The sequence below is a fragment of the Ochlerotatus camptorhynchus genome, unplaced genomic scaffold (genome assembly GCF_037179485.1).
Source record: "Ochlerotatus camptorhynchus isolate MF236.1 unplaced genomic scaffold, CSIRO-AGI_Acam_v1.1 ptg000151l, whole genome shotgun sequence".
NCBI classification, from domain to species: domain Eukaryota; kingdom Metazoa; phylum Arthropoda; class Insecta; order Diptera; family Culicidae; genus Ochlerotatus; species Ochlerotatus camptorhynchus.
In genome coordinates, this window is record NW_027040641.1 from 54,773 (window position 1) to 631,488 (window position 576,716).

The window sequence follows — 576,716 nt, forward strand, 5'->3', positions numbered from 1 at the left end:
AAGGAAAAAATACTAATGGCCCATACAGACAGTTGAGGATTGACCCCCTCCCATCTATGGCTAAACATGTGGATAAAACGTTGAAAGAGTGCAAGGCGTTTATTGGCAACACTACGAATCAATTGAAAGTTTCAAACCCTATTCTACCTAGGATCAAAAGTTTAGCAAAGATTCACAATCCAGGAAACGAAATGAGGGAGATAATCTCGGCTGAAGGATCCCCCACTCATAAGCTTGCCAAATGGCTAGTAAAAGAATTTCAAAATATGCCTAAGCCGGTTACCACTCGATCAGTTAACAGCACACAGGAATTCGCAAATCAATTTTCAGGAATCAGGAGAGATTCGGGAAGATGAAGTCATGGTTTCATTTGATGTCACAGCACTTTTTCCGAGTGTACCAGTAAAGGAATCCATCAGCCTTTTAGAGGACTGGCTTCTGAAGCAACGTGAGGATTCTACTTGGAAAAAACAAAGTTCTGTCATATCTCAAGCTTACTCGTCTTTGTATGGAGGAAAATTATTTCATTTTCAGATGAAATTTTTATAAACAAACTAAAAGGATTACTTTTTCTATTTTTATGTGAATTGTTCATGGCTAACCTAGAAAATACTCTGAAGGATAGGAATTTGTTGCCCAAGTGTTGGTATAGGTACGTGGATGACATTTTTTAGCATTGTCAAAATGAAAGATTTATCAAAAAATTTGGAGACCATACGCAACGTTCACAAGGACATCAAATTTACTCACGAAGAAGAGAGAGACGGCAAACTCCCCTTCTTAGATCTTCTCATCATCAGGGAAACGTCTTCGTTCAATTTAGAAATTTATAGGAAACCAACAAATACAAAGAGAGTAATAGCAACCGGTGGAAACTAACGATTTTAAATTGGCTCACTACTTGATTCACTATTGCATTGGTCCCAAGCAAATCATACATAACATTAACATACTCCATTCTAGTCGAAATTCTAGTACTACACTATGTTTGTTTTGATTCGCTATGAAAGTTTGACAGATAGAATAAGGGGTTCGTGGATTTTCCAATGTTTCGAGGGGTGCATTGATTAGCTTGGGACCGAAGATAGTACCAGAGCTGAGCCAAAAAGTTGAGCATGTTTCATCGGGACCAGCTGGTCTTAGAGTTACCTCTATGGTAATACCAACAATCAATACGAAACTAACGATTTTAAATTGGCTCACCACTTTAGTAGCCTATTGGTCCCAAGCAAACGATTAACGTACCCTATTCTAGTTGAAATTCTATTACTACACTATGTTTGTTTTGATTCGCTATGAAAGTTTGACAGATAATATCAGGGGTGTGTGGATTCATGCAGAACATGCAGGGGTGAGTGAAATAGCTTGGGACTGCTTGGGACCGTTGTTCTGGTACTGAGTGAGCCAAAAATAATAATGATTTTCTTCGGGACCCAGTGGTCTTAGAGTTACCTCTATGGTAATACCAAGCACTTCTAACCATTCCCATCAACACAAAATGGCCGCTTTTCTCCACATGGTTCACAGGATGCATGCAACTCTTCCTCTTAGCGATACAGGCAAATCAAAGGAATAGCTCACATTTTTCAAATCGCTAGACTTAATGGGTATCAAGAAAAAAAAAATAATTCAAGCAGTAATCGATAAAAGAACAAGGGAATACGGCGCATTTCGACAACTCTTACACCAGTAACTGAGGGTTTAAAACGGATAGCGGTAAATTTCGACAAACACATTACCAAACCATTGATTTCGAAGCCTATAAGATTTGACCTAGATTTAGTATTCAGCATCAGGACAAATCAGCTGAAGTCACTGTTAGGATCAGGCATGGAAAATCATTTGCATTCATTTCGTGCATTCATTTACATTCATTTGCCCCTAACTTTTTTCATCAACAGAATTTCGCAAAATGATGTATGGAGTTTTTGTAGGTTTTGTTATTAGCTATAATTTTTTCCCAAAACTCAAATCCGTATCTGTTATATCCATAACCAAGGCCAACAGGTAAAACAAGCTGTTGTAAAGAGCTACTATTTATTACGTCTATCTTGGGTGGTGGTCGGATAAAGAATCAATCTCTAACTTATGACAGTCAGGCAAAGCCTACTACATCTCCCCCTTTTAGAAAATGTCATAGGAAGAGAGCCATCTTGGAATTCTTGATTCTCGTACAGAACGTCGAATAAAGTCTCCAACTGCTTCAGATGGCACGGGCTTTTGTACGGACTGAAGTTCTCCATCTTGAGCAGCAGGTTCATGATCGATTGTCGAAAAAGGTTTTTCGCCAGACGTACTTGCCACTTGACCATCAGCTTCGAGTGATACGGAACCAACAGGAATAGGTCGTGATTGAATGGCACTTCTGGATCCAACGGTACAGCTTCATCTTGAATTTCATCAAGCAGGATTTCCCATGGTAGTTGCTGCGTCGCTTGCTCTGGATCATCAGAAGTGTGACGAGGGCGCATTTGGTTTACATGCGACCTCACCAGCTTCGGTCTCCCGTTCATGTCCAGTGCAACGATATAGTTGACGGAACCTTTCCGTTCGATGACTCGACAAGGAATCCAGGACTTGGCGTTTCTGCGATGCTGTTCAACGTAGACCAGCTCATCTTCTTCAAACTCGCGCTTGACTGCTCCATGCCGCCAATTGAACTGTTCGTTTTGTTTGTGGTTCTTGACAGCTTCAGTTACAGGAACAGGTTTCTTCAGTAGGTCCAAAGTGGGTCGCACTGGTCTTCCGAGGAATGCTTCTGCTGGAGACGTCGACTGCGGTGTGTTTCGGTTTGGGATTGAACGATACACCGAAAGGAATGTCTGCAGGTGCTCCAGTGTGGGTGATCCTTCCCCCTTGGCTAGCTTCTTGAGGCCACGCTTGAGTGAATCAACGAATCGCTCCGCTTGGCCGTTGGACTGCGGATGGTAGGGAGCAGTGCGGAGATGGGTGATACCATTTGCACGGCAATACTGTTGAAACTGCTCGCTGGTGAATTGCGTTCCGTTGTCTGAGACCAATGTGTCTGGGTTGCCGTAACGAGAAAACGTTTCACGCAGCATATTCAGGGTTGCAGTTGTGGTAATGTATTGAGTGCGAAAATTTTCGGGCCACTTAGAGAAAGCATCGACACTTTGATGGGACGACGATTCGCAGTTGTCGACAACTTGAAGTCCATCTCGTCTGGCGAAGAACTTCTTGACATCAGGATCAGCAACTTGCTTCGCATTTGCTGGCCAACCTTCGTTAAGAAAATTCCATACCATATCCAATACCATAGTAGTTGACAGCACCGAGGTAGAAACGGAGTTGCTGGACATCCTTCGGAGACTGCATCTTGGAAATAGCTTCTGTTTTTGAAGGGTCAGGCCGAATACCGTCCTTATCCACGATGTGTCTGAGAAACTTGATCTGGGAGAGTGCGAAACGACATTTTTCGAGGCGTAGGTGAAAGCCATACTCACGGATCTGCTCGAGAACAGCGTAGAGACTGCGATCGTGTTCCTGCTTGGTGCGACCAGCGATGAGGATGTCGTCCAAATACGGCTTGACTCCAGGGATGCCGGGCACCATGCTGTCGATGATGCACTGGAAAGCGCCGGGTGCCGACTTGACTCCGGGGGGTAGTCGGTTATACTGGAACAGTCCACGATGCGTGTTGACCGTGAGTAGCTTTCGCGATTCCTCCTCGACCTCGACCTGTAGATAAGCGTCAGACAAATCGAGATGAGTGAAGTAACGTGCTCCAGCTAGTTCCACAAAGAGGTCGTCAGGATGAGGCAGTGGATGATGGTCACATTCTAGCGCGTTGTTCAGCCCCGTCTAATAATCGCCACATACACGGACTGATACATTGTCCGACTTGCGTACGACGACTATTGGTGCTGCCCAGTCCAAGAATTGAACTGGAGAAATTATACCGTTTTGCTGGAGCCTCTCAAGTTCTGCGTCCAGTGCAGCGTACGCTACTGGTCGTTTCGGGCAATATGCAGGACGTGCGTCAAGCTTGAGGTACAACTTCACTTGCGCTTTTGTGCATCTACCCAGCGTGCTTCGAAAAACTTCCGGAAACTGTTGCTTGAGTTGATTGGTGAACTGATCAGAACGTTGGTGTACGACGTTGACCAAGCTGCTTATCGGCACAGACCACAAATCGAACAGATCCATAGTCTCGATTCCTAGAACGTTGAGTTCAGCGCTGCTTGAGATGAAAATGCGACCATTCTTGGTAACATTCTTGATGGTGGTCTCGGTCTGGAACTCAGTGAGAAGGTTGAGATTGCCACCAGAAGCTGTAACTGCAGATTCTTCCGTCGGTTGAGTGGGTGGCTGTCCGATGCTGATCCATGTTTCTTCTGAGATTATGGTGATGTCGGACGCGGAGTCGTGTTGAAGTTTGACTGCTACACCATTGAGCTCGACCGGGATGAACTTCCGCTTGCTTCCGATGTTGCGAACCGTGTAGAAGCTTTTTGTCTTCACGTTCTCTTTGGATTTGGCCTGTTTGAACGGTTTCGACGGCGCATTCTTGTTGCTGTTGCAATAACCTTCCTTGTGTCCTTGTTGCTTGCATCTGGAACAGGTGTGCGAAGCGAACGGACACTCACGAACATAGTGCTGGTCGCCACACTTCCAACATGGCGTTTTCGGCACTTTTTGGTTCTTTTTGAGGCAGGATTATTCTGGTTGCGAGAAACAATGTTGACGTGGCGTGCTTCTTTGTTCTCCACCATCAATGTGTCCTGCTTGAGATTGGCCACGCGATGGCATTCTTCCACGAGGTTCTCCAGGGTTACCTTGCTGGTGGCTTCTCCCAATTCGTTGACTGCGGTTTCGTCGGCTTCCAATTTCGAGATCAACCTAGCTCGTATGTCCGCATCCCGTGGCGATTGGAGTCCACAGACGAAATGGAGAGCTTTGAATTGGTCCGGTGTGAGCTTGGACAGCTGAAACGCTTCACAGTGTTTGTTCACCATGGCAGCATACGATGTGAAGTCATCCGCGTCACTTTTTGCATTCTGGAGGCACTGGTAACGGGAATGAAAAACCGACTTCTGTCGACCGAACAGTTTCTTCAGTTTCGTGACGGTTTCGTCCAGGGTGAAGTCCCGGGGATACTTGGGAAGAATGGTGTTGACGTACTTCTCGTGCAGAGGCGTGCTTAACTTGCGAAGAAGCAATCTCACACGAGCGGCGTCATCCAGGGATTGGCCGTCCTTTGTAAAGACATCCTCATACCTCGCATACCAGCCATCGAAGAGAACTCCTCCGTCCGGATCGTACTGGAAATCCTGGATCCCGCTTGCCAAGGACTCAATAATCTTCTCACTGCCAGCAGTCGGATTTCCCCGATTTTCCAGGTTTTCAATCTGCTGCTGCTGCCTCGTGATGAGATTCGTTAGCTGCAGGATGGCGTTCCGAAGATACTCGTCAGACATTTTCTTGCTTCGAGGTTCGAGGTGCTTCCAAAATTTTCCTCGTCGCCAATTGTTATATCCGTAACCAAGGCCAACAAGTAAAACAAGCTGTTGTTAAGAGCTAGACGAAATACGCGTATCTGTCAAAAGATTAGAAGTTATAACGGAATTAAAAGGAAATAAACCAACCCACTCAAAGCTCTTCATAAAGGGAGTTTGTTAAGAGGTTCGACAAATTTAAAAGATGAATCGTTTGAAACCCAGTCTGAACAAGGTCTTTGATACTATATCTGTAGAGGAACGAACGTCCATCGTTGATCAACCTACCAAAACTGGATGAAGCAAAAAGAGGACATTTCGAGACATCCATGTAAATTTACAAAGCACATTAGTGTATCCACTTTTCCCAAAATATGTTGGGATTTCATATATTAGTAATTAAACAGTAACAGTTCAGCTTCGAACCTGTTCGGATACGGTTGTGTATAAGTTTATTTCTGTTTTGTGCGTGCGTTCGCTGATTTTGCCAGATTAGCGCTGGCACTCTGCCTCCCGGACGGTTATACGTGTGTGATTGGTGGTTTTCTCGCTTTCCGAGAAGTTTTGGAATCGAAAAAGAAAACGTGATGCATCATGTTTGCAGGCATCAGAAGAAGTGTCGCTATCTGCGTTGTTTGTTTTTTTCTTCGCTTGTGCTCCCGGTACTGAAATTTGTGGCGTCGCGTGTGATAGTTTTTGATTTCAGTTTGTTTACGCGTTGTATGATTTTGTGAGCGGTCGCTTCGTGTTCGCGTCATGGAGCAATCGATTACATTCGACCAGAGGATTGATCCCCGTAGGGCGGGTCTATGATCGGAGCTACTAAACCAAGCGTGACATAGCTGCTTGCAAGGGATTCAGTTGGACTGATTTGGTGAGATTGTTCCATTTTTCTACTTTTGTCTATTTAAACTTAATTTCTATGAATGCGTATCGTTTGGAATCATTTGATTTGAGACTCTTAACTTTTATTTGTTTACATTGTGTTTCAATTGGTATTCTTAAGAACTTCATAAAATAAGGTTTCAATATTTAAATTGAGCAGATCGACTAGCCTGGTGGCTGCCGCTTTTGCTTACTGAGTAGAAGACCGTCGGGGATCCACATTGTAAAGATTCCCTATTTTCAGCTTTTTTACAGGCTGGAGTTGTTGTTTGAACCATTTAGTTTATCAATTTAATTTATCTGTATAACAATTATTCACAAGCATTCTTCCAGGTCAATTCAAGAATAGTTTGATGATGATAAATCTTCCTAATATTCACATTACAGTTATGACCCGATCCTGTCAATCTCTCCGCGCATCAGACTGTTATTTTTCAATAATTCCACATAATTGTAATTTCATACCTTCCTCCTTCAAGATGAATGTTTAAGATACACATACTTTGCTAGCTGACAAAATGGGGTCATTGCTGTATAATTATTCTCTTTTTGCAGCCTTCATTCAGACTGGATCTATTGATTTAAATTATTTGAGTTTTCTTCCAGCTCTTTGATGCCGGAACATCACTAGATTTATACTGTAATGATTCACTCTCGATCAATTTTGCTCATGCTCATGCTCTAAGTTCATTTTCAGCATTTCGATGATGGAACGTCTTCAGATTTATATTATAATGGGGCTTATTACGGATGTCACATCACCGTGAAAAGTTGTCACTTGTCGTCACGGTGAAGTGATTCCCATTTGATTTGTACGGTAATCACGGCTCTTATTCTGAGTATCACTTTCTTATCACCGTGTAGTGACACCCGTAATAAGGCCCAATGATACACCATTTGGTTTTGGCTTCGGGCAAATCCAAGTATAATGCATGATAACACTGATTCATTTAAAACCATGGTCGCATCACTTATCAAGGTGAATCCTGATCCAACGAACCCAACTTACTAACAAAATCTCCTTTTCTGTGTCTTTTGTTGGAAATTTCAGGGTTACATCTTCCTTATTGGGAGCTGAGGAGACATAGAGCTGCATCATATTGTATGTAAAATAATTATTATTTTCATTGCGGAATACCAGTTTTTTTATCCATATAAATGTATTTTCATTAAATATTACGTATTTTAATGTTCTGATATATTTCATTTCTCCATTACATATGTTTACTATATATATAAATAAATACTGGGTTGGGAGGGAGCATCAGGGTATCATTTGACCTGAAACTGGACGATTGGAGTGGTATGACAACCGGAGTCTAGGAGGGAATAAACACTATCATTTTCTTTATCCTACCGATTCGATTGTGATGGTGTGAATTCTACTCCAACAGTTTCAGTGAGATTGACGCGCCCTTCTTAACAAACCATCCTGTAGGAAGCTTAATAAGTATTGCGAATTGCGTTATTCGATTTGTTGGATCGTATCGTTGGAAGGAGATTCTTAAATTCCCGTGGATTTCGCGTAAGTGTCTCTGCTTACGGGTCCACCCCACCGTTTTTGGCCCTTCATACAGCGATATTGTGAATTCAGATCGGTAGCTCAAATTGATCTTGCTATTAAGTGGAGCTGCATACAAGACAAGATCTTCGAAGGGATGGTGGCTACCTTACATACATACATACATACATTTCATATATTAGTAATTAAACTAATAAAATTACGAACAGAAACATTGATGGTGGATAATTTTCTGTATGATTTAAACCATTTACCATTGTACCATTTAAAAACCATTTAATTGTCAGTGAACTTAAAATTTACTTGTGATTTTACATGTCAATGAAAAATTCCGTGCAATAATTGCAATAGTCTATTTTTTACAGTAAATATTAAAAAAAACATGTTATCCCAGTTATGTGTTAACCAATCTTAACGAATTTTTTAGGACTTATGAAATAATCAAAATATCATCATTCTTCAAAACCATATGTAATTTTAATATAAAACTCCTGAGATGTTGGCGAATGTGTAATAATGGATGACCCTCACTGAACAATATTGTTGTCTACTGATGAATATAATAACTAAATTACATAGTTGAAGATGCTAATTTCAAATAACAGACTGTAGTGGTAATTTTTATACGATAGATGGAGTAGATGAAAGCATAGAGTTGATAGTTCCGTTAGAGTACGGCAGTGTGAAGATTGTATATAGATATTAGAATAGCGAACTAGGACAACTTTTAAGGAAGGTACAAATCGGTTTTTCATCTCTCTTTACCAAACTCCCCCTTTGGAGAGGGATGGTGAGGGGTGTCCCCCCCCTCCCCCCCGCCACCACTGGCAAAAAGAGATGAAAACCGACCCGTTCAAGTACCAACTGTGTGTTTGAAACAGTTCTACCGATTTTTACCGCACTTCCATTGGGTTCTTTAAAGGTATTGAGGTAAATGCATATTCGTAATCTGCATTAAAAATGGAACCCAAACCCAAAATTTCATCAATTTTGGTACACTGGAACTATTTTAAATAAGAACGATTACATTTGCAAAAATCACCTTATTAGCACCCCTCAGCGTCACTTTGAATGGGAGCGAGCTGTCAGTTTGTCAGTTTAGTGTCGAACAGTGAAATTATTATTTTGCTTTAAATCTTGATTTAAAAATCGAGATGAAAGTGTGTGGGTTCGAAAAAAATATTGCTGTGCTCAGAAAACGAAGCTCTTTCAGATGATATATAAAAACCGATATATTTTTCAAAATTAAACAACCCAATTGTTATTTGAAGGAAGGCATCCAGTCTTAGGTTTGGAAATTGCAACTAAATTACACAAGAATTGCTTAACACAAGAATTGCTTAGCAAAAGTTTAAATTTAAAAAATTACAGTAATTAAATCTTTTCAAATATTTCTATAACAATAAAAAATACCGAGGGGGGCGACACATCTAAATTTCAAGTTTAGATGCTCAACAAATCTCACACTAGCGAATCAATCTTCGAAAAATCTTCTTTCATTTGTCGCATCTACTTGCATCGCTCATCATCTTTTTGCAGGAAATCTTCAGAATCGTCATCAATCTTCTTTCTATCTACTCAGCGTGCGCGCAGCTAGCCACAGCAAAACACAATCTTTTTTGCATCGTAGATAGAGTCGTCCCCCTCGAAAAATACTGACAATTGTTTGGCATTCAGGCATTTATGGTTGTTCAATATTACCTAATCTTAATGATTTTAGCTGGTTATTTTGACACGCACTGTATTAACATAGATGTAACTTTAAGTGAACGAGCGAATTTCAGTTTATATTTATATTTTAATTCGTTTATTTTAAAACCTGCACATATTTGGACTCAAGTCAGGATGCCCCTAATCACTTCTGTACGCATTATTGAAAGCATCAAAACAGTTTACAACGAAAATCAAAATAGGATCTGAAGATAACAAAACCATTCTCGGAAAAATGAACGGATTTCCACTAGTAAATTTTAGACAAAAACTCTGCATCTAAATATATGTCAACAAATCCATACGAAGCTGAACGAACTTATTCCAGTATCGAAACCAAAAACACTCCCATTGTCGAACACGATCATCACCCATCATCATCGATCATCGTGCACTAGCGTCATAACCGCCTCATCAAACTCGACATCGTCATTATTTGCAACCAGCAGCAGCAGCAGCAGCAGCAGTGTTAGGTATGTGTGGCGTCACCGTTGAAAGAGGAGAAAGACTCGTGACCGTGAACTAACGAGCAAATTGCAGTGTGCAAAAAAGAGACGATTGTTCTGTTTTGTATGTGCGGCGTGTGGTACAACGTGGATGCATGGACGATCACATGCATGTTATGTTGTGTAGTACCTACGTCATATAAAACTACAAGCAGCTTGGAATGAGCCGAAATTGTCATTCATTTTCGGCTATCACACCAAACGACTAACTTTTGACTCGGTTCTGTGTCAGACCCTGGGAGTCGTTTGTTCCGATGTCATCCCCAGACGATGCAACACGACTAAGAATGCACATCACATAGCCTGCAACCACGCACACGTACCTACAGACGCAGCAGAGTCGTTTGCATTAAACGGTCATCAAACCGTCTGGTCTCGTTCGCTGCTGATGATGATCATCATAATCATCATCGCTGACGATGACTCTGTGCCAAAGCAGCAGCAGGACTACCGCTGGTGGTGCTGCCTACCGACTTTCAAGCACGAGGATGCTCCAAACGGACGAACGGGTGGTGGGCTGCACAGAGCGTGTGTGTGCAAAAGGGACGTGTGGTAGCAAAGGACCATGCGTTTAAGCGAGTTGCGCGCCTTTCGATGATGATGGTCCATCGAGAGGCGGAAGTGGGGAGGTGTGCGCACGAGGAGAACCTTTAACAACGAAGGGCTTCGAGTAGCAGCAGCGGAGCTTGGCTTGGCTTGGCTTGGTTCGTTGGTTGACAGGGAGTGAGCTGGACATGGGAAGACATGGGGAAAGTACTGTAGGTATATACTGCGGAACGGGTGTAGAACAAAGACATGCGACGACCATGGTAAGCGGTGCATTGCCAATCGGAACGCGGTGGAGGAAGCGAGATGGAGAGAGCTAGTTGCAAGCCCAGAACTTTCAACCCAAACCTCGTCGCTCGTTCGGTCGTTCCCCGGGAGCGAGGGAAAGAACTCATACAAACGTTGGACCATGCAGGGCCATCGCAGGGAAGAAAAATCCATTGCATAAGAGATTTTTCAATTTTTACGATCAGTCGATAGTGGGATCTTCTAGGATGAGGTTTGAAAAATTGTGCCTCCTCCGGAATGGAACGCAGTGCGACGTGATCTCCACCCAGGAAAGCACCTGCTACTGCTGGCGGTGCTGGTGTCGTGATGGTGATGGAGTTGATACTCCTCAGGCTGAGGAAATGTGAAGCGCTGGAAGAGCAGGATTGATGGACGGAAGCGAGTCTCCCGATAAGAAAAGCCTTCGGACGGTGTCTTTGATGGTGCAGTCTGGTGCAGTGACAGTTGGTGATAAGACATACTAGTGACAATGATTTGTAGATCGGTGTGGTGGATTGAAATGTGAGTTGAAGGTGCAAGTGCCGGAGATTGTGATTGGAGTGACCGTTTGAGTACGAGTTGTTCAACGGATACAAATTTTGCAGCAAAGGTAAAGAGCATTTCATCCATAAATATTTACAATTAAAACCAAATCATCAGTTATTCTGAAATATGGGAGTTATTCAAGTTAATATCTACTAAGATTTTTTTTTAAATCTTTATTAACAGGATTAGGCTAGGCTTCTAAGCTTCAATAACAACGTTAAACCTATAATTTATAACAATTTTCAATGAACATGTAGAAAAAGAACTTAACTATTGCATAAACATACAAGTTGTCCACAATACAACAATAAATTGGAATTAATAAAATTGCATTCCAGTATTTTACTATTTTAACCATTTGAAAATACAAGCAGACCAAAAAGTCACCATCAATGTTTTTATTTTGTCAAAGATTCCAAAAATAAAACATAATCAGGAATACATATAAGAGTTTTACGAGTGAAGGTATTCCTATTACTGACAGTAAAACTATTTGTGGTGCATTCAATGAACATTTATCTCCAGTTGGTTCAACTTTAGCGGCCAATAATATGAAACATGGGGAAATCCTTTACTTTACATAAATCCTATTCCTGATTCAATTTGTCTGCAACCATCGAGGTTATATACTACTGATTAATGATCTGAATTCCAACACAAGTTCAGATCCTGACAACATTTCTGGTCAAATCTTAAAAAATAAAGCTGCTTCGTTTTCGCGGATTCTGTCCGACTCTTTTAACTTGATGATCCAAATAGGTTCGTATCCAGATTGTCTCAAAGCTAATACCAATATTTAAGTCATCAGATTCAAGCCAAGCCGAAAATTATCGACCCATATCAACCCTGTCATTTTTCAACTAATGATTTCGAATACTTTTTTTCAAATGGAAGCCTCCCAAGTAACATTTTAAGTTTTATGAAATACTACAAAGCAACTATAAAACAACATTCATAAAACCCTGGTCAAAGCTATTTTGTCATTAATGCAATCTCCAAAACTGCATTAAGACTAGAATATGTCTAGTTGGCCCACCCTGGAGAAGTTTCTGAAAGGTGTATTCTCGAAGCTCTTCAAGATTGATTGACTGCAAAAGGTTGTATGACGAACGCATTGAGAACCATTTGAAAGCTACAATAAAAGCTATTTAGCAACAATAAAAACCCTCTCCGAGCCATTTCCCCTAGCCGCATGCTGAATCCACTAGGAAAGCATCAATCAAGATAGAAAAGGATTTATGAATCCGATCTTATCAAAATAATCAAAATAGAAACTGATGGTATAAAAATCTTGTTGAATATCCAAATTTATTACAATAGTTAAGTGGCCTTTTTTTAAGTGCCATATTAAATTTTATGTGAAATGTACGTGAAAACATCGAAAAAAATAAGTCCACCCTCGTAAAACGTCGATTTGACTAATTATTAAACATTGAAAAATAAAATATATTCTTCAGATCGAGCTAGACCGAGATTTTTTTATGATTTTCACATTTAAATGTTTGCTCATTGCTAATTTTACCAAAATATAGTTATATCCAAGGAACTATAGATTGAAAATCGAAGATTGTAAAAAACAAGCAAACTAATTGTAACATGGCGGTGGCATAAAAGTTGATTTTCATGGGTCATTTGTGAAAAAGTAGTTTTGCTTTCAAGAATTCCTTAACAAATTAATAAGGTTTTAAAATGGCTTTTATGAAGAAAACTTGCAGGCTGAATTGTTTTTATCTAAAGCCATTTTGCTTGATTCTAACCCGTTCAGATTTATGGCAGCATTTATGCAGGCAAAGTTGTCTGCACAAAGTTAAACGTCAAAGTTTGTTTATCTTTCGATAGTTGCGCTGTGGAATCCAGAGTTCTTCCAGGTGGTTTTCTCCCGATACATTGAGAGCAGTTACTCAGACCGTTTGCGATACTGTTTTACAACATTTTGCATTTCGAACAGCTGAAAGCGCAATCGTTCCCGAAAAAGATCCCCTTCTTCCGGATGGTTACAGAAGTGCACCATCCAACGATGCAGGGATGTACGCTTGAATGAAATTTTCTAAGAGTTGATGCTTTCGCCGAATAAAATCGCTGATATGGATCGGAAACCAGCTAATCTCCGCTAACTAACAGTTTCAGTGGTCCGCTGTCGGTTGTCATCTTTTCAAAATAATCTGGAGAAGGCTGGTATGTTTTTTTAAACTTTCGAAAATGTTTTATGAATCCGAGGAAGGCCCTCTTCTCCGCCAGATAGTCAGTCGTTGATGGTGTGCTGGTTCTTCGAAAGAAGTAAATTTGCTGAAATCGACTTGAGTTTTTCATCCTACTTCGTCTATCCTTTGAGATTTCCTTGTCATAAATTTGGCATTTATTAACTATGAGGACGCATCTGATGAGTTAATGATGCACTTTAAAAAGGCTGAACAGCAACAATAAATGCTTTTTGCTCTAATGCAAAACCTAATGGTTTTATGGTTGCTTTTATAATGATAGAACACGTTTATAAAGCATTTTATCAAGACATTAATAAACAATTGCAAATGACGTTTATGCTTGAATTACATAAAAGTTTTATGGAGGGATTGATAACTGTTTTAAATTTATTTTTAAAACAAGACAGTTTATGACTTTCTTGCTAGACTATAAAAGGTTTTTAAAACAGTAAAAATCTGAATTACTAAGCAGTAATGTTTTACACTTTGAAATGCTATATTTAAACTAAATGGATTGTTCATTGCCGTCATAAAACCATCATTAATCAGAGTAGATGCTAAATGGTTACTGAATTGTTACTTGGGCTTAATGGGACAGCAATCCGGGTACTTTAAATATGGAACTGATATGCGGGTACTCTCAATATGAGACACACATGATCTGATTTTTTTCCGCATTTCCTCTATACAAAATAGTCTTTTAAGTGAGATTTTTTAAAGCACGATATAAATAAACACCATTCATAAGGTAAATTAAAAAGCAATGAAAACCCATATGGGAGTGATATGCGAGTATCGGCAGTGAACGCTTGTATGAAAAACTCCTTTCGTCAGCGACCCCTGATCTAATCATCTAGGATAAATATCCCTACTATTGAGCCCACATAAAGTAAATTTCTAAGGAAACCAAATTTTGCATAGGTTTTCACAGCAACCAAAAATATCCAATTGTCCAGATGACGCTTTGTTCTGAAAAAGAATTGAAGAACCGGGGATTTTTAACGATGAGACAAATCTGTAGATCCATAGGTCAACATTAGAGCCATTTTCCTTACTCACACAATTACAGTGTATACGTTGGCATCTTCAGCAGAAAACCAACGAACGGCAAGAGGGACTCACCAACTCCAATAACTTGCCCAAGTAGCACACTGACTGAAATAAGTAGCACAGAAGTGTCCACAACTGTTTTCCGACCAATGTCCTACTATGTTGAGCACCTAAGCGATATTTTCTATCCAGGACGATTGTTTGCTTTCGTAGCATTCGTAGGTCAAATTTCTGTCAACGTTTCGTTTCGCTGCTATGAATCCCTATGTCCTGTTGGATGTCCAGCAGCAGAGTAAATCCCGTTTAATAAAATAAATACAGTATCGAAAAATAAAATTCAAATAAAAAAAAAAATACAATACTGGCAAAAACTTTGTAAACATTCAGGATTTGCCTTGATTTTAGGTTATGGGTGCACGACATTAGGCATAAATACGTTAGGCATATGGACGTTAGGCATATGGACGTTAGGCATAATTCATATTTAAATGAAAAATCTCAAAATTTTCCATTCTTTCTTTCATGAGCTATTCACTGTAAGCAACCTTAACCTTCTTTGTACATTCATGATTTCTATTATCTACAGATAAGAGCCAAAGGTTCAGTTGGTTTTTGATATGAGCATTTTTTTATGCTGGGTCATTTGACCGAATCACAAAGCTTTCCACTCTTTTTGTCATGAGCTGTTCTTTGAGAACAATCATAAACTTCTTTTTACATTCCGGTATTTTCAGATGACAGCCAAAGGCTAGCTGGGCTTAGGAATAGGCAGTTTCTTATGATGAGCCATTTGCCCGAATCACACATTGTTGGATTCTTTTCTCATGAGGTGTTCTTTGAGAACAATCTTAATCTATTTTATACATTTTCAGATGAGAGCTAAAGGCTTAAATGGTTTTTGTTAAGCGATTTTTTTATGAAGTGTCATTTGTCCAAATCACAAAATTTACCATTCTTGTACTCATGAGGTGTTCTTTGAGAATAATCTTCGACTACCTCAAAGTGTTTTACAGTTATTTACTTAGGATCGAGCAACAGCAAGCGAATTCAATATCCCTTTAATCTGCCAAATGTTTAAATAAATTTGAAATCTGGCTTGATTAGAAGAATTTGAGAAAATGATCAAACATTAAAATTTAATCAAGAATCATGGGTTTGAAGAAAAAAATACCAAATAAAAATTATCGTAACCTCGCTCTTAAAAAAAAAATCAAATTTTACGGAAATGTGCTTGTCACTTCATCGGTTAAATATTTAGCCAGAAGCAGGTTGATTTTTTTTGTATTTTTAGGCTTTTATAAAAGATACAAATCACTTAGAAAATCAAAGTTCTAGGATTTCGAGATCCTTTAAATAGATTAATTATTTAGAAAGCAAACTTCCCAACTAATAATTTTAAACGCAGACTTGCATATACAGCCATAAATTGTCTTATGCAGCTAATTTGTACCTGTATAAGCTGATCTGCAGCTAAAACTCTCTGTTCGGTTTGACTTTCAACTCTTTCTGAACTTTGAATTAACTCAAGGAATATTCACGCAGCTCCGCGCTAAGACCATAATAAAGAAATAATACAGATTTTTTTACAGATGTTTGTTAGCCAGATACAAATAAAAACTATGTTTTGTATTGAAACTATGGATTGCAATATAAATGTCTGTCCGGTTTGACTTTCAACTCTTTCTGAACTTTGAATTAACTCAAGGAATATTCACGCAGATCCGCGCTAAGACCATAATAAAGAAATAATACAGATTTTTTTACAGATGTTTGTTAGCCAGATACAAATAAAAACTATGTTTTGTATTGAAACTATGGATTGCAATATAATTTAAAAAATGTGGCAACACTGAGTCAGACTGACTAGGCCTCAACTGAGCTATTAAATGACTCGCACCAGAGTTAAGAAGAAGAATAATTTTCTAGAATCTCGTGGCAAGTGTTTAAAACAGATGAAAGCTCCTTCAGTTGACGTTTCTGACGTTTATAACACGCCCACTTATAATTTCATTTTCAAGTGCGACATTTTGCTATCCTCACTTTCCAAAAATGTTGGCTTGTTATTGGCAAATCAAAGTTGGCACTCGTAGAGAATAGAAGAACTCAAGACAAACAATTGAAATGGCCTTAACTTCATTTTGTAAACAAACCTTGTAAGGCCATTTTCTCGCGAACCAAAACCTTCCATGGCACTCGTATACCTCAACGTGTGAAATTTTGAAACCATCATCACACTCCACCATTTCCACCATTTTGAGAAAGTCGAAGTTGAAGTTCCACAGATTATTATTTTAACTGTTTAAAAACAATACATTTTGCAATACTATTTTTAATGTAGTCAGTGTATAATAACGTTGAAAATTCAGAAGAAACGGTAAAATCACAATTTTACTTTGAATTTCATGCTACAACATAGAAAAAACCACATAGGACGTTTTGACAAGTCGAGTTGAACATCGGACATAATCAATGAGTGTTACATTGGACGTTTTGTCTACATGATACTAGATTCCCTTTCACAGATTTCAGAGTATAGTACCTAACTTTAGATTGGCCCCGCCTTTGGAAAATGAGCACCAATCATGTTAGGCAGTCCGAGTGACCGAAGTAACATTGGTCTATTTGAAAAGTGACGCGAGAATTGTAATCCTTTTTCGGACCATCAATACTCGCGCATACACCTAAAAAAGTCCACACGTTCGAAGTGTTTAAACACTTGATTCTTCATATGCACAATCACATTTATTTTAAGTGTATTTCACCTTGGTTCAATGTGTTGTACACGTTGATTTCTAGTGATTGAAACTTTGAAATGTTGATAATCTTTCTCTATCAATTTAAGTGTATTGCACATTGAATCACACTTCTGTTCAAAACAGATGAAGTGTTTTGCATTTCAATGCGATGTGATTTGCTTGTTCTGCAAGGTAAACATCGAAAACATGAGTTGTTACTTTGTCCTTATCAACCAGCCTCATATATGAGAACAACCGTGGCCCAGTGAGATCGAACGAAGACAACGAAGTCGGTAAAGTAGAAGTCGATAAAGTAGGATACTGTACAACATTGAACTATGATGTGCAAAGCTATTGATATCACCATGTGAGGCACATAGACTCCAAGTGTGTCACAATTTGAACCAATAGTGTTGAGGTATGGTTCGCAACACAAGATTCACACATGAAATAAATGTGTTTCACAATAAGGGCTAAATTAAGTGTGAGACACGTGATGATGACGTGTGGGATTTTTTTAGTGTAGATCTGTTAAGAGGCGCAAAGTAGCGAATGTTTCATCTTCCGGCTCCGGTTTAGCATATGTTTCCTCATCATCAGGCATTTTCCAGCATTGGGAAGGCAGCTCCAACTTCTCCATAAAGTGCACCCCACACGACAGAAGTTTCGTTCATCAATATATCAATACAGGGGTCGCTCCTCACTAACACTATTGTATCCAATGGAATATTGTCAGTCAAACCACCAAATAACCACCTTGACACAAGTTGCCAAGGAATAGGCCCCATCTGCTGTTGTACACACTTAGAAATACTTAAACTTACACGTGACGGAATCCATCTTTGACATAAAGGATGAGACGTAAACAAACATGTCATGTAAAATTAAGTGCTCCGAGACTGAAAAGTTCGAAAGTACGTTTGATTGAGCTGAATTTTGCGTCTATTATAACTCAATTTTATGTCAAAATTAACGCTCGTATATGTCAGTCTCAGAGCACCTAAATTTACATCAATTTTTCTGAGTGTGTAGTCAAACAGAAGGGGAAATATTGAAACATTAAATACGCCTTTAGAAATATCGATACAGGCTCTTTTCATGCACCATCAATGTAGAGTGCGCTAACCGATTTTCAAAACTCAAAATAATGTTCATTTCATTGCAGAACTTGCAAATTTCCATCTGGAGTGGTCTTATTTTTCGATTATCTACAGATCTGAACTGATTAACAGCTGAAATAACCACACATTAAAAATCCGGAAGATCATAACCGCTGGGACAATTTTATAAATCTTAATTTTTCTCATTGAAAATATATGGAAGCACCAGCCGCCGGATCACTGCAAACCCGATACAGAAAACAAAATATTCCACGTGGATGATGATTTCAAGCACCTGCGGTGGATAAATTAATCAGGAAAGGTGAAAATATTTTCCACTTCCTATGCTTCACGGTGAAAATTTCCACCCTCATCACTCTTTTGAGGGTTCCCCTATTCACCGCCAGAGGTTGAAACAATCGCTTAATTTCTATTGGATTCGCCTATACGCCTTTTTAATAGAAACTAAACGATCGATTCAACCTCTGGTGATGCATAGGAAAACGTCAAAAAGAGTGTTGTGAGCAGAAATTTCTACCGTGAGACAGGAAACGGAACATTTTTTTACTTTTCCTGATAAATTGATTTATCAGAGATGCTCCAAAACTTTATCTACAGTTGAACAAATTAATTCTGTAACGTTTTTGCAAAGATCCTGCTGGTGTTCAGGAATATTTTTGTTGAGAAAATGGAAAATTAGAAAAGTGCCTTAGTGGTTATGATTTTCCGGATTTCTTGTGTGTGAATAGTTAAGGTACAAAACAGTTCAGATCTGTGGAAAATCGTACAATAAGACAATTACCGATGGAAATTGGCAAGATATTGAATTAAAATTGCTTTAATTTGCGTTGTGAAAAATAGTTATTCTGATGTAAACAAACGGTTTGGTTAAAGTTTCTTCTCGAACTCGCATGGCGCACTCTACGTTGGTGGTGCATTAAAAAGGCCTATAGCCTATGGTGCGCCAGGCGAGTTAGAGAGGAAACGTCAACCGAACCGTTTGTTTACATCAGAATATGAATTTTTCGCAACGGAAATTAAAGCATTTTTCATTGAACATCTTGCCAATTTCCATCAATAATTGTCTTATTTTACTGTTTTCCACTGATTTGCACCTAAACTATTCACACCCAAGAAATCCGGAAGATTATAACCACTAAGGTACTATTCAAATTTTCCAGTTTTTTTCAACAAAAATATTCCTGAACACCAGCAACTGTAGATCAAGTTTTGGAGCAACTCAAATGAATCCATTTATTAAGAAAAGTAGAACAGTGTTCCGCTTCCTATGTCTGCAAAAAGTTCTGCTCACAACACTCTTTTTGGCGTTCTCCTATTCATCACCAGAGGTTGAATCGATCGCTTGTCTTAATTAAAAACGCGTAAATGTTCATCAATATTTTCGTCGTCAATATTTGCATACATATGATTGTCAATACTTTTGAGCAGGGTTCCAACTTCTCACTCATTTTCGTGAGCATTAAATCCTCACTCATTATATTTTTCTCTGAAAATAAGCTTTTCAACTTTTCACTCACTAAATCCTCACTGAAAAAAATATTTTCTTTCACTCTCGTATACTGAGAAAAATCGTAAACATTGAAAATTAATGAAGTTTATTTCTCACTCATAGCATCGATTCTCATCACGCAAAAAGTTTCATTCTCTTTCTCACTAACTGAGCGGAAGGCTCTATCATAAATTTCTTCCTGTGGAAAGTTCATGGTGCTTTTTCATCGTTTGATATTTTTGTGCATTTTTGGTTTTTACTGATAGAAATTGATGACTAAAATAAAAGAACACGTCGGACCTTTCAGGAGGTTGTCGATACCGTAACTAAAAAATTAGCTTGCGGTGTATACCGTTGTACCAACAATCAATACGAAACTAACGATTTTAAATTGGCTCACCACTTTAGTAGCCTATTGGTCCCAAGCAAACGATTAACGTACCCTATTCTAGTTGAAATTCTATTACTACACTATGTTTGTTTTGATTCGCTATGAAAGTTTGACAGATAACATCAGGGGTGTGTGGATTCATGCAGAACATGCAGGGGTGAGTGAAATAGCTTGGGACTGCTTGGGACCGTTGTTCTGGTACTGAGTGAGCCAAAAATAATAATAATTTTCTTCGGGACCCAGTGGTCTTAGAGTTACCTCTATGGTTGTACAGTTGTTGATGGTTGTTGTTACACACAGACAACGTACAATGTTGGAAACTTTAAACGCCATATTCAAAAACGAGAGAATTTCAGATATTGGAACTAGGAACCGGCCAAGCTAATCCTCACCCGGAACGTCAGGATCCAAAGACTCCTGTGCGAATGACCAGGCAACGCTTATTTAGTGGTGTAATCAAGTGTGTTTCTGAACATGGGCTCCCATTTTTGTTTATTCATCTCGAAGGAATAATAGATCTTATTCGACCCTACTGTGATGCCTTGAACGTGTCCATTAACGATAAAAATCTCATTGAGTATTTGCAAAAAGTCGCCTCTGCGGTTGATAGGCTAATCATGAGCAATGTGAGTGGAACAATGCTATCACTAAAAATTGATGCTGCTGCAGGGAGATATGTTTGGGTGCATAAAGCACCCCATGCTCCTCTGTGCAGTGTGCTGAACATTCAGCACTATCGCAGGGACTCGTAGTGAGCCATGATGAGCGTTGTGAGGACAACGAACTGAACACTGCACTTTCGTCTCTCAATAATCAACCACCGTGGAGGTAAGACGTTCGGCGATATCGGGCAGATTCAACGACGTCACGTTCCTTGTTCCATTTGAACATCTGCAGAGTGAAAGAGACCGAAAATTGTGTCTGCTGGACCAAGTCTGTATGATATTGCTCGTAGCCCACTGAAAAGCTCTGTGCTCTCACAAGCAGTTGTAATAGTGAGAATGAATGCCCTCTCCAGAATGAATAAAAGTGAGAAACGAGAACGAAAACTATTGTGAGAAAAGGTTGGTATGAAATTCACCACTCGTGCTTCTTAGCGATTCTCATTTCTCATGACGAGTGAAAAAAGCTTATTTTCTTTTCGCGAAAATGAAAAGTTGGATCCCTGCTTTTGAGTATTGACAATATTTTTGGCATTTGAAGCTTGCTTGGGGTAGTGGTGGGGTAGTAGACTCTCTGGAGCAGCCTCCGTGACACCGGCGACACTGGAGAACTTGTTTCTTGACTGGAGCTACTTGCGGAACGTTCCGGCTGAAGCACTATCTTATACAGAAGCTGGCTCATGTTAACAATGTTGATGACCAGAAATGCCAGATTTACAGACATGTCTATGAATTTATAGACTTTTAATTTTTTCACAGACATTTTTTTCGTTACAGACATTTACAGACTTTTTATTTTTTTTCACAGATATTAACAGACTGTAATCAAGGGAAAATTTTAAAATTTATTATTTTACACTGTTTACCATCTCTAATCAAATTACACGTGCGATGCATTTTGCAACACGTATTAGAAATTCCCGCGTTTTCAAATCCACCACACGAACGAGCTGTCACTGTTATAGACGCTTAAAGTTATAAACCTGTCAATGTGCTGCCATTTTGTATCCAAAACGAACATTTTCCATATGGTTTGACGGTTTGTTTGGATACGTCGACTCACGTTGGTCGGTCTATAACTTGACGGTCTATAGACACTGTCACTGAAAAAGTGACTGAAATCGAGGGGGACGAAAGTCCAAGATTTATTCAAAATTTGCCAAAAATTGCTGTGAAGTTTGATTTATTGATTTATAGTCGGAGAAATCCATTTGATCGGAGATTTTTTTTAATTCTTTCCATTTTTTTAAAATTCTTTCCTATTTTATGGTGGAATTGATATGCGTAGGCGTGCTTCAGTTTGCAAGATAAGGTCAATACATGTTTGCTGATCCACCCTTTAACCCTTTGGTTGATAAATCTGATCGAAAATCGTATGATCAAAAATCATTAAAGGTGATTCCTTAAAGAGTTTACAAATTGCCAGATGACGGCTAAAATGCCCTATCACTAGAGAACAAATGTTGGACACAGATGTGACATCACTCATGAAATTGGAACTCCCTGTCTGCTGCATCAAATGTGAAGTTCCAGTTTCATTGTTGTATGTTTTGTGGCAGCTGTGCTCTTGAAATTACACACATTATAGGAAGTACGGAAACGCATATGTCACGAATGGGAATTCTCCGATATCTCTAAGGTCATTAGTAATTTCCACCGCTACATCAACAAACTTCCCCAATCTCAGGCATCCGGTGAAGATCAGCATCGATGGCACCTATCGTTTGGTCTTGGGTTTGGGTTGCAAAATGTATTGAATATGTAACGTTTCAGCAACCCACGGATCAATCAACACTTTTTGAGCACAAAGTGTTTAGAATAGTATTAATAAGTTTATAAATTGCTCTTTTGATTGTCGATTTCTCTATATTTAGGTGGTGAAAAGTTGAATATCTCACTAAGCTGTGCTCGTTCCCCCGCTGCTAGCGTGCAAAAGAACCAGTATTGAGTAACTAACGGATTTCCACACTACATGGCATATAAGATCGACTCAAATTTAAGATTAAATTACTCAAATTCTAGGAAATGTAGTTTACTTGTAAAATGAGTAAAATTTTCCGTGTCTCAAAAATCTTTTCGAATATGACAAAAATCGACGAAAAATTTACTCATTTTAGAAGTACACACTCCAAGAATAAATCACATATCCAATGGAAAAAATTAATTAGAACATAACTTTCATGTGATATCATAATAGGGAATTGTTCCACAAAATCACATGAACCTTATGTGTCACTTCTGGAAAGATCCCAGAAGTGGCTAGAAATTACCCTAAGAAAGTAAGAGGTTGTATTCAAGATACGACCGTAGGACTACGTGCTCGGTATCAATAGTCGACGACTGTGTTAGGGAAACCACTTTTTACCATCACTGAAATGCCTAGTTGTTCGTGCACAAACGTTTGGCGAGACCGAATGGAATTCGATTTTGAAAACTATGTTAGGGAAAGCACTTTTTGCAGGCAACCGGCGAAAAATTTGATTACCATTGCAACAGTTGGGTATTTGTGTAATTTTAAAAAGAGAACTGTTGAAAATTGATAAAGTGTTCATTTGAGATGATTTGTGGAAAAATTTCCTATCGATTAGTTTGTTTAGAATTAAAATCCAACCGCTATTGACAAAGTTTTAAGTGGTCAAAACATGACCACTTATCGTAACACGGTCAATTTAGATTTATTTTTTTTTTTAATTTGACCCCCAATATGTTGCCGAAAGACGTAATCCTACGTCAAAAGAATATGGAATATATATATATGGTTTCGAATCAATAGGGTTTTATTTTATTTGAATTGAATGCGCCCTTTCTAATATAAGATTGATATAAGGCTCCCGAGCATTAAATTAATCTTATATCAGTTTTATACTATAAAAAAGGAAATTGGCTTGATGGTAAGCTATGATGTTCTAGGTATAACTTATCATCCAAGAAACCAACAAGCCCACTAATTCGCAATTTGTCGAAATAAAGCTGATAGTGCTTCCGAGGTCTATATTAGCCGCATATCAGCCTCATATTGCAAAAAGGTGAATAAGCGTGCTTGTTTGTACTTGAGTATGTAGAATTTAATTTTATGTAAGGACTTTACACGTTAATTATAGCCTCAGACCAAATTTATATTCTGACCAAGAGAACCCATTCCTACATTACCACTCGCTCAGCAACAGCATCAACAAAAATCATGCTCAACAAGCATACAAGTAAATTAAACCACACTGCAGCCAATTGATAACACAGTTCAACATCGAATTAACAGGACTCCATAACACATGTTCCACTAGAATCAGTCCCGATTCAATGAGTTTTTTTTTTTCATTAGCAGCAGTCTCAAGCGACCACAATGCACTACACTCTGTATGTGTGCAGTCAAATCCAGATCGTTAACGGTTCTACCACGATGTGAAGAGAATGCAACAACAACAACAACAAAAATTAACGATTCCAACTCGCTCCCAGTGCTTATTAACTGGATATATGAACACAGCTTTTGCTCATTACAACCCAGTACTACTCGTTACCATCGTTCGATGAGGCAGGGTGAAAGCTTGCCATTAAATCAAATTATCAAAATCCAAATTGGTAATGCAGTTCTTTTCCGTGTTCATTATTTCCTCAACGCTTTCAATTGGTGAAGCGAAAGTCACTTTAATAAAGGAAAAAAAATGGCTAACATTTCCAAATTTACCAAGACAATTCACTGAACTTTTCAACCGCGTTGGCAAATGATGGATTCGACTGCAGATTCTCAGTCCGGTTTTCCAAGAAATCATAAAATTAGTAGTAATTATTTCTGTTTTGCTCTCGTATCTGGGGGCCTGCTGCATTCTGTTGTTATTCTTATTTGTTGCTGTGAATGCTCCACATTTAGGCATCCTTGACGGCGGCGGAGAATTTCTGTCTGGTCGTTTTCTACTAAGCTCGTTTTGGGACGAGTTACCAGGCGCTGCGAACGGGAATGGAAAAGAATTTTCTACGAAAATATTTGGGACGCTTCATTCGGCTGGGGTTTTTAACCAGTTCGGGAAATTCGTTCGGGGGATTGAGGAAACGGTTCTGGTGGGAGATGTTTGCGAGATAATTTGGTAGGTTGTAGCTGAAATGAGGGTTTCGGAATGATTTCGTTCCACATTGACAACATAATCGTTCGAAATGTTCTAAACAGAACGGGTTTGTGAAGCTTGTTTGTAGGTTGTGTTCGCTGGATCAGGAATCAGCTTGATAAGTGAAGCGATAGTATTGTTGATATAATGAATTATTTTTCTAAATTCACACCAATAATATTTGCGATCTTATCATGAGCGAATGATGCGATCCTATCAACTCAGTAATGTAAAGGCGCCTGGGATAAAACCCACGATCTTCAGCTCAGCAAGCAAAACCGGTTGGACTAGACAATCGAGCACCATAAACTTTTCAAATGGAGTGCTGTTCCATGTCAAGTATGCGTCATATTTTATCAAGAAATTCATTTCTTTTTCGAGCATTACATTCACAAATATTGCACATCTTGAGCGATGTCGACCGAACTCTATTACGTTTTAAAACGTTTTGTGTTTCTCCTTCATAATTCATCAGACTCTCGCCGTTATGTCTACCAAAACTCTTAAGAGAGCTGCTGGCCGAAAACGAACTCCACGTGACCCAGCGTTACAGCCGTGCGTTTTCCGCAACGGGAGGACGCGTACGCATACGACAACAAAATCTAATCGGTCAAGTGCCAAGCCTGGATGTAATTGCAATCGTGACATTGATTTTCTACCTCAAAACGAATCACGTCTCAAGGCCTGCCGTGGTGGTTACTCATGGTTACTCCATGAGTAACCAACTCAAATCTCGCGTAACATTTGAAAAGGGCCTATGTCCAAAATGTAAACAATCCAGAAAATGAATCGTAAATTTTTCCGCCAGTATTTAATTCCTATATAAATAAATTAAAGTATTTTAGGCATTTATATTGTTCACAATAACAATAGTAACTATATCTCAGTACACAACATCCAAAACATGCGAAACGTTTTCAAAAATACATGAAAATCGATAAAAATTTAATATCACAGTAATAAGCCTTTTTGTGAATCTTTAAATGGTTAGGCCCTTTTTGTTAAGCCGTTGTGCTTGTCATCATAAATTGTAGGCCCTTTTCTAAGCCTTTTCTTAACGTCAAATAAATCATCGGCCCTGCCTCAAGCAGTAGGGCCTAGCTTTGATTTGAAATGTTTCAATCATCGGCCCTTCTACGTCGCTAGGCTTATGAATGGAACCTCATCGAACGAAAAAAAATATATGTTAAGCCCGAGGTTAAGCCGTTTTTGCATGAATGATTGGAAAAATTTCGTGGATCGGCCGTTTTAAAAATCAAGTTATTTTTAATGATTTTTATCGATAATGCGGAACATTCCTATACGACTGGTAGCTAATTACCAGTGCTACAGAATGGTATCAAAAATCGGTTTGTTTACATTTTGATCATAGGCCCTTTTCAAATGTTACGCGAGAAATCCCCGATTTGTTTTTTTTTTGTAGTCAATAAGTAGTTGGGCGCAGAAATATCAATCCAGATGCGTTTCTGCTATAGAGGTTTGCACTAAAATGCATAAGGGAAGTTTTAGACATTACTGTGCGCTCATATCAGCAAAATTGCACAGCAAACATACGTAACATAACGTAGGTTCAATCAGCAGTGATCTTAAATATGGATTAATATCCTGATGAATGTGAACGTCTTAGTGGAATACCTGTATGAGAGAGAGAAGGATTAGTAATTTCCATTTAATTCCACTGCCTTATTTGCTTATGCTTGACAGATGCACGTATTTCATCTTCAATGTGCAGACTTCTTCAGTGTCTTGTACTAATACTAAGTCGAGTATTAGTACAAGACACTGAAGAAGTCTGCACATTGTAGACGAAATACGCAAATACGCATATCTGTCAAGGATAAGCAAATAAAGACTGGAACACGCGAAAATTGGTCGGCAAAAAAATCGTTTCTTTCAGTCAATATTCATATCTAAAAAATCTTCTTATTTTTCTTTTGGTAGTTAAATCCATATATTTAAAGGAAAAAATGTTCGTTTATTCTTTTGGTTTGCCAAATCCGAGCTGCCGTGCCTTCCGCTTAACCCTCTTCCATTAAATTTTGCACAGTGGTCTCATGGACCTTATTCGTCGCCGAACGCCAGTTAGATTTAAACTGCTCCTCGTTTTCCATGGATTTATTAGTTTTTTTGAGATTCCGTTTGACCAAGGACCAATACCGTTCTATAGGACGGAGTTCTGGGCTGTTGGGAGGGTTGTGGTCTTTGGGTACTACCACCACGTTGTTCGCATCGTACCACTCGATTGCCTTTTTCCCATAGTGTGTAACTCTACTGTCTGTATCCCGGTAAAAACGCTCAGTAGCAAGAAACCTCTCGAGCTGTGTCTCAAGGTCGGCTTACTACTGGGTAATCTGGAGGGGCTTCGCGATCCTAACGTGCAGTACTGTCACCTGACTAAAAGCTATGGAAAGTTTAAGTGACACAGTAAAGGGTGTCCACGATGAAATTGCCACACTATGAAATTGCTCTAACTTTTTAACCGTTGGGTAGAATTTAATGAAAATTTGGGTGGATTTAGTTCATAGTGCATTATTTACATCCTGCAAGTTTTAAAGTCCTGTGATCAAAACTCGCAGAAATGGAGTCGAAAGAACAGCTCGTGCGTGATAAAATCTTGCGCATTCATCACGAGAACAAGGATCTCTCGCATCGTTCCATCGCTAAAACGTTGGGAATCGCGAATTCCACGGTGTCGCGAGTGATTAAGCGGTTCGAGGAACGGTGGACCACCGATCGGAAGCCCAGAAGTGAAGGAAAAAGTATTCCGTACAACACCAAAAATCACAACCGCGTAGTTGGGGCCTTCAACCGAAATCCGAACGCCTCCGTTGGGGATGTGGCTAAGAAGCTGCACTTAAGCCGAAGTTTTGTCCAGAAAACCAAAACTAAGGCTGGGCTTCGAACGTTCAAGGTACAAAAGCCCCTAATCGCGACGAGAAGCAGAACAAGTCCGCCAAAACCCGTGCCAGGAAGTTGTACCTCAACATGCTGACGAAAGTTGAATGCTGCATCATGGACGACGAAACATATGTGAAGGCCGACTTCAAACAGATCCCCGGCAACCTGTTTTTCACGGCCAAGGATAAGTTCACCGTTCCGGAGCATGTCCGCACTCAGAAGATGTCCAAATTTGCGAAGAAATTCCTGGTTTGGCAAGCCATCTGCACGTGCGGGAAGCGGAGTGCACCTTTCGTGACCCAGGACACGATGAACGGACAGGTGTACATAAAAGAGTGCCTCCAGAAGCGGCTGCTTCCTCTCCTGAAGGCCCACAACGTCCCAACAATCTTCTGGCCGGATTTGGCCTCATGCCACTACTCCAAGGACGTGCTGAAGTGGTATGCGGACAATAAGGTCAATTTCGTGCCGAAAATGTTCAACCCTCCCAACACTCCGGAGCTCCGCCCCATCGAGAAGTACTGGGCGATTATGAAGCAGCACCTTCTTAAACGACCTAAGGTAGTGAAGACAGTCGAGGAACTGAAGAAAGTATGGGTTTACATGCAATAAACGGTTGATTCACAGGTTGTGCAGAATCTTATGGCTGGGGTTAAGGCCAAGGTGCGGGCATTTGCGTATGGACTGTAAATAAAATACGAGTAAAATGGTAAAATGAAGTTTAATAGTTATTTCTCAATCCCTGAAAATTTGATGGCAATCGGATGAAAACTCGAATTTTGCGAATCAATTTTGTGTGTGGCAATTTCATCGTGGACACCCTTTAATCAAAGGGTGTATACTAATTATTTATTAATAAAAGCTATAGCAGGTGTGGATTGGATTTCTAATAGTTCTATTGAATTTTATGGATGTACAGTGGGTTTTTGGGGGTTTGACGTACCGGTACTGAACTGCTGCCGTTGATTCTGCTCTGCCGAAGACTACTCTGCCGATGTGCGAGCGCTCGCCGATGATCCTACGTACGACGAGCTTGACGTCGGGCGAATCAAGCCTGACAGGGTGGTGATGTTGGAACAACAGATCGACTTAACTCGATGGCGATCTGCGGTCTCCTGGCGTCTACCCTCGTTGACGAGAATCACCAGAGTCCAGGCAAGGCCGGAGTGACTCTGCTGAGAGGGGTCCTCTTTTGCGTTTAGAGCCGCCTTGGCCCGAGGAATGCGGCGATTTTGACCTTGCAATGCCAAATCGAAATGATGTCCTTTACTGTTAGGATTAATAGCCACTAAGGACCAATAATCCGACTCGTGTGCTTCCTGACCGACTTAGTCGGTTGGTTCACAAAATGGCGCTGTACCGAATGGTACCACAAAAAGGTCCTGATTGAACAGATAGGTATTCCCGCGATTCACCACTCACTTTTATTACTTTGAGGACACTTGGTTTTAACGGTCCGAAGCACACGAACGCCAGATACTGATTGAGGAATGGCGGTTTTCCTTCGCGCTTTTCCCATCCCATTGCTCTTCTCGTGAGACGTTATTTTCCACCCATTTTGAATTCATAGTTTCGCCCGAATGTTGTTGTACCCACTGGTAGAATACTCATACCCACTGTACTGTTGTACGGTTTTATATAATTTTCAAATTTAAAAACAATTAATCCTACTAACAAATTAACATTTTTTTACAACGACTACTAACCCTACTAATCCAACACCAAATAACTTTAAGAGACGTGACGGTACATTTAACAACTATGCACAAATTAAAAATCTAACATGTTTTGTAACAAACGGTTACAAGTGGCAGCTCGCCAAGTCCGGCCAGAACAGCACAGGTCTATTATGTTGCTTTAGGAATGGTAGAAGCCGCTTTTCCAGGCACTCCTGGACGTAGATCTCTTGATTGATGGCTCCCGTAGCAATGAAAATGCCGCTTTTTAGACCACACGTGCATATGGCCTGCCAGACGAGATATTTTTTCGGGAACTTCGATAGTTTGATGGTTTTGAAATGTTCAGCCACCTTCCCGTTTCCTGATGCGGAATAAAACTCCTGTCCCGGAAGTCGTCATCCATGAGCAGATTCGTATACAGCTTTCGGGACCGCAGCTTTGCCAATGTGTTTTGTTTGTAATCTCGGTTCGCCACCTTCACCTTCTTAAACGTCGACAACCCGGCTCGTTTCTTGGCCCGCTGCACAGTAGTATGGGAGACATTGAGCTTGCCAGCGACGTCCCGGATGGAGAGGTTAGGATTCCGCTTATATTTCACCACCACCTACTTCGTCGTCGCTGCCACGTCCGGATTACGATTGCCGCCGCTTCTAGGCCTCCTGGCGGTCGACAGACGCTCCCCGAACACTTTTAAAACGTTTGTCACGGTCGATTTGGCCCCATCCAGCAATTTTGTCAACTTGGCGTGTGAGAACGTCGGATTCTCTTGCTGCGCGAGCAAAATTTTGACACGCTGCTCCTCTTGCTTGGAAGTCATTTTGAAAACTGGAGGGCAAACGGTGAAAACTCATCATAGCAACCATTGTATATACACTCAACTTCCAAATGTAGCATTTCAGGTTTTTTCATGAATTTTCAACAGAAACACACCAATTTGTAGTTGACAAATTTTTACTCGTTCCAGACTTCAAGGTATGGGAATTAATATTTATAAATTCAAGAACAAACAATTGACACATATTCCGCTTACAAATGTGCTATGGAATATGTTCTGCACTCATCAGGTATAAAATTTGTTGTGCCCATTATTTTTGATTCTATTTGAGACCCGCTATGTCCATATGCACTCTTGAAGGTGAACAAATATTTCTCTGTCCATCGTGATAAAAAAAATCGTTTGAAAACAATGTCACCTACACTGCCTATACTATGATTTTTTAAATATTTAGGTGGAAATTGCACATCTTAATTGCATAGGTACTACCCCCAGATTTCCAAGCATAGTGCAATTTTGGGACACCCTATTAGGTAGTACAAATGCAACAAAAATATACAGCGCCCATGAGATACTAACAGTTTAATTTTATTTGGGCCGCCTTAGGCGCCTTATAAATGCTCCTGTGAAGACAGGTATCTACATTTCCAAAGCATTATGGAATTTTAGCATACCAATTTACACTTGAAGTGGACAAATACTGCTACGTCCCTGGTGATGAAAATAAACACTTGAAGCAAATCTCACCGAATTAAAAAAAAATCAAAGTGACCCTAGCATGCAATATTTACTGGAGAAATCATGATCTAAACATTTAAAAATATTTTAGCATGGGATGTTTAAATAGTCAGAGGTCTGTTGTTACACATTTTGTTTTGGAGGTACATATCAGAGTCGTCAGAGATCTGATAAATTCAGGGATCTCCAGAAACAAAATTGGAAAGTTCCGAGCTCTTTAGATTATTTTCGAGTACTTCAGTGATATTCCAAGAACTCTAGTGAATCCTAAGTGCATCCTAAGCGTTCACAGAAGTTTCAAAAACTTCATGAAAGCTCCAAGAACTACAGGAAAGTCCAGAACTTTGGGGAAGATTGAAGATCTTTAAGGGTTGATCCCGAGAAAATCAGTTCAGTTCTATAAACTTTTAACAAATTTTCGTGAACTTAAATGAAGATTAGAGAACTTCTTGGCAGTTACATCAACTTCAATAAAATTCCAGGAGCTTTTCAATACCTTCAAAAAACTTCAGAAAACTTCAGGTAAGTTCAAAGATCCTTAGAAAAATTCAGAGAACTTTGGTGAAGTTCTGAAAATTTTATGGCAGTTCCATAAACATCCGGAACATTGTGAAAACTTAAGGGACCCAAGTAACCAAAAGTTCTAATAAAATGCTTTTTTCGGCTTAAGCAGCTTGGTTGCAGGTGGTCTATATAATTCTAAGCAGCCTCATTTTTAAGTCTTTATAAGAACTTGAAAGTTCCGGTACCATAATTGAAGAGCATTCTAAGCAGCTTCTGGCAGAACTTGAATGGTACTTTTAAAAAATAAGTTAACAAAGATTTTTGTCCTCTACACCAATTTTATATTTAGTTCGCAGTTTTATGAAAGTTAATTCTTTAGCCAGGTCTTTATGAAAGTTATTTTTAAGGTTATTCACTGTGTCATCCTTATTCTCAAAACCACTTCTAAACTTCAAGTGAACAAATATCAGCTTCTACGACACGTACAACATTTAAATTGTTACTCCACGTTTGCTGCACTGCAGCATACATACATGAAAGTAGCAATTTCAAATTAAATGGAGCACTGATTTCGGAGATTTGTGTAATTGAAGTGGAAGTGCATGTATAGCCTACGTGGCAGCTATTTGTGGACTGACAACAAGGTATCACCTTAAAAGCAGGTATGAACGTGTATTGATTAATCAGTATCAGTAGTAGTGTTGGAGCTGTTGAAGAATTAAACCCAGTCCTTCTGCGCGAGAGCCCCAGCACGAACCGCTACGCCATCTTAGATATATTAAAGGGAGCTGTTGTCCCGCCTACTGTTGGAGTTTCCAGTGCCAGCTGACTGATTTGAATACGAAACTTAACACCTTGATGAGTTTTAAATTGGTGTTTGCCCACATGGTAGCGTTCGTTAGCGTTCGTAGATTACAAGCTGAATACACGGGTTCGAATCCAAGAATTTGCTCATTATTTTTTATGTTTGGATAGAATATTGATGCACTGCATACATATAAGAATTATGATTTATTTGAGCCACTGATCATTTACATTCAATTTTGTTAATATTAAAGACTTGCATGTGGGCTATAACGGACCTTTAAAGAAACTTTAAAGTTGCTTAGAAGTTCCGCTGGGAACTTGTTCGGAACTTTGTTGAAGCCATGTTTTCAGCCTTGCCTGAAGTTCCTGAGAAGTTAATGGAACTTTATGGAACTTGAAAGTGGGTATTTTGTTGAATGCGGAACTTTTGGTTGCTTGAGAAGAAAGTTCTGTCGGAACTTTTTTTGAAATTAATGGAACTTGAAAGTTCTGTCCGAACTTTATTTAAACTTTAAAGAGCTTGAAAGTTCTGGCGAAACTTTATTTGAACTTTATGGAACTTGAAAGTTCTGTCGGAGCTTTATTTGAACTTTATGGAACTTCAGGTGCGTTCGATAAACTTCATAATAATTGCTTTACAGATGGTTCCAAGAACAACGTCCAGTAAACGTCAAATCAGTTAAGAATCCCATGAACATCGGAAAATTTCGGAAACTTCAATGAAGTTCCATAAAAGTTTTATAAACTTTAAATAATTTATGTAAGTTCCATTAATATCAGAAAAATTTCAGGAACTTTCAGGAAGATCTGAGAATTTAATGGAAATTTCAAGAATTGGAAACGGATATTCCAAAAACATCAAGAACGTCCAGAATGTTCAAAACGACATGGAAGTTTAAGGACCTTTAGGAAAGGGTTAGCTATCGCTTCAGGGCAGTTCTGTAGATTTCCGGAAAGTTTCGCGAACTTCAGTGAGGATCCAAGAGTTTCAGAGCAGTTCTATTAAATTTTGGAAATTAGCAGGAACTTCAGGAGCATCCGTTTCATAAACAGTTTAAGTTCAATTGAGTTTAAAGATCTTAAGTTAAGTTACGTAGCTTCAGGTAGATCTGACAATCAGGACAGTTTCATGATTTTCAGAAAAGTTCCAGGGAAGTTCCCAAAACTTCGGGGAAGTTTCTAGCACTTCAGGTGAATTTCCAGTACTTTAGGGCAGTTCCATTTAATTCAGAAATATTGCGAAAATTAATGACAGTCTAGAGAACATTAAGAAGCTTATAGAGAACAAGAAAAATGTCGGAAACTTCACAGAAATAAAAACCAATCACAAGTACAGCATAAAACGTCGCGAGATGTAGAGTCCAGGCAGAGTGAAAGCTGGCGATCGAGCTGACCAGCTTAAGGAATAACAATTATTAGCAAAACCTTTTGTCCACTCGGTCGCCAGTTTTCATTCTGCTTGGGGCCTTAGAGCTCTTTAGGGCAGTTTTAATAATTTTAGGGCAATTCCTGGAACATTATCAAAAGAGTAATGAGAACTAAAGGAAAGACAAAAGAATGTCAGGGCAGTCAGCAAAAATTATGGGAACTTTGAAAAAGTTCTCAGGAGTGAAACGAGATACCGAGGATTTTGAAAGAAATTTCATGAACAGAATGCGGGATAGTAAGGAAACTTCTGAAAAATATCAGGATATTCAGTCAAGCTTAAAAAACTTTACAGTGGTTTTATCAGCATCAGGGAAGCTGCAGGAGATTTTAAGAAGCTACTGGTACTTTACAGATATTCAGAGAGCATCAGGAAATTTGAGAAAACTTCAGAGGAGTTCATAAAAATTGTGAAATCCTTAGAGAAGATAATCGTTGATGGAAGATAGGAAGATAAGTTTAGAGATTAGCAGGGTTTCTCAGAGATCTTAAGGCTGACTCAGGACTCGATGAACTCAGGACAGCACCACGCACGTGAGCGTAATTTTGAGAAACTTTAAGAACTTCAGGGAATTTCAGAAAAATCCAGAGAATTCCTGAAAATTTTAGACATATTTTAAGAATTTCAAAGATGGTCAGAGATTTTCAGTGAAGTTTAAAGAGTTTTAGGACACTTCTATTTATTCCAGGCCAGTACCAGCAACTTCAGGAGGATTTCAAGAATTTCAGGATGGTTTTGAGAACTTTTGGGCAGTTCAATTTCCTTTATGAAAATTACAGTAACTTTTCAGAAGTTCCAAGAAACTCAGGGAATTTTCAAAAACTTCAGCAAAGCTTCGACTTCTTCAAAGAAGATCAGAGAACGTCAGAATAGTTTAAAGATGTTTAAGCAGATTCATTATTTTCAGAGATGTTTCATATATTTCGAGGACGATCAGAGATCTTCAGAGCAGTTCCATTAATTAATTTCTGGAACTTTGAAGAAGTTCCGAAGATTTATGAAATATTCCGACAATTTAACGAATGTTTTGAAAATATCTGTAGGTATGTGGGGTCTTCGAAGAAGTTCTATGAATGAAGGAAAATGCATATCAGGATGTTCCGAGAACTACTTGAAAAATTAGGAAACGTAAGAGAAAATTCGAAAAACGTCTTGAAAATTTAGGAAACATCCAGTAAGTTTTAATTTTTTTGAGCTCCACGATTGAAGCTCGAAAACATCAGAAAAAATGTGGAAGCTTCAAGATAAATCAAACAACTTCAGGACAGTTCAACTATCTTTTGGAAAATTGCGTCCACTTTTAGAAACCTTTGGGAAGTTCAGGTCTAGAGAATATTATCCAAGTTCAGAGATCTTTAGGGAAGTTCCAATTACTTCAGGAAAGCTCTGATAATTTCAGAAACGTTTGGACTTTCGGGGAGTCTTAAAGATCACGAAGAATTAATGATTTTGTTTCGGCATTCAGTCTTAAAAAAAGTTTTACAGTTTTATCATCGTCAAAGTTTTGATCCATCGGATGAGATCTTCAGCAGGGCTAGTTTTAGTTTAACCCGTTAACGCCAAAGTCATTTTGACCTCCGGACAAAGCCCAAGGACCATTCTAACATTATTTGAAAACATGATTTTAAGGATATTCTAAGGAACATTATTGTGATATTGAAAACATAAACTACGTTCCCAATTTCCCAAACATGATTAAAGAAAAAAAAAATGCTGATCTATAAATAGATCACTGGACGTTTATGAGTTAAGATCGTAAATATTTTTGAGCTGAACGAAAATCGGTTCAATTTTATTTACATCCTACCGTTTTGATCCACCGTTAAACTGAAAAGCCAATATCCGAAAATTTTAGTATTTTTAAGTTTAATGGCGAGCTGATAGCAGAGTAGTTTGCCCGTACCCTAGTTTTAATTGGAGAGAACTAAAGTGTGAGTGCATTCCTAAATAAAAATTATGGGTGCTCCAAAAAGAAGATGCACATATGGATGGATGAACGGATATGATTAACATTTCTTCCATACCACTTTCATGTTCTCACGGCTGTTTTTTATTCGTTTTCGAACCCATCACACCAAAATGAACAAAAGCTAGCCTACATTCGAGTGACTCATCACACCAATCGAACAAAAGATTACGCACGATCGTGGTCATACCGGGCATCAAAGGGAAATACGAGAGCACCGCAAGCTCCAGTGGTCCAGAAAGGAAATTTTGCATTTAGAGCCTGAAATTAAAACATTGGGAAAAAACTGTCTTCTACAAAGTTGTTCCGTTCGCAAAAGTTTCACTGCAATTTACCAATAAAATCATCATAGCTTTTGCACCATTCTAGTGACTTTTTTTTGATTCCTACGGGCAGGCTTGCAATTGCTCATAACAGCTAAAATGCTATTTTTCGTTATTATGAAAAAAAGGGATACTATAATGATAGTTTTTATTTGTAAGATGTAAGAAGAGGTGGTAAAATTTGTATATGACACATAAAATTTGTCAATTTTGCTTTCAGAAGGTCACAACTAGCGATTTTATGATCGCTGATTGCTCGCTCATCGCGTTGCTCATCGTTACAGCTGATCACTATTGTGATCCTCTGAAAGCTAAATTGACATGTTTTATGTGTCATACACACACTTTACCTTCTGTTCTTGCATCTTGTAAATAAGAAATATCATTAAAATATTTCATAGCTTCATATATCCGAAAAATAGCATTTTAGCTGTAATGAGCATTTGCAAGCTTGCTTACGGGAAGTTTGATAGTGGTTTTTCCATATTCAGCGGCGTATTTAGGAGACTTGAATCCGAAATGCCTTTGATCATGTACATGTGCACGATTCCATGGCAGGTCCAAATGTATTTTTTGACAGATGCCTCGATTTGCTGTTTTTGGTAGATCTAGATAGAGCTAAAATTAGGGCGTAACAGCTTTTGTAAACAATGACTTATTTCGATGATTTATAGAAAGTTCAACGCAAATCAACATCACCATCGGATAGGGGAAGACTTCCCCTACCCGACGGTTACGTTGGTTTGCGTGAGCGTGCCTTAAGTTCCTAGAAATCATCGAGAGAAGTCATTGTTTACAAAGGCTGTTACGCCCTAATTCCAGCTCTATCTAGAGATGATCAATCAAAGCATTGGAATTCATCGAGGGCATGTTTATAGATTATATTCTTGTGAAATACTAGGTAAGTTTCAGTTCAACATGAATCGAAAGCAGATCGAGAGAATTTCTAAACACAGAGTTTGATCTTTAGTAATTTCTATGTTGTGGTTTTCATGGAAACTTAGCAAATATAGTCATCTGAACTTCTTGGGAACCCTTTGGACTGCCTATCAGAGAAAATGCCCCCCATATTCTACAAGTCAAGCTCTATCAATCAACATTATGATTTAAAAAAAAACAACAACAACAACAACAGAAAGCCCAACATTCAGTCAGAACTCCAGCTAGTAAAGCGCCTGCCCTTCAAAATGTCGTTCTTGTTCTTCTTTTTACATTACGACTGCGATTTTTTTTTCTGCTCAACCGATCCTCGCTTTCCATTTCATTCATTTAGTTTAGCATAACCCCTTCCCTCCCGTTGGGAGCTCCTGCCGTCCTCCATATGCTACCTACACATAATGTATGGCATTGTGCTGCAGATTGATGTGTGTGGTATGTACATAAAGCAATAATAATGCTGGCATAGTCAGACGGTGATTATGCTTTCCATTCTTTGCTGCTGCTACTGCAAAATATTCCTGTGTGAGTGAACCTGTGCAGAATGCAGCAGCATAATTTTCATGGTCAAAGTAATTTAAAATGATGAGCCGTCTATGTACCAACTTCCATCAGTTTGAATCCAAGGCATTTGAGTGATATAGTAACACATAACGCATGATGGATGTGTGATGCTCTCGAGAGCATTGCTTCGACGATAAAATTCGTAAGATTTTCATGACTTCAAATTCAGAAATAAGCCAAACAAAACCGCTGATTTTTCTCCTTAAAGCCATGTTGGACTATTTCACAAGAACCGATCGCCCTGCACTCCTCAAGTTCACGTTCTGGTTTGCCTTCAAGTACATAAGACCTGCATGTGCCAGACCAAGGAGGTCTTCGTAGTGTTGCTACAAACTTCTTCGCTTCCAAACGCCCTCTCTCCCCCGCCCATCATTATCCTCTTCCACTCGATCATTTTCCCTTTATTACCTTATGCACATGCATTTTTCTTATTGTTTCCATCGTTTCCCTATTCCGTCCGTTCCGTTCACCCGTTCTCCCACAACCCAAACCGAGCTCGAACTTGGATGCAGTTTTGCAATTTCTGCTTCTTCTGCTCTTCTTCTTTTTCTTCTTTTTCTTTTTCTTCTTCTTCTTCTTCTTCCCAATCAATTGACCGTCATTCGCTTGAGCGTGGTACTTTTCCTACGCCCAAGCCCGCTGTTCAGAGGAGCATTTCAGGGTTTGCCCTTTCCAACGAATGCAGTTTTCCTTCGTCTGCGCTTGGTCTCCGTCGTCATCGTTGAACCCAGTTTGACTGTTGGGTTTCAGGTTCTGGGGGTTCCATTGTTTTAAAAAACGAAGAAACGACAATTTAAAGCAACGACAGAGCCCTTTTTTCTAAACCTACGTCCATCCGGGCAGGGTAACGAAGGGGTACCACACATACGCCATGCTACCAGTATATCATGTGCAGCACAAAATGTATGACGGGAAGTGGATTCCTGCCCGGAGCACAGAGCGAGCGAGCACACGCTTTGGGAAGTGTTCAATTTTTATTGCCCCATTTTGGCACTCTTTAAATGCTGCTGTGCTCGTCCCGGAGGGAGTGCATTATTTTTTGGCGTGTCTGGTGAAGCGTGAACGGCCCTAAATGAATGGTTGCAGTAAGCGAAAATGTAGTGCTGGTGATTTAGTGGCCGATGAAATATTTCCTAAAGTAATATGACATCGAAGAAGAAATCTAATATAATATAATAAAATATAAATATAAGAAGCCAATATGAGAAAAAAAAGTCATTCAATAAAAAACGAGTTCAAAAGGGAATTTTCTAACAATAGTATCTGCTTTTATAAACAAAGATGCAACGGCTACGCTAACTAACACCACTATAATGTAGGGCAAACTTTACCCTATCGTTAGTTTACGTGGGCAAGCTTACGGTTTCGACAAAATGACGTTTGAATCTTTGATTTAAAAAATTGATACGGCTATTTGAAAATTAACTCTTGACTTCAACAAATCAACTGTACCATGTTCACTTCAAATCAAAATAAGATTATTGAAACCAGATTTACCACATTTACCAGATTGGCTAAATAATTGTCTATTTATTGCATATCAGACACTAAACATTGTTTAAAGCGAATATTGTTTCGTTCCGCAGAGAGCTTCCATGAAAATAAATGTTATAACCTTACTTGCTTACTTACTTTCTTAAGTATCCTGAGTAGTGGTGCAAAGGGTCGACGTGGAAGACTTCCATCATTTGGCGATGCTTGCTTTTGCTTTGGCCTGCACACTTAGAAATAACTAATATTACACGTGACGTGTAATGAGACGTAAACAAACATGTCATGTAATATTAAGTGCGCCGAGACTGAAAAGTTCGTTACCTGACGAAAAGTACGTTTGATTAAGCTATATTTCGTACCTGTTATGACTCAAATTTATGTCAAAATTGACACTCGTATATGTCACGCTCAGAGCACCGAAATGTACATGAATTTTTCTAAGTGTGTGTACCCTGGTAATATTCCTATATACTTGTTCTTCTTGTTGAGGTTCTGCTACCTGTAGCCCCCCGGGTCTGTCTATGCTGCGATGTCCTTCCGGCCAGTGGCAGAGATATTCGATTCCATTGGATAAATATTGTTGATATTCACATAACCTTAACATTCGTTGACGTTTCTCATTTGACATTTTCGCTCCACAGTGCTCAAGCGGTTCCAAATCGGGTCTAGATTAGCCTTCCAAGGTTTGAATTGATTTGGTAAGAAATTGACTGGGCACAAACCATTTGAAATTTATATGGGAATTACTATGGGGAAACCAAACTTTTTCTTCGTAGTCTTCTATTCTTCTTCCATATTGAACCGTTGAAAATTTCTATAGTTGTTCTTATGGACAACTCTTTTTCTCAGCTACAACTTTGCGCAATATTGTTTTTCAGCCAAACATCAAATTAAATAGTTATTAATTGTTTAGGAGATTGATAACCTTATGGCATGATCAAGCAACTGTTTTTTGGGCAACACAGTATTCTGCAGTGTGACATAGTAGCCATGATGTTTTAGCTCTTGTTGAGACAATTTCGGATTCCCTTTGTAGCACGCAAGGTTAGGTTCGTATAGCGAGCTCAAAGCTGTAAGTTTATTCACGTAAAGTTAATTAATCGAGTGACAATAAAGAATTCAATGTACCTACATTTGGTCTCCTAGTCCTTTAATTCAAGAAAAAACAGTCAGGATGACGGTATAAATTCAGCAATATACTATTTCGTACCTTATAAGCTACAAATTCTGAGTGTTCACTCGGCTGTCGTCAAAAGCAGGCCACTCTCGATGTGTGTCACGCGATCGTCTGTTTTCTCGACAGCAACCATTGTGTGGTCCTCCTCATTGTTCTTCATCAGCAGTTCTTTCGGTCGATGCGTCGTCGACTTTGGAAAGCAACCGTTTCGTGATGAGTGTGTGAGTGCTGACCACGTTTTGCGTCCATTGCTGCAATGGACGCGCTCTGACCCTCGTTGGCGTACAACAATTTGCCATACAATGAAACCACTGGAAGCGGCTCCAGTTCTGATGGAGGAGGCTTTTTGGATAGCGGAAGATAAAGTGTTTATTGTGTTGTACCTTTTGACTATAGTTTTAAGATGTATTGTATAGTGACCAAGAATCCTCGGCTCTGTAAAGTTAATTCGGTTGAGCCTTATCAAATAAATTAAAAGCTACAAATTCTAATCTCTGCCTTTTTTGTGATTAACAAAGGATGGTTTTGGATAAATAACTATAGGAAATGGTAATGACAGCTACCCATCAATGGTTGTCAAAAAACTCGCCAAGAAGTGATATTATTCCGATGCGCAGGGTTGGGTGAAGCCGGACGACAGTGGCGTAGTTCGCCCCCAACATTCCCCGACCTGTAATGCTGGTCCAGCGCTTCCGGGGATCAGCGTTACTCCTCAGCTCCGTTGTTGACTGGTATCTGAATATCTAGAACGGCGACCTTCGTCACTGGTCGGCGTAGGATTCCTCCTGATGTCTTCACCTGGACTTGCCTGGCCCGTCCATCGCGTCCCTTCACCACAGAGAGGATCCGTCCTCGCAGCCACCCATTCCGGATAGATTCGTCCACGATAATGACTGCATCGCCTTCCTTCGGTTCCTTCGCGTCCTCGAACCACTTGGTACGCTTGGAGATCGTCGGGAGGTATTCCCGTACCCAGCGACGCCAAAACTGGTTAACCAAGCTCTTCGTTAACTTCCAGTTGGTTCTTAGGCATTCTGGATGTTCTAGGTTAGATTGTGGAGGCTGGGTGACCCCCTTAGAGCTCAGAAGCAGAAAATGGTTTGGTCAAGGCTTCTTGGGCTTCTGACTCGAGCGGGACAAACGTCAAGGGACGTGAATTGACGATACCTTCGGCCTCGATCATCAGTGTGACAAGCGTTTCGTCGTCTGAGTTCCTGCTTGTGTTTAGTGCGGTGAAGGCGATCTTGGCCGATCTAACGAGTCGCTCCCACGATCCTCCCATGTGCGGAGCAGATGGTGGGTTGAAGATCCACTTAGTGACCGCGTTGGTGAAGATCGATGACAGCTGCTGGTTCATTTCCGCTATTTACTGCTGCAGCTCACGGCTAGCTCCGAGGCAGTTAGTACCATTATCGCTCCTTATCTCCAAAGGGGATCCACGCCGAACTAGGAATCGACGAATAGCCATCTTGCATGCCTCCGAGGACAGGGAGTGCACTACCTCCAGATGGACTGCTCGAATTGTAAGGCACGTAAACAATGCCACCCATCGTTTGACTAAGGATCGTCCGACTTTGACCATGATAGGGCCGAAATAGTCAAGACCCATGAGCGTAAATGGTCGGATGAAGGGACTGAGTCTCGCCTCCGGAAGCGGTGCTTCGCGTGGGCATGATGGCTTAGCTTTTGACACTCTGCACGACATACAAGAATTTGCTACATTCCGCACGAGTGCACGTAGACAAGGCACATAGAATCGTTGCCGGACTTCATTGGTGACTGTTTCACGGTTTCCATGAAGGTAGCGTCTGTGGTACCAGTCAACGATCAGGTTGGTTAGGCGGTGTCCTTTCGGAAGGATGATGGGAAATTTGGTATCGTATGGCACAAATATTGCCCCGGCAATTCGTGTGTCCATTCGGATGACTCCGTGTTCGTCGATGAATGGCGATAGTTTGTAGATTCGGCTGGTACGATCAAGCTTTGACCGGTGCCCTTGCTGCGTCTTCTTGAGTTGTACCATCTCTTCAGGAAACGCGGATTGTTGAGTCAGTCGCCAGATAGCATTCTCGGCCCTTGCAAGTTCTTCGCTGCTGAGATGGGAAGTCAATAACTGTTGTTTTGTTCGCTTTCGGTGACTGTTATCCACAAAGCGATAGATGTAAGCAACTGTCTGCCAGAGTCTTTCGTACTTCGAAAATCGGCCCACATCGATAATCTCTTCTTGCTTGTCGTTGATGTGGATATGGCAAGGCCTTATTTCCTCTTCGGTGAGTTCTGCATCTGCTTGTAGAGGCCATTGTTCCTCCGAACTTCTTGGGAACTCCGGTCCTCTGAACCAGCGACCGTCGGGCTTCAAATTTGGTCTGTTTCGCCACTTTGTACCGTCGTCTGCAACGTTGAGCCCCGATGGTACGTATCTCCACTCCTCGGGATTTGATTTCGACAGAATCTCGCCTATTCTACAGGCTACGAACTGTCTATAGCGTCGGTGGTTGGAATTGATCCAAGCGAGGACGGTCTTAGAGTCTGTCCAGAATACCTTTCGCCTAATCGGTAGACTGTGACTGCTGCATAATGTGCAAATTCGTGCTAGTTGGTTGAGCTGGTTGAGCTAGCGAACTAGCATAAGTGTAAACACCCCATTAGGAAGCATTGCATTCCACTCTGTAGGTCAGTGGTGCACATCCAACGGCCTAGTGAGTTTGTGTGGCCCGTATAATGTATGCTCACAGACTAACCAAATAGGGGAAATGTTGGCTTCGGCAATACCTTAACCTATTATCGTCAGGGGGTAACCAAAGTCCTAGAGCACTCAAATTTGACCAATAGTTGCTCTGAAACACAATGTATCCACATGCCAAAATTGAGCTCTCAAGGACGTTGTTTATCCCCCTGACGATAATAGGTTAAGGTATTGCCGAAGCCAACTTTTCCCCTATTTCGAAGATGCTCATGTCTTTTGTTATTTTATGATAGTCAATACGCCCAGAAGAAGCTTTGAATTTTCCTTAGAAATTTCCTGTTGATTGCACGCCGTGCAAACTAAAAATTGCTCAAACGTCCTTTAGCACATGAGGTAGAGTGAAGTAAAATGGAACTATACGAAACGGAACGCAGAATTAAAACAAAACTGCAAATAAGACTACCAGAAACACACTTTTCTGATGCTCATAGGGTTACTAGAAGTTCAAATTAAAAACTAACCCCGTTAATATGCACGAAGTGTCGTTCAAATTAACGGGGGTCCACGGTATTTCATTTCACGCAAAGGAGCAACTTGTAAGCAATGTTGCTTACAAAGATGGGCTTGTCTATACAATATTTTCAGCTTTTCATCATCACATGTAGCAGAACTTCACACGATTTATAATGTAAACTTTTTTTTACCCTCCACTAAACCCCATACCAAGAAGATCGCACAGAGAGCCCCCTGGTAAAGGACACTTACTAAAAAAACAAAGAAAACGCGGAGAAAAAACTAAAATTAAAAAACAATGTAAATCCCAGTGGTTCCTTTAAAAGGATTCACTTACACAACAGAAAATTCTACATCATATAAAGAGTGATAGTGTTTGTTGCACTGTCACTCAATTCGGATTCTTCTTGTTTTTGAAATATTCTGCAATCATCATCATTAGTATACACATACACACAAGCCATCCGAAAATTTAAAGCAAGTATTTCATGATTTTGCATCGTACATTTTCTGGGTAAAACACCATCACTGCATTTACTTACTTGTGTTCTTCTAAGCATACCACAACTTCACGTAATCGAATACACAAAATTAATAAAAACGGGAGGCCAAATCTCTTGGTGAACAAAATAAAACACCAAGAAAATCACTTCGACTCCACTTCTTTGCTAGCGAACGTAAAAGAATCATTGAACATGCGTTACCAGATGTACTACCTCTAGCAGCGAATATCAGTTTTTTTTTTTTAAACATGCAAATACGAAGTTTAAACCAATAACTTAGACGTGTGAATGTTTTTAATGGTGAATAAATATCAAAAACGAAAAGGTCCTTTTTTGGAACTTAAACGTTCCAATTACAGAGGTAAAAAAAAATTGGATTAAACACAAACAGGGGAGATGGCAGCATTGCATGTAGCCTGTTATTGGCTTCCTCGCTCAGGGGTGTATACAAAATGTCATACAGCGTGTGCTGGCAGTGTGAATGTTTTGTCTACGACATTCTATACACGTGCATGTGTAACGTCACGTTTGCTGTTGTATTGAAAAGTAAAAGAATAAAAGAGATAGTCGATTTTGCTCACCATACCAGTTGACATTTATGATGCATTGACTGTTTTGGCACGGCGACGCACGCTACTAACGAATTTTACCAATGTTTATAGAAAGTGATTATTAATGAATATAAGACATGCCTCTTAACATACAACATTGAACTTAATAAACTATACTATAATTAATAATGCAGGAAAAAACTAGCAGGAGTCAGAAAAATCTACATATGCAAATGGTTGACACTTGTAGAGAATATATTCATTTACGGTCTTTATTATATACTGCTTCAGCTTGCTTTTAAGGGGGTAGTACACTTTGAACGTCCAAAAAGTAAGGCCTTTCGTTAATTTTTTTAAGCAATAAAACACTCAGGGAGGGCAAATATGTTATAACCCATTTATTAGTCATCCTTCGAACTACAATTTGTATTTTTTTTTTAACTTGATTGGCGTCTCCCCGTGGACGGTGCACCAGGTCGCGCGGGCGTCCTCGCGCTGAAGTCGGAAAACGGCATGGGAAAATACTACTTTCCATGTGATCCTGGAACATAAATCGAACAAAAATCCTGATAAGTAATGAAATTTGGGTTAGAAATACGTATTCACGTAATACGTGAACAGAAATTAACACTACTTTTTCGAACTGTGTAGGAACACGCCTTACTATTTAATCATTTCAATGAACCTCTATTTAAAAGTATCCTTGGAATGTTTTCAGAATCGTGATTCGCAAGAAACTATCCCCTGAATGAGAATTCTCCATAGAATTCCTTCACTGAAAACGAATCTTGCTCAGAGAGTGAGTAATTTTTACTCATTCGTATGGATGAATTTCTAAAAGCGTAGGTTAGGCGCGGTACACAAATTAAGTACCGCAGAAAAAACCGTATTTTAGACCCCCTCCTCTCTTCCTATGTAACATTAAGTAACGCAAGCTAATCTCCACCTCCCCCCCCCCCCCTCCACTCCTCTTTTCATAAGTTACGGAAGTTGTGCACGAAGCCTTACTCATGCTCTGAATGACCTACGCTTTTAGAAATTTCTCCATACATGAGTAAAAGTTACACAAAACTGAGTAAAAGCGACTCACTCTCTGAGCTAGTTTCGTTTTCAGTGTTCGAAATTATTATCAGTGTTTGAAATTTTTATCAGAATTCTTCTGGAACTCTTTTCAGGATGCCGTTGGATTTGTTGTTTGGATTTCCTTGGAATTCTCATCAGAACTTTTCACTTTTCCAATTTCAGAATTATTTTCAGAATTCTAAATTTCTCATAACTTCTCTCGATTGTCTTTATAATGGTACAAATTTTCCAAAAATTCCATAATGCATAACACAGCAAAAATGGCTATCTTCCATTCAATTCCACTCAACTAATTTTGGTATCCATGACAGATACGTATTACGACTACAATGTTAATCCTTCATCAGTGTCGATCCCACTAAAGACTTATCAAAATCTTTTCCCCTTAAGTACTCATCACTTAGGTAAAAATGTCAAGATCACAGGTATAAAAAAAGAAGTAACTAAGTGTAGAATCGGAACCTACAAAAACCAAAGATTTAGGTAAATTAAAGGAGAAAATCTATACAACTCTCTAATAAGGGAAATCCCGAAAGGCTTGGTAGCCATCATAATAAAGTAATAAAGGGTGTCCACGATGAAATTGCCACACACAAAATTGATTCGCAAAATTCGAGTTTTCATCCGATTGCCAGCAAATTTTCAGGGATTGCGAAATAACTATTAAACTTCATTTTACCATTTTACTCGTATTTTATTTACAGTCCATACGCAAATGCCCGCACCTTGGCCTTAACCCCGGCCATAAGATTCTGCACAACCTGTGAATCAACCGTTTTTTGCATGTAAACCCATACTTTCTTCAGTTCCTCGACTGTCTTCACTACCTTAAGTCGTTTAAGAAGGTGCTGCTTCATAATCGCCCAGTACTTCTCGATGGGGCGGAGCTCCGGAGTGTTGGGAGGGTTGAACATTTTCGGCACGAAATTGACCTTATTGTCCGCATACCACTTCAGCACGTCCTTGGAGTAGTGGCATGACGCCAAATCCGGCCAGAAGATTGTTGGGACGTTGTGGGCCTTCAGGAGAGGAAGCAGCTGCTTCTGGAGGCACTCTTTTATGTACACCTGTCCGTTCATCGTGTCCTAGGTCACGAAAGGTGCACTCCGCTTCCCGCACGTGCAGATGGCTTGCCAAACCAGGAATTTCTTCGCAAATTTGGACATCTTCTGAGTGCGGACATGCTCCGGAACGCTGAACTTATCCTTGGCCGTGAAAAACAGGTTGCCGGGGATCTGTTTGAAGTCGGCCTTCATGTTTCGTCGTCCATGATGCAGCATTCAACTTTCGTCAGCATGTTGAGGTACAACTTCCTGGCACGGGTTTTGGCGGACTTGTTCTGCTTCTCGTCGAGATTAGGGGCCTTTTGTACCTTGAACGTTCGAAGCCCAGCCTTAGTTTTGGCCTTCTGGACAAAACTTCGGCTTAGGTGCAGCTTCTTAGCCACATCCCTAACGGAGGCGTTCGGATTTCGGTTGAAGGCCCCAACTACGCGGTTGTGATTTTTGGTGTTGTACGGAATACTTTTTCCTTCACTTCTGGGCTTCCGATCGGTGGTCAACCGTTCCTCGAACCGCTTAATCACTCGCGACACCGTGGAATTCGCGATTCCCAACGTTTTAGCGATGGAACGATGCGAGAGATCCTTGTTCTCGTGATGAATGCGCAAGATTTTATCACGCACGAGCTGTTCTTTCGACTCCATTTCCGCGAGTTTTGATCACAGGACTTTAAAACTTGCAGGATGTAAATAATGCACTATGAACTAAATCCACCCAATTTTTCATTAAATTCTACCCAACGGTTAAAAAGTTAGAGCAATTTCATAGTGTGGCAATTTCATCGTGGACACCCTTTAACATTGGGTTGTTAGCGGAATGCTTACATAAAACAGCAAAAAATTATATCTTCCATTTGATTCCACTTAATTAATTTAGGTATCCATGACAGATACGTATTTGGACTACAATGTGCAGTCTTAATCAGTAGCAATACATCACTTACCCAATTTCATTACTTTATCCATTATGCATATTCTTAAATTCAGTTGAATTCTCTTCATAACTCCCATGACACCACCCTCAGATGGCCGGGTAAAGCAGGTGAATAAGAACGCCTATCAATGGTTGTTGGGTTCTGCCCTGACCGGCGATTTGCGACCTCTGTGCACCTGAACTCCGATTCTTACCTCCACGCGGTGCCCGGTGGGGTTGCTGGCGGTGATATTTGCCGTCAGTAATGCGAACAAGAACGGGGGCTCATCGTTGTCACCAAAGCACTACTGTCAATACATCGGTAGTGCCCGTGATGACGATGACAGAGCAATAAGGTTATAGCCAACTCTAAGTAGCCTGTGATTATCGCTACCTGGGGTCTGGTTGCGACTTGGCCGTCCTGAATGAACTATCTCCACCTCCTCAAGGTGGTTTGTTTAAAAGGACGTTAATAAATGGAAGCACCCTCAGATGATGTGAGTCTTAACTTCCATGAAAATCAACTCAAAACAACAGCTAAATAGAAAATATTAAATTACTGGAATTCCTTTTGAATCTACTCAGCTTCAGATCTCGATTGCTTTTGAGTTCTTGTCACAATTCTTTTGATATTTATATCAGAATTCCTGAATCGTTTTTGTCAGCATTGCTTTGGAATTCTTGTCAGAATTTACGTGGAGTTGAAGAGTTTTTGATATTTTTTGGAATTATCTTTAAGTTCTTCTCAGAGATTCTGTGACATTATTCTGAACATTTCCTCACAATCCCCTTGCAATTCTCTTCAGAATAACCATGTATGTAATTCTACTTATAACCTCCATTGAATTATGCAAATAATTTTTCCTAAAGTCTCTAAAAGGTTTTCTATAGTACAATCTTTCCCTAAATACGACCATGTTACACATTCAGGTCAATAACGTGCAGCATAGCAGCGCTCGGATAGTTTTCATGATTCGGTAACTCGGAAAACTTAAACTAAAATATGTTTTCAAAATCCAAACAATTCTATTGTTATTGATGCAATGAATTTTGTGTTCTCAAATTGGGATGAATTGAACTGAATTTTGCGTAGAAAAAACATAACGAGTGAATTTTTTTTTGCCGTGGTTGAATGCAAACTAATCTAAACTGAACTATTTCCATTTTGCTTGAAATTTAATCAATTTGACATTAAACTCAGTTTAATCATATCGAATGATTAAAAATTAATCCTCTCTTTCTAAAAAATAAGCATCTGATATTAATCCCAGTTTAATCATGGTTGATTAGATTGTAGATTATCTTTTTTTGAATATTTTTTAATCATTTTTGATTCTATTTTAAGCATTTTTGATTGAATTTTAATCTTTTTTTTTATTATATATCAGCATTGAAAAAGAATAAAATTTAATAATGGAACGATTATTTCGATTTTAATCATGCATGACTACTGCCAAAGTAATCATGGCTCGGACTCAATAAGGTGAAGCAGGAAACGGCATACTTTTTAGCTTTTTTGATTTAATTTATCTTTGAGTGTATATCCAAATTTGGGTTATCGTACGGAAGATGGGATTTGAGTGAAATGCACTTAATTTTGGTTGTTTATTATTTCTGTTTTGTCAGATGGGGCAGCATCACAAAAAATCTGAAAGGATGCTGCCAGCTTCGAATACGATTTGGCGCGAAATGCGTCAATATGGGAGCTTTTATTAAACGCTTTATAATATTTACTTCTCGAGTAGTAGAATTTTTTTTTTCAAAACCATATATTCAAAACAGAAACTTTTGTTCTCTTCTGACGACCTTAATTAATTAAAGTTATTTGTTTTCTCAATCTTTTATTGCAGATAAGATGGATAAGTTACCTCCAGAACCTACAACATGCCCTCCGATGTGACGGCATAAAATCTCTGATCACGCCTTCCTTCGGAAGGGAAGTAAAGCCGTTGGACTCCGGTTAATGAATTGATTGGTAGGGTTCAGGTATGGGAGCGGTACTGAGTACGGAAAACAAGATCGACGAAAAACAAATCATGGAAAAAAAATAGTATCGCGCAAAGACAAATCAGCATGATTTGTGGATGATGTTTCATCAGTTTTAGCGGTAAGCTCATTTTTTTTTTCATTTTCATTAGGTCGTTATCCAACATTGTTACGATGTGCCCAGCCCACCGTAGCTACCCGATTTTCGCATTCGATCTAAATTTCTCAACTTACAAACCTTCTGCTTAATGATTAAATTCTTTTCTACATTGATTCAACAATTTTCGAGCTAAATCCAATCTTTTCAAAATTGGTTTAACATTTTTAGAAGCGAGACCAAATCAGAAACGATTCAGGGAATTCCTAATTGAGGTGACACTTTTCAAAGCAGATACAAAACTGAGTCTGAACTTTTTTGAAGTGAGTTCAAACTTTCGAATAAGTCATTAACATTTTTCTAACTGAGTCTAAACTTTTCTGTTATGTTATTTAATCCTTTTTAAAGGTGTCAAAGCTTTCCTGAAGTGAGCCAACATATCCCGAAAGCAAGTTTTAAAGAATTGGTTTCGAATTTTCCAGTGTGATGTCACAATTAGCTGATTTAATCCAATTCCTAAATGAATCTAAGGTTTCCTCCATTGATTCAACTTTTTCCGAACTGAATCCAAACTTGTCAGAACGGGATTGTCATTTTCCTAAATGAGTCCCAGATTTTTCTTTGGCATTTGAGAAGGACGCAATCTTGTTTAGGTCATCTAGCTTTCCTAAAAGTGTAGAAAGTTTTCTGAAGTGAACCGACACTTTTTTTAGCTTAAATTTTCCAAACGGAGTCCAACCTTTCTGAAGTGGTTCAATACCTTCCTTAGCTTTGGTGATTTAACTAACTTTTAACGTAAATTCCGCTCCTCTAGACCCCTTCCTCGTTCTTGTGAGATTCACATCCTTAAGCAAATTAGACTGAAATTTTAAAGAATAGCAAGCACCATTGTTGAGAAAACTGGGCTTACAAAAGTACGTATTTTTTGTTTAAAAAAATGAGTATCTTGATCAGCCAAGTTGGATTTTGGCTTCGTCCTATGAAAAACAGGCCTGGATTTTATAGAATAGACCTTTGTGAGTTCATAAGTGATGGTAGAGTTGGATTTCGGTTCTATCGTTTGACATTTGTGCTTGGATTTATTATAATAGAACATGCTGTATCCATACGTGAAGGGTGAATTTTTAAATTTTTGAGAAAACCGAGTTTAAAAAGTACAAAAGTCACAAAAGTACGTATTTTCATAGAAACTTTGATTTTCTGTTCTGCCCAGTTGAATTTCGGTTCGATTTGATAAATAGACTTGGATTTTATAGAATGGACCTTGCTAAATCCATTCGTTAGAGTTGAATTTTTGAATTTTTGTAAAAACCAAGATAAAATGCACAAAAATACGTATATTGATGGATTTTGGCTCCGTCCTTTGAAAAATAGGCTTCGATTGTATTACATTATTTAAGCATGCACATATCGGTATCGCCACATAAGCCTTTTTTCAAACATAGGATCAAGGAACTAAGGTAGGTCAATTCCAAGCAAATGAATGTTCAGGCAATTGCTCGGTATAAAGTCTGGTCCAGTTAGAATCCAAACACATAAAACCAGGCGTTTCTTGATATCGATTTCACGTAAGAAAAATGAAATTTAGTCAAAATGAAAGTATTTTATAGCAGGCACTTAAAAAAAAATTGCAAAATAACTCCGACTCCGTTTGGTTGAACTCGCGAACTTTCTTTGGAATTCCCGCCATCATCTGCCGCACACTGAACTGGTCAAATTCAGCGGTCATTCTTTCCAACTTCGAATCGTCTTTCCAGTTTTTTTTAACTTCCGCTTGATAATTGCTCAATACTTTTCGATTGTGCGGAACTGCGGGCAGTTGGGTGGATTTATATCCTTGTCAATGAAATTCACCTTGTTATCGCGGTACCACTGTAGAGCTTTCCAAATCTGACCAGAACTTCACTGGACCTCTGTGAGCCTTACTGAAAGGTAGTATACATTTCTCCAGGCACTCTTGCGTATACAGCTTCGAGTCTATCGTTTTATTGGTGATGAAAAGCTTGGGTCTGTGTCCGCAGTTGCAAATTCCTTGCCAGATTTCCTTGATTTCCGGATGAATTTATAGGCGAAAACAAATTTAAATTTGCTGAAGACTTCACCCTGTGCTGTGGCCAGATAAAGCTTTTGTCCGGGAACCTGCCTAAAATCTGCAATTTTCAACTTTGTCGTGATACTTCTAATTGACCACGTCGGGTTTTTGAAGGGGATGTGCAGGATCAATTTTCTCGTCTTCCATCTAGTACTACTTTTTAATACTGCACGTATCGAGACGAAACTTTCACCACTGAAACACGTGCACTTTCAAAACAAATCGCTATCAAAACATTCTAAATTCAACTACTAGAGGCGCGGAGGTCGCCTCACTGTGTACAGTTTCTCTATCCTCAATACATCAATAAGCCTCTTTTTTAAAACTTAGGGGCGAAGCCGCATTAAGGTTCGAGGAACTGAGGTGGCAGAATGCCACCGAAGTCTACAAAATACGCGGTGTAAGCATAGCGTCGATTTGGTTTCAAGCTAACGAATGATCCAAGTAATTACCCGGTATAATGCAAACAGAGGATGTTTTTTGTAGTTAAGGTCTGCCCGGGATAATAGAATCTGAAATTTCTGCAATTTTTACTCAAATATAAGTAAATGTCACTCATATATGAGAAAATGTCACTGAAATTTGAGTGAAATTTACTCAAATTTGAGTTAAACTTTACAAATTTGAGTTAGATTCAATGGCCGTTTATTAAATTATAGCACTGAGATAAATAAACTTAAGAGATCTGTAGATCCATATGATTCTTCGCCACAAAGATTTATAATAGAAAGTTTAAGTTTGATCTATGAAACATAATTCATAAGTCAAAACAATGAAATTCCTCAGTCAGCTTATCACAATGAAGTAATGAAATTGGGTTGTTAGCGGAATGCTTAAATAAAACAGCAAAAAAAAAGGTTATCTTCCATTTAATTCCACTTAATTAATTTTGGTATCCATGACAGATACGTATTTCGACTACAATGTGCAGTCTTCATCAGTGTCATTCCCACTAAAGAACTTATCAAAATCTAACCCCCTTAAGTACTTCGTTATGATGGCTACCAAGCCTTTGGGATTTTCCTTATTAGAGAGTTGAATAGATTTTTCTCCTTTAGCTTACTTAAATCTTTGGTTTTAATTAGTTAGGTAGGTTCCGATTCAACACATTGTAGTTTCATTTATATACCTGTGATCTTGACTTTTATACCTAGGGGATGAGTACTTAAGGGGGTTAGATTTTGATAAGTTCTTTAGTGGGAATGACACTGATGAAGACTGCACATTGTAGTCGAAATACGTATCTGTCATGGATACCAAAATTAATTAAGTGGAATTAAATGGAAGATAACCTTTTTTTTTGCTGTTTTATTTAAGCATTCCGCTAACAACCCAATTTCATTACTTCATTATGATGGCTACCAAGCCTTTGGGATTTTCCTTATTAGAGAGTTGAATAGATTTTTCTCCTTTAGCTTACTTAAATCTTTGGTTTTAATTAGTTAGGTAGGTTCCGATTCAACACATTGTAGTTTCATTTATATACCTGTGATCTTGACTTTTATACCTAGGGGATGAGTACTTAAGGGGGTTAGATTTTGATAAGTTCTTTAGTGGGAATGACACTGATGAAGACTGCACATTGTAGTCGAAATACGTATGGATACCAAAATTAATTAAGTGGAATTAAATGGAAGATAACCTTTTTTTTTTGCTGTTTTATTTAAGCATTCCGCTAACAACCCAATTTCATTACTTCATTATGATGGCTACCAAGCCTTTGGGATTTTCCTTATTAGAGAGTTGAATAGATTTTTCTCCTTTAGCTTACTTAAATCTTTGGTTTTAATTAGTTAGGTAGGTTCCGATTCAACACATTGTAGTTTCATTTATATACCTGTGATCTTGACTTTTATACCTAGGGGATGAGTACTTAAGGGGGTTAGATTTTGATAAGTTCTTTAGTGGGAATGACACTGATGAAGACTGCACATTGTAGTCGAAATACGTATCTGTCATGGATACCAAAATTAATTAAGTGGAATTAAATGGAAGATAACCTTTTTTTTGCAGCTTATCACACTTAAAAAAAAGTAGTATGTAGTATAAAATAAAGCAGACTGGATTCAAACCTTGAGCGTTGATTCTGTAGAGTCCGTGATTGGTGCTCACGTCTATCAACGCTTTGGAAATAGGATGGACTACAGACGTCTAACCATCAACTAATTTACTATGATAATCATTCATCATCATTCAGTCTTGTTTATGGAATTCACTCTTGAAATCAAAACTGTCCATGTTCATGGAATTCTTAAGTTTATTTACCTCAGTATACAGCAAACTAAGTCATAAAATCATATGCGAATCGCTTCTAAACAACATTTTTTGACAGGTTGCGGTTGTTTGTTTATATCAGAATTGAAGTTGAAGTGGTGTGTGGGGTGGGAAATGTTTCACCCCGTCTTATCTTCAACCTAACAACCACCCTCATATGTCAAAATTTGAGGTTATAAGTGGTTTGTGCAAGACCCTATACTGGGAACATGCCGAGTGGCAGCTAGTATTTTATCGAGAGGAAAACAAGTGCAATTTTGCGCATTTTGCACCACTTTAGACTCCTGCGCAAACAAATATGCATCGGCTCATGAACTCAACCTGGTATTGAATCCCGAGCAGTGTTGAGCAAAGTTGTTTCCTTGTGAATAAGCTACAAGCCTTGAATTTCTGAGCAAATTCGAATATAATGAACCAATTCTAGATCGAAAGTGATAAGCGATGTCATAACACCCCAAATAAACTTTGAATCATACACGGTAAAAAAAACATCATGTTCATGTAAAGTGATTGGTTGTTGAATTTGCACTACTTGCCAAACATTGCAATTCGATGTGCAAATCCCTTGGAAGAGATCATATTGAAGCACGATGAAATCAACAGCAAATCACTTCATTTTAGATTGTATTGCGCATCGTTGTTGATGTGCTGTGCTTTGAACTCGAAATGTCAACCTTACTGATATTAACAATCTATCACTTTAAGTTTAAATAATTTATCCTTGGATTTTGTTGAAAATGGGTTTGAATGAATATATTGCCTTGTTCATACTACAAGCCTTGTTAAATGTTATTCAAAATATGACCATATCATATTACTACCCACACACTTAGAAATACTTAATCTTACACGTGACGGAATCCCTCTTAGACATAAAGGATGACACGTAAACAAACATGTCATGTAAAATTAAGTGCTCCGAGACTGAAAAGTTCGAAAGTACGTTTGATTGAGCTGAATTTCACGTCTATTATGACTCAATTTTATGTCAAAAATGACGCTCGTATATGTCAGTCTCAGAGCACCTAAATTTACATCAATTTTTCTAAGTGTGCAGATCACATGTTTCCAAGTGATATTGAACAACATCACAAGGCTTTTAGTACATCTCACTGCGTCCTAGCAAGAAGTACGGTCGACTTGTTTCGCGCTCCGTTAATTTGGAAGTTTTCTCGCTATTATCTGACGTAAACAATCAGTTTTTTCTCGCTTAGTGATTCCTGGCATAATTCCCGATAAATTTATCAAAAAGTGAGTTTTTTTCTGAGAAGAAAGTGTGTTTTCGGCATCATCGGAAGGAAAATTGTTTTGGCGATTGCCAATTCGCCAACCATTTTGCGCACCATCGGTGCGTGGTCACGCATACCTGTGCACACGGATCATCGTCATCGAGTGTCAGTATCTGCCTCCACATTCAAACCGCTCATCCATCTCGTGTGTTCAGCTGAGTGCCGAGCTTCATACAAGCACACACCAACGAAGACCGCCCGCACACGCGGATCGAAGATCATCAAAGCTACGCGTCGCTCCGCTGCTGCTGTGTAAACGCTCGGTGATAGTAGTATAGGATTATCAGATAAGTTTTTGTTTCTTGTTTCTTTCTTTCTCCCATCAGTTAAATTTTAAGTTTGTGTTTCTGTGTTTGTATTTTTTTTTTCTCGTGTATTGTGTCCGAGTAATTTTGATTATCGTTGCAGTGGTAGAGCGTTTTTCGCTCCCACTAGTACGGCAAAATGGACATTTTGTCGGAAGACGAAATGGACGTTTTGTCGGAAGATGACACTTCTTTGCCACGCGATAGCAAGAAGGGTCGAAAACGTCTGTCATCCCAGAAATCAGATGATGCCATCCCTGGTTCGTCATCTCAGTCTGGTAATGGACAGGGACAGATAAGCCCCCGATCGCGAGCCTACCCAGAAGACTCGACTGGCCCATGGGTTGTTTACTTTCAGCCCAAAAAGAAACCTTTGAATGTAATGCAAATTACTAATGATCTGACGAAGCGGTTCTCGGCCGTGACCGAAATCTCGAAGGTGAGGTACAATAAACTTCGCGTTGTCGTCTCTAACCTGAAACAAGCTAACGAGATTGCTGCCTCCCAGCTCTTTACACTCGAGTATAGAGTGTACATCCCAGCTCGTAATGTGGAGATCGAAGGTGTGGTCACCGAAGCGAGTCTGACCCCCGAGATCTTGGCGAAGCAAGCGGTTGGCCGTTTCAAGAACCCCTTGCTTCCCACGGTTGAGATACTGGAAGTCCAGAAGCTGAACTCAGTATCTTTCAGCGAGGGTAAAAAGAGCTTTACCCCCACAGACTCGTTTCGGGTGACCTTTTCTGGTTCAGCCCTTCCTCACTACATCGAGTTGGGAAAACTTCGGCTACCTGTGCGTTTGTTTGTTCCTCGGGTCATGAACTGCCAAAACTGCAAACAGTTGGGACATACGGCCTCTCACTGTGGCAGCAAGGCACGCTGTTCCAAATGCGGGGAGAAGCACGAGGATGGCGCCTGCACAGTCACTGCACCAAAATGCGTGTACTGTAAGGGAACTCCTCATGGTCTCTCATCGTGCCCGGCGTACAAACAACGCGGGGAGAAACTAGAACGCTCTCTTAAGGAGCGTTCCAGGCAGTCTTTTGCAGCAATGCTAAAAACAGCCACACCATCAACCAACGACAAAAATCCCTTTGCTGTTTTGTCTGATGACGAGTCTGACTCTGGCTTGGCTGAGGAGGGAGTTTCTTTCAGTTTTCCGGAAGGTTCTGCACGGAAACGAAAACGCATCCGTTCGCGGAAAGTTGCAGATAAGGAACCCCAAATCAGCTTGCCCAAATCAAGGAGTGATGGAAAAAAGGAAGTTTCAACTCCTCCTGGTTTCCGCCAAACTGACTATAACCAGAACTTTCCATCTCTCCCGGGGACATCAAAAACCCCTGATGGCCCATTTTTAAGAACAGAAGCCCCTTCTTCATCCGGGTTGTTCTCATTTGATAAAATTGTGGACGATATTCTCAAGTACCTCAATATTTCTGATCCTCTCAAAAGCATTGTTCTGGCAATGCTTCCTTCTGTGAAGACCCTCTTGAAGCAATTGACATTGAAGTGGCCCCTCATTGCAGCAATCATTTCCTTCGATGGATAATTTTCCAAACGAGGTCGGGGATTTGATCACTGTTCTACAGTGGAATTGTCGAAGTCTCATTCCTAAATTAGATTCTTTTAAGTTTTTAATTCACAATAATGATTGTGATGCATTTGCTGTTTGTGAAACTTGGCTCTCTTCAGATATCGATCTTCCTTTTTATGATTTTAACATTATTCGACTGGATCGTGAGGATTCGCGTGGAGGAGGGGTACTTTTGGGGATCAAAAAGTGCCATTCCTTCTATAGAGTGAATCTTCCACAATTTCCAGGTATTGAAGTTGTTGCATGTCAGGCTATTATTAAAGGTAAGAGCCTTTGTATTGCTTCTGTTTATATTCCTCCTAGAGCCGTTGTTAATCGCAAACAACTTTCAGATATCTGTTCGGTACTTCCTGCTCCACGGTTGATTATGGGAGATTTGAATTCCCACGGTACAGGCTGGGGGGAACTGTATGATGACAACCGTTCTACTTTGATATATGACCTCTGCGACAGCTTTAATATGACAATTCTTAACAATGGAGAAGTAACACGTTTGGCTGGCCCATCCTCGAATGGAAGTAGATTAGACCTCACACTTTGCTCTAACTCATTATCGTTGGATTGCACGTGGAATGTGATCCAAGATCCCCACGGTAGTGATCACTTGCCGATCAAAGTTTCAGTTGCCAGTGGGTTCAATCCGTCGGAACCCGTTAACGTCGCGTACGATCTTACCCGTAATATCGATTGGACAAAGTTCAAGAATGTGATAGAAGATGCCCTAACGTCGGTAGAAGGGCTTCCACCGTTGGAGGAATATAACTTCCTCTCCAATCTGATCTTGGACAGCGCGCTTCAAGCTCAAACTCGGCCGGTTCCAGGAACGTCTTTCCGTAGGAAACCTCCTTCCCCTTGGTGGGACCAGCAATGCACTGAGGTTTATCGTAAAAAGTCCGACGCGTTTAAGCTTTTCCGGAAACGTGGAACACCCGTACATTTCGAAGCGTACTCGGCTCTTGAACGCGAACTCAAGAGCCTCATCAAAGCCAAGAAACGCGGATACTGGCGGCAATTCGTGGACGGATTATCGCGCGAAACGTCGATGAATACGCTTTGGAATGCGGCGCGAAGGATGCGTAACCGGTCTTCAAACAACGAGAGCGAGGAGTACTCCGATAGTTGGATCCTCAAGTTCGCGCGAAAAGTGTGTCCTGATTCTGTGCCGGCACAGATGATTCCTCGCGAAACGACGAATTCGGTAGACGAGATCAGCCAGCCTTTTTCAATGCTGGAGCTCTCACTCGCGCTCCTTTCGTGTGGCAATTCGGCTCCGGGGGCTGATAGAATCAAGTTCAACTTGTTGAAGAACCTCCCAGACGTCGCTAAGAGGCGCATGTTGAACTTGTTTGGTCAGTTCCTGGAGCTCAATATTGTTCCGGATGATTGGAGGCGGGTGAGAGTTATAGCCATTAAAAAGCCTGGAAAACCCGCGTCAGATCACAATTCGTATCGTCCCATAGCGATGTTATCGTGCATTCGAAAATTGATGGAGAAAATGATCCTTTTTCGTCTGGACAAATGGGTTGAGTTGAACCACCTACTCTCAGATACTCAATTTGGTTTCCGTAGGGGCAAGGGAACGAACGACTGTCTCGCGTTGCTTTCCACTGAAATTCAGTTGGCTTTTGCTAATAAAGAGCAAATGGCTTCTGTATTCTTGGATATTAAGGGGGCTTTTGATTCAGTATCGGTTGAAGTCCTTTCAGACAAACTCCACGCTTGTGGCCTTTCTCCATTAATTAATAACTTTTTGTACAATTTGCTGTCAGAGAAACATATGAGCTTTTCTCATGGAAACTCTACAGCTTCACGATTTAGCTACATGGGTCTCCCCCAGGGCTCATGTTTAAGCCCCCTTCTGTATAATTTCTACGTCAGAGAAATTGACAATTGTCTAAGGGACAACTGCACGTTGAGACAACTTGCAGATGACGGAGTAGTGTCTATGACAGGACCCAGAGAGGCCGACCTGCAAGGACCCTTACAGGATACCTTAGACAATTTGTCTACTTGGGCTATCCAGCTAGGTATCGAATTCTCCACGGAGAAAACTGAGTTGGTCGTTTTTTCTAGGAAGCATAGCCCAGCACAACCAAAGCTTCAACTTTTGGGTAAACCGATCACTCATTCTATGTCCTTCAAATATCTTGGGGTCTGGTTCGATTCAAAATGCACCTGGAGATCCCACATTGAGTATCTGAAGCGGAAATGCCAACAAAGGATCAATTTTCTCCGAACAATTACCGGAACGTGGTGGGGAGCCCATCCGCAAGATCTTCTAACGTTGTACCGGACAACGATTTTATCGGTTTTAGAGTACGGTAGTTTTTGCTTCCAGTCGGCGGCTAAAACGCACATCATCAAACTGGAACGGATCCAGTATCGCTGTCTTCGTATCGCGTTAGGATGCATGCACTCGACTCATACGATGAGTCTCGAAGTGTTAGCGGGCATGTTGCCACTCTCTGATCGGTTTTCGGAATTATCCCTCAGGCTCCTCACCCGTTGTGAAATTATGAACCCACTGGTGATTGCAAACTTTGAGAAGCTTCTTGAGCTAAACCCTCAAACTCGTTTTATGTCATTGTACTACGTGTACATAACACAGGATGTCAGCCCTTCGCAGCATAATCCCTATCGTGTTTGCTTCTCCGACTTCGACAGTTCTGTTCATTTTGATTTATCAATGACGCAAGAGATTCGCGGAATCCCAGAGCATCATCGTTCCATGATTGCTCCGTCAATTTTCGCTGCAAAGTTTGGCCAAGTTGATTCCGCAAGATCGTTCTTCACAGATGGATCACTAATAGAGGCGTCCGCTGGTTTTGGTATTTATAACGAATTTCATAGCGCCTCTCGAATGCTTCAAGCTCCTTGTTCCGTATATGTTGCTGAACTGGCGGCAATACATTATACGCTAGAAACGATCGCCTCACTTGCACCAGATCATTATTTTATTTTCACGGATAGTCTCAGTTCTGTCGAGGCTATTCGCTCCATGAGGCCGGTAAAGCACTCCTCGTATTTTCTCATGAAAATACGAGAGTTTCTAAGTGCTTTATCTTTAAGATCTTTTGTCATCACCTTTGCATGGGTCCCATCTCATTGCTCGATTCCGGGCAATGAGAAGGCGGACTCGCTTGCAAAGGTGGGCGCTATGGAAGGCGATATTTACGATCGACAAATCGCCTACGACGAATTTTTCTTCATTTATCGTCAACAGTCCCTCGCCAGCTGGCAAAATAAATGGAGTGAAGGGAGTTTGGGACGATGGTTATATTCAATCATCCCTAAGGTGTCGAAGTGTCCTTGGTTCAAGGGGTTGGATGTGGGTCGAGACTTCATTCGTATGATGTCTCGCCTCATGTCCAATCACTACTCGTTGAACGCTCACTTGTTCCGTGTTGAGCTGCGCGACAGTAATCTCTGTGAATGTGGGTAAGGTTACCAGGACGCAGATCACATTATTTGGTCATGTGCTGAGCACCGTGGAGTCAGATCCGAGTTGTATGATTCCCTTCGGGCTCGAGGTAGACAACCTAATGTTCCAGTTCGGGATATTTTGGCTAGACGCGATCTGGAGTTTATGCAACTCATATATGTTTTCTTGAAGAATATTAACCATAGATTGTAAGTTTGATTAACCTTGTGTTTAGTTTGTATTTTGTATGTGTGTGTGTATTTTTTTTTTGTAGATTTGTTTCTGTAATAATTGTATAATTACAGAGTTGATATAACGTCGATAGGATTAAGTATTTGTTTTAGAAATAGTGAAATTTTTGAATCATAAATCATATTCCAAATCTCCTTTTCCCTCTCCCGATCCAAACAATTGTCATCCACTAACCTCGAGAAGACTGCGAGTAATCGGTTCCAATCCTTTAATTTTAGATTTAAGACATTTATAATGTATAAAGAAAATGATAACTTGGCTCTGTAAAGTTTATTCGAATGAGCCTGTACAAATAAAGTAATTAACAAAAAAAAAAAAAAAAGGCTTTTAGTAGAAGCAAGACGAGACATTGAGCAATACATTTGATAAGTTTGACAATGTTTTGTAATCGAACTTATCTGAATTATACACTATTATTGAAAACAGCAACAATTTCGTATTACTCACGCTCTAGAACGCAAATTATTTCGGGTGGAGATGGAAAATTATCGCTTCTCTGGTGCCGAATCAAATGATAATCATTTTGATTTAAATGTGTTATACCGTACATATTTTTCGACGACAAATAACTTGAAAATCAATGATAAATCACTTCGATTCGTAGTGCCGCATAACAGACTGAGTCAAGTGCAAGAGCATTTGGATTAGATGTGAATTCAGAGCTGGTAAATATCACGGCCGTCATTTGACAATGAGAAAACAGGCCCTCTCACTATCACGAGACAAAACTACCTATCATTAGCTTTCTTGTCATTTTCCAATGATCAAGCACTCATGAGAATAATTCTTATGCGGTTTTGACATCAACATTCCTAACTGATTTAGATGAATTTAAGCAAGCAACCGTATGTAATCGGTAGAGTGAATATATTTTTAAGATTTCCTCGGTACAAGTAACTTTAATAACAATAAATGAAGTAGTAATTACGATGATCACAACACTGTCACGTTCTGTCATGACACAAAATTCGATGAGATTTTGAAAAAAAATCTCTATCATCGTTTTCTCATGCGATGATAGTGACTGAAGTATCTCTGTAAATATCGCGTGAAATCTTTCATTGAAAATGACATTTGCCAGCCCTGGATGTGATAACTTTTTACCGTGTAAGCACCAGCTCGCCTTCTTCTGCTGCTTCGCATTTCAAGCTTATTGCTTATCGCATATATTAGCTTATTGCGTGCTCTCAACCAGTGTTGGAAAAATCAAAAATCAATTGATATTTTGCCGCTGATGCTGAGAGTTGACTCGAAACAAAAATGATTCCGTTGCACATCGTTTTTTTAGAAAGAGAAAGCATAGTTTGCTATCTCTTTTTAATCTTCACCGATGGCAGACGCGAAGGGACTGCTGCAAGCCGTTATGGAAGTTTCGGTTGCATTCGGGTGTAAAGCAAAAATCATTAAACTCAATCTCACCACAGTTTGGTGAGATTTGCAGTTGGTGAGTTTTGTTAGCTTGATATTTCGAGCTGCGATATCACAGCTTGCAAAATCAACCGCAGTAGTTTGCTTGTTGATTGTTGTCTACGAAAATCAAGCGTGATCATGGGCGTTGGTGAGTTTTGATTTTTTGATATTTTCCCAACACTGCTCTCAACTTCGTGTTCTAGGGTAAACGCACCAATAGTGGAGGTACGTTAGTGCAATGTGTTCCAATAGTGGCTTATTGAGTCTTCATAAGCCACTTTAGGAACACATTGCACTAACGTACCTCCAACTATTGGTGCGTTTATCCTAGTTGCACTTCCACAGTTAATAATTGAAAGCTCGATGCATGTACCATTTTTGCATTTGTATAATTGTGTGGCAACTACAACCATACGTATACTCTATGCCCAGGGAAGTCGGAAAAATTTCCAACCCGAAAAATTCCTAGACCGGACCGGGATTCGAACGCAGCCACCTTCAGCATGGTCTTGCTTCGTAGCTGCGCCTTTACCGACTGAGCTAATGGAGGCCCCTCGTGTTACATATGAGCCATATGAGCTGAAACTTCCAGAGAGTGATTTTCTCATCCAAAGGCACAATTCTGGAGGATGGCAGTCCAATGTGTAATGATTCTTTCAATGAACAGAAAACTTCACAGTGAATTTATTAATTAAATGTTCTAGATCTAAAGTTCTAACTGATGGACGTAGTAATTTAACTCCCATTTGTCACCAAAACTGCCATTTTGCTCAATTCACAATGAATCACCCTATAATCACACAAACACGAAATCATGTTTCAGATTGAGGCTAGAAGGGTCAGGTACTAAACGATCCAGACATTACACATTGTAAGAGCCTCTCGTGTTGCAAGAACTGCGGTGAAGCACGCCTTCTCCTGATCTTCGCTAGCTCTCTGAAAAATAAATAAAAACCATCCTACGAACGACGTTCACGACCTTATATACCCGTTCGCTGGCTGTTTGCCGTTTGCTGTTGCAACTAAGAAAGAACCGAGATGCTGCTTTCAAGGGCTTTTGCCTGCTGCACTCGATCCTGTCTGGGGTTTATGTGTAAAGTTCATTACTATTGTTATTTATCTTTCTGTTTATCGCGTTGCGGCAAAGGAATCTAACCAAAGTCAATTTGTTTGACCGCAGGCAGACGGTTTGTTTGACAGCGTCATGAACTGACCACGTGGCTGAAAGACAGTACCTACATTGAATTGTTTCCCGATTTTCGTTCCCCAATTCCAGTGATTAAATCTGTTGGACAATTTCGTCCATCATGAAGTTCACAAGGTACTAGTGATTATAATTTCAACATGCGGATTAACACCACGTGGTGGGCGCCAAACACACCACGAGGGCTACCAAATTTACAACCGAACCAGCATGGTAACAAACCTCCAACTTCCTGTGCAGTCTTCGTATTCTTCTTCCACCTTTTCAATCCATTTTTGTGTGTATCCTACTGTTTCACACTTTTGCTTTCGTGGTTGATCATGTTCTTTTTATTTTCTTCTCCAGTCTTACTCGGTAAGCAACACACAAGAAGCGATTCAACCACATTCCCCAGTACTCCTCCTCCTCCTCCTCCTTCTAGGGTCCCAACATTGACCCTGACCCTTTTCCGCAAGCACACCACTTTTCGTATGTACCCCAACCGAACTACACGCTGCACTCTTACAAGATGCAAAAGAACCCGAAGGAGAACCCATTTTCACAGTTTCCTTTTTCCAGTCCTACTGCATTCTGCATTACATAGACACGCCATATAATCATAAGTCATTTAGGTGGAAATCGTTATGTATCCCGTGGTGGCGGCGACGACGGATGTATATTTTCTGCACTTTTGTCGTCGATTTTTGCCTTGCCTTGCCTCGCCAGCAGAGACAGAATTCTTCTTGTTAAATGGCATCCTTCGCGAGGCCCACAGCCGGCAGCAGTGGGCCTTGATGCAATTTTTTTTTTTCGCTTCATTTATGCTTTCATGCATTTTAACCCTTAACTGCCCGAACCCGCCTTCTCATCAAATATTTTATGAACGGCGAGAAATAAGATTTTTAAAACGCTTTTCTGCGATTTTTAGCTAAATTGATAAAGTGCACTCTATAGTTGCCCTTTATATTTTTCTAATGAAGTTTGTGATTCAGATGGTGAAATTTGATTGAAAGTCGTGTAATCTTTCGTAAGATAATTGTAAACAAAATTTAGATGGTGGCCTTTGGCAAGTCTGCGAATGTATCTGAAGCGCTAAACCACTAGAGGGTTATTCATGGATTGGTAGCTTAGTGTAGAGTATCCCATTTAGTTCCACATGATCTCCTCGATTCTACCTAGAGTTTCATCACTATCTCGTATTATTTAATCCAGGATGATGCGGTGCGGTTTCTTTTCAGTGTTTGCAGCCTACTATTCTTCGCCATCGGCTGGCAGCAAGCGCTGCCAAACAGTATTATACGTAAAGCTCAATCGTGACTCTTCGATTGTTTGTTTACGTTCGTTAATTCGTGAATGATTCGAGAGAAGCAAAATAAACCAATTTTTGATGGAAAAAGGTTTAAAACTTATGTTGATATTTTTGAAAAAAAAAATAGCTTACATTATCACTATATCCCACTATTAATAGAATGATTTGAGATAAGCTTGAACATTTCTTTTTGTCACCCCGGGAGACTAAAATATTGGTTCTATTTGACAGCTCGAAATTGGTTCGATTTTAGGGTCCGTCTTCGCATCACCCAGATTTAATCAATTATGCAGAGATGGGATTTTCCGAAAAATAACGTTTCCTAACTATTTACCCACGGTAAGAAACTATTCCCAGCTGCAAATATTCGCATTCATCAAATCCCATAATATACGATAATCCCGCTAATCCCGTGAAAGTGCATCCATCGATGCATGCCGTCTGCTTTATATGCTAGTAGCCAACGACAGCATCAGCAATCGCGTCACAAAGCACAACACAGCTAATGATTCTTCCGATTATTATTTGTTCAAAACCGGCAGACGCGGAGTCCTTCCTTGAACGAGTTTACACATCACTTCTCTCCAATATCTCGCTGCATCTTTTTCGCGTCGTCGTCTTCGTCGAACAAGAAGAAGCTCAACGATCCGTAAAAGGGTTCTCGCGGCCAAACATCAGACGACAAAGAACAAACTCACTTTCAACGCAATCTTGCTGCTTGCCTGCCTGCCTGCCTGCCTGCGGTTGATGCATATGCTGCTGCTGCTGCTGCTCCCCGAAAAGTGCCGTTTGTTTGAGATCTTCTTTTTCGAAGAATTTGGGTGGAATATTCAAGTTGGACTTTGGATACTAAACCTATATACTTGAGGCCAATTTGGAGCCATCATTTTCGGAATCAATAAAATGGGCCCTTTTTGAATGTATTCATGTGGCAGTCGTCGTCCTCGTCGGTTGGATTCACAAAGAAGCGATCATTGCCGGTGGCGGCTTCGGCTGCCTTCCTTGCTTAAGACGACATGCATTTTTATCACCATCATCGGTATAAAGAGAGCTGCAGAAAATGCGGAATCATTAATTTAACATCTCAATGCGAAGAAAGGGGGAATGAGAGCCGCGCCGTGTGAATAGAGTGATTTGCAACAATGTAGTCATGTGTTGCAGAATGCGGTGCTTTTTTGCTCGGGTTCAATAAAGTTTAAAAGCACAACGTGGAAGGCTTTTACCAGGTGCAGCATAAATGCACAAGTGGCAAATCCATCGTGTTACACTGTATTTATTTTCTTAGCTACAACATACATATAGAGGAAGTGGATGTAATGTTGGCCTAAATGCCCCTAATTTGGGCCCATACAGAAATTCAGCAATCGACTAAATTTCCAATAGCGACCAAAAATATCCATTAGTACCATCCCAATGACGCGTTCATCTAGATAAAATTGATAAATAGCAGATTTTTTTTCGATGGGCTAAATCTTAGATTCATAGGCCAATATTAGAGTTATTTCCCCTATATAAGTTCTCCCAACCGGGAAATGTAAGATTCTATTTAAGAGACGAACCAGCTTAGCGCTGAAAGTCTCTGTAAAAAAGCAATAGATGAAGATGATGAAAAAGAAGAAGATTATAATACAGGATCGTTAGAAGTATACAGTATGTCATTTCACCGAAGGACATTTCGCCAAAAGGGTAATTTTGCCGAATGGGTCATTTTGTCGAACGGCGATGAACTAGCCTAAGGCTAAGGAAAAAAATCATCTAGTTTTAATCATGAATCAATATACAATTAAAATGAATTTGGACCGTATTTAAATAAAAGATATTCCCATGTAATGCTATTGCTAGAAAAGTAATAAGATTTAGAATATGTATTGGATTATAAATATGAATAAGAAATATGAATGCTGATATATAATATTGTTGATAGCAATTCTGATATAAAATATTGATTGCCTTGAAAATAACGAAATCAGTACAACTCGAACGAACTGCTCCTATTTAAAAGAAGAAAGCATTCCTATAAATCAAAACTATCTATTATTTGAAAATTTCTGGAATCAGCACAACTTGAAAGACCTGGCCATGTTCATAAAAAAAAGTAAAATTTCTACAAATTTAAAAAATTGATTACTTAAAAACTACCGAAATCAGAACAACTCGAAAAAAAACCGGTCATGTTCAAAAGAAGGAAGCATTACATTTGATTAGATTGCCAGGTTGAAAAAATCGAAACTTCTTAATTTTTTTTTTCGAGACGGATTTCAAAATTTAGTGAGCTTTGAGAAAAGTTCAAAACCATAGAAAATGGCTTGCTCTTCGGTGAAATGACCTATTCGGCGAAATGATCTTCGAGGAGCGTCTTTCGGTAAAATGTCCCGCTCCCACCGCATCCACCTGTAATGTGGTCATCGGAAGGATTTTCAAATAATTTAGTCTCATGATGGTTTTATACTACAATATCAATATTACCATTGTAAGAACTGTTATTACATTTATGTAAAAAAAAAAACAATCAAAGAATGTAAAAAAATCATCCTTACGTTTTATCACAGACAAACAGACGTAACTCTTCATTGTGTATCTTCGTTCACACATTTAACGGTTGATTTCAATATTATAAGTTCCGCGAACTACTCGCCGCAGCGCTGGCATCGGATCACTTTGACGTTTCTATACATTCTATAGAACTTTCATGCAATATTGTTTGCGAGTTAGCGAGCAAGCTTTTTTTCCGCGAGAAACCCGAGAGATGTCGTTATTGAGGTCCTATGTTTTGAGATACTATGTTTTCAAGAAAATCTTTTTCAAAGAGTTACGTCTGTTTGTCTGTGGTTTTATGTTGATGCTATTTTTTTTCCGTGAATTGCATAATTTGACAGATTTTTGTGCATATGGAAAAATGAATGGATATAAAATGAAAAAAATTTAGGGTTGTGTCCAAAGCCCGATCGAATTGTTGACGTAGGACTACGAGATTATTTTTGCTACTCCATTCAATAATAAAGACTGTACTCGAAAAAAGTGAGACACACAAAAATGGTCACCAAAAATTAATTTTAAGTCGGATTTTTTCAAACTGTCAAGGAATCATTATGGTTAGGTTTATACTTAATTGTACATTGTCCTTGACACCACTCATACGGTTTTGGGCAATGGTAGAGTCGACTTCCTTTCATACTTTTACCCACTGTTTATTAAAAGCCAGCTCGTTCTCCAACACCTTAGGTGTTATACGAAGGCTGGCCTTCATGATGGTCCCAAACTTCTCAATCGGGCAAAGTTCCGGCGAGTTCGGTGGGTTGACGTCTTTTGATACAAAAACAACATTGTTGTCTCTGTACCAGTCTAACACCGCCGCGCGTAGTGGCAGGATGCCAAATCCGGCTAAAACAGCGTCTCGCCTCCGTGAGACCGAAGGAAGGGTAGGGGTTGCTTCTGGAGGCACTCGTCCCGGTAGATTTGCCCGTTCATGGTATCCGTCGTGATGTACGGCTTTCTCATCTTGCCGCTCCCACAGTTGGCCTACCAAACCAAGAAAATTTTTTGGCGAATTTGTCCACCTACTTCTTCTTTACCTTCTCAGGAACAGCCAACCGTGATGTGGAAACGTAAAACTCCTGCTTTGTGTCCGCCTTGATGTAAGTCTCGTCGTCCATCACGACGCACCTCAGTTTCGTCAGCCACTCGCGGTACAGCTTCGGGACCTTGTAGACATCATTTTTTGGACAAACCAGATTGAAACATCCACCTTCTTCGCTGTATCGCAGATCGATAGATTCGGCCGACGCTAGAACAGTCTCAACACCTTCCTGGCCTTCACCGGGTTAGCTGTCTTCGGGTTTCTGCCGCAGTCTGCCTGCCGCTGGGTTGTCTGGGTCTCCTTGGATGCCTTCACCACGCGGGAAATCGTCAAATGATGGATTCCCAGGTTTTTCGAGATGCATCTGTGGGACCAGTTGGATTTTCCACGACGGCGCACAAAATTTTTTGGTGGATCTACTCTTGCTCCGATGCCATCTTGATAACCACTTGACAGATTGTGATAAAATTCTGCCAGCATAAACATTGCACTCTTAGTCTCAGGCAAAATTTCATCAATATTTACCGACACGCTAAAAAATTACAAAACCAATCCATGTGTCTCACTTTTTTCGAGTACAGTCTTTATATTAATAACAAAATGAATGGTTTAGAAATTCAACTGCAAAATGAACAATTCGTTTGAAATTGGGTGGTTATTATTCAATTAAGATTATTTTTTTTAATTAGAAAATAAGTTCCTTTATTATTCACCATACTTTCAGAAACATACTAATTTTAATCATGGCAAAAAAGACTTGTTGGAGCAGGTTCGTGATTTCCGTTAAAAATTTATTCGGTGGGAAAATCCAATGTGCACTGTAACTATGCTGAGCGGGGGTGTGAGCATCGGCTAACACACCAGTTGCACAGAACTGTTGGGTTTTCGCCCAACCGCCACTAGGAGTCAGTTCTTCTTTTTAAAGGAAACACTTTGCAACCTTGGATTTGGATTTATTCACTATTAACTTGGGATACACTTTAGGTAAGGTTTTTTGGATAGCTCGATTTGGAATAATTTATTACTAAAAATTCAGTTAACTTCAAACTTAATTTGTAACGGCGCCGGTAGTGTAGTGGTAAGCGTGATTACCTCTCACCCCAGCAGGCCTGGGTTCAATCCCAGTCAGCGCCGCCGGGATGTTCTGAGGCATAACATCTCTGATCACGCCTTCCTTCGGAAGGGAAGTAAAGCCGTTGGTCCCCGGTTCATGAGTTGATGGGTCGATAGGTAGGGTCCAGGTGTGGGAGCTGCCTTCCTGGCACGTCGGTAGCATTGGTGCTCAGCACGGAAAACAAGATCGACGAAAAAACAAACCAAAGGAAAAAAAAAACTTAATTTGCTACTAATACTAACGTAGTTAATTTTTATTCTACTTATTTCCAGTACTACTACATTTGTATAGCACTCATTTGTAGTACCAGAATGGTGGGCTCGGCGCGAATCTATAAAATAAATTTGAAAACTGGTTGAGAACTTTAGTTACCAAAGTGCACCTAACATCACAAATCTTTATATTGCAGAACAATGACAGACAAGTGGATTTCAACTAAAATATATTCAAATTAACTTAAATTCAGTTTATCTTTACCTGTGGCACAGGCCCTTGTGCTAAATTAAAAATCTATAAAAAACGTTTTAACCCGTAAAAGCCTGGGCCAAACTTTTTATTTTCAAAAATTTGTATCTCAGAGATGCCATTGCCGATTAAATTGAAATTTGTTTAACATCATTCCGGTGAAAGGTTCTTACATCTTTTGGGTGGTATTCTCCCTCAGGCGCATCTTTCTTTGTTATATATTCAAGGATGTGTGGGCACGGGGTTGTTTTTTATCTTTATCATATATCTTACTTATCATTACGACAACATATTGATTTTTAGATTTGATCCTTTAGGTGAGAAAACCATGTTCTGGAAGTTTCAGCTCATTTGGTTGTAAGATGAGCTGGTGCTTTTAGTTTGTATTTTGTTGCAATATACGAACAAAATCCACGTATAAATTCATGAATGGATATCTCCATAATACTAACACAGACAAACAGACATAGCACTGGCCATCTATTCATCGTACACGCATTTAACGGTCCATTAAAATGTTTTTAGTTGGTAGTACCGCCACCTGTAGCGCGCATAGTCAATAACCCTTTTTTTTATATACAAGGGGGAATCTGCTCCCAGACACCTGAGAAGATAACTCAGGGTGTGGGGATGGGAGAAGTAGCACTCCCGACCCACTAAACCTTACCCTGTGCTCTAGGCCATTGCCCTCCCCGGAAACGCCCGAAAGCATTACGTCGTGGGAGGGGGCCGGTTGCGCTATGGCGCATCACTAAGTGTTGTGTCAGACGTGACACTCGCTACTGCACAGTGAGCAGCTGTGCAGGGCCTTCCTCTTGTTGATCGCTGTTAGTTGTTCGCCTGAGTTCTAGAGCAGACGTGATAGCCAGCCAACTGTCCAGGGCCAAACAGGACAGATGTGACCGATTACCAGCTGCGTGTGCTAAGCACTCTAAGAACCCGGTGTCACTCCTGCCTTTGCACAACGAGGGTTTGTGCAGGGCTTATCAACCTCCTGGGACGAGCTGGATGGGGTTCCAGCGTCCTTACTCTGCGGTAGTTCGTTTAGCCGCAATATCTCTCCCTAGGGTTCGATAATTAACGTTTCCAGGGCACACCACGAGGAGGCGAACTACTTCATGCCCCTAGTCAATAACCCTTGCGTTTGACGTTTACACACTACTGTTCAGCGTACTACCCACCACAGTATACTCGAAAATGTAGATCGGTTTTCTCCACCAAGCTCAATTGATTTCTTTCAGGACGATAAGCACAAAAAGTTCACTATTCCCATATAAACTTAATATGTATGGCCAGTGCAGTATGAATTCACAACCAAATAAGCCCAAATTTTGAGAGAATGAGCTTGGCCAAATTTGAAATCGTTTGAGCTTGGTGGAGCAAAATTGATATGTTTAACCACCCTTGTACTCTTAAACCACTAAATGCGTAAAAATTTCATCATATTCAAGCAGATTTTTGAGTTAAAGTTGAACAATTTTTCGCACTATACGATTAAATTTTATTCAATTTTGAGTTAGTCTCATTGGTCGTGTACGATGCTTAGCGATGTGGCAACGTACAGGTACGCTCTTCAATAACTTAGCTATCGGTTCGACTCTCTCTGTTCTCTGATAAACTACTATAAAATGTTTACAAACGAATCTTACCTCAAATCTGAATCAAATTGTGTGATAGGAATTGAAATCCATTGATAAATGACCAAATTGTATGTGCTTAAAATCTCAAACTATTTCGTAACATAATTTTTTGATTTGCACCTCAGTATATTCCAAAAAGACGTAGTCCTACATCAAAATAATGATGTGGCTTATCTACTCAGTAATGTAAAGGGGCTTAAGATACAACCCACAATATTCGGCTCAGTAAGCAAAAACGGTCACCACTGGCACACCGAGCTCCTAGCATCATCGCAATCCACTGCGATTAATGATCGTTTAACCTTGGCAAATATAATGAAATGACGTCTCCCGAAGGAGTAAAAGTTGTAAGTTCTCGGTTTCTGGACTAAGCATATGTAATATTTACACCGACGATACCACTTTTTAGATCGAGATCTCTCAGTAGCGATTTTCTAAGATCTCTTCCATCAAATAAAAAATTTCTACCGAATTTCGACCGATGCGATGCTACGATTTCTATGATAAAGAATCTGGGATTGAACCCACAATGCTGTGCTCAGTAAGCAAATTGATCACTACTAGGCAACCGATCTCCGTACATGAGGCATCCCAAAGCTCATTGAAGCACAGGTATAATATTCGCTATAATGTTGACTTAGTGGTTCAAAAAGAAAGAAGCAAATAATTGTCATGAAGATTTAACCGTATGTAATGTATGAGATGCAAGTAGTTTTATTAAATAATTCGTTAAAATGAAAGTAATTTGCAAACGTTTTTCGATGCAGGTATTCAAGGAACTCCTGCTCTAACAGGTAGTCGATTTGATTTGGAATTTTGATAATTTACCTGCAGAGTTCTGTCAGTTAAATAATTTTGAACTAATTTCATAATATAAAGTGGAAAATTAAACTTTTTCAATTTAGCAATCAAACCTTCATGCCAAACACTGTCGAATGCTTTTTCTATGTCTAGAAGAGCAACTCCAGTTGAGTGACCTTCAGATTTGTTGGAACGAATTAAATTGGTAACCCTTACGAGTTGATGAGTAGTTGAATGCCCATGGCGAAATCCAAACTGCTCATCTGCAAAAATTGAAGCATCATTCTATTTAAATTTTCTTTTCAAAAAGTTTACTTATTGAAGAAAGCAAACTTAATGGACGGTAGTTAGAAGCTTCAGCTGGTTTTTTATTCATGAAAAACTTTTGCATTTTTGCATTTATCAGGAAAGTATGCCAAATGGAAACATCTGTTAAATAATTTTACCAAGAAAGACAAGGTACTCTCTGGGAGTTTTTTGATGAGGATATAGAATATTCCATCATCACCTGGAGCTTTCATGTTATGAAAATGTTTAGTTATAGATCTTAATTCGTCCAAATCAGTCAAATCAGTTCCCGAGAGAAAATATTCAGATAATCCCGAGCAACCTGATTCTTAATAGGACCTTACTAGTCCTGAAATTATGGGAACTCTCGAATTGCTTAGCAAGTTGCTGACAGCAAAGTTGCTTATTATAATATATCAATTGGCATAAGCATATAGTTTAAAACTCGAACGAATAGAGCTGCTGTAAAACAAACAAACAAATGTAAATACACTCAACTCTCCGCAACTCGATCTCGACTAATAAAATTGAATATCATGGCCAAAGAGCAAAACAATCATGTTTGACTCGACCTTCACCGATTTTCATGAAAATTCTACCATTTTGGATCTTGTATTTTTTCATTGGAACCATCGACATTTTTCAATCAATTGTAATCCGTAAACGACACTTCTTGATCGAAATGGAGTCTGAGTCATTTGGCGTGGAACTGCTCACTGCGATAGTGATTTCCTATGGGATTGATGGTCCCTTCAATATAGAGTTGTAGGCGGAGATGAACCTGCGTCTGGCTGAAAATCTCCTTAAGGGGAGGTTCATTTAGATTTTGTCGAAAAAATCGTTTTTTTTACATTCAATGAAAACTACACATGTGTAGAATATATGTGTCAAAGGATATTCCGATACAATACGTATTTTTTGAGTTAGAGCGTCTCGAACAGACCCATGTCACGCCAAAAACTTTAAACGCGTTTTTCTCGGAACCCTGTTTTGATAAATCTTGTCAATGATAAGTCTTGTTCTATTCATCCGATTCGCTTCATTCAAACATAGTTTAAAGTGAATACTTTTCTTTACGGCTTATACCTATTATTGGCATGAAAATTTGTTTTTTTTTTTATCATTTTTAAACGAGATCAAAGTAAAAAAAAAAGAGAAAAAATTAACTTTTTTTTAATGTCCGAATATACCGTAGGAAATTTTATGTATTTTTATAATATATGACAGTTACTCATTTCACTTTACCACGGAAGGCCCTACAATTGACAGCAGGGGAAATTGTTTCATGCGCAGAGGCCGACGAGATCCGCCATTTTGAATTTTTCAAAAACAAAAAACATTTTGTAGTCATCAATGTATAACGCATTAAAACTCAATAGCACAACTTTGTATGTCCTTTCGTTTTCCCACAAAAAATTCGCAAAGTTTGCACGATTTTCGGCCAAATCCAAATGAACCTCCCCTAAATGAAGACAACCAACCAACCACCAATCACCAATGAGTTTCAGATAAGTTCACTTTGTATAGTTTTCTCATTATTTAAATATATTTTCCATGTAAAGTTGCACTTTGTCTGATGGAAATCCACATAGGATAAAGAAATGCAGAAGTTTTGCTTAAGATAACCCTACCAAAGAGGGCTAGGAATACAATCTAACGGGATAAAATTAATAACTCCAAAACGAAGCATTTTTACTGATTGGTGTCATTAGCAAAGATTTTTATAATAATGGAATAAATCCACGCCAAATAGCAAATAAATAAACGAACTTCCGATTTTATTTTATTATAATTGTTTACTAGGGGCACTTACCAAATTTTTTTATAGAATTCGGCCATTTTGACTATCGCCTAATTTTTCAAAATGGCTTATTTGAATGGCTCAGCTAATCGAAATGACGTCTGAGATAAAGTTGCAGAAAACTAGATTTCAGAAGAAGAAAAACAAACTGAAAAATTTTTTTTAAAAAATCGTCATTTTTAAGATTTTCAAACTAATGTTTATTTTAAAGCTTATTAAAACTATTGTCTTTTCTGATATTGAACACAATGGACTCTTTTAGATTTTCCAAAATGCCCGAAAAAATGTGTGGGTGGGGAACCGAAAAATGCAAAGCCAAATTTTCATTTGATGATCTCTATGATCTTCAACATTATTAACTAGTATCACTTGGACTTGCGGCTGGAATTTAAAGTATACAGGGTGATTCGGAATAATTGTCACTTTTTAAAATGGTCATAACGATTGAACGCTTGCATGGTTTTTTGTTATCAGTACATTCCAGTTATACGACATCAATAACCTTCAACTAAACATACTTTAATTCAAATCTCTCTCCCTTTAATATTGATTACCAGCCACATGTGTCACGAAAATTAACCACAGCTGGCACGCAGGTTTTCGTTCCAGTACTTAAGGAGTCCAAGCGATGCATCTAAGCTCGGATATTGAACGGATTTTTCACGCATGATGCGAAAAATAAATGTTTCTTCTTTCGAAGAGCTTTCAGTTTCTAAAATATAACACACGAATTTATACCGATTTATGACATGCTCCACGTTTTTGTCCATCGCTCCTTGAAATCGATACGAATGAAATTTCAAAGCCTACTATCAATACAAGGTGATATTTTTACACACTTTAAAACAAAAATACTTGAACATATCTCCATTTTACCCATTGATTATTTGCTTATTTGTGAAAATGGAGAAAGTTATTCTAGCGGCGCCGGTGGTGTAGTGGTAAGCCTGATTACCTCTCACCCCAGCAAGGCTGGGTTCAATCCCAGTCGGCGCCGCCGGGATGTTCTGAGGCATAACATCTCTGATCACGCCTTCCTTTTATGCTATTATGAGTAGAGTTTCATAGTTCTCATGCTAATCATCAGCTTCGTCACATTCTTATTGTGTGTTTTGTGAAACTCATCGTCGATGGTGCCTGTGTTTGAATGGTTACTACAAAAACTCGATGTGATATAAGGGGCTCTGTGGACTTAAAGTGACCGTTTATGCTTACTGAGAAAAACATCACGGGTTTAATCTCAGCGCCCTTCACAGTGAAGATTCGCTAGTCGCTTTTTTAACACCAACACATCACTTTAACCCTTATGTGCGTGATGATTTCATTTCATATTTTTACTTAGAACTACGCCTTTGTCGACTATACTGGGATGCAAACCAAAAAATGGGTACGGTGAAAAAGTGTTAGGTTTTGAACGCTTGTAGCTTTGTCATTTACAGATGAAATTAAAATCCAAACACGCCAATCGATAGAATATAACGTCACTAATCTGCTGAAATGAATATTTTTTTTAAATTTTCCATAAAAAAAAACTTTGAAAAATGTACAAACGATAATTTTATCACTGTTTTCATGAAATAAACGTTTTCCCCAAACCCAGTCATCATAATCGAGTACCACTTGGATGCACATCGTTCTGCTTGCACCTGAAAAGATATGAAAGAGCCACAACTTTCTTAAACAGAGCATAGAGGAAGTAGATGAATTCTCATGTGATGTGAATCGTCACATAATGGATTTTGATCCAAGTCTAAAACTGGCAACTTTTCATAGGGGTTTCCGGAAATTGACTGGATCTTGGCTATTCCTAATAACTGCCATTGAACTGGTTGTTGAATTTTAATGTGATTCAATGGTTTTTGACCATATTCAGAAACTGGTCACTCTTAACGAGGGGATTGATACATGGCCAGGTGTGGTCAATGGGGCACTAGGCCCCCCAAATGACTACCATCGAACTAATTTTTTAATTCTAATGTGATTTGAGGTGTCACACGATAAGTTTTATTCGTGTGAGGTCGCAATTTGCAAACGTCGGAAACTACATAATGATGATGCATGATAATTTTATGTTAGGGTTGTCCTCCAAATTCGAGAACAAAGATATGATTAAGCCCTGTTTGCTAGTTATACCCCTTCCTCCCCTGCTTCGCTGACATATGAACCAACATTTTGTTCAATATTGAAAGTACCGTCTTCTGATAAGGAAAACAACTGCCTGTTGCGTTATCATAAAATGCAACCTTCACTCTCGTCTCTGCTTCAGACTAATGATGGAGCTACTGAATATTTTTTGGCAGTTGTTTTATCCCACAACATGCATGGCGTTTTTGTGGACTAAATATACTGACAAAAAGACAAGCCCCCAAACAGGAAGATGCCCCAAAGAGTGGGGAGAAGAGCCGGCCATTTATCCACGAAATGTTATCAACAGGGAGTTGGCATTCCCACTCTCCCCGTCCAAATCGCTTCAATCGGGTGCCCTGTTGGACCGTCCCTTCCCTTTTATGTGTGTATTTCAATGTATATACGATGTTGATTGCTATGATTATTGTCAATAATACTTACATATCGATGACGATCGTGATACTTATCATTACAGAAACCAATCTTGACTCGTAGACCGGTCCATCAACACAAAAAAAAACATTGGACAGCTCAATGTTTATCCCATCCATTCTTTGAATCAGCGAACACCAACTTGATTATCCGCTAGGAAACATTAAAGAATATATAGAGATAAATCTCAAAAATACAGTTTTAACTGACAGTACTTCATAAACCTCCGCGCTCTGCCTCTGTTAATTCAAAACCCTAAAGCTGATTCAAAGATTATAATATAGAGTATAAAATAAAATGTCCGCCTGCACTGTATTTTCCATTCAAAAATCATTAGACCCTAACCCACTTACTTGGCCAGACTTCAGCATCAACCGGTGGGCAGTGCACTCTACACTCCAAGTTCCCTTTGTTTCAAATTCATCTCAAATTTTATACTTTTACCCATTGAGTGTTGATTCATTACACTAAAAATTGTAACCGAGCGCGGACTTGAAGTATCTAGACTATTAAATAATCTAGGTCCTTTTTAGGATTACATTTAAATAAAAAATCCAATTTTGGCCAACGTCCACCGTAAATAAATAAAACTACTTTATGACTTAAAGTGCACTGAATGAGCGTTAGTTTCGGGATCATTTTAGTGTTAGAGTTATGTTTGTTTTGATCCGTAATCCGTAATTAGTTGCAGGCAGTGGTTGTTAGATCATGCGACACTGTATTACTACTATGTTAGATGTATGATTCGTCAAGTTTATACAACTCAATGTATCAAATGAGGTTAACTATTTATTTTATAATTACAAAAACAAACTTAAATTACAATTATATGCAAATGCAAAATAAAACTTGAAAAATCATCTCAATCCCTTTATTCTTGGGTAGGGCCTGACAATGTGAATCTGATTTTGATCAGTGAACGGGCACCATATGGTAGATTCTCTCACTATAAACCTGTCATTTCTAGCCTATCTGAACTATTTAATAAATGTAAACCCTAACATGGGTTACGCTCCACCTAAGCGGACTCTCCGCATCATATCTGTGTCTTATCTCAAATTCAAAATGCCAATGGTTTGAATGTATCAATATATAAATTGGAAATGACGTACAATCAAATAAACCCATACCCCACTCACTTGGCCAGGCTTCAGAATCGTCCAGTGGGCAGTGTGCTCTACACTCCAAGTTCCCTTTCCTTCAAATTCACCCCAAATTTGATATTTTACCCCTTTGAGTGTTGATTAATCACAATGAAACATTGTGACAGAGCACGGACTTGAGGTTACTAGAGTATTAAATAATCTAGGTCCTATTTAGGATTATATCTGAAAAATCAAAATCTAGCCAACGCCCACCATCTCAAAACTAGTTCCTTGTTTGTCAGAAGAAAAAAAACTACAAGGGACAGCCCTATGGGTTTGTACGCAATGGTGACGTAGGACTACGTGGTCTTATATAATAAGTCTTATTTGTTAACTGCAGCAAGAGCTTGTGTTTTGTGTAGGAATAGGAATTTGAGCGGGGTTCTCTCTGTTTACACTCTTTTGTATGACGCACTTTACATGGATGGCCCACAGCGGCTCACAAAGAGCTACTGAATACGATCAATAACGGTGCAGCTTCTTCCTCTTTCTATAGATGCCCATGTGGGCTGCAGCTCGCTGCTTGCAGGAAGCCTTTCGTTGTGTACTGTAGAACTGTAGATTGAATAAACACCGTTTGGTGAGACCAGTTGAAATTCAACTTTGAAATCTGTGTTAGGGATATCGATTTTCGCAGGCCATCGGTGATAATTTTAATTATCATAGCAACAGTTCCACATCCGTTTAATTTTCAATAGTGACATTTTGAAAAATGATCAAGTCTTAAATTTAACAGATGCGTAGGAATATATCTGATCGATTGGTGATAAATTTATTGAAATTGGTCCAGGGGCAGCTAAGTATATTTAATTTACAGACGTAGTACTACTTCAAAAAAAAAGTACGCTGAAATAGTTAATTGAAATGTGGGGTCAAATTCAAGTGAAAAATCACCAATTAGAACACAACATAAGGATTGAAAAAAATCACTACGAATGTTGAGAGGGAATTTTAAATTAATCAAAATTATGTTAGTTGAATATGCCTCTACATCCAAGCTACGCCACTGAAACAACATATGAATTTGTCACATCACTCCGTATGCATACTGAAATTCGTGATCTCAAGTGTTATAATATAATGAATTCCCTACCACAGATAATTCAATACGAAACCTTCTCAACTCTCATGGCATCCATTACCTACATCCAAGATCACGATCAACGCAAAAACAGGAAGTATCGATCAAAACCCTCTTTCCTGTTTGTGGCACTGCCGTAGGGACGCTCCTCTCACGCAAGCACATGGATCACACTTAACCTTCACGTTCCCATCACATCTTCCAGCATCTTGATGGTGGGATACGACGGGCCAACAACAGTCTGCAATTCATTGCTCCGGGGTGCCAAAAGCATTTCAAGGTCAAAAATGCATCTGCCATCGTTGGCAACCGATTTTTTTCGCTCGTTCTTTCTTCTGCATTTGTTGGGGTTAGATTGAGTCGGGCATCCGGGCATGTGCAATTTTTTCGTCGTGCCACTTTACCGAAAGTACAGTTCCGTAGCATATAGTTCGGGGAAGCCATTCAAGGGCTCCCATCATTAGTAGAAATTTGCAAATGCATTGTTGTTCGGAGGGTAGAAGTGCGCGTGTTGCCGGATCAAATTACGGGAAACAAAAATAGGAACACCCGAGAGGGTGTTGAAACCGTTGTTTTGAGTGGGGAATTTGGCAAATGACACCCAACATTCGTATTTACGCCGGACGCTTACATCAAGACTGCCGCTGAGATATTGAATGATTTCATTCACAAAATGAAACTGAACAGCCCAAAGAAGAGCATAAATCCTACATTTTTCTCAAGAATCCGGTTGAATGAAACCTTGACCTTGACTTTCCCGACTACATATTCACGATAATGACTGTGCGGCGCGCAGACTCAGTCACTCGAGTGGGCTCCGTCTGCAACCGAAGGGCATGCCAGAGAAGAAAAACCAGTGCACTTTGCAGCACGCATATCACTTGCACAGTAACTGCAGCAGAGCAAACGAAAAAAAAACGAAGCAAAAGCCGGTTTAATGGTGCTTGACGACTAGGCAGAGACGACTGAGACCCTGCGCCTCCATGCTTTTCCATCTGGCAGTGTAGACGACCAATCGACCAAGCCGACGACGACGACGACGACGACAACGACCCATGGGAATAGCGCAGATTTTTCTTCTCGTCCGTAATCCGTGCATCCAGATTTTTAAGGCATTTCGCGCAAGTTAAACGCCGGAAACTATTCATAAATGATTTTAATTCCTATTTAATTAGGTGACGCTCCGTGTTGAGACTTTCCCGACATGACATTCCTGAAGGTCATTTAACAGTTCTCACAGCAGGGGTACCTTCTTGCATCATCCCTGAATGGAGTCGTGGGAAAGTCCCGCCGCCACGTTCTTTCAATAGCACATTCTAAAGTTAAAGAGTAAAAACCGCGTGCTCCGAACATCGTCTCGTAAAATTAAAGTAGCGAACTTCACATGGCAAAACTTTCCAACGCCGTCGGTTCTCTGCACCCTGCCTGCCTCCCGCATGGAATCTAATGCTCTGCTTAATTATGTAATCGTTATGTTTATGAGTAGTCATTTTCCCACTCCCAGCCAGGCAGCCACCCATTTGATTGCGTTTCCCATCCACCGCCGCCGCCGGAACATATGTCCAGTTATGTGCGTGTAAGTGGCGTGATAATCGGCGTGCACACCAGGCCAGGGTCCCCATTCAGGGTAGCATATCGTCTCTCTGTGATCATCGTTAACAGTATCAACATCGTCGCTGACATGAATGTTAAGTTAGTTGCCTTGGTTAAAGTGATGATTCATGGCCGTCCATCGTAAAGGGGAAACCGGTTTCAACAATACCAAGAGGTGTTTATCAGGTGGAAAATTGTATGCTTAGTTCATTCACCGGGAACTGTATCCTTGCATAGTTCAATACTTTTGATTTACGCCTAATAATGATGTTCAAATTTGGCTAGCTTAAAACGCGGATTTTTAAATAATACAAAACGTACTCATGATATTAGGTTAGGTGGCAAACCGTCATTTTGGCGCTCCCTCCCCTTGCTCCTTCATTTTTAAGATGCTCTCAGATTCCATAAGGGTACCATAACAGAGAAAGAGATACCATACCTGTTTTCTCTGAAATGGAGTGAGAGTTTTTTCACTGACGATCCGCGGAGGCAGCTCAAAGAAGCTACTTTCAAATTCAAATCCCTGGCAATAGATTTTTCCTGGCATTGTAACATCTTCCATTAAGCTCTTCAAACTTTCCTGGTGTTCTTAGAATTTCTTTGAATTTCGCAAATACTTCTTAAAGTTTACAGTACTTTCTAATGTAATTAGGTTTTGCATGCGGTTCTCAGAACGTATTTAAAATTTGCTGAAATTTCCTGAAGTTTGAAGAATTTTTATGATTTCTGAAACTTTCCTGGAGATTGCCGAACTATATTGAAGTCATATAATTAGGCTAGAGCTCACAGAACTCTCTTGAAGATCGTAGAACTTACCAGGAAAAAAACTCACAAAACTCGTTAAAGCTAGCAGAATTATCCTGATGTTCGAAGAGCTTCTCTGATTATCGCAGTATTTCCTTGAAGTTTTCAATACTTTTCCTAAAGTTTGAAGAACTTATTTGAAATTCGAAGCGCAAAATTTTCCTGTAGTTTGTAGAGCTATTGAGCCTTTCTAATTATCTGGAGTTTGCACGAATTTCCTGGGATTCGCAGAACCTTATTAAAGTTCATCCAATTTTTCTTGAAGTTCGCAGTACTTTCCTGGAGTTCGTAGAGCTTACAGAAGTCCTCTCAAGTTCGCAGAATTTCCTTGACGATTGCAAAAATACCGTGAAGTTCTCAGAAAGCGCCTAAAGTTTGCAGAACTTTACTGAAGCTCACAGTTTCACTTAAGTTCAAAGACCTTGCCGAAAAAAAATGCAGATCGTCCCCAAAGTTTGAAGCAGTTCTCGTAATTTTCACAACCGCAAAACGTCACTGGAGTTTACAAAACTTACCTGGAGTAAGCAAAGATTCATTGAAGTTCGTAGAGTTTTCGTGAAGCTCGTAGAACTTTCCGCTAAAAATCTCCTAAATAAATTTAAAAAGAAAGTTTTCTGGATGTTTGCTCGCAGATTTTTCCTGAAGTTCGCAATACTTTCCATAGGTTCGAAAATCTTCACTGAAGATCTCAAAACTGCGTTGAAGTTCGCAGAACGTATTTAAAGTTTACTGAAATTTGCTGAAGTTTGAAGAACTTTTCTAACTGTGGTAGAACTGTCCTGGAGTTTGCAGAACTACATTGAAGTTCATATAATTAGGCTAGAGTTCACAGAATTTTATTGAAATGCTTAGAGCTTACTAGGAGGACATTGAGCTTCAATGAAGCTCACAAAGCTCCCTAAAGTTTGTAGAACCTCGTAGAATTTCTCTGAATATCACAGTATTTCCCTGAAGTTTGCAATATTTTTCTTAAAGACGGTATGCAGAGTTATCTTGAAGTTTGTAGAACTTCGCTCTGAACGTTTTTTTTTCTCTGTTCGGGACCTAAACCACTGCGACCAGTAATTTGATCTATTGTAGTATATCCCGTGTCCTCAGTGCATGTCGTATTACTCCATCACTATTGAGAAATGATGAAGTATTCGATTTTTTTACAGTTGTCATTCTTGCATTTATCGCAAGGATCCGACTCTAATTGAAAGGTCCCGCTATTTATACCCTTCGAAGTGTTGGAACACCCTCCAAAGGCGTGCCCCTTTGTCAGTCAAAATCGGATTCCTTAGCAATAAAATTAAGGAATGACACCGATAATGACCATACATCACAACCCTAGTCTTAACCACTTCAAACTAGGGAACAACGAATTGAAGATTAGGAATCACATAGATGAAGACTTACTAACTAATTTTTTCCTTGTTTCAAGATCATCCTCGGTGGACAAAGCCGAGTCTTGTCACTATCAACAAGGCATAAAAAGTAACAAGGACTAAGATGTGTTCCTTTGATTACTGAAAAATCCTGTTCCCCTAGTTTGAAGTAGTCGGGACTAGGAATCGGTGGTAGATCTTACATCCCGTAACGTACCACGAAAAGGTGATCTACCCACGTTACGAGGAACGTTGAACGTTGCTGAGCTTCTCTGTTTCTCTGGAGTTTGCACGAATTTTCTGAGATTCGCTGAACTTTAATGAAATTCATACAGTTTTCCTTGAAGTTCGCAGAACTATCCTGGACTTCACAGAACTTACAGTGGTTCTCTCAAGTTCACAGGATTTCCTTGAAGTTTGCAAAGTATTGTGAAGTTCGCAGAACGCATCTAAAGTTTGCAGAACTTTACTGAAGTTCACAGTTTCACTTAAGTTCAAAGAACTTACCGGAAAAAAAATGCAGTACGTCCTCAAAGTTTGAAGCGGTTCTTTAAATTCTCACAACCGCAAAACGTCACTGGAGTTTACAAAACTTACCTGTAGTTCGCAGAGCTTCATTGATGATCTTAGAGTTTTCGTGACGCTCGTAGAACTTTCCTGAAGTTCGCAATTTCCTAAGGTTCGAAAATCTTCCCTGAAGTTCACAAAACTGCGCTGAAGTTTGCAGGACTATCCTAAAGTTAACTGTAGTTCGCTTAAGCTCACTAACCTTCTTCAAAGTTCGCAGAACTTTCCTGCAAACTTCCTTAGAAAAAATATGGGAACTGCATTTAAGTTATGGCAACTCTAAACAATTTTGGTTTTATAAGGGTTGTGTAGACCATGATTAAGACTTGCAGAATGCTATAAAACCGCGATAAAACCTGCAATGTTACTTGGGTAGTCATTCAAGATGAGGGCTACTAGTATTTTCTAACCTCATGTGAGTTTGAGAAGTTTTATCAAACCTGTGCTTCTGTATTATGTCGGTTTGATGGTGGTAGTTCAGCTTCTTAGTGACAATCTGAGAAGCGAACTCGATCATTCCTGTAATATCGACATTATCGATCAAATCATTTTGGAACAGAAATCCGTCATGATTGCCAGAATTTAGTTTCGATCTCGCCGTTAAGGTGAAAGTTAATGCTTTTCCGTTGATACTGAATCCACACCCAAATTCAAAATGCACCAATACCAACAAGCATAGCAAATTTGACCGTGTTCGTAAACACAATATTCTTGTATAATTATAATAATTCTACTACTGAAATGACAATTTAAATTCAAAGATTTCATGTTCAGGGTAGTCCTACTTATGCTCAGGGAAGCCTTGCCGTTGTTCAGGGAAGGCCTGCCGAACTTCAGCGAAGTCCTGATGACGTTCAGGGAAGCCCTGCCGAAAGTCCTGCCAAAGTTCAGGAAAGTCCTTCCGAAGTTCAGCGAAGTCTTGCCGAAGTTCAGGGAAGTTCTGCTGAAATTCAGGGAAGTTCTGCGAAAATTCAGAGAAGTTCTGTCGAAGTTCAGGGAAGTTCTGCCGAAGTTCAGGGAACTCCTGCCGAAGTGATTTATTAGATTTTTCCACTGGTACGAATGGAGATTTCTTTTATATGGCTTTCTCGGTCTAGGGTAATCCAAATAGGAAAATGCAAAACTGACTGTTTGGATTACCCTAGATTGAGAAAGCGATATAAAAGAAATCTCCTGCCGAAGTTCAGGAACAACATGTGAAAATTGAGGAACCTTTTGATTTGAAAAATAATTCATTCAGCAATGTCAAAAGTGGGTAATTTCTAAAATAGTTCCATTTATCTTTAAAAATATCCAGATATATCAGAAAACCTCCATCAAATAGGCTAAAACTTTCACAGAGCCTCCTTAAATTAGCTTACGCATACACACACTTGAATTGTTTCTATTATTTCACAAATGCACGCGTTTCCAACACGACTTAGAAATACTCTAAATGTTTTGTTCTTCAATCTCATTGCTCTTCAACCTGTAGCATGCTTACACACAGATACATGCGAAAGCCAGTTGATTGCTTAGGAAAACGAAATCTAATGCTTGGAATTGCGTTACAAAAAAAATGGTTTGTATCGAAATAATACCTGTTGTCTTCGGAGGTAATGTTCCTAACAATATTTTGAAACGATCTATGGGAGTGAAATATGACCTTTCATACGAAATACTTGTGTAATTGATGAGCAAAGTTTGCGACCACTTGACTGTGGTTTGAACTTAGAAAATGGTTTTCAGAAAATTTAAACAATAAATCAATCTTGTAAAAATTACTAGGGATAACAATTTAGTTCTTTAATTTGTTTGAGTCATTCTAATCCGATTCACTTTCACCTTAAGTAAAACAATCGCTCGGCTCCTTAGGATTTTTTGTTGGAAAATGCCACCTTCGTTGCTGCTGAGCACGGTGTTTTATACGGATAAGTGGGTCATAAAGCTATTCTTAAGGGGAAGTTCACCACTGTGAAAATAAAAATTACGTCTAAAAATTAATTTTTAATGATATAAAAAATTTAAAAAATCTAATTTTTTCAAATTTTTTGAACAAAATTCACGTGCATAAATTTTTTTCAGAATGAAATTTTAAATTGATTCTGGTAAGAATTCCAGGTGTTTTTTTTTTTGTTAAAGAGAAGTCCAAGGGAATTCTGGTGATAGTTTCGAAGGAATTCGAGGTGAGATCCAAAATGGCTTTTTCTAAACGATTTCTAGAAAGTCAGGGGCGTGTCTTGAATCCCTCAAGATCATCGAAAGAAAACATTTTTTACAAAATTACATTTTTCAACTGCACCTGAACCAGCAATAAAACTCTTTGTAAATTCCCCGCATTCATTCCAGGTAAGCCTACTTAAAACGTAAATTTCCTCTACAACACCGGTGGCATACAATCACACATAACATTAAATAACCATTCCCTCAATTGTCATCGAAAATATGCGCAGAACTTCGACGAAAAATAAAACAAACAATCTCCAAATCGCACCTTCAGCAACCACAGCCACCATACTTCCATTGAACATCCTATCAAAAAAACCTTCCCCCCTTCTGAACCCCATCGTACCAGACAACAACACCATTTCCGCTTGTCATCGCCCCCGCGAATCACGCGACCCATTCCTTGGCCCCCGTATTTATGCTAAATTAATACCTCATTCGGTATGCCAAACACGAACCGACGTCTTTTCATTTCTTTAGACAGCGCGACGAGCTGCCCTCTTGTAGGTAGGCTACCTACTAAACCAAACAAGACTCTTAAACACCCTCAAGAATATTTCTTTTGCGTGACATTTGCTGCTCCATTCGATGTCTCATCGTGTGCCTCCTAATAGCGGGCGTCGTCGGTAGCCATAAAATATTCAAACCCAATGCCTACTTGAGTATTCTCAAGATGTGTCGGCTGAAAATAAAAAAGAAATTCCCTACCTGCCAAACCTTGCCTTGGCTGCCCCGTATACAATGAAAATGAAAGTGCGAAAAACGAGCAAGCGTGGGCAGAGATGGAGCAACAGGTGTCAACCAGCCCAGAGTGCGGCCAGCAGCAGGAGGAGGTGAGATTTTGCAATTCATTCATGGGTAGTTGCGGTTGATGAATGGAAAATAATGCTCGGGGAAAAAGGAGCAACATTTCCGTCCTAATTATTTATTTAATGGTACATAAGTACCCTGTCGTTAGTGTAGAATGAAGTACTTGTGGGTACGGTTTATTAAGTGAATGAACCTTTTGTACAATTCTACCTCCGGTAGAATTACAGTGAAAGCAGTGAATATAGAGCGGAAACGCTTTCGGAGCCTGGTAACTCCACCACCGTTGGCGATATTCGACAGCCAATGGGAGCTGGAGTTTCCGCGTGCCGAGCGTTAGTACATCAGATTAGTGAAGTGCATTAAGTGGATTAAGTTAAAGTGAACACATTTTCAGAGTGTGGAATGATGGAATCCTTCTGAATAATTCAAACTAATTGACAACCCCAGGACCTCACTTAAATCAAAACGTTACTTCCCATAGACCCACCGTGCCCCTTACAATCTACGACCGACTTAACAAAAAGCTATTCAAATAAAGTGTCGTCCTCGAAAGCAGTTAACCATGTTTTACAAACTGGATCACGCATTCACCCTTTCCAAAATTCTAAACTCAACATACGCATCTAATTGCAACAACCAAACTGCACCCGAGCGCGAAAATCAAGGTCAGTGATTTATAAACATGTCTCCCAACTGGAACAAACTCAAGAAATCCAATCTTTGAAATTTGTCGAACCTCTTAACGGAACCGCTTTATGAAGAGCTTTGAGTGTTTTGGTTTATTTCCTTTTAATTCCGTTATAATTGCTTATCTTTTCACAGATACGCGTATTCCGTCTACTACTTGCAGACTTCATCAGTGCCATGTACCAGTGGTGTTTTAGTAGACGAAATACGTGTATCTGTCAAAAGATAAGCAATTATAACGGAATTAAAAGGAAATAAACCAACAAACTCAAAGCTTAACAAGAAATCCAGCCATAATCGATGTCCATGTCCGATGTCACACATTTTGAATTCAAACTGCAAAACCTCTGCATTTACTTGGTTCAGAAATGGCTGCAAACGACCCGGATCTCGTAAACTTACACGACGAAAAGATGCTACCACTTTTTTCCCCTCCATTTTTCGTGACGCATATGGCAAATAATTCCATTATGATGTCCAATGATGTAGATTCATGAACTATGCATTGAAGCTGCTCCAATGTTAACACTTTCCATTTGACCTTATTACTTTCATTTGACCTAGAAATAAATTTTGCGGAACATGCTTTCCGGAGTTCTGAATTATGTTCCAAAATTAGCAAATTCTAAACTCACCGAACAATAAATAACGCACAATGGAGGCCATCTCGCCGGAAAAAAACGGAAATCAAGAAAAGTTTATAGGTATGAATGCTTCTCAACTGGAACAAACTCACCATGATTATAGTCCAATGGTGTGACCCGCCCATCTTGAACCCAAACTGTACCGCCTTTACACTAACTTGATTCTGAACTAGCAGAAAACGACCCAGAACCCGTCCATCATATACAAAATGTATACATTCTGCATAAAGCAAACCAAAAATACTCCCCAACTCCCCCAATGCTGCCATGGAACGACGTTTAACGTTACAAAAATAGCGGGAGAATTGGACCCGCTCTCCACGATTCTGAAGGTAAACGGGCCTCGAATCATCCTCCAAACCGACATGAATAGTAGTCATTCCACGCGCATTTTCTTTCATTCGATTTCAGCCGTACAATGATTAACTTTTCTTCCAAATAATTTCGATATTTCTTGGCTGGTACTTTCATCACTAGTGAATAATCAGCCAAAGCCCAAGCAAGGGCATGATCGCATCATTGCAAAAACGACCAACCAGCTGGCATCCTCATCATCGTCATTCGCTCCGACCAGCAAAGGTCAATTCCAAACACTGCATGACCGATTTAGGTCTTATTAAGCATGAGTATGAGCATGAGCATGATTGACTGTCCACGGTTGCTACTGAGTTATTGCCAAATCAGCTGTAATTACACAGAGAACCAATAGACGATGCTTGAGACTAGCAATCATCCTTAATGTGTAAAAACTGGTGATCTCTAACTAAGCAATACCAGCAGCGCTGGCCGTGTCCAAACGCTGGTCAAGAAAGGAATGGGTAGGAATGTGTTGACGTGACACTCGCTTTGATGGAAGCCGAGAACACCTTTGCACTTCCACGAGGAATCACTGGGATATTAGGTAAGAGGGTAGAGATAGCAGCAGAGTTCGTTTTGGTAAACGATAAGCTGAATTGATGTCCCAACGATGATATAACGCGAAGGAGCTTGGGATTGAACCCACGATCTTCTGCTCAGTAAGCAAAAACGTTCGCCAGTAGGCAAACGAGCTCCTTTTCCCTTCCTTTTTCGAATTGTTGTTATTACCATGTAGTCATATTAACAAATAAAGCAATTGACGAATCTTGAATGTGGATGAGCCTGATATTAGACTCATGATGTTCTGTTCAGTAAGCAAAAACAATCGCTCTAAGGCCACCGAGGCCCTCATATCACATCATATATTTACTCGAGTTGTTGTAACCATTCAAACCCGGCACCGATGACGACAAGTTTCGACAATACACGATAACCAAGCGATATTACCATACATTTCTTTAATATGGAAGGACCTGGGACCAGTCTTGTAAACGGTCTCCGTAGTCAACGCATTTTCTGTGATAATCGACTGCCTTTGCTTCCGACACTTGCTAAACAAGCTTTCAAATTACAGTAGGGTAGAGAACTACTTCGGCCTAATCGCCCATTTTGGGCCTATCGAGCAGAAAACTTCAAATAAATCTATGATTCCAGAGTTAACAAGTCAATTATGCGTTTGGTACGATACTTTAGTTAATAAGCTACGGAACGAAGTCAATGAGAACGCGTGATATGAACGTTTGCACCCATTATTCCCCAAAACAAAAGAAGCGTTCCGACCGAATCAATTTTCATCTTCATCCGATAGGCCAAAGTGAATTCAATGGCGTTTCAATGACGTTTCAATGCGTTAGGCCGAGTTTAGAATCCGTAGGCCGAGTTTGGCGTCAAGAAGCAGTGTTAGACTTTTGACAATATCTCAACGATTGGTTTCTCTTTATCAAATCTTACGGTACATACGGAAAGGTAAATAAATTTGGAAGCCATCAGTAATAATAACATTCCGTTTGGTGCTAAACTGCGCTAGATTAAGAAAGACAAAGTGCGGGTTGTGCTTAATAGGCCGAAAATGGGGTAGTTAACCCTACCAAACTAAAATGCCGTATGACAGTCGCCGAAGACCGTCACGAATGTATGTATTTTAATTTTTCTCATAATAAGAACTAGTGATGTTGTGCTGATGGGGCCTCCCTTAGCTCAGTCGGCAAAGGCGCAGCTACAAAGCAAGACCATGCTGGACGTGGCTGGGTTCAATTCCCGGTCCAGTCTAGGAATTTTTCGGGTTGGAAAATTTCTCGACTTCCCTGGGTATAGAAGTATGATTGGACTTGCCACACAATTATACCAATGCAAAAATGGTACAGACATTGAAAGCTCTCAATTAATAACTGTGGAAGTGCATCTAGAACACTAGGTTGAGAGCATGCAATAAGCTTATATGCGATACGCAATAAGATTGAAATTCTAAGAAGAAGAAGAAGAAGAAGAAGAAAAAGAAGAATATGTTGTGCTTGTGTGAATTCTGAAAATAGCAAGCAACAATGTTCTAGTAATAACATTTCTGATCAGAAATGGTTTAATTTACACCAAATTGAGGAATTATAACGAAATCACACATCCACACATGTCATATGATAGTTATTTGAAAATTTTCTTTTTGCTCGAATGTTGTTCTACCGTTTGTATTGTGTAAGAGAGACGACCGTAGAGCGTGAGAGTACGAATACAAACAGACTGTCCCACACGACAACAAAGCGAGTGTACTGATTGTTAAGGCTCTGGTTAAACAAGATATTAAAATGAAATTACGTTCTCCAGAGCAGTCAATAATGTATCCTAAACAGGATCAAGCGTGTACTCTATTTTTCTAAATATTCCGAAGCGTTTCACCCAAGATCTAACAGGTACAATAATGTATTTTCCCCAGAAGACTCAACTATGTTCTTGCACTCGGATGCATACCTTACCGACAGTATCGCTTTTCTTATGTGCTATCTAAAACCGCAAAATAGATCACGCGCGATCCAGGTCATCCCGCCAGAAAACAAACGAATTGTTTTTAACTGGAACAAGCTCACCAATTACAAGCACCATGGCAGCATCAACAAAACTTTAAACAAATTTTGGAAAATTTCGAAAAGTAACAAAAAGAAAAAATATACACACCACATAAAAACACATAAACAGGGGACATGGCACTCTTCCTAATGTAAAGCAACACATAATAAACAGCGACAAATTCAACCGATACGGAATCCGATCCGAAAAGTTCTAAAGCAGATTAATCACAAACTAATCAGCGCAATACGCGTAATAATCCGAACGTCCACTGTAGTCACACTGTTCAGAAATGGTCAACAACCCACCGAAATCGTACAACACGAACGAAGGTCACCGGTCCATTCCACCCAAGGTACGATTTTCACTCCCCCACAAGACCAAATACCATTACGTTTTTCAATAGAAAATCAATTACACTGATAAAAACAATTGAGAAATAATTTTCAACAGGATCCAACTCATGAAAATCAATCAATATTCGATATCTGGTTGCGAATTCCCGAATCTTTAACGCATATCTTCTACTAGCTAATTCCAGAGCAGTACGATCAATCCTATCTGCTATTTAGGCCTTATAAAGGGAAAAAAACGCGATTCAAGTTTTCCAACTCCAAAACAACCCTGAAAATTGGATTCAACAGTTCTTTTCGTCTGCGACTAATAGCCAGCCACACTAACTTCTACCATTGTCAAATATTCCCAATCGAACGGTCTTGATCCCCTTTAACACGACAGTTTGAACATCGTAGAAGGAAATTGAATGTGAGAAATTGGCTCTACACTTGGTCCGTGGTCTCGTTCCATCTCAACACCACTTTTCCATGATGGCTTATCCGATCAGGACGTTGACATCCCATTCGAAAACCCCGGTCGGCGCATCGTTATTGAATTATGCGTCGATCTGACTTCCGGTTCCGGAGATACGATGGCCTGAATTGTTATTATTATTTTGACATAGGACTACGTCTTTGATTTCTATATTAGGTACACTTTGTGAAAACCGAAAATGGAACATGTAACAAATTAAGAAAGATTTTGAACGTTAATAACTCAGCTGCCCCTGGTCCAATTTCAATAATTTTATCCCCAATCGATCAGAAATATAGCTACGCATCGATAACAATGCTTTCGAATGTTGATTTTCAACAAGAAACTATTGAAAAACTGGTAAATGTCCAGCATTGTCCAAAAGCGTCGAATTAACTAACAAATCCACCAATTACCTACATGCATATACTGCTTTCCCAGCACAGTCGTCAGAGAGTAGTAAGTAGACGAAACAAGTCGAAGTGGCATTCGCCTCCGATCCTCGGGCGCGTGCGAATAGGGAGGATGGAATTGCGTAATATTTTGCACACTCATCGCCATATTCAGAACCAAACGCCGTCTGGCTCGCCGTGGCGGTGTCTGACGTATCTCCGGTCTGATTTATGAGGTGTGCTGAAGGTGTTCCTGAAAAATGAGATCCATGATGCTGTCACCTACACTAAACACGCCAAGCGTAAGCGGCCATGGATGTCATCTACGTTTTGAAGTGACAGAGACGCACTCTGTTTGGTTTCGGAGGTTAAATCATCACCAACTTTGGCAACAAAACGGCTCTTTTCAGGGCCACCAAGCTTATTACAGTAAAGAGTAGGAATAGAATTCATCTGCCTGTTTGTCCATATTCAGAACCAACGATCACACAAAATGCTCATGTAATCAAACTGGAAGCAGGGTGACGCGAGATTTGTTTTCCGTACTGAGCTCCAATGCTACCGACGCCAGGGACGTAGCTCCCACACCTGGACCCTACCAATCGAGCCATCAACTCAACCGGGGACCAACGGCAGAGATGTTATGCCTTAGAACATGCCGGTGGCGCCGACTAGGATTGGGTGATCTTGGATCGATCTTTTTCATCCCGATTTTTCGGATCGATTCTTTGCCCACGAAAAGATCGAAAAAATCGATCTCTTCTTTCGATCTTTTCGATCTACCAAAAAAAAATAGATCTTAAACTTTGTACTGTACTTACATAAAAAAAAACGGTTTACTCTCACCCCAGACTGCGTGGAAATTTAACGAACATGACAGCAACGTCGGTATCGTTCCCTACAATGACGTCACTATTAGCGTTTCTGATATTTACAAATACAGCAACATTTGAAGGTTTATGCTACCTTCCTCCTATGCTCATTGATCATATTATAAAGGAAAGAAATTCTTGGGGTACCAACGAAAACAAGCGTATAGTCTATTCTATAAGCAAGAGTATTGATGGTCTGAATGTGAGGATAACAATTACAAACCATCATTTTTGGCTAGAGCTAAAGTGAGAGAAGCAAACTAAGGACTTGAAAATGGGATTACGCAAGTGTGCGAGTTATAAACGTCAGAAAGGTTAATTAACACTCCAAACACGATGCCTCTAGTAAAATGTGTAACGGCAAACTGGCAATGTTTGAAAAATCATTTCTCAGCAGTTTATCAATAGATTTTAAATCTATGGATACCGAACAAATGTTTGAAGTCTGTCGTGATGTCAATAGATTTGAAATTCGTCAATAAATGGCTGAACAATGATTTTCTAAACATTACAAGTTTACCGTTACACATTTCTAGATAAATATTTCAAAAGGTCCTATCTGCATTTATCGATTCTCTTCATCGACTTTCTCTTTCGTTAATGACTTAGCTGTAAAACCTTTCCCTAGATAACCCAAGATAACAACTTCCTTTATCAAACCAAGTGGGAGCGCAAAACCTGTTTGCATAGCAGTGGTTATCAAAAGAGAAAGTCGATGAAGAGAATCGATCAAAGTAGATAGGACCTTTTGAATTGTTCATCGAGATTTTACAAAAACTTTAAGATCGATCTAGCAAAGATCGATTCTTTGGTACCGATTTAATCAGTGGATCGATTTTAGAGCCAAATATAAGATCGATCCGTTAAGATCGATCTTTCTCTCTAGATCGCCCAATCCTAGCGCCGACTGAGATTGGACCCAGGCCTGCTGGGGTGAGAGGTAATCACGCTAACCACCGGCGCCGATATCTTTCAAGGTGATATAACGGCGAATGAGATCGACCCAAATTTGAGTTTAGTTATCTCAGAAATAAGAAATAAAGTGCAGGAACTCAGCGATGAGTAAATTTGCCTTATATTTCCCCAGGTTTTTCCAGGATTTTCCAGGGAAAAATCGCGAATTTGAGAAAAGTAAAGATTAGATTCACTCAGTCTATTGGTACTACTCCGAGACTGAATAAAATTTTCGTCAATTTCCTCATTTTCTGGCAGATTTTTTTAGGTTTTCCACAGGAAACCATGAGACAAATTTACTCATCGCTGAGTTCCTGCACTTTTGGCGATTATGAGTGAACTAAACTCAAATTTGGGTCGTTCTCATTCACCGTGTACGCTAAAAGAAAAGAGCCAGCGTCGCTACTTGATAGCAAACTACTCATAATGGGAGGAGTCTTTGTAACTTTTATACCACTTGGTTGCACATCATTTTGCTTTAACCTGAAAAGATATAAAAGAGCGCTGCTGTATGGCATTAGCTCATGATCAATTCATCATTCTCTGCTTGATCGTCAAGCAGTTCAGTTCAGTGTTAGCTCGCTCTCTCGAGTTGTTTGAAAAGTTCGTGGCGATAGTGTTCGCGCTCTCTTTCGCGGTTTGTCGTGCGTGTGTGTGTGCCCCGAAATGGTTAAGCATCGGTCGCGAAGCCCGGCGAAGGTCCAGAGCCCCGGTGAAGGAAGCTCCGGTGTGCCTACCTCGAACAGGTTTGCTGTTCTCCCCATGGATGGGAATATCCAGCCAGCTGAGTTGGAAAAACGCAGCAAGAAGAGAAAGAAGAATCGAGGCCAGTCCGATGTCACTGCGACGAACGCCAGCGACATCGGTGATTTCGGCGACGCCATCGGCAACGAAAATTCTGCCGGCCCGAGTGCGGCAAAAGTGAAGCTCCCTCCATTGGTAGTGAAAAATGCCCATCTTAATGAGCTCATCGCAGATCTAGCGACGCTGGGCGTTAAAGCCGCATACAAGTTAGGCAGAGTCGGCACCAAGGTGGTGCTCCGTACCAAAGCGGAGTATGACTTAGTCGTCGCCCACCTGAGGACTTGCAAGGTGGAATTCTTCACCCACGACATTCCCGGTGAGAAGCCATTCAAGGTCGTCATTAGGGGCCTACCAAACTTCGACCCGAAGTTTATTGAAGCTGAAATCAGAGACCGGTACAAGCTGGCCCCAAGTGCCGTCTATCGGATGACAAGGAAGGACGAAAATGTGAAGGCGTATCCGGATAGCCTTTTCCTGGTACACTTCCAGAAGGGAACGGTGACGCTCAACGCGCTGAAGGCCATCCGCTCCATCAATTCCATCATCGTCCGCTGGGAGCCATACCGTGGCGGCCATCGTGATGTGACTCAGTGCCAACGGTGTCTGAACTTTGGACACGGCACCCGCAACTGCAACATTAAGCCACGCTGTGGCAATTGCGCTCAAGACCACGCCACTTCCGACTGCCCTGCGGATGGAGCCGTGGCGTTAAAATGTGCCAACTGTGGTGGTGCTCACCAAGGTTCCGACAGACAGTGCTCCAAACGCGAGGACTTCAAACGCATCCGAAAACAGGCGGCAACTAACAACCAACCAGGACGCAAGAAGGACAAAGTCCCGGCATTTCGGACGGAGGATTTCCCGCCTCTTCGTGCTCCTCAGCAAAGGCAAGAGAATTCGCGGGTGCATTCCGCTCAAGCAACTTCTGGTGATTCTGCTGGCCAAAGCTCTCCATCCCCCCTGGATTCTGGAGACAACCACCAGCGCAAAACAACAACCCCGATCTGTTCTCAGCGGATGAACTGATGGAAATTTTCGTCAACATGTCCGGTGCTCTTCGTAAGTGCCGTAATAAGCCCAAACAGATCCAAGTGCACGGTAAATTCATCATCCAGTATGGCGTCTAAACTGCTAAGTATCGTCACCTGGAATGCTTGCTCTGTAAGAGCAAAAGAGATTGAGCTTGCCGACTTCCTCCGCAAGCACAGCATCGACGTGGGCCTTCTAACCGAGACCCATCTAAAGTCCGGTGACACCTTCTGGTTGCCTGACCACAACATTATTCGGCTTGATCGCACAACTCCAGGGAGCGGTGGGAGGTGGTGTTGCGGTCGTCGTCAAGAAAGGAATGACATACCACACTCTGTCCCATATCCGCACCTCTATCATCGAGGCCCTTGGTATGAAGGTGGAGTCGTCGACTGGATACGTCCAGTTCATCACCGTGTACTGCCCTCGACAGTGTGCCGCCAACAGTGGACTAGCGGCTAAATTCAAGAAGGACCTGTCCACCATCACCCGTAACGGTTCCCGCTTCGTATTAGGAGGAGATCTAAACGCTCGCCATGAGGCCTGGCGGAACTACCAGCAGAACCAGAACGGTCGTCTGCTGTTCGACCACTCACAGCATGGGCTGTACTCCATTTGGTTTTCAGATGAGCCAACATTTATCTCACCGGCGGGCAACCCATCGACGCTAGACCTGTTCCTGTCAAATACCAGCTTGTCCAACCCGGTAGCCTTGAACGAACTCAGCTCCGACCACCAACCGGTGGTGGCTGAACTGGGCTGCAACGTGGCTCCTGCTTCAAGCCTGCGCAAGGACTACCATCGCGTAAACTGGGACAGGCACATCATCGACAACCCGCCGCTTGACACCGTGGAGGACATCGACCGAGCGTTGGAGGGACTCCACCAAGCCATAACCGTGGCTGACGAGGCGTGCGTCCGACGAGTTCCTGTGAGGGATAAGTTTATTACCATTGATTCCCACACCCAACTCTTGATTCGCCTGAGAAATGTTCGTAGACGCCAGTTCCAGAGAACCGGAGATCTAGCGAGGAAACGTGAAATGGCCGATCTGAACAAGAAGATTGTTTCCAGAACGGTCTTGACCAGTATCTGGACGGTCGCTCCAGACTATTCTGGAAAGTTGTGAAGGTCTCAAAGGCGCACCCCAAACCCATTCCACCACTCAAAGATGAAAATTATGACGATCGGCTCATAATCACCCCTCAGGAGAAAGCAAATGCGATTGGTGAGCATATCGCCAAATCGCACTTGCTTGGCTCCAACGTCCAAAGTCCGCTCGAAGTTCAGGTTGAGCAATGCGTACTCAACCTTGATTCCTCCCCTTGTGTCATCCCTTCGGAGGATAGAATCACAGTGGAACAGATTTGCTCAGCGCTGAAATGCACCAAAAACATGAAGACCCCCGGGTTTGACGGAATATTCAACCTAGTATTGAAAAATCTCAGCATGAAGGTTCACTCTCTGCTGGCTGCTGTATTCAACAGATGCTTGGAACTGCACTAATTTCCAAGTATCTGGAAGACAGCGAAAATCATACCTATCCGCAAACCCGAGAAGGACCCAACGCTAGCTTCAAGCTACAGACCAATCAGCCTCCTTTCAGCGCTGAGCAAATTGTTCGAGAAACTTATTCTCAATCGTTTGCCCAAGTTTGTCGAGGAGCAAAACATTCTCCTACCGCAACAGTTCGGGTTCAGGAAGGGACACTCCACAAATCATCAGCTAGTACGGGTGATGAATAACATCCGAAATAACAAGGCTGTATCCAAGCCCACAGCCATGACCTTGTTAGACGTTGAGAAAGCGTTTGACAATGTCTGGCACAATGGGCTTGTATACAAGCTTTGTAACTTCAACTTTCCTTTGCATCTTGTTAAAATCACCCGTAACTACCTTCAGCAAAGGTCGTTTAAGGTATCGTAGAATGGCTGCCTTTCAAACACGTTCTCCATCGCAGCAGGAGTTCCGCAAGGAAGTCTGTTGGGCACTTTGCTTTACAGCATCTACACTTCAGTCAGACATTCCTCCCCTCGGAGACGGTTGCGTGTAGTAGTTATAAGTAGTCTCCTTTTTCCAATTCAAATCAAAGCAATCCCACCAAGGTGGTCATACTTTAAAACAGGCCTGGTAGGACTAGGAACTGTAAATAATAATTAAAATCTCAAATGTACTAAAGTTGAAAGACGCATCTGTGTCACTTGAAAATTCATGCATGTAACCACACAACCACGTTATCAGTTGCAATTCCATTAGCTGCGGGGACAGTAATCACAACTAATTTAAAAGACCCAGAAAGTGGACGCAGACATCGGAATTACCAACGCAACGACATCGTTCGAACTTTACACAGCTAAGTTTGACTACAATGATCACCTGCGTGATCCTGCTACCAGGAAAGCCAACTGAGCACGCTGCCTCTGGAGATACCCAAGTACACCAGTTTGTTCGCTTCGATCCAAAATGGCAGTTTAATTAGCGACGGAGATGGTCACCACAAATTTGGTAGGACTCTGATGGACGTGGACATCGGAGCAACAGCGATTAGTACCTATTCGTTCCGTGCCCTCCATCTCCAACAACCCTTTCGATGGACACCAGGAAAACACAACAAACGGTCCTTTTCAGGGCCACAATTTGAAAAACAAACGGTCCTTTTCAGGGCCACCAATTCAAAAACGGAAAAGAGTTAAGATAATAGATTATCGATCAATTAAAAGAACTAAAGGCTCAACACATTTATTCCGTCCACTAATGGTCCTACGTCAAGCTTTTGTTCGTGCCCCTAGGCACAGACCCTTCTACTTTTTTTTTCACCAAATGGAATGTTTTTACTGCAGATGACTTCTAAATTTTGTTGAGCTTTCGGTAAGTATCGTAAGATTTGATAGAGAAAATCAAATTGTTGAGATATTGTTAAAAATCTAACAATGCTTCTTGATCCTAAACTCGGCCACGGATTCCAAATTCGGCCCAACGCATTGAAACGCCATTCATACGCCTTTGAATTCACTTCGGCCTATCGGATGAAGATAAAAATTGATTCGTTCGTTGCGCTTGTTTGGCTTTTTTTATATAATAATGGGTGCAAACATATATTATATATATTACGCGATCTCATTGACTTCATAAGGTATCTTTATAACTAAAGTATCGTACCAAACACATAATTGACTTGTTAATTCTGAAATCATGGATTTATTAGAAGTTTTCTGCTCAATAGGCCCAAAATGGGTGATTATGCTGAAGTAGTGCTCTACCCTTCTTTTCGAAACTGTTATTTTAGTTAGGAGGAGAAGTCCATTATGTTATTCAAAACAGTGTCCCTATGTCATCATTGCAAAACCTCTAAAAATTTATGTTTTTTTTTTTATAATTTTTACAGTGTTTACTCGGCTGTCGACAAAAGCAGGCCACTCTCGATGTGTGTCACGCGATCGTCTGTTTTCTCGACAGCAACCATTGTGTGGTCCTCTTCATTGTTCTTCATCAGCAGTTCTTTCGGTCGATGCGTCGTCGCCTTTGGAAAGCAACCGTTTCGTGATGAGTGTGTGAGTGCTGACCACGTTTTGCATCCATTGCTGCAATTGAAGCGCTCTGACCCACGTTGGCGTAACTGCCATACAATGAAACCACTGGAAGCGGCTCCAGTTCTGATGGAGGAGGCTTTTTGGATAGCGGAAGATAAAGTGTTTATTGTGTTGTACCTTTTGACTATAGTTTTAAGCTGTATTGTATAGTGACCAAGAATCCTCGGCTCTGTAAAGTTAATTCGTTTGAGCCTTATCAAATAACTCAATAAACAACTTATAATTTTTAAATATTAAAAAAATCAAATCGGCCTTATTTGTGAAGAAAACAGTGTTATTAAGGGAGGAAAATTTGATTTAAGATTTCCAATTCCAAAACACCCTTGAAAAACCCGATTAACGCTTTATTCAGGGAGAAAAACGATTAATTCAAGAAGATAAGTTTCCTTCCAAGACCAAATAATAAGGTAAGACGATATATTTTTATTCATTTTTCATTCACCACGAAGGATATAATCTGTTGAAGCAACTCGACAAAGGGTTATATTAAGGCAGTTCATATTGTCGTTAATTTAGGAACGATTTCAATTTCCTACAACCCAAACAACCGGCAAGCACAACTTCAAGAACGACGTTATATTTAGAAACTAGAGATATTCATCTTCCCGAGAAGTTGTTTCTTACAATCCTCTATCCAATAGCCCAAGTCTGGGCAAAGGTGAAGTAGCTAGGTGAGCAACAGTAAAAGACAACTGAGAACCGCATAAATATATAGCTAATACATTTATCCCAGCTGGAACGGTTCTAGGCCCCGAAGGAATGATGCAGTAGCTATTCAGTAGTTGTGGTAGCATCACAATTGCCACTTTATCGGAGAAACTCCCCCGAAGCTTTGCTGAGAATTATTTTCATTGCCAAAACTGTACATACATTTACCAACCAACCGTGTGTAGTTGCAACTTGCAACTACTGCCAGCCAGCATCAGCCAAACTCTTCCCATCAGCACAAGAAGGTGCAAAAGAAGTTGGTCGCTTATAGGCTAGGAAATAAATTATGCTAAAATGTATTTATTCACGGTAAGTGAACGTTAAGATGCAGCTCGACGCGGTTGATCTTGATACAAACAGAAGCACACGCCACTGGCTGCATGTACCAGGTCTCTCCTGCATGCCTTATTCCTCCCGAAGCGTGATCGTGGGAGTGTGGGTGGAAAACGAGGAGGAAATTTAGCATTCGATGATGGCCCGAAGGTTGTGGCTTGTGTACTTATGTTACGGAGTTGCTGCCTGTACGGTGGGAAGGAAATCCAGATGAAAAGGAAGCGTTTATATTCTATTATGTGCCGTTAATCTTTCGCTCGGAATGATTAATTTCAAGCCGATTTGAATCTATTGCTTCAAGGGAGCTCTTACAAGCCATGGCAATATTTGGATCTTGAAGGAATGGCTTAAACTGGTGAACCCTGCGACTGAATAGAATTTTATTAATGTGGTTGCTAAGTTGTCTCTATCAAAACAACATAAATTTGCAACTGGATTCGCCGATCCTGGTCCCGGTCGGTACTCGTCCCATAAATGAGTCTTTGAATTCTTTGCGATTTTCGTGAGTTACAAACACATTACACGACTAATTATCTTCGTATATGGTCGTTGGTCCCTCCTAATCTACTCCCAGCTCATCATCCACCGAAGGCAAACCGTCTCTTGGTCGCTTCTACACGATATCGCAGTATGTCCCGACAAAGTAAGAACAACAAAAATGGTAGAACAACATTCGAGTAACAAGAAAATTATCAAATAACTATCATGTGACATGTGTGATTCGTTCTAATTCCTTAATTTGGTGTGAATTAAAGCATTTCTGATTAGAAATGTTATTACTTGTACATCGTTGCTTGCTGTTTTCAGAAGCACAACATCAGCAGCTCTTATTATGAGAAAAACTAATATACATATGTACATTCGTGACGGTCTTCGGCGACAGTGTCGTGACATTTTAGTTTGGTACTGTAATTTGATAGCTTATTTTGCAAGTGTCGGAAGTAAAGGCAGTCGATTATCACAAAAAAATGTGTCGACTATGGTGACCGCTTACAAGACTGGTCAGAAGTCGTCATTGTAGATTTATCAGTCACCACCAACTAGGAATTTCAACAGGTTTACAGAATATCTGACGGTTGAAACACAGCTCATATCTGCCTCTGCTGGTTGATTAATATTACACCATAAAACCAAAACTGCCTAGGGGATCAAAGTTTGTCCTGCTTCTCAACGGACGCGAAAAAATACTGTTTTAGGAACAGAAAAAAAATCGATCACCTCAAGCCAAAAATTGAAAAAAATGCGACGGAAAAACGTTGCGAACACTTTAGGATTTTCGTCGCATTTTTTCAATTTTTGGCTTGAGGTGGTAGATTTATTTTTATTCTTTTAATGCACGACTACCCGAGCAAAGCTGGTGATCGAAATGAAATCAAAATTTGCTGTTATGATGTAACTTATTTTGAATACTCCAGTTGATCTCATTTTGGTTGACATAACGGTTAACACAGCAAAAATGAGAGCAAAATTTTACACTGTTGAATCAAACGGAAAACTAATCTTGCTTTCAATGAAATCAATTTGATTACTGATTTTGCATTCATAATGTTTAACTGAATACGGGCATGGCGTAAATGGTTAGTATCCATGCTTCTCACGCTGACAGAGTTGAGCTCAAATCTCTCCCCGGGCAAGTCATGAATGATCTAAAAAGTGTTAAAAAAAATAAATAAACAATAATCATTAGACATAAACGACAGATGAACTTAAATTAAATTTTAAACAATACGTTAACAGCAAAACTTCAAGTTAAGTTGCTTCCATTTAAAATGTTTTGACTGCATAATGAAAGCACAATATACTACTTTTCTTTTATTTAACGTCGGTCTCTGTTCCGCAATCTAGTGCCAATCACCGACGGACATCGATTGCCATCCATTGACGGCAATCGAATGTGCAGGAAGGCAGCTTCCACACCTGCGTAGGATATCGCACCCATTCAAACACACATGGGCCGGGACCAACGGCTTTACTTCCCTTCCGAAGGAAGACGTGACCAGAGATTTTTATGCCTCAGAAAAATCCCACCGACCTCGGCTGGGATTGAACCCAGACCTATTGGGGTGAGAAAGCAGTCACGCTTACCACTACACCACCGGCGCCGGCTGAAAGCACAATATGATATCAGACTTATGTCGCGACAATTGAAATCAAAATGAGTTTTCATTATGATAAGAACTGCAAACTTTAATATCGATTTCCTTTCATTTTGTTAACCGACTTTGCTCGGGTACAAGATCTTATGACCAAACGAAGGATATTTCCAAGTGTATTTTCAATGGAATTTCACTCGTTTGAGCTGTGTTTCGGTTTTTCGCTATTGTCAGTTCCGTCGGTGAATTGTCGATGAGATTGTAGTGTGCTGTGCTCCAGCGTTGCCAGATACACCGATTTATCGGTATTTATTCAAGAAAGTCTAGAGACCTTCAAAGTTTATTAGAGATATTCCGGTAGTCACAGTCCCTAACTTCAGGAAAATTACAACAACTTTTAAGGAATTTCGAGGAATTATGGAAGATTCTTAAGTGCATTTCAGGAATGTTCCGAAAACTTGAGGGAAATTGCGGAGTCTTCTTCTTCTTCTTCTTCGCATTTCAAGCTTATTGCATATCGCATACTAGCTTATTGCGTGCTCTCAACTTATGTCGTTTTCGTTTTTGCGGTGTAGCACTGGTGTAGTGTAAGCAGGAATAAGTGCGAATCTTTGACAGCTCAACATCATTTGTTTGTAAACAAAGGTGCATCCTATATCTACACCCTAAAATATTTCGGTGTACGGCAGTGTAGCACCGGTGTAGCTACACCGCAAAAACGAAAACGACATTAGTGTTCTAGATGCACTTCCACCAGGGGGTAAGTCACTCTGCCACTTTGTGTCAACACCCACTTTAGCACAGCAAAAACACACATTGACACACTCAAACACCCTTCTGTCACTTGAATAGATAAATTTTCTATTATTTTTGGCACTCCTGCCAGGATTGTTTACGTCTGATATTTACATTTGTTCGTTGTTTATTAAAGATCCGACCGACGTTGGTGGTTTGATGATTGTGGACTGGACTGGACGGGGCGAGCTAAATCGACGGGTTTTGCCAGTTGTGCGTTCGCAGACGATCCCCTCAGCTAGCTGCCGCTTACAATGGAGTGGGTTTTATTTGCGAAATTTAGATCCAGAGATAACTTCGAAAGAGGCGCGCTTGGCTCGGCTAGGTTACCTGGGGTTGATTGCGACTGGTGTTCATTTGGGATAGATTCTCTATTCTGACCGAGCCGGGTCAGTATCCGCGATGAAAATGTGATTGGAATCGAGTGCAAAAATGCTACAAATTCTGTCATTCACTTTAGGCATACTTCCCGGAAATTTTCATCGAATCGTTCGATCAACTATTCCAGCAAGTCCTGCATCTAGACCAGCATACTTTGTCCAATCTATCGAGTGCAGCTGCTCTGGAGTTCTCGGACCCGATAGGCATTCCAGCAGCACATCTAACTTGCTTCAAATCGAATCTAGCTGTTCTTCGGAACACTCTGGAACAGTTCCAACAGATCTCAAGTGCACTTCAACAAGATGCTTCGATTTTTCGCCATGGTAGGTTACTGAAATGGGACAAGTGCAAATGTACACTTTTTTCGCTATGGTGTTGTTATTGTGTCACTGTTGGGAGTGTGGGTGTTTTTATACTTTAGATTTCAATTACAAATCAAACCGGGACAGTTTTTCTTTTCACCTTTATTTAGGAGATTTTTAGCCATAGGCTAGTTCATCTCTGAAAGCCAAGACAGAGGGATTAGACTCGCATTAGTTTCGCACATATTAAAAGAAAGCGCTTGGAAACCGATAGGATTGTAATCAAGCTGCCATAAATTGATTATGATTGACCTTCTACAGTTCAAGCAACTATACCTTTCATACCTTTTGGAGACCCTGTAAATCCGAGTTTGCCTCCCGGTCCGGGCAAGTAGTCATTTGGGAAAACAGATTTTTTAAGAAACGTTCTATTCGAGGAAACAGAATTCGGGAAAAGCCGTACAATCGCTTCGAAAGAATACAAATCATACATTAACTCTTCGACTACCACACTGAAAATGAAGTCGACACTTTTTTTCAAAATAATGTATCTCGGGTTCTACTCATCCTTTTTTAAATGTTTTTTTACCGTTTTAAAGGTTATTTTTTCAACTTTTTTGTGAACTAGCTGATAAGGCTACACGGTCATGTAAAACACCGCAAATTTCGGGTTAATTTCTGTCGAATTGGTAGACAAGCCGTTTCTGAAAGTTAAAATGAATTGATTTGGGGTTTCGTATTTTTGCCTGAAAGCTTATAAAATTATCTAATAGAATGTACCACTTACAAATTTTTAACTGTACTACTGACCGAGTTCTGGACTTTGAAAGATAACCGATGCAAACCTCAAAATGACATTTGTTTTCGTGAGATAATCATGGTTTTTTTTTCTTTGGATTTGTTTTACGTCGATCTTGTTTTCCGTGCTGAGCACCAATGCTACCGACGCCGCCAGGGAGGCAGCTCTCACACCTGGACCTTCCTTATCGACCCATCAACTCATGAACCGGGGACCAACGACATTACTTCCCGTGATCAGAAATGTTATGCCTCAGAACATCCCGGCAGCGCCGACTGGGATTGAACCCAGGCCTGCTGGGGTGAGAGGCAATCACGCTTACCACTGCACCACCGGCGCCGCTAGATAATCATGGTGAGCGACAAATTATCTCCCTACTGCTTGATAAAATATAGCTTTTGCATCACATTTGAAGTCAGTTTTCCACCAATTGACCACATTCATAATGTTTGAGGATGTTCTGGAAGAAAGTACGTGCCCTTACAGTGGGTTTAATAAGCAGATTGTTTTTATTTCAGTCAACCTACTTAGGTTGATTTTATTTCAATTAACTCTGAGTCACTATTACACATGACACTATCCTTCGTAAATTGAAGAAACTTTGTTGCTCATCGTCCAGCGAGCGCAGAATAGTGAGAGAAAATGGAGCCGCAAAGCAAGGCGAAAACCAATCTGTGTACATAATCAAGGCACCGTCGATTTTTTAAAAATAAATATGCAATCTGCAATATTATAACACATGAGATTGAACAAAAATATGTGTCTTACGTAATGGTTAACTTGCTGGAGATGATTGTCCCTTTAATAGTTCCATAGGCCATCTTCTGCTCGATCAGTTACCCAAAAAAAAAGTAAACATGGAGCTTCCTATTCGATATTTTTATTGGCTTCTTGGTAAAAATACTGTGGAATTAAGCCATCATTTCTAAATTATTTAAAAATCATCGAACATTATTATGGTTTAAATTATCGCATTTATTGCGTGAGTGCGCGTGTGAGTGAATTCCAAAAAATGCCGACTTAATTTCTGGTTAGTGGCTCGGAGGTATATACAATATTTTGGTGCCCGTTCTCAAAGTCCTCTCATCCACAACATTTTTACTCTAATTTGGGAGGGTGCTGCATGAAAATTATATTTGCTTAGAATATTTTTAAAGGAGACAGAAAAATGTATTGTTAGTCAAACTTTTTCCTGCAAAAGTGCCCATGCAAGCCGTTTATATTGTAACTTTGTAAGTAATTAAATTGACTTCCCAGAAAATAAAATCTTAAAATACAATTCAAAAATGGGGTTCATTTGGAAAAATAAAGTTTTTTATATTTTTCGGTGAAGAAAACATTTTTTTTTTTTAATTCAGACAATTTTTCATGAGTTACGCTTTTACCAAACTGTTGTAGAAGCTGGTTTGGAAGTCAAATGTTTAATTTTATTTTTTTATGCCCCAATAGTTTAAACTATTAAAAGATAAATAACTCCTAACCCCTAGCCTACCCCAATTTTTATTTCATTCATTCAGACCAATTGATTTGTGGCTTTTGTTTAGTTTGTTTAAATTTTTATTTATCATTCAGTCCTGATAAAAACAAATAATAATGCACCAAATACATTTCCGTTCAAGCCACATAGCAATTTTTACAAAAATATTGCACTTCTGTTTTCCTGTGGATTGAACAAATACATAAGCTACAATTCACACATGTTACTGTACTTCGTTTTCCGCACTCGCAAACAGTCTTCCTAGATTTTTTGGCGTGTGTTCTACGATCTGATGAGCAGTCTTTTATACAGCTGATTATTTTCTTTTCCCATCGATGTTTTTGGCAATAATACTGTTTGCACGTTTCACATGAGAGGGTTGTAGATTTGCGACGATTGCTACATATTGCACAAGAAATACGATTTTCAGGAGGGTTTGCAGAACTCTGAGCGTCATTTTCAGCATTTTGTGAGTATCCTGGCAGATTTCGTCGTACTTCATCGATGTGCTGCAATAACATGTGCATGTCATCTTGACATTCAAGTGGTATTCCACCAGCAACAGATTTTTCGAATCTCTGAGTAACGAAATCTTCTACCATAAAATAAGATGCATATTTTATAAATAGCGTTCGTCTGCCAGAATTATTTTTGTTCCAGTCAGGATATTTGGTAATGAAAATAATGTACGAATTATACAGAGCAATATCAAGAATATCCCAAAATAATCGCACAGGCCAACGATACGTGATTCTGGCACATGACGTGTCTCTTGTGACCTGATCTAAAGTATCAACTCCTGCTTTTGAAGCATTGTAATGCAATACAATATTTGGTTTATGTTTTTCAGAGAAAGATATGCCTCGAATATGAGGATTACTGGACAGCACAAGAACAGCTTTGTGCTTTTTGGGTACGTATGAGGTGAATGTTAACCGTTTTTTGTGCCCAATTAAAGATGAATGCTCTTTGCGAGATTTTGAAGGCAAAAATGCTAACGGGATTTCTCTTTTATTTTTACGCAGAGTTCCTGTCAAGTAAGTTTTCCTCTCAAGTAGTTTTTCTGCCAAATCTACTGAGGAAAAAAAGTTGTCAACTACTACTTCTCTTCCCTGATCCAGAAAAGGTTGTACCAAGTCCATAACAACTCGACGACCTTGGTTCTCTTCTCGTATTTTAGGTTTTTTTAGAACTTTGACGGTTTTCTTTGATCGGATACACTTTTTCTTCAATTTGGTTGTGCTTCCTACTTCACTCGGCAACTGTTTACTGCTTCCTTGAGTTGTCTTTGACAATAAATGTGACCCTATAACAAGACCAGAAAGTTTCAATATATGTTACAAAAGTAGGAACACCTATTACCTGGGAAGTAAACTTGTAGATTGCAGGCGTAGGCATTTTCTGAATCTGCTGCAACCCATACTTTCAATCCATGCCGACCAGGTTTGTTTTTCATGTAAACTCCAAATTTACATCCTCCTTTGAATGGAACTAGCCTTTCATCGATTGTGATGATTTGGGATGGATTGTAGCTTTTTATACAATTGCTGACAAACTCATCATAAACCAACCGAATCGCCGCTAGCTGATCATTATTTTTGAGCAATAAACTACGATCAGTGCGACAATCAAATCGCAGATGTCTCATAATGGCTTGAAACCTACTTCTGGACATAACTGTCGGAAAAAATGCTTGGCGGAGAAAATATTCAGTAGTCCAAAGCGTTTTTATTGGTGTTTTTCGTTGTTTCTGTACACCAGCTATCATCAATAATCCAAAAAATGCCCAGACCTCTTTTTCCGTTAATTCCTTCCAGTCTTTCTCTTTGGGATCGTCGCGTCCATGTTCATTCGTATAGCGAATAATTTTTTGAATTATTCCATCAGAAATAAATAATTTAAAACAATCCATGATAGATGTAACATGCTGACTATAAGCACTCAATCCTTTATTGGGAGGTCGAACACGAAATATTTCAGAGGATGCTGGTGTTTTCGTCCATATGAATCCTGTCCAACAACATTTGATAAACTTTTTCTCAATTCATTCGATTTGCGATGACGTAGCCTTAAAACTTACCTGTTTTTGATTCGTACCACGCTTGTGAATGGCTCAGTGCTATATCCTCCAACTCTTCTTCCGCGCTAACAATGTCATTTTCTTTTGGATCCTCTTGTTCTTCCTCCCATACACTATCCACGTCAGATAAATCGATATCGGAATTGATGCCGATTTCAAAATCTTCCTCAGCTGCAGTGTCTGAATCCATTGTGAAAAAATGAATGAAGCACTTGCTAGGTCGGCAACGTCTTGTTTGAACAAGTTCGAAATGCGTACTAATTTCTTGTGCAGCGTGCTTACACATATAATAAACCATAGCTACTGTATACTGTATCCCCCCGAAGGACGCGGTAGGAACAAAATTGCACCCACCGCTTTCATTCAGTTGTTTTGTAACCAACCGATCTGATTTTTTTTGTATGTGATCAGTGCCCACCCTAGACTAATCACATACAAAAAATCAGATCGGTTGGTTACAAAACAACTGAATGAAAGCGGTGGGTGCAACTTTGTTCCTACCGCGTTCTTCGGGGGAAGGCAGTACCCCGAAGAACGCGTTAGGAACAAAGTTGCACCCACTGCTATGCATGCATAGGGGACAACAGCCCAAAATGCACCCCGGGGCAAAACGCCCGATTTGATTTTTCATAGCTATTCCACTCTTAATTCTGGGATTTTTTGTGCCGAAATGCTAGTTTAAGTACTAAACTAGCCTTGTGGCTTGTCAAATTAATGAATTAAAACGGGAATACCATGAAAAATCGCATCGGGCGTTTTGCCCCGGGGTGCATTTTGGACTGTTGTCCCCTACATATTGCGTCTTACGAATAACGTAGAGCGAGGAAAGGGGGTTTTCAAGGACACCTTTCTATTAAGGTGATTTGTTGTGAGATCCTTTTTTTTTGTAACCACTTCGAAACTTTAAGTGCACAAATATCAGCTTCCACGACACGTACTACAATGAAACTGTTACTTCTCGTTTCTTGCACTGCAGCATACACGAAGTAGTAATTTCAGGTGAAATGAGGCATTAATTTCCGAGATTTGTGAACGTGAAAATTTTTAGTGGAATTGCTTGTAAAGCCTACGTGGCGGCCATTTGTGGACTCTACAAGGAATCGCCTTAAATAATTTGCTGTTTTCTTCTTTGTTCTGAAATTGCATGTAAAAACTCCTCGTTGATAAACCTTTTTGGTTGCGCTGTATGGGTAGGAATGCATATATGTAGAGACATTTTTTTTAATAAGTAAGGAAGAGCACTGCTTAAGCGAACCCCACACGGTAATAAATATTGTCAATACTTCTAAGTATTGACAATATTATTGATGATGTGAATACATAAATATTGTCAATATCGATATATTCACGTCAATATAATATGTATTGACAATATGATTATTGTCAATAAAAACTGTCGTGTGGGGTGCACTTTAGGCATAGGACCCATTTGCGTCGTTCACCGCTACCTCTCGACTGTTCCTCAACCAGTTGAGCTAATTTCTTGAACGTGATGTTCAACATAATCTAGTTATACTTAAACGGAAAATCAGCTCAACGAGTTGAGGGACATCCGAGACACGGCGGGGGCGACGAAAATGGGTCCTGTGCGGAAGTAGTGCTCTTCCCTATGTAATCTGCGACATGTTAATGCATTACCAGATTGATCAAAATTATATCTTATAGTCTACATTATTTATATTTCATCGGGTTTGTGCGAAACATGCATCGCACGACATGTCCAACTTTAAAAGATAAATATTCCTTTGAAAGTCCCATGGATCATACTCCTACGGCTAGTACTTGGTCAGTAGTTCAAATAGAAAAATGACTATAGTGCAATCTATTAGATAATTTTGTAGGCTACCAGGAAAAATTGCGATGGGATAAATCAATCACTTCTAACTTGTTGAAACGGCTTGTCTACCGATTCGACAGAAATTAATCCGGAATTTACGATGTGGCCACGGAACTATATGACATAATCGATTATAACATAATAAAGGCAAACTAATACCCTTTAAAAAAAAACCAAAACATCGAAAATCGGTTAAAAAATGACGGAAATATTGCAAAAACAGTGAGCGACCTCCAAAAAATGTCGACTTCATTTTAGGTTTGGGGCTCCGAGGTATATAAAATGGTTCAGTGCCCGAAGAGTTAACGATGTACTTTTAATGCAAACAAATACAAAATCAAAGGTAGAAGACACAGTCCACACACCAAGGCTGAATCCCATCAAACTGATCCCGGGTGGTAGCTAATGTGACACATTGATTTACTCCGACTGGTAGCGGCAGCTGCTAGAATCGGTGCCAAACTGAACGCCACAAAATTGGCTAAGTCATCATCAGCGGGATTCGTTGTCGAATTTCCTCAATTAGATTCGAAATCTTCAAACTGTTGACCACCCTTGATGCAGCCGGAAGCGTCGGAATCGTGGATTCGGCGTGCCCATGAATTAAAGTCGTCGAAATCGTCCTTGGCGGAGGCGTCGGCGGCCAGGTACTAAACAGGTCTTTCACAATTTCATTGCTTGACTACTATTTCCCGTTGAACGTGCTGATGATCTCTGTGGGTTGGTGTTGCAGTGGGTCGACAAATTGATGCTGATTTGCTATCCTGATAACCACTGTACTCAGTGAAACCGCCTCCACCGCCACCATACTGCATTCCACCTGTCACAGCCAACTTGTCCTTTCCGCCAGGTTTTCATCGCTTTATCGATCAGCTCACGAATCCTGTGCCACTCTGTGATTCCTTGGCTTTTGCCATTTTCTTACAATAAGGTTTAATTCTCCAACGACCGCAGATCGTAGATGTAATCCTGCAAATGTGTCGCATTGATTTTGTTAATTTACGTTAATGATTTGTTAATAATGTTAGTTACGTTTGAAATTGAGGTGGCCCAGTCGAACCAACAATAAAAAGAATCATTAATTTATGTTTATAAACAAATGTGGATGTTATGGTTGCCAGTAAGCATTAATTTTCGCTCAACGTTTTGACAGGTAGGTCGACATGCAGAAACACCCAGAAACACCTTCTGATATCCAAAAACACGCAAGAAACACAATCAACACAAGCACAAGGTGGCAGAGTGACTTACCCCCTGCGATTAGACGTAAACTTGCAGCTTTATCACACTTTTTAATAAGTGAAAACGCGCTTATTAGTCCAATTTGGTGTGAAACGCGCAATATGATATTTTTTTATAATAATCGTCGAGGGTCCTAATAATGCGATCTGTTGTGTGATGTTGCGACATGTCTCTATTGGAAAAAGATTCTACATTCCCGGGAGTTCCACGTTTGGCCCTTCATGCAGCTGTGAATTGACGAAATCACAGATTGATCTATTTGGATCTGGAGTCTTGCACTGATGGTGGCTTTTCATCACATCACATAAAAACACAACATTTTTTTATTTGTTTAAATTTTTTTTGTAAATCTCATGTTAAATACAAGCACCATGTGTTTATTTAAAATTAACCATCAACCATCCCGCATAAACGCGAACCATAAATTGACCTTACCTAAAATGGTTAAAAATTGTTTATAATCCCTGCTAAACTTTAACTGAAATGGTTATGGAACTTTACATGAACGTTTAATGATAAAGTTTCAACCTTATGTATTATGGTTTTTTGGAACTGGACCTTACAAATAATGGGTTGTTAAGAACCATTACCGTTCCAAATGCTTGTTTTCTCCATACATTTTCGGAAAGAGAACTATATTAGAACCTTTTAACTTATGGTTTGAGAACTTTAATGGTAATGGTTATGGTAGTCAGTAAGGTCCACGAATGGTTTTGTAACATCGATCAACTTTATGTGGAATATATCGCGAATTGGTTGCCTGTAATTTACTGATTACCAATTCACGTTATATTCCACGTAAAGTTGAGCGATAATACAAAACCATTAATGGACCTTACTGACTACCATAACCATTACCATTAATGTTCTCAAATCATAAGTAAAAACGTTCTTATATAGTTCTCTTTCTGAAAATGTATGGAGAAAACAAGAATTTGGAATGGTAATGGTTCTTAACAACCCATTATTTGTAAGATCCAGTTCCAAAAAACCATTATACATAAGGTTGAAACTTTATCATTAAACGTTCATGTAAAGTTCCATAACCATTTCAGTTAAAGTTTAGCAGGGATTATAAACAATTTTTAACCATTTTAGGTAAGGTCAATTTATGGTTCGCGTTTATGCGGGATAGAAACTATGTAGGGGAAACAGTCCTATTATTGCTGTACGTTAGAAGCGTTAGAAGCCTATTGTTTTATATGGAGGTCTCCATATACAACAATAGCCTTCTAACGCTTCTAACGTACCACAATAATAGGACTGTTTCCCCTAGGGTAAACGCTCCTATAGTTGCGGTACGTTAGAAGAGTTAGGTTCCTATAGTTGTGTATGGAGACTCCGTACACAACTATAGGAACCTAACGCTTCTAACGTACCGCAACTATAGGAGCGTTTCCCCTATAGGGGAAATTATGAATTAAAAATATATGAATTATCGCGTATGTCTGGCCATTCGATACATACAGACCAAGGGGGGCTGTCAAATACGAACAATCGTCGCCTACCTCGTATAACTGGTTCCAAATGTATACAAGCCATAAGAAACCTACAGGGTTTGTTTACGGTTGGAACCAATTTCAAACAAGAATGATCAGTAGGCTGATTTGACAGCACGTCCCACCCTAGATACAGACTCGAAGAAACATGGTTACCAGTGACATTGCCAAAAGATTTAGTTAGATTAGTTAGGTAGGTTCCGATCGAGGTTCCGATTCGACACATTGTAGTTTCATTTTTATACCTGTGATCTTGACATTTTTACCTAGGTGATGAGTACTTAAAGGGGTTAGGTTTTTGATAAGACTTTACGTATCTGTCATGGATACCAACATTATTTAAGTGGAATTAAATGGAAGATAACCCTTTTTTGCTGTTTTATTTAAGCATTCCGCTAACAACCCGATTTCATTACTTCACGCGTTGATGATGTTGGATTGGTCCGTTGTTGGGCTTGAAGGTGAGTTGGTTGAAGGATAAGTTTAGCTCTCGGACACGACCCTGGTAACCCAGCGCTTGATGGAAGATTTATAGGCTTGACGAAGAAGAAGTCCCGGCGAAGTGTAAAGTGACCGGTGTTTTCCATGGTGCCCAGCGATTGGAGCAGTTCGGTAAGCATTTCAACATTGCGATGAATGCAATAATGCACCTAGAACTGATCCGAACGCAGCTTTTAGAACTCTATGAGGTACGAATTGATTATGAAAACCGAGCCGCACAGAATGTCGTAAGGGGATCAGTGTCCATTAGACTGATGCAAAATTTGACTTTTTCGCTCCACAGTGCTTAAATGGTTTCAAGTCGGGTCCTGATTAGCCTCCCAAAGTTACAACTCATTTGGTTAGAAACAGGCTTCGCACAAGCCATTTGAAGTTTACATGTAAATTACTATGGGAAATCTCAACTTTTTGTTCATTGCCTTCTAGTCTTTTTCCATATTGAGCTACGAAACAGTTCGATAGCCATTCTTATAGAACATTTTCTCAGCTACAACTTTGCTTAATATCGTTTCTATGTAAAACGAGGCAGGGAAAAGTTATTAATTATTTAAGAGATTGATAAACTTATGACATGATCAAGCAGCTGCTCTGTAGGCAACACTGTATTTTGCAGTGTGACATAGTAGCCATGATTTTTGTGTCCTATTCAACGCCCCAGAAACACCAATGTTGCCTGCTGAGCAGTTGATTGAGCATGATCATAAGACATCAGCGCATTGATAACTTTCGATCCTTGTATTTAATCAAAAAGTGGTCTTCAGCAAGGTTTGGAAATTTCCTACAAATACAGTTGAAAGCTTTTGAAGCAGACCGATATGGTGAACTATTAGATAGACATGAACAAAAATCTTGGTTTCACCATAGTAATTTCCATACAAACTTCAAATGGTTTGTGCCATCTGAGTTTCTCACCAAATGGGTTGAAATTTTGAGAGGTTAGTCAGGATCCGATTTGGATTCGTTTAAGTATTGTGGAGCGAAAATTTCAAATTTTGCATCACTCTAGTGTCCATACAACGGCCACCAACACCATCTGGCCGTAGTAGTTTTATCACTGATTGTTTACCATGTTTGATTCCGTAACGCTTCACCACTTCGTTGATCAGCCAACCGATATTCTGTTCCATGATTCGTTCCTCATCGTAACTGACATCAATGAATTCGCCTTCGATGATCACTCGAACCATGTTCGGAGGTAGAATCTTCACCGGTGTTCTCTGGCCGGCACTGCTTTTCACCAGAGACATCATACTTCTCTCCATTTGTCCGGTCGTTGGACTGTCTGACCGTGTGGACATATTAAACCTCACCTCCACCAGGAAAGTCTGATTCCGGTTGAAACTCCCACTAGAACGCTGGCGACGCTTCTTTGACTGAGTCGATGGCTTTCGGGAGAAACTCCTTCCGGAAGCGTTCATCAGAATCTGAAGAGCACCTGGACCAGTTTCGTCTACATACCACCGTCACCTGTGGTTCATCCGAGTCTTCATCATACTCCAATCCAGTAGAAGTTATTGCCCTACCGGAAATTGGAAGTGCCTCCCCTGGAGAACGTTCTCGCTCGAAGCTTCGATTCTGTGGCCGAGGCCGTTGGTAATTATGTGCAGTTTAGTCCTATAGAATTTGGGAGCAACGAACCGAGAGTCATGGCAGTTAGGATCTGTGATAGGATTCCACTGCTTGTTGTTTTGTTTCTTAGGCTGTGTTCCATTTGGCGAATTTTCACTTAAATTTGACACTTCGAAAATAAATTAAGATGTTCGAAAATCCCTCTGTTGTTGATCTTCCTATTTTCGAGAAGGTGTTTGTCAAAATTGATTCCTGGTCTGTCAGAAATAAGTCTGGTACAATAGCAGGTTTATTTGAAAATTTTCCATCTGTCAAATTTAAGTGAAAATTCACCAAATGGAACGCAGCCTTAGACTGTGAACCATTTGCCGAGTTAAATTTAACTCGTGGTTAAAAGTGACATTTCGAAAGTTATTCTCTATGATCGAAAATCCCTGTGCTGTCGATCGACCGGTTTTCGAGAAGAACTCAGCCACGGTTGTCAACATTTAACTTCTTGTCTGTCAGAAGTAACCACGCTCGGATAGCAGGGTTAAACGCACAGCAAAAAAAGTTGTTGAATATTACATCGAAACTGCTGCAACCAGGTCAATCCATCGGTTGTGTAATATCACATTGTACGATGTACATCGATTTTGCGAACAAAATTACATCCATTGATGTAATATTGTATCTGCTTTTTGATATTACATCATTATTTCATTCATCAGCTTGAATTACGTTGATCGATATTACATTTTTTTTTGCTGTGCGATAACTTTCCATCTGTCAAATTTTAACCAAAAGTTAAAATAATCCACCAAATGGTTCAGAGCCTTAAATACAAAATATGTGAACTGTCAAATTAACCGGGTTGCCAAACATACCATTATACAAATAAAACAATCAGTTCAGGCATAACATTTGATAACGGCACAAAAGCATTTGTAAACAAACTTTCTAAGGCCCTTTACACGTGAACCAAAGTACGCTCACGCAAACGAACAATATCATCGGATAGGGGCAACTATCACCTTTCCGAAAGTGGTATTGGTTTGCGTGGGCGTACTTTGGTTCGCTTGTAAAGGGCCTTAGAAAGTTTGCTTACAAATGCTTTCGTGCCGTTATCAAATGTTATGCCTGAGTTTGATAACACCCTCACTCAAAAATATTACAAAACGGATATAGATTAAATTTTATGCATTTTGTGGTCTTTCAAAATGTATACATTGGTTCGATTAAAATTTTCGTCAAAACTATACTAAGTCCGAATAACGAAGTGGAATTCGGTCAGTGTTTACTAAAATGACAGGAAAAAGACCATCTGGATTCCCTTCGGAGCTTCGTGCTGGTGAAGAGCTTTGTCCCGGCGGATTTCTACTGCGACTGTGATCTGCTGGGCAGCATCTAAATTGTAAGTATTTTTTTTTAAATAATATTCATAAAAAATAAACTAATTAAAAAAGCTTCCTGAGACAATTTTTGTTTTTATTTGAAAACAATAATATTTTTCATAAATAAAATAAAGAAGCGAAAAATACGTTCTCTCGAATAAACCGTATATCTATGCATTGAAAGTATCCAGCTTTCCATGCTCGGTAATCGCGGCCTGTTTGTATGAATAAATGTATCCTTCACTGTGCTTTTTGACACTAACTGGAGGACGTATGTTGTTCCATTTTCTACTGTTCCTGGGAGAGGGAAAGGGAAGGGGTTGAAATTCGAACATCCAGATAGTGTCAAAAAGCACAGTGAAGGATACATTTATTCATACAAACAGGCCGCCATTACCGAGCATGGAAAGCTGGATATTTCGATTTTATACTATGGCACGCATAAACCATTTTTATACTAAGTTTGCATTCTCTCCCTTTATACCGACCCTTGCGTCGGTACGGAGAGTTGCTATTTAGCGTAACTTTTATACTATTTAGATTTCAATATTTTTTGAGTGCTCCACTGATGCAAATGGACGTAAGAATTCCATAAGATCCACTTATGAATGTTAGCCACAAGAAATCAGTATGAATTTCACTGATTTGCCTTATGAAAAATAATGATGACAAAAAAATAATAAAACGGGGCAGACTGGAACCGAACCATGGACGTTGAGATTACGAGGCCTGTGTGTTGAGCACTCGTCTTCCAACGCTTGCAAATTTGGTTATAGGCGTATAAGAGCTACCTCATGTTAGGCGAAAATAATTCATAAGTCGCGCTTATGAAATTCATATGTGTCGTTCATAGTTGAGCCTTATGAAATTCTTGAGTCTATTTGCCTCAGTGTCCGCTCTGCCGGCATAGCTGCACACGGCGAATGAGAACGACCCAAATTTGAGTTTAGTTCACTCAAAATCGCCAAAAGTGCAGGAACTCAGCGATGAGTAAAATTTGTCTCATGTTTTCACAAGTTTTTCCAGGGAAAAATTCCCGAATTTGAGAAAAGTAAAGATTGGATTCCCTCAGTCTATTGGTACTACTCCGAGACTGAATAAAATTTTCGTCAATTTCCTCATTTTCCGGCAGATTGTTTAGGTTTTCCATAGGAAACCATGAGACAAATTTACTCAACGCTGAGTTCCTGCACTTTTGGCGAATATGAGTGAACTAAACTCAAATTTGAGTCGTTCTCATTCGCCGTGCATACAAAATTCAAACTAAAAGCGCCAGCTCATCTTAGGACCAAATGAGCTGAAACTTTCGGATAATGGTTTTCTCACCTAAAGGCACAAATCTAGGGGTTGACCCGTGGAAAATTAGAACTTTTATTTTTGTGGGCCACCCTAATAAAATTGTTATGGTTATTTTGCTTAACGACGTGTTCTGGGTATCTTCCAAACCATTAGTGGAAAAGTTCAATTATTTGGGTTATCGTTCGAATATGGTTATTTTTTATTAGGGCAGTCTAGTAACCATGAGCCTTAAGGCACAGACAAACAGACATAACAGTCAGAAGAAAATTCTTCAAAAAGTATCGTCAAGCGTATTTTGCATGCGCACTAGCACCATCTATCATCCACATTCCCAAGCATTGTTTTGCAACCGGAGCATCCCTCATTCATGCATTTTTTTTTTCACTAGTTGCTTTTCCCTCGTTCTGTCAACGCGTCAGCTGTGTTGAATAAAAACAAAACAGATGGAAGTCAGTGATGTCGGTTCTACGAAATTTCCCGTAGATCAATTGATTGAATTCTGCAGAAATGCGGATCCGTAGGAAAAATTCACAGAAGCTAAGACTTTTTTTTAGGGATTTGTTTTGTTTGTTTATTGTGCTTTTTCTTTTGCTGGAAACAAGTTTTTAAACGAGGTAATGCATCACTTATTAGTGCCCTTTCTAAATGTAGATGTATCAATGTAATATGTATCAATCAATGGTGAAGTATTGAACATCAATAACTGGTAAAAGTTGATAGAATATTACAGTCATCAACATGATTTGTTCTCGAATTTTGTGTACATCGTACAACGTATTATTAGGAACGGAATGACTAGTGTGCAGCAGTTTTTATGTAATATTCAACAACTTTTTTTTTCAGTATTCGTCAGATGTGGTATGTGTCTCCAGTGGGATGGGATGCCTTGACCACTTATCATTTTCAAGAGCTGACATCTACTAACTAGACGTGAAAAAGAACTGGCATCACTGATAAGTTCGAAATGTGGTGGCTTGCTCAATGCTTCAGTGGCGCCACCATGACAAATGCAAGCACATCCCCAACTAAAACATTATTTGCGATGAATGTGATTGTGAGTGTTATGTCTGTTTGTCTGTGCTTAAGGTGACATCCTTATTCTAGTAACCACTTCGAAACTTTAAGTGCACACATATCAGCTTTTGCGACTCGTGAACATTTAAATTGTTACTCCACGTTTGCTGCACAGCAGTATACAGGAAGTAATAATTTCAAACGAAATGGGGTACTGATTTCCGAGATTGTGTAATTGAAAATTCGAAGTGAAAGTGCATGTATAGTGGTGGCCATTTGTGGACTCTACAAGGAATCACCTTAAAATGCACAAACACTTCTTCTGAGAGTCGGCTGTCGACAGATTAAATGAGAAACACATGAACAACTTACACGGCGAATGAGAACGACTCAAATTTGAGTTTAGTTCACTCATAATCGCCAAAAGTGCAGGAACTCAGCGATGAGTTAATTTGCCTCATGTTTTCCCAGGTTTTTCCAGGATTTTCCAGGGAAAAATTCCTGAATTTGAGAAAAGTAAAGATTGGATTCACTTAGTCTATTGGTACTACTTCGAGACTGAATAAAATTTTCGTCAATTTCCTCATTTTCCGGCAGATTTTTTAGGTTTTCCACAGGAAACCATGAGACAAATATTACTCATCGCTGAGTTCCTGCACTTTTGGCGATTATGAGTGAACTAAACTCAAATTTGAGTCGTTCTCATTCGCCGTGTATGCTTTTGGTCGTATCGCAGGCTTGAGGCGAATCCTGATCTAATTTCCTACCCAATTCTCCAACTCCGTAGCACTTATGAGGGTGTCGCTAAGTCGATGGTCTCTCGTTAAGTAAGTACTACATCAGCATTTCCTTCCTACTTACAATGCATTATTCCTGAAAGCAGTCTGACTGAGGATTTCAAAAGAGACGTGAGTGTCACTAATATCCAATCTACGAGGTATACCGTAACAACACTGACGCACTGACATTTACGATAAATCGGATTTGTTTCTTAATATGAAATAAAGCGAAATTCGGTTGGAGGAATGAGCACTTAAAAAAAATAATGCTCGAGTTTTAGAAAAGACGTGTTGATCGGAAATCTATAACAAATACTTCTTAAGGTGATACGGCACGTCATTCAACAATGGTTCTCCCCACAAACATTAAATAATCGTGGGTTGGTATGCGTATGAAACACATCTTCCTACAAAATAGTAAATTACTAATTGCATACCTTAAAAATGGGCCTGAATTGTATGAGTAAGATCTGAGTACATATTTTAACATTCTTCCACCAAAATATTGCCAATTCATTCATTGGTAATATTTGCATTAAAAAGTACGATCAGTCGATTTTGTTCTGCTCAGGGCATTAAATTCCAACAACTGTTTTCAATAGCTTTCACTTCTCAGAACCACACTAAAAAAAATACGACACGTGCTTCTACAAGCACTTTCAAGCGAGCTTTCAAGTTAATTTATTTTTAAAGACGATATTTACTTAAATACTGTCATTTGCATCGTTAAAAACGCGAGTCGCAAATAATGTTGTAAGCTGAAACTGTTTTGTATACCTTTTTTCTACACACCGCATTACGAAGGTGTGTGTACGAATCATCTATCATCGTATCCAGTGTTGTTGATTTAATTGAAACAAAGTGTGTAAAAACAATGCTTTTATTGCTTTTGATTGTGCTTAAACTGTGTTCAATTTAGAACATAACATTTTGTATGCACGATCTAAACACAAAATCTACGGGGCAGTCCAGAGAGCAATTGAATGGGAGTATGGCGAGTATGTCGAACCCTACATATTTTTGGTGACATCCAATAAAACTTCTTTCTGTAATAGTTCAATGTACTTTATTACTATCCGTTATATGCAACTGATAAGAACACGAGTCTATTTGTTAAGTAGTTCAACAATCTATTGAGTTCGAACGAAGAACAAAAGTGAGATGATATTTTTTTAAATCTTAATAAAAAAAAATCTGAAAATAAACTTGATTCTGATGCCGATACGAACTCAGCATAAAATTCAAAAAAATAATCACAAACAATTTTAGCACTAGTACGACTTCCATCGGCCTGGGGAGCAAACCAAACTGAAAAATAATATTCTATCTGTCATTAGGGAAACTGTTAATTTGTATATTGCGTGCAACTATGCATTCTGCTTTCAATATATTGGCAAATTTGCCTCAACTACATAAAATTTCCACGTGATCTCAGTGCACAATTCCCGTGGTTGACTATTTGCATTTCTTGAAGTGTTATTAGATGCTTAGTTATGTAACAGTAGGTATATAATTCGTGGGTATGTAACGGATCCAGCTGTGTCTCGTTCTCGTCTGCCATGTATGCTGCGCTCAGCTGTATAAAAATCGTACCATAGCAAATAATTTAATAATCCTACAACACTCAATCACATTGGTTGGGCCAGAAATCTGAAAGGGAATGTCGAAAGTTTACAAAATTTCTTTTCTATGATTACGCCGAAATCTCACCAAAAGCTAACTAGCTCGGCACATCGCCTGATCCGGTGCCAACGAGTCGAACGGATCCGACTGCATTCGGTTCTGGTTCTCGTTGACCGTACCCTCCACGACGTCCACCCGATGTTTTACCGGAACCTTCTCGAACGGTTGCGGTGACCAGAGGCGTACCTCGTGATCGATTCCGCTTGTTGCCAGCAGGCACACATACGGATGCGGTTGCACACAGTTCACAATCAGTTCGTCCGCTTGGTAGATGGAAGAGATCATACCGCTGTCGCGATCCCAGATGAAGAAATTGCCGTCGTCGGAACTGGAATGTAGATGAACGGGTGCGTAGAAAGTGGGAATATCTTTATGTCCACAAACCTTACCCGGCCACAATGTAATTCGAGTCTCCAAAGTAGTTTGCCTCCTTGATATCGGTCTTAGTATTGCAGTGTCCGACAAACCGGTCCTGATAGTCCAATGCAGCAGCGCGCCATGCCTGAAAAAGACAATATCACTCATTATTCGAACTAGCACCATACCCACAAGAACTGCGCAACCTCACCAATTCATTCACTGAAAACTGGTCGGAATCGGACTCCTGCGGTCGTTCCCGCTGCCGTTGGCGTTGCTTATCCAGCTCGGCTTCGATGTCCTTGTCCAGCATCAGCACGCCGTGATTTTTCGCATAGGAGGGAAACCGTTTGATCAGTTCTGTCAAGCAAGCCGAAGCATCCTGCAGTTGACCCAGTTTGAGCAGGGCCCGCGCCAACCGGAAGTGAGCCTTTACGTAGTGTGGATCCAGGCGCAGAGCCCGATGGCAGTCGCGGACCGCTGCGTACACGTCGCCGTACCTGGGGAAATAGCAAAAAAAAATCCATCAAATCGATTCAAAAGCTAGTTTCTAAACCGAACGGACCAGTTTCTTTTCATAAGTGCCGTGGCCCGGTTCAGATACAGAATGGAGCAATCCTTTTCCTTTGCCTTCCGAATGGCCAGCGTGTACTGCTGGATCGCCTGTAGATATTTCTCCTTCTCCAGGTTGACATTGCCTTCCTTTTTCATGTGTTCCACCTCCGGTGGAAGTTTGTGTTTTACCTTTTCTCCATTTTTCACAGTCGTTCCGTTGGTACCGTTGATAGGTTCGGTGAATTTCGGTAATTGTAAAAACTGGAAAATTCAAAATACCACCATCAAAACCGTAAAATCGGTATCGGTAAAAAGGTATTATTCTATACATACCACCGGTTCCCGAGGGTGGTTCAAGTCGTACAGGTAGATTTGCTCGGAGCCCATGTTCACTAGTAGCTCCGTACCATCCGGGCTAAACGTAAGATAGGTGATGGCTTTCTGATTGAAGATTGAGTACACGGTGTCTTTGTTACGGCTGAGATGACCGGGACAGTAGTACTGGACGCATCCCTCGCGCTTAACGTTATCCGTGTCATGCTCGTTCGGCTTGGCATCCACATTGGCGCTGAACTGGTAGATGGTAAGGAACGGCGGTCGGATTAGTATTATAGTCAAATTTGAACCGGTAGAGAAGCAAGCATCGGTGGTTCAGTGGTAGAATGCTCGCCTGCCACGCGGGCGGCCCGGGTTCGATTCCCGGCCGATGCACAGGCAAGTTTTTTTAAACGTATAGAATATATTGCGCTGTAGAAATCACAAAGGTAAGAACCGGATTGAAGAAATTTGTGGAAAAAATCGTAAACAAACACTTGTTCAACATTTGTTGAAACATGGTCGGCTTGGCACTAGAACACTGAATATGTCCATACAAGCTGTGAACAATGCATTAGAACCAACATTGGCAGATTCTTTTCGTTGCCAGGCTATTCGTGAATAAGGATACCCACAGCTTGTGGGAATTTTCACTAATTAGGGGAAATGTCTCTAATGTTGGCCTATGGATCTAAGATTGGGCCCATCGCTAAAAATCTGCTATTTATCAATTTTATCTAGATGAACGCGTTGGGACGGTACTGATGGATATTTTTGGTCGCTATTGAAAATTTAATCGATTGCTGAATTTATGTATGGGCCCAAATTAGAGGCATTTAGGCCGACATTACATCCATTTCCCCTATCCCATTTGTTTCAATATATAAAGCTGTTGTAATGGGTAAGACCAACAAGCCTGTGCCATTCGATTCAGGTTTAATTGAGAACTACGCCGTTAGAGGCGCTTCACTTTCATATTACTTATGACGGGCACTTATATATTATAATTTAGGTTCAACATACAATATCTCGTGATCCTGGCCATATAGAAAGTTGCTGTCTTGAGCAAAGTTGTTCAAATGACCACGGTTTTACAGATGGTGTTCATATTAGTTCAGAACTCTCTCACTACGTGGCGCTACTGTGCATGCAAACTTCCTGACTATGCTATGCTTCAAAAGCCTGCTGTGCAATGTGAGTATTTTCGGAACAGGGGGCCGTGTAGAGGCCGGATATCGATGCAAGACGCCATTTAGGAATCCAAGATGGCGGCTATCTTTTTTAGAAATACTGTCAAATACCCTACAATGTGGGTATTTTCCCAACGGGAACGACGTGTAGAGGTCGAAAATTGATGTTGGACGCCATTTTGAAATCCAAGATGTCGGCCATCGGTTTTAGAAATACTGTCAAATACCCAACAATATGAGTATTTTCGAAACGAGGACTACGTGTAGATGTCAAAATTCGATATCCGCAGTTTCTTTTTTTTTTTTTTTTTTCTTGGGCGTCTCTGGAAATCCCAGATGGGGAATCCCCTATTTGAGGGGGTGGGAGTTCCAGAGGGAAATTACCCTAACAACATAGTTTGTATCCCAGAGGGGATTTCCGAAAAAGGGCGTGGGGCCCCAGAAACAGAGTTTTTAGCGCCGGAGTTTTAAATTTGTAGGCCCTGGAAGGGAACCTCCGAGGGTGGGGCTCCGAAAAGGGGTCCCTTAGTGGCTGTCTTAATACTGTCATTTTGTTGAAGAATTCCGTTTTCGTTGCGTTGGTCTGTATAGTGGCTGATGTGGGTGGTTAGTTGTGAGATTCAGGTTCGGAGTGTGATCTGGTATGGTGGTGATGTTGATGATGGTGAGTTAGGTGATCAGATTAGATCCAACAGCTCAGCTTCCTGCAGGAAAGCTAGAAGGGCTGTAATTCTGGTAGGATCGTTACCGAAAGCATCGCGGATGCTTCCCGGGATGTCGTAGCGGGTTCTTGATGCTTCGTATTTCGGACAGTGGCAGATAATATGATCCACCGTTTGTGGAATTCGGCATAGATCACAGATCCTATGGAATGGTCCGTCGCCCTTGTAGCTGTGGGAGATGTTTGTATGATGTGTTCGAAGTCGGGATACTATGACCTGCTCTCGATGTATCGGTGGGTCCGCCCACTTGGAGATGTCTCTTTTAATTTTTCTGATGGCAGAGGTTTCACTGGTCGCCCAATCGCGAGCCCAACGTTCGTTGGTGATTTTTGATACCCATTTTTTGGAGGTCCTGACCAGGTACAATTCGCGTGTACTTGGCCACGAGGGGCAATTCACTGCTCTCAAGAATGAATCGAAAATACGTTTATGAAAAAAATACACAAACATTCATCATTACTCGTCATTACTCAAAAAAATGCAAAAAAATACAAAATTCGGAAAAAAAATACAAAAATATTCGACGAATAATAAAAATACACGATAATTCGTCATTTGGACGAAAAAATCGAAAATATGTACAATCAAAATGCTGAATTCGACCAAAATGTGTAAATTTATTATTTTGTATTTTAATCCGAGCTCGAATCACAAAACAATGCATTAATGAGTCGAATTTCGCCCATTTTTAAGAAAAGTGCCCTAAATCATTTATTAAATAAAAAAAAAAACATTTTGAGTAGTTGTGAGCCACAAATAAGTAACGATTATTCATTAATGCGTAAAAGATGCTTATTAATGCGTAATGAGCGAGGTAAGGGGCTGTTCATATACTACGTAGACAATTTAGGGGGAGGGGATGGCAATTATCCGCGACCCATACAAATTTTAAAATTTTTGTCTGGACTATTGTCTACGCAGGGTTATAAGTGGGGGGGGGGGCGAGGAAACCCAAAAAACTGTCTACGTATATAATGAACAGTCCCTAATGAGTTAATGAGTTAAGCCTCTTTTCTTTAAAATGGGTGAAATTCTACTCATCAGTGGGTATTTTAAAGTTAGCGTGTGTTGTGCATTTGTCAAACAAAACGTCAACATTGTGAGTTTGATCCGTTTGATCCTCGGTTCGAGTGGTAAACATAAACACTGAAATGACAGAATACACTTATAACTGATTTCCAATACATTAATGCATAAAAATACACTTTTATTTTTCTAATACACAAAAAAATACATATATTCAAAAAATACAAAAAAATACATTATTACACAAACTACACGTTTATTCGTTAAAAAATACTTCAATACGTTCATCAATACGTTGGCCTGAATCGAAAATACACAAGTGAATCGCCCCTCGCTTGGCCATACAACGACCTGAGTTGGATAGTTGGTCCGCTTTTACGTTACCATGGACACCGCAGTGTCCAGGTATCCACACAAAGACTGTGTTGTTTGGCGCGTGTTCCTGTATAGCCTGGATCCAAGGGTGTTTGCTCGTATCGGATTCCAGTGCGGCTACCACACTAGCGGAATCGGTGAAGATGGCTATTGGGTCGGTTGTCGGGAATGATGGCATTCCGCGAGGTTTGGACCGAAAATCCCGATTCCTACCTTGCCCTGGGCTACCGAGCCATCCGAGTACCGAATGGTGTATCCTCCGTATTTCCGGTTCTGGAGTTCGAGTACCGCTTGTGCCACCGCTGAAGGATTGGCACCAGCTCTGAATTGGTGTTTGATTGTGTGGTCGGTCAGAATCTTCGGCTTGGTCCAACCCCTCGCTCCGACCCAGTAAACCTTGGATATTGGGGGGAGAGTCGGGTTGGATGCTTCCCTGAGTAAATTGTTCGCCTCCGTGATGAGGGAATCTTCCTTGTCGTCTCCTGATGTCTGCTGGTAAAGTCCGATGGCTCGTTAGCAGATAGTTTTGGAGATGAAGGATGATCTCCTTCGATGCAAGCAGCTATTCCGGGGGTACCTGGCATCTGTCATTTTAGAATCTAAGATGTTTTTTTTTAATGTCAAAAACCCACAATATGGGTATTTCTGGAACGGGTTCGACATGTAGAGGTCTAAAATCAATGGTTGACGCCATTTTGAAATCCAAGATGGTGGACATCGGTTTGAAAAAATGTGGGTATTTTCGGAACGAGGACGATGTGTAGATGTCATAATTCAATATCCACCACCATTTTGGAATCCAAGATGACAAATACTTTACAATATGAATATTTTAGGAACTGAGACGTCGTGTACAGGTCGAAAATCTATGTCCACTGCCTATCGAGGGGCACACAATACAAAGAACTGGTGCGATGAAGTTAAAATGCAATCAAAAGTACTTAAAGTAATTAATGCGTTTTGAAGTAGTACTGATGGTAATTAAAATTATCAATCCGTACTTTGACTATATGTTTTTAGTATTACTTCTACGTGAAGTCAACGATTTACATAGTTGAAGATGCTAATTTCAAATAACAGACTGTAGTGGTAATTTTTATACGATAGATGGAGTAGATGAAAGCATAGAGTTGATAATTCCGTTAGAGTACGGCAGTGTGCACACTGCCGTACTCTAACGGAACTATCAACTCTATGCTTTCATCTACTCCATCTATCGTATAAAAATTACCACTACAGTCTGTTATTTGAAATTAGCATCTTCAACTATATCAATCCGTAATTTATATAATTAAAAGTATTGAAATGTAATTAATGTACTTTAATTACGAAATTTCAACTGTAATTAATGGAATTAAAAAGTAGTTAATGGAATTAATTTAATTACAGCCGTTGCCTGCGTTGGAGTTAAAGGTTATTGCGTTCCCCTAGCTGCCAATTTTGAATCCAAGGTGGCGGTCATCAGTTTACGAAAAAAAAACAGTCAAATACAGGTGGATCTTGATTTGGACATGTTTCGATTTTGGAATGCCTCCATTTTGACAACATGGTATTCGTTTTTGGCAACAACAAAAAATATCTGAAAACAGTCATGCCTAAATGAACCCCAAGCGAGGGTCACGCACAAATTTTTCAATACTGCGCAGCCCAAACAACAAATATTTAAAATCTTATCATTATTGCATTCATTACGTTAAATACACTGTTCAATTATTAGGAATAATTAAAAAAAACTGTCAAAAAATAGTATTTGAAATACATTCAATTCTACACAAAATATTATTAGCTAGGGGAAATTACGGCTTCGGCATGACAGACTATTTTCGGCAACCTAAATTGAAATGCAAATTTCACTGGGTTCTTACGAGAACACTTCGCTGAATGCATTGAAACATTCAAACGATTATTTAGGCTTTCAGCTTCAATTTGATTATATTTTTACCACTGAGAAAAAGCATTCTAGCAGGGTTTGCTTGAAATGAAACACACGCACTACAAAATGCTGCTGATTTCGAGTTACCGATGAAATCACAGCTGTTTAACACGCAGCTCAAATAGAAAGCTTGCCGAATAAAAAGATGTTGCCCACAATAGTCGGTCTCACTAGAGAAGATTGGAGCTTTGCAAAACCGTTTCAAAACAGTTTTTGACAATTCTTTCGACTGAAATCGTTAGAGCAGCTGGCTGCATAATAGATTCTTCGATGCTTGGTATGTAAATTATTTTAAGTGATTCCTAATCTTCTGTTCGTCATTAACTCTAGTTCAAAGTGGTAGAGCCTAGGGCTGTGATGCACGGTAAATATCGGTGTCATTGGATGCTTTTGTCTCCAAGGAATCCGATTCTGATTGACAATTGGATAATTGCCTTTGGATGGTGCTCTCACTCCTCGACGGGTATAAATAGCGGGACCTTAGGCAAGAATGACAACTGTATCAAAACTGAATACCTTATCCTCGACCTCATCATTTCTCAATAACTAGTGAATGAGTTATACGATAAGTCATGAACTAAGGACACGGGATATACAACAATAGATCAAATTACTGATCGCAGGGGATTTGTCACTAACAGAAAAAAATAGTCCCACTATGCAAAATCCTTCAATCAATCAACAAACAAGTTATCATTCAAGACTCAACTGACTGCAGCAGTATGGCTCGTCAACAAAACAACCGAGAATCTGATGTAACACTCTCAATTTTGATAAACACAGCTTTGTGCGCCACTCGCGATTTGCGTGACCAAAATTCGTTCGACTTATTATTAGCTCACGCATTCTTATCGCGTCATCAGCACGCGTGAAAACAGATTTATGTGCAAATCATTCGCACTACAAACTCAACCCACCCGACACTAATCCTCGATAGTATAGAGGTCAGTATCCCCGCCTGTCACGCGGGAGACCGGGGTTCGATTCCCCGTCGGGGAGGATTTACTTTTTACCCCGCTCCACCTACCTTCATCAGCGACAGCATCCGTCGATCGTAGATCCTCGCGTAGCAATCGTTCGCCCCGATTGCCATCTGTTCCGGGCGGTGCGGATTGATTGAAATGCACTTTACCTCCGGCATCTCGTTGATGTGGTTTTTCAGATTGATCAGCACATTGGCATCGTTGGCCCGGCAAGCGTGGGCCGTTCTCATATCATGCTGCAGCACCTTGCCATCTTCCGCCGCGGACCAAAACAGGTTCGTGTGCTTCGGCGTCGTAGCCAAGCGTTTTATCCGTTGCCCATGGCAGATACACTTCCGAATGGGCTGATCGTTTCCGCGATTGATGTCAAACACAAACATCCGACAATCACCGGCACCAGTCAACAGCACGGAATTGTTCCGCTTAGGCAAGAATTTGACCGAGAAAATGTTTCCATCATGCGGAGTTTGCAAATCCAGTATCTGCTTGTGAGTGAATGGATCCCAAAGCATCACATGAAAGTCATCGGAAGCGGAAGCCAACAGGCGGCCATTATCACTCCATTCTAAACAATTCACACAACCGTTGTGTCCCTTTAGCTCTGCCTCTAGTTCGATCTTGTCGATAAACTGTGGAGCAGTTTTCAGCCGATTTTTGACGATGTGCTCGATATCGCTGTAGTTGCGGTTGGCCAGAATCTGTGCCACATTCGTCACATTCGGATAATTGTACTTCCGCTTCATCGCGGACGATACTGAATGATTGCTGCCTGAAAATATGCAATCAACATATAATTTTATTATTACAGGCACAAACACAAAGTCCTCAGCAAATACGCTTTCGTAAATATAATATATTATGTATTATGAATGCGTAAAGTAGCATAAATTGTTCAACCAGCTGTTTCTTGCTCGCACCACCGTCCTTGTCCTTCTTTGTATCATCGAAACGCTTATCAGTTACAAATAATTAACGATTAATGCATAAAGATTATTCCAGTTTCAACTAGCTAAACTTAACAAACTAAAAGCTGAAGCTCGTCAAAATAGAAAACAAAATTGGAACGTTCATTCAACACTAACTTTTTCTGATTATTTCTGAAAATCCGACCGTCAGACTGCAAAATCATAATCGACCATTTCGGTCGCAAATTCCATCGATCAAAGTCAAATAAAAGCAGGAAATTAATACTTACAATATTAATTTTAAGTTCCAGTTACTCCGGTGCCTAAATATGAAAAATTTTACTCTAATTTATTGGAAATAAATTGCACAAAAATATTCCTCACTATTTTCACTGCGGAGACGAGTAAAGAAAACAACTTTTTTGCTTTGCTTTGATCGAACATCTGTCAAAATGGTGCTTTTTGGGGTGTAGGAATCTGAAGAGGCCACTGTGGGAAAAGAGCGAAAAGAGAGATTAAAAGATCTGTCTAGAAATGAAATATTTACTGACCCTTCCAAAAATGGTTTATTTTCCATGCTTAACGGATGGCACAACCTTAACGAGCTCGAATGTGTGATAAAGTATTCTGACTGTATCAGGTAAACATTCCTGAAAAGTTCGTAACCCTTATAAACGGGTACCATACACGGATAGAAATCCCCTTATACCTTTTGGCAAATTTCTATTGCTGATTATTCATAAAATGTATGAGTCAGCCCGCATAAACAATAACCATAAAATGCGCCTAACCGCCAATTCGGGATATCATCCCAATTTTATGTGGTATGGTCGCACCATCTAAGATATCGTCAGTATATGGTACACGTTTATTAGGGAGCATATAAGCAGATGCCTTGCAAAAAGTTAATGAAGGTCATGTGTCAAATGAAGTATATAAATGGTCACACATACCGTTTATGCATTATTATAGGACCTATGTGGTTTGTCTTATGGAATGTATAAGGCTATGTTTTGGCAAAAATGTATGAATAATATTTACTTTGATGCTGTTTGGAAAATTTCAAAAGCAGTTTTTTTTCCGACGAATTATTTCAGATTGCAAAAAGCTCACACTATTCGATTGCTTTTGATATTTTACGCAAAATGACGCGAGCTTTTTGCAATCTAAAATAAAACTGCTTTTGAATTTTAAAAAAATGCATCAAAGTTAATTGAACCTTAACTTTTCCGAATATACTTAAAATATCTTTCAAAACCGAAAACGGACACATTCCAAATTTTCATTTCGGCAAGAATACGAAAAATAACTGTCAGAATGAAATCGACCACTCTGTTAGGAACGCATGAAAAGCGATAGTGCTAGCCAAGCTGAAAAGAAGGTTAAAATAGAGGACGATCTTCAACCATCGGGGAAAAATTCGTTTGACTATAAAAAATAAGGTTCTTACATTATGCCCTACTTGCGTTTTGGCCTCGGTTTTGGCACATTGTACGGAGTGACCATCCTCTTGACTGATATTTTTATTTTTAAGTCTAGAGCCGCGTTCGCATTGACTTCGTTTGATAGCTTTTGAACTAAAGTATCGTACCAAACGCATAATTAACTTGTTAACTCTGAAATCATGGATTTATTTGATGTTTTCTCCTCGATAGGCCCAAAATGGGTGATTGGGCCGAAGTAGTACTCTACCCTACGTGTTGCTTTTGCTGTTGGATAAGAATCCCAAAACTCGGATCACCATCCAGGAGCTACTGAAGACGGAATGGATGACGCAGGACATCAATTCGTCACAGTTCAATTTGGCCAAAATCGCGTCCTACGAACCGTAGCAAACCAATCCGGAGAACTACTACGTATATGTGAATATCTGCTCCCGCAAGACGGTACTATCAACAATCAATACGAAACTAACGATTTTAAATTGGCTCACTACTTGACTAGCCTATTGGTCTCAAGCAAACGACTAACGACCCCATTATAGTATAAATTCCATTACTACATTATGTTTGTTTTGATTCGCTATGAAAGTTTGACAGATAATATGAGGGGTTAGTGGATTTTCTTATGTTTCGAGGGGTGCATCGATTAGCTTGGGACCGAAGATAGTACCAGAGCTGAGCCAAAAATTTGAGCTCGTTTCTTCGGGACCTTCTGGTCTTAGAGTTACCTCTATGGTTGTACGATGTACATTGATTTTGCGAACAAAATTACATCCATTGATGTAATATTATATCTGCTTTTTGCTATTACAAACGGTAAATGAGTATATGCGTATTTCCAGGCACAGTAGAACTTTAATTGACCACGTTTATTCCAATTTTGATTCCATTTGTTCAGTTACGGATACTGAAAATAACCGATCATGAGACTTTAGTGATTAATGTCTTAGACCATGTTAACGATAACGATAATTTTGTAAAATTGAAGTGCTGGAGGAAATATTCGAAGCAAGCTGTTTCGAATCTTGTTGAGAGAAGTCTGGATTTTCCATTCGCGACCGGTAACTTAGATGAATCTACAGCTGTTCTTAATAACGCTTTGAAAACGTGTACCAATCAACTAGTTGAGCAAAAGTTTGTTTCTTTGAAAAACTCGAACAGCTGGTACAATTTGGATCTTTTGCGTCTTAAACGGAAAAGGGACAAATGGTACAAAAAGTTTTGTAGATCTAATAATGACAATCATTGGACTAGGTACACAATCTCGCGTAATAAATATTCACAATCGATAAAGAAAACTCGTTGTGAATATGTTCAAAGGAAGATTGATCAGCATCAAAACAACAGCAAAGAGTTATGGAAAATTTTGAAATCTTTATTAAAACCTAGTAATTACAAACCGCGGTCCATAACTTTTAATGGCACATTAGAACAGTCAGAACAAGTAATTGCAGCTAAGTTTAATGATTATTTCGTAGATAGCGTTTCATTGATTAATCAATCTATTGAATTGGTCGATGAACCTGACGAAATAAAACAACCAGTTAATAGTAGTTGTAGATTTGAAGTTTTTCACCCAATCACATTAGATGAACTAAGAGTTATTTGTTTTTCATTAGGAAAATCGGCTGGAGTAGATAATGTTAATGCTAGAGTTATTCAAGATTGCTTTCATGTCATTGGCCACATCTTGCTGGATTAATGAATCATTGCAAACTGGACATGTGCCACAAATTTGGAAGGAATCCTTAGTGGTCCCTATTCAAAAAGTTGCTGGAACGATTAAAGCCGAAGAGTTTCGTCCCATCAACATGTTGCACACATTAGAGAAAATTTTAGAACTTGTTGTTAAAGGCCAGCTGTTGGAGTATTTAAATAGTAATAGTTTGTTGATACCAGAACAATCGGGATATCGGGAAGGTCATTCTTGTGAAACCGCGTTGAATTTGGTATTAGCGAAGTGGAAAAATAACCTGGAGTGTAAAGATACGATTGTTGCTGTTTTTTTTGATCTTAAACGCGCTTTTGAAACAATTTCTAAGCCCTTATTGTTAAGATCAATAAAGCGCTTTGGAATTACGTATACTGCATATAAATGGTTTGAAAGCTATTTGTCTGACAGAACTCAACGGACTGTTTTTAATGATTCTGTTTCCAGTCCCGTGGGGAATAACCTTGGAGTGCCCCAGGGAAGTGTATTAGGGCCCCTGTTATTTATTATGTATATTAATGACTTGCGACGTGTTTTACGATTTTGCGACATTAATCTTTTTGCAGATGATACTGTGTTATTCATTGCAGCTAAGGATTTAGATGATGCCGTTTTACACTTGAATGAAGATTTGCGTTCTCTAAGTAGATGGTTGAAGTATAAGCAGTTAAAATTGAATACAAGTAAAACTAAATTTATGGTAATTTCGCGGAATCGAGTAAATGAGAACGTCTCTATTGTAATTGATGATGAGACTATTGGTCGCGTTCGGGAGATTAAATATCTCGGCGTGATTATTGATGACACACTTAAGTTCAACTCTCACATTGACAATGTCATCAAGAAAATTGCCAAGAAGTATGGAATTCTATGTCGACTGAAAAACTATTTAACTATTGCCAGTAAAATACAGCTATACAAATCAATCATCTCTCCTCATTTTGACTTTTGCCCTTCCATTTTATTTCTGGCCAATGCAACAAAAATATCGAGATGACAGCGCTTGCAGAATAAAATAATGCGTTTGATTTTGAGATGTAATAGATTCACTTCCTCAACTTTGATGCTAGACGCCTTACAATGGTTGTCAGTGAAGCAAAGAATTGTATATTTGACTATGGTGTTCATTTTTAAAGTAGTTAACGGTTTCCTGCCTCGATATTTGTGTGATCGAATTGAAAGAGGAAGTGACTTTCATAGATATAATACTAGAAACGCGGTTGAAATAAGAACACCACATTTCTTGACTTGTGCTTCACAAAATTCATTATATTATAAAGGAATAAATGTTTTCAATTCGATGCCTACCCGAAAAAAAATTACAGTGAAATTTTCAGTGGAAACAATGCTCTAACATTAATATATATTGTCGACAGTAAAAATGATTGTTATAATGTTGTACTCTTCCGAAAACGGCAAAACTGCTACCTAGCTGTACAATGAATGTACATAATAAAATGTTGTTACAATGATTTTTATCGTATTTTTCATTTATTTTATTGTTAACATGATTCGATCATGAACAATAATGAACAACTCTATTACAATAAAAATTGTTGTTACATTAAATATTGGTGTGTTTTCATTGTGGGTTACTTCACGAAAAATAAATCTGATTGAAGCATGTAGACTATGAGAGGGTCAGCAACACTGCCAATGTAATCAAGATATGCGCTGCTCGTATGGCTCTGGCTTTGACAGTTCGTTTGGCTCAAAACCAGCAAGCCTACGACCAGATCGGTTTAAGTTGAATTCAACTCACCTGCCTCATCTAAATCCCTCTTAATGCAGACCTTTTCCGTGCAGTCAATAATCATACAATATAATAATAAAAAATTCCACCACATGAAGATGTCAGGAAGCAACTCTCAGGTGGAAGCATATTTCATGGGCGATTCTCTCCAGTCGAATTCATTAACTTATCAACGACGCTCAACCACCAAGGAGACGTGACCTAGAGAGATCGAGTGCAGGGGAGTTGGCCTCCATTTCTCACAAGTTCCGGATCGAATCTCAATCCATAACCAGTAAAAAAAGGGACTCACCCGTAACAGACATACCACCCTCTTCCCTTCCCGGGGCGATGTTTTATTTTTTCGATTTATTTTTAAAGTCGATAAAGTAGATCTGTCAAGCCAACACATACACTCTAAAGTACACTGTTATTTTTTTAAATCAATTAATTCGCCAACCAACAGTAAAATAACAATAATAAAGGGTGATACGGTCAAAATTTGGTCAATATCAACTTGACGTATTTCTTTCAATTTTGCATTTAAAAAACCTGAACACCCCTCATTTTGAAGGTGTGTGTGTGTAGAATGTTGCTCCTATTTTGATTTTGGAATTCACTCTTCAGTTGTCAAAATGCCATCCAAGCAAGAAGAGCAGCGTATCAAAATTTTGCTCGCGCATCGCGAAAATCCGAGCTACTCGCACGCAAAGTTGGCAAAATCGCTAAAAGTTGCCAAATCAACCGTTACAAATGTAATTAAAGTGTTTGGGGAACGGTTGTCGACAGCCAGGAAGTCTGGATCGGGGGGAAATCGAAAACCGGAAGCCGCTGAGACGACAAAGAGAGTTGCCGGTAGTTTCAAGTGAAAACCTAACCTCTCTCTCCGAGATGCCGCAAATAAGCTGGGTGTATCGTCTACAACCGTGCATCGAGCCAAAAAACGAGCCGGACTATCGACTTATAAGAAGGTAGTGACTCCAAATCGCGATGATAAACAAAATACGACGGCCAAAGCGCGATCCCGGAGGCTGTACACGACGATGCTGACGAAGTTTGACTGCGTGGTAATGGACGACGAAACCTACGTCAAAGCCGACTACAAGCAGCTTCCGGGACAGGAGTTTTATACGGCAAAAGGAAGGGGAAAGGTAGCAGATGTTTTCAAGCACATGAAACTGTCAAAGTTCGCAAAGAAATATCTGGTTTGGCAAGCCATCTGTACCTGTGGCTTGAAAAGCAGCATTTTCATAGCTTCCGGGACTGTCAACCAAGAAATTTACGTGAAAGAGTGTTTGAATAAACGTCTGCTGCCTTTCCTGAAGAAACACGGTTGTTCCGTACTGTTTTGGCCGGATTTGGCATCTTGCCATTACGGTAAAAAGGCCATGGAGTGGTACGCCGCCAACAACGTGCAGGTGGTTCCCAAGGACAAGAACCCTCCCAACACGCCAGAGCTCCGCCCAATTGAGAAATACTGGGCTATTGTCAAGCGGAACCTAAAGAAGACCAAAAAAACTGCTAAGGGCGAGCAGCAGTTCAAGGCAAACTGGCTTTCTGCGGCGAAGAAGGTGGACAAGGTGGCTGTACAAAATCTGATGGCAGGGGTCAAACGTAAGGCCCGGCAATTCGGATTTGGAAAAGCGGAAGCCTAACTGAATATTTTTCCTGAATTTTATACTAATTGAACTTGAAAAAGAAATTTAATTTGATTTTTTAAATAAACGATTTCACCGATTTACACGCGTTTTCCCTTGACCAAATTTTGACCGTATCACCCTTTATATAATGTTATTGAAAAAAATATATATGGGGAAATCACGAAAATTTCATTGTTAAGATACTTAACAACCCCCCTTTTTTATTGTAAATTTCCCATTTACCATGAAATTTACTGTTTTGTACAACATAAATCAAGGTAAATTTATTGTAGACGTAACAATATAAATCATTGTTAAGACAATAATTTTCATCTTATTGTTACATTGTTTTTTAATGTATTTTTGTTGTTATTTTTTTCGGGTAAGCATTCACTATGTGTTCATGCGTGCACTCCATCAAACGAACACACACCTCAACGTGAGTACAATGTTTATGTTCGTACATCGTTTGCTTCAGCGGTTGAACATCGTTCGAATTCAAGTGCATCAACCAGGCATTGGCGTTCGAAATAATGAATGATGCTAAAAATAATTACAGGTCAGGCTCGAACCTGTATGTGAAATGTGTGAAATGTATGATGTGATAGCAAAAAGCAGATACAATATTACATCAATGGATGTGATTTTGTTCGCAATATCGATGTACATCGTACAATGTGATATTACACAACCGATGGATTGACCTGGTTGCAGCAGTTTCGATGTAATATTCAACAACTTTTTTTTGCTGTGTACCTGGATGTTTACCACTCGTCTGCCATTACTCTGAAAGATTTGAAGGCTAAGAGCAACCGTACCAATGAGTAAATAAGGCACATTTACCAACCTCTACCATAACGCTACTTGCGTACCGGGGTTACTATTCAGGTGGGGGGAATAGCAATCCGCACCTTGGGAAGTAGTGAGTTCATAAATTTAGCAACCCGGTATTGATACGTGTGGGCTTCGCTGATACACAGCAAAAAAAGTTGTTGAATATTACATCGAAACTGATGCAACCAGGTCAATCCATCTGTTGTGTAATATCACATTGTTCGACGTACATCGATTTTGCGAACAAAATTACGTCCATTGATGTAATATTGTATCTGCTTTTTGCTATTACATAATTATTTCATACATCAGCTTGATTTACGTTGATCGATATTACATTTTTTTTTTTTGCTGTGTAGCATTAAAATAAATATTGAACGTTATTTCTTTTGAGTGTGTATTTTGTTTTGAATCGTTGCGTTCCTACCCCTCACCAACTAATAAAAACTGACAACTACTGGGTGCAACGGGTGCAGCTGCAATCATCATCGGTCGATGACGATTCCCGCTGACGGTGATGTGTCAAGTTGTCAAAACAGAAAAGTGCAATCATCGGTCGTTCCCGTACAGGAGATTCTTCTTCGTTCATTCTAAAGTGGGCAGCACGTAATAATGCTCAATTAATTGGAAAATTCTGCTTCAAATCGTACTGTAGAAACTGGAAATCGAAGAACGTGAACCCGGAGCAACATGTCCAGTGCACGGGATTTGTTTAGCCTACCGGCCGGCCCAGCCGATTTGTGCTTCGACAAGAACGAGTTTATGAAGGTAAGTGGTTGGTCAGATTTGAGAGTGAAAAATGATTGTTTCGTTTCTGCATTCCAGAAAACATTTTCCGTGGATGAGTTTTTGCACGAGAACCGGAATGCAGGAAGTTTGGAAATCATCCGCGATGATTTGGGATTGTATCTAAAGGTGCTGCGTTCGGCTATGATCGAGCTGATCAATCAGGACTATGCGGATTTTGTGGATCTGTCGGCGAATTTGATCGGGTTGGACCAGCAGATTTGTGGGATCGGGACGCCGCTGGAAAAGTTAAAGGACGAGATACTGGCGGTGAAAGGAGCGCTGGAGGGAACGATGCGTGAAATTTCGGACTGTTTGGAGCAGAAGAAGGCGCTGAGGGGGTATAAGAAGAGCCTGCAAAGTCTTGGGAAAGTGCAGGGGGCCTTGATCAAGTTGGAGAGTTTGTTAAAGCCGGTGGAAGGGAAAGAACAGGAAGTTAATCCGACGCTGCTGGAGAGGGCTGCATTGGAATCGATTCAGCTGCAATTCAATATAAAGTTTTGCCGAGAGTTTTTGAACGACGAGCAACAGCAACAGTCGGAGCAGATGAAAGCCAGTTTGCTAGATCAGTTGAAGACGTATTTTCTGAGGACGTTGGCGCAGAATGATTTGGATGGGCTGGAAAGATGTTTGAGGATCTATTGCACACTGGATGAGTGTCGAACGGCGGAGGAAGTTTTCAAGGTGGAGATTGTGTCGCCTTACATGAGTCGAGTTGTGTCCGAGAGCAGTTTGCAGAATTCTCCGCAAGGGTTGACGGGGATTTACAATCAGATTTTAGATTTTATGTCGCTTCATATGAAGATCTTGCTGACACTGACCAAGAAGAACGGCAAAGTAAAAGGATATAACTTTATCGTCAACAGTTTTTGGACGGAAGTCGAGCGGCGGATGGAAACGAACATGTCGTCGATATTTGCTCCGGGAAATCCGGAAGCATTCTATCAAAAGTACAAGTGTACTCTGGAGTTTTTGGAACGAATCGAGCTTATCATCGAAGATCCGGTTGATGTTGCCGGTTTCAAAGCGCATCCTCAGTACAAGAGTTTCCAGATTCGATGGAACCTTCCGGTGTACTTCCAGATTCGCTTCCAGGAGATTGGATCCAATCTGGAGAAGTCTTGCAACCGTAAGTTGGAAGCAGCGAAATTCAACTCACAGCAGATCAGCGCTAGCCAATTCAATCTGGTGCAGTTTTCGATTGCTCTAACGTGCATTTCCAACTGCTGGCAGGAAGGAATCTATCTGCCACAACTGTTTCATAGATTTATCAAATTGACCTTGCAACTGCTATCCCGGACTACCAGCTGGGTGGACACGGCCATCACTTTTAACTTCCCTGCACCGGCAGATCCTCAGTCGCCTTCGTTGAAGCTCAAACTCCTAGCCACACTCTTCTCGGATATTAACAATCTATCGAAGAAAATTCCCCAGATAGTGAGTTTAATCTTGGAGAAATCACCTTCCTTCCTTGCCCTAGATGCACCCCAATTGGACGAAGTTTTTTTCGACAACCGATCGATGCTGACAACTAAGCTAAACCGACTGCAGACGTTGATCGTCCAGGAATTGGTCCAGGCGAGCATTCCGCACATCAAGCAGGTCAGCGACATTCCCAGATTGTATCGGAAAACAAACCGAGATGTGCCGAGCAAGTGCTGCCAGTACATGGAACTACTGGTGCAACCTAGTCGAAGCTTTCGGGATCGATACTGCGGCATGGTCGGAGACGAACGGTTGAAGGAGTTCCTTGCCAATGTGTACACCAGTTTGACGTTGAAGTGAGTATAGTTGGGAATTTAAATTAAGTTCGTTATTAAGTCAACATTTTCCATTCTAGCTACTGTCAAGCGGTGGACGAGGTCCTGACGTCGGTGCAGAAAACCGAGGAATCCCTGCGACGGCTGAAGAACCTTCGCGATCGCAATACAAATCCATCCACGGCGACGACGACATTGACGCCTTCCGGCAACTCCCCCGCAGACCGGGCAGCCATGTCCGACGATGACAAGATCCGGCTTCAACTACAAGTGGACGTGATTCACTACGTACAGGAAATCGAAAGCATAGGTCTGGCCCGGGGAGAAATCGAGAAACTAGACGAACTGGTGCAATTGGTCGAGGAGGCAACCAAAATTAGGATAGGAGCAACCGGAAGTATAGCAAAGATGTGAAATGCGCCAGGGAGGTTCTTTTGTCCGTTCTAGATGAGTTGGATCGTTTTCTTGGAATCGTGTAATTTTAACGAAAGATAAATAGCAAATCCGGTCGCCATCATCGATCCGCCAGTCGAGTTAACTTAAAACGTTCTAATATATACACACACACATTTTAGGCATTTGCGCAAGTTATAAATTATTCTTTAAAACTGTCAACCAAATACGGAAGAAAGTATAGAACAAAGCAACAATAACAACATACCTTAAATATAGTCCGCCATCGGTATCACTTCCCCACCTTCTGCTCCTCTTCTGCTTCCTCTCGCATCATCTGCTCTATCAACCGCTTCCGTTCCTCCGCCTGTCGCAACTGCCTCAGCACCAAACTCTCGAAGTCCCGCTCGGTGATCGTACTGGAACCTCCCGTTCGGGAATTTTTATTCTTCGGAGCATCCCCGATCCACTCCAAGCTGCACGGATTGTCCAATCGTCCCTGTTCATAGCTAACCGCCATCTCCGCAGCCTCTTGGGTCTTGTATTCTACCAGAGCGCTTCCGTTCTTCTTCGGGCTCATCACCAACACATTAATGTCCCCATACTTCGCCAAGAACTTGTTCAAAACGTCCTGGGTGTACCCTCCGTTCTCCGGATCATTCTTCTCCGCCTTCCACTTGATCTTAATTCTATGTTTTGAGGCATCCCAACTCGACTGTGCCTTGCCCTGCATTGCTTTCTCCTGCCGCAGCTGCTGTCTCATCAGTTCCTGTTCCTCTTCCATCAGCTTCGATCCTTCCTTCTGCAACCGCTCAAATTCTTCCCGGAACAACTCCTCCGGCGTCTTGTTTACCTTATACCCGCCACTGGCCGCTTCCCTCGCCCTCCGCTCCCTTTCTTCCAGTTCCATCTTCAGCTTCTGCCTTTTGCTGTCCAACTGCGTGGTCCTCAACTGAGCGGCTTTCTTTGCATTCAGTAGTTTGTCGTACGCCGACCGAGCGGATCCATCGAGCAAAATCTCCAACGTTTTCGACAGCTCCTGGAACAACTCCGCTGCTTTCGGGTTGTCGGGATTCTTGTCCGGATGGCATTGTAAGGCTTTCTTGCGGTAGGCTTTGCGAATCTGAAAGAACGGAGCATATTAACAAATTGTGCTCTGACGATCTGAAAGTACCATGAAGCACTTACCTCCGCTTCAGTAGCGCTTATTTCGACGCCCAGCAGACCGTACAGGTCGATTTCACTGAACTTTTTCACGTCTACCATGTTTGCGGGGATGAGCTGAATGGATATTCAGCGGTATTTTGGAGATAGAATAGGAATATTCCAAATTAAACGGCGAAAAAGTTCGAACACCGGCGGAAGGAAACTGGAAATCGTTTTACGATCGGTTGTATTGTAAACAACGTTTGACGTTTATGCATCTCACGTATTTTTTGTTTTGACATCTAAAATATTCAGCATGGATTACACTTTGAGAGCATCCGTTGATAGGGCTGCCAGCCATCTATTTGTAGCTCCTTCACTGCAAAAAAAAGTAATTCATAATCAACATTTCAGGCTGCCCGAAAAAAAAAATTACAGTGAAATTTTCAGTGGAAACAATTCTCGATGAACATTTTAAATGGTCCTATCTGCTTTGATCGATTCTCTTCATCGACTTTCTCTTTCGTCAATAACTCAGCTGCAAAACCTTCCCCTGTTGTATTTGACGTTTTGGACGCTAGATAAGAACCTCCTTTATCAAACTATGTGGTAGAATTAACGCGAAATCTGTTTGCATAGCAGTGGTTATGAAAAGAGAAAGTCGATTAAGAGAATCGATCAAAGCAGATAGGACCATTTGAAATGTTCATCGAGAATTCTCGATGAACATTTCAAATGGTCCTATCTGCTTTGATCGATAATTATTCTCTAACATTAATATTTATTGTCGACAATAAAAATGATTGTTATAATGTTGTACCCTTCCGAAAACGGCAAAGGTGCTACCTAGATGTACAATGAAGGTACATAATAAAATGTTGTTACAATGATTTTTATCGTATTTTTCATTTATTTTATTGTTAACATGATTCGATCATGAACAATAATGAACAACTCTATTACAATAAAAATTGTTGTTACATTAAATATTGATGTGTTTTCATTGTGGGCTACGTCACGAACAATAAAAATAAATCTAATTGAAGCATGCAGACTATGAGAGGGTCAGCAACACTGCCAATATAATTAAGATAGGCGCTGCCCGTATGGCTCTGGCTTTGACAGTTCGTTTGGCTGACCGATATCGGACTTGCTCTATTCGTTGCCAAGTCAATTGAACGCCTACGACCAGATCGGTTTGAGTTGAATTCAACTCACCTGCCTCTTCTAAATCCCGCTTAATGCAGACCTTTTCCTTCAGTCAATAATCATACAATAATAATAAAAAAAATCCACCACTTGAAGATATCAGGAAGGAATTCTCAGGTGGAAGCATATTTCATGGGCGATTCTCTCCAGTCGAATGTATTAACTCATCAACGACGCTCTACCACCAAGGAGGCGTGACCTAGGGAGATCGAGTTCAGGGGAGTTGGCCTGCATTTCTAACAAGTTCCGGATCAAATCTCAATCCAAAATAAGTAAAAAAAGGACTCACCCGTAACAGACATACTACCCCCTTCCCTTCCCGGGGCGATGTTTTATTTTTTCGATTTTTTTTAAGTCGATAAAGAAGATCTGTCTAGCCAACACATACACTCTAAAGAACACTGTTATTTTTTTTAATCAATAAATTCGCCAACCAACATTAAAATAACAATAATATATACTGTTATTGAAAAAAAATATATGGGGAAATCTCGAAAATTTCATTGTTAAGATACTTAACAACCCCCCTTTTTTATTGTAAATTTTCCATTTACCATGAAATTTACTGTTTAGTACAACATAAATCAAGGTAAATTTATTGTAGACGTAACAATATAAATCATTGTTAAGACAATAATTTTCGTCTTATTGTTACATTGTTTTTTAATGTATTTTTGTTGTTATTTTTTTTCGAGTGTATTCCTTTTGGAGAATTTTCAAAAAAAAAATGACACCTCGAAAATAAATTGATGAGCGTTTTAGTAGAATAATTGTATAGCTTTTTCGTCGATTTTTCCTTTTAATTCTACTACACTCAAAAATTTCCACACATTTTTATTGACGAATTTCCATGTGAAATTCCACATGATTTTCATGTGACCACACATAAACAGAATCCACTCAGAAGTAAACATGAAATTTATGTGTCAAATAAATGGTATGTGTGTTTACACATGACTTTTATGTGTACACATATGAAGTATGCGTCCGATACATAGATATCATTTGTTGATCACATAGCAAAAAATCGTCGGTCTTGTTTTCCGAGCTGAGCACCAATGCTACCGACGCCAGGAAGGCAGCTCCCACACCTCGACCCTACCTATCGACCCATCAACTCATGAACCGGGGACCAACGGCTTTACTTCCCTTCCGCGAAGGAAGACGTGATCAGAGATGTTATGCCTCAGAACATCCCGGTGGCACCGACTGGGATTGAACCCAGGCCTGCTGGGGTGAAACAAAAAATCAAGTGTTGGACACATAAAAACAATCTTTGAAATTATCTTAGCGTACTTTTGCATCACTTTTACGAGATGGATAATAACTAGGTAGGTCATGACTTTTCTCACACATTTCCTGTCAGTTTTCACAACTTTCACTAATTCACTTCCCTAATAAAAATGTTTTGGTTAATTTGCTTAACGACGTGTTTGGAGTATCATCCCAACCATTTGTGGAATAGTTCAATCATTTGGGTTACCGTTCATTTATGGTTTTTTTTTTATTAGGGTTTCACTCTTTACTTTCACTGTCACTTTGAACTATAACAGATACGTATCAACAATCAATACGAAACTAACGATTTTAAATTGGCTCACTACTTGACTAGCCTATTGGTCCCAAGCAAACGATTAACGTATCCCATTCTAGTCGAAATTCTAGTACTACGCAATGTTTGTTTTGATTCGCTATGAAAATTTGACAGATAAAATGAGGGGTTATTGGTTTTTCCTATGTTTCGAGGGGTGAATCGATTAGCTTGGGACCGAAGAGAGTACCAGAGCTGAGTCAATAAGTTGAGCACATTTCTTCGGGACCTTCTGGTCTTAGAGTTACCTCTATGTACGTATTGCGTTTACTACTTGCTTCAATGATCTTCTAACATGGAATACGTTTGAAATCAACCTAGTTTATTTTTGTGGCCATAGCAAACTGAGTTTACGCAGAGACGAATCAGCCCACGACCTCGAAACTAACAACAAAGGCAGTATCATTTACCGGTGGAAACTAACGATTTTAAATTGACTCACTAATTACATAGAGGTAACTCTAAGACCACTGGGTCCCGAAGAAAATCATTATTATTTTTGGCTCACTCAGTACCAGAACAACGGTCCCAAGCAGTCCCAAGCTATTTCACTCACCCCTGCATGTTCTGCATGAATCCACACACCCCTGATGTTATCTGTCAAACTTTCATAGCGAATCAAAACAAACATAGTGTAGTAATAGAATTTCAACTAGAATAGGGTACGTTAATCGTTTGCTTGGGACCAATAGGCTACTAAAGTGGTGAGCCAATTTAAAATCGTTAGTTTCGTATTGATTGTTGCTAATTATCTAGCCTATTGGTCCCAAGTCATCTATAAGCGTACTCCATTCTAGTCAAAATTCTAGTACTACACTATGTTTGTTTTGATTCGATATGAAAGTTTTACAGATAAACTGAGGGGTTCGTGGATTTTCCTATGTTTAGAGGGGTGCATCGATTAGCTTGGGACCGAAGATAGTACCAGAGCTGAGCCAAAAATTGAGCTCGTTTCTTCGGGACCTTCTGGTCTAAGTTACCTCTATGGTCGAGTCTATGGTATCATGGTATCTCTATTTGATGATGTATTGTTGTTGTTAGTTTGCTCACGTCATGGGCCACATTGCGCAGCATGAAACAAAAAAACGTTTTCATACAAGCGTCGGTACAAAAAATGTTTAGTTTCGAGTTGCGTAATGTGACCCCAGGTTTCCCGCATAAACGCGAACCATAACTTGACCTTCCCGAAAAGGGGTTAAACCAACCGGTGGAAATTAACGATTTTAAATTGGCTCACTACTTGACTAGCCTATTGGTCCCAAGTACATCTATAGGCGTACCCCATTCTAGTCGAAATTCTAGTACTACACTATGGTTTTTTTATTCACTATGAAATTTTAACAGATAAAATGAGGAGTTCGTGCATTTTCCTATGTTTCGAGGGGTGCATCGATTAGCTTGGGACCGAAGATAGTACCAGAGCTGAACCAAAAAGTTGAGCTCGTTTCTTCGGGACCTTCTGGTCTTAGAGTTACCTCTATGGTGATACGAAGCAAATCAACTGAATACTGTACCAAAACCGCAAATTCGCCACATCCAGATTTACGTTCAATCGGGAGATATTGGGCTCTGATGAAGCGGAAGCGGAAGCTTTCTTCTTTGAGATTTAGATGTGTCACTCCCCTCGGGAAAATCCACTAACCCCTCATTTTATCTGTCAAACTTTCATAGCGAATCAAAACAAACATTGTGTAGTAGTAGAATTTCGACTAGCATGGGGTACGTTAATCGTTTGCTTGGGACCAATAGGCTAGTCAAGTAGTGAGCCAATTTAAAATCGTTAGTTTCGTATTGATTGTTGGTATACCTGTACATACGATCCAATCAAAAAGTATAGATACTATAGATTCCATAGATAAGCGGAGGCACAAAAAGTTGTTTTGGCAACCATGAAAAAAAAATGATCTTACTGGCATCCGTGAAAAAAGTTCATGCCATCATAGAGCACTTCGTTGTGCAGTTTTGTTTTGTTTCGTGCGTAAAAGTTCAAAATGAAGTGCAAAGCAAATCTTTGCAATAATGAGTCGAGGAATGGTTTGCTTTATCTTTCCTTCTTCCGTTGTCCGCGAAATAAATCGGAATGTGGAGTGTGGAAAGCGTTTTGTGCTCATAATATTGCAATACTTCTCCCTCAAACAACACCATGATGACGTCATGCTCGTTTGGCTACACTAACTGACAGTTAGTTTGGCTACATTATACTTTACTTCCGCTTATCTACACGAAACGAAAATCAATTATTTTATTCATGTGTTTCACTTATACATTTTTGCCAAAAGATCAGCCTTATTGTAACATGTGCATCAAACATGTCAGCAACTTCCCACGCTTGCTATATTTGCTGGTCTCATAAGTGGCACCATGCCGCGACGAGACAAGCTATTCCAAAAAACCTTTTTCAGTCATCGAACCCATTTGAGCAATGCAATGCATAAATGAGTTCGATGAATTGAACGAAACGCATTCAGCAATTCTCACCAAAAGGCAGAAGTGTCAAATAACACTTTGGTTCATTCTTTCCCACTCTTGGTATCGATCACCAACGATCGAGTAAATAGCGAAAATACATAGTGGCTTCAAGTGTCTCCATTCTCAGCACCATATGTAAAATATTGTTCAATAAAACATTCTTAGTTTAACTTTCGAAGCGAAAGGTTCGTTTTTAGTAACTGCAATATCACGTCATGAAAACGTCAAATGGCGAAATAGTGAAAACGTTAAATTATACATTCCATAAGGCAAACCAAATAGGTCCTACAAGAATGCATAAAAGGTATGTGTGACCGCTTATACATTTCATTTGACACATGATCTTCATTAACTTTTTGCAAGGCGTTTGCTTATTAGTTGACTTATACCACAAACGAAGTGACAGACGACTAACTGGCGAAGAAATCCATTTAAATAATGTGGTTCACTACAATAAAATTTTCTTGGAAGCTTGTGCCATCATCCACCAGATGGGTTAGTTTTTTTGTTTTGATTTGAACATAGTTGATTTTGTGTACAATGATTCTTTGACAGTGTGCAAAGAGTGCGTATCATTTTGTCATTTTTTTATGCATTTCAGTTTTGAGTAGAGTGAAAGAGATAGAACCAAAACATTCTAATACATCTGGTGAAAATGCTAGTACAATCCAGTAGTAGTGTTGCCATGTGGTACCAGCCAGTAGTAGTGGTGTTGCCATGTGGTACACTGAAAAATTGAAGTAGCAGGTTAGTCACCAAAGTTTTCGAGCCGCTCCGTCTGTCACTTCGTTTGTGCTTATACATTTCATGAATAATTAGCTATGGAAATTTGCCAAAAGGTATAAGGAGATTTCTATCCGTGTATAGTATCTACACGGTAAGAAAAAAGTACCCAACGGAAAGTTCACTTTTACCTACTTTTGACTAGTGTGTCTCCTTTTCTCCTTCTAATGTTGTCAAAAATGGAGGAGCAAAACCACCCAACAGGGGTAGTAAAGTGTGGGAACCCAACGTTGAGTATAATCATATTTACCTACCGTTGGGCACAACTGACTTACTTTTGGTTAAAAAGCCAGTGGAAAATTCCATACGAACTGCACACAAGTAAATGAAAATTACTTTGACCCGGTTTACCTACTTTTGAGTTCCTGCACTATAGTGCCGAGATGAGTGAAAAGAACTTAATTTTGGGTACTTTTTTCTAACCGTGTATAATCAAAAAGGACTCCAGTAGAGTCGGTGTATAATGAGTCACGCCAAGAGTGAAGCCAAGTATACCTATTGAACTGTCAAATCGGCTACCTATCGTGCAAAGTAAATAAACATTACGATGCTATGAAAGGTCTACGAAAGATATTGCAATGAAATCCGGAGTGATTTGAGATTTGGGCGTAATTGCATTTGTAAACAAACACGTCAATCACCGATTTCTCACGAATAAAAGCTCAATCTCAAAAAGTAATAACACCATGAGGTAGAGGAATAATTCCTCTATCATTTGGTATAGTTTGTTTGTGAGATTGAGCTTTTATTCAAGAGAAATCAGTAATTGACGTGTTTGTTTACAAAAGCAATTACGCCCAAATCTCAAATCACTCTGGAAATATAAAATAAAATTGAAGAAATCATCATAAACACGCAGCGAGCATTAAATGGTCATGGGATACGTTTGGTTTTGATCAGTATTGAGAATTTCTACTATTTTTTGATAAGATAATTTGACAAAATCACTGATATTATGATTCACTACAGCCGTTATTTTTGGTTCTCGCTAGAAGTCATTTAAAGTTGATGTAGAAGTCCTCTGTTGCCAAGTGAAAAGAAAGGGAATCCTCCGGAAACCGTGATGCGAGTTCAACTGTTTTTCTTTTGGCGTGACTCATTATACACCGACTCTAGACTCCAGTATTCTCGAGAAATTTACGGGTAAATCCTCGATTTCCTTCTTATCGCTATCGTGATTTTAGTGCGGAATATATAGGTCGTACTGTATTTTCAAAACTTAGATTCCGGGGTGTATACTGTGCTGACATCAACAAATTTTTATGGTTATGTTTTCAAAAACAAAGATACGTAAAATAAAATCACTTCTCATTCTCAAAGTTCTCAACAGTCCCAAAAAGTATTACAAAAGTTCTAATTATTCGATCTCTATTCAAAAGGAAGTGCTTCTTTCTAAAATTTCAGGGAAGATGTTCAAATTCACTAAGGATGTTACCTTTGCCGGTTACACCTTGTTGCTTCCGAGCGTCAGCGTCGGAAACGTTGCTCAGCTGGCCACCGATCTGCTGATAGAAACGCTGAAACTGGAGAAAATCGGCCTGCTCTGGCATCCGGCTTTGATTCCAATCGTTGGCCCACCAGCCTACGATCACGACAAAGACCGTATAACCACCACCGCTGAACTGTACGTCTCGGAGGAACACAAGCTGTTGGTGCTTCAGATCCGGTCTCCTCTGGTAGGTGCGCTGCAAGCAGATTTACTGGGCAAACTCACCGATTTCGTCCGAGATCGTCAGCTGGCGGAAGTGATCGTACTGAGCAGTAGCTTCGCCCACGAAAACCACCAGGTGGGAGCGCGACCGTACAAGTATATGGCCAATGAAAAGTTTCTTTCCCACCACTCCGGGGCGGTCGAGAAGTTGCAGTGGAATCAGCTGGAAGGCAACGTGATTCACGGAGGTGGCTATGCGGTCAAGCTATTGAACGCTTGCAGCGAGAAGGATGTGGCTGGCTTTGTGCTCTTTACGTACGTTTCCGAGGGAGATAATACGGTGGATGCCGTGCAGTTGGTCTCGTTGGTGGACCAGTTGAAGAAGCCACTGTTGCCGAGGGAGGAGGATGGCGTTAAGATTAAGCTGGCCATTCCGAGCTCGTGGAAGCATCTGTTCGGCAATGCGCCACCGGTCAATGTGTATTGAGGGGTGAGCGGAGGGAAGGAGAGAATAAACGGGACGAGGTTTTGGAAATGGTTGGTTGTTTTGAATGGTTGAAGAAGCCCACCGTGGTTACTCATCAGCTTGGACATTGGCAGAAATGGATGGTCAGTCTTCTCACTCATCTTTGTAAAAGTGCCATTCACAATGTTTCATAATACACCATCAGATGGACAAAAGCCTTGCTGATAGGTATGTATATTGGTATGGAAATGATTGTTGATTTTCAATAGGAAATTACATAGTTAAATTTAAACCAGAAATCAGTATCCTATTCGCTAGCTTGCAGTCAGGCACACTTGCCGAACTAAAATAGAAGTATATCAAACTCGCAATTCAATTCAAATAAAACTGCAATTCAACCATAGCATGAATTGCAGTTGCTCCTGAATCTCATGCTGGTAGATGCTGACGCACGGTTTACATTATGATGACTACTTTTTAATACAGTTTTAGTATACTAGAGCCAGCAAAGTTTTAACACCTCATAATGGTCTGTTTACATATGTGCTGGCTCATAATGCGGATTAACCAAAATTAGTGTAATCTGCTCAAGTTTCTGGCCAAAATTGATGCGCTAATGTTAATCAGCACTGAAAAACTGTTTACATCATGACCATTGGTTTGCGAACGACAGGCTCACTTGCACATGTGTAAACACCACATAAGGGGTGTTTACACTTGTACTGGTGCTAGTAATTGTAATTGTTCAATGTATAGGCTGTGTCAACCGCTAAGTTGGCTTATCTCGGGTCAAAACCCCCTAGTCTATACACCTTATGTCCTTCCCGTTGCACTCGTCAACTCGTGCGATACTCTAGACACACATGGGTGGTCGTATCCGGGTCCTCCCCAGGGTAGGCTCGTGTCCGTCCTAGTTCTGGTACATTAACTTATCTCTATGCATGGTAATAATACTTTACAACTCACCTTTTGATTATAATATCGATAATGCTGGAACTATATGAAGGTTAGTGATCATTATGTAACGTGCCAGTGCGGTGTTACTCCCAGCACTGATGAGACCCTCGTCTCCAAGCCTCAGGGTCGGCACACGCTCGTGATAATTCCGCGTACCAAGAAAACACTCAAAGTTCACTTAAGACAAACTCCCACTTTATTCGTTTTGATGACACTCACTTCACGGACGGTCTCCCACTTCCTTAGATGTCTACTCCTACCTTGTGCTAGCACTACTCTTCTATTGTCTTCGGGGCCCCTTCACCTGCCACTGCCGTCGTCGTCGTTCCTCTCCTTCCTCTGGTACCGCATCACCTTCTTGGGCCAGGGGTGGACGCCTCTACCTGTCCCGTACGCCCCTCGAGCACAAACGAAGTGACAGACGGAGCGGCTCGAAAACTTTGGTGACCTGCTATTGCAATTTTTCAGTGTACCACATGGCAACACCACTACCACTGGATTGTACCACATGGCAACACTACTACTGGATTGAACTTGATTGAACTAGCATTTTCACTAAATGTACTAGAATGTTTTGGTTCTATCTCTTTCACTCTATTCAAAACTGAAATGCATAAAAAATGACAAAAATGATACACTCTTTGCACACTGACAAAAAATCATTGTACACAAAATCAACTTTGTTCAAATCAAAACAAAAAAACTAACCCATCTGGTGGATGATGGCATAAGCTTCCAAGAAAATTCTATTACAGTGAACCACATTATTTAAATGGATTTCTTCGCCAGTAAGTCGTCTGTCACTTCGTTTGTGCCTCGAGTATGGTGACGGACTCGAGGTTTCAACGAACCACAAGGGTAAGTTGACTTGCCTGGATTGGTGGCACACACTGTAGCTGAGGGATCAGATTCTCGAACTACGATTCGGACACACTACCGGCGATTGGCGTGGTCGACTCCGGAAAAATACGTTGAGTTCACAAATGTTACGGTAAAACCGCGAGGTCCTGTGGGCGCGAAGGAGAATTCGAAATGGCGGTTATCGACCTGATCTCACTAGACAACGGTTGGATCTGGTTCGGGGTTTTCTTGGTGATGGAAATTACCTGGCTGTCCAATGATACGTGGCAACTTCCTCTATAACTTCTTCAAACTTTCAACTTAGCTCACTTTAGCACTTTAGCTTTAGTTTTCACCTTCAAACTATTAATTTTTAGCTTTGTCTTTCGCTATGTGACCGTAGTCTATAATGATCACCAGGCTTATGACCACAAACGAAGTGACAGACGACTAACTGGCGAAGAAATCCATTAAAATAATGTGGTTCACTGTAATAGAATTTTCTTGGAAGCTTGTGCCATCATCCACCAGATGGGTTAGTTTTTTTGTTTTGATTTGAACAAAGTTGATTTTGTGTACAATGGTTCTTTGACAGTGTGCAAAGAGTGCGTATCATTTTGTCATTTTTTTTATGCATTTCAGTTTTGAGTAGAGTGAAAGAGATAGAACCAAAATATTCTAGTACATATGGTGAAAATGCTAGTTCAATCCAATAGTAGTGTTGCCATGTGGTACAATCCAGTAGTAGTGGTGTTGCCATGTGGTACACTGAAAAATTGCAATAGAAGGTTAGTCACCAAAGTTTTCGAGCCGCTCCGTCTGTCACTTCGTTTGTGCTTATGACTGTGCCTCTTGGTGGACGATGACCCCGAACCGTGACCGTTGAACCGTCGTACGTGCCACGAATTCTCCACGCAATGGCCCCGATTACGCCACCCCTATGGACGTCCATTCATGACTGCACACAGCGTGCTCTGGTGGTGGCTAGTGGCATTGTTCTACAGTTTATAGGGAAGTCTCCTACTGGCTGCGTTCGTGGGGATTCTGGGACGTTTTAAACGCTGTCCAGACTGGAGAGTTATAACATGTTATAACGGTTGTCAAATAATTGCAACACAGCAACCACCATCAAGATAGCGCTATAACATGTTATAACTCTGTAGTCTGAACGTACTATTACCTGTGGAAATGCAATGCACATAGCTTCACATTGGCGAACCCCCCGTATAATCTCTACATATGTTGTGAAGCTTGGCAGCCCTGGTGTAGAGAATATTATAACCACTCTGTTCATTACCGCTTTCAGACGCGTGCATTTTGTATTCTTTTATTTTACAAGTGAAATAAAACGTGTTCTTTTGTACTTGGTAAATTGTATCGCGTGACAAATTCATCGGTGCACTCGTCTATGGACGAGTGCACCGATGAATTTGAGTTCATTCACTCGAGAAAAAGTGACACAACAGCGGGGCCCTGTTTACTAAAACTGAACACATGAATAATGCTCGCATAACATTTGAAAATGGATTATCAATTTTTCTAAACAACTTGCAAGGTCCTTGTCACGAGAACCGAAGAATGCTTACATAAACCAAGAGCACTATAGGGAAGGGGAGAATTTTTCCTACCCGTTGGTGTTGTTAATTTGCGTGGGCGTATTCGGTTCGCGCGAAAAGAGCTTAACATGTTTTGTGTACAAAAGTTGATAGGCCCGTTTCAAATGTCATGCGAGTATTATTCAAGTGTTCATTTTTAGTAAACAGGGCCCCACTGTTGTCACTTTTTGTCGAGCGAGTGATCTCAAATCCATCCGTGTACTCGTACTCGAGAAAAAGTGACACAAGCTGCGGGCAATGTTTACTAATCGTGAACACCATATGACATAACACTCACCATCACATTCTTCCCAAATGAAATTTTAGTTGGGAATGTGCTTGCATTTGTCATGGTGGCTTAACTGAAGCGTTAAGCAAGCCACTACATTTTGAACTTAACAGTGATGCCAGTTCTTTTTTAAAAACAATTTAGTAGATGTCAACTCTTGAGAATGATAAGGGTAGAGTCGGTGTATAATGAGTCACGCCAAGAGTGAAGCCGAGTCTACCTATTGAACTGTCAAACCGGCTACCTATCGTGCAAAGTAAATAAACATTACGATGCTATGAAAGGTCCACGAAAGGTATTGCAATAAAATATAAAATATAATCGAAGAAATGAGCATATACACGCAGTGAGCGCTAAAGTGTCATGGGATACGCTCGGTTATGATTAGTAATGAGAATTTCTACTATTTTTTGTTAAGATGATTTGACAAAATCACTGATATAATGATTTACTACAGCCGCAATATTTTTTCTCTCGCTAGAAGTCATTTGAAGTTGTTGTAGAAGTCCTCTGTTGCCAAGTGAAAAGAATGGGAATCTTCCGAAAACCGTGATGCGAGTTCAACTGTTTTTCTCTTGGCGTGACTCATTATACACCGACTCTAGATAAGGGGACCAAGGCATCCCACTGAAGACATATACAGTAATGATCCGATTTTGTCAGCCCCCTTTTTGAAAAACTTTTCTAATGTTCCACCCATGCGCTTTTTCAGTGGTCTTATTGCACCAAAGTATGCTTTAAACACCTATCATGAAGATGCATGAAAATAATTTAGAATTGAGATTTTATGAAATTATTTAATGATAAAAGTCTGATGCGCAGAGGGGCCGAAAAAATCGAGTCATTACTATACCACATACTAAATAAACGAATACAGAATATATATATTGTTTGCTATGCACACATTAAAGTGATGAGCGGTGCTAGAAAAAGCATTCATTAGTGATGCATTACCACGTTTAAAAACTTGTTTCCAGCAAAACAAAAATCACACTAAATAATCAAAACAAATCCTGAGCTTCTGAGAATTTCTCCAACGGATTCGTACACGGATAGAAATCTCCTTATACCTTTAGGCAATCATCTATTACTGATTATTCATAAAATGTATAAGCACAGACAAACAGACATAACTCTTAGAAGACAATTCTTTAAAAAATATCGTCAAGCGTATTTTGCATGCGGACTAGCACCATTTATCATCCACATTCCCAAGCAATGTTTTGCAACCGGAGCATCCCTCGTGCATGAAATTTTTTCACTAGTTGCTTTTACCTCGGTCTGTCAACGCGTCAGCTGTGTTGAATAAAAACAAAACAGATGGAAGTCAGTGATGTCGGTTCTATGAAATTTTCCGAAGATGTATAGAACTGATTGAAATCTGCAGAAATATGGATCGGTGGGAAAAATTCTCAGAAGCTAAGACTTTTTTCTTTAGCTGGAAACAAGTTTTTAAAAGAAGTAATTAGTGCCCTTTCTACCACCGCTCGTCACTTCAATGTGTACACAGAAAAATACGCATGACGATATCACAGACAAACAGACATAACACTGGCAAGTTGTTCATCGAACAAGCATTTAACGGTCAATTCAAAAGTATCGTAGTTGGTAGTACCACCACCTGTGGCGCGCATAGTCATTTCCCTTGAGTTTGACGTTTACACACTACCGCCATCTGTTCAGCGTACTACCCACCACAGTGTACTCAACAGATGGCGGTAATGTTTTGGCGACGATGTTTTACAGTGAGAAATATTCAATGTGTTATGTCTGTTTGTCTGTGACGATATTTTTTGAAGAATTTTCTTCTAAGAGTTATGTCTGTTTGTCTGTGATTTAGTGTTCATGATTAGTAAACATTGCCCGCAGCTTGTGTCACTTTTTCTCGAGTGAGTGAACTAAAATCCATCGGTGCACTCGTCCATAGGATGCTGCACGCTGACGTCACGAATGAACGCGATGAACCCGCATTCATCAGTTTGGCATTCAGTGGTGGTTTGTTTACCTATGCTTTTTAGGCAATTCAAGTGGATTTTAGGTTTTAAATAAAAAGAATTAAAAGATATGCATCCCTATTCTGTATTTCGTTTCGAACGAAATTCTCAAACAAAAAAATATTTTTTTGTATGAGAATTTCGTTCGAAACGAAATACAGAATAGGGGTGATGATATCCGACTATATTCGATTAAAAAATATTCTTGTAATTGTAATTGTAATTGTTCAGTGTATAGGCTGTGCCAACCGCTAAGTTGGCTTATCTAGGGACTAACCCTAAAGCCCTACAGTAAAAGTATGGACGACTGACACCACAAAACTGAAAAAAGCTGTTCCAATCGAGCAAAGCGGTGCATTTTGACGGTTCGATTGGAACAACTTTTGACAGACGTCCATACTTTTACTGTAGGGCTTTAACTAACCCCCTAGTCTATACACCTACTGTCCTTCCCGTTGCACTCGTCAGCTCGTGCGATACTCTAGACACACATGGGTGGTCGTATCCGGGTCCTCCCCTGGGTAGGCTCGTGTCCGTCCAGGTTCTGATACATTAACTTATATCTATGCATTGTAATTATACTTTACAACTCACCTTTTGATTATAAATGTCGATAATGCTGAAACTATATGAATGTTAGTGATCATTAGGTGTGTGCTGCAATGGAGTAGTAATTGAAGGAAATGATATTCTCATGTGGCTTATAGGTAATTCTAAAATAGGTAAATCATGCAAGCACACACCTTTTACAATTCTTATCCTACTTACCAGTTCCATCCAGTATAAATTGGCTGTTTCCAAATGGCCTAATCCTTTCTGACTGCTTACTCTCTTACGTTTTCTCGCTATTTCCTTCTTCCTATTGAAATTCTGGCCGTGTTCCCATTTGTTCTCAGGTAGGTAATATTGGTACATGAGGGAAGAAAGAAATAGAACAAGTTAAGTGTGAGTTGCATGCGTTGGTTAGTCATTTGGGTCATGGTGTTGTGTTCCCTATTTTATTTGTCTCTATTCAGCTCTCAGATCGCCCCCTCACCCCAAACTATTGTGGATGAGAAAAAGAACCCATATTTGGTAACCTCTCGCGAGCTGCAATGCATAAGATATGAATAACAAACAAATCTAGAACGGGGCTTACATATAACATTTTCTAAGACTGAACATGATTAGTATAGTATGAATAATGAGAATTGTACGAAGAAAAGACGATCCCAAAAGAAAGTTCCCTAGCAATAAAACTATTACTCTGTGCTAATATAAGTTATTTCAAAATGGGCATCCATACTCAGAAACTATACCCGACCTCAACAAACTGTACCGAAATCAGAACAGCTAAACTACTCGGTAAGATTTTGGCATCAGGTTTCCATAGACATACTGTCAGACAATTTGCACAGTAATGGATTACCCGGTATTTTGAATAATTTCTTGTATAATTTGCTGTCAGAAAAACAAATGACCTTCAATCTAGGTCAACTGACAACTTCTAGAATTAGCTACATGGGCTTACCCCAAGGTTCATGTTTAAGTCCCTTACTTTATAATTTCTATGTCAAAGATATTGATAACTGCTTAGATAATCTATGCACGCTTAGACAGCTTGCAGACGATGTCGTGGTTTCCATGAGAGGTCCACGTGCGGAAATCTTGCAAAGACCATTGCAAAATTCCCTAAATAATCTGTCTTTCTGGGCAAGAAATTTAGGGATCGAGTTTTCACCGCAAAAAACTGAATTGGTAGTGTTTACAAGGACGCGGTTTCCAGCCCAACTGCGTCTAAATCTTTTGGGCAGAGACATTACCCAATCTTTAACCTTCAAATACCTTGGAGTCTTTTTTTTTTTTTTTTTTTTTTTTTATACAGGGGGGAATCTGCTCACAGACACCTGAGAAGGAACTCAGGGTGTGGGGATGGGAGAATTTCACTCCCGACCCACTAAACCTTACCCTGTGCGCTTGGCCCTTGGCCTCCCCGGAACCGCCCGAAGGCATTACTTCGTGGGAGGGGCCGCTGTAGCGCTATGGCGCCTCTCTAGCAATACTCTAACGATCTGGTCGGGCAGTAGGTAACTGCTGCTCGGCTCGCCACTGTCGTTGTAATACCGAAACTATGTGGGTGACCGCAGTCACCACCGCGCTCCAGTTCTCGGTGGTACCACACATCCTATGAACGATGTTGTCCGGACTGGTATCCTCTCCGCATATCGCTAGCATAGCGCTCGATACTGGCTCGAAACGTGGACAGGCAAACACGACGTGTTCGGCGGTCTCCTCGACACCAGCACATGTGGGGCAGGTGGGAGTACTTGCATGTCCGAACCTATGCAGGTAGCTCCTAAAGCAGCCATGGCCTGACAGGAACTGTGTCAGGTGGAAGTTTACTTCCCCATGGCGCCTGTTGACCCAGCTTGATACGGAAGGTATCAAGCGGTAAGTCCACCTCCCCTTTGTGGAGTTTTCCCACTCCAATTGCCATCTCGCGGTCGACACAACTCGCGCGTTGTTGCGCACCCCTCGAACGGTCCTCGCGTCATAACACGCCACATCCTCCTTAATGATAAGGCTGATTGGCATCATCCCTGCTATGACACAGACGGCCTCTCTCGAGATAGTGCGGTATGCACTGGCCACCCTTAAGCACATTAGCCTGTGTGTACTCTCTAATTTCTGCCTGTGGCAGTCAATATCCAGTACCGCAGCCCACGCAGGGCCGCCGTATCTGAGGATAGATACTACGACCCCAGCGAGGAGCCTGCGCTTACTGGCATTCACTGCCGAGCTGTTTGACATCATACGGGATAATGCCCCCACAGCCATAGACGCTCTCTTGCAGGCGTACTCGACGTGGCAGCCGAAGCTGAGCTTATCGTCGAGCATAACCCCCAAGAGTTTTAGAGAGCGCACAGACCTAATTGTGCTTCCGCCGACTGTCAACGTTGCATGCTGTACTGACATGCGATTGTTGACTACGACCACTTCCGTCTTGTGATGGGCGAGCTCCAGTTTCCTGGTTCTCATCCATTCCTCCACAAGCCTGACGCAGTGGGCCGCTGTCAGCTCTACCTCCTCGAGGGATTCCCCGCAGACTACCAGCGTGACATCGTCGGCAAAACCTACAATTTTCACGCCTACCGGGAATTTTATCCTCAACAGTCCATCGTACATGACGTTCCATAACACCGGGCCCAGGATGGAGCCTTGTGGCACACCTGCGGTGACTCTAACGCATTTTTCGCCATCTTCTGTGTCGTACGTCAACACACGATTCTGGAAGTAGCTTTCCAGAATCTTATACAGCCCTCCGGGAATTTGGAGCTGGTGTAGCGAGCGGGCTATCGCCCCCCAGCACGCGCTGTTGAACGCGTTCTTCACGTCTAAGGTTAGCACCGCGCAGTAGCGAATGCCCCTTCGTTTCCGATGGACCACCTCTGCCGTCTGGATGACGTCGCGGATGGCGTCCACCGTGGATCTGCCCTTTCGGAACCCGTACTGGCTGCTTGACAGGCCGTCTACACCTTCGGTGTAGGCCGACAGCCTGTTGAGGATGACCCTCTCAAGCAGTTTCCCAGTGGTGTCCAGCAAACAGATGGGTCTGTATGCTGACGGGTCCCCAGGGGGTTTTCCTGGCTTCGGAAGCAGCACCAGCTTCTGCCGCTTCCACGCGTCTGGGAAGACGCCTACGTCCAGACAAGTCTGAAAAACAGAACGGAACATGTCTGGATTTTCCGCAACGGCCGCCCTCAGAGCCACAACCGGGATCCCATCTGGGCCCGGGGCCTTGCCCACCACCAGCGACCTGGCAATACCGCCAAGTTCACTGTTCGTCACTCTAGACACTTCTCCCTGATCCGCGCCTGGGATCCGCGGCCAGGAGTCTACGTCCCTACGCGGGAACAGGAACCCAACGATCGGAGCCAGTACCGCTGGTGATCTCTCCGGGGGTGCCGTCACGCCGCGGGTCTTTGCCATGACCACTTTGTAAGCATCCCCCCATGGGTTCGTGTTGGCGCTTTGGCATAGGCTGTCAAAGCACGCGCGCTTGCGTCTGGCGATCTCTTTATTGAGGGCTGCCTTAGCCGCTCGGAGAGCGACGCGGCGTTCCTCGCGAGATTCAGTCGTACGAGCTCGTTGCATCCTCCTTCTCGCCTGGAGGCAAGACGCCCTGAGGATAGCAATCGACTCGCTCCACCAGTACACCGGTCTGTGGCCATGCCTGGGATAGGCTCTCCTAGGCATGGTTGTATCGCACGCCCTTGTCAGTGCTGCTACCAGTTCTTCCCCCGTCAGATCCGGGGTTATTCGCTCCCGCCTCAGTGCTTCGCCGAAGACCTCCTCCTCGAAGAACGACGTCCGCCAGCCTCGAGCGCAGGAAGAATTTCCTCCTGCCACTCGCCTCTCACCTGGCCCCACACTGTACCGAATCGCCTGATGGTCACTATGAGTGTAACCCTCATCGACCCTCCAGTGTAGGTTGCCCTCCAAACTCGGGCTGCAGTATGTCACGTCGATGACGGATTCTGCACCATTCCTTCTGTAGGTACTGACCGAGCCGGTGTTGGATAGTACAACGTCCAGCTTGGCCATTGCCTCCAGTAGGATGCGTCCTCTCTGGTTGGTGTGGTGGCTACCCCACTCTACCGCCCATGCGTTAAAGTCGCCCGCAATGACCACCGGTCTTAGGCCGACAAGTACCGCAGTCAGTCTGTCCACCATCTGCGAGAATTGCTCGATAGACCACCTGGGCGGAGCATAGCAGCTACTTAAGTATACTCCGTTAACCCTGGCGATCACGAATCCCTCGCTCGAGTTGGACACGACTACCTCCTGAATGGGGAAGCTCCCCATCGTGCATATCGCCGCCATCCCCGACGCGTCCGTGACCCAATTCCCGTTGCCGGTTGGGACGCGGTACGGGTCAGAGATGATTGCGACATCCGCTCCCCATTCCACTGCCGATTGCCACAGCAGTTGCTGGGCAGCCGAACAGTGGTTCAGGTTCAACTGCGCTACCTCGAACATGGCTGAGCATTGCTCTTTGCCTTAGCAGCATTGCTCTTGGACCCCGGGCAGCGGGGGCCACCTGCCATGTGGTTGGTAGGGGTATTCCCCTTCTCCGCGCATATAGTGCACCTCGGCGGCTTTTGGCAACCTCGCGCCTTATGGCCCTCCAAGCCGCACCATCTGCAAAGCTTGCTCCTGTCGGTGTTCTTGCAGTCACGGGCCACATGGCCCTGACCGAAGCACCTAAAGCAAGCCGTCACCGGTCGGGGAATACTGACGGGGCAGACCGACCAGCCCACTCGCACCCTCCCTGCGGCTACCGCCTTTCTGGCCTCAGCTGCAGAGAGCCTGATGGTAGCCACTTGGGTGGAGAACAGTCCCTTCCTCAAGGTAATCGCTGATTGCGGTACCTCGACTTGACACTGTTCCCGGAGCGCCGTGACTATCTCGGTCGCCTCCGTCACTTCGTCCAGATCCTTGACCTGGATGGTGATAGTCGAGCCTAGCGACTTCACCTGCACCCCAGAACCAACAACCTCCTTTGCCAGTTTCTGGTAGGTTGGTCCCTGGTCCTTAGCACCACGTTTGAGCACCAGGAGCATCTCGCCTGTACGAGTGCGCCTGATGCTCCTCACGTTACTGCCCATCTCCACAAGGCGCTCGTCCGTTCTCATTTTCTTCAAGACTTCCGCGTATTTCGACGCGTCCGTCTTGAGGATGAGAGCTTCGCCCTTGTTCCTGGTCCGGGCAGCACTGCTCTTGGGGGCAGTTTTGTCCGGGGGTTTCGGGGGTTTCGGGGGTTTCGGGGGGGTACCCTTCTTACCGCCCTGCTTCCCGCCCTTGGAGCCGCTAGGTTTCTCAGTATTTCTATTGGCTATTCCAGCCCTCTTCTTCGGTACGTCCACCACCGCACTCTCCACCTGCACAGAGACTTTCCGTCTCTTAGGGCGTGCTGCGCCCTTTACTGGCGAAGGTGAGGGTCGATTACGCTTCTGTCCCTGCGTAACGGCAAAGTGGAGGGCCTCGCTGGACATCGTATTGTTGCCCGCGAAGTTGAAGGCGTCCGTCTGGGTAGACTTCGGTTCCTTCTGTTCCGCCCTCTCTGCGACCTCTAGTCGCTTCCTGAGCCGCTCGTGGTCGTCCTGGGCCTCGTTCACGTTTGCACGGAGCTGTCGCAAGGCCTGCTTTAGGTCCTTCGCGATGTTGCTCTTCGTACTCGTGAACTCAATTATGGCGTCGAGTTGTCCCGCGATTGCCAGCAGCCTAGGGAGGGGCCCAAAGCTATTCATAGTTCTGATTAGCCCGGGCCAGTCCTTCGGCTGCTCTTCCGGCTGTCCACCGATCCCGGCCGTTGTCTCTGCATCGCGCGGAGATTTCGACCGTTTGTTCGGCTCTCTATGTTCAGGAGATCTGGGTAGACCTCCCTTCGCGAACGGGTTCGCGGTCGCCTCCTCGGCGACTTGTTCAACTGGGGTTTGGGGTTTTTGCTTTTGTTGATGATTGTTTGAAATCATCCCGACTGTTGGGTCCCCCTTAGACCGCTATCCTACCGTGCAAATGGAATAGTCGCTGATTGATCCCCATGGGTGCCTATGCGAGCAGTGAGGTCCATGACGAGGGTTGACATAGGCCTTCATGGGGCGTTATGTTCAGAGCCGGATCGCGTAAGACGGGAATAACTCAACCGAACCTATTCCCACCGCAGCCCCAACTGGGTGGCACGGGAGGAACGTATTCTAAGGCCTGCCAGGGTTTTATGGGACGGAGACAAACAAGGCATTAGCTCAAACGTCGTTTCGGCCGGTTCCACCCGACTCTACTAAGAGAATGAAATACCTTGAGTGCCAGCCCGTAGCGTGGTTTATGGTAAGTTTCCACTCAGTGTCCTACATAATGCCAGTGTGTCAGTATACATACTTGCGATCTTACTGACATCGATCGCAAGGCACCTTCCGGCGCTTCCCCTCGTTTGTTGTTCGATTAGCCGACTGGATCAGTACCGCAGCACTGGTGGTCCATCGTTTCCAGGGTGCACCACGGGGAGGCGAACAACTTCACACCCCAAATACCTTGGAGTCTGGTTTGATTCAAAATGCACTTGGGGTACCCATATTACGTATTTGAAACAAAAGTGTCAACAAAGGATCAACTTTCTACGATCAATTTCTGGGACATGGTGGGGTGCTCACCCGGAAGACCTCATTAAACTATATAAAACGACTATTCTTTCAGTTCTTGAGTATGGCTCTTTTTGCTTCCTCTCGGCAAGAAAAACCCACCTAATTAAATTGGAACGCATTCAATATCGTTGTTTACGTATTGCCCTTGGCTGTATGCATTCAACACACAATATGAGCCTAGAGGTCCTAGCGGGCGTAAAACCCCTGCAGAACCGTTTCTGGGAGCTCTCATTAAGATTATTGATCAAATGTAGTGTCAGTAACAACCTTGTGATTGAAAACTTCGAAGAAATGCTCGAATTGAGCATCCAGTCTAGATTCGTGCGAATCTATCTTAATTATATGTCATCGGATATTAGCCTTCCTTGCTATAACCCCTCTCGTGTATGCTTTACTAACTACAGTTCCCCCATTGACTATGATCTCTCCATGAAACAGGCTATTCAAGGAGTTCCAGATCAACTTCGACCTATCTTAATTCCCCGCATTTTCGCTGAAAAGTACCAACAAGTCAATTGCAATAGAAGATTTTTCACTGATGGATCACGCATTGATGGATCCACTGGCTTCGGCGTCTTCAATGAATACTCAACCGCCTTTCGGAAACTTCAGGAACCTTGTTCCGTTTATGTTGCTGAGCTAGCAGCAATCAACTTCGCATTGGGGATGATTTCCGATATGCCCATAGACCATTACTTCATCTTCTCGGATAGTCTCAGTTCGATTGAGGCTATTCGGTCGATGAAACAAGGTAGGCACTCATCTTATTTCCTTTCAAAGGTAAGGGAGCAGATGAGTTTGCTGGTCGAAAGATCATATATGATTACCTTTGTATGGGTCCCCTCACATTGCTCAATCCCAGGCAATGAGAAGGCAGACTCTCTCGCAAAGGTGGGCGCACAATAAGGCGAGATTTATGATAGAAGACTTTCACATGATGAATTTTTCCCATTAGTACGTCAGAGTTCTCTTTTAAGTTGGCAAAACGATTGGACAAGTAATTCTCTTGGGCGGTGGTTACATTCCATTATTCCAAATGTTTCTTCGAGAGCGTGGTTCAAAGGTCTGGATGTAAGTCGGGGATTCATTCGAGTGATGTCAAGACTTATGTCCAACCACTACTCGCTAGACGCACATCTCTATAGAATAAACCTCGTTGACAGCAATATATGTAGGTGCAGAACCGGTTATGATGACATCGATCACGCAGTTTGGTATTGCCCGGGTAATGACGCCTCCAGAGCACGACTATTGGATACCCTAGTGGCCCGAGGTAGACAACCCTTCCGTGAAGTAAGAGATGTATTGGGAACACGTGATCTTCCCTACATGCAAGCGATCTACGAATTCCTTTGTTTGTCTGATGTTAGAGTTTGATGTGACCATCCCATCCTTTCCAAACAATTTCCCGCCATTGTGTCCCAGTCTTATTATCCTCCTGTTCCTGTGCTACTTGCCCCTGCCCAGCCAGGATTTGGTCAACCGTCCGAGAGTAGTATCTGAAGGAGGCTTCAGAAACCAGTTTCCTACCTAGCTCCTTCCCATCGAAATTGTTACCCATTAACCTCGAGCCCGCCACGAGTAATTGGTACCCAATACTAACCTAGAACTACTGCTATTTAAAATGTAAAATCAAACATTACTGATTTTGGCTCCGCAAAGTGTCACACACGACTGAGCCTAGTAAATAAACGAACTAGTAAAAAAAAAAAAAAAGATTTTGGCATTTCTATTTAATTGTATTAAGCTATCTCACAGAGACCAGACGTCCAAGTTCGGTCAGAAACTTGTGTAAAGTTAAGTGGAAACGTTGCCGTTACGTAGCGCTAGCATCTCCTGATTTCCTCTATGAATTTATCACTTTCGACCAATTTGGCGCTAGTACCGATAAATTACCTGCTGAAAATTGCCACTTGGCGCTACTAGCACTTAGTGTCTAGTGTAAGTTTTGCAACGCAAAGCGCCATCATGTTGTCAAAGAGGGTTTTTAAGTGGGGAAGTCGTCGTTAGTGGCGCTTAAGTCGAATAGGAATCTTTACACAAGTATTTAGAGACATTTTGGAGCCTCAACGTCTGTTCTCTGTGGCTATCTTATATCGAGCTCTTTTCAATAATTGCAACATGTGAATAATTCAGAACAAGTTTAAAATTGTTCTAGAGCCAAATTGGTTTTGAAGGAAGGTCAAACCATAGAGGTAACTCTAAGACTAGAAGGTCCCGAAATAACGTGCTCAACTTTTTGGCTCAGCTCTGGTGCTCTCTTCGGTCCCAAGCTAATCGATTCACCCCTCGAAACATAGGAAAATCCACTAACCCCTCATTTTATCTGTCAAACTTTCATAGCGAATCAAAACAAACATTGTGTAGTACTAGAATTTCGACTAGAATGAGATACGTTAATCGTTTGCTTGGGACCAATAGGCTAGTCAAGTAGTGAGCCAATTTAAAATCGTTAGTTTCGTATTGATTGTTGGTCAAACTACAAAGGAACAGCTCAGCCACTCTGAACCCTATGCAAATTATGCTTTCCCAATATGGTAATTCTCTCACTATAAACCTGTCATTAGCCTATCTGAACTATTTAATAAATGGAAACCGTAACATGGGTTACGCTCCTCCTAAGCGGGCCCTCCGCATCCTATCTCTGTCTTATCTCAAATGCCAATGTAAATTGAATGTATCAATATATACATTGGAAATGACGTTCAATTAAATAAACCCATACCCCATTCACTTGGCCAGGCTTCAGAATCGTCCAGTGGGCAGTGCGCTCTACACTCCAAGTTCCCTTTCTTTCAAATTTACCCCAAATTTTATATTTCCCCTTTGAGTGTTGATTAATCACAATGAAACATTGTGACAGAGCACGGACTTGAGGTTACTAGAGTATTAAATAATCTAGGTCCTATTTAGGATTATATCTGAAAAATCCAAATTAGGCCAACGCCCACCATATTCGATTAAAAAATATTCTTCTCTAAAAAATCAAAAAAACATATCAGGCATAACATTTGATAACGGCACAAAAACATTTGTAAACAAACTTTCTAAGGCCCTTTACACGCGAACCAAAGTACGCCCACGCAAACGAATACCACTTTCGGAAAGGTGATAGTTGCCCCTATCCGATGATGCTATTGGTTTGCGTGGGCGTACTTTGGTTCGCGTGTAAAGGGCCTTAGAAAGTTTGTTTACAAATGCTTTTGTGCCGTTATCAAATGTTGTGCCTGATATAATAATTTTTTTAAATATTTTTTTTAAAGTCCATATAAACAAACCACTGACAGGTGTCAAAAAAAGTGAGGTTAACCCGACGGTGTAGCTCCCTATGATGGCATGAACTTTTTTCACGGATGCCAGTAAGATCATTTATTTTTCATGGTTGCCAAAACAACTTTTTGTGCCTCCGCTTATCTATGGAATCTATAGTATCTATAATTATAAAAAGCCAGCAGTATCTGGAAGGGGAAAAGCCAAGGTGAAAATGGTAGTAGGGTAGTCTATTGAGTTTCGTTAAAAATTATTAATTAAATTTTAGTCAGCTCTGTAAACGATGGGCCCAGCCTACCAGGCTACAGAAAGCTAAATTTCAATTGGCTATAACGTTGTATGAAGGATATGTGTAGTCTTCACACAAAATCACGGCCTCCCTGTTCGGTAATTTTTTGCTGGGTTTTTGAACAGCTGAAAAAGTCAGTAAACTTAAAAAAATTGTAAAAAATTGTATAAAAGTGATTTTTTCTTGAAATTTATACAGACTGTGTTCTTATTACATTTATTTGATGATAAAAATAAAATATGTTAAAATTGTTCGTTGCATTACGTGTGACCGTTATTTTCAGTTTACTGACTTTTTCAGCTGTTTGAAAACCCAGTAAAAAATTACTGACCCCAGTAAAATAATCTCTGTGTGTTGTGAGCGAATTACATACACACACCAAATTTAAATCGCTGAAAATCAGCAAAATTTGGCTGATTTTAGACTTGATGAAAGATCAGCAAACGTTCCAGCTAAATATTGCTGCTGAATTTTTCAGCAATTCCAACTTCTGTCAAAATGACAACCTTTTACTGAAAATCAGCACTATTTGTTTACTGATCTTTCAGCAATTCAAAATTCTGACATTTGGCAGCATTTTGCTGATTAAACTATATTCAGTAAATCGAATTTGTTTTCACTATATGAGCTTCCAGCTTCTGTAAAAAATCGTTGATACAAATATATGAATTATAAAGATAAAATCGCCAGACTCTTTTCCAAATTACCTACATAATTTTATTTCTTACCTCTTCCTCCCCCTGCGGTTGGACCGGTGGAGTACGACTGCAAAAAAAAACTTTCGACTGTGATGCTGTTTGACAGCTCTTTGACGACTGGGTGTTAGTTTATGTTAGTTAATTTTTTCGGTAAAAATATCGTTTGCTGTTTTTCAGTAAAGCATTGGATTGCTGATGATGATCCAGCAATTCGTTTTACTGATAATTAAAACTTAAATTTGGTGTGCAGGGTGTGGTCATCCAAAATCACAGTAAAAATCGTCGCAAATCCAATTTCAAGAATGAATTTTATTACTTTTACATTACACATACATTCACGGGATAAATCATACCTCCTAAAGACTAAGCACTCGCATTCCATTCCCACCCAACGCACCATTCTTCCTACCAGAGACCCTCACATACCGAGTTTATCATTTGTAAATGCTCTTTCTCTCTCTCTCTCTCTCTGCCTCTCGCTAAACCCCTCGCTGTCGTACAGTTTTTTGATTTCCGATATTCATTTCAGTTTTATAGGTTCCACTACACAGCTACTAAAGTTGATAATAATCATCGCAGCAGTAGGGCGGTAAAAGAATTGCATAAATTAATGTACACCTTAACTTAGCGCTAGAAAACATATTCAACTCAACAAAACACAGACGATTTATGCCGTGCGGGTAGCATCTAATCCAATAATATTCAATGAAGGATGGTTAGCAGTACAAGTACTGCGTTCCTCGTTTTTTTTTTTTTTATTTATTTTACGGGCTAGACTTGTAGCATAGCAGATATGAAGCTCGTTGCGTTTACTTCTTTCAGAGATGTGGAATAAATTACATCAAATTTAAAGTCTAAAATATGTACACCGACTGGAAAACGACGGTAGAAGTATCTTTTTGCCACTGGGTTTCGTTTGTCGTGTTATTCTACATGCCTTCAATCAATCAACTCAATCGAGTAACGAATGCGAACTATTAAATGTAGCTTCCTACGGATTGTTCTCTATTACTTTCCTGCTATTGCTGATTATGGTGAGATTGAAAAAAATAGCCCATGCTATTGTTTGCTCTTTGTAGAAGTGCCGATTGTTTCGCTATCTTGCTATCTATAGATTCATCAACAATTGTCTTTTAATACTAGGTTTTGTTAGAAAAAAAACAGATTTCATTGTACCAATTAAATGTTTGCTTGTATTTAGTTAAGAGATCATGTTGAAGGGACTCTATGTAGTAAAGGTTAAGTTTGTAACCGTTCCGCTTTTTGCCGAAAGGGTATGTTTTTGAATTTTATCCTCACCCCTGCTAGTACATCGGAGAAACTTAATCGAAAAGAATGGCAGATCTTTTGTAATTTGTTGCGTTAAATTTTGTAGTCCTAGTATCACTCCAAAATGTCGGTTTTTGTTGTTTCGTTTACTGATTACAATGTATAGCAGAGGTATATCAAATTTCGTTCCAAAAAGCTCTCTTTTGAATTTGACTGACTCTCTCATATATATATCCACAATAAGCATAAAAATCTCTCCACGTAGAAAAATATATAATTTCTCCTCTGTTTACCGTACTGATATCGTATTTGTTAGTCAATTAAGAGAATATTAACATCAATGTTAAAGGATTGCAGTTATATTTACATTTGATTACAATTCTATGTTGAATCTCAAAGGTTTGCCTTAATGTATCTACACTAACTTCACGTTTACACTTTTATAAAGTGACACTATTACTTTCATACAATCCAGTATAATAATCCGTTCACGCGGCAAGCAGCCGCTCACTGTGAACCTTAATGCTAGTGATTTCCAAGTCTTTGAAGTATTTCCAACAACAGCAATAATAGTTTTGAAGCGATTATTTACAGAAAACGAAAATTCACATCCAACAATCGGCACTGCCGACGCCTTGTTATATTGCCAAATCTCACTAGGAGAAGTCATTCTGAGTACCTATAAAATTGCACACCCTCCAAACTGCCCACCTAATCAGTCCTAACCCACTTCTCCTCGCCCGGCAGGATTTCGATTTCCGGTTGCATCTTGATCGTAATCACCGTCGGATCGTAGTACCCGGCCAGGTAGTACGTATCGTTGTTATCGTAGATGGCACTGTACTGCTTCGGATCCGCACCGAACTTGGCGATGTACTCCTTGAGGGCGAGCACTTCGCACTTGTGCGAGATCGTTTGGACGTCGTTTTCGTCCTCGTGCGGCGACTGGAAGAGGGCGCCCTGGAAGATTGGAAAAAAGCAGCTAGGTTATACTCTGTATTTTTAGTACATTAAGAAACCGTTTTGACCTACCGGATATTTCAGATTGGGACATCCTTCGGTTTCTTCCGGGTGGTAGAACCATTTGACGCGGACCACCATGTTGTTGGTGGAGGTTTCCCACATGGATTCGATGTGACCGATGTAGGGTCGGTCCGGTCGACCGGTAGAGAGGAACACGGCACTGTCACCGACCTGGAAATGGATAAAGGAAGGAAACAGTTAAGGTGAAGTTCGTTCATAACCACGTAGGGGGAGATGGGGCAGTTTGGCCACCCCACAATCAACTGCACTGAACCAATTTGACATATTCCTGTTATGTGGAAGTCTAATAAATTTGCGCTATAAGATAATCCATTAAAAATGATATGATTGAAAATGTGTCAGGTAAATTCTCTATGAATATCTGATGCATTTACAATGCTGATAATTTGATAACTTTTATATGATCGTCATATGATAAATGCAAATCGGTCAAATTATGATAATTAACTGCATAAGCTTTACTTTTCACCACAGTATAATATATGTGTCATAAATCAATCGAAGTAAAGTTTATATGAAAATCACATAAAATTTACTTCTTCTTTGACACATATATTTAATCGATTTCTAAAAATAGATCGAAAAATAAACACCAGGCAGTGGAAGCTTTTTCGCAGTTGTGTCTTTTTTTTTTTTTAACTGTTGCTGATTTGGGATTCCATCCAGAACTGTTAAGGTGTGATGCTTTCGGTGTCTGCGCTCGATTCCACTGGGCCACGGCTGACTTCTAGATTGAGCTCATTCAATTAGCATGAAGTAAGAACAGCTCTCCTGACATGGAATGTAGTACAACGTTATGCTCGTTTTGCTAGAGTGAAGAAAAATAACACTGACAAGTTTATGCTCCGTTTCAGTGGCGTCGTGTATTCAAATCTTTCTTAATGCTTCTGTGTGCAATAAAACAACGACTACATTATAAGAGTTCATGAAACTGGTTCATGAAGTTCTAGTACTAATGCTGGAATCTGAATTAGCCGTAGAAGGCTTACAATTAGAATCTTAGCATAGTAAACATTGCAGTAGAATCATTTTTTTTCAATATCGATACATTCTTTTCCGGAACCCTTTATCTTATGAAACAATAACAAACAAAGATTATATCAGACATATATAAGACAGTATCATTGTTGTTAGCAATATTTAGTTCGACTAATCATTTAAATGAGTGTACGATAGAATCGTTGAAAATTTTTTCCATAATTTATAAAGAACAAACATGTAAGCTGTATTTTATTGGGAGCGATATTCATCCCAGAAAACCATGCCAAAACAAATGTTTGCTGTTGGATTTCTTAAAAGGCAAATCCATATGACTATTTAATGATTGGGATAGATCTTTTTACAATCTTTAAACCTCAAAAATCAAAGGAAACTATTCCAATGAGATATACATGTTTTCCTATACTGCAAAGTTAAATGACAGTCCAATAGTTTCTACATATCTGGTTACACGTCAACAAACGTCAAAAATCGTTAAAACAACTCCAATAAAATATTCATGATTATCTTATAAGATATATCTTTTAGTGAGCAATATTCATCATGAAAACAGGTATATTTTACTGAATTTTCTCATAGTGCAAACTTATATGATTTTCCATTAGTTTCTAGATGTCTGTTCCCACCCATTACATATCACCAGTTTTTCACCATGAAATATATCAGACAATAGGTCATATGAATAAAAGCAAGTCTTTACTCATGAGCAACCCAGTTTGAGGAAAGTAATCTGTTTGAGCATTTACTCAAATTCGTATGAATAAAGTTGTACTTTACTCGGAGTAAGTTCGAATTTCGAACATAGCTTTACTCTGTCAAAAAGCTGTTTGTTTTGATTTGATTTTCTTTGATAGAAGGAATATTTTTGGATGCAAAATAGAAGTGCCCGAAGAAGCTTTACGGGAAAATGGCTGAGGATTCCTTCAACGAGGAATATCTGGAGGAAAATCAGAATCAGAGTAAGAATTTTTTTTCCCCACAGTACTGAAAAATGATTTATAACTTACGCCGTTTCCATTATTTTTAGGTGAGGATGATGAAAATGGGAACCAGGCTCTAACGGAAGGCACAACTGCTGAGAAAAAAAGTATTCAAGATGCGAAGTTCGTGGATATTCTGATATCCTTCGGAAAAACGCTGCTGGAAAAATCTCAAGTGCCGGAAATGAAGCAAAAGAAAAAAACTGCCATGCATGAAGTGTGTATCCAGATGCTAGTCCAACACGGGATCAATATGACTGTTCGGCAAGTCATGAAGAAAATCAACAACATGAAGCAAAGGATCAAGGTAAAAACGGATCGTAGACAAACTGGAAACCGAAAAATTATTTTGAACGAGTTGGAAAGAAAGTTTTTTGATTTAATGGGAGGAGTCGAAAACCCCAGTACTAGCAAACGTTCATGTAAGTACAATTACTGTTAAAATAAGTTGAAGGTCGCAAAATTTGAAGTAGCGGTGAATTTGAACTTGGCAAACGAAGAATCACTTACTGTAAATACTAGTTTAAATTATTTAATATGTTGTTTTCTATTCATAAAAACATGTTTAACGTACCGATGGACTAAGTAATTACAAACAAAGAAAACTTCACGATTAATTCAAAGTTTGCTTTTTTATTTCAGATGGTGTCTCGATTGGGGTCTCGGCGAAAAGTGGAAGTGTTACTTCGCAGACTACAGAGATATCTCCACATGAAAATACTTCTGAAGACGAATCCCCAGATGATCTACATGGAAGTGTTCTCAGAAAACAGGTGGGCCCATTATCTATAATTTCTATGCACATGATCTAGAAGTCCAATGCTACCATTATAAACTGCTCCAATGTCAGGAATTTCAAACGCTACCGCCTGGAATGGTTGCTTGAAACGTGGGAGACTAATACGTATAACAGCAGTATGGACTTGATCTACATGTCTATGTCTATTATCTACAAATCCTGTGAACTTATTTAGAACATTATTTCTGGTTTCTTTTCAGATGACACGACAAAGACATCCAATTCAAAGCATCGGTCAAAAAACGATTCTTGAAAAACAACTCAAACTGATAAAAGCTCAACAGGAATACACGGCGCAATTACAGACCCAACAAAATGAGCGCCACGAGAAAGAAATGGAGCTGTTGGTGCTCAAAAGAAAGCTAACGTTGTTGAAGATACGGAAGATTGAAGATTCCTAGACTACTACAATGCACCCTGACTTATAACGAATATACGTTATGCATGAGTACATTTAGAACGTATAGTTCGTCTAATTGAACATAGCGTTTGCAGTGCAAGATAAGACGAATTCACGTTGTATCTGGGGTACTCGTGCAAAACGTATATTCCTTATTAGTCAGGTAAGACAGTAGGCTACTATCATCAACAAAAATAAAACAAAAATCTTTTAGTTATACATGAGTATAAGACTTTGTATTTTCCTGGTTTAACAAACATGGTCACCTAGCAAATATGATGCAATAGCATCACGGCGTTTTTGTCCTCGTTGTAGCGCTGTATTTTCTATAACGGTTGATGCAGGAACGGCTATGTCGTACGTTGTAGTCTCATCTAGTTCAAAGTCCCTATTGTGTGGCATATGTTAGAGCTAGTGTAAGCGGGTCTTAACTTGACGCTTAACTAGTCAGCAAGCCGTGCGTCCAGCTCGTCGATGTCAGCGCCGTTACAGTTCAATGCCGTTATACGGCGAGCTCGATGGCAACGCTTCAATGAACACGCACGGACAACTCCCTCACTTTCGGACCATCTCTCAACGAGGTAAGTCACACACCTATCATTTAGATACTTTGCTGCATTGTGTAAAATAAAACAAGCAGCTATCATGCGAGGATTTTTTTCAGTTTTTACGCGTACCTTTGATTGTAAGATAGGAAATCTTTGTTTCACTTGACCAAAAACACGTTCAATAATTACTCTTTCCCTTGTGTGAATCACGTTAAGCATTTTCTGTGAGGATGTTACAGGATCTCGATATGGTTTCATCATCCATGGGGTGAGTGGGTAAGCTTCATCAGTCAAAAGAAGTGCGCCAGATGCATTGTCCTGTATGATATCGAAGATATCAGAATTTCTCCATATTCGAGCATCATGTACTGACCCAGCCCATTCGCAATCAACACTTGTAAACTGTTCAGTAGCATTGCATGTTGCTTGTACATTGAAGGAGTTTAATCCTTTCCTATTGACAAATTCATCTTTGTAGTTACCTGGGCGTTTGATCAAAATATGAGTGCAATCTATGGCACCTATGGCGCTGGGGAATCGATATTTTCTCTGCCATGACTTCTTTTCTTGTTCCATCTCCACCGCTGTATTAGGAAAGTGTATCCATTCGGCTGATTTATCGACGATCGCCTTACAAACGGACCATATCGTTTTGCACACTGTAGTTTGATGGACGCCTAAATCTTCGCCCACACCTACCTGTGGGTGAATTAAACAATGTATAAACGCGCTCTCATTTTCACAAAAATTAAATGTTACCTGGAATCCGGGATCACCCACGTATCTTAAAAAACACTTCATCCTTTGTCTGTTTGATAATGCACCACCTCGGGTTTCTGAATTATCTTCCAAAAATGTTTGCGCCAAAAAGTCAACATTTTCTCGAGTAAACCGATAGAGTTCCTCGAAGTTATCATCATCTCCCACTCGCCGAGTTTTATAAATCTTTACTGAACGATTCTGATTTTGATATATACCGTCAACGTCAACTACCATTGGAAATGGTAAATTAACAAAATCTCCCAAGTACATTTTATACCGTATATTTCACTCACAAAACACGCGAGTTCATCACTTCGATTTCATCTGAGCATGCTCAACAGGTGACTCAGGATTAATTGAGTATATACTTGGTTCTTACAATTTTATTCATATGGATTTAGATGTTCGAAAACTAAATACTCAAATCTCAGCTTTTGTCATATCAACGTGAGCAAATGCTCAAGTAAAAGGTTTGACGTTTGGATTTTAGCAAAGTAAAAGCTTTTACTCACTTTATTCATATGACCTAATATTCATATACATCTTATCTATCGCTAACCACGCTCGAAGCAACGTATTATCAAGTACTAAGTATGTGAAATTACGATAGAAATCATTCTATATCGCAGTCATAGTTTTTAAGTGATAATCCAATGGAATCTATCAATCATCACATAGAATGAATAAATCTGCTGACATTGCTATGTTATAAGATGGATCCAATAAACGGTACATGTCGATTTGTTTCAGTGTGGATAGTATAAGGGGGCATATAAGAATCACTGGGGATTTGGGTTCGAAAAAAGTAACAATTTTCTTTAAACCCTGCTGCACCCTAATTGTCAATGAGAGGGGAAGGTCACCCCCAACCCCAGTCAGTTGATTTATTGTACAATTTCCCTGGTTCTGATCAATCACGGAGTAGCAACCATTGATATGTACAGTCAGTCTAAGCTTAGCTAAGTCTGCCATATCCAAATTGCTTTTATCAAATTTAAATCATGTGGTATAATCACAGACAAACAGGCATAACACTCGTAAGCTGTTTATCTAACACACATTAACGATCAATTTAAATATGACTTAGTTGGTAGTACCGCCACCTGTGGCGCTTAGTCAATAAGGCTGTCCAAGAGACAGTTGTGATCAGCTGACTTTTTTGTTTACCAAAAACTTTTGACAGATCACTTTAGAACTGGCAGTTTATAGACTTCTCTGACGTTTATGAATTGCACAAGTATTAGTGCTGAACTTGAGGTAAATTCAAAGGTTTTCTTGCACTAATATTTGTAACACAGACAAACAGGCATAACACATTGAATATTTCTCACTGTAGAACATCGTCGCTAAAACATTACCGCCATCTGTTGAGTACACTGTGGTGGGTACGAGGGTGGGTAGTACGCTGATTAGATGGCGGTAGTGTGTAAACGTCAAACGCATAGGAATTGACAATGCGCGCCGCAGGTGGCGGTACTACCATAAAGGTAACTCTAAGACTAGAAGGTCCCGAAATAACGTGCTCAACTTTTTGGCTCAGCTCTGCTACTCTCTTCGGTCCCAAGCTAATCGATTCATCCCTTGAAACATAGGAAAATCCACTAACCCCTCATTTTATCTGTCAAACTTTCATAGCGAATCAAAACAAACATTGTGTAGTACTAGAATTTCGACTAGAATGGGGTCCTTTGATCGTTTGCTTGGGACCAATAGGCTAGTCAAGTAGTGAGCCAATTTAAAATCGTTAGTTTCGTATTGATTGTTGCTAATACTTGTGCATTTCACAAACGTCAGAGAAGTCTATTCTCATATGAATTTCTGCTTTGTTTATGTTTACATTCAGCACCATTAACACCAGATCACTCACACACTCTAGATTTATAGCTGTCAGTTCCACTGTTGTTTGTCTGTGGTGTAATTTATTAATCCTTGTTTGTCTGTCCCTAAGAGGAAGAGATGACAATTGGCTTCTTACTCTTTAATTTCTATCTCTATCTCTATCTTTATCTATGTCTATCTCTACACGGTAACCGCAAAATACCCAATAATGACTACAAAGTAAGCATTTTCGAGGGAGACTGGGACTACCCATTACATGAGTAAAAATATTACCCATTTATGATTATTTGTTATTCAAAAATGAATACTTACTACTTGTTTTTGTAGTTGTAATTACTCATAAATGGGTAAAATTTTACTCATTTAATGGGTAGTCCCAGTTTCCCTCGAAAATGCTTACTTTGTAGTTATTATTGGGTATATTGCGGTTACCGTGTATCTTACGCACATCAAATCAGCCAATCCCGAGCTGGGTCACGTATGACAGAAAAGTGGTTCATTTTTGCCCCCGTATTAGGTTCTGCAGCGTGACGTCACAAATGAACTCAGTGTTAAACGGCTGAACCTTTTTGACAGTTCAGTGGTACTGTTTACAAGCACTTAGTCGTTTTTTCGAAAAAATATATTTTAAAATTTCCGAATTTTAACTTGAAAATTGTTGAGGAAATGCGTGGTGAAAGGATGTTGCTCGTGGACATTGCAAAAGTGTGGTTTACAGCTCACTGCAATCTGAAAAATTATCCAGAAAATCTACCCAAGAAAAAATCGACTAAGTCCACGTAAACAGTACCACTGAACTGTCATCAGATTGAGGTTAACCCCGACGGTGCAAAACCTAATTGTCACCTCTTCTCTTAGGTCTGTCCCAAAAGAGCAAGCTGTTTAAAAAAAAATTTGAAAAACGCAGGATTCTCGCGCAACACGAGAAAAGAGCCTATCATTGTTGATCGATTACCTTCATCGATTTTTTCTTTCGCGAATAGGCCTTTTTAATGGGAACTAAACGATCGAATCAACCTCTAGTGGTGAATAGCAGAACGTCAAAAAGAGTGTTGTGAGCAGAAATTGATTCATCTGAGATGCTGCAAAACTTAATCTATAGTTGAAAAATTTATTTCTGTAACGTTTTTGCAAAGATCCTGTTGGTGTTCAGGAATATTTTTGTTGAGAAAAATGGAAAATTAGAAAAGTGCCTTAGTGGTTATGATCTTCCGGATTTCTTGTGTGTGAATAGTTAAGGTACAAATCAGTTCAGATCTGTGGAGAATCGTACAATACGACAATTACCGATGGAAATTGGCAAGATGTTGTATGAAAAATGCTTTAACTTGCGTTGTGAAAAATAGTTATTCTGATGTAAACAAGCGGTTTGGTTGACGTTTCTTCTCGAACTCGTGTGGCGCACTCTACGTTGGTGGTGCATTAAAAAGGCGTAGGCGTAGTGTAGGTAGAAGTTTCCCCTATCCGATGATGATGTTGGTTTGCGTGGGTGGCCTTCGCTTTGTGAGTGAAGAGCTTTGGAACGGTTTGTTTACAAATGCTGATGGGCCCTTTTCTATTGTTGATCCAGAAATGAGTGTTGTTTCAGGCGCAAGCTAACATCATTTCGACAGTGAGCATGCATAAGGGCGTAAACGCGATGATCGATTAACGTTTATCGGTGCGTTTGCTGTTGATTTTGATAGCCAATACAACGAGGGGCGCGCCCTTCCAGCACGAAACGAAAATCAATTATTTTATTCATGTGTTTCACTTATACATTTTTGCCAAAACATCACCCTTATACATTCCATAAGACAAACCACATAGGTCCTATAAGAATGCATAAAAGGTATGTGTGACCACTTATACATTTTATTTGACACATGATATTCATTAACTTTTTGCAAGGCGTCTGCTTATTAGTTGACTTATACATTTTATGAATAATTAGCAATAGAAATTTGCCAAAAGGTATAAGGAGATTTCTATCCGTGAGGTATGAGTGTGTGATATTTAAAATACTTCGTAGTAATTTAAATACTTTGAAGACAGTAATCATTTGAATTTATATATTGCGCGTTTCACACCAAATTGGACTAATAAGCTCGTTTTCACTTATTAAAAAGTGTGATAAAACTGCAAGTTTACGTCTAATCGTCTTGGTGTCTTCAGTGCACTTATTCCTTATGATGCAAGCAATAAGTGCTCCGAAGACATCAAAACGATTTGGCGGAAACGTGCACTTTTATCATACTTTTTGCATTTTTGGGACAGTCCAGTTTCAGATGCAATCAGCAATACTTTTAGCGGTATTGAAAGTAGTTAACAAATAATTAAGGATAATTAATGTAATGAAAAATAATTTAATAATTGTGAAAATAATTAATGTATCAAATTTTGCTGCCAGTAATTCAAGTATTTAATGAAATTAAGAGTTTATTTCTCGATGAACATTTCAAATCATCCTATCTGCTTTGATCGATTCTCTTCATTGACTTTCTCTTTTCATAACCACTGCTATGTAAACAGATTTCGCGCTAATTCTACCACATAGTTTGATAAAGGAGCTTCTTATCTAGCGTCCAAAACGTCCAATACAACAGGGAAAGGTTTTGCAGCTGAGTTATTAACGGAAGAGAAAGTCGACGAAGAGAATCGATCAATGCAGATAGGACCTTTTGAAATGTTTATCTAGATTTAAAGTAATTAATGCAGTAATTGCAAGATTTTAAATATTTGCTCAGCAAGCTGCGTAGTATTGAAAGACTAGTGCGTGCCCCTCGCAATACAACCTGTTACAACTCTGCATTGAACAAATTCTTGAAAATTGTTTCGCGCTTACATGTAGCAATGCAAAAAGAAAATCGATGAAGAGAATCGATCATCGCGTATACGCCCTTATGCATGCTCACTGTCGATTTTTTGTCGAACTGTGCTGCGAGCTTAAGCCTACACTGATAAAATTTCAAAGAATGTTTTTATGTGCCCCACACATGAATTTTTGCAATGTAATCAACATATGATATTTATGTGTCGGACACATACTTAATATGTGTAAACAGAAAAGCCATGTGTAACCACAGATACTATTCATTTGACTCATAAATTTTATGTGTGCTTCTGGGTGGATTCTGTTTATGTATGGTCACATGAAAATCATGTGGAATTTCACATGGAAATTCGTCAATAAAAATGTGTGGAATTTTATTAGTGTAGTATACAGATCGAAGCGAAACGAAAATTGAAGCACGCGAAAAATCATGAAATTTCGCTAGCGAAAAAGGTTGTGAAAAAATGTTTGTGGAACATTTTCCAGTTTCCTTTTTTCGCAGTTTACAGTTCATGTGAAACGAAATCGATCAGTTTACACCTCCGGTGAAGTGAAAATCTGACAGATACGCTCTCCCGAAACGTCAACTTTTCGCTTAGCTGCTGTTCTTTTCGCGAGCGCTGCATGCGCGAAAAAAAATAAACGTAAGCGAAAAAGATGCGATCCACAACATTAGATTTCGCTGGATCGTATCTGTTTACAGTTCAAAGCGAAGCGAAATATTTGCCAATTGCGTTTTTCACGCAGGTGAAAAATGTAGTATTTTGTATGAGATTTTCGCTTCGCTCGGCAAAAAAATCCAAGTGTGTATGATCTTTTCCACGAATTGACTACCTTTACGGATGATCCGGATCTTCCGGAGGTCCGTTTGTGGATCGCATCTTTTTCGCTTACGTTTATTTTTTTTTCGCGCATGCAGCGCTCGCGGAAAGAGCAGCAGCTATGCGAAAAGTTGACGTTTCGAGAAAGAGCGTATCTGTCAGATTTTCACTTCACCGGAGGTGTAAACTGATCGATTTCGTTTCACATGAACTGTAAACTGCGAAAAAAGGGAAATGTTCCACAAACATTTTTTCACAACCTTTTTCGCTAGCGAAATTTCATGATTTTTCGCGTGCTTCAAATTTCGTTTCGCCTCGATCTGTATACTAGGCTTTAGGAAAAAGATGAACTTTTCACACAGCACCGTAATCGTATCGGTAAGCTCGTATCTCAGCAGCCAGGCCAAAAAATTCAATTCAAGCTGTCAGAAATACCGGGTTGCCAAATATACGTATTTTACAAAGAATCACAGCTTGCTCTATGCACGGAGAATCGAAACAACTCAAAACTGAGATAGATAGATCACTATTGTTTTGGTTTAAATTTTGTTCTCAGTGAAAAGTAATTTTAACTTATAATGAATTGTTGCGATTAGACTTTATTTTGGGTGAAAAATTACTTGCCTCGTGCGCCATATTTATCGTCAGCCTGGAGAAGCATGCGAGGGAGGTTGTTTGCTGAAGGTAATTTAATGTCCAAACATCTAAAGTAAAATATATTTCTAGGTCCTAAAAGTCCTAACTAATGCACCGTCTTGACAACAGGTTCTTCGGAAGCCATAATCCGATTGTGGAAACTACTTAACTTTTGCACTACTTGGTATGTTTGTAAATTATGAAATACAAACACTTGCTAAATCTTCTCTCGTTTGCAAACTTTTCAGAATCCGCGACTTTCAAAAGATCTCCGGCGTTCACCTACGGATTAGACAAGAATCGAATTATCTGGCAGACTGAGGCTGGGACTCGTTGGTGCATGTTTTCAAAACGAGCTGCTAAAGAGTAACTAAAAACCAAACACCTTCCCTCAGGCCAAGGACGCATTTAATATTGATTAAGGAAGAATTCAGATCAGCACATTCAAGAAAATTACAAAAAAAAAACAATCTTTTTACCTAATTTTATTAAAATGAAGAACAGGTACATTTTACTCAAAGCGAAGTCTTTGCAAAGTACTTAAAATTGGATTCTTCGCGAAGAACTCAATTTTGACTGGTTTCAATAACTTAATTTCGAGTTGTTTCGTTTCTCCGTGTGACCGGCACAATCGGCACTTCTGCGGCACACTTGCAGCACACTGAGAAAAATTTTGACCCAAGATTGGTGTGCGGAGTGACCTACCCCTTGGGCTAGTGGCTTTGACTATATGAAGCTCAACAAATACATCCAAAAAAATTTGAAACAGGTTAAAAATAGTGCTCGAACCAGTGCTGAGATTTGTCATTGTCATTGACAGACTTTCGCGCGATATTGACAAAATAGTTCGTCACATAGTCACTTGCAGATTTGATGCTCAAAAAAACCTTAGTCAAAATCTCATTCATTTTTTCGTCAATGACCAAGATTATCCTGGTCACAAAAAGTGTAATATCGTACATTCTGTGTCACATTAATGTTAGTCAAGCAGTTCAGGACGTATATGCGTTCACATTAACGACTCCATGTAATTGTGTTGCTAAAATCATTTAATTTCGTTAAAAATTTAGTTAATATAAAAATCTATACATGTTCGTCACTGACAGCATTGTCATTGACAATTGACATGGTTTGCCTTGACTGTGACTGTTAGCTCAAATGAGTGAATTGTCAATATCACCGTGTATTATAGAGATTTTGTAGCACTGGCTCGAACAATGAAACTGCAACTCAGCATTGCGAGGGGTGCGTTTCGGTTCTAGTTTAATACAGTCCATATAAAATACAAAGGCATTGCAAACGGCATTAGGATCTTTTTACGAATTGACAACCTTTACGGAAGTTTCACTGCCCTAATAAAAATGTTATGGTTAATTTGCTTAACGACGTGTTCGGGGTATCATCCAAACCATTTGTGGAATAGTTCAATCATTTGGGTTATCGTTCGTTTATGGTATTTTTATTAGGGTGTTTCTTGAGCCCTTGAGTCTGCAGTTTGATCTCAACCTTTAATCATCAATCTTCTTGGTTCGGTACATTCTAAAAAAACATTCACGTCTGATTTACCTTAAATATTACGTAACTGATTCTCAAATGTTACGGGACGTTAGTAACTTTTAACTGCATTAAACGTCATGTTCACTAAACATGTTGGTGAAATCGACCGTATGTTCACTTGGAAAAAAATCCGTTCCCGAAAACGGGAACGGACCGTGAACTAAAAATCACGGCCAGCTATCCAGAACAAAATTTTCTCAAATATACACCGTGAACTATGGTTCACGGCTGTGGTTCACGAATATGGGAACTCTTTTTTTCCCGTGCAGATTTAGAGTATTTGTGTCAGTGTGTTTGGCATTTAGATATTTCCACGAAAAGAGATTTACGTGATTTTCAGGTATACACAACGAACCAATATGGCGTCATCAATTTGATAATTTGATTCTTTTACATTACTTTTGATTTATGATTATATGAAGCTAACTGTGCCTTTTTCTGTTTTTATAATTTCAGAGGCATTTTGAGTCTGCTGACAGTTGTTAAAATTTTGCCAGAGTTAAAAGACTCATAAAAATTTTTACCTTATAATCTCGCTCATAATAATCAAGCAGTCAATAATTTGCAATGGTCGAACTCCAGACGAATATAGAACCACACTACCGTTCATACTGGCGACATCGCTCTGATGAGACAACGCATCCCTGCCCCCAAGCTCCTCCTCTTTTCCTATCCTTCGACAATGTACCCGCCTAACCTCGGGTAAGCCGCGAGTATTCGGCCCAACTCCTACTAAACATAGAATTAAGTGAATTTTGTTACAAACAAAGAACAATGAATTATCGGCTCCGTAAAGCTAACGCGACTTTTTTTCTCTTCGCCGATGGCAGACTCGAAGCGACTGCCGTTATGGAAGAATTCGGTTGCGTTCGGCTGTAAAGCAAAAATTCTTGAAAATCCAATCTCACCCCAGTTTGGTGAGATTTGCAGTTTTGTTACCTTGATATCACAGCTTGCAATATAAACCGCAGCTGTTTGCTTGTGGATTTTTGTCTACGAAAATCAAGCGTGATCTTGTTCTTTGGTGAGATTTGATTTATTGATATTTTACCAACACTGCTTACAGAACTTCAGTGGAGAAAGTACTTTTCTTTAAGTTCAAAGCGGCCAAAGCATGCATTCATGAGCAACTCGAAACATCTTTTATAAGAATATGCATTTCACAATGGACGCAACAAATTGACGGTGGCTTTCTACGTTGATGTTGATATTACTTTCCTTTATTTAACGTCGGTCTCTGTTCCGCAATCTAGTGCCAATCACCGACGGACATCGATTGCCATCCATTTGACGGCAATCGAATGTGCAGGAAGGCAGCTTCCACACCTGCGTAGGATATCGCACCCATTATTCATCAACACACATTGGCCGGGACCAACGGCTTTACTTCCCTTCCGAAGGAAGACGTGACCAGAGATTGTTATGCCTCAGAAAAATCCCACCGACCTCGACTGGGATTGAACCCAGACCCATTGGGGTGAGAAAGCAGTCACGCTTACCACTACACCACCGGCGCCGGCTGATGTTGATATTATGCTAATTCATTTCTTTTAGAATACCCCAGCAACTCCTACTCCTACGCCGGCACTGAATCCAGTTGCAGGTCGACAATCCAATAACCAAAATATGTCGAAAAACTTACCGAAATCGTTTCCTTTCCGCGCTGAATTGATTTGTAGAACTGCTTCTTGACGCGTCCGGTTGACCGCCGGTACCCTTTGCCGCACCAGGCCCAAAGTTGCCTTGCCGGCAAGAACGCCGCAATCTTGCTATTATTCTCCGCCGATTGCCTCTTCTCCGTCGATGACTTCTTCGGTTGCTAAACGGATATAAAATAAACAAATGAACTGACAATTCCATAGCCGTTTGACAAACGGAACACTTACATAGTACGATCCGGAGCTTTCGGTTATCGATGAACTTGCTTCCTCGTTCTCGGTCAACGTATCTTCCTTCAAACTGGGATTGAACACCTCCTTCTCGTCGGGCTTGTCCTCCGGAATGGAAACATCCACCACCGACGCCGGGCTTAACGGTCCCGCTGCCTGTGATGCACTGTCCCCTTGCGATATGTCATCATCCATCGAACCGGCTGCAGCCGGATCCGGCGAAGAGGGAACATCGTGTTCCCGGTGATGCTTCTTGTGCTTTCTTCGCTTCTTGTGCTTCCGGTGCTTGCAGTATTCGTCGTTGCACTTGGACTTCTTCTTGTGCTTGTGCGACGACAGCTCCGCATTGTTCGCTGCCAGTCGGCGAAGTTTATCCTTGCGGATCTTCTTCAACCGTCGGCGTTCCTCTCGGTACGCTTCATCGTGAACCCGTTTGTCTGTTCGATCACTGACCATTGCGAAACAGTTGGTCGTAGTGATCGTCGTTGTACTACTGGTGGTGGCGGCCAACGGAACACTAGCCGTTGTCATTCCGGCCGTGGTCGTACACGTGGTACCCACTTCCGAAACACTTGGCTGGCGTTTTCTCTTGCCTAGCGATAGAAGAGGATTTGGATCGTATTCTGGTTTAGCGTCGGTGTTGAGTGTGTGTTAATGGAGCGAGAAAAAAAAAGAAAAACAAGTTCCAAAAATCAACGAAAAAAGGCCGCTAGAGATCAACTTAGGATTAACTTAGGGCTAGAGTCTTACGAACTAAACTACAGTAGAACCTGTTTGTCAACTTACCGACTATCGGATAGTCACTCAGCAGAAAACGGATGTCCTCGAGAGCGATCCTTCCGCTATCGCCATCGTCGAACTCTACGTTGATGTACCGCTTTTCCGGATCGGGAGACGTCGGTTCCGCAGCCACTCCTGGATATAGGCACCGGTACTGCTGACTCCAGTACGCACAGAGTCGAGTTCCCGGAATGATCTCCTCCACTGACTTCGGTGCAACTTCAAGAATCTGGAAAACAAACGTTACCAATCATAATTTAGAGGCCCTCGCGAAGACTTACTAAATCACAACTAACCGCGTCGCGCAGCACTTCTTCCCGGGACATGATGTGCGGCCGGTTTCCTCGCTCCCCGTCCAGCGTGACGGCGTAGATATCCGGTGGCTGAACAGCACTCAAGCATCCCGCGTAGAACAGACCTCCCATGGCGGTCAACACCCGGGTCTTGTTCTGGTTCAGGTAATCGCTCGTCAGCAAACACTTCAGATCGATTCGCTTTTTCTCGGAACTGCGTCGCTTGCGTTCCTTACTGCGAGATTTCTTATGCTTCGAATGGTGATGCTTCATAGGTGCCACAACAGCCTGAACCGGAGACATCTTCAGCGTGCTTATTGTAGTGCTGCTGATTGGTGACGTCTTCACTTTATCGAAGATCGGCGGTTTGCCTCCGAAGATGGAGAAGGCAGCATCTGATGGCTTACTATTTTCGTCCTCGAAGCTGAAGGCAGGCGACTTGATCTTGATCTGCACTTTTGTTGAGCTATCGGACAGATTGCTCGTGTCATCGCTTGCCGTGCTTTCAAACTTGGACGAATGGATCGGTGATTTCTTCTGTTTGACTTCACCCGGTTGTTGCTTACTGCTCGCTGCCACATTGCTTCCGGGCTGTTGACGATGATTGTGATGGTGATGGTGATGATGATGATGGGATGATTTATGATGATCAGATTCTTTCACAGTGCTGTCTCCCATGCGGTTCTTCGATGCCAGAATGTATCCGACTAAACTTTTGGGTTTCTTCGCAACGATTGTCTCCGTCAGAGCGATGTCGTCATGCTTCTTGGGTATACCTCCTTTGCGCTTGGAGATGGATAGCCTCTCGATGGAATTGGAATCCACGTCTTCCTGCTTGCTGGAATCGGTGTCCGAACTGAGTTTTGGCAACTCAATGAATGTCGTCGAGTTAGATGAAGATGAGAAATTCGGAGACAAGGCCGGAATTGTACTTAATTTTGGGGCCAACAAGGTTGGCGGTTGGGCAACATTGCTGATGGTTCCACTAGTAGAAGTTCCATTCAACAGCCCACTGCAACTGGAGCTGAACCCTCCAAAATACGATTTGCCAATGTCCGGTATCCGAACCATAGCCGTCAGTGGTTTGACCTTTGCTACCGAAGTCGTACTCATCTGCTCCAGTTCTCGTTTTTTCTCCTCGCACTGTCTCGTAATGTGCACTAGCCTCTCCTTCATGTCGGATTCAATTACACTGAACAGCTCGTTGGCTGTCGATGGCCAAGTGGTTTTGCTGCGGCACTGATGATCCTGTTCATCTGCATCGATACAGCCGCACTTCTCCAGCTTGGCCTTGATTCGAGTGAAACTCTGCTTCAGCTCGCCGCCGAATTCGTCATCTTCGTTCGCATCGGAGCTATGCTTCCGTTTGCGTTCCCTTCGTTGTTCTTTGTCGTGCTTGGACTTTTTGCTGGATTTCCGAGAATCTTTGGAATGTTTGTGCTTACGTTTCCGCGACGGAATCTCCGGGCTTGTTGCCTGCGGTGGCATGGTCTGTGGAGGCGACGAGGACTCGGCTGATTGGTCGAGCTTATCCTCTGCCGGCGACATAGATGGGGAGAAGTTGATAGCGGGTGAGTCCTTTTTGAACATGCCTTCCTCTTGGAAGCGTTGCTCGGCTAGAGCGCAGAGCAGGTTCAGCCCGACCATGGGTTCATCGTTGCGGATGAAAGCATCCGTGACTGAGGAGTGCGTTGCAACGGCGGGTTGTGGGGTGGATGGTCGATGGGGTGGATTGATTTCCGGAATGGCCGGTCGATGGAGGGTAGGCTCGCAGGGGATTAGGGGCGGAAGTGGAAGAAGTTGAGGAGGTTCTGGAGGGAGTTGGGGAGAGATTGGTTCTTTTTTGATCATGGAAGCTTTTTTCTGGAAGACCTCTATGCTGCGGGAGAGTAGTTCGAGTCCACTGAGATCCACGGGGTGTTCTTGCTGGCTGGGTTCCGCTGGGTGGTATTCTTCCGGTTCGTGGGGAACTGGGTTCTCGACAGGGGAGAGCATCTCAAGTTTCGGTATCCGTAGGCCATAGTTGGCACTCACGGTGAGTGGTTGAGTGGTTTCGGGTGGTACAGCGGACGCTGTGGAAGGTATGGCGTTGTCTTCGCCTTCCATTCCATCCGTATGATCACAGTTTGTACTACTGGTATTGCTAAGATTTAGGCTAGTTCCGGACGACGAATGGGTGGACATGTCCGGTTCAATGGCGGAATCGCCGCTATTGTTGATGATACTATGGCACAACATTTCGGACGACTGGTGCAACTGAGTTGGTACGATGGATGGTTGTGACGAGAACATATGGGGAAAGTGAGGTTCTTCCGATGAATTCGTCGGCAGGGTAAGATTAGAGGCATACTGCTGGTGAGGACCATCGTCGGTGCCAACGGTGTTGTCGTCTTCGCTCATGATGGGAGTATCGGTTTGGATGTTTGCGTCTTGAACTTCGGGAGCAGGAGGCGCCTCGACGTCTTCACTGTGACAAATGGACTGGTCTGGAGGAGGGGTTAAGCAGGTGGCGGCTGGAAGCTCCGGCTGATGGGGACTTGGAGCTAACGAAGCTGACACGGTAGACGGAGGAGGAGTAATTGGGTTGGCGGACGCTGTAGTTATGGCCGGCATGATTGCAGGTGGCTCCAGTAAGCTGGCTGTATTCTTGGCGGAGGGAGTGATCTGGATGAGATTGCCCTGCTGGAACAGCAACTGAGGGGCTATGTCTGGAGAGGTCGCGATCGTTGCGGTTTGAATGGTTTTCTCCTGTTCTTGGTAGAGTTGGGTGGAGTTGTTGCACATGGAAGCGGCCGTGCCGCTACAGTCTTCGATTTTGATAAAGGTATGCGAAGGTATTGGCATCGGTATGCTCGGGTGGCATGACGTTGGGACGCCGCTAGACGTAGATTTGTTGCTGTTTGATCGCTTGTTGTTATCGGAAGTTAGGGCAACGTATCTTGTACTGTGATGAGTTTGAGTGTGCTGTTGCTGAAGGCAAGAGATGGAGGGAATCAGTATCGATAGAAATGGACTGCCGCCAAGATCGAGACTAACCTGATGCAGAGTTGTACTGCTGGCGGTTGCCAGATAGTCGGAGCTGAGCATCTGCAGTGGTGCCAGCGGTGGAGGCTGCAGTTGCTGCTGCGACATTTGTGGGAGCAATAGGTGCGGCGGCTGCATGGCAGCCGTCGACTGAGGGTACGATGGCCATACCACCGTCTGTGGGAATGGTTCTATACAAGAAATGTAGACTTTATCTATCCAGTGGCGGATGGATTGGTTATGGTTGTTTGAAGCATACGGAGGTTTGTGTGGGTGTATGTATGGATGGTTTTTTCGTTTAAGTGGCGTACGATTAATTCAAATTAAGGCGTGAGATAAGATTTCAAGGCACAGAAACAAGGATGAAAGAAAAAAGAGAAAAAGAAAATTTTCTGGTTAAAAGTGAAGCAATACAAGCAGGCAACTAAACTTAATTATTCGAATCGTAAAAAAAAAACAAACTAATCATGAACCCAAACACCAAAGTTTGTGTGAACTGAAGTCATTTGTCATTTGAAAAGCAAGTGGGAATTATATCTACTTTGAAAACTACTTAGTTTGTAGGACGAAACTTTGATATGGATAGATGAGCGAGGAAGCAGCGTTGATTGGCAACACTGCTTGGGTTTTGCTTTGGGACAGCTCCTCTAAGCGTACTGATTCTTTCTCTAATTTGGGCAACTACCTCTGATGTTAACTAAGACTATGCTTTCTAAAATGTATGCTCTTTTCAAGTCTACGGAATCTACTGGCTATGCGAAAATACTTCGAGTCGTGAAAAACTTACCTATCGTCGTCGTCGTTGGAAGGAACAAAATTTGTCCGGTGCTGGGATCCCGGATCAGCTGGAATCCAACGGGAGGCATTGGCGGCATCGGTAGCATCGATTCCATCGGAAGAGGGGCTGTAACGAATGGTTGAACGGAAACATTTAATCTTCGAAACACCAAGGTAACTCCCAGAAGGACCATTCGCTTTTGGATTGGATCGGGAGGACATGCCCTACCGGGCATAGAACTCTCCTTCTATGGTAGAAAGAAATGAAAAGGAAAATCAGAAAAGCCATAGAAGAACATAATGTTACACACAATAAGACGACCATAAAAAGCTGATATGTAGACGACGACGACGAGTTTCGTCTCAGTCGCAGCGTGAGAGAAGCGAGCGCCATTGAAAGGAAAACGAAACGCCATCGAGAAGGAAAACTGCCGGTTCACGTCACGACCAACACGGACGGAATATGTATGTGCGAGGACAGCGAGTCAATGAGTTCATGCAACATATCGGTGGGAGACGCGCACGCGGTACGGAAGCAGTGCAAGGCGGGAATCCCATTTGGCCAGAAACTTCGCTACGACAAAACGAGACGAGAGTACGCGAGAACCCATTAATGAAAAAAGAACGAGGACCATAAATTATCTGACTTTATTTCAAAACAATCCACCATCGCAGGTTGTATTGGTATACGGTTCCGGTTGTGGTAGTGGTACTAACAAGTGCCCGCACTCACACCGCGGCAGTGAAAATCGTAAACAAAACAACGTGCTCGACACGAACGAAGTGGTTGCAGTGCGAGCGATGGCGTGCAAGGTGGAGCGGGTGAGCCGAAGCAAACCGACGAAAGCTCACCGCACGAAGCAACATTCGAACGGCGACGCTGGTTGGCTGTCAGGGCAATGGGAGAAAAGCTTACACCCGGATTGGTGGATGGCGAATTGGAGGGCGTGGCGTATTTAGCTTCGAGTTGCTTTGCTTCTTCCTCGACCGGTATCGAGACGGGGGAATGAACACAACGAGGGCTACAGGGCGACGCCCACTCTGCCTGCCGTGACTAAAGCCATTAGAGCCGGTCGTGAGCGGGAAATTAACTAGCAGCACTCTGGCGTGTTTGGCTTCGGCGTTCGCTCTCTCGCTAGCGGCAGTCCGGGGCTAGCAAAAAGGGGCGATGAATTTTGATAATGTGAATTTTTATTATTGTAATTTGTGTTCGTATATTCGAAAGCCTTGTTGGCTCTAGCGAGGTGCTGGTTGCATAGTAATTTGGTAAGCGTTAATTTACAGTAGTTTATCGGTGCTGGTTTCGGCTTGCGATATATATATTGTTTGTGTTTTTATTTTGTTCAACGCTGATTCAGCTTTCTGGGTCTGGCTGCATGATGAGTGGTGTCGGGTTTCGGACCATGAGCTCTTAACTAGTAGGTTGGCACATTTTACGAAATGCAATGTTAAAATATGCACTTTGTAAGCACATGTGACTCCGCACCGACTGGAAATGATTAAATTTTTCCATTAGTGCAATGTGCTTCCATAAACTACGGATAGATTACGTTGTTCAATACATCTATTAGCATATTTATGAAGCGCCTCAAGGAGATGCAATAAATCTACTACCAGTAGATTGCTGTTGGCACGAAACAGTATCCGCCCGCTGTTGGTTTGAACTGGGTGACTTGATCTCAAATGTCAGCGATTGAAACAAGTTCTGATTTATGATCAACATTTACATGTATCACCGGTCTAACGATGAACCTTGAGCAAATGTTTATTATTATTTTTTCTGAAAAATTAAAAGCTCATAGATCTTTAGAATACCGTTCAGAGATGGTTTGAGAAGGTCTTCGTTACGGTGCTGGATATTTGGGGTGATCCATTAAGTATGACACGCTCTTAAGGGGTTTTATTTTCCCAGAAATTAGCGTAACGTATTTAAAGCTTGCTCCCTAAAACATATCTATATATGTGCACTATTATCACTTATTTATTAATGTAAAAAGAAATGTCCTCAGTCTGTTCGAATTATACAATTCAGTAATCTGAATGAATGAAGTTATGCGAATAGAATCAAGAAATGTAACTATGCTGTCAGGAAAGCTGGAAAGTTCCTCGGGAAATTTCGAAAATTCATGGAGCTCCAGAAATACCTTAAATTGTATATGAGAACTTTCTTAAACATTTAAAGAAATTCCATCAGCGCGCGATTCAACATTTTGGATATTGCTCCTGAAATACACTAAGAAAATTGCAAGGTCCTGTTGATTCTAACTCAAACAGGGTGTCGACTAAATGAAGAAAATCAAATTCCCCGATTTATATGGTTTATTAACACGACCTCATTTCTTTTTACTTTCCTCTACCCAAGATATGTACTGCCCAACAAACAATTCTAACTGCAGACCAGTCTATACAGGCACCAAATTAGCTGCATACGGCAAGTTTTGGCTGTATAAGCTAGTCTGCAGCCAAAATTATTAGTTGGGTAGCGTTTTCTGGACATTTTATCATGAAATATCACATGGACCTCTAACCCATGAAGAGTGATCCAGTACAATCTCAAATTGAATAAAGCGTTCGATACATTTTATAGAATGCAAAAAAGATAGACATCACGTGTTGCCAAAAACACCGAAGGCACCGAATTTTTCCTAATTACAAATTGTAATCGTGGTAAGTGCCAGGTAATCAGTTCAATACATGATTAATAGCAATGTGTGAAGGAAACTGCAACCATCTCGATATCAATCTACAAACAAGGCCTGCATAATCGCTTAAAGTTTTCAGCATGTTTACTCGATTTACTCCATCATATGAGAAGAGGTCCTTGGCATGGTGATTTTCTCACCCTTAGAAGCAGTGTTGAAAATATTCACCCAAACTCACTATGATTCGCGAACTTTTCCCTTGTTGAACTTCGTGAAATATCGTGATATTTTTCAACCCTGCTTAGAAATTCTTTTCTGACTGTTTCCGAACTCAACGCCTGGGACTGAAATTCACCCAGTTTTCCTACATCTTACAAATGAAACACTTGTGTTTAATCCCTTTATATTTTTATTCACTTGAGCACAATTTTAATCCCCTTCCCTTCAGCTCCGCAAGAAAATTATTCCGGATAGTACGTTTACTGTAACTTAATTTCTTCGCAATTGCAATACTAAAACTTCACTGAGATGCTAATTTTCCGAGCTAACCAGATTAACAATGTAGACCTAGAATACTCAATAAAGCCAGTCTATGCTTGCTGTCGAGACAATGCTTGAATACGTTCCTTTGAATCATTATTCAATCATCAAAGAGCTACTCCAAGCAATCAAAGAAGTAATCCACCCAATCAAGACGATTATCACAGGAGTGGAACTTCGGATCAGAAAGTGGCTCCACTTGTCATTTGCGAACACTAGCGCACCTAGCGGTAGAAGGCATCTTCTGCCTGCAGTTAAGCTAGGCAGCATCCTATGATAGTGTGAGTGCACATAGAAAGCCCGTGAAACGCTACCACAATACATCGCTTGTTGAGCAGAAAAACGAACCACCTTTTGATTCACCGATTTTTTTGCACTTCCCCTTCTGTTCTGTGCTATTATCCTAAATTATCATTTAGTTGATTTTGTGAGCTAAGGTTCAGGAAAAAAAAACTCATCCTCTTCTCTTAACTTTATACCATTCTTGATTTTACTCAAAAGCGCTCCAATGCGTCCAAAGGATCTATGGCAGACGAATTTAGGTGTAGCATCTATTAGGAGACGGAGGTTAAATTTTGCAACAATTAACAACGTCTAGTGTCTACGGGTCAATCATCAGGATCTCAGGAATGTGTCAACACCCAGTGTGGGAGCTTAATTTATTTTAGGCGCAAAGTCACCAAAAATGCAACATCAAACACCACAGGAAGTACAAATTCGCTACTATATTTAAAATTTGAACTGAACAACCATCCTCAAACAACACCGAGTAACTAAGTGGTTTGAACTTAGCAAAGTCAGTCATACAGATTATTAAGTTTCTGTGATTAAGAAATATTTCCCTGAATTTGAACGAAATTCCCCTAGATTTCCTGATTTTCCAGGTTCAAAAATGGATTCCCAGATATTCCCTGATTATCCAGGTTTTTCCAGGTAGTCGACACCCTGTCGAAGATTCCTGAGGATAAATTCAGTACCCCTCGAACATCTCTGGGTAACTACAGCGAATCTTCAGAGCAACCAGTGGAGATTGCGATGTTTTTCAGTAGCGGGTAGCTGTCACATCCACGAGAGTAAAGCAGACAAACTGTCAACACTGCTTTTTAAGCTTTTTAATAGCATTCATTCTGTCTCTTGGAATGGAATTGGCCCAAAAGAGTAAGAAGTCAGAAAATATAAATCCAATTTGAACAGTGAACAGTGATTCAGGTAAGATTTTGTTCGAAGATGACCATGGATCTGAAGACGGGAATGGTGCGGTTGAATTTACACAATTACGATTTGTGGATTGGAGAAAGATATAACTAGAGTCGGTGTATAATGAGTCACGCCAAGAGAATAACATTTGAACTCGCATCACGGTTTTCGGAAGATTCCCATTCTTTTCACTTGGCAACAGAGGACTTCTACAACAACTTCAAATGACTTCTAGCGAGAGAAAAAATATTGCGGCTGCAGTAAATCATTATATCAGTGATTTTGTCAAATTATCGTAACAAAAAAATAGTAGAAATTCTCATTACTAATCATTACCGAGCGTATCCCATGACAATTTAACGCTCACTGCGTGTTTATGCTCATTTCTTCGATTATATTTTATATTTTATTGCAATACCTTTCGTGGAACTTTCATAGCATCGTAATGTTTATTTACTTTGCACGATAGGTAGCCGGTTTGACAGTTCAATAGGTAGACTTGGCTTCACTCTTGGCGTGACTCATTATACACCGACTCTAGATATAACGAGGTATGTTTTGATTCGAGAAGGACTGTGGCGAGTGATCGCGAATGATCGTCTCGATCTGAAGATTGGATCGACAAAGACAAACGAGCAGCGGCAAAGATTGGATATCTGGTAGACAACAGACAGCTACAGCTTATTGGAAACACCTGAACTGCTCTGGAAGCATGGAATATTCTTCGTGACTTCCACGTTAGGCAGTCTTCTGCTGGAAGAGGAGCATATAATTGTGGTGGATTCATTATTCGACAAGCTTATGGAAGTGGGTTGCGAAATTTCGAAGGAGATGCAATGCAGTTTCATTATGGCGAGTCTTCCGGAATTATACGATAATTTTGTGACATGTACCATTGGGATATGAAGGAACGTTCACGGAAAGGATGGTGATAGCAAAACTACTCAACGAATACTACAAGCATCACCAGAAGGTTCCAATGCAAGAGGAGAAACCGATCCGTGAGGAGTTTGATTGTAGTGAAGATCAACGTGCTTGTTTTGAGTGTCGGAAAACCGGGCATATTAAGAAGAACGATTACAGGTATCTGTCCAGATTGACCAAAGAACAGGGAACTGATCACGAGAGCACACCCAGGGATAAGGCACAGATTGCAGTTCGAGAGGAGACTAACCGTTCAACAAAGGAAAAAAAAAAACCGTTCTGTTTGCTTCCAAGCGGTGAATGAGTCAACAAATAACGGATGGATCATCGATTCTAATGCATCACATCACATTACATCGGATATATCGTTCTGTTCACGGCTCTAGAGAAAGAAGAGTGAGTTGTACCTGGCGGACGGGATAACTATGGCAATACTTTGGTGTTGGTGAACTGAATCTGAAAGGAAATCAAATAACTATGAAGCTTGAAAATGTGATGTTTGCTCCTGATCTTCATAGCAATCTGATATCAGTCCGACGTGTCGTCGAATCGGGGGCTCGAGTCGAGTTTGAGACTGGTGAATGTTACATCAGGAAGGCTGGAAGAGATGTATTGGTTGGTGGCATGTCTAATGGCGTGTTTAACTTGAAGACGGCAGACAGTTGAGGTTAACGACAGGTTCTCAACAAGAAAATGTGTAAACATCGAGGAGGAATGTTGGAGCTTGCGATGTTTTTCAGTAGCTGGTAGCTATCACATCCACATTTCTATATACTCAGCTTGCGCGCAGCTAGCCACAGCAATACACGAAGTTCAACTCCGTAGAACTAGAGAGCTTTGAAGTCAAGTCCAAGATGCCCCAAGATATCCAACTTGACTGAAAACTCCGTTTCCTATCCCTTTAGACAGTGGTAGTGACTTAGCTTGGGGCAGTTGTTCCAAGTGTCACTCCATGACTATCAACAACATGACAATAGATGCTTATCGACCCTTGGAGCAAATTTGTTTCAGAACTATTGTGGAGACTCTTATGCGAAGTATTGTAGACCCATTTAGGTTGCTGTATCATGGCGCCTACCAAGGGGTAAGTCACTCAGCACTTTGTGCCGCAATTAGATTCGGCACAGCTTGGACACATCCATCGGCACATCTTCGGCACAATCTCGTAAGCATTTTATTGTTGTAAATAAAATGGGAGCACTGCTGGTCACTGAAGTTGTTCACAAAATTACGTGCTATTTGGCTATTCATGAACATTCTCTAATTAAATATAGTACACCAGACGAACTCAGACCAGCAGTTCACTTCTCGATCCAGTTATAGATTTAAATCCGAAATGCCGATAGACCGATTTATCCTTGCGATTTCAAACCAAAACATTCAAGGTGTCAGAAAAACAAGGTTGCCGGGATGGGTATTTTACAAACAATCGCAGCTTGCTCTATGACCAGCACAATCGGCACACCTGTGGCACAAAAGAGGACCCAAGATTGGGGTGTGGAGTGATCTAACCCTTGATGCCTACTCATTTTGCTAAATTTAAAAAAAATCGATAAGAAAACTGTTTCCCAATTGCGTTAAGAAATATGTTATTATTGGTAAAACAACAACTTAATTTTTACAAACGATTTCAAGACATGACAATCTGTTTTATGAGAACTGTTTTACAATCAAAACCATTTAAAATTTAAGTTGAACATTCACTTAAATTTACTAAGACTAAGAGCTAATGATTGTCGAGATTCGGCAATCGAAATTAAGTGTGTAGTTTTAAATGAATTTCCGTGAATTTTGAAGATTTTTTTTAATTTTATGATCATACAATTTTCTAAACACAAAATTATAAAGAATTTTAATTTTCTTTTCCAAATCTTGAATCCGTCTTGAATTTTGTTGTATCTGGATCTCGAAATATGTTAAATGTTTTAATCATCTTGGTATCCTTTACAAGATTTCTTCAGTATTTAGAATCAGAGTTCATCTTACACCTCTCTATGGTAGTTCCTTATAATTTGCTCCATAATTAAGCGGAAAGGGACATCGTTAATTTTTGGAAATTCCAAAGCAGTTTTTTAGATTAAAATCAAAATTCTGTCAATGAAATGGGTTTACTATGCTCCGGTAGGCAAGCAGATTAAAATGACCATATTTTCATGAACGTAATTTTGATTTTGAACGAAAAAACGCTTTTGAATTTCTGAAAATTAATGACGTCCAATTTCACCTTAATACTCACTTTGATGATTTTATACTTAGCACGGCTCACGATGAGGACGAGGTGGAAATCATCCCGACGCGGATGTTATGCCCACGGACCAGGGGATAGTGTAGTGCTGACAGATCCACAAAGCCAAGTCCAAAGCGAGAGCGTAATTCTGACTGGGTCAGAGGATTTCTTTTGTGTTGTTCCAAAAGGGAACACATTGGTGGTATAATAAGACTGATTTTATTCAATTAATCGTAGGGTTTATATACTCAATAAAAAGCTGCGCGACATAATGTGTTTTTGTTAATTACTATGGAAAGCTATTAGGCGCGGAAATTCTCCACAGCATTCACTTAGAATTTTCCAGAAATTACCGTAGGTGTTCCTTTCTAGTTCTGCTCAGAATTCCCATTAATTCTCTGAACTGCTCCTCAGAATTTCCTTGGAACTCCCTTTTGAATTTTCTAATAATCACCGTAATATCCTTGGAATACTCCTCGGAATTCCTTCGAAATTTTCTTCAAAATTTAATTGCAAATGCCCTCAGAATTCAATGCCCTTGGAATGTTCCTCAAAATTCGCCTAAGAAATTCATTTGAACTATTTTCATAACTTTCGTAGAATTCACTTGCAGCTCTCATCAAGCTGGACATTGAATGCCAAATAAATGCTTGTTCAGACAAAAATATGCTTCTACAGCTAAAAAAACGTTCAATTCGAACATTCAATTCGAATAATCGAAATCGCTTTTTCGAATGATAGCTGCAACCGGATGACGGTTGTTTTGTAATCAGATGGTGCTCCTTTCGAATACAGGTTGAAAATGTATACGAGAAGCAAAGGGGCCTCAGGTGAAATACGTAATGCTCTCTGTAGAATGATTGTCATCCTAAATTGCAATGCATACGGCATTGGTTCAGCTCCATAATGCAAACCATCCAAAACGATGATGTAAATAATTCTATCGAACGGCATTTGCTGATCTGAGCTGAGGAACGAGGTGGAAACATACGGTACGCGAATATTGGTAAAGCGTCGAAACCGAAGATTGACTATTTCGTGGTGTAGGAAGTTTCCTCTACCTACAAACGATTTTTGTATTCATGATGGAATGGCTGTTCATGGCTATTCAATAAGGAATGAAAACAATCGAATTAGAAAACTTGTTTAAAGCACTTGCAAGTCATCCTATAATTGAAGTGTTGTCCTCTGAGCGCTGTATGTTTTGCAGCCAATTTTCAAATAAATATCATCTTTTATTTAGATGACAGTCATATGGATGCTCATCAGCTGATGACGAATTCAACCATAAGGCATTCACCCAAAATTCGAAAGCATATTGTTAAAGGACTCTAGCAATGCAATAATCATTCGAAGTATCGCGGGTGTTTTCGTTCAGTGTAGATCGACCCGCCATCTGCCATTAAATTCAAGCTGAACATCGCATTAGGTACTAAGTAACATTGACAGATTCCCTTCGTTGACTTCCTCTTGGTATCCCCACGGCCATGTAAAAACATTCCCAGGTATTTTCAGCACACAAATCGATAAAAGACGCTTTTATCTAGCATCTAATACGACAAAGACACCAAGAAACAGTTATGTGCTCAACTCATTAACGAAAGAGAAAGTCGACGAAGAGAATCGATCAATGCTACTTAAGACCAAATGCAATGTTCAGCTTGAATTTTCATAGCTGCAGCTCCAAACCGGGACGGGACTTGACAATCGAGCTTCTCACTCTTCTTAATGTTTTTGAATAATGCCCTTCGGAAAGTTTTGCGTGGTGTTTGACGGAGTTGACCACTGATGCCAGGAATGTAAAATTTTTGTTTTTCTATTTAAATTTTATTCGGAGTTTCTACCGCAGTTTAGCAGCTTGTGCATCATTTTTGCTCAACACAATAAACACAACCATAAACAAACAACAATATCAATCGCTTAAAACACGCAGAGCACTCAATTTTTCAACTTTCCTTTCGAAAATATGAGCAATTAACAACGCCACTGACGTCAACATTGATTCCGGCATCACTGCCAGCCAGATTGATGCGATCCCTCTGTCCTTTTTATTCCACGATTGGCGTTGACGGCACTGTCGAAAAATTTGCCTTTCCAGTAAATATACAGTTTCTTATGGGAATTTTCGGTGGAGTGAAAGGATAGTACAAAGTCAAATCGACCAAGCAGAAACTGGCTCGGATTTGACAGCAAATTGGCTCGAAATCGCTACCCGATTGTCAAGTCCCGTCCCAGGTTCCAAACATCGGTGCAACTATCTGTGCTAATTTTTGACTACAATTGGTTGATCGATTGTTGTCACCCGGAAAAGTTTTCAACAATTTGACGTTTATTAAAAAACAAGCCCCTAGACTCCTGTAGCCCTTATGAGAGGCCGTAGAGTTTTCTGCAGCGCCCTTAAGTAAGTATTGAACTAACATTATTTTCCAATCACCAGCAGTGGCAAGCAGTGCGCAAAACAGTCAGGTTCAATTAGTCATTTTCATATGAATGTGAACTGCCATCTGTCTCATCATTCACTGCCTCGTGAGAGTCTGAATGATTGAGAGGTAAACGAGTCACTGACAGCCGAGCACTCAGTCAGTAGCTCAGTCAGCACGTTTATTCTTCCGTGATGGTACCCAATCCTTGTTTTGAATGACTGAGCGTACATTTTCTATGGAAAAATGGCTCAATTGCACGCTGTGTGAGTCGCCTGTTCGTGAGTGACTGAATGTTTTTATTGACTCTTTCAGTGCCTCGTCCTTTACCGCTTGGTACAAACGGTCTTGACAGAGCAATGAATTGAATATTGCAGTGCTTTCACACTCAGCTACAATAATTGTCTAGGACTTGTACCACATACGAATTTGTGCAACCAGCTTAATGCGAATACGAATTCACGTGCAGTGCTCATCACCATTTTGACGTGGACTACGTCTGTGATTTCTATATGGGGGTACACTTTGTGAAAACCGAAAATGGAACATGCAACAAAATTATGAAAGATTTTTATAGTTAATAGCTCAGCTATCCCTGGACCAATTTCTATACTTTTATCACCAATCGATCAGAAATATTTCTACGCATCTGTTAAATTTAAGACTTTATCATATTTCAAAGTTCACTATTAAAAATTTCACGAATGTGCAAGTTGCTATGATAATTAAAATTATCACCGTTTGCCTGCGAAAGGCGATTTTCCTAACACAGGTTTAAAAGTTAAATTTCATCCGGTCTCACCAAACAATGATCACCGCATGGTGAGTGGTAGTGTTCTCCAGTGCACAACGAAAGGCTCCCCACAATCAGCTAGCTATCAACGCTGGCCTCAACCACCAGTTCCAATCACCGTGTGTGGTGGTGTCCGGTCGTCGGCATCAGCAGCAGCAGCAGCAACAGTGCTTTCGGCGCGTGGCGTTGAACATTGTTCTCCAGTACACAACGAATGGCTGCCTGCAAGCAACGAGCTACAGCCCACATGAGCATCCATAGAAGGAGGAAGAAGCCGTACCGCTATTGATCGGAATCAGTAGCTCTTCGTGAGTCGCTCTGGGCCATCTATGTCAAGCGCGTCATACTAAAGAGTATAAACAGAGAGAACCTCGCTCAAATTCCTATTCCTACACAAAACTCAAGCTCCTGCTGCAGTTAACACATAAGATTTATCATATAAGACCACGTAGTCCTACGTCACCATTACGTACAACCCCATAGGGCGGTCCCTCGTATTTTTTAAAGTTTTTTCCTCAAAATTTGTTTGGCATTCAAGGTAGAACTCCATTTGAATTCTTTTCCAAATTCCTTTGAAGTTGATCTGGAATTATTCTCAGATTCAATTATAATCCTCCTTTTAGCTTATCCGAAAATCCTTTCTCCTTTCAATTGCATTGGAGTTCTCCTCAGAATTATCGTGAAATAATCCTCACAGTTCTCTTCCAAATTTTATTCGGAATTCCTTAAGAATTAACCACAGGAACTTAATCCTGTGAAATTTCATTAAAATTTCCTTTGAATCCTATTAAGAAACTCCTTGGTATTCTCCTTAGGTTTCACCTGAAAAGTTGCTCAAAACTACCTTGAAAGCACATTTCATCTCTCCGCTCCGTTTCTCTTACGGTCTTCCTAAAACCCCCTTGGAATGAGTTCCTTATAATTTTGAATCAAATTTAATGAGTCTTGAAAATTTTGATTGTCTATATTTTTTTAAACTTAAATTTAAAATTATTTTATCGACCTGGTATTAAAGCTGATAGCTTAACTATGATTGGCAGTGTTTTTGATTCTTACCATGTCCGAAAATATTTGAAGTTTTGAACTTACGTTGCATTATTTCATTTTCTTTCATGATAGCAACTAATAACAAATTTAGTCGAGGTTGATAACTAAATTAGTTATGCGATAACAACTGAAAACAAAATAATTTTGGAAACAAGCCCGAAAATGTAGTGTTGCCAAAATTAAACCGTGCCAAAATCTAACGTTTATTTTGAAATTTAATTTACGGTTTGGTTGGTTTTGGACCACCGTGAGTCATCTTTATAACATAGACGTTATTAATAATCTATCTTTTATTAAAAAATGTAATCCCAGAGCAAAAATACATTATTTTCAAAATCCATTCAGGAATAGAATGAGGTATTCATAAGTTATTTTCTACTGCTCAGGTTGTAAAGTTTTAAACGAACTTCAGTCTTGTCGAGGAACTTTGCATTGTTGTTAATGCCCCTGGACGAACATATTTTAAAAATAGGGGAAATGGCTCTAATGTTGGCCTATTGATCTAAGGTTGGGCTCATCGCTAAAAATCTGCTATTTATCAATTATCGCGTTAAATTTCTAGATGAACGCGTCATTGGGACGGTACTAATTTTTGGTCGCTATTCAAAATTTATTCGATTGCTGAATTTATGTGTGGGCCCAAATTAGGGGCATTTAGGCCGACATTACATCCATTTCCATTACATTCAACAGGTCGTGATAGTCAGCAAAAGAAACTGTTCAACTTTTATGTCGATGAATGAAAATAGAACCTTTTCAAAAAATGATCGATAAATGATGCAACTCCCAAGATGCTTTAATCATCGATCATTTGCGACCTGTATTCCCAAGTGAATGATTGAATATGTCCATTATTTTTTCCATCCTCACAATGTTGCATTTTATTTCCAACATCATCACTGCTTCCACAAGTCGGCATACTCCATTCGCCGATTTAGTTTTCCGCTTCAAATAGTCCAATTACTACGGTGAGGCACTTCTCTGATCAAACCCACCACAGCACACGGCCGGGGCATTATCCACGTCGAACTCTTTGCATATGAGATTCCTCATTCGAGATTCCCCCTTCCGGCGAATCCAGTGAAACTGCTGGCTGGTCATTAGCAGTGAGTGAGCAATAGTTAATGCAAAAAAGAAAAATGTCGAGGGAGGAAAAGGAAAAATTATGCAAAGGACAGCCACGTGCACGGTCCTTCCGGATTGAAACCAATTTTCAGCGTCGTCGTCGTCGGCCTGAGCCTCTCGAACTCCTACGAATAGACTTTTTGTTTGGGTTATTAATATTATGAAAGCTAGGAGAAATTGAATATTCGATCGCCCTCGGAGTTACGTCGAGATACCGATTGTGTGAATATGCCGCAACAGGGTATTAGGGATGAGAAGTTTTTTTAAATTTATGTAAAAGGACGAGGGTAAACAGTACAATTGTCGGATTCGTCTAATCAAGGAAAGAGGACGCTTTTCGCGTAGGCCGAATACGCGCGGTCATAAAATAATTGCCTTTGTTAAAGGCGTGTTGCCATCATTGGATATGATTCATTGCTAATTTTGTTTTTGGAGGGTGCTGCCCGGAGAGTGATTTAATCAAATTCTAGAGCTCAGCTGGAATTGAGATTGCAAGAAGGCGATCTAATCAAGGACAATCGAGCGCAAACAAGGGGCAGACTTTGTGCATCAATATCGATTGTATTGGCTTTTTTTCGGACACGTGGCGGGCTTGATGCGTTGTGTCCCATTCCGGTCATCACATAGTGGACCTAATGGGATATCGGCCTAAGGTCGGACTCTTTAATTCCAATATTGAACCAGAGTTTCTCCCATTGTTTGGATATGAGAATTTTCGATGGTTGGGTTTTGGCCAGCCAAAAAAAGCTCGAGTTACCTGTTCAATATTGAACGGTGATCGATTGGGTAATGTTACAGTTTCTGTGTGTTGCTGTGAGGTACTGGTAAACCCCAAAAAGATGTTTGATGTACATGTGTGTTTAGCTTTGCATGAGTAATCAATTTTTCTGAGTATCCATTGTTCAGATAATCCAATGCCAAACTATGGGCCAGGAATGCAAACATAATTAATGTCGAAACATTTCCGCCAGTCGGTGTCTTCAGTAAAGTAGCTCATCAAAATGGGGACCATCTTTTGGTAAAACAAACAGTTCAATGCTCATCCACATAGATGGCGCCAAAATTCAACTTTTTACTCTAACATTCTAGAGGCTTGATATATTTAACAAAGTTGTTAATCTCAAAAAAATCTCGAGACGTAAACATTCCTACTGCCTACTGGAAAACAACAAAAATTTTGGAAAAATTGTTTGCTCATTCCGATTGAGATTGATTCGCTAGTGTTTTGAATTGAGATTTGAATGTGTCGCCCCCCTCGGCTCATTCTTATTTGATATTTTCATCAATAACCATGTAATGTTACGTTTTTTTCTAGCGGCGCCGGTGGTGTAGTGGTAAGCGTGATTACCTCTCACCCCAGCAGGTTCAATCCCAGTCGGCGCCGTCGGGATGTTCTGAGGCAGTTCTGAGTTGAGGTAGGGTCCAAGTGTGGGAGCTGCCTCCCTGGCGTCGGTAGCATTGGTGCTCAGCACGGAAAATAAGATGATGAACAATAAACTGTCACAGTGGACCTGGAACGCAGTCTAGTGGGACACAATTAATAACTCCTAAACGATGCATTTCCGCGACAAGGAGTCTTGAGCCAAGTTTCTCATAATAATATGGACCATCAATTGACATAAATAAATACAGAGAAAATGCACTCGTTGGGTGCTCACTAGTTAGGCCTACGCTGGCATGACTCAATTAAAAATCGACTGGATATAAAATTCTCATGTCAAATTAGATTTGAAAATCATACAAAAAATCCTTCGAGGGGTAAGCATACGCTTGTTCAACTGCTCAATAAATATGACATTTATTCGAAACATTTGAAACAGCAAATTTGGACTGTGCTTAAAAATTTAAGGGGCAAGTCAGTTTTACTCAGCGCAAATAGTTTCGCAGTGAGTAAATTTGAGTAACTCTGAATTACTCAAAACTGATCAAAGTAGGCTCGCTTTCGTCAAGAAATGCATACTGTCAATGCAAATGCAAAGACTAGTGTCATCTATCCGGGATTGTAATCTTTATTTGTAAGATGTATCATCTGTTAAGGAACATTGATAATTGTGAAACTTCTCAAAATCTGTCCATGATTATGTTTGCGAACAGTCCTCAATAGATTGTGCGGTGCTATGTAATTTCAAGCCGGCAAGCATATTAATGGCGGTAAGCTCCAACTCTGATTAACTTTTAATACCGTCCCTGTTTGTATGATCTGAAAAATGTTTGCTCAGAGTTATGTTGATAAACTCTGATGTCGTCATCAACCCAGCCGGACATTCTTGATCGGAATTTAATCCGAGGATAATACCGGTTGGAGCTTACCACCATAAGAGAACAAACCTTCAAGAGCAAGAGCAGGGTTTCAAACTCATATTATATTATATTGTATTGGACAAAATATTGCAACCGTTTGGTCACAAATTCATAGGTTTTTGTCATTTATTTATGTTATATATTCAGAACCTTCACGTTTCTTGTGCAAAAACAGCAGTATACCACAGAAGTGATAGGGTTCTCGTTATGTCCATCATAGAGCTACAAACAATTATACAAAACAAGGATGACGGGATGAAGGAAAATTGGGAGAAAGAACGGCCATTGCCCAAAATCGGGCTCTTTTAATATCAGGCGTCCGTGTGCTAAGACGCATTTTAATTAGCTAAGTGCAGTGGTTGCTGTTTTTGAACGTGAACCAGGACCCCCCCCCCCCCTGGCAACAGCTAGTGTGTGCTGGGGACATTTAACGTTCAGGTAACTAAATACCCTGCACCAAAAAACCGTAAATTAATTACGTATTCGTCCGAAAGTCGTTTTTTATATTGGACCTAAAAAGGTCATCCGTCAGCACACGGCCGGCTCGAGAAATATTGGAAACAGTTTCCGAGCCTAATTGTTAAGGACCGAAACACTACTATCTGGCCAAACGTAGGCTATAATCGCTAAGGAGTTTTCCCTTCTCGGCTTGAGCAAGGTGGCCGATCATGCCAACGAAGGACGACGCCTGCCATCCCATCGTCCAGCAACGTATGTTTGATCTCCGAGTAGGTAGTTGGTGAGTGCTGAGTTCTTACATCAGTTATAAAAATTAAAGGGTTGTGCCCTAGACACGACCGCAGTAGAACTACGCAAAATTGATCTATGTAATTCATTTTTGACTATTATGCTTTATCTTAAATTTTTCAATTATTTCAATGTTCCGGTTTTGTCCTTAATAAAAACCACCAACCAATGCATTGCAATGTTTCGATTGTGGTTCAATGTTGGTTCAAGGATATTTTGGAATGTAATAAATTATGAAAATTCAAGTGCCGTTATATATTTTGGAGTAGCACCCCAGTATAGTCCACAAAGACCCCATGCATGTTGTAGCTGTAGGATAAAATACATAATTTCCAAAAATACGTTAAAATGATCAGTTTTAAATTAGGTCTCTGATGCAGATAAGAGAGTGAAGGTTACATTTTATTATAACGCAACAGTAAGTTGTTTTCCTTATGAGAAGACGGAACTTTTAATATTGAACAAAATGTTGGCTCATATGTCAGCGAAGTTGGGGAGCATCTCTTTGTTCTCAATTTGGAGGAAACCCCTAACATAAAATTATCATGTATCATGATTTTGTAGTTTATAGTACAGCGTGTTAGTAGAATGGTGCAAATAGAATACTGTGACTTTTCTCAAATCTAACATGTGGTTTCCAATAAGTAGGTGCTTAGTACAACATTGTTTGCAAAATCACCTGGCCCAGGTGTAGGGTAATGGTTATTGTGTAAATAATTTGTTTGTTTTGACCCAAGTCTCCTTCGACCCCATCGCTGGTTGTCAAGGTGATCACGCCGGGATCCACCTCTATGGGGTGTTTACATCTATGCAGATTAACTAGCGCTAGTGTAGCAGCCAAATAGCACATGCTGGTAGATGCTGATTATGCTTACATTATGCTGGCTGCTTTTTTACACTAGCACACATTTACCGCTGACTTGCTCCTGCTTGCTTTAAGATCCAGTGCCACGCTATCCAAAGCGGTAATGAGCAGAGGCACGACAGCAGTGCTGTTTTCGATATTTTCTGGTTCAAGCAGAACGAGGGTGGAACCAAATGGTACTCTATTTTGATGACTGTGTTTGGGAAAAACGTTTATTTCATGAAAAAAGTAATAAATTATCATTTGTACATTTAAAAAAAAATTAAATTGAAAATTGGTAAAGTATTTATTTCAGCAGATTCGTAAAGTAATATCCTATCGATTGGCGTATTTGGATTTAAATTTTTATCTATAAATGACAAAGTTACTAGCGTTCATAACCTAACACTCTATCACCACACATATTTTTTTGATTTGCACCCCAGTATAGTCGACAAAGACGTAGTTCTACGTCAATATAACTTTATACTCTGACATTCTGGAGATTTGGACAAAGTTTCTCATCTTAACAAAATAAACAACTCTAGAAACGTTACAATTTCACAGCCTACTGTTTCCAAATTATTTAAAAACTGCTTTTCCTATATATTTTGATATTTTCTTTAACAACCATGCAAGTTTATTAGTTTAGCCTTATATGCGATTAGCAATAAGCTTGAACTGCGAAGAAGAAGAATAAGAAGTAAGTTTTTTTTTCCTTTCCACTAAACACAAAACATTTGCTAAGAATACATTGATTTTAACCTATTTCTATTGTGAATCCCTTGTAATGTTCAAAGGGCCAGTGCAGTATGAGATCGAATCGATAGGACAATAAAAAAAACAAAAAGAATTTAGAAAATATATGTAAATCTATGTATGAAAATTAGTAACAAGTTCGGTAGAATTTAATTGTCAGTATATATAACATTGACCATTTGGTACCTGCAAGCATGCTTGGCATGCACAGTTGTACACACCAACTGCTCATTTGTTAATAACTTTTCACTCAGTTGTTGAAATTTGTTTTTCTTTAAAGTAATTGATAGATTAGGATCATAGCTTACTATAGATATGCAAAGAGTAGGTAAATCTTAACATTTGAATCAACACCAATGAGTTTTTTGGCATAAAGTCCGAGATGTGCAGCGAGCATTTCTCACTTGATTTTTACAACGCAAAAACAAATAAAGTTTATTGCTAGAATTAAAACCAACATTTTCCTGCGTATCTATAACAAGCTTAAACTTTATTCTACCTACTGCTTCAAACAGAACTATGTTTTGTCAACTGTGTGCAAAGTTATTAGCAAATGAGCAGTTCGTGAAGCAAACTGTGCATGCCAAGCATGCCTGCAAGGGGTGGTCACTCTACACACTTATTTTGCGACAACTTTTTTCTCAGTGTGCCTCACGTGTGTCGCAGCTGTGCCGAGAGGGCCAGGCATCGAACTGACATTGTTTGCTCGGTAATAATGGCATGTTTGGCAACTCAGTTAATTTGACAGTACAAATGTTTTGTTTTGAAGCAACAACCAGCATTGCACAGTGGTCCAGAATGCAGATTTAGGTGGAATGATATGTTTTGAGCCTGAAATTGAAACTTTAGACTAAAAGTCTCTTCTACAAAGTTGTTCCTTATAGTTAGGCCCTCATTTTTATGACAATGAATTCTAGGGTGGTTCCTTTTATCATTAAAATCAAAAATCTAACTTTTTTGTTTGAATAAATTAAGGTATACATTCTTGGGCAAAGTTATAGCTCAAGCAACTTTGTTGAAAATAACTTTTTTGTATCTCTTAAATTTGCCGATTTAGAGCTATTTTCTCGAATTGAGTTAGGGTGGCTGTTAAAAAAAAACAGTTTTTTGCTCTATTTTTCTTATTTCGAATTTCTCAGCAAATGTGTCTTCAGATAACTTTTAGATCTTAAGAAGGCGCAAATTTTTGCTGCACAAAGCTTGTCAATATCTTTCGCCGATCATATTTGGATATACTCAAATATAGTAAAAAATATGAATAAATTCAAATTGATTTTATACGAGTTTAAAAAATAACATAACTCCAATTTTTTTTCCCCAATCAGAGATATTAACATTTGAAAAGTGCATATTTTTAGTATTACTGAGAAATTCGAAATAAGAAAAATAGAGCAAAAAAACTGTTTTTTTAAGAGTCACCCTAACTCTATTCAAGAAAATGGCTCTAAATCGGCCAATTTAAGAGATACAAAAGAGTTATTTGCAACAAACTTGCTTGAAATTAGCTCAGCTATACCTTTGCCGAAGAATGTATACCTTAATTTATTCAAACAAAAAAGTTAGATTTTTGATTTTAATGATAATAGGAACCACCCTAGAATTCATCGTCATAAAAATGAGGGCCTAACTATAAGGAACAACTTTGTAGAAGAGACTTTTAGTCTAAAGTTCCAATTTCAGGCTCAAAACATATCATTCCACCTAAATCTGCATTCTGGACCACTGTGCAATGCGACGAAAGTGTTCTTATTGCTAAGGCTGTCTGCTTCAGCGATGTGCCAAAAATGATTTCCGATGCGGTTGTGTTCGCCGATGTTGCTACTCTCACCACCCAGTCGTCATCACTGACGTTTTAAGCGTTCGTCTCTACCAGTACCAGCGGAACTGATGCCGGAGGTACACCGAGATGAATTTTCCAAGGCCGTTTATGCAGCTTTATACAGGGATGGACGATAAAATGACCGGTGTATTTAGGCAAAACATAACAGCTCGGTTTCACGACGAACAGGATCCGATCATCCTGGATCCTGGAATGTTTTGACATAAGTCCGTAGTCAGCTGTTCGCCCATGTTCAACGCAGTACTGCCCTGGTTTTGCAGTGCGCTGCTGGGGAATCAACCCGGTTTTGCGGAATCTGTGACGGGTCTTGGCAGAAAATTCGCAGTTGCGGTTATAAGACAAATTTTGTATACAACAATGATTTATTATTATTTAGCTTTATTTAGGAGGCTTTCAGCCTTAGGCTGGTTCGCCTCCAAACAACAATGATTTGGCACATGCGCTGCGCTGTACAAGGTTGCCAGTAACATCAAAGAGCATGACCATTTCTTCCCGTGGGTGTCAAACAGTGCCAATGAGTGTGCCCAACTGTGCTTTTGGCACAATGTGCGGAGTGACCAACCCCTTGGGTACATGTACAATATTAACAAATTACTTGAAAATCCTAGAAATTATATATTTGCGTATGAATAGAGATCATAAATCCATATTCAACGTATTGCTGGAATCCTTATTAGTTCAGAACTCGTCAATTACACGGCGCTAGTATACATGTGAACTTTCTGTATATGCTATATCTTTTGATGATGACTATCCAGGACTTCCGAATAATAAAACGGATAAGTTTGAAATTCTCTCACTACACGGCGCAAATGTACATGCGAACTTCATGTAAACACTATATCTCAAAGGGAAAATGGTAAATACACCATTTTTTGGGAATGCTTCGTAAACCTTCGAAAGACACTCCTGTCCATGTTTTTATTCAGTCTAAGCAGTCTAGCAGCGGCTGCCCTTCTATTTGCATTTTCTACAGAGAGCATTACATATTTCAACTGAGGTCCGTTCGCTTCTCGTATCATGTTTTTTTCTGTATTCGAGAGGAGCATCATCTGATTACAAAACAACCGTCAAACCGATGTTTCGGTTTGAATGGTCTGAGGTTTCATTCGAACAGAGACAGATGATGTTTTGGTACAGTGTAGGATGTCTTGACTCCTTAAAGTTCGTGAAGTAATGAAATTGGGTTGTTTGCGGAATGCTTGAATAATACAGCAAAAAAGGGGTTATCTTCCGTTTAATTCCACTTAAATAATTTTGGTATTCATGACAGATACGTATTTCGCCTACAATGTACAGTCTTCATCAGTGTCGTTCCCACTAAAGACTTATCAAAAACCTAACCCCCTTAAGTACTCATCCCCTAGGTAAAAATGTCAAGATCATAGTATAAACAAGGAAACTACAATTTGTAGAATCGGAACCTACCTAACTAATAAAAACCAAAGGTTTCAGTAAAGTAAAGGAGAAAAATCTATTCAAATCTCTAATAAAGAAAAAATCCCAACGGCTTGTTTATACCTGTGATCTTAACATTTTTACCTAGGGGATGAGTACTTAGCCGGAAACTGCTCGTAGTTTACATCAAAACCAGGAAATTCATATTCCGAGCTTATGTTACCTTGAATTAATTCACCACTGGTAATCAAATTTAAACTTGTAACCGGCACCGTATGTTGAAAACTATCCTCACATCCATACAATTTTAAATAATCAAGAGCAGTCATTTCAAAACAATTGAATTCGAACCATCGAACGAAAACTGTCGAAACAACAATGAAACCCCATTTGGCTTTAACGATTGTCAGCAAACATTTCTTCCCGCATAAAATGACAGTTTGTTGTGGGATTTTTCGGTAGAGTGAAACGATAAGTCAAAGTTTTTCATATTACACGCACAGACTGACAGATGTTTATGGAATTTCACATTAAGGCCTGTATAGAGATCGAAGCAGCCCAGTGGCAGGCGCGTAGGCAACATATTATACCGTGACAGCGGGCCCAGCACAGCAAAATAAACGATTTGAGCCCGGGACATGCTGCCTTCTGTTAAACACTGCTGTTGGTATAGGCCTTGTCACTGGCCTGGATCGAAGCGAAGCGAAAACCTCATGCAAAATACTAAATTTTTCACCTGCGTGAAAAACGCAATTGGCAAAATTTTCACTTCGCTTTGAACTGTAAACAGATACGATCCAGCGAAATCTAATTTTGTGGATCGTATCTTTTTCGCTTACGTTTATTTTTTTCGCGCATGCAGCGCTAGCGAAAAGAGCAGCAGCTAAGCGAAAATTTGACGTTTCGAGAAAGAGCGTATTTGCCAGATTTTCACTTCACCGGAGGTGTAAATTGATCGATTTCGTTTCACATGAACTGTTTAGCCTTGTATACAGATCGAAGCGAAACGAAAATTGAAGCACACGAAAAATCATGAAATTTCGCTAGCGAAAAAGGTTGTGAAAAATGTTTGTGGAACATTTTCCAGTTTCCTTTTTTCGCAGTTTTCAGTTCATGTGAAACGAAATCGATTAGTTTACACCTCCAGTGAAGTGAAAATCTGACAGATACGCTCTTTCTCGAAACGTCAACTTTTCGCTTAGCTGCTGCTCTTTTCGCAAGCGCTGCATGCGCGAAAAAAAAAATAAACGTAAGCGAAAAAGATACGATCCACAAAATTAGATTTCGCTGGATCGTATCTGTTTACAGTTCAAAGCGAAGCGAAATATTTGCCAATTGCGTTTTTCACGCAGGTGAAAAATGTAGTATTTTGTATGAGATTTTCGCTTCGCTTCGATCTCTATACAGGCCTTAAACTGCGAAAAAAGGAAACTGGAAAATGTTCCACAAACATTTTTTCACAACCTTTTTCGCTAGCGAAATTTTATGATTTTTCGCGTGCTTCAATTTTCGTTTCGCTTCGATATGTATGCTAGGCTTTAGGAGTAAAGAGTTGCAGTCGCCGTCAACACCAATGCATCATAGCTTTATCTTCCGCTATCCAATAAGCCTCTTCCATCAGACCGGGAGCCACTTCCAGTGGTTTCATTGTATGGCAGTATCACCAACGGGGGCAGAGCACTTCCATTGCAGCAATGGACGCAAAACGTGGTCAGCACTCACACACTGATCACGAAACGGTTGCTTTCCAAAGTCGACGACGCATCGACCGAAAGAACTGCTAATGAAGAACAATGAGGAGGACCACACAATGGTTGCTATCGAGTAAACAGACGATCGTGTGACACACATCGAGAGTGACCTGCTTCTGTCGACAGCCGCGACAGCGATACATGATGTTATTCTTTAGAAACAAATATCACTTCATGAAACAAATGACCACTTATACGATTGTTCCGGATGACTATCCACAGTCGACCAAGATCAAAGTCTACAAAATGTACACATTCGCCATAATTAACGAAAATGTGCGTAAAATTGAGTTATAGTTGCATTTACATCAGCTTTTGCATTATCGACCTTTTGCCCCTTTTGACATTTTGTCCTTCTGACCTTTTGTTTTTGTCCCACAACAGCGATACTTCATGTATTAAAATAATTTACCTCATGTACAAAATAGGAACAGGAGTATTGGTTGGATTTGACATTGGTATTGTTACTTTGACCTCCCTAAAAAAATACTAAAAAAAAAAAACTTCCTACCTAGATGACTAGGATCTTAAGATGTAGCCTATACAAGAAGTTCAAATTTTCAGTAGCGCCGCGTAGAGAAAGAATTCTGGATTTACCTGTCTATTATCCGGAAAGCCTTGGTCACCAGAACAACTTGGCTGAAGTCGGCAATTAACTACAGGGGTTACTCAAAATAACTAGGATAGGCAAATTTTTGGTCAACTTTGGAGTGTTGTAACTTCGTCAAATATGATCCGATTTTAAATCTTCCAAGAGTATTCGACTGGAAAACTAATTTTGTTTTACCATGTAGCCTACAATTTTAAATAGCATTCTTAATTTATAAATAATAATTCATTAATAATACATAGCTTTGCAAATAGCAAATACCTTTGGAGCCCAGATTAAAAGCGCAACTTTTCAAATAAAAATGGTTTATACTATTTCGCACTATTGTTTATTTGAAATGCAGGAAATGGCACTAACTGATGGTCACTAGCGAGCACAAAAGTCCTGGCGAAAATCTCCAGAGCTGACGTCGACAGTCATTTTGTTCATTACAGAGTTGTTGTTGTGCTCTTGCTACACCTTACATTAATACAAGAGAGAAAGACTTTTATTGGTCTATAACCAGAGTTTAAAGACCTAATCTCCCTATCCACTGCTAGTAGTCAATGGTCCATTTCAAGACTTCAGATAGTTGGAGCTGTCGAACGGCATTGTGAAGTGAAAATACAATTTTCCTCTTACATGCTCCTGGGGCATCTGCTGGTTCCAGAATGAGCTTCCCAATGGCATTGTTTTGTGTAAAAATGTGATTGCATCCTACTACAGGTTCCCCTCAGGGCATTCCAGTGACTCCGGAAAGGTCAATGTGGTTAATAATCCACTTCAATTCTACAGAAAGCATATTCATGAAAATCCATGAAGAAAGAGCTGTCGCACGGCGTGTTTTTGAGTAAAAACGCTATTGTTCCCTGCTACAGGTTCCCCCGGGGGTATCCAGTGGCTCCGAGAGCGGCCAATGTGGTCTATGATTCACTTTAAGTATATCGAAAGCATATTCATGAAAATCCATGAAGAAAGAGCTGTCGCACGGCACGTATTTGAATTAAAACGAAATTGTCCCCTGCTACAGGTTCTCTCGGGGCATCCCAGTGGTTCCGAGAGCGGCCAATGTGGTCACTGATGGATTTGAAGTTTAATGAATGCCTATTAATGAAAAACCATGAAGAATAAGCTGTCGCACGGCATGTTTTGGTGCAAAAATGCAATTGTCCTCTGCTCCAGGTTCCCCCGGGGGCATACCGGAGGTCTCGAGAGCGGCCAATGTGGTAAATGATTCACTTTAAGTCTATAGAAAGAATATTCATGAAAATCCATGAAGAAAGAGCTGTCGCACGGCATGTTTTTGAGTAAAAACGCAATTGCCCCCTACTACAGGTTCCTCCCGGGGTATCCCGTGATTCCGAGAGTGGCCAATGTGGTCATGCCTATGAATGCCTATTCATGAAAAACCATGAAGAATGAGCTGTCGCACGGCATGTTTTGGTGTAAAATTGCAATTGTCCTCTGTTTCAGGTTCCCCCGGGGGCATATCGGAGGTCCCAAGAGCGGCCAATGCGGTCACTAATCCATTTAAAGTCTATCAAAAGCCTATTCATGAAAAAGTTTGCAGCAAAAGCAATCGCACGGCATGTATTGGTGTAAAAACGCAATTGACCCCTGCTACAGGATCCCTCGGGGGTATCCCGTGATTCCAAGAGCAGCCAATGTGGTCAATGATTCATTTGAAGTTTATGGAAAGCCTATTCTTGAAAAACCATGAAGAATGAGCTGTCGCACGGCATGTTTTGGTGTAAAAATGCAATTGTCCCCTGCTCCAGGTTCCCCCGGGGGCATACTGGATGTTCTGAGAGTGGCCAATGTGGTCAATGATGCATTTAAAGTTTATCGAAAGTCTATTGACGAGAAACCATGAAGAAAGAGCTGTCGCACGGCATGTTTTGAGTGATTAAATGATCTGCCCGCATTCATAACCCTTCACCAGAACTGATTCCAGGGAAATGGCCATATCTCGGTTGATTATAGGCCGATTTTAGTTCTTGGCATATGATTCGCTTAAAAAATAGTTCTTCTTTTGTTGTATTTACTAAAAATATATATATTTAACCAGCATCATATATAAAATTTCACCACAAATTTAGCAAGTTAGACAAGCCCTCCGGAAACCCGGAATATCTCCGGTATCCGGTGACCAGAATTATTTTCGTGGCTACACCGTAAAACAAAATTAGTTTTCCAGTCGAATACTCTTGGAAGATTTAAAATCGGATCATATTTGACGAAGTTGCAACACTCCAAAGTTGACCAAAAATTTGCCTATCCTAGTTATTTTGAGTAACCCCTGTATATGGCCAGGTTCTCGAGGTATAGCATCTACGGAAAGTTATTATGCACACTAGCACCGCATAGTGAGATAGTTCAGAACTAAATTCTAGCATTGGGAAGAGGTAGTTGATATAAACGCTAGCGCCACGTACACGAAACGAAAATCAATTACTTTATTCATGTGTTTCACTTATACACGGCGAATGAGAACGACTCAAATTTGAGTTTAGTTCACTCATAATCGCCAAAAGTGCAGGAACTCAGCGATGAGTAAAATTTGTCCCATGGTTTCCTGTGGAAAACCTAAAAATCAATCTTTACTTTTCTCAAATTCAGGAATTTTTCCCTGGAAAATCCTGGAAAAACCTGGGAAAACATGAGGCAAATTAACTCATCGCTGAGTTCCTGCACTTTTGGCGATTATGAGTGAACTAAACTCAAATTTGAGTCGTTCTCATTCGCCGTGTACATTTTTGCCAAAACATCAGCTTTATACATTCCATAAGACAAACCACATAGGTCCTATAAGAATGCATAAAAGGTATGTGTGACCGCTTATACATTTCATTTGACACATGATCTTTATTAACTTTTTGCAAGGCGTCTGCTTATTAGTTGACTTATACATTTTATAAATAATCAGCAATAGAAATTTGCCAAAAGGTATAAGGAGATTTCTATCCGTGTAGTTCCTGAACTGATATTGTCACCATCTGTAAAGTCTTGCTCATCAGAACAACTTTGCCGAACAGAAATTTGTGTGATAGCCAAAATTTCGAGATTCATCCCCAACTGAATGTACACATATTCACTATAGCGCTATAGCGCCGTGCAGTGAGATAACTCTGAACTTATTTGTCTACCATCCGGAAACCCTTGTTCACCTGAACAACTGCCCTGAGATGGTCATGAACTAAATTGTCTAGCATTCGAAAGCCCATGGTCACCTGAACAACTTTTCTGAAGACAGCAACTTCTTAGACAGTCAGGATATTAAGATATGTATTCCATTGCAGCTGCTGGCCAAATTATCGCAGGACAACAAAATCAACCATGCTTGAAAACAACGACAGTTTATATTGGAGACGTAGCGCTTAATACGACAAACACGGCAAGGAACGATTTTGAAGCCAAGTTATTAACGAAAGAGAAATTCGATGAAGTCAATGTTACTTAGGACCTAATCCATTGTTCTGCTTGAACTATGAAGATTTCATAAATGAAGATCCTAATTATGACCATTTGAATGACGGTTCAGAAGAAGTTATTCCCAGCGTTCCGCGTGCGCGAGGAAGCCTATGTTGAATTAAAAATCAGAGGTAAATATCTGAATTATCGCTAAAAGCTTTAACTCAATCCTTAATTTTTGCTTAAAGGTTGCTGAATATGTGGCGATAGAAGGCTAAATTTTGAAGGCAAAAATTTAATGCGGCTTTTAAAAGTTTGTCATAATTTTCAAATTAACTTGTACGTAATGTTGTCGATTTACGCGATATTTCATGTGAATCTACATGAAATATCCTGCCTGATTCCAATAAATCTAGCATTAACAACGTGTGCATTATAAATTGCAGAAATTTACAGGAATTTTTCGAACGACCTTAATAACCATTATAAGAAGAACTAGTTTTGGAATAGTTACAATATTGTAAATAATCAATAGACATTGAAAAAAAAAACAGATTACACATAAACAATAATAGAACAACAAAGTTGACAAAGAACACACTCCACAGAACAAAATCACGCACACCAATAAACACGCAACGAACGAAGGCAACGAAACGACACAAACACGCAGGTAATGAAAAAGTGAACATTTTGAAAATCACAGTACAACATCGGCATTACCTTTCTTCGAGGAAGAGCAAAGATCCTCTTCCGGTGGGGAAGGTACAATCCGATCCAGCACCAGATAGCCAACGACCTTTTTCTCCGGTAGGCCTGTCACATTGGACGCCGAACCAGCACCACCACTACCAACACCGGCACTCATAAGTGCCAATTGTGGCATTGGTTGTGGTCCTTGCGGTGGCGGCCCAGGTTGGTGGCATCCTGGGCAGGGCAGGAACACGTATTTGCAATGAATGCGCGGTGTGCAGCAGCAAGTGTGTTTGTGTCAATTATCGAGTAGGTACGCGCGCGGGCAGATGTGTGTGTGTGTGTATGGGGAGGAAACAATGGAGAAAAGAGTGGTGAATTTTTAAACATGGAAATCACGAACGCGCTAACTTCAGGTGATAATTATGTGGAGTGGTTTTTTGCAACTTAATGTGAATAATTTGTGCGGTCGGTTGGAAGGGAAAAGTTGTAATTTCGGTGGCACAACAGGTAAACTGAGGATTCCCGTGGAATGGTTCTGGTTTCTCAAGTCGTGCTAATGTAATGTAAGTGAGGTTATGTATCGAAACTTTGCCACGGTGCGGCGTAATTCCCAAGTCGCGCACTGGCAATAATTTTTCCGGGAACAAACAGCAAAATGCCATTTAAAATTTAAATAGAATAATAATACCACCATGGCTGCTGCGGTGTGGTTTTTATTAATTTATGGCACCGAGTTGGCCATGAGTTTAGAAGGAAAGATCTCAGCTGCGCGGCTGCGTCCCTAGCACACTTGACTCTTTGCAAGAGCATGACGCTGCTGCAGCCTACTAATGCGACCATTGGTTGCCATGACTGCCGCACTGTTGATGATGCAATTAATTGCTGCCCTTAAATCAAATGCTGTGTTAAATAATATGTTAATGTCATGTCGAGATACGCGAACTGTGTGAAGTATTGGTCCCCCGCAAGCTCAAGACTTCTCGTCCGACCGGAGAGCAAGCGCTCCCGTTTTTTTTTTCAGGAATTAACATATTCATAAGATTCTTGGAACGCTTCTCGGTTTTAATTGCCGACCAAAGCCAAGTTCTGGAAAAGCAACCAGCACTTTTTTTTTTCTTTGTTTACTTCCCCCTTCATGCATCGCGTTCGGCCATACCGAATGCCACACGGCGAGAGAAAATCGCTGAAGAAGAAACAAGTGGATCTAGAGAAGGGGCGTGGCTATTCGGTCGCGAATCAATTCCAGGGGTCCCCCAACGTGCACCATCAGGAGTCGAAGGAGATAACAAAAGGGGATCGAAAATTTGAAGGCAACTTACCGGGATACTGCCAGAGGGCGGGCGGTGTCCTAACGGCATTCTGGACGGCGGCAGCGGCGGCGGCTGCCGCAGCGTTGGTCACGCCCATCGTGACCGCCTCCGACGAGAGGGGTATCATGGAGTTGCTGCCTGTGAAAAACATGTTCTGGCTCAGGCTCGGCGTGTTGCAACCTGAATGGCGTGAAAGGAGCGAAGAATCGATCCCGGTCAGCGGTGCAAGGCATTGATGGCGGCAACGGCGGCGGCAGGGACGGGTGGGTTGACGTTTGAGTGTTGAACAAATGGCAATGTGATGCGATGTTGGTAGTGCACACGAAACGTTTGTTGATGAATCGTGTATGGTATGCACGTGAATGGAAAATGGAATGGCAAAGAGGAGAGATAGAAAAGAGAGAAAAATATGTATGTGATAATTATGCATAAACAAGTTTAATAAATTAAAGCAGCTGTGAAGAACGCAGGGGAAGGTTTGGGACGCGGGATTTGTATATATGAGCTGGTGGTTTTCGGGGGAGCAGAGAAGCGGTGGAATGTTTCGAGGGAACCGGACGAAGGCGTGCGCAGGGGTGATTCATAGCTATTTTGATTGCATTTCATCAATTTTAGAATAAGCGTGCAGTTGTCATTTTTTGGAAACAGATTTGATTTGGATTTGATTTAGGTCTAGATTTTAGGTCATCTTCACCCGGAACCTGCACACGTCATTGCCGGAAAAAAAATATCATATTAAGATAAACGCGATGATGTTCAACATGCGGAAAAGAGATGGACAACTACAGGGCGTTCGCGCCAAGTGCTAGTGAAAGGGAGGCAGGTTTGGTCGGAGCAGGTCGATTCTTGGTAATCGAGAATAAATAAAAGGCAACATAAAATAAATTAACGAAAATTACCTAAATCAGCGGTAGATCCGGTAGCTGCTATTCCGAACCGGTTTAGTTCTTTGGCTTGATGATGGAGCTGCGAGCCCGGTCCGCAGGCGTTCGTCGATTCCTGTAACCGCTGGCGAGCGACGGCTATGCCGACCGGAATCGTAGCCGCGGCATTGTTCTGGGTGCTGGTAATTCCGATGTGGTCCATGGCGTTTCCGGAATTGGACAAGCACGGAGCGACCTTCGGTGAGGGGGCTTCGATTTTGACAACGGCCGTCAGCGCCGTCGTCGTGCTAGCCTCGTAGTTGTTCGATGTGGTTACTTCGGACACTTGGCACGGTTCACGTTTAATCTGCAGGGAGAAAAAAACCGAATGGTCAATTAAATTGCCGATGCTAAAAGGGTCGAAGGATAATCCTGCCCCGAAAACTTATAACGTGCTTTCAACTCCGCATCGCCGGGAGGAGTGCGGAGCAGTTAACCTTAATGTGTGAAACGGGAAAAAGGGCCATCGTCTTGCCGTGCGCACAGTTCGGTCCATCTGGGTCGGCCATAAAGCTTGACCATAAAAATTTAACCTAAACGTTTAGGCTAATGAACCCACCGGTTTATGGCCATCGAGGTCTTCTCCGTGCATCGTTCCCCCCCCATCCTTTCCCTTCATTCAATTCAAACTGGGAAAAAGCGGAGGGCCTTATAAATAATTAATCAACGTGAATCGTAGATAACCACAACTCTTCAATTTCGCAAGAAAAAAAGCAAACACTTTTTGCTCGTTAAATGCAATTATCATACGGCTGTGCGCGATTCATTCAACCCACGAGGGGCTACCCAAACTACGGCTGCCATCCCATGTCATCGCGCATCACCCCTCGTGGTCGTCGTCGTCGTCGTCGTCTCCGTCGGAGTAGGCGCAATGAAAAATTGAAAACAATGCACTTGAACGTGAATAGTAATGCAGCAGCAGCAGCTGATCATCTGCATTGTTACCGCGAGTGGTGCGGATGGCGACGGACGGGCAAGACAATGGCCACTGTTTGTGTCATTTGTGATTTTTGCCGTTGTGTTCAACGAAGAACCTGCTCAACAAATGTGTGTGTGTTTGTGTATATGTGCGCGCGCTTTCCAATTGGAAAACAAAGAAATCAAAAGGCTCACTAGGCTACTGAAGCTGAAACGGAACGAAACGAAAAGAAGCAACTCTAGGTAACCGAATGCAATCTCGGCAGCGTCGGGAATGCAATGTGCCAATGATGGTAATTAAACGTAATGACGTGGTGGTGGACACCGACGGTTAAGGTGGACAATTTACAACTCGACACGAAGGTTTGTTAATCAGTCAGCCCAAGTGCAGAGGACCCGGCAATCATCGGAGAATGAGCGGAGAAGATGATGGGGTGTCGGTTTGTACCCCGCATGTGCTCGTCGTTGGACAATGGAATGCACTGTTGATTCGTTGTTCTGCGCCGTTGGTCGCCAGGAGGAAAGGTTGTAATTTATAAGGAATTTGATTTGATAATAAGCGGATGAGTAAGCTCTACTGGTTGGGAGCTGGGAATTTGCAGAATGGCTTTTCACTGTTTGATGTAACACACTCGTTTGACTGTCATGGCTGAAGTCTAGAGTCCCAAAAGAAGCCTTACATGCGAAGCTATAGCTGGACAGTACACCTAAACAGGTGCCCACAGGGTACACTTAACTGAGTAAATATTATGTCTACGATTGAATTTCAGGACTACTTTCCGGAAGTAGGGTTATATCACTAGTTGTGATGCCCCATTGAGTAGGGGAAGAGAACGCCCATTATCCAGATTTCCCCCACCAAATGCCTACTGCAATAATGTCGAACATCTCAAGTTTTCAAAGGCCTTCTTTGAGAAACCTTCAGCAAAGTTTTTCTCTGATGATTTTTAAAAATATTTTCAAATTTCCCTTTGACATTTCGCTTAGTATCAGTTCAGACTTTCTGAAAGCTTTGGAGCCAACAAGAAAGTATTGAAAGACACTTTTTAAGTCGCTCTGAAATGTATTTCAAGCGCGTTTTATTAAATTCTCTGGTTCCTTGAACTTCTCTGAGGTCGTATGTTTCCAAAGATTCCCTGAACAATTTCTTTGAAGTTCGACGAAGGTTTTGGAGTTTCCTTGAAATGCTCTGAGGGTTCAATATTTCTCCAAGATTTTTCTGAAGTTCTCTGAACTTTGTTGAAGTATTCTATTATGAGACAATGATGATCTTCTCTGAAGTTCCCTAGATTACGGAGAAGCTGACTGAGCTTCTCGGAACTCCGCTGAATTTATCTGAAATTCGTTGATTTTCTTTGAATTTCAAGGAACTTCTCTAATCTTGACTGATCATCTCTGAAGTTCTTTCAACATCACTGAAGTTCTCTGAATGGATCAGAAAAACAATGCATAGTCTTGGGGACTATCCATAAATGACGAAGCATATTTTTTGACCATTTTTAGACCACCCCTCCCCCTTTGTAGCGTGTTTTGCATTAATATATGTACCTTCTCTTTCTAAGAAAACGAGGTGCAACGGAATCATTTTTGCGACGATTCAACTCTCAGCTTCAACTTTACACGTTGTGAATAGTCTCGCAATATCAAAGGAGCTTGTACAAACAATATAAAGCATGATATTTTACTCGATTATCACGCGTGATTTTGAGAGCATATGAGAGCGGAAAAATATCAATTTGTTTATGATTATTCCATCACTGTGTGGACTTTTCTGAGGTTTACTAAACTGTCTTTGCATTTTCAAAGCTCGTCTGAGGTACCCTGAACTTTTCCGAAGATCTCTGCACACCTCTTAAGTAGTGATGCACCGAATAGTGCCAATTTTTTTTCTGATATTCGGTATTTTTTCAGCTAACAAATGGCCGACAAAGTGTTTCAGCAAAATTTATAGAGCGCATAACTTGATATTCGGACTAAACATACGGCCGAATATTATGGCGGCCGAATATTCGGTGCATCACTACTTTTAAGTACGCTGAACTTCCTTAAGGTTCTCTGGAATTCTGTGAGATTATCTTAATTTCTTTAAGATTTCCAAAGCTGCTCTGAGGTCCCTAGATCTCTCTGAACTTTTTTGAGCTTTTTGAACTTCTCAGAGGCGTCCCAATTTCTCTGAAGGCTTCTTAGGTTCCAATGGACGTTTCCGAAGAGTCTGTCTAAAGTTTTCCTAAGCATATATGAATTTGGCTGAATTTAGTTGAAGTTAACTGAACTTCTCAGAGGGCCTCTGAGAGGATTAGGGAGATGCTTAAAAAGAAGAAGAAGAAGTTTTGGTCCTAACCATGTTGCAAGTGCAACTGTAAAAAATTGGTTCGATTAGATTATGTTGTTGTGAAAGATATTCAGAGTAGAGTGCTTAAACTTCTTTGAAGAAATTCTCGACCACCCAGATCTTCTTTAAAGTTCCTCGAGCTTATGGGATGCTCCTTAAGGTCCTAAGTATGTTTTGCAAGCTGCTTTGAAGTTCTATGAGCCTGCACTTATCTATACTTCCTGGAGCTTCTCTGAGGTTCCCTTAGACGTCTCAGAAGATACCTTCTGAGGATCCCTTAAATTTTTCTAATGTTCGATGTGTCTAGCTGTGGTTTCAATGAAGTACTCTGATATTCTCCAAATTTCTTCGATATTTCCAGATCTTTCTTGATATTCCAAAAAGTTCTCCAAATTTTAATCTTCTCTGAGGTTCTTTTAATGTCTCTTAGAGATCTTTATGCAAGTTTCACGGCGTGTCCAAAGAGGTGGATTAAACTCGGGTTTGTATTGGTGCTTAGATGCCTAAATCGGTTGTTTTTTTTATTCCACCGGAGATAATTGTTGGTGTATTTTTACATGAGAAAGTTTTGGCTAACTAAGAAGAAGTGCTTTAGATAGGTTCGCGAAATTTTTAAGCGATTCAATCGATTTCAGAAGGGTAGCAACTTCGGAGCTATCCAGTAAATTTTGGACGAATTTGGAGAGCTTTTTAAAGAGCGTTCAGAGAACTTTGGACATGGTCGACGAAGTTCTAAGAGGTTTAAGAAGCTTCAGGAATTGAAGGAGAGGGAGGAGGAGGCTCATGTACCTTCTGAGAACCTTTCAAAATTTCATCAAGATTCATAGAAATTTATAGTATTTTATGGAACTTCTGAAATATTTAGAAATTGGCGGCTGTTTGAGGATTTGTCTGATTGTTTAAGGAATTGGAGTATAGAATTCCTGGATCTCTGAGAAGTTCTTGAAATTTTGAAGAGTATTCGCCCATTCATAGAGTTTCTGATCACTTCAGAAATGTTCAAATAACTTCGGAGAGGTTTAAACAACCTTGGAGGAATGCAGTAATTTTTGGAATAGCTTGAAGAGCTCATGGATTGTTCAAAGAGCTTAATTTACGGTCGAAAAAGTTCTTAGATGTTTTAGGGATCTGAGTATTTTAAGGGCGTTATTAAGCGTTTTTATATCCGTCTCGAAAAGTTCAGAACTGAGTTCTGAAAATTTTACAGACCTCTGGAAAAATATATTAAGATGCAGAAAACTTCATAGAGGTTTTAGGAACTTCCGAAATGTTCAACCTTTAGTGGCATGGCTTCGGATGGCATCGGAAATCTTCAGAGAGTTTAAATGTTGAGAGTACTTAGGACAAGGTCGTCACTCTAAAAGGTTTTCGATACTCCAATAGTTGGGGGAGAGAGAGTTTTCGAAGATCTTAAGCGTGTTCCAGAGGGGTTCTTCTAACTTTGAAGAGTTTCAGCGTATTTTTAGAATTTCCGTAATTTAGAGGCGATCTGATAACTTTGGAGATCTTAAGACTGCCAAAGAGTTACTGCATACTTCAGAGCTATTCACAAGAATATGGAAGGAATCAAGAGACTTCCATGTTGTGTAGTAGGATTTCATCGAGCTTGGAGAGTTTAGAGAGTGTTCAGAGAACTTTGGACAAGGCCGTGGAAGCTCTGAGAGGCTTGAGCAATTTTAGGAGGTGAGTGGGAGGTTTCGGAAATCGTATTTAAGAGAGGTTATGTGATTAGTTTCAGCAAACTTCCAATAGATTCGGCATATTTCAGAACTTTGCATATGATTTTGGAGCTTATGGGCTCTTCAAAGAACTAATGCAAAGAACTATACCACGGTTGAAAAAGTTCAGAGTGTTTTTGGAGACCTTTTTAGGTTTAAATGGGTTACATATACCTTTGGGGGTTCGGAGACGCTCTGAACCTTTTAGGGTTCTTCGGAAACTTTCATCACGATTCAGAGACTTCATAGAAGTTTTTGGAATTTCTGACCTAGAGGTGACCTGATAATTTATGGTACATCCTTAACTTTTGGAGAATGGAGATTCCGAACTTCTTCCGTGAACTTTGACTTAGGAGATCTGAAGCATACTTCAGAGAGATTCTTCGAAGTTCAGAGCGGTTCACGAGACTTCTGCGGGGTTTCAAGGAACTCGGAGGTGTGCAGTAGGTTTTGAACGAGCTTGGAGGGCTAAAGGTGATCTGAGATCTACGGACAAGGTCAGGGAAGCTCTGAGAGATTTGAGATACTTCGGTATAAGCATTTTCGAAGCTATCCAGTTAGTTTTGGATGATTTCGAAGAGCTTATGCACTGTTCAAAGAACTAATACCACGGTCGAAGAAGTTTTGAGAGGAGTTTTAGGGGGTTCACATTTATCCGGGGAAATTCAGAAAAGTTACGAAACATTTATTGGAATTTAGGGAAAATGTCATCAAGATCCAGATAACTTCATAGATGGATCTTCTAAAATATTAAGAATTCGGTATCATTATGGATTAGTCTGATAGTTTATGGAACTTTCGTAACTTCTGGAGTATGAAGTATTCGAGCTTCTGAGAGGTTCAGGTTCAGTTCAGTTCAGAGATCTTAAGCGAACTTCAAAGGCGTGCAGAAAGCTGTGAATAAGTTAGGAGAGCTTAAGAAGTGTTCAGACAACTTCTTAGCGGCTGTCCATATACCACGTGGGCAATTTTTGAGAGGTTTTAGACTCCTCCCTGCCCCTCCGTTGAATCATCAATATGTGTTTTGAAAAATTGTATAGACCGTGGACATTAGCCCAGGCAGTTTTTGAGAGGTTTTAGACCCCTCCCTGCCCCTCCGTTGAATACCATTAAAATATTTTTGGAATAATTGTAAGGACCGTGGACATTAGCCCACCTCTCCCCTTCTTAAGTGTCCACGTGGTATATGGACAGCCCCTTATATGGTTCAAGAAGTTCTGATAGGTTTTAGAGTATTCAGGAGTTCTATGAACCTTCAGATACGTTCTGGAAACTTCAGAAACGTTTCGAAAATGTTAGTGAATGCCGGACAATTTACATGTCCTGGATCTTCTGAAATATTCAGAATTATGAAACCGACTAAAGGATCTTTCTGATAGTTTATGAAAAAATATTAGAGGATCTCGCAAGGGGTTGTCCACAAAGCACTGCTTCCTGCGTGGACAATTGTTCATACAAATCATTGATAATTTGTGTGGGCGGTGGTCTCTCCTAAAATCCCTCCCTCTTCTAAACCGTTCACGTGATATATGGACAGCCCCAATATGATCTGTATCCCAGAATTGATCGAACCTCCTTTAGCTTTATTCGGTTAAAGCGCAGGTATAATGCAAGAACTAGTGTTTCCAACCTGGGACATCCGGAAACACAATTTCCGGGAATTTTACCAAAAATCACGTTTCCCGATTCCCGGGAAACAGTTTTAGGAGAATTTTGGGAAGAAGTTACAGGAAATTTCCCAGATGAATCAAAAGAAACTTCATAGGAGAAAGTTTGAAGAATGTTCCAGAAGAAGTCGGAAGAATTTTCCGGGGGAGGCCAGAAGAAACATCCGGGGAAATCAGAAGACATTTCCATACGAAGCCAAAAAGACTTATCAAGGACGTCGGACGAAGCTTCTGGGGATGTCGAAAAAACTTCTGGGGCAGTTAAAAACGATTCAATAGAAACTTCCCATGAAAGCTTAAAGAAACTTGCTGAAGAAGTTGGATGAATCTCCAGTGGATGTCAGAAAAAGCTTTTGCGGAAATATCTTCTGAGTTAAAAGATTAGAAATCCGAATGAAATCCGAAGAAAATTCGGAGGCAGCTTGGACATTTTATGCGTTGGAAGCAACCTAATACTTTTCTGGTCTTAGAACTACAATAGTTCTCGATTCCCAGGAATTTCCGGGAAGAGCCATAAGCAGCTGCCCGTTTCCCGGGAAGCCAAAAATGGCTAGGAGATGGAAACACTTTGCAAGACCATGCTGCAGGTGACAGATTGGATTCCTATTCTAGGTCTATTCTAGGATTTTTTTTTGGAGTTGGGGTATCGAAATACTTGCCATAGAATATACGAATGCAAAAATGATGCACGCATAGAAAGCCCTCTAGTAAGAATTATGGAGAGAGCAGCCCGATAGTTCTAGTTGGGACGTATTAGCCAAAATAGACAATTCTTGAAAGAAATTGCAGTCCGAGATTTTGGAACGTTTTCCAAGTTCCAGAATTATGAATTATGAATCTTTAATTTTTCCTCAGTCCGAGGTTGCGTAAATTTGTGTAGATCCACATTTTGTTCTATGTCCAGTATCTTAAAAAAAAAACATTTCAAGCCCAAGATAATATAAAATTTGCTAAGGATCAGAATCTAGGAAATTTATCAAACCCTAAGGATCTGGAAAACTTTTCTTTCAAGATCTCAAAAATTATACTAGACTGGTCACTGTATCCGGAACATGTCCGGGTGTGGCCAATGTAGTCTACAACACTCCAATGGATTTATTCTTGAAAGCTTGTATGATTTGATGTGCATCTTAAGGTGTTTTATAAAGAGTCCAAAGATGGCCACCATGATGGTTGATATGTCCTATCACTTCAAATTTTCTAGAGCACAAATCTCGGACGTGTACGATTCCGTTATTCAAATAAAAGCGATTCGATGGTTTGCTTGAGCAATCACAGACACTAGCTTCTTTGATGTCCTAACTATTCTTTTTAATACATCAAAACCACCCATTTCTTTACCAGGGTTCCCCGTCAGAGTCCGTCTCCACGCCACCGTTTGCATAACATTAAACTAAATTTAACGATAACTTAAAAGTAAACATGCACATATAGAACTTAGACAACTAATGAACTTAAATTTATTGCTGCACAGAAGTGACACAGAAGAAAATACACATACAATGTAAACCTCTAAAAACAGCAAACCGACCGATGAAAGCGAAGCAAATGTCACCACCATTGAACCGTGGTACGCATATAAACAACAACCGAGAACAACCAATATAAGAAAGCAAAACAAAAAAAAAACCGAACAACAATTAAATCCAATTTCGGTCCCACGGACCGGTGTCGAGCGGCGGCGATTGCTTTGACCCCGGAACGCGCTGCCTCCGTCCGCAGCGTCGCGTCACCGCGTGCTGAGTTCAATTCAAGTGTCACATTCGTTCTTGTTATGTGACGGTGGTGGCGCCACTGCTGCTGCCATTGCTGCGCGGCGCGGGCAGCGATAAATATGATAAAGACGATTGACATTTGCATTGAGCTCGAACCCATCCCATCAGGGCTGGGGGTGCTGAGGGCAACCGACGACGATCGCGGACGGCGGCCTGCGTAGCTTCCGTTTGCGATGACATAAACGTTATGCTATTTTTGATAATGTTTTGTTTTGTTATAAGTTAGGGTGTATGGTACAAAATAAACAACTGAAGAGCAGCTACGGAGTGAAGTCGCATGCTATGAAGTACTAGAATGTATCATGGACTTCGCTCCGGAACATAGTAGGAACACAACGGTGAGCTTGAGTTGTGATCACTTACGTGAATAACCGAGCATGCCGTGTCGAGGGAGTTTCTGGTCGGCTCGATCGTCGATGAACTCCAGGTTCCGCCGGTACTCTGCGGTAGCGGCGGTGGTTGTTGGTAGTGTTGATGCTGTCGGTTGTTACGCGCCGTTACAATGACACTGCAATCGGATGAACGCTGCACGGTGCGTTGTTGTGGTTGCGGCTGCTGCTGCTGTTGTTGTTGTTGATTGATGGTGCACAGTGCGAACGATGGCGATGACAGACAGGACGGTGCTACCGTTGCTGTGGTGACCGTCTTCGTACTTGTCGTCGGCGTTACCACCAGGTCAAGCGTGCTCGATCCGTCGTTGTCTGAGGCCGTTCGATGTTCCGACAGTCGCAAAAGCGTGGTACGAGCAGAATTACTAGTTATAAGTGATTGTTGTCTTTGATGTTGGTTATTTTGTACTGGTAGTTGCTGTTGCTGTTGTTGTTGACGCTGAACGTAGTGTTGTTGTTGTTGATAATAATGACGGCGCTGATCTAATCCGTCTGATTTATTGCTAGTATTGTTATTATTATTAAGATTATTGCTATTGTAAGTAATCTGACTGCCGGAACTAATATTTTCGGTCTTTATGGTTAAATTAGTTACGGATGGTACGGGAGGTACCTGAGTGGAAATAACACAATAATGATAAGAAAATTATCGTCCACACGTTATTACACGAGGCGAAGAGCGAGAAAAGCACAGTGTACACACTGAATGAAAAAGCCTACTTTGGAAGATTGAAGGAGGGAAAGTGTAATAAGAGGAAGAAACGTGCCATATGAAAGAGAACGGGGAATGGAAATCTCATCGCGCTCAACGGAGCGCACTCGTCATTCGTTTTCTTCATGGTTTCTTTCTTCTCCCTCTTGTGTGTATGTGAATGTGAATGGATCTTTGTGTTCCAAGGCAAAATTGTGATGCGCCTGTCAACATGTAATCGAATAATTATACCTCATCATCGTCATTAAAAGTTACTGCATCATAACGGATTAGACCAATCTTTTCTTTTTTTAGAGCGAACAGAAGAGCGAACTCAAGTGGTAATTTTGAACAAAATAAAGAATTTTGACAGCTTGAACTGGGTCGTGCCGGTTCTAAGCCTTCTTCTAGGATGATTTAGTCTATTGCATCATATTTTCCCCTGGACCTGGACACAACTTGTGTGGATCTAGGTGCAAACTAGCGGGAAGATGCTAACTTTCGAACGAAAACAACAAACTCGAATAGAGAAAGAAATAGAAAGAGAGAGAGAGAGAGACAAAAAACAATACTCACTTGTATCTGCAGCGGCTCTAGAGTGCCGTGCTCCCACCTGCCAATGCAGGTCTCCGTCTTTTTGGCAACCGCCGTGGTTCCATTGATAAAGTCCGTTTGCGACTGTACGAATATGCTGCTATTGGCCTGGAAATAAATGGAGAACAGAAAAGTGTGTTCAATTAACAGCGCCAATTTCCTTCTTCGGACAATCATCACCATTAGCATGATGAGCAATTTACGAGGTCTTTACTGACGCATAGAAATTATCATCGTTGCAAGGAGAGAAAAAACTATCTGCAGATCTGAAGCTTTGTGCAAAAAAAAATATTAAAGTCACGAGTCATTCTTAACCTAACCTAAAACCCAGAAGATCGCCTGCTTAGATTGATGGACACACATTCGGACGGAGATATTTATCCGTCTCTTGCGGAGACGAAACAGGAATTCGGTGTTAATGTATTCAAGTTAAGCCAGCTAGAAAATTGGTGTGCATTATTTATGTTACTGTAATTTATTAGTTTTCTTCCATTGCTGTTCGGGTTGTTCGATGTAATGCTGTGCCTTTGTTGTTTTTTTTTTGGCAAGACCTTAAACTTTTCCCGAAGGTTAGAAATTTCTGGTGAACGAAGCGCGCAAAAAGGAAGATTAATGTTCACTCTCTATCTCTCGGGCTCCGAGGAGGGATAATCTATTTTTAATCACCTGCGAGGAATCTTTCTCTCCTCAGTGCGTTAAGGCAAAGATGACTTTTGCCGGTGCGGACCCCATGCCGGGGTTCGGTTCCTAAATAAACAGAGAGTGACGTTTCGTCTTTGACTGCATAAGCACTCCAGTAATGTACTTTTCCGTTTGGTTTGTATGCGTGCATGTGGATTCGGTTGGTTGGTTTCAGGGCAGTGTGTGAATCCTGCGGCGGGGCTCGTTCTCTGCACCATCATCATCGCTCACCGCAGTCTCTGTCTCTCTCTATCTCGGAATCGATTGATCGATGCTAACGACCAACCAAACCAATCACCATGCATCAGACCTTCAGGACCAGACCATCGACCGACCGAACGAACGAACGAACGAACGGCAGGGGTGATGCGAACTTTTCAGCTCATCAATAATCGCCAGGAGTTGGCTTTTGTGCGTCGTTTCTTGCGCTACCTTTTCGCAAACAGGTGATTAATGATGGGTTTTATGCTTCCGTTCCCCGTTGGTAGCGGTGCCGGTAGTCGAAGGAAGGAAGCGATTCGTCCCAACCCAGCTTCAGAATTTAATGAAACTGAGGAAAGAAGCTGGGGTGTCCTCCAACAAGGATGCTTGAAGATTTGAGTATTTTAAATTGAAGTAATTTCATCAATGCGATTTGAAAGGTTCCATTCAATGTAACGGTAAAGCTTTTTTTGGACTTCAGTTCCATTGTTTATGCTAAATACGAATATGTATTTACGGCAATACCCCTAAACAACCCAATTGGAAAAAATACGTATTGTACGAACTGGTTAAATTATTCTCAACGATTGAACGAATAACACAAAACATTTAAAACTTAGTTTGCCTATTGCACATAACTGCATAAATCTTTCTTGGAAATCTATAATAAATCCTTGTCAAGAGTAGGTTTTATCGTAGTAACAGCAAGTTGAACAGGAACTTGGATGTATTTTTTTGTGAAATAAGGAGCTCGGTGGCGTTGCGGCAACCGATTTTGCTTACTGTGCAGAAAATCATGGGTTCAATCCCAAGCTCCTTCACATTATATAGTTATACTTTAAATCGGATTTCTTTCATAATATGATGTAAAGCGTAAAGAAATTCGGTTGGAGGCCGTCAAGAGGAGCTATTATAAGGAGCTCGGTGGCCTAGTGGCGACCGATTTTGCTTATTGTGCAGAAGACCGAGGATTCATCTCTAAAAGACGTCGATGAATACTTTTACACCTATAAAATCTGCATCATTCAATTCATTCTTGGATCTCAGCGAGGATCCCAGGATGTATCTAGACACAATTGTGGGCATTTAGTGACAACTTTTGCATTTTTTACATTCCTGTAACAATTATTGTTAGAATTTTGAATGCATCCTGGCATGGAATGATTTAACCTCACTTTTTTGACAGTTCATGAAGCCTGTATACAAGGTGTTAGAATTTGAAACAAAAAAACGTAGCTTTCCGTTGTCGTTTTTCAGATTTTGAACGATGCGATTTTGAAACTCTTGGAGAATTTGCACTGGACAGTGGTGGACAAAAAAACCATCCAGTGCACATACGGTTAGCTCGTTCTTTGATTCTCATTAGAGAGGGTCTAGTATAAGGTCGCCGCCATAGTGAGAGCGCAGATAACCTAGCTATTTAGCACTGTAATGGAGGAAATGCCATTTACAAACCCGTAGCTTCCGGGAAAGAAGCAACACCAACATGGAGTTGAGAACAAGAAGGTTAAGACCAATGCGATCGCCAGAGGAGGAACCCCCTACTGGTCCTAGACTGGGGACAGAGCGAGCGGCCAGCGGCTGGAGGAAGATGAGGTGCAAGAGCTGGACTAGAAGACCCCCAACAGCTACCAGAATTCATTACCAGAGGGGATACGTATCTTCTGCCCAAGGACAGGCGAATAACATGCCTGTACAAAGTACTCTCATTAGTCATAAATCGGAAGATACAGAACCATTGCAATGTAAAAACGTTATGAGCTTGAGCTTGAGCTTGAGCTTGATTGACCGCCCACGGTTGCTACTCTGTTACTGCCAGATCAGCTGTAATTACACAGAGAACCAATAGACGATGCTTGGGACTAGCAATCATCCTCAATGTGTAAAAACTGGTGATCTTAAATTAGGCAATACCAGCGCCGGCCGCGTCCGAACACAGGTCAAGAAAGGAATGGGAAGGATTGTGTTGACATGACACTCGCTTTGATGGAAGCCGAGAACACCTCTGCACTTCCACGAGGAATCACTGGGATGTTGAATAAGAGGGTTGGGTTTGCAGCAGGGTTCGTTTTGGTAAACGATAAGCTGAATTGATGTCCTAACGATCATATAACGCGAAGGAGCTTGGGACTAAACCCACGGTCTTCTGCTCAGTAAGCAAAAACGTTTGCCACTAGGCAGACGAGCACCTTTTTAATCACCGAGTTGCTGTTATTACCATGTAGTCAATTTAACAAATAAAACGATTGACAAATCTTGAATGTGGATGGGCCTGAGATAAAACTCATGATGTTCTGCTCAGTAAGCAAAAACGGTTGCTCTAAGGCCACCGAGCCCTTCATATCACATAATACCGTTGCTCAAATTTTTGTATCCATTCAAACCCGGAACCAACGACAACAACGAGTTTCGCAAAATACGCGATACACAAGCGATTTTACCATAAATCTCTTTGATATGTAAGGACCTGGGACCGCGTTTTTCTGCTCAGTAAGCAGGTCACTGTAACCGACGATCTTTCAAATCCGAAAACTAAAAACTACGAAAAAGTACTTAGGCCTTCATTAAGTTCCACTTTCACGCAACGTTCAATGACAGGGTCCTATCCAGGATTACATCTGAAAAATCCAAATCTGGCCAACGCCCACCCTAAACCTAAACCTGTTCTAATCCACCTGAAATGACTAACGAATGGAAGACTTTGACTACCCAGCCATGCAATAGTCTCATTCCGTGCCTATCCTATCCTCATCTTTTGGCACCACCCAGGGGAGACTTGGTCCTGTACCCAATGCTTAACTTATCTCCATTCCACTCAGCTACTCGCAATTTCTTGTGATATAGTGGGCGGAATATTATTATATGAGACAATTCAATGCAGACGTCTTTCCAAATTTGGCAGATCGACAGGTAATCGGTGAGTTATCACGATAGTTGCTATTCAACAACTCGACAACGTCCCATCGTCAACGCCTGCTATGAGAATTTCCCATTGCAGACGCCAACGAAATGACGTCATCGAGCTATCGATCAACTACCCTGGTTATCGCCTGGTACCTTATAGCACGATGCTAGGAGGCGAACCGGAAGAATCGATGAGCTACCTCCCCCCATTGCAATGTAAAAACGTTATGGCCGAAGAACAGAAGGGCTGCCGGCGAAACACTCAAGGCAGCAAAGATCAGGTCATCATCGATGCAGTTATTGTCGGTCAGGCGAGCCAGAAAAAGAGAAACCTGAGCATTGCGTACACCGATTACAAGAAGGCGTACGACTCAGTACCGCATTCGTACCTTATCAAGGTACTGCAGTTGTACAAGGTGGACGATGGAGTCATCAGGCTTATGTAGCACGCAATGGGAATGTAGAGCACATTTCTCCACGTTAATGACGGAGCAGTGGTGTTACGGTCCAGAACTCTCAGCATAAGAAGGGGGATTTTCCAAGGCGATACCTTTAGTCCGCTATGGTTCTGCGTTGCGATGAATCCCCTAAAAAAGAGCACTCAACCAATGCAACTATGGCTACCATTTGAAAAGCGGAGAAAGAAACACAAATGTTACCCACACCTTCTACAAGGACGCCTTGAAGCTGTTGGCGCAAACAGTGGAGAAGTTGCACCGTCTCTTACAGCTTGTAACGGTGTTCAGTAATGACATCCGGATGGAGTTTGGAGTCGATAAATGTCGAACATTCAATATCCGTCGGGGTCAAGTAGTGTACCGTTTCCGCATCAACGAACAGGAGAAGATTCAGAATATGGTTGAAGGCGAAATCGACAAGTACCTGGGGTTCCTGCAACTGAAATGGATTCGCCATACAGCATGTTGTTGCTGGTGCCAAGCGTTGGCAGAAGTAGCGTATCTCGGTCGTCACAACGATGTCGCTAAGATAGTGAACCAACAACTTGCACTGAAGCACAACTTGGTGAACCAGTACGTACCCTACTACAACAACCTGCCCGGTACTGGAAAATAGTTGCATAAAGCTGTACTGGGATCGCGAGATCATTACGGATGTCCACATTCGTGCCAATCGCCCTGACATTGTGGTTTACGACAAAAGGATGAAGCGGGTAACCCTCATCGATATCGCTGTACCGTTAAATCGCAATGTTCAGTCAACGTTCTCGACTAAGATACTGAAGTACCACGTTTTGGCGGAGGAACTTGAAGCAGATGTGCGTATAGTTCCGGTAGTAATCTCGGCGACCCGGCGAATTGTTCCCCGTACCCTTATACGTTCCATTGATGAGTTGGAACTACGAAGAGAACTGAACAGCATTCAGAAAGCAGTGATTATTGGAACCTGTAGAATTGCCCGGCGGTTTCTGAATCATCATAACTTATCCGACTGAAGCAAACAAATTAGGATATAAGTCAACTGACGAATGAGATCCACAGAGCCTAACCCCCTTGGCATTAAGACAGCCCGGGGTAGGTGAAATTTTGAAGCATTTTTGCTAAGACGTTCCAAATCTCTATAATAATAAAGATTTAAAAAAACCGCTTCTATACTATACAAGACCCTCTCTAACTCCCATTAAGTTGAAGTATTGTATGATGGAATTTAGTCCAAACCAGATTATCTACCGTGTAACAGCAATGTGACGTAAGCGTCAAAATCAAAATTGTTCAGGAGAAGTTTTTCTCTGTTCAGGCATTAGAAATACGTAAATTTGCGCCGTAGTTTGATTTTAATCGATGATTATAATTCTTATTAACATCCTCACGCAAGAAGATCAAAGGAAAAATCAGATTTAGTTTTTGTTTAAATTTTGTCCTACAACGTCACTCTACTGCAAAAACGAGATTTCGAATCAATATTTTGCAACAAAGTATCGTTCGTAGAACAAACTTCCCTATGATGATTAATGGCCCAAATCCAAGTTTGTTGGCGCCTTCATTCCTTTATTTAAAGTCGGTCTCTGTTCCGCAATCTAGTGCCAATCACCGACGGATATCGATTGCCATCCATTGACGGCAATCGAATGTGTAGGAAGACAGCTTCCACATCTGCGTAGGATATCGCACCTATTCAACACACGTGGGTCGGTACCAACGGCTTTACTTCCCTTCCTAAGGAAGACGTGACCTGAGAGTTTTATGCCTCAGAAAAATCCCACCGACCTCGACTGGGATTGAACCCAAACCCATTGGGGTGTTAGAAAGCAGTCACGCTTACCACTACACCACCGGCGCCGGTTTTTTTTTGCGCCAATAGACGCTGTTTGTTGCACTGAATATGCATAAAAGTAAAAATCGGCGAGAGTTGCGATTACGTTTCTTTGCTGTCACACGGTAGTCTGATGTATTGAGATTTTCACGTCCGGTTGTATTGGTGCTATATGTGAGAACGTGTTAGTGAAAATCCGAGGAAAATACATAACAAATCACTGTCAAACTCATTTTGAGAGATCTAATTCCATACATTTTTTAGGTTAGCCAGAACAGGGTGTCTACTCAATCCAAGGAATCAAATTCCCTGAGTTTTCCAGGTTTTTCCAGGTCGAATGAAAAAAATTCCAGGTGCATACAAATTATACACATTATTATTTTATCTATTTATCCATCTGGAATCCCTTTTATGTACTTATTGATTTATGTTATTTTCGATTGTTCAAACTTGGGCGTTGGTACTTATAAGTCGGCACAGCAAAAAAGTTATTGAATATTACAGCAGAACAGATGCACATAGGTTGTTTAATATTAATTTGTACAATTTATGTTTAGTAAATGCACCAATAGTGGAGATACGTTAGTACAATGTACTTCTATAGCGGATTAGGGAGACTCTATAAGCCACCATAGGAACACATTGCACTAAAGTACCTCCACAATTGGTGCATTTATCCTACACATAATTTGCGAAAAGAAATTATATCCATGGGTGTAATATTGTATTTGGTTTTTGCAATCACATTAGTTATTCATACAGTAGCATGCATTACGTCAATCAAATATTACATTCTTTTTTGGTATTTGTGTGGTATTTTTTAAAATCAAGAATATAAATACAAGTAAGAAACCTGTCTATACTATTTCGATAAAACGATTTATCAAAATTTGATAACAATATGCTTTCAAAAACAAAATATCATTTTGATAATACGTTTGAGTCCAACTCTGTTTGGAAGATCAAGACAGAATAAATCATGGTTTCACATGTCTAAAATCTCTTAAGGTCCGTTTAGACTATCTGATTTTGACCGCCACCATAATGAAAAATCTGCTCGAATTTACTTTCGACACTGCTGGTGTTCACACTGCTTGCACATGTAGAAAGAACTGTCAATTTAGATTTTAATACAAAACTGTATCAGGAATCAAAAGTAAATACTTCCATCATGAATTACCGGAAAATTGCTCTAATTTCGGCAGGCGTATTTGCTTTTATTATTTTAAATAAAATGAGAAAGAGAAGATGAACTTTGTGGAGTAGGAAATGGTTGCTCAGGAGGAACACCGGCAGGGATCTGGCTAATCTTGTCCATCAAGAGCTGCGATATGAAGATGAAAATGGATTTTAAAACTTCGCCAGGATGTCGATACAAACTTTAGACAAGCTAGTGGGAAAAGTTCTCACTAGATATACATGATTCCTTGAGTTCTGAAAATTTCTGTTAACTACTCAATTCTTCAAGGTCTTCAAACCTTCTGACGTCCCTGAAGTTTTGTTTCTGTTCTCCGGTAAAATTACTTTAAAGATCAACAATCTTTCCTGACAATCTGCAAATTTCTCGGTAGCTCTATAGATTTCTTTGAAGTTCTGTGTGTTCTTCAGAAGTTCTGAAAATTTTCCTAAAAATCTACAAGGTTCCTGAATCCCTGAAGATTTAAGATCCTTGAAGATCAACAATTATCTCTGATGTTCACAAAATTTCTAATAATCTACAAACTCCTCGAATGTTCTGTAATTTTCTCTGTAGATTTTCATGGTTCAATTAATATCTGCAAATATCTCTGAACATCTATACAATTTTCTAAAGAATTAAAAGATTATCTAGAAATTTTTGAGCTTTCCGGAAGTTTTAGGAAGTATTCTGACGTTTTTCGATTTTTTCTGAAGGTGTGCAAACATCTCTAAAGATCAGCGAACTTACCTGAAGTTCTGTAAATGTCTTTCAAAATCGAAGAACTGCAGTAAAATTCTGAAAATTTAATTAAACATCTGCTAATTTTTAAGTAGATCTACGATCTACCCTGGGAACTTTTCTGAAGTTTCTAAAATTTATTTCAAATTCTGTAAAATTTTCTGAAGTACTGTATTTCTGCTCTAAAGATCTACGAACTCCCCTGAAGTTCAATACATTTCACAGTAGATCTTCGAACTTTTCTAAAGTTCTTTATATTTCTTTGTGGATTCTTGATCTAAAGATCGGCGAACTTTCCCGAAGATCTGTGAGTTTTGCTGAAGATTTGCAATTTTTTCTAAAAACGTACGAACTTTCTGACATTTTACAGACTTCTTTTAAGGTCTACGGACTTCTCTGAAGTTCTTTAGATCTATCTATTCCCGACTTTCATGGAGTTCTGCAAAATATTGTACTTTTGTACTTCGCTGCGATTTGTTTTTGGAATTGAGGTGCTTTACTGACATGTAACGAATTTTTCTGATGATCACACATTTGTGAGGAACTGTGAAACTTTCTGTCAAATTCCTGCAAATATCTTTAAAGTTCTGCAAAGTTGTCTTAAGCTCCGTAGCTCTATTCCCAAGATCTACAAAAAAAAACTTGAGGCTCAATAAATTTCTCAGTAGATCTGCAAACTTCTCTGATGTTTTGTAAATTCCTCTCGGGTTACCCTGAAGATTTAAAAATTTCCTTGAAGATTACCTAAAGTTGTCAAAATTTATCTGAAAATATTTGAGCTTCTTTGAAGTTTTAAATGTCTCTCTCAAGATCTACGAATTTTCCTGAAATTGTGTAAATATTTTTGTTTTAAATCGCCGAACTACCATGAAGTTCTGCAATTTTTACTGAAGATCCATTAACATTTCTGAGATTCTTGTGATTTTTTCAGATGTCCTGAATTTTTTTCTAAGTTCTGTAGCTTTGTTCTGAAGATCTACGAACTTTTCTGATGTTGAATAATGTTTCGAGGATCTCCAAACTTCTGTGAAATACTTTATATTTCACTGTAGATTCTTGAACTTGTCTGAAGTTATGCGAATTTCCCTGAAGATTTGCAAAATTTCGCTTATAGTTTTTTTGAAATTATTTTTGCTTGCTTGAAGTTTTGAAAATTTCTTTGAACATTTATCTGAAGATCTACGACCTCTCTTGTGATTTTGTTTTTATGAATTTCTGTTAATTACTTTTAATTTGTTTGTAGTTCTGTTCTCAAGATCTACGAACTACCCTGAAGCTCAACAAATTTCTCAGTAGATCTCCGACCCTCTCTGAAGCTAAAAAAAAAAATTCTCTGTAGACTCTCAGACCTGCTGTCTAGCATGCTTATTCTTATACAATACATGCTTCATATGCTTCCTATTGACGGTTGCCAGTCTCTCTTTTTTGGCTGTTTCCTTTTTACGACGATTTTGATTCTCCACATACAAATCAGCGAAGAGCGAGCGTGACAAGACTCTCTGAATGAACTTGTCTCGTTCGCACACGTTTTCTTAGCTGTCAGATGCTTGTCAAGTTCAGTGTCCTCAAGAAACGTTTCGAGAAACTGAACGAAAAACTTCTTTTGAATTACGAATGAAGTGATAATTGGAAAATTCCCTGAGTGGAGCGAACATTCCCTGAATATTCCATGTTTTCCAGAAAAAATAAAATTCCCTGTAAATTCCCGGTTTTCCAGGTTTTTTCAGGTAGTAGACACCCTGCAGAAGAAAATAATATACAACTTTACACCGCTATGCACCCGCTAGTGTGCGTGCGTTAAACGTCACTAATCTCTATTGGAATAGTCCTCTCCAGGCGGGTTCGTATTGGTTCGATTTGCGTGTGTTAGTGAGATGAAATTTTTTGTTAGCTGTGAGAAATTTTTTGTTTGCTGTAAGAACTGTCATTCTAAAGTAAAAATAAACAACAAAACGAAAACAAACCTTACGCTTGTACGGTAACAGTCAAATGCCCTTTTATAAGTAAAAGTTAACCCATTTTTAATAAAAGTGGCTTTACTCATTTATGACTAAATTATTTTAACAACAATGAGTTTCTGCTAACAGTTACTACTTGATTGGCATAATAAATTACTCATTAATTACTAGTGCCACTTTTATTGACAATGGGTTAACTTTTACTCATAAATGGGAGTTTGATTATTACCGTGTACATGGCAGTATATGGTAGTGTGAGTAAAATTATATTATTAGATTAGTGTTCGTGAGATCCTGCTTGGAGAACTCAATGGGCGCAATATTGGGGATACTTAGGTCGCCATTACGGACATTAATCATGACCAGCTGCAGCAACTTACAGCAAAAGCAGAAAAGCAAGTACGGGAACAAACCTACACAGCAAAAAAATAATTTTGATATCACATCAAAGTGGATGCACTACAATCATGTCGAAAATTTCATGTAATTTTTATGACCACATAAATAAACAAATGCAGTAAAAGCAGCGTAATGTCAGTTCATGCATTGTATTAATGATAATTTTGTCCTTTTTAGCAAGTAATATAACACCATATTTTCGACATGATTGTAGTGCATCCACTTTGACGTGATATCAAAATTATTTTTTTGCTGTGTATTATTGTATTATTTTACGAGATTTCTACTTATTGTAATGGAATCTACACACTTAGAAAAAATCATTTAAATTTCGATGTTCTGAGACTGACATATTCAGCTCAATCAATTCAGCTCAATCAAACGAACGTTTCATTCTCGGAGCACTTAATTTTACATGACATGTTTGTTTAATAGCGAATAGTGCGAAACCGAACTTTTTGCTAGTGCGAACCTCGACCTGAGGTAAGTTTTAAAAACAAACAGACCCAACCTTGAGCGTGTGTAAAATTAGTTATTTCTAAGTGTATATGCATTGTCATACAACTTATAGTTGAAAAGGATTCAGTGATGATTCCTAATGTTATTTTACATTGAAATTTTCTCTCATTTTCCTTTTCATTTAACGTGCCACGGTTTATCTATTGGTTCACACGAAACGAAACAAAAACCAAGCAAACAAACAGCTGTCAACCGCAGACGGCAGCGATGTGTTGTGTGCCTCTGTCAGCTTGTAGCTTAAGTTGTCAAAAAAGGCACTTTTCAAGTTCTAAAGCCGCTTATAGTGGCCGGATAGATAGTTTTATAATAAAACACCGGGGGAGATGTATGCGTATATACTTACTTGACTGAAGGTGACGGCTGCGCCGGTACTGTGAAAGTTCTTCGCGACCAGTTCCAGCGGGGAACAGGACAAAAAGGGCGAGCTAGCCGGGGGTGTATTATACCCGCCTGCTGCAAACAGCGATTCTGTCACTGAAAAGAGAGAGAGAGGAAAAAAACAAGTTAGAAATTAGATCTTCTGTGTTAACTGATTGTATAATATTTTACTGATTTCTTTTCTGGAAGTTTTTTTCACCGAGCGGGAAGGAGATTCCCCAGAAGAGAAAAAAGCGAAGTTTATAAATTCAAAATAAATAATAATAAAACTCGAAACCGTTCTCAGTTGGAGGTTCGATGCCAGGCGAGGCGAGCACGAGGAGTGAGAGAAGAATATTTGCGAACGAGCCGCGGCCGCTCGAGAAGCACGCTCGAGAGAACGCTGAAGTGTGGGCATAAAAAGGCTAAACTCAACAGAGAAGTCGGCGCGGACGGCGGGAGATGGAGATAAGACTCGGCGTGTGTGAGTGTATGGAAGACTTGGCTGACTCGGAGTTGAAGAGGTTATAACAACGCTGAAAGGGGAGCCGGTCGGGCGGGTGCGGTACCTTTAGTAAGAAGGTAGGCCTCCGGCTTAGAGTAGTGAAACCCGTTTGGAAATGGGTCAACCGAACCAAACTGGCGGAAAAACGAGCATTAGCCATCTCGTTCTGGTCCAGTGTGTGTATGTTGTGTTGCCGAGGTTCTTTTTTTTTTCGCTTACTGGTCAATGTCAATACCTAACCTATGCTGTTGTGTTGTTGTTGTTGTTGTCATAAAGTGCCGGGTCTTGGCTTTGTCTTTCATTCCTGCTGTTTGGCAGCCTTGAATTCATTTTTACACACGAGCGAATTCTGAGGAATTTGTAATAAATAGCTTAGTTTTTCATCCCGTTGGCTCTTTTGTTCTATTTTTCTGCCATTCTCCGCAGAAATGCATGTTTTGCAACATTCAGCATTTTCTTCCATGTCTCCTTGGCAATGGCATGGCATGCTGATCTGGTCAAAAGTCGGGGTTTGTGGAAACGTAACTTGTCGAGTCGCGTTTTCTTCCCGTTTTTTTCGAAACCCTCTCTCGGTGTCAAATTTCCTCTGCGGCTGTCCGTAACGCATCACAATTTCTGACATTCGGGACCTAAACGACCCCCCTAGCCATAGCCAAAGATCCCTTCGTTGAGCGTGCCTGGTTGCTTGCTCGTTTGATGACCATCAGAAAATGCATTTCATCGTTTCCCTTTCTTCTTGGCACCTTCCAACATGGAGAAAGAAAGCCCTTGCGAACATAAAAAAAAACTTATGGGGGTGCATTCTTGTTTACCTCTTACCCTCATAGTAAGCGCTGAGAGTTTAGTTATACCTCACGGTTCTATTTATCTTACAGCCCACATCTCGATCCCGGGATTCCTGGTTCATTATCGTCCAGGAGGAAATGAGAACCTTTACAAGTCGTCCTCTCCTGCTATGGCTTTGTTTACATTCACAACAGTGTAATAAAATTGAAAACGATACAAGCCGCTCGTTCGACGCAACGTATACCGGCGGATCTGGAGAAATCCTGAGCTGCTTCCTTCCAAGAATTGGCTACCTTTTTCCAGTATTTGTCGTATTTGTCTTTGCCGTTCTTGCTCGTTCACTCGTTCGACGAGGGGTGTTTAACCGAAATGCTTTGTTTATCTAGTTTCTCGAAGACGACGTTTGCGACGTACTAACAATAAAACCTCTTTCCTAATGTAGGTTAGTAACAGAGAGATTCTCAGCTAGTCTTCATACTCCGGTAGACATACAGATAAGCTGGAGTGGGATGATGATGGCTATCACCGGATTTGGCATCGGCCGGACATCGTCCGGGAAGTCCGGGTGCGAGTGACAACTTATTTCTTGTCCGACGTCGGTCGGTTGGATTCAAGAAGAAAACATGGTAACAGGATAACAACCATCTTCTTTCCCGCATGCACGCAGAGAAAGAACGGGGCGGGGGTGGTGAAGATCGAGAAGGACTCTTCAAACAGGGTTATGAATCTCAAAACAATTGTGGTTTTGAATGCTTTAAGCATCTTTGTGATGCTTTGCTCTCCGGAATGGGTTGTTGATATAAATTTTGAAGATAGCATCTTTATCTCTCGGACAGTGCTGGGAAGGTAGAGAAGAGTAGTGACGAAGTGTGGTCCTTGTGTCGGTGGAATCAGAATTCCAACCTTAAACCAACAGGTTTTTGGGAGGACGGAGAAAGGGAAGGAATTCCGAGTGGAAGGATGGGATTAATAAGTGAATAGTTGGAAAGTTATGGTTTAAGATTATTGATTTATGGAGTATGTGCATGTTGTGGTTGTCGAAGCTTTTCGAAGCAGCGTTTTTGTTGGAGGAGTTTTTGTGTATGCTTATGCAAAGAAGAAGTTGTAGATAGAACAAGAAATAGATAATTGTTTTAAGGTTAGGTAATTATAATCACAATCACTGATAGCAACAGCATCTGAATGTTAGAAGAGTATTGGATAGAAGCTGGAAGCACTCTAATTTGAGCGACATATAAATAGTAAACTTAAAAGACCTTAAAAGCTATTCTTTGGGTACACTTTATGACACTTTTGAACGGCACTTCATTAGCGGAGATGCTGATAATTTTTTTTTGCTTCATTGATTTGATTCAGCCTTTCATATAAAATATCATCAGAGCATTTTGAGCAGTATTTTATGGAAATTCTAAGGAAAATAATATATAATGGAACTCCAATAAAATTTTAAGATAACGCTTTTAAAATTTCTAAACAACATACCAAGAGATTTCTAGGAATATTCCAAATGAATTTGTAAAGGTTGAGAGAGATAAAAGCATTTTCTTGCGAGAATTTTAAGAAATACAAAGATAATAATGTATAATAATTTTCAAGAGATTGCTGTATTCTGCTTAAAATTCCGACTTTTATGAAGAACATTTCTAGCAATTACCAGAAAGAATCATAAAAGTATTAAGGGGAAATCCTTGAGAAATGTACAAACATATCTTGAGCTAAGTTCCATACACAGAAATGTATGATCCAGACAGTGCCGTATTAACGGTAAGGGCGATGGTATGATGGGGTCTCATAGCCTAGTCAGTAAAGGCACGATATTACCAAGCCGGAGGCGGCGGGTTCGATTCCCGGTTAGATCGAGGGAATCTTTCGGGTTGGAAATTTTCTCGACTTCCCTGGGCATAGAGTATCATTGTGCTTGCCACACAATATACAAATTCATGCATTGGTATTGGCATCGACAGTTCTCAATGAAAACCTGTGGAAGTGCACTAAATTGAGAGCACGCAATAAGCTAATTAGAGACATTAGAGCGTCACAATATCAGCTTCAATCGACAAAATCGATACGACGACGACACTGCTAGCTTTCTCTTTCTGGTGAAGTCGAACAACTTCGCAGCATTCAAGAAACCCTCTTTCTCCCGTTGCGTCATTGGTATTTTTTTCAAGATTCGGTGAAGCGGACCAATGAAAAAGAGCTTGACTTTGACAGTTTCGTCTTTTATGAAACACATCAACAGAGGTGACGGAAAATGAATATATTTCAAAGCATTTCTTACGTGAAAACACTTGAAGATTACACGTCATATGTTTAATTTGTCTTCCATCCACATACTTATCTAACGAAAAGTAAAGAAATCGGGACATAAGGCATATTAAACAAATGGAAGGAGCGGTAATAAAGGCTGTCTAAAGTCCTTTAATTACAGTACTTTTATTAAAACTTCAAAGTCACAGCACTAGATGGTAACATTTCTCCAGTTCGAACGAAATCTCGAACCTTCCTCTTGATGGAGCCCACCAGCGCCCGCACAGTGGAAACGGACACGGAATTAGCTCATTTCTTCCATTTTGCCCGCATTTGCAGGATGTCCTTGACTGCACTGCCCCTTCGTCGAAGTCACTGCTATGAAATTGCCCCGTATTTTTCGATTGGTCGAAATTAGCATGCCACTCCAGAACCACTTTGTAGTAGTGGTAGCTGACCAAATTAGGCCAAAAGATTACTTTGCCCCTATACTTGCGGACGAACGGCAATACACGCTTTTTCAGGCATTCTTCGATGTAAACTTGGGGATTTGACGAATGGTTCCGTTTTCAGGCCACAACTGCAAATCGCTTGCCGAATCATGGCCTTCTTCGCGAACTTGTCGACAAACATGAACTTGAATCTTCCCGGCACATCCAGTCGCGATGTAAAACTTTTGACAGGGAAGCTGCTTAAAATCGAGTCGGACGTATGTTTCGTCATCGATCAAAGTGCAACCCTTGTGTTTCGTCAAAACACGGTCGTACAAGAGCCTTGCACGCTTTTTGACCACGGAATTCTGCTTCATGTGCCGGTTCAGATGTTTACTGGCGTTGTACGACTTGTATCCTTCCCTGGCAAGGATGCTCCCTGGCATCTCGGATCGAAAGACCGGGGTTGGCTTTAACGCACCTCAACACCTTGCTGCGCAGCTGACGATCTATGGTTTCCACACTCAAGGTTTCCTTGTAGGTTTTGAGCACTCGACAAACTGTTGTTTTCGGCATCTTCAGCACTTTAGCCAGCATGGAACCGGACCACTCCGGATTTTCCAGGTGTTTGTGCACGATATGTTTTCTTCTTTCGAGTTCCTTTTGATCAAACTTGCACCAGCTGTTCTCTATAGAAGTGTAAACAAACCACTGTCAAAGATTTTCGATTCCCAACACTAAAGGCGCACTAGTAGCGCACGAGGGGCGTACCAGTTTACTTTTAGTCAGCTTTTAAAGTTTCGGTTGAAGGGATTGAAAGCCATACACGCTCGTCTGATTTTACCCTAAAGTGAGTAACTTTACTCAGTTTCGTATTTGTATGCTAAATGTCAAAAGCTGAGTAACATCAATTTAGCAAAGTGAGTAACCTTTACTCTAATTGAATAAATATGGAACACTTTACTGTTTTGAGTTAGATCACATGTAATAAACGTCCGAGAAATGTTGAAGCCCGGAGTTCAAAGTCAATTCCCCGAGAAATTCCCACAAAGTGTTGAAAGAATGAAAGATTCTGCTTTCAGTAAAACTGATCCGGACAAATAACTGGCTTATGGTGTTTTTCTTCTGAGATAAGCTTGATATCAGTCAAAATTTACACAGGTCACGTTGTTCTGAACTTTTGGATTGCGAACTTCAGAATCACAGGTTCGATCCCAAGGAAAGTTCACTATGATGGGATTGTAAGTAAGTTTTATGAGAAAATCGGGAAATAGCAATATGTTCAAAAAGTAATTCATTTTCAGAAAAAAAATAATGATGAGAAACTGATCCGTAAGTTGTCTCAGTTTAGTCCAGAGATGAATAATGTGTTACTTCCCGCATCGGAAACAGCACTTGAAGATGACAACATACTAGCTGCAGTGGCTTTCAGTGAAATCACTTAATAAGCAGATTTGTTATCAATATGTTGATTAGTGTTTATAAAATCTAAACTTTGAAATAATTCGGTTGAAATAAAGTAAATCGTTTTTATTTTGCTGCACAAAAGCTTCGATAAAATAATTTCCTGTGAAAATGTAAAATTCACAAAATTGAATAACGTTTGCTCAGTTGAGCTTATATTGCGAAACCCGGTTCTGAGTGAATTCTACTCAGATTTTGTCAAATGCAGACATTACTCAAAAGTGGGTAAACATGGAGGTACTCACTTTAGCGTAGTTCCACTTTTAACGAAAGTGAGTGGAATTTTACTCACTTTAGAGTAAATTTGAGCGAACATGTACACTGAACCAAAACATCATCCTGGCATCGAATGATTATTGCCTCACTCAAGCCCTATAACTATTATCAGATGATTTTGAGAGGATCTTCATTCGATTTATCATCTGTTAGAATATGAACAAATCAAATGACAATCATCCATATAATGAACGTTTTTAGATCGATTTGCGAAAACCAAAGTAGACATAAATCAAACATAAAATCATAGAATAATCGTATTATTTTCAACTAATTATTAAATTGAAATTATATGATCGATTTTCGGATGAAAATCAGGGTTGTGCACAGGGCAAGTCATTTTGCAATTTATTTATGATTATATTGTGATTTAAACTGAGCTGGTGGGTCCTTGAGAGACGAATGATGATGGCGAGGTAGAGCCAATTGAAGGGCAAAGATATTTATATACAGCAGATTGATGTTGGCTTCGTAGACAGGAGTTGTTAACGATGTCATTACAGGAGCGATTGCTCTGACTCTTGGGAAACGTATCCGTAGGTTGCTATGGGGCCGGGAAATAATAGGAAAACTTAAATAGTCGCATCGTGCAAGTGCATGTGGAAGGAAACTTATCTTCTGGCCTCGTTAGTAAAATGCGCTGACCGTTCCGAATGCTGACATTCTTGAACATTAAATGCATGTGGGTTAGCAAAATAATACCTATACTTAAATCTGAGCATTTCAATTCTCTTAAGATCTTTGAAAATATATAACAACTTTACACTCAAGTTTTCGCATAACGTGTGTTGCCATTTTTTCGGTTTTAAAAGATTTTATAGCTGGAATCAAATGATTTTAGTTATGGGACTATCTCAAATGATATTCCATTCGTTTCCATACTGAATGTTTTTCATTATATCTAACATATTTATTGCTAACGAAATACACACAAAAACATGTCAATTCACCAATCAGAAGAGCATCGCATGTTTCCGAATAGAAAATCATCCGACTGATTTTGTCGTACAGTTTTCAGAAACATTGAAATTGGATGCAACTGAATGATGTTTCATTCTATTAATGGAGGGTGATTTGATTCAGTGTAGGGAGGTTTCGTTTCATTACGATAATCGTTTAATCTCGATGTTACATTCATTGAAAGTGATGAGCAAAGCAACGACGAGAAACTCCATAGAGATTGCTGACGTTTATCTTACGCACACTACGTCACGTGTACGTATACGCAAAATGTTTTCAACGGGAAAAAAAATTTCATAGCGGAAAATTTTCCCGATGAAAACAAATCACTGACACAATCATACTTTAGCAATCTCTGTGGCCAGCCTTTTGTTCAAAGCGTGCTTCTTTTTCATTTTCATTTTGTGATGATAGTCTAGATAGGTGTTATAGAAACGATGCGTTGAACCTCGTTGAACACGTTTTATGAAAGAGATAAAACTCGAATTCGTTTTAGAGCTTCGAAAATGTTGAACCCTGGTCGCAACACGGAGAACAAATTCGTTAAGTTAAGATAACAATCCTAATAGTTATTTTCACATGGAAAAATATTGTTGTTTGAAAGAAACCTATAGTTATTCCAACATAAATTTGACCGTCAACTCAATCATATCTACCTAATAGATTCAACTGTTCATCTTATACTCAATTCAACTATAACTTTGATCAATTATTACAACCGTCAAATGTAATTTATTTTTATAATTTGGTTTCTAGTGATCATCATAAATCCACATACTTTTAAATTGTGATGCGTAGAGCAGGCGATAAGATAGCTGGCTCTCACGCAGATGAACACGGTTCAAATCTAAGTTGAATGTTCTTGTTCACTTTTTTATAATTTTGCAGTTGTGTTTTTGAGATCGATAAAGAAGCAAAACAAACTTCCATAATATGTCGATAATGAAGAGCAGTTCGTTTAATAAACATTGTAAAATTTTGCTTTTCTAACAATAGTTTTCTTGAATCAACTAAAGCATAGTTGTATTTTGAAGTTTGACGTTTGTTCATCTACTGAAAAATATAGTTGAGCCAACCGAGGAGCCAACTATGGACTATAGTTGTTGCCCTCTATATATAGTCAAATCAATTTTAATTTCGGGTTATCTCTAAAACAATTGAAGAATATAGTTATTTTGACCGGAAAAATAATTGCGTCTGCTATAATTTGTTCTCCGAGTAGTTGTAGATTTGAAGTTTTTCACCCAATTACATTAGATGAACTTAGAGTTATTTGTTTTACATTAGGAAAATCGGCTGGAGTAGATAATGTTAATGCTAGAGTTATTCAAGATTGCTTTCATGTCATTGGCCACATCTTGCTGGACCTTATTAATGATTCATTACAAACTGGACATGTGCCACAAATTTGGAAGGAATTCTTAGTGGTCCCTATTCAAAAAGTTGCTGGAACGATTAAAGCCGAAGAGTTTCGTCCCATCAACATGTTGCACACATTAGAGAAAATTTTAGAACTTGTTGTTAAAGGCCAGCGTTGGAGTATTTAAATAGCAATAGCTTGTTGATACCAGAACAATCGGGATATCGCGTTGAATTTGGTATTAGCGAAGTGGAAAAATAACTTGGAGTGTAAAGATACGATTGTTGCTGTTTTTTTGGATCTTAAACGCGCTTTTGAAACAATTTCTAGGCCCCTATTGATAAGATCAATCAAGCGTTTTGGAATTACGAGTACTGCATATAAATGGTTTGAAAACTATTTGTCTAACAGAACTCAACGGACTGTTTTTAATGATTCTGTTTCCAGTCCCGTGGGGCATAACCTTGGAGTGCCCCAGGGAAGTGTATTAGGGCCCCTGTTATTTATTATGTATATAAATGACTTGCGACGTGTTTTACGATTTTGCGACATTAATCTTTTTCCAGATGATACTGTGTTATTCATTGCAGCTAAGGATTTAGATGATGCCGTTTTACACTTGAATGAAGATTTGCGTTCTCTAAGTAGATGGTTGAAGTATAAACAGTTGAAATTGAATACAAGTAAACCTAAATTTATCGTAATTTCACGGAATCGAGTAAATGAGAACGTCTCTGTTGTAATTGATGATGAGACTATTGATCGCGTTCGATGCCTAGACATATAAAACGTTCAGCAACGCTTACAGAATTTAAAAGACACTGCATTTCACACGTTAAAACTGTCTTTTGAACAGTTATCCAGTGATTTTTTATGAATTGACAAATTATGTATCTTGACGAAGTTATCTCTTACGGAATATTTTGTATGGATAGCTGTCATAACAACTTTTTTTTATAATTATTGTAGCACTGCAAAAACTATTTCTGTTCGCCACAATGGTGATGATAGATTTTTAATATTTGATTTAATAGTAGATTAATTTAAAAAAGTAGTCTACAAAGGTTTGAGCCTCGCGCGCGTATTACGGATATAGAGGATTGAATTTAACATTTGATAAAAAAAATGCAATTTTGAAGCTTATTTGGAAGATACCTTGAGTTAGTAGTAAGTTTTCTGGCAAATGTTGGGGGTTCGTGAGCATTCTTTACATTGCTGAAAATTATGATAGCATCAGATTGCGGGGTTACTAGTGTAATAGGATGCTTTGTTGATTGTTCATTAACTCTTGATTGCTTGTAATACTTATGAATATTTTAGGTGGACAAAAAGGCGAACTAAGAGGTGGACGCCTGAGCTTTTCCACATTTATATCGCTGTGAAGCAACTGTAAACTCTAGAGGGAATTTATATCTGTAACTGAAACCAGTTCGATTTTGTTTGCAAACCTGGTTAAATTGTCTTATTTAATTATCTTAAAGATAAATCGTCCAGCTCAAAACTTTGTAGGGGTAAGAGGTGGGACCACCATCATCATCATCATCATCAATTTGAATATTTATTAATTAAAATTATATGTTAAAGTTCCAATCAAATTCCCGGTTATTTCCCGGTCGTTTTCGATTCCCGGTTAATTGACAGTTCTTCTAATTTTCCCGGTTCAGTGGTCACCCAAGAATTGTGATAAGAACTCCAATGGGAGTCCAAATTTTAAGATAGTACCAAAGCAATTCAAAGGAAAGTTTAAAGCATTACTTTTGAGTTGCATTCCAAGTTACTGCTGACTGTTAGTTACTGAAAACATCTGATCAATCTTGCTTTAGATAGGTACAATCTCCTCCCATTACAGCTAGGTGATTCATTCACCATTCTGTTAATAAATGTATCAGAATATCATTAAGGATAATTACACAATTTCTAATAAATTTCACTCGCAATACCACGACGATCGAGATAATCAATTACCCTTTTAAAACGCGACTTGATTCCAATCTCTTTCTTGAACTCCACGCACTTTCCAAAGTAGCTACCGGATAAGGCGACACGTGTGCTGATTTAGCTCGTATTTCCTGTTCCGTCGATCGATACCATCGCACCCGGCAAGTTAATGACCTAATTAAGCGAAGCCATGCCCCTTTATTTAGCTCGTACTGTGGTATGAAAATTTAGAGCCAAGCACAACCCCTTCTCCGCCTGCTCGTCCGTTGCGCCCCAGAGAGAGAAACAGTTTTAAAGTATCCCATCTAAATGGGAAAAGTTGGTAAAATGCTCCGTCATTCGATTCGAGTGCGACCACTCGGGCTGCTGCCCGTCCGTCGCACACACGTACACTTATACCGAAATTGTTCAAAACACGCGCTTGTCCGACGTGATGAGGAGACAAATTTCCTGAATATAACTACAATTTGATGTACAAATTTATTGCCTTGGGGTCCCCGAAATGCGATCCCAACCGGGCCACCAATCGACTATCGCATTTTAATGACGATGACACACACTCTTTCGCCTATATCTTCTCTATTACGAGTGAACGAACGAGTAGAACTATGGGATGTGTGGTCATAGCTGCTGCTGTAGCGGCAGCAGCAGCAAAACTGTTTGCATAGATTAAACATTCCATTTAAATGCAGCTGAATTCATAATAATAATAAAAAGGCTTGCGGGTACGTTCGTGTGGAGGTGGGTTCGCTGCATGCGGCCGGGCCGACGGTGACTTATGACTCTTGATGCGTTGGTGGCATGTTTGCATTAGAATATGGATGTGACTAGAATAGAACATGACTTGTACAGTACCGAACTGACGAGGGCGTAGGTTTGTACTCTACGCGTTCATCATCACAAGGAACTCACAGTTGGTGACTCGTTCCGGTGCGGTGGTCCGGAGAGACCGGAGAGCGATCCAAGAGTCAACAAATAATATCTCAAGTTGTTTCGAATGTGTCTTGATGACCGGGTTGCACGTGTGCAACCAACCAGCAGACCAAATTAGCAAACAACCAACTGGAAATTAGTGTAGGTAGCATTTTACTCGAATGTTATCAGTAGAGAAATGCCCAAATGCTGCTTGCATATCATGTTTCACAAAAAGTACATCTTAAACTTTATGAGTTCCAAATTCTGAGGACAGTGGAGAAAGTTTGTAGTTGTGAACCAGACTATAAGGAAAACACACTTTCCAGGAGAATCAATCCAATCAAGTCCCCCGGTTCTGTTATTTCGGGCTTACTCACAGCAGGACTTCTCCACTGCATTCAACAACACAAACGGACATCCAGAGAGAGAGAGAGAGAGAACGTGTCACAGAATGCATTCTTCGTCTAATTTACATTTATAATCTACTACTCTTCAGAGCACTTTGGAGTGGGTGCAACTGTTTGTGTTTACCCCCTCCGTTTGTCTACCGAGTCCGAACGGACGGAGTTTATAAGCAGTCCTCTCTCGTACCTACCGAACGACATGCTGTTGCAAGTAGCCCAGTTTCCAGTAAATGAAAATATGCCAAATGCTACAGCCAACAGGGATTTCAGCCAGCAGCCGCTGCCCCACTTGGTCAGTAGATATGCAGTTGGTTCGGTTTGGTTATGTTAAATACACTCGGTGCAGCAAGCAGCGATGCCCTGGAGGTAAACATCCATCCATCCAACCCGCCGTATTTTTCATCTAGATTTCAATTGAAATACGATTACACACGATGCACAAATACTACAGTGCTCAACACACATGGGTTGTGCACTTTATCATAGATGCAGCCGGAATGTCAAACTTAAAATTTTCATACTTCCTTCCTTATGGGATTTACTGAGCTACTGGAAGGCTACTACGGCCAATGCTAATGCCATGCATAGCTTGGGAATACGACCATCACGACGGACGCACGGTTGGAGCCGGTTTTGTTGTTGTTGTTGTTGTAGGAACCCTCCTCCTCGAACCGAACCGAGGGGCACGTGGGATGAATAATAAATCGATTTTATTTCCCTTTGTACACCCCCCAGGATTCCTCCGTCGAAGACGAATGTTGGGTGTGCAATGCATTCTCCTGTGGATCGAAGATTCAAGATTCTAAAAGAAGCTTATTGTTGGTTCGTTATCTCGTATGGGGCTAGAGCTGGAAATTCCGAAATAATAGAGGTTATGAATCGTCAAGAATGAAAAATGAGTTAAGAAAAGAAAACAAACATCGTCCCACAATTTGTTTGAACGACTAAAGAACTATCAACGATCGTAATTTTCTGAAAGTCAGTAGGGTTAACTGCCCCATTTCCGGCCTATTAAGCACAACCCGCACTTAGTCTTTCTTAATCTAACGCAGTTTAGCACCAAACGGAATGTTATTATTACTGATGGCTTCCAAATTTATTTACCATTCCGTATGTACCGTAAGATTTAATAAAGAGAAATCAATCGTTGAGATATTGTCAAAAGTCTAACACTGCTTCTTGACGCCAAACTCGGCCTAACGAATTGAAACGCCATTGAAACGCTAATGGATTCACTTCGGCCTATCGGATGAAGATACAAATTGATTCGGTCGGAGCGCTTCTTTTGTTTTTGGGAATAATGGGTGCAAACCTTCTCATCACGCGTTCTCATTGACTTCGTTCCGTAACTTATTAACTTAAGTATCGTACCAAACGCATAAATGACTGGCTAACTCTAAAATCATGGATTTATTTGAAGTTTTCTGCTCGATAGGCCCAAAATGGGCGATTAGGCCGAAGTAGTTCTCTACCCTACTGTCTGTCTGTAACCACTTTCCGGATGGACTCTATCAAATTCTACCGTGTTGTGACGCCAAAGTGCAACGTAGTAACAAAGTTGAAGATTTATGATCCCTGACCAGATTTTAGTATCGAACTCCACGTTCAATAACGTTAATGAATGAAACAGTCACGGCCGTTGAAAACAACATAAAACTTAGTATGACTTCTCTAATTTTCATTAAAATTACTTACTCAAAACTGAGTTGAAATATGCTTCATGTTCTGGAAGAAAATTCTAGACGCTTGCCGGTCGCTCTGCTCCTCTGAGTAAAAAAAAAATTTTGTCGAGGTTCAACATGGAGAATACTAAAGTCTCCCGCGTTCCGATGATCAGCGGTTTCGTACAACAAAAGGAGGAGGATAGTGACTCATTGGCAGATGGACAACAATACCAAAGTCTGGTCGGAGCTTTGTTGTACATCGCTGTCAATACGCGCCCGGACGTTGCGATCTCGACTTCCATTCTCGGACGGCGGGTCACCAAACCAACAATATCGGATTGGCACGAACCGAAGCGGGTGCTTGCCCATTGTGGTCAATGAAGACAACCAGAGCTGCATCACTGTTGTCGCGACGGACAGAACCTCACGAAAGTCGAAACATATCGACACTAAGTACTGTTTCGTCAATGATTTGGCAGCAGATGGTATCGTGTCCATTCGGTACTGTCCTACAGAGCAAATGGAAGCAGATCTTCTCACCAAACCTTTGGGTGCAGTGAAACTGCGGCAGCTACGAGAAGCAATTGGGATTCTTCCAAATGAGGTTAAGGAGGAGTGTTGAATAGTCGTAGCAAGCATTGGAAATGCAAAATCACTCCGTTGCTATGTATTTTCCTTAGCAACTCAACCACTATATTATACTGACCTGAAATAAAGGTTTTTTTCATTAATTGATCAACCATCAACTCAACTAGATGTCTCAAGTTATAAAGCTGACTTTAGAGATGTTTGAAAATATACAGGGAAGCTCCGAAAAGTTTAGAATAGTTCCATGAACTTTCAAGAATTTCGAAAAACTCCAGAAAACTCCCGGTAAGCTAAAGATCTTTAGGAAAGGTCAGAAAGCTTCGGGAAAGTTCTGAGAGCTTCAGGGCAGTCCATGAATATTCGAAATATTGTGCACTGAAAATATATTTTCGTTATTTCTCTGAAAACCGCTTCGGAAAAAAATGAATATCGTATATACCTACCTAAGACACATCTTTCATAAATGGTACAAATCATTCGTTTTTCCTGTCATCTGGCGCAATGCTAATATTACGCCTTATTCGTATAATATACAAATTCAACTTCGTAAAATCAAGCCAACAACTGCTCTTCTTGTCTCCTAAAGTGCTGATTGTGTGTATGGTATTTTTTTTTTCTTGAAATATTGTCGGTCTAACCAATACATGCAAGCTACCACAATAAATCAAATTACTGGTCGCAGTGGTTGTATGTCACGTAGGGTAGAACGCTACTTCGTCGCAATCGCCTATATTCGTTCTATCGATCAAAAAAGATCAATAATGATTTCACGCATGAATATTTACGCTCATTGTTCTCAAAACAAAAGAAGCGCTCCTACACTGAACGAAAACATCTGCAATACTTCGACTGATTATTGTATTGCTCGAGCCCTTTAACAATATGCTGTTGAATTCGTCATCAACTGATGAGCATCCATATGACTGTCCTCCAAATAAAGGATGATATTTATTTGAAAATTGGCTGCAAAACATACAGGGCTCAGAGGACAACCATTTAAGGATAAGATGACTTACAATTACATATGCTTTGGATTAGATTATTAATTCGATTGTTTACATTTCCATATTGAACAGCCATGAACATCAGCCATTCATAATGGATACAAAAATAACTTGTTGGTCGAGAAAACTTCCACCTCGTTTGTCTGCTCAGAGCAGCCAATGACGATCAAAAGAATTATTTACATCATCGTTTTGTATGATTTGCCCCTTACTGAATCAATACCAAATGCATTTCAATTTAAGATGACTATCATTCTGAAGAGATCATTACGCATTCCAACTAAAGACCCTATCCCTTCTCATAACAATATTCATCCTGTATTCGAGAGGAAAATCATCTGATTTCAAAACAACCGTCATCCGGTTGCAGCTATCATTCGAAAAGGCGATTTCGATGTTTCGATTTGAATGGTCGGAGGTTTCATTCGAACAGAGGACGGTGGTTTGGTACAGTGTAGCGATGGCGTTTCAATGCGTTAGGACGGTATTGAAACTCGTAGAACGAATTTGCAATCAAGAAGCAGTATTAGATTTTAAACAATATCTCCACAATTTGTGACTCTTTATCAAATCCAACGGTACGTATGGAAAGGTGAATAAATTTAGAAGTCATATTTGACAGAAATATTCCATTTTTTGTTTAAACTCGTTCAGAAAAGAGAGGCAAAGCGCGGCTTGTGTTTAGTAGGACGGAAATTAGACCAAAAACCCTACAGAGCAAAAGAATACATGCAAGCAGCAGAAAAAGCAAACGAAATCGAATAACCGTTCTATGAGTGCTTCTTATTTGCCTTTAGCCTAATCATATCTCGTAGCACAAATAGAGCGAAGGATAAAGTACAGATCTGACTAATGCAAGGTTCATGATTCGAGTCCGGTCTGCCTTTTTTCAATTTGTTTTGTCATGTTTATTCCTTTCAATGATGAAGTTATTTTTACCCACTCCACATTTTTCGGTCTCCACAACCAAAAATTGTGGCCCGCTGATTGGGTGTAGCAATAGCGAGTGTGACAGTTCTAACGAAACTAGCTTCATACAAGGTACAAATCAATTTCGTTGCAAAACAAACGAGCGATTTTGTTGTATAAACGAAATTTTATTTTCAGTGTGGGACCTTTAGGGATGTCACAAACATTTCAGGATAATTTTGAGAGTTCCAGGTTCGCTTGATGAACTTAAACATAATGCAGGAATGTTACAGATGATCCAAGAATAAAGTCCAGAAAACTTCAAAGAAGTTGGGAGTTTCATGTACGTCGGGAAAGTTGCGTGAGCGTGAGTTCCGAGAATTTCAAGAAAATTTTGAAAACATTATCTTAGTTCCATTGTAACTAAAATTCTGCCCGACAACAACTCAGCAGCACGAGATTCCTCGGTCTGTGTCTCAGAGTCAGCGCACTACTGTGCCAACGTGGACTAAAGGGCACTCAAGATTTCAAATCAACTGAAACACCCATCGGATCAACATAAACACTGTATTTTTCCAAATTAACTATGGATTGTGTGGTGTGGTCGAATTTCTGGCACATACCTTTGACGACGATGGCGACGACTGCAGACCAGCAAACGGTCGCTGCCGTTCCGGAACGATTCTGTCGATGAAAGGCCGATCTTGTCGGCAAGATGGTGTTACCACTGACTAGTCTAGTGAGATGGTGGTCGGACTAGCGTGTCTACCGTACGTCGGCTGTAGTGCGACGGGGGTTGGTTTTAGCTGGTATAGCGGTTTAAGGAGATGGTTCCGATGCACAGGCGTTTCTTTTGACGGAGCCGGCCGCCCTCTGTCGAACCGGGAACGGAAATTGTCCTCCTTGGTAATGATGACCCGAAGCCAGAGGAACGATAATCCTTTACGTTTAGGTCAAGGCAACTAAAACGCCACATAGACCGTAGCATGCTACGGTAGTCCTTGACTCACCAACCAGATAGCAATTTCAGGGTGTCGACTCAACGAAGAAAACAAAATTAACTGATATTTCCTGAATTTCCAGTAATTTAAAAAAAATCCAAGTGCCGTGCCTACCCGGTTTTGGCAACACAACCCCATCAGCTTTAACTTTCCTCAGCATATATTAGTGCTTTATGGAAAAATTTTCATGAAATACCACACGGACCTCTAACCCATGAAGAGTGGTCCAGAACAATTTCAAATTAAATACAGCGTTCCATACATTTTACAGACTGCAAAAAAGACAGAAATCTCGTGTTGGATAAGCATTCTACCCTAGGGGCATCCAAATCTCCTTCATCTTCATGGTGACCAGCAAATCTCGATTAGCAATTGTCCCGCTTTTATCCCGGAATTTTGGAAATTATCGCGGTGTAGGTATTTTAATTAAGCTGAATGCGATTAAGCCGAAGGTTAAAGGGTAAATTCTAAGGCAGCAGCACCTTTGATGGATCTTGAGTTTGGATCAGCGACAGGTTCAAAGTCTTCACAATTTGTGTATGAAAATTTCGCTCAAAACTTGACAAGCTTTTATTTCATTGTTCTCAATTTCCTTTCACAGAGATCTTTCCTGAATTCTTTTAAAATAAATTTGAAATTTTCTCTGGAAATCCCTTAGTTTGTTTTTGTTGTTGCGTTCCCCTCTAAATTTGTCTGAAAATTGCATGGAATTCTCATTAACATTCTCTAGAAATTCCTTTCGAAATGCACGCGGAATTATACTCGAACTATCCTTAAAGATCTTCGTCTAATTATTTTGGAATTGTACCCTCAAAAATCGCATTCCTTGGTATTTTTAAAGAATCCTGGAATTCTCTTCACCCTTGGGAGATCTAGTAAAAACCCTCCTAGAGGTTTTCCTAAAGCTCCCTAGAAAATATTCTCTGAAATACCTTAGTGTTATCTCTAGAGTTCATTCTAAAATCTGCTCCAATTTGTTTTGGAAAAAAAATCTAAAATTCTCTAGTTCTTCAATGTGACTGTAGTTATCCTGAAAGGTATATTTTTCCAGATTTGTCAACTAAATTCGTGGGATTCCAGTCGACTTCAAATTCCAGCTTTTTCCGGTTTTCTCAGTTTACTGGTCACTCTGTATTTCACATAATGAAACACTTGTTTTTAATCCCATTATATTTGTTTTGCCTTGAGCACATTTTGAGATCCAGCTCCGTAAGAAAATTATTCCGGGTAATATGCTTCACCAAAAGCTAATTCGCGGGCGGATTTCTCCAGTGGAAAATAGTAAAAACAACGCTTTCATTTTAAAAATTCTGCAAGGTAATTCCATCTAAATTGCAACAGCAACAACATTACCATACTAAAACTTTACTGTGAAGCTAATTTAACGAGCTAACCAGGTTTACAATGAAGACCTAGAATACTTAATACAGCCACTCTGTGCTATCAAAGCTATGCTTTTCTACGTCTCTTTGAACCATTATTCAATCATAAAAATTCTACTACAAGCAATACATTATTATTATTTAGCTTTATTAAGGAGGCTTTCAGCCTTGGGCTGGTTCGCCTCCAAAAACAAGCAATACAAAAAACTCCCAAGCAAGACCATTATCCTAAATTCTCATTTAGTTAGTTTTCTGAGCTAATCAAGATGTTAAGAACACAAAAAGAAACAAGAACTAAAAATATTCAGAAAAAAAATCATTATCTTTCTTAAAGCTGGGTTTAGACAAGGCAAGTCAATTGATCAACTCAGTTGAATTCGACTGACTTGAAAGTGTAAACTATGCCATTTAACTGACTTGAATTGAAGAAAGTTGAACCAGGCTCAACTTTTCAAGCCAATTCAATTCAAGTGAGTTGATCAATGACCTGCCTTGGCTAAGCCCAGCTTAACTCTTAACCATTCTTGCATTTAATAAAAAGCGAAGATTTTTGTTGGACACAGCTGGATCGAGCAGAAGCAGCATCTACTTGAAGGTTAAATTTTGTCCGACGCAAATAGGTATAACATCTATTAAGAGAAGCACATTCCTAAAAGCTGCTTAATTTTGTAACAACTAACAACGTCTGAACGGAACGGAACTGAATTTTTATCTGGGTTCAGCTCAGGAATGTGACAACACTCAGTGGGAGCTGAATTTATGATAGGCTCAAAATCATCGAATTTGAGATTGAAAACCATCTTCAAACTACTACCAGAAGTCAGCCGAACTTATTAATATGTTTCTGTTATAAAGAAATATTTCCCTGACTTTCAAAGAAATTCAAGAAGACAATACAGAATCGGTTCAAAAGGGAACTTGGATTAATAATCGACAAACCGCGTTCGACTGGGGCAGGAACGTCAAACGACGGTAACACAGCTCGTCGATTTTTTAGAGATGCAGAAAAGTCTGCAGAAATCTTAGGTAAATATATATCAGTTTATACTTTTCTTTATTCCAGCACGCATTTTTCATTATCTAGGTCTAGACTTACATGTGATTCAGCAATGTGGTACAATTTTGCAAGTTCTGGCTTCTGGTCGTACAGTAAATGTGGAAAAATTCGATATTTACTGTATAGAAACGGCACGAAAACTAGTTCACCTGTATCCGTGGTTCTACTTGCCTGCCTCTGTGCACAAAAACCTGTTACATGGTTCGAGAATCATCAACCAATTTATGGTGCCCATTGGTCAACTTTCCGAGGAGGCACAAGAATCGATGAATAAAGTCATCCGACAGACACGAGCGTTCCATTCAAGGAAAATTTCTCGGGTGGCAACGAATACCGATCTGCTGCATCGATTGCTTGAGTTGTCTGATCCATTCATTACAATTAATAGGATTAGTACGTGCAAGCCAAATATGTTATTTTCTAATGATGCTCGATTCCTACTAGATATGAACGACTCAAGTACTGGGTCTGATTCTGACGATACTGATAGCGAATAAAGCAACATGAAAAGCGGGTTTTATTTTTTATTTTAATTCAAAAGAGAGTGTCATTAACGCAACATATCAATACAAGAATGTTCATAAATCTTTGGAAAATGATCTAACGAAGAATTAAGATCTTTATAAACATACCAGACGGATAGTCACAGTATCTCGATTGTCGCCTTTTGAATGGGATCAAATATTTAATAGGAGACATTTGATTTTGATCCCTTCTTAAAACAGCTGTAACTTTTCCGGATGTAGTCCGATGTAGACAACTCCAGCATGATTTTGCAGCATTTTTGTTGTTCTTTCAAATGTAAGTTGTTTGATCTGCCACTATTTGCCACCTTATGAATATTTGAGTTCAAAAATAGGCAAATTTTATTGAAAAATCCCAAATATCTCCAAGTATATAGGAAATACCGAGAAACAATTTTCTACAATAACATGTATTTCAACATACAAAGAAGTCCTTAGCAAACATTGCTAACCTGTAAAAATTACATAGAAAAAGTTATGGTAAAAATATGATTTAAGAGACACGTCCACAAAAAACGCTTTATAGATCAATTGAGCAAAAAGATAGAAGGTTCATGTCTTCAGCAAAGTTGTTTGTATTGAAATAATCTACAACTTTGCTGAATACACAAACCTTCTATCTCAACTTTAAAAAAATGAATGTTGGATCCCACACCGTCAAAAGATGGCGCCAATTATGCCTTAAAACTTCTCTAAAGTCAAAGGATTTTGCGTAATCTCACACGATCACGTTTTTCGCCGTTTGGACCACTGTGCTGTGGGGCGAAACATCTTTACATTATTTCATTGATACTTGCCTTGATGAGCAAGCTGGAAGACCCATTCTCGCACTCCAGACACAGCGAGGGCCAGGACAACTTGGACTGCGTTGTCGAGGAAACGGCTCGACTGTGCTAGGTGGATATTAATAAAATTATATCCAAAATGTACTAGAAGATCATTACTTTATTGGTGAGAAGTTTCTAATAAGCCCTCCCAGTTCCTCTGAGTACAGAACAAATCTGATACTAAAACCAGAATTGCTTAGTCTGCATGAAGCAGCCGATTTTATCAAGGAAGTTCTATTAACAACCAAGAATTAATCGTTTGAGGCATACTGAAGCATTAAGAAGGTGATATGTGTCACTATAGGAAATCATCATCGTTGCAAATATAAAGAAATTAAACATAACCATTTGCTTCAGTACCGGCAACCTTCTTTGTCCCATGGGGAGGGACAAAAAACACTAAGTTGAAAATCGGCGTAAAGTCCCAGTGGTTACATAATGAAGTCAAAGAAGACAGAAGGCTTCCAAGCTTTATAGTATATTAGCCATATATCAGCCTTATACACACTAAGATTTTCTTTTCGTGTTCGGTAAATTTTACCGAAATCAGAACAGCTGAACGTTCGGTAAAACTTTGACCTTCATTTTAAAGGCTATTCAATTTGAAAATAGTTTCAAAGCATGTTCAACTGTGTTTAAATGATCAAATCTTGTCATTTTAGTGGAGATTTAGTTTCAAAGTAGCTGAAAAGCAATTGAATTGCATTGCATTAATTTTACCGAAAAGTTCAGCTGTTCAGATTTTGGTAAAAATTACCGAAGTCGGTGATAATTTCTAAGTGTGTATGGCAAAACGGCGAATTGGCGGGCCTGTTGGTTGCTTGATCCGTTCTCGTTGAAAGCTGGCAAAGTAGTATTATATAAAAAAGGGCTTCATTAGCATTAGTCTCTTTTCCATATATAGTCATATAGAACTAGTTAGTGTTCTGAGTGCTTATCGGCTTATCAGTTTTTGGTGATAAAACTACAAAACCTTATTTCACGTGTACAAACGCCATCAAAACATCGACCGGCAGTTCGCTCCAATTCCCTACATATTATATGGCCGCTTCGTGTAATTAGCAGTCGCATCTAGTGAAACCGATCACTGTGATGTAGCAGAAGCAAATCTCACGCTAATTACCATCATCGCCTGCCGCCACGCAGCGATGCTACCGATCGGGAAAACACTATACACTGTGGTAGAGCTGCGTGGATCTCTATGTACCTATCCACCTAGATTGAGATTGGTTTGAATTTACCATAATGTTCATGCTTAGCCAGCGTTTTTGATGCGATAGCTAGGTAAGTTCACGATTATGATGAGGGCGAAGGAAACCGAAACGCATAAAATTTGCATCATCCGTGCATTGAAGGTGAACTTTTTAGTCAATAGTTGCGAGTGAGAGAGAGAGAGTGAGATGTGAATTTTATCTCAGTTCAAGACGAGACACAGCGAGAGAGGGAGGGTGGTGATGGCGCCAACGACCATTACCCCATCATGTGAGATGGTTGCAAAAATTTTCTATGCCGGCGGACTCGGCCGTGCAATTCTGGGTGAAATTCAATTACACTCTCGAAGCTGGAAAGTATTTTTTTCTCTCTATAGTGCTATGTCTATTTGCGCTATGAGCTGAGTGAGTGAATTGAAATTGAATGAAGATGATTACATTCATTAGAGAAGTTTAATGATGGTACACAGCAATCGTGTTTGCGCGTGTGTGTGTGTGTGTGTGTGTGTGTGTGTTAGTGAGTAACCGGGGAGATGAGGGAGAAGAAGATCGACCCAGGCCGGCTCAGGAAACTGGGCCTGTTGAAGAACTATTATTTGTAGGATTTTAAATACGTCGGTTTCGAGAGCATTGTGAGACTTGTGCAGAAGGGGGAAGGAGGAGACCAGGCGAGGAAATTACATTAAAATGTTTGCTGTAATAACCGGAAAATGAAGAGATGCTTTTTGAGTTGGGGAATGCTCCGAAGTGGAATGGGCTGGGTACTTGAAGTTTGTTCTATTTCGGGCATTGGAAAGAGTGAATTTGTTTTGTTGGAGGAAGTCGTTTAATTTCGGGTTTGTCCTAATGGAACCGTCTGCTGCATTATAAATGGAACTCGACAAATCCGTTTGAAAGTGGTGCATTTCACTTGATTGCATTCCATCAGGCAATGATGGAACCGCAATTCAAAACCACCAATTAATCATTTTGCAATGAGAGTGCACACACGAAAATTGCTATACATACAACCTCGCACTCACGCGGCGACGCCGTTGCTGCCGCCGCCAAAACCATCACTGAACTGATACGGTTTTGATTAATGAACCTATCGTCTTATCGGGCGCCATTAATTACTGTGGCTTTATAAATTTTTCGCCGAGAAGAGTAGAGTGAGTGCCCCCTGATGCGTGCGTGGAGTACAAATGTTTGTGAGTGGAAATCCTCATCGCAACATGATGAACAGTACACATACTCGGCTAATTTAGATAATGGGCCCGCAGTACCCTCATTCCGTGGCCATTTATCAACAGGATTCTTGCTGTTGTGTTTGTTTTTAAATTATACAATACAGACCAAAAAAAAAAAGACTACACACGCAAAATGCGGATCATGAAAAGAAATTGAAAATAATGTAACCTAAATTCAAATCAACTTCCATTGTTTTCTTCGGTCGAACATCCATCATCTCTTGACGAGCTAATAATGGAAAACCCGGAGCTTATCGGAACGGATAATACCCCACTATCTAAATGAGGATATATCGACGCAAATCAGGAACCATGCATGCATTATGAGCACGGCACGCATTCGAACTGTTAACATAACCTACAGGCAGCTTTGTGCTGTTCGAGAATGAATAAATAATTCGCAACCGAGGGGTGCGCCAATCGTCAAGTGCTTCACCAAAGTGATACTTGCTCCATTTCACCCCCTTCCCCTTGAGTATGCAATATAATTCGTCTTTAATTTACATACAATTAAATATCTAAACATGTAAACATTGTTTGATAAATAGAACTACACACCGTTCCGAATCCGTTGGTGTGGAAGACGAGAGCTGGGGGGGGGGCAAAAAACCACTTTAGTTCCGCAAACATCCCATACTCGCACGCGTGTTCTCGCAATACACACGACGAGCACGCAAACATCAAATGGAATATCAAATTTCATATTGTTTCAATAACGCAACGAAATGCGCGCTTGATAGGTTTTCGTGTGGTCCTTTTTCACCGGTATTAAATGACCACTTCCTGCTACCGTCGCATCAGGTTCGGAATCCCCGCCGGCGGCGGCGGACCGAAATGGAGAACTAGAAAAAACACTTTTATGTTTCGATTTGATTCCCGTGCCGGTATCGTGACGTTGGCATAAAACCTAACCTCGAACCTGTTTTGCATATGACAGCGGCACCCATTGCAATCATCGTCATTATTATAATTATGAGATTATTGAAGCTGGAGGTCGGACGGAGGGAGCATTGCGATCGGTGGGGTCGGTTAAATGAATAGTTTAAACTTTGACTCGGATAGGCTGATGCTTTGTTGATGTTGATTGGGATGGGTAGGGGAAGACGGGGTAAGACCACCGCCCTAAGCAATCCGTTTAGAAGCTCAATATGACCATGAATTTTCACAATTTTTTATGCTAAATATAACAGGGTGGACAGTGATTTTTCATTTTGAAATTTTCGATATTTTCCGGTTTAACAAAAAATTCCCGGTTTAACCAAGGTGTAAATTACTCAGAGCAAATACTAAGTTTTGTAGAGAGTAAATTTGAGTAATGCCATTGTAATGCATGACCATTATTTGTGTAATAATTATGAGCACTTTACAAAAACTATACAAGTGTGACCATGGATGTGCTCATAATTTATTATACAAATGATGGTCATGTTCATAGTTTGTCATACCAGTGTATCTGCGGCATAACTCTGAATTACTCAAAACTGATCAAAGTAGTCTCGCCTTTGTCAAGAAATACAATCATTCGTTAAGAAAAGTTAAGACTAGTGTCATCTATCCGAGGTTTTAATCTTGTAATAAGATCACCGAAAATCTGGTCGTTCATGTCGGTTTTGCAGTGATGAAAACATTTATTTTTTAAATTGATATAATGAAAACAAAACTGTACAACTTTATTTGTAGGATGGATCATATATCTGTTAAGGAGCTGTTCCCCGTGGTGAGAAGAAATTGAAAAATATGCATTGATGCAAGGGGTATTTAACTCTGCACATCCCAATCTGTGCCGACTACTTTATCTGTGCCGAAAGCTAGGTCGAGCGTTTTGCTGAACGTGCCGAAGTGTGGCAATCAAGCTATCAGTCTCAGTAACCCATGAGTTTGGCAACCCTGCACTTATGACTTTTGAGATTGTGTGTTTACATTTTCAAGTCGTGATAATATTCAACCAGCTGGTTGCCGGAAGTGGCACTCGAAGATTAGCCCCTCCGCGAGAAGGGGAAGGGTGACTTATGGCAGAACCTGTTCATCCAGGAGAAGACAGTTATCTACCGTGTGTCATTCTGGCAGACGTTTGCCAAAACCAAGTACCCAACCGGCAGTGGAAGATGAATCTTGTCTGCAATATCATCATGCTACTCGGGCAATGCTACAATCTGAAAAATAGATAGGAAGGACTCAACCTAAAATGGCCACTGGCGGTAGTAGTAGCAGCACAAGACCTGCAGTAGCTTCCCAGTGTCAGCAGTCGTGGTTAGGTACTAAATTCGTCTGACTGCCCCGCCTTTGTATGGAGGTCCATTGTTTATTCAAATGTCGGTCCAGAACCTCGATACTGGTTGCAGTCGTTTAAAGGTTACCTCCTCCTTGTATCTGCCTGTTGTTCTTTAATATTTTTTATCTTTAGTCGTGCCGGAATCGCGTATTAATCTCCCTGAAACTGCTGCCGGTTCCGATTGCGTTCATTAAGACCACGATTCAGTAAGCAGCATCTTTCTTAATGTTGCTGCTGTCATCGGTGATACGTACAGTTGCAAAAGAGCGTAAAGAGACCTCCACAGTCAATCTAATCCGAGTTCAGTCCATAGAATGAGCTGTACGGCTGGCTGATTGGTGTACCGGGTGGTTCTGCGGGAGAAACAGCTGAAGAATGGTAGGATCGTTCGGCACCGTGGTGTTGATGCCATTGCCATGCTCCTTAACCATACAATTGACTCTTGGTCCGGATCCTATGGCCATCGAGGTAATACTTAATTCTAGTTAATTCTGGCCTATTCTGCGGGGCGTGGTGACTCTGAATAGTTTGTTTGGACTTCCCTAAAATTAAGGACATCTCTCAAAAGCCGTGTGGACTTTCTGTAGAGGTTCATCCTCCAGAAGGCATAAGGACAAAGAGAGTCTCGTCAATTATACAATCTCTTATTATGATTGGGGACAATTTCGCTGGAAAATAGCACTGACAAAAAATCCCTTTCCCCCTTACTTTGAAGTAAACCTTAGCAACGATTGGCAAAATGTCAACACAAAACAGTGATGCCATTTTAAATTATATTTTGTGTTGTACTTGTCATCGTATGCCATGACGCGCCGATCAGTGTGCCACGATGTGTTTCGGAACAATGTGCAGAGTTGATTAACCCTTGCATTGATGATTGTCCACGCAGTGGTAGGTATCAAAATGCCTAATTCCCACAACGTTCATTGTCATCATTTCTGTGTTGGAATATACTTTCTTCAATATTGGATAGGCAGCTATTATTTTTCTCTATAACTACAGGAAACTGTTAAGATCAACGATAAGAATTGTTATCTAATCCAGCTCAACAATCTCACAAGATCTCACTTTATTCAACCTGTCGATTTCATTTGAAATTGGCAATATTGGAGAAATGCACAGCAAAAATCAAGTAGCTGGGAGTTTTGAACATTGAGCAACATGAGTTACTCAGAGTTACTCAACATCAACTCAAAAATCTGTCGTGAGCAAGAGCTGTCTTGCCCCTTGGGTTTAACATATTCAGCAAAAACGGATGTTTGCAATGACTATATTTTTTTTTTAAATGCAACCAAGTGAAATTTTTTTAAGTATTTCTGGCCAAAATATAACGAAAAATATTTATGCAAATCCTCAGAACTTACTGAGCAACTAAGTCATGGCATATCTTTATGTTCACTAGGCCGAACGGTATTGGACTGAATGATGTAGCAAGTACATTTTCTATTTATTTAAAGGTTTGTGTGTGTGTGTGTGTGTGTGTGTGTGTGTGTGTGTGTGTGTGTGTGTGTGTGTGTGTGTGTGTGTGTGTGTGTGTGTGTGTGTGTGTGTGTGTGTGTGTGTGTGTTCCCTCTAACCCCCACTGGAAGAGCTCACTCTATAATGTCACATTTATGGTCATTATAGACAGCTTTAATCCGGGAGTTAAACGGTGATAGCTCTATTGCAGATCCAGCAACCCATTTCAGAATGTCTGGAGAGTCACGCCCATTCCGAGGTTACTTTCACTTACAATAAGCCCCGCATGTATGTATTACCTCTATCAATTTGATATTAGTATTACACACACACTTCCAGTTTCAAAATGTTTTTTTGAATCCTGGCACGTATTTAGTTTATGTTTTTTTTTTTAATTGTAAAATGTATTTGGACTGGTCGCACTATGTTAATTTGATCCTCCAATCCATGGGTTCCGTAGTTTTCTCTACGTGTTGCATCACATTTCGTGATTCACCTTTGTCGTAATAGTTACTTCAACGAACACAAATTGTCTTGCATTGCCATGGTCATCTGGGTGGAGGTTCACGTCTGGTGCTTTCCCTAGGAACCTTTCGCGGCCGCCATCTACCACCCGTCCAGTCTTGGCCGCATGCACTGAGGCATCTTTCATATTGCTCGCAATCTCCGATACCGGCTAGAGACCAGTAGCCGAGCACTTTTGCAAGCGGAAAACTTGCTGATTCACGGCAACGTCGGCCACCGAATCATCACCAAAACTCGCGACGGACACTTTATCAACACGTTCCCGGGCTAATTCACCAACCGATCGGGTCCAAAATCGGACCGAATCGGTGTCGAATCTCTCAATAGAACAAAACTACATGTCGAAAATGTGGCATCCGAACTCGGAGAATCGGGCTCCAATTTTCGGCACCGAACAATGAAACTGAAGCTGCGTCGTAGATTTTAGAGGTTAGATTGAAGGTCAACCGAGTCACTCAAGGCAAACACAGGCAAAACACGATATATCACTTAATGATAACTTTATGAACACTTGAAACTAAATTTCAAAACACAAATTAACAAATTTTAAGCAAAAAATGTTTAATTCACTGACGAAAAATACGCAGCAAAAGAAAAACACGTCAACCTTCAAGTGCGGCTTACTGCGATCACCACTTTCCATTTATTTAAAGGTTTAACACGAAAAACGACAAAAACAGCTTTACTTCATTTTAGTAAGTCTAAGATCAAAACATTTCTAATGTCTTAAATTTTCGTACTAGCAAAATTGTGGAAACTTTTAATAAGTTCTATTTATCTCAGAAAAGTTAGATCTAGAGATCTTTCGGCAATGCCACAGATCTTAAGGGGAAGTCCCCGAAACTTTAGCTCAGTCTATTGATTGGTTTCAAAATCTTTAAGCGTTAGTTTAGACAAATTCAGGATAGTTCCATGATGTGCTGAAATGAAATCGAAAACCCTTAAGACGTTGCGAGAGATTCAGTACAGTGACCTTCAGAAAATTTATGAAAACTTCAGAAATAGTTCAGGAACTTCACAGAAATCCAGAGAATTCCAGGAAATTTAAAGGTGTTCACGAGAATTCCATTTATTTTAAAGCAGAACCGAGATTTCCATTATAATTGAGAGCTTTTGGGAAGCTCCGCGAACATCAAGACGGATCATAGAATTAAAGGGCAGTTAAAAAAAAAATTCAAGGAAATTGCAGAAACCGTCAAGAAGTTTCGAGAAAATTTCCGGGAATTTCCGGAAACTTCGGTTTGCTCAGAGAGAACTTCTGGAACGCAATACAAATTATATGAACATCCGGAAAATGTTAGAGTATTTCAAGGGTGTTATATCATGGAAATTTCAAGATCTAAAAATTTTCGAAAATTGAGCTAAGTTGATTAGAGAACATCAGCGAAGTTCCATTCATTAAAAAAAAAAAAGATGACTTTTATCAAGCACCGATATTTTCAAGAAATTCCATGGAACTTCCAATAAATTTAGATATTTTTAGATTGTTTCATTATATTCAGTGAAATTCCAAGTATTACTATTTATTATTCAGAAAAATCCCATTAACTTAAGGAAATTTGCAGTGACTTACAAGGAGTTCCTTGGAATTATAGGATGTTCCGAGAATTATATGATTGATCTGAAAACTCTCAGGGAATAATAAATATATATCAGAAAATCTACCGGAACATTTGATCAATTTATATAAATTGAGGTACTTCCCAGGGAAAATTAGTGATTTAAGGCAAAGTTCCTTGAGCGTTTATAAACATAAGGAAATTTGTAGAACTTTCGGGAGCGTAAATAAGTTTCTGAAATTTCAGAATAACTTCGAAAAGTTCACAGAAGTACAGAGATCGTCAAAAACATTTCGAGCACTTCATAAAGGCTATGGAACTTAGTAAAGCTCCAAAAGCAAGGCGAATTTCAGGGGAGTTCAGTTCCATTAGTTTCACTGAATTAGCGGCAATTTTCAAGAAGTTCCCAGATGTTCAGAGAACTTTAGAGATGTTAAGAAAATTATTGAGGTTTTCACATAAGTCCAGAAGTTCACGAAAGCTTAAACATCTTTAGAACAGTTCAATTAAATTCAGGGTAGTACAACAAGCTTCATGAGAACTGCAAACACTTTAGAGAACTTTGACTATATGTTTTTAGTATTACTTCTACGTGAAGTCAACGATTTACATAGTTGAAGATGCTAATTTCAAATAACAGACTGTAGTGGTAATTTTTATACGATAGATGGAGTAGATGAAAGCATAGAGTTGATAGTTCCGTTAGAGTACGGCAGTGTGAAGATTGTATATATATATTAGAATAGCGAACTAGGACAACTTTTAAGGAAGGTACAAATCGGTTTTTTCATCTCTCTTTACCAAACTCCCCCTTTGGAGAGGGATGGTGAGGGGTGTCCCCACCCGTGTCCCCTCGAGATCGTCAAGTCGACCATGACAGGAGCACATATCGTGGTAGGGGTAAACAATAGTTGCAATTTCCAAACCTACGACTGGATGCCTTCCTTCAAATAACAACTGAAGTGCGGTAAAAAATCGGTAGAACTGTTTCAAACACACAGTTGGTACATGAGCGGGTCGGTTTTCATCTCTTTTTGCCAGTGGTGGCGGGGGGGGGGGGGTACACCCCTCACCATCCCTCTCCAAAGGGGGAGTTTGGTAAAGAGAGATGAAAAAAACGATTTGTACCTTCCTTAAAAGTTGTCCTAGCTCGCTTGTCTAATATCTATATACAATCTTCACACTGCCGTACTCTAACGGAACTATCAACTCTATGCTTTCATCTACTCCATCTATCGTATAAAAATTACCACTACAGTCTGTTATTTGAAATTAGAAACTTTAGAGAAGTTTCGAGAACTTCAAGAAAGATATTGATCTCGCTAATAAAGCTCAACAAAAAAAAATCAAGGGTGAACAGATATTCTCAGAGCAGCGAAATAACATAAATTTTAAAAAAAGTTTTGAGAAATTCAGTGAATTGTTAAAACTTTCGAGAAGAATTATCATCGTTAGGAAAATTGTGGAATCTTTAGAAAGTCCGAAAAAGTTTAGAGAAGTTGAAAACATTAATGAGAAGTATTGCGAGCATCAGGCTAGTTTCTCAAACTAAAAAAGAACTTCAAGGCAGTTTCACTAATTTCAGGAATATTTTGGGAACTTTCAAGCTGTTCTGAAGACCTCAGAATAGTCCATTACATATTCAACGGGGTTTCCTCTGGAAATTTCTTTTGAAGTTTCTCCTAATATCACGCTCGTATTCTTCTGAAACTCTCATGGAATTATTTCAGAATTTCACTTGGAACGCTTCTCTGAATTCTCTAAAAAAAAATCACAAGAATATAGTTAGAATACTTCTCGCAATTCCATTGCAATATTCCTCAAAATGTCGTTGAAACTATCCTTCGAATTCAATTTTCTTTTGTTTTTCCTGGGAATTGACTTGGAATTCTTCTCAGTAAGATATATTATGGAAAGATTCTCAGATTTTTCATTGAACTCATTTAAGATTTCCATTTTAATCTCACTCCTTCCTAAGAATTAATTTTCATTTCTTATTTTTTCCTTAGATTTCTCCCCTTAATTTGTTGGGCAATTATTTTCCGAATTTCTTTCACAAACTTCATGTAATTATCCTCAGAACGCCCTTAGATGTTCCCTCTGAAGTTCAGAGGAGGAGGAATTCCTATGAATTTACATTAAAACTTACTTTCCATTCCATTCCGGGGTTTCTTGAAATTCTATTCAAAACTATCTCAGGCTTCACATGAAATCTAAAATTCTTGAGAACTACCATTAAAGCAGATTGCACTTGACATTTTCTCATAGGATTTTTTTTCCCAGAACTCCCGTGGAATGAGGTCATTAGAAATTATAATACAATTCCATGAGCCTTAAAACTGTACAAGGAATTTGACTCAGTTCAGAATTTATAAAATTTGTTGGAAATATGCATATTCTAGAACCATAAAGAGGCTATAAAGTTCAATGTGTGAATGAAAATAACTAGGAATATTTTTTTTTTATTTTAAAATGCATTATTTTCTTTGGAATAGGCTTAGTAAGAAAATTATAAAATTTCCAGAGCAGTGTTGGCAAAATCAGAAATCAATTGATATTTTTCCGCTCTCATGGGCTTGCAATATCACGCGTGATATTGGAACAAAATATCATGCTTGATATTGATTTTACAAGCTCCTCCTTTTTCTTAGAAAGAGAAAGCATAGTTTGTTATCTCTTTTTAATCTTCACCGATGGCAGACGCGAAGGGACTGCTGCAAGCCGTTATGGAAGTTTCGGTTGCATTCGGGTGTAAAGCAAAAATCATTAAACTCAATCTCACCACAGTTTGGTGAGATTTGCAGTTGGTGAGTTTTGTTAGCTTGATATTCCGAGCTGCGATATCATAGCTTGCAAAACCAACCGCAGTTGTTTGCTTGTTGATTTTTGTCTACGAAAATGAAGCGTGATCTTGGGCGTTGGTGAGATTTGATTTTTTGATATTTTCCCAACAATGTTCCTGAGTGTGATAAGATTCCTTGAGACTTCCAGGTATTTTCAGGAGAAATAAAATTCCCTGAGAATTTCCGGTTTTTCAGGTTTAGTCATAAACTTTCTATTGAATCTTTCGCTTTAAAGGTCCCTATAGTATATATTGAAGTGTTAATGAGATTCTAATTTAATGAGTCTAAAACATCAAACATTTATTTGGTATGCCATCAAAACGACTTATTTTCTTTTCACTTTTTAGTTACTTTTTTACAACTATGAGTCACTATTTGGTCACTTATTTCTACAACATGGTCACTAAAATCACTATTTTTGACAGCATTGATCGCTACCAGCCCTGAAACATAGACAAATTTTCATATCTCTATCCATTTTTCAACATATTAGGCTTGGAAAACTTTCAAGATGACGAATAGATATCGGAATCAGAGTTTATTTTTTTCGCAACCTCAGAAAATTTGTGATATCTTGAGATCATGGACAATGAAAAAAAAAAAAACAAATGCACTCTAGCCATTCAATTTAAGAATTTAAATTCGGTTTTTTTTTCAGTTTAATTGCAACAGCTAAATATGGTAAAATACCCCAAGTACCATCACAAGTTTTATCGCATGATAAAACCCAAATCCTTACTTGAAGCATAGATTATTATTTTGCTCAACTGTTGACCCCAAAGAATACAGTATGTAATATGTAGTAAGGTCAAAATATGTTATTCTCAATTGGGGATTGGAATTGAGAAGAGAAATGCAAGGAAATTCCAATGATGATTTTTGAAATAATCTTAAAAGAATCTTTACAGGATTCCAAGAGGATGATTTGAGAATGCATAGCAAAATTTCAAGGAAAGCATTTTTTTTAATTTATAGTAATTTTTACACTCTCGGATCATTAGTGCTTTATCCGGGAGAGATTTGAACTCATGGTTTGGGAGTGAGAGGTATTCAAAGATGTCCTAGTCTTGGTATCTGGTTAGCACAAAGTGCAGAAATTAATGTTTAATCTTATCTCTATGTCCGGTGTCGAACATTTGCATGCCAAGCATGATCGGAGTTTGCAAGGAGTTTGAGACGGCATGAATCTGCTTCTCTATCTTGAAGTAGCTTCGTAACAGGGTATGTCTCGCCCAGCCTTTATACTAGAACTACTTCACTCGGAAAACTGTAGCAAAATAATTCAAGCAATGACACCATATGAAATTCTATAAATTTAGCTATCGTAGTAGGAATAACGACAAAATCACCGCTTGATCCGGGCGCGAACAGATTGCGAGTGAGAGAAAAGAATAATATGAAAGTTGTAAGCAAGAGAATGTAATGATATATGTGCTATAAAGTTGAATGATTCCAAGTAACATTACAAGTTTAAAGGTTTAAAGGATTCTTCAAGACCAAATTATGGCCTACTAGACTAATATAAAATCAAAATTGTTACTTGGGATGAGAATATATGATCTTTCCCGGTGCAATTTGGGTTTTCCCGCATTTTTTCCCGGTATTCTGAATTCCGGGTTTTTCCCGGATTGCCACCCAGATGTTAGGGTTTAAAAATGCGTTGTATTAGTTCATAGTTTTATAGTGCACGAGCCCTGTTCCCACTTGTTTGGCTGCCCATTTCCGCTTGAAATCCTTCAGGTCAATTGCAGTTCCACCCTTTTTCTTCAGTATGTGCTTCACAATTGACCAGTATTTCTCAATTGGCCTTAGTTCCGAAGTATTGACCGGATTCATCTCCTTGAGAACCACTCCCAAGTAACAATTTTGGTTTTATGAGGGTTCTGTAGACAATTATTTAGACTTGTAGAATGCTATAAAACCGCGATAATATCTGCAATGTTACTTGGGCTGTGACGCCATTTCCGCTGCACTGTTTGGTGGAATTTGAGTAGTGGCAGCTTGCCAAGTCCGGCCAGAACAGGCAATCCACCTCATTCTGCTCCAGAAATGGTAGTAATCTCTTCCGTAGGCACTCATCCTAGTAAACTTTCTGGGTCATGGTCCCAGATGTAATGAAACTTTCGCCTTTCAGCTCACAACTGCAGATTGCTTGGCCGACAAGGAACTTTTTGGGAAATTTCGACTTCTTTTTGATTTTACATTCTTCCGGGTATAAAATTTGATCGAAAGCTGCCAGGACCGGAACTTTCGTTTTGAGCCCGCAGGTATTTCTACGCGATTCAAGCAACAGTTTCCCCGGAAAAAGAATAGTTTTGCTTTATGGAACGATTTTCCCGAAAAATCGCCTCTTGGACAATTTTGCAACCATCATCCATAACAGTTCTAACTGCGAAATGTAGGTAGCGAAAGCTCGCAAAAGATCCACTATAAGACGCCAATGATATCGACGATGGGTTCTCTATTGGCCTGAATGTAAACATTACACTCTCGATGCATACTAATCAAAAGTTCATAAAATGATAGAATGGAGAATACATACACACTACGAAAAAGTAATGTAAATTTCGGTGCCCTGACAACCGGGTACCCTGAATAAGCATACTTATCTTTATTTAAGTCAGTTTTATCCATCGAGCCTTTACACTTGATAGATTTATCTCAATAATGAGATTTTAAGCTTCACTTATTGGTATAATACATGGAGTCTTATAAATTAATGCAAACGATTGATCTCAGTAATTGATTTGCCTGACAAACTACAGCCATAATTAGTACATCTACCCTATATACAAAGGTGATGAGTTTATCTAGTATTATGAAAATATGGGTGATTAGCTACCATCTCCATTGAAAAAAAAAACAGGATTTGACAAAAACGCAAATGGGACCGACTTGCGATGAGCGGCAGTATACCTCTGTAAAACCATGATAAAACCAATATTGTTTCTAGGGAGAGCACCCTCGCGAATTAATCAGATTTATTAAACTGTCCTTCACATAGTGCGAACTTTCAGCCTATCAACCAATCAGTAGTCATTTACTGACCCGCATGGTTCCAAAACGATGTGTTTGCCATCCCCAAACTGATAACATAGCAATTTCCCGTTTTAATCAAAATGCGCTCAAAATTAAACCGATTAATTGTCCTGCAAGTGCTCACCACCAAACAACGCCTGGTTAGTACTGTTGAAAAATTCGAAACCGTTAGGTGACGGTGCATATCAGCATCATCATAGCAACGGGGACCAGCGGGCCACACCAATCATCGTTTGAATTATTAATGAAAAAGATAAAATTAATGTACTTACATTAATCATATTATCAACCCCCGGCGGGCCCTACAGCTTGGCATATTGGTTGGTTGGTTGCAAGTGTGAATGTGTGTGTGTGTGCCCTCCTGAGACCAGGACCGAATGTCCCCTAACACCACGTACTCTCGCCCTCGTTTGCTGTATCGGGTCGTAATCACGTTTTCCAACCGAGGGATTCACCCGCCATCATCGCGGACCAAGCTGCGATAAAAGTTCGCGCTCGGTGCAACAACACGCGGGCTGCAGCCTATTTAAAAACATTAAACTCATCGACAGCAGCAACATGTTTAAACGCACAATTTTCGGTAAGAGCAACAGCCAGTTAATAATCCGAGCGCAACCTGTATGTGTGCACGCCTGTTTGTGCACCAGTGTATTTAGACCTGTTCGCGAATCGACTACAACCCCTAATTACTTGGCCATTTCCCCCTCCCGTCGCCGGCATTGTAATCGTGACCGGATTCTCCCGGTATGCCCCACCACGGCCGGACGAGGGGAGAGGGCATCCTGCGTTGACCGCGCCGCGGCGGATATGCTTCGCGAGCATATTACGTACATCAGAAGTGCAGAAATTGAGTTGTACATTATCGGTAATTGCGAAAGTCATTAGCCGAAGCATCGAATCGATTTTTACAAGAATTGCCTAATGGGTGCGCTAAATGGTAGCCACGATAGCAGGTTCAAAAGAGTGCGGAAAAGAGTTCCTACGATAGGCGGCTTTTGTTTGCTCGTTGGCAGTTGTTTCGATGAATGGACGGACTGTTTCGAGAAGGAAGGCTATTTGAGATCAAATTGGGGATGTCTGCCAAGACTCAAGGAGGTCGGGAAACGTTGGTGCGATCGTGACAATCAGTGACGGTAAAAAATCGGAAATGGCGCGTGTGAATCCACTTAGATGGAGCGTCTAGTGCTGGTAGCTGCTGCTGGTTGTTATTCTGTTTATGGGTTAATTAATCATAAGGCTACCGTGTTTCGTATATGCACATGAGCATTGCGTGTTCCGACGTTGATACATGGCTACGGAACATTAACTGGCTTGAAGTTTCTTTTTTTCGCATGGGTCATAAAGTTTTAGGAAACTTCTTTGTTACATGCAGAATACATGCCTTCGCTATCAACGGGCGGCTCCGCAGTATGATAACATCCCCTTTTGATTGATCGCATTTCATATAGGGGTATTTATCATGAACGAACTAGAATGTGAAAGTGGTTGGCACAAATTATTATTTCACAATACAGTCCAACATCATCTCATCTGTTAGTTCAATAATACGGCAAAAAATATTCCGGAAGGTACATGTTTTGGTCAGTTTCCTATATTGGCCATCTATATTAAAAACGCTTGATCAACAATATTTATGAGTATCCCATTGCAAATGAAAATTGCCCAACCATAATAAAACTAAGAGCTCTTTCCCCCACCATTTTTGAATTTGGATTTCTTTACACTGAGTTCTCTGTAGAGGTTGTGACAGATTAAGGTTCTACAAAGCGTAGTTAAATTTGTGTTCGTCTTCTTTTTGAAATATTCTTCAATCATCATCATTGGTTTACACATACATTCTCATATTATTGTAAAAATTTAACACTTGTATTTCATGATTTTAGAACCAAAATTTCCTGGGTAAAACATATTCACTGTATTTACTTACTTGTGTTCTTTGAAGCTTAGCACAATAACACACAATCGAATACACAAAATCCAAAACAACTGCTACTCAAGACTCTTGCTGAACAAAATTGAACACCAAGAAAACCACTTCAACTTAACTGCTTTGCCGGCAATCGTAAAAGTAGAAATACTCAGAGGTAGAGATAGGCGGAGAAAACAAAATACAATTCGGCAGCAGGGATTTGTTCCTAAATTATCTTGCAACCCTTGCTAGAAGCTAGCATTTCAAATGACTTGTATTTTTGATTCGATTTACGTACAAAATAATAATTGATTGCATCGCAATATTTTGCACATTTCTTGGTGCCATTCATTAACCGCCGAAGATCAATTAATCAATATAGTTAGAATATTGTTTTTGATTCCAAAAACTAGTTGAATTTGAGAAGCACACAAAACATAAAGGTGATTGAATTTCTGTTCGATTGCAATACTCTCAAATGTATTCTAGTAAGAATAAGAAATCCTCGGAAAAATTCTAATGGGAATGTTCGATTGGCTTAGATTTTGACAGTTCATTTGGCTCAAAACATTCTCTCCGCCCATCTCTCACTCTGAGTATTGCTACGTAAAAGTATCATTGAAAAAGCGTTGCCAGATGTATTGCCTCTAGCAATGGATTTAAGTTTATTAAAACAAGCGATTGTGAAGTTTGACTCATTAATATAGATGAGTGGATGTATTTAATGGTGAATAAATATCGGAAACTGAGTAAATAACATTAAAACTTCAGTGTTGCCAAACTCATGGGATACTTGATTGGCAGACTTCGGCACAGCTTTCGATGCCTCTAAAACATTCGGCACAGATTGAGGTGTGCAGAGTTGATTTCCCCTTGAATTTAAAGCATTTGCAAGTCACCCTATTCTTAAATTGTTGCCCTCTGAGCGCTGTATGTTTACAGTCAATCTTCAAATATATATAATTTTTGTATTTAGATTCATGATACTCATCAGCTGATGACGAATTCAACCATAAGGCAGTCATCCGAAATTCGAAAGCATAAATATGGTATTGTTAAAGGGCTCGAGCAATGCAATAATCATTCGAAGTATTGCGCAGGTTTTCGTTCAGTGTACCTTAGATTTCTCGCGTTTCATATGAAAATGAATCGATTCTCCTCGTTGATCGATTCTCTTCGTAGACTTTCTCTTTGGTTTACTACGGCAACATAAACGAATTTCTCGTTAAGCTCGTAGCACAGTTCGACATAAGATGCTTTTAGCTTGCGCCTAAAACAACACACTGAATGGGAAATTCATTTGCAGTCGGGTTATTGGCGAAAGAGAAAATCGATTAAGAGAATCTATCAACAATGATAGGCCCTTTTCTCGTGTTGCGTGAGATTTTCAAAACATTTACACTGTCAAAATATCGGGTTGCCAAACATGTCATTATTCACAAGCAAACAATGTCAATTCAATGATTAGCACTCTCGACACTGCCGGCACAGCGCTCGTATTTATTTCAGTTACCGTGGGGACGTAATTTGTGACTAGCTCCGTTCCCTTTCAAATTGTCTCATTATTTATGAACGACCCTTATATTTGAAACTACACAGAGAGAAAAAAAAAGTTTGCCTAAATTTAAGTTCTTTTTACTTAATTTTAGGTAATTTTGAGTTTTGCATCCCACTCTCACTTTTTGTTGTTGTCAAAAAACGGAACGAGAGATTCGACTTTCTCATGACTATCGTTCAATAAGCTATTAGTGAGTATATGAGATATTCTCAAATTTGAGTCAAGAAGAAAATACTGGGTAGAAAATACTCACGAGTAAGTAATTATTTTTGCCGTAGCCAAATGTAAACTACTCTAAGCGATTTACTGAAAATTAGCTTATTGAACGGAACATGGGAGATGAGTGAAAAGAACTTAATTTTGGGTAATTTTTCGGTTCCGTGTACGTTTCACATTTATCTAGTGATGTCCGATTTTTAATCGAATAATCGATTAATCGATAAACGAACCGAGAAGTACAATATTCGTAATCGTTTATATCATGCCGATATAAGCATTAACTTCTCTAGAGGATCATTACTAAGGCATGGCAAATCATTTGCATTCATTTCGTGCATTCATTTACATTCATTTGTCCCTAACTTTTTTCAGCCTCAGAATTCCGCTAAATAGTGTATGAAGTTTTTGTAGGCTTTGTTATTAAGTACAAATTTTGTTAAGAACTCAAATCCGTATCTCTTATGCATGACGAACCAGAGCGAACAGAAGCCTCTACTGTTTTTCAGTGAATGTATTTTGCATTCACTGAAAAACAGTAACAAGTTCTGTCCGCTCTAGTTCGTGATGCATAAGAGATACAGATTTGAGTTATGAAAAAAAGTTGTAGCTAATAACAAAACCTACAAAAGCTCTATACCTCATTTTGCGGAATGTTGTTGATGAAAAAAGTTAGAGGCAAATGAATGTAAATGATTTTCCATGCCTGATCACTACCCATCGTTTCAAGCATGTTCTGCACTCTCATTGGCATAGCGATCAAAAACTAATCGATTAAAGGGTGATACGGTCAAAATTTGGTCAATATCAACTTGACGTATTTCTTTCAATTTTGCATTTAAAAAACCTGAACACCCCTCATTTTGAAGGTGTGTGTGTGTAGAATGTTGCTCCTATTTTGATTTTGGAATTCACTCTTCAGTTGTCAAAATGCCGTCCAAGCAAGAAGAGCAGCGTATCAAAATTTTGCTCGCGCATCGCGAAAATCCGAGCTACTCGCACGCAAAGTTGGCAAAATCGCTAAAAGTTGCCAAATCAACCGTTACAAATGTAATTAAAGTGTTTGGGGAACGTTTGTCGACAGCCAGGAAGTCTGGATCGGGGGGAAATCGAAAACCGGAAGCCGCTGAGACGACAAAGAGAGTTGCCGGTAGTTTCAAGCGAAACCCTAACCTCTCTCTCCGAGATGCCGCAAATAAGCTGGGTGTATCGTCTACAACCGTGCACCGAGCCAAAAAACGAGCCCGACTATCGACTTACAAGAAGGTAGTGACTCCAAATCGCGATGATAAACAAAATACGACGGCCAAAGCGCGATCCCGGAGGCTGTACACGACGATGCTGACGAAGTTTGACTGCGTGGTAATGGACGACGAAACCTACGTCAAAGCCGACTACAAGCAGCTTCCGGGACAGGAGTTTTATACGGCAAAAGGAAGGGGAAAGGTAGCAGATGTTTTCAAGCACATGAAACTGTCAAAGTTCGCAAAGAAATATCTGGTTTGGCAAGCCATCTGTACCTGTGGCTTGAAAAGCAGCATTTTCATAGCTTCCGGGACTGTCAACCAAGAAATTTACGTGAAAGAGTGTTTGAATAAACGTCTGCTGCCTTTCCTGAAGAAACACGGTTGTTCCGTACTGTTTTGGCCGGATTTGGCATCTTGCCATTACGGTAAAAAGGCCATGGAGTGGTACGCCGCCAACAACGTGCAGGTGGTTCCCAAGGACAAGAACCCTCCCAACACGCCAGAGCTCCGCCCAATTGAGAAATACTGGGCTATTGTCAAGCGGAACCTAAAGAAGACCAAAAAAAAAACTGCTAAGGGCGAGCAGCAGTTCAAGGCAAACTGGCTTTCTGCGGCGAAGAAGGTGGACAAGGTGGCTGTACAAAATCTGATGGCAGGGGTCAAGCGTAAGGCCCGGCAATTCGGATTTGGAAAAACGGAAGCCTAACTGAATATTTTTCCTGAATTTTATACTAATTGAACTTGAAAAAGAAATTTAATTTGATTTTTTAAATAAACGATTTCACCGATTTACACGCGTTTTCCCTTGACCAAATTTTGACCGTATCACCCTTTATATGTTAATCGAGTAATTCAAAAATGGGACAAAAATTTCAACTCTACCGAGGGGGCAGTATAACCACAAAAACACCTTGCATACGGGGGTATTCATTGGATGAAAGGGACCGTGAACACCCAAACGCAATGTGGGCGGCAGCGGAACGGAAACGGCACGTTTGACAGTTGTCACAAATGACGTCAAGATCCCAAATCGAAGTCGGTTTGGTTCTAACTAGTTTTCAAACCGACAAGAAGGCTTACTCAGATCGGACTTTTCCGCTGCCGCCGCCGTTCCACTTGCGCTGTCATTGCGCTTGGACCTTGAAAGAGGACACTAACTGGTCATCCGTTTATGCCTCCATTTGAGGTTCACCCAAAATTGTTCTATCTGGGTGATTTTCTGCTGCTCATACACGGCCGGCCTCGACTGACGCTTTCGCGTAACAATGTCCATCTTGTCCCGGTACTTCTTCACCGTGTGGCCGGTTACTCCGACCTCCCGGCCCATGGCGCGGAACGATGAGGCCACCTTGCCCTCGGTTTTCCTCTTCAGCTTCTGCTGCACTTTACCAGGCTTCCGTTCGACGCTCGCGCCTTTCTCCAGAAGGGAGAGGATGTTGTAAATGCCGGACCGGCTTTATCCGGTGGACACGAAGTGCCTCACGATGTACAACTTCTACGCTCCGGGGTGGAGCTGGCAGTACGAACAAACCGTAGTTGCTTGACTGTTTTCGCCATGGCTGCTGCAAATCAACTGATAACGCTGTCAATTTTTTTTCTGTAGCAACAGGTTTGCTATGATTGGCGATGCATAGGTGGATTCACCACCCCCAGGTGGCAGGGTAATCGCAAGAAAAAGCGCTAAAAATTTGTTTTCGGTCGATCTTGTTTTCCGTGCTGAGCACCAATGCTACCGACGCCAGGCAGGCAGCTCCCACATCTGAACCCTACCTATCGACCCATCAACTCATGGACCGGGGACCAACGGCTTTACTTCCCTTCCGAAGGAAGTCGATGAAGAGAATCGATCAATGTTACTTAGGACCTGATGTATTGTTCAGCTTGATTTGATGTTTAAAATTACCCGAATATGTTTCCCCATGCGCACCGCCGAATAAATTTCAAGAACTAATACATTTAGCTCCATTATTAAGCTGCACTCAAATTAACAAAAAAAAATTACCATTGTCTACAATCACCCCTTGCTTTGGGGACCGAAGCGCTTGCTAGTCGCAGTTCGCTTTCTCATCCGCCGCAAAACCAGAAAACAGAACTAAATGTAATCTATGATTGATCACGTAGTAATTCAAATTTAATTTTTCTCGAGAACGTACTTATGTTTCTGGCCCTGCCCGTGGCCATCGAGAGCGTGGTTCATTTTCTTCCGGCAAGTCATGCTCAAATGAAGACCAGTAGTTGGTTCAATCTTCCTCCAGGGGCGCAGAGAAGGAACATCTTCGACTCGGGACGGGATTGATGCCCCATCATTTGGGCGAGTAATCACCTTCGGCATGGTCCCGGCACGTAGCAGTAGTGGTAGAAGCGCTAGCGCGATAACGACTTCCCTGCCCCTGGCCTTCGTCTACATGTCTATGGTTGACGTGTCCAGTAGAGGCGCAGACCTTAAAAAAAAACAGTCAGGGAGAAAATGAATTTATTTCTTTCACCCTCCGGGAGACCGTCGTCATCGATGGAGATCAAAGGACGACGAGGACGGTGGGCTAGGCACAACAGACGGTTATTGTCATAAAAAAGGGACAGTATTTCACACCACCAGTACGCAGCCATTTATCTCAGGATGAAGCCACATTTTCTGCTAAGATTTGCTATTTTTGGTCGTCGTCGTCGTCTTCGGTTTGGAAGACGACGGAGAAAGGGTGGTTTTATGAGCGTTTGAACCCCGCTGTCGATAGTCGATAATAATTCATTCTTTTGTGGTTTCCGGAGCAGGATTTTTTCTGACTACGTATGCATTTTTCTTCCCGTCCACGACGATGACGACCGATATTTATTTCCGGCCCTGCATGGCTTCCTATCGACTCATCGAGCTGGATTCATTTCCGGTGCGAAAAATGAGTTTCGATGCTTCAATTGATTGCTGATTGTTTCATTGATTGCTGGACAGCTCTTATCGTTCTGCCCACTTTTCTGTCACTTTTTCAATTCGGCTCCGAACAAATAAATATACTTAAGGGAAAAATTGGACAGTCATCGAACTTTATTAATGTGCCTCCTAAGGAGGTTCTGATCGTTGTAATCAATTTCCCCCAGGCAAGTCATGCGGCGCTACGGTTCCGGTTTCGCGTTGCATTCGATCGGTTGTATTTCATTCCGAACCGAAAAACCATCGCAAAATAGCGCTTTATAAATTGATGAGTGCAAGGATAATTATGTGCTTGCGGTTTCTTCGCGTAGGAAATTAATATTTAATGGATATGAAATTTAAACCAGCTGAAACAAAAAAAAATCAAGAATTCTGCATCCGAAAAAAATAAAACGCGTAATCAATAATGACAGAAAAACGATAAAACACAATTGTGGTTACTGTGATGAACGGCCTCGGTTGAAAACAATGGCCCGTTTAATGAGATCACTTGAAAAAACAAACAAAAGTGCAGTGAATGGCTGGCAAATGAAAACAAACGCAGTGTTGAAAAATCGATAATTTACGCGAAGGAATATTAATCTCATTTCGATAATGTGACCTCCAGCATTTTCGATAATTTTAAATTAATTGTATTCCCTCTTTCCCTCCTCAATTCACACTGGGACGATTGGGAGCATCTCTGCAATGATTTTTTTTTTAAATTGCATTATTTGTTTTATTTTGCGCACGCCATCTATCGGTATGTGTATCGATCAACCGGAGACAAACGGACACATCAGTTTTCATTTCAGCTATCTCGCGTGATTGCCGCAGAACAGACAAAAAAAAATCTGATTGGAAACATCAAAAATGTGGGTTGTTTGCTGTCAGCGTGGGGTTAATTATAATTAATTTGAACAATTAACAATCCACGTGTGTTTGTTCGATGCTTGTTGAGGGGGGAGGGCAGAAAGATAGACAAACAACGTGGAGAGAAGGTTCAAAGTATCAATTTCAGCGGCGTACATTGATTAATTGTAACCCGCGCGCCGCGTTGTTGAGCCCTCGCTTCCATATTGAGCATCTGTCAAAAGTGATCGTTTATCTGTCGTGTGCGTGGTGCGATGTTTACTCTCACCGGTATCTATTTCGGTTCTAGCTACTACGCAGAAAGAAGCCATCAGCCTGAATTTATCCACGACGGCCGTCAAAATAAACCCAAACAGGAAACTGCATGAAACTATGTGGGCGAACGGGAGGTTACATCGGAAACGGGCGGTAAACAGCGCAACATTAGGACCGATTAATTGATTGTTTCTCAGCTTGTGGGTTAAAATCGACACCGAAACCGCCTCACAGAGTTTCATTTTCTCTTTGAAGTCGCTTGTTTTGCACTGCCGTCTGCCGTTTGCTGACGGCAGTGGACGATTTATCGTTTATCTGTCAAAATGTTAGACGCTTTGCGGCTCTACGCCCTCATCATAGCTACGGTTGTAGTTTCAGAATGCCTCCTATTCTCGCTTGCTTAATTGTTGTAATTAATTAAATATTTAATTAAGCCAAGATATTAAACAGAAGCCTCAACGAATTTCTATTCGTTTTCTTCTTTTCCATCCCGTAACCATCAACGACGCATTCATTGGTAGGGTAAAAAATCAGTCGGGCCTAATCTTCCATCTTGGGCCTATCAAGTCAATTATATGTTTGATACGATACTTTAGTTCAAAAACTACAGCACAAAGTCTTCAAGAGTTCAAAGTATGAATATGTACACCCTATTTTGCTCAGAAACGAAAGAAGCACTCCAAGCGAATCCATTTTCCCATTCCATTTTTACCTTAATCCGTACGATGAAGAAAATCCAATGGCGTTCCAATGCGTTCACAATATGTCAACAATTTGTGACTCTTTATCAAACTGCATGAAAACGTTATATACATTTAGAAGACATCTACAGTAGAAACAATCCATTTTGCGTTAAATTCCGCTCGCCTAAAGAGAGGTGATGCTTAGTAGGCCCAAAATTAGATCTAAACCCTACATAAAGTTTGAAAGAAGAATGAACAACAAGGGAAACCTCTTCTTACGCTCAACACAATTTGACGTCGAGAACATATGTTTTCTTCGTACTTCATGGGCGTTTTGTTGTAAAGCATGTAGCGCTTCGTCCCTCACCTTCCTGCCCAACTGCCCGGTCTAGTGGTGGCAACTGTATTTCGAATATGTATACGTATATGTTCCAGTCTAGTTCCAAATTTCATCATTCCGCTTTCACACATGACCGACCCAAGCGTGGTGTCTTCTCTATGTGTGAGAAAATAGCACCCAGAACCAAAATATCTACGAAAAACCGAGCGCTAACTAGAATGTGCTCAATCTGTCCCAAGTTGGACGTCGGTCGTAATTCAGTTCGGTACACTAGCCGGGGCAGAAAGTACCTCCACCGGCTGACATAATTACTTACCCAGCACCACCAGCCAGCAGCGCCATTCATTAATTAGCCCCTCTGCGAGAGATGCGACAAACATTGCAAAGTCGCCAAGGCAACTTATCGTTTACCTGTCAAATTTGCATCGTTGACAGGATTTTAAATGAATCGGCATTAATTTGGCACTCTTCGTCTCCGCTTCACGTCATCAGATGCAGCATCTACCGCATTGAATTGTCGAACCAATGGAAAAGGAAGGAGGGTTGACTAAGCCTTCTTCGATATGGATTTTCCTTGGTTGTTCCATACTAAATTAAAAAAAAAATAAGCCCTAAGGTACATAAATAACGTAAAACGATGCCCCTTACTGGCAGCGTGTGCGCTTGGCGACGTTATTGAAATGACGTAAATTTATGCTGCATGGGCAATTTGGTAACGGAGAGACGTTCGAGAAATTTGACTGTATTTATTTTTTTCAGCTGCTGAATAACCCCAGAAGCGCACAGTCCAGTCCAAGGGATAAAAGTCAATTTAGAGTGTCGTTTGCGTTTGGGTTGAGCTCAATCAGGTAGAATTTTGCTATCGAAGGAAGTGTGTTTTGATTTATGGTGGGGCGATGGTAGGAGTTATTAAAAAAAGTTGTACTGACGGTGGGTCAGCCGGCGGCCGTTGTGTTGGCCTTGTAGCCTCTTTGCAGGCGGCGGGGCAGCTTGGTTGAATATATCAAAAAATAATTGTTGATATTTTCAGTTTCTTGACTTAGACTTTAAAACAGAAGTATCCGTGGAACAAAAATTGTTCGGCACAGAAAGCTCTACTTTTCCATGTATTATTTTTTGAAAGTACTTAAATATTTCCTTTGATATTTAGAAACATTTGATGATATTTTAAAATATATCTAAGTTGTTTTGCCCCTTGCCTACCTTGGTTTAAGTTTTCCTCATGAGGCAATTCTTGGTACAACTTAGAATCAAACGTTTAGAGCAAATTTTTGTTTATTTTCCGAAAGTGTGGTTGAAGGGAAGACTAGGTCCCGAGTCCAGCTTATTCCTTCATTTAACTGATCTTTACATGCCGGATGACAGGAAAGTTAGGCCGAAGGTTAGGCAAGTTGAATTGAAGTGATGACGATTTTCTGTCCAGCATGCCGGTTAAGTTAGTCTACGTTTGGAGTACCTTCAGAAGCTGATGGAAATGTTCAAGGGTATCCAGAGCGAGTACAATGAGTTCGACGATTCGGATGATTTCACACTGGGCACCCTTGGTATGTAGAGCAGCGTTGCCAGATATACCGATTTAGAGCTTAATACCGATTTACAGATAAGGTTTCACAGAATACCGATTTTTGAGGTTTTATACCGATTTTTTTAAATAATCAACATGATTATTGCCTGCCCTCACTGAACTGTCAGAGGAAACTATTGTGAGCGACTTTTATCTTCTTGAATATCTCAAATTTTCTGTGTCTGCTCAACAAATTATTTATCTAGAAAAATGTCTAGTTCCGAGAATCTCAGGGAATTTCCAAAAACTTCAGCAAGAGGAAACCGAGAGGTTCATAAAAATTTTGGAAACTTAAGGGAAGTAACTGAACATAAGGCAGCGGCGTAGTGATAAGCGTGATTACCTCTCACCCCAGCAGGCCTGGGTTCAATCCCAGTCGGCACCGCCGGGATGTTCTGAGTTTGATGATTTGATGGGTCGATAGGTAGGGTCCAGGTGTTGGAGCTGTCTCCCTGGCGTCAGTAGCATTGGTGCTCAGCAGAGAAGTTCGATGTGAGAAGTTCCAAAATCTCCAAGAAAAGCCAGAGCCCTTCCGTTAGTTTGATTATACTCAGAGAAGTTCCAACTACTTCGAGCATGATCAGCATTGAACTAAAACCAGCTCCATTAACTTCAGGAAAATCAGGGACATTGTGGCGTCTTCAGGGATGATTTATCAATATCAGGTAAATTGTTGTATCATTAGATCATGTAAGGAACTTCAGGGAATGTTATATTAACATCCTCAAGAAATCTCTTTCTTCCGGAATTTTGTCCCCAACTTCTTCTTGAAGATTCTTTTGACTGTTCCGTTAGCCCTTTGTCTTCTGACTTTCCCCAGAAGTTTCTTCCAATCTACTTTAAAATGTTTCTTCCAGTGTCTCCAGGAAATTCAATTAAATTTTTACCGAATATATCTATAGAATTCTCCCAGAAGTTTCTTTCGTCTTCCTCTGGAAGTTTCTCCATAGGTTTTTCTCCGACTTCCATTGGAAGGTTTTTCTGAACTTTGTCTGTCTTTCTCTGGAAATAGCTACTCCTGGAATTTTATTCCGATTTCCGAATCTTTTCTGGTTTTCTTTGGATATGTTATCCGATTTTTGTTCCAAAAGTTTCTTTAAATTTTCGCCAGAAGTCTCTCAATATTTGTCTTGGAAGTTACCGAATGTTTTCCCGACTTTTTTTAGAACTTTCTTCAAACTTACTCCAGAAGAACTTCTTTAATCTTTCTCTGGAAGTTTTTTCAGCTTCCGAATTCAAACATTCCCCGACAATTTCTTCTGAATTCTCCTGGAAAGTAAATTTTCCGTTCTTGGTCCAATAGTTTGAATTTTCGCCTGCCAAAACGGCAAAAATATAACCCTTTATTAAAATAGTAAATACCAATGATACCAATAAGCGTTATAACAATCTGGCAACGAGTGAAGTATAGTCCAGGATTTCATATCGAATAAACGTACCTTATATAAACACAGCCCTGTCTTTAAATCTAAGAAGAAAAGGAGACAACTGACATCTTACTCTTTTGTCTCTATCTCTATCTATATCTATCTCTATCTCTATCTTACGCACTTCAAATCGGCCAATCACGAGTATAGTCGCCATATTCATAGTCTGGCGGATAGAATTACAATCTATCAAAAAGCGGAATCAATTCAATATATTGTAGACCAACAATTGGAAAGGTCCTATCAACTTTTATAAACAAAACGTCGATTATTCTTTCCTCGACAATCGAACGCAAATTGCCGGCATCATCGGATAGGGGAATTTTTCCCCAACCCAAAGATAGTGTTAGTTTGCGTAGGCGAGCCTTGAATCACGAGAAATTGGTTTCCGAAGTTTTGTTCGCAATAGCTGATGTGCTCTTTTCTGTTGTTGGTCGTGATTTGCTCGATCGGTTCCGCTATTTGACAGCTCAATTGGTTCCCGAGATCCTATCCGCCAGACTATGAATAGAGCGACTATAATCACGAGCTGGTTCGCGTTTGACAGAAAAGTGGTTCGTTTTCGCCCCCGTATTGTCTCCTCTTCTCTTAGCTTTAAATACAAGATACCTGATTATTGCGTGGACCTTGGTTAAAGAGCGTCCGGATGACAGCCGGGGTTTTTTAAGTGTAATGCATGGGCCAACTGTCAAAAAACCTGAAAACGTATCTATTGTGCGCCGGCCTTAACTGTTAGAGGAGGGTGAAAAGCTAGACTCGGATCGAAGAGGACGCTGATCCGGATACCGGAACTGGAAGGAACCTATGGGACGTTTTTACGGAAGTGTACAGATCTAGGTTGAGCCCTTATAAATAGTTAATTAATTCCCGTTCCCAATATGGTCCTACACTTGCCTGGCATGTAACCATTTATTTAAAAAAAAAACAAAATCTGTACATTTTAATGATTTCTTACGTGTGGTTATTTGAAATTTTTCAGTAGAATTACACTACACTGAAAATAAATTTTCGTTTATACAACGAAATCGCTCGTTTGTTCTACGAATTTATACGTTGTTTTCTGCAACGAAATGGATTTGTACATTGTATGAAGCTAGTTTCGTTAGAACTGCCACACTCGCTATCGCTACATCCAACCAGTGGGCCACAAGTGTTGGTTGTGGAAACCGAAAAATGTGGAGTGTGTTAGTGAGAATGGCTAAAAATAACTTCAATATTGTAAGCGATAAACATGACAAAAATATAAAATTGGCTTCAGACCGGACTCGTACCATGAGCCTTGCAACAGCCAGATCTGCACCTTATCCATCACTCTATCTGTGCTACGAGAAAGGGGAAGGCTAAAGGCAAATAAGAAGTACTCATGGAGCGGTAATTCGATTTCGTTTGCTTTTTCTGCTGCTTGCATGTATTTTTTTTCTCTGACATAAAACCACCGTGACCAGTATTTTGATTTATAATGGTAGCTTGCATGTATTGGTCAAACCAGTTTCCCATCTCCAACACACAATCAGAACTTTAGGAGACAAGAAGCGCAGTTGTTGGTTTGATTGTACGAAGATGAATTTATATATTATACGAATTAGGCGTAATATTGACATTGCGCCAGATGACAGGGAAAACGAATGTTTCGTACCATTTATGATAGATGTGTTGTATGTACGATATTGATTTTTACGAAACGGTTTTCAGAGAAATAACGAAAATACATTTTCAGTGTAGATATGAACCACCGATAAGAACGGAAAAGAAGACGGATCCCGATAGGGGAATCCGAAGACAGTTCCCGATAGGGAATCCAAAGACAGATCCTGAAAGGGAATCCAAACACGGATCACGATAGGAAATGCAAAGACGGATTTCGACTATGAATTCGAAAGAGACTTAATGTGGCATCCAAAGAAGGGAATCCATTGACGGATCTTGAAAGGGAATCCAATGACAGATCTCGATAGGTAATCCAAAGACGAATCCTGATAAAGAATCATTGTTTGATTTGATTCCTTTATTGTAGAGACTTTCAACCATCTTGATAAATAATCCGAAGGGGAATTCAATGACGGATCCTGATAGGGAAATCAATGACGGATCTCGATATGGAATCCAATGACCGAAACCGAAGACCGATCCCAATCGGGAATCCGTAGACGAATCCCGATGGGAATCCGAACACGGATTTCGATGGGAATCCGAACACGGATTTCGATGGGAATTTTTTTTCCGCTGGTGAAAGCTTTAATAAACCGTCAGGTTTATGGCGGTCGAAGGTGATGATCGCCGATAAGAACGGATAAGAAGACGGATTCTAATAGGGAATACGAAGACAGATCCCGAAAGGGAATCCGAAGAAGCGCCCGATAGGGAATCCGAGTACGGATTCCGATAGGGAATCCAAAGACGGATTCTGATAGGAAATCTAAAGACTGATCCTGAAAGGGAATTAGGAAGACGGATCTCGATAAAGAATCCGTTGGGGAATCCATTGACGGATCCTGATAGGGGATCTCGATTTGGAATCCAATGATGGACCCCTATGGGGAATTCGAAGACGGATTTCGATGAGATTTTTTTTCCGCTGGTGAAAGCTATCTACGGTGCTCTAATAAACCGTCAGGTTTATGGCGGTCGAAGGTGATGATCATCGATAAGAACGGATAAAAAGACGGATTCTAATAGGGAATACGAAGACAGATTCCAATAGGAAATCCGAAGAAGAACCCGATAGGGAATCCGAATACGGATTCCGATAGGGAATCCAAAGACGGATTACGATAGCGAATCTAAAGACTGATCCGGCGGAACTCGATAAAGAATCCGATGGGGAATCCATTGACGGATCCTGATAGGGGAATCAATGACGGATCTCGTGATGGACCCACAAAGTCTCCTTAATAAAGATATAAAAAAAAATGATGGACCCCTATGGGGGATTCAAAGACGGACCCCGACGGGAATCCAAACACGGATCCCGATGCGGAATCCAAACACGGATTCTGATGGGGAGATTACATTATTTATTTATTTATTTAATAAGTCATCTGACAAAGTTGTCTTAACGAATAAACTGTTCGTCTTAAATAAGGTTCAGTCTTCTTAGTCTATTCGCAAATTGAGGTGTGGACATTAGACTGATGTAACATTTGAAATTTTTGCTCCACATTGCTCAAACGGTTTCAAATCAGGTCCTGATTAGCCTCCCAAAATTTAAACTCATTTGGTAAAAAACTGACTTGGCACAAACCATTCGAAGTTTATATGGAAATTACTAGTAAGGCAGGATGCCTCTCGTAGTTAATAAAATCATTTAACAGTGTCGGAAAAGAGCTATCGTGATAAATCCGAAATGGCATCTATTCCGCTGGCAGTCCACCGATTTTTCCAAGTCAATCCTCATCACAACCTAGGGCCGCATCCTAGCCAAAACAATGGGGAATCCGAAAATTGATCCCGGTGGGGAATCCAAATACCGATCTCAACAGAGAATCCACACACGGATCCCGATAGGGAATCCAAATACGGATCGTGATGGACCGATCCATGTGCGGTTGAAATTAATTATATTATATTTTCAATATATTAAAACAATGTGCACATACCTTCCAAAACAGATAGCATTTTCCATAACGGAAACCGGTCTTTGGAACGCTGGCGGAACTTTATCCGTTCGATAGCTTTTCCCCCCTCCTTCTTCTGCGATCAACACACAACAAAACAAATTCGCACACTTTTCCTGTTCTGCTGTGAACCCAAAAATAGCAACCCATCTCGGTTTGCAACACGGTACTCAAATTTGATGACTTGTTGCAACCCGCGGTGGGAGTCGTTGGGTCTCGGAAATAGAAATGAAACCCCACATAAGGTCCACGGTGGAGATGCTCTAACCGGCTTGTATTTTGTTGCAATATAAGAAAACAACGAAAATGAAGAAAACTAGCTTCAATCGTGATGCTGCCTTCAAAAAAATTGTTTCTCATAGTTTAAACCAGGGGTGGGATATGGCTGTCAAATACGAACAATCGGCGTCCAGAGTTGATAATAGAAGAGTTACGCAGAGTGAAGCTTGCAACCCTGATGTCGATCAATGGGCATTTTATTTTATATTTTGGCAACCTTTGTTTTTGTTTACACCTCAGATGACTTCACCTGGGTTGTGAAAGTTTCCTCTAGTTTCGATAGCAATACTTCCCATGCAACAGAGTCAGTTTGTCTACTATGCTCGATAGGTAGACGGTTTGACAGTTCAACAGGTAGATTTTGGTTTCAGTCTGCGTAACTCTTCTATTATCAACTCTGTCGTCGCCTACCTCGTATAACTGGTTCCAAACGAAAGAGATGAACTAGCCTCAGGCTAAAAATCTCTAAAATAAAGACAAAAAAAAAAAAAAAAAAATGGTTCCAAACGTAAACAAGCCATATGAAACCTGCTTGGTTTGTTTACGTTTGGAACCAATTTCATACAAGAATCATCAGTAGGCTGATTTGACAGCATATCCCCCTCCAGGGTTAAACTACAAGCGGAGAAATTCTGAGCTTAATCAAGGTTACTGAACCGAGTTTGACAATCGATATAGTGAGTGTTTTTTCTCCATGCATTTCAACCAAAATCCCCATATAAACTTTAAACTCGTGTTGCATCCGAATGAGCTGAAACTTTCAACGCTGTCCAACTCTGGAGTTGAAGAAAACCACGCCATATTCCTTCTATCAACAGATTCATGATAGCAGCCTAATGCCACCAGGGAACGATTGGACGGCAGTTACACATATTTTGAAATTTCGTGAACATCCAACATCCGGTGTTGATGGAACGAAAGTGAATTCAAGAGCCAAGTACTAGATAGTTGTGAAGCGGAGTCTGATCCAAAGTCATCATGCTCGAGCAATCGCTTGATGTTCGCGTTCTACGCAAGGTCAATATAGCTACACACAACCAACGTTCCCTACACTCAATCCTAGGCTAATTCTTTAATATTGTTTAAAAATAATCATTTGTTATTTGACTACTATAAATCTTGAAGCTTAACAACCATTAAGCAAACCATAACCATAATTCATGACATTTAAAATTTCGTAAACGGCATCGAAAGTATCCCCAAACACTGGTAGAAAAACTAACATTCTTTTGCAACATTTATTCAACAATTCAGTCCATTTCAAGCTAGCAACTAACCAACCGAAATGGTGAAAAAATCGATCCTGCCAAGCATGAGAATCCAAAATTTATAACATAGTCTTGGAATTCGTGTGCCCGCGAAAGGGGCCAAAACCGAAGGAATCTGGCACAAAACACAATGGCACTCTGGATGCGGCGGCCAACGGCGGGTAAAGGAGAGAGGGAAATCTGATTTCTGATCGTGCCCCGTTTCTTCCACCCGCCTCTCGTCGTCTTTTCCGAACTCGAATTGCATGCTCATTTTTTATCCGCTAAATTGGTGTGTAAAACGCAAGGCTGCTTCAACAAACAGGTCGCCGGACCCCGGGTAGTAGGCGAGACACAAGGCAGAAGCGCACAATAACACACAGCCAAAAAGAAGTAATAATAATGGAAGGAAGGAAGAGTGATTGAAGTGTCATCAATATTCATGATATTCAGATTTCGCTTCGTGCCTCTCACGCGGCAGAACAGTGCACCGCCCCTCGAGATTTCAATCCCCGAAAAATGTCTTAAATCTTATCTGCGAACATTGGAGAGATTCATGGTGATCTAATTTTTTATCCGGAAAACACTTTGCCAAAGGCGTGTGACAATCCCTCCCCGCTTAATAATAGATTTCGCCTACAGCAGAGCCATCTATACTTTAACGACGGGGAAAAAAAATCTTTAATATGTCTCTGTCACATCCCCGACGGAGGTAATTTAAATTCATTTCATTGCTCTTATTCGAAGAGAGAGAAAAAAAAACAAGAAACCGATCATCGGCGAAAAGAAGGTAGGATCGGGAAATAAATTTCCACCCTTGTGCTGGCGGTGGTGGCGCTCATTACGAAATCATTATCGGTTGAAAGGCACAAAAAATCAACTGACAAGCGCGCTGCCGCGCTTTCTCCGCTTTGCATACGGTTGTCAAATCGGTTATCACGCGGTACGTCGCTTATCGTTGTGTGCAGTTCCCGCCGCAATCTCTACCGAAGAAAAAAACAACGAAGAAGACATTGACACTCGATTGTTTTAAATTGTTAATAAAATTAGAATAATGTTTATTTTATTCTTCCTCAATCGTCGGAGTTCCAGAGTCGCTGTTGCACAGAACGATGAACACACACACACAAACACCACTACTGGGAGTGTGTGCATCAGGGTGCATCGTCGATGCATTATTCTTGTAGACTTTTTTTTTCCCGATGGCTCTCTGCAGCCGAAAGCGCGGCCGGCGGCCGCAATCTGACAGCTTTTATTATTTATTTTACGGTAATTGTCATTATTATAACTGAGAGCGGGTAATGGGTGACCAGAAATGCACCGCAAAATAGAGACGCTATGTGGGTGCAGTTGGGAGCATGTGAAAGTTATGTCTGTTTGTCTGTGGTTGTCGGAGAAATTTTGCTTTCGTCTGGGAAGTGCGACAAAAAATGTTCATTGAATTGTTTGGCTGGCAATTCAACGGTTTAATTGATAGATGATTGGCTGAAATATAACCCTCATCGAAGAGTAAATTGAGATTCATGCAAGCAGTGCTTATTGAAACGAATTCGATTAGCCTTAAGGTAGGAAATTCCGGACCAAAATGTTCGAGATGAAAGTAAACATACGAGCGTGAACGAACCGAGGTTTGAATGTCTCCGTTTGCTGATTTGCTCCTGGTTTCCCGTGAAAATTTCTTCTGACTTGCTGTTATGTCCCCAGGAATTTGCTACCAATTTCCCCTGGAAGTTTCGTCTGGCATCACCGAGAATTCTTTCTGGCATCGCCTGGGATCTATGTTCTGACTTTATTTCGGAAGATTCTTCCAGATTTTCTCCTATAAATTTCTTCTGACTGCTCTCCAGCTCCCTTTTGGCTTACGCTGGAAAATTCATCCGATTTTCTGCAGAAGTTTCTTCCGATCTAACCTCTGAGCTGATACAGGAAGCTTTTCGACGACTTGCGAGATTTGTTTTTCGACTTCCTCAGAAATTTCTCCCCACTTCCACCAAATGTGTTTTTTTTTTACTAACACTGGCAAATTCTTTCAAATTTTCCGATTTTCCAGAAAGTTGTAACTGACCTCTCCCGAACTTTCGCTTTAAATCTCTTGGAAGATTCTGCAGACTTCTTCAGGATCTGTCTTCCAAAAAAAATCTTTCTGGCTTCTCGGCAATTTCTCCAGACTTCCCCCGGAAATTTCTTCTGACTTCCTTCAACAGAGCTTCTTCATTCCACTGGAAGTATCGCCTGTATTCACAACGGACTTTCCCCCTACATCATAATACCCAAGGGGTACTCAACTCTGCACATCTCAATCTGTGCCGAGTACTTTATCTGTGCCCAGCGTTGTGCCGAACGAGCTGAAGTGTGGCAATCAAGCAGTCTCCGTACTCCATGAGTTTGGCAATCCTGCAGTTATGACGTTTGAGATTGTTTTTTTACATTGTCAAGTTCTCACGAATGGTTAATCGAGCTATTGGTGTGCATATTGCATAGAATATACGATGGTAATCACTGTGCCTGTCCTGTTTATAAGTAAAACGAGCATCAAATAACACGCATGTGAGTCTTTGTTTGTAGGTAGAACATTTATTCCTCTTGGTTCAACGATGCCAAACGAACGAGAAGATTGACATGCGCTAGATCGTCGGCCACTGCTGCAAGTGTTAGCCTGACCGTTGATCCTCGTAATTCAGCCCTTCCACGAGAAGAAGAATGGTGACTGATGGCAGAAGCTGTCCATCCATGAGAAGAAAGTGCTGTTCCGGGTGGCATGTGCGCCGAATCCTGTATCATAAGTATTCAACCGTCAAGTGGATGATGTGCCTCTACATTATCATCATGATACAACGTAGAAATCAGGATGGATTCTACCTAACATTCCCACCAACGATGGTAGAAGTAGCAATAGACGTCCAGTAGCTTCCTAATGTCAGCAGTTGATGTTGGGTACTGAATTCGTCTAACTGAGCTATACACTTTTTGGTGAGAGAGTCAAACAACTACGTCCATGACTTTGAACTTTTGAATACCCTAATAAATAAACAGGAGGTCCAAACCGCTGAGATTGTAAATTAACGAACACCAGCCTCCGCAGTCAATCGAATCTCCGAGATCGTTCAGTCCATTAAATGAGCGGAACGGTTGAATGATTAGTGGACCATCAATCGTACCGAGTAGTTCTGCGGGAGAAACTGTTGCGGTTGCAGTTGCATCTACAGAATGGCAGCATCGTTGTGCTCCGGGTTCTCAATGCTGCATTTGGAACTGGATTGTGCAGTTCTATTTACCTGTACAATTTGCTTTGGGTCCGGATCCTATGGCCATCTGGGGTTAATACATAAGCAGGACTATTCTGCGTGGCATGGTGTAGGCATGACTAATTTGTTTGGGTTTTCCCAAAACATACATCCAAACTATGAATATCCCTCAAATACCCTGTAGATTTCTTTAGAGGTCCAACCCCAAAATTATGATTTGGGACAACCTTGGAAAATTAAAAAAAAAATAATCGAAAAATTAAAACTTTCCCTTTAGTTTGAAGCAAACAAATTAGTAAACCTTAGCATTACTTGGAAAAATGTGAACACAAAGCAGTGATGCCGTTTTAAATTATATTCTGTGTCATACTTGTCATCATGTGCTTTAACGTGCCGACTAGTGTGCTACGATGTGCATCGGCACAGTGTGCAGAGCTGATTACCCCTTGATAATACCCCTATTTCATGTGTTTGCCAAGAAACTTGTTGCCTATTCGGGATGGATTATGCTTTTGATTATGCTGCTCTTCTCGTCAGAAGTACTGTTAATTTCTAGTAGGAAGTTCTCGGAATTTATCGTCAGTATTTCACAGAATCTTTCGTTGGAAATTTTGTTAAGTTATCATAGGAAGATCTCTGAATTTTTTGTCGGTTGTTCTCTAGACTTCTCCTCGGATGTTCGCTGAATTTCTCCTCGGAAGCATTGAACTTCTCCTAGGAAATTCTCTAGACCTCGTCGGAATATCTCTGTTCCAGTGCAGATAAAAATCATTTCTTCTGTACTAAATTTAGCTGAAAATGAAGACAACCTTAACAGATAGACCAACTACCTGCATGAATTTGAATTTTGACATAACAGCATTCTCTTGATCAAGGCAACCTCTGAGCATCGTAGTCAACATTTGTTTTCCTTTATTCGTGGCTGGATTTTCATTATTGCCTCTGTTGTTGTCAATATTAATATTCGTCTTCATGGTGGGGATGATTTTGAGGATCAAATGCAAAATGATTATTTTCATTTTACACAAACATAGCGCTGTAGAACGTGTTGTGTTGGTTGTGAAAATTATTGCCTCATGCTGAATTGATGGTAATATCAAGGTTTTAGCCTCTGGGGTCGACAATATTCAAAATAATCATTTTGCCCAAAAGATTATTTTTTGATTTTGCTTTTGAGGATCACTTTAGATTTTGACATTTTTGAGTTGGATAATCAAGCACTGGTATATCAACAAACGCGTATTCGTTGATGTATAATTGTAATAACTCACTTCTTCATTTCGCTCGTACTGAGTTGAAGCGCTACTTCTTGCGTGTGATGGTAAACGATAAAAACAAACTGATGACAACCTCTTGTCGCCAGTTCTTTGAACTTCTCATTGGCAGTACCTTCAACTTTTCGTCAGAACTTCAGGGAATTTCAATAAAGTTCTGTGAAACTTTCTTCAAAAGTTCTGTGTACTTCTTATCGGTAGTTCTGGGAAACTTTCGTTAAACTTCTCGTCAGAAGTTCTCCGAACTTCTCTTTAGAAGATCTCTGAACTTGTCGTCGGAAGTTCTCTAAACTTTTCGATGGAACTACCAGGAAGTTCTGTGAACTTCTTGTCGGAAGATGTCTGAACTTCTCTTCAGAAGATCTCTGAACTTGTCTTCGGATGTTCTGCGAACCTCTTGTTAGAAGTTCTCTAAACTTGTCGATGGAAGTTCGCTGTACTTATGGTTCTAACTTCTCTGAGCTGTTCGTCTCTAAACTTCTCTTCGGAAGTTCTCTGAACCTCTCGTTGGAAGTTCTCTAAACTTCAAAGAAGTTCTGTGAACTTCTTGTCGAAAGTTCTCTGAACGTCTCGGTAAAAGATCTCTAAACATCTCGTCGTATTGTTAAGCATTGACTTAAGGGTGAGGACTTGTTAGTGACTGAATGGTGAGGACTTGTTAGTGACTGAATGGTGAGTATTTTCGGCTGGTTGGCAAATCGCTGGGATTCATTAAAGAGTACGCAAGAGTGGTGCGACCCGGCAATACAAGCCTGTTCGATTAATAAGACGGATTTGGCTCTATAAATGACGGTACATGTCGGAACTCGGATGGTTCGGAAGAGGGCTTGAAGACCACTAACGTTTCATAAAAAAAAAAAACCTAGTTGCTTTAGAGGAACATCACTTTGATATTGTGGTATCACGTAGACTCTACTTGTGTCACATTCATTTGATATAAAAGTGAAAAGAGATACTGCACGAGGATTTCCACGTAACAATAGCGTGTTGATTATTTTCAGTGTATGCGAGAGAGAATGGCTGCGTTATTTCTTTGTTTTATCCTGTCTTGATGCTTACCGAATTTAATCTAGATTTTTGAAAATCTGGATTAAATCGCATATTATCCTCGAAGGAGCTTACCGCCATTAGTGTCTACACGCTATGTCAAAACTACTCAAATTTGAGTTGCATCCACCCAGATCGTTTAAAACTGAACCTACACAAAAATGGGTAAACTATTTTCGAAGTGACATGTTGACAAATTAAAAAAATCGATCGGATTCATGTCGATGTTGTTCATTTGTCACTCCCAACATAGTTTACCCATTTTTGGGTAGTTTCAGCTTTGACCAATCTGGATGGATTATACCCAAATTTGGGTTGTTTTGAAATAGAGTCTAATGTAATTTGTGCCACGCCAGTGCCATCATGTTGTCAAAAAGGTTTTGTAAGTGGGAAACTCGGCATAGGCGGCGCTTGAGTGCAATGTGAATATTTGCACTACTTTTTGAAGAAATTGTGTTCGTGCCTCAACGTCTGTTCGCTGTGGCAGTAGTGATAAATGTGTGTATCTAGGAACACTACCCAAGTAACAAATCTAGAGCTGCTTGGCTATATTCCAAATTTATAAAGGTTTTATTGCAGCTGCAACCATTACCTACAGCTTTATGACGGTCATATACAATGCAAGTCATGAAACATTCTAATAGCTATCTACAAAACCCCTATAAAGCTAATTAAAAAACCAACTGATGCTTATGCTATTTTCACTTATGAAAGGTTTTATGATTGCTTTGAAGTATACAAAAAAGTAATATAAATTGCCCTTATAAAACCAAAAAATTAATCCTTTCATTGCTTTATAAATAAGCGCAATAAAACTAGTTGGCCATGAAACAGTTATTTTAAAACAATTATAAGCATTCAGTTGCGACTTGTCAGAAATGTAAATAGGTGGTTTATTTTTACAACATAGAAAATAATCAAAACTTTCCGGTACTTCCAAGCGGAGCGCAAAGAAAATCAACAAAATTGTTAGCATGAGCATGAAAACATTTCGTGTATACGTCTCGCTCGCATATACATGGGGTGACACGGTCGAATCTTGGTCGAAATGGTGACAGTCCTAGGGCAAAAAGGTTGAAATCACGCATAACTTTTCATAAAGGTTAATGTACCATTCAAAACTTTTCTAAATGTTTGTAAAATTCATCGGTTGCACCCGTAGAATAGAAATATACATTTGCCCTCAAATAAAAAAATGAATTCAAGCTGAACATTGCATTAGGTTCTAAGTAATATTGACAGATTCGCTTCGTCAACTTTCTCTTTGCATCCCCACGGTCATGTAAAGACATTCCCAGGTATTTTCAGCACATACATCGATAAAAGAAGCTTTTATCTAGCATCCAATACGACAAACACATCAAGAAACGGTTCTGTGAATAAGTTATCAACGAAAGAGAAAGTTGCGATTTTTTGCGCTTTGGGAGATATTAATGTTCAAAAATTGTGTTTTTTTTTCTCGTTTTTTCAACAATATCTTTGAAATTTGAAGCTTAATCCAGTATGTTTCTTCACAAAAGCTATTTATTTAGTGTATTTGCATAAGAGAATAATAAAACATTATAAAGCTGTAAGCAAAAAAACCAAAACAGAAAAAAACCATATTTTCGACATTTTTTTCTTTAACTCCATATAACTTGGAACCAGTAGACAGTGGAAATTTAACGTCTTTGAAATAGCTGTTTATTTTTTCGAGATAAACAACTTTGCCCAAAACATCAAGTCTCCAAAACGTCAGAGAAAGAAGTTAGATTGTGGCACCATCTTTGCGGAAGAGTTTTGAACTATTTGTTTATGTCAATAGATGGTCCTTATTATGACGAGAAATTTTGCCGAAGACACCAAGTCGCGGAAATGCTTCGTTTCGGAGTTATTAATTTTTTATCCGCTAGGTTGCATTCCTGACCCAGTGTGCAATGTAAGCATTAGACATTTTAAGAAATTGCGCTTGGTGTTTTTCTTGCCTGCTGTCCTCTGTCGCCATATTGGCATTATGAAAATGCCATTAGCCTTGGAATAAAATCCAAGAATTTTCAATAAAATAATGGCTAAATAAGAGATCCGAAATGATTTCCAGTGTGCATTGGTATGAATTTATGTACTGAGATCAATTTTCTGTAAAATTAAGGTAATTCCATCAAGTTCATTTGATTTCTGAAACAATCTGTTTTGTTAACTTGAATTATTTTGGAGGCGTATTTATTTAACGCTCATATTATCTCAATATACACGATAACATTTCAAGCGCATATGTTTTGGAACTTCTAAAAAGTCATATATTTTCTTTAAAATTTTCACTAATGTCGCCATGAAACAAAATTGATGGCATGGTGATCTTGACACCAACACTCAAACATATTTTTACCGCTAAAGATTTCCATTTGGAAAAAAAGTTTCAGTAGAACAGAACAACAACAAGCTAATTTATGGCGGTTGCTTTGAAGCCAATACAAATTAAATTGGCTTTATAACTGATTTTCACCAAAGCGTAATAAAACTGCTTGGATACAATATTACTCTTATAGAGGCTATGAGAACCTTTTGTAGAGTATGAGGCTTCCTGACAAAAGGTTTTAAGACAGCTTTATTGTGATTCTCAAACATACTTTATAAACCTTATCAAGAGTGGTCCACTAAGCTGTATGACGATCTTATAGCGGTTATCAAAAGGTTGTGCTGGAGCTATTAATTTTATTGGCGGTTTTATGAAGTTGATCTCAATAACCACTAATAGAGTGCAATAAAACAAGAAATGCTATTTGGGTAGTGTCATGTGATTATGATGAAACCCGCGAGGCGAAGAGGCACATTGCAGCCGCCCAACCAGCTAAAGTTCCGTAGCTCGCAAACAAAAACTGAGTTCGCTTTCTATAAGACACTGACACTAACCCTTTTTGGACACTAGCTTAACTCTTGGACATCTGTACATTGTGAGTGAGATCCTTGTAGAGAACTTCAGCTTCGATAGATCCGGCTCGTTAGCCATGTCATCTGTCACCCCGAGCAACACCCGAATAAAAATGTATAAATATGATTAACATCAAACCTGCAAGTTTTAATCTTAAATTGCCTCTATAAGTGATTACATGCGCAACAAATTTGCTTGACCGTAGCAATCAACTTAGATGTCTTTCAATTAGGTAAACCCTAGTTGCAAGTAGAACCATCAATTGAATTTTTATTCGGGCTGTCAGCCGACACCAGGGGGTCGTAGAATCGGTCATCCGAAGCCCCCTGCTCCTTTAGACTGCGGCTGGTCGTTCACCGGAAGGACATGCATCATTAGATAAGAACTCATTTACCCGCGTAGTCCCGTCTACTGTATAAAGTATAGAACTAGTAGAACTCTGATGCAAAACTGATGTTTAGTTAATATTTTTCGGCCCATCAAGTGACTGATCGGTCGACAAAAGGCGTCCATCCAATAGGACAAGGCGGCTACAACATGGCTGACTCGACGACTCTGACGAGCGACATCGTTTAAAATCGAAGAAAAGTGACGGCAAGGGACGGCCGAGGGCAGGGACGTGGGTAATCAATTTTCACAGCTGGAATATAATCAAGAAGAATGGGCCTCGCTGCTTTGCTCGTTCGCTCTCTAATATGTTTTAGCCATTTGATTTATGACCGACGACCGTCGTCCTCGTCGTCGTCCCGCTCTTCCAAGCGGAGTGGAACGCAGTTTTGGCGAAGAATGTGTCCGAGACGACCCCAACCTTGAGCTGCGAGAGAACAAAAGAAGTTCAAGACTTGTCTCTTTTTTTTGTCCTATGCTGAACGCATACAGGAGAAACCTATTTTCAATACAAGTCCATCTCGAAGTCGGAATGGACCGGAATTCGAAGAGTGGTTCCTCTAAACAATGATAATGACATCTCGGGCCTGCGGAGGGCAGCCGGCCGTACAAATTTGCCTCTCTCTTATTGAATGAAAATCTGCTAGGTCACCGAACGAGATGATGATTATCATGCTCCTTCTTCGAGTTCAAGCGGTGAATCATTGGTCTAGGTCCTCCGGAAGGCAACCAGACCGGCGCGGCGGAACGGACGGGCCTACTTGAGCAGAAGAGGCACCGTTTGTTAACGAAATCTACTCTGGCTCCATCTATTGTGATTGCGAACGCAGCCCCTGCAGGTATGTGATTGTATGTGCGCATACGAGAAAAAAGCTAAAGGCAATAAACGTCATTCAACGTGTCAGACCAATCGGGGTGTGTGTAATCAGACGGATGATTTTTAAAAAACGATTTTATTGAATGCTCGAAAATTGAGGAATCGGAAATCCATTTTCAAGATTACACTCTACGGCGGCGCCCCTTCCACGAAGGAAGAGGCCAGCCAGTAACGAGCAGATGCGGAGCCGAGAGAATGATAAATGCTTTTTTAAAGTACCATAAAAGTCGTTCAAATATGCTCTCGAAGCAGCGAGTTTCGTTCGCTCGTTTGGGCTTTGGCTTAAAGAGGTTTATGTTAAACAATTTTTTAAGTGCTTCACTATGTAGGTAGATTTTCTCCTCTATTCGTGGAATTCTCCCGTCCCGTGTTGAAGTGAACGAACTGACCCTGCCCCTGGAAGATCGAGTGTGAAAATTCACACTCGTTTCCTTGCATGATTGGGCCCGTCCGTCGATCATCTGACAGATCTGAAGAGCGTTACAAAGCGTTACACTTACCTTCGCCATTGCTGGACTGAAACTCGAACGAACGGCTGCTGCTGGCGGTATTCGGCCATAGGTTCCGATGGTGTGACACTGCCGATCCGGACGAACCGATGCCGGGTCCCATTAAACGACCATTGGCGGTGGGCCCCAACATGCCTTGGCACGGCACACTGCAAATAAACAAAGAGCAACGGAAAAGCGAAATTAGTAAATCATACGCCTCCTTGTTACCGTGGCAATGTCACGTTTCTTATAAAATATTCTCTCAATCCCCTCCCAGCCGTCCGTCCGTGTCTTTGCGTTTTTCGGGGTCGCGTTAAGAAAGGGATTCCCTGTTTGTTTTCCAGTTGTTGTTTTTTTTTCCTGCGTTCCTCAAGATAAGCCCTTTTCTGAACAGCGAGGGCATGAACTCCTAACCGTTTGTTGCTGTTGTCTTCGTTTATTATATTTATTTTTTTCGCGAAGGATGTTGTGGGTTGCGGCTTTCTGACTTTCTGAACCCCCACTTCCTCTTGCCGCCACTGCACTGACTGCTGAGTTTGTGGTGAGTTCTGGCTTGAGAAAAGTGATAAAACCGAGGGCGATTGAACAAAACCGCAAGGGTGAAAAAATGTGATAATTTTGAAATTCGCACACCACTGCTGCTCGCTGCTGCTGCTGCATTTGCTGTAATACCGTTAATGAGTTCCGCCTCGAATCGGGCAGAAACGAGTTAAATAATAATTCTTTATGTAAATATTTGGGTGCAAACAGAGCTGGAAATGTTTGTTGATTGTTTTAGCGCTGCAAGAGCCATTACCGTTCCACCATCCCGGTTCGGAGTGATTTGCCATTCTGAGATTTAAGCCCAGAGTGCGGATTTGTGCTGAAACGTGCAAAGGGAAAATTACTACAGCTAAGCTTGCCATGCCATCGGTTAAAATTGCTATCTACCAATGAAATTACATGGGGAAATATCGGCTTCGGAAACACTTTTACCTATTATCGTCAGGAAGCCCTACCTTTCTCCTCTTTGTAAATGTAAGCTGGAATTTCAAGTTTTAGCATTTTTAAGGGTTTTTGAAAAACTGCAGTAGAAAGTTTTGCAATTTTCAGGCCTGATAGTGGGTATTCGTTGTAGTTGAGTAGTAACCTACGATTAAAGAGTTTGCTTTACCCTAGCAACCATTGTTCAGCTGCGTTTAATAAGCAAATAAAATTTTCATTAGTTCTTCAGTTCTCAACCAGTACACACGCGTTTATTCTTAAACTCTCGGTTTTGGGCCCAGATCTGGCCAAAAACTGCTGTTCGGACCTTCGGAAACGCTATGGAGAAGCTCAAAGGAACGCAGAATTATGCATCGTGGGAATTTTCGATGAAAATGGTCCTAATACGTGAAGGTACGTGGCGTGCGGTCAAGCCAGCGGAGAATACGGATGTTGATCTGGACATGAGCGATTGGGCGTTGGCGACTATTTGATTGAGCATAGAGGAGCACAATTTCAGCCTGGTTAAGAACGTTGAAACAGCCGAGGAAGCATGGAACAAGGTACAGGCAACTTTCCAGGATAACGGGCTGATCCGACGGTTTGGTCTCCTGGACAAATTAACTTCAATCAAATTCTCTAGATTTCTCGTCGGAAGATCTCTGAACCAGTGCAGATAAAATCATTTATTCTACACTCAATTTAGCTGAAAATGAAGACAACCTTAACAGATAGACCAACTACCTGCATGAATTTGAATGTTGACATAACAGCATTCTTTTGATCAAGGCAACCTCTGAGTATCGTAGTCAACATTTGTTTTTCTTCATTCGTGGCTGGATTTTCATTATCGCCTCTGTTGTTGTCAATATTAATATTCGTCTTCATCTTGGCGTGGATGATTTTGAGGATCAAATGCAAAATGATTATTTTCATTTTACACAAATATAGCGCTGTAGAACGTGTTGTGTGGGTGAAGGTACGTGGCGTGCGGTCAAACCAGCGGAGAATGCGGATGTTGATCTGGACATAAGCGATTGGGCGTTGGTGACTATTTGTTTGAGCATATAGGAGCACAGTATCAGCCTGGTTAAGAACGTTGAAACAGCCGAGGAAGCATGGAACAAGCTACAGGCAAATTTCCAGGATAATGGGCTAACCCGACGGTTTGGTCTCCTGGACAAATTAACTTCAATCAAACTGGACAAGTGCGAAACTGTTGAAGGAAACGTGGACCAGTTGGTGACGACGGCGGACGATTTGAGCGAAATTGATTTCCAAGTCAATAACCAATGGTTGACGTCTTTGCTCAGTGAGTGTGCTTTCCACCAGGGTTACCAAAACTACAGATAAATCTGTATTTCTAATGATTTCTCAGAGTTTTTAAAACCAAGATTCTGTATTTACAGAATACAGATTTCTAGGATTTTAACAGATTACACAGATTTTTTAATTTGATCAAACATTTAATAAATTAAACTTGAGGTGTTTAGTAACAAAACATTATTTTCACTGGAGTGCAATTTTATCATCACAATCTTTTATAGGGGAATTTACGTATTCTCGGCAACCTAAGCAGCGACCTTCTTTCTATAGCCTTTTTCTCTATGGAACGCACACATATGCAGTATTGGTTTGTTTACAATCTTTTACTGCCAGCTGCTCTAACAATTTCAGTCGAAAGAATTGTCAAAAACTGTTTTGAAACGCTTTTACAAAGCTCCAATCTTCTCTAGTGAGAGCGAGTATTGTCGGCAACCAGTTTTTCTTCGGCAACCGTTCCATTTGAACAGCATGTAAATCTGCTGTTCTATTATCGGCAACTCGAAATCAGCTACAATTTGTAGAGCGTGTGTTTCATTTCAAGAAAACCCTGCTAGATTGCTTTTTCTCAGTGGTAAAAATATAGTCAAATTGAAGCTGAAAGCATAAAGCATGCATTCAGCGAAGTGTTTTCGTGAGAAAATCCAGTGAAAATAGTGTTTCAATTTGGGTTGCCGAAAATAGTCTGTCATGCCGAAGCCGTCATTTCCCCTATCTATGCATGCTTTTTTTGCGGAATGAAAAAGGAGATTGAGAACTGCCAGAAGTATAATTTTTTGCCAATTTATGATACATATATTTTTATCTATTTTTTGTCTCTGTCAGAAAAATTGCTCAATCACTTTTCAAATGACATTTTTTAGGTATTCAATTAATAAATTATAAACACAGATATCATCACTGATTTTATGGACAAAAACTAAGATGAAAAGATTTGTTTGAACAAAAACACAGATTTCCTTTTGGCAACCTTGCTTTCCACGCGAAGCAGTAATCAAAACGTTCGAAAGGTGGTGCAGATAAGAAGAATTGTTCCTGCTTTACCTACAAGAAACCGGGAGAGTTTGCTGCTAATGGTCCTCAGAAGCAATCTTCAAGTTCCTCCAAGGGAAAAGGTAAGTCCGTGGTAACTGGAAAATCAGAAAACTTGTATTTCGATTCCGGTCGAAGTGAAAGACGTTTGGATGGTTCCAGAGTTGTCGATAAACCTGTTGTCGATAAGCAGGATTTGTGCGAAGAATATGAATGTTTTGTTCAAGGACGATGGATGGCAACATTGTTGTTCCCGGTATGCAAGAAAATGGTATGTACAGGCTGGACACCAAGAAATCGGAGAAATCGTTTCTGGTGGCTGACACGAATTTATGGCACCGAAGATTAGGACATTGGAACCAGCAAAGTATGCGTAAATTCGTTACGATGCTCGATGGAATGCAGTTGCAGATGGAATCCATGGCGGACTTCGTTGCTTACGTTCAAGGTAAACACACAACGAGCTCTTTTTGTTCTAGTTACTCACACGCACAAGATTTGCTGGATTTGGTCCCTTCCGGCGTATGCGGTCCGGTCGAGATACCTTCAATCGGTGGAAGTCGTTACTTCGTTACCTTTGGCGACGATGCCAGCCACAAAGGGTTTTTGTACTTTATCGAGTCTAAAAAAGAAGTCAAGGAGGTTTACGACAAATACATGGCTGGTACTGCGAACGGATAACGGTACCGAATATGTCAACTCTGTTATGAAGAAGAGCATGGAGAGGGATGGAGTCATTCATCAAAAGACGTGTCCTTACACTCTCGAGCAGAACGGAATAGCGGAGCGTATGAACCGTACGCTTGTCGAGAAAGCGAGATCGATGATGAACTACGTTGGACTACCGAGGAAGTTCTGGGTGGAAGCCATGTCTACTGCAGCATATCTCGTGAACAGATGTCATATTCGTACACTCGAATCATAAACGCCAGAAGAGGCGTGGAGTCAGAAGAGACAGAAATTTGATCCAAAATCCGTAGAAGGCATTTTCGTTGGATATGCCGAGAATTCGAAGGATTTCCGAGTAAACAACCAGGATAAAAAATAGGTTATCATCAGCAGAGACGTGGTGTTGAACAACGAAGAACGAGCGTTCAATCCGACAGCAACCAGTGAACCGTATCAATCTATTGAGTTCATGGTGTTGCATTCTTGGTTAGAAGCTGACGACCATCAACTTATCGAATTCAATGCAGAGGTGCATTCCAGTCTCTCAACCGACGGGATAGTGCCTGATCTCGAGCTCCCACCGCAACAAAATTGATCAGCTGATGAGCAGCAAGGATTTAGGCGCAGCGGTCGGGAGCGCCAACCCCAGGAAAGTATACAGATTTTAAGTGCTTTAGTTCAATTACTGACCCTGATGATTTCACAGAGCACATATCGATGATTTCCGGCGAAAGGCATCCTGAGACGACAGATGACCGTGACAGCTATGCAGGCGACCAGATCGAGAGCAAGGCCATGTGCGAGGAGATTCAAGCGTTGAAGGAGAATGAAACCTGGGTACAGACGCATTTGCCAACGACTGCTCTTTTGCAATAAATGGGTATACTATGGCCAGGTGGAGCAATTCAAAGCACGTCTGCTAGTGAAGGGCTGCTCCCAGAATTGATTTCCCAGAAGTGTATGCTCCCGTTGTGAGCTACTCGACGATCCGATACCTGATGTCACTGGCGGCCCAACATGGATCGTGGATCAAATGGACGCAGTAACCGCTTTCCTACAAGGGAAGCTGACGGACGACCCATTATATACAAACATATATACAAACAAATTCGTATAGAATGCAAATAAATGGCTTATACGTACAAAAGTGGAGACCATATACGTGCATATTTTAATTTAATTTTAAACGAGTTGATTTAACATCATATACGATTTAATCTGTAATAACAAATTCATTTTGAAAAGTTTTACGATGTAATCCGATTTAATTTGTGATACAGTACGACGGAAAAATGAGTCATCGCATATAAGACGGAAATTTGCATTCTATACGATTTAGCTTCAACATAATGCGAGGGATGCCATTCTTTTATGCGATTTTGACTTAAACTGTAGCAGTTTACGATACTGTCTGTACATTGTTATACGACTTCTGGTTGCCTGGGGAGGTTATCTACATGGAGCAACCAGAGGGCTTCATCCAGGATCAGTCTAAATTGTGTCGATTGACGAAAGCACTTTACGGTTTGAAACAGTCAAGTCGGGTTTGGAATCTTCAGCTAGACGAGGCACTACGTGAATTTGGATTAGAGCGTTCGTTATTGGATCACTGCCTCTACTTCAAGATCGATGGAGATAAAATGAATAAATAGAAAATAAATCATTTTGAAAAAAAAAAGTGCCAAGTTCACTTTTTCAGTTTGATGCTCGAAGTGTTAGTGTTTGCAAATCTAGCGTTCCGAATCATGAGCCCCTAACTCGGCTGCTTTAACATTTTTTGGTGCGCTTGATGTTGCTTCTGCTAGCTAATGCATCCTTTTAGAATATTATACTGGAACGATTTTGGAAAATTGGTTCACTTAGCTGTAGTAATGCGGAGAGAAAATGGATGAAGAGAATCGATCATTGGGGTTAGGCCCTTATGATTCTGAAACCATTTGCCGAGTTAAATTTAACTCGTGGTTAAAAGTGACATTTCGAAAGTTATTTTCTATGTTCGAAAATCCCCGTGCTGTCGTCGATCGATCGGTTTTCAACCCACGGTTGTCAAACTTTAACTTCTTGTCTGTCAGAAATAACAAAGCTCGGATAGCAGGGTTCATCGATAACTTTCCATCAGTCAAATTTTAACGAAAAGTTAAAATAATCCACCAAATGGTTCAGAACCTCAATACACACTGCCCAATAAGAGCAACTTTGACTTTTGGCACTCTTATGACTGTTTAAGTGCGTGAGGATTTTTTTTTGCTTCATTAACACCGTTATTCAAAGGGGAACTAACATAACGGTTAAGCTAAAAATTGTGACACCAAAATCAAAGCAAAGCGCTCCTAATGATTTCGTTTTCTACGGTCACAAAGATGCAGCAAATTTCGAACGTGTGTAATATGAACGTTTGCTGCAAGAGTATAGAATGGGAACACGAAAACCGGTTCACCATTCACTCACGACGACGGTATGGTAGGTACCGTGCGCGGCTGGGTTTGTGTAGCTTTTGCACCCTGGAGCTAGGAGCATTCAGGAACACGAACGAACGCCCGCCTATCGATGACATCAGTAGTTGAAATCGGATTTTTTTTTTCCTTTCGTTCCTATGCCTCTTCGGATTCGGAACGGGGTTGACCAGCACTTCGAACAGGGGGCCGATTCAGCAGTACCTATAGATCGAGGGTAAACTTAATTTGATGCCGCACGAACGGAGAGGTGCAGGAGAAAGAAGCAAGAGCGGTTGTAATTTAGTGAACCGTGTTCGATTTCGTATTCACGAAACGGTAATTGACATTTTGATGATCCTCGAAAAGAGGAGGGAAATTTGAAATTAAATCGATAGGAGTAGATGTTGGGATGGTGCTTCCAGTGGGAGAAGGGTTCGGAACGGAGGGTTCTTAGATATGTACTGATGTTGTAATATTTGAAATTCAAACATGGGCTCTTAAAATTTCTAGAGAATAGAAAGTTTTACGGGTTGTTCGTCAAAGCGAGTCAAGGATAGTTGTTTGCAATAGCTGTTCGAAAATAATTATAAGATTAGTTGCTAAATAGTGTAAGTTGATTGAAACGATCATTTTAATTCAAATTTCGTGCAGCATTCATACTGAAGCATCAGGTATGTAATCAATCAATCATTCTTATACCGTTAATTCATGTAACATAACGAAAGAGTGGATGATTAGTAATTCCCATTTTATTTCAATAACGGGTGATAACTAAAAAATGAGAATTTTCATTTGGGCTCATGCAAAAACATATGTTTCAGAAAAGAAAAAGTAATTTATTTCAAATGAAGCTACGACACGTTTCCACAAAAAAATTAACATTTCAATAAGGACCGTTATAAGCTGATGTGAGAACATGAGTGTTGATTAAATCGATTTTACGAATGCAAGTTTTGATTCGGTTTATCAGCTGATTACAATTCCTGGCCCTCCAATTGTTTTTGTACACTCATATTTCCAAAAAAAATCTTCAATTGGGCGACACTGAGGCAAGTTTGTTGGATTGCGGTTGTTTGGTACACACTAGATATCCACAACACGTACAGCAAAACATCACATAGATGCCCTTATTCACACTTACTATTCAGCTTGAACCGGGTACTTGGGACTCCCACCCGCGGCAATGGTCAGCAGACGATGCTCTGTGCGTATTTATTTAGTATGTATTTAGTAGTATTTGGATACACAAAATGTTTGAAGCCATGCGTCATCAAAACCATAATTTGCATCACCACAAATACACTTTTCAACAATCTTCAACTGGAACGTACTTTTTCTCTAGTCATTTTTAAACAATTCCTCCTCCAGCGATTCCAACAACACAATAACTAAATATCACTTTTTTTTCAAGTCACTCTGTGCACAAAAGCAATGCGCATCGCAAAAACATAACAATAGATCAGCGCGGTCGAGTCACACCGGCAACAAAGGGAAGCGAGAGCACACCAGTCACCTAAGCAACAGGGGGGGTGGGGGGGTAACATCAGCACAAACCATTCCAAATCAAATTATCGCGCCTAGGACACAAAACTATTCAAATGCGAGTACCGAAAAACTACACGCCATCACAAAATAAAATAAAAGCAAAAATAAACAACCATCGAATTTTTATTAATTTTTTAAAATAATCAAATCTAATACAAACGCAGCCAGTACGAGAAAGCATCCTGGAAAATGGTTAAGTTAGATGAGGTCTAATCATTTTTCTTGTCTAATTGATGTTTACAGCATATCTGAGATATGATATAAACATCAATACGGCCAGGCCTACTGCGTTGTATTTGCCGCAAAGATGATTCTTGGAAATGAATGGGAACATTTCTTGAATCTACAGGGGTGGAAGGATGCGTGGACATACCGTACCAAACGCTCCGAGTTACTTTGTGTAGTTGTGTGTAATGTGTAAATATTTGTACAATATTGAAGAATCATAAAATAATGCAATGGAAGGATCTTACCGAATTTTTTCCTTTGTTGGTAATGATTCTTTTGCACTTAAAAGATTCGTTGGATGCATCCGCTTACTTGTTTATCATGGGTCTTGGGATGCAGTTCCTCGTCATTGCTCGTGGTTATGTTTAGTGATGTGATAGAGATCATTCCTTTCACTAGAAACTACGACTTTTCTAGCAGTTAATAATGTAATAGGATGCTATGTTGATTGTTCAATAACTCTTAATTGCTTGTAATACTTATGAATATTTTAGGTGGACAAAAAGGCGAACTAAGAGGGGGACGCCTGAGCTTTTCCACATTTATATTGATGTGAAGCAGCTGTAAACTCTACACACCTAGAAAAAATCATGTAAATTTAGGTGCTCTGAGAGTGACATATACGAGCGTCAAATTTGACATAAATTTGAGTTATAACAGATGCGAAATATAGCTCAATCAAACGCACTTTTCTTCGAACAACGAATTTTTCAGTCACGGAGCACTTAATATTACATGATACGTTTGTTTACGTCTCATCCTTTATGTCGAAGATGGATTCCGTCACGTGTAAAATGAGTTATTTCTAAGTGTGTAGAGGGAATTTATATCTGTATCTGTAAGCAGATTGATTTTGTTTGCTAACCTGGTTAAAATGACATATTTAATTAAATAAATTTTAAATAAATCGTCCAGCTCAAACCATTGTAGGGGACCATCATCATTCTATTATATGTTGGATGTGGAGAAAGGTTTGCAGCAGGGATCGTTCTTTCATTTTCATTTTCATTTTGCAGCGTTTGGTGGGGCAATGGGAGCGCAAGTCAATCCAAAGCCGAGGATAAAGGACGGGTAATGGCTGAATAGTCTATGCGGACCACTTGAACGCCATGTGAAAAGGAAAGGATTTAAGAGGCCGGTTATTGGGGGGTTTTGAGGAAATGACATATAGTGATGCTAAATGTAAAGAAACCGAAAATCCATCTCCCACTGATTCATCCTTTCACATGTATACCAAATTGATATTTTAAAGCAATAATCAAAATAAACAGACAATACATGAAAAGGCTAGTTGCCACTTGCTTTATAGGCTAGTTGCCTCCCTAAGCGGACCCTCCGCATCCTAACTCTTCAGTTAATCCACTTAATGCTACTAGGCTGTCTAAATTTTCTTATTTAAGTTCGTTTGATGATTATGATATCTCTAGTCTAATTTAATAAATAATTGAAATTTCTAATCTACCTACCATGCTTTATTAAGTACCTGCACTTGTGAATGTAATCTAAAATTTTACGTGTTACAAGTTGTTTTTGACTTTGACCTATATTTAATATATATTAGTTCGTCCCAGGTAACACCTTCAAGTGACTAAAATGCTTCACTTTGAAGTTAGTTTCCTAGCTGATTTTTAAATTATATAGGGTATATGCTCCAAATACGCTCACACGTTTCCACTATGTCGTCCCACAAAATTACGTATGGATATGTCACAATCGAAGCACGCCACAATGGAAATTCCGAGCCATAGTTCAAACACTTATCCCAAATCAAAATGAAGCACATATAAGATTAGTTGCAATACCATGTACAAAAATGTTTAACATTGTTCCCTGAGTAATACCTCAATGAAAACAACAACGAAAGCTTGTCACGCAAGTAGAAGGAGCACTGTTGGGCACTTTCTGAAATATTTCAATAGTATAATTCCCTTGCAAACCCAAATAAATCTATCTGCGTAAAAATAAATAAAATAAGAGTGATTTGCGGCAAAACCCACCAGTATCGCACCCAACGTCAGTGCCTATACGTAAACGTACTACAACGCGGCTTTCAAATAAAGGAGTAACAAGTGTGATACTATCACTTCAGGCTAGAACTTTGGTTCTCTTATCCAATGGTTCATCAGAGAGGGGAAGCTCAGTAATCCTCATCGCATGCTCATGACGCTATTCTGTCACGGCATGAGCCAACAATGCCGGACCTAAACCAACCGTCTCCAACGCTCCACTATGAAGCATAAGATTAGGCCCGCCCACCAACGTCCAGGTTAAAAACTAGCCAAGGGGAGGTTGCAGCAGGGATCGTTCTGGGAAACTAATACTGATTGAAGCGATTTATAATTGAAAAGACCTAAACTTATCTTTGCTTGCTTCTTCCGTCATGTTACATAGAGGAACCTTGCAAATACACCTACTCCAGGCTTTCGACTATCCCCAATGGGTGCACATTTCGGGAAACAGAACTCAACGAAACATCCATATTGGCAACCCTCTGCTTCGTGCCAGCTGCTCATGCTACTCGGCAAGAGCTTTGAATCTCACTCATCTGGCACACAATTCACACGCGTATCTATTATTAACTTTTCAACATTGATTTAAATGCTTCGCGACATTTTGCAAGCAATACAGACATTAATTTAAAAATTGATAAATCAGCGGAAGAAAAACACGCAGCAAAAATTCACACGTCAGTCTTCAAGTGCGTATCTGTCAATAAGCTATTCGTGTACGTCGACGCAGCACGCCAAATTCAATTCGATGGCGTTTCCTTAACCTCAATCTACCTGTGCACCAACTCTCAAAACATAAACAATTATCAAATATTGCTTGCAATGGATAGATATCGAGTAAACTAGAAGATTAAATGTATTTTCAACCGATTCGAGTATGAATATGGCATTAAATCTGGTTTTGAAAGCTGGTGCACAGGTAAAAAGTGAGGTTACGGGACGCCACTGATTACTATCATGGCACATATGCTACACTGCTAGCGACAGAACATTTTCGTACAAAGAGGCAGACAAGACCAGCGGTGCACAAGACAAGACAAGAGTCATGTAGAATGTTGCTGATTTCTGGTAAATTACCGCATTTCTCGATAACTTTTTCAAAGGGACGTATCAACTTTTGTAAACAATGCATTTGATCGTCGATTTGGCATAACTGGTAGCTCGCCCACGCATGTTAACACCACCATCAGTTAGGGACAATTTTCCCTACCTGCTAGTGGTGTTAATAAGCGTGTGCGAGCTACCAGTTACGCCAAATTGACGATCAAATGCATTGTTTACAAAAGCTGATACGTCCCTTTGATAAAGTAATCGAGATTTATTTGTTGTTTATTGCATGGAATTAAAAGAGAAGGATGAATGCTAACCACTCATAAGCAGAGATGTTAAAATTATGCATTAATATGGGAGTTGATAATCTACTGTCACGCGCAAGTCTGCAGCTAAAATTTAATTAAAATAAACTGTTTGAAAAATAAAGGGCTGCGACATTTTACCTATTCTCTATCTCCGGCATTCTCTTGAAATGTAAATATGCTCGACCTCTCATGTGCTGGCTGTTTTGTTTCGCTCTGGACGATGGCTTTGCAAAAAAAAAATGTACATTTTCCACCACTGAACACTGGGCCAGGAATGTACTCTAACGGAGCAAAATTAATAACTCAGAAAAGAAACGGTTTCGCGACTTGGTGTCTTCAGCAAAGTTTCTCATCATAATAAGAACCATCTATTGACATAAACAAATAGTTCAAAACTCTTCCGCAAAGATGGCGCCACAATATAACTCGAAAACAGTAGGCTGTGGAGTTTTGACTTCTTCAGAAGAGTTGTTTATTTTATCTTTGTCTAGGACTTAAAGTCTTCAAAACGCCATTTCAAAGCATTAGAAAAAGTTCTAGAAAAAAAAACATGTTTCTCTAAAAAATCAAATTTTGATATTTTGTTTATCGAATATTGCTTATTTTTTGCCGGAGATTTCAGGTTGCTATTTTTTGCGGAAGAAACAGAAGAAAAAAAAAACATATTTTTGCCACTTTTTCCTTTAACTCCATAAAACTCGAAACCAGTAGGCTGTGGAAATTTTACTCAAAAGAGTTGTTTATTTTATCAAGATACACAACTTTGCCGGAGACATCAAGTCTCCAAAACGTCAGAGAAAGAAGTTAGATTGTGGCGCCATCTTTGCAGAAGAGTTTTGAACTATTTGTTTATGTCAATAGATGGTGCTTAAAATCACGAGAAACTTTGCAGAAGACACCAAGTCACGAAAATGCTTCGTTTCGGAGTTATTAATTTTGATCCGCTAGATTGCATTGCTGGCCCAGTGTGCACTGTAAAATACTGGAGGGTTGAAATTCCCCATCCACTGTTTTAAATCTCTTTTTCTTACTCTCCACATTTTAAGACGAGGTTTTTTCGAGTCTAAGAGACTAAAGGGTGGAACGGTCAAAAATTGGTCGATTTAAATTTGCCGAATTTTTCTATATCCTGCATTTAAAAACCTTGAACACCCCTCATTTTGCAGGTCTGTATGTACGGAATGTTGATTCAATTTTGTTTTTGCCATTCTACATTCAGTTGTCAAAATGGCGTCGAAGCAAGAGGAACAGCGTATCAAAATTTTGCTCGCGCATAAGCGAAATCCAAATTATTCCCACGCAGATTGATTGCGTCAGAAATTTGATTACGATGAAATATACGTCAAGGCGGATTGCAAACAGCACCCAGGTCAAGAGTTTACACGGCTACCGGAAAAGGAAACGTTCAAGATAAGTTTAAGCAGACAAAGTTGTCAAAGCTCCCGAAAAAAAAAACTTGGTTGGCAGGCAATTTGCACCTGTGGGCTAAAAAGTGAAATTTTCCTGACAACTGGCATTGTAAAAACCAAGATATTTATGAAAAGAAAGGTTTGCAAAAACGATTGTTGCCTTTTTTGAAGAAACACAGTTGTTCCGTGCTGTTTTGGCCAGACCTCGCTTCCCGTCACTACGGGAAAATGACTCAGAAACGGTATATTGCCAACAACGTACTCAAAGACAAAAACCCTCCAAACTCGCCGGAGGTGCACCCACTTAAAAACAATAATTGCGCAATCGTTAAGCGGAACCTCAAGAAAACACAGAAAACAGTTGGAAATGAGAAACACTTTGAAGCAAATTGACGGTCAGCATCGAATAAGGTTGATACAACAGTCAAACGCAGTGGCGTCTCCTTAACCTCAATCTACCTGTGCACCAACTCTAAAAACATTATAAATTATCAAAATATTGCTTGAAATGTATATATATATTTATCGAGTAAACTAGAGGATTAAGTGTATTTTTCAACCGGTTCGAGTATGAATATGGCATCAAATATGGTTTTGAAAGTTGGTGCACAGGTAAAAAGTGAGGTTACGTGACGCCACTGGTGAAACGTAAGCATGACAGTTCGCATTTGGAAAATCGGAAGCCTAATCAAATGATTTTCCTGTATTTTGTATACATTGAGCTTCAAAAAGAAATGGAGTTTGATCATTCATACAATAACATAATCAGTGTGCTCTTAATCTTGATTGACCCATTTTCGACCGTTCCACCCTTTAATTTATCGGTGCATCCAAAGCAACAATTTCGATCATTTTTTAGTGATACTGCCAAGCGGTAATCAACTCTGCACACTGTGCTGAAACACAGCATGGCACACTATTCGGCTCTTTAGGACAAACGTTGACAAGTAGGATACAATCAACATGATATAAAACGGCATCACTGTCTAGAGTTGACGTTTTGCCAATCGTTGCTAAGGTTGACTTCTTTGTTTACTCCATTCGGGTTCGGATTCCAAGGAAAAATGCTGTGAGTATTGCCTGCACCTGTCTGCACCACGAAACTATGTTTATCTCATCCGATTCGTAGCGAAAAAAATCTCAGCGGCTCGTGGTTTCGTCCAGAATAGCTTCACGCCAACAGCGTTCTCCCACACCATGGTCGATCGAGAGGTTCGATACGACAGTCAAGATGGCCAAAAAGGGTTCCCTCCAGCTACGGTTGGTAAAATGCCTGTAAGATCGTCCAATTCGACGGCACGGTGCGGAATGGAATCGGTGAACTGAACGGAAAAAAAAAATCCTCTGAACGACGACAATATTGTGCCAGCTGCGGAGGATTTTTGTTTTGTTTTACAAGGTTGTTATGCAGACCAGACGATAAATAAAAAAAAACACACATCATAGGGGGTGTGGGTGATGGGTTTTGTATTTCGGTCAGGTTTGAATCCCGGTCTTGCCAAGGGTCTTCCGGGATGTTAAATTAAATCGTTTTTCCTTAGGTATCCTTGCCAGTCATTGGTTTCAATTGGTATGGACTTCGCTGGGAAATCCACAGGACTTTATAGGGATGTCCATACAAGCCCCAGTACTTATTGGGGGATGTCGATACGTATTAACCCCAAATATCTACCATTCAATGCTCAATCTCGAAAGTGCATGACGAATGACGACACTAAGTAATTTACTGTTCGGCAAGATCCCATGGGCGTGCAGATGAACAACAACAACCACAGGGTACAGTTGAACCAAAAATCAATACGAAACTAACGATTTTAAATTGACTCACTACTTGACTCAAGCTGACTGGTCTCAAGCAAATCGATTAACGTACCCCATTCTAGTATAAATTCCAGTACTACACTATGTTTGTTTTGATTCGCTATGAAAGTTTGACAGATAAAATGAGGGGTTCGTGGATTTTCCTATGTTTCGAGGGGTGAATCGATTAGCTTGGGACCGAAGATAGTACAAGAGCTGAGCCAAAAAGTTGAGCTCGTTTCTTCGGGACCTTCTGGTCTTAGAGTTACCTCTATGGTTGAACTACAGATGCGAAGTTTATCTGGATCGTGCACCATTTCCGAGGCATGACAGATATGAAGTGGGAGGACATTTCATGGTTTTCACTGGTGGTACATTGGCTATTGGTTTTTATTGGTGGTACCTTGTGAAAAGTATCACATCTGCAAAGGATCGTGAACTTGATAGGCTTGAATGTGTGTAATTGGGTGCTGGTAGGAGACATCACAATCTGCGATACGATAGGCTTGGGTGATGTTTTCGAGGTTGCGTAGTTCTGAGTCGATCAGTTTCGAGAATGTTGTTTCTAGGGTGGGAGTGAACTTTCGTCCGTTCGAGTTCTGGGTTTGATTTTGTCGGAAAGCATTTTACCAACAATCGATACAAAACTAACGATTTTAAATTGGCTCTCTACTTGCTTAGCCTATTGGACCCAAGAAAATCGGTTAACGTACCCTATTCTAGTCGAAATTCTAGTACTACACTATGTTTGTTTTGATTCGCTATGAAAGTTTGACAGATAAAATGAGGGGTTCGTGGATTTTCCTACGCTTCGAGGGGTGCATCGATTAGCTTGGGACCGAAGATGGTACCAGAGCTGAGCCAAAAAATTGAGCTCGTTTCTTCGGGACCTTCTGAACCTCTATGATTTTACTGCGAGCTGGTGAAAATTTCGTCCACCGTCCGTTTCTAGTGGACGGGGGGTCATATAGGTTGTATTCCTCTTCCACTCTCATTCTAATGAGAATGAAGCTTAATATGTGCCATGAACCATGGTAATGAATGAGATAAATTGAAAATTTAAACACAATGACAAAAGTCTAACTTCAGGGTTGCCAAACTCATGGGATGTTGACACCTTGATTGATACACTTCGGCCTACTTCGGAAAGATCCGCACAACGCTTGGCACAGCTTTCGGCACTGCCAAAACTCTTGGCACAGATTACGGTGCGCAGAGTTGAATACCCCTTGGATACTGCTTATTTGTCAAGCCTCGATTACTGTACCTTTACAGTGTCAAAGTCCTTTGTATAATTTACATAGTGTCAAAAAAAATAAAGTCACAAGAGTGGGGACCGATTAGTCGCGGTTTACACGAGGTTGGCAACTGCAACTGGTTAACATGGCGGACATTTCAGATCTTTTGGAAACAAGTTAGTAAAAATGAGTTCAATAACAATTAATTTCCTAAGCAACCGTTCAGAACTCAGCTCCTGCAGACAACCAATTCGATACTACATAAAATAGAATAAGAAAACAGCCAACATCGATGCGTACTCGTCTGCTAACGGCGGCAGACAGCCAGGCAGGGGGTAATAGTTCTGTTTCTGGTGTGTTTGTGTGTGCCTCGCTCTGTGCATTGTTACGGAACATAATGATCTGAGAAATATCACAAATTAATGGCTCCGGCTGTGACTGTCAGCCAGTGCCAGCAATACTCGCTTCGCTTCGCGCTCCGGACTAACACCGATCAACGGAAGGTACGGAATGGGTCGTGTATGTAAGTGCAGTGAAGTAGGTAGCACACTAGCAAGCACACGCATCGTTGATCCTGAGTAATAGCGAGCAAATGGACGAACACTCGGACGGGACAATATTCCCTACCGACGACGACGACGACGACGGCTTCCTCGTCCGGTTGATGAACGAACGGGGAACATGCAGGAAGCACCGTTTTTATGAATGTCACTTTTTTCGGAGTCCAACAACATGTAGGAGTTGTATGGAGTAATAACACAGAATGCTTAAAACGATAAATGTAACAAATAGCCCATTAAGGGCCGTTTTGTAGATATATGCTTAATGAAAGTTTTGTGTTGTTTTCGGGTGTTGTTGCAGTTCTGGCGCAGTCATCAAGGGTGTGGGATGTTCAGATGGCAATGGATTTATCGTGAATCGGGAACTTGAAGGGGATTTGAAACACAAAATTAAAAGCCGAAGGAACAATATCCAAAGCATCGCGATGCATCGATTTAATCAGAATGCCAATCAACGGCTTGTTCTCCCACAACAAACTTACGTAATAAAACAACCCGTGCCACACTGACTGGAGGAGCCACCACAGCAACCCGAAACGCAATTAAATTAAAGCAAAAACATACCTCAAAATCGTTATTGCCCTGCTGTTTGGGCAAATAATGATGATATGATTATGGTACGCACACTGCTGACCCCCCCCCCCCCCCCTCCAATTTCGCTCCATCATAGCCCCAAAATCGTGCCAATACGCCGTGAAACAGCACAAGCAGCACTTTTTCCTGGTTACTCCGGGCTGGGTGGGTAATTATTATTTATTTACGCATTTATGCTCTCGCAGTTGGCGTTGCCTTATTATTCCGGAAGAAGTGGTGCATCTCGTGTCTTACATATGGTTCAAAATTTTTCAGCAACACGGTAGCACACCCTACGACGACGACGACGACGACGAGCCGATTCTGCAAAGGGATAATTGAGAGCTGAAAAGCGAAAAAAAAGTGCCAGGCACATTTTTTATCATTATGTTGTGCTACTGCTGCTGTTGCATGAAGTCCATGCGAAGTTAATCTCGGTTCGGTATTCTCTCTAACCATATGGTTTACATGAACCAACCAACCAGCCAAGTCGTCATCAACGCTGTTCGTACACCTTTTGGGGAGGATGGCAAAAAAGCATCACCTCTGCTCAGTTAGGGAACGATGGTGATTTGCGGCAGCCGGTGTTCCCAATCGACGAGCGACGTGCGTGGAGTTTGTACTAACAAGCGAAAGATGCTTCTACTTTATGACTTTATCGAAACGTTCCTTCGGGTCGTTTGTTTTTGTGATAGTCGGAAGGAAAACAAACATAGTGCTCTCAATTGGAGCTGATCCAAACTTCATCCAGGCTGGTTTGAAGGTGACTGACGATTAGCAGTTAGGTTTTGAATCAGCAGGCACGCGACCGATACCCGAGAAAAAAAAAACCTTCAGTTCAGTAGTGTTGATCAGCTTTAGCTTTCTGCCAGTGATTGCCATACAGGTCGTTTAGGTATACCTTAAACTCGTTTAATTTCAATTCTGGATTCCCTGGAAATATCAAAAAATTTCATCCAGGGATGGAAGCTCTACACAGTACATTGCAATGCAGTCGCCCATTGTTTCGATTCCTTGATCTCTTAAATAACATATCCTATTCTTACACACTAACTTACTTTATTATCCATGTTATGATGACGATAATTGTCTACCATTGTAGCACGGAAACAAAGTCCAATAGCAGTGGGCGCTCCTCACTGTTTGATTTGATCAAGCTTAATAACCTCCGATTGTCTTCAACATGTTACTGTATGAAGGGCCAAAACGGATTTGGTGAATCGATAGATAATTTCAACTATACGCCTCCACGGGATGATAGAGAATCTCCTTCCAGCCACATGATCATCATACAATTGGTCAAAAAACGAGCCGTCCGACAGAAGGATACCCCAATGTTAACAACAGGGAGTTGACAATTTCACTCTCCCCACCCATTTCGCTTCAATCGGGTGCCTCTCCCGTACCCAGCATATAGACTTCTCTGACGTTTGTGAAAGGCACAAATATTAGTGCACAACTTTGGGTGAATTAAAAGTTTTTTTGCATTAATACTTATAATTTACCCCAAGTTCTGCACTAATATTTGTGCCTTTCACAAACGTCAGAGAAGTCTATAGTGTTTTATGTAATAATGAAATGAAAGTTAAGAGAAAAATCTAAGAGGAAGAGGATACAATAGGGGGGATTTTTTAACCAATTTTCTGTCAAACGCCAACCAGCGTCTGATTGGCCGGGTCATGGAGTGTATACATCTGTGCGGATTTGCTAGCGCTAGTGTACTCGACAACTAGCACGAATTTCAGTTGCTCCTGAAATTTCATGCTGGTAGACGCTGATGCCCTGTTTACATTATGCTAGATAGCTTTTTTTGCTAGCAGCTAGCTCATTAGCGCTAGTGAAATAGCATAAGTGTAAACACCCCATCCGAGATGGGAAATGACAGGTGGGCAGGAACTCACGGTCTCCCAGTGTTGGTGAGTTCTTTGCCGTTAATGTTCACGATAAGTTCACTATTTTGCCATACAGAAATTCAAAACAAAAAATTTTATCTGCGGATTTGGACAGTTTTTGACCTGTTTCATACGACCGGAAGGTGTATGCTGGTCACAAATGCCGTGAAAAAGTGATTTCCTACGCAATTAATCAATCTTTGATGTGAATTTTGCTTATAAACACGAGGAGCATTTCTTATAGCAAAACTTGCCATAACAAAATGGGCGGTTCATTTTAGTAAACAAACTAACACTTCTTCCGACTGTGTCACCTCTCTTACTCGCCTAGCACTCCATCAACGTATAGAAACGAGAGAATTTTTACAACAGGGAATCTATTTTCTTCTATTTTGACAGTTAACTGCGTCGCCCACACACACGTCGAGCACTACAAAAATTGTTTCATTTCCATTGGTTGGTAGCAAACTGATATTTACGAAAAAGCTAAACCTTGCTAGTATTTAAAGTGAGTGACATTCCCCATTGTGTGAGTGACATTGGCTGGTTAACGGCTGGAAAATGCGTACCATTGATACTTCGCGTATCTGCAGGTCTTGTCCATTAACTCCTATCCCTACCTCCCCGCGGTGCCGGCTGGGGAGCGAGTAACCATAGGGAAGATCGAGTAACCAACCCCGGTGGGACCTTGGTCGTTTGCTGACAGGGAAGGGGGAGGGGGACTCCTCTCTCCGAGAGTGCAGTCTTCGAGCGTCTGTTCACCATCGAGGTGCGGCTCAAAACGGCGTCTGTTCTCCATGTTAGGAGAGGCTGATCAACGTCGTGGTGCCAGCGTGGGACTCTAAACAGTGCTGTGCACGATGGTCCCCCGGCGAGACAATAGGGGTTGGTGCAGCCCCTACAAGCCAGCCATAAAAAAAAACAAAATTACAGGAAGCAAGCAATGTAAATACGGACCGGAACAATCGGCGTAGACCCAAGCAACGGAAAGAGACTAACGATTGGAAACTCGGAACGTGGAACTGCAAGTCTCTCAATTTCTTGGGAAGTACCCGCATTCTTTCCGATTTATTGAGGATCCGTAAGTTCCACATCGTAGCGCTGCAGGAGGTTTGCAGAAAGGGATCGTGGGTACATACGTCACATAACATATGTGGAACTTCATGCAAAATAACGAACTAAAAGTTGACCTCTTTTTTGTGTTGCCTCAGTGGTATAACTGGTATAGTTGGCCATCGATCTGTCAAAACAAAATTTTCATGATATCGACACTGGTCCTTATAAACGACCAATGTCAAAAACTTAAACAATGACTTCTTCCGTAAATTTCTCGTAGCTCATGTCAATCCATGTAAGACAACAATTCTGTCGGATATGGGGACTCTCCCTCTACATAATCATCGTGGTGGTTTACTTGAGTGGTTTTCCATTCTCGAGAAATTCGCGGAAAAAGTCATTGTTTACGTTTGCAACATTGGCTCTTATAAAATGCTATGGTTGCATACTAATTAAGCATTGACGCTGACGACGACTCTGCAACTCTTTACTCCTATGGTAAAATCCCAAAAGCATCTGACAATCTGTGCATGATATCTAGCGAACTTTGTCTTGTCTCTTCACTCCACCATGGTATCAGTGAGGCACCGTTTCTTCACGCAAAGCTTAACAGGATCTTAAGAAATTTTCATAGGAGGGAAAGGGTAAGGAAATTTCCACCATGTTTCATGCACAGACAGACATTTGCTGAGGAGTATTTACTATAGGAGTAAAGAGTTACAGAGTGGCCGATAAGACCATTTGCAAGTTTCAAGGTAATGCGGCCATTCTTTTTTCGATTACCTTTAATAAAAACTTGATTTTTTTTTTCTAAAAAAAAAGCTAGAAATAAAACTAAGGTAAGTATGCCAATTTTAGGCCCCATTGGTCCTCGAATTGGCCCTGTCTTAAATTTCCCCTTATTACATTATTATTATACAGTCGAGTATTAGTACAAGACACTGAAGAAGTCTGCACATTGTAGACGAAATACGCGTATCTGTCAAGGATAAGCAAATAAAGTAGTGGAATTAAATGGAAAATACTAATCCTTCTCTCTCTCATTATACAGGTATTCCACTAAGACGCCCACATTCATCAGGATACATTATTTCCATTTTTTTTGATACAATGTTCGAACATAAATTTTGTCATAAATCTACGTAAATAAAACCATGAAATTTTATTTCAAATTTGATTTAAGCTCTGGAGTCAAAAACTGTACCACTATGTCAAAACTGGTACACTTACCCTACGTAAAATAGATCTAAACGATTACTTTCGTTTGTAAATAGTGCTTATGTTGAAAAAATAGCTGTTCATTGGAACTTTGAGTCAGTTAGCTGGGAGTCCCAGCCTGTGACCTTAGCCATAGTGGTCGAAAAAAGTTTTTTAGGGTCCTGGAACAATGGTCACCTCAAAACACTGCATATTTTCTGCCTAAACTGAGCCGCTTGTTGCAAAATTTTGCTGCTTCTCTCTGGACTTCAAAATGTGTGCTGTAAACTCCTAATTTGCGCGGTCGTATTTTTCTCCTACAAATCCAAATGAAATCAAAGGTTGATGCAATTGGTTCCAAACAATTTGAAAAAGTTTAATGAGAAAAAAATGATACATACATTCTTCTTCTAAGTATACAAAAACAAAATTGAAAAACATACCTGCACAAATTTAGAATTAGAAGAATTAAACAAGTATTCACGAACAGTTTCCACACTTTTCTGCCATAACTACAGAAAAACAATACTTTCAACGTTTTGCTGTAAACAGTTAAGGTTGATTTCAATGACATTTTAAGATTAACGTTGGTGGCAGGTCATTGCATAACATATCGGCGAAAAATGTCTACTTTTTTAAATGTAAACATTTATATATTTTTTGCTGTGTGAAGCAGGGTGATAAATTTGATAAATCCAGCTATATATATGTATAAATAAAGGACGTAAATAGTTAACGATAAACAAAGACATGAGTTCAGAAGTGCTGAGAAGTCATAGAATTATAAACCACTCTCTTATTATTTCAATATAATTGACTACCCCCTTGATTCCCTTTCTCATTTTACAGCTCTGGTATAATCAATTTGACAGATCGATGTCTTTCTATACCACTTGAAATCGCTGAAATGGGGTCGATTTTGGATGATCGAGTTTCACATATGTTATGTGCATACGTATAATAGGGATAGTTATACCATCTACCAGAGCTGCAGCAATGCACATGAGCTGGATACAGCTTTCATCGTGATGGGCGAAATGCAGAATTGCGTGATTGGGTGGTGGACCAAAATGTGCAAGTTGAGGATCAAAGGTCGTTTCTTCAATGTCAGCATAATCAACGTGCACAGCCCTCACTTAGCAATGACGATGACGATAAAGACGCTTTTTACGCGCAGCTGGAACGGGAATACGACAGCTGGCCAAACCATGACGTCAAAATCGTCATCGAAGATATTAACGCTCAGGTCGGCCAGGAGGAGGAATTCAGACCGGTTATAGGAAAGTTCAGCGCTCACCAGCTAACGAACGCCAACGGCCTTAGACTCATCGATTTCGCCGCCTCTAAGAACATGGCCATACGTAGTACCTACTTCCAGCATAGCCTTCCATATCGGTACACCTGGAGATTACCGCAGCAGACAGAATCGCAAATCGACCACGTTTTGAGCGACGGAAGGCACTTCTCGGACATTATCGACGTCAGGACCTATCGCGGCGCAAATATCGATTCGGACCACTACCTTCTAACGGTCAAGGTGCCCCAAAAACTTTCCGTTGCCAACAACATTCGGTACCGACGCCCGCCACGGTACAATCTGGAGCGACTGAAGCTGCCCGAAGTCGCAACTGAGTACGTGCAATGCCTCGACGCAGCGTTGCCGGATGAGGGAGAGCTCACCGAAGCCCCTCTTGAGGACTGCTGGAGCAACGTGAAAGCAGCCCTTAACAGCGCTGCTGAAGGCGCCGTTAGGTTCGTGGAGCGGAATCGACGAAACGATTGGTTCTACGAAGAGTGTCAGACGGTTTTGGACGAGAAGAACGGAGCGCGGACGGCGATGCTGGAGCAAGGAACCCGTCATAATGTGGAGCGATATAAACAGAAGTGAAGACAGTAAACCCATCTTTTCCGGGATAAGAAGCGCCGCCTGCAAGAGCTGGAGTGCGAAGAAATGGAGCAGCTGTATCGTTCTCAAGAAACACGCAAGCTCTACAAGAAACTCAACGCATCCCGCCAAGGCTTTGTGCCGCGAGCCGAAATGTGTCAGGATAAGGACGAACGTGAGGTGATTGAAAGGTGGAAGCAGCACTACGATGAACATCTGAACGGCGCAGAGGACGAGGACCAAGGCCGCAGGAGGAATGGCTTCGTCGGTACAGTGGATGAGGGGGGCATGCCAGCTCCCACGATAGGTGAGCTTAAGGATGCTATCCGACAGCTTAAGAACAACAAAGCAGCTGGGAAAGATGATATCGGAGAGGAACTTATCAAAATGGGCCCGGATAAGTTGGCCACTTGTCTGCACCGACTGATAGTCAGGATCTGGGATACAGAACAGCTACCGGAGGAGTGGAAAGAGAGAGTAATATGCCCAGTATATAAAAAAGGCGACAAACTAGAATGTGAGAACTATCGAGCCATCACTATTCTTAAAGCGGCCTACAAAGTGCTTTCCCAGATCATCTGTCGCCGTTTACCGCCGCTAGCAAGCAGATTTGTGGGAAGTTATCAAGCCGGTTTTGTGGACGGGCGATCGACAACGGATCAAATCTATATGTTGCGGCAGATTCTCCAAAAGGGTCGTGAATATCAAGTCCCTGCGCACCACCCATTCATCGATTTCAAGGCCGCTTATGGTACTATTGACCGTGAAGACCTATGGAAGATTATGGACGAGAACGGTTTCCCGGGAAGCTGACCAGACTGATCAGGGCTACGATGGATGGTGTACAGTGCTGCGTTATCGGACTCGTTTGAAACTCGCAAAGGACTTCGACAAGCCGATGGTCTTTCCTGCCTCCTGTTCAACATTGCGCTAGAAGGTGTTATGAAACGTGCGGACTTTAACATGCGGCGCACGATTTTCAATAGGTCCAGCCAGTTCATCTGCTAAGCTGACGACGTAGACATTGTCGGAAGAACGTTTCAGGCCGTGGCGGAGCAGTACACCAGACTGAAACGTGAAGCAGGGAAGGTTGGAATAAAGGTGAATACGTCGAAGACAAAGTATCTGTTAGCTGGAGGAACCGAGTTGGAGGATAGGGCACGCATAGGCAGAAGCGTGAAAATCGACGTGAAAATCGTGTGTACCTCGGATCATTGGTGACGTCGGATAACAACTGCAGCAGAAAAATTCGTCGGCGTATTATTGCCGGAAGTCGTGCTAAATGTACCATGTACAAGACGCTTATAAAACCGGTAGTTCTCTACGGGCACGAGACGTGGACGATGCTCAAGGAGGACCTGCAAGTACTGGGTGTTTTCGAACGACGAGTGCTTTGGATCATCTTTGGCGGGGTATGTGAGAACGGTGTATGGAGGCGAAGGATGAACCACGAGCTGGCGCGCTATGGCGAACGATGTATCCAGAAAGTGGCGAAAGCTGGACGGGTACGATGGGCGGGACACGTTTTAAGAATGCCGGACAACAATCCCGCAAAAATTGTGTTTGCCTCGAATCCAGCCGGTATAAGACGAAGAGGAGCACAACGAGCAAGGTGGTTAGACCAAGTGGAGCAGGATCTTGGAAGTGTGGGACGGTCAAGAAATTGGAGACAAGCAGCCACGGACCGAGTGAATTGGCGTAACATTGTGAAGCAGGTGCAATCCTGAGGGATGTCAGACCATGATAAGTAAGTAAGTAAGACATTCCCCAAAGAGCGGGGTAGGTGACTATTTTAGAGTTGTTATACACATAGTAGAGTGGTTCAAAATATCGATTTTGCTCCACCAGGCTCCTATATAAACTTCAAAGGGCCAAGTATGAGTTTGTATCCAAACGAACACAAATTTTAGGAGAATTACCAGGACCCGATTTGAAATCGATTGAGCTTGGTGGAGCAAAATAGATATGTTGAACCACTCTAATATATAGAGAACAGAACAACATTGCCTTGAACCCATTAAATTTGTCGAACCTCTTAACGGAATCCCTTTATGAAGAGCTTTGAGTGTGTTGGTTTATTTCCTTTAAACTCCGTTGTAATTGCTAATCTTTTGACAGATACGCGTATTTCGTCTACTACTTGCAGACTTCATCAGTGCCAAGTGGTGTTGAGTACTTGGCACTGATGAAGTCTGCAAGTAATAGACGAAATACGCGTATCTATCAAAAGATAAGCAATTATAACTGAATTTAAAGGAAATAAACCAACACAGTCAAAGTTCTTCACAATATTGCCTTTTTCGGTTGCTTTCGGGGACTTTACACTTGTGGTAGGAATTTATTGGAGTCCCCACCATCATGCACACGAAACACTTGTTCTTGATACCGTCATAAAAAATATTCCCTTTCCGATTCAGGGAATGAAGCGTCGATGGAATTCCCTTCTACACGTCCATATAAACACCTCGCACACCTGTGTACTTCTCAAGGCCCAGGTAAGTGGGAAATTTGTCCCGTATGACACGTTTCCGTTTTATTTGTTAAATGAAGGGCTATGGATTCGGAGTCTGAGTCGACTATCTGACTATTTTGCAGACTCTGGCTCTGATTTCTAGACAAGAAGGTTCTCAATCGACATTAAAAGCTTATTCAGCCAAATAAGAGCTTCTTCAGCTAAAATATTACTTATTCAACTTTTTATCAGCTCAAATTGTACTACAGGTTGGGATGCACTGAAACCATGAACTCGTTTTTATGGTTTCCGTATTCACCTAGCATCAACGCTGGTATTAGAAGATCGTACACTCGCAAATATTGCACGTTGCTACTTACAGATGACATGCAGACCTCAGATACTAGGATACTAGGTAGTACCGGAAAATCAATTACTTCGGGTTGAATTGATTTGTCCGATTTGAACTTAATGAAGATCGTCTTTATCTCCGCAACCCGGCATATTGCTTCCATATCAGCGGGATCCATATCGAATACCTTCACAAAACTGACCATTTCGCCCGCTTCTTTTGTTCCAACGGCAACAACAAAAGGCACCGACCGAGAGACGACACACAACAGCAAGCGATCGAGAGGCTTAGCTCAGACTGACAATTTTTTTCGGTGCTTGATGAGATTCAATCAACACAATTCGGTATCGAAATAAGACTTTTAGTGGATTTAATTCAGTAAAAAAATGAGAAATTTTATGAGAGAGTATATGTTTGCATATATCGGTATCAGCGCACCGAAATGTATGCGATTTTTTCGCAGGTTGTAGGGTTGGAAATTTTGAGGTAGAATTCGATAATTCCTTTCCAAAGTTCCGATTAAGCAACAATCGGATTTACTGATCTATCATAAACCAAGCTAATCAAACTTGGGCTAAACTTCATTCTCTATCACTTCCTTCGAATCGATCAAGATCCACCGGGGACCGCACAGCCCGTTGTATCCGGATGGCCAGGCACGATTCCACCCCGTTCGGTGTGCACCAAAACCAACCCACGCTGAAATACTGAGCCTGACTGCCGATGGCCAACTTTTAATCGCTTGAAAATAGCAAATTAAAGCTCAGCTAAATGGAAAACAAACTTGGATTTCCTCTTTGTTGTCCGTCGTATCCGGCTGGGCTGGCGCCCGCCACCGACCGCCGCTCTCTCACATCGGAGACTCCGAAGCGGAATTGAATGCACAGCAATGTGCAGTGAATTATCTTAATCTAAAATCGCCAGAAGCGCACGTTCACCACACACAGAACAATGCACTTTTTCATTGCAGCAAGAAGACCGGAATGCATTTCGTGATGTGATTTAACGGTAAACTCGGTGCCTGGCCCAACAACAACAACACACACACAGCAGGTATACATAACCTCAAAAAATTCAATTCCGTCTGCCTGAGAGTTCCAAAGGCTAGTAGGACCGGAAGAGTTTGGCATTTTATCTAGTTTGGTCAATCGCACACATTCGCATGCACAAATACTAACAAGCCCGAGCAAACAGAACAAAGTGCACAAAATCGTTGAACGTCTCTGTCATTGTTTGTTCTATTGTTTGCGATCCTTCCTCTTCCTGTGCAGCGGGAAATTTGTTTGTGTGTTCGAGAAGACCCCCAGAGCTCCAGTGTGCCGTTTTTGCATAATTGCAAATGGTTAGCGCTGAAATTTATGTTTGCTTTCTCCCACTCTCTTCCCGAAGGGTTTCACATAATCCCTATCCCGTACCTGCCCAACTGAATCCGAGCCAGAAGAAACCACCACACGGAAGGGGACCGGAAAAAATCAACAGTCTATTTCTCCGGCATCGGCTCTTATTATTTCGGTTCACGTCACGCCAAAACATAATGAGATGCAAATGAAGACACACTTAGCCGGTGTGACGGTGGAATGGAAGCCCTCTAAAACGTTGTTGCAGTGCAGCAGCAGGTTTTCAGCTCGGTGCAAAAATACACGCACGCATGCAAATTAGTTCGCTCGCCCTGGTTAGTACCTACCTACCCTTATCTAATGCCAGCACACCAACCACTCGGCGTCCATTACTCTTGCGTTAATTAGAATTAACACAGAATAGCGTGTACCGGCAATTAAATTTAAAACAAATTCATCTTCGGCGGTTTCAAGGACCGCCGCGGCGTTGTCTAACGACGACGGGTGAAGGCGATTGGCGCAGCGACGTGGCATGGAAATCGCAGGTGTGTACAGGGCTTATGCCAAAGAGACTCATCAGCTCCAACAAACTAGGAGAGCATCGAAACTTGTTCGGTGATTCGGAATAGTTTGCCATGAATTTGAATGACTGACAAGTGGCCCACGGGATTTGGATAAATATTTTCTGCAGTTAGTGACCTAAAAACAATCATTAAGCTGAAACTGTTGCCTTTATCTACTAATTATCGACTTTTATATCGAATTTTTTTTAACTGTTCTACTGAAACATCATACTGCTAACAATTTCCTGAAAGTATGTCATAATTCAAACGGACAACAAATTTCTAACAATGCTTAAACGTGGGCTTCATATGATTAGCATACGCCCTTCTAGCACACATGTCCAACGATACTTCCGATGATGAGGATGTTAGGAGCATTACAGATTTTTCTGAAGACAGCCAATTCCTAAAAATTGCGATCGAAAAAAAATGCAATATTTTCTTTTGTGTATAGCTTTTAATTGCATGGGTAAAAATTGATAATATTTTGAGTTAAACTAGTTTAGCGTGTGATGTTTACATGTGCAAAATCTCGTCATAATCTGTCAAGTGGTTACCGAGATGTCTTCCAAGCAAGAAGTGCTTCGACAAAACATTATGGGAGCGATCGTGGAAAATCCAGGCCAGTCCCACAGGTGGATCGCGAATCAGTTTGGAATCGCCAATTCGACCGTGTCCCGTGTGGTAAAACCGTAAAAGGTAAAAGCGAATACAACCGACCCCGTGAATGCAAGGAAGGGGAGAGATTACTTCAAGCGCCATCCGAACCTTTCGATTCAGGACGTGGCCAAAAAGGTCAATTTTTCCGTCTGGTTCATCCAGCAGACACTCCGCACTGCTTCAATCCAGGCTGGACCTCCGTACCTTAGTATTGATGAGGAAACACTAGCCAGAAGACGTCTCTTGCTGCTGCTTGGACCAGAATTGTTCGGCATGATTCTGGCTATTGCGTTGATGACCTTCGTCACCTTCTCGCAAGCATATTCGATGTGGCTATTAAAGTTTAGCCGGTCGTCGATCATCACTCCCAGATACTTAAGCATGCGCTTCGAAGCAATGGTGCGTGTGTGTGTGTGTGTGTGTGTGTGTGTGTGTGTGTGTGTGTGTGTGTGTGTGTGTGTGTTCCTTCAAACCCCCACTGGCCGGCAGTGTTATTATGGAAGAACTCACTCTACCATGTCACATTTATGGTCATTATAGACAGCTTTAGTCCGGGAGTTAGAAGGTGATAGCTCTATTGCAGATCCAGTAGCCCATTTTAGAATCTGGAGAGTCACGCCCATTCCGAGGTTACTTTCACTCACAATAAACCCCGCCTGTATGCATCACCGTTATCAAAAGGATATTGGTTATATATACACACTTCCAGGTTCGAAAATATTCTTATGAAACCTTTGATGTTTACAGTTTACAATCCATACACATTTTTAAAAAAATACGGCAGACTGTCTACGCAAGAGGCAGCCCCTTGATATGTTATCTTCTTAAAATAAATAAGAAAGAAACCTTGCGAAATCCTTGAAGTGAATCATTTAACCCTGAAACACTTTGAGGACACTTTCGCTGTCGATGTTCAAGGAATGTTTACAAGCCTGCAAATATAGAAGTGCCAATCATCTCACATTAGCTCTTCCAGAAATTCCAAATGCATTCCAAAGATCTTTCCAAAGATTCTCTCCAAAACATCCCCGTCCCCGAGACAACTCACCTGGCGTCGGCGTCAGGTGCCCCGTCGACGAAAGCCTCGAATGTATCAGATGTGATTTGTTCAAACTGCTACCGAGCGTCACGGACGAATTACTGTGACGCACCGAGGCTGCCATCGACGGCACCGTGAGCTGATTGTTGTTCTGGCCACCATTTCCTCCGCCGTTATTTCCCCCGGGGCCACCTCCACCACTGAGATTACTGTGATGGTGGTGGTGTAATTGCATGCAAAGTTGCACCAAAGCAAAAACAATACAATTTCTAACCAAAGCACACTACTGACATCTGGCTCCAAGTTCGCGGGAATTTTTTCGCTAAGCCATGAACACGCATGCAAAAGTTATGAATTGGTTCGTGTCTGATCTATTCTGGACAAATTATTGTTATCGAGATAAAAAAAAAAATTCTATGGTTTTGACAGTTCGGATCACTGCACATGTAAATCGGCCGTTTACGATATTCGGGCATAAATCAGACTTATGTGTCATGTCGGTTTGCCGGTGTGAATATCTTAAGCCTGAATTTTGGTTTGCAGATTTGCAGGCGAGTTTATTCTCTCAGGAGAGCTCAATGAATGAGATTTGAGAATGATTTTCCGAACACTGCTCTTTATGCTGACCTCTTCTTCTTCTCATTTTTTTTTCTTTGTCCACAAAGTGTCAGCTGAAGCTATCGGACGATGTGTACGGGATAAAATGAATCTCTAATCCATTTTCATCAAATAAATTACCTAGGATAAAAAAAAGGTGGCTTCAGCACCCATTGACTGTTTTCGGCGACCAAAACTTAAACGTTAACCCATTATTCGCTAAATGTATTTAAACGATTCCTCAGTCCATCAGCTTCAATCTGATTAAATTTTTACGACTAAGCAAACCTGTTATGCCAGGTTTTTCTTTAAATGAAATATACGCACTACAAAATACGGCTGATTTTCAGCTACCGATAATAGAACAGCTGGTTAACACGAAGTTCAAATGTGAAGGTTGTCGAAGAAGAAAAAGGCTGCCGACAATTAGTCACACTGACCTGAGAAGTTTGGAGCGTTGTAAAACCGTTTTCAAACCATTTTGGACAATTCTGTCGATTGGAATGGATAGAATAGCAAGCGGAAGATGAATGTAAACAAACAACACGTCATATGTGTGCGTGACGCTGAAAAATTGCTAATAGAAACACCGACAAACCGACATGAAACTTAAACTTAACTCTTGATCGAGAATCCATAACGGCCGATTCAAATGTGCAGCGATCCCGGCTATCAAAACCATAGAAATGTTTTATCTAGATAAAAATAATTTGTCCGAAATGGAGTAAACCGGAACAAATTCATAAATTTTGTACGCGTGTTCGTGGTTAGGATAAATATTTTCCGCAAACACGGCGGCAGATGTCAGTTTTGTGCGTTGATTTCCAGAAATTTCTTTGTCAGTTTGTCGGTGTTAGAAGTGCGGACGCTGTTTGGATGGTCGAAGATACGTAAATTCCCCTATGTGAATTAATGCTTCAATTGTCAAAATTGATAAGTTTGAACTTGCAATTGTGGTCATGTTGAACTGGATTGGATGATTTTTGCTGGCCATCATTACAGTAGCAACTCAACGTCGTTGAACCGACCAAGGCTCGTGAAAATAAGAGCGTTACAATTTTATGGCTTCTCCGAAAAATTATCACTTCTTCCTTTCAAAAGCAAGGAAATTGGATTCTCTGTTCTAACTACCACTGACGCATCCACATGTAGGCAAGGTACTTCTTTCGAGCAACAAAGTTGTCGTTTACACATGCATTCTGTGTTTCCCTTCGTTACATTTGAGGACTTGAAGTGGAAAAAGTTAAACTAGAACGAAGCCATTTCGCTGTTCCGTCATCGTCGTCGTCGTCGCCATCATCACTCCAGACAACCACAATTCAGGAGCTTCCAGCAATTATTCCACTCTAATTAAATCTCGCTTCTCGTGAGCATTTTTCCTGGCTGCTCCTATACACGACTGCTACATAGTATCCATGTAGCACCTTCGTACCTTCGGTATGTTATCCGATTAGCTGCAGCCGTCGCGACGCCATCATCGTTGCCGTCGTGTGTGGTGTAAAAATTTCCCGCACTTTTTGGGATACAATTTTCCCGAAACTTTCATCATGTAGTAAACCGTGCAATGAGTATGCCATGCGCTCAATTAGAGGCGTTGAGAAGCCGAAGCTAATTTCACATGGCAACCGGCGACGACGCCTGTTTGGTTTGCAAATGTGAGCCTCATCGGCTATGTGGTAGTCGAAGTTTTCCAGTTAATGATCGGTATAGACGGGAAAAAAAATGCCGAAGCGCGGAAAATTAATGGCTTGGCAGAAGAAATTTAATCACATAAGTTTGCGATTTAATTATATGTGTAGGCGTGCGGCCGTGCGGATTTAAAGCTGCACGATGTAAAAACTTGTCTACAAGTGTTGCAAGTGGGTTTGTTTTGATTTTGCCTTAGATCTACAGAGCGCTAACTTCGTTGTAGGTGTCCTAGCATAGTTTTCGAAGATTCCAATCGATAAGTTACACATGGTTTAGAAAATGGGCGATTTAACCTTACTACGCAGTATTTATTCGAGAACAAAACAACAACGACATCAATTTGTAGTTGAACAAGCAATCTACCTTTCGAAGTTCGTTAACGTTATCGGTTATTGTTTTTTTTTTCGAGCTGAATAAAAGCAAAACAGCACCACCGTCATAAAGCATTCCTGCAACCGAAAATTGAATAATTCATTTAGGTAAAACATTTCGCTTTTTATCTCTGGAGCGCTGATGCACAGTTTTTTGTTTTGTTTACTGCAGTGTGCAACGATACAGTCGAACACATTTTTTTTCTCACTCTGCTGCACCGTTCCTCCTAACCGACTATCAAAATGAGATAAATTTTCCCAACCGTTACCGATACATCGGTACAATATTGAATTGGTAAATACATTATTTATCCTACCCACATCACCACACACACTCGGCGCGGACATTGTCGCACACATAAACCGATGTGAAGTCCGAACTAGGTTCCCAGCGGTAATATGTATGCTAGATTTGTTTTTTTTTTCTTGCTGAGCATCCATTCATCTCGGAGCGCATCAAGCCGGTTATCGCATTCTCCGCTCCGTACGTAGTGTGTATTCACAATACAATCATTTTTGTACGCTGATGACGACGACGACGACGACCGCTCCTTCTGCACTCTCTCCCTCTTTTGCTCTGACTGATCCTGATCTCCTACTGCTGCCTGCTGCTAAAACCTCCTTCTCACTCGCACAACGCCCGCTTGCACCGCTCTCTTCTTCTCAGCTTCCCCACTGTTTTGTCGGCCGATACAGCAGACGACGACGACGACGACCGGCACCGAATCTGAATTTGAAATTTTTATTTATTTATTTACTTGTTTATATTCACTACGCTCGCGCTTTTATGCAGTCTCCACACCCGTCCGACCCCCGCACAATGCACTCACCCAGCGCAGCGACGGTTTTCGAGACACTGGCAGAGGTTGCTATTTTTTAGCATGTTTTTCCTGGCTTCAAATTCCGGTTCCGCCGCTGTGTTTGCATATTGGATTTAGCGTTCCGCCGGTCGTCCGTCGAATCCATGACGAGCGCGAAAGTACATGCGTGTGATTCTCGGTAGTCATTAACTCTCTGGCAGGGTTAACTTCCACTCACTTCGCTATTAGAAATGTTTTTCAAAATTATGGAATCATTGGGACGCTTTGATGATATTTTGTACGAAGTTACAAGAATAGTCTGAAAAGCGTGTTTTTGATACATACAACCTGTCAATTTCGCTTTCAGAGAATCACAATTAGTACAAAATATCATTATAGCCTCCAATGATTCCATAATGTCGAAAAACCATTGTTATACCGAAGTGAGTGGAAGCAACCCTGCGCTCTATGCACCATCCCGAGCTGATTCGGTGAGGGGGGAGAAAATTCTCGGAAGTTTTTCACGCTCTCACCATCAGTTTGCGGAGTAATTTTCACTTACGGAAGGCATTGACGAGTGAAAACTTCGTCCGTGAAGTTATATTCAACAATAAACTTCTCGTTGCTATTTACGACATGATGAGAGTTAGTACAAAGTTATAGATAAGCTTCAAATTGGATCTGTTATTGCTTACAAGCATTTTCTCTACACTCAAATTAGCTGAAAACCTAGGCAACCTTGAAAGATAAACCAACTACCATTCCCTTGATCAAGGCAACCGCTGGGTTTCGAAGTCAACATTTGTTTTTGTTTGCATGTTCATTATCGACTGTTTTGTTGTCATTTCAATATTCATAATCGACTTGATGGGGATGATTTTGAGGATCAGATACATGATATGATTATTTTCAGTTTTACACAAATATAGTTCCTATAGCTCCAGCCCACTGGCAGGCGCGTAGGCAACATGTTATACAGTGACAGCGGGCCCAGTACAGCAAAATAAATGATTTGAGCCCAGGAAATGCTGTCTTCTGTCAAACGCTGCTGTTGGTTAGGCCTTGTCACTGACCTGTATAGCTCAGTCGATCCGGCATTAACGAATACACGTACCATATTCGATTTAAGCTATGGACCAAACACTGATTGATTGTACGGCAATTTGAAGAGATAGCTTCCTGGTGCATATGGAGAAGTTGTTAAGCAGATAGTTAGCCACCTTTTTGGCATACTTAATTTCCGGTAGGTCACAAGTTTGGTCCTGTGGAAGATCCAGAATACCCGTAAAAGTGGTCAATTAATTTTTTTTTTTCCTTGATTCGATCTTGTTTTCCGTGCTGAACCAATGCTACCGACGCCAGGGAGGCAGCTCTCACACCTGGACCCTACCTATCGACCCATTAACTCATTAACCAGGAACCAACGGCTTTACTTCCCTTCCCAACGAAGGCGTGATTAGAGATGTTATGCCTCAAAACATCCCGGCGGCACCGACTGGGATTGAACCCAGGCCTGCTGGGGTGAGAGGTAATCACGCTTACCACTACACCACCGGCACCGCTAAAGTGGTCAATTAATGAAACTGATCCTAGAGCTCCGCGTTTATTTCGGAACCACTCATAGGCGTCTTTTCAGAATGAATTCAGTGTTGTGACCAGAAAATGGACGCTGGTTACTACGGGATGGTCCGCTAAAAGATCCGGAACATCAGAAAAAGTGATCAATTCCTGAAACTGATCCTAGAGCTCCTCGATTTTTTTTCAAAACCACTGATAGACGACTTATCAGAATGAAATCGAAGTTGTAACCAGAAAATGGACGCTGGAGACTACGGGATGGTCCACTAAAAGATCCGGAACGTCCGAAAAAGTGATCAAATCATGAAACTGATCCTCGAACTCTGCGGTTTTTTCTAAATCACTCATAGACGTCTTTTCATAAAGAATTCGGAGTTGTGATCGGAATATGGACCCAGGAGATCACGGAAAGGATCTCTGGAAAATCCAGAATATCCGTAAAACTGATCACCACTCATAGACGTCTTATCACAATGAATTTGGAGTTGTGACCAGAAAATGGACGCTGGGGACTACGAGATGATCCACTAAAAGATCCGGAACATCCAAAATGTGGTCAACTCATGAAACTGAACTCTAGACCTCCGCAACATTGTTTGTGCATTCTTCTTATTTTTCCTGAGACTTGAGTGTTGCTTTTGCTTTCTGCCGTTCCCACAACTCCTCTTCTTCTTCCAGCCTCTTTTCCTTCTACAGCGCCAGCCGCTTGGCCTATTCGTCCTTAATTCGTATAGTCTACAATTTTAAATTCGTAGAAGTAATACGCTTCATTCCGATCAGTATTGGTAAAATCTTAAATCAAATGATATTTTCCACTCTCATACGCTCTCAATATCACGTGTGATATTGGAACAAAATATCATGCTCGACTACACTTAAGCTGGGTTTAGACTAGGCAAGTCACTTGATCAACTCAGTTGAATTCAATTGGCTTGAAAAGATGACCCTGGTTCAACTTTTTTTTTCAATTCAAGTGAGTTGATCAAGTCAATTGAATGGCATGGTTTACACGTTCAATTCGCGTTCAAGTCAGTTGAATTATGTTGACTTGCCTAGTCTAAACCCAGCTTTACTGTTCACCGATAGCAGACACGAAGCTACTGCTGCCAGCAGTGATGGTAGTTTCGGGTAGCATTCGGATGTAAAAATCATGAAACTCAATCTTACACGGTTTGGTTAAAAATTTTAGCAAATCGACTTCAACGGGAATTGAAAAGTTTGCTCGAACCGGCTAAAGCATGATTGAATACCACAACAAAACTTATGATAACATCAAGCGAGCTTTATTTCTCCCACACATTCTTTTCCTAAATCCTGAGCTTCTGATTCCTCAAACTTCCTAGCTGATTCTTTACACTCTTTTTCAATATTTCTCTGGTACTCACGGCTACCGGAACATCGCTGTGATTCTTCGTGCCTACCCTTAGCACACGCACATTCCGAACGAAATCCATGCAGCTACGACGTAACACCACCGTGCGTGCTCCACCTGGACCGGCTTCGATAGCCAGATGACGTCAAGCGGCAAGGTTGGGACGCTCTGTCATCGTAGGACTACGTGGTCTTATATCATAAATCCTATTTGTTAACTGCAGCAGGAGCTTGCGTTTTGTTTAAGAATAGGAATTTGAGCGGGGTTCTCTCTGTTTATACTCTTTGGTATGACGCGCTTGACATAGATGGCCCACAGCAACTCACGAAGAGCTACTGATTCCGATCAATAGCGCTGCGGCTTCTGCTTCCTATGGATGCTCATGTGGGCTGCAGCTCGCTGCTTGCAGGCAGCCTTTCGTTGTGTACTGGAGAACGCCACCACTTACCACGTGGTGATTGAATAAACACCGTTTGAGGAGACCGGATGGAATTCAACTTTGAAATCTGTGTTAGGGAAATCGCTTTTCACAGGCAACCGGTGATAATTTTAACTATCAGAGCAACAGTTGTACATTCATGCAATTTTCAATAGTGACATTTTCAAAAATGATAAAGTCTTGATTCTAACAGATGCGTAGAAATATTTCTGATCGATTGGTGATAGCACTATTCAAATTGGTCCAGGGGTAGCTGAGTTATTAACGTTCAAAATCTTTCATATTTTGGCTACATGTTCCATTTTCGGTTTTCACAAAGTGTACCCCCATATAGAAATCACAGACGTAGTCTTACGTCCAAATAAAATATAATCGAAGAAATGATCATAAACACGCAGTGAGCATTAAAGTGTCATGGGATACGTCGAGGATACGTTTGGTAATAATCAGCAATGAGAATTTTTATTATTTTTTGTTAAGATAATTTGACAAAATCCAAGGTGTAAGTCAATCAGCACATTGTGCCGAAATAAGATTCGGCACAGCTTCGGCACAATCTCATATGCATTGGATTGTTGTAAATAAAATGGGAGCACGGCTGGACAACTGTCACTGAAGTTGTTCACAACATTACGTGCTGTTTGACTGTATATTCAGGAATATCCTCTAATTGAATATACCAGAGGAACTCAGACCAGCAGTTCACTTATAGATCTAAATACGAAATGTAGGTTCAAGAGTGAGCTTAAGAGGAAAATGCAGTTAATCAGACTCCATTAGTACCCTTCAAATAATGCTGCAACTCACACAAAACAAATTACGGCAGTCTATTCATCATTCTCTATAGTCGGTCCCTAACAATGTTCCATTATAATACTCTAAAACACAGAACTATTATTATTCGATGAACACAATCCTTGCGATTTCAAACCAAAACATTCCAGGTGTCATGACCGGCACAATTGGCACACTGTCAAAAAAGGATAACCAAAAATTGGTGTGCGGAGTCATCTACCTCTTGGCAAAGTAACTGATATGATGATTTACTACAGCCACTTTTTTTACTCACTAGAAGTCATTTTAAGTTGATGTAGAGTCCTCTGTTGCCAAGTGAAAAGATATGGAATCTTTCGAAAACCATAATGCGAGTTCAACTTTTTTTTTTTCTCTTGGTGTGAATCATAAGTTGCAAAACGCATCGCGTTCGATCAAATAGTTTTGACCCTTTCGTCTGTGAACCGGTAGGCATCCCGAAAATCAGTAGGACTACCGATAAATCGGTAGGTATGGCCACCCTGCGGTTGACATCTGCTGACGTTACGCTTCTAATGACAGCTGCCGTTACCGTTATCAATCTGGGGTGGGACGTGCTGTCAAATCAGCCTACTGATCATTCTTGTATGAAATTGGTTCCAAACGTAAACAAACCCTGTAGGTTTCTTATGGCTTGTTTACGTTTGGAACCAGTTATGCGAGGTAGGCGACGATTGTTCGTATTTGACAGCCACCTCCCCCCCTTGTTATCAATGTCCCGTCGATTTTAGTAGGAGTGTGCCGAAGCTGCACAGTGGGTCGATTCTCGCTTCGCATTTTCCAAAATAATGTATGACAATCAAAACTTTACAACTGTAACAAATCACCAGCTACAATTTGGTTTTGTTTACATTATATTTGTATTTACGATATCGCAGCCTATAATATAACCCGCAGTTACTTGCTTGTTGATTCCGATGCTTGAAATCGGGCGGCTGTTGTTCGCTAGCTTCCTTGTCATTGTGTTTTTCGGCCTCTGGGAACGTCACGTCCATTTCCACGACCTCTTTCTCAAACCTCGACCTCTCCATCCTGTTTTTTTTAGTTGTTATCCAACGAGGCACTTCCAAACATCACACGTACGTACTGCTACCGCCCTGTTCTTTGTCATGTTTCAGTTCTGTTCTGTTTGTTTTTCTCGTCCTTCATTACATTTTTTCCGTTTCTTGCTGCTTTCGGGCCTTCCGTCAGGGGTAGGAATTCATCCGATGCCTCTCCAACTTGCATAAAAACATAAATTTTTGTTACTCTTATAAAACATGTTTTTCTTCCGATTGAAGAAATGAGGCGATGATGCTATCTCCTCTTTTTTTTTTGCACACCACGTACACCAGTGTGCATGTCGAGGGCTAGCTCCGAGTGGAATTACTCCCGGACGACAAGCTTCACTTTTCCGTATTTCCCCATGACCAACGCTAGAGTATTATCCGGGACTTCCGGTGGCAAATGGAATATTGTCTCGCACAGACATAGGCTCCTCAGTTTTGAACTTAATGAAAAGTGCTTTCTCCTCTGATATCCTGTAACTGTATGTCAGCAGAGATCGCATCCAGCAGCGTCTTGACGAAATTGGCATTCTCGCTGCAGGTCGGTATCGCAATTCCATTTTATAAATCAAAGCAAAGGGTCAGTATTAGTATTTGCAAAGTCGAGTAGTAGTACAAGACACTGAAGAAGTCTGCATATTGTAGACGCATTACGTGTATCTGTCAAGGATAAGCAAATAAGGTAGTGGAATTAAATGGAAATTACTAATCCTCCTCTCTCTCTTTATACAAGTATTCCATTAAGACGCCCACATTCATCAGGAAAGCAAAGGGTGTTTTTGACTTCGATTCCAGACATCATACGATTTCGTTGACTTCCAACGGTGACGGAAAATCATAAAACGAACTGCATGCGTAATGGCCTCTTGAGCATTACCAGCCCAAAACGCTAAATAAAATGTCAATTTTATCTCGACCCCTTCCGAATTGAATGAAATATTGCTCACATGTTCGCTGCTACCAATGGTTTCATTTAAAAGGGGCTATTCATAAACTACGTAGACAGTTTTTTTTTGGATTCTTGACACCCCCCCCCCTCACCTGCGTAGACAATTGTTCATACAAAATTTATAAAATTTGTATGGGCCGTGGATAATTGTCAACAAATTACAAACTATGCAAACAACAAACTATGTTCCTAAGTTCAGCCGTTCTCAAGTTTCTGCGAATCAACAGTAATTTTCAACATTTTAGATAATTTTCAAATGTTAGTCGAGTCACAGCAACGAGGTTTTTCCATGATTGTATATTAAAAAACAAACAATTTATTCTCAAATAGCTGTCAGACTTACTCGTTTCTATTTAGACGCAGCGGAAAAGAAACAAGTTTATAGGTAAATATTCTTCCGTCGCGTGCTTATAGCGTGATCTAAACCTAACGGACAAGTTTGAAGATCTTAGGCGTAAACGAAGTTTTAGGAAATAATTCTGGGAAAAAATCGAGTTCTCGCAAGTAGGATTATTTACAGTTGATTTTTTTTATTCCGGTTAAATTTCATAGCATTGGGTTAAGGTAACGGTGCAGCTACAAAGCAAGACCATGCTGGAGGTGGCTGGGTTCGAGTCCCGGTCCGACCAAGGAATTTTTCGGGTTGGAAAAATTCTCGACTTCCCTGGGCATAGAGTATGATTGTACTTGCCACACAATTATACTAATGCAAAAAGGGTACAGGCATCGATAGCTCTCAATTGTGGACATCCATCTAGAACACTAAGTTGAGAGCACGCAATAAGCTAATATGCGATAGGCAATAAGCTTGAAAGGTGAAGAAGCATATTTCAGCCCTGGTTATGCAGAAGCTATCCAACTTCGATAATATTTGCCATGCTTTGAAATGAAGCAGTAAACGCATTACCAAAATAGCAGTGATTACAGTACGAACCACATCGGGTCTAGTTGTATATCAATGCAAAACAAGTTTTTACATCACATAAATCCACCGTGGCAGCAAGATTCCCCGTAATCCCAATCGCAAGAATTATTTATTCGTAGGAAAAAACACACATCGTCACACACAGCCAGTGACAGTAGCCCAAACGACGACGCACATTCTACATGTGGCCCAACTAAGTACCCATACACATATCCAAAACGACCAATCTTCCACATCTCAGGTCGTAAATTTCATCGACGGCCCGCGGAGATTTATAGCCGATTCGGAAAATACCGATCGAACTCGGTTGTTTGTTCGGCCATTACACACGGACTGGGGCACCGTGGCTATCGGGAGGAAGGCAGTCAATAAGAGAAGGAACCAGTTTCGCTCAGCTTCAGTACGGTGGTTTCGGCCATTTTCCGGTAGTTCGAAATTAAACATTTATTTTGTGGAAATTCACTTCCCCTATTGAGCGAGGAATAATGCGCTTTGTTGGTGGTTTTCAACACGTTTCCTCTTCGTTGAGCGCTGCAAACTTGTCCAAAACTCATCCAACTATCATGTCGACAATGAACCAACAATCAGTTTAACCCACGGTTAACTCTGACACTGGTGAAGAAAGAAAAAAAAACACCATCGCCTGCTCAACTCAACGTTTGACCTACTCCACACCACGGCAGTGTGCACAGCAATGTGAGATACCGAACCACGGGCAACGCGCGAACGACGCATCAAGCGGAAAGTTAATTATCTCTAAATTAATTCATCATTTTCAGATTATTCACGCTGGGCTGCCCTCCCCAAGCCACCTCGTCCGACCGATCGAATGCAGATGGCCTTTCGTCTCCCGTCCTCGAACAGCTGAAGCCTTCGCAGGCGGAATCCGTTTTAATGTTTTTCAATAAAATAATAGCCCGGCATCTCGAATTACACCCAATTTTGTGAAAGCACCCGTAGTCACGCATAGAAGGGCGGGACTGGGCCGCGCGACGCCTCAGCCACAGCCACCGCGATAAAGCGAAATCAATCATCTGTATTCAGAGAACTGTCACTTCCACCGAGAACCACATTAGAGATTCCGCGCATACATTGTCGGCGTTGTCTGCGGCTACCCGCAGAATTGGTCGCTAGCTAGCTAGCCCGAGTCGACTGTTATATTAGCTGGGATCATCATCAGTACCGATTCCTGAGCCTCCGCCCCCGGAACAACGGCCGAACGACCAACCGGGATGATAATGATAAATCAATTAATATAAATCGGCTCCCGTTCCGGATCATTACGCAGAATGTCCTTCCCGCGCCGAAAACCGATTCCTTGCGATTATTAACGACATAAATCTTCATCCCCGACATTACCTTCCGCTGGGATACCTATACATACATTCAGCAGCTTCCGAACTCATCATCATCAACAACCCACCACCCCTCGAACATCCCAAACCCAAGCCGGTATCATCAATTTTCTTTTGTTTTGATTGCTTTCTCCTCCTCGATCCGACGGTCCGTCGAGGAGCTAAGGAAAATTATGCATTCCGTTGCGCACGGATGACAATGGAACGGAATCCTGATGATCCGAACCGATAACGCAGCAACATGCGGGAAAAGAGCAGATGATGGCAGTTCTTGCATTTTTTTTTGGCGGCGGCGGCGGCGAACACGCACAATAGGCCAACTGCGATGCTGAAAGAATGGATACTCAGCGAGCATTCCGCGAAGAAGGCCGAGTTGAAAATTCTCATCACGTTACCTGCCGACCGACGTCGTCGTTGTCTTCGACTCTGAGTCTCCGAACTCCGAACAGCAGCGGCAGGCAGGGGGAGAGGAATAATTTGCAATTCTTTAAGATTTGGTGGCTTGTGGGTGGGTGAAGGGGGAGCGGGTGGTGCAAGCAACGCAGAAAGGTATGGATTACAATAATTATTCCATCTATTTTAATAATGGGTTACGGGCGAAATGAGCGCGCTGCCAGCTAGCTAGCTTGCGGGCCGCGGCGATGATGTGCTCTGCAGTCACAGGGAAGGGGCAAGTCTGAGATGGACGGACGACGACGTCGACGACGACGCGACGCGAAGTGTTGGATAAGGCTCTCACAGCAAGGTAGTTAACCTAAACTGGTTACAAGCTACACACCTAGGTGGAGTGGTGACATGAATGGTGATGGCCTGCGGGTGATTTTGGTTAGGACTGGCTGGTGGAGGTTGAGCGCATGCTATACATGTACATTTGCTTCACATTATCAGTCGGGGGCAAGACAAATCCGTAGAAAAAGATGCGATTTTGGATCTCGTTTTATTTAATTTATATCAACGTTAAACATTCATATTTCAGCGAAGGCTACTTTGTTACTAAATGAGATTCAAGGTTGAAAAACGGCAGTGATTTTTACGTTATTTATCGATTGCAGTTCTCATCGAAATGTAGGAGTGACGTTGATATATTGGAAAGTATTGTAATCAGATGAGTAGCGAGTAACGACTGAATTGGATTATAGTGGAAAGCTTTGGTCCATCGATCTTGTAATAAAATCCAATGAATTTCAGTAGCTTGTGTTGGGCTAGTTATATTCTTATGATGTACGCTCAGCTGCGTCTCGTGGGCTTAAAAAGTGACTGTGCATTGTTTTGTTATTCTTACTGATAGATTTACACAAAGCATTCCTCAATTTAAACCTATCAACGTTTTAAATCAGTCGGTAATGACGGACACAGCAAGAGCGATGGATACTTGCTGCATTAATAAACAAATTTTTTGTAAAATAAATTCAGAGCTACAGCCCTTTAACATAAATGCAGTGCTTTCTAGGATAAGGTTATAAAATTTCGCTATCGAGGCAAACACTTTCAAATACAGTGAGGAATCCTACACGCTAGCTCAATGTTACTGAAAAGTGAGTAACTTCTACTCAGTTTGGTATGTTTGCACAATTTGTCAAAATCTGAGTAATATTGATTTAGCAAAGTGAGTAACTACTACTATGTTTGTCTATAAACAATGTTTACTCACTTTCGAGTAATCCTGCTTACTCACCGTGCTTATGTCAAATTCTTTTGACAAAAGTGAAAAAGCTGGTCGGTGATTGAGCGTCCGATTTCCCTTTCAAGTTTGAAAATTTAGCAGAAAGGATTGAATCAAGTGGCAGCACCGAAAATCACCACCGTGAATGCGAGAAAACTTCGTCGAAACTGGAACTTCTGCTGGCATAATTCTAGATAGAGCTGAAATTAGCGCGTAACAGCTTTTGTAAACAATGACTTCTCTCGATGATTTCTAGGAATTCCACTCACGCAAACCAACATAACCATCGGAAAACGGAAGTCTTCTCCTACCCGATGGTTGATTTTGATTTGCATAAGCGAGCCTAGACCTTCTAGAAATCACCAAGAGAAATCATTGTTTCCAAAAGCTGTTACGCCCTAATTCCAGCTCTATCCAGAATTGTAAACCTCCATTAAAATCGTGCAGGATCTCCTCCGCTGAGAACACGAGAAAACTCCGTCAAAATTCCCTGAAACATCCGATGGCAGCATCAGAAATCGCCACCGAAACCGTGTGGAACCTCGTCCGCCATCGAAATTTCGCATTTTATGAGTAATTGTAATTTATTATTTGTCAACATCAACAGACTCTATCTTTGTAGCCCAAGGGGGGGGGGGTCACTCTACACGCAAAAACTTTGTGTGCCGCAGCTGTCATTGAACTGACTTTTTGTGAATAATGCCTTGTTTGGCAACCCGGTATTTTAACAGCCCTTGTTTTTATTTTGTCTTTCAAAACCTGAGATGACCCGGGAGTAGGAACAACCTTTTGCGGGTGGATTCTGCCAAGATGGTCCTGCAACATTTTATGTTGGACGATGTAATAGCATGGATGTCTTCGAGCAGTTCCAGGAGGCGAGGTCGGATGCTATAGTTTTTGTTTGGTTGACTTTCCGACTAAAACTCAAGCACCGCACCACGACCGGACCGAGGTTTCCAACATCGGCCACGGCTACACGAATTAGCTATGCAGCTCCCACGGCTGCGGCTGCTTCCAATGCTGGTGCTGTTGCCGGTCCGTCTCCTCCAAAATTCGTCAACAGAAGTAGAAGACGGACCAGCAGCAGCCGCAAGACACCGCTGTCAGCTGTTCTTTGTCTTCTGTTCATCTAATGAACGGATAGTTTTGATAACGGAGCTGGAGGATATCATGAACCCGGGAGGGGTGAGAACTTTTGGCCATGCAAGCGATTGCCCTGATTTCATCATGCTGGGTAGTCGGAATGATTGTACGCAGTCCGGCGCGAAATTATGTACCTGCGCTGACAATTCGATTTAGGAGAATCCATGGCGAGACATGGTGAAGATTCACGGTTGTGGTTTAAAAAAAATGTTTTGTATTGTGGCAACATCAGTAACAAATTTTGACACAAACACACTACGCAGGCGCAGAAAAAGTTCAGTGTTGCCAGTAACTTTAAAGATTAGAAAAATTGTAATCATAGGTGCCAAACAGTGCCAATGACTGTACCGAGGTGTGCCCAAGCTTGTTTTTGGCACACTGTGCGGAGTGATCAACCCCTTGATGTAGCCTCAATGTAATTTATTCATTAAAACCGAGTCAAACGTAATCGTAAGGCAAGAACAATCCGTTCTAACTTCTAGGAACTCCCGCTGACATCATCCAAATTCAACGAAATCATGGAACTTCCGTCTGCAGCATTCAATCTCTTCACTGGTATCGTGCAGAACCTCCTAAGCCGACCATGTGTGGAAACTCCGTCGAAAGTCCCTGGGAACCTACGTGGGCAGCATCTGAATTTTCAAAGGTAGTTTCGACGGAGTTTTCACAGTTTTCAGTTCCATGAGATTTCGGTGGATATTTTGGGTGCTGCCAACGGTGGTTCCAGTGAGCATGCTTGGCATGCACAGTTGTACACACCAACTGCTCACGTGTTAATAATTTTTCACTCAGCAGTTGAAATTTAGTTTTCTTTAAAGTAATTGATAGATTAGGATCATAGTGTACTGTAGATATGCAAATAGTACGTTAATATTATCATTTGAATCAACAGCAATGAATTTTTACACTTAAAGTCCGAGGTGTTCAGCGAGCATTTCTCACTTCATTTTTGCAATGTAAAATTAAATACAGTTTATTACTAGAACTAAAATCTCCTTTTTTACATATCTATAAAAAGCTTACTCTATTTTATCGACTGCTTCAAACAGAACTATGTTTTGTCAACTCTGTGCAAAGTTATTAGCAAATGAGCAAAACTGAGTATGCCAAGCATGCCAGTGAGTTTCAAAGGAGTTTTCTAGAGTTTTCGGTGGAGGAGGTTCTGCACGATTCCGGTGGAGATTTCTGATGCAACCAACGGGGATTTCAACGGATTTATTCCGTGTTCTCGGTCGAGAAGCTTCTGGAATAATTTGCTCGGGTCAGGAGTGTGAATTTGAGCGAACCGAGGTAAACAACAAAACAGGACCAAGTCTTTCATGCATGCATACATGTATTGGTAGGAGCTGTCACTTAGAGCTACACACACACACACTAAGAAAATGCTTTTTTTTTTGTTATAATAAATGCACCTCAAGTGATATGACCCTAGGCTAAGTACCTGAAGATTTTATAAATTACTCATACAATTCTTACAAACTGACTAGAAGTGACTCTCTGTCTGAGCTATCTCAGTAGCCGTGTACACAGATTTGAGTTCACCAGAACGTTCTCGAGCAACAGGTGACAAAGCATACAAGCCAAACGCAAACAATGAATTTAAACGTCGATTTTTCACGAACTACAACACGTCCACACAAACTAACTAAAGGGTGTCCACAGTTAAATTGTATCCCTTAGAAGTACTCACCAAAAATAAGTCTCTCAACCGGTTGTCATGAAATGTCCAGGGAATGTAATACTATATATAAGCTTGGTTTACGTATCTTTATTTCACTCTTCCTTCACCAAATCCAAATGCCCGAACTTTCTTCTTAATTCCACCCATAAGGTTTTGAGTCGACAGACACAGTTGCGCTGCGCTCGAGCGAAGGTGGAAGCAACGCATAGAAATATAAGTAAATACACACACCTTTCGTCTGAGGATGGAACCTTTGCTATCCTATTCGTTCGGAGCATTTACTTTTGAGAAGCAGATGACGCGATTGTACCTGTCCGTTACCACACGTAAGGGAAAATGGGAGAGTTGCCAGTCTTCTTGATATGTTGTCTTCGCTTTTACGTATGTTTCATCGTTCATGATACAGCAGTGGGGATTTGTCAACATTTGTGTATACGTGCCCGCATTCTAGCTGTCCTATTATGTCATTCATTGCTGTTTGGTGCTATCTGAAACTTGAATGAACCTAGTTCTGCTCGTTTCTTGGCTTTCTGCACAAATCTTTTTGTCAGATGCAATTTTTCGCGACATCCCAAACGGAATAGCTAAGTTTGCGTTTGAAGGCACCAACCACTCGCTTGTGATCTTCAACCCAGTACGGAACACTTTTGACGTAGGATTACGTTTTTTGGCAACATATTGGGGGTGCAATTAAAATAAAAACCAAAATCGACCGCGTTACGAAAAGTGGTCAGATTTTGACCACTTATAACTCTGTCAATAACGGATGGATATTAATTCTAAACAAGCCAATTGATTGGACATTTTTCTACGAATCTAGTAAAATAAATACTTTATCAATTTTCAATAGGTCACTATTGAAAATTACACAAATGTCCAACTGTTGCAATAGTGATCAAAATTATCACCGATTGCCTGCAAAAAGCGCTTTCTTTAACACATATTTCAAAATAGAATTCCATCCGGTCTCACAAGCCCAAACCGTATCAATGCCAATCATGCTCTCACATTCAGAACATGCGTCACTATCCATGATAAAAATGGCAACTGAACACATTTGGCACACAGGACTGAAACGTCGTCAATCTGCAAACAACTCGAATGAAGTCATATCTGGATCAACAATAGAAAAGGGCCCATCAGCATTTGTAAGCAAACCGTTCCAAAGCCCTTTACTCACAAAACGACGGCCGACCACGCAAACCAACACCATCATCGGATAGGGGAAACTTCGGCCATTACTGACCGAGTTCTACAAAATCATGAAGATTCATATGTCGCACGACGGGTTTTGGTTCTTGTTGAGAATCCATCATTTCCTCGAGGGCACCGTAACATTTCTAGGGAACCAGAACATTCCCGGGATGGCCACTGTAACCATGGTCTCTCAATAAGGCCATTACCAGCGGTCACATTGGCCACCTCAGAAATGTACCGGTGACCTCGGGGAAGTGGTCATGCAAATTCATCGTGCGATACATCAAACTTCATGCAAAACTCGGCCGATAATGGCATTACATCCGTTTGCATTGCGTTGACTTAAATTTGACAGTTGGACAATAGATTTAGCTGTCACTTTGCCGCAACGTGTCCGATCCGGATCTAATGTGCGTGGGCCTTTATTAACAGTACACGGTCACACTAGCCCACACTATAGTCGCTATATTCATAGTCTGGCGGATAGGATCTCGGGAACCAATTGAGCTGTCAAATAGCGGAACCAATCGAGTAAATCATGACCAACAACAGAAAGAGCACAACAGCTATTGCGAACAAAACTTCGGAAACCGTTTTCTCGTGACTCAAGGCTCGCCTACCTACGCAAACTAACATTATCTTTGGGTTGGGGAAAGTTTCTCTATCCGATAATGCCGGTAATTTGGATTTGATTGGCGAGGAAAGCATAATCAACGTTTTGTTTATAAAAGTTGATAGTGCCTTTTCAATTGTTGGTCTACAATATATTGAATTGGTCCCGCTTTTTGATAGATCGATATTCTATCCGCCAGACTATGAATATAGCGAATATAGCCCACACTAGTTCCCTCAGAAATGTCAAACTCTCTCAATAAAGCCATCATCACCCGGGTTTTGTAAAATCATGAAATTTGATATGTCGCACGACGAGTTCAAATTCTTGTTGAGAATTGTCCTCTTCTCAGAGGGTACCGGAACATTTCCGAAATGGCCTATATGACCGCAGCATCTTAATAAGGCCATTGCCGGCCGAGTTTTGTAGAATTAGAAAGTTTGATATGTCGCTCAACGGGTTTGGGTTCTTGTGCCGAGAATTGGCCACTTCCAACTTTCTGGGGGCACCAGAATATGCCCGGGAGGACTTGTGTGAGCGTAGACTCTCAATAAGGCCATTACCGGCCAAATTATGTAAAATCATGAAGTTTGATGTGTCGCACGACGAGTTTTAACTCTTGCTGAGAACTGGCCACATCCCCGAGGGCACCGGTACGATTCTGGGATGACCAATGTGACCATGTTTTCTCAATACAGTCATTACCGGTCGAGGTTTGAAAAATCATGAAGTTTGATATGTCGCCCAACGCGGTTTGCTTCTTGTTGAGAATTCGTCACTTCTCCAGGGGCACCGGAACATTCCCGGGAAGGCTAGCGTGATCCTGAAGTTTTGTTTAATAAAGAGGCTTCCAGTCTTTGGCTGGTTCGCCTTTGGCTAAATTGTAACACGACGGGTTTTGGTTCTTGTTGAGAATTGGCCACTTCCTCGGGAGAACCGGAACTTTTCCAGGATGCTCAATGTGATCATGGACCATCGGTCTAACTCAAGGGGGGGGGGGGGGATGTGCAGTCAAATCCGTCTACTGAAAACCCATCAATGAGATGTAAATGTGGAAGGCTCAGTGAGTTTGTTATCTCTTTCGTTCTCCCGCTGTTGAAGCAGTATGAGTCGTAAAATTTCGTCATCCATTTAGGCTCTGAACCATTTGGTGGGTTATTTTAACTTTTGGTTAAAATTTGACAGATGAAAAGTTATCGATTAACCCTGCTATCCGAGCGTGGTTACTTCTGACAGACAAGAAGTTAAATTTTGACAACCGTGGCTGAGTTCTTCTCGAAAACCGGTCGATCGACAGCACAGGGATTTTCGAACATAGAAAATAACTTTCGAAATGTCACTTTTAACCATGAGTTAAATTTAACTCGGCATATGGTTCACAGCCTTAATCAGCCGGAGAACGATGGAGACGACAAATTTACTGGGCCTCACCTGTTTACGCTCATTGATTTTCCATATGTGACTTTGGTTCCAAACATCAACAAACCATCGTTGCTTATGGCTTTGTTGTCGTTTGAAACCAGTTATGCGAAGTAGGCGACGATTATTCGTATTTGACAGTCACCTGCGACCCCCCCCCCCCCCCAGGTCTAATTACATCATTTGAAAGAGAAAATATTAGGTTTACCGTTTGTATAATTATTACAAAGAACAGTAAAGCCGAATGCAGCTCCAGAATGACCCCAACGGAAACCGAAATAATTCCGGAACCATGTATTGATCCGACCAAATTTGCAGAAAAAGATTAAGAAATGATGTTTGTAGAGATAATTGAATTTTGAAATCTATACAAATTTACCAACCATCCGAAATATTTAATATTTAGTCGCGGTTTGGCTATTTTTTGCCAACTGTGCAATGCTTCATAAATGATCTATAGCCAAAAAAGGTAATATCAATATGTGATGTACACTTACATCTATAACCGATGCCCGAAGATTGTACATGTGAGCGATCTGATGAAATGCTTGGTTTAAAGAAACCGAATTATTTTGATTGTTTGAAATAAAGAAAACCATGACAGATTTCTCTCAAATTTATTGGGATTACTTTCATTTATTGCTCGTAATATATATATATTTTTTTTTTCTTTATTTAGGAGATTTTCAGCCGTAGGCTGGTTCATCTCCGTGTTCGTAATATTATCTAGAACAACATCGAGCGGTAAAAGGTCATTTGTTATTTTTATCATCACTCGACAGTGGTTCGCCATTTGTATTCTGCTTTGTTTGTTAGCAATGAGTGAGAAATCGATTCAAAAGAAGAACATGAACTCTTGAAATTAGAAGTTAAACAAATATCATACGAGCGTGAACAATTCTAGTACGGCTGTTTGACATTTTTCAACAGAAGAATATCAAAACAGTTCATCACATGGAAAAATGCTACCAGCTAAAAATAAAATAAATCGAGTTACTCAGTAGCCTACACGGCCGTAGAATCTAACCAAAATTTGAGTTTTGTTTACTGACTCATAGACTGAGTAAACATCTGCACGAATTTGTAAATGTCATTCATATTCGCCAAGTTTTTATTAGTAACACTCCGTCCATCAGTAATCGTGGATTTAACTAAACTGAGTAAACAGAACACCGTGTAAAGAGCATCGTAGATTCCTCAAAATGTTCGTTAAGTTGCAAAAAATCATTTTCGAAAGGTTTTTGACACCTCCAAGCAGGTTTCTCAAATACGATCAATTCCAATTTTAAAAAAAACCCGACAATCAAACATTTCTGACACCAAATAAATTCGTCTTCTTGTTATCATGCTTCTCTGCGAAGAAAACTTCCGTCGGACAGCTCCATTCCCTGCTGGGAACTTGCCAATTAAGCACCCAGCATGTGCATATGTTATTCAATGTTTAGTCTATCTAGCCTAGTTTTATTCTTTCGATCTAATCCAAAAACACAAGTCCAAAAACAAAATGTAACTGCGGTGCAGTCCACCGGAAAAACGATTCCCAAGAACTAAAAAAAAAAAAATGAAACGAAGCCAAATAAAACTTGACGAAGAAAAAACAAACAAAATCCACGCGCGTTGCTTCGCGTCGCGTCGTCGCATCGGCATTGGCTTTCGTCGGCAGTTCTGCTGCCGGCCGCCGCGTAGAATTTCCTTACTATTAATGAACTTCGATAAGCGTGGAGCAGAAATAATCCCTTCCTCCGCCGTCGTTGTTCGTTCCTGGTCCCGGCTTACGGTTGGGGGAAGAAATTGGCTTCGCAAAGTTTTTTTTTTCCCTACCTTCGTTCAATACCCGCAGCAAGGGGACCGAAGTTTTAGGTGCGGCGAGACGGGAGGAAGTTGATTTGAAATAACACACAATTTCGACCTAGAGAGAGGGAGAGAAAGAGAGAGAGCGAAAGACTGTGCTGTTTCTCGTTTTTATTACCGGGGCTTACCAGGCCTGAGAGTTGCTGCTTCTTTCGTTTTCGTTTTGAACTGCAATCAACAAACGGCAACTACAACAAAAACAACAACAACAAGTGGAAAAAGAGAAGCTTTATGCTGTGAGGAAAAATTGGAAACCTGTTTTGCGTTGGTCCTTCTCGGTATTGGAAATCGTAAAAAAACAACGTGAAACAGAGTGGAGGCTTTTTTCGGCTCTGGTCGATGCGGTTCCACTTGGAGTTGGAGGTTGGAAATTTGTAACACGAGAGTCGGATCGGATCCAAACGAACGAAGAGCAACTCTTTCGTCAAGTTTTAACGAAAGTGGACGTCAGACTGACAGTTCGATCGAGAAGGTTTCACATTTTGCAGGTTAGGTAGCCAAAAATCAGCCTATGTGGGGCTAATCCGATGGAAGCTCTGGATTGGCACAAAAAGTCGAACCAAGGAGAACTGCCAGTGACCAAAATGATTTACAACCTTTTTCGCCTATCTATCAACGAACGAAGAACGAACGAACGGTGCCGATGGGAGCTTCGGGAGGGGTATCAATTTGAAAATATAACCTGAATTATTCAACAGCTAGATGCAGGAGAAAAGCCAGCGACTGGCGGGCCGGGGAGATTCGGTGAAGTGCGACGCCAACTTGGAAGTGAATTTATGAGTATAGAAATTATAATAAATTTCATTCGATTGGAAAAATGTTGCGCCGTGGACGCTGCTAGCGCGTAAATAGGATCAGTCGCACTTTTTGACAACTCTGTTTGACGGAGCGGAGAGGTTCTGTGTGCTTGCGGAGCTGAAGCTTCGTATTCAGGTTCAGCTTCGTATTTGGGCTATTTTTTAATCGGCTTAACATTTCCCTTCCTTTACAGATTGTTGATGAGAGTTTTGCTTCGCCGGAGAATGGAAAGAATGGATTTGCTGGAGATCGATCGATCAGCAGTTTTGACGTTTGTTTGGCTTGGATAAAGACTCTTGAAGGTCTTTCCATAGATCGCAAGTCCGATCTTCGAGATAGTTGTTTGATAACTTAGCTGCTATTCAAAAACATGCTTCAGGGCTCAGGTCTGTAATTATATTTGAGATAAGGTGAATTTGAAGGATATGTATTGCTCGGACAGAAGATTGGCACAATTATAACAGAATTAGCAGATCATGTGGACGACACTGATTTCGTTAGAATCACTAACCGCTAAGGTCATGGAGGTTTTCTTAAACTACAGAGCACCAGACAGTTTAAGCTGATATACACCGCAGACTACAGTGGGCTGGGCTTTGCATGCGAATGATGGTGTAAAGCGAATCCCACACGTATCAATATATTGACGCGGAGGGGAATTATTGACAATTATATTGATGATGTGAATACAGAATTATTGTCAATACCGATGTATTGACGTTAATATAGAATGTATTGACAATACGATTATTGTCAATAAAAACAATCGTGTAGGGTCCACTTAAAGACAATCAAAGACAATATTCGAGGAAGACGTTGGTTATCTGTTTTAAGGAGTTTGTCCTTCGATCTTTTGACCTTTTGTCATATATTAGGACATTTCAATTCCTTTCAAGAAGCAGTCTTCTGAACTTGCCCTTAAAGATCTTTGAATGTATACTGGGTCTCTGGATCGAATATTGAAGACCTTTTTATTTCTCTAGACAGCAGCATGTTTGGACCGCTGAAATCATTTAGACTGGCCATGAAATCCCCTAGAATTTGATTGCATTGGAAGATCTCTACGACTTATTTTAGCAAATTAATCAAATTTTTCACGTGCAACGTTTTAGTTCAGTGTTTGTTTTGATTTGCATTAAGAACGACGTCTGCAACGGAGGTGGTTCCAGACAAATGGTCCGCAACGGAAGGTCTATGGAACTTCCCAAGTTTTACCAAAGACCTTCCTGTGACAATCCTAAGTAGTTCAAGGGCCATTTTGGACAAATTCTGGGTTGTGAAAAAGAGCTTCACCCTCAATGAAGACAAATAAGTAATAGAAATAATATTCGAGTTTTAGGAAAAACGTGTTGATCGGAAATCTACAACAAATCCTTCTCAAGAGTAGTTGTTATCATCGTCGGTGAGGTCGCCGCCGAGATCAAAATCTAGTAACAGCAAGTTAAACCGGAACTTGGTAGTAATTGCTTTGTGAAATAAAGAACTCGGTGGCCTTGCGGGGGCCGATTTTGCTGACTGAGCAGAAAAGCATGGGTTCAATCACAAGCTGCTTCATATTATAGAGTTATGCTTTAAATCGGCTTTCTTTAATAATATGATATACAGCGCAATGAAATTCTACGTCTAGCGCAGAGAACGGGTACGTAAAATAAGTAATATTTGAGTGCTGGGAAAGACATGTGGACCGGAAATCTATATCAAATCCTTCTCAAGAGCAGTTGTTGTCGTCGCCGGTGAGGTTGCCGCCAGGATCGAAACCTAGTAAGAGCAAGATGAACGAAAACTTGATCGTAATTGTATTGTAAGGAGCTCGGTGACCTAGTGGCGACCAATTTTGCTTACTGAGCAGAAGACCGTGGATTTAAACTCAAACTCCTTGGCGCTATTGAATCTTTAGGATATCAATTCAGCATAACGTGCACCAAAACGAATTCAATCGTTTTATAAAACATCTCGGTTAATTGGGTTCTTTAAGGGTATTGAGGTAAATGCATATTCGTAATCTGCATTAAAAATGGAACCCAAACCCAAAATTTCATCAATTTTGGTACACTGGAACTATTTTAAATAAGAACGATTACTTTTGCAAAAATCACCTTATTAGCGCCCCTCGGTGTCACTTTGTATGGGAGCGAGCTGTCATTTTGTCAGTTTAGTGTCAAACAGTGAAGTTATTTTTTTGCTTTAAATCTTGGTTTAAAAATCGAGATGAAAGTGTGTGGGTTCGAAAAAAATATCGCTGTGCTCAGAAAACGAAGCTCTTTCAGATGATATATAATAACCATTATATTTTTCAAAATTAAAGAACCCAATTCTCGTGCAAGTTCAGAGGTGTTCTCGGTTTTCATTGAAGCGAGTATTACATCAACATATTCCTACCCATTCCTTTCGTGATCAGCAATCTGGTTTGCCTAGTTTTAGATCACCAGTGTTAGTCCTAGTCCCAAGCAACGTCTTTTTTTTTTCAGTGTAGTTACAGCTGATCTGGTTGCATCTTCGGGCGGCCAATTATGCTCATGAAGTCAAACTCAAAGCATGGACAAATCAATACAGAAAGTAACAATTTCAGACGACTTGAATGATCCAGAGGGTTTATAAGAGGTTAGCAAAAAGTTCTTATAGGACAAATGATCTTCAATGGAAAGCCTGCAGGACTTGTATGAATATTCTAAACGTCTTCACGTTTTTATGCCTTCAATCTTGAGGAATCCAAAGGGTGAGGTTCGAGATCTTGAAAGGGAGATCGAAGAAATTTCTACGGTTATTTCAAAAGTCTTCAAGTCAGCACCAACATATTCACATCTCGTCATAGACAAATTAATCAGGGGAATAACAAGTGTCATCCCAGAAAAAAAAACTGCCAAGAACAAGTTCATACTAAGTCAAATTCAAATTCAGGGTCGGCTCCGAAGTCTTCTTTATAAGTAAGTCTAGATGGCTTCTAGTGCATAAGTGATCTGAAATATTTGGTCCTGAAAACTTCCAGGGTAAATCCAAAGGTTGTCAAGTAGCAATGCAGAGCAGTTTCTGGGATAGTCCATAGCACTTCCAGTGCAAATTTCTAGGTTTGTCCCTTGCATGTCTCTAGTAGTCAATGCATTGGAATTCAAGGGTATGCCCAGAGGAAAATCGGAATTTCTCGTGGACAAATCAAGAGAATAACAGAAACCAATCCATCTAGCCTTTAGATCAAGTCCAGAGAACTTTAAAATCAAGTTGTCAGGCCTTCAAAGAAAGTCTAGAGAGCTTCTAGGATAACTGGATCATTTTCCGGTCGTTAGTTTTAGGATGGAAATTGTCTCCACTTCTCAAGGTCTTATTTTTGGTCCTCATTAAATCGACGACAGACATAAGTTCCAGAAGAATGTCATAAGCTGGTATGAGTAGAAATTTCATGACGAGTCAATCCAGAGTACTTCTAAACCAGATCATCAGAGGTCTTTTTGTCTTTCAATCCTGGAACGATTCAATTCGGCGTTCAACTCACTGGAATAGCGAAATTAACGACCAGAAAGCTGGTCGATGCCAGACTTGCCCTATTCGATATCAAGTTAATTAAACGACGTCACTTGAATCGTGTATTTGCGCTTCAAGTAGGGATCTAGAGCGGTATTTGGACCAGTACTGTGGCCACTTAAGCCATACTTTTAAGCACGTTATGGGTAAGCCCAGAGATCTTTGAGATATATTCAATGGTGCACAGACAGTGTGACTACCGAAATTTAGTCATGGATAGAATTGAATGGAGATGACTCTTTAGTACAGCACAGGCCAACTCGCTCTTCTAAAAGGACAAATTGAAAGATTTTCAAGAGGGAAAATGCAGTTTCAGTCCTGATGAGTTCACAATTTTATAGGCCAAGTCCGAAGATCTTCACGAATCATTCCATAGCACCAAAGGCACCTTGGGAACTTTTTGGCAAAATTCAAAGCACGTAAAGAAAATGTATTATTCGATGTATTATTCTTCGATGCAAGCAGCAATAATATTTACAATATCGGACAAATCTAAGGAATTCATGCCACTTGATCACTGAAACAAATTGAAATAAAGAAAAGACCTAATGTGATTTGTAAAATAGTGTGGGGTGCGATGCATCTAAATTTTTGCAGGAAATCTTCAAAATCTTCATCAATCTTCCTTCTATCTACAAAGCATGCGAGCATCTCACAACAGCTAAGCAAAATTTGTTCCTGCATCTTAGATAGAGTTGCCCTCTTGGTAAATATAAATGTTACTTGCATCGAAGGATGGCCTTTCAAGTTAAGAGATGTTCAAGGGCAAGTTTACAGATCATCAAAAACAAATGGTTTTTACAAAGTTTGGTTCTATAAAAATAACTCCAGTCTTCAAAAACAAATCCAGAGCAGTTCTTCGGCAACACCAAAGGATTTCAAGGGGCATGGCGAGAGTTTCATGACCATTCCCAAGAACTTTTCAGACAAATGCAGGTCTAGAGATCTACATGGATTAATCCAAGATCTTCGACATCACTCGCAGAGGACTTCAAAGGCATACGTTACTAAACTACTTTTATTCGAAAGGAATCCACAATTGTTTCCTCTTTATTTGTTGTCTAAAGTCCACAGCAACTTTCCAAATCCAGAAATGTCTCCTCACCAAATTCCCTCAGCGCGCCGCCGGCAAGCGTTCTTATCAGTTTGAAATTCTTCAACCGCAAAGGTAAACAGAAAACAGACAAAAAAATAATCATACAATAACAGCACAGAAAATGAAAGAAACTAATCCATCTCTCTGCTGGGCGTCGGGTCACTGTTTACGTTAGGCTTAGGCTTGGCGCTGCGTTTCTCAACTAGTAAGCTCAAAGTAAACTCCCTCCCCGAGGTCGGAGATATGCCGGAGCTGATTTGGCCATAGCTCTAATCTAAAAGTTCGGACCCGGTTCGGTTTTGCACGGCTCAGTGCCGGCAGCCAGCAGCGGAGGGATATCCGTTTACATACACAATTTCCAATGATTTATGGCATTCAATTAATCATATTTGCTTTATCTTTATCGCTCTAGCCAGATCCGTCCAGTTTCGTTTTCGTTTTTTTGGGGTTAGGGTGATGTTAAATAGTTAGAAAATTGATCCACCTTTGCGAAGACACAATCGAAACGTCAATGCTTACCGTCACTATTACTGCTGGTGCTGCTGCTGCTACTGGTTTCTAAATTGCGATCGATGTCTGCAGCGCAACTGTATCCAATCATACTGGGACACTTCTTTTCCCCCAACCAGAAACCACTTGTCTTGCCACTAGTCGTCGGGCAAAATACATATATTTTATCGAAACACTTCGTCACTTCACTAAACACTGGACAGATTTACTCTTTTCCCACTTTTGCTCGCTTCCTCACCACTCACTTCCTACCTCTGCCCGCATCCAACAGGACTCGACTGTATATGTGCGGATATGTATATATGCGTGTACTTTATATTTCTCACTCTCTTCCTTCTCAAGTACCCACCACTTCAGCAGTGCAGATTTCTTCCTCTTATTCTGGACTCGATTCCCTCGCCGTTCACAACTGCGATGGACGCTGGTAATAAATATCAATTTTATATCCTCTTTTGGTGTGTTTTTTTCCCTTCTTACCGATTCACCTCGCTTTGCGATTTTCCTTGTTATCCTTTTTACTTGGGTCGATTTGATTTATATCACCACTCTCGGTAACTCGGCAATTTTTACGACTCACGAGCCGAGATTTGGACACTCACTTGATTATTCCGCGGGTCTCACTGCCTTCTCAATTTCCTAAAATCTTCTTCCTTCTTCCTGCACCAGCTTCATTTCAATCAACAATTGCGTCGACCCCCCGGCGGCGGTGACTGAGTTACTGCGCGTTCCAAAAATACATCATCAGAGGAGGCGGTTGCAAGTTTTTTCCTCATTGTGAACCTAAAAAAAAAATGCGGGGAGCGACCAGGCATCGTTTCCCGATGGGAGGGAGGATGACGAAAAGGAAACAAAAAACGATATTAGATAATAAATATTAGCATAAATGACACCATCGCATCGTGGGATTGAAGTGATTCCGCGTCGCAGCGCACAAGGCTTTCGTGGTTCTCAATTTGCAAATCTCTCACGCAGAGAAGCCAGGTAACTCATTTCGCCTTTCGGTTGGTTCTTATATTTTTAATAATAGGTGGACGCTCAGCGCAGCGGGAGGATCTCATGGAGATGATTGTTCTTGGCTTGAAACAGCTGCACAAACATATCGAATGACGAGGGTCTCCCCCTAGTGGGATGCACTTTGTTTACACTGTAGTTTTGTTTGAAATTAGTGACAGTTAATGAGGGAGGGTTATTAAATTTGAAACTAGTTTTTTTTTTCCAGTGGGAGAGATAAAAGATTTCTAAATGCGTGAGGTGGTTTGTGCTCATGTGGAAATGGTTTAATGACGGTGCAAGTTCAAATTATATTTTTCAATTGATTTTACGATTCTGTTTCCATAGAAATATTCTTGAAGAGTGCTCGTGCAGTTGTAAGCTGGACATAATTCGCAGCTAAATAGTCCTATACCGATGTATCGTTGACTTTGACAAAATATGGTCAACTCACGATTCGAGGGAAGCTCAACTGAAATTTACTTTGATTTCTTTGACAGATTTTCGGAGAATAAAAAAAAACGCATAAATTGAAAGATCAATTTTTCTTCAACCATCGGAAAATAAACTAGGGGAAATGTCGGCTTCGGCAATACCTTAACCTATTATCGTCAGGGGGTAAACAAAGTCCTAGAGCACTCAAATTTTGTCAATAAATGCTCTGAAACACAATGTATGCCAAAATTGAGCTCTCAAGGATGTTGTTTACCCCCTGACGATAATAGAGTAAGGTATTGCCGAGTCCGTCATTTACCGTATAACGAAGGGGTATTGCAAAATATTTCTGTACAATATGTGAGTGTAGTGATGCGCCTACACTTGTATGACAAACTTTTAGCATTACTTGTATAATAAAGCTCATGCTCATCCATGATCACGCTTGTATAGTTTTTGTATAGTGCTCATAATTTATTATACAAATACCATGAACCCCCGACGAATCGTGCACATTAAAGGGCCACCCACATTAGATCCGTTTGCGTTGCGTTGACGTAAATTTGACAGTTAGACAATAGATTTAGCTGTCACTTTGTCGCAACGCGTCCGATCCGGATCTAATGTGCGTGGGCCTTAACGGGGTTCATTTTTAATTTGAACTTCTAGTAACCCTCAAGGGGTTGGTCACTCCACACAGAGTGTAAAAACCAGATTTGGACCTGGATATTGCGAACTCTGTCGATTTAAGTTTTCAAGTGAGCAAGAAAACATCTTGAAAATCTTTCGAAGCTTCAAATTGTTTTGCTGAAACAACTCACGAAATCGTATATACATTATACATGCTGTCAAATGAACTCTTGGCTCCTCCTTCTCTGCTCCACAAATAACGTTTACATGGTGTTGGGAGTGCACCTGCCCACAAAGCTCACATGACTCTTATAAAGTTGGATTAAATTTTTGTTTCAGCAATTCGTAACCCAGTTTTGGCATTATTATAAATATCAAATAAAAACACTTATTCGAGCATCACGTTCGGTGATTTACATTATCCGCCTACTAAGGTTGATGTTTCGAACGTTTCATAATTATAATTATTAATTTGTTTTCAGTAGGTGGCAATACCTTGTAACCGTTTAATTACAATGTCCTAGGTTTTAATTTGTGCATGTTGTTTTAGGAAACTGTAGTGTTTGTTTAGTGTCAGTGTCGGGTTAGTAGGATTAGTAGGATTGTAGGTAAAATTGCTATTATTGAAAAATGTATAAATTTGTCTTAGTAGGTAGTTTGAAAATGATATTTGTTTATAAGCTTAATTGGATGTGACAGGATCGAAAGGGTGTTATAATCAACTGTGGTAGAAAAACACAATAGGCGAAGGAGATGATATGGATGGGTGGAAGGAAGGAAAATGGAGGAAATAAGGAACGAATTGAAAACTGGATTGGAAAAGGAGGGCTTCTGATAGCTGGGATGGTCAACCATTGCCCAGAAGTAAACCGGCGTTTGTGCCTAGAAGACGTGAGTGGAGTGCAAAAGTGAACCAAAGTGTAGAGAACGACCTTTTTATGTTCCTGGTGTTCATTCAGGACCTTTTTTTGGTATTCGACGGATATCCTCACGATCGGCACTTTTCGACCAAGTCAGTCTCGACTGTCTTGGTCTAAACGTCAAGGACCTTCAACTCTCCGGCTTAATAATTGCCAGAAAGGAGAGCATCCTCGGACTCGGTAGTCCTAATTGTTAAGGAGCAAGACCCTTCTCGGCTCGACCAAGGTGGCCTTGTCACGGTCAGCTGATGTTCCCAACGAACGGAGACGCCGTTGACACCGAAAAGGCTACTTCAGTAGCTGCACAGGGATTGCTATATTCCCTGGTTGCGAACCGCCATCGCAACGCGCAAACCCAAGCCTTAAACCCGCCATTGTAGTGATCACAGCTCCAGTCACCAGGCGCCATCTTCCAGACCAGTTTAAGACACCGATCCGCCATTGTCGACGGAGTGATTAAGCCACGGATCGCCATCGCGGTCAAACAACAGCTGCCCAATATAATCACCGCCATCGTCCAGCAAACACCACCGGTACGTACCAAGGAAGCAGAAAAACACAGAACACACCCCATAATAGCCCAATAAAACCATCCGCACCATAGTTCCATTTTAATAAACTTCTAGACTTTTTCCACCCACACTTTAGCTTCCAATTAATTTCACTATCACTTAAGAAATCCCACAGAATGCCGGCCCTGTGACACAGTTCAGGGGTCTCATGTTACTGAGCTAGATATCCGAGCGTCTTGGTTGAGCCACATAGGGTGAGTATCATATAGTCTCAACCTTTACTTGTGGTTCAATAAGTAACTATCCACATGACTTCTGAGCTCTTTTGAATGTTTGGCTCCCGTTTGACAGTTCGACTCGGCTCCCAGATGACAAGCATTTTGAGTTAGTTCGCAGTACTCAGATTTGGACACACTCATTGGCACAGTTTGGCACTCATAGTAGAAATGTTCATGATCGTTGAAGTTACTGGCAACACTGTACTATTTCTGCGCCTGTCATTGGTGTTGACACAATCCGATTTTTGGATTCGTTTAACTGCAACCGCGAATTTTCGGCCAAGATCCACCCTAGATTCTGCAAAACCGTGTTAGATTCCCCAGCAGCGAACATCCTAATGTCTGTCCGAAGCAGTACATTTTCCATAGCAGAAAATATATGAAAACCAGGGCAATTGGCACAGCGCTGAAAATGAGAGAACAGCTGACCACGGATTTATGTCGGAAAGGTAAATAGTCGAATCAAAACAAACGAGGTACCAGGACCAGGACGACCGGATGAGCGGCACCGATGGTGTAGCGGTAAGTGTGATTACCTCTCACCCCAGCAGGCCTGCGTTCAATACCAGTCGGCGCCGCCGGGATGTTCTGAGGCATAACATCTCTGATCACGCCTTCCTTCGGAAGGGAAGTAAAGCCGTTGGTCCTAGGTTCATTAGTCGATGGGTCGATAGGTAGAGTCCAGGTGTGGGAGCTGCCTCCCTGGCGTCGGTAGCATTGGTGCACAGAACAGAAAACAAATCAAAGAAAAAAAAACAGGACGATCGAAGTTGTTCGATGTGAAACCGTGCTGTGATCGGTCTTGACAAATTCACCCCGGTCTACTCCCGGAATCGGTATTCATATCCTCGAGTTTCAGCCGCTTGTTGCTTGTTGTTCACATATTTAAACAAAACAATTCAATTGTATTAACTTTCATGAGAAGGGAAGATGACGAGTCAAGGAAGAGAAACAAGAAGAACGGTGCCCTCCACAACTACTCTCCCGAGTAGCACACTTTCATCACAATAAGTTACAGCAACTTGTTTATGACTGAAATAAGTCTTATATAAGTTTCCACCTTCATGTGACAATCCTAAGTAGTTCAAGGGTCATTTTGGACAAATTCTTTCTTGTGAAAGTGCTTCACCCTCAATGAAGACAAATACGTAATAGGAATAATATTCGAGTTTTAGGAAAAACGTGTTGATCGGAAATCTACAACAAATCCTTCTCAAGAGTAGTTGTTATCATCGTCGGTGAGGTCGCCGCCGAGATCGAAATCTAGTAACAGCAAGTTAAACCGGAACTTGGTAGTAATTGCTTTGTGAAATAAAGGGCTCGGTGGCCTTGCGGATACTTAGCAGAAAAGCATGGGTTCAATCACAAGCTCCTTCATATTATAGAGTTATGCTTTAAATCGGCTTTCTTTAATAATATGATATACAGCGCAATGAAATTCTACGTCTAGCGCAAAGAACGGGTACGTTAAATAAGTAATATTTGAGTGCTGGGAAAGACGTGTTGATCGGAAATCTATATCAATTCCTTCTCAAGAGCAGTTGTTTTCGTCGCCGGTGAGGTCACCGCCAGGATCGAAACCTAGTAACAGCAAGATGAACGAAAACTTGATCGTAATTGTATTGTAAGGAGCTCGGTGGCCTAGTGGCGACCAATTTTGCTTGCTGAGCAGAAGACCGTGGATTTAAACTCAAACTCCTTGGCGCTATTGAATCTTTAGGATATCAATTCAGCATAACGTGCACCAAAACGAATTCAATCGTTTTATAACACATCTCGGTTAATTCTCGTGGAAGTTCAGAGGTGTTCTCGGTTTTCATTGAAGCGAGTATTACATCAACATATTCCTACCCATTCCTTTCATAGCCAGCAATCTGGTTTGCCTAGTTTAAGATCACCAGTGTTAGTCCTAGTCCCAAGCAACGTCTATTTTTTTTTCTATGTAATTACAGCTTATCTGGCAATAACGGAGTTGCATCTTCGGGCGGCTAATCATGCTCATGAAGTCAAACCCAAAGCATGGACAAATCAATACAGGAAGTAACAATTTTAGACGACTTTAATGATCCAGAGGGTTATAAGTGGTTAGCAAAAAGTTCTAATAGGACAAATGAGCTGCAATGGAAAGCCTACAGAACTTGTATTATTATTCTAAACATTTTCACGTCTTTGTGCCGTCAATCTTGAGGAATCCAAAGGGTAAGATTCGAGATCTTGAAAGGGAGATCGAATGAACTTCTACGGTTATTTCAAAGGTCTTCAAGTCTGCGCCAACATATTCACATCTCGTCATAGAAAAATTAATCAGGGGAATAACAAGTGTCATCCCAGAAAAAAAACTGCCAATAACAAGTTCATACTACTTCAAATGTAAATTCAGGGTCGGCTCAGAAGTATTCTATATAAGTAAGTCTAGAGAGCTTCTAATGCATAAGTGATCTGAAATGTTTGGTCCTGAAAACTTCCAGAGTCCAAAGGTTTTAAAGTAGCAATCCAGAGCAGTTTCTAGGTCAGTCCATAGCACTTCCAGTGAAAATTTCTAGGTTTGTCCCTTGCATGTCTCTAGAGTCAATGTATGTCCAGAGGAAAATTTCAATTTTTCGTGGACAAATCAAGAGAATAACAGAAACCAATCCATCGAGCCTTTAGATCAAGTCCAGAGGACTTTAAAATCAAGCTGGCAGGCAGAAAGTCTAGAGAGCTTCTAGGATAATTGGATCATTTTCCGGTCGTTAGTTTTTGGATGGAAATTGTCTCCACTTCTCAAGGTATTATTTTGGGTCCTCATTAAATCGACGGCAGACATAAGTTCCAGAAGAATGTTATAAGCTGGTAAGTGCTGGAGATTAGTGACGTTTAACGCACGCACACTAGCGGGTGCATCGCCGTGTAAAGTTGTTTATTGTTTTTCTTTGACTAACATAAAATATGTGTGGAATTAGATCTGTCAAAATGAGTTTGACAGTGATTTTTTATGTATTTTACACGGATTTTAACTAACACGCTCTCACATATGGCGAGCCTTTCCGGCGGGACACAACCTGACGTAAAAATCTCTATGGGAAAACTTTTCAAAGTAGGCTGGATTTCCGTTGAGCTATGGATAGTTGCCTTTAGTGTTAATTTGCCAAATCCAAATCCACATATGAAAAGTAAGATCATTGAGAGAAAATATAAAACGCTAGAAATTGGTTTAGCCGGTACAGATCTACAACATTCTCCGATAGTTCCTTCCAAGCTAAGACGCAATTTCGTTTTCTCGCCCGGCATCGCTAGGATACGGCTTGAGCCAGCTTCTCAACTTCACTAATGAAGCCCCGTCCATCGTCGTCGTCGTCGTCGTCGTCGTCGTCGCTAATGACAAAAGATCCCTCCCAAGGCGGGAATTACAAGACTGGCAGCATGGATGAGAACGGGTACCTTCCACCGCACCATCAGCGTGCCACGTCAACAACAATCGAGGGGGCGAAATTGCACAAAATTACATCCTCTGCGTCGTCGTCGTCACCACCCGTTGCCACCGACATTGCCGACGGCAGTGGCAGGACGAACGACTGGAAGTGTAATTCGCAACAGCCCTAGGATTTGGCCTAATCTATTTTGTCAGTGTATTGAACCCCACAGACACTACAGCACACTACAACGTACCCGATAGCTGGAGCCGATGTAGATGATGGTTCCAATTTTGGACAGGGGGAGTAGGGATATTAGGACGCTCCTGACGCGCTGGTGGTAATCTATTTTCACCCACACCCGGAGAAATTCCTGGTCTCCTGGCATCGACGTCTGGTCTTCTTACTTTTATGGATTCCATTTCCTTCTTCTTTTGTTGGGATCCTCACATCTTGGGGCCAAATCCCTGCCTGCCCCGATGGAGCTTAATAATTTATTTTAATCCAAGTACTCGTGTTGGAACATGAAAAAAAAGTAGCTCTCCGCTGTTGGCCGAGGCCAACCTTGCCCTGATGGGAATCGATTCCCATAAATTCTCTGACAGATGATGTGATTTCCTATAGCTGAACCGAGGGGGGAACCGCGGAGCGGAAAACAGAATTCAATAATCCGTTTGCTTCATCATCGCCGACGCGAATTTTTGACATGACTCGCTGGCAATCATTGCGATGGTGGTGGTGGTGGTGGTGGGTGTGGGAAATCCTACTACAGAATGAGTTGCATTTCCCGCCCAACATTTCTGCCTCGTAGATTGCTGTACGAATTTAGGAATCAACAGCCTTCCACTTTCAGACGAGCTCTCTATGACTTGCTGTTGTTATCTCGGAAGGAGCTGCATTCCGCGGGGAGCTTGACACACCGGCACAGAATCCCATCGTGTAGGAGAAACGGAATAATGGAACCAATTTGCATCGGTAATCTATGGGTGATGTAAACCGTTTTGATACGTATATCCAACCTCGGTGTGCCGGTCGATGATGAAGTGGGATTTTTTTTTTCTCCTTCTTCTCAGTTAGTGTACACACGTTGTAGGTTGTTGCCATGTCAGTCATGGTGGAGGAGGAGGAGGAGGAAGAGAGTGGCGTCCGTAAAGGTACATGCGGGACGATGAGTTGCGTCGGTTACAGCTCTTCCGGAACGTCGGTAGATTCGATTATTAGCTTACATTGGACATGGTTTTGGAAGTTTCATTCTTTCTCGGTGCAAAGTAGGAACAACATTTGGGATGGCTTGATGGAACGGTCGTGAGAAGGGACTTCTTCTGGACGACTTTGCGAGCAGCGATGCAAGCAGCTGGTATGTGACTAATGATAAGGATCATTCATCTGTTGTAAGCATGCTTGTGCAAACAAAGCACAGCCATCGTTGCAATTAATTTGAACCAATAGAGAATTGATCAAGTTTTCGATGGAAAAGGAACGCTTCAGAATGGTGACGGTAAATTGAGAAAGGAAACCGGTTTTTGAGCAGAATTGTTGTTGAAACCTAACTAGAGTAAAACTAAAAATCTAAAATTGACATTATCTGTTTAAATGTTTGAGTGTTACGAACCCATATTGTACCATAATTTACTAGCTGAGTTCTATACACATTACAGGCAATCGCAGTTATAGTTATTGGAGAATAGCGTAACATCCAGGGTTGCTTTAAGTTACATCACTATAAACAATGTTTTCCCGAATTATGGAATCATTGGATGTTATAATGACATTTCGTGCTTGTAAGTATTACGAGATGAACTAGCCATTGAGCTAAAAATCTCACTTATTAAAAATAAAATTAGACCTGTGCGCCGATCAAAATATTTTCGGCGGCGGCGTGAGTTTATTTCAACTGATTTAGAAAAAAAAAAATACTTTCCAAACCAATCGCACATTGACAAAAAATGCTACCCATATTTGATTTCAGATTACTGAAAATCGCTAAAACGTAGGTCACTCATAGTTTGAGTAAATTTCCCGACACTTTCCCGGGGAAAACTTCTCCAATATGAGAAAAATTAAGAAAATTGTACACAGGTTAGAAGTGTACTAGAAGACAGATTAAAACCACAATCAGTTTTTCTCATATTCGAGAAGTTTTCCTCGGAAAAGCGTCGGAAAATTTACTCAATCTATGAGTGACCTACAACTTCAAGAAATTTGAGTAATCTGAACTCTCATGCTTCGTTAGTGTGGTGGCCAAAATCAAAAGAGGCTACTGCACAGAGGAAACTAGCAAAACTTCAACGTCTAGCATGCATTGTAATAACGGGTGCGGTGCGAAGCACCCCATCAAAAGCAGTAGAAGCAATCCTTAATCTGCTGCCCTTGCATGAATATGCGCAACTAGAAGCGGAAAGAAGGGCTCTAGGGCTCAACAGATGTAACAAAGTAATGCCAGGTGATCTTGTTGGTCATCTAAGCATCTTACAATACTTCCAAAGAGGACCAGTGATGATCAGTCCGCATCGTGCTCTCTTGCCGTGCGGATCTATTTGCTTTTTGCTTAAGGAAGTGTTACTACTACCTAAAGCTACAACAAATTTAAACAGCACTTTTCAGTGCTCAACCTGTTAAAATTTTCTACCTTGTTCAACTCTTATTCCTTTTCGATCCTTGTTTGGACCCTACCCGAGGTAATCCTTCTTGGATATCGATTTGGAAAATTCCTCTTCGATCCTTCAGATTCTTATAGTAATTTGCTTGGAAGTCGATTTGGATAAAAATTTACTGCCGCCATGGCACCTAAACGCAAAAGAAAGGGGCAAACTCTTGACCCCCCTTCTGATGAAATCAATTTGAGTAATCAATTTGATTTGCTCACGGATGATGAGAATGATCCATCATCCAAGAAAAATTCTAGTAAACTTTCCCGGCTTAATGCCAAGAAGGAAAAGATTCCCCCTATTGTGATAACCACTTCCGATTTCCATGCTCTTCGCATGGAACTTTTGAATTTCGTGAAAGTTAAGTTTTCACTACAAATTGGACGTCGGGGTGAATGCCGTGTATTGGCTGAAACCTTGGACGGATTTGAATGTCTTCTCAAGTATCTTACTGAGAAGAAGCACAAATTTTTTACTTACGACACCAAAACTGAACGTGTGTTCAAGGTTGTCATGAAAGGACTGCCCAGTGGTGAATCCTTGGATCACATCAAAGATGAACTGGCAAAATTACTTGGAGTTGTGCCACTCCAAGTAATCAAAATGAAAATGAAATCCCGTCCTGGAGATTCGCGCAACGGGATTTCTAATGATTTTTATTTAGTTCACTTCAAGTCTAGTGAACTAAACAACCTTAAGGCCTTAGAAAAAGCTAGCCTTATGCTCCATGTCCGAGTGAAGTGGGAACACTTCAGGAAGACTGGAGGAAATTTCCAAAACCTCACTCAGTGCCGTAAGTGCCAGGAATGGGGTCACGGAACTAAAAATTGCTACATGCCAGCTAAATGCATGAATTGTGGTGATTCCTCTCACGCAAAGAACGACTGTCCTGTGAAGGAAGATCCTAAGAAATTTAAATGTTCAAATTGTGGTGAAAACCACAAATCCAATTTTAGGGCATGTAAATAAGTTTCGCAAAGCGATCCTACAATCTCGTTCTAACCGTCAGGTAGGAAACGCTCCACGTTTCCGAACAGGTACAAATTCCTCTGCTGTTAACAACGTTCAGCGAGGAACAAATTCTACATTCGTACCCGCAGGTACAAATATCACCCCTACTTCAAATTTTTCATCTGTACCTACTCCCCTCGCTGCTAACAATGTTCAGCGAGTTAATGGAGCTACCTATGCTGCTATTGCAGCGGGTAGAAATCAAAATACTAACCAACGTTCTAACGGAAATTTTGACAATTTTGACTTAGGAAGCATTACTGCACCTAAAATGGAATTTTTACAGAATTCATTAATTGACATGATTTCTGATATGCTTAAATCCAACTCCATGTTTGATGCTATTCAAACTGGAGTAAAATTTGCAAATAATATTGTCATGACTTTAAAATTCAGTAATGGATTTTAAAGCATTAAACATTTTAAATTGGAATGCTCGATCTCTTAGGCCGACAACATAGTAGAAGCGATTCGAAGCGATTCGATGCGATAGCAATTGGCAAAGCGAAATGCAGCGGCAAGCGAAGCAACCTATGACATAGTGAAAGCGTTTTTGAAAACATTACAGTCGCGCGCGCAGTGCAAAATTTTCCGAATCGATTTCGGTGTCCATTTTTCCTCACTAGAATCAGTCCACTTGCGTTCGAAGGCGTCAAAACACAACACGAACAGCTCTGTCGCTTTGCTGAACGCTTTACACCTCTTCGCATCGCTTTCACTATGGCTGGTTTGGGCGATTCCCATAGAACGCTCATAGAGGGTGCTTTCACGCAAGCGCTCCGCTTATTGCCAACGAATCGAATCGCTTCTACTATGTTGTCGGCCTTAAAGATAATGAAGACGAGCTATTTAACTTTTTGAGAGTTCATAACATGCATATTGCCGTTATAACTGAAACGTTCCTTAAACCTGACCATAAGGTTAAGAAGGACGCAAATTACTTGATTTATAGAAATGATCGTATTGATGGACCCTGTGGTGGCGTTGGCATCATTATTCATAGACGAATCAAACATAAAATTCTTTCTTCATTTGAAACCAAAGTTTTTGAAACTTTGGGAGTTTCTGTTGAAACAAAATTTGGACAACTTACGTTTATAGCTGCCTATTTGCCATTCCAATGCGTAGGCCAGCAAAAGAATTTTCTCAAGGGCGACCTCCAGAAACTTCATAGGTCTAAATTCTTCATTATTGGTGATTTTAATGCAAAACACCGCTCATGGAATAATGTTTGATGATTGTTCTGCAGGTTATTACACTATTCAATATCCAAACAGCCCAACATGCTTTTCTTCTGCAAGAAATCCCTCCACTATTGATTTGGTGTTAACTGATTCATGTCAACTTTGTAGCCAATTGGTTACCCATGCTGACTTCGGTTCTGATCACCTTCCAGTAACTTTTGAAATATCCCAAGAAATAATTTGTAATCCCAAAAGCTCTACTTTCAATTACCATAGGGCTGATTGGGAGCAATATCGATCATTTATGGAATATAACTTCGATCCAAACATTCCTTTGCAAACCAAAGATGAAATTAATTATGCTCTTGAATCTCTGACTACTTCTATAGTTGAAGCAAGAGCTGCCTCAGTACCAAAATGCGAGGTTAAATTCGATTCAATTATAATAGACGATGATCTTCAGCTCTTGATCCGTCTTAAAAATGTCCGTAGGAGACAATATCAAAGAACACGCGATCCTGCCATGAAAGTTATCTGGCGGGATTTACAAAAACAAATTAAAAAACGATTCTCTGCCCTGAGGAACAAAACTTTTGAAAATAATGTTTCTAAATTAGACCCGAGTTCCAAACCCTTTTGGAAACTCACAAAAATTTTGAAAAAACCTCAAAAGCCTATTCCAGCGCTTAAAGAAGGTGGTAAAATTTTGATCACAAATTTGGAAAAAAGCTCAGAAACTTGCTAAGCAATTCGAGAGTTCCCATAATTTCAGTTTGGGTCTTACTAGTCCTATTGAGAATCAGGTTGCTCGGGATTATCTGAATATTTTCTCTCGGGAAAATATTTTTGATGATTCCTGGGGGACTGATTTGGACGAAGTAAGGTCTATAACTAAAAAGTTTCAAAATATGAAAGCTCCAGGTGATGATGGAATTTTCTATATCCTCATATAAAAACTCCCAGAGAGTACCTTGTTTTTCTTGGTAAAATTATTTAACAGATGTTTCCATTTGGCATACTTTCCTGATAAATGGAAAAATGCAAAAGTTGTTCCAATTTTGAAGCCGGATAAAAATCCAGCTGAAGCTTCTAGCTACCGCCCAATAAGTTTGCTTTCTTCAATAAGTAAACTTTTTGAAAAGATAATTTTGAATAGAATGATGCTTCACATCAATACGAACTTGATTTTTGCAGATGAGCAGTTTGGATTTCGCCATGGGCATTCAACTACTCATCAACTCTTAAGAGTTACCAATTTAATTCGTTCAAATAAATCTGAAGGCCCTCAATTGGAGTTGCTCTTCTAGACATAGAAAAAGCATTCGACAGTGTTTGGCATTAAAGTTTGATTGCTAAATTGAAAAAGTTTAATTTTCCACTTTATATTATGAAATTAGTTCAAAATTATTTAACTGACAGAACTCGCTGATGACACAGGCATTTCCACTAAAGGAAGAAGTCTTCGTGTTATTTGCAGCAGACTGCAGAAAAGTTTAGATATTTTCTCTTCTTATTTACAAAAATGGAAGATTTCTCCCAACGCTTCCAAAACTCAACTTATAACATTTCCACATAAGCTTAGAGCTTTGTTTTTGTAACCTAGTAGTAGTCACATAGTCACTATGAACGGAGTTCCTATTCCCTGGTCAAATCAAGTGAAATATCTTGGATTAATACTTGACCAAAAATTAACTTTTAAAGATCACATTGCCAAATGTAACAAATATATAAAATGTTTGTATCCTCTTATAAACAGGAAATCCAAACTTTGCCTCAGGAATAAACTTCTAATATTTAAACAAGTTTTTAGACCGGCCATGTTTTACCCTGTGCCAATATGGTCTAGTTGTTGCACTACCAGGAAAAAAAGCACTTCAAAGGATTCAGAACAAAGTTCTGAAGATGATTTTGAAGTTGCCTCCCTGGTACAGTACTACCGAAGTACATAGAATTTCGAATGTTGAGACTTTAGAACAAATGTCCAACAAAATAATTAATAATTTCAGGCAAAAATCGTTGCAATCCTCAATTGCAACGATTAATTCCCTTTATACTTAGATAAGATTTAGTTTTAGTTTTTAGTTTTAAGATATCAATTGTTATACTGACATGCAGGTTTAAAAAACCTGTTTAAAATACTGCATTGCCAAGACAGGAACAATGTAAAAACACTTAGATATATATCATAACAATTAAGGCTGGTAAGTTACTGTAGTAACTGGAGCACCTAGGTTAAAAAAATGAAATGTAATTTATTTTGAATTTGGAACAAATAAAGATTAAAAAAAAAGAAAAAAGGACCGGGTATGAGTATGAATGGAGACTGGATGAAACCAGAGGACAGCTATGAAATTTCCTTCAACGTATGTGAAACGGCACGTTCGGATTGGGAAACTGGTGGTCCTAACGTTCGTCAAGGCTCAATCATATTTTTCACAGATGGCTCAAAAATTGGAATACGAACAGATGCCCCGGAACAAATATTTCAGTTGCGATGGGACATTTTCCAAATGTGTTTCAAGCGAACCATACTGTGGAATATCATACTGTACGGTAAAAATGGAACTCAAATGCTGGGAAGAGCAAAGGGTGATGGCCAATTGGATGACTGTCACAAACTGCAACCAGTCGAAAAGATTTATAACTCCTAATATAACATACACCAAAAAGCTTTTAGAGCTCAATAAAAGACCTCTTAGTATATACACTGGGCTAGTAACTGGGCACTGTCCTAGTAGATATCACATGAAGAACATTGGTCGGGTTCATAGTAATATCTGTCGTTTCTGTAATTTGGAACGTGAAACCTCGGAACATCTGTTCTGCAGTTGGGGTGCATTACACAAGCGTAGATCCAAATTTCTTGGAAGTATTAGCTTACAACCTAGTGATATTTAGTCTGCAAAACCTGGAAAGGTAGTTGGTTTTATAAACCATATTATACCGGACTGGGAAAAGATGTGTCCAGGCAATTGGCATGATACAAACAGCAAATAGGGGTACCACAAAAGTTTAAATAATGCACGGAGTGGTTTTACTTCACTCCCCAACAAAAAAATAAATAAATAACTGAACTCAAATATAAGTAACTCTTACTCAATTTTGAGTCGTTATCATTGGCCGTACATGCGGAATTTGTTTAGGAAAGTATAGCAATCTGTGGCATTACGTAACATTTTAACGGGCCTTAGAAATTCTTTCATTTATTGAGCATTACACGTTATTAATATGTTGATAGCGATAAATGGTAAGCTTGTACTACTCTGATACATATTTGAATGTCCACGCATTGTAGTCATACAACTTTTGGTTTATGTATTTGAAGCACAACTTGGACCTGTGAGAGATTTAAAAAAAAAGCTCAAATATCAACGTGTTGTTAATAATATAGGGTGTTGCAGAATGTCTAAGCACGAACGATAACGTAACTTTGTTTACAGCAAATTCTGTTTTTATTTCGTTTTCATGTTCTCTATAGTATTCTCTTACAGTTAAACGTAGAAAATCCGAGTCGTAAGCCAAGGAGTGGTTTTTTTTTATCTCACGCTACTCATTAGCTTCAGTCCAACAATTTTGGATACTTTTTCCCAGTCTTTCACAAACTTTATAACAGATTCCGCTTCCTTTACATGTGTCTGCAAATATGCTCTGGTCAGGGCCCAAACAGTTTAGATTGGCCTGGCCTGGGGACAGTTTGACGGATTCATCTCCTTGGGTACGAATTGGACCTTGTTGGCTTTATACCAGGCTATCGTGTCCTTGGAGTAATGAACCGACGCCAAATCCGGCCAAAACAGTACTGAGGCGTCGTGTTTGCGGATCATGGGTAACAGACGCTTGTTTAAACACTCACGCACGTAAACATTTGGAAAGCATACCACCGACAAACCGACATGAAACTTAAACTTAACTTTCGCTCGAAAATCTATAACGGCCGATTCAAATGTGCAGCGATCCCATCTGTCAAAACCATAGAAACTTTTCGTCTAGATAAAACTAACTTGTCCAGAATAGATCAGACACGAACTAACTCATACATTTTGCACTCGTGTTCGTGGCTTAGATAAACGTTTTCCGCGAACACGGAGACAGATGTCGGTAGTGTGCTTTGAGCAGAAATTTCGTGGTAATTTGTATGGTCATTCATGACGGTTTGTCGGTGAGCATACCACACTCACAAATGGCTTGCCCATAGCTTTATTACCGATTTTTTTTTCGAAAAAAAAACCGACTTATCCGCGTCGTCAACACTTCGGCCATCACGAACGGTGTAGTACTGATCACTAGGAAGAATTTTGTAATCAAGTTTAACGCATGATTCAACGTATGATTAATTGGCTGGGACACGGATTTATGAAAAAAAAATAATTCTCGTTCCAGTATGATTTCCGGGTGCCTTATGGGTTCTAGAATTACAGGGAAGTTCTGCCGAAGTTCAGGGAAGGGCTGCTGAAGTTCAGGGAAGGCCTGTCAAAGTCGCAGTCAAGTCAAGTTCGCAGAATATCCTCAAATACTTGTGAAACAACATGTGAAAATTAAGGAACCTTTTGATTTGAAAAATATTTCATTTAGCAATGGCAAAGGTGGGTGATTTCTAAAATAGTTCTATTTACCTTTATAAATCTAGACCAACTATTGAAACAGACGGAACAACCAAACGTAAGCAATGGCTTTAAACACAAAATTCTCGAGAATCAAAACACTCCCACGCAAACTAACAATGCCATTCGATAAAGGAAGTTTGCTCTATCATATGAAGTTGTTAGGTTGCCTGGATGTGCTTTGATTCTCGAGGAATTTGCGTTTAAAGCCATTGTTTACGTTTGGTTGTTCCGCCTATTTCAATTGTTGGTCTAGAAATATGCAGATATATCAGAAAACTTCCATCAAATAGACTGAAACATTCACAGAGTATCCTTCAATTAGCTTACACATACACACACTTGAATTGTTTTTATTATTTCACAAATACACGCGTTTCCAACACGACTTAGAAATACTCTAAATTTAGAAATATTTTTACTATTTATTTTCAAGCACTTTCATAATGGAGTTATGGCGATAACGCATAGATGACATTGCCGAATTGCATCCGTTTTCAATTATTGATAATATTCGCAAAATGGCTTTTTTTCGCGAGGCTTCCAAATCACATTGTTTTTCAACCTGGAGCATACTTACGCTCAGACACATGCAAAAGCCAGTTGATTACTTAGGAAAACGAAATCTAATGCTTGGAGTTGCGTTACAAAAAAATGATTTGATATTGAAATAATGCATTTCACAGGTATGTTGTCTTCGGAGGAAATGTTCCTAACAATATTTTAAAACGATCTACGGGAGTAAAATATGACCTTTCATACGAAATACTTGTGTAATTGATTAGCAAAGTTAGCGACCGCTATGATTGTGATCCTAAAATTGAACTTAGAAAATGGTTTACAGAAAATTTCAACAATAAATCAATCTTGTAAAAATTGCTAGAAATAGCAATTTTAGTTCTTTAATTTTACACGGAAGAGTTTTTTCGATTGAGCGCTGCGTTATTTTGTAAAAAATCGATGAAGTGAGTCATTCCAAACCGATCCACTTTCACCTTAACTAAAATTCGTCCATTAGGTAAAAAGTTTAAAACTGTGCGTTTTAATAAAATAAATCGTACTTCATACATGTTATTCCAATCAAGTCCAAAACTGAAACGATAAATCAATAAACACCAGCCAAGATTTAAAAAAAAATTATCTATTCAGAATGTTTGTTATAATGTTCCACTAGGGTGTACGCTCAATTTTGCGATACACTGTAAGTTCCGAGAACTACAGGAAAGTTCAGAACTTTGGAAAAGTTTGTAGATGCTTCATGGTAAATATCCTGAGAACATCAATGCAGATCAGTGAATTTCAAGAAAATTGTCGAGAATATAGAGATCTAGATCAGAGAACTGCACGACAGTTCCATTAGCATCAAGTAAATTTCAAGAGCTTCACAAGAACTTAAAGAATCTTCAGAATACTTCACGTAAGTGCAAAGATCTCTAGGAAAGGTCAGAGATCGTCAAAACTGTTCTAAGAACTTCAGGGCAGTTCCAGGAATTTCGGAAAAATTGTGGAAACATGAGGGAAATTCAGAAAATTTCTGGAAATTTTTGAGAACTTCAGGTCCGTTCGATTAACTTCAGAAAAATGGTATTACAGATGTTCAAAGAACCCTCAAAAGGGGCCTCCCTTAGCTCAGTTGGTAAAGGCGCAGCTACAAAGCAAGACCATGCTGGAGCTGGCTGGGTTCGATTCCCGGTCCGGTCTTGGAATTTTTCAGATTGTAAAATTCATTGACTTCCCTGGGCATAGAGTATGATTGTACTTGCCACACAATTATACTAATGCAAAAATAGTACATGCATCGAAAGCTCTCAATTAATAATTGTGGAAGTGCATCTTAGAACACTAAGTTGAGAGCACGCAATAAGCTAATATGCCAAAAGCAATGAATTCAAACACATAAAGCAACCAACAATACAGACAAAACGCTTGCTACTATGTACTACCACGATAAACTATCTCTGTAATATAGCTTGATCGGAGTTGTAGAAGGATAATGATATATTGCTTGCCTGCTTGGTTGCACGGTTGAGGGCGTAGCTCGATCGGAATCGAGAAAAGATATAACGCTTCGTGAAGCAGCTTGCCTGCAATTTAGTCGTTTCCTTCTACCGACCCGAGCAAGCTATACTGGCGAAGACCGTTATCATTCGGTTCGTTAATCGCTTGTCATTTTGAGATATTTTTGCTTCCTTGGCGATAAGCAATAAGCTTGAAATGCGAAGAAGAAGAAGAAGAAGATAATTCAAAATCTAGAAAACAAAACGAAGCTACGAGTTCCATGAGCGTCAGAACTTTGAAATTTTTGTACACTCTATGTCCATTAACGTTCCGTTATGGGGTGTTAACACTTATGCTATTTCACTAGCGCTTATGAGCTAGCTGCTAGCAAAACAGCCAACTAGCTTAATGTAAACAGGGTATCAGCGTCTACCAGCATGAAATTTCAGGAGCAACTGAAATTCGTGCTAGTTGGCGAGTACACTAGCGCTAGCAAATCCACACAGATGTGAACACTCCACTAGCATGTGAAAAATTGCGGAAAACTTCAAGGAATTCTGAGATTTCCATGGAGATTCCAAAAAATTTAGCAGTCAAGCCTATCTGCAAAGTTTCAAAAAATCTATTTTTTTATCGCATGAATTTTCAAAGTCAGTGTCCGTGATAACTCAAATTTAAATTGGTTTAATTGTTTTTGTATATTATTGAGAACTGTTCATTTAAGGCCTTGACCGTTAGAATTGAGCAGATTTTTCAAATTTGAAAGGCTGCCTTTTTGTTATTTTTTTTTTTTGACGTAGGACTACGTCTATGATTTATATATGGGGGTACACTTTGTGAAAACCAAAAATGGAACATGTAACGACATTATGAAAGATTTTGAACGTTAATAACTTAGCTGCCCCTGGCCTAATTTCAATAATTTTATCATCAATCGGTCAGAAATATTTCTACGCATCTGCTATAGTTAAGACATTATTATTTTTCAAAAAGTCACTATTGAAAATTGCACGAATGTGCAACTGTTGCTATGATAGTTCAAATTATCACCGACTGCCTGCAAAAAGCGATTTCCATAACACAGATTTCAAAGTTGAATTTCATCCGGTCTCACCAAACGGTGTTTATTAAATCACCGCGTGGTGAGTGGTGGTGTTCTGCAGTACACAACGAAAGGCTCCCCGGAAGCAGCTAGCTATCAAGGATTCAGTTTAAATCACCGTGTGTGGTCGTCGACATCAGCAGCAGCAGCAACAGTGCTTTCGGCGCGTGGCGTTGAACATTGTTCTCCAGTACACAACCAAAAGCAAGCAGCGAGCTGCAGCCCACATGAGCATCCATAGAAGGAGGAAGAAGCCGCACCGCTATTGATCGGAATCAGTAGCTCTTCGTGAGTCGCCGTGGGCCATCTATGTCAAGCGCGTCATACTAAAGAGTATAAACAGAGAGAACCCCGCTCAAATTCATATTAATACACAAAACGAAAGCTCTTGCTGCAGTTAACAAACAACATTTATTATATAAAACCACGTAGTCCTAGTCGTATTACTTCATCACTATTGAGAAATGATGAAGTATTGGATTTTTTTACACTTGTCATTCTTTCATTTATCGCAAAGATCCTACTCTAATTGAAAGGTCCCGCTATTCATACGCTTCGGAGTGTTGAAACACCCTCCAAAGACACGCCCCTTTGTCAGTCAAAATTGGATTCCTTAGCAAAAAAATTAAGCAATGACACCGATAATGATCATGCATCAGAACCCCCCAAGATGTGCTCCTTTGATTACTGAAAAAATCTGTTCCCCTAGTTTGAAGTTGTCAAGACTAGGAATCGGTGGTAGATATTACACGTACCACGGAAAGGTGATCTACCCACGTTACGGGGCATAATTTAACTTCAAGCAAATTGCAGGAACTTTACAGAAGTTCGTAGAAACTCAGGGAATTTCCGGAACTTCAACTATGTTCTTAGATTTTTAGGGCAATCCACAGAGCTTCAGAGAAGGTTTTTAAGCAGTAACATTATTCACAGCATTGAGCCGAGTATTTAGAGGTAGATCAGAGAACTTCAGAGCATCCATTAGTTAACTGTAGGAACTTTCAAGAAGTTCCATTAATTGTGAAATACAGTCAGCTCGATGTCGAGTTATGAAACCATAATAAACATTTATTCCATGGCTACTGTGTTGGTGATTTTGTGTGGGCTAGTTATTCTATAACTCCATGGTCCCTTCAATATCGAGTTGTGGAGAGTTCACTGTATTCCAAGAATTTCAGGAATGTTCCAAAAATTTCTGGAAATTTGCAAGGTCTTCAAAGGATGGTCCATAAATATCAGGAAATTTATTGGAACATAAGAGAAGTTGCGAGTACTTCTTGAACATTTATGGAACTTCAGGTAAATACAAAAAATGCAAAGGAAGTTCCATGACCTTCAAGGAAGTATCAAAAACTTCAGGAAAGTTGCAGGAAGCCTTGCGATTCAGAGCTCTTTGGGACAGTACCATTTAGTTTAAATAAGTACCGAATGCTTCAGAAAAGTTTAGAATTGCGGGGAAGTTTAAAGATCTTGAATAATCCAGGGGTTGGATTCTTCACCAGGACTAGTTTTAGTTTAAGATCGTAAATATGTTTGAACTGAATGTTTAACAGGACAACTTTATATCTTATCAAGGAGCATTCGGGCGGATCACAGCGATTGCTATATTTACAGAACCACGTCCTAGAATCTCTGGCTTTACGAAAATCAGACATCAAATCTACGCTCAGAGACCTTGATGAAGTGATCTACGACACATGCCTTCTTCGTTGAACGGTCAGCTTCGATTTTTCTCAAAACGGTATTTGCACAAAGTTTCACATGGCCCTCGAATTTTCGAAATGAGCAACCACGTCTAATTAGTTAAGGGTCCTGTGCACCACCAGCGGTGCAAAGGGCCAACGTGAAAGACTTCCATCCTGGGCGGCTGCTCGCTTTTGCCTTGACCTGGGCCCAGGTCAGATTCCTGTCGACTTGCTTAATGTCCTTATTGAGGCTCCGCCGCCATGAGCCTCTGGGTCTGCCTCTGCTGCGATGTCCTGTCGGATTCCAATCCAGCGCTTGCTTGCCGATTTCGTTTCCGCCTGGTCGAAGTGTGTGGCCGACCCACCTCCACTTTCGCTCTCGAATTTCTGTTGGCTTCTGATGATATCGACGATGGAGCTCGGCATTCGAGATCCAGTTGTGAGGCCACCAGGCACGAATTATATACCGCAGGCATCGGTTGATGAAGACCTGCAGCTGTTGAGTGTTCTCCGCTGATATACACCACGTTTCGCTGGCGTATAACAACACAGATTTCACGTTCGAGTTGAAAATTTGGATTTTGGTGCCTTGACTTATCTGGTTGGATCTCCATACGTTTAGTAAACTCGCAAAGGCCGCCCTAGTCTTCTTGATTCGTGCACCTATGTCGCTTTTGGTCCAGCCGTCCGACGCCATTTGGCTGCCAAGATATTGAAAACTTTCGACCTTCTCCACTGCTTGCCCCGCTACCGTAAAGTTGGAAGGGTTGCCCGTGTTGATATCCAACGATTTGATCTTGTTGACGTTGATGGTGAGACCCGCCGCAGAGGAGCGTTCGCCTTTGTGCTAGTAGAGCAACATCATCAGCCAAATTGAAGTCGTTGAGATGCTCCATGGTGATAGGCTGCCAAAGCAGCCCACGGTTCGGTAGACGGTCAATTGCACCTACCATGATCTCGTCGATTACGATGAGAAACAGTAGCGGTGATAGTATACATCCTTGTCTCACACCAGCGACTACCCGGGTAGGGTCGGACAAGGCTCCGTTATGCAGAACTCTGCACGTGAAAGCCTCATACTGCGCTTCGATGAGATTGACGATTTTATCCGGGACTCCCTTGCGACCACGTTTAATGAAAGACCGCAATGTGATTTCCCATAAGGATCGAGTAAAATGGGAATACCGATAAGCTTGAGAACATTCTGGAAAACTCCCATATGGACGTTTGGCTGAATGAACTTTTGATCGAATGGAATATTCTTACTTTGACTATATGTTTTGTATTACTTCTGCGTGAAGTCCTCGGTGAAGTCAACGATTTACATAGTTAAAGATGCTAATTTTTATACGATAGATGGAGGAGATAAAAGTATAGAGTTGATAGATCCGGCAGTGTGAAAATTGTATATAGAGAGTAGAAAGCGAGCAAGGACAACTTTTAAGGAAGGTACAAATCGGTTTGATCATCTCTCTTTACCAAACTCCCCCGTTGAAGAGGGATGGTGAGGGGTTTCCCCCCCCCCCCCGCCACCACTGGCAAAAAAGATGATCGCCGACTCGCTCATGTACCGACGATGTGTTTGAAATAGTTCTATCGATTTGTTTACCGCACTCTAGTTGTTATCTGAAGGAAGGCATCCAGTCGTAGGTTTGGAAATGGCAGCTATTGTCACCTCTACCACGGTATGTGCTCCTGTCATCGTCGACTTGACGATCTCGAGGGGACACGGGTAGGGTAGGTGCTGCTACTGTACCTTTCGACCAATGACAGTAATTGATGGTAAGCTCCCATCCAGAGTTATGTACTTTGACTATATGTTTTGTATTACTTCTGTGTGAAGTCAATGATTTACGTAGTTGAAGATGCTAATTTCAAATAACAGACTAAAGTGGTATCCCATCCCTCTCCAACGGGGGAGTTTGGTAAAGAGAGATGATCAAACCGATTTGTACCTTTCTTAAAAGTTGTCCTTGCTAGCTTTCTACTCTCTATACACAATTTCCACACTGCTGTACTCTAACGGAACTATCAACTCTATACTTTCATCTCCTCATATATCGTATAAAAATTACCACTTTAGTCTGTTATTTGAAATTAGCATTTTCAACTATGTAAATAGGAATGTTCTTCTTTACACACTTAGAAGTTATCACCGACTTCGGTAATTTTTACCAAAATCTGAACAGCTGAACTGTTCGGTAAAATTTATGTAATTCAATTCAATTGCTTTTCAGCTACTTTGAAACGAAATCTTCACCAAAATGCCAAGATTTGATCATTTAAACATGGTTGAACATGTTTTGAAATTATTTTCAAATTCAATAGCCTTTAAATTGAAGGTCATAGTTTTACCGAACGTTCGGCTGTTCTGATGTCGGTAAAATTTACGGAGCACGGAAACAAAATCTTAGTGTGTATACATTTTCATAAAAAAAGATCCAAAGTGTGAATTGTGAATTGTATTTAAGAACATTCGGAGAATGTCCCTTTTCAACAATTGGGTAAATGATAATAAATGATTCATTCCACCATAATCCTGTTAACTGTTTTAATTAGTCATAATTACATACTCCTGTAATGACGCATCCCAATTTTGTTTAATTCAACAAAGATTCATGTGAGAAAAGAACGAGCTGCTTTTAAAAGAATTGAAAATTTAGAGATGAACTAGCCTAAGGCTAAAAATCTCTTAAATAAAGAATAAAAAAAAAAAAAAAAAAGAATTAAAAATAATGTGTTTGCATATTTTAATCTAGGTGCCTAAGATCGTGAGAACAGTAACCTTGTAAGAACTTCTCATGTTTAAATGAAGGAAATTTTGCGTTAGAAAATAAAATTTTGATTGCCTTCCAAAGTGCTAAGCCTGAATATTCTGAATAATTTTTTTCTGTTTTTGGAATTCAAATCATTGAAGTATGAGCACTCTTATGAACGAAAATTTGCCGGTCTGAAAAAGAGAACGAGCAACAAATAAGGCTAGTTCATATTAAACGTGATTGTCATTTGGAATTACAACAAATTTGTACACTTAATATTTTTTTTGCCGAAGTGTCGAGTGTCAAAACCGTTGTCACAAAATGTCCAAAACAAATTGCTGTGAAAAAATAATACCTAACTTTTAAAAGAAGGAAAATTTTTGTGAATGCATGTTTTATAGATGATGCCAAAATCACGAAAATAGTAGAATTCGAAAGAACTGCTCATTTGTAAAAGAAGGATAAATACGTACTTAGAATATTACAAGTTGATATCTTCACAAACTGTGAAACCTAAAATGAAGGAAATGTATGACATTTCTTCTTTGCTGAAAAACTGAAAACTGCAGTTCAAGCAGTCTAAAATAACTTTACTTAATCCTTAAAACTTCAACAATTTCTCCTCGGAATCCCACTCTCAAGAACTTAAACTCTCGATCAGGAACATGCCTCATTCGTAATAATGGAGTTTGTATCGAAAATTTTCCAGTCCAAAACATTAATATCAAAGTAGTTAATCATGATTTTTGTTTTGTACATTGACCATGTTAACGCCAGCTTAGGGCAATCCAACAAGTCGATTATGTTGTGGCTCGAAAGATCAAAAATGTTAACGCACAATCAAGCGTCTGTTGGATCCGTGCTGCGAATCTGATCAGTTGAGGATGATTACTGTTCGGAACACGGTAGTTTTGCACTTGGTCTGAGTTTATTAACACGGAACACTTATCTTTTTGTTTGCCAGGTACATTTACTTATGTTTAAGACGGTTACTACAGGATAACTATAAACTAATGGCTTATAGTTTTGAGAGTGTCATAGTCTCGCCGAGCCGATTTGGGGCCGAAGATATGACCCTTCTGTACATTATTGCTACTATATGCAGTTTCGTTTGCTCGTGAGCAGTTCGAGACGAACAGTGGGATTACCTGCTGATTCATTCATACATGAAAAATTGGGTCAATGTACAAATACACGATTCATTCGACATGGGTGATATGCATCGTTTTCGACGCGATATTACGAACAATGTTTGACTGTGTACCCAAATTGCTTTCAAAGCCAATGAATCAGGAACGGGTATGTTACACGCTCCTACATTTATTTTGAGGTACCACGAGTCGCTACATAATGACTTTGCGATGTTGCGTCCGAATCAGCAGTGTCCAAGCAAATGTTGTACAACACAATTTGAACAGAAATAGTATTCGTAGAAATCATAATGCACTTGATTAGCACCCTTCTGGTAAATCCTTCCATTATCCACTGCTGCACAATCAATCGATTCATCAATTCCACCCGGAATCAAACACCTGTAGCATTCGGCAGATTCTCTTTGACGGCAGATAGGGGATCCAACTCACTAAGGCCGACAACATAGTAGAAGCGATTCGAAGCGATTCGATTTGTTGGCAATAAGCGGAGCGCTTGCGTGAAAGCACCCTCTATGAGCGTTCTATGGGAATCGCCCAAACCAGCCATAGTGAAAGCGATGCGAAGAGGTGTAAAGCGTTCAGCAAAGCGACAGAGCTGTTCGTGTTGTGTTTTGACGCCTTCGAACGCAAGTGGACTGATTCTAGTGAGGAATAACAAATTTGAACAAATATTTTGCACTGCGCGCGCGACTGTAATGTTTTCAAAAACGCTTTCACTATGTCATAGGTTGCTTCGCTTGCCGCTGCATTTCGCTTTGCCAATTGCTATCGCATCGAATCGCTTCGAATCGCTTCTACTATGTTGTCGGCCTAACAGTCAGTCGTCGTCGTCATCGTCATCGTCGTTGTCTCGTGCGGCGGCACCTTTCACAAGCACACAAGAGCCAGCAAAGAAAAAAAAAACGAAACTCGGTAACATCTTCAGTCAGTCGGCTTTTGTGTCAATATTCGGACAAGTTTGATTCACCAAGCCGCCTCGGTTGGCGGGCGGAGGTGACATGACACTACACAGCAAGATACAGTCCAGAAGCAGCGACAGCGGCCGGGCTTATCAGTTTCCAGCTCCATCAACCGAACAAGCGTAAGTCCGACAAAGTTGGAACAACGTTCAATTTTGCCGACGCTGTTTTCGAGAACACAACCCAGCCCGAACCGAACTGCCGCCTTCAGTCGGGTAAAGTGGTGCTCTATTGTTGTTGTGTTTGCCTGCCATGGTCCAGTACCCTATGCTGGTATCGAGGATGATGAAAAGCACAAGATTTTCTTCCTTTTGTGCGTGTATGTCATTCGCACTGCCGAGTAACCGATGGATGGTATGATAAATTGCGACAGTATGACGAGAGTATCCTGGCGTATTTCGTTTGACAGCTTACACTAATTAACACAACCGGGCAACATACAATGGAACCGAAAACCTTATTGCGTTTCACTTCAATCTTCCTCCGACGACGGTTGGGTTGGGTGTACGATAAATGGTTACTTTCATCACCTTTCATTTATCCTCCTTGTATTGGTGCCCGTTCAGCGCAACCGAAATCCGATTTGTTGCTTATCCGATAGAATTTCAAAACTCTCCACAGCTCTGCTTCACTTTAGGATTTCTCACACATTTTTACGGTAAACACTTTTTTTTTTGCGGGAAAGTAAACTTGGCGTTTTATTTTCACGGCCGAAAACTACAATCACTCTCAAACACACATGAACGTATCCCACAAGAATTCGCCCACTTTCAACGGTTACCATGGGCCCGTCGACGTTGTTCCACCTTGGTTTCTCCGCACACGAGATTAATGGTTATCGGAATTCACGACTCTGTTCTCGGAGCGAAATTCATTAATCCTTTTGTTATATCAGGCACAGCGCAAAAAAAAATAATAATATAAAAACCTTTGCACATAATACACAGGGACTGCTTGCTGGAACCGGAGGAGATTGCACAAAATACCCTCTCGATCCTTGTTCGTTCCCTTTGCTTTTCCACTAAACTGATGAATGGTTCTCTTCCCGATGTTCGCTTTTCTCTTTTCGGCTGGTAGTAACCGATGACGACCACACCAGCAGCAAGAACAAGAAGAACCGTACAGCAAAACGGGTAACAGAAGAAAAAAATCGCTCACTCACGGAAAACCCGTTTCCGAAAACGTCCCGACCGAACGAAAGCTGAATAACAACTGGATGGGAGCGAACGACCGACGAGCCGACGAACTCACTGCTGCTGCTGGGTCTCGCTTTGCTTTTGCTTTTGCTCAAGTTTCGGCTCGCATGCAGTGCACTTGGGCCAACCCCTGCCTGGTTGATGGTGTTGGCTGGTAGTGTGCGAGCCGGAGCGGAGTTGCAAGCCGCTGGTGACGACACACTCATCGGCGCACTGGCACTGGCCGAGTAGCAGCAAAAGGAGGCTGGCGAAACACGAGCGAATAGCGACGATGGAGCACTTACAAGTTATGGAAGCGCGCGCGTGCACAGGGCGGGGCATCGACAGCAACGTGGGTAATGGTCGAAATTTGAATATGTTGCCGTTTTATTTAATTATTTATTTATTTGTTAAACGTGTTCAGCTAATATTGTGTACACAACTGAAAATCAGAAAGACATTTCTCGCTTGCATCACTATGTTTTATTTTCATAATGCGTTTATTTTTCCAGGCTCATTTGCTGTAGCTTTGCGGAGCCGATGTTCAGTGTTTGGATTACAGAGTTACTTAAAACTAACGTTAGTAAAGCGGGAGCAGATTACTCGCGGCTATCTCGAAGTTAGGGGCAACAAATTGTAACAATTGGATGTCAGGGATGGGATAGAGAACACAGGGTTTGGAGAGCAATGTGCTCTTGATCGACATACTGATGAAAACTTGGATGAAAAAGACAAACATGGGGGTACACCGATGGGGAGATAACAACTTGGGAGAACACAAGATGACACCACAGACAAACAGACATAACACTCGCAAGTTGTTCATCGAACAAGCATTTAACGGTCAATTTAAAAGTATCGTAGTCGGTAGTACCACCACCTGTGGCGCGCATAGTCCATTCCAAACATAAATTAAATTTAAATAGTCGAGATCGCCAAGATGTCTCTAACGGGCAAAGGTTGTTTTCCTCGGGCCCTGTGGGATGCGGATAACTCGGATCTAGTAACACAATGGAGAGTGTATGACCCACGTACCGTTCCAGCGCATTTGCATAACGGGATGGCTGCAACTGCATCATGCGAGGTGTGTATATGCAGGAATTCGTGATTTGTACGAAATTGACGCACCCCTTGGAGGAAGGCAATGATCCGGCAGACCCCGACATTATCGATGACTTGACGACTTCTCTACATCAAGAAGAAGCACTCGGTTTTTTTTAACTCTTTATTTGTTCCAAATTCAAAATAAATTACATTTCATTTTAACCTAGGTGCTCCAGTTACTGCAGTAACTTACCAACCTTAATTGTTATGATATATAGCTAAGTGTTTTTACATTGTTCCTGTCTTGGCAATTCAGTATTTTAAACAGGCTTTTTAAACCTGCATGTCAGTATAACAATTGATATCTTAAAACTAAAAACTAAAACTAAATCTTATCTAAGTATAAAGGGAATTAATCGTTGCAATTGAGGATTGCAACGATTTTTGCCTGAAATTATTAATTATTTTGTTGGACATTTGTTCTAAAGTCTCAACATTCGAAATTCTATGTACTTCGGTAGTACTGTACCAGGGAGGCAACTTCAAAATCATTTTCAGAACTTTGTTCTGAATCCTTTGAAGTGCTTTTTTCCTGGTAGTGCAACAACAAGACCATATTGGCATAGCGTAAAGCATGGCCGGTCTAAAAACTTGTTTAAATATTAGAAGTTTATTCGTCAGCCAAAGTTTGGATTTCCTGTTTTTAAGAGGATACAAACATTTTATATATTTGTTACATTTGGCTTGAATGCCCTCAATGTGATCTTTAAAAGTTGATTTTTGGTCAAGTACTAATCCAAGATATTTCACTTGGTTTGACCAGGAAATTGGAACTCCGTTCATAGTGACTATGTGACTACTACTAGGTTTCAAAAACCGAAGCTCTAGGCTTAAGTGGAAATATTATAAGTTAAGTTTTGGAAGCGTTGGGAGAAATCTTCCATTTTTGTAAATAAGAAGAGAAAATATCTAAACTTTTCTGCAGTCTGCTGCAAATAACACGAAGACTTCTTCCTTTAGCGGAAATACCTGTGTCATCAGCGAACAAAGATTTGGGGCAACCCTGAGGCAAATCAGGGAGGTCCGAAGTGAAAATGTTATACAATATAGGCCCAAGAATGCTACCCTGAGGAACTCCTGCTCTAACAGGTAGTCCTTCCGATATGGAATTTTGATAATTTACCTGCAGAGTTCTGTCAGTTAAATAATTTTGAACTGATTTCATAATATAAAGTAGAAAATTAAACTTTTTCAATTTAGCAATCAAACCTTCATGCCAAACACTGTCGAATGCTTTTTCTATGTCTAGAAGAGCAACTCCAGTTGAGTGGCCTTCATATTTGTTTGAACGAATTAAATTGGTAACTCTTAAGAGTTGATGAGTAGTTGAATGCCCATGGCGAAATCCAAACTGCTCATCTGCAAAAATCGAGTTCGTATTGATGTGATGATGTGCATCATTCTATTCAAAATTATCTTTTCAAAAAGTTTACTTATTGAAGAAAGCAAACTTATTGGGTGGTAGCTAGAAGCTTCAGCTGGATTTTTATCCGGCTTTAAAATTGGATAAACTTTTGCATTTTTCCATTTATCAGGAAAGTATGCCAAATGGAAACATCTGTTAAATAATTTTACCAAGAAAGACAAGGTACTCTCTGGGAGTTTTTTGATGAGGATATAGAAAATTCCATCATCACCTGGAGCTTTCATATTTTGAAACTTTTTAGTTATAGACCTTTGGGCTACAAAATGGTGAGTTGACAACCTGGAAGGAGCGGAATACCTAGCCCTGGTCCTCACAAGTTCCTACTTCACGCCTCCTCGAGTCATATGATAACAAAAGACTACCAGCTGAAACATGGACACAGCTGGTTGGCGTAGCCTGGGCAATGTTGCCAGTCCGGCAATAGCAAAGTGAAGAGGTGCGACGCGAACACTGGCGCGGTAACCATAGTACGGTGATAGAGGAAATGCTTCACCAAACCTGAGCGTCTGCTCACCATGGAGGTGCGGCTCAAAACGGCGTCTGTTCTCCATGTTAGGAGCGGCTGATCACCGTCCTAGTGCCAGCGTGGGACTCTAAACAGAGCTGTGCACGATGGTCCCCCGGCGAGACAGGGGGTTGGGGCAGGCCCAACAAGCCGCCCTGGAAAAAAAACAAAGTTGCAAATACCGAAGAAAGAAATACGGATCGGAACAATCGGCACAGACCTACGCGACGAAATAAGGACTACGATTGGAAACTCGGAACATGGAACTGCAAATCGCTCGGCTTCCCGGGTTGCGATAGGTTAATCTATGACGAACTTCAACCACGCAACTTCGAAGTCGTAGCACTGCAGGAACTTTGCTGGACGGGACAAAAGGTATGGAAAAGCGGGCATCGAGCGGCTACTTTCTACCAGAGCTGTGGCACCACCAACGAGCTGGGAACCGGCTTTGTAGTGCTGGGTAAGATGCGCCAACGCGTGATTGGTTGGCAGCCGATCAACGCGAGGATGTGCAAGTTGAGGATTAAGGGCCGTTTCTTCAACTACAGCATCATCAACGTGCACTGCCCACACGAAGGGAGACCCGACGACGAGAAAGAAGCGTTCTATGCGCAGCTGGAGCAGGTGTACGACGGCTGTTCGCAACGGGACGTCAAAATCGTCATCGGCGACATGAACGCTCAGGTAGGACGGGAGGCAATGTATAGACCGGCAATCGGGCCAAACAGCCTGCATGCCGTATCGAACGACAACGGCCAACGATGCGTGAACTTTGCAGCCTCCCGGGGTATGGTAGTTCGAAGTACCTTTTTCCCCCGCAAGGATATCCACAAAGCCACCTGGAGATCACCTGACCAACACACAGAAAACCAAATCGATCACGTTCTAATCGACGGGAAATTCTTCTCCGACATTATCAACGTCCGCACGTACCGCAGTGCGAACATAGATTCGGACCACTACCTAGTTGCAGTATGCATGCGCTCAAAACTCTCGACGGTGCATAACACACGTCGAAGTCGAACGCCACGACCCAACATTGAGCAACTACGGGACACCGGAGTTGCCCAGGACTACGCGCAGCAGCTGGAAGTTGCACTACCCACGGAAGAGCAGCTTGGCGCAGCTTCTCTTGAAGATGGCTGGAGGGACATCCGTTCAGCCATAGGTAGTACTGCTGCAGCGGCACTAGGTACTGCAATCCCGGACCGAAGAAATGACTGGTTTGACGGCGAATGCAAACTGTTAGTAGAGGAGAAGAATGCAGCACGGGCGAGAATGCTGCAACACCGCACGAGATTGAATGTGGAGCGATACAGACAAGCGCGGAACAGACAAAACTCGGTTTTCCGAAGGAAGAAGCGTCAGCAAGAAGACCGAGATCGCGAGGCGATGGAAAATCTGTACCGCGTAAACGACACACGGAAGTTCTACGAGAAGCTAAATAGTTCGCGCAAAGGCTACGTGCCGCAAGCCGATATGTGCAAGGACTTGGACGGTAACCTTCTCACGAACGAGTGTGAGGTGATTGAGAGGTGGAAGCAGTACTATGACGAGCACCTCAACGGTGAAGCAGCAGAAAACGAAGGTGGCACGGCAACAGACCTTGGAGCACGCGCAGAGGACGACAGGCTACCGGCCCCTGATCTTCAAGAAGTTGAGGAGGAGATCGGTCGGCTGAAGAACAACAAAGCAACTGGTGTAGATCAACTACCAAGTGAGCTATTGAAATACGGTGGTGAAGCACTGGCTAGAGCGCTGCACTGGGTAATTGCCAAGATTTGGGAGGAGGAGATATTACCGGAGGAGTGGATGGAAGGTGTCGTATGCCCAATCTACAAAAAGGGCGACAAGTTGGATTGCTGCAACTACCGCGCGATCACACTGCTGAGCGCCGCCTACAAGGTACTCTCCCAAATTCTATGCCGCCGTCTGTCACCATATGCAAGAGAGTTCGTGGGGCAATACCAAGCGGGATTCATGGGTGCCCGCGCTACCACGGACCAAATTTTCGCGATTCGGCAGGTTCTGCAGAAATGCCGCGAATACAACGTGCCCACACATCATTTGTTCATCGATTTCAAATCCGCATACGACACAATCGATCGAGATCAGCTATGGCAGATTATGCACGAGTACGGATTTCCGGATAAACTGACGCGATTGGTCAAGGCGACGATGGATCGAGTGACGTGCGTTGTTCGAGTATCGGGGACACTCTCGAGTCCCTTTGAATCTCGAAGGGGGTTACGGCAGGGTGATGGACTTTCGTGTCTGCTGTTCAACATCGCGTTAGAAGGTGTGATCAGAAGAGCTGGGATAGACACGAGTGGCACGATATTCAGGAAGTCCATCCAGCTCCTTGGTTTCGCCGATGACATTGACATTATGGCACGGAACTTTGAGATGATGGCGGAAACGTACATCAGACTGAAGGCTGAAGCTAGACGGATTGGACTTGCCATCAACGCATCAAAGACAAAATATATGAAAGCAAGAGGTTCTAGGGAAGACAATGTTAGCCTCCCACCCCGAGTTCAGATTGACGGTGACGAAATCGAGGTGGTCGATGAGTTCGTGTATTTGGGCTCACTGGTGACCGCCGAAAATGATACCAGCAGAGAAATTCAAAGACGCATTATGGCAGGGAATCGTGCCTACTTTGGACTCCGGAGGACGCTCCGGTCGAATAAAATTCGCCGCCGCACGAAGTTGACTGTCTACAAGACGCTGATTAGACCGGTGGTCCTTTACGGCCACGAGACCTGGACTATGCTCGTGGAGGACCAACGCGCCCTTGGTGTTTTCCAACGGAAGGTGTTGCGTACCATCTACGGTGGAGTGCAGATGGATGACGGAACGTGGAGGAGGCGAATGAACCACGAATTGCACCAGCTGCTGGGAGAACCATCCATCGTCCACATTGCAAAAATTGGGCGACTACGGTGGGCTGGGCACGTCGTAAGAATGCCGCACGACGACCCAGTGAAAATGGTTCTAGAAAGCGACCCAACAGGAACAAGAAGAAGAGGCGCGCAGCGGGCAAGGTGGATCGACCAAGTAGAAGGTGACCTGCGGACCCTTCGCAGACTACGAGGCTGGCGAACTGTGGCCATGGATCGAGTAGAGTGGAGACGACTTCTACGGACAGCAGAGGACAACAAGGCCTTAGCCTGATTGGTAAGGTAAGGTAGTTATAGACCTTACTTCGTCCAAATTAGTCCCCCAGGAATCATCAAAAATATTTTCCCGAGAGAAAATATTCAGAAAATCCCGAGCAACCTGATTCTCAATAGGACTAGTAAGACCCAAACTGAAATTATGGGAACTCTCGAATTGCTTAGCAAGTTTCTGAGCTTTTTCCAAATTTGTGATCAAAATTTTACCACCTTCTTTAAGCGCTGGAATAGGCTCTTGTGGTTTTTTCAAATTTTTTGTGAGTTTCCAAAAGGGTTTGGAACTTGGGTCTAATTTAGAAACATTACTTTCAAAAGTTTTGTTCCTCAGGGCAGAGAGTCGCTTTTTAGTTTGTTTTTGTAAATCCCGCCAGATAACTTTCATGGCAGGATCGCGTGTTCTTTGATATTGTCTCCTACGGACATTTTCAAGACGGATCAGGAGCTGAAGATCGTCGTCTATTATAATTGAATCGAATTTAACCTCGCATTTTGGAACTGAGGCAGCTCTTGCTTCAACTATAGAAGTAGTCAGAGCTTCAAGAGCATAATTAATTTCATCTTTGGTTTGCAAAGGAATGTTTGGATCGAAGTTATATTCCATAAATGTTCGATATTGCTCCTAATTAGCTCTATGGTAATTGAAAGTAGAGCTGTTGGGATTACAAATTATTTCTTGGGATATTTCAAAAGTTACTGGAAGGTGATCAGAACCGAAGTCAGCATGGGTAACCAATTGGCTACAAAGTTGACATGAATCAGTTAAGACCAAAATAATGGAGGGGTTTCTTGCAGAAGAAAAGCATGTTGGGCTGTTTGGATATTGAATAGTGTAATAACGTGCAGAACAATCATCAAACAGAATATTACCATTGGAATTGCTTTGAGCATTATTCCATGAGCGGTGTTTTGCATTAAAATCACCAATAATGAAGAATTTAGACCTATGACGGGTAAGTTTATGGAGGTCACCCTTGAGAAAATTCTTTTGCTGGCCTACGCATTGGAATGGCAAATAGGCAGCTATAAACGTAAGTTGTCAAAATTTTGTTTCTACAGAAACACCCAAAGTTTCAAAAACTTTGGTTTCAAATGAAGAAAGAATTTTATGTTTGATTCGTCTATGAACAATGATGGCAACGCCACCACAGGGTCCATCAAGACGATCATTTCTATAAATGAAATAATTTGCGTCCCTCTTAACCTTATGGTCAGGTTTAAGGAACGTTTCAGTTATAACGGCAATATGCACGTTATGAACTCTCAAAAAGTTAAATAGCTCGTCTTCATTTTCTTTAAGAGATCGAGCATTCCAATTTAAAATATTTAATGCTTTAAAATCCATTACTGAATTTTAAAGTCATGATAATATTATTTGCAAATTTTACTCCAGTTTGAATAGCATCAAACATGGAGTTAGATTTAAGCATATCAGAAATCATGTCAATTAATGATTTCTGTAAAAATTCTATTTTAGGGGCAGTAAGTCAAAATTTTCATTAGAATTACTTTGGTTAGTATTTTGATTTCTACCTACTGCAATAGCAGCATAGGTAGCTCCATTAACTCGCTGAACATTGTTAGCAGCGAGGGGAGTAGGTACAGATGAAAAATTTGAACCAGGGGTGATATTTGTACCTACGGGTACGAATGTAGAATTAGTTCCTCGCTGACCGTTGTTAACAGTAGAGGAATTTGTACCTGGTCGGAAACGTGGAGCGTTTCCTACCTGTCGCATAGAACGAGATTGTAGGATCGCTTTGCGAGTCTTACATTCCCAAAAATTGGATTTGAGGTTTTCACCACAATTTGAACATTTAAATTTCTTAGGATCTTCCTTCACAGGACAGTCGTCCTTTGCGTGAGAGGAATCACCACAATTCATGCATTTAGCTGGCATGTAGCAATTTTTAGTTCCGTGACCCCATCCCTGGCACTTACGGCACTGAGTGAGGTTTTGGAAATTTCCTCCAGTCTTCCTGAAGTGTTCCCTCGGACATGGAACATAAGGCTAGCTTTTTCTAAGGCCTTAAGGTTGTTTAGTTCACTAGACTTGAAGTGAACTAAATAAAAATCATTAGAAATCCCGTTGCGCGAATCGCCAGGACGGGATTTCATTTTCATTTTGATTACTTGGAGTGGCACAACTCCAAGTAATTTTGCCAGTTCATCTTTGATCTGATCCAGGGATTCACCACTGGGCAGTCCTTTTATGACAACCTTGAACTCGAGTTCAGTTTTGGTGTCGTAAGTAAAAAATTTGTGCTTCTTCTCAGTAAGATACTTGAGAAGACATTTAAATCCGTCCAAGGTTTCAGCCAATACACGGCATTCACCCCGACGTCCAATTTGCAGTAAAAACTTAACTTTCACGAAATTCAAAAGTTCCATGCGAAGAGCATGGAAATCGGAAGTGGTTATCACAATAGGGGGAATCTTTTCCTTCTTGGCATTAAGCCGGGAAAGTTTACTAGTTCATCCGTGAACAAATCAAATTGATTACTCAAATTAATTTCATCAGAAGGGGGGTCAAGAGTTTGCCCCTTTCTTTTGCGTTTAGGCGCCATGACGGCAGTAAATTTTTATCCAAATCGACTTCCAAGCAGATTACTATAAGAATCTGAAGGATCGAAGAGGAATTTTCCAAATCGATATCCAAGAAGGACTACCTCGGGTAGGGTTCAAACATGGATCGAAGAGGAATAAGAGTTGAACAAGGTAGAAATTTTTTACAGGTTGAGCACTGAAAAGTGCTGTTTAAATTTGTTGTAGCTTTAGGTAGTAGCAACACTTCCTTCAGCAAAAAGCAAATAGATCCGCACGATGCAGACTGGAGAGGCACTCGTGTTTTCTACAAAACTGACACGCTCCATAGAGGAAGAAAATAACGAAGATCACGACACTTTACAGAACGAAACAAATTCGGAACGTGGATCAGGGGTAAATAATTTTGATAATAGTTTTATGAATGACAGGCTACCATTAACTTCTTCACCTAATCTTCAGACCACTACAGAAATTTTGGTATATTGCCAAAATGTTAACCGCATGAGAAGTGCCGGTAAAATGAATGAAATTAACAAAAATATATTAAGTTCTACTTACTCTGTCATAATGGTTAATGAAACAAGTTGGGATGATAGTGTGAGAAGTGAAGAAGTTTTTGGTAACAATTATAACGTTTATAGAGACGACCGCAATTATCAATGGTCTGGAAAAAAATCGGGAGGTGGAGTATTAATAGCGATTTCGACCCAATTGAATCCATAAATCAATATGGCTACTAAATTTAAAGAATTCGAACATGTATGGGTAAAAGCGCAAGTAGCAGACGAAACACATGTCTTTGCTTTGGTATACTTTCCTTCGAACAATGCTCATAAGGACACGCATGATAAGTTTTTTTTTTGAAAAGCGGAAGAAATTTAACCAACGCAATGTTTACTTTATTTCTGATATGGACAATGAAAGCATCTTACTTCCAGTCGTTGGGGAAAATTAAACACTCCATTTCATTTTTGACAAAATTGCAAATTTAGAACTCAATCAAATTAACCATGTGAAAAATCAACAAAATTGTTATTTAGACCCTTTTATTAACAAATACTTATGAAGATTTCTGTGTGATTGAATCGTTAAGTCCGATGTGGAGAAATGAAATGTTTCACACAGCAATAGAATATTCTTTATTCGTTCACATAAATGAAAGAACCAACGACTGCAAATTTGATGAAATCTTTGATTACAATTCAGCAAATTATGATAACAATAGAAATAGATTGAACATTGTCGATTGGCAAGTAATATTAAGAACTGCAGGAAATGTTGAATGTGCAGTTGACGTATTCTACAATGCGTTGCTTGAAATAATACTTGAAGAAGTGCGAACTAAAAGAAGAAGACGTCAGAGTCATGCAAAACATCCGGTTTGGTACAAAAATTTTAAAAATCGAAAGCAAAAAGCAAAAAGTCCCATTTAGGACCACTTTTATTTATTCTCTTCGTCAATGACATATCTTTCATTATTAAGTAATTGAAAGTTTTAAAATATGCTGACGACATTAAACTTTTTTTGGAAATAAAAAATGCCATAGACATCATCACATTCAAAGAGGAAATGCAGATATTCCATACTTGGTGTCAAAAGAGCCTGCTACAATTAAATATAAAAAAAAATGTAACTCAATTACCATCAGTAGAAAACGAATCCCACCCGATATAACAATCACTTTAGGAAACCAGATCTTAGAAAAGTGTGATAGAGTCAGGGATCTAGGTATTATTTTGGACTCAAAACTTACTTTCACCGATCATTATAACACAATTATTAACAGAGCTAACAACATGCTTGGTTTCATAAAACGTTTCTGCTATAACTTTCACGATCCGTATACGATAAAAACATTGTACATTGCTTATGTAAGGTCGATATTAGAATCAGTGCTGAGATTTGTCATTGTCATTGACAGACTGTCGCGCGATATTGACAAAATTTTTCGTCACATAGTCACTGACAGACTTGATCCTCAAAAAAACCTTCGTCAAAATCTCATTCATTTTTTCGTCAATGACAAAGATTCACCTGGTAACAAAAAGTGTAATTTAGTACATTCTGTGTCACATTATTGTTATCCAAGTAGCTCAGGACGTAGATACTTGCTCATTAAAATGGATCCATGTAATTGTTTTGCTCAAGTTATTTAATTTCGTTACAAATTTAGCTAATAAACAAATTTGCACATGTTCGTCACTGACACCATTGTCATTGACAATTGACATGGTTTGCCTTGACTATGACTGTTAGCTCAAATGAGTGACCAAAGCAGAATTGTCAATATCACCGTGTACTGTCGAGATTTTGCAGCACTGATTAGAATATTGCAGCATAGTTTGGTCTCCTTTTTCAATCACACACGAAGAAAGAATAGAGTCCGTTCAAAATCAGTTTCTATTGTATGCACTCCGCAAGTTAGGTTGGACTGTATTTCCTCTGCCATCTTACACAGCTCGCTGTATGCTCATAAATATCCAAACATTAAAAGAGCGTCGTGCTATGGTTTCTTTCGTAAACGATATCGTATCACATCGCATTGATTCAATAGAACTATTGTCATCCATAAATTTATATACACCGTCTAGGCATTTACGAAATAAAAACATATTTGCTACAAATCGTCATCGTACGAATTATGCCAAATTTGGACCCTTAAACCAAATGATGGATACATATAATAAGCACTGCGATAACATTGACTTAACAATGACAAAAACCAAATTAAAGCAATATTTCAATTCCGCGCATAACGTCAACTAGAAGTAATGTTTTAACTTGTTCTTAAGACATATTAAAAAAAATATAAACAAAGACAAAATTGTAAAAATAGCACTTAAGACAACAATTGTAAAACGGTCTACACTGATTGACGACAAATGAATAAAATAAATAAAGCACGTGGTCGATATCGTGATAGCCACTACCACAAGCGCACAAATTGCTGCCTGCGAGCCCGATTCGGAAGAAATGCGAGTCTAACGAGTGGTGATTGGACATGAGCGTTGACATGGCACGTATAAAGTCACGGCTCATGTCCAATCCTTTGAACCACGGCTTGTTCGATACCATCTTCCCAGATCACTCTCATTCCATTTTGTTGCCAGTTGCTGAGGGCTTGCTGAGGGTCGATCAAAAATATCGCCTTCCATAGCGCCCACCTTAGCTAGCGAGTCCGTTTTCTCAGTACCCGGAATTGAGCAATGAGATGGGACCCAAACTAAGGTGATAGTATAGGAGCAGTTAGATAAAGCACTCAGAAAATACGAGGAGTGCTTCATCGGCCTCATTGAACGAATAGCCTCCAATGAGCTAAGACTATCCGTAAAAATGAAATAATGGTCAGAGGGTAGTGAGGAAATTCGCTCTACTGCGTAAAATATAGCTGTTAGTTCTGCAACGAATACGGAGCATGGTTTCAGAAGTTTATATTCGTTGAATACTCCAAATCCAGTGGAAGCGTTTATAGTTGACCCATCTGTGAAAAAACTCGTATTATTACTGACATGGTGGTACTTGTTTGCAAAAATTAAGGGAACAACCATCGACCGATGGTGATCTGGTATACCACGGATTTCTTGCTACATGGTCAGATCAAAATTTACAGAGGAACTTTATAGGTTTGCCTCCAAGACCTATATAGTTCCTCTGTAAATTGGTGATTGGAATTGAATGAAGAAGAGCCAATCTTCAGCGTCATGTACTCGTAATAGAGACTCGTGAATCTTGTTTGGGGATTTCTGTCGAGCAGCTTCTCAAAGTTTTCTATTACCAATGGGTTCATTACTTCGCAACGGATAGGAAACCGGAAGGACAGTTCAAATTTATCAGTAATTCCATAAATAGTGGATAAATAATGGTTAAACTTGATTTTAAATTCATTTTGATGGTTAAAATATTGAAAAAGAAAATTTGCCGATTATGTCAGCTCCCGTTTTTGTCGGCCTAAAATTTCAGATGAGGCTGACAAAAACGGGAAAGTACTGTATTGCGAACTCTCTTCGCTTTTTGAGCTCATCTAAATTTATTATGATACAAGGCGATTTATAAGATGGAAGCTGAAAACTGGTACAACCCAACTTAAAGCAAACAACAAGAACTGATTTTGAACTTATTCAATGCGGTTTACATGTGTATGATCAGGAGCCTAAACTATGCTACAATATTCGAGAAGAGGGATCATTGAAGTGCAAACTAAATCTTTTAATGAACCCGAGCATGTTGCTTGCTTTGTAGATAATGTTATTGTAGTAAGGTTAACTTGGAGTCGAGGATAACACCTAAGTCTCTGACTTGGTAGCATCTTTGGACTGTTTTCTGGCCAAGAGTAATTATGTCATGTATGACAGCGTGTTTTCTTGTGAAAGATTTTTAAATCACGCAGAATAAACACTCAGGCGTAAATTAACAAAACATTTTGTTATTTTTTAATACGATATTTATGTTTGATTCAATTCATAAAAAGGTTTTAAATAAATGCAGCACTCCATTTAAATCAAACTGATAAAATTGTTTGAACTGCATGTGTCAAACTGTCAGTCTGTGTCGGCATGCATTTCATGAAGATCGTCACCACATGTTTTCAAATGTGTTTCGACCAGGAGAACCAGGAAGGTGGAAGGTGAAACTTTCAAAATAAGCATTTACGAATCTTCCACTATTTCACATTTCCAGATGCGGATATGCTCAGTGGACACAAACCATAACAACAAGTCGAGCTGTAGCAATCCAGATGCTGACGCCAAGAACTTCTATTCAGCAAGAGAACCTTCAAAAGTAATGTAACATCATCGAAATTTAGGACAAGCCCAACTTCCATCAAGCAATCGGAGCTGAGACAAACAACGGCTACCGATGCCGATTAAAATTCCTCCACCGTTGAATATGTGTCCATCCACATGAATTTTCCCCTATCCGGTAGTGGCCCTCACTATTCCTCCAAAATATGGCTCCACCAAACTTCCAGGAGCAAAATCATCCAATTTCCAACCACAACGTCTGGCTCAGAAGATTTAAGAAAACCATCTCTTGTTGTACCATCATCGTCACCATCATCGTCACCATCACCATTCCAGCAACACAAATAGTCAACATTAACACCAACAACATCAGAATCAACACCAGAATGGCTCTGGCTCTGGCGAATATGACGAGTATGCCAACTTAATTAAGCGAACGTGACAAACAGTGACTGCTCAATTGTCTCAATCGAACAAAGACTTCTAGTACTTCTTACTACTTTACATGTTATTTGCAATATTTTTTTTCAATAAAGACAACCTGGGCATTGAAAATAAAAACGATGTTTAAATAATTAAAATTATGTTTCAAGACAACAAAAAACGTACATTGCTTCGAAAAATGCTTCAATTTGATCCAAGCAAACATTTTGTTTGAATCAATAATAACCGATGATCAATTCAATAAAGTTAGTATAATTATTTCAACTCAATGTTTTTGTTGAATTACCCTGTCAATTTTATTGATCCATATTCTATTCAAAATTTTGTTTGAAGTGAAACGAACTTTATTTGATTCACCTATATTTTTTTTCTGCGTGATGTTCTAACAAATTTTTCTTACACCATGCGTAAAAAACGTTAATTTCAAATTGAAAAATTTGAAGAACAGGTGCTTTAGTTATCTCCATAAAAAGTTTCATGTCATCAGCATATATAGAAACATGAAGAAATTTCAAAATGCGTACTATATCGTTGACAAATAAAATTGCTTCTATTGACAATAACCGTATTGTCAACATGTACATTCTATATTGACGTCAGTACATCTGTATTGATTATATTTCTGGATTGACATCACCAATATTATTGCCAATAATTCCTCTTGGCGTCACTACATTGCTGTGTGTTGGGTTCCCCTTTGAGTACCCCCTTATCCACCCATCTGGCTACACTTCTGCTCACAAACAATAGCAAAGCGGAGAGGGAGAGACACTCGTTCGCCATACCGGCGGCGGCCACCATGCATTCACACGCCGACGACGACGACGACGACGAACCCATCATCGTCGTCGTCATCAGGGGCTCCATCAAGAATTCAAGAAGGCGAGGCAAGGCCGTCGATTCACAAACACCGACGAAGCACCACTTCGCTGCTATACACATCCACACAGAGGCATGGTTGCAAAACAGCTGATTGCCTTTCCTTGTGTTGCTCGTTGTGTGTGTGTGTGTTTGTAGCGATGCGATGCGATCGGAAAAGCTCGTGCCGGTAGTTGATCAATGGAAGGTTGCCCGTGCGAAAAATGTTCTGCACTTTTCCACCCACCTTATCCTCATCGATTTGCTACACAAGTCTCACGTTGTGTTGTGCTGGTTTGCTGATGGTAGTAGTAGCGCGGCTGGGATTGCATTTCCTTCACTGTTTCTTTAAAGCGAAGCGAAAAACATGAATGTTTTCAGACGAAGACGCGCGCGTTGCGAATGGGATGGCTTAACGCGCTTGGAGGAGGAGCTGTCTCGCCTCAAACCCGCCCGTTGATGAGGAGGGCGACGTCGGCGACGGCGGCGGTGGGACCCGGGACTTGAACCCGTTCGGTTGGGTTGGGAAAGTGGAAGAGTGATGGTAGAAGAGTGGAAAATCAGCTGGTGGAACGAAGACGATAAAATTGTTATCAACTGCTGCCAGCGCAGTGGCAGTGGCGTGGAGCCAACGGCCACAAGACGGTGCCAGAGTCGGAGAGGAGTTCGGGACATCGAGAGACTTTCGCTTTCAGACAAACGGGTGGGAAAATTGGGTTTTCTATTATTTTTTTTTGCTTTCAGAGGGAGGCTTCATCCTTTTTCGTGGAAACATTTTCCTGAGCGCCCAGTAGGCGGCACACTCATACACATTCACACGTGCTGCTAGCTATTATGTCACGTGGGCGGTCGGTGGAGTGAGAGCGATGTGGCCGTGATAAGGAACGAGGCTGGATGGAGAATGACGACAAGGAAGAGTTTCTCGAGAAGCATGAGTTCGCTCAAGTTTTTTTGGTTTCAACGAGCAGTAAAAGTAGACGGTTCGTAATTTGCCGACGGCAGTTTGGAATTCGGTGGTAGAAAACCGTCTGTTGTGAGTGGGTTGTTGTAAATCTCGACCACATAGGCTTTTGAATTGGCTACAAAATATCGTCTTGTGGGCATGCTGAGCGAAAAACTTCTTGTAAATGTTGATACATATTCAGCTCTTCCTGAGCAATAATGTGTTAGAACTTGCGTTAACTATCAACAATACAGCACGCACATTAAGCTAAGCAGTACTGTTATTTGTAAGTAGCACGAGGTGACAAAAAGTAAACCTCCCCGACGGGGAATTGAACCCCGGTCTCCCGCGTGACAGGCGGGGATACTGACCACTATACTATCGAGGACTTGTGACTTTAGCCATCATACTTGCGGTTTTGAAAGATTGGAAATAGGGGAAATGGCTCTAACGTTGGCTTATGGATCTAAGATTGGGCCCATCGCTAAAAATCTGCTATTTATCGATGTAGTAATGAATATATTGGTAGCTATTGAAAATTTAGTCGATTGCTGAATTTATATGGACCCAAATTAGGGGCGTTTAGGCCAACGTTACATCCATTTCCCCTATTACAGCATTTTTCTTTATCATAACTGCATATTCTTGATAAAGGTTCTATCAGCAGTGATCGATTCTCATCATCAACATTTTCCTTGGATATCCATGGACGTTCAAGCGGACTTCGTGCTATTTTCACCTACCAAGGTATTATCTAGGTTTGGATAGTGAACCGAGGACTACGCTCGTTACATTTCGTCACGGTTCACTGAAATTAATATTTTATGCATGAAACCAATTATAATTGATAAGTGCTTAAGAACTAACTTGGTGAAGAAATTAGAACTATTTAAGTTTATTGATTGATTGATTTACTTTAAGTACCTAGATAATGGCTTCTTTCATCAAACTGTGCACTGAAAATAGATGGGAATGGATAGGAAAGGCTGTGGGAACGCATAGAGAAAGTCGACGAATAGAATCCGTCAATGTTGCTTAGGACCTAATGCATTGTTCGGCTTGAATTTTTTCCCTTAGCTGTAGCAATTTTAATAGAACATCGATGAAGTGAAACGGTCATTGCAGTTAAGCGCTTATGAATGCTCACTGTAGAAATGTTCTAATTTCTTCCTCACGCTGGTTCTTGAACATTTTGTAGTAAGTAATGTTACTGTACATGTTACTACTAAGTTGGCTGAGGTATGAGGTATTGATGAAATCATTACATTATCACCTTCCAAGCAATAAAAACGTATATCCTGAGTGATTTGAGATTTGGGTGCAATTGCATTTGTAAACAAACACGTTGATCAGCGATTTCTCACGAATAAAAGAGCTCAATCTCATAGCTAGTTTGTTTACGATACTGAACTTTAATTCGCGAGATATCGGCGATTGACGTGTTTGTTTACGAAAGCAATTACGCCCAAATCTCTAATCATGTCAGATATTTTACTACAACATCAGAAGTGGGATACGTTCATGAGAAGCCAAAAAACTTCCAAGGATACGCAGAGGCAAGAGGCTCTTTTGGTCCAAAACGACGTTGTTGGTAATGTCGCTTTATATTTCCCTTACCAGTGCTTCTAAGTCAGCCAATGTGGTCGCTCTGGTTGCACCTGAACGCATTTCAGAAACTATCACGCTGGTCATCCTGATGTAGCAGTCGAAAGTCACTGCGGGACGCACGTTAGAATGCAACACAGAAGCCTCTAATCAACCTAGCACAGTCGAGCCTTTCCTCGACAATGCAGCCCAAGTCGTCCTGGCCCTGTGTCTGGAGTGCGAGAATAGTTCGCCCCACAGTTGGACTATTTGTTCTGTCATTGCGCACTGTACCTGTCACATCGGAGTTCATTCTGAACACGCTGAGGATGCTTCAAACATTGGATTCCCGGTACGCGTCATGGAAAGCACTTTGGAATCCCTCGATCTCTCAGACACGGTTCTGTATACCACTGCCTGCGCTCTTCACAGTCATCCTGGACCTGTTGTTGGATGTAGAGAGAAGGTCTTCCAACCTGCTCTAGTAGGCAAGTACCACGTTAATGTAGAATTGCCTCTTCCCGATGTCTGTTCGAATTCCAGTGATATTGTATGCAGCTCTTCACTTTCCACCACGGCTCCATTGGCCGACAACACATCTGTCACAGTTAGCGCTGTAAACGTAACTCATCACCTGCGCATCTCCCACCAGAATGTTTGAGGACTACGGACCAAGGTAGATTCGTTCTTTTTGTTCGCTAGCGAGTTCGATTATGATGTCATTTTATTGACGGAGACACGGCTCGATGACCGTTTCCACAGTGCTTAGCTGTTCGGGAATGCCTCCAACAGTGTTTCATCTCTTTGGAACAGTTATATCGATCCGATACTTGTTTCCGATACTCAGATAACAGCTGTGGGTTGGAATCACTACGCCAAGTCGAGTTATTAGTGTAAAAAGTGCTAACCTACCTAACTACGAGTATAACTTAACCTAACGTGCTAGATCACGTATGATCTGATGATTTGATCTCAGACAGGTGTCTCTGAACCTTTCTAGGATGAATACTCTCCGATCTCAGAATTTCTATTCCGCGGGGGACTTCTCTCTCTCTCAGGATGTGCATTTAGGACGTCATCATCTTAACTTATTCAATCTTTTCTCGCATCCAAGCGTTGTTTGACAATGACCTATTTTCGTCTACCTTCTAAATTCGTTTGTTGTGCTACACAACGGTAATGAGTATGATCAAATAGTCACCTGAAACCATCCTAAGGATCTTGTTCTGGATCCTTTGGAGTTTAAGGTGATGGCATTTGGCGCAACTCTCCCAGATTGGCATCCCGTATTCTATTACGGGAAGGATGATTTGTTTGTAGACAGCAAGCTTATTTTTCAGGGATAGAGTAGACCTCCTGTTGACGAGTGGATACAGTGATCTTATCAAGATGTTACACTTGGTTTTGGTTTTGTTAACGTACTCCCTGAAAATCAGCTTGCTGTCTAGTGTTAAGCCGAGGTAGACTACCTCTTTCGACCATTCCACCACTGTGCCTCTCAGGCAGATCTTATTAATCACCGATGGAACAAGTCTGGGAGATTTAGAGTGTGGAAATATGATGACCTGGGTCTATGTAGCATTGATACGGATCTTCCAGCTGTTGAAATATTCAGACAGGACGTCCAGGCGTCTCTGAAGTTTGGCAGTCAGAGCTCCGATGACCCTACCCTATGGATGTGTCATCTGCGAACAGAGACAACGATCCACCATCAGGGAGAGCCGGCATATCGGAGGTGAACAGGTTGAATAGGATGGGGCCAAGAATGCTTCCTTGTGGAACGCCAGCACCGATGTTGAAAGCATCCGATGTGATGCCATTCAGAGAGACTCGGAACGTCCTGTTCGATAGGTAGTTGTTAATTATCTTCACTAGGAAGATTGGAAGACCGTAGTGCTGCAATTTGAACACCAAGCCATCATGCCAGACATTGTCGAACACTTTTTCAACGTCCAACAACGCCATGGCAGATGTTTTCGAAACAGACTTGTTCCGTCTGAGAATGTTTGTTATTCGAGTCAGCTGGTGGACGGTCGAACGACCTATCCGAAAACCAAACTGTTCCTCGAGTAACAAGTTGTTTTCTTCGGCAGATGTTAGGAGCCGATGGTACAGTGCTCTTTCGAACAGTTTTGATAACCCTGAGAGAAGGCTGATTCGATAACTTGAAGGAGAGGACGGATCTTCCCAGGTTTCCGGATGGGTATGACTTTAGCTGACTTCCAGCACGAGGGGAAGTAGCCAAGTCGGAGGCACAGATTAAAAATCAGTTCCAGATGGTTGTAGAATCTGGAGATCAAGTATTTGAGTTCCAGATTCAGGATGCTGTCGAAACCTGGGGCCTTCATGTTTTTAGATAATTTGATATAGGCCAACAGTTCGTCAGCCGTAATCTCGGATTCCTCGGAAAAAAATATAGGGAATCTGATGGCGATTGATTGCGTTTTCAGCAACCTCAGCTTCGTGTGGGCTGACGATGTTTTGTCCGAGATTATGAGAGTGTTGACCTATCACGGCAGCCTTCTCTTCAGGAGTTATCAGATGAACCACTGGGTCGCCGGGGCTATCCAGTGGGGTCAGTGGTGGAATGGGTCTTGGCTTATTTTTTTAGAATTTTAATTAGTTTCCAAAAGGGCTTTGCACAATCTGGGAGAGAGCGGATCCTGTTAGCAAAGTCCTGATTTCTGAGGTCCACCATCCTGGCTTGGATGGTTTTTGTTAGGCGATTACAGAGAGGACAGGCAGACCAGAGCGTTGGTACTGCCTTCGGATGGTGTTACAAAGTCATATAATGTCTTTGGTAGATCTGTCAAGGTTCAGAGTATAACCATAGAGGTAACTCTAAGACTAGTAGGTCCCGAAGAAACGTGCTCAACTTTATGGCTCAGCTCTGGTACTATCTTCGGTCCCAAGCTAATCGATTCACCCCTCGAAACATAGGAAAATCCACTAACCCCTCATTTTATATGTCAAACTTTCATAGCGATTCAAAACAAACATTGTGTAGTACTAGAATTGTGACTAGAATGGGGTACGTTAATCGATTTGCTTGGGACCAATAGGCTAGTCAAGTAGTGAGCCAATTTCAAATCGATAGTTTCCACCGGTTGGTATTACTCACCTGTCTGGATACTGGCACGTGTTGTTCCCTGGCCCGGGATATCGCCTCCTCCTTGGAATGCAGACACCAGCCAACGTCTTCGGGCGTCTCCGGAAAGACACCGTAGTCGACAGTGGAGTCGACACAGTGTTGGAACTGCTCCCAGCTGGTCTGGTAGTTGGTAGTTGCGTCGGGAAGCTTGAAATCGGTTGACGGATGAGCCTACATCGGCCACATCGCTACTACTCGCTCATTTATTGATAATATTGGTACAACCGCGAAAATCTTAAAAATATAAACACTCTGCCGATCACATACTGTTTCTTGCCTAAGTTCATCTAAATCAGTTAGAAATGTTGATGTCAAAGCCGAATGACAATTATTCTCATGAATGCTAGATCATAGGAAAATGACAAAACATTTCATGATAGGTAGTTTCGTCTCGTGATATTGAGAGGAACTGTTTTCTAATTGTCACATGACGGTCGTGATATTTATCAGCTCTGGCTGTGATTCAACTAGATAGTTGCACTTTGAATGTTCATAAGCGGGCTTGACACTAATTAATTCTACGGAATCCATCTATCTGTCATCAAGATGCATATTTGTAGTTGAATTAAATGCAATATGTTCCCTTTCTCCCGCGCTCTTCATGCCACATTCTCCTTTACAGCCCATTCAACATCGTCCTTCCAATTATTCCTTTGCGGGCTCACCTTTCACCCCGCCAATCCATAATTTCAGAACAACCCGTAGAGTGCAGCACTACTTCGGCATATGGGACCCATTTCCGTCATACACGTCAAAAACAATGAAGACGAACATCATTCATGCAACATACTCTTTGCTCACTACTTAAATAAAGACTTAAATTACGAATACTGTTAAAAATAATCTACTGATTTAAAGGGGGCCACATTGATCTGAATCATGCCGCAAAGGCGCCGAACCCTATCTGATTTTAATTAAATTATTTCAACAAAAATTGTTTACGAATCCAATCGTACAGCCCGAACACGTGCCGGTTCGTCGGCTATGGGATTCACTTGTGTATTCGATATCAGCTTGTTTCCGGATTTTTACGATCTCATCGAATCCCGCTTTTCACACGCCCACCATTAAGCCGACTGCTGGTGCCGGATCCATTGTTTTCGGCATCGAATGTTCCGAAATTCGTAGGAAGAATTTATATCTAATGCAATTACCCACTCCCCTTGGTGTTAAAACACGTTGTTCGAGTAAAAGTTAGAAATTTAATAAATTCTTTTCACCTCCCGTTACCTTCCGTTTCGGGAAAGGAAGGGATTACGCGTCACCCGCTTTGACAGATTGCTTTGACACGTCTTTGCTGTCTTCGTTTTCGGGGGCCGAGTTCAAGGTAAACAAACGGGCAATTACGTAACAATCAACGGTGACAGTGGTTAATGTATCCGAAATCTAATTAGACTGACGGCTGTCTGTCTGTCTCTCTGCGGCGCTGGTTGACTCATGATTCTGTTTCCAGCTTGGCCGGAGGATGGTGGTTAATTTTTTTTTCAGGTCGTTTTAGGTGCTGAGAGAAAAGCTTAGGTATTCTGTAAATCCTTTTTTATATTGATAAAATGAAAGGAAAATTCCTTCAGTTCACGTACCGACGGCCCACTGCAAGATTCCAGGCGATATTCAGTTGGCGAATCCGGAATTCAACACCAGCAGTCGGATCGATCTTTTAATCGTTTAATGTTTAATTTCGACAACACCAGACAATTTGGAGATTCTACTACAGCAGTTTTGGGAGATAGAGAGCAATGATGATCAACCGGCATGGTCCAAGGAGGAACGGGACTGCGAAGAAACAATTAGCAGAACGGAAGAGGGACGCAACGTTATTCGAATGTCAAAGCATGTTAACTTCGCACAGATGTTGGGCGGCTCCAGATCAATGGCGCTTACAAGGTTTTTTTAGACTGGAGAAGCAGTTCGAACGGAATCCAGAGATGCGTAAGTAGTACAATACTTTCATGCAGGAATATCTCGATATAGGGCATATGAGGGAAGTTCGTGAGGACGAACTACGGGGGGAGGATAATACGAAGAATGACCCATAGTTCTTCTATCTTCTCCACCAGGAATTCAGCACTACAACAACAGTACGCGTTGTATTTGACGGATCTGCTTGTACGGATAGCGGATATTCGTGCTGGGGTGAGAGGTAATCACGCTTACCACTACACCACCGGCGCCGCTGGCGGATATTCGTTGAATGACGTTCTTCTAAAAGGTCCTACTATTCAGGATGAATTGCTATGTCTGCTGCTACGTTTCCGAAAGCATGAAGTAGCACTTGTCGGAGATGTAGAGAAAATGTACCGACAGGCATTGGTACACGACTGATGCGCATCTTCTTTAGGTTATCTGCTGATGAAGCAATAAAGGTCTTCGAGTTACTTACAGTAACGTACGGGTTCAAGCCTTCGTCGTTCTTGGAAATTCGAGCATTGCATCAGTTGGCGGCTGACGAAGGAGCTGAATACCCCGAAGCTAGCAATGCGCTAGTGAAAGATTTCTACGTGGATGACTATTTTGGTGGAGCATCCAGCGTAGAAAGAACTATCCAATTACAGAAGGATCTAGGAGGATTTGCTTTCCAAAAATGGTGTTCAAATCGGCCAGAGGTTTTGACTGGTATCCCTGTATCAACAAGGAACAAATCTATCGATTTCCTTCGACATTAGTCCGGAAAAGAAGGAGAAAACTTTGGGAATCAGCTGGGAGCCCGCGACTGATCAATTACGCTTCAACTACGACGTAGTGGCAAATTAGCAAATCTGGACTAGAAGCATCTTGTCTGCTATTGCCAAACTCTTCGATCTATTGGAATTGATTTCTCCACTAATCATTACGGCGAAAATTATCATGCAGGAGCTAGCTTTGCTAAAGTCTGGATGGGATGAGCCTGTTCCTTCTGACATCGAAAAGAATTGGAAGGCTTTCCATTCCCAATTTGGGAAAAATCTCGGAAATACAAATCAGTCGGTTTGCCTTTGTTTCGAATTGGATCGATATACAATTTCATTGCTCTGCTGATGCTTCTATATTGGCATACGGTGCTTGCTTGTACGTGCGGGCGACGGATCAAGCAGGAAGCGTGCGTATTGTGCTACTTTCGTCGAAGTCACGCGTTGCGCCACTTAAAACATTAACGTTGCCAAGGCTGGAAGTTTGCGCGGCTAGAGAAGCTGCTCGTCTTCACTCCAAGGTGACAAAGGCTCTCTCATTGGATAATGTACGCTCTATCTTCTGGTCGGACAGTACAATCAACAATCAATACGAAACTAACGATTTTAAATTAGCTCACTACTTGACTAGCCTATTGGTCCCAAGCAAGCGGTTAACGTATCCCATTCTAGTCAAAATTCTAGTACTACACCATGTTTGTTTTGATTCGCTATGAAAGTTTGACTGATAAAATAAGGGGTTATTGGTTTTTCCTATGTTTCGAGGGGTGAATCGTTTAGCTTGGGACCGAAGATAGTACCAGAGCTGAGCCAAAAAGTTGAGCTCGTTTCTTCAGGACCTTCTGGTCTTAGAGTTACCTCTATGCTAATATACTGCACAATACTGCGGGCCACACCGAACTTTTTGACGTAGAGTACGTCTTACGGGAAGGTACAGGGGTGAATCCAAAATCTAAAATTTTGACCGTCATGAAAAGGTGTTAGGTTTTGAACGCTCATAACTCTGTCATTTAGAGATGAAATTAATATCCAAATACATCAATCGATAGGAAATAACTCTATAAATCTGCTGAAATTAACATTTTTTTTTTTAAATTTTCCATTAAAACTTTTGAAAAAAGTACAAATAAAAAGAGATAATTTTATCACTGTTTTTTTTTCCTCTGTTCGGGACATAAAACTACTGCGAAAAGTAATTTGATCTATTGTAGTATATCCCGTGTCCATAGTTTAGTGCATGTCGTATTACTCCATCACTATTTAGAAATGATGAAGTATTCGGTTTTGATACAGTTGTCATTCTTGCCTTCATCGCAAGGAATCGGTTCTAATTGAAAAGTCCCGCTATTTATACCCTTCGGAGTGTTGAAACACCCTCCAAAGGCGCGCCCCTTTGTCAGTCAAAATTGGATTCCTTAGCAAAAAAATTAAAGACACCGATAGTGACCATGCATCAGAACCCTAGTCTTAACCACTTCAAACTAGGGAACAACGAATAGAAGATTAGGAATCACATAGGTGAAGACTAACTAACTCATTTTTTCCGTGTTTCAAGATCATCCTCGTTCCAGGCAACCCGAGGACTTATCACTATCAACAAGGTATAAACAGTAACAAGGACTAAGATGCGTTCCTGTGATTACTGAAAAATCCTGTTCCCCTAGATTGAAGTAGTCAAGACTAAGAATCGGTGGTAGATCTTACATCCCGTAACGTACCACGAAAAGATGATCTACCCACGTTACGGGGCGTTTCATGAAATAAACGTTTTCTCCAAACCCAATCGTCATAATCGAGTACTGCTTGGTTGCACATCGTTCTGCTTGAACCTGAAAAGTTATAAAACAGCACTGCTGTCGTGCCTCCGCTCATTTTCGCTTCGGACGGCGTAGTGAGTGGCACTAACAGCGAGCAGGAGCAAGTTAGGAGTGGGATGAGCTTTAAATTAAGAACAGTGTCGTACCGAAACTCATTTCCGCACCGGACAACGTAGTAGACCGATCTCCTGAGCAATTAGCAGTAGCAATATCCTTCAACTCGAGTTAGGAAACTAGAATTAATTCTTATCAAGCCTTTGGAACTGCATACGTTTGACAAGTAACTTTGATGCTTACATTCAAAACATTTAACAGGTGGAGAACCTGTATAAGAGCTTTTGCTCTGATTTTGAAATTCAATAACAGAATCTCCTTTAATTCCAATTGATGTTGTACTAAGCACCTACCTATTGGGAACATACACAGTATTCTATAGATAGAAGAGGAAGGGGCCAAATGAGTACCCTTTTCCATTTCCATTGACCTGCACTCGCGAACGCATCGCCCCTTACCCAAGCAACCAAAAGTTAGGATAAAAGTCCTTTTTTGGCTTAATCAGCTAATCGAAAGATTATGAAGAGAAATCTATTCAGCTTACTTTTTAAGTAATTAACCGAACTTCCAACTTCACATTCGATGTTTAAGCTTCTAACAGAATGCTGTTTCACTTTAAAGAGAACTTGAAAGTTCACAAAAGGTTCGTTTAACTGTTGGATGGAATCAAAGATATTTAATTAACAAGATATCCCACTAATCAATTCCTCGAACAAGGCAATGGATACACCACCCTTATGTGATCGCTGTGCCATCTGGTGAGTGCACATTGAAACTGTTGGGAGTCCCCCGCCAACTTCACCACCAGGGCTTATTAAATGACAGGTGTCAGTATGACACATGCCAGCGCGGACGTTGATAATCAGCCGAGGGAAGAGGATGATCGATGTCATCATCATTATATTGCGAAAACAAGATGCTCACAAATACAAGCTCACTTCATGATGGGCTTGTAATATGTTTTGTTTTCGAGTGAACGAGTTTCCAATATCACCACCGGTATAAGTAAGATGCATGGTTTATAAATGCAGATACGACCCTTCGAAAAAGGAATCGAGAATTCAGTGCCAACATTTCAAAGAGGCGTAATTGCATTTGTAAACAATGACTTTAGCCGTCGTTTCTTCGCGAATAAATGCTCACTTATGAAAATTAATAACACTAGCAGGTAGATGAATGTTTCCTCTACCAGCTAGCATTGTTGATTTAGAGGGGTGAGCTTTTATTTGCGAGAAATCGGCAGCTAAAGTCATTGTTTTCAAAAGCAATTACGCCCCTTTGAAATGTTGGCACTGAATTGATGGTTTATGAAGCTGTTGCTCAACATAATTTTATAAGCATAGAAACAAACGTAATAAAATACGCCGTCGCATTCTATTCAAAAATTACGTTGCAATAATGATTACTTTTCTATTTTATAACGAAGACTAGAAGGTCCCGAAATAACGTGCTCAACTTTTTGGCTCAGCTCTGGTACTCTCTTCGGTCCCAAGCTAATGATTCACCCCTCGAAAAACCAATAACCCCTTATTTTATCTGTCAAACTTTCATAGCGAATCAAAACAAACATTGCGTAGTACTAGAATTTCGACTAGAATAGGGTACGTTAATCGTTTGCTTGGGACCAATAGGCTACTAAAGTGGTGAGCCAATTTAAAATCGTTAGTTTCGTATTGATTGTTGGTATTAGTCAATGACAGCGAATTAAATCGCAAACTGATACTGCCAAAGCTGAGTGATGGCAGCAATGTCATCACTTGGGTTTTGATTTGCACTGTACCCTCCGCTCAGGGGTGTATGTTCGTGTTCGTATATGTATAGATGATGGTGTGCGTGTTTTCTTCCAACGCTGCAGTTCAACATTGTATCGTCAAAAATCTATTGGTGCTGTTATCTGTCTCTATAAATTCCACAGAGAGAAGGGGATCTGATGGAATGCTATTCAGCCAAAAAAAAAATGAAATGAAATTAACAATCCAAAATAGAAAACAAATACCTATATCTTTTATTTTGCTGTTTACCACGTTCTCTTCTAATGTATTATGAGCTGCTCCGTCGTCGGAAGATAAATGTTTGAAATAATATCAAATATTTAATTTAAAACAACATGTTTTTAAATTACTTACCACAAGTCTCGAACTCGAGTCCCCCTCTTTGAAACCGAGATATATACCACTGCTCTATGTGAACGAAATACAATATCATATGATTTTACTCGATGTGTTGATTTCATTCATAATAATGGTTTTGAGTGCAGCCAAATCTACTTTCAAGTTCCGTGAGAACTATTTTTGAACTTCAAAGTCTCTGATTAGTTCATGTAGAACCCTATCTGAACTTAAGTTGCTAAAAAGTTCATACGGAACTTATTGTCAACTTGTGCCATTTGACATTTGACAGCTTGTTTTGTTTTCCGCAGAAATTTTCAATAACCTCGAAAAGTACGAAACAATTTGACTTAATTGTAGTAAATTTACCTGTTTTGAGACTTGTTTTATTCGGAAAATCATCAAGGTATGGTAGTGGAACGCAAACCTCAATAAAATTTAATAAAATAGAATTATTAAGCCCTCCCACACTTAGTCTTTCTTAATCTAGCGCAGTTTAGCACCAAACGGAATTTTATTATTACTGATGGCTTCCAAATTTATTTACGTTTCCGTATGTACCGTAAGATTTGATAAAGAGAACCCAATCGTTGATATATTGTTAAAAGTCTAACACTGCTTCTTGACGCCAAACTCGGCCTACGGATTCTAATATTGGCATAACGCATTGAAACGCCATTAAAACGCCAATGAATTCACTTCGGCCTATCGGATGAAGATAAAAATTGATTCGGCCGGAGCGCTCCTTTTGTTTTTTTTTAATAATGGGTGCAAACCTTCATATCACGCGTTCTCATTGACTTCGTTCCGTATCTTATTAACTAAAGTATCGTATTTCTGAAATCATGGATTTATTTGAAGTTTTCTGCTCAATAGGCTCAAAATGGGCGATTGGGCTGAAGTAGTTCTCTACCCTAATGTTTTTTTTTTACTTACATAAATTTCATTCGCCGCAGTAGAAACATTGAACGCTTGAGGCTGCAAGGAGCTGTCGGTCGTTCCAGTTCATCATCATCAAGGTAAGAGGAAGTGTTCGGGATGAAATCCTCCCTCAAGTAACAATACCAACCCCACCACAACCACCACCCGCTGCATTTGAGACAATCTCTGATGGAAATGTCCAGACTATTCAGAATTTACGCTTTTGTACCTATATTCAAGCTTGGAACAGAACACCGTTTTACTCTTCAAACGTAAACAACATTTCTTCAATTGACATGTCTAAAATTGCTTGCAAGTTCAAGTTAAGGTTCACGTCGAACTTCGTTCGAACTTTGGTTATATTTTTATTAAGTTGTTGCAAAGTTTTATCTAGAACTTTACGTGTACTGTAAAGTCTCAAAGAAGTTCAACATAGCTTACTTGTGAAATTTCGCGCTGCTTAAAGGTACGGTTAGTACTTAGATTGAACTTTGTGTTAGAGGTTCGAAACAAGTTCTTTTTTAACTTTTTGTGAACTTCACAGTTCAATTGAACGGGAACAAGAAACTTCTGTTGAACTTTCAAGTTTCCATTAACATTGGCGGTACTTTAAAGAGCATTAAGTTCTGTTTGCACGTGTAGTGCCTTGTTAATCAGCAAGAAAGTTCCACGGAACTAAATTTGAACCAGATGTGAACTTTCGAGTTCGTTTCTCAAGTAAAATCCTAAAGGTGCTTGGGTTGTAACTCAAAAGTTGAAGTTTCGAGAAAAAATAGCATCAAAACGCATTTTCACGCTGCATTGATATAATATGACAATCCTGTTTCTTGGAATGATCGAGTTTCGCTTTTTTCATGTAGTATTATCGAAACAAAATATCGAAATAAAAACCACCCTCCCAAGCAACCATAAGTTCTGATAAAAGGCTATTTGTGGCTTAAGCAGCTTGGTTGAAGGTGGTCTATGGTTCTATGCAGCCTTATTTTTAAGTCGTAATAAGAACTTCCGGTACTGTTACGAACGGCAATCGGTCAGCGATCGAGCAACGGGAGTGAACGGTTAATCGACCTATCTACGAGTCCCTCTCACATCCAATCCGGTAAACAGTGCAGCATAGCTGTCCAGCGAAGTGTCATTGAAAATGCCAGATAGGACTGTCAGCGTGATTCGACTGTCATACTGTATTGAAAATTACTATTATCTTAAAAGTACACATTCTTCAAACGCGTTGTCCCATTAATTATCCTAGCATTTAGTTCTAATTTTGTAGTAAGTAAACCAAATTTCTCTTATAATTAAAACGAATACTAATTGTAAAAGTAGTTCACAGCGACTCGATTTGTACAAACAAAAACACACTTGTTACAAGCAGACGGGCAGTGAACGTAAAAGACTAGAAATGTAAGTAACCTAAAAAATACGTCATGCAACATGAATTTATATCTAATAAAACTAATTTCAGCTTGAAGCTTACTCTAACAGCAAAACCGAGTTTGCTTTTAAGGGTCCGAAACGTAACCGTCGCCGTAACAAAATCTTTAAGATTTCTAAGGTGAAATCTAGCCGACATCGCCAAAATGCCACAGCCAATTCCACTGGGCTCATCCGATCACACAGCAGCTACTGTTTGCCCATGTGGGCGCCCGGATGAAGCTGAGACCAAAATGGTACAGTGTGAAAAGTGTTGGCGATTTTATCACTTTGGATGTGCAAGTGTCAGTGAGAGCATCGCAGATGAGGATCGTCATTTCATTTGCCTGACTTGTGTCGATCGTGCGCCGACGGTCGTAAGTTCAAGATGCGGCCGTTCAAGTACATCCAGCTCTAGAGCAGCAAGGGTGGCTCTCGATCTTCAGCGTCTTGAGGAAGAGAGAAAGATGGAGAGAAATTATATTGCGAAGAAGTACGACATCCTGCAAAACCAGCTTGGCGAACCGATGGAGGAAGGTAGCGTCAGAAGTCGTCGATCACGTCGCAGTACACAGAGCACCCAGGAGTGGGTGAAGAGCCAGGAAGTCCCGACATCGAGCACCAGCATCGGGTTGTCACAAATTCCCGCTGGTATCCCGTCTCAGACTGGCACAATCCCAAAGGAAACTCCTCTAGTACCAGCATCACGTAGAGCCCCGACCTTCACTATCGTCGGATCACCGGTTCGTCAGACACCTGCTGAACAAGCTGCTACTAGGCCTTCAAGCATACCAGCTAGAAACGAGGGTACGTGCTTCAGCTATGGTTGATTTCAACATTTCTCCAACGCCGATGTCAGACGAGCTGACAAAGCAAATGTTCGATCTCCAGATGCGAATGAACAGCATTCAGCGGCAATTGGCGGCCAAACCGTCCGCTCAATCGTGTCAACCATCGTCACAAGTGGACCAGCAAGGCGAACAGCCGATACCATTAGCAATGCCGGAAAGGATACCTGCATACGAGTTCCCCATAAGAAGTTCGGTAAGTCAAACGTGCTCTAGATCTACCAATGCTGTGACTACTAGTGCAGTTCCGATATTTTCGACGAGCCGATCTATTTTTGACTCAACGCCTTCCAATATACGACCAAATGACTCGATCATTCAATATACTCACCCTAAATCGACCGAACCATATAGTTTCCACATCTTCGTGGGTTACCAGTGCATAGCTACGAATCCGTATCTCCTACAATTCTGATCGGTCTAGACAACTCTTTCTTGAAGGCGACATTGAAAATTCGGGAAGGTTCCAGAGGTGATCCGATAGCGGCTAAAACCAGGTTGGGATGGGCGATATATGGGACCGTAAACGCAGATGCTGCACTGCACAGTGGTACAGAATGCAGATTTAGGTGGAATGATATGTGTTGAGCCTGAAATTGAAACTTTAGACTAAAAGTCTCTTCTACAAAGTTGTTCCTTATAGTTAGGCCCTCTTTTTTATGACAATGAATTCTAGGGTGGTTCCTATTATCATTTAAATCAAAAATCTAACTTTTTTGTTTGAATAAATTAAGGTATACATTTTTCGGCAAAGTTATAGCTGAGCTAATTTCAAGCAACTTTGTTTAAAATAACTTTTTTGTATCTCTTAAATTGGCCGATTTAGAGCTATTTTCTTGAATTGAGTTAGGGTGGCTCTTAAAAAACAGGTTTTTTGCTCTATTTTTCTTATTTCGGATTTCTCAGCAAAGGTGTCTTTGGATAACTTTTAGATATTAAGAAGGCGCAAATTTTTGCTGCACAAAGCTTGTCAATATCTTTCGCCGATCAAGAGTTATTGACGTTTGTATACTAAAAATATACACTTTTCAAATGTTAATATCTCTGGTTGGGGCAAACAAAAAAAAAAGTTTTTTGCAGCATTTGAAAGGGCGTATGTTATTCTCAATATTGGAGGTATGTTATTTTTTAAACTCGCATAAAATCAATTTGAATTTATTCATATTTTTTACTATATTTGAGTATATCTTTTTTATTAGAAGAGATACAGGCAACAAATTCAGCTATAAAACATTCGTCTTAAAGAGTTTTAAAAGTCTCTAGAAGATAACATTCATGAGAATTTTCAAATAAAAAAGTTATTGGCAAAAGATGGATTTCATAATCGAACCTGGTTCGTGCCTTTGAACGTGGTTACTAATCCGAGGAAGCCAAATAAAGTGAGATTAGTTTGGGATGCTGCAGCGAAAGTCCAAGGCCAGTCATTAAATTCTACACTGTTAGCTGGGCCTGATCTTCTTTCTCCTCTACCGTCGGTGTTGTGTCCTTTTTGGCAGTTCAAGGTGGCTATCAGTGCTGATATTCGTGAGATGTTCCATCAGCTCCTTATTAGATGGGAAGACAAATCAGCGTTATTGTTCTTGTGGCGGAACGATCCATCAAAGCCCTCTGACGTGTTTGTCATGGACGTTGCTATATTTGGTGCTACCTGTTCACCTTCAGCAGCTCAGTTTGCCAAAAATCTGAACGCTCAAGAGTTTGCTGAACAGTATCCGCTTGCCGCCAACGCAATAATTAAAAATCATTACGTTGATGACTTCCTATACAGCATGCACACTGAGGAGGAAGCGGTCGAGCTGGCACAGCAGGTCAAGTTGGTGCATTCCAAGGCTGGAATTACTATACGGAATTGGTTGTCGAATTCAGCCGAGGTACTCTCACGGGTCGGGGACCAGAAATCGGAGTCATCCATTAGTATTTTGAGCAGCCCAAAACGGCCACTTACGAACGAGTTCTTGGGATGATTTGGATACCGGATTCTGACGTCTTCGTGTTCCAAGGAGTATTCAGGGAGGGAATTTGGCCACTGCTTCACGACTCTGTTGTTCCGACGAAAAGGCAAGTCTTACGAGTCGTTATGAGTATATTCGACCCTTTGGGATTGGTAGCCGTATTCGTGGTTCACGGGAAAGTGCTAATACAAAACATCTGGCGGTGCAAGACGGACTGGGATCATTCTATCCCAAATGAGCTACTCGATGCATGGAGGCGATGGACTAAGTTATTGGAGCAGCTCGAGCACATTAAAATCCCACGCTGTTACTTTCCTGGAAATACTCCTGAAAGTTACCGTTCGTTGGAGCTGGACATATTTGTAGACGCTAGCGATGAAGCCTACGCTGCCGTGGCGTACTTTCAAATCGAAGAGGAGTCAGGAGTTCGCTGTTCGCTTGTCTCGGCGAAGACGAAAGTGGCTCCTTTGAAACCGCTGTCAATACCTAGATTAGAATTGCAGGCAGCTGTGCTCGGTGCAAGATTGTCCTAATCAGCCAGGAAAACCATACGTTACCGATAGTTCGCAGGGTGTTCTGGAGTGACTCTAGCACCGTGCTCTCGTGGCTACGGTCGGACCAAAGAAAGTACAGGCAGTTCGTCGCTTTTCGGGTAACGGAAATTCTCGAGTTGACGCAGATTGACGAGTGGCGTTGGGTCCCTTCTCGCTGGAATGTGGCTGACGAAGCTACCAAATGGGGTAAGGGCCTAAATATCAGCAGCAACAGTAGACGGTTCCAAGCTCCAGCATACCTGTATCAAAACCTGGTTGCCTGGCCGCAACAAGACCCATGTGTGAATGGAGTGACAGAGGATCTTCGCGTGACACACCTTCATTGTCATCTGTGTGGTTAAACCGGGAAGAACTACGGAAGGCGGAATGGACCATCTGTAAGTTGATTCAGCACGAAGAGTGCGGGGATGAAATCGTTATCCTGAACCGAAACCAATATCTTCCGCTGGACCAGAGGCTAAAACTCGAAAAAACAGTAAAATCATCAAACTGTCCCCTGTGTTGGATGATCAAGGTGTACTGCATATGGATAGCCGTATTACAAATGCTCAGCAGCTATCAGCCGAGTTCAAGTTTCCTGTCATTCTTCCCAAAGACCACTACGGGACGCAGCTATTAGTGAACTGGTACCATCGTCAAAACAAGCACTACATCATGGAAAAGGCCGTGAATGAGATGCGGCAGAAGTTCTATGTGTCAAAGCTGCGAGTTGCGTTTAAGAAGGTCAAAAAGCTCTGCCAGTGGTGCAAGATCTTTAAGGCGGCTCCCGTGGTTCCTAGAATGGCGCCACTTCCTTTAGCAAGAACAACTACTCACATCCGTCCTTTCAGCTACGTTGGGATAGACTATTTTGGGCCTCTGTTGGTCAAGCAAGGACGAAGTGAGGTGAAGCGTTGGGTGGCCCTGTTTGCCTGTCTGACGATTTGTGCAGTGCATCTCGAAGTGGTGGCTAGCATGTCAACGGAATCCTGCAAGATGGCGATTCGACGGTTTATTGCACGGAGGGGTGCTCCAGCTGCAATATATAGCGATCAAGGTACAAACTTTGTGGGGGCCAATCGTGAGCTGAAACAAGATCGATCAGAAGTTAGCGGCTACATTCACCAACACAGAAACTCAGTGGTATTTCAATCCACCATCTGCACCACACATGGGGGGGGGGGGGGGGTCTTGGGAACGCATGGTTCGGTCCGTTAAGTCTGCGCTGGCTTCACTCTTCACCATTCGGAAGCCAAACGAAGAAACCCTAAGTACGCTGCTGATCGAGGCGGAGTCAATGGTTAACTCAAGACCACTTACGTACATGCCAATCGATTCAGAAGCATTGACACCGAACTGCTTCTTGATGCTGAGTACCAGTTGGGTAAACCAACCGACCAGGGAGCCACTAAACGAAAAGGTGGTATCGTACATGAATACCTCCCAACGATCACGAAACGAACAAAGTGGTTTACCGATTGCAAGCCAATCCAGCCTGGTGACCTGGTAGTTGGGGTCGAGGATCGTCTACGCAATGGATGGCTAAGGGGTCGAGTGCTACGGGTATTCCCGGGTCGTGATGGGCGAATACGAAGCAAATACGGAGTGCTAAAAAGACCGAAGCTGGCGGTTCTGGAAATTGGTGGTACAGCAGGAGAGGACTCAGAGCAATACGGGTAGGGGAATGTTACGAACTGCAATCGGTCAGCGATCGAGCAACGGGAGTGAACGGTTAATTGACCTATCTACGAGTCCCTCTCACATCCAATCCGGTAAACAGTGCAGCATAGCTGTCCAGCGAAGTGTCATTGAAAATGCCAGATAGGACTGTCAGCGTGATTCGACTGTCATACTGTATTGAAAATTACTGTTATCTTAAAAGTACACATTCTTCAAACGCGTTGTCCCATTAATTATCCTAGAATTTAGTTCTAATTTTGTAGTAAGTAAACCAAATTTCTCTTATAATTAAAACGAACACTAATTGTAAAAGTAGTTCACAGCGACTCGATTTGTACAAACAAAAACACACTTGTTACAAGCAGACGGACAGTGAACGTAAAAGACTAGAAATGTAAGTAACCTAAAAAATACGTCATGCAACATGAATTTATATCTAATAAAACTAATTTCAGCTTAAAGCTTACTCTAACAGCAAAACCGAGTTTGCTTTTAAGGGTCCGAAACGTAACCGTCGCCGTAACAGGTACCATAATTGAAGAGCATTCTAAGCAGCTTCTGGCGGAACTTGAACGGAATTGTTAGAAAATAAGTTAAATAATTCCTTATTTAGTTCGCACTTTTATGAAAGTTTATTCTAAAATCAGGTCTTTCTGAAAGTTATTTCCAAAGGCAGGTAATAAAGTGTATGATTTATTAGCATTATTGTGGCGCTGTGGTTAGCGTTCGTATATCGCATGCCGAATACAGGGGGTCCGAATCTAGGAAGCTGCGCTTTTTTTATGTTTGGATAGAATGTTGATGCATTGCATAAATATAAGAATTTTGATTTATTTGTTGAGCTACTGGTCATTTCATATTTCCGGAGTGATTTGAGATTTGGGCGTAATTGCATTTGTAAACAAACACGTCAATCACCGATTTCTCGTGAATAAAAGCTCAATCTCGAAAACTTATAACGCTTTGAGATAGAGGAATGATTCCTATATCATTTGGTATAGTTGGTTTATGAGATTGAGCTTTAATTCAAGAGAAATCGGCAAATGACGTTTTTGTTTACAAAAGCAATTACGCCTAAATCTCAAATCACTCCGGATTTACGTACATTAAATTTAGTTAAGGGGGAGTATACTTTGATTTTTCAAAAAAATGCATTTTTTTTTTGGCTTAAAATGTTCTTTGGGATGTATACTTTAATTTAGAAAAGATTCCAAGTCCGCCAGAATATTCCTTATCGCTTTACGAAGCGATTTCCTAAAACATGTACCGGCGCGCTGAGAGAGCATTTTTATCTTTAAACGCGTTTATCTCGAAACGGGGTTTTTCAAACTGGCGTGGGGAATAACTCTAACCAGTTATCATCAAATTTGGATATCGCCTAGGTTTTCTTGTTCAGAACTAAATTTTGCTTAGAAATACGTATCCACATTTTCGATTTTGTCAAAAATGGATTTTTTATCCACGATTTTGTAAGCATTTTTAGGGTGAAAAAATGGACTTCTTTTTCCTAAGGCCACTACTTTTGAAAAAATAAATTTAAAAAAAAATCGGAATGCGTATTTCTAACCCAAATTTCATTACTAATCAGGATTTTTGTTCGATTTATGTTCCAGGATCACATGGAAAGGAGTATTTTCCCACGCCGTTTTCCAACTCCCGCGCGAGGACTCCCGCGCGACCTGGTGCACCGGCCACGGGGAGACGCCAATCGAGTTCAAAAAATAAATACAAATTGTAGTTCGAAGGATGACTAATAAATGGGTTATAACATATTTGCCCTCCCTGAGTGTTTTATTGCTTAAAAAAATTAACGAAAATGCCTTACTTTTTGGACGTTCAAAGTGTACTACCCCCTTAATAATAAAGATTTGTGCAGATTGCTTCATTTGGGCTATGGCGGACCTTTTAAGAAACTTTCAAGTTGCCAAGATGTTCCGTTTTGGATCTTTTTTTGAACTTCAAGTTGCTAGGAGTACGCATCGGAACTTTTTGGAGGCTGAAGTTCCTCATGTGCTTTCTATAGTTTCTAAAGTAGCCAGAATGTTGTGAATGTTTTATCGTTGAATGCAGAACTTTTGGTTGCTCGGGAAGAAAGTACTGTCGGAACTTTATTTGAATTTTATGGAACTTGAAAATTTTGTCGGAACTTTATTTGAACTTTATTAGACTTGAAAGTTCTGCCGGAACTTGATTTGAACTTTATGGAACATGAAAGTTCTGTCGGAACTTTGTTTGAACTATGTGGAACTTGAAAGTTCGGTCGGAACTTTATTAGAACTTTATTAGACTTGAAAGTTCTGTCAGAACTTTATTCGAACTTTATGGAACTTGAAGGTTTTGCTGGAACTTTATTTGAACTTTATGGAACTTGGAAGTGAGTTTTATCGTTGAATGCGGAACTTTTGGTTACTTGGGCTGTTACCTATTTGTCACACAAAAACCTTAACATTTGCTGTGACGGTTTGTTCTGAGATAGCGCAAGTTGAAATAAATGGAAACGAAGTATTTAGCCTCCCTTAGCTCAGTCGGTAAAGGCGCAGCTACAAAGCAAGACCATGCTGGAGGCGGCTGGGTTAGAATTCCCGGTCCGGTCTAGGAATTTTTCGGGTTGGAAAATTTCTCGACTTCCCTGGGCATAGAAGTATGATTGGACTTTGCCACATAATTATACCAATGCAAAAATGGTACAGGCATCGAAAGCTCTCAATTAATAACTGTGGAAGTGCATCTAGTAGAACACTAAGTTGAGAGCACGCAATAAGCTAATATGCGATAAGTAATAAGCTTGAAATTCGAAAAAGAAGAAGAAGAAGTATTAAGCCTGAAACATAAAATATCGCTGGAAACTTAGGCTTCAGGTTCAAATTTATCAAGTAATATATTTGGTTTTATGAGGGTTCTGTACACACTTAGATTTTTTTGCGGAGATGGGCACCACCGAGCAGCTCGGCATTTTATTTTGCTTGAAATTCAGCAAAAAATATGTTTGTTAGCTGAAATGTCGGCAAAATTCCCGTTTGTTAGCTGAATCTCGGCAAGTTTTTCACTAAGATCCAGCAAAATAAAATGCCGAGCTGCTCGGTGGTGCCCATCTCGGCGAAAAAATCTAAGTGTGTAGGCTGTGATGCGACATGGGTGAGGATTTCTATTTCTCACTTTACTTTCAACTGCAAAAAATTATTTGTTCAATCAGGTATCTGGTGATCAAATCGCATTTTTTGGTGATCATTTTTATCTGTTGCATTTTTTTTCCGAGTACAGTAGGTATTTAGATGTTTCTGCGATGATTTTTTAATAATAATTTTTCATAAGCGATGATTTTCCTTCCAATGTTTTGGCCATAATATGAGAACAAACATAATGCTCAAACCGAAAGCCTTCGACAAACACCCAGATTGGCACGGTGAGTAAACTTCTCTGATTCTAAATAAAGGGTGTCCACGATGAAATTGCCACACTATGAAATTGCTCTAACTTTTTAACCGTTGGGTAGAATTTAATGAAAATTTGGGTGGATTTAGTCCATAGTGCATTATTTACATGCTGCAAGTTTTAAAGTCCTGTGATCAAAACTCGCGGAAATGGAGTCGAAAGAACAGCTCGTGCGTGATAAAATCTTGCGCATTCATTACGAGAACAAGGATCTCTTGCATCGTTCCATCGCTAAAACGTTGGGAATCGCGAATTCCACGGTGTCGCGAGTGATTAAGCGGTTCGAGGAACGGTTGACCACCGATCGGAAGCCCAGAAGTGAAGGAAAAAGTATTCCGTACAACACCAAAAATCACAACCGCGTAGTTGGGGCCTTCAACCGAAATCCGAACGCCTCCGTTAGGGATGTGGCTAAGAAGCTGCACCTAAGCCGAAGTTTTGTCCAGAAGGCCAAAACTAAGGCTGGGCTTCGAACGTTCAAGGTACAAAAGGCCCCTAATCGTGACGAGAAGCAGAACAAGTCCGCCAAAACCCGTGCCAGGAAGTTGTACCTCAACATGCTGACGAAAGTTGAATGCTGCATCATGGACGACGAAACATATGTGAAGGCCGACTTCAAACAGATTCCCGGCAACCTGTTTTTCACGGCCAAGGATAAGTTCAGCGTTCCGGAGCATGTCCGCACTCAGAAGATGTCCAAATTTGCGAAGAAATTCCTGGTTTGGCAAGCCATCTGCACGTGCGGGAAGCGGAGTGCACCTTTCGTGACCCAGGACACGATGAACGGACAGGTGTACATAAAAGAGTGCCTCCAGAAGCGGCTGCTTCCTCTCCTGAAGGCCCACAACGTCCCAACAATCTTCTGGCCGGATTTGGCCTCATGCCACTACTCCAAGGACGTGCTGAAGTGGTATGCGGACAATAAGGTCAATTTCGTGCCGAAAATGTTCAACCCTCCCAACACTCCGGAGCTCCGCCCCATCGAGAAGTACTGGGCGATTATGAAGCAGCACCTTCTTAAACGACCTAAGGTAGTGAAGACAGTCGAGGAACTGAAGAAAGTATGGGTTTACATGCAAAAAAACGGTTGATTCACAGGTTGTGCAGAATCTTATGGCCGGGGTTAAGGCCAAGGTGCGGGCATTTGCGTATGGACTGTAAATAAAATACGAGTAAAATGGTAAAATGAAGTTTAATAGTTATTTCTCAATCCCTGAAAATTTGATGGCAATCGGATGAAAACTCGAATTTTGCGAATCAATTTTGTGTGTGGCAATTTCATCGTGGACACCCTTTATCCATAATTCATCAGTTTGGCCAAATCAATAGTTCGACTCAGAATTCCAATGAACAGCATCGCACTTCCAGCTTTTCCTGTAGAAGTAGGGACCTACAGAGAGGTACCGTTGTTTGCGGATGTAGTTTTAGTGGGTATTTTTTTTTCTGGATTGCTTGGTTCATACTTGGTTTTTAATAATAAAGATACCATGTGTGGTCAGTTCTTTAAATTTGAAAAAAAAAAAATCGGTTACTGTTATACATCATCTGAAAGGGCTTCGTTTTCTGAGCACAATTATAATCCTATTTATTTTCATCTCGATTTTTAAATCAAGATTTAAAGCAAAATAATCATTTCACTGTTTGACACAAACGGAATAAAATGACAGCTTGCTCCCAGTATACAAAGCAAAACCATACACCGGTTGGTTTTACTTTGAATACAGGGAGCGAGCTGTCATACTAACTGTAACCAGTTGGTTACAATTCGTGGATTTTTGTTTGTATGAGTTGTTGTTGTTTGGAAAATCGTAGTCTTAAGCTAAAAATGGAGGATGATCGGCAAAACGGCATGCGAGTGGCCATCTTCTAAAAGAAAAAAAACTTCTAATTAGCAGAAGTAATCAGGCGTTCATGTAGACCGGTATCGTAAAGTGAAGTGCCATTTAGTGTACCCCCCCCCCATTGTGGGGTTTCTGGGATGTTGGACTGCCTCCGTTCAGGTAAATTACTTTTTATTATCCTGACGGAAATTTCCCTGAATTATAACAATTCTCAGGACCTCGTACCGTAAATAAAACGGTTTTACACGGCTCGGCTCGGAAGTCAAGATGGCTTCCGAGCCTAATAGTAAATGATCCTCGATCGTCCGTCAGGGACGATTCCCTCAGGCCGGTGGCCATACTTACGAAAGAGGGTCCCATCTCGGCTCGACCAAGGCGGCCATGCCACGGTCAGCCGATGCCGTCAACGACGGAAGACGCCTGCCAGCTAAACGAGCCAGCAACGCCTGCTGAGGTGTATGTGGCTGATGAACGCCACCAGATCCGCCATTCTCCCAAAGCTGTAACCACAATGGTCCCAAAGCCGTATTTAGGAAGATAAAAATGTTTGCGCTAAAACCGTTGGTTTTAGGCATATGGTGTTTTCGGGAAAGTTTCTTCATATTTTTTGGCCAATCTTTTCATGTTAGTGAAATTAGGGTGGTCCATAAAATTGGTGAATTGAAAATGCAAACTTTTTTATTGTTTGAGATAGACCAATGTAGTTTTCTACAAAGTTGCCGAACAATCAATTTGCAGCAACTTTGCAGAAGACACCAAATTTCCATCTCTTATGGTTCATGAGTTATGATTTTTTCAAACAAGCAGGTTAGGGTGGTCCCTGAAAAATAGGTTATCTATGAATATCTTTTCATACGTTCGTTTCTCGTAGAAATAATGATGTAGATACTTTTAGAACTTTTAATGGCAAATATTTTTGCTGAACCAACCAATTTGCTATCTTTTTTTATTGGAAAGTTAAAGGCGATTTTCTTCAAAAAAATGACACTTTTCAATGGTCAATATCTCTAAAAGGAGCAAACCGATTTTCAGACTTTTAATTCCATTCGAAAGATCGTTTTTTTATTCATTTGTGGTGGGAAAACTGCGAGAGCGATTTTTGTTTAAAACATTTAATTTAATTTTTAAAAAAAGGGCAAATAAATGTGTTAGAAAATGTGAATATTCCTGTGTGTTTCATACTTTGTCCGCGTAGCCCCTCCGAATACCCAGTAGTATGCCTGGTCCTGCGGCACAGTTCAGGGGTCTCATGCTACTGAGCTAGTTACCCGGGAGTGTCTGGTCGTGCCATAGTCACAAACTAAACAACTAACGATTTTAAATTGGCTCACTACTTGACTAGCCTATTGGTCCCAAGCAAATCGATTAACTTACCCCATTCTATTCAAAATTCTAGTACTACACTATGTTTGTTTTGATTCGCTATGAAAGTTTGACGGATAAAATGGGAGGTTTGTGGATTTTCCAATGTTTCGAGGGGTGCATCGATTAGCTTGGGACCGAACATAGTACCAGAGCTGAGCCAAAAAGTTGAGAACGTTTCTTCGGGACCTTCTGGTCTTAGAGTTACCTCTATGGTAAAACCGAGGGGCGCTAAGGTGGTGATTGTTGCCAACATAAGCTCACGTATTTAAAATAGTTCCAGTACTCAAAAATTTATGAAATTTTGGATTTCGTTTCCATTTGTATTGCACATTAAGAATATGCAATTAGGGTCAATGTCGGCTTCGGCACCCATTGACTGTTTTCGGCAACCAAAACTTAAACGTTAATTTCACTATGTTTTCCCATCAACACACGTCCCTGAATGCATCCAAACGATTATTTAGTCTTTCAGCTTCAATCTGATTGTATGTGTACGTCTGAGCAGTCCTGTTATGCCAGATTTTTATTCAAATGAAGCATACGTACTCTAAAATGGGGTTGATTTCAAGTTGCCGATAATAGAACAGCTGGTTAACACGCAGTTCTAATGGGAAGGCTGCCAAAGAAAAAGAGGCTGCCGACAATAGTCACACTCACCTGAGAAGTTTGGAGCGTTGTAAAAACGCTTTCAAACAGTTTTGAAGAATTCTGTCGATTAGAATGGATAGAGAAGCAAGCAGCAGATGAATGTAAACCAACAGACACGTCATATATGTGCGTGATGCTGAGAAAATGCTAATAGAAGTGCGGACACTGCTTAGATTGACGAGAATACGTAAATTCCCCTACCTCAATACCCCTAAAGAACCCAATTGGGATAAATTAACAGCCGCCATCCGCAAACAACGATACCTCTCTGTACTATATTCCAAAACAACACAAACGATCGCCTCGACGACTGGTTTAGATGTATGTAGAAGCGAGATGAAGAACTCCTATATCCTATACAGCGACTGGCTTCGAATCTTATCTCTGCATTTTATTTAGAGTCGTTGTTGTTGATTTTGGTTTCTTTTTTTTTGCGTTTGCCTCGTGTTCCGCATTTTGTTCACACATTTATATGCATCAAGCAAAGGGGATTTATTTATGCCCGGTTTTTTTTCTCTCCCTTGCTCTATCGTATTCGTATTATTACGCTGAATGCGGTGTTGGTTTTGTTCTATTTCTGGCCCAGAGTGCTAGGAAAAAAAAAGCATAAGTGGCGTGTAGCAAGTAGATAGTCGAAGAACGGCAGAGATCATCCGTAATCAGTTGATTGCACACCCAAAGATTGAATGTGGTGCAGATATTGCATGGATGCAGATTCTATTTTTATATTCTTGAAGTTGGTGAAAACATTAAAAAATCTATCTATAATTTAATTTTGATTTGTTTTTGGCTACAGCACTTGTACTATCATCTTTCATTTGGGTGTAAGTATGTAGTGATCATAATCTAGTGGAAATTTAAAGCGTGAAGAATTTTTGAACTGATTTTTCCTCTTTTTTAATAACAAGCATCGGTGGTTCAGTGGTAGAATGCTCGCCTGCCACGCGGGCGGCCCGGGTTCGATTCCCGGCCGATGCATCTATATTTTTTCAGCCGATAAGCGAAGAATTATCGACATTGTTTCGGTGATTGCCAATGTACTTTTATTGAATTTTATCATATCAAAAGTTTATATTGGTGCTTTTGCACTGCCTTAAACAAGTCCTCGATAGTATAGTGGTCAGTATCCCCGCCTGTCACGCGGGAGACCGGGGTTCAATTCCCCGTCGGGGAGACTCAACTTCTTTTTTATGAAGCACCACAACCGTGTATTTCAAGATGCTGTTACGACCCTCGAAACCTGGCGCCTCCTCCGACTGATCGATCCATCCAGCTATTTCAACACCTTCAAGCTTGAAAATTTACACATTCAATGATCATTAACCGGCCCGGGTTCCACTCACTCGCTTGAGCATGGGCTATCGAAAATAACAGTTGTCCAAACGTCTCGAGTGCCACCACGAACTTGAGGCTGAGGAATCCACTTGTCTTGTAGAAGCGCACTTGTTTCCGACTTCAGTCGCCAGCCCAAGTGGGTCGATTTTCCCACCCGGTACGCCCAGGCCGCCGGCCACGTGGTCAGAGACCTTCGCCGAAGATCCTCTACTCTTACAAATGCGTTGCGCGCATCAACCCCAAGTTCAAGAAAGATCAATCATGCTATGATTTTGTATTCTCGCACTCTTTCGTGAATGCCCAGCAATCTTATTACATAAAAGAAATCATCATTAACTTGGATTTTCGGAGCTACAATGAACTCTGATGCTGCTCGTTGGGACCGGGATCATCTCCCCGCGTATGCAACCTCTCCCACAACCCCAACACCGTTCGTCATCATCATCATCAACAGCTTCATCTCATCTGGATCTTATTTGTATGATTGAAGAGTGGGGAATTCACTCTCCATTATCCGAAAAAAAAATAAGAAAAAAAAGGAAATAACGAGTGATGTAGGCCGGAGGGGGGAGGGGGGAGGAATTCGAATAATATACACGCAGTCTCTCAAGCTGAAACTTGTTACGGCCGTTCAAGAACCACTCTGCTCAGTTATTCAAAAATCCATCAATCAATGTTATGAGCATCTAGTAGTGGGTATCGAAAGTAAAATCTCATTTTTTCGATGATAGAAAAAGGGAGGGATGAATCGTTTCTTTCGCGTTCCGGCCACATTTTAGCTGCTTGGTGGAGCGGAGGGTGGTAGTTCAAGTGGTCCTTTTCATCGGTGGCCAGGAGGTGTCAGGAATGTTTTGAATAATTTCCTGTTTGGCGGTTGCGGGACGGGCGGATGTGTCTTCAATGGTTCCTTTCTCCGGTGGTAGAGGTAGAGGGGGAGAAGTCTGGCAATCTGCCTTACTGCATTTTAGTTGCCAATAAATTTGTCGTGAGAAAATTTTAGCTGCTCGTCGTCAGCGCTCATCGCCGTTAAAACGCCAAATTTGTGACTATACAATGCTACAATTATCACTTGAAATTGCCAAAAAAAAAAAATCCATTTAAAACACAAGAATGGTGCTGAGATCGTAAAAATGACCAAACAAGTACCAGAACTTAAACTGACAGAAATGAAATTAAAATATCGTGACTTGAATGATAAAATAATCTAATCATCAAATGGAGTGAAGTGGCAATTCAATATTTTAAACATGTTTTCTATACCTGCATGCCAGTATAACAATTGACATCTTTAAACTTAAAACTAAAACTAAATCTTATCTTAGAGCACCCGCACCAATGCGTTGCTAAAGCTATTTTAGCAACCTCCACCATAACGCAGTAACCGCACTGGGGGTTGCTTTTCAAGTGCGGGAAATAACAATCTGCCTCTCGGTGAACAGCGGGTTGACAAATATAGCAGCGCGATAGCAACCGGCCCAACCGGTGCTATCTATGAAATGTTTGTTTTTTTTTTCCATTTCAACATTGTGATATATGAATGAATTTTTATCTGGGACAAAAGTATGGACCCTAGGGACAGCAAAGCATTCCTCTGGAAGACCACGAACATCCATAAATGTGGAAAATTAGTAAAAAAGAATCTAGATTTTTTGACGTAAGACTACGTCTGTGATTTCAATATGGGGGTACACTTAGCGAAAACCGAAAATGGAACATGTAACAAAATTATGAAAGATTTTGAACGTTAATAACTCAGCTGCCCCTGGACCAATTTCAATAATTTTATGACCGATCGATTAGAAATTTTTCTGCGGATCTGTTTTTAAGACTTCATCATTTTTCGAAATGTCACCATTGAAAATTGCACGAATGTGCAACTGTTGCTATGATAATTAAAATTATCACCGATTGCCTGCGAAAAGCGATTTCCGTGCTGAGTAGTGGTGTTCTCCAGTACACAACAAAAGGCTGCCTTGCAAGCAGCGAACTGCAGCCCACATGAGCATCCATAGAAGGAGGAAGAAGCCGCACCGCTATTGATCGGAATCAGTAGCTCTTCGTGAGTCGCTATGTCAAACGCGTCATACTAAAGAGTATAAACAGAGAGAACCCCGCTCAAATTCCTATTCCTACACGGTAAAAAAGTCGTCACATCTAATCCAAATGCTCTTGCACTTGACTCAGTCTGTCATGTGGCACTACGAATCGAAGTGATTTATCATTGATTTTCAAGTGATTTGCGTTTTGAAACAAAGTGATTTGTCGTTGAAAAATATGTTAAATCAAAATGATTATCATTTAAATTGGCATCACTGTTTTCATCCATTGCATTTCATTATGTTTGATTTTGGAAGCAAATGTCAAAAACGCACATGCCAAACATTGTTTGCGAAGATGGAAGATTTGATTCCAAAATTAATTAAGTGTAATTAAATGGAAGATAACCCTTTTTGTCGTTTTAAAACAAATAAGATTTATTATATATTAAGACCACGTAGTCCTGCGTCACCATTGCGTACAACCCCATAGGGCTGTCCCTTGTAGGGCAGCTCTAAGTATGTACCTTTATAATTGATAAAACGATCCATAAAATATTGAAAAACGTTCCTTAAAAAACAACCAAATGATCCATAAAACACCACAGGAAATCTCCAAAAAAGTTTGAATGACCCTTAAGAAATATCAATATGATCCATATTTTCAGTAATATTTATCAACGCAGTTATAAAAAGGCACCGCTAAATTTCTAAAGATAGAGCATTGAAATTGCATGAATTGCCCATAAACATATTGCAAATGATCCACAAACATTCTGCAATGAACCTTAAACTAATGAAAGTGATTCATAGAAAATCAAGCTCGCGCATTTAAAAATATAGGGACGATCCATAAATTAGACATATATTGTTCATGTTTTTGACACTAAATTTTTTAAATTTGTTCCATTAACCTTGGAAAATTGCCCCATTACTGCGTAGCTACTCTGGTTTACTGTTAAAAGAAGCTTCTAAAAAATATTCCGTAGCTTCTTAACACTCCGAACACGATACAACCGGTAAAATGTGTAACGGCAAATTGGTAATGTTTAAAAAATCATCTCAGCAATTTATCAATAGATTTTAAACCTAATCAAGTAGTGCCCATAGATTGCTTATTCGTCAATAAATAGCTGAGCTATGATTTTTCAAACATTACTAGTTTGTCAAAGTGCTAAGAAGATTATTGTGGAAGCTGTTATGGATGCTAATTCTAGACGCTTACCCGTCGCTTCTCACTTTTAACTCAAAAAACAATTGAACATCATTTTAAGGTTTATGGAACAAAATCAAAAAGTTAGTGTCCAAAACATGAACAGTATATGTCTAATCTATGGATCATACCTATATTTTTAAGAGCACCAACTTTATTTTCTATGGATCACTTTCATTAGTTTGAGGATCATTTGCAATGTGTATGGGTAGTTCTTACAATTTCTTTTATGAGTGAAAGCAGAGCTCTTCCAATTAACGTGTGGTTTATTTGAAGGACAGTTTGATAATGGAACAGAAAAATGAAAAGTCAAATAAGCAGGCCTACTGAGATGGAATTAAACGATTGCTTCTGGCTTCCAGGTTCCTTCGATACCCTCTCAATCGTGTAGCCCTAGACTCATCCGTAGTTCTTGAAAGCGTCCAGAGTCCAATGGCTTGGTGAATATGTCAGCTAATTGTTCGTGAGTACCAATAGATTCCACTTGGATTTGAGAGGTTTCACGCCACGTGGACAGGGCGTCACCTTCCACACACCGTTCGCCTCCATGAATCGCAATTCGTCATCAACAGCCTCCAGCCATTTCATACGATCGCAGCGGGCTTCGATGTCACTGTAGCATTGAGGAGCATCTGTGGAATACGAGCCAGCAGCAGTTGCTCTGTAACCGGTGAAGAAATTTAACAACTTACCGGGGAGCTTGCGCTCCCGTTCGCTGCGCCTCAACATCGCTTGTCCTTCGGACTCGAGTTGTTCTAGTTGCGAAGGGAGCGCTCCGGTATTATCCGCCTCCAAAACGTCTGCATCATCAGCAATCGGAGAATTCTCACGTGACATCGGCCTCTCTTCAGGTGACGGTTCCATTGAATCACGAACAACTTCCCCCTCTTGCTCGTACGGTACTACAACGAGTGGTGTATCTGCTTGATTTTCAGGATTAGCTTTGTAGGGAAAGCAGGTTTCATGAAACTTCACGTCACGAGCAATCATAATTCTTCTTGACTTCTTGTCCCACAGTCGGTAGCCGTTTGGTGCATATTCGACCATGACGGTTTCATGACTCTTGGCATCCAATTTCTTTCGATGTTGGCTGGGAATCCAAGCGAACGCCTTGCATCCGAAAATTCGAAGTTTTTCTAGACTTGGCTTCTGACCGTACCAGCATTCAGCTGGTGTCATACTTCTCGGCAGGGCTACAGTAGGACTTCTGTTCACCAGGTACACGGCAGTAATGACAGCTTCTGACCACATCTTTTTCGGGACTTGAGAATCGATTAACATCGTGTGGACCTTCTCAACAATGGTTCGGTTGAACCTCTCCACAACGCCGTTTTGTTGAGGCGTGTAAGCAACGGTTGGTTCGATTTGGATACCTTTCTGTGAGTAAAAACGCTTTTGGTTGTTAGAAAGATACTCACGGCCTTGATCTATTGTTAGTTTCGAGATCTTCATGTTGAATTTCGCCGTTACCATTGCTTCGTAGTCGCGGAATCGATCAAACACCTCCGATTTCCTCTTCATCAGGAACAGAACACATCCCAGAACGCCAGCTTGTCTGCTCTGAAATCAGCACCATCCACAAGATTGTTATTTATGATCGCTTTCATTCCCTGTTGACTCAGGTGTCCAAGCCTTCGGTGCCACAAATTGGTCGCTTCAGACACATATTTGCCGAAGACACTGGAATGTCTACCTCGATCTCGTACAGGTTTCCTCTCAAGTTCGCAGTAGCAATGACTTCGTTGTTTTTCTTGAGAACCGCAACGGAACCGCAGAAAATTACCACAACGCCTGCCTTCACCAACTTTTTAACGGACATCAGGTTTTCGCGAAGCTCGGGGACATAGAGAACATCCTTCATGTTCAACGACGTGTTCTTGTTACTGCTTCCGACGATGGTTCCAACCGTTTTTGATACCAGTGTTTCTCCGTCCTTCGCTACTTGAATCACAATGGGTTGCTTCATCTTGCGAATTTCTGAGAATACTGCCAAATCATTCACTAGGTGGTCGCTTGAACCCGAATCGAGCTTGAATACCACCTTTCCACTTGGTGCCTTTTCAATCTTGCGACTTGCAATGCAACTTACTGCATTCCGTTGATCTGCCGAATTAGCTTCACCGCTTTTCTGCCGACAGTCCTTCTTCAAATGGCCACGTTTTCCACAATTGTGACACTTGCCTTGGAACTTCGTAGACTTGCGTTTCTTCTCTCCAGAAAATGCCACAGCCTTGATCTCACCTGAGTCTTCGTGACGTTCGGTTCTCTTCAGTTCTTCCGCCAATAAGCGTTGCTTCACGATCTCCAACCTCAATGTTTGGAATGTTTTCCAAGGCCGTCACCAAGGGGTCATACGCATCCGGTAGAGTCTGGAACAGCGAAATGACCAAATCAGCTTCCTCGACCTTCGCCCCAGCGGTTTTCAGCTGCCGGATCAAGTCTTCGAACACCAGCAAGTGCGCTCTCATCGAATCACCATCTCTCAACTTCAGACGATTCAACTGCTTTCTCACCAGGTTTTGAGTGCTAATTGACCGCTTCGCAAAGGTGTTCTCGAGCACCTGCCACATGTCCTTGGCCGTCTTCTTCTCGCAGACGATCACCAGACATTCATTCGCCAGGAAGCTGACAATATATGACTTGGCCTTCCGGTCTGCCTCTTCAAATTTCACCTTTTTGGTGCTTCTTCAGTTAAAGTGTTCAATACTCCCACGGAATCCAGGAACATCTTGACTCTGAAGCTCCAGTGCTGAAATCCGGCACCACCGTTGAACTGCGGAATACCGCACACAGCTTCTCTCGTAGAGGTGCCGATAATCTTTTATGAGTGAAAGCAGAGCTCTTCCAATTAACGTGTGGTTTATTTGAAGGCCAGTTTGATAATGGAACAGAAAAATGAAAAGTCAAATAAGCAGGACTACTGAGATGAAATTAAACGATTTCTTCTGGCTTTCAGGTTCCTTCGATATCAATTTCAATGCTCATTCATTAGATATTTAGCGGTACATTTTTTCAATTGTGTTGCTGAATTTTACTGAAAATATGGATCATATTGATATTTTTTATGGATCATTCACACATTTGAAAGGATTTTCACTGGAGTTTTATGGATCATTTGGGTGTTTTTTAAGGAGCGTTTTTGAATTTGTTATTTGCCCCTTGTAGTTTTTTTTTTAATAATCTTGTTGTTATGCTGCATGAATGAATTTGGATTTGAAACCAGTATGTGCACTCTGGTGGCCATGGAATGGACCTTCGAAAGATCCGGAACATCCGTAAAGGGGGCCAATTCATAGAAAACATCCTAGAGCTCCGTATTTTTTTAAATCACTTATTTTGATGCTACATTCATGAATTTGGATCTGGGACCAGCATGCACACTCTGCTGGCCACAATCCGGTCTTTCGGGAGGTTCGGACCATGCGTAAAAGTGATCAATTCATAAAAAAGATTCAAGAGCTTCACGATTCACTAATTCTTTATGAATTAGGATCTAGGACTAGCATAGGTAGCGGATCTAGGACTAGTCAGGTAGCGGTGTGGTTCTCTGGAAGATTTTGAACATCCACAAAAGTACACAATTCGCGTAAAAATCCTAATTTTAGTTGGACTTCCATGAGGTTTTGCATCTTTCCTGAAGTTCATTAATTTTTCTATTGTCCATTGTATCATATTTATAAAATTTCCTGAAGACCTCGCATTATTTCTGAAGCATCGCAAAGTTCATGGAATGCTTGAGATATCCCATAAATCCTTTGAATTCCTTGAATTATCCTGCAATTTTCCTTAAATAAATGAAACTGATATGAAGATCTCTAATCATCTACGAAGTTCCGAGAACTTCTCAAAATATAATGATGTTGTAATTGATGTAATTGTAATGATGTTGTAATGTCATTATATTTTGAGAAGTTCTCGGAACTACGTAGATGATTAGAGATCTTCATATCAGTTCTACCAAAGATCTGAAGGTCTTTAGACGTTCTTGAAGATTTCTGGATATTTTCAAAGATCTCGTAATTTTATTGAACATAATCTGATCGTCACTGAAGTTCCTGCATTTTTTTGCAGTTCTTTAAACTGTATTGAAAACCATGGAACTCCTTTAAAATGATCTCACATTTTCCTGATGTTCATGTAACATCTCTTCTGTTTCTGAAATTTAAATAAAAGTCTTGGTACTTTGATGAAGTTTCGGAAATTCCCTGAGTTTCTTGGATTTTCTTAAACATTCTTCGATTTCCTCGAGGGGGGCGACACATCTTAATCTCAATTCTAGATGCTCAACAAATCTCACACTAGCGAATCAAACTTCGAAAAATCTTCTTTGATTTCTCGCATCTACTTGCATCGCGCATCATCTTTTTGCAGGAAATCTTCAAAATCGTCATCAATCTTCTTCATATCTACTCACCGTGCGCGCAGCTAACCACAGCAAAACATAATTTTTCCTGTATGGTAGATAGAGTCGCCCCCCTCGGATGTCCTTGAAATTAGTTAAACTGTTCTTAGTTTCTCTGATCAGTCCTTCTGCTTTCGATGGATTCCTGAAGTACTCTCAATTCTATTGAAATTATTGGTATTACGCTGAACTAAATAGAACTATCGAAAAAAAATTCCAAGTTTTCTGAAGTTTATGGAATTGACCGGAATTTATCGGACCTTATCCATACAAATCTTCGAACTTCCCAGAAGGTCTGGAATTTCTAGAAATTTCACGAAGTTATGAAGTTATTGGAAATTAATATCTCTGAAATTCCCTAAAGCTCTCTAGTCTAACTTCTTTGAGATACTTGGAATTCTTTAAAATGTCAATTTTCCTCAAGTTATCTCCACATCTCTGAAATTATTTTGATTTCTCTAAAGTTCTCTGGATATCCCTGAATTTCTTAAATTTTCTTAAAAGTTCCTGCAGTTTCCTGTAGTTTTTGGACACATTTTGAAAATCCTGAAGTTTGCCTAAAGCTCACCAAAATTTCCAGAAGTTTATCAGTACTTCTTTTCATTCCTTTGACTCTCATGAAGATCTCTATTGTTTCCTGAAGTCTACGGAGCTTCCCTTATGTTTTCCTGATGATGTTCCTGGAATTGTTCAGAAATTAATAGAACTGCCCAGAAGATCTTTAAATTTCACTTTAAACATGGATCTTCTGTGTAGCTTTCTTAATGTGTTTGAGTTCATTCCCTGAACTTTTAAATATCTTAAATTTTCGGAACTTATTGATGGTTTCCTCTATTTTACTAAAATAAATGGAACATCCATAAAGTTCTCGAAACGAACCTAAAGTTTTAGGAACGTCCCTCAAGTTCTCACAGTTTTCCTGATATTCATGAAACTGCCCTAACATTTTCAGAACTTACTCGAAGTTCACGTAACTTACCCATAGGTCATTAAGGTAAAATATTCTTGAATTTAATGGAACTGCCCTAAAGCTCTTGATCTTCGCTGAAGTAAATTTTCCTTAAATCTATTAGATTGCCCTGGAGCTATCGAAACTTACTCTTAAAGACCTTTTAACTTCCCACATTTCTATCAATCAGAACTTCTTAAAGGTTTCAACATTTTTTAAAACATTCACGAGCTAAAATATGTAATCTAGTATTTTTGGATTACAACTTTTATAAGATGAGCATACGAAGATCGATATTTCGATCATTTTTACGAATTGACCACTTTTATGGATGTTCCAGATCTCCCAGAGGACAGTCTCGTGACCACCAGTGTGCGCATGCTGGTCCCAGATTCAAATTCATTCATGTAGCATCACAATAAGTGATTTAAAAAAAATCGCTGGCTATTCGGATCTTTCGGAGGACCGTTTCTTGAGTACCTGGGTCTGTAGTTGGATCTTAACCTTTAATCTTCGGTCTTCGTAGTTAGGTATATCAATATTGTCGAAAAAAAAAACAATCCCGAAACTCTGGGATCAATTTCAGTTCGAAGTTCGACGATAAGGTTAGCAACCATAGGTGCGAAAGCCGAAAACGTAAATTCACAATCGTGATAGCAACGACCGGTGCGTAAGCAAGTTGCTAACTAAAATAGCAATGGCTGAAGGTGTCAAACTAGCATCCCGAATAGCAACGCATTGGTGCGGGTGCTCTTAGTATAAATGAATTAATTTTAGCAATTGAGAATTGCAATTTTTTTGCCTGACATTATTAATTATTTTGTTTGACATTTGTTCTAAAGTCTCAAAATTGGACAATCTATGAACCTCGTCAGAACTTTGTTCTTAATTCTTAGAAGTGCTTTTTTCCTGGTAGTGCAACAACTAAATCATTAGCACAGCATAAAGCATTGCTAGTCGAAAAACTAGTTTAAATATTAGAAGTTTATTCTTCTGTTAAAGTTTGAAATTCAGGTTGTTACATTTGGCTTGGATGTCCTTAAATTGCATTGAAAACTGTTGCGGAATGTAATGTCAACCTAACCCCTCACTTCGGGCTATCAAGCAAATAACTAACTAACTAACTGAAATTGTAATCCGTACAAGAAGTGCATATTTCGCGACAAATTTAGTACGTTAATTGTTCTTTAAAAAAATTTAGTGAAGTTTTCATATTTTTTTTCGATTTCTAGGCGCCACACAGTGCACAGTGGTCCAGAATGCACATTTAGGTGGAAGGATATGTTTTGAGCCTGAAATTGAAACTTTAGACTAAAAGTCTTTTCTACAAAGTTGTTCTTCAGGCCCTCATTTTTATAACAGTGAATTCTAGGGTGGTTCTTATTATAATAATAATAAAAATCTTACTTTTTTGTTTGTAGAAATTAGGGTATACTTTCTTGAACAAAGTGTGTAAACGTAAGGGTTGCCCTCAAATTAGAGGATTTCTAAAACAAACTTTTTTGTTTAAAAAATAAAGACATGTGTTGTTTGATAAATATGCAGTTAAGTTAATTTCAAGCAACTTTACCGAAAATATCTATCTCTTAACGTTCTCGTTTAACAGTAATTTTTCGGAGCTGACTTAGCGTGTTCCTGGAAAAAAAATAGTTTTTTAGCACTAGCTTAATTTAAAAATTTTCATTAAGGTCATCTTCTAGAGACTTTTAAAGCTCTTTCAGATGCACGTTTTATAGCTAAAATTACTGCCTGTATCTCTTCTAATAAAAAAGATATACCCAATTTTAGTGAAAAATATGAATAAATTCAAATTGATTTTATGCGAGTTTTAAAAATAACTTACATCTAATTTTTTTCTTCAAATTATTGAGAATAACAAACGTCTTTTCAAATGCCGTAAAAAAACTATGTTTTGTTTGCCTCTACCAGAGATATTAACATTTGTAAAGGGCTTATTTTTAGTAGAAAAACGTCAATAACTCTTGATCGGCGAAAGATATTGAAAAGCTTTGTGCAGCAAAATTTTGCGCCTTTTAAAGATCTAAAAGTTATTTGAAGACACCATTGCTGAGAAATTTGAATTTAAGAAAACTAGAGCAAAATAACTGATTTTTTAGAGACACTCTAACCCAATTCAAGAAAATAGCTCTAAATCGGTCAGTTTAAGAGAAACAAAAAGTTCTTCTGAACAAAGTTGCTTGAAATTAGCTCAGCTTAACTTTGTTCAAGAATTTCTTCAAACCAAAAAGTTAGATTTTTGATTTTAATGATAATAAGAACCACCCTAAAATTCATCGTCATAAAAATGGGGCCCTAACTATAAGGAACAACTTTGTACAAGAGACTTTTAGTCTAAAGATTTAATTTCAGGCTCAAAACATATCCTTCCACCTAAATCTGCATTCTGGATCACTGTGCTTTTACTTTACTTAAGGGTCCTGTGCACCACCAGCGGTGCAAATGGCCAACGTGAAAGACTTCCATCTTGGGAGGCTGCTCGCTTTTGCCTTGACCTGGGCCCAGGTCAGATTCCTATCGACTTGCTTAATTTCCTTATTTGATGCTCCGCCGCCATGAGCCCCTGGGTCTGCCTCTGCTGCGATGTCCTGCCGGATTTCAATCCAGCGCTTGCTTGCAGATTTCGTTTCCGCCCCGTCGAAGTGTGTGGCCGACCCACCTCCACTTTCGCTCTCGAATTTCTGTTGCTATTGGCTTCTGATGACATCGACGATGGAGGTCGGCATTCGAGATCCAGTTGTGAGGCCACCAGGCACGAATTATATACCGCAAGCATCGGTTGATGAAGACCTGCAGCTTTTGAGTGCTCCCCGCTTATACACACCACGTGCTGGCGTATAACAACACAGATTTCACGTTCGAGTTGAAAATTCGGATTTTGGTGAGTTGACTTATCTGGTTGGATTTCAATACGTTTCGTAAACTCGCAAAGGCAGCCCTAGCCTTCTTGATTCGTGCACCCATGTCGCTCTTGGTCCCGCGGTCCGACGCTATTTGGCTGCCAAGATATTGGAAACTTTCGACCTTCTCCACTGCTTGCCCCGCTACCGTAAAGTTGGAAGGGTTGCCCATGTTGATATCCAACGATTTGGTCTTGTTGACGTTCATGGTGAGACCCGCCACAGAGGAGCGTTCGGCTAGGTCATTGAGCTTACTCTGCATATCAGAGTGCCGTTGTGCTAGTAGAGCAACATCATTAGCCAAATCGAAGTCGTTGAGATGCTCCATGGTGATAGGCTGCCAAAACACGGTCAATTGCACCCACCATGATCTTGTCGATTACGATGAGGAACATTAGCGGTGATAGTATAAATTCTTGTCTCACACCAGCGACTACCCGGATAGGGTCGGACAAGGCTCCTTTATGCAGAACTCTGCACGTGAAAGCCTCATACTGCGCTTCGATGAGGTGGACGATTTTATCCGGGACTCCCTTGCGTCTCAGGGCGCCTCACAGATTCTCGTGATTGAGACGGTCGAAAGCTTTTTCATAGTCAATGAATACCAAATAAAGGGACTCTTGGAATTCATTGACCTGCTCCAGGATGATGCGGAGCGTGACAATATGGTCCACACAAGAGATTCCGGCACGGAATCCTGCCTGCTGCCGTCGGAGAGTCGCGTCGATCTTCTCCTGTATCCGATTCAGGATAGCTTTGCACAGAACTTTGAGAACAATACACAGCAACATGATGCCTCGCCAATTGTCGCACACAGTCAGATCCCCCTTCTCTGGGACCTTCACTAAGATGCCCTCACTCCAGTCGGCCGCAAAAGTCGCGGTGTCCCAGATATTACAGAATAGTTGATGCAACATTTGTGCGGATAGCATGGGGTCAGCTTTGAGCATCTCCGTTGATATGCGATCGACCCCTGGAGCCTTGTTGGATTTTATGCTTCGGATAGCTGCTTCAATCTCCTGCAGTGATGGGGCCTCGGAATTGACGCGAGTGATGCGCCGCACCCTAGGTGGATCATGCCGAGGTGTTGATGGCTGGTTGGCCGTGGAAACTTGAAGAAGTTGTTCGAAGTGCTCAAACCAGCGTTTCAGCTGGTCAGTGGGGTCGGTAAGCAATTGTCCAGTCGTGTCCTTCCCTGGCATCCTCGGGTTCATCCTTGCTCCACTCAGGCGTCGTGAGATATCGTAGAGGAGGCGTATATCGCCAGTGTTTGCGGTTTTCTCCCCTTCGTCGGCCAGGGAGTTCACCCACGCTCGCTTGTCCCGTCTGCAAGAGCGCTTGACTTCCTTCTCTAGAGCCGAGTACCGTTGACGGGCTTCGTTCTTGGCTCCTCTGGTTCTCGCCCGCGGCTTTTGCTTCTCTACGCTCCTCAATCTTCCACCAGGTTTCATCTGTGATCCACTCTTTCCTCTGGGTGCGCAGCTCACCCAAGTTGTTCTCGTTTGTTTCTGTAAAGGCATTCTTGATGGCCGTCCATTGTTCTTCTACGCTGCCACCTTCTGGAACGTCCGCAGCTCGAGTCTCAAGTTCTTCAACAAGTATGGTAAGGTTACGAACCCGTGTTCTAAATCTGGCAACGATTATCCTCTCATTAACAGGCTCCCACTTGATGAGCGCAGCACCTGCCTGGACGGTAAGTAGGAGACCAACTCCATGATGGCCGGGAGCGTTTTCATCTCGAATACCAGAGTATAGTAGTACCTGTCCCGACGGCAGTTTGTGTTCTCCAAAGTTTGGCCAACGAACTTCACTCAGTCCCAGGATTTCTAGCTTCATGCGTCGTGCCTCGTTGGCGAGTTGTGCCAGTTTACCCTGCTGGGATAACGTCAATACATGCCATGATCCAATTCGTGTCCGTTGTTTTGCGCTAAAAGTCGTTGCCGTTAAATCAGTTCGATGTCTTTCTCTGTTGGTTTCTGTAACAATTGTAAAGGTTTCAGAGACAGTAGGTGGTTGGCCTAAGGTCTCCTATCCGCCGTGATGGGGCTGCCATCTTAGGTGTAGCTTCCGGGGAAGATCATTTCTTATTCAGCCGCTGGATGCCAGTCAGACGCTGTTTGAGCCGCACCTCCATGGTGAACAGACGCTCGGGTTGGCGAAGCATTTCCCCTATCACCGTGCTATGGCTACCGCGCCAGTGTTCGCGTCGCACCTCCTCACTCTGCTATTGTCGGATTGACAACATTGCCCATTTGCTTATCAAAAATCCAAATGTTGCTCAAAATTCTCCAAAACTCGGACTTAGATTGAGAACAACTTTGTCGAAGCTACAACCCACTCTAATGTACATACTTGGAAAAATGGTTATGAAAACAGCAAAATGTAGCAAAAAATTGAGGTACTTTATTAGAGAATTCATTAGGCATCTCCTTGGATTCCCCTATGAATTTTACATGTAACAGTAGATTAGAAGATGCTGAATGATACAACGTCGAGTTTAGCTACTAATACCTGCTAACCTGCAAGATACATCCTTTACATGAAGAGATAGTGATTTGCTTTTTTGGGCAAAAAAGTGCATTTTTAGAGCATTTACAACTTTTTAAGACATTGAAAAAATCAAAACATTCAAACTAAAAAGTTATGGTAAAAAACCGTTTTAAAGGGGGTACTAGTACTCCATTTTCTCCCTATAACTTCGTTCACTTGAGAGATAGAAAATTGACTTCTTGGACAAAGTTTCTTAAAATCACTTCATCTAAAATGTTTCCATAAATGTTCATCAATTTCAACAAGACATAAAGAAGTTGTTTATCTTTATCTTAGTGTATACTCCGCTTAATCAAAAATGTTCGCTTCCTAATTCAAGGTGTTTCGCTGTGAGATCCTTATTCTCGTAACCACATCGAAACTTCAAGTGCACAAATATCGTAGAAGCTGATACGTACGTACCAGAATGAAACTGTTACTCCACCTTTGCTGTACTTTCGCCATTAGAGTTGACCCATACCCTCGCCTTGATAAGCCAAACACCTAATCACTGGTCGACCCCATGCTTGTTTCATTGTCTTTGTTCCCAAATAAGAATTGGCAAGCGATAATAGCGAAACTCTTCGCAGCATTACATAGGATTAGGCCTTTAATTATATGCATCTCCAAGAGATACCAGTGACCGTTTGGTAACAAAACTTTTACTGAACAAATTACCGAATACTCAAAGGCAGTAACATTATTACCGACAACCGTAAAAACTCTAAATTGCACTCTAAATTGTAGTTTAACTACCGTATAGAACCCCTTTAATTTGAATAGCTAAACTGTATTTATTCAAACTAACGCGGTTTTACGGTAGTGTCTGTCCATTTTCCATAGATTCATAGCCGGTACCCGAAGAGAGTTGCACATTCACACATCGGGCCCCATAGCTCAGTTGGTTAGAGCGTCGTGCTAATAACGCGAAGGTCGTGAGTTCGATCCTCTCTGGAGCCAAGATTTTTTTTTGAATAACCACTAGTTACACTTAATAAAAATACTGCATGAAAACATAACGTTTCAGCCCATTTGATATTTTCTATTAGGGGGTATGTGTGCATATTCATGGTTTTGTTTGAGCAAATGGTGGTAGGACAATAGGTCAAAGGGCATAAGGTCGATGGGACAAAAGGTTGAGAGTGCAACAAGTCGAATTGAACTTAGAGAGACAAAAGGTTGAATTGAACATAGATGAACAAAAGGTCGAAATGGACAAAAGGTCGAGAAATGGACTAAATGTCGAATGGAAAAAGGTTGAAATGGACAAAAAGTCGAGTGAACAAAAGGTAGAGTGGACAAATGGTCGAATGGACAACAGGTCATATGATGAGAAGGAGGACAAAAGGTCGAATGATTCTAAGAGAGACAAAAGGTTGAATTGAATCCTTTGAATCGAGGGAAAATATAAAAAGAACGAATGGACAAAACGTCAAATGCAAAAAAAAAGTTCAATGGGACAATAAGTCGAATAGACAAAAGGTCGAATGATTCAAAGTGGGACAAAAGTTCGAATGATGAGAAGGGGTATAAAATTTTGAATTAAAAATATAACAGCGAATGACTCAAAGAGGGACAAAAGGTCAAATGGTGGTGAATTTTGTTGTGAAACCCGCTTGACGGACTTAAGAGACTGTTACGTTGAATATTAAATTACTAATTAAAATTTGGATATATGAAAGAACGAGCAGTGATGAAAAGAAGGAATTAAATTGATAATGCAATACAAAAAAAAACTATACTATCTGTAATAAACTTCCATGAACCGTAATAACCGTTCAGTTCATCATCAGCTTGTTTAAAAATAAACCCAATAAATTAATTCCAATAAAATTTCCCACGGATTAAACCAGAGGTTATAAGAATGAACGAGTTGAGATGAAAAGAAGGAAAATCAACCTCCAGTTTTTATTTTATAGCCACATCTGAGCTACTTCATCACCAAATTAATACCCAGTGTCATAAAACATAAAACATTATTATTCGAAAGAACTGTGATTGTTTGTCTGAAATATAATACTCTTATATTTCCCTAAGACATCTGTGCGCATTATTATATTGTTTTCCCTTGTTGTAGCATTCGACCATTTGTCTCTCCTAAATAGAGATAATAATAATAATCGACCATTTGTCACTCTTTGGACCATTCGACCATTTGTCTATTAGACCTTTTGTCTACCTTCTAATTATTCGACCTTTTGTCGATTCGATTTTTTCTAGCTCTTTGGATCATTCGACCTTTTGTCCTTCTTTGAGCCATTCGGCCTTTTGTCTATTAAATCATTTCAAGGATGATTTTTCAAAAGGACGCATCTGCTTTTGTAAACAAAGATTCGAACGTCAATTGGTAGAAACTCTTAGCTCTCCCACTCAATCTGTCTTGTTGGACAAACATTACCCTTTCTGATAGTGGTGTTCAGCGAATCAAAACACATAAAGAAACTAACGATAGAGACCAAATGCTTGCTACTACTACTACTACTACTACTACTACTACTACTACTACTACTACTACTACTACTACTACTACTACTACTACTACTACTACTACTACTACTACTACTACTACTACTACTACTACTACTACTACTACTACCTTTTTGGCTCAGCTCTGGTACTCTCTTCGGTCCCAAGCTAATTCACCCCTTGAAACATAGAAAAATCCACAAACCCCTCATTTTATTTGTCAAACTTACATAGCGAATCAAAACAAACATAGTGTAGTAATAGAATTTCGACTAGAATGGGGTACGCTAATCGTTTGCTTGGGACCAATAGGCTAGTCAAGTAGTGAGCCAATTTAAAATCGTTAGTTTCGTATTGATTGTTGGTTAAACTCTCTCTCTTTCTGTAAAATAGCTTGATTGAAGTTGTAGCAGGATAATGATATATTGCTGGCCTGTTTTGTTTCAATAAACATAATTGTGGACAAAGCTTGATTGGAATCGGGAAAATACATAACAAAAAAAATTCCCATTAACACACGTGTATCATCTTCGGCTTTACATCGTGAAGCAGCTTGCCAACAATTCGATCGCTTCATTCTACTAGCCCGAGCGAGCTTTATTCCAAAGGCAGTTTGTCATGAAAAAAGGAAGAAGATTATAGCATTATTGCTTTCCATTTCTGACAAAGCTGATCGCTTGTCATTTTGTCATTTGGAGATATTTTTGATTCCTTGCTGGTGGTAGTTTGCGTGGGCGTGCTAAGAGTTTCAATAAATTGACGTTTGAATATTTGTTTACAAAATCAGATACGTCTTCAAGCAAAATCATCCATGATTTGTCCGTTCGCCATTTTGTTCATTCGACCTTTTGTCCATTCGACATTTATCCATTCGACCTTTTGTCCATTCGACAATCTGTCGATTAGACCATTTGTTTATTAGACCATTAGTCTACCTTCTAATTATTTGACCTTTTGTCCATTCAACCAACTCTTTGGATCATTCGACTTTTTGTCACCATTCGACATTTAGTACATTCGACTGTTTGTTCCTCTTTGGGCGCCATTCGACCTTTTGACCTTCTTTGGGCCATTCGACCAAAGCCATTTGTCTCTCTTTGAACCATTCGACCTTTTGTCCATCAGACCAGTTGTCCATCAGATCAGTTGTCCATCAGACCAGTTGTCCATTAGACCAGTTGTCCATCAGACCAGAGGTCCATTAGATCATTTGTCCTTTCGATCTTTTGTTCATTCGACCTTTTGTCCTTTCGACCATTTGTCCATTCGACCTTTTGTCCTTTTTTTTAACCATTTACCTATTTGTTCATTCGACTTCTTGTCACCTTTCTTATCATTGGACCATTAGTCCCCCTTCGAATCAAGAGACCTTTTGTCCATTCGTTTTAATTATTTGAACTTTTGTTAATTCGACCTTTTGTCCTTTTGTTATTTGACGTTTTGCCTTTCAATCATTTGTCCCACAATCGATATACATTGGAGGGTAGAAGCGAGGGGGGCGACACATCTAAATCTCAATTTTGAATACTCAAAAAATCTCACACTAGCGAATCAACCTTCGAAAAATCTTCTTGCATTTCTCGCATCTACTTGCATCGCGCATCATCTTTTTGCAGGAAATCTTCAGAATCGTCATCAATCTTCTTTCTATCTACTCAGCGTGCAAGCAGCTAGCAACAACACAACACAATCTTTCCTGCAGCGTAGATAGAGTCGTCCCCCTCGGGTAGAAGAACAAAAGATCGAATGACATAAGGTCGAAGGAAAAAAGTTTGAATGGACAAAAAGTCGAATGAACAAGACGTCGAATGTGCAAAAGGACGAATGAAAAAAATCAATGTGGACAAAATTTCAAAATTTGCACAAGAACGAATTGACGAATCGTCGAATAAAATTAAAATGGACAAAAGGTTAAATAGTACACAGTGTCAAATTACTTTTAATGGTTCATTAAATGAAAAGAATAAAAGTTTGGAAAGGCAAATATGCTGAGTGAAGCAAGTAAACCATGCTTTGAGTTACCTAGCTGAAATTCTCGAAAGTAATTTCTCTCTTGCGGTTAACTCCTTTTTTGAAAGATTTTTGATACATTCAAGATTTTAAACACTCCAATTGATAATACTCGAAAACTTTTTCTTTGTATCATGATCTGTTCTTTGCCAGAAATAAGCATTTAACACTTAAATTTGACATCGATCACGCAGTTTGGCAATGTACGGATAATGACGCCGCCAGAGAGCGACTTTTGAATACCCTTGAGGCCCAAGGAAGACAACCCTATGTTCCTATCAGAGACGTGTTGGGAACTCGCGATATCTGCTATATGCAGTCGGTTTATGTGTTTCTTCAAATGTCTAGTATAAGAATTTAATTCCTTTGTCTTTTGTCTCTCTTTAATAGTTTTTGTTTGTCTTGTCTCTCCGTCTTGATGAGCCTCATCGTCGCCAAGTAGTCACCATAGCCGGTTGAACTCCAGACGAAACTAGAACCACACTACCGTTCATAATCGCGACAACGCTCTGATGAGACAACGATACCTTACCCCCAAGCTTCTCCTCTGATCCTATCCTTCGACCATCTACCTCTCTAACCTCGAGTAAGCCGCGAGTATTGGGCCCAACTCCTACTAAACATAGAATTAAGTGAATTTTGTTACAACCAAAGAACAATGAACTATCGGCTGCGTAAAGCTAACGCGATTGAGCCTTCGAAATAAACGAACTAGTTGAAAAACACTTATATTTGAAGTTCTTTTAATTTTGTGTGTCCATTTGACCTTTTGTCAATTTCATCAATTTGCCCATTCGACCTTTTGTTTCCTTCACCCTTTTTGTCTATTTGCTCCTTTTTCTATTTGCTGTTGTGTCAATTTTGACGTTTTGTCCATTTAACCTTTCGTCCCTTTAAATCCCATCAAACTTTTTTTAATTTGAACTTTCATTCATTTCGACCATTTGTGACTGTAAATTTCATTCGACCTTTTGACCCTTGAAATTCCATTCGACTTTTTAATTTTGTGACGTTTTTTAACATTCGACCATTTCACAGTGGTTCAAGAATGCAATGTAGCGGAACTAATCTAATAACTGCAAAATGAGTCATTTTAGTGGTTTTGTGTTGTGGGCAATAACTATTGGCAATAGAGAATTGTACTAAACTTGTACTAAACTGCTATTCAAAATGTATCTTTTAATCTCTTAATTTATTCTTTCTGAAGGTTTGGTATCTTCAACAAATATGTTTATCAGTCAAAAATATAAAACTCTTTTCAAGACTTTTACTTTGTAGCTGCCTTAGTTTTCAAAATATGATTATTTTTTTAATAAAAGACTAAACATTATTTTGCAATCAGCTATGTTTTTCTTATGAAAAGTAGTAGTTTTTTCCGACGTTTACCAACAGAACTTGAAAATTTGCGTTTTTTTCAGCTCTTTGAGTATTACACACAAACATAACATCCGTTCAAAAATGAACTTGTATTTCCTGAAATTTTCCATAGATCAAAAGCTTCAATGAGTTCCCAGGGAACCATTTGTTGCTTAACAAGTGTTGTTAAATCGATTTTAAATCAGCAGTTGTTCAGCTTTAACATTCCGAATACGGTGGGTAAAATACTCAATACTACGAAGCCTCCGAAAAACGTGTAACAGCAAGTTTTCAATGACATAACTTAGCCATTTCTTGATGAATTTCAAAAATTGTGGTACCTCTAGAATTCCTAGGCTCGGTAGATTATTTTAATTGCAGAAAGATTGAAAATAGGGTCGATTACTTTTTTCAAAAGCGAATAGAGTCATCACACTTTTTTTTTTTAAATTGCGTTTATGGGTTTTGCCTGGCTGTTCATAAACTACGTAGACAGTTTAGGGGGGGGGGGGGATGACAAATATCCAGGGCCCATACAAATTTTAAAATTTTTGTATGGACAATTGTCTACGCAGGGGGAGATGGGGATGTCAAGAATCTCAAAAAAACTGTCTACGTAGTTTATGAACAGCCCCAAGTGACTTAAGATCCATAGTTTATATTAATGGGCACAAATGTTCTTAATTAATCAGAATACAGTCATGGTTCCTATATATGGAACCTGGAGATAACGGAACCGTCCTCGAAAGATCTGGAACATCCGTAAAAGTGGTCTATCCATAAACCTGATCCTAGAACTCCGCGATTTTTTCTAAAACATTAGGAACTGTGATATAAGAAAGAATTTGGGTTCATAACATAAACATGGACCAGGATGGCCATCGGACCGTCCTCCAGAAGATCCGGAACATCCGAAAAAGTGTTCAATCTATGAAACTGATCTTAGACCTCCACGGTTTTTTTTCGAAAACACTTGGAACTGTCATATATAAATTAATTAGGGGTCATGATATAAACATGTCCTCCGGAAGAGCTGGAACATCCTTAAAAATGGTCAACCTATGAAACTGATCCTAGAACTCCGTGGTTTTTTCGAAAGCATTAGGAACTGTGATATAAGAAATAATTTGGGATCATGACATAAACCTGTACCATCCTCCGGAACATCCGAAACATCCATAAAAGTGGTCCATCCATGAAACTTATTCTAGAGCTCGCAGTTTTTTCGAAAACACGTGGAAATGTAATATAAGAAAAAATTTGGGGTCGTGACCAACATGGACCCTGATAGCCATGAGACTGTCCTCCGAAAGATCCGGAACATCCGTAAAAGTGGTCAATCCACGAAACTGATCCTAGAGTTCTGCTTTTTTTTTAACATTAGGAACTGTGATATAAGAAAGAATTTTGGTTCATGACATAAACATGGACCCGGATGGCCATGGGCCGTCCTCTTGTAGGTCTAGAACATCCATAAAAGAGGTCAAGCATTGAAACTGATCCTAGAGCTCCGCAGTTTTTTCAAAAACATTAGAAACTGTGATATAAGAAAGAATTTGGGGTCATGACATAAACATGTACCTGCATGGCCATGGGATCGTCGTCACAAGATCTGGAACATCCGTAAAATGGTCAATCCATAAAACTGATCTATGAGTCCCCGGTTTTTTTTCGAAAACACGTGGAACTGTGGTATAAGAAATAATTTGGGGTCGTAACGAAACATGGACCCGAATGACCATGAAACCGTCTTCCGGAAGATCCGTAAAAGTGGTGCATCGATGCGTCTAGAACTTCGCGGTTTTCTCGAAAACACTTCGAAGTTTTCGAAAAAATCACAGTTTTTTCACAGTCTCATGTATGAAACACTTTTACGGATGTTCCGGATCTTTCGAATGACTGTCCAATGGCCATCCAGGTTCATGTTTATGTCATGACCCCAAATTTCTTCTTATAACACAGTTCCTAATATTTTTTGAAATAAACTGCAGAGCTCTATGATCAGATTCATGGATCTTTCGGAGGATGATCCCATGGCCATCCGGGCCCATTTTTATGTCACGACCCAAAATTCTTTCTTATATCACGCTCCCATGGCCATACGGGTCCGTGTTTATGTCATGAACCCAAATTCTTTCTTATATCACAGTTCCTAATGTTTTCAAAAAAAAACCTCGGAACTCCAGGATCAGTTTCGTGGATTGACCAATTTTACGGATGTTCAGAATCTTCCGGAGGACCGTTCCGTTGTCTACGGAACGCCGGAGTTGCCCAGGACTACGCGCAGCAGCTGGAAGTTGCACTACCCACGGAAGAGCAGCTTGGCGCAGCTTCTCTTGAAGATGGCTGGAGGGATATTCGTTCCGCCATAGGTAGTAGTGCTGCAGCTGCACTAGGTACTACAATCCCGGACCGAAGAAATGACTGGTTTGACGGCGAATGAAGAATGCAGCACGGGTGAGAATGCTGCAACACCGCACGAGATTCAATGTGGAGCGATACAGACAAGCGCGGAACAGACAAAACTCGGTTTTCCGAAGGAAGAAGCGTCAGCAGGAAGACCGAGATCGCGAGACGATGGAAAATCTGTACCGCGTAAACGACACACGGAAGTTCTACGAGAAGCTAAATAGTTCGCGCAAAGGCTACGTGCCGCAAGCCGATATGTGCAAGGACTTGGACGGTAACCTTCTCACGAACGAGTGTGAGGCAGGGCCCCACAAAGTCACTTTCATTCGAAAATTTTCAAGTGACGATGAAGCTCTAAGCCATCACTTTCAATTAAAAGTCATTCTGTCTTCTCTTCAAGCAGATCGCCGTCAACATCAACAGAACCACTTTCGATCGGTTTTCATGCTGTTTGTTTTGGCTTATATCGTGTTCATTTCTTCTTTCATTGTCAAATGAACTTACTTTTGCATTGAAGCGAAGCTGTTTGATCCAAATTCGCGCAGTTTTTATGACTTTTGTTGATTGTTCACTCGGTTCATTTAAGCGTGTGCGCATAGATCTGTGCACGTGGTTGTAAAATTTTTCATTGTTGGGTAGTTTGTTTACGGGGTGACGTCTGGAGATTGGAAATCAATATACGACGCCAATCCATAAAATCCGGAGTGATTTGAGATTTGGGCGTACTTGCTTTTGTAAACATTGCTGATTTCTCTTGAAATAAAACTCAATTTAATAAACAAACTATACCAAATGATAGAGAAATCATTCCTGTACCTCATAGCGTTAGTAGTTTTCGAGATTGAGCTTTTATTCGCGAGAAATCGGTGATTGACGTGTTTGTTTACAAATTCAATAAAGTCCAAATCTCAAATCACTCCTGAAATACCTATACAAACGGTTTTTTTTAAAGAATCCGGGTAACGTCTAGAAGCCGGGAATCGATATGGGTATTTTCAGGATGGGGATGAGACATAGATGCCGAAAATTGATGTCACGCCGTCTTTTTTGGAATCGGGCAGACATCTAGACGCCAGAAATCGATGTGCGACGCCATCTTGAAATTCAAATGGCATTGAATATCGATTTTCAGCATCTACGCGTGGTCCCCGTTCCGAAAATACCCAGACTAAGGGTATTTGACACTTTTGTGAAACCCGATGGCCTCCATATTGGATTCCAAAATGGCATCGAATATCGATTTTTGGCATGCACACGTTGTCCTCATTCCGAAAATACCCATATTGTAGGGTATTTGACACTTTCTGAACCCTGATAGCCACCATATTGGATTCCAAAGTGGTATCTGATATCGATTTTCGGCATCTACGCGTTGTCCCTGTTCTGAAACTAACCATATTGTAGGGTATTTGACACCTTTTCTGAAACCCTATGGACGTCATATTGTAGTCCAACATAGCATCGGATATCGATTTTCGGCAGCCGCGCGTTGTCTCCGTTCCGAAAATACCCATATCTTAGGGTATTTGACACGTTTTAGGAAACTTGATGGCCGCCATTTTGGATTCCAAAATAACGTCGAATATCGATTTTCCGCACCTTCATGTCGTCCTCGTTCCAAAAATACCCATATTGTGGTGTATTTGAGACTTTCCCTGACCCCGATGGCCGCCATGTTGGAGTCCAGAATGGCCTTGTTAATTTAATTTTCGTTCAATATGAAATAATATATTATTACTACACCTAATCTGGATGCCTTCCCAATCGGCAACCTATATTGTGCGGATACTATCCGGATACTATATTTTGATGCCTGCGTCGTCAGGTCATGAAAAGTCGAATGAGCCCCGAATTTAAGTGAAAGTGGAAAAAACGAAGGAAGCAGTTTTCGAGTCATTCATTGCGTCAATTGAAACAAGTTTTTGCTTCAAATGAAATGAACTGAAGCACTCGACGAACGAAACAAGTGATAGTCCTGTCATGTTTGAAAAGAGGAATGTTCATCGTGAATCGATAACAAGAAACACGATGACTTACACGAAAATGATATTGCTCGAAATGAAGCGATTTTGCGGAGAGTTCATTTTCTTTTCTTTGTTTCGAAAATGCAGAACCCTGGTGTGAGGTGATTGGGAGGTGGAAGCAGTACTTTGTCGAGCACCTCAACGGTGAAGCAGCAGAAAACGAAGGTGGTACGGCAACAGACCTTGGAGCACGCGCAGAAGACGATAGGCTACCGGTCCCTGATCTTCAAGAAGTTGAGAAGGAGATCGGTCGGCTGAAGAACAACAGATCAACTACCAAGTGAGCTATTAAAATACGGTGGTGAAGCACTGGCTAGAACGCTGCACTGGGTAATTGCCAAGATTTGGTAGGAGGAGATATTACCGGAGGAGTGAATAGAAGGTTTCGTATGCCCAATCTACAAAAAGGGCGACAAGTTGGATTGCTGCAACTACCGCGCGATCACACTGCTGAGCGCTACAAGGTACTCTCCCAAATTCTATGCCGCCGCCTGTCACCATTTGCAAGAGAGTTCGTGGGGCAATACCAGGTGGGATTCATGGGTGCTCGCGCTACCACGGACCAAATTTTCGCGATTCGGCAGGTTCTGCAGAAATGCCGCGAATACAACGTGCCCACACATCATTTGCATTTGCATACGACACAATCGATCGAGATCAGCTATGGCAGATTATGCACGAGTACGGATTTCCGGATAAACTGACGCGATTGGTCAAGGCGACGATGGATCGAGTGATGTGCGTTGTTCGAGTATCGGGGACACTCTCGAGTCCCTTTGAATCTCGAAGGGGGTTACGGCAAGGTGATGGACTTTCGTGTCTGCTATTCAACATCGCGTTAGAAGGTGTGATCAGAAGAGCTGGGATAGACACGAGTGGCACGATCTTCAGGAAGTCCATCCAGCTTCACAGGAAACACAGAGTTCAATGCAAAGTTTCCGATAATCTTACCGAAGTCACACCGATTGACAACTCTGTTTCCGGACCACTATCACCGTAGAAACCATCATGCGAATCCCGAGACGGTGGTGAACGAGGTAAGACAGAATTTCTATATTTCTCATCTTCGGGCAGCAGTAAGGAAGACTTCACAACTTTGCCAAAAGTGTAAGGTCTACAGATCACAACCGTCAACGCCAAAAATGGCACCCCTGCCGGTCGCCAGATTAGCATCCTTTGAACGTACTTTCTCATATGTTGGAGTGGACTATTTTGGCCCGGTGCTTGTGATTGGGCGCGCTCACGCAAAGCGCTGGGTGTCATTGTTTACGTGTCTGACGACTCGCGCAGTTCACCTCGAAGTTGTGCATAGCCTGAGTACGGAGAGCTGCATAACGTGCTTTTGCCGATTCGTCGGGCGGCGTGGAGCCCCTTTGGAAGTATACAGCGACAACGGCACCAACTTCCAAGGTGCTGAGAGAGTGCTTAGATAACAGATCTGTAACGGCCTGGCAGAAACATTTACCAATGCCAATACAAAATGGTTGTTCAACCCACCCTCAGCTCCACATATGGGTGGATCCTGGGAGAGGATGGTCCGTTCTATCAAATCCGCCATTGAAAGTATCGACAGCGGAAGAAAGCTTAACGACGAAGGATTCCAAACATTGCTAGTCGAAGCGGAAAGCATGGTCAGCTATATATATAAGCTATCAGCCTTGAACAGAGCCTCAGACCCTAGGTCTCTGGAGCGTGAATTAGAACACAAAAATTATGGGTACGATGTCACAGTGCCAGAGGTGGTAAATGTACATTTTTACAACAGAGATTTTTTATTTTTTATTAATTACTTTATTTGTACAGGCTCAATCGAATAAACTTTACAGAGCCGAGTTATCATTTTCGTTATACATTATTTATGTCTTATATTTAAAGTTAAAGGAGCTGGACCGGATACTCGCGGTTGTCTCGAGGTTAGTGGAGATTTACAATTTTTTTGGATGGGAAAAGGGAGAGGGAGGTTTGAAATGTGGTTTACGATACAAATATTTAATTAATCCTAAAACATGAACTAATTTCTATTCATCTTGAAAACAAACATAAAAAACCCCACACGTACAAAATACAAACTAAACACAAGGTTAATAAAACTTACAATCGATGGTTAATATTCTTAAAGTAAACATATATGAGTTTCATAAACTCCAGATCGCGTCTAGCCAAAATATCCCGAACTGGAACATTAGGTTGTCTACCTCGAGCCCGAAGGGAATCGTACAGTTCAGATCTGACTCCACGATGCTCAGCACAAGACCAAATAATGTGATCTGCGTCCTGGTAACCTTGTCCACATTCACAGAGACTGCTGTCCTTCAGCCCAACACGGAACAAGTGAGAGTTTAACGAATAGTGATTGGACATGAGGCGAGACATCATACGAATGAAGTCTCGACCCACATCCAACCCCTTGAACCAAGGACTCTTCGACACCTTAGGGATGATCGAATATAGCCATCGTCCCAAACTCCCTTCACTCCACTTATTCTGCCAGCTGACGAGTGACTGTTGACGATAAATGAAGAAAAATTCATCGTAGGCGATTTGTCGATCGTAAATATCGCCTTCCATAGCGCCCACCTTAGCAAGTGAGTCCGCCATCTCATTGCCCGGGATCGAGCAATGAGATGGGACCCATGCAAAGGTGATGACAAAAGATCTTAAAGATAAAGCACTTAAAAGCTCTCGTATTTTCATGAGAAAATACGAGGAGTGCTTTACCGGCCTCATGGAGCGAATAGCCTCGACAGAACTGAGACTATCCGTAAAAATAAAATAGTGATCTGGTGGAAGTGAGGCGATCGTTTCTAGCGTATAGTATATTGCCGCCAGCTCAGCAACATATACGGAACAAGGAGCTTGAAGCATTCGAGAGGCGCTATGAAATTCGTTAAAAATACCAAAACCAGCGGACGACTCTATTAGTGATCCATCTGTGAAGAACGATCTTGCGGAATCAACTTGGCCAAACTTTGCAGCGTAAATTGACGGAACAATCATAGAACGATGATGTTCTGGGATCCCACGAATCTCCCGCGTCATGGATAAATCAAAACTAACTGAATTGCCGAAGTCGGAGAAGCATACACGATGAGGATTATGCTGTGAAGGGCTGACATCCAGTGTTATGTACACGTAGTACAATGACATAAAATGAGTTTGAGGGTTTAGCTCAAGAAGCTTCTCAAAGTTTGCAATCACCAGTGGGTTCATAATTTCACAACGGGTGAGGAGCCTGAGGGATAGTTCCGAAAACCGATCAGAGAGTGGCAACATGCCCGCCAGCACTTCGAGACTCATAGTATGAGTCGAGTGCATGCATCCTAACGCGATACGAAGACAACGATACTGGATCCGTTCCAGCTTGATGATGTGCGTTTTAGCTGCCGACTGGAAGCAAAAACTACCGTACTCTAAAACCGATAAAATCGTTGTCCGGTACAACGTCAGAAGATCTTGTGGATGGGCTCCCCACCACGTTCCGGTAATTGTTCGAAGAAAATTGATCCTTTGTTGGCATTTTCGTCTCAGATACTCAATGTGGGATCTCCAGGTGCATTTGGAATCGAACCAGACCCCAAGATATTTGAAAGACATGGAATGAGTGATCGGCCTACCCAAAAGTTGAAGCTTCGGTTGTGCTGGGCTATGCTTCATAGAAAAAACAACCAACTCAGTTTTCTCCGTGGAGAATTCGATACCTAGCTGAATAGCCCAAGTAGACAAATTGTCTAGGGTATCCTGTAAGGGTCCTTGCAGGTCAGCCTCTCTGGGCCCTGTCATAGACACTACTCCGTCATCTGCAAGTTGTCTCAGCGTGCAGTTGTCACTTAGACAATTATCAATTTCTCTGACGTAGAAATTATACAAAAGGGGGCTTAAACATGAGCCCTGGGGGAGACCCATGTAACTAAATCGAGAAGCTGTAGAGTTTCCATGAGAAAAGCTCATATGTTTCTCTGACAGCAAATTGTACAAAAAGTTATTAATTAATGGAGAAAGGCCACAAGCGTGGAGTTTGTCTGAAAGGACTTCAACCGATACTGAATCAAAAGCCCCCTTAATATCCAAGAACACAGAAGCCATTTGCTGTTTTTTAGCAAAAGCCAACTGAATTTCTGTGGAAAGCAACGCGAGACAGTCGTTCGTTCCCTTGCCCCTACGGAAACCAAATTGAGTATCTGAGAGTAGGTGGTTCGTCTCAACCCATTTGTCCAAGCGAAAAAGGATCATTTTCTCCAACAATTTTCGAATGCACGATAACATCGCGATGGGACGATACGAGTTATGATCTGACGCGGGTTTTCCAGGCTTTTTAATGGCTATAACTCTCACTTGCCTCCAATCATCCGGAACAATATTGAGCTCTAGGAGCTGACAAAACAAGTTCAACATGCGCCTCTTAGCGACGTCTGGGAGGTTCTTCAACAAATTGAACTTGATTCTATCAGCCCCCGGAGCCGAATTGCCACACGAAAGGAGCGCGAGTGAGAGTTCCAGCATTGAAAAAGGCTGGCTGATCTCGTCTATAGAATTCGTCGTTTCGCGAGGAATCATCTGTGCCGGCACGGAATCAGGACATACTGTTCGCGCGAACTTGAGAATCCAACGATCTGAGTACTCCTCGCTCTCGTTGTTCGAAGACCGGTTACGCATCCTTCGCGCCGCGTTCCAAAGCGTATTCATCGACGTTTCACGCGATAATCCGTCCACGAATTGCCGCCAGTATCCGCGTTTCTTGGCTTTGATGAGGCTCTTGAGTTCGCGTTCAAGAGCCAAGTACGCTTCGAAATACACGGGTGTTCCACGTTTCCGGAAAAGCTTAAACGCGTCGGACTTTTTACGATAAACCTCAGTGCATTGGTGGTCCCACCAAGGGGAAGGAGGTTTCCTACGCAAAGACGTTCCAGGAACCGGCCGAGTTTGAGCTCGAAGCGCGCTGTCCAAGATCAGATTGGAGAGGAAGTTATATTCCTCCAACGGTGGAAGCCCTTCTACCGACGACACGGCTTCCTCTATCGCGGTCTTGAACGTTGTCCAATCGATATTACGGGTGAGGTCGTACGCGACGTTAACGGATTCCGACGGATTGAACCCACTGGCAATCGAAATTTTGATCGGCAAGTGATCACTACCGTGGGGATCTTGGATCACATTCCACGTGCAATCCAACGATAATGAGTTAGAGCAAAGTGTGAGGTCTAATTTACTTCCATTTGAGGATGGACCAGCCAAACGTGTTACTTCTCCATTGTTAAGAATTGTCATATTGAAGTTGTCACAGAGATCATATATCATAGTAGAACGGTTGTCATCATACAGTTCCCCCCAGCCTGTACCGTGGGAATTAAAATCTCCCATAATCAACCGTGGAGCAGGAAGTACTGAACATATATCTGAAAGTTGTTTTCGATTCACAACGGCTCTAGGAGGAATATAAACAGAAGCAATACAAAGGCTCTTACCTTTAATAATAGCCTGACATGCGACAACTTCAATACCTGTAAATTGTGGAAGATTCACTCTATAGAAGGAATGGCACTTTTTAATCCCCAAAAGTACCCCTCCTCCACGCGAATCCTCACGATCCAGTCGAATAATGTTAAAATCATAAAAAGGAAGATCAATATCTGAAGAGAGCCAAGTTTCACAAAGAGCAAATACATCACAATCATTATTGTGAACTAAAAACTTAAAAGAGTCTAATTTAGGAATAAGACTTCGACAATTCCACTGTAGAATAGTGATCAAATCCCCGACCTCGTTTGGAAAATTATCCATCGAAGGAAATGATTGCTGCAATGAGGGGCCACTTCAATGTCAATTGCTTCAAGAGGGTCTTCACAGTAGGAAGCATTGCCAGAACAATGCTTTTGAGAGGATCAGAAATATTCAGGTACTTGAGGATATCGTCCACAATTTTATCAAATGAGAACAACCCAGATGAAGAAGGGGCTTCTGTTCTTAAAAATGGGACATCAGGGGTTTTGGATGTCCCCGGGAGAGGTGGAAAATCCTGGATATAGTCAGTTCTTCTGAATCCAGGAGGAGTAGAAACTTCCTTTTTTCCACCACTCCTTGATTTGGGCAAGCTGATTTGGGGTTCTTCATTCTCAACTTTCCGCGAACGGATGCGTTTTCGTTTCCGTGCTGAAAAACAGAAAGAAGTTCCCTCCTCAGCCAAGTCAGAGTCAGTCTCGTCATCTGACAAAAGAGAGAATGGATTTTTGTCGTTGGTCGATGGCGTGGCCGTCTTAAGCATTTCCGCAAAAGACTGCCGGGAACGTTCCTTGAGTGAGCGTTGTAATTTCTCCCCGCGTTGTTTGTACACCGGGCATGACGAGAGACCATGAGGAGTTCCCTTACAGTACACGCATTTTGGTGCAGTGACTGTGCAGGCGCCATCCTCGTGCTTCTCCCCGCATTTGGAACAGCGTGCCTTGCTGCCACAGTGGGAGGCCGTATGTCCCAACTGCTTACAGTTTTGGCAGTTCATGACCCGGGGAACGAACAAACGCACAGGTAGTCGAAGTTTTCCCAGCTCGATGTAGTGAGGAAGGGCTGAACCAGAAAAGGTCACACGGAACGAGTCTGTGGGGGTAAAACTCTTTTTACCCTCGCTGACAGATACTGAGCCCAGTTTTTGGACATCCAGTATCTTCACCGGGGGAAGCAAACGGTTCTTGAAACGGCCAACCGCCTGCTTCTCCAAGATCTCGGGGGTCAGACTCGCTTCGGTGACCACACCTTCGATCTCCACATCACGAGCTGGGATGTAAACTCTGTACTCGAGCGTGAAGAGCTGGGAGGCAGCAATCTCGTTAGCCTGCTTAAGGTTAGAGACGGAGACACGAAGTTTATTGTGCCTAACCTTCGTGATTTCAGTCACGGCCGAGTATCGCTTCGTCAGATCATTAGTAATTTGCATTACATTCAAAGGTTTGTTTCTGGGCTGAAAGTAGACAACCCATGGGCCAGTCGAGTCATCTGGATAGGCTCGCGATCGGGGGTTTATCTGAGCCTGTCCTTTGCCAGACTGAGACGATGAATCAGGGATGACATCATCTTTCTTCTGAGATGATGTACGTTTTCGACCCTTCTTGCCATCGCGTGGCAAAGTGGTGTCATCTTCTGACAAAACGTCCATTTCGTCTTGCGACAAAATGTCCATTTTGCCGTACTAGTGGGAGCGAAAAACGCTCTACCACTGAAACGATAATCACTCGGACACAATACACAAAAAAAAAACTACAAACACAGAACACAAACTTAAAATTTAACTGGTGGGCGAAAGAGAGAAACAAGAATAAAAACTTATCTGAAAATCCTATACTACTACCACCGAGCGTTTAAACAGCAGCAGCGGAGCGACGCGCAGCGTGGATGATCTTCTATCCGCGTGTGCGGGCGGTCTTCGTTGGTGTGTGCTTATGTGAGGGTCGGCACTCAGTTGAACACACGATGATAGATGAGCGATGTAAATGCGGAGGCAGATGCTGACACTCGATGACGATGATCCGTGTGCAGGTATGCGTTACCACGCACCGATGGTGCGCAAAATGGTTGGCGAATTGGCAATCGCAAAAACTATTTTCCTTCCGATGATGCCGAAAACACACTTTCTTCTCAGAAAAAACTCACTTTTAGTTAATTATTTAGCTGGGAACTCTAAGCGAGAAAAAACTGATAATTTAAATCAAGCGAATAGCGAGAAAACTTCCAAAATAGCGGAGCGCGAACTAAGTCGACCGTACTTCTTGCTAGGACGCAGTGAAAAAAAAAAAAAAGTACAACAGAGATGTCACCATACAAATTGTATGGAGGAAATTAAGGTCAGGACATTTTTCCTTATAACACAAAGCAGCTGCTTAAAAATGTCTCAAGGTTTCCATTCTTTAAATAATTAAATACTATTTGATTTGACGTTTGACTGATAAGCGATCTCCAGCAAAGTTGTACCTGGGAAAATTTCCTGCAAGAATCGCTATCAAACTTTCTCTCAAAGCAATATTCAAATGGTTTGTGCACAGTCAGTTTCTTACCAAATCAGTTCAAATTTTGGGAGGTTTATCAGGACCCGACTTATAACCGATTAAGGACTGTGGAGTGAACATTTAAAATTTTGCATGAGTCTAATATGCATATGGAAAAATCTCGTAATTTTTTTTTCATGGTCCTACTTACGTTAAAGTCACCATTCTTAACGCGATTCCTAATGCTTTTTTTTTTTTTTTTTTTTTAATAATTCGTTTATTTTTCCAGGCTCATTTGCTGTAGCTTTGCGGAGCCGATATTCATTGTTTAGATAACAAAATTACTTAAAACTAACGTTAGTAAAGCGGGGGCCGATTACTCGCGGCTATCTCGAGGTTAGGGGTAACAAATTGTAACAAATGGATGGCAGGGTAGGGATTGTGAACACAAGGTTTGGAGAGCAATGTGCTCTTGATCTCGAACTAGATGACACTCTGATGAAAAAGACAAACATGGGGGTACACCGATGGGTAGCTAACAACTTGGGAGAACACAAGATGACACTAACTTCTAAATCCTCAAATCTATCCGCTTTAAAAACACATAAATTAAATTCAAATAGTCAAGGTCTCGGCTCGCCAAGACATCTCTAACGGGTATCGCGGGTTGTTTTCCTCGGGCCCTGAGGGATGTGGATAACTCAGATCTGGCAACACGGTGTAAGGTACACGACCAAACAACATGCTCGATATCGTGATAACCACTGCCACACGCACATAAATTGCTGCCTGAGAGCCCAATTCGATAGAAGTGCGAGTCTAACGAGCAGTGATTGGACATAAGCCTTGAAATAACGCGTATAAAGTCGCGGCTCATGTCCAACCCTTTGAACCATGGTTTGTTCGACACCTGTGGGAGAATAGAATGTAACCATCTTCCCAATTCACCATCATTCCATTTTTGTTGCCAACTGATGAGGACTTGCTGGCGAGCAATGGAGAAAAATTCGTTGAAGGCGATTTGTCGCTCAAAAATATCGCCTTCCATAGCGCCCACCTTAGCCAATGAGTCCGCTTTCTCATTACCCGGAATTGAGCAATGAGATGGGACCCAAGCTAAGGTGATAGTATAGGAGCAGTTAGATAAAGCACTCATTTTAGATCGTATTTCAGGCAGGAAATACGAGGAGTGCTTCATCGGCCTCATTGAACGAATAGCCTCCAATGAGCTAAGACTATCCGTAAAAATGAAATAATGGTCAGAAGGTAGTGAGGCAATTCGCTCTACTGCGTAATATAGCTGCGAGTTCCGCAACGTATGCGGAGCATGGTTTCTGCAGTTTATAGGAGGCGCTATGAAATTGATTAAATACACCAAATCCAGTGGAAGCATTTATGGTTGACCCATCTGTGAAAAATCTTTTATCGTTACTTACATGGTGGTACTTGATTGCAAAAATTGAGGGAACAACCATCGACCGATGGTGATCTGGTATTCCATGGATTTCTTGCATCATGGTCAGATCAAAATTTACAGAGGAACTATAGTAGGCTTGGAAGCAATCACGATTGGAGATTAATGAAGAAGGACCAACCTCCAGCGTCATGTACTCATAGTACAAACTCATGAATCTTGTTTGAGGATTTTGGTCGAGCAGCTTCTCAAAGTGTTCTATTACCAAAGGATTCAATACTTCACAACGGATGAGGAACCGGATTCCTAATGCTGACGCACTTGTTTATTTTTAATCTCATATCGATTTTTACGAGATATTTTTCATTAGTTACATTATCATCGCACGGGAACTAATATTTGCAGTGGTAACATTTCAATAAAAATAATGAAAAATAATAGTCGAAAATGATTGAAGTCCGAACGACAAAGTTGTTTATAGATTGTGATCCACAATCCGTTAACATCTCCTTCTACTATTCTAAAAAGTTCCTTGGCTCCAGAGAGGATCGAACTCACGACCTTCGCGTTATTAGCACGACGCTCTAACCAACTGAGCTATGGGGCCCGATGTGTCAAGTTACAAACCAGTCACGCCAGATTGTTACCACATCGACCTTCACTTCTTGATTCGAACATCGGCGTTACAACAAATGCCTTTCCTCCTTCCCCAACGCCAACAACAACAACAACAACTCATCGCATCGCATCGGTCGACACGCGTAGGTGGTTGATTAATTATCCAACATCAATCGCATCCAGGTTGCGCTCCTGCACCGGGTAACGAACGTAACCTGGTCGACCGCCCACACTTCTCTCTGGACTGAAACCGATTCCGACGATCGTTCGCTCGCTCATTTCAACCTCCTCCTAGTCATCGTGGCCCGCCTTATCGCTTGCAGCTGCCTCTTTCTTCTTCGGCCCCTTTCTGCCTCGCCCGTAGGCCCTGATTGAAAAGTTAATGAACCGTTAAATAAACCCCTCATCAGCCCAACTCATTCGCTTCTGGAACCTGCTGAAGCTGATGGGCACAATAAGAGTGCAAGAGCCTGATTTCTTTTCTCTACCCTCTCCACCATATATTATCGGCGAAACCGGGAGGATTCCTTCGGTTCGGTGTTTTTGCACCAATCCCCTTCTCTCTTCTGAGTTGCCGCCTGATTGTCTTAAAAGATGAGAGTCATCAAAGGGCGGTGTTACGGGAATGACTTTAATATTTTTATGTGACCACTTTTTGCCTTTCTCGGGAAGCGCTGCTCGCCGGCTGAACTGAGTGAGGTAGGTGATGCCTTTCTTTCGTATGATATTGATGGGGATTGGGAACCACGGAGAGCCGAGTCGTTGATGGCGCCCTTGACTGACAACTTTTGGGGCAAGGTTTTGTCTCTGTTTCGGACCAATTTCGCTGATTAAGTTTGCTTTGCTGGGATGGAACGAACAATAGGGACGAACGGACTTTAATTCCAATGAATGGTAAGAAACGGGGCTCGAGTATTATTTTAGGGGGGATTCACTATCGCGTCGAAAATCATCCCATTCAAATTTTCACATCACGGCGCTGTGGAACGACGCACTGAATGCGACTGAAATCGAAATAATTTGACTTGTTAAACATGCAAATTTGATCGTTTTTGCTTGAATTGGCCTGAAAATAGGGGGAGAGACAGGAAGCGCTAGCGCTACTGCAATCCGGCCGGCTACGGACAACGTGAGAATGAAATTCGTATCAGCGAGCCGTTTGTAGGCACGCATTAATTTTAATCGCGATGGTTGTCAAAATTGGAACGGCATGAATGTGTTGACGGTGAGAAGAAAAAAAGGTAAAATGTATTTGTCAGAAGTGGGATTCGAACCCACGCCTTCAGAGAAGACTACGACCTGAACGTAGCGCCTTAGACCGCTCGGCCATCCTGACTGTTGGACAATGTAGCGGTCGGTAATTGTTTTGTCAACCGACGGATATGTCGATAAAACAGAATGTCAATTGTAAGATGTTTCTAGATGATCAACGGGTCCTGTGGCGCAATGGATAACGCGTCTGACTACGGATCAGAAGATTCCAGGTTCGACTCCTGGCAGGATCGATTACCTTTTTTTACGTCAGTAAAACTCTCAAATCTCATCGAAGATTCCGTCTATACAAAACTAAATATCATACATAGGTAAAAGGAGAAATCTGAACCATAATAAAAACGCGCTCGGTAATAAAACTCTAGTTAACGGAGGCAATGCTCCGGCGGGTAGTGAGTGCATTTTTCGTTCCGTTTGCCTTAAGGCCAAGCGCTCAAGCATTGCAGGCAGGCAGGCAGGCAGGCAGCCGGCAGCACGCATCAACTTAATGTTTGAGGTAATAAAAATCATAAAGCCTAAACATAAGTACCAATAATCCAAACAGTAACATCATCAGCAGCTCTGGATGGAAATCAGGCACACCTAGTTAGTTGCGTGGATTATTAATAAACGTTCAGTCTGCCTTCGCCCCCTGACTCTGGACTCTTGGCTCTTGGCTGTGAAGATTCGATTTAGTGATGGATCAGCTCAGCAGAGTTTTGAAGAAGACTGATGAAGCGGAAGGGCGAAACGAAACATTGGAAACTATTCAAATTTGAATTGAGTGTAATCTTTTGTGTTCGTCCGGGTAGTTGTAATTGTGTCTAGCTTTATGTGAGGAATGGACGCTAATTAAGATCTTGCTAGGCAGATTATTCGGCTATGTTTGCCTTCTTTCGTACGATACGGGCAGAAACACACATACAAGTGAAGAATCTCGCTGAATACACTCAACTCTTTTTTAAGCCATTTGAGGCTCTTGTAATTTTCCGTTGCATCCATTTAATACACAACCTGTTTAAGAAAAATAGAGGTTGTGTCCCAAGCACGACCAAATTATTTACATTGGTCTACGAGATTTAATTATTATTTATAAATTATTGATTTTCAATTTTATTCTAAATTAAACAAACATTCAATTCAAAGTTTTCAAATTAGGATATTCTTATTTTCATATTTTAAAATTCAGTTCCTACCCAATCAAAATTAGGTTCCAAACATGTACAACCAATTTTCAGCCCTCCCCTTGGCTAGTTTTTGCACCTTGCTGTTGGTGGGCGGGCTTAATTTCATTGCTTTATAGTGGAGTGTTGGAGACGGTAGGTTTATGGCCGGCGTTGCTGGCTCATGCCGCGATAGAATGGCGCCATGGTCAGGCAATGGGGATTACTAAGCTACCCCTCTCTGATAAACCACTGCATGAGAGAACCAAAGATCTAGTCTAGCAGTGATAGTATCACACTTGTTACTCCTTTAATTGAGAGCCGCGTCGTAGTACGCTTACGTATAGGCACTGACGTTGGGTGTGATACTGGCGGGATTTGCCGCAAATCACTCTTATTTTATTTATTTTTACGCAGAAAGATTTATTTGGGTTTGAAAGGGAATTATACTATTGAAATATTTCAGAAAATGGCCAACGGTGCTCCTTCTAGTTGCGTGACAAGCTTTCATTGTTGTTTTCATTGAAGTATTACTCAGGAAACAATGTTAAACATCATTTTTGTACATGGTATTGTAACTAATCTTATATGTGCTTCATTTTGATTTGGGATAAGTGTTTGAACTATGGCTCGAGATTTCCACTGTGGTGTGCTTCTAATGTGACATACGCATATGTATTTTTGTGGTGTGACATAGTGGAAACGTGAGAGCGTAATTGGAACATTTACCCTATACAATATACAAATTAAAATTAGCTTGGAAACTTACTTCAAAGTGAAGCATTTTAGTCACTTGAAGGTGTCACCAGGGACGAACAAAGATATAATTAATATATGTCAAGCCAGAAGTACTTGAAACACGTTAAATTTAAGTTTAAAAGCATGGGTTATGATTGTGTAGGTAGATTAGAGATTTCAGTTATTTATTAAACAAACTTCAATTAGAGAATTCAGAAAGTTAATTAACATAAGAGATAGGACGCGGGGGGTCCGCTTAGGGAGGCGGCTAGCCTTTGAAGTTGTATAATAAATCTTCCTATTTAGTGTATTTGTTAATTACAGGCAATGTTAATAGCGAAAGTCATATCTTCAACCAGACGCTTACGAACTAGTAAAGTTTTAGGAAAGATGTGTTAAATATGTTGATAGGTTTGAAATAAGAATTAGGATTGTTGTGCTTTAGGTAGGGTATGATGTGTCAACAAAACCCTTTTGAGCAAATTTTCAGACATCAAAGTGATTGAGTGATTTATTGAAAGACATTGCGTTGCGAAAATTGACAAGTCATACATCTAATATAGTAGTAGTAGCAGTGTCGCATAATCTTATCACAATTGCTGCAAATAGTGCTGGAGGGGCCGGCAGGACTGAATACGGATCAAAACTAACATAACTACTAAAACTAAAATGATCCCGGAACTAACACTTATCCATTGCACTAGTTATATATTAGTTTTATTTTCCTACTAAGTTATCTATGCTTCATTCTAGTGTTTGGATCAAGTACAACTAATACTAATCTACCTTTATGTATGTTTTACTCCCTTTTAACCCATTATCTTTATGAATGGCGAATCATAGACGTGAGACACGGGGATTTCAATTGACTAAGGAGAAGGAAAAGAATAACTTCGAACAGGATATCAAACAAATTCAGGACCAATCCAAATGAGACCAGAAATCAACAAGGCATCGGGGCGTTATATACTCGGAGAGGTATTTGGTAATAATCAAAAAGTGGTAAGTTAAAATCATATTGGAGCCAAGGATCATGAGAGGTAATTGTCTATAATTCATTAATTAGTAGAAATCTCGATAACTTTTTCAAGGGAGCGTATCGGCTTTTGTAGGCGGCGCGTTTGGTCGTCGATTTGGCGTAACTGATGGCTCGCCCACGCATGCTAGCACTATCATCAGATAGGGAAATTTTCCTCTACCTGGTAGTGGTGTTGGTAGGCGTGTGCGAGCTGCCGGTTGCGCCGGATGGACGATCGGATGCATTGTTTGCAGGAGCTGGTGCTTCCCTTTGAAGAAGTAATCGAGAAACAACCATATTATCCTGTAATTGATATTATTATTTTTATATATCAATGAAATTAGTCATGACAGAGTAACAGAACGAGTTTGAAAACAAATGGGGAAGGACAATAGACACAAGTTGACACAATAAACAAGACAAGTGGGGGTTAATACACAAGACAAAATGACAAAATAAGTGACCGCAGAAGACAAGACTGGGATAAAAATCAACCATTAAAAAAAATGCGCAATTATATTATCAAAACTATTTGGATCAGCACAAAAACAACAGTGACCAAACGGGCACCATAGCCTAGGAACGTCTGTGTATTGATTTAAAATAGAGGCTCATAGAAGCAAAATTTATCAATAAAAGGGGTCCAGTGTAGAGTTTAAGCAAGTGCTGCCAAAACATGTACAACCAATTTTTAGGTACCTACTAGACCTGTGCGCCAATCAATCGTCACGCCGTTTGCTTTGGGCGGCGTGGGTCGGCGTAAGCACAATACTTTCCAAACCAATCGATACTTTCCCGGAAAAACTTACTCATTCTATGATTGACCAACGTTTTCGCGAATTTGAGTAACTTGAACTCAAATATGAGTAACGTTTACTCAATTTTGAGATGTTTTCATTGGCCGTGCATGCAGAATTTGTTTAGAAAAGTATGAGGGAGTTTTTCTTTTAAATTACCGAACAGGTTTGGGCTGATGGGTCTTCGATTTCCTTGCCCAAAGCTATTAAACTTTGCACATACGATATATTTACAAAAGTAAATTTCACAAAAATTAGAGTTGCCAACTTAAAAAAATCTTAACTTTTGAACCAACATTGTACAATCAAAGTCAATCAACAAAAATTACTTTCAATTTTGTCAGCTATTGATAAAAAATACAGTTAGAACAAATTTCTCATGAAGGTTTTCTGTACCAAGGATTTTTATCAAAATAAATGTTTGAATGTATAAGCCCGAAAAACTGATGACCGATATGCTACCCGTAGCAGATTAAATACCTACCTACACATCTATATTGTAATGAAATCAAATAAAATTATATTAAAATCAAGGGGTCGGACGAGTTGAAACGTCTAAGTCAAACGATCTGATCGACATTATGAAACAGATCGTTCGGGTGATCGTCGCCACTATCTATACCTAATAACGCCATTCAAACCATTTTTAGGTATAGATAGATATGTGTTGAAGATATTATATCTGATTTTAATAGAGTTGCTAAAGCTCGTTGAAGTATTAGTAAATAACTGTTGGCTATGGGGCTGTTCGTAAACTACGCAGACAGTTTAGGGGGGGGGGGGAGTCTTGAGAATTATCCACGGTCCATACAAATTTTAAATTTTTTGTTTGGACAATTGTCTACGCAGGGGGGGGGGGGTCAAGAATCCTAAAAAACCGTCTACGTAGTTAATGAACAGCCCCTTATAAGAATTCATCCAATAGGGGAAATGGATGTAATGGTGGCCTTTTTTATATAATTGCTTTATTTGTACAGGCTCAATCGAATAAACTTTACAGAGCCGAGTTATCATTTTCGTTATACATTATTGATGTCTTATATTTAAAGTTAAAGGAGCTGGACCGGATACTCGCGGTTGTCTCCAGGTTAGTGGAGATTTACATTTTTTTTTTGATGGGAAAAGGGAGAAGGAGGTTTGAAATGTGGTCTACGATACAAATATTTAATTAATCCTAAAACATAAACTTATTTCTATTCATCTTGAAAACAAACATAAAAAACCCACACGTACAAAATACAAACTAAACACAAGGTTAATCAAACTTACAATCTAAGGTTAATATTCTTAAAGTAAACATATATGAGTTTCATAAACTCAAGATCGCGTCTTGCCAAAATATCCCGAACTGGAACATTAGGTTGTCTACCTCGAGCCCGAAGGGAATCGTACAGCTCAGATCTGACTCCACGATGCTCAGCACAAGACCAAATAATATGATCGGCGTCCTGGTAACCTTGTCCATAATGTCGGTCTAAATGCCACTAATTTGAACCCATACATAAATTTAGCAGTCGACTAAATTTTCAATAGCGACCAAACATATCCATTAGTACCGTCCTAATGACGCGTTCATCTATATAAAATTGATAAATAGCAGCTTTTTAGCGAAGGGTCCAACATTAGATCCATAGGTAAACATAAGAGCCGGTTCCCCTAGTGTGTTAAAAATCGAACGCAAGTCTATTCACCATGTTTATTCTGCAGGAAGTCAAATTTACGTAAGTTCTTAATTACTCAAAAATTTATATTAATCACTTTCAACACTTTTAAAACTAAAACAAATTTTATACTTCCACGGGACTACTCATGGATAAGGTAGTGTACTACAACGTTCAAGCATATTGCTGTAATCCCTTCGAAATATATGACCACAAAGGAGTGAGGAAATCTTTGCGGTGTGTTACTCAGATCAATATGTTTGACTTACATTCGCAAGGCATGCAATAGGTAACGGATAAAATGAAACTGTGCACATCTTGTCGGCTAAAGCTGTCACACAGCAACGAGGATGAGGATTTAGTGACCGCTCCTTCGGAGACACTAGATACAGCCCAAGTAACATTTTAAGTTTTATGAAATACTAAAAAGCAACTATAAAACAACATTCATAAAACCCTGGTTAAGGCTATTTTGTCATTAATGCATCCACCAAAACCTCATTAAGACTAGACTATGTCTAGTTGGCCCACTCTGGAGAAGGTTCTGAAGGGTGTATTCTCGAAGCTCTTCAAGATTGATTTACTGCAAAAGGTTGTATGACAATGCGTTCGAGAACCATTTGAAAGCTGCAATAAAAGCTATTTAGCAACAATAAAAACCCTTTCCGAGCCATTTCCCCTAGCCGCATGCTGAATCCACTAGGAAAGCCTCAATCAAGATAGATCTTATCAAAATAAATAAAATAGAAACTGATGGTATAGAAATCTTGTTGAATATCCAAATTTATTACAATAGTTCTCATTAAGTGGCCTAGTTTTAAGTGCCATGTTAAATATTAGTGCCAGTCGAGTATTAGTACAAGACACTGAAGAAGTCTGCACATTGTAGACGAAATACGCGTATCTGTCAAGGATAAGCAAATAAAGTAGTGGAATTAAATGGAAAATACTAATCCTTCTCTCTCTCATTATACAGGTATTCCACTAAGACGCCCACATTCATCAGGATGCCATGTTAAAGTTTATGTGAAATGTACGTGAAAACATCGAAAAAATTAAGCCCACCCTCGTAAAACGTCGATTTGACTAATTATTTAACATTGAAAAAAAAAATATATATATATATATTCTTCAGATCGAGCTTGGCCGATACTTTTTTTTATTATTTTCGCATTTAAATGTTTGCTCATTGCTAAATTTACCAAAATATAGTTATATCTAAGGAAATATAGATTGAAAATCGAAGATTGTAAAAACACAAGCAAACTAATTGTAACATGGCGGTGGCATAAAAGTTGTTTTTCATGGGTCATTTGTGAAAAAGGTGTTTTGCAAATTAATAAAGGTTTAAAATGGCTTTTATGAAGAAAAGGCAGGCTGAATTGTATTTATCTAAAGCCATTTTGCTTGATGCTAACCCGTTCCGATTTATGGCAGCATTTATGGAGGCAAAATTGCCTGCAAAAAGTTAAACGTCAAAGTTTGTTTATCTTTCGATAGTTGCGCTGTGAGATCCAGGATACTTCCAGGCGGTTTTCTCCCGATGGATTGGGAGCAGTTACTCAGATAGTTTGCGATACTGTTTTACAACATTTCGCATTTCGAACAGCTGGAAGCGCAATCGTTCCCGAAAAAGATCCCCTTCTTCCGGATGCAGGGCTGTACGGCTGTACGCTTGAATGATATTTTCGAAGAGTTGATTCTTTCGCCGAATAAAATCACTGCTATGGATCGGACACCAGCAAATCTTCGCTAACTAGCAGTTCAGTGGTTTGCTGTCGGTTGTTATTTCGATTGTCATATATTCTGGAGAAGGCTGGTATGTTTTAAAACTTTCGACAATGTTTTATGAATTCGAGGGCCACGCTCAATTTACTCTTCTCCGCCAGATGGTCAGTCGTTGATGGTGTGCTGGTTCTTCTAAAGAAGTAAATTTTGCTGAAATCGACTTGAATTTTTCATCCTACCTCGTCTATCCTTCGAGATTTCCTTGTCTTAAATTTGGCATTTATTAACTATGAGGAACCATCTTTTAAGCTCAATTTGTAAACAGAGTAATTGGTGAGCTTATGATGCACTTTAAAAAGCCTAAAAAGCAACAATAAATGCTTTTTGCTGTAATGCAAAACCTAATGGTTTTATGGTTGCTTTTATAATGATTGAACACGTTTATGAAGTATTTTATCAAGACATTAATAAACAATTGCAAATGACGTTTATGCTTGAATTACAGAACAGTTTTAAGGAGGGATTGATGACTGTTTTAAATTTATTTTTAAAACAAGACAGTTTTTGATTTTCTTGCCAGACTATCTAGACTGAATTACTAAGCAGGAATGTTTTACACTTTGAAATGCTGCATTTAAACTAAATGGATTGTGTATTGCTGTTATAAAACCATCATAAATCAGAGTGGATGCCAACACGCTTCACCACTATTTTCACCAGTTTCAACGATGGAAACTGCGTCTTCCATCGAATCTGTTCAGCTTTTGTTAAACTTGGAAAGAATAGGATCACTGGCCGCATTTTCAGGAATATTGTCACGACTGGATCCTTCAAGTAGTAATTACCGTGGTTCCACAGTTGGCAAAAAGTATTAAAAAATTGTGGGCACAATAAAGAAATGGTTTCCCGATGAGGTTACTAATGCACACGAAGATTTCGAATCTGTTTTGTTTAATTTAAACTCCACTTTTCAAATAGTGGATACAGTACAACAACAAATTTAAATCCTCAAATTGTTGCCAAAAAGTTGGTCATTTACCAAAATACAATCACATTTTGAAGAAGCCACTCGTCACATGATAACTTAACCAAAAACAAATGTAAATGGACTGCATCGTTTATCAAAAGCAGGACGACCTTCATATAATGCAGATGTGCATGGTAAGACAGTAAATTTTTATTTTAGAAATGACATCAGTCGACCATTTTCTGGATTGAAAGACACAATTTCTATAAAGTTGTCAAACGGAGCTCGGCAGATTTATCAAAAACTCCTGTTGCTGGCTCCGTTAAGTGAACTATATAAACAGTTTTCAGATTTATGTGATAGTGAATAGCAGGTTTCGTTTACCATCGACCATAACAATGTGTGTTTACTGAAGATTCATCGGCATTGAATGTTTGCGTTTGCATGATTCAAGAAAACAGCAAATTTTTGTTTGATGATTTACATAAAACAGCTTGTTTTAAAAATTGCAACACGGAAAAAGATTTGAAAAACTATTTGGTGACCGAATTAGTATGTGTAAACAGTACATACGATTGCTTTGTGTGATGTTGTGATCAGTTGCATGAGTTGCACTGATTGATTTTGTTGGACAATATTTGTGAAGCGCCCATACTCCGTTGCGCATCCATGTTTCACTCCCGTGGTGAAGCGCCCAACGTAGAGCAACAACTCGTGTGGTCTTTCTTTCTCCGTAAAATGAAAGACAGTGCAATTCCATTTCTACTGTATGGGAAAAGCTCTTTGATGAATCAGTTATCCTGAGTGTTGTTATGCAAGTTGAAGGGGCTTTGGATGAATTCCTGCAACATGCAGAAGATCTGGAAACAGGCAGTACAGCAACAATAGAACCGAGAACACGAAGGACGAATGTAACAGTCCGCATCGTTCTCTCATGTCATGCGGATCTATTTGCTTTTTGCTGAAGGAAGTGTTACTACTACCTAAAGCTACAACAAATTTAAACAGCACTTTTCAGTGCTCAAACTGTAAATTTCTACCTTGTTCTACTCTTATTCTTCTTCGATCCTTGTTTGGACCCTACTCGAGGTAATCATTCTTGGATATCGATTTGGAAAATTCCCCTTAGATCCTCCAGATTCTTATAGTAATCTGCTTGGAAGTCGATTTGGATAAAAAAAATTACTGCCGCCATGGCGCCTAAACGCAAAAGAAAATGGCAATCTCTTGATCCCCCTTCTGATGAAATTAATTTGAGCAATCAATTTGATTTACTCACGGATGATGAGAATGATCCATCATCCAGGAAAAGTTCTAGTAAATTTTCCCGGTTTAATGCCAAGAAGGAAAAGATTACCCTTATTGTGATAACCACTTCCGATTTCCATGCTCTACGTGAATCATCGTGAAATTTAAGTTTTCACTACAAATTGGACGTCGGGGTGAATGCCGTGTACTGACTGAAACCTTGGACGGATTTAAATGTCTTCTCAAGTATCTTACTGAGAAGCAGCATCAATGTTTTACTTTCGACACCAAAACTGAACTTGAGTTCAAGGTTGTCATGAAATTACTGCCCAGTGGTGAATCCCTGGATCAGATCAAAGATGAACAGGCAAAATTGTTTCACTCCAAGTATTCAAAATGAAACTGAAATCCCGTCCTGGCGATTCGCGCAGTGGGATTTCTAATGATTTTTATTTAGTTCACTTCAATTCTAGTGAACTAAACAACCTTAAGGCCTTAGAAAAAGCTAGCCTTATGCTCCATGTCTGAGTAAAGTGGGAACACTTCAGGAAGACTGGAGGAAATTTCCAAAACCTCACCCAGTGCCGTAAGTGCCAGGGATGGGGTCACGGAACTAAAAATTGCTACATGCCAGCTAAATGCATGAATCTCACGCAACGGACGACTGTTCTGTGAAGGAAGATCCTATGAAATTTCAATGTTAAAATTGTGGTGAAAACCACAAATCCAATTTTTGGGAATGTAAGACTCGCAAAGCGATCCTTCAATCTCGTTCTAAGTGGAGGTAGGAAACGCTCCACGTTTCAGACCAGGTACAAATTCCTCTGCTGTAAACAACGGTCAGCGAGGAACAAATTCTACATTCGTACCCGTAGGTACAAATATCACCCCTGCTTCAAATTTTTCATCTATACCTACTCCCCTCGCTGCTAACAATGTTCAGTGAGTTAATGGAGCTACCTATGCTGCTATTGCAGCTGGTAGAAATCAAAATACTAACCAACGGAAATGTTGACAATTTTGACATAGGAAGCATTACTGCCCCTAAAATAGAAATTTTACAGAAATCATTAATTGATATGATTTCAGTGCCAACATTTCAAAAGGGCGTAATTGTTTTTGTAAACAATGACTTTAGCCATCGATTTCATGCGAATAAAAGCTCATACATGCAAATTAACAACACCACCGGGTAGAGGAATGTTTCCTCTACCAGCTGGTATTGGCAATTAGCAGGAGTGAGCTTTTATTTGCGAGTAATTGGCGGTCGAAGTCATTGTTTACAAAAGCAGATTCACCCTAATGAAATGTTGACACTGATTTCTGATATGCTTAAATCTAACTCCATGTTTGATGCTATTCAAACTGGAGTAAAATTTGCAAACAATATTGTCATCACTTTAAAATTCAACAATGGATTTTAAAGCATTAAATATTTTAAATTGGAATGCTCGATCTCTTAAAGATAATGAAGACGAGCTATTTAACTTTTTGAGAGTTCATAACGTGCATATTGCCGTTATAACTGAAACGTTCCTTAAACCTGACCATAAGGTTAAGAAGGACGCAAATTATTTGATTTATAGAAATGATCGTCTTGATGGACCCTGTGGTGGCGTTGCCATCATTGTTCATAGCCGAATCAAACATAAAATTCTTTCTTCATTTGAAACCAAAGTTTTTGAAACTTTGGGTGTTTCTGTTGAAACAAAATTTGGACAACTTACGTTTATAGCTGCCTATTTGCCATTCCAATGCGTAGGCCAGCAAAAGAATTTTCTCAAGGGTGACCTCCACGGACTTACCCGTCATAGGTCTACATTCTTCATAATTGGTGATTTTAATGCAAAACACTGCTCATGGAATAATGCTCAAAGCAATTCCAATGGTAATATTCTGTTTGATGATTGTTCTGCAGGTTATTACACTATTCAATATCCAAACAGCCCAACAATCTTCTGCAAGAAACCCCTCCATTATTGATTTGGTCTTAACTGATTCATGTCAATTTTGTAGCCAATTGGTTACCCATGCTGACTTCGGTTCTGATCACCTTCCAGTAACTTTTGAAATATCCCAAGAAATAATTTGTAATCCCAACAGCTCTACTTTCAATTACCATAGAGCTGATTGAGAGCAATATCGAACATTTATGGAATATAACTTCGATCCAAACATTCCTTTGCAAACCAAAGATGAAATTAATTATGCTCTTGAATCTCTGACTACTTCTATAGTTGAAGCAAGAGCTGCCTCAGTATCAAAATGCGAGGTTAGATTCGATTCAATTATAATAGACGACGATCTTCAGCTCTTGATCCGTCTTAAAAATGGGGTACACGACGTTAGGCATACGGTCGTTAGGCATACGGACGTTAGGCATACGGTCGTTAGGCATACGGACGTTAGGCATAATGTACGATAGGCATAAAGGACGTTAGGCATAATGGACGTTAGGCATAATGGACGTTAGGCATAATCTACCCGATGAATTTCAGAAGGATGATAATGGGAACCGTCTATTGATTGCTGACTTCGGTGACAATAATGAAAGAGCCTTAATTTTTGGAACTCATGAAAACTTGCGACGTCTTGGACAGGCAAGGTGTTGGGTTACAGATGGTACGTTTGCCACAGTTCCTTGTTTGTTTCGGCAACTCGTCACTGTTCATGGAAGTATCGCTCCCTCACATCAGCAGACGGTTCCGCTTGTTTTCATTCTGATGACAACAAAAACAAAATCGTTGTATCGAAAAGTATAGCAGCAGCTGGTATGTTTTTTTGTTATTGAATGAAAAACCACAGAATTCACCATTCTTTATTTCATGAGCTGTTCTTTGAGGAAAATATTTTCTTCTTTGACAATTGTAATATGTGTGTAAGAATATATTACATCAAATGTGTGATTTTTTTTATTTCTGGATGCGATTGATTTCAAGTTATAGTTCAAAACTATGCTGAGTTTTCCTTGCCAGATTACTTAACCGCTATCGCTACTAATCTTGGATCTAAGTAAATATGTAGCTACGTCACTTATGATATGATAAATAATGGATTCCAAACTGTGCTTATTAAAGAAACCTAGACTAACATTTGAAAGGGGCGGAAGAGCCAAAATGTAAACAAACCATATTTTGCCACATATAGAGAGAATAGTTCACAAACTACTCGATAAACACGAAAAAGTAGAAGAAAACATCACTTCAAATCATCAAAAACGTTTCTTCTTACATGGCGTATTTCCAACTTTCAACTCTAAGATGCATCTGGTTGTTACGCCTTGGACCAAAACTACGAATTATATCGTTTTATTATGCCAAACGTATTGAGTCTGTAGTATCTAGTCACGCCCGATTCATTTGAAATGCATCCGATTGATAGTTCACGTGTAAACAACGAACAAAAAGAAGACTAAAAAAAATCTCCGGGCGTAATTCCACTCTCACAAAATTTGCGAACGAAGAACCAAGGCGGAACAACAAACAAAAAATCCCGAGGGTGTACTTCCACGGCGTATCACCAGTGTTGGCAGTTCAAAGGGTGGAAGATCCGGGGGGTAACAACATGTATGAAATTATCAGGGCGTATGATGTTTTCTTCTCGATTTCACGACAAAGAAAACTTTTTTTGAGTTTTTAGTGATGCATGATGATAGATTACACTATTAACTATATGTCAAGCTTATAAAATCATCCAGAAAATGGAAAGTCGTGAAATAGGATTAATTTTTAGGTCATCAAAATTCAGAAGCGATTTTCTCGATATGGTCATTTTGGAATTACGCCCTTTTCAAATGTTAGTCTAGAAACTATGTTTGTTTAACTTGTATTCAACGCTTAGCCTAATTTAAGCATTGTTTACCATGCTCGAAACAGGTTTCTAGAGTTGCACAGCAGCAAGGTATTTTATGCCTAACGTCCATTATGCCTAACGTATATTATGCCTAACGTCCATTATGCCTAATGACTTTATGCCTAACGTCCATTATGCCTAGCGTCCGTATGCCTAACGTCCGTATGCCTAACGTATTTATGCCTAATGGGGTACACTCTTAAAAATGTCCGTAGGAGACAATATCAAAGAACACGCGATCCTGCCATGAAAATTATCTGGCGGAAGTTGCAAAACAAAAAATTAAATGCAATTCTCTACCCTGAGGAATAAAACTTTTGAAAATAATGTTTCGAAATTAGACCCAAGTTCCAAACCCTTTTGGAAACTCACAAAACTGGGACTGATTTGGACGAAGTAAGATCTATAAATAAAAAGTTTCATAATATGAAAGCTCCAGGTGATGATGGAATTTTCTATATCCTCATCAAAAACTCCCAGAGAGTTGAAGATGCTAATTTCAAATAACAGACTGTAGTGGTAATTTTTATACGAAAGATGGAGTTGATGAAAGCATAGAGTTGATAGTTCCTTTAGAGTACGGCAGTGTGTAGATTGTATATAGATATTAGACAAGCGAGCTAGGACAACTTTTAAGGAAGGTACAAATGCTAGGGGTAAACAATAGTTGCAATTTCCAAACCTACGACTGGATGCCTTCCTTCAAATAACAACTGAAGTGCGGTAAAAAATCGGTAGAACTGTTTCAAACACACAGTTGGTACATGAGCGGGTCGGTTTTCATCTCTTTTTGCCAGTGGTGGCGGGGGAGTGGGGGACACCCCTCACCATCCCTCTCCAAAGGGGGAGTTTGATAAAGATAGATGAAAAAACCGATTTGTACCTTCCTTAAAAGTTGTCCTAGCTCGCTTGTCTAATATCTATATACAATCTTCACACTGCCGTACTCTAACGGAACTATCAACTCTATGCTTTCATCTACTCCATCTATCGTATAAAAATTACCACTACAGTCTGTTATTTGAAATTAGCATCTTCAACTATGTAAATCGTTGACTTCACGTAGAAGTAATACTAAAAACATATAGTGAAAGTCCCAGAGAGTACCTTTTCTTTCTTGGTATAATTATTGTACAGATGTTTCCATTTGGCATACTTTCCTGATAAATGGAAAAATGCAAAAGTTGTTCCAATTTTGAAGCCGGATAAAAATCCAGCTGAAGCTTCTAGCTACCGTCCAATAAGTTTGCTTTCTTCAATAAGTAAACTTTTTGAAAAGATAATTTTTAATAGAATGATGCTTCACATCTATACGAACTCAATTTTTGCAGATGAGCAGTTTGGATTTCGCCATGGGCATTCAACTACTCATCAACTCTTAAGAGTTACCAATTTAATTCGTTCAAACAAATCTGAAGGCCACTCAACTGGAGTTGCTCTTCTAGACATAGAAAAAGCATTCGACAGTGTTTGGCATGAAGGTTTGATTGCTAAATGGAAAAAGTTTAATTTTCCACTTTATATTATGAAATTAGTTCAAAATTATTTAACTGACAGAACTCTGCAGGTAAATTATCAAAATTCCATATCGGAAGGACTACCTGTTAGAGCAGGAGTTCCTCAGGGTAGCATTCTTGGGCCTATATTGTATAACATTTTCACTTCGGACCTTCCTGATTTGCCTCAGGGTTTCCACAAATCTTTGTTCGCTGATGACACAGGCATTTCCGATAAGGAAGAAGTCTTCGTGTTATTTGCAGCAGACTGCAGAAAAGTTTAGATATTTTCTCTTCTTATTTACAAAAAATGGAAGATTTCTCCCAACGCTTCCAAAACTCAACTTATAATATTTCCACATAAGACTAGAGCTTCGTTTTTGAAACCTAGTAGTAGTCACATAGTCACTATGAACGGAGTTCCAATTTCCTGGTCAAACCAAGTGAAATATCTTGGATTAATACTTGACCAAAAATTAACTTTTAAAGATCACATTGAGGGCATTCAAGCCAAATGTAACAAATATATAAAATGTTTGTATCCTCTTATAAACAGGAAATCCAAACTTTGCCTGACGAATAAACTTCTAATATTTAAACAAGTTTTTAGACCGGCCATGTTTTACGCTGTGCCAATATGGTCTAGTTGTTGCACTACCAGGAAAAAAGCACTTCAAAGTATTCAGAACAAAGTTCTGAAGATGATTTTGAAGTTGCCTCCCTGGTACAGTACTACCGAGGTTCATAGAATTTCGAATGTTGAGACTTTAGAACAAATGTCCAACAAAATAATTAATAATTTCAGGCAATTGCAACGATTAATTTTCCCTTTATACTTAGATAAGATTTAGTTTTACTTTTTAATTTTAAGATTTCAATTGATATACTGACATGCAGGTTTAAAAAAAACCTGTTTAAAATACTGAATTACCAAAGCAGGGACAATGTAAAAACACTTAGATATATATCATAACAATTAAGGCTGGTGAGTTAGTGTAGTAACAGGAGCACCTAGGTTAAAATAAATTGTAATTTTATTCTTCTTTTTATTGGGTATCAAGCTGTTGATTAATTTTGGTTTCCTCCCTAGATATTCTACTTATTTACTACTGAGCTTTGTATCAAATTAGTTAATTTAAAGAACGTATCAATCATTTCAAGATTTCGCGGTGCAAATTCTATACTACATAAGCTCAAAAGCGTTTGACAAGCTCTATCGAATTGCGAATCACTTCTGTGTAAGCTCCGTAGACGTAGGCGCGTTGATTCCGACAGCCGCGAAAAGTTAAACATGCATCAATACCACATAAGGAAAGATCGATTTTACGTATGGGCTAGTTTATAGATTAATATTTACTGCTGTTTAAAAATGTAAGTACTTGAACGCTAAGAAATAAGTTAACTCAAATGCTTTAACCGCATATAGAAGAGATTTCGCGTATTGAGAGAATAATATAGTAATCGAGTACAACAAACTCAGGAGAATACAATACCTCCAAAAGATTAAAAGCTTTTAATTGTCACATACCTCTACTTTTACTTATTTCCTAAACTATTCCTCTCCTTGTTAATCTGCTTAATGCTATTGGTCTGCCTGCGTTTTCTTTTTAAAGTTCAAGACAAAATAAGAAGATTTATTCTCCAACTTTAAAGGTTAGTTGCCTCCCTAAGTGGACCCCCGCATCCTAATTCTTTTGTTAATCTACATAATGTCATTAGACTTTCTGAAGTTTTTTATTTAAGTTCATTTGATGATTATGATATCTCATTAGTCTAATTTAATAGATTATTAAAAGCTCTAATTCACCTTATCAAGCATAACCCACTTGTGCTTGTAATCTAAAATTAACCGTGTTTCAAGTACTTTTGATTTTGACCTATACCTATTTATTATATCTTAGTTCGACCCAGGTAACACCTTCATGTGACTAAAATGCTTCATTTTGAAGTTAGTTTCCTAGCTGATTTTTAAATTATATTATATGTCACAATAGAAGCACACCACAGTGGAAATCTCGAGCCATAGTTCAAACACTTATCCTAAATCAAAATGAAGCACATATAAGATTAGTTACAATACCATGTACAAAAATTATGTTTAACATTGTTTCCTGAGTAATACTTCAATGAAAACAACAATGAAAGCTTGTCACGCAACTAGAAGGAGCACCGTTGGCCATTTTCTGAAATATTTCAATAGTATAATTCCCTTTCAAACCCAAATAAATCTTTCTGCGTAAAAATAAATAAAATCCCGCCAGTATCACACCCAACGTCAGTGCCTATACGTAAGCGTACTACGACGCGGCTCTCAATTAAAGGAGTAACAAGTGTGATACTATCACTGCTAGACTAGATCTTTGGTTCTCTCATGCAGTGGTTTATCAGAGAGGGGAAGCTTAGTAATCCCCATTGCCTGACCATGGCGCCATTCTATCGCGGCATGAGCCAGCAACGCCGGCCATAAACCTACCGTCTCCAACACTCCACTATAAAGCAATGAAATTAAGCCCGCCCACCAACAGCAAGGTGCAAAACCTAGCCAAGGGGAGGGAAATTGTAATTTATTTTAAATGTGAAACAAATAAAGAGTTTAATAAAAGGACGAAGGTAAATAACAACAGGATGAAGAACAGGGTAATTCGCAGGTCATTGGAAAATCATCGATTTCAATGGATCTTTTAAAAATGTTTGTTCATTTTGATTTTTCGATTGCTACTTTAAATATTTTTGTTGCTCACTTTTGAATGTTCGGTTGAAACTTTTTCAATTTATTGTTACTTTACTTTTACGAAAATAATATTGTCAATTGCATTTTTTTTATTTGTTATCTTTCGCAAGCCTGTTTCTCATTGTTAACAGTTTATTGTTCGTGAACAGGCAGGTTTATTGGTTATTTCACATTACAATATGGGAGTTTTCCCTTCTTCTTTTCAGGCGTTTATTAGGCTGCCTATTTGAATAACACAAAACACTAGAAATGGCCGTTAAAAGGCCAACTTTTGACTTTCATTGTGAATATCCTTCTTGTGCCGCACAAGGGTTCCATTCTGCTGATCATGTCGGAAACTCTCAATTTCAGACATGTTGAAACAAAGCTGATTGAAATTTCCATTTCCCATACATTTGAGTGTAAGTACCGGGTAAAATGCAGAACAAAAGCTCAGCGAAAAAAAAAATATGGAGAGAGTAACATTATTATCGCCGCAGGAAGTTTCTTTGAACATCGACGACAGCGCAGCCGAATGCAGTATCAGCAAGAAATAAAACAGAAACTGAGAACAAGCGACAGCAGAATGTAAGGAGCACAAAAACACAGAAGAACTGACTTGAGGGTTTTAGTGAAGGAAAAAAAAACTTTTTTTCCCTTTTCAACTTCACTTTCAATTTCGAGATAATGTTATTGCGTGAAAGTGCTTGAAATGGGGGAGAAAAATGTCATTCCCGTGCGTGGTGAATGGTGAAATGGTCGGAGGAAGGCCGTCGCGCCTTGGAAAGATGAAAGCCATAATCTTAAGGTGCTAACAAGAGAACTGTGAGGTGGAGGAGTGAAGAACTTGTTGTGGGCGCGGAAATCAAGTGCAAGTGAGTGTACTGTACAGAACAAAGTACGTTTGGTGCATTGAAAAAAAAAACATTACGCTTGAGAGCAGCATAATAATCGATTTATGATGATGAAGGCTGTGTAATCCAATTGCGTCAACCTGTCAGCTGCATGAATTTCACATTGTATGTTTAGAATGTCGATTGGATTACGAGAGGAAGCAACAGTATGAAACATTTCTTGCTTATGATTTGGGGAATGACTTCTGCATTTTTAGTGAATGCTAAATGCTGCAAATTGGTTTTTAGAAATATTTCCATACAAAATCAAGTTTTCGTATTACAATTAAAAGAAAAAATCAGAATCATATAAACATTGAGTACATTTAGGGAACCACAATTAACTTCCCAAATCTAAACAAATGTCATCTAATCATTCTACCCGACAAAGCATTAAATTACCCGGTCAAGCCCTACAAAGTCACAAAAACCGTTGTTGTAGTAATTTAACACCCATGATGATTGTTCTACCGAATGTTTTTCGCCGTTGATTTGAGTAAAACCCACCCACTCGGAACACCCTTTCTGCAGTCTTCCCGTATATGAAACGAACCACAAATGTCATCGACGACGCACTCCACTCTCGGTGTTGATTATGGCTTCTCACAACTAGTTCGCATGATACATTATCACCACATTAGGATCTCATCGTCATAAAGTTCATTCGAACTCGATTTTCGTCACATCATTGTCGAATTTACCACTTTGCCCATTCGGTACCGCCATCGTCTCCCGTTCATATAATCGGTCAATTCCAAAGCAAACCAACAAAGAAGAAAACTATTTCCTTTTCGTATAACTCAACTTGGCTCTTCGGAGCGAACCTAAGTGTAAAATTAAAATCTAATTTACCAATTTGCTGTTCCATTACCACCCTCTCCGAAACTTCTTCCAACGCTCTCGGTTCGGTTCGATTCCAAACCTTTGGTCTGGTTGTAGTAGCTTTTTTTTTTCCTTCACCGACACGCTCATTCTCCAGACCCCATAGAGACCGAAAACCGCATAATTGCGCCCATTTCTGTGCGCGTATTTATTGTTATATTGTGTTCCGTCCGTGCACTCCTCCTCGTTCATCATAATTTTCGTTTATTTTTTTCCTTACCTACTTTTTAGACATTAGCATTCTATAGGGTTTTATGGTTAATTTTTGGAGATTTTTTTTTTGATTCCCTTCTCGGTCGTTCAGAGTCTAACAATTTATTATAATTCTAGCCCTCTGTGCTTTGGGAGTTATTTCATTCAAGGATTTTGGGAATTTATTGCTTCCTCAATCGGCACATTCTACCTTCTACCAGAATGTATCCACGGTTTAGCGTGATTTTAAAACTGTTTTTGTTATTTTGTGCTGTGAGTGATAAAAATGAAAAGTAACCCTCAAATATTATTGCAGATCTGGAAAATGTGATCATTTTCCTTTAAAAATTGACCAAGAGTTTATCAGGGTATCGATTCAAATGAAGAAAAGCAAATTCCCTGATTTTCCAGTAATTAAAAAAAAAACAAGCTGCAGTGCGTACTCGTTTTTTCTACCCTTTATTTCTCTCAAAATTTGTAGTTTTCCGATGTTTGTATCCAAAGGCGTTCGAAACTGCACTCCTACGGTTTATTTTATTTGTCAACTAAATCTAAAGATATCTAAAGCACCTGATCTTCAAATATTTCAACATGAAATTGACGTTTTTAACACATCGTGTAAGAAAAATTGTTTGGAACTAAATGGTAATAAATGCAATTCTATATCGTTCACTAGAAAGCACGCTGTAATTACTCTTGGTCAGAAAACAATCCAAAGATCCCATCAAGTCAGAGACTTAGGTGTTATCCTCGACTCCAAGTTAACCTTTACTGATCACTACAATAACATTATCTATAAAGCAAGCAACATTAAAAGTAACGTAACGTAACGGCTAAATCGTCAAACCTGCATAGATAAGCGCTCCGTTTTCGAATCGGTTTTAATAGTATCGTTTAATACCATTTGGACTGCAACTTCAGTGAATCGGTAAACAATTAGCTCCTGTACCATCCAACATAAAGTACGCATCGAGTTTTGCCCAAATCGAAGTGGTGAGCTGGTTTGAAAATTCACTCCCTGCTTCTATTCTGCCGCCATTGGCAGTGATATTTCGTTGCCAGGAGTGTTTGTGTTTTCTTTAGGGAACGATCGGTGGTGTTACTCATTATCTGCTTTGTGCTCATACTGTATCTGTGTTAGTTGCTCTTTGGGTAGTACTAGAATTTGCTGTTTCTGTTTTTGCTCCAGTTATTCACACGTTCCACTGTTTACGATTAGATAGGATAGCGAAGGTGTTTATATACGACAGTCTCAAAAGTCGTGTTGTTCAACCTGAGCCAGTCCTGGTCAGAAGTTAAACAGTGCGTGCGGTGCTGATGCGTCAATAGAGTCGCTGTTGTTGTGTATATCGTCGGTCTCAAAAGTTGGTATACATCAGCTCGGCTAGATTCTGGTTCTGGTCGGATGCTTTGGTGGATTCTGAGCGAGACGGTTATTTCGCATTGTATAGGAAACCTAGCTTGCAATTGTACAGTGCAGTTCTAGTTTCAGGGTAGATTTCTGAGTTTTGCTATCTTCTGTTTCCAACTGAATTTACATACTTCTCCTGGTAGGGACTTCTCTCTGAAAGTGTGCTGCAGAAACGTAGGGTGTATTTGATGATCATGGATCCATGTAGAATTTGTGGCAATCCAACTGAGCCCACCGTCCTGTGCAGTGGATCATGCGCAAATTTTTTTCACCCCTGCTGTGTTGGATTAAACGCGACGAATCACAAAGCCTGGACGGCGAATGTGGGACTACTGTGGTTTTGTGACATCTGCCGAGTAAATTTCAATCCTGTTGTCATGGACCGAGAGACAGTGCTGCTGAAAACTTTAAGGGATCTTCTGGTACGTGTGGATTCCATGGACCTGCGCATCGGACAATATGGAGAAAATTTGAAAGTTCTCAATACTATGTTATCGGCTGTACCATCTAACAGAAGGGAATCCAGTGCATCCAATCGTCTCCAGCAATTACTTTCCGGCTGTTCTGGTGGCGGTCTTGCGGATTTTCATTCGAGTATTGATCGGATAAACCTGGACAGTTCCTTACAATCGCAGTTGGAGAACTCATCAGCTGGTGAGGATGGTCTGGCAGCTCTATCACCTATCGTGGAAAACAATTCTGTGAACCAACTCACAGCCAGCCAAAATACTGCAAGTTCCGTTTCGACTGCATCTACCAATACTATTGCAACTGTTACTGCTACTACCGCTGCTGCTGCTGCTGCTGCTGCTACTACTGCCACTACTCCTGCTCCAACTACCATTGCCGCCACTACTACTGCTGCCACCTCTGCCACGTCTACTGCTACTGCTACTGCCACTGCTGCTGCCAGTACTCCTGCTGCCACTTCAACTGCTGCTACTGCTTCCACTTCAACTGCTGCTACTGCTTCCACCTCCACCGCTCTCTCTTCCTCATCATCTGCTGCAACGGTCACCACTAGCCCGGGAGATGATGAACAACGAAACCCACAAACGGAATGTCGTCTGAGAGTTGCAAATAGGAACCAACGTCAACGTGATCAGACTGAAGAAGTGCTGAGGTCTTTCTATGTAACACCATTCGCCATTGATCAAACAGAAGTCGACATCCTGGAATACATCAAAGAGATTTCGAACGCTGAGAATTCTACACTTCCCTGTGCCAAGTTAGTTCCGAGAAACAAAAACATCGATGAGCTAACATTAATCTCCTTCAAGGTGACGGTATCTGATGACCTGGTTGGTATTGTCAGTGATTCCTTCTACTGGCCCGAAGGCATTCAGGTCCATGAATTCGAATCAAAAAACGCGAATCGACCAGTGAGCCTTCAGCAGTCCTAACAAATGAGATGATGATCAGTTCCGAGGTAAGGCCCGATGATGTCTATGAATCGGTTAACTCACGTTGCATTTCTGATACGATCATGAAACACTTTATTGAGAAACCCGCTAGGAACTACATTAAAATTGCCTTCCATAATGTTCGCAGCATTGTTAAAAATATTGATTATTACAGAACCTTCTTTCAGAACTCAAAGCTAGCTGTGTTGGGGATTGTTGAGTCTTGGTTGAAGTCTTCAATAACAAACAAATTTGTTAAGTTAGATGGCTACAAAATTGTTCGTTCTGATCGACTTTTAGACAATAAGAAGCGAGGCGGAGGAGTTGCTTTCTATCTAAACAGTAAAGCAAAGTATAAGGTTCTTGCTAAGTCTGATGCTGGTGATGAAATTGATTACCTTTTAGTTAAATTAGTTCATTCAAAGCTTGTGTGTGGCATTGTCTACAGACCTCCAGATGTAAGGGTTTCTAAACTTAACAGTATTTTCGAACTTGCGCTGGAAATCAGTGCTACTGAATCTCATTTCGTATTGATGGGCGATTTCAATATAAATTTGTGTGACACTTCTTCACCTGTTACAAACAAGTTAATCGATATGGTTAAATCGCTTTCTGTTAAAATTTTACCTCTTTCCCCCACTTGTCATAAATCAGGCTGCAGTTCATCTTTTATTGATTATGCACTTGGAAATTGTACGTTTAACGTTAGCAACATCTTTCAATCTTCTATAGGAGGTGTTAGCGATCATGATTTGATCTGCTTCGATTACAGAGTTAAGGTACCTCATCAACCTCCAGCTGTGTATTGGACAAGAGCCGATAGTTTAATAGCTGACTTGCAAAGGTACAATCTTGATGCTATTTATTACTGCAACTCAGTTGATGGAAAATTACAAATTTTAAACGATATGCTTTATTCTGTCATTGATGATCATGCTCCGTTGAAAATGAAAACTACTGTTGATCCTAGTGCTCCATGGATCCATACATCAAAAATCTCTTCCAAAAACGATCTGAAGCTTATGATAAATGGAAAACAGATAAACCCAGCGCATTGCCATTACGGTAAAAAGGCCATGGAGTGGTACGCCGCCAACAACGTGCAGGTGGTTCCCAAGGACAAGAACCCTCCCAACACGCCAGAGCTCCGCCCAATTGAGAAATACTGGGCTATTGTCAAACGGAACCTAAAGAAGACCAAAAAAACTGCTAAGGGCGAGCAGCAGTTCAAGGCAAACTGGCTTTCTGCGGCGAAGAAGGTGGACAAGGTGGCTGTACAAAATCTGATGGCAGGGGTCAAGCGTAAGGCCCGGCAATTCGGATTTGGAAAAGCGGAAGCCTAACTGAATATTTTTCCTGAATTTTATACTAATTGAACTTGAAAAAGAAATTTAATTTGATTTTTTAAATAAACGATTTCACCGATTTACACGCGTTTTCCCTTGACCAAATTTTGATCGTATCACCCTTTAATAAGTTGTATTACACTAGTTTACAGCATTTTTGAACTCGGTAAGGTGATGATCATTTCCAATGCAAAATCCTCTGCTGAATTCAATGCCGTGGTCAGAAAAAATTAAAGTAGAGCCATTTTTGAGATATACAAAAATTTTGATTTTTTGAATTTTGGACAAAAGTACGATTACTAAAATGTCAATATCTTTGGAACTAGTGCACCAATTTTAAATCTATTTTTTATGAAAATGAAGCTAAATAAATTTGCTATCGTTCACTGGAATATTATGTCTTAATTAAAAATTTAATTTTGAAGTCATTTAAAAATTTACAGCATTTATTTTTTATTTTTCCTGCGAATTTTCCATAAAAATCTTGTTTTAATCAACATTTTTTATGGGATAAAAAGATTCAAAAAATCATTCCATAATTTATTCTTAAAGTCCATTAAAAACTGGAGAAAATGAGCCTTTAATGGATGAAATCGGTTGGAAATTGTCGAAGTTATGAAATTTTTTGTAAAACACTTAAAAATGTTGCTGAAATACAACAGCTTTAGAGTTCCTTTTCTAGGTGTCGTTGTAAGCATCCAAATCGCATGTAAAGTTTTCATGGGAGATTCTTTTCTCTACATATCAATTTGATTAAGACATATCAGGATTTAAAACCGAGTTGATACAAAAGAAATTTATTTAGGTTTTATTAAAAATGATTGAGATTCGAATGACTTTGTCTTCGATGTTTTGAACTTGTTTCTCGAATCAGAAACCAACAATAGTCACCCATCATTGCTTCATCCCAAAACCCTTGGTAACGACGTTCCATCATCTTCATTTGTTGGTGAAAACGTTCGCCGTGCTCATCACTCTCGTCACCAAGATTATTCGAGAAAAAATCCATGTGAGAATGTAGGAAATGTATCTTCAAAGACATATTCACACCTGTGTTCAGTGAAATAAAAGGATTTGAAATTAATTATATGTAACAAACACAATATTTTTGATTTATACCTATTTTCTCATAATTTTTGAGCAATTCATCGACGGCTTCCTCATAATCTGGGCTTCTGAAATTTCCTAAAAAGGTTGTGACAACACGCTGGAACGATTTCCACGCATCTTCCTCATCTGGTGTCAAAACTGTATTGAATGCGGAATCATTGAGCAGTTTTTTGATCTGTGGGCCAACAAATACACCTTCCTTTATCTTTGCGTCAGATGAATTTGGAAATACTGATTTCAAGTACTGGAATGCCGGCCCTTCTTTTTGCAACGCTTTGACGAAATTTTTGAATTGCCCAAGTTTTATATGTAGTGGTGGAAGTATTATGCGTTCTTTTACCACAAGAGGATCATTTTTAACGTTGTCTTTACCAATTGTGAAATTATCCCGTTTTGGCCAATCTTTTCGGACGTAGTGTTCCTTACGAGCTCGACTGTCCCATTTACACAAAAAACACATATATTTTGTGTATCCCTGTTGCAATCCAGTCAACATGGCAACCACTTTAAGATCGGAACAAATTTTCCAATTGTGTTGATTGTAATTTATCAAATTGAGCAATAGAGCCATTGATTCATACGTTTCCTTCATATTAACGGCATGAGCTAATGGAATAGAAGGTTTCTCATTCCCTTGATGCAGTAAAACGGCTTTCAAGCTCAACTTGCTGCTATCGATGAATACACGCCATTCAGCTGGATCATATGGCTCACCAAACTCTTCAAACAAGCCGTTTACGTCATGGCAAAAACATGCCTTGTCCTTTGTAGAATAATATTTGTCAAATTTCTTGTAACGATTCCTGTGACAAGAAATTTTGACCTCCTTGCTCAGCATGTTGTGTTCTTTCAAGCGTGATGCCAGCAATTCGGATTTCTCCTTCGATAAGTCGAGATCTCGCACCAAATCATTAAATTCGGATTGTGTAAACAGTTTTGGGTTTCTTTCCAATTCCACCTCGAAGTCTTCCTCGCATTCCTCCTTGAATTCCTCCTCACTTTTTGTAACGGTCGATTCAACAGAGGGCGCTCGTTTCCGCTTTGGATAAACAGGATACGGGACCGAACTTGAATGTGGAACAGGTTTTGTCATAGAAGCCACTCAACTGTTTTGTGACGTCCTTGTTGCTTAACTTTTGTCAAGCAGAAATAACAATCCGTTGCATGACAAAACGGTCGACGCCATATGGTGGGCATGTCAAAGGACAAATAGCGACTGACAGATAACAAATAAGTGAGTTAGTAAGTAAGACATTAACACTTATCAAAAATAGATGAAGTAAGATAATGTCTATCAGGAAAGAACAAAGCACTACCATGCTGTACATAAATTGTTTATATGAAAGTTATTCAAAAAATCAATTTACCTTGCGCCTGACATCCACCTAGCCAAGCACGTTTTGCACGAACTACATAATACTTTTAGAATCCACGATTCGTCAAAGTCTCCAGGATCAATTTTAAAATAAAACCTGTATGCAGTTTGCAACGAAGCAGTGAAATTGACCGATTTTGTAAATATATAGTTGCCACACGCGTAACAAAACTTTTGAGGATCATTTTTACACTTGAATTCACGTTTTGTCGTATACATCGTTAAGCAATGTTAAAGAAAGAAAGCTGTCAAATTGAGTTGGTTGCGTTAGGTTCTCGCCGAGCGGTCTCACAAACTAGCGTAAATTATATTGTTGAAAATATCCCATTTAATTTTGCGTGACAGCTGGTAGTGTTAGTGAAATGCACCGTATGCGTACACGTCCGCAGAAAGGCTTACTGGAAGTGGTGCATGAACCTAGGAGCGGGACAACGGCCAATCTTGGAACATTCAATATCCATGATTTTACAAAAAATTTCATAACTTCGACAATTTCCAACCGATTTCATCCATTAAAGGCTCATTTTCTCCAGTTTTTAATAGACTTTAAGAATAAATTATGGAATGATTTTTTGAATCTATAAAAACAAGATTTTTATGGAAAATTCGCAGGAAAAATAAAAAAAAATGCTGTAAATTTTTAAATGACTTCAAAATTAAATTTTTATTTAAGACATAATATTCTAGTGAACGATAGCAAATTTATTTAGCTTCACTTTCATAAAAAAAATTTAAAATTGGTGCACTAGTTCCAAAGATATTGACATTTTAGTAATCGTACTTTTGTCCAAAATTCAAAAAATCAAAATTTTTGTATATCTCAAAAACGGCTCTACTTTATTATTTTTCTATCCATGGCATTGAATTCAGCGTAGGATTTTGCATTAGAAACGTTGGTCAACCACTAAAGTTCACACTTTTTATGTTGTTTTGTAAACTAGTGTTATTGGACGAAGTGGTAATGTATATAACAGGAAAATAAAATAACAAATAGCCTTGACGCCTTTTGATTGAATGGCAGTACAAGATTTTCTTCGTAGTTCAACCAAATAAAAATGCCACGGGTCCACTCCCGTAAAATTTTCTAGCTACACCAATGTGAGAAACACCAAAATTATTTATGTTTGAAGCTTTACATCCATCGATATAAGTGAGGGGTAAGGTATAGTAAGTCTCCCCTTTCTAACTACGCTTATGAGATTGAGCAATTGTTTTTGAATAGTTAATTCATCTGAACATACCAAATCGATAAGATAAGGAACTCCGGAATTATTTCAGTTTGGAATCTGACTTTCATTGGTACACCAGCAGCACTTACCGGCAGTGTTGGCAGGAAAAGTGATTTTTTGAATTTATTTAGAAACATCGTTATTATTTTTTTAGAGACATTCTAGCACCAATTTTTTATCTGCAAAGTTGTTAGGAATTTTTTGGACTATACTTTCACAGAATTAGTTGAATGGTTCAAGCAAAGTTGTGGTCCCTAAGAATAAAAAAAAAGTTTTCCCATACTAATTTCCACCCAAATTTCAAACGCAATGCGGAAAACCGGGTTAAAACCAGTGTCTGTTTTTATCATTTACCATCACACGCAAAGAGTAGCGCTTGAACCCAGTGTAGATGAATTAATCATTTTGTCAAGCTACTGCATTCATGTTCCATCAGATGTCACTGCTGTTGTTTGCGGTGACATCTATTGGAAACTACGCACAATTTGTTTTCCGTTAATTGTTCACAGAGGACACTGCAGTGCAAAATAGGTAGTAGTAAAAATGTGTTTATTTCTGTTGATTATGATAGTACATTGATTAAACATTTTAATTGATTAACCTACCTGTCTCTTCATCTTTGTTTCATTCGATATTCTAATTTAATATTTTTTTCAGCTAGTTTACAGAATACATACCTCTTTGGGGGTGTGTTTGGTTTGAATTGAAAAAAGTGAAAACCTACCTAACTATGAGTATAACTTAACCTAACGTGCTAGATCACGTATGAATTGATGATTTGATCTCAGACAGGTGTCTCTGAACCTTTCCAGGATGAATATTCTCCGTTCTTCTAATGACTGAATTCCATCCAGGAGGTGGATCTCAGAATTTATAGTCCGCGGGGACTGTTTAGGACCATCCTAAGGATCTTGTTCTGGATCCTTTGGAGTTTAAGGTGATGGTGCAACTCTTCCAGATTGGTAACCCGTATTCTATTACGAGAAGGATGATTTGTTTGTAGACAGCAAGCTTATTTTTCAGGGATAGAGTAGACCTCCTGTTGATGAGTGGATACAGTGATCTTATCAAGATGTTACCCTTGGTTTTGGTTTTGTCAACGTGCTCCCTGAAAATCAGCTTGCTGTCTAGTGTTAAGCCGAGGTACACTACCTCTTTCGACCATTTCACCACTGTCTCGCTCAGACAGATCTTATTATTCACCGACGGAACAAGTCTGGGAAATTTAGAGTGTGGAAATATGATGACCTGGGTCTTCGCCGGATCTTCCAGCTGTTGAAATATTCAGACAGGACGTCCAGTCGTCTTTGAAGTTTGGCAGTCAGAGCTCCGATGACCCTAACCTTGTAGACGATGGATGTGTCATCTGCGAACAGGGACAACGATCCACCATCAGGGAGAGCTGGCATATCGAAGGTGAACAGGTTGAATAGGATGGGGCCAAGGATGCTTCCTTGTGGAACCCCGGCACTGATGTTGAAAGCATCCGATGTGATGCCATTCAGTTGTTTATGGTCTTCACTAGGAAGATTGGAAAACCGTACTGCTGCAATTTGAACACCTGGGCATTATGCCAGACATTGTCGAACGCTTTTTCAACGTCCAACAACGCCATGGCAGATGTTTTCGAAACAGACTTGTTCCGTCTGAGAATGTTTTTTAGACGGAACAAGTCTGTGCAAAACATGTCTGGTACCTCTATTTTTAGATGCATTTAGATTAATATTCTAAGTCCCTCCTTTTTACACATTCTGCACACAAAATAGCTCACAGAACTTCCGCCGTTTTTTAAGAATGGGGCGGGGCAGAAAGTATCATTTGTGCAGAATATGTAAAAAGAAATGCATATATAGAGGTACCAGAAGTGTTTTGTAGTGTCAAGTACTCTATTTTGTAATCTGTGAAAGGGAAATCACAAATCGAGTGTCATCAAAATACATGGCATGTTGAGAGATTGAGCTCGTGAGAGCAAATTTTCTCTCTCAAATTTGATTTGTTTGGCTCTCTAGGGACTGGTAGTAAAGCAGATAAAACTGTATGGGTAAAATTTATATTTATTTTTATTTTCTGTGGAAAATGAGTGGACGATATGATTAATTGCGTTCGTTTTGAATATCTTCGCTGTGAAGTACGAGCGAAACGAACAAATGAGTTCATTATACATCAACGAATACGCGTTTGTTGATATTCACCACTGCTTGATTATCCAACCCAAAATTGTCAAAATCAGAAGCGAAATGAAAAAAAAAACATTTTGTATTTGATCTTCAAAATCATCCCCATCAAGATGAAGATGAATACTGATATTGATAACAACACAGGCGATAATAAACTTCCAGCCACGAATGAACAAAAACAAATCTCGATAATTTTTTCAAAGGGACGTATCAGCTTTTGTAAACAATGCAACTGGTAACTCACCTACGCATACTAACACCCAACGCCCAATCGACGATCAAATGCATTGTGTTCCAAAGCTGATACGCCCCTTTGAAAAATTTATCGAGAAATGTTGGCTTCGATACTCAGAGGTTGCTTTGATGAAGAGAATGTGTTAATGTCCAAGTTACATAGCATGTTTTATGGAGGTTTTAAAGCATGCTACAAGTCTAAATCATGGTCTACAGCACTCTCATAAAACCGAAATTTTTACTTGGGCGGTCTATCTGTTAAGGTTGTCTTAATTTTCAGCAAAGTTGAGTGTAGAAGGAATGATTTTCATCAGCACTGGTTACAACTAATCGTCTCCAAATTGTGCACAAGTTATTATTATTATTATTTAGCTTTATTTAGGAGGCTTTCAGCCTTAGGCTGCTTCGCACAAGTTGTTTGAGATCTCAAATGGAACCAAAAAGCATTTTTCTTAAAAATGATCATGATGACGCATTCTAAAGCATACGTATATGTATTGTGTATCGCAAAAGTTTCCCGACAACTTATTTTTCATTCAATGTGTCAAGTATATTATTTATTTATGTTAGTTATTATCTAGGTACACGACTTATTTGCATCCTTTTGTTTGTAGCAATTTGCATTGAATACTCATTTGCACCTGAGTCATGTAATTTATGGATGTTTTATTCATATTTTCAAGTTACTCCGGTACATGTAAAACTAGAGCAGAAATCATCAAATAGTTATAAAACAACAAATTTCGATACACAAAGCCAAGTAACGGAACCCAGCTTCAATTAACATAATAGCATATCGGCTAAAACATATGTCATCAAATATTTACAAGCCTTTTTCGGTGGAGGCAAGGCGCCTCAGTCCATCGACAAACATGCACCGTGGAGAGAGAATACAAAACCTATGTTTATCATGAAAAGGAGTGAAATTTTCCCAACTGCATATATGATACACGTGATACGCGTGCTGTGTTTGTACTCAGACGATATAAATAAACAACAAAAAAAGGATGAAAATTTCTACAAACAAGTTGTTCCTTCCCCCACACCTCCCATTCCCGCCACGCCATGGCTACCTCCTGAGGCTTAAAAAAGAAGTTGCAGAAGTTATTAAATTGAAATGCCCTGTCCGTCCGAGCCGGTTCCGGTTCCGAGCTATTCTCATTTCCAAAATTTTCAAACAGCATATTTAAACATGCCTTCCTTCCTTCGTTCGTTCGTTCGTTCTTTGTCTCCGCACGTTTTTGTGGAAGTCCTGTTGCAGAGGGACGGGGACCATCATCCCTTCCAGCTTGACATGTGTACGGAATCAACCGCTTTCTGGACTGGACGCAACATTAAAATTCACCTTCACCGGACCAGCATCAGCTTTCAGCACCAGCCGGCAGTTTGGTGTCATTTCGGGGATAATTTTTACTTTTAATGAACTCATTTGTTGTTTGCGAGATGAAAGTGTATGCAAACATGTGCTCGTGGTGGCGCCCCTTTAAATGCGTTTTTAATGAAACAGCAGTCCGTCTGCAGGAGGATTCCAATGATCCAAATCGTACAACATTCCAACGTTCAAGATTTAAGACCAATCTCGAGTAATTAAAGAAATTAATGGGAATCCAGCGTATCAAATCCCAAATCTTTCTCCATACGAAATTAACCATCCCAGACTGACCACCGTCAGCACTGCTCTGCTGCACTACTAGTTCAGTCGGTGTGGATGGAATGTAGGAACCAACCCAGGACACACAGACTAAAATAAAAGAGTCCAGCCCAGATTGCGGTACGAAAGCGGAGAGTGGAAGCAAAATTTATAGGATGATCAGAATCAGGGCCAGCGGCACGTCGACTGACCAGCCGGGCTGGGTAGCTGGCAGGCAGCACTCTGCAGTGGTTTTCCCGGAGAAAAAACCTACCCGTCTGCGATGACATTGAATTTAATTAATATGGTCCTTCCCGCCGAATACATAGTTTCATTCCGATGGACACCGCACAGGCCACACGGGAGGCTGGTGAAAAAAGGGTCCCGGAATGTGGTCATCACCGCCGCACGGAAGGGCTCTTGCCTATTTTTAAAGCTAGGTACTCATCTGGTGGGGGGTCGGTTGGTCGGTTTCTATGCAATGCGTCTGTGGGAGGCGCAGAGTTTATGTTTTGAATACTTTTTAAAGGATTTAATCGTTTGAGCTCGTGATTTTTCAGGATCCAGTTTTAATTTTATTTTTCATTCATTATAGGGGAATTTCCGTACTCTCGTGAATCTAAGCAGCGTCCACGCTTTTATGAGCTTTTTACGTAACGCATACATATGCAGTATTTGTTTGTTTACATTCATCTGCTGCCTGCTTCTCTATCCATTCCAATCGATAGAACTGACCGAAACTGTTTTAAAACGCTTTCACAACGCTCGAAACTTCTCAGTTGATTGTGACTATTACCGGCAACCTCTTTTTCTTCGGCAACCTTTCCATTTGAACTGCGTGTTAACCTGGTGTTCTATTATGGACGAGGGGTTTCTACCAAGCTTGTAAGGTGGTCGGTAATCAAAAACTACCACAAATTATTAAAATAATTAGTGAATTTTGAATTACTCAGTAATTTCCATGTAATAAAAATAATTGTGGGTAATTTATGAGTAATTTCAGTAATTCCTACAGCTTGGAAAATAATTTGGTAATTTTAAAGGTATTTAAACAGTAATTCGAGTAATTTCATTAATATTTGTACTCTGGAATTATCATGTTCATCATCTGCTTACTGCGTCTGTTATTTGCGTTGGAAGACTGTAGAGAATATATTTTTGCATGTAAATTTTCCAAGAATTAAAAAAAACTGATTTTCATGCATTTTTTTATATCTTTTTCCAATATTTTTACTAAAATCAATACAAATTGTTTGAGGTATAAACTTCTCTTTAAAGCATTTGATCTTCTTTTCATGATATTTGATGAAATAATTCAGTGCCAACATTTCAAAGGCGCGTAATTGCATTTGTAAACAATGGCTTTAGCCGTGGATTTCTCGCGGATTAAAACTCACTCATGAAAATTAATTGCATTATCAGATAGAGGAATGTTGCTTCTATTAGCTAGCATTGTTAATTTGGAGGAATGAGCTTTTATTTGTGAGAAATCGATGGCTAAAGCCGTTGTTTATAAAAGCAATTACGCCCCTATTAAATGTTGGTACTGAATTATGCATTTACCCTGATTAATCTTGAAAATCTTAATGCGTATGAAATTATCTAAATCAAAGGTATGCAATATAATCAACGAAGACGTTTTCTTGTGATTTGGGTTTCATTCAAAATAAACAAAAAACAGTTTAGAATCAACAACATATTTATTTAAAATCAAGAAACCATTAACAATCATGTGTGCTTTAAAACTTAAGATGTACGGTATTTTGGTTTTCATCAAGTATTTCACGGAGCATACTAAGCGAATCTTTATCAAGTAAGGTTCCATTAGTATCGCTTTTTGGTGCGGTAATATGTTCAGCGTAGCTCTCGATATGAATTGGACTTCGTTCTACACATGGCTGTAATCTGTTTCCTGATGATAGTTCAAACCAACTACAAACCACAATCAATCCGTTTCGGTTTTCGGGATGGTTGACAGGCGCTGTGTTCAGACGATAAGGACGATACCTTGCACGATTCCTGTCTTTACCAGAAATATATTGGAAGCATAACACTTGTCCGATAGCCAATCGGATTTCCAACCAAAATGTGCACCATTCTCCTATGAGTTTTGAGTTTATTTGAGTTTATTTATTTCATCAACCGATGTAGACTAGTACAAATACATATACAAATTTGTTTTTCTTAAGAATATTAAAAAATATATTGTCAGCTATTATATTTTTACTTCCTACGAGTTATGATTCCGTATGGAGTTAAAATATTGTTTTAGTTTATGCCGAGACATTGAAAAGTCAATGGTTTCGCAGTATTGATTGTAAGACGCCATCATGCGATTTAATGGCCCAAATTTTGCATAATTTGTGCGATGATGGGTTACGGCAAATAAATTTCGATTTCTGAGTTGTCGAGTAGGTACATAAAAATTTAATTTTGATAAAAGTTCTGCTGAGTTAATGCGCTGCGAAACGATATCGTTTACAAACGAAACCATTGCATATTCACGACGCTCTTTTAATGTTTGTATGTTTATAAGCATGCAGCGTGCTTCATATGATGGAAGAGGAAATGATGTCCAACCTAATTTACGAAGGGCATATAATAGAAATTGCTTTTGTACTGATTCTAATCTTTCTTCGTGCGTGATTGAAAATGGAGACCATACAATGCTGCAATATTCCAGTATTGACCTCACATAGGCAATATATAGTGTTTTAATTGTGTATGGGTCCTGAAAGTTATAGCAAAAGCGCTTGATAAAGCCTAGCATGTTATTTGCCCTGTGAATAATTGTATTGTAATGGTCTATGAAAGTTAGTTTGGAGTCTAAGATAATCCCTAAATCCCTGACTCTTTCACATTTTTCTACATTCTGATTTCCTAATGCAATTGAAATGTTTGATGGTGTTCTTTTTCTGCTAAATGATATTAAGTTGCATTTTTTTACATTCAGTTCTAATAGGCTTTTTTTACACCATGTGTAGAATATGTGTATTTCACTCTGGAATATATTGATGTCTTCATCATTTTTTATTTCCAAAAAGAGCTTCATGTCGTCGGCATAGATTAGCAATTTTATTTTTTTGAGAATGAAGGAAATGTCGTTTACGTACAGAATAAAAAGAAGAGGTCCCAGATGAGAGCCTTGCGGGACTCCTGAGGTGACTTGAATTGGGGTCGATTTCTTTCCGTTGAATTTAATTATTTGTTGGCGGTTAGTTAAATATGATTCAAGCCATTTCAGGAGTCCTGGCTCAATTCCAATTTTTTTCAATTTGAAAAGAAGCATTGGTATGTCAATTCGGTCAAATGCCTTGCTAAAGTCTGTATAGAGAGCTTCTACGTGGTTTCCATTATCCATTGCATTTAATGAATAGTCTATAAATTCAAGTAAATTTGTCGAGGTCGAACGTCCTTTAAAGAAGCCGTGTTGCATGTCAGTAATTCTATTTTTGGTTTGAAGAAATAATTTTTCATTTACAATTGCCTCGAAAAGCTTTGGAATGCAAGAGATAATGGCTATTCCACGATAATTACGTACGTCAGATTTTCGGCCAGATTTAAAAATAGGTACTAAAAATGAGCTTTTCCATATTTTTGGGAAGGTTCCGGATTCCAGTGACATATTAAAAAGCCAAAACAATGGAGCAGTGAGTTCCATTGCTAGACTTTTTAAAAATACTGGAGGAATTCCGTCAGGTCCAGGACCTTTTGAGGCGTCTAAATTCTTTAAAGCCTGCAAAATATCCTGCACTTGAAGTTGATTGACGCCAATGTCCCTTGAAAATTCTGGATGAAATGCAAAATAATCGCGGTCGCGATCTTCATCGGAAAATGTCGTATAGATTTCTTGAAAAAAAATTGCAAAAAGCTTACAATTTTTTTCCGAGCTATCCCCGACACGTTCGTCAAGATGCATTATTGATGGAAAATTGTCAGATTTTAATTTGGTTTTTACGTAATTAAAGAAGTTCTTTGGGCAGGACTTTATTTCAAGTTCAGTTTTTGAATTAAATTCTTCAAATGCATTACTGATGGCTAAATCTAGTTGATCGCATAAGTCCAAATAGATAGCCAAATTTTCACTATTATTGTGTTTTTTGTAATGTTTATGTGCTTTCTGTTTTCGATTTTTTAAGTTTTTTATTTGTCTGTTATACCAGACTGGATTTTTTGTGCTTCTGTAGCGTCTTTTTTTCTTCAAAGGTATTTCTTCCAAAATTATTCCTGATAAAATTTGGTAGAAGATGTCTACAGCAGTTTCGACATTTCCTTCATTCCTTAGAATTATTTGCCAATTGACGCTGTTTAATTTATGTTTGATTTTTTCGTAGTCTGCTAATTTGTATTCAAAGACTTCCTCGTATTCGCAGTCGTTGGGTCTTTGGTATTCGTGTACAAATAAAGAATATTCAATTGCTGTGTGAAACGCTTCGTTTTTCCACAATGGGTTTAATGATTCGGTCACACAGAAATCTTCATAAATATTCGTTAGTAAAAAGTCCAAATAGCAATTTTGTTGATTTTTGATGTGGTTAATTTGGTTCAGTCCTAAATTAGCAGTTTTGTCAAAAATGAACTGCAATGTTTCATTATCCCCAACGACTGGGAGTAAGATACATTCATTTTCAGAGTCCAGAATGAAGTCAGCATGGCGTTGATTAAAGTCTCCATAGATGTGAACTTTAACCTCAGGAGGAAGCTCAGATAGAATTTGTTCAGCACTTTGGAAGAAGGCTTCATAAGTGCTTTTATGTGCATGGTCTGGTGGAAAATACACTGAGGCGAACACGTGCGTTTCACCGGCTAGGTGTGATTTCACCCAAATATGCTCAAATTCTGTAAATTTTGGTGTAATGATGAGTTCTGAGTTAAAATTAATCGAAAGAGCTATAAGGACTCCACCGCCTGACTTCTTCTGAGTTGCATGAAAATTTCTGTCATCTCTGAATACATTAAAGGCATTTCCAAAGATTTCTTCACTTTTCACGCTTTCGTCCCAGCTTGTTTCAGTTGCCAGAATGACCGAGAAGGATGAGCATAATAAATTTTGATAGATTTCCTTCATTTTAACTGGGCTTTTCATGCGATTGAAATTTTGACAGTAAATCAAAATTTCAGTCGCATTCTGTTTATGTGAAGAGATCTTTGGAAGTACGTCGGTTGATAAAATATTTTCATTGGTATTATTATTTACCTCTTTCTCGTCGAAAGGAGTCATTGCTTCCGAAAATTCGGGTTGTGAAATTTGTCGGCGCTTTCCCTTATACGCTGCAGGTGTTGGATCCTCTGGTTGTTAAGATGACGCCGATAGGATTCCAAATCGTCAGATGCCGCCTGTTTTGGTACACCATGTTCTTCATGCACCTCGAAAAAGATTTTCCTAAGTTCCTCCGCTGAAGTCGGTAGTCCTTCGGATGCCAAATTAATTTTGATGCTAGTAGTGGTCATTCCTTCATGGCAAAACGATGGCTCCTTGTCATGCATATATGCCAAGTAAAGGCGAACGATGTACATTATTTTTGTGTCCCGTAGTCGTGCTTTCAGGAAACGCCCGTCCCCATCAGCTGATTGCTGCGTCAAGCTTACGATGGGTGGGCGCATAGGGTCGAGTGATCATCCAGATGTTTGATTTGATGTATTTGTATTTGATTGCAATGATGACGGCGTTTCAGTCTTGTTGTTGTGTTGTACCTGCTTTTCTGTCCGGTATTGGTTGATGGTTTCACCCTTCCTGAAGTTGATGAATTTTGGGACCGAGAGGGCTGCAATTGGGTGGTCGGTGGTCAATGGCGGACCAGCAAATTGTACTTTCGCTGTGGCCAGTAGTTGCTTGTCCGATCCCTTGGCGCGGCTGTATTCATTTCCTTGGATGATGTTTTTGGTACTGCTGGTGTGGATTTGTTGTTGTTTTCGTCGTTTTCTGCTGCGTTTGGATTTTTCAGCAGCTTTTTCCTGCAACCTGCGAGTCCGTTGTTTTGCGTCAAATTTAGACCAGTCCTGCTTCCAGTGCCATTTGTTGCCTAAAAACCACCATCCAGGAGATGAATGGTCAGTTTTTGGAGATATTGTATTTTTGTGTACTGGAGGACTTTCAGCTAACTCTTCCTCCAAGGTCTTCTGATGAGGTTCTGCAGCATTTATCTGAAGACTAGAAACAGCCCCAGATACAAATTTCACTTCCTCAAGAATTTCCAGAAGTTTCGGCTCTGGATGATGATGATGAGGTGATGATTCGGCCCCTTTTCTTGAAAGTGCCATTTCATTTGATAAGCTTGATAGCCGTTCGTCAAGTAATTTTGTAATTTTTTGTGACATCAACGAGCTGATGGTGATGGTGTTATAGATTCCATAATGTTTTGAGAGATTGACCTCTTTCTCATCTTGTCCACCATCAGCTCGCAGATAACGCCTCAAGCGATCAGGACTCACTCGGCTTCGTTGCTTACGGAACATCCATAGCAGGCTGGAAATCTTCACAACAATTATATCTCCGTTAATCTTTCGAATCTTGACGAAATTCGTTTTGGCGGAAGATTTTTCTGAAATCAAAACAATTTGATTAGATATGTAATCCAAAATCTAAAATAATCAATAGTTACCATAATCTTTAGTATAATCTGTTAACTGCAATTCAAAATAAGGAACATCGAATAAGTCGGCCATATCCACGACATCATCGTGGATTGCTTTCAAACCTCTATTATCAACGATGTCGTCTGCTTTGGCAAAGATTTGGCTTTATTTGGAACTTTTTTATCTGGCGTTCCACATACCTCTGAGCTCTGAGTCATTTTATTTGCTTTTCGGACTAGAGTTCCCCATTAACTGGACTGCACCAGATCCCGATACCTAAATAAAGCCGCTCGGTGGCCTGGGAGTAACTGTGTAGACTTCTCTATGCGTTTTAAATCATCATCTGACAAAGATTTCACCGGTATCACGCAACAACTTTTGTACTGTATGAGGTATTGGACCGTGAGTTTCCAGGACATTCCAGAATAAAATAAGCAGACGATCAGGTACAGCGTCGAGTGCTGCTTGCGGTGGCGATTTCAGAGAAGAGTTATGAATTTGCCAAGAAATTGTAAGTAGTGAGTCAGCATCGTAATCCTTGTATTAATCAAAACTTACCATTTTAGTTACAATATTTTGATTCCCCTTATCACAGCAATCTTTGAGTCACTAAGTACACAAATACACAATATGAACATGAACCTAAACTACAAAAATAACGAAAAATCAGAAATTGGAGATTTGTTTGCCAATTTTGTGGACATTCGCATTAGCGCGCGTAAATGTCCAAATCCAAATCAAAACAAAAGCAACAGACTAGTCTCGCTATATTGAAATACAGTATTTACAGTAAAACTTTCAAATTCCGATTTTTCATTTAAACTTTTTTTAAACTCAGTGTGAAATATGAGTTTAACACTAGGTTTAACATGATTCCAGTTTTGTTTTTTGCTGTGCAGCTCATTTTTATTAATCGAGCTTGGATGTCGTCGTATTTTTCTATCAATTCCATCGTTGGAAACATTGTTAATCATTGAATAATTGAGTAATTTCAAAGTAAAGGGTGATACGGTCAAAATTTGGTCAATATCAACTTGACGTATTTCTTTCAATTTTGCATTTAAAAAACCTGAACACCCCTCATTTTGAAGGTGTGTGTGTGTAGAATGTTGCTCCTATTTTGATTTTGGAATTCACTCTTCAGTTGGCAAAATGCCGTCCAAGCAAGAAGAGCAGCGTATCAAAATTTTGCTCGCGCATCGCGAAAATCCGAGCTACTCGCACGCAAAGTTGGCAAAATCGCTAAAAGTTGCCAAATCAACCGTTACAAATGTAATTAAAGTGTTTGGGGAACGTTTGTCGACAGCCAGGAAGTCTGGATCGAGGGGAAATCGAAAACCGGAAGCCGCTGAGACGACAAAGAGAGTTGCCGGTAGTTTCAAGCGAAACCCTAACCTCTCTCTCCGAGATGCCGCAAATAAGCTGGGTGTATCGTCTACAGCCGTGCATCGAGCCAAAAAACGAGCCGGACTATCGACTTACAAGAAGGTAGTGACTCCAAATTGCGATGATAAACAAAATACGACGGCCAAAGCGCAATCCCGGAGGCTGTACACGACGATGCTGACGAAGTTTGACTGCGTGGTAATGGACGACGAAACCTACGTCAAAGCCGACTAAAAGCAGCTTCCGGGACAGGAGTTTTATACGGCAAAAGGAAGGGGAAAGGTAGCAGATGTTTTCAAGCACATGAAACTGTCAAAGTTCGCAAAGAAATATCTGGTTTGGCAAGCCATCTGTACCTGTGGCTTGAAAAGCAGCATTTTCATAGCTTCCGGGACTGTCAACCAAGAAATTTACGTGAAAGAGTGTTTGAATAAACGTCTGCTGCCTTTCCTGAAGAAACACGGTTGTTCCGTACTGTTTTGGCCGGATTTGGCATCTTGCCATTACGGTAAAAAGGCCATGGAGTGGTACGCCGCCAACAACGAGCAGGTGGTTCCCAAGGACAAGAACCCTCCCAACACGCCAGAGCTCCGCCCAATTGAGAAATACTGGGCTATTGTCAAGCGGAACCTAAACAAGACCAAAAAAACTGCTAAGGGCGAGCAGCAGTTCAAGGCAAACTGGCTTTCTGCGGCGAAGAAGGTGGACAAGGTGGCTGTACAAAATCTGATGGCAGGGGTCAAGCGTAAGGCCCGGCAATTCGGATTTGGAAAAGCGGAAGCCTAACTGAATATTTTTCCTGAATTTTATACTAATTGAACTTGAAAAAGAAATTTAATTTGATTTTTTAAATAAACGATTTCACCGATTTACACGCGTTTTCCCTTGACCAAATTTTGACCGTATCACCCTTTAATTCCTTAAATTATTCAAATAATCGTAGTAATTTCGGTAATCAAGAGTAATAAAAGTAATTTCAAAGTAATAAAGTAATTTGAATTAATTGAAAAGTAATCAGAGTAATTTTCGGTGATATGACTGGCACTGACCGGTAATTAACGCTGGTAGAAACCCCTCGATTATCGACAACTCGAAATCAGCAGCATGTTATAGTGCGTTTGTGCGTTTGTTTCATTTTAAGTAATACCTGGCACATCCAACATCTAGAGGGCTCAAATTATTATACAGTCACTTCTTCCTAATTCGATATTGAAGGGACAATTCTAGCTGAACATTGCATTAGGTCCTAAGTAACCTTGATCGATTCTCTTCGTCGACTTTCTCTTTCGTTAATAACTTGAGCACATAACCGTTTCTTGTTGTGTTTGTCGTATAAGATGCTAGATAAAAGCTTCTTTTATCGATATGTGTGCTAAAAATACCTGGGATTGTCTAAACATGGCCGTAGGAATACAAAAAGATAGTCGACGAAGAGAATCTGTCAATGTTACTTAGGACCTAATGGAATGTTTAGCTTGAATTGAGTTAGGGACGATATCGAGTTGGGGAAGTAAATTTTTGAAATTTGTTTGGTGAGAATGGTCTAAGTAGCCTGGATTTCCATCGAGTTAGAGAGAAATCGAGTAATACCCCGTTCACATTACAGCCTATATCACGTAATATAGGCTGTCTTGCAATGAGCACTCATACATCTAGTTTTCACTGGAAATCCTGGTGCTCATTGCAAGACAGCCTATATTACGTGATATAGGCTGTAATGTGAACGGGGTATAAAGCAGAGTATTCGATAAAAATGACACACACACATGTAACGTGCCAGTGCGGTGTTACTCCCAGCACTGATGAGACCCCCGTCTCCAAGCCTCAGGGTCGGCACACGCTCGTGATAATTCCGCGAACCAAGACAACGCTTAAAGTTCGCTCAAGACAAACTCCAACTTTATTCGCTTTTGTCAATTTCACTTCCTTCTCACTTCACGGACGGTCCAGATTCTTCGGGAATTAAGTGAGTTGATATCTTTTGACTCCTTTGGCTCGGTTCCACTTCAACACGTTTCGAGCGTAGTGGCAGGATGCTAGATCAGATCAAAACAGAGTTCATCCTTTGTGCTTCCTTATGAATGGCAAGAGACGCCTTTTAAGGCACTCTTCCGTATAAAGACTGGAACGCGCAAAATTGGTCGACAAAAAATCATTTCTTTCAGTCAAAATTCATATCACAAAATCTTTCTTATTTTTCTTTTGGTAGTTCAATTCATATATTTAAAGGAAAAAATGTTCGTTTATTTCGCTTAACCCCTTCCATTAAATTTTGCATTTTTGATGAACGGCAATACACGCTTTTTCAGGCATTCTTCGATGTAAATTTGGGATGTCATCATCGATGATGTGACGAATGATTCCGTTTTCAGTCTACAACTGCAAATCGCTTGCCAAATCATGGCCTTTTTCGCGAACTTGTCGGCAAACATAAACTTGAATCTTCCCAGCACATCCCCATGTCCAGTCGCGATGTAAAACTTTTGACGAAGCTGCTTAAAATCGAGTTTGACGTAAGTTTCGTCATCGATCAAAGTGCAGCCCTTGTGTTTCGTCAAAGGCTTTGCACGTATCCCACCCTGGCAAGGATGTTCAGCACCGTTTGAAAGTTGGCGTTGTAACTTCTGGTCACATCTTCGATCGAAAGACCCGGGTTGGCTTTAACGCACCTCAACCAGGGCTCTACATTTTCGAAGCTCATTTCTATAACGCCTAGCTAGACTATCAGCAAGAAATGATAATGAAAAAGAAGCACGCTTAGAAGCAAACGCTGGCTGCGGATCTTCTCGTCGTTGCTTTGCTCATCGCTTTCAATGTAAGTAACGTCGATTTTCTAGTTAAACGAAACCTCATTATGGCTTTCAATCCCCTTTCACGAACACTCTATCACCGTTCTTTCAATTTGTTTAAAATGCGTTATGTCCCGTTTTCGTTATTTTTTTTTAGATAAATATGTGGATGGAAGATAAATTAAACATATTACGTGTAATCTTCAAGTGTTTTCACCGTTTTCACGTGAGAAATGCTTTAAATATGTAATTGCATTTTCCGTCATATCCGTCATGAAACCTCTGTTGATGTGTTTCATGAAAGAGAAAACTATCAAAGTCGAGCGCTCTTTCGCTCATCCGTTTCACCGAAGCTTGAAAGGAAGACCAATGGAGCGACGGGAGAAAGAGAGACAAGCGATTGAACATTTTTTTAGGCACGCCGACTTAGGTTCTAGAATGCTGCGAAGCTGTTCGACTTTAAAGCTGGGTTTAGACAGGGCAAGTCAATTGATCAATTCAGTTGAATTCAACTGACTTGAACGCGAATTGAACGTGTAAACCATGCCTTTCAACTGACTTGATCAACTCACTTGAATTGAAAAAAGTTGAACCAGACTCAACTTTTCAAGCCAATTGAATTCAACTGAGTTGATTATTTGACTTGCCCTGTCTAAACCCAGCTTGTTAGAAAAAGAAAGCCAGCAGTCTCTTCGTCGCATCGATTTGGTCGATTGAAGCTGATATTGTGACGCCCTGACGTCAACACCGTGCTGCGCAGCTGACGATCCCTGGTTCCAGTTTTTTTTCGAAGGTTCGCTGATTCCTATCCATACTCAGGGCTTGCTTGTAGATATTGAGCACTCGACAAACTGTTGTATTCGGCATTGTTCTAGACAGTTGTTCTATACCAATGTCAAAGATTTTCGAATCCCAACACTAGAGGCGTGATAGCGGCGTGCGAGGGGCGTACAAATTTACTTTTAGTCAGCCTTTAATCATAATAAGTTGGGTTATTGGACGAAGTGGTAATGTATATAACAGGAAAATAAAATAACAAATAGCCTTGACGCCTTTGGATTGAATGGAAGTACCAGATTTTTTATCTAACCGTAGTTTAACCAACAAAAACAACCAAAACAGTGGTCTCATTGACCTTAACGTTTGCATTAAAAAAAATAAGGTAAGCTTACTTGCAAAAAAATTCTACGCCCTTGCGAGCGGCCTTCCGGCAGTTAACCGGAACATTCGCCATGACGGGCGAAAACATGCGTGTAGGCATGTTTTTGAGTTCTTTCTTCGTTATATTTATCAATTCCTCCTCAGTTTTCGCGAAAAAATTTTTGGAGTAGATCTTACGCTTCAGGTTGGCCCAGAAATTCTCGATGGGACGCAGCTGGGGGACCTTGGGCGGGTTCGCCGACTTGGGTACCACATCGATATTCAGCCGCTCCATCTCCTCCAACGATCGCTTCGAGTAATGGGCCGACGCCAGATCCGGCCAGAACACCGTGTCTTCGCCCTTATGGTATTTATTGATGAACGACGCAACTTCCGGCAGGCATTTCATACTATAAATTTCCACGTTCACGGCCAGTCCGGAGCGAAAGAAGAGCGGCTTTGATATCCCCTTTTCGCTGATTGTCAGCCACAGCAGCACCTTCTTGGGGAACTTGGTGTGTGAAATGAACTTCATCTCGGAGCTCACTTCCTTCGTGGGGAAGTGAAATACGAAGTGCCCTGTCAGTTGTTGCCATCCAGGATGAGATAGGTCTCGTCGTCCATCACCACCGCCACGTCGCGATTCGCCGGGAAAAACGAGTTGACCATCTTATTCAGCTGCTGCCGCTGTGTCATTGCCTGCAGCTCCGAAACCAGTGGACGTGACTTCCGCTTCCTGACATGTATGTTCATGTTCGCCAGGTGCTTTTTCACTATTTGGCCGGTTGCACCTACCTCCCGGCCAAGCGCACGCAGCGATGTAGCCACTTTTCCCTCGATCTTCCTCTTCAACATCCTTTGGAGCTGCTTGTCGCTCAGGGTCGTCGGCCGTTCGGAACCGGGGTTTCTTTCGATGCTCTGATTGTTGTCTAATAGTGCCAAGATGTTGTAGATGCCGGAACTGGCGTATCCGGCGTCCACAAAGTGCCGCACGATGTCCGTTTTCGACGCGGCGGGGTGCCGTTCTTTGAACGCGCACACTTCTGAACGTTGTTTTTTTTTTCTTCTAACTGTCATCTGGCTCAGATTCTGAACGTTGTTGCTTCACTGTTTTTGCCATCACGGTTAGAGCTCGACTGATAGAGCTGTCAAATTTTGTCTCTTGACTCATGGGTTACTATGATTGATGCTGCATGGGTAGTCAGTGCGGGTGAAGGTAAACCCATGAAAAATTGACAATATTTGTCCATTTTTTGAATACAAACGTTATTCACCGCCGAACGCCAGTTAGATTTAAACTGCAGCTCGTTTTCCATGGATTTATTAGTTTTTTTAGATTCCGTTTGACCAAGGCCCTATACCGTTCGATAGGTCGGAGTTCTGGGCTGTTGGGAGGGTTGTGGTCTTGGGTACCACAACCACGTTGTTCGCATCGTACCACTCGATTGCCTTTTTCCCATAGTGGCAGCTCGCCAAGTCCTGCCAGAACAGCACAGGTCTATTATGTTGCTTTAGGAATGGTAGCAGCCGCTTTTTCAGGCACTCCAGGACGCAGATCTCTTGATTGATGGTTCCCGTAGTAAGAAAAATGCCGTTTTTTAGACCACACGTGCATATGGCCTGGCAGACGAAATATTTTTTCGGGAACTTCGATAGTTTGATGGCTTTGAAAATTTCAGCCACCTTCCCTTTTCCTGATGCGGTATTAAACTCCTGTTCCGGAAGCTGCTTGTTCTGATGGCTCACACTCCGGTAAGGTGCTGATTGGCAATGATGATAAGCGCTCTGAGTTAAGAGCCTAGAACTTGAAAAGTTATACCTCTTACTGTCAAGGCGGACGTTGCGAACGAAAATTAAAACCACGCACGATCCACCAACACTAATTGCCTCCGAAGAATTTGAAGCCATGTCTAGGTGCAAATATTTCTTTATGAACCCGATGAACTTCAAGTTCCCTTCGTTCATGAGGTCCATGTTAAAATTATCCAGCGTTGGCTTCAGGTCAGATTCCGTGCACGAAACTATTGCTTCTGCTTGTACGTCAAATCTGTAGGATAGAAAATGCGCAGATGTCACTAGACGGGACGAGACTCTTGCGAGTGCCCAATCATTGAACCGAAGAATATGGGTTTGTCTGGTCCGATCCAGCTGCCTACACGTCATCATCATCTTCCAAAGGCTTTAAGCCTGTACTAACATCGACGCTTTTCAGGGCCACCAAGATTTTTCAAAGGAGTTAAATTTCTGAACATGTCCCAACTAAAATTCATATTAAAAGGTTCTTTTCATAGTCATACTAAAGAGTATAAACAGAGAGAACCCCGGTCAAATTCCCATTCTTACACAAAACACAAGCTCCTGTTGCAGTTAACAAATAACATTTATTATATAAGACCATGTAGTCCTACGTCACCATTGCGTACAACCCCATCCCTTGTAGTTTTTCAAAAATCGTAATAGAAATTAACACTTCTTTTTCGAACTGTGAAGACTTGTTCCGACTGTGAATAATTAAATCTACTTAAACGGCTCAGTGGATGGTCCAAAGAGGTAGTCTACCTCAGAACAACACTAGCCATCAAGCTGATTTTCAGAGAACACATTGACAAAACTAGCAACAAGTGTGGCATCTTGATAAGATCACTGCATCTACTTATCAAAAGCTTTAAGCTTTAAGGGTCCTGTGCACCACCAGCGGTGCAAAGGGCCAATGTGAAAGACTTCAATCCTGGGCGGCTGCTCGCTTTTGCCTTGACCAGGCCCAGGTCAGATTCCTATCGACTTCCTTAATTTCCTTATTGAGGCTCCGCCGCCATGAGCCCCTGGGTCTGCCTCTGCTGCGATGTCCTGTCGGATTCCAATCTAGCGCTTGCTTGCCGATTTCGTTTCCGCCTGGTCGAAGTGTGTGGCCGACCCACCTCCACTTTCGCTCTCGAATTTCTGTTGGCTTCTGATGACATCGACGATGGAGCTCGGCATTCGAGATAGGTCTCGTCGCAGGCATCGGTTGATGAAGACCTGCAGCTGTTGAGTGTTCTCCGCTGATATACACCACGTTTCGCTGGCGTATAACAACACAGATTTCACGTTCGAGTTGAAAATTTGGATTTTGGTGCCTTGACTTATCTGGTTGGATCTCCATACGTTTAGTAAACTCGCAAAGGCCGCCCTAGTCTTCTTGATTCGTGCACTTATGTCGTTCTTGGTCCCGCCGTCCGACGCTATTTGGCTGCCAAGATATTGGAAACTTTCGACCTTCTCCACTGCTTGCCCCGCTACCGTAAAGTTGGAAGGGTTGCCCATGTTGATATCCAACGATTTGGTCTTGTTGACGTTGATGGTGAGACCCGCCACAGAGGAGCGTTCCGCTAGGTCATTGAGCTTACTCTGCATATCAGAGTGCCGTTGTGCTAGTAGAGCAACATCATCAGCCAAATCGAAGTCGTTGAGATGCTCCATGGTGATAGGCTGCCAAAACACGGTCAATTGCACCCACCATGATCTTGTCGATTACGATGAGGAACAGTAGCGGTGATAGTATAAATTCTTGTCTCACACCAGCGACTACCCGGATAGGGTCGGACAAGGCTCCTTTATGCAGAACTCTACACGTGAAAGCCTGATACTGCGCTTCGATGAGGTTGACGATTTTATCCGGGACTCCCTTGCGTCTCAGGGCGGCCCACAGGTTCTCGTGATTGAGACGGTCGAAAGCTTTTTCGTAGTCAATGAATACCAAATAACGGCGCCGGTGGTGTAGTGGTACGCGTGATTACCTCTCACCCCAGCAGGCCTGGGTTCAATCCCAGTCGGCGCCGCCGGGATGTTCTGAGGCATAACATCTCTGATCACGCCTTCCTTCGGATGGGAAGTAAAGCCGTTGGTCCCCGGTTCATGAGTTTGATGGGTCGATAGGTAGGGTCCAGGTGTGGGAGCTGCCTTCCTGGCACGTCGGTAGCATTGGTGCTCAGCACGGAAAACAAGATCGACGGAAAAAACAAACCAAAGGAAAAAAAAAAAAAAGAATACCAAATAAAGGGACTCTTGGGATTCATTGACCTGCTCCAGGATGATGCGGAGCGTGACAATATGGTCTACACAAGATCTTCCGGAACGGAATCCTGTCTGCTGCCGTCGGAGAGTCGAGTCGATCTTCTCCTGTATCCGATTCAGGATAACTTTGCACAGAACTTTGAGAACAATACACAGTAACATGATGCCTCGCCAATTGTCGCCAATTATCAAAAGGAAGTCTACTATCTCCTTGAAATACAAGCTTGCCGCCTATAAACAAATAACCCGTAATAGAGCGCGGTATGCCAATCTGTGAGAGTTAAACCTATTTTCCAGAAAATACACGAATTGCAATTTTTTTTACATGTTTCTGAAAGCTGTCATAAACTGTGGCAGCCATAAATTGGATCATAGTAACTAAAAAGCAGAAGATTTCGGAATAGCTTGAATCTACAATTCAGCTCTAAATATTAATTAGTCCGCCAAAATGAATAATTGCAACAGTCGGCCTCGTGCAGCCATCATCCGCGCTCTAATTGCTCTGAAATCCCCTCTGCTGCCATCAACACCTCGCCATTCGTCACAGCAGACCGAAGAGCAATAGATCCCAAATCGTAGATAACACGCCAAAAAGGCAAGGGAGCCCACTCACGAAACACGAAAGCATAAATTATCAATTAATATCGGATATAATATACATAATTCATACCCCCTCCGGCCACTTGGCAGTTTGTTTACTCCCCTCAAGGAAGGGTTTCGTCGTCGTCGTCGTTGCCAGCGGGTAAATCAAGAACAGAAACGCGTGAGGATTCTCATTTTAAGGCTGCATTTATCCGTTTTTAGCTCACACTCTGTTAAACATCAACATCATACAGTAGTGGTCCATGCTTCTGGACCACTTGCTGAGAACAAATCCTTCTCGCTCTAACCATGTGGATCTGCGTCAGGGAACGACGAGTGCAAGTACCTACCCTCCCCTCCTCAGTCACGACGCCGCTCGACGACGGCGACGACGTCATTGCATATGCAGCTCACACGACTTGGCTTGAAATACATTGTAAATGGAACCTGGCTCTTGCTTGGTTGTTTGTACCCACCGCTCTGCCCTCTGCCACCGACCGGTAATCATGATTGATGCCCTTGATGAGTTTTGCGAGTGTATTCGTGTGTGCTTATGCCAATAATATAGGGTACCGCACAACCATCAGGTCCAGCCACCAGGAACCAGGAACCAGAACTGAATCTTCGTATTCGTTGTCACGTATTTAGGGGATACAGTGGTTTTCCGGTACCCGACCGGCCGACCAAAGCCCGACGCCCGCTGTGGATTTCTGATGGATGGGCTAATTTTGCCCATCCATTTGAACCTAGGGAGGAGGCTGCTCCAGTAAGTGTCAGAGTGCCGGTGCTAGGTCGGTGTGGGAAAGGATGACGTATGATGTGTTGAAAGTAAAATCTCGTTCTTCGGTCATTTTCGACTCAGTGTCAGATGGATGGGGTTGGATCGTTGCGTATCAAAGGCTGACAAGAATCGTAATAGGATGCAACCCTGACAGCAATCAATTTTGATTGTCTGGACCTGTCGTACGGTGGAAAATATAGCTATTGTTTACCATTTAGAATACAGTTTATGATAGAAGTACCAGATGCAATATGTGACTCTGTCAATCACTGAAATAATGCCTTCGGAGAATGAAAGCTCACTGGAGGAAAGTTCTTACCAGATTATAGATGTTTGTTTATGTGGTGAGCACTCAGACCTGTCATGGTGGTAAGTCGTGGCTATAAAAGCATGTAAATTTAGGTACTCTGAGACTGACATACACGAGCGTCAGATTTGACATAAAATTAAGTCAGAACAGACGCGAAATTCCGCTCAATCAAATGCAATTTTCGTCAGGTGACGAACTTTTCAGTATCGGAGCACTCAATTTTCCATGACATGCTAGTTGACGTCTCATCCTTCATGTCAAAGATGGATTCCGCATCTTGTAAAATAAGTTATTTCTTCCATCTGAGCTGAAGACGGGGAGCCTTTTATCTAGTCAAGATGTTAAATCAAAGCGAATTAAAAAACAATGGCACATCAGTGCCAGCTGGTGAGTAGCTCATGGCTGAACTGAGTTTACCCTAGAATAGGTCTTGTCCATTTAAAAAAACTCTGCCGAATAAGAGACGAACCAGTTAAAGGCTGAAAGTCTCTATAATAAAGCAAAAAAAAACTCTGCCGAAGGCAGGATCGTTCTATCTAGTCAATATTTTGAGGTAAAGCAAATTTAAAATTTATTTATTTATTTATTTACCCCCCCTCTTGGACATTTTAGCCATACAGATTGTTTAAAATGACTTAATCCTATTCTTAAAAACTGGTCTACTTATATTAAAATCAAAAACATCACACACATCATTAAACAGTCTGCAACATCTATCGGAGGATTGTTATAACCAGTGTTCGCAAAAACTCAAAAACTCAAATCTCATGCATGAATATATGCGCCTATGAGTTTTGCCTTGTAAAATCCAACGTCGCAAAAATCACCGATGAGTTTTCAGGTTCAAAAATTCATTGCTTTATATTTTTGCGTTATTCATTGTTATTACTATTGTTTGTGCATCAGGGGTTGGAAAACTAAAACAACATGCATAACCATGGTATCAATTAACGTTTGAATGGTTTTTATGAGTTTAAAGCTGGAATGATTTTTCGGCCTTGTGAGCACCGACGAACCGACATGACACTGGAGCATTTCGTTTGTCCGCAATTCGATTTGTCAAAGTAGCGATTTGATCTGTCCAACGGGCGATCAGATCTGTCAAACGAGGTGAGACACAATCCAAGTCAATATAAATTTAACGTTTGTTCGTGTCCTTGCTCATGATATGTCGCGATCGGATGAGTAGATGGCGGAAGTGTTTAACGTATTTTAAATATGGCGTCTTGGGCAAGATTTTGAAAGTAGCTTCTATGAGCTGTCACGTCGGTTCGTCGGTGTTGTGAGTGTGAGTGTGTGAATATGCATGAGAATCTCAAGCGTGAATTTTGTTTGCCACATTCGCACGCGAGCTTATTCTCGCAGGGAGGCTCAATGAATGAGATTTGAGAATGATTTTCCGAACCTTGGTTACAACCGTAAGCAGTACGATGTCCAGGAGTCCACAGAAAGTAATAGTTGCGGAGACGGCGAGCTGGAGTGTGGAAATTGATGTTCCCGAGCAAACAACTGCAGTCAATATGATTACTAATCATGTCAAATATGAACATCCTCTGGAGAAAGACTCGGCTATTTGTTAGTGTTTGCAGTCCAATAAGCGCACATATATGCTCGTTCGGAGTTAAGCTATCTGGATTTGTCCATTGCAGATGTCGTAATGCAAACTTTATAAACTGTTTCTGGATTCTCTCGATGCGCAGTACATGAACAGCATGATTTGGAGCCGAAATTTGTACTCCGTATTCAAGATCACTGCGGACCATAGAGCAGTTCAGGGCGTACACGTCGTCGAATTGTGCAGTATTGCGGCGCAAAAATCCTAGCATGGAGTTGGCCTTTGCAACTGTCATGGATATGTGCTCGTCAAACCGTAGTTTGCTGTCCAAGATGAGCCCAAGATCCTTAATGACATTAACCCTTTCCAGCGGCGATTGATTCATAGAGTAATCAAAAATGATCGGAGAGTGAGAGCGGGTAAGGGTTATCACTTTGCATTTGGCAGCATTGGCTTGCATTCCATTCATTTGACACCAGGATGACAATCGTTCTATATCAGCTTGTAGTGCGCAACAATCCACGATCGATTTGATCACACGGTACTGTGGGGTTCTTGACCGTATCCCGTCGGAATCACCCAACCCTTTTGGAGAGCACGCACAACCTACCTGTTCAACTGCACTGCGACGAAAGAGCGGAGTCAAGGCTGCACACGCTCACGTGGGCTGATACGATGGTGGAAGGCTGATGACGTGGAAGTTGCTTGTCATTCTGCTTCTGCTGCGTCGCTGCGTTATAGATGTCAACTGACAGCGAGGGGTACATAATCGCGCGTATTCGACCTGGCGATAGGGTGCTCCTCACATCCCACTCCTACTCTGGAAGAAAAAAAAGGACCCTACACCTAATGTTTCCGGATTTAATAAAAAACAACAAAATGTATATCCTTTATGTTCAACAGTTTTCTTATATTGCCTTAATTCTCTTCAGAAATCTACCTGATCTAGTTTTAAACTTTTACCGGCTTGGTCATAGCCAGTTTTTCTTCTCCTCCTCTACCAGACGTACATAGTCCGCGAGGTATGCCGGGATTCTCTTCTCCCTAGACGGTCGGCGTTGTGCCTGCATCTGCTCAGCTGGTGATTTTCCTCCTGTGTCCTCCGTCCTCCATTCGTAAACCTTTCTTGTTTGTGATACATGCCGCTTCAATTGTTGACCGTCGCCATCCGAAAGCAAAAGATTCCCCTTGGACTGCTCCAGGACGGTGAACTTCTTTGGATCAAATCTGCTATCTCCTTTTGACCGCAAATGGCGTTCGATGATAACGGTGTCACCTGGTAATACTTTACTATCACGTGCACTGCGGCGTGCGTCCTCACGAATCTTTCCCTCCAACTTAGCTTCTCGATCCCTTTTATCGATTAATTCGTCATTGAGGCTAACTTTCCCTGGAGTTATAAGTGGAAGTCCTCGTTGTATTTTTCTGCCATTCATCATCTCTTCAGGAGCGATCTTGGTAATTGCGTGAGTAGAGGAATTATGAGCTCTAACAGCAGCTTGTAGTTCTTCTGAATATTGGGTTCCATTAGAAACGGCTGCTGCCATGGCCTTGTTAATAAGTTTCATATACCTCTCCACGAGGCCATTTTGTTGAGGAAATAGCGGCATAGAAAAAATATTCTTAATTCCTCGCTCGGCGCAATATTGCGTGAAGTCTTGGCCGTTAAAGGGAGGACCGTTATCAGTCTTAATATTTTTTGGAAACCCTTCCCTGTTGAAAATGTCCTCCAAAACTTTTCGGGTATGATCGAAGCTTGTCGACTTAACTGGACGAGCGTAAATGTACCTTGATCTGTACTCAACTATAACCAATATGTAGATTCCTCCAAATTTTGCATACGGCCCGTTGAAGTCGAGTGCAATCGTTTCCCAGATGTTTTTAGGGGAGAAAATACGCTCCATAGGAGTGGTTTTCTCAGGTCTTCCATTGGTCGCGCAGGTTGCACAAGATTTAACCCAATCCTCCGCGTCTCTTGGCATGCCAGGCCACCACACTCGCTCTCTTAATATAGTTTTCAGCTTTCCTGCCATAGGATGACCCTCATGGGCTACTTCCAAAGCCTTGTGGCGGAGAACCTCCGGAACAACCGCACGTCCTTCTTTAACCACGATCCCGTCCTTGATGCAGAGGCTGTCTGCTAGCATCTCGTATCTACGTAACTCTTTTGGCCAGCTTCCCGTTTCCAAAGCTTGCGATACCTGGGTTAGTGTACAATCTACCGCGGTCGCCTTTCTTAGTTCATCTTCTGTTAGAAATCCAACAGTATTGGCTTCTATTATTGCAATCTCCCACGGACTAACCGTTTCGTCGAAAGGTCCATCTTCCCCTTCATAGAGGCGTGATGATGGATCGGCTATGTTAAACCGTCCTTTAATGTATTCCACCACATAACTGTACGGGGAGAGACGTAAGGCCCAGCCATCCGCTCTGGTGAGCGCTCTCTTGGAATCCTCCCTTGACCGATTCAAAATGAAGCTAACTCCTTTAGCATCTGTTCGAAGAATAAAGTGTCTTCCGAGGAGGTAATAAGAAAAATGTTCCACAGCCCAGACGGCACCCAGAGCTTCTCGTTGATTTTGGGCATATTTCTTTTCCGTGGATGTCAACGCTTTTGAAGCAAAGCTAATAATGCGAGGAGTTCCATGCCGACTCTCTTGGACTAGAACCGCTCCCAGTGCAATTGGGGAAGCATCAGTGAACAATACTGTTTTGTCTGCATCGGAAAAATAGCCCAAGGTAGTCGTACAGTGAGCAATTTTTTGTTTTGTAGCTGCAAAGGCTTCAGACTGACGTTGTCCCCAAGTCCAAGTTTTGGTAGTTGCGACTTCCCACAAGGGGCCCGTGAGATCAGAAAAGTTTTGAATATAAGGGCTAATGAAGGATGCGAGACCAAGGAAACTTCGTAGTTCCGAGGCGGTTGTTGGTTCGCGGAATTTTTCAACATGTCGTATTTTCGCTTCTTCGATATGGAAGCCTTTATCATCCAGCTCATGACCAAGAAATTTTATGCATTTCTTATCAAATTCACATTTAGCAACGTTTAAGCTAAGGTTGTTGACTCGTAATATTTGTAATATTTTGGTCACCGTTTGGTGAAGCTCTTCCAGGGAATCGGCAAAAACGAGTATATCATCTATGTAAATTATAACGTTCTCAATCCCTTCTAAGATCCGGGTCATCTCACGCTGGAAGATCTCAGGTGCGCAGTTGACTCCAAACATGAGTCGTGTAAAACGATACATTCCACTTTCCGAGAGAAACGTCGTAAGGTCTCGTGATTCCTTTGATAACTCCAGGTGGTAATAAGCACTGGTTAAGTCCAGTTTGGAGAAAAATCTTGCCCCATTTAGCTTCACCTTCATTTCGTGAATTAGCGGTAATCTGAAGTATTCACGCTTTATAGCTTTATTAGGGCCCCGCATATTTACAACTAAACGGAAGTCATCTTTACCCTTTGCGACGGCTGACATACCACTGATCCATTCAGGTGCTGAGTGCACCTTTTCGATGATACCTCGATTTTCCATTTCTTGGAGTCTAATTCTTGCCCCTTCCCGGAATGCCGCGGGTACGTTATAGTAGGCGTTCCGTTCTGGAGGGACGGATCGATCAATACTGAACTTAACTTTAACTCCCGGCATTTTTGGGAAGACTTCCACTTCCGCAACTTTTTCACAAATGTTAACAAAAGGACCAACTTTGAGAAGATTCATATCGCTTGAAGTAACTCTGCCAAGGAGGGATCGTTTTCCATTTGGTACTACCAAGAAATCAGCTTCCACCGGAGGATTGTATGATCCATCCACAACTATACCTGCCTTGAATGCACATTCTACGTGCAAAGGTTGGTTCGCAGCATAGGATTTTAAATTTGTGGTTCTTGTGAGCTTTATTTTTGCTATCGTCACGAGGCCCATCCTACAGTCGTTTTGCAATTGTTCCCAATCTCGCCCTCCAATTATATTTACGTCCGCACCCGAATCAATAAGAAATGTTATCGGGCTAGAAGAGTCCAGTTTGCAGCTGACGAGTACATCTTCTAGTGACAGAGCGTTGATGTACTATACATAAGTTTAGGAGAGGGGTGAAAAAAAAAAAAAAATGAGGGTAAAACAAAAGTCACATTATCAAATTGTTTGAGATCATAGCTTGATTTGTCGAATAACTTGTAATTTTGAAGAATATTTTTTTTTATTTTGATTGGAATCCGTTTCGTTTTGTAAGACTTCTGAGCCTAGATTATTGTCTAGGTAATTTGATTAATTAGATCTAAGTGAACTTGTAAACAAGCTCAATATTCATACAAGTCATTAAGCAATTGAATCGTTATCAAATAACGTATACACAGAAGTGGTCTTGATGTTACGGAGTAGTTACGGAAGGAATCGATGCATAAGATGAAACACAGTTGGTGCATAAAATGTGAATGACTTAGCTTTCTATTTAAATTAACTTGAATAAAACTAATTAATTTCCTTTTCATTCACTCTAAGCAAACGTTGTCGGTGCACATTGTCAATAACATTATTGAGACGATAATTTGGACATGAATTTCCCGTCAATTAAGCTGTTTAATAGGAAGTCAATTATAATAAATCTATCCTATCCTTCAAGGACATAATCTGGAGGGTTTTATAGCAGCCATTGGAAAATAAGAAATTATGTACAAAGTCAATTTATTTCAGCACAGAACATATCTCGAAATAACATGTTTTACGAATTCAAATCACTGTTATTTTACGTTAAATAATAATAAAAAATAATCAGGTCGTTCCCTAAATGTTGATAATGATAACAACCCAAAACAAGAAGAAAAAAAAAAAAAAAACTCATACCTGTTGGTCTTCTTCCTCTGATTTTGGTGGATTTTGCTGGATAACTTGATCGACTTGGTCAACCCTTTTTAGGCGACAAGCTGCCTCGAAGTGACCTCGCTTACCGCATCGGCGGCAGTCTTTGTCCAACGCTGGGCATCCTCTTCCTCTATGATTAGAACGATCACAACGCGAACATCGGTTTCGTTTACCAGGTCTGTCAAATTTGGCATCTAAATGTGGATCAATATAACAGATAATAATGCAGTTACGATTCTCAGCAGATCTTTGTAGTTGCACAAGAGTTCGAGAAAAGAAATAGCATGGCGTATACTACCCGAGCGAAGTCGGTTACCAAAATTGGAACAAATCTTTGATCTTACTGTGAATATGACACTAACCGGAATTATTTTTCCTTTTCAATTTGCCAACGCTCTTTGTTCTCAGACTTAAGTGATAACTTACCAGCCGTTTGCCTGCCGTAGTTCTGATGTTTCGAAGGGGGGTCGTCGAATGAACCATGTGTATTGGGACGTTTGTTTCTATACCGGTCGAATGATGGGCCACTAGACTGTCCTCGAGTTGAGTTTGAGTGGTGAGCCCGTTTTTTTTCTTGTTTGGTCCTCGATTCACTTACTGCAAGCACATCCCCACCAGATAAGGTCGTATCTCCTTCGAAAGCTTCACATCTAGTCGCCGATTGGACCACAAAAGCTGTTTCATAATCGAACATCCGAGCTGTTCTCGCAAGCTCCCTGTTAGCCATTCCTTTAAGCAGCTGCGATCTGACAAAACGGATTTGATCTTCTGCGCTGTATTTGCAGAGTCGAACCTGGGCCACTAATCTGGCGTGGAAAGCTACAATAGATTCTCCACGGGCCTGCCTCATAGCCGTGAACTTATCGTGTTCTGCGCCAACGTCCGTCATTGCACGAAAGTAGCTGGATATGTTTCCTACCATTCGCCTGTAACAATCTGGATCGGTAAGACTCGGTCGGAGGTCTGCGGCACGAATTATCCCTTGCATCTCATCTCCTAGCGCCAGGTACAGTAATTGGGCTTGTTGGGCAGAGTTTGTGATGCAGTTAAGTGAGATCGCGATCTCAAACTTTTCTAGGTACCTGGTGAACGCGTCCCACATACAGGTCGATGGTGTACCCTTGGGAAAAGGCGGAATATTATCAAACCTGATGTTAGGGTTTGATGCGGGAGCCGGAGGACAAGTCAATCCGCTCCAGCTTTGGTCCGTGGAAGAATTTTGCCCTAATGCCTGTTTACCAAGCACCACTTGCGTTAGGTCAGCCAGTGCCTTCTGTAATGCCGCCAACGTTGCATTTGAACTAGCTGCTGGGGTCTCGGTCGAAGCCGTGATTGCCGACTCATTCGTGCCATCATACCGGATACCCTTGTTGGTACCAGGCAAATGATTTGGATTCGTGTCTTCCGCTTCTTCTATGTTGTCGCACATCGGATTATCTGCACTCAGAACTTCTGAAACGTTGCCTGGTGCACGCGATGCCTCTTCTTCACTTGACGACTCCACCCGTTCTTCATCACTTGAGTAGATTTCATACTCGTGGGGTGAGTCACTACTGTAATGTTCACTGTTCTTCGTAATTTTGACGTATTTACCGTCACTCTCCATTTTGTTGCTAAAGAAAACAACGAAACAAAAAAAAAAACACAAACACAACAGGATTAGTTTGCAGTAAGCTTCACCTCATCGCTATAGGATTTTTTTGTTTGTTGAAAGTATATTAAAAAAAAAAATCCTTTACTACTTCCAGAAGTAGCTTTCTAACGGGCGTTCCAACTTGTGGAAAAACAAATCCACAGACCTTCTTACGAGCGTCCCACTTCGTTACTAAAGGTTTGCCGTAATCTTTCCACCGGGCGTCCCACACCATGGCAAAGATTGTCTTCTAGTGGGCATCTGACACCACTGTTCACCAACGAGCGTCCCACTTCGTGGCATACTTATCGTCCATCAGGCGTCCCACTCCGCGGAAGATTTTTCTTCGTAGTCGTCCAATCACGGAATAATCATTCCACCGGGCGTCCCACACCGTGGCAATGATTACATAACGTAGCCGTCTCGAACAACTTTTTCCACGGGCGTCCCACCACGTGTTTGATACCTGTTATCATTGCCTTTCAATTTCCACTTTTTAGCCCTCTCAAATCGTTGGGTGATTCCAATGGAAAATGGTTCAATTTATTTTAGCACTTAATAGTAGCTAAAACCTGGCAGGATCGCCATTGTGGGGTTCTTGACCGTATCCCGTCGGAATCACCCAACCCTTTTGGAGAGCACGCACAACCTACCTGTTCAACTGCACTGCGACGAAAGAGCGGAGTCAAGGCTGCACACGCTCACGTGGGCTGATACGATGGTGGAAGGCTGATGACGTGGAAGTTGCTTGTCATTCTGCTTCTGCTGCGTCGCTGCGTTATAGATGTCAACTGACAGCGAGGGGTACATAATCGCGCGTATTCGACCTGGCGATAGGGTGCTCCTCACAGGTACAGCTTAAGATCATCCGCAAATAGCAACTTACAGGAACTAAGCATATCACACACGTCGTTAATAAACAGAACGAAAATGAGAGGTTCTAGGTGACTCCCTTGTGGAACCCCCGATGGTATATGGAATACCTCGGATCTGGAATCACGTACCTTAACGAAAGCCTTCCTGGATGATAAGTATGATTTCAACCAACAAACGATCCACGGCGGAAGACCAAGGTGGTTTAGCTTCATAATGGCTAGGTCGTGAGGGACTTTGTCAAAAGCCTTAGAGAAGTCGATGTAAACGGAGTCCAGTTGCTGACGCTTCTCGATGCTACCTATAAAAGTGTTCGTGTAAGTCATCAAGTTAGAGACTGTCGAGCGCTTTTTCATGAATCCATGCTGAAACTCTGAGATTATGGGTTGAACAGCTGGAACAACTTCTCAGAAGACTTTCGAGAACCTTTGTCCAAGCAGTTCAGGATCGAGATAGGTCGGTAATTTTCCACTTTGTGCATGTTACCGGACTTGAAGATTGGTGTAATTGAGGCGAGCTTCCAGGCATCCAGAAAAACGCCATCCTTAAGCGATCGATTGAAAATAGACATAACGGGTGTGGCCAACGATGCTGCACAGTTCTTGACGAAAGACGGTGGAATACGGTCCGGGCCTGGACCTTTCGATGGATCGCCTGAGCAAAGGGCTTTGAGAATAGCGTCTTGACTGAAGATGAATGCAGGTGAATGTCGTATCTTGGTAGCTGATACACTTCGGAAAAAGTCAGCGAAAAGGTCAGCAGAAGCGGTGTCGGTGGTTGAGCTTCTACTACCGTAGGTGACGTCCACGGGAATACCAACTGATCTTTTCCGAGAGTTGATAAAAGACCAGAACGACGATGGATTTTCCTTGAAACCCCTCTGGAGGTTGTCGACGTACTCACGAAAGCGAGCTTCCTGCAAATTATTATACTCTGCTTCTACTAGCTGCACCGTATACTTGTTTGCTGCGGTCCAGGAACGAAAGTAACGTTTTTGAGCTTTACGCAGAAAGTTACGCAGATTACGCAATTGCGGATTCCACCAAGGTTGTTGGAATTGCAAACAAGATTTTCGTGTCTTCACCGGAACAGTATCTTGGATTACTTTATAGATGTTGTCGTAGAATACGGAGACGGTGGCATCAAGGGTGGGTTGGTCAAGTATTTGTACCCAATCCAAGGCGGCAATCCTCGTGTTAACAACATCGAAATCACATTGTGCAAAATTATACTCACTGCGGGCTGCTGGGTACGGGAGCGGATGATCTCTCGAACGGGAGTCAACTTTTAGAACCAACGGCTTGTGGTGACAATCAACTTTCATAATTGCAGAGGGTGGTTCAATCAGCTCGATGCAATCGGAGTCACTGACGAGAACCAGGTCAAGAAGCTTACCATTCGTGTTCACCAGATCGTTGATTTGCTTCAATCCAGCAGACAGTATGGACTCCACTACAGCGAGTTCCTGTTCTGATGAAGCATTGAGAGGCAGAAATCCTCTGACGTCCTCATCGAAGCCCCAAGTAAGATTTGGTAGATTGTAGTCGCCCCAAGGGGTTGGTCACTCTACACAGTGTGCCAAAATGAAACTGGGGCACATCGGGGTTCAGTCCTTGACGTTGTTTGGCACTCATGGTTACAATTTTTATGATCTTCAAAGTTACTGGCAACACTGAACTTTTTCTGCACCTGCGCAGTGTGCATGTGTCAAAATTTGGTATTGACGTTGCCACTCCTAGTCAAATTATTTTCAAAACAACCGTGAATCTCCACCAAGTCTGGCCATGGATTCTCAAAATCGTTACACCCGTGACGGCAGTCGCATCCACATTTCCTCTCATATGAAGAACAGCTGACAGCGGTATCTTGACCTAACCGAGGTTTCCGGCCATGCTACACGAACTAGCGATGCAGCTCCCACGGCTGCGGCTGCTTCCAATGCTGCTGCTGGTCCGTCTTTTTTTACGAATTTTAGAGTAGACGGACCAGCAGAAGGAACAGCAGCAGCAGCATTGGAATCAGCCGCAGCCGTGGGAGCTGCATCGCTAATTTGTGTAGCCGTGGTCGACGCTGGAAATCTTGGGCCGGTCACGACAAGCGGTGCTTGAGTTTTAATCGGAAAGTCAACAATCAAACAAAATCTATACCATCCGACCATTCGAACTGCTCGAATACATCCATGGCGGTGGCTGCTATTCCATCGTCCAACATATAATGTTGGAGGACCGTCTTGGCAAAATCTCAAATAGTTCAACAAATTTTTACTCTCGTTCCTTTTTGCACTTCCAACTAACACAATAAGAAATTATAATTACGAATCATAACATTAACTACCCAGAAAAAGGAAAATCCTTTCTTTTCTCAGAAAATAAGCTCACGCTCTTTCAAAGCTAACGTGTTTTCGGTGTTCTCGTTGCTCCACGCACCGTTCATCTTCTTGGAGGAGGAGAAGCACAGCTTCATAATGAACGGGAGTTTTGTGCATTTGTGATCATCGCGCTGTAGTTGCACTTCATGATGACGTTCACCGCCAGGGCTACGCTCGGGAACTCGACCAATCCGGAGGAGGAACTTCCCGATTTCAGCGGAAACATTCGCACTTGCGACGGGTGGCAGCCTTTGGTGGTGAAAGCAGTCAGCAGCAGATCCTCGGACGGCATACGGGTGGGTTATTGAAGAAGTGGAGAATGCGATTTTTGCTGGCCTGGGAAGCGATTGTTCTTGGAGGCGCTGTAGACCTTGAAGCTGATCAAATTGTCCTGCAGGGTGTACGGGTTGGTGGACTCTGACAAGTAGTTCAGCTTGGAAAATTGGCTGGTCCGTTTCGGGTCAGCGGTGCGTCCTTCATCAGTCCGACGTGTGTTCTGGCCGGTGTTGGTTTCCAGTTTTCCGACGGATGATACTTGGGCGGTGAAAAATTCGGTGCAAATCCATTTCCTCCGCCGGCTCCCAGAAGGGTTGGTTGACTAATGATTGACGTTCGTTGTGCGGGGTCGGCCTTCCGCCAAAGATGGAAGGATCGTGTAGCAACGGAGCTCGTCCGTTGCAGGCATCCTTGGAGACGGATGCATCCAGTGTGTAGTCCCAACTGGCGTCCGTGATGTTTTTGAAAACATTGAAAAACAAAACAAAAATAAAAGCTGTTAAACCGGGTTGCCAAACAAGACATTATTCACAAGCAATCAAAAGTCAGTTCAATGACTTCTTGACACTGCCGGTACAACTGCGGCACACTGAGGTACACTGAGAAAAAAGTTGGCGCAAAACAAGTGTGTAGAGTGACCACCCCTTGAGTCGCCCACAACTATAGTTGTATCGTGAGGGTTTGCCATACCAAGGAGCTGTTTTACGGACTGGTGTAAATGTCGGGCTGACTGTTTGGTCGAATATAAATGCAGCACAGGAAGATCGATTGATGTTGTAAATCGACTTGAACAGCAATTTGTTCGAGGCTCTCAACGCCCACAAGATGCACAGCTTTACACTTCAGCTCGGATTTCGCGGCAATTAAGATGCCACCGCCACGTCGCAGTGCGCTGTTGCGAGAATTCCGGTCACAGCGGTAGATTGTGTAGTTGCTTGCGAGTTCAGAACTCGTAATGTCGGTATGAAGCCAGGTTTCAGTGAATACCACCATGTCGAAATCACAAGAAAGCAGCGAATGGAGTAGAGCGTTAGTGTTTGTCCTCAAACCTCGGACGTTTTGATAATATACGGTCCAATCTGTGCGAATGTTGGCAGGGTCACAAGACGCTAGGTTAGGCGAGGTGCTTGGTTCAGCTGACTCTAGGCGTTCCTCTATGGACCAGAATCTATGTGCAGTACCGGTTTCCAAAAATTCTGCGTTCTCCTTTCATCTGAGTGTGAATCCGATCGCTTGCCAAATGATGTATTTCTTGGCAAACTTTGAAAGTTTCTGCTTCCTTACTTCCGCCGGAACATCAAACTTGTGCTGGGCGGTGAAGAACAGTAGCCCCGAAAGCTGCCGGAAGTCCGCCTTGACGCAAGTCTCATCATCCATGATGAGACAATGAGGTTTCGTTAGCATCTGGGTGTACAGTTTCCGTGCCCGTGACTTTTCCACCGTATTTTACCGTTCGGCACTTTGTACGTATGCAGTCCCTCCCGGTCCTTGGCTCTCTGAACGAAAGACTTGTACAGATTCAACTTTTTGGCCACATCCCTGACCGAAGCATTGGGATTCCGCTTTAACGCTTTCACGACACGCTTGTGATCCTGATCACTAATAGAACATTCATTCCGACCGCATTTCTCCTTTCGTTCGATGCTCAGAGTTTCGTAGTAACGTTTAATCACATGAATCACCGTTGACTGCATGATTCCGAGTTGTTTTCCGATGTCCCGATGAAAAAGTTAAGGATTTTCCAGGTGCTTGCGCAAAATCCTGACGTTGCTTTTCGGGTGACGCCATTTGTTCCAACTTTCTTAAAACTGACAGCGATAAAAATACAGTGTAAACAATACACTCTAATCTACTTCTACCCAAATTTTCAAGAGAAAATACCCAATGGATAATTTTCTACAACGTTTTTTCCGTGATGAACTTTGATGTGGGATACGCTTTAGGCTAATTATGGTCTTGAAACTGACCATTGACTTTACTGGCCACTCTGGCACCACGGAGATGCCCTCTGGGGAACCAGTAGATAGGGATAATTACAGTTTTTCGCCAAAACAGGCCTTTCGATGGCTCTATCTTGATGGTTTTTCTTTCATGAATAGACTATGTGTAGTTTTGAAATGGATCATTCACCATAATTCCCCCTTCAGGAGAACCGAGATTTTCACCAAAACAAGCGTTCTGACAGCTCTTTTTTTTTCCTTTATTTAACGTCGGTCTCTGTTCCGCAATCTAGTGCCAATCACCGACGGACATCGATTGCTATCCATCGACGGCAATCGAATGTGCAGGAAGGCAGCTTCCACACCTGCGTAGAATATCGCACCCATTCAAACACACATGGGCCGGGACCAACGGCTTTACTTCCCCCTTCCGAAGGAAGACGTGGCCAGAGATTTTTATGCCTCAGAAAAATCCCACCGACCTCGGCTGGGATTGAACCCAGACCCATTGGGGTGTGATAAAGCAGTCACGCTTACCACTACACCACCGGCGCCGGCCTCTGACAGCTCTATCTTTATGGTTTTTCATGAATAGGCTATTGAGCAATTACACGCTGATGTCGAATCAGTCTGCCGCGTTCTTCTCCAGTTTGCATGAAACATTGCATAATTGTATGTTTTGGTCAATAGACTGATGCAAAATTTGAAATTTTCGCTCCACAGTGCTCAAACGGTTCCAAATTGGGCCCTGATTAGCCTCCCAAAACTTGAACTCTTTTAGTGAGAAACTGACTTGGCACAAACCATTTGAAGTTTATATGGAAATTACTATGGGAAAACAAAACTTTTTGTTTATTGTCTTCTAGCCTTTTTACATATTGTACTGTTAACAAATTCTATTGATATTCTTATAGGAATTTTTATCAGCTACAACTTTGCGGAAAATCGTTTTTCAGCCAAACGTCAAATGAAATAGTTATTAATTGATTAAGAGATTGATAATCTTATGGCAAGATTAAGCAACTGTATTGTGGGCAACACTGTATTCTTGAGTGTGACATAGTAGCCATGATTTTTGTCCTCTATTCTACGCGCCATAAACGCCAATGTTGCCTGCTGAACAGTTGATTGAGCATAATCATAAGACATCAGTGACTTGAATCCTTAATCATTTTTGTTCCTTACACCTGATCGAAAAGTGGTCTTCAACAAAGCTGTAGCTGAGAAAATTTTCAACAAGCTCAGTTATCATTTTCTAAAGTAGAGTAAACTAGTGAATTTTCAGATAGATATGAACCGAAATTATGGTTTCCCCATAGTAATTTCCATATAAACTTCAAATGGTTTGTGCCAAGTCAGTTTTTTACTAAATGAGTTCAAATTTTAGGAGGCTAATCAGGGCCCAATTTGGAACCGTTTGAGCACTGTGGAGTGAAAATTTCAAATTTTGCATCAGTCTAATGGTCAATCATTCACATTCAGGCTGAAATTCAGCCATTTTTATTCATGCACAATTCCTTTCAAAATGCCTTACCCGATTTTTTTCCACAAATCATTACTCGAAAACGTCACTTCCAATCGAAACAAAGTTGTAGGAAAAGATAAATCCTTATTATACTTAATATACACGATAGAAATATCAAGTATTTTTTTTTGTTAAAAATAATAACAAATTGTTTTAATTTTAAATAACAAACAATAGCCTTCTTCAATATTTTTTGAATGTTTTCCATTTGATGCTTATGAAAAAAATGCGATTTTCTGTGAAATTTTGTTGCGTTGGAATTAAATTGACCAATGCACGGAATGAACTCACGAAAAAAATGACGTTCGAGCAGTGCCGTGTTAAGTAAAAAGGAACACATGACGTAATGCTCGCGTAAGTTTAAAAAGGGTCTATCAACATTATAAACAACTTGTTAAGCCTTTTGCGCGTGAACCAAAGTAAGACCACGTAAACCAACAAAACCATCGGGTAGCGTAAATTCTCCCCTTTCCGATAGCAAAGAAAACAGACATCCAAGCTCAAACAAATTTTTCGAAAAATTATGTGTAATAGTACGTTCAGACTACAGAGTTATAACATGTTATAGCTCTATCTTGCTGGTGGTTTCTGTGTTGCAATTATTTGACAACCGTTATAACATGTTATAACTCTCCAGTCTGGACAGCGTTTAAAATACGTTAGAAACACTAGCGCCGCCATACGGAATGTTGTGACTCGAGTTGTCACTTTGTGCGATTAATCAGTAAACTGAACTAAAATTTGGGTTGACCTTGTTGACCGTGTATTCAAATGAACTGTCAAATCAGTTCAAAACAAACAAAACAAACCAATGGAAATCAATCGAGGTGTGTGGTCAATGTGGTAAGATTTGAACACTGCTTACCCTGCATCCGTTCTTCCAGGAATTCAAAAAGCCTCCGGGGAGAAGTGGTCGGAACATAACTTTTTCGTTGCAAGCGCTAGGACTCCACGTGAGAAGAAAATCTCCTGTAGTTCGAGCAATTCAGCATCCTTAGGAAAATTGTGGAAAGATTTTCGCTTGGTAACACCGTAAAACCTTGTTTATTTGCGCACCAATAAAACTCGCACTTGCGGCCCATGTTTTGATCGGTTTTAAACAAACCCTTGTTTTGCTCACAACAATTTTGACATTTATGTTAAGATGACGTCTGCCGGTCATCGACGATGGGTAGCGACACTAGCGCCACCACGATATTGCTAGTTTCAAATGTCTATTCAAAATAGCAGTCAAATTTCTTACACACCTTAGGAATTTGACTTGGATGTCTGTTCTCTGTGTCGATAGTGCTCTTGGTAAGCGTGGACATTCTTTGGTTCGCGTGAAAAGGGCCTAACAAGTTGTTTATAAAAGTTGATAGGCCCTTTTCTAAACTCAAGCGAACATTACGTGATCGCGCACGAGCAGAACTTCTGTACGTTGTGTGATTAATAGATGGTGAAAATAAAACACGGTCGTTTATCGGGCCATCCTGCCATGGCAAAGGCATGCGAACTATTGAATTTATTTATAATCTTACATTAGAACAGCAGGCGTGATAACACTACGCTAGCGGCACTTGTGTGTTGATATGAGTACTTGGGTAGGATAGTTACACACGTTTTGTACAAACATTACGTCATGTGTTAATTTTTAGTAAACACGACACCGCTCAAACGTCACTTTTTTCGTGAGTTCATTCCGTGCATTGGCCAATTCAACAGGAACGTACGTACAGATAAAAATATAACTTGCATCGGCCGGGAATCGAACCCGGGCCGCCCGCGTGGCAGGCGAGCATTCTACCACTGAACCACCGATGCTTCTGTTTTCCGGATCTAAAATTAACACGCATAGCTAACATTTTCAAATAAACCTGAATGTCATATTCACGAATCCCAACCATTACAGAAAGTACTGCTTGAAAATTACTTCTCTTCGGATTCAAACCGTTCCACTTTCAACTCTTCCTCTCACTCAAAAACCAGTAGCAAATCCTACAAATATGCGTGTGGTTTTGTCATTTGTCTTCCTGTCCCATTCCACCCTATACCCTACCGCACCTTAGTGCAGCAACCATTATCATCATCATCATCATCATCGTTTTCCTTCAGGCGCAGACTTGGTCCGCTACCAGAAGTGTAAAGTACAAAATTCGTTGCAGCTCCTGGATGCCGTCGTTTTCCTGTTGCACTGACTGCTACACAGACATAACAACAACGTCAACCGGATCGCTTTGCTGGAACGGGGTGGAAAATTTAATTCATGTGTCTTGTCTTATTTAGCCATCAACAACGGCAACCACAGCATCTAAAACACAATGGTGGTTCCCAAAAAAAAAAAAAACCGGGAATGGTTCACGAGAAAAACGGTTCCAGTGTGCCTCACGACGTTGGTCCACGATGAGTGCGCGGCGCGCGGTGTAATGCGAAACCATCGTCAACAAGGTGGCTGCTGCTGCTGATCCGGATAGGATGGATAGCACAGCCAGGAGACACGGGGATGAGGGATGTATCTCTTCCTTTGAAGTGCTTTATAATTCCACCGAATCCGATCCGGAGCACGTCGTCGTCGTCGTTGGCAGCGGAGGGCAGTAATTTATCCGAGGGCCGGTGACAACAACAATAACAATAACAGCAACAACCGCGACGACCATGAGGACAACGATATCTCTTTCGCGCCCTCTCGTCGCGCCGCCTGCAACCATGAAAGTGTGATAAATTTCGACACAAATAAAAATAATGATGCCTCTTTGGTGTGGGATGAGGGATTCTTCTTTTTACAGGTAGGATTTGGAAATGGTTTTATGATGGGACAGTCGGATATGATAAAAGCACCATTTATAATGTCTACTCTACAGTGATATTTTATTATAATGCAATATGGCATTATATTTTCTAATAATAAATCCTAAATCCATGAATGCTTATTTAAGCTTTTCGATTGATTGACTGTTAAGAATATCTTTAAATTTTGTCAATCTCTTATGAAGAGTTATTGAAATATTCAAATCAAAGCCATACCAACAATCAATACGAAACTAACGATTTCAAATTGGCTCACTACTTGACTACACTGAGATTATTAATCAAACGAATTTCATAGAAATATCGTATGATTTTTTGCGACAAGATTTTATGTTGAATTTCATACGACCGAACTATGAAGAACTGTCAGTTTTTTTTGTCAATCAGCCATCGTATGATTTTTCATGCATTTAACTATGAATCTCAATATAAACGAACGATAGCTATCATTGGATATTACGAACAATTTCATTTGTCATTTCGTATGAAACACATAAAGGATATGAATGAAAAATATAGTTTGAGTTGATTAATTACTTTATTAGTGATGGTGACGACTAGTACTTGAGTGATTTGCTTATTTTAACGGCTTTCTAAGTCTTAATCTCACTCTAACGACAACGATTTAATCTGCCCGACGTTTCGGCCATGGACCATGAACTAAAACCTATGACTGAAGCGTCGGGCAGATTAAATCGTAGTCTTTAGAGTGAGATTAAGACTGAGAAAGCCGTTAAACCATGCAATTATTTATTATATTTATTATATTATATATATTATATTGAGCCTCCGAGGCAGCTAGTGTTTTCTGTAACTGTGGTAGCTGTCGTCGACCCTGATGCTATTGGGAAAGGTGGAGCTGCAGCAATAGATACAGTTTTGCTAGCTGGAGTAGCAGCTTTAAACGGTTTTCCAGTTCGTCAATTTGTGGTAGCTGAGGATTGAAAATGAAACCGATTAGTTTTAATTTTTTTAGAAATTTTGTTGTTTGTTTTGCCCTACTTTTTCCAAGGACTTCAGTGTGTTTCTTTTCTGCAGCACTTTAGCGTAATTTTCTGTCAAGCCTGTTGCCTTGAACACAGCTGGAATAGAAGATTCCAGTTGAATTATTGAAGCTGTGGCAGGAAGAAAAGCTGATTTGGATATTGATGGTGGTTCCAATTCCTGTAAACAAAAATTGTAAAGTTAGGTTAGGTTTTCTTTATTAGGGAGGTTTTTAGCTCGGGGCTGGATCACTTTCGGTACTGTAAAAAATAACGAGCCAACTGAGAACTTTATACTTACGATTTTGCGAGTAGTTTTGTTTGTACTCGGGTCCGATTCCTGTTCAAAAAAATTTACTGTTGACTTAAATTATCAACGCAAAAACAAAAAATAAATCTGACACCTACCCGTCCGCAGCAGCTTGCTTAACTGTCTACAAATGTAAATAAAGTTGTAAACTACAATGAAACAATACGAATTTAATTTACTTACAGGTTTACGGAGCCTTACGCCACGTCTTGAAGCTGGATCCGGCATCTTGTGCTTTGTTGTTGTTTTGATTTGCACTGTTTAAATAAATTTCATACGATCATCGTATGATTATTTGCCGTAAGCTGAAACAAAATAATTCATACGATGCGTTTATGAAATTTTAATGTTTTTCGTATACCTTTTGTTGTATCAAATTATGAATACTATATATGGAGTATGAAAACATAAGACAATTATGAAATTGATTCAGGCTCGTATTTGCATACGTTCATACGATGTAGTTTATGAAATTTATCTGGATAATTATCTCAGTGTAGCCTATTGGGCCCAAGCAAATCGACTAACGTACCCCATTCTAGTATAAATTCCAGTACTACACTATGTTTGTTTTGATTCGCTTTGAAAGTTTGACAGATAAAATGAGGGGTTAGTGGATTTTCATAAGTTTCGAGGGGTGAATCGATTAGCTTGGGACCGAAGATAGTACCAGAGCTGAGCCAAAAAGTTGAGCTTGTTTCTTCGGGACCTTCTGGTCTTAGAGTTACCTCTATGGCCATACTTTACTTATGCCACGTTAAAGAAAAAAATTTAAAAGAAAATCTCGCCTCCTACTCCAAATCCTAGATTCCATCGGATTGAATATTGGGCGAGATTTTCTTTTAGTTCCGTTATAATTGCTTATATTTTGACAGATACGCGTATTCGTCCACTACTTGTGGACTTCCTCAGTGCCAAAGGGCTTTGGAGTTGGAGTCTAAGTCAAGGAGACGAAGTCAGAGTCGGAGAAAAATTCACCTCAGGCCGTCAAAGTCGGAGTTGGTGAAATTATGCCAACTCCGACTCCGACTTCTAGATACAAATAATGAAACTCTAAAATCTTCATTGTGTGTGCTATAAACCAAATTCAGGTTTAATTCAGGATATTTAAATTTCTTCATTAAGCGAATTTGAGATTTATACAACTGGTGGAGGATCGACTGTATCGTTGAATATTTTATTGAACGGCTACGCAGTCTTAGTTAAATTAAACGAGTTTTTATTTACCCGACGTTTCGACACGGGGATTGTGTCTTCTTCAGGGGGAACTGTAATTTTATGTATCAATATACTATGTTTTCCTTACATATTTATGTCAGGTGACTTACAATAGTATTTTCGTTTTTTGTCTTATGTTTAACTGTCTGGTCTCTAATGTGTTGGTAAAGGGTGTCCACGATGAAATTGCCACACTGCTGTAAATTGAGTATTTGTTTGTTACTTATTGTTTTTAGTAATTTAAAATGAATTTAAAACTCCTTACACGTCGGATACACTATGCTATGAACTTGTAGTACTGGCAAATGGCGCAAAATTGTTTTTGGCAACCCCCTAATTATGAAACCCATTTTGTTTGGTAGCCGAAATGCCCTATCTTAAAAACCTATCTCTCATTTGTGGTCGATTGCTCTCTTCTGGTTTTGTTGCGTTTAGCTGTATTCTTAATATTGTGCAATACTGCTGCGTATGTCGTACTAAGTCTGTCTATGTCTGTTCGTTTGTTTACTGTGTAGTTGGTGTTAGTGATATGGCACATTTCAAGGAATGGAAGTGTTGATGATTTGTAGCTATGGTCTATAATTTGTGTATTATCTAGATTGAATCTGTGGTTGGTTTCTATACAATGTTGGATCAGGGCGGTAGTGGTTTCTATGAGTGTTGGTGTGGCTGCTTCGGTAATGGTGTGGTTATCGTTCATCAGTTTTTCTAACTTGTTCACATTTGTTCTGTGTCCTGCTAGTCTTCTGCGTAAATTGTTTCTCGTCATTCCTATGTAGCTGCTATCACAATTATTGCACGGAATTTTATAAATTACATTGCTAATTTCCTCTTTACTTACAGGGTATTTAACTTTAGTGTGGAGATCGTTGATAGTGCGGTGCTGTTTTATTGCGACTATTATGTTTGGGTAGTCCTTGGACAGGATTTTCGTAATGCGTTGGGAAAGTGCTGGTACATACGGGATTGCTCTGTAAATTTTTCCTTCTCTTTCTATTGTAGGTTGGTCTGGCATCGTTTGGATGTTGATCTGTTGGTCTACGTCATTGATGGATTTCTTGGTCGAATGATGATCGGTTATCGTTGGTGCTGCTTGTTGGTGATCGATATTAATTGCATCGTTTGGGTGAAGCATTGGTACGGACTGTATGTGCGGGATGGAAATAGCTGGCACCATGGTCGGCTGAGTGGGTGGCTGCAATGATGGTTGGCTTCGCGTACATTCGGCTGGGTTAGATGTGGTTGGGTGCAGTGGGGGTGGGGTGAATGTATTATGGTGCGTTGGTTGGCTGGAATGGGTGTTGGACGGATGATCTTGATATTTGTTCTTATGTAGATTTAGTAATCGGTTGACTAGTTGTTTGGGGTAGTTGTTCCTTAGTAGATGTTGGTGGATTGTTTTTGCTATTTCTTCCCTGGGTTTGTTGCGTGTGAGCGAGTGAACTCGGTGGATAAAGTTGGTCGCCACATTTATTTTGTGTTTTGGCTGATGAAATGATTTGTAGTTCAGCATTCTGCCTGACGCAATCGGTTTAGCGTACCATTCGGTGGTTAGTGTTTGATCTGGATTCCGTATGACCATCATGTCAAGGAATGCCAGTCTTCGGTCGTCCTCGATTTCTATAGTGAACTGTATTCTTGGTTCTATTTTGTTGAATGCGTCTAGGACCTGCTGTTCGGTGTTCCGTGGGATAGCCATGAAGATATCGTCCACGTATTTCCAAAATATGGTAGTCCCAAACGGTAGGGAACTCAGCTGTATTGATGACCGAGTCTAGCACGATGTCCGCTACGATTGGCGATAGCGGGCTACCCATGGCCGTCCCAAATGTCTGTTTGTAGTACTGACCATCAAAACAGAAATAGCTGGCCTCCATACAGTATTCCACAATCTCTAGGAAAAGATCCAGATTGATTTGTGTGTTAATTTCATTCCACCGTTGAATGATGTTCCTGATGACCAAGTGTCGTGGTACGTTCGTAAACAACGACGTTACATCCAGTGATATCATAATGTAGCCTTCTGGGAGTTTGATGCTATTGACTTCGTTACAGAAATTGAACGAGTTGGTTGTGCTGTACGGACTGTGGAGCGAGCTCTGGAGAATGTTGGCGATATACTTTGCTAGCTTGTATGTAGGTGTGGTTATGTTGGGAATGACTGGGCGGAGAGGTAGGTTTTGCTTATGGGCTTTTGGTTGGCCGTAAATCCTGGGACATGTTGCGTTATTCGTGGTTAGTTCGTTGGCTGTTCTATAGTCGATGAGTTTCAAATCTTTGAGTCTCTTGACTATGTTGTTGTTCCCCTTTTGATACCTGGACGTAGGGTCAGCCCGTACTTTTTCGTATGTTGTAGTATCATTCACCAATATTCGCATTTTCATATCGTAGTCGTCCCTCATCATGATAACGGTCCTGTTGCCTTTGTCTGCAGATAATACAGCTATCTCGGGATGTGAGCGTAGGTATCTTTTTGTTGTGTTTGTCGCCGTTTCACAGAATTTAGTTGTGCTGTCATGGGTCTCCACCATCGAATGGAATCCATGAATGAAGTTTTGCGTTACATTCACGATTTTGCATCGATTTCTGTCCTGCACTTTTTTGTCTTCGTTAGTGAACAAAATGCGTTCTGTGTCTGCGAGTAGGTGGTAAAATGGGATTTGCGATAGCGAAGTGGTTGGTAGCGCGAATTTCGGACCGAGACTGATGAGCTGTAGGATGTTCGCTGGTATCTCCAAATCGGTTGCATTGAGGATTGCGCGATCGTTGTACGAGGGTTCACTTGCGTCGCTTTTGTTTAATACCTGTACGATGTTAGTGAGTTTTTTCGACGTATGCTTATCCTTCCTGCTTAACCAACTACTGTGTGCCGCTCGCTGCGTGGCCACAAACTCTACGATCACGCTCTCGCTGGTCAGAGATCGAATTTTGCACACCATCTCATTCAATTCCTTGGAGGTCCGTCTTATCTTGAAAAAGGTTTGCTTGATTTCCAGGTTCAAAATAGATCTGTTGAATCTTTTGATGGTTTTATCGATCTTGTTGATGTAGGGCCCATTTTCTGCTAGAAGCTCGTGTACGCATTTGAACGAGTTCACGATGTGTGCGGGAAATATACCTTGTCGTCTACACTTTATGAGAAATGATTTGCGATTTTCTAAACTTGCCAGTTTTTTATTGCTGGACGCATACGTTTTCATTGCGTCTACTGTGTTGTGTCCGTAGTTTTCGTCTATGTACCGGAAGAATGAATGCTGTAATGCTGCCATTGTGAATAGAACTGGTGGAGGATCGACTGTATCGTTGAATATTTTATTGAACGGCTACGCAGTCTTTGTTAAATTAAACGAGTTTTTATTTACCCGACAATTTTGCGCCATTTGCCAGTACTACAAGTTCATAGCATAGTGTATCCGACGTGTAAGGAGTTTTAAATTCATTTTAAATTACTAAAAACAATAAGTAACAAACAAATACTCAATTTACAGCATGTACCAACACATTAGAGACCAGACAGTTAAAGTTAGACAAAACATAAGACAAAAAATGAAAAAACTATTGTAAGTCACCATAACATAAATATGTAAGGAAAACATAGTATATTGATACATAAAATTACAGTTCCCCCTGAAGAAGACACAATCCCCGTGTCGAAACGTCGGGTAAATAAAAACTCGTTTAATTTAACAAAGACTGCGTAGCCGTTCAATAAAATAAAGAGATTTATACATTGCCTTGATCATGTTAACCAATGGTTTAAGATCAATTTTCATTGCTAGTGCTTCGCTATGCCTCCACTGGTGCTCCTAAGTGCTACTTTGAAACTGAATACTTACTTGGTGAGTGAATAATATCGAGCAAAAGTATAAATTTTTATTTTTTTGTCATGAGTAAGATTTTTTGAGTCCAAGATGATGGAATTGCCAAAATTTAATAAATAAATTAGAGTGAATTTAGAGAGTAACTTAACATAAATTGCAAAGCGAATCTTAAACCTTATTTTTCCAGTTTTGGGATCCTACAATTTTGTATTAGTTCGATAATTTTGAAAAAAAAAAATCCAATGTCAACGAATACTGAAGAAATATTAACTAGAAGAAACATTGGTATAGGACATAATCATGAAGCAAAATTGTGCTGAGAATAAAGTGTATCAAGTTGGACATTATGATCAATCACAGAGTTTTTTTTACAAGACCAAAATTTTCAAAGTATTTTAAGCCACGAAGTCTTAGTTGTTCTGCAAGTCACAGTTCTCAAAAAAGTCCCAGGATTGATTATTGGGCACTTAAAAATTGACAAAAATCGTAGAGCAAGGGAGTTTTGATTGGATTGACAAAAATCGTAGGGAGCCGGAGCCGGAGCCGGAGCCGGAGCCGGAGCCGGAGCCGGAGCCGGAGCCGGAGCCGGAGCCGGAGCCGGAGCCGGAGCCGGAGCCGGAGCCGGAGCCGGAGCCGGAGCCGGAGCCGGAGCCGGAGCCGGAGCCGGAGCCGGAGCCGGAGCCGGAGCCGGAGCCGGAGCCGGAGCCGGAGCCGGAGCCGGAGCCGGAGCCGGAGCCGGAGCCGGAGCCGGAGCCGGAGCCGGAGCCGGAGCCGGAGCCGGAGCCGGAGCCGGAGCCGGAGCCGGAGCCGGAGCCGGAGCCGGAGCCGGAGCCGGAGCCGGAGCCGGAGCCGGAGCCGGAGCCGGAGCCGGAGCCGGAGCCGGAGCCGGAGCCGGAGCCGGAGCCGGAGCCGGAGCCGGAGCCGGAGCCGGAGCCGGAGCCGGAGCCGGAGCCGGAGCCGGAGCCGGAGCCGGAGCCGGAGCCGGAGCCAGAGCCGGAGTCGGAGCCGGAGTCGGAGCCGGAGTCGGAGCCGGAGTCGGAGCCGGAGTTGTAGTCAAAGTTGAACTCAAAGTCGAAGTCGGAGTTGGAGTCGAAGTCTTAGTCGGAGTCGGAGTTGGAGTCGAAGTCTTAGTCGGAGTCGGAGTTGGAGTTGAAGTCGAAGTCACAGCCTAAGTCGAAGTCAGAGTCGGAGCCGGAGTCGAAGTCACAGTCAAACTGTTACCGTGGGCATTGTAGGCCTCCCAGGTACCTAGTTCAATTTTCAGTTAGCTTTTTCCTTCTATCCCTGAATAGATAGTGCGAATAAGGGTGTCTATGTGATGTTTTTGCTGTATTTGTTGTGGATATTTGTACATCCTTTTCCTCAAACTTATTGGGGGACGCCTTGTCTTGAGGCAAAATTATCATTTTTAAAGTACTGACCTTCAGAACATAAAGGGAACCATACGCAGCATTAAATTTGATCGAAATTGTTTGAATAAAGGGTGTCCCACATCAAATTACATCACGGAAAAAATGCTGTAGAAAATTACCCATTGGGTATTTTCTCTTCAAAACTTGGGTAGACGTAGCTTAGAGTGTATTGTTTACAATGTATTTTTATCGCTGTCAGTTTTTCGAAAATTGGAAAAAATTGCTTCACCCGAAAAGCAACGTCGCGAATTGATATGGCGCAAGCACCTGGAAAATCCTTAACTCTCTCATCGGGACATCGGGAAACAACTCGGAATCGTGTAGTCAATGCACAGTGCACAGTAGTCCAGAGCGGAAAAATACATGGAAATTGGATTTTCCGCAAAATCTACTGGTTGTAGCGTTTTGATGTCGTTGTTGGGTGATTCAGTTTTAGGGTGACTTCAACAATCTTACTCTTCAGGGAAATTTTTGGAATCTTTTTTTACTTCTTCAAAGTTGTAGAGGATGCAAAACCAAGCAACTTTGTCCAAGACGTCAAATTTTTATCTCATCATCTACGCATTCTACGAACTGAACCAACTAGAAGGTTAGGGTGATTAATGAAAAAACAGTTTGTTTTACCATAACCTTTTTTGCTATGTATTTAGAGAAAACTATTCTTGAGAACACTTTTAGAACTTGAAAACACACACATTTTGATCACATAATTAACCACTGAATCAAAGCAAGTGTTTTTCAAACTAATATAACTTTAAAACGCACTAGCCAATTGCAAATCTATTGAAAGTAATGGAAAGGAAATTTGGTTTTATATTTGCTGAAAAAAATGGCAGAGGTATCATTTTTTCAACTCGAGATATTTGAATTAAGGAAAAAAGCCATAGAACGTGAATAAAAGTGGCAATCACCGGTCATTCCTCCTAAAAACTGCTAAAAGCTATTGTCAAATAATAGTGACAACTAATCTAAGCTGTTTGCTCACAAAAAATGTTTGGACAACTCGTTCTGAGCTGAAATTTTGGATACAAACAAAATAAAGGGAATTAGTTGCTGGGATTGAGCAATTATTTAATGTTTTTTTTTTTTAATAACGATCAAGGTTATCAATAAAATGAACTTAAACATTTTTTTTCTTTGATATTCCATGAAACGGTTGATGAAATATAACTATTTTCAGATATAGGTAGTAATCATTTGAGGTAGTAATGTTGTTTTTAGTGTTCATTAAAAAAACAACAGTAGCACAATTATACGGGAAGTCGTGACCCTATAGTTTGGTAATAAGCAGATCAACAGAGAATACTAAAGAAGACCAATTATTTGGTATGCATTGGGCAGCATTTTAAGTATACTTTCAAATGTAATCAATCATTTTTGGATCATAACCTTGAATATCTCAAGAAATATTGAAGATAGGGACTTGCTTCCCGAGACAAAAAAACAAATGTTAGTGTAGAGCATACTAATGTCAAAAAATTACTTCCTGAAAAGTAATTAGCAAAAATTGATTTTCTGAAGGCTCATACCAAAATGATATATCTCTGTAAACATAAGAGATAGAGGGTTGACGTCTTGAGTTCTAAAACTTTGCTCAAAACACTATTTTGCTATCTCGACAAACAAAAAAAGTAAATTTTTCATCTCCCTGCTAGGTGGATTAAACATGATATGGCTAAGCACAAAAGAAGGGGATTTTTAAGTGCACAAACTTCTCCGAAGACACTATATGGTTTAAATGGACCGTTTTTGCATAAACTAAAAAACGAACGTTTTGGCACTTTTAGACCACTGATAAAACCTTACTACGAAACTCTGCTCATCAACCGGAAGGAGAAATGCGGTCAGAATGGATGTTCTATTAGTGATCAGGATCACAAGCGTGCCGTGAAAGCGTTAAAGCGGAATCCCAATGCTTCGGTCAGGGATGTGGCCAAAAAGTTGAATCTGTACAAGTCTTTCGTTCAGAGAGTAAGCCACTCAATTGTGACACATCGAAAAAGGTCTCGTTTTTGGCAACATAGATAAAGTACAGTAAACTGTCTGCAATTCGATGTCCACTAACTTGATATTGAGTTGTAGAAACATAATAAAAATGAGGGGTTGTTATTCTATAACTCGATTTGTAGAGAGTGCACTGTAGTTACGTTTCCAAAAACGAGATTTGGTTATACTGCCATTACATTACATTAGGAATGTTTGGAATCACTTTGGAAAAGTTCAGAATCGCCAAACGCAATTTTAGAGGTTTGTCGAGGAGTGTGACCCATCCGACTACAACCATGGCATCCCCACGCGACTAGCACCAAAGCAGCACAAGAACCACACACCGATATGTCGATCTAGCCCTGCACGATCGAATCAGTTTTCTCAGCACACGCAGGAACACTCACTCTGGAGAGAGCGAAGCCATCATCATCGTCATCATCACCATCATCGTCATCGATTGCTGTAGGAGTGATAAGGATGACTAGTGATAAGAGCGGTGAGAATATCACCCACTCTCAGATATCGACGGAGGAAATCATCGCATCCACGAAGCACCGGACTACCTACGGCGATCTTCGGAAGCTGCGACCAGTCCACCTCAACCAAGTCACCGAATCGCACGCGCGGAGACCCACGGAGGAATTTTAATTCGTGTTAATTTAAGTTTATATGTAGTGCTGAATATATGTAGTGTTTTAAATTAAATTGTTTGCATGTTCACTAAAATAAAGTGTAGTTAATTAATTAACCAGTCGCGAGTTACGTAATTGGTGTTTGAAAGACAGAACAACCCTGGATTCTTCAGCACAACACCGTGTTCCACCTCACAGCAACTTTATCACCATCGATGTCCGGGGCTGGAATCGCAGCTGAGCTTGTCGATCGAAGGTAACTGGCCCACCCCGTTCATTTTGGTCCTTCGAACCGGATGCGGGTCAGGACAGACTGTGGACTGTACGGAAACTTCGCGACACTACACTCGGTCATAGCTGGAATAGCAATTGGATCGCCATCGCCAGCGCCATTCTGCTGAAGGTTTGCTCTATTGACGACACTTGCACGCTTTGGATTTGGCGTCACACCGCCATCGCTACTGGTTTTCGGTTGGCTTCGAATTCAACCCAACGAAGTTTGGTCAGGTTAGTGAACCCGTGCGTGCACGATATATGTCCAGCCGAGCTGGGAAATACAACCTTCTAACACCTGGTTTTCCGTTGAATGGATTGTTCGAAACGAGGTTCGGATTCGTAATAGGCTGATCTATTGTGGACTATTCGTCGCCATCGCGCGCCCTTCCATTATTGCCTTCTTCGACAACAATCAAGCGCCATCCATAGCATTTACGGACAATCGAAGCATTCTTCCATTGGACTCATCTCATTGGATTGAGGATTGATCGTGGACATTGATCGATCACGGCTGCATGCTGGAAACGCTCAATGGCTGAGTTGGACTCACTTAGGAAATTGCTTGGACGCTCTGGTTCGACACGCTCATCACTATCCCGGCGGAAGACTAGGACTACTGAATCAGCTCCTGCTCTGGATATCCAGGTAAATTATTTAAATTCAGTATATGTCCAGTCGTTGTTAGATTGCCTGAAACTAACGCCAACGTTTCTTCTATCTAATCCTTCGCCAACCACGCTGAGGACACGGGCGGAAGTTATCAAGTTTGGATTCGAAAGCCAGTGGTTTGGCATACAATCCTAACAGAGGTCATCAGAGGTCATCAACTTCGTCGATTGAGGTCATCGACCGCCACTACGACCAGTGAACAACCGCCTTCAGAGTCAACGACCGGTGCAAGGGCCGATGAACTTCACTTTCGACGCAGACTGGGAGCAGCGCAAATATTTGCCAGGTAAACACACATTAGTGTACTGCCGAAGCTAGGCGCATGTAAATACACTGTTTTAAATTGGAATCAACCCTCTTCGTTCTACATTTCTAATCGCTGAGCCCTGATTGCCCTTTTGGCACCCCGTTCTCGAGATTTGGTTTCGTCGGAATTGGATTGATCGTTTGCTGGTATCGCTAGGAATATTATTGAACGTTTGGTGCAGTAATTGGTTCATGTGGTGAGTTGCCGCAGTATATGCCTGGCCGAAGCCATTTTGTTGGATATTACACCCAGTCTCTCCTCTTCATCCACATTCCGTTCGAGTACTTGCTGGTTTCTGACGATTGGGTTCAAGGCTGCTTGCATAGTTGATTGATTTAATTGGAGCATCACCATCTGCTTTGTCGGGTAAAACTTTAGCAGTATATGCCTAGCGAAGCTAGGTCTTCACTCTGTTTGCTACACCATCTCTTTTCCTCTTGATTCACACCATTGTTGCTGAGTTGTCGTCCAACGGAAGCCGGACGTGTGACGTCACGTGGCTGCAGGATTTCATTGGAACTTGAAGCACAATCAGTTGTTTCTCCGGGTAAATTAAGATAGTATATGCCTAGCGGAGCTAGGCTTTTGCAGTATACTACACCGCACCTTTCTCTGTTTCGCAATACCGAAACGACGACAACATGGCACCCGGTGGCGCATCCACACCATCGATGCGAGCATTGACGGCAAGATTGAAGCAGATACAGCTGTCGCTCAATGACATCCACCGATTCATTCAAGCTTTTACGGAATCCAATAACATTACCGAGGTGGAGGTACGTGTTGAGAAACTGGACGAGCTTTGGGAGAGCTTTAGTGCAACCATGGTGGAGATCTACGCTCATGACGAATTCAAGGCTGAGAAGATTTCACTGGAGAAGGAACGCAGCGAGTTCAGCGATCGCTATTACGAGATCAAGTCCTTCCTAATGGACAAGATCAAGGAGCTCCAGAAACCCCAAGTACTGGAGCAGTCCTTCCGAGCTGGTGAGGGAACAACGTCAGTTACCATGGAGCACGTACGTCTACCGCAGATCAAGCTGCACACATTCAGTGGAGACATCGACGAGTGGCTGAGCTTCCGCGACTTGTTCACGTCGCTAATCCATTGGAAGGCAGATCTACCGGATGTGGAAAAATTCCATTATCTGAAGGGCTGCCTTCAAGGGGAACCCAAAGGCTTGATCGATCCACTCCCGATCACGGCAGCCAATTACCAGGTGGCATGGGATACGCTGTTGAAACGCTACAACAACAGCAAACAGCTGAGGAAGCGGCAGGTACAAGCTCTCTTCAAGCTACCCATGCTTTCGAAGGAATCCGGAGCTGACTTGCACATACTGTTTGAAGGCTTCGAACGTATTGTGCAGACTCTCGACCAAGTCATCCAACCGGCTGAATATAAGGATCTTCTGCTGGTGAACATCCTTACAGCTCGATTGGACCCGGTCACGCGTAGAGGGTGGGAAGAGGTCTCATCTACAAAGAAGGAGGATACTTTGGAGGATTTATGCGAATTCATTCAGCGTAGAATCCAGGTTTTGGACAGCTTGCCACCGAAGCCCGTCGATACTAGGGGTCTCGGCCAATTGCAACAACAACCGAAACCGAAGGCTCAATCAATGAAGGTCAACTACGGTGCACAAACATCTACGGGACGTTGCATTGCCTGTTCATCGGATCACCTTCTTCATCAGTGCAACAAATTTCAAGGGATGGCAGTCTCGGACAGGGATGGTCTTGTTAAATTAAATGGACTCTGTCGAAACTGCTTAAGGTCAGGACATCACGCTAAGGATTGCCAGTCAAAATTCTCGTGCAGGAACTGCAAGGGACGTCACCACACGCTTGTATGTTTCAAACCGGCGAAGGAAAAGGGATCCAAGGTTGCGACAGTTGCTGGGGGTAACAAGTCGTCCAATTCTGAGGATCAGCAAGGGTCATCTGGTTTATCAACCACACAAGTTGCTACCGTAGCAGCTACGGAAACTGCAGCACCCGCTGCAGCTCAACAACAATCAACCCAAGTGCTTTTGGCAACGGCAGTTGTGGTTATCGAGGATGATGTTGGCAATCGTCATCCAGCTCGTGCTCTACTGGACTCCGGGTCCGAAAGTAACTTCATTACGGAGCGATTGAGTCAGCGGTTACAAGTTACGCGAAATCGGGTGGACATTTCGGTAGCCGGGATAGGTCAAGCAGCTACAAAGGTTCGGCAAGGGATTCAAGCGGTATTGCGGTCACGTGTATCTGACTTCTCTCGTGAATTAGGCTACCTAGTCCTGCCAAGGGTCACGGTGAACCTTCCAACTGCCACCGTCAACACGGATACATGGACTATTCCAAGTGGGATTCAACTGGCGGATCCTATGTTCTTCGAATCGAACGCAGTGGATATCGTGCTCGGTATCGAATGCTTCTTCGACTTCTTTGAAACCGGACGGAGAATCTCTCTAGGATCAAACCTTCCATCCTTAAATGAGTCCGTGTTTGGATGGGTCATCAGTGGTGGGATTTTGGAACCAAATCGCTCTCGGCATATCAACTGCAACGTCTCATCAGTAGTTGGCCTGGATGAGTTAATCTCCCGCTTCTGGTCCTGCGAAGAGGTTGATTCAGGCAAGGTTCACTCACTGGAAGAAAAACAGTGTGAAGATAACTATGTCAACACGGTTCAACGAGGTTCGGACGGTCGGTACACCGTCTCACTGCCGAAGGATGAAGATGCCATCTCACGGTTGGGCGAGTCTAAGGACATCGCATATCGGCGTCTCCAAGGAACGGAACGCAGACTTGCCAGGGATCCATCACTCCGTGAGCAATACAACGCTTTCATGGAGGAATACGTCAAGCTCGGCCACATGCGGGAGGTAGATGAAACTGAACTGGAGGTAAAACGGTGCTATCTTCCGCACCACCCAGTGCTCAAGGAGGCAAGCACCACTACCAAGGTACGGGTGGTCTTTGATGCGTCATGCAAGACATCAAGCGGAGTATCTCTCAACGACGTTCTGAAGACAGGGACAGTTCTTCAGGAGGAACTTCGATCCATTATTCTTCGCAGTCGGACATGGCAGATCATGATTGTCTCGGACGTAGAGAAAATGTTCCGCCAAATCCTCATCTTCCTTCTGGAACGTGCCTTACAATGCATTCTCTGGCGTTTTTCACCTGCGGAGGTTATTAAGATCTACGAGCTCAACACGGTTACGTATGGCACAAAATCGGCACCATTTTTGGCCACAAGGACACTCAAGCAGTTAGCGATGGACGAGGAGAAGACATTTCCTCTTGCGGCAAGAGCGGTCCTTGAAGATACCTATATGGACGACGTAATCACGGGTGCGAATGATGTGGAAACAGCAAGAGAACTGCAGATCCAATTGAATAAGATGATGTCAGCTGGTGGCTTTCAGCTACGCAAATGGGCTTCAAACTGCCCGGCTGCTCTAACGGGGGTTCCAGAAGAGAACTTAGCTATTCGGCCTTCAGATGGAATTGATTTGGATCCAGATCCAGCCGTAAAGACCTTGGGGTTGACCTGGATTCCATCTACGGACATGCTGCGGTTTCAGTTTACCATTCCCACTTTGGCCAACGGTGAATTACTTACGAAACGGAACGTATTATCGATGATTGCGACCTTGTTCGATCCTCTCGGGCTTTTGGGACCAGTTATCACCATGGCGAAGATATTCATGCAGCGGTTGTGGACGATACTGGATGGGAATGGTCATACACTGGATTGGGACCACCCCCTACCTCCAACGGTGGGTGAGGCGTGGCGTAAATTCCACGAGCAACTACCTCTTCTCAATCAACTCCACATCGAACGCTGTGTTCTCATCCCAGAAACAGTAGCAGTCGAAATTCACTGTTTCTCCGACGCCTCGGAGAAGGCATATGGCGCCTGTCTGTATATTCGGAGCACTAATGCGGGCGGAGAGGTGAAGGTTCGACTTCTTTCGTCTAAATCAAAGGTTGCTCCGTTGAAATGTCAGAGTATTCCTAGACTGGAGCTCTGTGGAGCACTTCTGGGAGCTCAACTATTCGCCAAGGTTCGAGAATCGATTAGGATTGATGCTGATTGCTATTTCTGGACGGATTCTACATGCGTTTTACGTTGGATTGAGGCTCCCCCAATGACCTGGACCACTTTCGTCGCCAACAGGGCGGCCAAAATCCAAAATATCACTGAGGGTGGTCGATGGTTTCATGTTCCTGGGACCCAAAATCCAGCAAACTTGATTTCCCGGGGAATTCCTCCACAAGACATCCTGGAAAACCAATTCTGGTGGCGAGGACCTACCTGGCTGGAGGAGAACTCAGACCAATGGCCTAGATCACCGGAGATACAATCAACAGGAGAGGTTGAAGAAGAAAAACGTCGAACGGTTATCGCAGGATGCGTTTCCACACTCGCAGAGTTCAACCATGAGTACATTCGTAAATTTTCGTCATACTCCGATCTCGTTCGTCGCACCGCATACTGGCTTCGTTTGATGAAGCTACTTCGAACACCGTCTTCCCAACGGAATAACACAGCCTTCCTTTCCACCGCCGAGCTGACGGAGTCAGAAAATACATTGGTAGGTCTAGTGCAGAAGGAAGTCTTCGGCAAGGAATTGGAGGCTCTCACAAAGGAAAACATGGTCCCGAGGGATTCACCATTACGTTGGTTTAACCCGTTTCTTTCCGAGGATCAACTGCTCAAGCTAGGAGGACGACTGAAGCATTCTATGGAATCGGAACAAACTAAACATCCCGTCGTTCTTCCAGCACGACATCCTTTCACCCGGTTATTGCTGCAACACTACCACGAGCGTCTACTTCATGCGGGACCTCAGCTGATGTTAAGCGTAATTCGACTTCGATTTTGGCCGTTGGGTGGAAGAAGCGTCGTCAGGAACATCGTTCATAAGTGCCTGAAATGCGTTCGCTCAAAACCATTGACCGTTCAACAATTAATGGGTGATTTACCAACTGCACGAGTCACCGTATCCCGTCCTTTTTCTTCCACTGGCGTTGATTACTTTGGTCCAGTTTATCTACGGCCTGGTCCTCGACGCACTGCAGTTAAAGCATATGTTGCTATATTCATATGCCTCTGCACAAAGGCCATACATTTGGAACTCGTGTCAGATTTATCAACTGACCGATTCCTACAGGCTTTACGACGGTTCGTGTCCCGGAGAGGTCTTTGTACAGATATTTACTCAGACAACGGCACTAATTTCGTCGGCGCGCGAAACGAATTGCAAGAATTGCTAAAACTGTTGAAGAGCCACGACCATAATGACACTGTATCCAAGGAATGCGCCAAGGATGGTATTCAGTGGCATTTTATTCCGCCGAGCGCTCCTCATTTCGGAGGTTTGTGGGAGGCAGCCGTCCGCTCAACTAAATACCACTTGCTGAGGGTGATTGGCGATACACCAGTAACCCCGGAAGACTTCAATACGCTGCTAACTCAAGTCGAAGCTTGCCTCAACTCCCGCCCTCTCACGCCTCTTTCCGATGACCCCAATGACCTCGAGCCGTTAACACCCGCACATTTTCTGATCGGCTCATCCCTTCAGTCGATCCCTGAACCCAGTTTAGCAGAGCTGCCAGTTAACCGTCTGGATTCCCTACAACTAACGCAAAGGAGACTGCAAGACTTTTGGAAGAGATGGCGCAGGGAATACCTCTGCCAGCTTCAAGCTCGGACTAAACGATGGCAGCCAGCAGTTCCAGTCGATGTAGGCAAGTTGGTAGTCATAAAGGACGATAACCAACCCCCCACGAAATGGAAAATGGGAAGAATTTGTGAAGTCCACCCTGGTAAGGACGGTGTGGTCAGAGTTGTGACCCTAAAAACTGCCACAGGTTTTTTAAAAAGACCGGTCGAAAAGCTTTGTATCCTGCCGCTTCCTGATGAAGATGACAGAGCGAAGCCGAACGAAACAGCCTCAGCGACATAGAACCACATTCCCTTCCCCATCCCATCCAGTCGAAGAGGATCTGCTTTTTACTTTCAGAAATTCAGCGAATTTCAGGGTGGGTGAGAATGTCGAGGAGTGTGACCCATCCGACTACAACCATGGCATCCCCACGCGACTAGCACCAAAGCAGCACAAGAACCACACACCGATATGTCGATCTAGCCCTGCACGATCGAATCAGTTTTCTCAGCACACGCAGGAACACTCACTCTGGAGAGAGCGAAGCCATCATCATCGTCATCATCACCATCATCGTCATCGATTGCTGTAGGAGTGATAAGGATGACTAGTGATAAGAGCGGTGAGAATATCACCCACTCTCAGATATCGACGGAGGAAATCATCGCATCCACGAAGCACCGGACTACCTACGGCGATCTTCGGAAGCTGCGACCAGTCCACCTCAACCAAGTCACCGAATCGCACGCGCGGAGACCCACGGAGGAATTTTAATTCGTGTTAATTTAAGTTTATATGTAGTGCTGAATATATGTAGTGTTTTAAATTAAATTGTTTGCATGTTCACTAAAATAAAGTGTAGTTAATTAATTAACCAGTCGCGAGTTACGTAATTGGTGTTTGAAAGACAGAACAACCCTGGATTCTTCAGCACAACACCGTGTTCCACCTCACAGCAACTTTATCACCATCGATGTCCGGGGCTGGAATCGCAGCTGAGCTTGTCGATCGAAGGTAACTGGCCCACCCCGTTCAGGTTAGTTTTCCTAATTGCCCGATATCTCGCTTAATGTGAGTTATAGAGTTTCGGTGTCTTCAACAACATGTCTCAACACTTCAAATTACACAACTTTGCGTTAAAAACTATTCGGCTAGGATGCTCCGTTCAACAACATTTCTCAAAACTTCAAATTACACAACTTTGCCCTGAAAACTATTCGGCTAGGATGCTCCGTTCAAAAGATAGACTCGAGCGTCACCTATGTGGCGTAAAAATGAACTAATATGAAACTTTCAACAGATGGCGCTTTTAATATTGAGCAACTTTGTAGAACATTGTATCGCTGTAGAAAGCAAACCAACGGCACTAGAGGTTTTGGCCATGCAAATGGCTTCGCTGCCCCTCTGTGCGCCGATTCAGTGGGTGGACTGCCTCACGCTATGTCTAAAGGTACTTTTTTTACAACATTCATGTACCTCAGCTTTTTCTTCACAGGATGTTAGTATTGATTCTAACAATCAAATCTGTGATGGTTTTAAAATATTTCATCTGGGGTTTTTTGAGAACAAGTGTTTTGAAGTTTACAAAGCTGATTATGAAGGCGTATATGGACTATTGATCATACAACAGCATACAAATGCAGTCAAATAAGGTTCAAAAGTTGATTGTATTAATCCAAATGCCATTAAAGACGTTTTCTTTGACTCCCAAGATAAATCAATTAATATTTGTTCGTAGCACAATATCTTGTTTGATTTCTCTTAAAAGAGAAAGAAGCGAGCTAGACAGTCCGAGACAGCCACGTAATCAAAGTAGGCGTTGATTTTCGTCCTATTTCGAGTGTTGTAGAAAATCTGGAAAAATTAAAAAAATCACAGAAGAAAATAGATAGCTCGCTTGTCGTGCTTCGAAAAGCGACTCTGTATAAAAAATGAAGCCACTTTAGTAGCTACGATCGTTGAAAGATTTTTACCGGAGTTAAATAAAGGAGATAGTAGGTATCCGAAAGTTTTGTGTCTTGTACTCAGCAGCTGGCGAAGGTGGCATTTACCACTTAATCATCCTGAGGGGCGGAAAATTTGCTTGGATTTAAAAAAATAAATAGATATGTTTGATTCAACGGCGAGATCGAAAATAAATTCTGGCAACCATGACGATATTTTTTAAAAATCGTTTAACCGATAATGCCGATAATATAGGAATGAAACTCACATGAGGTTAGTTACTCTTGCCCAGTGAGTTTAGGTAGCCCTCACCTTGAATTACTACAGAGTTGCTAGAGCTTCATTGCAGTTCCCATATTAGGTCCATGAATATTTTCAGGAAGGTTCAGCGACCTTCTAGGAAATTCTGCGAACTATAGGAAACTGTGATGAATTTTAGGAAAGTACTGCAAACTTTAAATAATTTCCTCCAATAAAGCAGAGAAATTCAACAACTTTCAGATAAGTTCATTGAACTTCAGGAAAATTATTAAAACTTTGAAGATGTGCTTCGATCTTCAGAGAAACTCTATAAACTTCAGGAAAATTCTGCCGACTTCAGGGATGTTTTGTGAGTTCAATGTCGTTCTGGTAAGTTCTACGAACTTCAAGAGAGTTTTGTGAACTATAGCAACATTATATGAATTTCAATGATTCTCTGCAAAAAAAATTTTAAACGTGAAGAAATTTTGGCAAACTTTAGAATGGTATGTGAACCACAGGAAAAATTTATTAACATTATGAAAGTATTGTGAAATTTAAGAAATATCTGAGAATTTCAGGAAAAAAAGCCAAACTCAGAGACGGTCAAAGAACATCAAGAAAGTTCGAAGAATTTCATCGAAGTTCAAGGAAATCAAGGAAAATCAGGGCTTTGAATTTGAATGTAACTTCTATAAGCTGTTTCATTGAGTTGGTTGAACAACTCCTACTCTTTGTCTTAGAAAACAGGTAAAGTAGAAATAATTTCTTGTAATATATCTTTCTCTTTTACGCTTCCCTTATGAAATGTGATCGAGGGCATGAGCAGGGTAAAAATGAGAGTTCGCCACCTAAACAAATATCGTGAATACGACTCACGCATGTTACGTTGCCGTTTACCGGTATAGAAAAGGGAGCTGTTTATGAAAATTTAGGATCACAAATATCCAGAAGAAAGATATTAACAAGAAGTTCAAACCAAACTCGACAGTCAAAGATGTGCGGGTTTGTAGATATTTGTTAGAAAAAATCACCGCAGAAAAAAAAAAGAAATTCATAAAAATATGCAAATTACAAAAATTACAAAAGACGCATTTAAGAAATAAAATAAAAAATAAACGAATTTTTGGACTACTCTTACGTTGAAATGGTCACCCTGATGACACAAAATAAAATAAAAATATTTTGCGATAAGGAATAAAATTACAATTTTTTTTACCAAATTCTAAGAACCACTATATCGTTCTGCAATGGAATGGCTGAATAATAGTAAATTTAGAGACTACACAATTGTTTAATTATTTTCCTAATTTAAACATTAAGAGATCATGACGAAGCTACGATATCTTACGGTACCGAAAAGGGAATCTTACTTTACCAGTATTTTGACAACTTAAGTCCCATTTTGAATCATTTTCAGCTGAATTTGTTTCGATTCGTAACAGTTTTGTATAGTTCGTATACGCCTTTGTAAACGACTAAGTATACTTCAAAACACTTTTTCTCTAAAAACCCAAGATGAAATATTTTAAAACCATAACAGATTTGATTGTTAAGATCAATGCTAACATCTTGTGAAGAAAAATATGAGGTACATAAATGTTGCAAAAAAAGTGCCTTAAGACATCCCAAGTAACAAATCTAGAGCTGCTTGGCTATATTCAAAATTTATAAAGGTTTTATTGCAGCTGCAACCATTACCTACAGCTTTATCACGGTCATATACAATGCAAGTCATGAAACATTCTTATAGCTATCTACAAAACCCCTATAAAGCTAATTAAAAAACCAACTGATGCTTATGCTATTTTCACTTATGAAAGGTTTTATGATTGCTTTGAAGTATACAAAAAAGTAATATGAATTGCCCTTATAAAACCCAAACATGAATCCTTTTGTTGCTTTATAAGTAACCGCAATAAAACTAGTTGGCCATGAAACAGTCATTTTAAAACAATTATAAGCATTCAGTTGCAACTTGTCAGAAATGTAAATAGGTGGTTTATTTTTACAACATAGAAAAGAATAAAAACTTTCCGGTACTTCCAAGCGGAGCGCAAAGAAAATCAACAAAATTGTTAGCATGAGCATGAAAACATTTCATGTATACGTATACGCGACGGTTCATGTATACGTATATGTATACGTAAGCGTGTGCCTCTGGTTTCAATCCAAGCATCACCAGTTCATCTTTTACGGCAGCTGCTTTGTACGACGGCAGTCCCCGTAAAACAACCTTCTATGGTTTCACCTAAGGCGAATTGTGAGTGTAAAACTCCACCGTACTGTTCTTCAGTAGGTCACCGACCGACTTGTAGTGCTGTAGGCTGGAGCACATGATCTTTGTTCCTACGCTACAGATCTTGAATCGCGGGAACAATTTGAGTTTTGCCAGCTCATCCATAAGCTTGGCGACGTCCTTCATCGGGATAAACAGCGGGGGAATCCGCTCCTTTTTGGCAATTTCAGCGGCGTCACCACCAACATTTTCAACTCCGAGCACCGAGAATTGGTTGCTCTGTAGCAGCCGATTAGCTGCGTCATCCGAAGCAGCGCTGGCGTCCATTTGGGCCTTTTTGCTCCGATGCAGGAGTAGTAGAACGCTTGCGTACTATGCTTTGTTTAGTGGCAAGTGCAATTAGACTTGCCAATGTGCCTGTCGATGACGGCACTTACACGACGTGAACGAAACAATAAAATTAATTAGAATAAACTCGAGAAGAACGAACGAACGAACTATACTGCTAGACGATCTAGCAACCAATGACCATGAGCGGAGGAACTTTTTTACTTTTTTTTTTTTTTTTTTACTTAAATGATCTATATTTCTTGAATTTGTGTGGTTTACATGTATAACTTATCAAGTGACACAGATGCGTCTTTTCAACTTTAGTTCCTGTGAAATTTCAATTATTATTAATTACAGTTCCTAGTCCTATCAGGCCTGTTTTAGAGAATGACCACCTTGGTGGGATTGGTTTGTTTGAAAATTTGAAAAAGGAGACTACTTATAACTACTATTTACAACTACAACTAACCTACAACTACTATGTACACCTAACCTACTATATACAAATTGCTTATCAAAGCATGTTCTGATAAATTACATTTTTGTGCAAATTTAGTCTTAATTTCGTTAATTTTGGAGTCTATTTTGGCAATGCCTGCCTCTTCATGTAAATTTGTTATTCTAGTGTCGAAAGGACGATCAAGAACCATCCTCAGCACTCTATTCTGAGCGACCTGGATTTTGTTCCTGTGAGTCTGTGCACATGATTCCCACACCGGAGCTGCGTAGAGGATCGCAGGTGCTATGATTTGTTTGTAGACAGCCAGTTTGTTCACCCTTGAGAGGCGGGATCTGCGGCAAATCAGCGGAAACAGACACCTAACCAAGGTAGAACACTTGACAACAGTTTTCTCTACATGCGAACGGAAGAGGAGCTTTTCATCGAACAACATCCCGAGATAGGTAACTTCGGTAGACCACTCAACCCTTGTGCCATCCATGATTACAGTACAAGATGGAGCCGGTTTCAGTTTGGGCGATTGCCGATGGAGGAACATGATCGCTTGTGTTTTGGTGGCATTGATTTTGATTTTCCACGTGGTGGCATAATCAGCAAAGGCGTGAAGGCATCGTTGAAGTTTGTTCGTTATTTCGCGAGGCATCCTTCCTTTGACGGCTATTGCGGTATCATCTGCGAACAGGAAAAACACGCAACCGTCACCGAGGGGATGAATGTCGGAAGTGTAAATGCTGTAAAGCAAGGGGCCCAGCAGACTACCTTGCGGGACTCCTGCTGGGATCGAAAACGTGTCTGAGAGACAACCATTCAACGATACCTTAAACGACCTTTGCTGGAGGTAGTTACGGGTGATTTTAATAAGATGTAAAGGAAAGTTGTAGTTACAAAGCTTGTAGACAAGTCCATCATGCCAAACATTGTCAAACGCCTTTTCAACGTCTAACAAGGCCATGGCTGTGGACTTGGATACAGCTTTGTTACTTCGGATGTTATTCAACACCCGTACTAGCTGATGATTGGTGGAGTGCCCCTTTCTGAATCCAAACTGTTCCGGAAGGAGAATGTTGCTTTCCTCGACAAACTTGAGCAAACGATTGAGAATGAGTTTCTCGAACAATTTGCTCAGCGCTGAAAGGAGGCTGATGGGTCTGTAGCTTGAAGACAATGTTGGATCCTTACCGGGTTTGCGGATCGGTATGATTTTTGCTACTTTCCAGATGCTTGGAAAGTAGTGCAGTTCCAAACATCTGTTGAAGATAGCGGTTAGAAGAGACTGCACTTTCATGCTGAGTCTCTTCAAGATCAAGTTGAATATACCGTCAAACCCGGGAGCCTTCATGTTCTTGGTGCATTTCAGCGCTGAGCAAATTTGTTGTACTGTAATCATATCCGCCGGAGGCACGACACAAGGGGAGGTATCTAGGTTTTGAACGCATTGCGCAACCTGATCATCGAGCAAACTTTGGATAGTCGAGCCAAGCAAATGCGATGAAGCGACATGCTTGCCGATCGCATTTGCTTTCTCCTGTGGGGTAATTAAAAGCCGATCGTCATCATTTTCGACTTTGAGAGGTGGAACGGGTTTGGGATGATTTTTAAGGACCTTGGCTACCTTCCAGAATGGTCTGGAGCGGTCATCCAGATTCTGGACAACACGCCCGAAACTTTCATTTCGGAGTGAGTCCATTCTGGAAGCAATCTGCCTATTCAGATCGGCCATTTCACGTTTTTTGCCCAGATCTCCAGTCCTCTGAAACTGGCGTCTACGAACATTTCTCAACCGAATCAGTAATTGGGTGTGGGGATCAATAGCAACAAACTTACCCCTCACAGGAACTTGTCGAACGTATGCCTCGTCAGCCATGGATATGGCCTGTTGGAGCCCTTCCAACGTCCGGTCGATGTCATCTACGGTGTTGAGTAGTGGATTTTCATCGATGTTGCTGTCCACCATTCGTCCGTACTGCACCCAGTTGACATGGTGGTAGTCTTTACGCAGGCAGCTTCTAGCAGGAACCACATTGACACCGACTTCAGTCACCACCGGTTGGTGGTCGGAGCTGAGATCGTTGTGCGCCTCCGGCTTGGATAGTCCGATGTTTGACAGGAAAAAGTCCAGCGTGGAGGGATTTCCCGCCGGAGAGATGAAAGTTGGTTCGTCCGGAAATTGCACAGTGTACAGACCATGTTGTGCGTGATCGAACAATAGACATCCGTTCCGGTTCCTCTGGTAGTTCCTCCAAGCTTCATGGCGGGCGTTCAGGTCGCCCCCAACGATGAATCGGGAGCTAGTACGGGTGATGGCGGTCAGGTCCTTCTTGAATTGGATTCCTAATCCGTTGCTTGCGGTACACTGGCGTGGGCAGTAAACAGCGATGAACCGGACGTTTCCAGTTGGTGATTCCACCTCCACACTAATGGCCTCGATGATAGAAGTGCGGATTTGGGGCAGAGTGCAAAACTTGATTCCCTTTCTGACGATGACCGCAACACCACCCCCCCTGGAGCTGGTGCGATCAAGCCGGATAATGTTGTGGTCAGGCAACCAGAAGCTGTCACCGGACTTTAGGTGGGTCTCGGTTAGAAGAACCACGTCGATGCTATGCTTGCGGAGGAAGTCGGCAAGCTCAATCTGTTTTGCTCTTACAGAGCAAGCGTTCCAAGTAGCGATGGTTAGCGGTTTAGACACCATACTGGATGATGAACTTACCGAGCACTTGGATCTGTTCGGGCTTATTGCGGCCCTTACGTAGAGCACCGGTCATGTTGACGAAAATTTCCATTAGTTCATCCGCTGAAAACAGATCGGGGTTGTTGTTTTGCGCTGGTGGTTGTCTCCAGAATCCAGGGGGGGATGGAGAGCTTTGGCCAGCAGAATCACCAGAAGTTGCTTGAGCGGCATGCACCCGCGAATTCTCTTGCCTTTGCTGAGGAGCACGAAGAGGCGGGAAATCCTCCGTCCGAAATGCCGGGACTTTGTCCTTCTTGCGTCCTGGTTGGTTGTTAGTTGCCGCCTGTTTTCGGATGCGTTTGAAGTCCTCGCGTTTGGAGCACTGTCTGTCGGAACCTTGGTGAGCACCACCACAGTTGGCGCATTTTAACGCCACGGCTCCATCCGCAGGGCAGTCGGAAGTGGCGTGGTCTTGAGCGCAATTGCCACAGCGTGGCTTAATGTTGCAGTTGCGGGTGCCGTGTCCAAAGTTCAGACACCGTTGGCACTGAGTCACATCACGATGGCCGCCACGGTATGGCTCCCAGCGGACGATGATGCAATTGATGGAGCGGATGGCTTTCAGCGCGTTGAGCGTCACCGTTCCCTTCTGGAAGTGAACCAGGAAAAGGCAATCCGGATACGCCTTCACATTCTCGTCTCTTCTTGTCATCCGATAGACGGCACTTGGGGCCAGCTTGTACCGGTCCCTGATTTCAGCTTCGATAAACTTCGGGTCGAAGTTTGGTAGGCCCCTGATGACGACCTTGAATGGTTTCTCACCGGGAATGTCGTGGGTGAAGAATTCCACCTTGGAAGTCCTCAGGTGGGCGACGACCAAGTCATACTCCGCTTTGGTACGGAGCACCACCTTGGTGCCGACTCTGCCCAACTTGTATTCGGCTTTAACGCCCAGCGTCGCTAGATCCGCGATGAGCTCATTAAGATGAGCATTTTTTACCACCAATGGAGGTAGCTTCACTTTTGCCGCACTCGGGCCGGCAGAATTTTCATTGTCGATGGTGTCGCCGAAATCACCGATGTCGCTGGCGTTCGTTGCTGTGACGTCATCACTTCCACTCGCACCATCGGACTGGCCTTGGTTTTTCTTCCTCTTCTTGGATCGCTTCACCGTGGCGGAGGTGGTATTCCCAACATCGGTGGGGAGAGTAGCGTACCTATTTGAAATAGGTACACTCGTGCTACACTCACCACTGTTCTTTTCCGCTTTCTCACGGAGCCTGCTCCGGGAGCGCTGTCTTCCCATCACACGATGCGACCGACACTACTGACGACGCGAATAAACGTTTGGAATAACTATCGAACAACTCGACAGAGCGAGCAAATACCGGACTGTACTGCTTGACGAACAAGCAGAGAATGATGACTGATGACCATGAGCGGAGGAACGACAGTAGAGCTCTTATATAGTTTTACAGGTTCAAGCAAAACGATGCACAACCAAATGGTACTCCATTATGATGACTTGGTTTGGGGAGAACGTTTATTTCATGAAAACAGTGATAAAATGATCACTTTTTATTGGTACATTTTTCAACGATTTTTTCTGGGAAAATTGGAAAAGAATTTATTGTAGCAGATTGTGAGAGTTATTTCCTATCGATTGGTGTATTTGGATTTTATTTTCATCTATAAATGACAAAGTTGTAAGCGTTAAAAACTTTACACCTTTTCGTCACGGTCGCACATTTTAGATTTTCGATTTACCCCCAGTACCTTCCCGTAAGACGTAGTCTACGTCAATACATGAGCGGAAGTGGTTCAAGCGAAGATAATGTTAGCCTCCCACCACGAATTAAGATTAACGGTTATGAAATAGATGTGATAGATGAGTCCGTGTATCTGTGCTCACCGGTGACCACCGATAATGACACCACCAGAGAAATCCAAAGACGCATTATAGCAGGGAATCGTGCTTGCATGGAACTCCGAAGGACGCTCCCGTCGATAAAAGTTCGCCGCAATAGTTGACTGTCTACAAAACGCTGTCTAAACAAGTAGCCCTCTACGGTCACGAGACATGCACTATGCTGGTGGAGGACCAAGTGTTTTTGAACGAAGGGTGTTGCGTACCATCTTCGGTGAAGTGCAGATTAAAGACGAGTGGAGGGGAGTGTCCACGAGTAAACGAAATATTGAACCATATTGTTAATGTAACTTCATGTATTTTATATGTACATTAATCATAAAATCTTTAGCATTTCATTATAATGCAGAGTAATACTTTGAGCACCTTGTAAATATTACCAAGCTCGTAATTTATCTACCCCTCACACAGTTCCACAGGTCGTCACGACCATCTTCCGTTTTGTTGTAATCAAGCACCGGCTCGTACCATGTCGTCTCAACCAAAACTCGCAGATCCATTTAATCATTGGCGCGGGCTTTTTATTTTATATTTAGAAAATGAAAAATGAAAATTATACCCCGGAGGATTTCACGCGAACGAATCGACGTTGTGTTGCGAGCATGCATGAAAGACATACATAAAAGCATTATCAACGCTTCTCTCTATCCCGGTTCGAGTGGAAACCGTGACAAACAACCCAACCTATGCAATGTTTTCGAATCAGTCTACGGAAAAGTTGTGCCTTTGTACATACTTCTCCCTGCAGGTTATTCGTTCCTAGTCGAAAGAAACAACTGTTCCACCATTGCACAGTGGTTCAGGGTGGAAATTTAGCCCTAGAACTTTTGTTTTAATATTTAGACGGTTGGTGTGTTCGGTGAAGACTTGGTGATTTAAAATTTCCTTCCTTTGGTGGTTGTGAACAGTAGAAGTCATGGTCAAGTAACTTTTAGAACTTGTTAAACTATACATTTCAGCCCAATAAAGTAAATCAGTATCTCATAAAGATCACGTGATATTACAATTTTTATTTTAAACCACGTTGATTTTTCAGCATAGGGCAAATACACAAACATTATGACATTGTGGGTATGTGCTGCGGTAGAATTTCCGAATTTAGCCAATTTGGCTAAAACTGGTCCCTAATCTTGAAGTTGATCGAAGAAAATATATGTTGATCATGGAAAATTCTTGAAGTACATGGTACGAATAAACTAGAGATACGTAAATGTTTAAACGCATATACAATCCATTTGAACTATGATTAATTTTGTAATATAATAGGGTATAATTTATTTATATAAAGATATACAAACCACTTTTTTACAAATCATGCGTCTTAGGTTTCAAAAGTCTCTTGAAGATGACTTGCATGAGAAATTTGAGAGATACATAAGTTACAGGTAAATGATTCTTAAACAAAATTGCTTGAAATTAACTAAGCTACAACTTAGCTCGAGATGTCATGTTATGTATTTTTGAATATCAATTAATTTGAGGATCACCATAATGTTTCCAACCACCAGAAGAAGGATTTTTTTAAAGAACAAAAACTTCCCCAAAGACGCCAAACATCGAAATAGTAAAACAAAAGTTCTAGGACGACTTTCTTGCTAACTTCCCATCCTGGACCACTGTGCATTGTACCTAACGTGTAGAACAATGTGTTGGTTTGTTACGAATCGAAAGTGTCCTGTTTCGTTTGTATCATCTGAAGGAACTGGATAGCATTTCCACCCTTTTCTCCCGAGGGAAAAGAGCAGGACGGTACATCCGCCGCCGTTTTCATCAAAAAGTCGTAAACGGTACGGTAAACTATAGCTAGCTGTGATAATGCCTTTTGCTATTTCCAAAATCTGCGAAAGATTGCACCGGTGGAGTTGCGCTGATTTTCACCAGGGAACATTCTGCCAGTGGGTTAACAGTCGTAAACATTCATGAAAATAAATTTTAATATTGTGTCATTTTAGGGTTACACGGAAGTTGGATTAGCTCAGGATGAAGGATTCAGGTATCTTACTTGCTGAAATGTAGAGATTGAATGTTTTTAGGCAGGGTTGCCAGTCTTGTCTGAAGTGATTTACCAGTGGTTCTCAACTAAGACCTTTGGAATTTTCTCAAATAGTAAAGTTTTCCCATAAAACGTGTAGATACAAAAATCCAATTTTAATTTTCCACAGCGTTTAACCTTCCTGGTGCATTGGGGCCATTTTTAACCTGGAAAAAATATGTTAACTTTCTATAATGGACTATCCGAACGTAGGATAAACTTCCGTCCTAGCAGATAATATGCGAATCTCTCCATAGCCCACACTTGGGCAAGCGCTTCACGATGCAGCTGTGGGTAACGGCTTTCAGCACCTGTTAAGCTTTTCGATGAGCAAGCAATGATTCGACGTTCATCCGAGAAGTCTCCTTCACTGAACGAAAACATCCGCAATACTTCGACTTATTATTGTATTGCTCGAGCCCTTTAACAATATGCTGTACAATTGTACCAACTGCAAAAGTCTGGGACACTCGGCCAGCCATTGCGGCAACAAAACTCGTTGTGGCAAATGTGGTGAAAACCACAAAGTGGATTCTTGCCACAAAGAATCAGTAAAATGCGCTTATTGTGGCGAGAATCCTCACCCCTTGCAGGAGTGCCCGATGTACAAGCAGCACTCCGATAAAGGGCAGCGTTCAATCTCTGGACGCTCCAAGCAGACTTATGCGCAAATGGTGAAGGCTGCATCAGCCGTATAAGATGCAAACCAATTTTCGATTTTGTCAGCTGAAGAATCGGACTCTGACTCCGGTGGTACACGCACCTTCAAAAATGGACGGATCCTCAAAAAGAAAATGCCCCTCTCCGAAAGTGCGCCGTAAGAAAACAAAAGTCACCTCCAGAAGATTGGCAAATTCCCAGGGTAATGGGGATGAAAAAACGAAACCGAAGGCTCCTGCTGAACCAATCCCTGGATGCAGCAGGAATTTTCCACCATTGCCCAAAAAAGATAAGAAAAATAATAAAGCTGCTCCTCAAACTTCTCAAAAGAAATCCAAGTCCGAACGAGGTTTGCTAGCTTTTTCGGACATTGTGGAATTCATATTAAATATGTTCAACATACAAGACCCTCTTAGAAGCTTAGTTTCTGCCTTGCTTCCAACGTTAGAATCATATCTTAAGCAATTGACTGTTTCATGGCCCCTCCTTGCATCAATCATATCTTTCGATGGATAATTCGTCGAACGAGGTTGAAGATATGATCACTGTGCTACAGTGGAACTGCCGTAGTCTAGTGCCTAAACTAGACTCGTTCAAATTTTTACTTCACAATTCTGATTGTGATATATTTGCTCTCTGTGAAACATGGCTTGCTTCCGACAAACAACTTAACTTCCACGATTTTAACATTATACGCCTGGATAGAGACGATTCTTATGGAGGAGTACTTTTAGGGATCAAAAAGTGCTACCCTTTTTACAAAATTTCCCTTCCTGCTCTATCAGGCGTCGAAATCGTCGTTTGCCAAATAAATGTGAAGAACAAAGACCTTTGCATAGCTTCAGTTTATGTTCCACCAAGAACCTCCATTAGCCATAGTGAACTCTGGAATCTAGTTTCGATTCTTCCATCTCCAGTATTAATTCTGGGTGATATGAACTCCCATGGTACTGGGTGGGGCGATCTATATGACGACAATAGAGCGGCTATTTTTTACGATTTATGTGACGATTTCAATTTGACTATTTTGAACACTGGTGAAGCGACACGTATAGCAAAACCTCCGGCTCGAGAAAGCCGACTCGACCTATCTTTGTGTTCTAGATCGCTATCATTGGATTGTCTGTGGAAGGTTATCAATGATCCCCATGGTAGCGATCATTTGCCAATCATCATTTCAATTAAGTGTGCCCCTCACTCTGCAGAACCATCTCGAGTTCCATTTGATCTTACAAGGAACATCGACTGGCAGAAATATGCAACGGTGGTGACAATCGGTGCCGAATCAATAGATACGCTTCCACCATTGGAAGAATATCGATTCCTCGCCGATTTGATTAACAAAAGTTCACTGGAAGCACAAAAAAGAAAAGTTCCAAGTGCGTCCTTCAAAAGGAGACCAGCCACACCTGGATGGGATGAAGAATGCACAAAATTGTATGTAGAAAAATCTGATGCTTTCAAAGCTTTTCGTAGACACAAAACCTCCACATACTTCGAGGAATATTCAGAGCTTGAGACAAAGCTGAAACAATTAATCAAAGAAAAGAAACGCGGTTATTGGCGCAATTTCGTCGAGGGACTCTCACGAGAAACCTCAATGAACACCTTGTGGAGGGTGGCTCGGAACATGCGTAACCGCTCATCTTCTAATGAGAGTGAAGAATACTCCAACCGATGGATATTCGATTTCGCTAAAAAGGTCTGTCCGGACTCAGCTCCAGCACAACACATCCTTCGAGAAGCGTCTCCGAGCGGCAGCTCACTGAATAGACCATTCACAATGCTGGAATTCTCTATGGCTCTTCTTTCATCGAACAACTCCTCACCGGGAAGCGATATGATTAAATTCAATTTTCTGAAAAATCTCCCAGATATCGCTAAAAGACGCTTGTTAGACTTATTCAAAATAACATTATACCGCCTGAATGGAGACAGGTCAAAGTAATAGCCATTCGAAAACCTGGCAAACCAGCGTCTGACCATAACTCATACCGTCCGATTGCGATGCTTTTGTGCATTAGGAAATTGTTGCTGAAAATGATCCTTCGGAGACTCGATCAGTGGGTCGAAACAAATAACTTGCTATCAAATACACAGTTTGGGTGCTGCAAGAGCAAAGGAACAAACGCTGCTTTCCACAGATATTCAACTGGCCTTTGCGCACAAGGAGCAATTGGCTTCAGTATTCTTGGACATTAAGGGGGCTTTTGATTCAGTTTCCATTGAAATTTTGTCAGACAATCTGCACAGTTGTGGACTTTCCGGAATTTTAAATAATTTCTTGTACAATTTGTAGTCAAAAAAGCAAATGAACTTTTCCCTTGGACAACTGACAACTTCCAGAATTAGCTACATGCGCCTGCCCCAAGGCTCATGTCTCAGCCCTCTTCTTTATAACTTTTATGTCAAAGATATCGACAACTGTTTGGCAGAACAATGCACGCAAAGACAACTTGATGCTGACGGTGTGGTTCCCGTAAGGGGTCCTATCTATTATCTCAGCTCTTTCCGTTTTTTATTTGTAAGTGTATCAAATTTGTAGTATTTATTTCAAAGAGAAAGTTGATGAAGAGAATCCAAGGGACTGTCAACTTGAGTATTTTCGGTTCATCTACTCGACTTTAAAAGGTGTATTTTGATTTTTTTGTTATTAATGAATTTTTAAGTTTTGTGCATTTTGGTATTAAAGTGTATTCAATTCACCCCTCACAGGATTTCTTTCCGAATTATATGAATGGGGCGGTGCGGAAAGTATCGTTTGTGCAGAATATGTAAAAAAGAGGGACTTCGAGAGATTGAACTCGTGAGAGCTAATTTTCTCACAAATTTGATTTTATTGGCTTTCTGGGAACTGAATATACACCCAAAGCGAATTATTCCCACTTCTCTCAAATTCTATAACACTTCCTACCAGCGTGTTCTGGAAAATGGTCGAACGATGATTAATCTCACCAATACATTCGGGCCTACAATTCCACACCTTCCATAGACAGGTTGAGCCTTGATAGCTAGCTGCTTGCGGGAACTGATGACCTTGACCAATATCCAAATAATACTCTTTAACAAATTTCTGGTGGCCCTGAAAAGGACCGTTTTGTAGTGATGGTTGAGTAATTCTGAGCTGGTTGTTCAACACGGATGAGGCTGTCGAGCTGTATGTCGTTTGGAGCGAGGGTGACACGCTTGGCATAGATGACCGACCCGCAGCGACTCACGAAGAGCTTTTGATTCCGATCCATAGCATAGCGGTGCAGTTTCTTCCTCCTTTGATGGTTGCTTATGTGGGCTCTGCAGCCCGTTGCTTGCAGGCAGCCTTTCGTTGTTACTGGAGAACAATTTTCAACGCCACACGCCGAAAGCACTGCTACTGCTACTAATTTCGACGACCGAACACCACCACACAGTGGTGCGGTCGTTGGGAGCGTGTGGTTCTTTTTTTTTTTTTTTTTTTTTCTTTATTATAGAGATTTTTAGCCTGAGGCTAGTTCATCTCTTAGCGTGTGGTTCTGAGTACGGCGATGAGTGTGCAAAATATTACGCAATTCCATCCTCCCTATTCGCACGTGCCCGAGGATCGGAGGCGAATGCCACTTCGACTTGTTTCGTCTACTTACTACTCTCTGACGACTGTGCTGGGGAAGCAGCATATGCATGTAGGTAATTGGTGGATTTGTTAGTTAATACGACGCTTTTGGACAATGCTGGACATTTACCAGTTTTTCAATAGTTTCTTGTTCGGAAGCATTGTTATCGATACGTAGCCATATTTCTGATCGATTGGTGATAAAATTATTGAAATTGGACCAGGGGCTGCTGAGTTATTACCGTTCAAAATCTTTCTTAATTTGTTACATGTTCCAATTTCGGTTTTCACAAATTGTACCCCCATATAGGAATCAAAGACGTAGTCCTACGTAAAAAAAAAACTTGTTTCAGTTCCCATTATAACCGAAAAAGAAGAGCTCAATATATTCTTATAAATTTCATTCATTTTTGATGCGCTATTCATGCGATTGAAATTCCGACAATAAACCAGAATTTCAGTAGAATGTGTTTCAGAGGAAATTTTTGGAAGATCATCAGATTCGATAATATTATTTAAAACTATGGATTCATTACCAGCCGCATCCGGTTCGTCATGGTCTCCTTGTACAAGAAGCCGTTAAGTCCTGGATAATGTCGGGGTCTGCCGGATCATTGTCTTCCTCCAAGAGGTGCGTCAATTTCGTACAAAACACGAATTCCTGCATACACACGCCTCGCATGATGCAGTTGCAGCCATCCCATTTTGCGAGTGCGCTGGAACGGTACGTGGGTATACATCGCACGCCGGGCAGCGGTTTAAGATTTCCCCTCGTTGGAATTGCATTGTGGGTCGATAGTTAGTCTGCGGCGGCCTGGAAAACCGATCTTTCGCTGCCGCAAGAAGCTCTCGATCAGGTGGCAGTAGGTTGTTTCTATTCTGACTAACACTGCTGTGGAAACTATTACGGTTAGTGTTGTTGTTTCGATGATTGTTATATATGTTATTGTTGTTGTTGTTGTTGTTGTTGTTGTTGTTGTTGTTGTTGTTGTTGTTTCCAAAATGGTTGTTGTTGTTGTTGTTGTGGTCAGGGCCCCATAAAGTCACTTTCAATCGAAAATCGTCAAGCGACGATGAAGCTGCCAAGCATCACTTTCAATTGAAAGTCATTCTGTCTTCTCTTCGAGCAAATCCCCGTTCACATCAACAGAACCACTTTCGATCAGTTTTCATGCTGTTTGTTTTGGCTTGACTCGTGTTCATTTCTTCTTTCATTGTCAAATGAACTAACTTTTGCATGCCTTGAAGCAACGCTGTTCGATCCAAATTTGTGCAGTTTTTATGACTTTGCTTGTTCACTCAGTTCATTTCCGTTCAGATCTGTGCACGTGGATGTCAAATTTATCATTGTCGGGTGGTTTGTTTACCCATAAATATGGGTATTTTTTTTAATCGGGGTGACATCTACAGATCGAAAATTGAAATGCTACGCCATTTTGAAATCCAATATGGTGGCTTCCAGTGTAAGAAAAAGTGGAAATACAGTCCAATACACATCAAAATTAGTTTTTTTTTGTAATCGGTATGAAGTCTACAGATCGAAAATTGATATGCGACACCATTTCGAAATCCATGATGGCGGCTTCCGATTTTAGATTAAGTTGGAAATACTGTCAAATACCCATCAATATTAGTATTCTTGGAATCAGGATGGCGTCTAGAGGCCAGAAACCGATATCCGACACCATTTTTAAATCCAATATGGCGGCTTCCTATTCAGAAAAAATGGGAAATGCTGATGCCGTCCCATCAATATGTCGATTGGAAATCAATATCCGACGCCATTTTGAAATCTATGATGGCGACTTCCGGTTTGAGAAAAAGTTTTAAATTCCATCAAATACCCATTCCAACCGTTTTTTTTTTGCATCAAGGTGACATCTAGAAGCTAGAAATCGATGTCCGATGCCATCTTGATATTCAAGATGGTGGCTTCCGATTTCAGAAGAAGTGTCAAATAGCCTACAAATGGCATCGAATATCGATTTTCAGCATCTACGCGTCATCCTCGTATTTTTGACACTTTGAGGGTATTTGACACTTTTTGTGAAACCCGATGGCCGCCATATTGGATTCCAAAATGGCATCGGATATAGATTTTCGTCATTCACACGTTTTCCCCATTCCGGAAATACCCATATTGTAGGGTATTTGACACTCTCTGAACCCTGATGGCCACCATATTGGATTCCAAAGTGGTATGTGATATCGATTTTCGACATCTACGCATTGTCCCTGTTCCAAAAATAATCATATTTTAGGGTATTTGACACTTTTGCTTGAGTTCAACATAGCATTGGATATCGATTTTCGGCAACCACGCGTTGTCTCCGTTTGGAAAATACCCATATCTTAGGGTATTTGACACGTTTTATGAAACTTAATGGCCACCATCTTGGATTCCAAAATGGCGTCGAATATCGATTGTCGGCATCTACGCGTCGTCCCCGTTCCGAAAATACCTATATTGTAGGATAGTTGACACTTTTTGAATCCTGATGGCTGCCATATTGGTTCCGAAAATACTCATATCTTATGGTATTTGATACTTCATAAAACCAATGGCCACTATCTTGAATTTCAAAATGGCGTCGGATACCGATTTTCTGCATCTACGTGGCATCCCCGTTCCGAAAATACCCTATTGTAGGTTATTTCACACTTTTTTCTGAAACGTCGAATATCGATTTTCGGCACCTTCGCGTCGTCCCCGTTGCGAAAATACCCGTATTGTAGGGTATTTGAGACTTTCCCTGAACCCGATGGCTGCCTTCTTGGACTCCAGAATGGCCTCGTCAATTTAATTTTCGTTTAATATAAAATAATATGTTATTACTACATATAATCCGGATGCCATCCCTATCGGCAACCGATATTGTGTGGATCCGGATACTATATTTTGATGCCTGCGTCGTCAGGTCGTGACATGTCGAATGAGCGCCGAATTGAAGTGAAAGTGGAAAAAACGAAGGAAGCAGTTTTCAAGTCATTCATTGCGTCAATTGAAACAAGTCTTTGCTTCAAATGAAATGAACTGAAGCACTTTTTTTTTTGTTCATTAATTTATTTGATAAGGCTCAACCGAATTAACTTAACAGAGCCGAGGATTCTTGGTCACTATACAATACATCTTAAAACTATAGTCAAAAGGTACAACACAATAAACACTTTATCTTCCGCTATCCAAAAAGCCTCCTCCATCAGAACTGGAGCCGCTTCCAGTGGTTTCATTGTATGGCAAATTGTTGTACGCCAACGAGGGTCAGAGCGCGTCCATTGCAGCAATGGACGCAAAACGTGGTCAGCACTCACACACTCAACGGTTGCTTTCTAAAGTCGACTACGCATCGACCGAAAGAACTGCTGATGAAGAACAATGAGGAGGACCACACAATGGTTGCTGCCGAGTATACAGACGATCGCGTGGCACACATCGAGAGTGGTCTGCTTTTGTCGACAGCCGAGTGAACACTGAACTGAAGCACTTGACGAACGAAACAAGTGATACTCCAGTCATGTTTGAAAAGTGGAATGTTCATCGTGAATCGATAACAAGAAACACGATGACTTACACGAAAATGATATTGCTCGAAATGAAGCGATTCTGCGGAAAGTTCATTTTCTTTTCTTTGTTTCGAAAATGCAAAACCCTGGTTGTGGTTGTTGTTATTTTTGCTGTTGTTGTTGTTGTTGTGGTTGTTGTTATTGTTGTTTTTGTTGTTGTTGTTGAGCAAGTTTTGTTTCCTTCACCTTCTAGCCTTACCTTGACAACTAGCCTTTTCGGTCAATCTGTAACTCTTTACTCCTATGGTAAAATCCTATAAGCAAACGTCAGTATGTGCGAGAAACATGTTAGACATTACTTTACCCTTTCACTCCAGTGAAAAAGTAGAAGGGTCTGTACCTAGGGGCACGAACGAAAGCTTGACGTAGAACCGCTAGTGGACGGAATAAATGTGAAGAGCATTTAGTTCTTTTAATTCATCAATTATCTATTATCTCAGCTCTTTCCGTTTTTGAATTGTAGGCGTTCCAAATTTGTAGTAATTTTTTTCAAAGAGAAAGTTGATTAAGAGAATCAATCAAAATCACTTGCACCCCTGCTTCCAAGTTTGGTTACAAGATTACAACTCTGGAGAGCATTGCGGGTGGTCGTTGGGGGCTTGTGCTTCTAAATATGGACAAACAAGCACAGATAAATTCTATTCCTACTATTTACTGATGTAAGCTTGATGACCCTGAAAAGGGCCGTTTTATTGAAGAGGACATCCATGGCCACTTACGCTTGGCGTGTTGAGTGTAGGTGACAGCATCACGGGCCTTATTTTCCAGGAATACCTTCAGCACACCTCGTAGATCAGACCGGAGATACGTCAGACACCGCCACGGCGAGCCAGACGACGGATGGTAGTTATCTCAAAGAATATGCGTTTGGTTCTGAGTCTGGCGATGAGTGTGCAAAATATTACGCAATTCCATCCTCCCTATTCGCACGCGCCCGAGGATCGGAGGCGAATGCCACTTCGACTTGTTTCGTCTACTTACTACTCTCTGACGACTGTGCTGGGGAAGCAGCATATGCATGTAGGTAATTGGTGGATTTGTTAGTTAATTCGACTCTTTTGGACAATGCTGGACATTTACCAGTTTTTCAATAGTTTCTTGTTGAAAATCAACATTCGGAAGCGTATCGATGCGTAGCCATATTACTGATCGATTGGTGATAAAGTTATTGAAATTGGACCAGGGGCAGCTGAGTTATTAACGTTCAAAATCTTTCTTAATTTGTTTCATGTTCCATTTTCGGTTTTCACAAAGTGTACCCCATATAGAAATCAAAGACGTAGTCCTACGTCAAAAGGAACAAGAGATTCGACCCTACGATATAGTTTAGCCCAATAAGTTACTTCTGACAGTGCTGTAAATTTTCATGTCATTCGATTGAAGATGAATCAATACAACCATTCAATCAATTCTGTGCAAACGAATTCTCAAATGACCATAATTTGAAGAGCCCTTTCTCATTCGAAGCGCATTGTCACTGTCAATTGAGTCACTCAGTATCATTTAATACACGACAGTGTAGTATGGAATAAATCCAGTAAAATGGTCCCGAACAGACAAGTCGACCTGATGTCGGATCAATGTAAGGCCAATTAAAGGTCGATGTCGACCCAATGTCGTGTTGTTGTCGGGTCAATTTTGGGTTTATGTCGGGCCAATGTCGGGTCAACATCGGGTTGGGGTTTGATAGAAGTCAGGTTGGTGTCGGGTTGGCTTAGCTTTTTCGCCGGAATGTCGACCAGAGATCCGTTTGTGTGTAGGTTACAATCAATTGAATGATATATAGCGTTTCTCAAATGAGACTGATCCATGCCTTCGTCAAATGACTAAGCAACTGATATCACCCATTCGGAGGAGGTCCCCTTTGATGGCGAATAGCTACTTTTCTCATTTTCATCAAAAATGTTCAAATGATTTTGAGAATTTACAGCACTGCTTCTGAGTAAAATGCATATTCTCAAATTTACGTGAATTAAACTTAATTTTGGGTAGAATATACTTAAGAGCAGGTATTTTTTTTTGCTGGTGTTAAATGGAAACTACTATATGCGATTTATTCAAATTTGGGTTATTGGGCTGAACCCCGGAATTGAGGGATAAGTGCTTAATTTTGGGTAGTTTTTCTTCGCCGTGTAGGAGTAAAGAGTTAAGGTGATTCCTTGTAGAGTTCACAAATGGCCATCACGTAGGCTATAAATGCATTTCCACCTCGAATTTTCAATTACACACATCTCGGAAATTAGAGTTCCATTTCACCTGAAATTGCTACTGCATGTATGCTGCAGCGCAGCTAACGTGGAGTAACAGTTGCATTGTAGTACGTGTCGTGGAAGCTGATATGTGTGCACTTTAAGTTTCGAAGTGGTAGCGAGAATAAGGATCTCACAGCGAACCACCTTAAGAAGCCACCGTCAACGTCAATATTTACACGTTATTTCAAAACTACTCAAATTTGGATAGAATCCTCCCAGATCGATCACAACTGAACCTACTCAAAAATGGCTAAACTATGTTGGGAGTGACAAGCTGACACATGAGCAACATTGGCATGGATCCGACCGACGTTGTTCAATTGTTAACCTGTCACTCCCAACATAGTTGACCCATTTTTTGATCGATTCAGTTTTGACAATTTCAGTTTTACTCAAATTTGGGTAGTTTTCAAACAGCGTGCACTGAGCATGCAACCAAATATATGGTTTTCTTTGGTAAGGGCCAATTTCACAAACGTAAACACTGACTTTTCACGAATTTCCTGAGAATGAAAACTCGCTCAAGTAAGCCACCACGATGCTTGTGTGTAGAGAAAGTCCCCATAGCTGATAGAATTGCTGGGTTACATGGATTGACTTTGAATTACAAGATATTTACGAAAGAAACCATTGCTTAAGTTTCCGACATTGGCCCATATGAAGAATTAGTCAAATCACGAAAATTTAATTTTGACAGATCGATGTCCAACTATACCAGTTATACCACTGAGGAAACACAAAAAAAGGGGTCAACTTTTAGTCAGCAGTTTTGCACGAAGTTCCAAGAGCAAATTTTCATTACGTCGAATGTAACAAAGGTAAACAAAGTCGAGCTATCAGTGTCAATCGATGCTCCTGCTATTACACTATATACTGTCCGAATATAGGATCACATCCCATTATTAAATTTATTTACCAGTCGAATTGCTTTTTGACGTAATCACCTTCCGATCAAAATAGTTTTCGATGTTACTTAAGTCACCCGATTTCTATGGAGATGCCGTTTGCCTTAAGTAACAGCACTAAGAAACCCGTGAAAAGTGTACTTTCGTCGTTTCGCTTTCTCATTATTAAAGTGAATAAATCGAACTGTTTGTTGCTAAGATGATTTCGGTGGTCCTAAAATGATGAATGGGCTGCACGTAAGGAGACGTAATTGATCATTCTCCCGAATATCCTGGTAAATACACTTTGACTTAAGTAACAATAGGGGCCACCAAACGACGTATAATAACTTTTGTCTCAAAAACCAGCATTTCTTAGCATGAAAGCTAGCGATTTGCATTTGTATGATTAAAACCCGGCTAAATATGTTAAACATTGCTATCACTATGAGATTATATGTGTTTAATTGGAAATAGGAATAACTTTTCGGTCATCAAAACAAAACTTTATTTTTCTCGGATCGGTGCGAATGTTACTTACGACATAATGAAAATTTGCTCTTGATATGTTATGTGCAAAACGTCAACACTCAACAGTGATGCCGTTTTATATTATATTGTTTGTGTCCTACTTATCAACGTGTGCCTTAATAACGCCTGGCTAATATGGACCAACAGGTCTGTTCCATAAAAAGGGTGTGCCTTAATATGTCCATGCTGTGTTTCGGGACAGTGTGCAGAGTTGATTGCCCCTTGGGTCACCCTAATGACAAAATAAAATAAATCAGGGGGTTAATATTTTGCGATAAGGAGCAACACTACCATTTTTTACGAAATTGTCAGAACCACTATATCGTGTTGCATGCATACCGGTCCTGTGGCGCAATGGATAACGCGTCTGACTACGGATCAGAAGATTCCAGGTTCGACTCCTGGCAGGATCGATTTACTTTTTTACACCGAACGTTCGCGAAACGGAACGATATCACATCGACGGTCGGTTAGGTTACTGGCGACGGGTCTAAGCGAGGCGCATTTAAACAAGTTTCTAACAACACCGCCAGCCAATGTAATATCAAGAGCGCACTGCTCTATTTTGGTACATTTGACATTCAACCAGCTATAGTATAAAAGCCAAGCAAGCAGCAGCCCCGCGCTTCCTCTCTAGTCGGTACTACAACTATTTATTACTTAAAAAAGTGTTATTTGTCAGAAGTGGGATTCGAACCCACGCCTTCAGAGAAGACTACGACCTGAACGTAGCGCCTTAGACCGCTCGGCCATCCTGACTATATTATTGTATTACATGAAACGGCCTTGACGAAAGTTGTTCAAGTTCTGAACAGCGCACCAACATCTTTTAACTCAGAGCGTAAAATTTTAAATCGAATTGTTATTGAAATTTAGTGAAATTTAGATTTTTTTTATATCATTTATAGCTTTTGTGCGCTGTATCACTTGTGTTATACATAAGTTTCTATATAGTTAAACGATATACAAAGCACTCGAGCAGTGACACCCCACAACAGAGAAAGCATTCTGATAAGCACTCTAGGCAGCGAAAGCTTCCGTAATTCACTTTTTATTGCTTCTGCATCCCATTATTCATAATCAATAAATGAATGAAACTTTAATTGGTTTTATACGTCACATGCAACACATTCATTCTGCACTCGGCACTCGGCACAGGCACGGCACTTCTACCTATTCCCATCTGCGCTTCTGAGATGCACTTTGCGTGGGAGAGTTTGGCTTGGTTTGGTTAGTTAGTGTGACACAGTTCACGAAAATTCAGCCAACCGTTATCCGCATAAATGCATCTCGCATGTTCATGACGATGATGATGATGATGATGATGATCATGATGATGGTGATGCGTTCGCTTGCATGTCGATGTGGCCATCGTGTTGGTCTGTTGGTTAGTTGGTGGTCCTTTGCAGCATTCCTGCCGACTGCAGAACTGCATACTGCACCGCACGTTGTCTGTCGGCTGCACACCTACGTGACCCCGGAGTGCAACCGAAAGATTGCAGATTACCACCAACAGCTCAGCTCTCGACCGAGCCACTCATGCCGGGAACTGACTAGCAGCCGGGAGCAGCAGCCAATCTCTCACACCAAGTGGTCCTGGTGGCTGCAAACTCGCCTACCTACCAACGACGACGACGACGACGACGACGATGATGATGATGGCAATCCGTGCCTGCCTCACCGCCTTCCGTTGCAATATTTATGTTGATTCGCATATTGTGGTCGTGTTCATTTTGTATGATTTACGGATGACTGATTGGAATTTTTTAATTCAATTAGCTTGATCTACGCGCGTTTGCCATAACCGCCCACGCCACAGCTGCAAATGGTTCGATTTTTCGGGGACGGTTTTCCCTCATCATCATCATCAACACCGCATCAGACAGGTCGGGCAAACGAGCAAGCACTTGAATCGAAAAGGAAAATTAATTGAGTTTTCCCGAGATTTACGTTCATTTTTTGTCCCAACCTCTGCCGTTGGGGTTCAAAGTAGCAATATAGGAAGAAAGAAAAAAAAAAGACTCTCATCGACAAGTGCACCCCGAGCTGGAATTAATGTTTACAAATAATCAACGGAGCGACACTAAATTTACAGAACTAATTTACATTGGCACGGCTCTTTCACTCGGGTGGAGAATGCTTTTCCATGGAAAAGAGGTGAGCCGCAGCCGGAGCAAATCGGTGAAGCAATATTTTCCGACAGCTTTTCTATCGAAAATGCCAGCTATTTGATCGTGGAGGATGAGGAACGAACGCAAATTGGTGAAAAGATGTCGTTCTCGAGACGGTTTCTTGTTGAGCAAATTCGGTTTGTGAGCTTGGTTTCCCTTTCTATTGATGGAAATTATTCAGCTGGAAATTGATGGTTGCAGCTGATGAAAAGTTGAAACATTTCAATCGAGAAAAAAAAACGTTTTGCTTAATCGAGTTAGAACAAGTTCCGTTCTATAATCTCTGAATTTGGTTGGATTTGGAAGTGCTCTGGATGCTGTTGGAGTGAAAAACGGAGGATGCTGTTGATGTGAAAAATTCTAGTGCAACATATTTATAACAGTCATAATATCTATGACCTAGGTATGATAGATTTCGATGTAACATCCCACTCTCATAATATTGCGGTTTTAGACTGCAATCTACAGTAATTGTTCGCTAACTCGGCGTTCTTTAACTGGACTGCTTTTTAACAGGGCGTTCGTTAACTGGGCTGTAGCCTAGCAGTCATACGTCAAAAATAGACGTCACATTTAGGTTGACAATTCATTGTGAAAATTCGTGAGGGGCATTCGAATGGAATATTAAGTGTTAATATAAATAAACTTGATTTTTTTTCCATTTCTCGCTGAAATCAGGACTTTAATACGTTTATCGAAAGCGTTAAGCCTTTCTAAACTCGCAAAATTGTATGTTGTGAAAATAACAATAACAAACTTCACACTGCTTCAATCAGGGTGCCTTCCATTCATTTTGACTAAAAAAATGTTTTAGGAAATTATGGAATAATACGATATTATGATGGTATTTTCTATGTGTAAGGAACAAGACAAATTTTTAAAGTTTGTGTTTGACACATAAAACCTGCAAATTTAGCTTTGACAGAGCCACAATGAGCGTTTTTCTGATCGCCTCTTCGCGAAGAGTGAAGAGCGAAGAGTGGGTGAGATAAATAACAAAATCGCTTATTGCGACTCTCATGCAGCAACATTGGCTGGTATTATGTGTCAAACACAAACTACACAATCTTTTCTTGTTGCTTACACAAACAAAATATTATTATAATATCTTATTATTCCATAATTTTATAAAACATTTTTTTAGCCAAAATGAATGGAAGGAACCCTGGCTTCAATTCAATGCACATTAAATTTTTTAATGTCGATGAAACAATTCATCGAAGTTCCCCTCAGTGATTTTTGACGTTTCACAAGTCAGCCCAGTAAGCGAGTGGAATTCGCTAAGTGGACTGTGTTTTTAGCCCAGTTAGCGAACAAGTACTGTATCTGCCAAAAGCCAAAAGTTTCGAAATAGCGGAGAGTATTTTTCAACATTAATTTATAGTCATATCCATGCTTTGTCATCCAACAACTGGACCAATGGCAGGATTGAATTAGTTTACAAATAATTTGACTATACATCATCCGATATCCTTCTATAATCGGTAGTCGGTACCAGTGCGGTAAAATATCAACTCTAGAGTAACATTTGAAATGGGCCTATGTCCAAAACGTAAACAAATCGGGTTTTGATACCATTCGCATGAATGGTATGAAGATGGGTAATTATGGTGTTTTGTATCATTCTCCCAGTTCTAGTGACCAGCGTTTTGTTGAAGTTTTAGAGAATTGGCTTGAGACATTCCTTGATTCTAGTAAATTAAATATATTGGCTGGTGATTTTAATATTAATTGGCGTGATAACCATAATTCGAATCATTTGAAGCGTTTAGCTGAGTTTTTTTTTAATTTAAAGCAAACGGTAAATGAGTATACGCGTATTTCCAGGCACAGTAGAACTTTAATTGACCACGTTTATTCCAATTTTGATTCCATTTGTTCAGTTTCGGATACTGATTTGAAAATAACCGATCATGAGACTTTAGTGATTAATGTCTTAGACCATGTTAACGATAACGATAATTTTGTAGGAAAGGAAATATTCGATGCAAGCTGTTTCGAATCTTGTTGAGAGAAGCCTGGATTTTCCATTCGCGGCCGGTAACTTAGATGAATCTACAGCTGTTTTTAATAACGCTTTGAAAACGTGTACCAACCAACTAGTTGAGTAAAAGTTTGTTTCTTTGAAAAACTCGAACAGCTGGTACAATTTGGGTCTTTTGCGTCTTAAACGGAAAAGGGACGTATGGTACAAAAAGTTTTGTAGATCAAATAATAACAATCATTGGAATAGGTACACAATCGCGCGTAATAAGTATTCACAATCGATAAAGAAAACTCGTTGTGAATATGTTCAAAGGAAGATTGATCAGCGTCATAACAACAGCAAAGAGTTAGGGAAAATTTTGAAATCTTTATTTAAACGTAGTAATTGCAAACCGCGGTCCATAACTTTTAATGGCACATTAGAACAGTCAGAACAAGTAATTGCAGCTAAGTTTAATGATTATTTCGTAGATAGCGTTTCATTGATTAATCAATCTATTGAATTGGTCGACGAACCTGACGAAATAAAACAGCCAGTTAATAGTAGTTGTAGATTTGAAGTTTTTCACCCAATTACATTAGATGAACTTAGAGTTATTTGTTTTTCATTAGGAAAATTGGCTGGAGTAGATAATGTTAATTCTAGAGTTATTCAAGATTGCTTTCATGTCATTGGCCACATCTTGCTGGACCTTATTAATGAATCATTACAAACTGGACATGTGCCACAAATTTGGAAGGAATCCTTAGTGGTCCCTATTCAAAAAGTTGCTGGAACGATTAAAGCCGAAGAGTTTCGTCCCACCAACATGTTGCACACATTAGAGAAAATTTAAGAACTTGTTGTTTAAGGCCAGCTGTTGGAGTATTTAAATAGTAATAGTTTGTTGATACCAGAACAATCGGGATATCGGGAAGGTCATTCTTGTGAAACCGCGTTGAATTTGGTATTAGCGAAGTGGAAAAATAACTTGGAGTGTAAAGATACGATTGTTGCTGTTTTTTTGGATCTTAAACGCGCTTTTGAAACAATTTCTAGGCCCTTATTGTTAAGATCAATCAAGCGCTTTGGAATTACGAGTACTGCATATAAATGG

General features: G+C 40.7%; 10 protein-coding genes and 12 non-coding genes across 26 annotated transcripts; 10 read left to right on the forward strand and 12 right to left on the reverse strand.

The window, feature by feature from the left end:
• Positions 1-3,246: 3,246 nt before the first annotated feature.
• On the reverse strand, positions 3,247-4,976 carry LOC135701224 (uncharacterized protein K02A2.6-like). Its single transcript, XM_065221999.1, has 3 exons — positions 4,654-4,976; positions 3,841-4,573; positions 3,247-3,699 (listed from the first exon to the last, which is right to left on the reverse strand). Exons 1-3 carry the CDS (start codon positions 4,974-4,976, stop codon positions 3,247-3,249), a joined length of 1,509 nt encoding a protein of 502 aa, XP_065078071.1.
• Positions 4,977-41,840: 36,864 nt separating this feature from the next.
• Positions 41,841-84,311, reverse strand: LOC135701225 (uncharacterized). The gene is made up of 2 exons (XM_065222000.1): positions 84,235-84,311; positions 41,841-43,044 (listed from the first exon to the last, which is right to left on the reverse strand). The coding sequence occupies exons 1-2, from the start codon at positions 84,309-84,311 to the stop codon at positions 41,841-41,843; spliced, it is 1,281 nt and encodes a 426-aa protein (XP_065078072.1).
• Positions 84,312-120,664: 36,353 nt separating this feature from the next.
• On the reverse strand, positions 120,665-130,022 carry LOC135701199 (WD and tetratricopeptide repeats protein 1-like). The gene is made up of 8 exons (XM_065221959.1): positions 129,923-130,022; positions 128,772-129,496; positions 122,517-122,756; positions 122,194-122,444; positions 121,840-122,128; positions 121,661-121,773; positions 121,299-121,599; positions 120,665-121,238 (listed from the first exon to the last, which is right to left on the reverse strand). The coding sequence occupies exons 2-7, from the start codon at positions 129,468-129,470 to the stop codon at positions 121,305-121,307; spliced, it is 1,887 nt and encodes a 628-aa protein (XP_065078031.1). The 5' UTR covers positions 129,471-129,496; positions 129,923-130,022; the 3' UTR covers positions 120,665-121,238; positions 121,299-121,304.
• On the forward strand, positions 122,824-122,894 carry TRNAG-GCC (transfer RNA glycine (anticodon GCC)). The gene has a single exon. It is a non-coding gene; the product is annotated as a tRNA-Gly (tRNA).
• On the forward strand, positions 128,672-128,743 carry TRNAD-GUC (transfer RNA aspartic acid (anticodon GUC)). Its single transcript has one exon. It is a non-coding gene; the product is annotated as a tRNA-Asp (tRNA).
• Positions 130,023-137,570: 7,548 nt separating the features above from the next.
• Positions 137,571-139,957, forward strand: Cog2 (conserved oligomeric Golgi complex subunit 2). Its single transcript, XM_065221967.1, has 3 exons — positions 137,571-137,759; positions 137,817-139,558; positions 139,618-139,957. The coding sequence occupies exons 1-3, from the start codon at positions 137,682-137,684 to the stop codon at positions 139,949-139,951; spliced, it is 2,154 nt and encodes a 717-aa protein (XP_065078039.1). The 5' UTR covers positions 137,571-137,681; the 3' UTR covers positions 139,952-139,957.
• A 40-nt stretch (positions 139,958-139,997) lies between these two features.
• LOC135701209 (dnaJ homolog subfamily C member 17) lies at positions 139,998-141,233 on the reverse strand. The gene is made up of 2 exons (XM_065221968.1): positions 141,119-141,233; positions 139,998-141,053 (listed from the first exon to the last, which is right to left on the reverse strand). Exons 1-2 carry the CDS (start codon positions 141,194-141,196, stop codon positions 140,223-140,225), a joined length of 909 nt encoding a protein of 302 aa, XP_065078040.1. The 5' UTR covers positions 141,197-141,233; the 3' UTR covers positions 139,998-140,222.
• A 7,255-nt stretch (positions 141,234-148,488) lies between these two features.
• On the forward strand, positions 148,489-149,290 carry LOC135701200 (proteasome assembly chaperone 2-like). Its single transcript, XM_065221960.1, has one exon. The coding sequence runs from the start codon at positions 148,538-148,540 to the stop codon at positions 149,264-149,266; it is 729 nt and encodes a 242-aa protein (XP_065078032.1). The 5' UTR covers positions 148,489-148,537; the 3' UTR covers positions 149,267-149,290.
• An 18,842-nt stretch (positions 149,291-168,132) lies between these two features.
• On the reverse strand, positions 168,133-385,571 carry wge (winged eye). 5 transcript variants are annotated; one of them, XM_065221976.1, is made up of 16 exons: positions 384,872-385,571; positions 358,093-358,863; positions 301,097-301,254; positions 238,350-238,480; positions 227,138-227,263; positions 225,845-226,483; positions 217,048-217,378; positions 216,158-216,328; positions 187,598-187,714; positions 186,823-187,001; positions 183,775-186,756; positions 183,500-183,722; positions 182,711-183,336; positions 182,467-182,643; positions 168,660-168,821; positions 168,133-168,587 (listed from the first exon to the last, which is right to left on the reverse strand). In XM_065221976.1, exons 3-16 carry the CDS (start codon positions 301,236-301,238, stop codon positions 168,339-168,341), a joined length of 6,255 nt encoding a protein of 2,084 aa, XP_065078048.1. In that variant the 5' UTR covers positions 301,239-301,254; positions 358,093-358,863; positions 384,872-385,571; the 3' UTR covers positions 168,133-168,338. The 5 variants fall into 5 exon arrangements, with proteins under 5 accessions (XP_065078048.1, XP_065078047.1, XP_065078046.1 ...); XM_065221975.1 differs by having other exon boundaries at positions 183,790-186,756; positions 186,823-187,025; XM_065221974.1 differs by having other exon boundaries at positions 186,823-187,025.
• On the reverse strand, positions 172,099-173,215 carry LOC135701207 (putative nuclease HARBI1). Its single transcript, XM_065221966.1, has 2 exons — positions 172,444-173,215; positions 172,099-172,237 (listed from the first exon to the last, which is right to left on the reverse strand). The coding sequence occupies exons 1-2, from the start codon at positions 173,196-173,198 to the stop codon at positions 172,099-172,101; spliced, it is 894 nt and encodes a 297-aa protein (XP_065078038.1). The 5' UTR covers positions 173,199-173,215.
• Positions 385,572-401,578: 16,007 nt separating the features above from the next.
• TRNAD-GUC (transfer RNA aspartic acid (anticodon GUC)) lies at positions 401,579-401,650 on the reverse strand. Its single transcript has one exon. It is a non-coding gene; the product is annotated as a tRNA-Asp (tRNA).
• Positions 401,651-428,179: 26,529 nt separating this feature from the next.
• On the forward strand, positions 428,180-428,250 carry TRNAG-GCC (transfer RNA glycine (anticodon GCC)). The gene has a single exon. It is a non-coding gene; the product is annotated as a tRNA-Gly (tRNA).
• Positions 428,251-428,374: 124 nt separating this feature from the next.
• On the forward strand, positions 428,375-428,446 carry TRNAD-GUC (transfer RNA aspartic acid (anticodon GUC)). Its single transcript has one exon. It is a non-coding gene; the product is annotated as a tRNA-Asp (tRNA).
• A 15,094-nt stretch (positions 428,447-443,540) lies between these two features.
• Positions 443,541-443,614, forward strand: TRNAI-AAU (transfer RNA isoleucine (anticodon AAU)). Its single transcript has one exon. It is a non-coding gene; the product is annotated as a tRNA-Ile (tRNA).
• A 19,222-nt stretch (positions 443,615-462,836) lies between these two features.
• Positions 462,837-462,910, reverse strand: TRNAI-AAU (transfer RNA isoleucine (anticodon AAU)). Its single transcript has one exon. It is a non-coding gene; the product is annotated as a tRNA-Ile (tRNA).
• Positions 462,911-464,174: 1,264 nt separating this feature from the next.
• Positions 464,175-464,257, reverse strand: TRNAL-CAG (transfer RNA leucine (anticodon CAG)). Its single transcript has one exon. It is a non-coding gene; the product is annotated as a tRNA-Leu (tRNA).
• A 96-nt stretch (positions 464,258-464,353) lies between these two features.
• On the forward strand, positions 464,354-464,426 carry TRNAR-ACG (transfer RNA arginine (anticodon ACG)). Its single transcript has one exon. It is a non-coding gene; the product is annotated as a tRNA-Arg (tRNA).
• A 65,381-nt stretch (positions 464,427-529,807) lies between these two features.
• On the reverse strand, positions 529,808-529,878 carry TRNAG-GCC (transfer RNA glycine (anticodon GCC)). Its single transcript has one exon. It is a non-coding gene; the product is annotated as a tRNA-Gly (tRNA).
• A 7,726-nt stretch (positions 529,879-537,604) lies between these two features.
• LOC135701227 (skin secretory protein xP2-like) lies at positions 537,605-538,424 on the reverse strand. Its single transcript, XM_065222001.1, has 3 exons — positions 538,416-538,424; positions 537,711-538,362; positions 537,605-537,660 (listed from the first exon to the last, which is right to left on the reverse strand). Exons 1-3 carry the CDS (start codon positions 538,422-538,424, stop codon positions 537,605-537,607), a joined length of 717 nt encoding a protein of 238 aa, XP_065078073.1.
• Positions 538,425-543,120: 4,696 nt separating this feature from the next.
• Positions 543,121-547,330, forward strand: LOC135701228 (uncharacterized). The gene is made up of 3 exons (XM_065222002.1): positions 543,121-546,537; positions 546,752-546,925; positions 547,259-547,330. Exons 1-3 carry the CDS (start codon positions 543,121-543,123, stop codon positions 547,328-547,330), a joined length of 3,663 nt encoding a protein of 1,220 aa, XP_065078074.1.
• A 24,472-nt stretch (positions 547,331-571,802) lies between these two features.
• Positions 571,803-571,875, forward strand: TRNAR-ACG (transfer RNA arginine (anticodon ACG)). Its single transcript has one exon. It is a non-coding gene; the product is annotated as a tRNA-Arg (tRNA).
• Positions 571,876-572,138: 263 nt separating this feature from the next.
• Positions 572,139-572,221, reverse strand: TRNAL-CAG (transfer RNA leucine (anticodon CAG)). Its single transcript has one exon. It is a non-coding gene; the product is annotated as a tRNA-Leu (tRNA).
• Positions 572,222-576,716: the final 4,495 nt, after the last annotated feature.

What these genes read in the sequence shown, in the direction of transcription:
- LOC135701207 (XM_065221966.1), bottom strand. Translation starts at nt 173,198, where the DNA reads ATGAAGTGTTTTTTAAGATACGTGGGTGATCCCGGATTCCAGGTAACA. An exon ending in GCAAAGTATCTAAATGATAG is followed by an intron (nt 172,238 to 172,443) that starts GTGTGTGACTTA and finishes GCCACACAATAG; the next exon opens with GGACTTTGAACTAGATGAGA.
- LOC135701227 (XM_065222001.1), bottom strand. An exon ending in TCCGGCTCCCTACGATTTTT is followed by an intron (nt 537,661 to 537,710) that starts GTCAATCCAATC and finishes TCAATTTTTAAG; the next exon opens with TGCCCAATAATCAATCCTGG.
- Cog2 (XM_065221967.1), top strand. Translation starts at nt 137,682, where the DNA reads ATGTCCAGTGCACGGGATTTGTTTAGCCTACCGGCCGGCCCAGCCGAT. An exon ending in ACAAGAACGAGTTTATGAAG is followed by an intron (nt 137,760 to 137,816) that starts GTAAGTGGTTGG and finishes TCTGCATTCCAG; the next exon opens with AAAACATTTTCCGTGGATGA. An exon ending in TACACCAGTTTGACGTTGAA is followed by an intron (nt 139,559 to 139,617) that starts GTGAGTATAGTT and finishes TTTCCATTCTAG; the next exon opens with CTACTGTCAAGCGGTGGACG.
- LOC135701224 (XM_065221999.1), bottom strand. Translation starts at nt 4,976, where the DNA reads ATGGTGAACAAACACTGTGAAGCGTTTCAGCTGTCCAAGCTCACACCG. An exon ending in GCCTCAAAAAGAACCAAAAA is followed by an intron (nt 4,574 to 4,653) that starts GTGCCGAAAACG and finishes CACCTGTTCCAG; the next exon opens with ATGCAAGCAACAAGGACACA. An exon ending in CGGACAATGTATCAGTCCGT is followed by an intron (nt 3,700 to 3,840) that starts GTATGTGGCGAT and finishes GCTTATCTACAG; the next exon opens with GTCGAGGTCGAGGAGGAATC.
- LOC135701228 (XM_065222002.1), top strand. Translation starts at nt 543,121, where the DNA reads ATGGCACCCGGTGGCGCATCCACACCATCGATGCGAGCATTGACGGCA. An exon ending in GAGCTCAACTATTCGCCAAG is followed by an intron (nt 546,538 to 546,751) that starts GTTCGAGAATCG and finishes TTCCTCCACAAG; the next exon opens with ACATCCTGGAAAACCAATTC. An exon ending in GTTCAACCATGAGTACATTC is followed by an intron (nt 546,926 to 547,258) that starts GTAAATTTTCGT and finishes TCGTTCTTCCAG; the next exon opens with CACGACATCCTTTCACCCGG.
- LOC135701209 (XM_065221968.1), bottom strand. Translation starts at nt 141,196, where the DNA reads ATGGTAGACGTGAAAAAGTTCAGTGAAATCGACCTGTACGGTCTGCTG. An exon ending in TAAGCGCTACTGAAGCGGAG is followed by an intron (nt 141,054 to 141,118) that starts GTAAGTGCTTCA and finishes CCGTTCTTTCAG; the next exon opens with ATTCGCAAAGCCTACCGCAA.
- LOC135701200 (XM_065221960.1), top strand. Translation starts at nt 148,538, where the DNA reads ATGTTCAAATTCACTAAGGATGTTACCTTTGCCGGTTACACCTTGTTG.
- LOC135701225 (XM_065222000.1), bottom strand. Translation starts at nt 84,311, where the DNA reads ATGATCGAGTTCGCTTCTCAGATTGTCACTAAGAAGCTGAACTACCAC. An exon ending in GACATAATACAGAAGCACAG is followed by an intron (nt 43,045 to 84,234) that starts GTTTGATAAAAC and finishes CACATTATGCAG; the next exon opens with CAGTCACAGTCTACCGATTA.
- wge (XM_065221974.1), bottom strand. Translation starts at nt 301,238, where the DNA reads ATGTTGGGGCCCACCGCCAATGGTCGTTTAATGGGACCCGGCATCGGT. An exon ending in TCAGTCCAGCAATGGCGAAG is followed by an intron (nt 238,481 to 301,096) that starts GTAAGTGTAACG and finishes CTCTCTTTTCAG; the next exon opens with TGACAGAATCGCTGTTTGCA. An exon ending in GAGTGACTATCCGATAGTCG is followed by an intron (nt 183,337 to 183,499) that starts GTAAGTTGACAA and finishes ACGCTAAACCAG; the next exon opens with AATACGATCCAAATCCTCTT.
- LOC135701199 (XM_065221959.1), bottom strand. Translation starts at nt 129,470, where the DNA reads ATGAAGCGGAAGTACAATTATCCGAATGTGACGAATGTGGCACAGATT. An exon ending in GGATGCTGTCGCTGATGAAG is followed by an intron (nt 122,757 to 128,771) that starts GTAGGTGGAGCG and finishes ACCATCTACCAG; the next exon opens with TTCAGCGCCAATGTGGATGC. An exon ending in TCGAATTACATTGTGGCCGG is followed by an intron (nt 121,600 to 121,660) that starts GTAAGGTTTGTG and finishes TCTACATTCCAG; the next exon opens with TTCCGACGACGGCAATTTCT.